The sequence below is a fragment of the Pantherophis guttatus genome, chromosome 1 (genome assembly GCF_059756535.1).
Source record: "Pantherophis guttatus breed Tessera chromosome 1, ASM5975653v1, whole genome shotgun sequence".
NCBI lineage: Eukaryota > Metazoa > Chordata > Lepidosauria > Squamata > Colubridae > Pantherophis > Pantherophis guttatus.
The window spans coordinates 168,598,357-169,175,072 of record NC_142063.1 but is presented as its reverse complement, the minus strand read 5'-3'; the positions used below and the strand labels follow the sequence as shown (position 1 = coordinate 169,175,072).

The window sequence follows — 576,716 nt, the reverse complement described above, 5'->3', positions numbered from 1 at the left end:
GGGTCAGCCCAGAACAAGGGTGGAGCTGGATGCTGCCTCTATTCAACGAGAAGGATTGTATCAGGTAAGACCAACATTCCTTCTCTCTTGTAGTGGAGGCAGCATCCAGGAATGGGACATACCAAAGCGGTTCTGTCCTTACAGGTGGGTTGCAGCCTGGCCCTAGGTCCCCTCATCACTATGCACCCGTTGGAGGACCCGCCTCCCAAATGCCGCCTCTGCTGAGGCATATATGTCCAATTTATAGTGCCTGATAAACGGGACGGGGAGGACAAGGTAGCCGCACGGCAAACCTCTTCAAGAGAGGCCTGCGTTGCCCACGCCACACTTGTGGCCGCACTCCTTGTGGAGAGTGCGATAATACTCTTGGGCTGTGGAAGGGCCTGCATCTCATAAGATTTGGCAATACATGCCTGAATCCAGCGGCCCAGGGTCAATGGAGTGACCTTGGCCCCCAAGGAGGCCAGCTGGAATGAGACAAAGACTCCGTCTTCTGGAAAAAAGAAGACTTTTATATATATCTGGAGTGCTCTCCGCATGTCTAACGTGTGCCATTTTCGTTCCAGCGTATGCACTGGATTGGGGCAGAAATTTGGCAGAACCAATTCCTGGGCTCTGTGAAACCACAAATTAACTTTTGGAATGAAAGAAGGGTCCAATCATAAGACCACCCTGTTTGTGTGGAAAACAAAGGTACAGTCGGACGGAAAGAGCCACCAACTCCGAAATCTTCCTGGCCGAAGTTATTGCCACCAGGAACGCCACCTTGCAGGAAAGGAAGCGCAAAGAGGTTTCAGTGGCCTGCAGGACCTTGGTGAGGTCCCAAGTCGGAAAACGGTGAACCACCGGAGGCCTAAGGTTCGTGGCACCCGTGATGAACCTGTGAATGATTGGATGGCGAGACAGGGAGTCCAGACTCCCACGGGAAAAAACTGATGACAGAGCTGCTACCTGACGACGGATCGTGTTGGGCGATAGCCCCTTGTCCAGACCTGCCTGCAGAAAGTCAAGGATCTGAGGCACCGACACCAAGGTTGGGTTCAAGCCTGACTGACAACACCAGGAGCAAAATGCTCTCCAGGGGGCATCATAAATCCTGTTAGTAGAAGCCCTCCTGGAGGCTTGGATGGTATCAATGATCTTGGAGGAATAGTTGCCTGGCTCAGAGACCTCTGCTCAAACGCCAGGCGGTCAATTGGAACCACTGAGGGTTTGGGTGGACCAAGGCCTCCTGGCTGAGGGACTCTGTCCGGTGGTATCCTCCAAGGCCTGGCCACTGAAAGTGCAACCAAGTTGGCAAACCAAGGCTGCCGTGGCCAGTGCGGAGCCAGCAGGATCACTTCCGCTCGCTTTGCAAGAATCTTCCTTACCACCCTCTGAATGAGGGGAAGAGGTGGAAAGGCGGTTCTGCCGGCCAAGGGCTGCGAAGCGCATTGACCCCCTTTGCTCCTGGAACCGCAAACCTTGTGAAGAATCTGGCCAGGTGAGCGTTGTCCAGGGTGGTGAAGAGGTCCATGGTTGGTTGTCCGAAGCGCTCCGTCAGCTTCCGAAACAAATCCGGATGCAGATGCCATTCTGCATGGTCAATTGTGGCCCTGCTGAACCAATCTGCCTGAACATCGGAGGTCCCTGCAATGTCCTCTGCCCTCAATGAAATCTGGAGGCTCTCCGCCCAAAGACAAAGATGTACAGCCTTTTCCATAAGGGCCCTGGATTGGGTACCCCCTTGCCTGTTAATATGTGCCTTAGCGGTCACATTATCAGTTAGAATTAATAGATACCTGCCTGACACCAGGTCCTGGAACTCCTTAAGGGCTAGATGGACAGCCCTGAGCTCCAGCCAATTAATGTTGTGGGCTAAGTCTACCTGAGACCACCTGCCTTGGGCTACCCTATCCTGGAGGTGAGCCCACCAACCATACAGACTGGCATCAGTCGTTACTGTCAGGCGCTCGGGCTCCTTAAATGTACAACCCTTAGCAATTGCTGGGGAAACCCACTACTCCAGGGAATGCAACGCCTTAGGAGGTAACCTAACCTTGTGCAGGGATATGCTTCTACCTGTCCTCTGATAAGAGAGAAGAAACCACTGGACAGACCTGGCATGTAAGCGTGCCTATGGTACGATTGAAATGCAGGACACCATCTTGCCCAGAAGTCGCGAGAGCATCGCCAGGGGCACCGAACGAGCCCCCCCGATTTGATTCACTTCAACTAGGCTCAACTGACGCTCCGGGGAAAGGTATACCCTGCATGCAATGGTGTCAATCTCCGCTCCCAAATGCAGCAACCTTTTAGTTGGTGCCAAATGACTCTTTTTTACATTGATAGAAAACCTGTGCTCCTGAAGCACCTGCATGGTGACATCAAGGTCCGCACACGCCTGTTTTTCAGAGGCGGACTGGATCAGGATGTCGTCCAGATAGCACTGGACACGCAGGACAAGCCCGAAGGTAAACCGCTAAAACCACCAACACCTTCGTGAATACCCTAGGCCAGGGTTGGGCAATTGTGGCTGTTTTACAACCTGTGGACTTCAATTCCCAGAATTCCTAAAACAGCCAAGCTATCTCAGGAATTCTGGGAGTTGAAGTCCACAGGTTGTAAAAGAGCCACAATTGCCCAACCCTGCCCTAGGCCGGTGATAGTGAACCTTTTTCTTGTGTGCCAAAAGTGTGTGTGTGCGCGTGCAACAGCATGTGTGCGTGCCAGCACCCATAATGCAATGCGAATCCCCCACTTGCGCATACGCACATGCCCACACTCCTGCGCATGCGCACTGCATTGCACATGTGCACACACCCCACATTGCACATGCGCCCCTGCATTGTGCATATGCGCGCCCTGCACATGCGGTTCACACACCCCGGCCCATTTTGGGCCTGGAAAGCCTCCTGCAGTAAACTTTGCTGGTGCGAACGGCTTGCCAGCCTTGCGCTCCGGGCAGCGTCCAGCCATGCCACCAAGAAAAGCACCTTCCTCAGTTGCTGGAAGTAAAAGGCTCTGCGCAGCTTGCTGAAAAACTTTTCTCTCAACAGCAGTTCTCTTTTGCACGCTCGGAGCCCCATGCCACCAAAATGCGAGGGGTTGCCTTGCTCTCTCGCCCACCCTCCCCCCGGCCAGACTGCCAGACTGGAATTCACCACGGCTTCCCCCAGTCTGGTAGCTAATCCTATCTGAGCCAGCTAAACAATCCCTCTCGCAGCCATTTCTCAAGCAGAGGAAAAGACAGGAGGCCTGGAGGGGGGGCAGGAAACCGATCCAAACTCTCTCCCTTCCCCCTTCTTTCTCCCAATCCTGCCAGCCACTCTTAGTTTACCCCTAGTGAGGCAGGATAAACACTCGGAGCTGGTTCGGTGTCCTCTTAAAATAAGCAAACTTTATCCCTTCTTCCAGATCCCCCTCCATACTCATTTAACAGAGTAATAGACTGCCAGAGCTCCGTCTTTCTTCCCTCGATCCCAGTGATTTACCCCTAGTGAGGCAGGATAAACACGCAGAGCTGGATTGGTTCACACAACCCAGTTTCAGCCAATGGATGAGAGCAGCAGCTTCTCTTGAGGAGTGGAAAGGATGGAGGCAAGAAAGCCAGAGATCTGGCAGTCTGTTAATCTGTTAAACGTTTTTCCAGAGGCTGCCAGAGCTCCAGCTTTCTTCTCTCGATCCTTTCTCCTCCTCAAGCGAAGTGTATCAAGGGAGGTCTGGAAGAAGGGATAAAGTTTGCTTATTTAAGGAGGACGCGCTTCTGGTGTGAACGTCACACCCACTGGAAGGCTTGGTCTCTCTCTTAGAGTGGGCTGCCTGCGAACACTTGAGATGATTTTGAAAAGATTTTTGAAGCCTGCCCTTCAGTTGCTTTCGAGTTTGGAAAAACGTTTAATCGAGTAACAGACTGCCAGAGCTCCAGCTTTCTTGTCTCAATCCTTTCTCTTCCTCCTCAAGCAAAGCTGCTGCTCTGAGCCATTGGCTGAAACTGGGTTGTGTGAACTGATCCAGCTCCGAGTGTATACCCTGCCTCACTAGGGGTAAACTAAGAGTGGCTGGCGGGGTTGGGAGAAAGAAAGGGGAAGGGAAAGAGTTTGGATCGGTTTCCTGCCCCCCCCTCCAGCCCTCCCATCTTTTCCCTTGGAAAAATGTTTAGCTCGTCAATTCCCCCCCCCCAGGAGTGGGGAAGTGCATAATCCAAACCCTCCCAGCATCCTTGTAAGAGGAGAGGAGCTCCCCGATCACTCACACACATGGCTTTGGCTGTTGCCTGTCTCTCATCTGGCACCCACAGCAAGACAACTGGGGAGATGCCCATATGTTTCGTGGCAGCGCTGGGTGCAGGTAGAGAAGCAGGAATAAGGCAGGACACGCACCCACCCAGGTTGCACCAAACGGTCTTCAAACCGTAGTCTCCCCGCTGAAAGGCTTTTCTGCTTCTCATCTACACTGGCTCTGCACACACACACACACACACACACACACACACACACACACACACACACACCAAGACCAACAAGACGCCACTGGATGCATGTAGAGGAGAAGCAGGAATAAGGCAAGACACGGCCCCGCCCAGATCGCACCAAACAGTCTTCGTACCATAACCTCCCCGCTGAAAGGCTTTTCTGCTTCCCATCTGCACCAGCTCTGCACGCACGCACACACACACACACACACACACCCCAAGACCAACAAGACGCCACTAGGTGCAGGTAGAGGAGAAGCAGGAATAAGGCAGGACACGCCCCACCCAGATTGCACCAAACGGTCTTCATACCGTAGTCTCTCCACTGAAAGGCTTTTCTGCTTCTCATCTGCACTGGCTCTGCACACACACACACATACCCCAATACCAACTAGACGCCGCTGAGTGCAGGTAGAGGAGAAGCAGGAATTAGGCAGGACACGCCCCACCCAGATTGCACCAAACGGTCTTCGTACCGTAGTCTCTCCACTGAAAGGCTTTTCTGCTTCTCATCTGCACCGGCTCTGCACACACACACACATACCCCAATACCAATTAGACACCGCTGAGTTCAGGTAGAGGAGAAGCAGGAATTAGGCAGGACACGCCCCACCCAGGTCGCACCAAACGGTCTTCGTACCGTAGTCTCCCCGCTGAAAGGCTTTTCTGCTTCTCATCTGCACTGGCTCTGCACACACACACACACACACACACCCCAAGACCAACAAGACACCACTGGGTGCTGGTAGAGGAGAAGCAGGAATAAGGCAGGACACGCCCCACCCAGATTGCACCAAATGTACGGTGTAGATGAGAAGCAGGAAAGCCTTTCAGCAAGGAGACTATCATACGGAGACTGTTTTGAGGGATCTGATTGAGGCGTGTCCTGCCTAATTCGGCAGCAGCTTTTCCTTTCCAGACCAGCTCCAAGAAAGAGGTGTAGGCGGCAGCACAAGAACAGCTGAAGTTTGTGCACCACTTGCTTTGAAGTGGTCTGGAAAGGAAAATAACTGCAGCCGAATAAGACAGGACACGCCCCCACCCAGATGACACCAAATGGTCTTCGTACCGTAGTCTCCCTGCTGAAAGGCTTTTCTGCTTCTCATCTGCACCGGCTCTGCACACACCCACCCCAAGACCAACAAGATGCCGCTCGATGCAGGTAGGCCTGCCCACCACGCCAAGCAGCCCACCTCGATCCTGGGCAGCACCCTGCCGCCCCCCCCAACCTCCGCCCCGCAGCAGCCCACCTGCAACTTACCAAAAATTAGGAAGATGATGGCAGTCAAGAGGGCGAGGAGCAGAGCAGCTGGGCTTGGGCTGGGTAGTCTGGGCAAGCAGCAGGAGACCAATAATACAGCAGCCAACAGTTCAGCCTCGCACACATTGTAAGAGGAGCTGCCCAGTGGGCATGCGGGTGCTGGGAAACATACTTTCAGTTTCTGGTGCACGCATGCGCACTGGCCAGCTAGTCTGATGAGCTAAGCTTCGGGTGCAAACCCAGAAGAGGAATGGACAATGCTGCGTGTGCCAGGCAACATGGCTCCGCGTGCCACCTGTGGCACGCGTGCCATAGGTTCGCCATCACAGCCCTAGGCGCTGATGACAGGCCAGATGACTGCCCTATCCTGTTGTTGGTCTTGCCTAGGCTGGAATGGGTGCTGGGGCCTAGCTAAACCAACTCCCCCATCAGGCCCCTGGAAAGACTGGCGCTTGAAGTATGGGGAAAGACGTGGGTCTGCCCATCGGGAAAGAGATGGAAGGATCTTACGTTTCTCCTTCATCTCCACAAACAGCCGCTCCAGCGATTCTCCAAACAGGTGTGTCCCCGAGAATGGGGTGGAGGCCAGCCACCACTTTTGCTTGGCGTCCGCCTGCCAGTGGCGGAGCAAGAGGAGACGCCTGGAAGCTGTAGAGGAGGCTATAGCTTTTGAGGCAAACCTCACTGCTCCAAGTGTTGCATCTGTTGAGAATTCAAGAGCGGCAGACAACTTGTTCAGGTCCTGATGGACTCGCACATCCGCCATGGGAATCTTGTCCTATAATTGTCTGAGCCACATTAATGAGGCCTGGTTGAAAAAGGACGCTGAAATAGAGGCCTTTGCTGCCCATGCCGCTGACTGATGAGCCTTTTTTAGAGACTGTTCAGCGAGTCTGTCCTCCGGCCTGAGGGCCTCCTCTGGGGCATCCATCATGACAGATGTAGTCACCAATGACACAATTGGATCATCCACAGCTGGCACCTGTGACAAGTCTGGGGCCATGTTGAAAAACCTCCTATCCAGGGTGCTAGGATTAGCCCGTCCCTGGGGTGGTCCACTGCCTATGCACCACAGGTGGAGCAGGAACCACCTCGGCCTCGGCCTTGGGTTCAGAAAACAAGGATCTGCTGGGATGCCCAGGATCCTGAGGTAGGTCTACTGGTGGCAGATGCCCTGCCAAGCGCGCTTTACTAGAAGTCTTATACAATAAGGATTTAAACAATCGAGGATGGAAAAGACCAACAAAGGCTGGCTGGTCAGGGGATAAGCCCTCGTCCCCTGAGAGCTCCAGCTCTCTATCCGTGTCCTCCTGAGACCCAGAGTGATCTGAGGAAACTGGAGAGTAAGACCTCTGATAGTGTGTTAACTGCCCTGAAGCCCGCTCTTTAATGGGCACATCAATAGACATCGAGTAGTCTGATACACGGGAAGCCTCCCTGTGGCTGTGGCTGTGCTGCAATCCAGCTGCTATGCCCCTCTCAATGGCTTCAGATATAATGGCCTCCATGCCAGGTGGAAGGTGGCCTTGTTGCTGATTACAGCTGCAATCGGGGTAAATGTCACCTCTGCAGGTGAAGACCTGTGTCTGACAGGCTGTTGCCATACTGTTAAGGCAGAAAATCGATCTGTGAGGGAGCTAAACAGAGAATCCCTATTGCTAGGCAGATTGCTTGCCAAAGCCTGCTCAGCAGCACCATCTGGTGACATGGACTGAATGGGCCGGCTGACAGAATCTCCAGTCAGAATTAATGGCCTCACCGGATTATGGCGGGAAGAGGGTGCTGCTTGGCTCCGAGGAAGACCTATGCCTGCACCCCCCAATACCTTGACCATCTCCTGCTCAATTGCCCTTTGGCGCCTTGCCTCATCCTTCTCTGTCACTTGAGGGCGTTGCGGCTTTCCTAGACCTCTTAGTGAGCTTAGCTGCTGCCCTCCTGCTTGCAGACCTCAATCCCGAGGTCTCTGCAGTGCCAGCTCCCTGCCTGGGTGCCTCTCCCATTTCCTTAGTCAGATTTTTGAAAAGCGGATTCTCCGTTGGTACTGGGAGCTGTGTCCGCCATGTTGGAGATAGCCGCAAACCAGCTGAGATCAAAGGCTCCATTGCTTGCGGCTGCGGCGGCTTCCAAGTGTGCCCACGAGCGAGCAGAGGCTTGGGAAACGAACCCCTTAATCCTCAAAGACTGCTGGCGGGGCGAAACAAATGTGCCCACAATCGGGCAGGGACTCTGCAGCAAGTTCAATGGCTTGTTTGACAGCTCTCGTGGTGCCCAGCCGCCCTTCGGCGCAAAGCGGAGCGCAAAGCTTCCCACATCTGAAAGAGCCTTGAAGCCAAAGGCTCAAGGGATAGCGTCTGCGAGCAAGCTCAACTGGCTGCCCAGTCAGGGACCACCCTCTGGTGGCCTGACTTGCCGCAGCGCGGCCTTCAGCGGGCTTATGCTAAAAGCACTTCACACTGGAATAGTTGGTGGCACAGCTGCACGGTGGTGATATAGCTGCCACAAGGAAATTCACAATCAAGGAAAATAACAAAGGTATCCAGAAATCGGTTGACCTACGCAAAAACACGTCTGTCCACAGCTAGGACTGAGACAAAAGCTGGAGACCATTGGTGTAGGCGTGTTCTTGCAGCTTTGACAGTCTTAGTTCTATTGGCTAGCAGACGAGGACAATCTATTCCTATTCCTGGATGCTGCCTCCAGTACAAGCGAGAATTCAAAGTTCCAAAGTATCTTTATAAGTACAAATCATCATGGTTTATTCCTCATAAGGATAGACATTTCTTGATAGAGCAAAAAACACTGGTAATTTTTTCACCAGATTCTTTATGTATTATTTGCTTTAAAACCTCCTGACAAATACAGTGCAATTTTCTCTAGATTAACTTGTTTGTACTATCTTGCTACACACAAAATTAGTTACTGGTCTCAAAATAGTTCTAGGGTATTATTCTAATCATGCTTATTTGACAATCTGTCTAAAACAATAGGGCTTCTAAATAGCAATGCTAGCATTATATATTCTCTTATTGTTGAGCATGAAATAAGGCGCCAGTCACTCAAATGATCTTTGTTCAATATTTTATTACAATTAAATTTGTCAGAATTAGGTTGATAATACATAATTTTCCTTCAGTAGTTTCCTAGTTAAAAGGTCACTTGTGATGCTAAATAATATTGTATACTTAAAACTAATTTCTATTTTTACATGAGTAAATAGAATGTACATTATTGAAAAATCATTAATAAAATATTAAACCATCTCCAAAAGTATGCTGTACAGGTAACAAGAATTTAGGTTTACTTTATTCAATTATTCACAGTACTATTCACAGAAAGCAGCCTTTTTTCCTGTTCCTTTATATTTTCTGTTTGTAATTAGGACTGAACTTTCTCTTCTCAAGAAAAGCAAAGCTACGAAGACAAAATGACTTGGAAGTCACCTTTTTTTTTCTCAAATGCCTGAGCCTAAGAGTAACATTAACCAGATCTCTGTTCTTTCACTGACCCTGGAGCTAAGAAGTGGAAAGGAAATGGGCTATGAATCACAATCCATTGATAGATGCTTGTATTTCAGTAGAATGACATCACTGAACACAGCTCAAAGCCTTCCACGATATAGTTTGCCGTAGTAGGCTAATAGTCATTTGCCCAAGTAATACAGGTCTCTTTTATATTAATCCTACAAATTTTGGTTCAAATTTTGGCTACTTATTTAAAGGATGAATATTTTTCCTGAACAGCAGATCACAATTAAAGCTATGAAAATTAAGCAATATTCTTAAGTATATAGTCAAGTAATTTCAAGCTTCTATTTGACAAATTATTTTTTCTTTGATTTCTCAAAGACACATGTTCCATTAAAAACAGCTTTCTTTTTTCAAGTTACAGTGTTGGCTACTTCAACAACCACTGAAAGTTATGTAGTAGATATCCAGCGCTCTGAGAGATTTCCACATTGACATTTATTGCAAGTAGGAAAATACACTATATTTTAAAGAAGTTATATATTTGATATAAACTTGATGATAGAGATGATTAACAATGTATTAAATAAAGAATGGAAACAATATTTCAAATTAATATTGGAAAGGTAGACATAGAACATAAGTACTGTAAAAGCATATGCCATTCCAAGCAAAGTTTTACTATATAAATGGATACTATTACAGTTCAGATGTAACAAAGATGTAAAGAACTGTACAGATATTTCTGCAATTTAATTAGTAAAGGTAAGTAAATTCTCATAATACCACTTTGAAAAAAATTCTCTGTATAGCATCATCTGTATAAGCCTTTAGCATTTTCAAGTATACCAAAACAAAAACTTTAATTGAACAAAAGCAGCAAGTAAATCATATTATTTTCCAAAGAAGTATAGGAGTCCTTGACTTACAACCACAATTAGGACCAGAATTTCCATTGCTAAGCAAGGCAGTTATTAAGTAAAAGGCCCAATTTAATGATCTTTTTTTGCTATGGTGGTTAAATGAACAACCATGGTTATCTGGCTTCCCCCACTGACTTTGCTTGTCAAAAGCTCATTAGAAAATGGCAATCACATGACCATGAGGATGCTGCAACGGTTACAAGTGTGAGGACCAGTATCAGTCACTTTTTTCAGTTCTGTTGTAACTTTGGTCATTGAATGAATGGTTGTAAATTGAAGACCACCTGTATGGTCTTAGTATTCCTAAAATTCCCAATATGTCTTTTTCTCATTTGGCAATCTACATTCAGATTTATTCCAGATGGCAGCTGAATGCACCGTTGGTATTTGTGAGTGATTACGTTGGATGGCAGGAGGCAAGAGTGAAAGTAATGACCCCTCTGTTTCTTCTTTCACCTGAAAATTAAGAAGGCAGTCATTAGAATAACGACTTTACATCACACATCTGTTAAAACAATTATGAATACCTTCTCAGAAGTTTATGGAAATACAATGCAAGTTCTTGTTGCCCAAATGTTAATTATTGCTACTAACTAAACTCATAGAAACAGTGATTGCTAATAAAGACTATGAAATCAAGGGCTTCTTACAGATAGGTCAATGGCAATTTCATTATAAATTCAGATAAAATGGCCATTCTTTAATCCAATGGTTCTTAAACTGGGGGATAATCTGGGAATATCCTCAGAATAATGAGGAAATTTGTAATTACTGGTTTTTGAATCAAGAATGAATCTGCCACTGCCAAGATTCTTGTGTAAAACCATGGAGTATGGCATTTTTTGTGGGGGTAATAACATTAATCAAGACAGGGAAAATCAGTAATTGGGTCAAATAATATAAGAATCACTGCTTTAGTCAACAGTTTATGCTCACCTCCCTTCCCCTGAATGCAAATAATTACATTTATTGAAAAATAGAGGTAAAAGTGTTACATAGGCTGCCTTAAGCCCTGGAGTGAAAGACAGAATATTAATTGTAATTCATTTATGCAGAAAGATACAAATGAATCCATACTGCAGAAGATATACCTCCTATATTGTTCTTAATTGCTAAAAAAGGTGGTTTTTTTCACGTTGAGAGGTGAAAAGGAAACTCTTACTTTGAACAAAATGTACAGAGTAACATCCTAACAGTAGATATCTGAACAACGCATATATAATGGAGAGGGGACTGGGCAAGGAAAGGAATTTTCCCAACTACTTTTTTCAAAAGGAAAAAAGCATTGCTGGCTCTATAAAATAGCTGTGTTTATGCCAACAGCTATCTCAGTTCTATGGGTGGGGCAAGGCAAGCAAATATAAGTATTGCCTACCATAGATATGATATTATGAGTTCTTTAAAATAAAACTAAGAACTGGAACAAATAAGTTGCAGTTCTATAACCAATCAAAATCACAAATCAAAAAGAAAGCCAACACCTTAATCTCAAACAGGACTTATAAATGGACAATGCCTATTACACAAATCACACTTGCAGAAATCACATAATACATTATTTCACCAGTGCATAAATTTATATATTAAACTGCTCCAAATAGTTATCTCCTGTTCAAATCAAAGATATTGCAGCTTCCAACATCTGATTTGTTTTCTAGACCCAAAGACTCAGTGATATTATGTAGCTAGAATATCTAACAAAATGTATAACAAACTCACCTGCTTGAAAAAAGCATGTGACAGAAGGCCTCTTGCTGATGGCCTATATCCCAGAAGGAAACAACAGATTAGATTTTTAATTTTTGCAAACAGCTGGTAATTACTTCCCCTCTCTTGCAATTTTTAGCAAAATCAGTTGATTGAAAAAAGAATCAGTATTTTTCCCACTTTAATTATTCCATCCACATATCCTTGCTACAATAGATTAATAGTTTAAAAATAGAATACTGCAAATATATTTTTCAAGGTCTTTAAATATGAAGTTTCAAATTTGTAACATTAATTAAAAATGATTTTATCAACCATCTTTTAACTGACAGAGCAGTACATACTAAAACATAAATATTACTGTCTTAATAAAGATACAGTTTAATATACTTAAGGAGCAACATATGTCATGAGTAGAAAAAATGTTCCTCTCTAAATGTTCATCTAAATATTTCTTTCCATCTCTCATTAATTCTTCTTAACATGGGGAACAAAAGGGGCAGGTTAAATCATTTACTCATATATTTTTTCATATATTACTCCTTAAGGGCTCAGGTATCTTAGCATGGAAAAAACAACAACTTGCGATTACATCTGTAAAAATGACTTTTAAAAATGTCTGAACACTTATATGAGAATAGTAAAATATTTCAAAATTTGATAATTTCATGAAATTTCAGACATTTTAAAAATTTGCTTTAATTTTTTTTATTATTATTTTTTGGTTGCCATCTGGGGATACTATGGGTCTTCTGATAATTATGAATAATCATGGATGTCCTGCTGACAATTATAATTTGGTAATACTGTATGATTTACATATATATAAACCAGGCTTTCAAAACAGTCTAATTTCAGTTTAAAAATAATTAAACTCAAATTTGCACATTATTTTAAAGCATTACCTTTGTTCTGGGTCCTGGTGCAAACACAATTCTATCAAATTATGGAAAGCAGGAGAGAAAGTTTTAGGTGGAGTCTGTAGTCTCTCACTTGTCATTGTGCGTGTCATGCTTTCCCCAATTCCAGAATCAATTCCTGACTGAGAATTTTTTATCCTAGATTCTCCACATGAAAAAGTGTTTATAGCCCAAGGACAGTAAGACGGACCTTTAAGTTTTTGCAGCAGCATCTGGTAGAAAGATACAGAAAATACTGGAGTCACTTTGCAACAGTGTCAGAGAAACACCATGACTAAATGAATGCAAAATGTCCAAGTACATTGTGGCTGCATTAAATAATAAAGTTTTGCAAAAGTATTTATCAGAAAGTTATAAAACATGCAGTTTTTCCTACAATTCAGTATTCATTGGGAATTAAACTCAAGTCAATCATAGAGCTGGAAGGGACGTTGGAGGTCTTTTAGTCCAACCCCCTGCTCAAGCAGGAGACCCTATACCATTTCAGACAAGTGGCTGTCCAGTGTCTTCTTAAAGACCTCCAGTCATGAAGCATCCACAACCTCTGAAGGCAAACTGTTCCACTGGTAGGCAAGCTGTTCCATTGGTAAGGGAAATACTGTTTTGCTGCCAAAGAAGGGCTATTTAACAAATGCTTAGAACAATGCTTCATGGAGTGATCTTTGCATGAACCAAGTATTTAGTGAACTTAAATAAGAAATCATTTCATCCAACCAAATCAGTCAGCATTATACTTCTTAAGAGAATTGAATCTAATTCTTAGATAATTGAAACACTAAGTACATAAAAATTCAAAATTAAGAGATGTCTTATGCTCTGGAAAATAATAGTCAATACCTGTGTGCGAGGCATATCCTGAAAAGGTACATGCCCATTAGCTAGTTCACAAGCTGTAATGCCCACACTGTAGATGTCAGATTTCACATTATATCCATGCATATCCTATAGAAGAAAACACTTATCAGGCAAATTCATTTGTTCAAAGGCTATCAATGTACATTAGGAAATGGATGAGAAATATTTAAACACGCCATGTACAGTTCTATTATTTGTACATATGGAATAAGTTACTCTACTAACTTAAATAAAAAGGTATACCTCTGAAGTATACAATTAGGTTGTACAGTAGTCAACTATTTTAAATATCAATGACATGCAACTTCATAAAAGATTGTAAAGATATTTTGGGTACTTTGATATAATTTAGATGTGCTTGGTAAGTAAGTACATAAATATCGTAACTTTTTAACATTTTGTTTGTTTCATTTTCGTCTTTTAAAATAATAGTCTATTCTCCCCAAATCTGGAACAAATGTTGACAATGTGTGTTGGGCTACAAGTAAGGAGAATGCTCCATTCAGATGAAGTATTTTCATAAATAGGAAAACATTTAAAAATATCTGTTAATAATACAATTATATGTAGATTAAGAAGTAAAAATATTTATCTATCAATCCACAACTGGACCAATATACTACATATATTGCAATGTAAAACTTTCAGTGAAGAGGACTTCATCCAGAAGTGGATTGATTCAGGCAGAGTATTTTACATTTATATATGTGTGTGTACTTATTTATTTATTTATTTATTTATTTATTATTTTATTGGATTTCTATACCGCCCTACTCCCGAAGGACTCAGGGCGGTGAACAGCCACAGAATAAAACACATAAATACAAAAATTTAAAATAGAATAAAAACGAATTAAATAATTTGGCTGAGACAAACTTAAAATACCCAATAATTTAAAAACAAATTAAAATTTACATTTAAAAGGGGAGATGATTTATATGTATGCCCATTTGTATGGCATCTTATATTAGATATTTAAAATGTATAAATGAATATACACAGATCCTATGGAAAGCACCTATTTTAAATGGGAACTTCTTCCATATATTATATGATGAAAAGGAAAAATAAATAATGGAAATATATTTGAAATCTTTGGATAGAACAGGGGTGTCAAACTCAATTTCATTGGGGGCCGCATCAGGGTTGTGTTTGACCTCAGGGGCTGGGTTGGGCGTAGCCTGGATGGGCATGACCAGCTTGACGTCACTCATGGTGGGGGTGCCTGTGGTGGCCTAAGTGCTCTGCCAGGGAAAACAGGCTCCCGATCTCCGTTTTCAGCCACGACAGTCTCTTGCAGCCCTCTGTCAGCAGAAACAGAGCTCGGGTGGGCCATGCGTGTCCCCCCAGGCCCCATTTTTGGCTGTGATGGCCTCCTACAGCCCTCTGCCAGTGCAAACAGAGCCATGCGGCCCTCCTGAGCACCATTTTTGCTGGCAGAGGCACCATGGGCTGGTCCCTTGCTGTTTCCAGGGCAGCCCCAGGGATCAAATGTAATCATCTCATGGGCTGGATCCGGCCTCCAGGCCTTGAGTTTGACACTCCTGGGATAGAAGAATCTTAATATGATGATGATAGTGTTTAACTATTTATACAATGTCCTTTCAAAGAAAGCTGGAGGGGGTTTATGACCATCTCAACTATTACAACAAATTTATTTGTTTTCCAGAATACTGGAAATTAAATTCTACTGGAAAGAAATGCTAAAAATATATTTGTCAACAGAAATAGAGGAATTAAAAACAATTACTTTACTATGTACATATAACAACAGGCTTCCTGATTTTCAGCAATAATTTGGCAAAGGTAATTGTATATGGGACTATATGGATTCAGAGATACCATTTTAAACGATATGGAATATACATCTTGGAATCACAGTATATCTGTAATGCATCAAAATTCATAGTGCATACGTAGTTTTAGATAAAACATTAAATGCCAATATTTAAAAAATTGTAAAGAATGTAAACATAACATAATTAAGATTAATTTCTAGGGTGCAGAATTTAAATATTTAATAAATTTCTGAGGCAGTATATATAGCAGGAAAGCACTTCCACAATGCAATCTAATATATACTGACCTGCCTTAGTAGTTCAGGACTCAGCCAAGGAAGCATAGATGTACTGAACTGGGGGAAATCATACACAGCTTTTAACTGTTGTCCACTGCTGACTAAACTATAGAGGTGATTTAAGCCCGACAAATAAACTAGGCCATCCCCTGAAATCAGTATGTGGCTAGCTTTAATACTTCTGAAATGCAAACAAACAAATTAATTAATAAAACCCCAATTATCTTGCCTATTAAATACATATTAAGATTCTGATACATCACTTATGTAGATTTGATTCTTTTTAATAGCTATAAGCTTTTCTATAGCTTAAAGGTTATGCTATTCTTTATTGCATCAGAAAGAGAATTGAGGCATACTGCTTACGTTAAACTTGATGCTGTTCTTGTTTGAGTCATTCTTGAATTTAGTTAAGAATTACTTGACTAATAAATAGCAGATCTGAGTCTGTGAAGATGTATCTAGCAAAGATGCTCACAATATAAAAGATGCCTTGATTTGAAGTGACAATTTCAAATGATCCATTATAGGCCTCAGCCCAAGAAGGTATAATTCTTTCTTATTCTACTTCTCTGCAAGCCTGGGATGATAAACTGGCTTGTGGGCTGGATTCATCCCACAAAGCCTCCCTAACTAAACACCCAACAGTTCACTTTATAGTTACATGCACTGAGAGAAAATGGAGAGAGACTGGATGGTTTCCTCTGTGGGCTAGGCTAGAGCAAAACAGAAAAGGTTCATGAGCTATTTATATGGTAGCCAGCCATTACCAGCTTATAGCCCTCAATGTTTCTAGGACGGAGGTAGATTTTTAAAAATCCCACAATGTGAAATGTGTGTGAGTAATCCCTTGGTCAGTGCAACATAAGAGAATTATTCTAGGTTAATGTGACCCATTTTTTCACATTTTTTCTAATTCTCTTCCCTCCTCCCCCAATCAGATTTTGAGTCTAAATATTTGATAGCAAAATTACCGTAGCTTGATTACTCACTCCCTTTTTTTAAAAAGCATATTTAAACAATATTGCATGTTCTAATTTTAATAAGGCTATAAGTATTGTATTATATGCTTTTTATTTGTACGTTTTCCACAAAACTATATAGAGATCTTGCTGTCTCAACATACTCACTTTATACCTGAGGGTATGTACTAGAAGAACTCTATAATGTAAGGTAACTTAGGACCTTATGCAGTAGAAGTCACAATGTATAGAACACGTCCAAATTACTTCACTGTAAACAATTGTGGTAATAATTCAAAGAGATCAATTTAGCTATACACAAGAGGTCCTATAGATAGATCAAGTTTTCCTTTCCTGTCTCTTGTTGTACCATTTCTTCACAATGTATTTAGAAACTTCAAATATTTCTTAAAATTTAGGAGTTAGCAATTAGAGGCCAAGGGAAGGAACCCTTAATGAGCTCATGCATTCATCAGAAAATGCCTTGTACCAGAAATTAAATATTCATATTGTAATGTACTCAAAACATGATATATTAAAATAATAGGAATATCTGTGGAGGTTTAATATATTTTAAAGCATTTTGGAATTCCCTCTGAGAATGAGAAATGAAAACATAAATTGTTATACTTGGTAAGGATAAACATCTTAATCAGAGAATGATACTAAAAGAAAATAGATAAAATAAAATAATCACATAACTTTTCAAGCTTCAGCTGAAATCTTTGGATGGATTGCAATGAAGTTCTTCCATATTACCTGTGAATATAACCATGTTGATGCATATAGTTCAATCCATTAACTGCACCAAAGAGGATATTTCCTATCAAAGCTTCACTCATGCCTTCAGGGAAGTAACTCCTCAAGAGACAACTGGCTGAATCTAGAAAGAAGAGCCCAAGGTTTAGTAGTAACTCCTCATAATATCCTTATAATATAGGAAGGTCAGAGCTGGCCCAGATATTTTCTACCATAATTAGGATGATCAAATTCATTGAACTTTTGCAATGTTAAAAAAAAAGCTCAGGAAGAACTCCTGGGCAGAATATAGAAGTACATGATCAAAGAAGCACATTAGCACTGGCCTCTAAAGCCCACAACTGAAGCAATTCTGTTTCAAAAAATAGTCCCAATTGTTTCCTCTTTAAGTAATTATCCCACTTGGAAGTACAAAAGATTCCACAAACTAGGTACCAATAAGCTGAATTGCTCTGCATGTGCAGAAAGAATTTAATAAATAAGGATATATTTTTGTAAACAGTTACTTACGGTAAGCCATGAAAGGAGAAATAACCCAAAGCATTCTTCCAGCAGTAAACACTGCCCAAAAAGTCAAGATATTCGGATGTCGGAAAAAGTGGGATAATATCACTTCATTCTAAAGGAGGAAAGAAATGTTTTAATAATCTAAAAGACAGGAAATATTCCATGCTGTTTTAGCTATAGGAGACTATGTGTGTGGCACGAATGATCTGAAAACAATCCCTGAATCAGAAAAAAAAAATAGGTGGCTCATTTCAATGTCAAAAATATAAAACTGAAATTACTTGAGAAAGCTATAACTAATTCTCTGTCAGCAGATTTCCAAATTTCTTTGCATATATAGAATTACTAAGAATATGGGGATATAGGTAAAAGTCTCAACTTATATAACCTTGCAAGCATTATATATCAAGTTTAAAATCATGTTTACTTGTAAAGCGTTTAAGAGTTCTTCAGAACATCTTTCCAGATCTGTGATTCTTACAGCCACCAGTGTTCCTGTCGGGATATGACGGGCGAGGTAGATTGAAGTTAAGTTGTTGTATCCTTTTCCTACAAAGTAACAGGAATATACCACTTAAATTCTAATTAATTAACTAATAATATTTTGGAATGGATGGTATACAAATAAAGTAAATAAATAAACAAAATGTTCTTATGACTCACAAACTCTTAACAATTGTGAAAAAGAACACCTTTCAAAGCAAGCATAAATATCTGATGTGAACCAGAACACAAGAATCTGATTCTGAAAGCTTTTATAGTTGAAACGATCTTGTTTTAAAAAGATTACAGGTAGTCATTTAATTATTACAATTGGGACTGGCAACTATTGGCAATAGTCATTAAGTGAAACATCACATGGTCACATCAGACTTATTATATCAATTCCACTGCAATTGTTAAGTGAATCATTCCCAGTAATTAAGCACAATGTCATGAGATTGCAACTTGCAACTTCCTGCTGGTTTCCCCATTGACTCTGCTTGCCAGAAACCAGCTTTGAAGGTCATGTAACCATGGGATGTTATAAATGCAAGCCAACTGTGAAGCACCCAAATTGTAATCATGTGATTGTGAGAATAATATGATGGGCATAAGATTGAGGGCCAGTCAAAAATCTACTTTTTCAGCACCATTATAAGTTTCAATGGTCACTGAACAAAACTGTCCTTAACCAAGGACTACTTGTATTATGTTCTGGTGACTATCGAATGATAGACAATGTGCAATTTATAAATTTACAACGTATTCAGAATAGATCAATGAATATTGGTGTAGCATGTTAAATGTTTAAGGCAATAGTGTACAAAAAATGAAATAAGAATTGAACCTGATATTTTAATAGGGTTTACCAATTGAAGTTCATTTAAAATAAATCTTAAGCAGTTCATTAGCATAATAGATATCTTCACACCAATTACCAACATCGTGTGCTAGTTACATACAAAGGTGCTTGTGTAATACCATTATGAATAGACAGTATTCCAATCTTATTCACTCATGTAGGATCTGAGACAATGGAGAAGAATGCAAACAAACATTTTCTTCTGGTTAAAAGAGAGGTGATAGATATTGCAGCTGAAAAATAATTATTCATGCACGATTTGACAATATCCTTATACTACTGAAGCTACCATGAATAAAAACAAAGACTAATATCAAGACTTACTGAATCAAAGGCAAGACAAGAAGTTAAATGGAAATAGGTTATAAAATACAAGCAAGCATTAATAAAGATAAAACTAATATATATCTCAGACCTATTGGCAGGGGATGGCAAAGGGTAAAATTTCTAATCCATATCTTCGGTTCAAGTATAAACTAAAGATCTCTCACTTAAGACAAAATAGGAACACCTTTCCATCACAAAACAATCACCTATCTCCACCTGGAGATCATAGTGTGATACATCAGAGGACAATGGTATCTGTTCATCTCCTCTTTGGGTTGATTGGCCCCAACATACAGCAAATTCATCTGTCTGAATAGGAAAAATATTAATCGTTATTGTTTAAAATGGAGTCATTTCACATAAATTTTGAAAATCTTCCAACATTCCTGTCTGTATATCATTTCAAAAGTGCCAAGTGGTTTTTAATTTTGCCTGGTTTTTGATGGAAAGAACTTCTTTAATTGGGGTATAATTTTTTTTATCAAGTTGAATGTATTTAATTTCTAAAAAAACCCTATGTGGCTGATCAGATAAGGTACACATTTCTCTATATCAATCAATCCATGAAAAAGCCAGACATTCATTTTCACTGAAAATATTATATAATGTAAGTACTTTAAAACCAAAATACTAAACAATATATCCTATCTAAAGTGCTACTATATACTCTAGAGCAGGGGTGTCAAAGTCAAGGCCTGCGGGGCGGATCCAGCCCGCAGGGTACTTAGATCTGGCCCACAGGACCAGCCTGGAAATTGCAAAGGACCGGCCCGCAATGTTTCTACTAGCTAAAATGGGGTATGGGGGGGGCATCACACAGCCTCCCCCTCTCCTCCCCCCCCCCCGTTTCGGCTGCCAAAGTGCTGCAGGAAAACAGTTGGGAAAGAAAATAGTTGGGAACACAAGCAGCAATCAGAAGAAAAAGAACTGGTCAGGAAAGCATTTTTTCAAACAAAAAAAAAATTGGGCACGACATAATTCTTTGTACTGGCAGGTTCAAGAGGTTTCTGAGTTGGGAAATTTTGACCCCTAATTTTGTTTCACTGACACTCATTGAGAGGACTGGAAGACTTCTATTTTGGTGGCAGAAAGGACAACAGAAGGGATCCTTGAGGCTACACAGACTCAACTTTAGGCAGCTTTAATCTATCTGAATTTTGCCTACAACTAGTCAAGGCAAGATGATCTTCTCCTTAGCAGCATTTCTTTCCTTTCCCTCATTCAGCCTTTTTCTAACCCCAACTTTTCAACTGCACTTTCTAGCTTGCATCCATTGTCATTTTCTCCTATAGCCAGAAGGGTTTTTTTCCTTGCTTGGGCAGTTCCCTTGGCTGCCTTTTCTGGGCTGAGTCTCCTTTTCTTTCTTCCTCTGGGGTTTCCTCTGCATCCTACTGCTGTGACTTTTACTTCTCAACTCACTTTTTCTCTTTTGAGTCTATTCAGAAAATCATATCCTGGGTTCATTCTTATTTCAAATTGTCTAACATCGATCTCCTGTGCCCCATTTTGGCTGCCAGAGTGCTGCAGGAGGCCATCGAGGCCAAAAATGTTTTGGCTGACAGAGGGCTATCAAAACTAAAAACAAAACAAAAGGAGAAATGTTTCCCCTTTTGCATTTGAGCATGCAAGAAGGGGCAGGAAAGAAGAAAGGGAAAGAAGAAAGAAAAAGAAAAAGAAGAAAAGATGGAAGAGAGCAAGGAAGAAAAAAGAAGGAAAGAAGGGAAGGAAGAAGTTAGAATGAAGAGGAAAGGAAAAAGAAGAAAAGGGAGGGAGGGAGGGATGAGTGTAATGAGGGAGAGTCTGAGGGAAGTCCTGCCTTAGCACTTGGCCACTACAGGTGCCTCCCCCAGACACGAGTTCCATGTCACGCCCACCCTGGCCACCCCCATGCCCCCCCAGCCCTTCGAGGTCAAACACAACTCTGATGAGGCCCTCAATGAAATAAGAGTTTGACATCCCTGCGCTAGAGGACAAAAAATGTATTTGGTACGTAATTCCAATTCTCTAATATATACAGATAGTTCTCACTTACTGACCACTCATTCAGTGATTGTTTCAAGTTGCAAGGGTGCTAAATGTGTGGTATTTACAACTGTCCTCAAAGTTACAACCATCACAACATCCACGCAGTCTTATGATTGAAATCTGGCAACCAGCTTGCACTTGCAGTGTTGTTGCAGTGCCCAGCAGTCATGTGATCACCATTTATGACTTTCCCTGCTGGCTTCCCTACACAAAATCAAAGGGGAAGCCAGGAGAAAAGGTCGCAAGTCACTCAAGTAAGTCTTCCCCATCCTGCAACAACCATTCCCAGGCCCCAAATTATTTCAGTGTGCTGCTGCTATCACTCACATATCCTCTCCCACCTGGCAACAGTGATTTACACACCTGCCAGTCTGCTTGCGAGTCGCTGGGACTTGCATCTTCCTGCTGGGTTCCCCACTAATTTGTTTTTTGGAAGCCAGCAGGAAGTATACATTTTAACACAAGTGTAAACACGATTATGATAGAAAACGTAATACTAGTTCTGCTAAGGTAAGATGAATTTTCTCTTACCAAGCCTTGATTACTGATGCTTTCCGATTGCTTTTCTACTCTAATGGATTCAACTCGTGTCCGTAGAATACAGGAACAGTCCTACAAAGATATTTGAAAGTAGAAAAATAAAGCCTTTAAAATGTAACTCACTAATCTATACTCATCTGTTATGATATGAAACTGCAACCTCAGTGCATAGTAATAACGAATTAATGTAGACACTGTACACAATAAGAAATGAATCCTTTCCAAATAATGTCATCTCAGTGGGTTTAGGGACATCTAAGAGTCCATTTTGAAAAATCATGATTAAATTCACTTCTTCAAAATTAAGTACAGTATAGTTCTCTGAATTCAAAGCTAGATAAATAAGAGAAGCTGAATTTAGTCATCCAAGTAACCCCCTTTTTATGACCCTGTAAAACGGCCATTCCAATTATTAATTTTATCCCTGTAATCTTTAGTTTGGGATACTGTTCATCAACAACTTGCTGTGGGGCCTGAACCTGAACACCATATTAAGATATAATATATATATTAATATATATTAAGGTGTAAGAGGAGGCATTAAACCACAATTTTGGGCTATGTTTTACAGTTCAAAGAAGGTTCTATTTAAAAGCTTTGACTCTGGAAAATGAACCAGAATTCTGACCCTCTCTCTGCAATGCTCCGCAATGGACAAAATAATTTTATTCTCTTTGTACCTCTTTATTATATTTCCAACATGCAGATTATTTATATATTAACACCTGCTAGATTTCAAACATTAAAACAAATATGTGCTTACCAAACAAGACATGGAACTGTTTTAGTTCATGGAAAATATCATGCTAATCCATTTACTCTGAAATAGAACATTAAGATATTAAAGATTACAATACGTTCAACATCCAAATATCAACCAAAGATGTCTCTTTTCCTCTTTGGCCATAAACTTCCACAGAAATCCTCCAACATATAGTGTTCTGGATAAAATTAATGATCACTAGCACAACTCATCAAAAATATTTGAAATCATAGTCAAGCATTATCAGAGTTATATCAGAAACCATTTCAGGACATTGACATAAACAAAGAATATTGGGCTTTAATTTCTTTACATGATCTGAATTAAGACTGATTTATTACATGTCTGAAATCAGTCCATGTAACCATGACAGTGACTTAATCACAATTGGTACCCATAATTTATAATGTTTACAAAACTTAACTATAGCACCACTTGTCTGAACTAAATTGAGAAAGGTTTCTTTCTTCTGCTGCTTTTGAATATGAGATAGAAACTGGAAATAAGTAGATTTGGGGAGTAGGGAAATTAACAACACCAAGAGAGCTGGTTACCACCCCTTCTAACCCTAGTGCTGATAATAATGTGGCATTACATTTCTTCTTACTACAATGTAACACTGTCAACCTTAACAAATGAAGTACAATTGGTTGTGATTTGACTTACTGACTGAATAATTACTGTATATTCATAATTGCACGTCAAATTAACGTCATGTAAACATATTTTTATTTGAGAACCATTTTTTAAAAAATGTATTATTTCTTTCTATAAACATATTTTATAAAATAACATGTTCAGAAATGAACTCTAGTAAAATCATTTCCAAAATTCTTTGCATCAATTGACCTGTTTTCATCACACAAACAACACAATAATATTCTCCTCAAAGAGGCCTGCAGTTCTTTTAATGGATTTCCTTTTAAACAAAGATAAAAGAATACGCTAAGACTTTAAAAATATGAAAGATTTTAAACTCAGAGTTTGCACACATATGCCTAAGTCATCGTTCCAAATGCCAAAGATTTTTTGTAAGTTATTGTTTTAATATTAGCTAAGATGGGAGTAAATGAATAGGTGGAAACCATCAATATGTATATAAAAAAACGGAGGGGTACCATATTAGAAAGCATGACTTTTAATCTCAACATGCATACTTTCTATTTTGACTACAACATATCCATATTGTCCATATTGTAAAATCACCAATTCTTCCATTAAAAAAGAATTGTATACATATGTCTTGAGAGCCAGCTTAATGGTTAAGCCACCAGGCTAGAAACCAAGAGATCTGCTTTAGGCAGAAAAGGTAGCTGGGTGACTTTGGGCTATCATTTTCACTCAAACCTAGGACTTGTCCAGGCAGTTTCTGAGAATCAGACATGATTGAACAGAAGAAAAAAAGTATGCCTTAAAGATGAACATGTTAATTTTATTATAAAAGCTGTTCTCAATCTGTACTATATCCATTTTAGGTAACTAACAAAAGAAATAGTCAGGAATTATAGCCATCAATAAATTTTAAATTTAACAAATTCTAATACCAGTAGTTATTCACCCCATCCCCCCCAAAAAAATAAAAAATTCATTACAAATACAAACTACCAGAAAATAGGGAGAAATGAGAGAAGCAGAAGTAAGTTAGATGTTTAAGATTAGTATTCAAATCAGTGAAACGCTCAATCCATAACAGAAAGATATACTGCCACTCCTGCTTAAACGTTTGGACTATAATTTGGGCTAAATGCAATGCAATCAGGTGGATTACTGTATAATAAAAAATACTTGCAATCAAACTGCATATAGGATCAAGGATATCTCATCATCCTAGGCATCTTAACATTAACCAATACTAGCGCTAACCTTCCAGTAAGGACTATGGACGTAGAACCTTCAAAGCCTTTTGAGTATTTGATTCTTGCAGAGGCAGCCCTTTTTCTCTTTCACCTGGAGAAGCAACATAAACATTGCGAGACTCCATCTCCAAAGTTTTGTCGCAACAACTTTAATCACCCAACTGAGTCAAAACTAATTCAGCCGGAAGAATAAGCAACTAGGAAAGTTTTCGTCTTTTCCCTCTTACAGGAACTGTGCGGGGAGGTGACTTTGGGCGTCCCGCCTTCCTATTCCACACGTACCCTCGTTTGTTCCCACTTTGCACCGACTCTTTTCCTTCACACCCGGCCCGACTTTAACTTGTGTGTGTTACCTTCTGCAAATTTTACCAGGAACTCTGTCCCATCGAGCCTCGTAGGGCTTCCTCCAGAGCAGAATCACCCACCCGAGGGGATTAGGCTGATCCGGGGGCGCGCGTGCCTTGTTTGGCCGGTTCTCGCAGAGCAGCGGCAGGAACCGTCGGAGGCGGGGGGGGGGGCAAACGCCCCCCAGTACCGCGAGGCAGACCGAGAGCCGCCCTCCCTCCGCCAGCTCTTTTTCAGAGACGCAGCGACCGACGACGGACCCCAGGCCCCTCAAACTTCAGGCCCCGCCCCCTAGAACAACTGCGAAGAAGTCCAAATCGGCGGAGGAGACCAACACGAGCGCCTCCCACCTAAGGGACTACGAGCCCCATAGTGCTCTGCGATTCATATTCGCATGAGGGGAGTTTCCAAGGGGGGAGGAGGAATGGAAGGAGCTGTTCCCGCCCCACCGTTGCACGATGGGAATCGTAGTTTCAAAGCCAACGGGTGGCAGAAGCAGTTTGGCGAGCTCCTTACGGGATAGCTGTCTCGCAAAGCGGGAGGAGGCGGGGCGGCGCGACCTCTTTTCGGGGGCCGCCATCTTGTAGTCCAGCGTGACCGCCTCCTCTATCCCTACCCCTCCCACGTTGCCTCACTCCGTTCCGGTGCTCCGAAAGAGGGAGCCGGGGAGGCTCTTGCGGTAACAGCGGCAGCTGCAGCGCGTAGCTTGAATGGAGTGAGGTGGAAGCGCCCAGGTCGAAAAAATTCAAACCCGGGAAGCGGTAAGGAGCAAGGGAGGGGAGCCGAGATCATGGCTCCGCGTTTTCCCTGGTTTTATGCATCCGCCCATTGCTGCCTTCTGTCCTTCCCTTTCTCTTCTTCCATTTCTACAGTCGGTTCCTTCGTCCCTTCCCCCCAATTCCATGTTAAGATGGATATTGTCTTAAGAAGAAGCACTGGCTGGACCAAGGATTTAGTACTGTCAGCAATTGATCTGGACTCCAAAAACGACCGCGAGATGCTTTGCTTTCCAAGAGAGATTAGAAAATCTGACCTGTATCCATTATTAGGGCTGGAGGGAGTCGAGCATGACAACGATTGCATTCTCACACTCTTCCCTCCTTCCCTTTCTCCAGTGTTGCCAGATCCTCGCCTCCCTTTTGCAAAAGGTCCCCTTGACCCCTGATTTCCCCCCCTGCCTTTCCTATTTCACCTGCGGGCTATTCCATCTCCTGAACAGGCTCTTCTCTTTCCTTTTGTAGCCGTAACGAAAAATGTTCAAAGGGGAAGGAGGAGTGTTTTTTTTAAAAAAAAGAATCAGAAGCGAAGTTGGAAGAAGAGGTGGCTGTTCCGTGCGCGACTGCGGTTTGCACATTTTGTATGAGTGCCTGGTATAAATCCATCCCAACCACGAAGCAGCTGCTGATGTTGATATTTTTTGTCATTGACGTCTTGGCTAGGACAGTCGAGATTAGCCGGTGCCTGTTTCTCCCTCCCACCATTTTTTAAGGAAATTATAACAATCGGCTCTTTCTCTTTTTCGGGATTAGCTCACTTGAATCAGTAGTCAAGAAATAAAGAGAAATCGTTATGAGCTCAGAAGCTGGTACCGTTGCCTATTGGGATGGGCAGTCTAACAGGGTAGCCATGTCTGTGGATTACTATAATCAGATTGATTTTAAGTATCAGCAATACACTTATTAAAACATATGTACTGAGTATTTAGTTTTATAAAACCACTCCTCACTGCAGTCTCTTGGCGTTTAATAGTAGACATATTTTGATCAACAATTCAATGAATTACAATACAAATACATATAATTACCATAATATAAACTTAAAGGTATAAAATAAAAGTAAAGATTAAGTGAGTGATATCAATTCATCTTTCAAAGGCTCTCCAAAAATGAAAGCTAAAACGGGCCAATCTGATTTCTAGTGGGAGTCAATCTACTAACAACAATAATACAAATAATTTTTAAAAAAGTAAATAAAAAAAAACACAAACAAAAATGTTGATGGACCATTGGGTCTTTTTCTGTTGTCAGTTTTCTATGTTTCTAATGACAATCTTCAGTGATAGTTTGCCTGGTTTTACATAAGGCTACTCTACAGTGTGGTTTATTTGTTTTTGAGATAGTATGACATGCAAATCCATCCCAAGAAATAATCCATAGGTTACAAATTATAGAAGTTAATTCACATACTATACAACACCAAACTACTTTATGACTTAATATTATATGTGAATCAAACATGTAATATAAAAATGTAAACTTTATTACTAACTTCATAACAAAGAGCTAAATTTTGCATTCGAAAATTAGCATTATTTTTCAAATGAACAGAAGTTTACACCAAAGATGGACTTTCTGAAATGTCAGTTAAAGCAAATGGCATATGTTACTCAAAGTCATTCAGGTGGAACAAACTTTTTCCATTGTAAAATTGGTATAAGAAAGCAAATATGGGTACTCATCTGTAAGAAGAGTAAGATTGGCAAGAATTTACAAGTAGTTCTTAATTTACAACCACAATTGAGCCTAAAATTTCTGTCGTTAAGTTGTTAAGTGAATTTTGCCTTATTTTACAACCTTTCTTGCCATAGTTGTTAAGTGAATCACTTAAGTGAATTTGGCTTCCCCATTGACTTGGCTTGTAAGGACCTCACAAAAGGGGATCACATGACCCCAGGACATTGCAATTGTCATAAATATGAGTTGCCAAGTATCTGAATTTTGATCACGTGACCATGGGAATGCTGCAACAGTTGTAAGGATGAAAATGGACATAAGTCACTTTTTAAAGACGTAACTTCAAACAGTTACTAAATGATGTGCTTTAAGTCAAGGACTACTTGTATTGTCCTTCTGAAATGCCAGCATGTGGATATCTATGGACAAGAAAGTCCAGTTGCTTCTTGAAAAAGCACTTTTAGGAAGTCCTGCCTGTGGAATTAGGGCTACAGAAATCTGGATGACCACTAAATAGTAGCAGAGAGGTATAAAAGTCCTTAACTCTTTACTGCTATTTAGTGGCACTCTCCTCAGTGACGTATGTCAGGCCCACCACTGCTGACAAAGTGCCACTGGTTTACTTGAAGAAACTGTTGGTAGAAAGCATTCATTTTATATTCTAACAAATATATTATACTGCTTATATCTTATTCTGCTGTTTAACCTTGGCTGTTCAAGTCCAGTCTTAAAAAAAATTTCTGAATACTGATAGCGTCAATTGTTCTGCCTTCCTCTCTCTACACACACTAAAATTCAAATCTCTGTTATGCTTTGCTATAGTACAGTATTATTCAGTATAGTATAGACAAAAAAAAACCCTTTGTGCTTAGTGTCTCATTTATCCTTGAAGATTGCTATATTGTTGAACAATATCCCTTGTGGTATATCTTGTTCTCAAACATATTAACCATATGGCTTGGGGAAAAGGGTTCTTCATTAAGGTCAAGATGCAAGCCTGAATAAGCTTCCTAATATATTGCCAAGCATATTATTTATAATGTAACATTTAAATAGTATCTGATGTAATAGGACCAGTTACTCCAGAGCCATTTTATATAAATCACTTGGAGTAACCTAAGTGCAAGCAGTAAACCATTGTTTCTTTTGGGGAAAATAATTACATCTATTGTGAATATATAGACAACACTTAAAGTGTAAGGTATAATAGTGCTATAATTATGCCACTATTAATGAAATAGTATTAGTGAACCAAGTTATTAACACCCATAAGACCAAGGAGCTTATAGTGGACTATAGAAGGAATAGATCAGACATCCAGCCCTTACTTATCAATAGACACCAAGTGACTTCTATAAATGCTATAAAAACCTCTGTAAAACATAGTTTTATACTTCAGTATTGACAAGTTTTTAAATTATAGTAAAAATGGTTTCTTTGTTTCCTTAAGCTGGCACATACTAAGGAACTTGGGAGTGACTAAATTTGGCCTTTAAAATAACAGTGGTGCACAATATTCATTCATCAAGTATTTGGTGTGGCACAATAAAGCATTTACAATCAATATTTGTCAATATGTTACATGCACTTGTTTTACCAAATGTTGAGAAACATTACTCTATATTTAGTAAAATGTAAGTCAAACTAGGTACATTCAAAGTGGAACTCGCTTCCTTGTGAGTTTGTTTAAGACTGTAAATATTGCAATTTAAATTGATTGGATTCACCCATTGAGGTACAAACTAATGTGTTTTGTTCATTTGACGTAGCACGTTGTATGATCCAATCAATTGTGTTTTATTCATTAAATAAAATGATCTGCTTGAGCAGATCATGGTTTAATGTGAATCAACCTAAATATTGATCTTAAAGCAGGATATATTTTGGCTGATATTTTGCCAAATTAGATTATTTTAAATAATGTCATACAACATGGCTGAGAAGCACCTTCTCTAAATGGTGCTACTATGCAGTCATTTCTCATGTGCTCCAGTGGAACGTTTGGAGAGCTCATCCAAAGTGCTGCATAGCCCTAGGATTCCATACATTGATTTTGTTTTAAAATGATATTGGAACAGTTTGTTATGCCTATTTCTTTTTAATATATTTCCAGACAGGCATTCTTTTAAAAGAAAGCCAGTTAGTATGGTGGTTAAGGCATCAGGCTAGAAACCAGAAGATCGTAAGTTCTAGTCAGGGGTAAAATTCAGCAGGTTCTGGAGAATTGGTAGCGGAAATTTTGAGTAGTTCAGAGAACCAGCAAACACCACCTCTGGCTGGCCCCAGAGTGGGGTGGGAATGGAGATTTTGCAATATCCTTCCCCCAGGAATGGGGAGGGAATGGGGATTTTGCAGTATCCTTCCTCTGGAGTGGGGTGGGAATGGGGATTTTGCAGTATCCTTCCCCTGCCATGCCCGCCACGCCACGCCCACCAAGCCACGCCCACAGAACCAATAGTAAAAAAAATTGAATTTCACCACTGGTTCTAGTCCTGAGACTGTTGAGTCTCATCTTAGACATGAAAGCTGGTTGAGTGACTTTTTTATCCCAGCTCACTTCAAAGGGTTGTTGTTATGGAGAAAATAGGAGAAAGAAGGAGTATTAGACATCTTTACCACTTTGAGTTATTCATAAAATTATAATGATAATAATGGAAGCGGCAGAATAGAAGAAAAAGAATTTTAAAAAATCACAAAATACAAAGAGCTTCAAATAGAAGTAATACAACTGTGTTAAAAGAAAGCAAAAATAATATCAATAGTAATGAGGGCCTTGGGTACAGTCCCAAAACATCTGAAGCACTACATGAACACCATTGGCATTGACAAAATCACCAGTCACTTGCAAAAGTTAACTTTACTTAGGACAGCTTACATCCTGCAATGATACTTTTAGCACCATCAAATAACAACATCTACCTATCTTAGGTCCTTGGCAGGGATTCAATAAGTGAATAAAAATGCTTAATTATTTCTTATTTTCTTACTTTCAAAAATCTGCATTAACATAGAGTCCAATGAAACCCCCCAAATTAAAATATTCAAAATTTTCTAATAGGATAGTGCTGAAATGATCATCTGTGATTTCACAAACTAGCTGAAAACAGAATTGCTAGAAAAATAGCATTATTGTACAGTTGATTTTATAGGTAGTAGATAAAACAAAATTAATTTAATTTTTTTGTTACCAATCTAGTAATACTGTATAATATTTTGATTTTCCATCATTTAGATTTTCAAAAAGGTGTTCACATGTTTTCAAAATGGTTAATGCCATTAGAAAAACCCAGGCAGAAGTTTCTTTTTAGGTTAATATGCAGGATATATTCGTATATGAAAAATCATATCGTTAATTAAATTATATTTGTGATTCTGGCAAAGCTTAATTGGGTTATAAGTTACATGGAAATTGTTCAGATTTGTTTCATTCTAGGAAACTGTCTTTAACTAAGTTACAGTACAGTTTTTCCAAGGTGGAGAACCTAATCAGTGTTCTGGTATGCTGATAAACAGAAGAAAAAAAATCAAATATTTGGAGAACGTTTATGGAGATTCTCAGTCATCCAGGTCATGGTTATGCCAAAGGTGCTTTTTTCAAAGGGCAACTGGAGTTTCTGGTTTTTCTTTGAAGACGTTTCTCTTCTCATCCAAGAAGCTTCTTTAGCTCTGACTGGATGGCCCACTATTAATTTTTATCTGTACTAGTTTATGTTTTGCTTATTTTATTTGTTTTTACCATATTTTTCGGAGCATAAGATGCACCTTTCCCCTCCCCTAAAAAGAGAGTGAAAATTTGGGTGCGTCTTATACACCGAATGTAGCCCCGCCCAGCCTCTGAAATGGAGGTTTCAGAGGCTGGAAAAAAAGCAAGGCGCAGAGCTCACAACCAACGAACCTGTTACTATAGTTCATCTCTGGGAACAGCTGTTTGGAGGTATTCCAGGAGACTGATCCATCCCCAATCAGCTTTTTTCTTATTTTCCTCCCCAAAAACTAAAGTGCGTTTTATACTCCGGTGCTTCTTATAGTCCAAAAAATACAGTAATTCATTTTTAAAGGGAAAAAAAAATATTTTTGGCATTTGTGACCTAGCAATTTATACATGTATGTAATGCAATGTACTTTTCCATAAAATCATGCAATGGTCCTGCCCAAAGGAAAATTTATTCTGTCATAGTGTTTGATGTTGGGATATTTCTGTTTCATATTTGAGTATACATTATAACTGGATATATACCAAAAGATAACTTTGCTATATATTAAGGTTTCTTTTTATTCTAGATTTTCATATGCAGGAGTGAAGCAAGAAAGAGTGGCAGAAAATTAATTAGAAAGCTCCTATTTTGTTTAAGATGGGAAAAAGATACAATTACTCATTTAGAGAGCAGTAGTTAGGAGAAGAATTGTTTAACATTAATGTCTGAAATTGAATTTTAACCCTTATTTTCCTCTTCTTTTTCCCAAGATGGTGAATGAACGGGGCAAGATTGTGATGTAAAGATAGTGAACCTGGCAGCTTCAAATGTATCTTCATTTGGCATAAATTATCCTCCTGTCTGTCTAGTTGATATGAAATGAATGCCAGCAATAGATTATTGCCAAACAATCATTCAGCTCAGATGAAAAGGAGCAAGATATAAAATGGAAAGAGGATGTGGTTTTCGAAGAATTGAAGCCTGAAGCAACTCTCATGAATTTCAACCACAGCAATTCAGAGAGCATCACTGGTAAGCTGATGAGTTAATTAAAAGGTGCTGGTAGATGTTTTGGAAATTATAGCTGCTTCAAAGCTGCAATCTTCAGTACTTTATATTGAACTTTAGAACTGTCTCAAATTTACAGTGAAGCAATGCCTTTATTAGCCCAAACTCAAGGTAGATTAAATGGCATGTAAATTTTTCCAAAATGCTTGAGCAGGCAGATCATATTAAAAATTAGGAAAAAAGTTTGGGGAGGGAAGAAAGAAAAGCATCTAAACCAGCTCCTTTAAAAAGGAATGCTGCTGTTTTGAATGAAGGATAAATTAAAATACTAATAAAAGCTGAAGTAAGAGAGAAATCCATCTTAAAATCAGTGCAATAGATTAAAAACTATTTCTTTTTTTAGTTAGGGATAATTGATTTCTAACAAAGGTGAACATTTAAGACTTGTGCTGTTTCTCACTGGCCTTAGTTCAAATCCAAATGGATAAAATTATCGTATTTTTTGGAGTATAAGACACACTTTTTCCCCCCTAAAAGAGGGTGAAAATTTGGGTGCATCTTATACACTGAATGTAGCCCCGCCTAGCCTTCGAAAAGGAGGTTTCAGAGGCTGAATAAAAAAGCAAGGCGCAGAGTTCACAACCAACGAATCTGTTGCTAAAGTTCACCTCTGGGAACAGCTGATTGGGGGTATTCCCAGAGGCCGATCCACCCCAGTAAGCTTTTTTCTTATTTTCCTCCCAAAAACTAAGGTATACTCCAGTGCGTTTTATAGTCCGAAAAATACGGTAGTCATTTTGTTTCAGAATCTTGAAAACCATTTATTCAGCAAAGAAAATAATGGATTTCTTCCAAAGTTGATCTCTAGTATGTTGTCTGCATATATCTTTAGATGTTTGCCCTAATGAAGACCTTCCTGAAGTAGAACTAGTGAGCATGCTAGAAGAACAGCTGCCTCAGTACAAATTACATGTGGATTCTTTATATCTTCCTGTAAATGATGACTGGATCCAGTCAAGAAGTTCTCACAGTCATGGTCCTGAAATTTCTTCTCCTGTTCTGGCTGAGGAGGCACTCCATTATATGAGTAAGTATCCCAATACAAATATAAGCATTCAGGATTCAGTCAATCTGCAAAAACGACTGAAGTACCTCCAGATTTGGAGAACAGTGTGTTTTCCAAAATTGGTACAAAGAACCAGGCTTGGATATATAACTATATACTACTAAGACTCTCAAATCTGTAACGTTTATCTGTGTTAAACAGTCCAACATAGGGCAATATGTTTTGAACCAATACCTCAAGTAGGCTAATTTACAGCATGTGTCCAAAATCTAGGACCCATCACTCCCATGGAATTGAAATTTGGCAAATTTTATAAAAGATTTTATGACATAAAAAATATTACAAAATATTTTATGACATAATACAAAATGTCATAAAACATTTCCTGTGGTCAACTCCTAATGTTTGATTGTGCTATATGGTTTGACATGGGTTACTTTATATCTCTGAATATCTCCCTAAATTTTTAAGAACTTTTCCAGCACGTTAGAAGCTCTGCCATTGTTGAAGGCATTAAAGAATATAGTAGGGACCCAAGGGATCACAGGTTGTCCTTTTTCTAACAAAATTTTAAAAAATAGTGAAATGCCCTATGAACATTGTTCTTGTTAAATGCACTGTTGGAGAATAAACAACAATGAACAGAGTTGTTAAAATGGCATTGATTGCAGATTATGTATAAGGCAATAACATCAGCCTATGTCAAGCCCTACAAAACAAGACTATTAAAATCTCTTCCTACTACTAAAAACAATGTACCTGTTGGTTAAATATTGGCTTATACAACTTTTTTATTACCTGTATTTTTGATCACCTTATTTGCAGTGTGGGTGTGTTTAGCTTTCTGATCTTTAGGATTGAGCTTTCAGTCCACCCAGTAAAGTAAACTGAAATTCAATATTGACTAAAGAAATTAGTGCAGTTTCTTTAAGGAGCTGCTGGCAAATATACGCTATGGCAATGATGCTTCTGCTAGATCCAAAGCACTTTTCCACTTCAGATTGAAATATTGGATTCCTCTAATCTTGTTTTACATTAGTGTGCTAATACCTATGGTAGAAAAATAGATTTGTCAGTGAAGTTAAACTCCTAATATGATTGTGATATTCTGCATTAAATGCCCTTTATAATTCCAAAACTATGATTGTGGTATTCCTCATTTAATGCCCTTTATAATTCCAAAACTAGAAAACTAGTTGACTTCTGTATTCAAAACTGCAATAGCCAATATTGCAGTATAGCTCCTCCTATTTTATGATACTTCTACTTGGAGAAATGTTTATTTGATAGCTGAGTAAATACGAGGGAGTGTTGCTTGCAGGTTCAGCAGCATATGTACTGCAGAACAAAAAATAAAGGCTAGCCATGACTTCAGCTTGGATGCAGTTCTTCTAAACTACTCCTAATATATAAGTTGTTAGATGGATATGGCCCTAGATAAAAGGGATGTGAACCAAAATGAAGAGCTACTCATGGGTTTCACTCTACAAGGTAAGTGTACATTACCTTAGTCAATATATAAACATTAGCCTATATATATATATCTTTACTAGATTTTCCAGAAAATCTGAGAGCTTTATAAAAACTATGCATTTTTATAAAGTTTATAATTGATGTTTGAATTTTTGATGTTTGCTACCTGATTATAAATGAGAAAGTCCTGAAATTCAACTTCTTCAAAAGCTAAGCAATTTTAATAAGGTCTTTCTGTCTTAGACTGTAAGAAAAAACTGAATACAATCCACAACTGAATACATAGTTGTGTAAAGTAAAATACCATAAACTTTGCATAGGCAAGAGATAGTAAGAAGGAGAGTATTTTCACTGATTATCTATTTTTCTGTTATTTCTTTCCACCTATTGTCACTAAAAATCTCTCCCAAAAGCTTGGGAGATCATTTGGAACCCAGATTGCTGCAATGAGGAAGAATATGTATTAAAATGGCTACGCCTTTATGGACAGAAGAACATCTAGTTTATAATGCAAAATCTTCAATAATTTGTATGTTACTTCTGAAAGTAGAAGGAACCCATGTGTTTATACTTGTGCAATTTTATTTTGGATATTTTCTTAGTAGATTTTTGACATTGTTGTATAATACTTAAGAAACATGATAACTTGGGTTCTCCTATCTGTGATTTACTGGTTAAGCTGAGCAGGCTTTTGACTTTTCCTTTTAATAAAAATGGACACTCTGGTAACCGGGTCTGTCTTCCTCTCTAATAAATTGTAAATTGTTAGGATATAAATAGATCCACATAACAGATTTGTCATATGTCTGTTTCCTGTTTGTGTGATACAGAGGGTATTGCTGCATAGAATAATAAATTGTGTCTTGGCTACATTTTTTTCTTTACAACCCAAAGAAGAAAAAAAATATATACAGTAAAGAAGATTGGGACTGTGTCTATCTGCCTGTCTTGACTATTTGCCCTTCAGCTAGATAAATACTTTTAAAGAGAATTGAACTAAATTTGGTCTTGTAGGGATGGAAATGATTCAGAATTTTGCTGACTTTTCTACTCTATCCTCTCCTCTCCTCCTTGGTCACCTGACCCAAAATAGAACTATTATTAAACTTTTGAAGAAGAAAAATCCAAAAGCCATTCTCTGCAAGTTTTTGTTACTTTATTTTTTGCCTAAAGTTAAAAAAATCAAAACTTCTGGTGACTACTGTACAACAACCTGGGATTTTTCTTTGAAATAACACAGAAATAGTCCTGCCACTGCTATCCATGATAAATATAGTACTTCATGACTTGAACATGCAGACCTTTATATACCAAAAATTATTTTTTCTGTGAAAACTTTTTTCTCTTATTTTCTTTCATTAGAATTTATTCCACAAAAATATAATGCAACGAAGTCTGAATGTCTTTTTTCCTATTCTTCTTCTTTAATTACTGATCTTCGCTTTTTTTTTTTTTACATTCTCAAGTATGTTATTCTTGGAGTATATTATTTTCATTTGTTTAAATCACATTAAGGAATTGTTTTGTTTTTCAGTTGCTGGCACAGATAGAGGAGAGCATGTACCCAAAAATTGCAATGATATTGAAGTAATCACTCATCTGTTGGCTGAGGTAAAATTGTTGTTGTTTTATAACTAAACATAGTTTTACAAATTGGAAATAAATATTTAAAATTTGAGAAAGAAACAGATAATGTTAAGAATAGACACTTTAGTAGTGTTGTTGTTAGGGTACTCAAGTTCCAACACCTTAATCTTTCACTGATGTGATTCAAACTTGGCCTAAATCTATGGTAGAATCTCATACAAAATGTTACAGTTAGAATAAATAGTAAAGACCTTGCTGGGCAACACTATTCTTTTACAGTCCAAATTTCAGCCTGATTTTAAAACTGAAACAATAGCCAGTGGAGTAGGATACAGGCTGGGAAAAACAGCTCAAAGTTTTATTTTCCCCAGAATAAATCCTGAGAGCAACAAAGACTGTAGAAACATTTTTGGGCCTTAGTCTCAGACTCTTTGCCCCTAGGAGAATAGGAACTAGTAAGATGAAATCAGCAAAAAAGTACAGCCTGAACGACCAGAATTATTGGAAATGACCTTGAGAGAGTCCAGACTGGCCAGCAATCAAATAAGTGACAGCTGAGCCCACAGAAGGAATGGGGACATGGCAAATGTCCTCAGAAAGGATTCTTTCTAGTTTCTTGGACTGTTAAGGCAAAGGGGGTGGTGGAAGATATACTTTCAGATTTGCAAGATTCTGTTAATGTAATCTTCAAATAAAGATAGATATTAATACTCCTGGGTGTAATTGTCTGGATTATCTTGTAAGGATGACAGTTAGCCTTTTCAGAGTTGCTTTCCTTAGTAGTTTGTGCTTCTATCCATTCCACCAATGTTTCTTTCCTTGCTGTGTTAATGATTGCTAGCATTGGTATGTATATCTGGGCCTTTTGTGACTTGGCATAATTATCTTATTTTTCCAAGACTTCATTTTTTTTATTACAATTATTTATTCTTTGATCAAGCGATGTGCTGGCCTAGTGATGAAAGAACTCGCCTCCCACTTGGAAGGTTGAGAGCTTAATCCTACATAGTGACAGATGTTTCTCTCCTAGGGTGAAAAGAAAAATACCTCTGCAAATTCCGCCTGGCATCAGGAAGGGCATCCAGCCAATAAATGCTCAGCTCCATCCAATCGCCCTGACTCTCTTCTGAATTAAGGGATTACAGGGTTGTAAAAAGGGAGCTTTAAATTATTAATTCTTTGATATTCCAGTGTCAGATTTATATTAGAACCATGGCCACATATTCAAAAATAACTTGGACATTGATAAAAAAAAACCCATTTACAAAGGAAAACTGAAGCTGTTTATTTCAAAGTTTAGTTCTCAGTTAATGCTTGATCCAGATTCTAAGTAAAGTGGGGAAGGATGTCTTCCCATTCAGTAACAGAGTGAAAAGTTAACTCCAGATTTGGGTGGAACTTTCTACTTTGGGGAACAGGTATCCAAGGCACCCACAGAACACAAGAGTTTGGAAGTTGAAGATTAGAGATCACAAGAAAGGAAATGACTTGTGTTTGTAGTACAGCTGATTCTAGATTCCCTCCCCCTCCCCCCAGGGCTAGTTCAGTGGTTTGATGGATAGTAATGGTTTTTATGTTACTTTTGATTTCTGTCTGTTTTTAAATACCAAATATTTGAAAAAGATCCTGGGTTTTCCTGAATGCCGTTATTTTATCAAACTTAAAACTCTGTCTCTTTTCTTCATTTTTATGCGCAAATGAAAAAAATGCTAGCATTTGAATAACTTATTTGGGGGAGAAATAATGCAGTTTTTAATGGTTTTCTGAGCAGAAAGATCGGGATCTAGAACTTGCAGCACGGATTGGACAAGCCCTTCTTAGACGAAACCACAGCCTAACTGAGCAAAATGATGTTCTGGAAGATCAACTGGGTCAAGCCTTTGACAAAGTAAGTGAACAAATTTAAGCTTTGGGGATTTTAAGAGGTTAATGTATTGTGTAAGCATCTGGTGAAGTTATATTAAGTATGAAATCAGATGAAAACTTTCAATCTATTGACGTTAGAAGCTTTCTTTCCTACAAAGTTTCAAGTTAGTCTTTGTTTACTGAAGAAAGATGAAAGAATTTTGAAGGCTACTTTATTTATTTCAAATGTGGAAGTATATATTATATTATTATGCAGAACTGAATATTTCAGCTGAACTCTTGCTTGAGTACTTTATTTTTTGCACTGTTTCAAACTATTCTTTATGCTGCTGCATCCTAAATAAAGAGTAAAAATAGGAATTACATTCCATGTAAAGTACATAAAATTTGAGTCTAATATTTGCTTGTATGTAGTTATATATACAATATTCCCAATTCTCATGATTCTTCTTTTTTAACCTTTTAAAATAGAAAAATGTTTTTAAAAAAACAAAGAATCCCAGAACATATTTGAAAGCATTTGATTCAGCAACTTTAGTGAAGCCTAGGTCTATATAATATTTAGACTGGTGCTCATTTAATTTAGGTTCCAGGGAAGAGCATTGAGATATAACTGAAATAAATAAAATTTACCCATTGTTGTAATGCATTTTAATCTCACTAGATACAGGAAGCAACTGCACCATATATAGATATATTACATTATAAATAAAGAATTCTGCTGTTTGATGAATATAGAAAAAGCTCTTTATTTTCCTAGAATTAAAAAAAACACTGAATGATGGACTGATCAATATTTCTTAAAGCCTTAGACTGTTGCTTTTAAAAAGGTACTTCTGCCAAGGAAAATTATGTAAATTTTACATTATTGAATTTTGGATAATGACAGTCGAGGAAAGAAAATATGATAATTGGAACATGGAATGAGCAAAGATATCTTCCATTAATATTTCTAAGCCTTCTTATAAAAATGTAAGTTGGAGGAAATCCATATTTAATACTATTTTTTTAAAGTGGGAGGAGATTAGCATATTCTGAAGAAGTAGTAATGGAAATAGCAGTACAATTGTATTTTAACTTGTCTGTTGATTCACTAGCGTAAATTGCATTGTTTTGATAAATGGTTATGTTTAATAAACAAAAATGCTTTAAAATCAGATTCATCAGCTACAACATGAACTAACAAAAAAAGATGAACTGCTTCGTGTGGTATCCACGGCTTCTGAAGAAAGTGAGACTGACTCTAGCTGTTCCACACCACTTCGCTTCAATGAGTCCTTCAACTTGTCACAGGGTTTCTTACAGTTGGATATCTTACAAGATAAACTCAGGGAACTGGAAGAGGAAAATCTATTACTTCGAACAAAGGTAAATTACATTCTTATTCCTTTTGAGTATTATTAATTGAATATAAATCCAAGCATTAAAAAAAGGATATATTAACATGGCTAAGGTTATGCTTATGGAAGAAGTGATAAGTAGGATTGTTCAACCAAAAAAGGACAGCAAAAAGCTTCCAAAGGGTATCTCCAAACTGAAGAAATGAACATCAGAATGCAATGTAGATGCAAATGACCCAAAAACAATTTTAACTTCACATGGATGCTGTGAGATCTGAGATGACAGTGACTGACCAGAACAGAAATGTAAGATGACATTGGATGCTTCAGTGAAAAAAAATTTGCAGTGTGACTGCTATAAAAAAAAGGCAAACTCTCTTATTTGGGTCATTACAAATTGAAAATAAAATTAGCAATATTATAATTTTGCTTTAAATGAAATAAGTGCCACAATGAGTTATTGTATTTGTAATTCTATCATAGAGCTACAACCAGTGGTGTAGATCCAAAGACATCCATTAGTGGAAATATTCCTCTCTCCTTCAGAATGTTCCTTCAGATTCTTCTGAAGAACCTTCTATTGGAGTTGGATTATAAATACTCCCCTAACATTGAATATATTCCAGAGTAAACATTTTGTTATACAGAGAATGGGAAAAAAGAATATTTTTACAGATAGTGTTCCTCTTAAAATTAATGAAATACTTAAATTTTTGAAGGCACGCCATTTGAAGACTGAAACTATGACATACGAAGATAAGGAGCATCAGCTAGTCACTGACTGTGTTAAAGAAATAAGTGAGTATTCGGATCATGTCTTCCACAGAGAATAGACCTTTAGATACAAATTTAGTTCACCTTCATTACTCCAGGTTTGAGCTCTGTACTATTCTTAACTTCATTTGGTCCTTTAAAAGGCAGTATTTCAGGGTCTGTGCAGATATAATTGAATTGCAATTTATATCAAGCCCCATAATTGGCTATACTTGCTTGAGTGCAATGGGTTGTAATTCAAATAATTAGCAGGTAAATCCCCCAAGTTAAAATTTTATACATGAATAGAAACATGTAAACATTTTAATTACATTTTTCCTATCAAGTTCAATTCCTCTAACCTTTTATCTGCCAGTCTTTAAATATGGTTATTAATTGTGAATCCACTAGCCTTCAAATTAAGTATTAACAAACCTTGCTATTAAGCAGGGTATTAAAACTAGAGTGTTGAACTGGGTTTAAAAACTTGATTAATGGAGAATCCTTGTTGTGGAGACCTACAATTCAATCAGGCACAGTTATTTAGTTTGCATTTTCTTGGATTTTGCTTAAAGTAACTATTGTACGAAAGGCTTTAAGGAGTTTGTTTTTCAGAAAGGATGATATACTTCTGGTTTCTTAACAAAGCATATATATCTTAGAGGAAACAAATGCTCAGATTGCAAGAATGAGTGAAGAACTGATGAGGAAGGATGAGGAGCTGATTAACTACCAGGAGGAAATCTCATCCCTTTTATCTCAGATTGTTGATCTTCAGCATAAGATCAAAGAGGTAGGTGTGCAGAAGGGAAATGATGAAAGTCAAACCGTTACCTGTATTAAGAAGGAAATATTTCTAACAGAGCTCATATGGGATTAAATAACCATATTTTGTATATCCTCAGCATGTAATTGAAAAAGAAGAATTGAAGCTGCATCTACAAGCTTCTAAAGATGCCCAGAAACAGCTGACAGCAGAGGTATTGATGCCATCTACTTCCCCATTTTTGATGTAGAGAACAAATATGGAAAAGAATAAAATGTAAACATTTTACATGAGAATATTCATATTTGTCCTGAATATTGATGGAGAATTTCTGGTGCACCGCTTTGATTTGGATGCCATTCACTTTGTTTTGGTTTAACAAATGAAGAAAAAACAGAATCTTTAAAATAGAAGCCACATTAATTTTTATTCATTGTTTAAATATTTTCCCACTGCCAGAATATTATGGCCAAAATGCTGGAAGGAGAAAGAAGCTATGAAACATATATCAAATGGTTCATGGTGCAATTCTGTATATGTTTGTGTTGAGGCATAATTCACTGTGTTGATTTACACCAGACTTTTGCAGAACTGATGTGTTGCTTCTCTGTTGCTAAAGGGATCAATATGCCCTTTAGCAACAGAGAAGGCTTTGAAAGGCTTTTGGTTGTCCCTGAAGTATGGCAAGAAGACCTTTAGAGGGTCTTAAGGCAGCATTAAACCTTCAGGAGACTCTGGCTAAACTGTACTTGACGCCATGAAATTGGTACATAGAACTAATATTTACTATAGTAGTTATAGGTTTCTGGCCTTATATATTACATGCAAATAAATTTAAAGTATTACTTAAAAAGCAAGATTGCTTCCAATGTTATCATTCCTGGTTTTACCAGAACAGATTCCTCTTCTCTTAGGCAGCTTCTTGGGCTCCCCTCAAATCTGTTCCAGCAGAAAAGAAATGCACTGGAGAAAAGAAGGCCCCTGTGCAATGCTGGTGTTGGTTTTTGGGGGGCGGTGGGGGGGGGGGCGGTTTCTATAATAATTTACATAACATTTATTAATTTTTAACAGCTGTTAACATATTTCAGCAAAATAAATATTTAATTAGAACTATCAATTGTAGCAATAGCAATATCACTTAGATGTATATATCGCTTCAGTGCTTTACAGGCCTCTTTAAGCAGATTTACAGCATATTTCCCCCAATGGTCTGGGTCCTCACTTTACCGACCTCGGAAGGATGGAAGGCTGAGTCAACCTTAAGCCAGTGAGAATCGAACTGCCGAACTGTTGGCAGTTGGCAGTCAGCAGAAATAGCTTGCACTACAGCATTCTAACCACTGCACCACACGACTCATTGTAGTTGATCTGTCTTCTGTTTATTATACGGGTAGTCTTCAACTTATGACCACAATTGACCCCAAAATTTCTGTTGTTAAGTGAGACAATTGTTAAGTGAATTTTGCTCCATTTTACAACCTTTCTTGCCACAGTTGTTAAGTGAATCTGGCTTCCCCATTGATTTTACTTGTCAGAAAGTCCCAAAGCTGATCGCATGTCCTTGGGACATAGCAACGGATATAAATATGAACCAATTGCCAAACATCTGAATTTTGAACACATGACCATGGGGATGTTGCGAAGGTTGTAACTGTGAAAAATGGTTTTAAGTCATATTTTTCAGTGCTATTTTAACTTTGAACTGTCACTAAATGAACTGTTGTAAATCGAGGACTACCTGTATCAGCAATTGATTAATGTATGACTTCAGAAAAGTTCCGGTGATAATTTCTTTGGATTACATGTAAATAGCTTCTTCAGTACCTTTTGTTCTCACGGCTGATCGACCTTTTATATTTTAAGCTACATGAGGTCCAAGAGCGGAATGTGGAATGTCTGGGGATGCTGCATGAATCCCAAGAAGAAGTGAAAGGATTGCGCAGTAAAACTAGCCAAGCTGCCCTTCTCTGTCGACCCCAGTTGTGTGGAGCATTTCCTGTGGTAACATAAGCTTTCTGACTGTAGCAGCTTTCATTAGTTAAGCTCTTTCATCCTGCCAATAAAATTTCAAGGGCAAACTCAAACTGATTTTTTTAAGAGAAAGTTGGCACCAGTGATCCTTTCTAAATTTAGCTTCTTTATCTACATCCTATCTTATTCCATATTGGCTGAGTAACTTTTTTCATTTGGAGAACAAAGAAGACAATATTGAACAAGGACTGACACTCTTCTTGTTTGATGCTACTTTCTATCTTAATTTTATTGTTGTGAATTCATCAGTAGTGGAAGAAACACTACGCTGCATGTGCTAGAGTTGCAACTAAGATTTGTATCCACCATCTCTTTCTGACTTCACTCTCATTATAACAGACTCTCCTATAAACTTCTCAAGCAGTTTCTTTTTCTGCTATGTATTACTGTATTTTCCAGCATATAAGACGACTTTTTAACACATGAAAATCTTCTCAAAAGTTGGGGTCTTATATGCCGGGTGTCGTTCTCCTGTAACCAGGCAGACCAGCCCGAAAGGCTCTGACGAGCCTTAAATGGCTCTGGCGATCCAAGCTCTGACGATCCCAGTTGAGTTGCCTGCTAATCAGGCAACTCAGCTGGGATCGCTAGAGCCATGTAAAAGGAAAAAAGTTTTCCCCTTCCAGCTTGCTTACCTTAGCTGCTAGTCGCAACGCTTGCCTTGCTTCGCTTGCCTGAATCCATTCCATCAGCAAGCAACTCCCTGCCTGCAATCAAGCAGGCAGGGAGTTGTGGACTTCAACTCTCAGAATTCCTCAGCCAGCAAAACAAAGCTGGCTGAGGAATTCTGGGAGTTGAAGTCTACAAGTCTTAAAGTTGCCAAGGTTGGAGACCCCTGTTCTATTGGGTAAGTTTTTTTCCCCTTTGGGAGCTTTAAAAAAAATAGTTAATTGGGGTTTTTTTTAGTTGTTCTTTTTTAGACCTAGCCATTTAAAGTTTAGGAAGTTTTAAATTTAGCTTTCATATAAAAATAAAAATAAAATAAAATAATATTTGTGCAGCTTTCTGAGATTTAGTGTGTTTTTGTAGTATTTCACTCTAACTACACAAACACACAAAATCTCACAAAGCTGTATGTGGAATTTTGTGTGTGAAAAGTGTGAAAGTTGGGTTTTTGGGCTTTTTGTGGCTGTGTGAGGTTCCTGCTTGTTGCAGGTGCCATTTTGGGTCTAGCACAGCTGCTTTTACATTGTGGGTGAGCCAGTTGTGTTGTGTTGTGTGTGTGTAAAGTGTGAAAGTTGTTTTTTTTGGGCTTTTTGTGGCTGTGTGAGGTTCCTGCTTGTTGCAGGGGCCATTTTGGGTCTAGCACAGGTGCTTTTACATTGTGGGTGAGCCAGTTGATGTTTTTTAATTTTTATTTGGTGTGCATTGGAAGAGGGGTAGTCTTATATGGCGAGTATAGCCCAAACCCTATATTTTAACAGGAAAATTTGGGGGTCGTCTTATATGCCCAGTCGTCTTATACGCCGGAAAATACGGTAGTTTCTGAATACTGAGGGAAAAGGAAGGAACAGATTCCTTGGACAGATCTTTAATTATCTGCTTGTTAAAGATGTCTATAATATTTGCTGATTTGTCCTCTTTTAAGAAAAAAAGAATATTGGGAACACACTAGTCTATGGAAGCTATGTTTTATTTGAATATATAATGCCATGACACTAGAACATATTTCATAAAAAACTATGCAAATTACATTTCCTCATCCTTATATAAGGCTGTATTAATATTACTTGCAATTTTTCTTTGTAGTTGTCCGCTTGTACCTGCTAATTTTTTTTGGCTTAGAACTAAATACTTCAAGCATTTATTGTAAAGAAATATTGCCTGAAATATTTTCTTCCTACATAAATAGATTAAGTTTACCCTTAAGCAGGACAGTCAGAGTAATATCAGTAGAATTGCAGTGGCAAAAGCCCTGACATTCCACACCTGCCTGGCAGGGATAGGCTTATATCAAGAATGCCATTCTAATGAACAATCAGTTCTTGTGAATACTCGGAATTACCTCATTCTTTTATTACTGTAGAAAAAAATCTCAATATGACTGTACTATAGAAATTAACCAATGAATTGCCAAAGTAGTGCTGCGGACAGGCTGTCAAAATCACTTCTGAATGGTTTTTAATAGAGCTATTGGTTCCTATTGTACTTTGTTTTTTAATGAGAATACAGTAAATATCCCTTTAGAAAAATGTCTTTGTTCTGAATTATAATTGTCAATTATTTTGGCACCCTTTACATTTTGTTAACATTTGTTAATTTTGCTTGAAACTGAACTTTACAAGGAGTCCTCTAGCAATTATAGACATACATCTAGCACATTAATAGGATAATGGAGGATGAGGAAACTTTTAGATATGAATGTACTGATTTCCTAGGTACTTATTTTGTCCTAATTGGAGATTCCTCAAAAGAAGTAATAATTGTTGTAGCACCTTAATTATTTTGTAAACCGAGTTTAAGAAACTTATTAATTCCCACTGTCTTAAATTTGAAGGAATCTTTGGCAGCAGAAATTGAGGGAACAATGCGGAAAGTGCTAAGTTTGGATGAGGAATCATTGTGTAAACAAAAGTAAGTGCACTTCTTGTTTTTCCCCCTGACCTGCTTCGCAGGTTCTTCTGTAGGGCTTCTTCCCTGCTATCAGTATAATATTAAGAGAAGTTGATATAGTTCCATATGGATAATTTTGTATTTTAAAGCTATTACACAATTTATTAATTACACTCTCTAATGTATAAATTGCTGAATGCAAGCTAAAATTAAATCCTTGACTAATGCTTCAGGACTTTTATGTTTAATTCATGCTAAACTCTGAAAGATTATTCCATAATATTCTAAGATAAGAACATATACATTTCCAGTAATTACAAGGCTAGTTTTCTCTCATTAGAAAACCTACCAGAAAATTGTGAAGTCATTTTTGGTATCTTTTACTGCATATTAGGAAAACATCTGCAATAATTTTCTTAAGCTTCCTTGGCACTTGGATATATTACACAATAACTTTTCAATTCACAAGTTAACTTTAAAAAGATCAAGTGGAAGGATCTTCAACATAAATCCCTTTCACATAGGACTCATAATATCTCAGTGCACAAAGTGAACTTGTTTCTGTAACTCTCATAGTGTAAACAGATGGGTGATATAAAGCCTGCCTATCAAAATGAGACGGTGAAAGGAAAATGCATGCATCACTTTATATGCATTGCTCCTGTTCTGCTTTCAAAAGCATGCAGGATCTTTGCCACCACCCAGTCAGTTACTGGTTCATCTCTTCTGGTATGGGTGTTGTTTCAGCAACTGGGGAGAGGTTTTTATCATCCAGAAGAGGTTTGCAAAACCTTTTTGTCTCTTTCCCTTTTTTCCTTCTAGGGTTCAACAGAAACGTATATTTGATACTGTCAAACTTGCTAATGATGTGCGTGACCGTTCTGCTTCGTGTCCTGTTTCACTGTCCATTCCAGGATCCAACCGTTCAAGTGTTGTCATGACAGCAAAGCCTTTTCATTCTGGCTTGCAATACGTGGAAGGAAAAGGAGCTCAAGCTCTAAAGGCCAGCACAGAGGATGTTTCCAAGTAAGGAAACAGCAGTGTTTGAGCTTCAATTGGCTATGTTATATTTTGTACAACTGCTTTTTATTGGGATGGGTGGGAATTGACAGCAGTTTTTAAGCCAAATTCTGTTTTTTTCCTATATGCTTTATTCAACATATATGTTGAGTACTATCAAGTACAAAATTGCATATAACCATCCTTCCTATCAGTAACTTAATATTACGCCTGCCATGGAAAACATTTTGACATCATTCAAGTAGTATAATAACATCAATTTAGATCATGAGCAAGCAACAAAGAAAAGATAGCTTTACTTCTGTTGCGTAGATTTCCTTCATGGAGTTTTCACCCAACTCTGTTCGCTGTGGGTGGAGACAGAACAGTTAGGAGACAACTGGGACAGAATGGAGCTTAGTACAAATCATTTACAGTAACTACCAGAGGAGTACATTATTATTGTTGTTGTTGTTGTTCTTATTGCCTCCAGCAACATGTAACATTATAAATAATTCTGAATCATCTACAAAAATGAAAATTATGCTAAAAATTAGACAATACCAGTTTATGTCCTAATAATTGATGCAATATTCAATTCTGTTTTGATAGGGAAACTCAGAAGCTGAGCCATCCAGGTATCCCTTCAGAAGATGATGTAGCCACTGCTTTACATAAACTTAATCTCCGTTGTCAGAATTACCTGAGTGAAAAATGGTTTTTCGAAGAAGAATGGAAGCGTAAGATACTTTTGCTGGCTGACCAAAAGGAAGAACTCACTGGCTGCAGCACACCTGTAGAGAACTGTCTTTCTTTGAATAGCAGTTCAGAACGTGTTGATTTCTATGGATCTTCTAGCAGCATGCGGTTTCTTCTCCCAGAAAAATTGCAAATCGTCAAACCCCTTGAAGGTAAGGTGATCACAGTCCTGTTTTCTTTTTTTTTCTTTAAATAATAATTTTTATTAAACAGTTTGTCTTTAAAAACAACACAAAAAACAATCACACATATATAAAAACAAAACATGTCAAAACATAACGTATTGAACATTAATGGTAATTTTACAGCATTTCGTATCAACTTACATACTTTGCTTTTGTAGTTCTCTATCATTTCTATTTACTACTCTATAGTAGAATAATCGCATTACTCCGACACACACACACACACACACACACACACACACACACACACACACACACAATATTAAGTGCTGTTAAAGTAGCACTTAGTTGCCAGCTGCCTGCAATTACTGCAAGTTCAAATCTCAGCAGGCTCAAGGTTGACTCAGCCTTCCATCCTTTCGAGGTAGGTAAAATGAGGACCCGGATTGTGAGGGCAATAAGCTGACTTTGTATAAAAAAGAACACCGCTTAGGGGGAGGGCCGAAAGCCCTATTAAGCAGGTATATACAAAATATGAAGGCTATTGCTTAATGCACTGTAAGCTACCCTGAGTCTCCGGAGAAGGGCGGCATATAAATAGAACTAATAAATAAATAAATAATAAAATATTCATTTGTTCTTATCTACACATTTATATTCATTTATATTTACGTCTCTTTGTTTAATGTTGTTCAGTTATTTTAAGTTTCATCAATATTAAGTTAAACATTTCTTGTTCAGATTTCTATTTTCGAGCCAACTGTACATTTTATTCCATATTTCATAATAGTCCGAATCCTCTGTCCCTTTTAACTCCATAGTCATTTTATCCATCTCTGCGCATTCTAGAATTTTCCTAATTACAGTTTCGTCTGACGGTATATTTTTTTGTTTCCAATTTTTTGCGAATGTGATTCTTGCTGCAGTAAGTATGTGCAATATAATGTATTGAAAGTTTTTATTCATTTTCAGGTCCAGTATTCCTAATAAAAACAATTCAGGTTTCAAATCTATTTTTTGCTTTGCAATTTCTTCCAACCATTTTTGAATTTGACACCAATACTTCCTTGTGATGGGGCACGTCCACCACATATGGTAGAATGTTCCGGATTTATAGTTACATCTCCAACAATTAGGTGATAAGTTGGGATACATCTTGCCCAATCTCCCTGGTGGCAAATGCCACCTATAAAACATTTTATAGAGGTTTTCTTTAACTGCTGTTGTGAGTTTATAGTTCCTTTCCCATAGTTTGTTCCACTGCTCTAACAGTCCTGTTTTCAATCACAGTTCACTGTGAGCTTATTATGGTTGTCTTCCATTGGCTACTTTATATCCAATCAATGATCTGGCCTCAGGATGAGTTACCTGATCATTATCCCTCAGATCACTTCCAGATATAAATTGGTGCTGTCCCACAAAGGGGTGTTTGGTTCTGTTTCTTATTATTTGGCATTCAGATTATATTGAGGGAAACCATTGAATGCAATTGTACATCTTTTGGTTTCTCTGTCTGATTTACCTCAGCTGTTAAGCCTTTTAACAGTTCTCTGTGTCGCACACCCCAACTCTTACGTTACTGAAAATAATCCAGATCCAACCAAGTTTTTACAATGGAACAAAAACTGTTAGGAAGCAAATAAATTGCTACTGTTTAGTCCATTTTTTTTTCTTTATATGACCCTGTAATCACTTAATTCGGGGTAGAATCAGGGTGACTGAATGGAGCTGAGTGTTTACTGGTTGGATGCTCTTCCTGACACCTACATGGAGTTTGCAGCAGATATTTTCTGTTTGTGTCTTGAGACAGAAACATCTGCTGCTATCTAGAATTGAACTTTCAACCTTCTGAGTTGGAGACAAGTGTCTTCACCACTAGGCTTCTTGTTTAGTCCATTAAAATGTTATCTAAATATTCACTGAAAATAAATGAGTGAAGGTAGTGCCTTTTTTTTTTAATTTAACCCAAATCATAATGTTCTGCTTTGAAGTAAAACTTTTTGGATTTAAAATCTGAAGGATCCACAAGTGGAAAGGTCCTTTCTAGATTTGTTACTATTTTACAAAATCCCATCAATTTGCATTATATGCAGCAGCCTCAAGCTTTCAATTAATAGTTCTTTAGTTGGCTGCCAAGTGTTCAGATGTATGCAGTGTTTGAAGACCTTTTGTGATTTGTACTTCTCCAGGCTCTCAGACCCTATTTCATTGGCAACAGCTGGCTCAGCCCAACCTAGGTACTATTCTTGACCCTCGCCCTGGTGTTGTCACAAAAGATTTTGCACCATTATCTCAGGAGGATGTTTATTACCTATCTGATTTGGAAGAAGATGAAGAAGAAAGGGATGAAGGGATAACCTTCCAAGTACAGCCCTCTTCACAGGAGGAAAGTAAACAGGCAGTGCCAAAGTCAGGGCCAGGAATTTTCCTCCCACCTGTTAAATTAGCGGCAGTTCCTCATACAGGTAAGGATTTCTGGCATGACCATTACAATTTCTGTTGAATGTTCTAAGCACCAACTGTTGTAGATCTGTTGAAGATCAATTGTTTACTTATTCTATTAAGGTGTGTGATCATGACCTGTTAAAGCAGTTCAGTTCTCACAGGAAGCTATATATTCTCGAGAAATGTGTGGATTTCTATCCCACTTGCAAAAGGGAGGCTCTAGAAACATACTTCCCATTCTCTTAAGATACAGAGAGGGAGAGAGGGAGAGAATTCAGAAACCTCTTCAATGGGGTTGTGTGAAGAGGAGCTAGAAGGATTCCTTCCAAATTAGGCAGATACTATCAATGAACAAACTTACTTGTAGTAACTCTCTTCCATTAATATTACAAAGCTTATGTTTAATTGACAATTTTAAAGTCTGAATCATGTTTTATTTACTATTTTATTGAATGTGATTTTATGTATTCTTTCGTAGAAAGAAACAGTAAAAGATTAACTTACATTCAGTCAAGGATAATGACTAATACAACAAAGTAGAAGTTGACAAACACAATTTTGAACTAGTGCTCAAATAATAGTAATTTTACAGTGTGACCATGAGATTGGCTACTTCCTCCCTTGATTTCTCTCTACAAGTATGGTAGTTATTCATCATCATCTTTTAACAACTCCATAACCCCTTGCGGGGTGGAGTCTGGGCAATTGAATGGAGCTGAGTGTTTACCGATCGGATACCCTTCCTATCGCCAATGTCGAGTTATATTCAGCAGATAAATTCTCATCATGCCCAGAGGGAGAAATATCTGCCTCTACCTAGGATCAAACTCACAGCCTCCTGATTGTGAGGCGAGAACTCCATCTCTAGGTCACCACCTGACTCAAGTACAGTAGTTACTGACTTATAAATATTTGTTTAGGTGACTTATAATTTTTCATACTTGCAAACATTACAGTACCCCTGTGGTTGTGTGATCAAAATTCAGATGCTTGGCAATTGCTTAACGCATTGTAAGCCGCCCTGAGTCTCCGGAGAAGGGCGGCATATAAAAATAAATTTTTTTAAAAAAATTGTCTCATATTTATAACTGTTGCAGTGTCCCAGGGTCATGTGATCTCCTTTTGTAATCCTTTGACAAAGTTAATGGGAAGCCAGATTCACTTAACAACCATGTTACTGCAGTGATTCACTTAACTGTGGCAACAAAGGTCATAAAATGGGGCAATACTCACTTAACAATTGTCTTGCTTAGCAACATAAATTTTTGGGCTCTATTGTCATAGGCTGAGAGCTATCTGTACTTGATTTAATTATAGTTAGAGCTTATCTTGGCATGGTACTTATCTGTCATTAACATTAACAAATAGAATTAATCCAGTTCTTGAAATTAATCTGAATAGAATCCTTAAACACTATTAATTGCAAAAGTGGATTTTGGACCAAAGAAGAGCTGTAGAATGCTTGAACATGTTCCATATTTTTAACTATGATTAACAAATGGAGAAGAATATTTCAACTGTTTCCTAGTTGCCATATTCACAATAGCCCATTCTAAAATAGCAAAATGTGTTTAAAAGTCATAATTTATCTGCCTTAGGCATTATGTTAGAAATATGACTTAAAGTAATGTAGATCATGTTTTCTTCCATCTATTTGCATTGAATTACTAAATTAATTATGCATTAATTCAGATTTTCATTAGCCTGCTAGCATGTTTCCTATCTCCTTTTCATCATATATGTTATGATTTGCATTGTAGCTTCCAATCCAGGAAAATGTCTTTCTTCTACAAACTCTACATTTACTTTTACTACTTGTAGAATACTTCACCCATCTGATATTACACAGGTTACGCCCAGGTAAGGAGGTTTACTATTACTCTTAAAATTTGGTTATATTCAGGCAATATGAAATTGAGCATCTACTTTATACACTTGATATATTAATTAACTTAGCAGCATTCACATTTCAATTTTTTAGAAAGCAATGAAAATATAGAAAAGGAGCTAAAACAATATGATGTAATGCAGACCTAAAATTGGCATGGCACAGAGGTTCTGACCTTGAATGCTGACTATCTCTTTCCCTCCTTCCTTTGCACTTTCTACAGAAGTTATTAATAACCGTATTTAATGTGTTTTATCTTCTTGTTTTGTTTTCCAGTACTTTGTATTCTCCCTTGTGCTCCGGAAGTTGTAGCAGTACAAGCAGTGTAATTACAAGCTCTCCACCCATGTTGTATAAGCTTAGTACTGGAGAATTCCTTACTAACAGAAGAGATTCAACTACCACTTTCAGTAGTACTAGAAGTTTAGCAAAGCTTTTGCAAGAACGAGGCATCTCAGCCACGGTTTACAACAGTCCAGTCCAACTTGAAGCACCGCTGTTTCCTCATTCCAAGATACCTGCTGTACCCTCAACACCTCCAAATTCTCCTTTGCATTCCCCTTGTTCTTCTCCTCACCCTTTTGAGTCTCGAGCATGTGTGTCTGAAAATTTTTTGGCCTCTCGACCAGCTGAAACATTATTACATGAGCTGTATGGACAAAAACTCTCAAATCCTTCTGATGCAGGACAGCTGAAGATGAATCTGGTAGAGAGGCTAAAGAAACTGGGGATTGCTAGAGCTGTCAAACAGCCTGAGGCAGGGGGTCATAGAAAGAGTCAGAGGGAAAATAGCTGTCTCCAAAGACAAGGCTCAGGAGTATATGTTAGTGCAGGCAGCAATTTGATGGGGGGCTTGAGAAGAAACCACAGTCTTCCGGTCTTGATTGGAGCATTTACAGGCCCAGTCAGTGCATCTTCCACAACAATGGGAGTCTTGAAAGAGGATTGAGCTATTTAGCATCAAACACTCTTAGTTGGGAAACAGGCTTTGAAATGGAAAGATAGTAAAAATGGATGCATTAAATATAAGGTTGTTGAATAATGAAGTCATGTGGCTAAATGGGATATGAGAGGCTCAGCATAAGAAATTGTAAAAATTAAAAAGAAGAAAATAGAGAAAACAAAATTCAATCGTTTTGAGACTATTGAAAAAACTTTGTCATGATTAAAAGGAAATAATGCAAACAAATATATTTTCTACCATTGATATTAAAAGAACAAGCAAATGTCTATGCAACTTTATTTTAGAATATGTTTTATTGGATGTCATCCAAGAGATCTGTATGCATAAATAGACCATCTAAAATTATATATGATTGTAAGGAAGTACATTCTTCAAATAACAGGTGCAATCTGTTTATAGAGATGAAATCAGATTTATTCTAATGTAGAAAGATCAGGTGAAATATTCTTTTATTAAGCAATCTCACACATTAGGAGAAATCTAGGAGTGCAAAATTACTATGTACTGTGTTGCACAAACAAAAAACCTCAGCATTTTAAAAAGTCAAGTTTATGTGCTTTGTGGAGGTTCTATATACATTTGGGAGGATATATTTGGCAAGCAAGCAAGTATTTGTTACTCTATATGTAGCAATATTTGGAAGATGTTTAGCATATTAATGTTGGAATAATCTTGGAGAAAATTCCATACATTTGAAACAATCAGTAGTTAATAAAAATTATCTCTTTAAAATACATTATAAAAATAACAATTTTCTGATTCTTGGAAAGCTAAGGGAGCTTTCAGGGAGCAACCTTGTGATATTTATAAAATGATAGGCACAACTAATTGTATTAATGTGAAACAGAATGACAGCTATTCAAGCTGCAGTAGACAAAGAATTGCCATTCATAATTAAGTCTAAGATAAATTCCAAGCTTAATGTTTCTGAAGCAATTTTGGGATGGCAGAATTTTGTGTTTCACAAAATCAGCACAGTGGGATAGCTGTGAATGTGAAGCAGAAACAGGAAGGAGAAAAGGCACAAGGCACATAGATTTTTCTTTTATACTTGGATAACTGAAGCAAGGGATTCTTAAAATACGCACATCTCACTTGTTCAGTTAATGGCTAATCAAAAATACTTGCAAAGTGTGTTATGACTACACTAAGCTGCTTGATTTATGGTTATGATGAGCAAATATAGCCCTCTTGCCATAAATCAAGCAGGAGATGAATAAGATAAAAGCTGAATGGTTTGAAAATTAAGCACAGAAAATGACTATATGATTTAGCTGTGGGTTTTATAAGGCTATTTTCTATATTAGTTAAAGGCCTCATAGGGTGCATTCAGAAATACTAAATGGATTGGATGTAAACAATCCAGGTAGCTTTATGTCAATGAATCAAAAGTAAGGGCTTTCCCCCCTTGAATAGGCATTCTAGGTGAAGATTTGGAAGGATTCCTTTAAACAAATGTTTTCAAGGTTGCAAACAGCCATGCAAGTAGCTTGTCAATTCAGTCTCAGTATCAATCAATGAGCTTGGCACCATTGGTTGTGGCTACTAAATTGTAAATGGTGCTTGTAAATAATAAAAATGTATTTATTTTAAGCTTCTATATACGGGTTAATTCTATTTAAATTATAAGTATATTTTAATTTTTGTTAAGCTTGTAAAATGCAATTCTTTTGTGATGTTTAAAAACTTGCTTTCCTTGGCAAGATAAATAAAAGGGAATATTTAAGTTGGGTTCCAAAGCTGCCTGCCATACTTTTATATAAACAGAGAAAAACCTGAGTAATGAAACAGAAGCGTTCAAGATAATCCGCAGTAACTACAGGGAACCAAGCACAATATTTCAACTACTGTGGATTTGATGCATGTCAGTTTTATATACTACGTAAATTCTTTTTACATCATAGTAATTTTGAATGAGCATTCCTAATTGGATTTCATATCTTTGTCTTTTTAAATTATTTCTATTGGAATGGTTTGAAAGAAAGATTTAATAAGGTTTACTTCTGCCACTAATAACAAGACCTGGTAAATCAGACTTCGTTCTTTTGAACCATATCCTATAAAATTTTGTAAAACTATTCAGTAAATACAGGTTTATTTGAAAAGGGTTTTTTTTCCATTTTCCCCAAATATGAATCAAAATCTACTTACCTCCAAAGTTAAAATGCTAATGATATAGCATGCCTAAAGACCCTCCTCTCAAAAAAAAAAAAAAAAATAGCTGGGAGCTAGAGGAGCAGTACTTTTGTGCCAAAGCTCTTTTAAAAAATGAGCCTTGGAAATAGAAAACAGGTGAAGAAATAACAATCACTACAGTTACAAGAAATACATTACAATGGAATATCCCAGAGAGTTGCTGTTATAATGAATGACCCATCTTGCTGGATCAATTAAGCTAATAATAACAACCCTATAGGATCCTTAGAAGAATTATCATGATCACTTTCATAGGTACTTTGATACCATATTTGAGTGCCAATTTTTCATGAAGAAATAAATGCTCGTGATTTAAAACCATATTGTTAAATATTTCATTATTATCTGAATTCTTTATATGTTTCATAAAAATGTGTATGCTTCAGTTTGCTTGAATGAAAAGAATGCTTTTTTAAAAAACCAAATATATTTTAATATGCAAATATAGATGTCATTTTTTTTGCAGGCAAAACTTGAAACACATTTCATTTGAGATATTTCAACTGTAATTCAACATATAATAAAGGATATTATTTCCTTTTGGCTTTCCCCTTAGAATGTGCATTTCTTAAAGTTATAATCTATGACAGGTTGTTTTTGCATATTATAGTCACATTGAAGCTTGATAATAAAAATAATAAAACCCATCTTTTTACACATTTTGGTGCTATGGTATTTTCTTGTATGCATAAGTATTTTTTATTTTTTTTTTAAATGTATGTCTCTGTTCCTAGAGGGGAACTAATGGCAAAAAAGAATTGCCAATATTTAAATAAATTTAAACTAATACAGTAAGTAAAAATATTTTGACAGTCTTTAATAGTCTAGACAATCTTGATCGTAACAGATTAACAATAATTAAAAGCAGGACTTCCGGCAGTGACGTCATCATGAAGCAGAGCGAAGGAAAGGGGCTCTGTTCCCGAAACCCAAATTTTCCTGGTGGGAAGCCTCTAAAAGGCACTGTCAATCCCGGAGAGATTGATAGGAGAAAGAGGAAACTTCAAGAACCTTGGGATAAAAGGCAATCCCCCCGAAGATTCAGGAGAAACCCCTTGATACTGGCAGGGAAGAAACCAGCCATTTTGGTCAGTTCCAAATGATGACAGCCACGGAGCAGGAAGCAAAAATTGGAAAAGCAACATAACAGCATTGGTGTAAGAGGAGACCCCAAAAAGATGGTACAGTTTGACTGTCGAACGGCAGAGCTGAATTATTGAGACTTCGAAATGCGAGGCAGGAATTCTGCCCAAAAGTAGCGGTGATCAGGAGAACAGAGGAGTAGGTAAAAACAACTGCTAAGCAGTGACAGCGCAAAGAGGTGAAACCAGGGGTGGGTTCTAAATTTTTTTACTACCGGTTCTGTGGATGTGGCTTATTTTGTGGGCGTGGCTTGGGTAATGTGATGATGGGCATGGCCAACTTTTTTTTTTAAACTTAAAAGCATTTTTTCTACAACCTTAAGAGGTTGCAGAAAACAATGCTTTGAAAAGCCTCTGCCGATCAGGCAACTCGGCTGAGATTGTCAGAGGCTTTTCAAAGCATTTTTTTTAACCACGTCTTCGGTTGAAAGAGGTTGTAGAAAAAATGCCTTGAAAAGTCTCTTGACGATCCCAGCTGAGCCGTGGGATCATCAGAGGCTTTTTTTTTTTTTTTTTACTTTTAAAAGCATTTTTTCGGCCGAAAAGGTTGTAGAAAAAATGCTTTTAAAAGTAAAAAAAAAAAAAGCCTCTGATGAGGTGGGCGGGGTAAGCAAGCAGCGACTGGGCCGGGGACCAGTTCAGGGGCGTGGCCAACCAATGTTATTACCGGTTCTCAGAACTACTACAAATTTTTACTACCGGTTCTTGCGAACCAGGAGCAACCCACCACTGGGTGAAACTAGATGAGAAGAGGAAGGTAACTCCAGACGGATACATCCTGAGATCGAGTGGATTGGTGACTATAAATTCATTTATTGATAATATTTTATAGATTTTGAGGACTACGAGGACTAAAGAATTGCAATAGATAACTGCATATTGAATAGTGACTTGGTGCATTTATAGGTTTTCAGGACGGACTAGAAACAGAATATAATGGGACTGGCGATTAAAACTGCTACAATTGGATAAAGATATAACTTTCACAACTCGATAGATTTGGAGGACTTTTACATTTTTCTAATTTAGAACCTCAATAGCAGGGAGCGTTGGTGCTGCGTAAGAAAAAGAGCGCCATCTGGAGGCTAAAGAAACGATAGAACTAAAGCAGTGCATATAAAGAATGATGCAAGACAGGTGAGTTTGCTGAAGCAATATAAAAAAAGGAATCTTGTTGAAGGATAGTGAAGGACAATAAAACAAAGAAAAAATATTTATATAAATATAATACTATAAGAAATATAAGAAATAGAATTGATTGTAAAAGGTGAAATAACTGTTTAAGTATCTAAGATAGAATTGCTGGATCTTTATATAGTCTATACATATATTCATATCTATCTTCATTTGTAATTTAATATAAATTGGTCTTAAAAGTGTCAAATCTTGGGTTATTACAACCAGAATAACTACATTAATTTAGATATCATATATATAATCTTTAATAATTGTATATAACCTTTATATATTTGCATACCTATAAATATATATTTATACTTATACAAACTGATTCTAAAATCAGGAACATCTGACAGCTGTAACCAGGGGGACCTTTTGTCAGGTTCGTCTGATTCGCCAGTTGCGGCCCTTTCTTGATCGGGATTCCCTGTGCACAGTCACTCATGCCCTCGTCAACTCTCGCCTTGACTACTGCAATGCTCTCTACATGGGGCTCCCCTTGAGGAGCACCCGGAGGCTCCAGCTGGTCCAGAACGCAGCAGCGCGGGTAGTGACGGGAGCAGCATGGCGCTCCCATGTAACACCGCTCCTGCGCGAGCTGCACTGGCTCCCGGTGGTCTTCCGGGTGTGCTTCAAGGTGCTGGTTATCACCTTCAAAGCGCTCCATGGCATAGGGCCTAGCTATCTTTGAGACCGCCTGCTGCTACCGACGACCTCCCATCGACCTGTGCGCTCCCACAGAGAGGGCCTCCTCAGGGTGCCATCAGCCAAACAGTGCAGGCTGGTGACCCCCAGGGGGAGGGCCTTCTCTGTGGGGGCACCTACCCTCTGGAATCAGCTGCCCCCAGAGATAAGGAGAATCCAAGACCTCATTGCCTTCCGTTGTGCCCTTAAAACCCATTTTTTCAAGCAAGCCGGGCTGGCTTAAGAAGAAATTTTTAAATGTTTTAAATGTTTTAATTGGTAGTGAGTTTTAATTGGGCCAAATTTATATATCTTTTAATTGTTTTTTAATATTTGTACTGCATGTTTTTAAATTCTGGCTGTACACCGCCCTGAGTCCTCAGGGAGAAGGGCGGTATAGAAATTCAATAATTCAATAATAAATAAAATATAAGGATTTTACATTTGTAGCAAAATATAAACACCCATATATCCATATATTTATATCTATACTTATATCTATATTTATATTTATATTTACATATTTAAAGGTATATTGAAGGATTTATCATTATCATTGTAGAAATCCTGCTAAAAAAAAAGAGGAATTGCAGGATATATTAAAGAAAGAATAAAACCGAAACAAGTATACACAGATGAGGAGGGAAGAATTCTAATGATTGAGATAGAAACAGAGCAAAAACCAATATTGTTGGCCACAATATACGCACCAAATAACAATCAAAGTGAATTCTACAGAAAGGTACACAATAAAATAAGGGAATTGAATATGAAAATATATGTTTAATTGGAGATTTTAACGCAATTACGGATATCAAAAAAGATTACAAAAGCAATAAGAAGAATAAGACAAAGGAAAAAACCCTACCAGACGCATTTCATGAAATGACATAAGAACTAAGTCTACAAGACACATGGAGAGAAATAAATATGAAAAAGAACCAATACACATTCTACTCAAATCCACATCGATCGTGGTCAAGGATTGATATGGCATGGATGACTCCAGGGTTTAGAAAAGAGATTGAAGAGATAGAAATAATGACTAACACCTGGGCAGACCACAATTCATTAAGGGTGATATAGAAAGGGCAGAAGAAAAAAAGGAGATGGACTATGAATCAAATATTGAAAGAGAAAGAATACACACAAATGATTGAAAAGGAACTGAAAGCATTTTTTAAGATAAATACAAAGGAAGATACGTCACTCCAAAATTTGTGGGATATCACAAAAGTGTATATACAAGGACTTACAATAGCATACATGGCAAAAAGAAATAAGAAAACAAAACAAAAACAAGACAATTTGCAGGAAGAACTGAAAAAAATTAGAATTAGATTTACAGAATGAACCCCAAAACAACAAGATAAAAGAAAAAAGAGATCTAATAAGACACAAGTTGAATTTGGTTACATAAGACGAAATGGCACAAAAAGTCAAAATGGCAAAGCAAAATTTCTTCGAGCATGCAAATAAGCTGGCGCGATGGTTAGCATACAAATTAAAAAAAGAAAAGGAGAAAAGAATAATACATCAATTACAGGATGAGGAGGGAGTGATACATCACAGAAGAGAAGAAAAAAAACCTAACACAATTTTTTCAAAGTTTATACTTCCAAGAAAATATTCCAGAAGATGATATTAAACAATATTTAGACAGGATGAACTTAACTAAATTAGTGGAGACAAAAAAGAGAGATATTAAACGGAACAATAACCATGATGGAACTAGTGGAAGGCGAGAAAGAAGCAAAAAAAAAAAAACACCAGGCCCAGATGGACTTCCGGTGGAGCTATACAAGACTATACAGGAACCACTAGACGTGATATTGCTGGAAATATTTAATGAAGCACTCATGGAAGCTAAAATACCCAATTCCTGGACAGAAGCACTTATCACTCTCATGCCAAAAGAAGATTCAGATCAGCAACATATTAAAAATTACAGGCCCATTTCACTACTGAATGCGGATTACAAAATATTTGCATCTATAATTTTGGAAAGATTCAAAAAAGTTTTAAATGAATACATCCACCCAGATCAAAATTGATTCTTACCAAGAAGACAAAAAAAAAAAAATTATAATAATCACATTAGAGTTCTATGAAGCCCATCCTGGAAAACAAGCTACATTAATCTTCTTGGATGCCCAAAAAGCCTTTGACAATCTAAATTAGAGGTTTATTATTTTACAATTGGAAAACATAAATTTTGGAGAGAAAATAATAACAAAAATAATAATAAACAAGGATATCGCTGAAAAATTTAACATTGCGAAGGGAGTGAAACAAGGTTGCCCGCTATCACCCTTATTATTCATCCTAACTTTAGAGGTATTGCTAATAAAAATTAGAGATGAACAAGAAATAAAGGGCCTGAAAATAAAAAAAGAAGAATATGTGGAGCATTTGTGGACAACTTAGTATTTATTCTAGAACAACCATTAAAGACAGGACCTAAACTAGTGCAACAAATAGAAGAATATGGTAGAATAGCAGGATTTAAAATCAATAAATCCAAAACAAAGACAATAATGAAAAACCTCACTAAAAACAGGAAAGAATTGGAAGAATTGGCATACAGTGACTAAAGAAGTAAAATATTTGGGAATTTGGTTATCAGCTAAATGTTCATCAGTCAAAGAGGACAACTATAACAAATTAATATTACAGATAAAAAAGGATTTGGAAAATCCTGGAAAAAATCCTGGAAAAAATTACAATTATCTCTCATAGGAAGGATAACCTCTATTAAAATGAACATTTTACCAAGAATATTGTTCCTTTTCCAAGTAGCACCAATAACAAACTAATAACGAAATTGTCACTGCGTTTTTTTATTTACCAGCTAAGCTCATTATTTCTGGACTATCAGACTTTTCGTAGCTTGCCAAGAATCCTTATCAGTAAGCTAAACTGCGCATGTCCACCCACATTCCTTCACACACTTTTCTTTCTTCTCTTGCCAAGAAACGTCCAGCTGAGAAATAGCCGGCACGAACTTTTACAAAAATGTAACAATTAATTTTCTTAGTTAGTGAGATGTTTTATTTTCTTTATAACAAATAAATGAGTTTAATTAGAAGAAATATCTTCAGGTTTTGTTTTCTTAAAGTATGCTTGCAAAGAAAAGCCTCGATCCACTCCTCTTAATCAAGGTGCGATTATCCCAAAAGCAGAATGGGATTAATCAGCGCCCTCACACCTGGTAGCAGAGGATGGTTGAATTATGGCTTTTTCCTTGCTTTGTTACTTTGATAAGACCTCTAGGCTAATTAGACAGATATTTTTTTTGTGACCGAGGAACGCTAATTAATTGTCTGCTAAGATGCCAAGAAAGAAGAAAAAGGGCAAAATGAAACTCAGAGCCATGGGAGGAGGAGAAACAGATGAAATGCTCTTACAAAGGGTTCAGAAGGAAGATAAAGGCGAAACACTACGACTGAGGTCAGTAACGCCCCCTTCCAATTATGCAGTTGCCCCAGAGCCTTCTGATTTTGTAACGCTTGGTGCAGAGCCAGATTCTTCACAAATGGCAAAGCCTTTTTACTCCTATGCAGAGAGAGAAACATTTTATTATCCCTCTCAAACCTTCAGGGTCACTCCTAAAGAGCAAGCTATAAGAAACTATCGTGACCAGATAGAAATTTTTGAACAGAAGCTATCCCAGGCAAAAATGGATTTATTTATGCTTGAGCAAGATAAGAGAGAGTCTCGTGACTTCAAAATCTCTAAAAGCGCCATTTTGGCTCCTTCTTCTTCAGAGCCAAAGACACTCCCCCTGGTGGATTTTGTGTCAGGCCAATCAGAACAGAGAGCTGTGCACACGTCACATGAAATTCTCACTGATGAGATTAAAAGTGCCACATCAGCAGAGAGATTATCTGAGCTGCCCGAAACTAAAGGTGCAGCACCATCTGCTGGCGAAAGTAATTTACTAGAGAAAGCTGAAAGGCCTCGCAGCCTACATGAACATTTTGAACTATTACAGCAGACTTTAGCAAACATGTCTCTAACTCACTCAGATATTCAGGCTGCAATGCAACAAGTGTCTCCACAGGCTCAATCTCCAGCACCCCCTGGTGGTACTGGTGTCCTTTTAGATGGAACACAACAACGCTTAATGCAGCAAAGGCAAATGACTGCATCTCCAGCAGGTCATGCTAATATTGCAGCTCAAGCACAAATGGCAGCTGGAACACAGCAGATTCCAGTGCAACAGCCTCAACCACAAATGCATGCACACGTGCCTCCAGCTGTACAACCAGGGCCAGCTCCTGGTCCACCTCCAGCGCAACAAGTGCCTTTACTTCCACAGCCAGCACGTCAAATGCACATTCCTCCTCAGGCATTTTCTGTTGCTCCACTAGCTAGTGAGTCCAAATTAAAGATGTCAGGACAGAATTATAAGGCCTGGGTCAGTGAGATTGGATTGCTACTTTGCAGAGAAGGCACTCACTGTATGATTTTTAACCCTCCTGTTCAGCCATGGTCCCCTGCAATAAGAGACTTAGAAACTAAAGCTTGCACAACATTATTGATGTCCATGGATACTGAACTGCAGGTTACATTTTCGCCTGATGCAACAGCCCAACAACTTTGGGCCCAATTGGAAAATTGCTACAGGCCTGTTTCAATTGAATCTTCATGTTTGCTCATGTCTGAATTCCATGGTTCGAGATTGAAATCTGGTGAACAAATTGGAGGACATTTGACCAAACTGAAAGGACTCAGAAAAGAATTAAGAGAAAGAGGCTATAACATTGAAGATATTCAAATTATCAGCATTATCATTAATTCTTTGAACTATGAATGGAAAGATGCCATTACAAAGATTAACCAAGTCCCTATTGCTCAACGCACAGTGGACAATGTATGCAGACTTTTAATTGAAGAAGAAGCACTCATGTTAGCTATGCCACACTTGAGAGGACCACCCACATCAAGAGCTCCAGCTAGGCGCCCCTTCCGAGGAAGGTCCTATGCTCCAAGGATGCCAAGATGCTACATCTGTAACCGTGTGGGACATGCCACCTGGGATTGTCCCCAACGAGTTCCAGCTCCCATCACGTACCAGCCCAGAGGAACAGACTCCAGAGGCAGAGGCAGAGGCGGAAGACAAGGTCGTCGTGGTCCCGGGTGTGATCCACAAACTCCACTCGCCACATTGGCTTTAACCAATGATCTACAACCTCAACCAGAGTACGAGAGACGACTCCTGTGGACTTTGGACAGTGGTGCAGCTTTGCATGTTACCTACAGAAAGGAACTTTTCACAGAGATGCATGAGCCTGAACCTGAACTACGTGAACTTTATTATTTTTCAAATCATCCTTGTCAGGTCAAAGGAAAAGGAACTGTTTATGTTGAAGAGCCTGATGAATTCATTCCTGATGTTTATTATATACCAACAGCAACCAGTAATTTGCTTAGTCAGTGTCACTTGTCTAGAGCATTAAAATTCCAGGTTCACCACCTTGAAAAAGCAAGTTACATAGTTAAAGATGGAGATATTGTTGCTGAAACCATATTAATTGGTGGTGTCTATTACTTAAAGCCAAAGCCTAAACCACAAACACAGGCAAGTATACAAACTCCAAAAAGGGAGAGCACAGACCCAGAGAGAGATGCTCCAGAGAGAGATCCTGTTGCTGCTCCAAAGGCTCCTAAAGCCAACAAAAAGAAAATTGGGAAACAGGTTGCTCAGAGCAAGCCTGAGGTTCCTCATAAAACTGTTAATGTTGAAAATTCACTAACTGGTAAACCTTTGCATTCCAGGTGTATCCATAAATGGCATAGAAGATTGGGGCATGCCAGTTTCCATGTTCTTAGGAAGATGCCGGAGTTTGCAAAAGGTTTGGATCTAAAGGGGTGTAAGGTGTTTTTGGATTGTGCTGTCTGCAAAAAGGCCAAATCCAAAGCAGCAGCCATTCCCAAATGCGCTACACCCCTGTCAACACGCATTTTTTATTTGGTTCACACTGACATAGTTGGTCCTTTTCCACCATCATTTTGTGGTAGAAAATATTTTCTAACAATTGTTGATAATTACTCTAGATATGGATATGTATATCCTATGAAAGAAAAATCTGAGACTTTTCAGATCTTTAAAGACCTTGTTTTTACCCAACACCAAGTTCGCATCGCCAGAATCCAGAGTGATTGTGGTGCTGAATTCATGTCTCAGCGTTTCCAGGACTGGATGTGTAAGAATGGAATTCTTCATCAGATGTCGGCTCCTTACACACTGGCTCACAATGGAGTTGTAGAACGAAAACAAGGGGTCCTGCAAACCATGATGCGTTGTCTCCTGGAAGACGCCAACCTTGATATGATATACTGGGGTGAAGCTATAAAATATGCAAATTACATTGTCAACCGTACTTGGAGCAGTGTAATGAATCAGACTCCTTTCTTCATGTTGTATGGGTACAAGCCCGATCTCAAAAACATCCATATTTTTGGTTCATATGCTATGGTGAACATTCCCTTAGCTCAAAGAAGAAAAGAAGGTCCAGCAGCAAAGAGACTGAGATTTATGGGTATTGATGATAATTCAAAATGGAGCAAATTTATTGACTCTAAACATGTAATTGTGATTTCCCAATCTGCTAATTTTGAGGGAGATGTTGACTGGTCCAGGATTCATTCCAATGATCCTGGAGTTTATTTTCCTAGAGATGATACTGCTGATGCCACGCAGATTGATGATCAAGATTCCACTGGTTCTTCTCAACCGATGTTCCGTCTTCGCAAGCCGCAGATGCTGACGCTAGCAACGAATGTGAGGATGAAGACGAAGCAGAAGAAGACTGGACTGTTGTTCCGAGACGTTCCAAGAGGGCCACAAAAGGAATCCCTCCACAACGATATTCTTGGCAACTGACAAAAGCACCCTTGCCTTTGATTTGCAATGTTACACTTCCACCTGATAATTTCACACAAATCAAGCAGCTTCCTGATTCAGAGCAAGACAAATGGTATGATGCAATGCAGGTTGAAATGGACAGTCTAAAGAAACTTAAAGTGTTTACACCTGCAAAACCTCCAGCAAACAAAAAGGTCATTGGCACTCGTTGGGTCTACAGAATCAAAAAGAAGCCAAATGGTGAGTCACTGCACAAGGCCAGACTTGTAGCTCAGGGTTTCGCTCAACGTTATCCTGAGGACTACACAAATACCTATTCACCGACAGTTCGAACTGAGAGTGTAAAAATTGCTTTAGCAACTGCAACTATCCTTGGTTTAGAAGTTTTCCAGTTCGATGTTGACACAGCTTATCTACATGCAGACCTAGATGAAGAGATCTACGTGAAAAGTCCTCCAGGATTCTGACAGCAAGAAGGGGATACCTGGTTCCTAAACAAAAGTCTTTATGGTCTGAAACAGTCTGGTTTAATGTGGTATTTATGTCTTACTGACAAACTAAATTCAATGGGCTTTATTAAGTCCGAAACTGATGAGTGCATGTTCACAAAAAGATCTAACAATGCATATGAGATAGTTCTTGTTTATGTTGATGATATTGTTTATATTGGTCCAAATAAGCAAATGAGTGAAATTTTTGCCAATGCTTTGCAGAGATACTTCACATTGAAGTCATTGGGTCATATTAGCATTTATTTAGGTGTTCAGATTGAAAAAACACAGAAGGGGTTCAGTCTTTCACAAGAGGATAAAATTGAACAAATTTTGCATCATTGCAACATGAAAGATGCTAACACAACAAAGACACCCATGCAAACAGATTTTCATAACTTGACACAAGAAGCAAGTCCTGAGTTCGAGGATCAAACACTTTATCGTTCAGTTATTGGGTCACTGTTGTATATTAGTAGTTGGACTAGACCTGACATTGCACTTAGTGTTAATCTCTTGTCTCAACACGTAGGTAAGGCAAAACAGTTTCATTGGACATGCGTTAAGAAATTATTGAGATACCTAAAATACACTAAACACATGAAGTTATTGTTAGAACCAACACATACTGATTATGCAGAATTATGTTCTTATGCAGATTCTGATTGGGCAAGTGATAAGAAATCACGTAAAAGTACTTCAGGTTATATGATGTTCTTAAATGGATGTCCTGTTTATTGGCAAGTGCGTAAACAGAATTTTGTTTCTTGTTCATCTACTGAAGCTGAATATGCTTGTGTTTCAGATGCATGTAATTCTCTAACTTGGTTTGATGCTTTAGTCACAGATATCTGGACACACCCGATCCGACCGATCACCGTGATGGAAGACAATGAATCGGTGGTTTATATTTCTGAATCACATTTCACAGGTTCTAGGTCCAGACACATTATCAAAACATAAAACATTTAGTGAAAAAAGGTTTTGTTAAAATGCAGTATGTATCTACACATGATCAAATTGCTGATATGCTCAACAAACCACTTCCAGCAGCTCAACACGAGTATCTGCGTAAGAAGATGTGCCTTATTTAATGATGTACCTGATATTCACTCAACTGGCAAAAGAAGGGGATTGTCACTGCGTTTTTTTATTTACCAGCTGAGCTCATTATTTCTGGACTATCAGACTTTCCGTAGCTTGCCAAGAATCCTTATCAGTAAGCTAAACTGCGCATGTCCACCCACATTCCTTCACACACTTTTCTTTCTTCTCTTGCCAAGAAACGTCCGACTGAGAAATAGCCGGCACGAACTTTTACAAAAATGTAACAATTAATTTTCTTAGTTAGTGAGATGTTTTATTTTCTTTATAACAAATAAATGAGTTTAATTAGAAGAAATATCTTCGGGTTTTTTCTTCTTAAAGTATGCTTGCAAGGAAAAGCCTCGATCCACTCCTCTTAATCAAGGTGCGATTATCCCAAAAGCAGAATGGGATTAATCAGTGCCCTCACAGAAATACATTTGGCAAGGTTAAAAACCAAGGATCAAAATAAAATTACTGCAGGATAGCAGAGAAAGAGGGAGGCTTCGGGCTCCCAGACTGGGAGATTTACTATCAGGCAACAACACACACTTGGATCAAACATTGGATAGAGTTAAAAAATAAAAGTTCTCTGACACTAGAAAGGCACAACTTACAGATAGGATGGCATGCCTTCTTATGGGACGGGAAAAACAAACTCCATAGCTACTTCCAGAGACATTTAATTAGGAACGCACTGCTACAAGTATGGCAAAAAATATTTTAAAAATCATTATAACAAAATTCCAGATTGGCTATCAACGATGGAAGCATTAATTTAGCCAATATTGATAAAATTAAAATATATAAAGATATACTAAATGGCCAGGGGGAACTGAAAACAAGACAAGAACTAAAAGAACAGGGCATAGACATCGATTGGTGGCTATATATGCAGATTCAAACTAGACATAGAAATGATTTAGAACAATATGGATTTCAAAAAGAACCACAAGAATTAGATAAGTTTTTACAAGGCACAGAGGACAAATTGATTAAGAAAATTTGCAACTATTTATTGAGATACAAAATGGAAGAGGAGGTAGTCAAAGAAACTATGGGCTAAAAATTTCGGCTGTAATATTGAATTGAAGAAATGGGAGAAACTCTGGGACAAAAACTATAAATTGACGATGTCAGTAACCTATAAGGAAAACATGTATAAAAGCTTTTACAGGTGGCATCTTCCACCAGTGAGACTGGCTAAAACGTTTCCAAATACTTCATCAGTCTGTTGGAAATGTAGACAAAACCAGGGAACATATTACCATATGTGGTGGACGTGCCCCAAAGCAAAACAATATTGGAATAGAATAAGAATATGTTTAGAAGAGATAACCAAACAGCAAATAGATGTGAAGCCAGAATTATTTTTGTTAGGAATACTCTCAGGGAATTATGACAAAAAAATACAATATTTAATTCTACATATCACAACAGCAGCGAGAATAATATATACACAAAATTGGAAGAATAACAATATAACATCAGAAGAAAATGTGATAAGGAAAGTTTTAGAGTGTGCAGAGATGGATAGGCTCACAAAAGAATTATAAGATAAGGGAGAAACAGAGTACTATATGGTATGGAATAAATGATATGAATGGTTAGAGGATAGGTGTTAAGGGTAAGGAAAGATTAAATGAAGAAGATATAGGAGTTAGAACATAGTAACAAACTCGTAGAAATGGAAATGACACATAATGTATGATTGTAATTTAGTATTTTGATATATTAATATGTATAAATAAATAATAGAACTACATGTATAGATAAAGGTAAATTGAAGTAAGTGGGGAAAGGGATATATAAGAGATGTATACTGATGTGGAAATGTTGTAAAGAAGAATATTGTCAATTTTTTTTAAAAAAACTGTTTAATAAAAATTATTTTTTAAAAAATAGTAATTAAAAGCAAGACTATTCAATTTGAACCAAGCACTTTCTTGAAGTGACAGATTTATGTACTGTATACTATTTAAGTACAATATTAATTCTTAGTTGACAGACTATTCCACATAGTGGTGATAATGATGAAGAATTAGACTTTATGGGTGACCATCAAACTTCATGGAATTGGGGAATGCAGAATAAGAATCATGTAGATGTTCAGAGATACAGTGGCAACGATTGCATTTAGCATTCAAATAAAATAGGTGCACTGCAACCTGATGAAAAACTGCTACATTTGGTTCCAGTTGCAATTTTTGGGTATTTGGGTGGCCATCTCTATATAGAACATAGTACAGTTTACAATCTGGAGATAATTAAAGTATGAATGAATTTAGAAAGGTCTATTTTTGGCAGAAAGTAGTGGGGGATGATCAATCCAAACTGGAAACATTCTTTTAATCCAATCCAATTTGCAAAACTAATAGGAAATATTTTGAATAAAATTATTTGCATTCTAAAATAACTTCTTTCTTGTTAAGATAAACATTCATGATGTTTTAGTAATCTATCACAATTGCCTTTCTATTAGACTACAACCTAATGTAATCACACAGAGAAGGAAGTATCCTTTGCAGACTTCACTTGTCTTCCTTTGGACATTAAATAGGATCGGGGGAAGGCAAGACTGCCATGTAGAATGCTGTTAGCTACCAGCAGTTGTCCTGCACCACCACCACATTCTACCTTCCAGCAGTGAATGGAATCCATTTTTCCGTACTTGGGTACCAACAATTTTCATTCCCTCAAGAAGCATAGCATAATGGTCTGCTCAGAAATTCTGGTGGAATCAACAATGTTCCATTTTCCTCATCTATCAAAAAATAGAAGTCATTGAGAGAAATTGAATAAGCAAACTGGTTAATTTTCAGGTGCTTTGGACCACTGTGCAAAAGCCAACCATATGACTGTATAATAGAAAGTAGAAACTCAAGATATTAGAAGGCGGCACTATGTTGTCTACATACAGTGAGTGTGTATGTGTGTATTCGCTATACTTTGCTCAGATACAAGTCATTCAGTATCTGTTCTGTCTCCTCCCACGAGTGGCCTTGCAGAGGTTCAAATAGCCCAGCAGTAACAAACGCAGACTAGATAGACTGAAACTGGCCCTTTAATAAATAGTTCTCTTCCAAAACATTTATCAATCCAATAGTTACTGGGCAATGTTCCAAAGGTCTTGGCAGATGGCCAGCAGGCTACTGCAGGAATGCAAACTTTTGTCAAAAAACTCCAGACTAACAGTTGTAAATCCACTACATCCAAAGCGCCAACAAATTGTTCACCACGCCTTTCCAGCCCAGTCACACCTCTTTTATACTTTGTAGGGTGTGGCCCTACATCTCCTGACCATACCTCTTGGGACGTGGCAATAGCTGTTCTCTATGACGTCTCCTACGTCTCTCTCTTGCATCCAATAAGGGCTCCCCCTCTTTGTTACCGGCCTCTGTTTCCTCCTCAATTTGGCTGGGGTCCAGAGGCACGTCATCAACTGTCAGTTCTTGCTGACTCACCAGTGAAGACGACCCCTCCGGCACATAGCTCGTGACAGCTTCCTCCTCCTCCATATCATCCTCCAACTCAGCATGCGAAGATAAATCAGCCTCTGGGGCCGGGGTCACAACAGTATCTTCTTTATGCCTTATAAATCACGCCACCTTATTTTTTTTTTACAAAGGAATATTAATGAACATAAAATATTTATTACAGATGAATGGACTTCACAGCATAATGTGCTGGATTTCACAAAATTATTTGTGGACCAAGCCTACATTACTGGATTAATCAGCAGCTGTACAATTGAATGATTCCTCTTCATTTATTTGTTCTGTTTCCTTACATGCCTTATTAAATATTCTTACACAGTGGGAAACGTTTTATGAAGAAAATAAAAACAAGGTTAAGAAAAACAGAAGAAAATAAGTTAGTAGTATTCACCGTAAGGGTGAATACTCCAGTGAGTTTTCATAGTTTATATTGTGCAGTACAAAACTGATACATGGCTTGTTTGCTGATGTGTCTCAAAGCTGAAGTGCCAGGGAATAGACTGAAAAGTGTTGAGGAATAACAAAATGGGCCAGAATGGGGAAAGCAACACTGGTTACCTTATTTATGTAGATGAGTAGAACTGGCAAGGGAGAAAAGAATTGGAACAATTAAATGATTGAGAGGTGTATTATACTCTTCAGTGCTATCATAGAAGAGACTAGATGCAAGTTACACAATATCAAACTGAATTGCCAAAAAATATTAGGCGGCCATTTTGTACTAACCTCATTCTTAGTGCAATTTTGCTTCCTAAATTTTGACACTAAATTTAATACTGTGCAACATGATACTCAGTACAAGTTATATAGTTTTTGAGGATATCACATGACAAATGTATCTCTTTCAGAGTTTCAAAACCCAGAAATGACGTGTGACTTACTAATAATGTTCCCCCTTATTTTTAATTCATTGCTTGCTCTGATTGACCTGCAGATGGTTCAGGAAATCCAGTATTAGAGCACCCCCTTTAGTTTGGAATAATTTAAGAACAAGCATGACTAAATCGCTTTGTGTACTGCACCTTTAAAAATAGAATGGAAGGCGGCAGACATAAAACCTGTTTCCATGGTGAGGAAGAGCTTAAAATCCTCCCCTAAGGAGATGCTGAAGTTCCAAGCCTTAATGGACGCCATCCCCACGCAGTAAAATCTGCTCAGTTGTAAGTTTCTCTGGACTGGTTTTAAATGTTCTGTATTAACAGCCAATAAAGGGGACATCCCAGATGATCTCAGTCTAAATGCTGGTAAACCTCCGCCTTGAACCTGAAATTGTGATAGGCAAAGATCCATCTGTATGACCAACTGCAGTTTTGACGCTTGTTTCTATTACTTAGTCATTTCATAATGCAACAAAAGTAACAGAGTGATTTCCAACACCTTTTTTTTTAGTTGGAATCTGACAGGTTCTCTGTTCTTTAAATTGTTTAATATTAAAATTCTTATATTTGTTGTTAAAGTGGCAGGCTGGAGATGAGAATATAGCCATTTTGTGCAACTGCACATAATATTTTTGTGCCCACAGCCCCACAAAGTTCCCAGACACTGAATGGTGAATTCAGGTCAGTGTGGGTGTGGATTTATATACCTATAATTAAAATAATTGGTTTCCACACACCCTCTTCTGTTTCCAAAGCTAAGGGGTGTCTACCTATTTATAAGTTTGCTTGGGTTTCTAAAGTCTCATGGTATTTTAAATTTTATTTTTGGAAGCTTTCTTATTTAAAACTATTGCACTCTGTTGTGTATATTAACTATTGTAAACCACCTCTGGTGTGGATGAATCTTTTCTAAAGGTTCAGTATAAAAAATTTTGTAAAAGGAATTCAATGAAAATTATGATTTTTTTTTAAATTCTCATATATAAAAGCTAGACATAATGTAGGAAGTTAGGACCCACCCCTCTCCTAGAAGAATGAAATATTTTGAGAAATATTAAAAAGGCAGAATATTATATTTCCCTGGATAAGAAATTGAGGATCATGTTTTTTTTAAAGGGAGAAAGCAGCCCCTACCTTTCTTAATAGCCCTCAGCAGATGTCAGCACTTAAGAGATAAAGAGCTTATTGAAAGAAGCCAAGTATCTAGGCAGCTCTATTCATAGGCAGAAATTCCCTGCAGCAAGGTTTGAACAAAGGTAGGATTAGCCCTCAACCTTAATAGGAATTGCCCAACACCCTTTCAGAACACAAGCACCTTCATTACATCATCTCAGGTGCACTACCCCAGCAAACTTCAGCCAAACTTAGCTCAGACAAACATGACCCCTACATGGCCCTATGGGAGTGTAACAACAGCCAATAAAATAATGTTCTTGCACAGGAACAGGAAGCTCAAGTTGGAAGCTCAAGTTCAAAGCCCTAGAGAAGGTATAAAAAACCCTCACTCCCAATTCCATGTGGTCAGCTGCGCCAGAACCATGTGCTTGGTGGTTCTGCTTTATCATTAAACCATTTTTCCAAACAGCCTCCATGTTTCCAGTGTCTTTCTCCCTGCTTAGAACTGAACCAGATGGATATTTTGCCCAATATAAAGATTAAAGAAAATAAAGTGAAGTGAAAAAAATAAGAAAAGTATGAGAGAAAAAGATATATAAAAAACAACTCCCAAGCTTCTTCACTGAAGTTACAAGCAGGCAGATCCTCACACCTCCCTGTTTAAAATTACATTATGTTTCCTTTTTCCTATATTCAACTCTTTTTAATCAGCAAATCATAAATCACCACAAATCACTTTTTCACATTTTCAGTAAATATCCATAAACGGTTTCCAAACTTTAATAAAAGTACAAGTGATCGAACAAGTCAGTTTTGTTATTTCTGAAAATTTCATCATCTTCATAGTCCATTCCTCCATTATGATAGTTGAGTATTTTCTATCTTTGTCCATATGGCTGGTTTAAGATGAAATTTTTAATTGTTTTTAAATGTTTTAAATGTTTTAATTGGTAATGAGTTTTAATTGGGCCAAATTTATATATCTTTTAATTGTTTTTTTTAATATTTGTCCTGCATGTTTTTTAATTTTGGCTGTACACCGCCCTGAGTCCTCAGGGAGAAGGGCGGTATAGAAATTCAATAATAAATAAATAAATAAATAAATATACAGTAATAACCTTGCTGCAGTCACTATATACAAAACCAACCTTTTCAGAGGTTTTTTCCTAATTGGCTACCCATAAGCCCCAATAGAAAAAGTTCTGATTTCAGCAATTAAAAGAATAGTTGCTGCTGGAAATCTTTTCATGATGTCTTTTCAAATGTAATTCCCATAGAGTTCAATCACTCTGTCCCTTAAAGGAAGATGAGTTGGAATTTGGTACAAATTTCAAATTCAATGGGGCAAAAGAAAAAAGAAAATACTACTTTTAACTATTTGTTTATTTAGTTGATTTCACATACTACAGTGTTTTAGTATATTTTTTCAACATGTTTGATGTTAGACCCCAAACCCATCATACCTGGCTCTCTAAAATCAGGGAAATAGATTGTCATCCTTAGATGTACATGTTGGCAGGATAAGTCTTCAAATTATGAAGATGTACTTTGTCTTCCATCTTGCAGGTTTCTTGACATACAATTTTCAAGATCAGAAGATTATGTCCCAAGCTCCCTTGTTATACTGCCCTTGTTGGGATCCTTGGAAAGCAAGGGGTAAAAAACTTATAAAAACTAAAGCAGGCTCACTGAATCAGAAGTCCAAGTAAGTAAAAGTACAGGGATGATAAAGGATGGTTTGACCTTTATCAGTATAAAGGTATACCGGTAAAGGTCAATAATTTTTCAGTTGCTGAACTATCAATGAACATGTGAACAACCACAGAATCTACATAAGTGTTTTTGTTAATGGTTGAGAGTATTATGGGTGGCCTCCATGCCATATTTGGGAAAATCCAAAACAACCCTACTTCTAAATAAGAAAAGTCATCGTGTGCTTAAGAGTGAAATAAGGGCATCTCTCATTCATTAAGGAGTAACTAAATACTGGATTATAAGGGGGATGAAATAATATACAATTGGTAGAAAAGTCTGTGAGAGGGAAAAAGCATTTCATCCACAGAGCATATGAAAATTTGAATCTTATGTAACCTGAAAGCAATACTGTTGCATAAGATCTTGACAGAAATACACACGTAACAGAACCACTAAAAAGCTGTTAAAGAGAGTTATCAATAGTACATTGCCATATAAAACATAAATTGTCCTCATGATTCATAAAAACATAAAGGAAGCCCCTCCCCTGCTAAATTTTAAGCAAGATAAATGGCAAGGACCTTACTGAGTTCCTTTTGATTTACATGGAGCCTGGAAAAATTATTGATTCCTGACATAAACTGTTTGTAGAATATATGTAACTGTCAAATTAATTGTTTCTGTAATTCTGTAATTCAGATATAATATTGGAATTCAGGTATATTATTCAGGTATAATAGGAATATTATATTATATTATTAATCCAAAACAATTTGAAAACATATGGAATACTACGTAAAAACCATCGGCATTCAGAAAATCACTATCAGTCAATTGCAAAAAGCAACTATATGTGGAACAGTTTACTTCCTGTGACAATAGCTTTAACACCATCAAACATCAACATCTGCCTATCCTAGGTCCTTGGAAAAGATTTGATCGGTAGAGAAAAATATCAAATCCAGTCTAAACATTTAGTTGGCTGTATGAATTTAATCTAAAGAAAAGCTTAAAATGCAGTCAGATGCACAACCTATTACTATACTCACTGTCATATGTTCCCAGGCCCTTGTAGGACTATCATAAGATTTGCAAAATTCTAATGAAAGATGTAACATTGCTATGTGCCAAAGAGAACAAATTATAATTTAGAAATGGATATTATCAATATTTAAATTGTAATGCTGAGAAACACTAATCCTATTCAGGTCAAGAACACTCAGAAATACTGGTGAGACTTAAAGACCAATTGCATTTTAGACTTGACATTTGAAGAAATTATTAATCCTTTCTAAACAGTGGTTTTTTCCACATTAGAAAAACATCACCAGGAGGAATCCTCAAAGACCAGTCCAAAGTCCAGTTAAATCCTTCAAATACTTCTAGGTAAGTTTCTTGTGCTTGGAAATCAAATGCAAAAGCAAGGGATGTGCAAGATATAAAATCTTATCTGTATGCTGAGAATTTTAAATTGTTTTTGATCAGTATTCTTCAGAGCACATGATCAAACAAGATATTCTTTCTGCAATTCTTGACACATCTGTGTCAGTCTGTATGTCCAAAATGGATGTGATGACACAGTCAATCTGAAGTCCATTACATATAAAGATGCATGCGCATGGGAGCAGATGACCAATTGCTAAAAATATATATAACCATTTATAAAATTGCCTATTACGTTGCTCATTCCAAGCACCAATTCCAGTATAGAAACTCAGGGTAATCTACTGCAAACTTGTTCCAGTTCACTGTCTTTACTATGTCAATTTAATGATATATACATGAATATCCTGGATTATAGTGCAGAGTATTTTAATTTTTGACACATCACGCTTGTACTATTGCTCTTAAACATTTGTAATACTTTATCAGACTTTTCCCAATTTTACTCAGATCTGATACTATACTAATTGAAGCCAGGCCAATTTGTTCCCCTATTCAGGATCCATTTTTAAATTTGCTGGTCTGTAATGTCCTGGTTTGGAGGCCAATTGGAGCAACAAATTTAGTAGTAAAAGTAACAAAGTAATAACAGTGTCTCTGCAGAAGTGGTTGTGGATGAATATTTCTTTTTGTGTTATTGCTGGCACATTCAAGGAATTTTAGAAAGGGTTTGGACACCATAATCTTTCTATAGTTTTTTCATGCTATTTCATTCTTTTCGCTTTTTCTTCATAAAAAATGTGTAAAGGAAAGAAGGGTAAAATATCAGCACAATATAGGTAGTACCTATTATACCAAGTGTGTTAAACTCAAGGCCTGTGGGCCGGATCCAGCCTGCAGGGTGCTTAAATCTGGCCTGTGGCCATAGGGTTGCCAGGTGTCCACTATTTGAGTGGACAGTCCACTTTTTCACATTATGTTCACTATTTTTTTTCACAAAATAGTGGACATTTTTTTTATTCAAAAGCTTTATGATGAAATGGTACGTAATCTAAGAGAATAAGGATAGGAGAATCTCATTTTGTCTTTTTTTTCATAAGTTAGAATGAGACAAAGATCGAATGCTCATTGCAATAATCACATTTTACACAACAGCGCAAAAATGCATTAAAGCAGTTATCTTTTGATATCGAAAATGTAGTGTGTGGGAATCACGTGGCCATAGTATATGTGTAGATCGGCCTAGCTGGTTGGACACGTGTACAGAGCTTGGCACTGAAATAATCTGAGTAGGAAAAGCAGGTTCAGCTAGATGACCACTGGAGAGGCTCTATTTAGAATGGAGGCTGTGTTTGCAAGGCATAGACATCTCCTTGTAGAACATTCCTAAGGACTGAGGTAACCTCTGATAATGGGGAGATGGGCCTCTCGGTTAGCAGAAGAAGATGCTGGGTACGAAGCCAAATATGATAACATAGCAAGAGTTAAGTTTTGTTTCTGCCTTAGGTATCGCTTTCCTAGAATTCATGTGATTTACTGTAATATGGTAGGATGTGAAAGTTATGTCCAGATATGGAGAAAATCCTTTGTATCACAGATGTAATATGAGAATGTATAGCTGTAATCATGCCTTCTGATACGCCCAATACCCTTGCTTAATAAAAGAGATGTCTGGAGTCAGCTCGAGGCTCTCTCATCCCGAGAAACACTTGTCCTGTGTCTTCTCTAATCTGGACCTCTCATGGGGAGCCCGCCAGGATGATTGCAACAGTAGTGCTGAAGGTTTTTGCCGAATTTTTGAATTCTGCGAAGAAACGAGAAGAGTTGAAATCATTTTTTGAATTTTGCGAGTCAGAATTCCATGAAGTTTTGCGCCATGTTCCAACACGTTGGTTAAGCTTGTTTAAAGCGGTCGAAAGACTTCTTTTAAACTGGATACCTCTAAAATCATATTTTATTTCTCTTGGATCTAATGAGTGCCATAAGGTTATCTGGAACCTTATTTCGGATCAGGAAAATTAACTCGCAAAGGACGATGAACCAACAATTTCAGAATTGTATTTATATTTCACACACTTCTTCATGTCAATAATGCAAGACACCCTACTGAAGCTGGAAAGCAAGAAAATTCTTGCATGTGATCTTCACATTATTTTTTATTTATTTATTTATTTTATTTCAAATTTATATACCACACCTTCTCCCAAGGGATTCAGGACGGTGTACAGCCAGATAAAAACATACAATACAAACATTAAGAACAATTAAAAGAATATATATTAATTTGGCCCCAGTTTAAAATGAGAAACCAATTAAAAATTTAAAATTTAAAAATATGTTAAGCCAGCCCGGTTTGATGAAAAAAGAAAGTTTTAAGGGCACGGCGGAAGGCACCAAGGTCTTGGATTCTCCTTAACTCAGGGGGCAGCTGGTTCCATAGGGTAGGTGCCCCCACAGAGAAGGCCCTCCCCCTGGGGGTCACCAGCCTACATTGTTTGGCTGATGGCACCCCGAGGAGGCCCTCTCTGTGGGAGCGCACAGGTTGATGGGAGGTTGTCGGTAGCAGCAGGCAGTCTCGAAGATAACTAGGTCCTATGCCATGGAGCGCTTTAAAGGTGGTAACCAACACCTTGAAGCGCACCCGGAAGACCACTGGGAGCCAGTGCAGCTCGTGCAGGAGCGGTGTTATGTGGGAGTGCCATGCAGCTCTCATAATTACCCGCACGGCCGCATTCTGGACTAGTTGGAGCCTCCAGGTGCTCTTCAAGGGGAGCCCCATGTAGAGAGCGTTGCAGTAGTCCAGGCGAGAGGTGACGAGGGCATGAGTGACTGTGCACATGGAATCCCGATCAAGAAAGGGTCGCAACTGGTGAATCAGGCGAATCTGACAAAAGGTCCCCCTGGCTACAGCCGTCAGATGTTCCTCCAAGGACAGCTGCGTATCCAGGAGGACTCCCAGATTGCGCGCCCTCTCCGAGGGGGCCAAAGACTCACGCCCAATAGTCAGCGATGGAGTCAGCTGACTATATCGGGATGCTGGGAACCACAGCCACTCAGTCTTGGAAGGGTTGAGCTTGAGCCTGTTCCTCCCAATCCAGATCCGCACAGCCTCCAGGCATTGAGACATCACTTCAAGGGCATTGTTGGGGTGGCCTGGGGTGGAGATGTACAGCTGGGTGTCATCAGCGTATTGGTGATACTTCACCCCAAAGCCACGGATGATCTCACCCAGCGGCTTCACAAAAATGTTGAACAAAAGGGGCGAGAGGACCGACCCCTGAGGCACTCCACAGATGAGAGGCCTTGAGGTTGACCTCTGCCCCCCTGCCAACACAAACTGCGACCGGTCAGAGAGAAAGGAGGAGAACCACCGTAACACGGTGCCCCCCATCCCCAACTCTTCCAACCGGTGCAGCATGATACCATGGTCGATGGTATCAAAAGCCGCTGAGAGGTCTAACAGGGCTAGAACAGAGGAGCAACCCCTGTTCCGAGCCCTCCAGAGATCATCTACCAACGCGACCAATGCCGTTTCCGTGCTGTGCCCAGGCCTGAAACCCAACTGGAACGGATCTAGATAAGACATTTTATCATTAGCATGTGTAAGCTGCATGATTCTTTGCAAAAAAAATACGATGAGCAGTTTTTTGGAATGAAAGTTTTATTTGCCTTACGTAAAAAACATTTGCCTGAGAATGCCGTGCAAAAGTTCAAGAAAGAAGCCATCAACGTGTATCAAAGAGCCATTGCGTACCTAGAAAAGTGGTATAATTTCACCGATTCAGTATATGAGACGCTAAATTGTTTCAATCTAATTGATCGCAATAATCCTCCAACTTTAGAAGAAATGATGAACATCTGGTTATTATCACCATGGCGAGAAGAACTTCCACCCAACACTCTCTTCGATGAAATTTCTGCCTTAGCAGAAGTTTATGTTCATCTGCAGGGCGATTCATCCCTTGATAAGTGGACGTACTTTTTCAAGAAAGAGCCAGCTCCGAGTTTACTGAAACTGTTCCAGTATTGTGCATCAATTCCGGTATCAAATGCAAACGTTGAATGAATTTTCAGCATCATGGGAAATTTGTGGACTGACGAATGTAACCGACTACTTGTATCAGTTCGAAGTGAACTTTGTATATTTTTAAATATTTCTCAACGTTGTACTGAAATTAAATAATTATTCCTTAAACACGAAGAATTGATCAAAGCTGCGCAGTCAAATAAAAAATACACATGACAGCAAAGTAAAATGTAATTTAATATTTTACACATTATTATAATATATTTGATGTTTTGAATTTTAAGTAAAGTTTTGAAGTGATTATTTTAATACGTGTTAAAATGTTTGTAAGAAAATATATAATTTAATTGTAAATTATTTAATTTATTTTTTACTACTTAACCCCCCCGCCTGCTTGTCCGCTATTTTTTGGAAGCAGACCTGGCAACCCTACCTGTGGGGCTGGTCTGGAAATAGCAAAGGACCAGCCCGTGGTGCCTCTGGCAACCAAAACGGGGCATGGGGGGCTGTGTGCCCCATTTTGGCTGGCTGCAAGAGGCCGTTCAGGCCAAAAACAGGATGTGGGGGGGCACACATGGCCCCCACGTGCCCTGTTTTGTCTGGCAGGTACTGCAGGAGGCATCTATCCTGTCTCTCCCCCCTCCGGCTGCCCCATGGAGGAGAACCACAATGCTGATCCATCCCCCGAAGAAATCCAGTTTGACACCCCTGTATTATACTTTAATTATTATGTATTTAATTATTTTAATTTCTTTGAAGGAAGTTTTCATGATTCCTTGATTTTTCTATGCAGAAATCCTTGTAAACACTCTCTCATTAATTTCTGAAATACATGTCCGTTCTATTTTTATGCAGAAGGTTCTGATTTTGACAGGAGTCCCTAAGCAAAACAATTTTGTTGCCATGGTATTTTAAATAACCTTACTTTTTTTTCCAGAATGAGATTTTCACATCAAAATAAAACTATTAGTACAGGTGCACAATCCTCAGAAGGTCTCCAGCTAAAACCTTTTGTACAATACTTAAGTTGAATGGATGTTCTAAGCAAGATTCTATCTCTCAAATTATTCCAGCAACCTTTGTATGCGCTTGCTTGTCCTTACAAAATGTAAAACTAAATTAGTTTCCTGCAATGTTGAAGAAAGCATTAGTTAGTAATCACTGGACCCTAGAATCAGAAAAAAACATCTTCAACAAAAAGATTAAGCAATTTCTTATGCAATCTTCTGACGGAATATGTTTAAATTCAAGAATAACACATTTATGGAAGGATGAGAGAAAATAGATTTCTTATCTTAATAGGAATGAATTAGGGACCTATCATTACAATATTTGTTTTTCATAATATATCCATTTTAAAAATTGATTGGCAGTATACATACCAAGTTTGTTCTCAGGAATGCCGTGCGAGACGCAATCAAAACACAGCTACAGCCTTATTCAGCTCTTTTGGCATGCTGGTTTATTCACATCCGCATCCGGCTACACACTATGATTCGTAAACACAATTGAAATCGGCACTACGTACACCAAGAATGGGGCGTTTATATAGCCCATCTTTCCATTAACTCATTAGGACCGCGCCCTTGTTTGTTACCACGCCCCTCATTTAGGGGTGTAGACTGCGCCCTTGTTTATTACCACACCCCTCTTTTAGGGGTGTAATTGGTCTTCAGCGTGTTCTGGAAGGTGCTGCCGCTGTGTCCTCCGGAACGGCCCTAGTCCCGTCGCACCCGATACCACCACCCCACACCCCGCATACGGCTGCCTTCACCCAGTGCCACCACCACCAAGTATGTATATGTCCCTCGATGCTTTCAGCACGCGTTAGCGATGTCGAGCAGGTTGCTAGGCTCGACATTTGCTTTTATATCAGATTTTTAAAAATGTATTCTGTTAAGCTTTCCTTTCCAAGTTGACATACAGATATAAGTGTTCTTTTTAGTTTTGTGCAGAGATCAAATTTTTGACACATGCCTTTATCTCCCTGGTAGTCTAAATAATCTTATTTTTTCCTTCCAGAGTGAAATTTTCCACCAAAACCTATGTGCAACCATTAAGAAGCAGGGAGCCTCAAGATGTAAGTAAAATATATTATTTATTTTTTGTACTTGGAAAATGAATACTTTAACTCAGCTTTTTCCAAACTAGTGCCCTTTAGATGTGTTTCACAATGATTAGTCAGAATGTGATTATGGCAGTCATACTTTTACATATCCGGAGGATGCCAAGTTAAGGAAGGCTATTTTAATCATTCTCTTTCTTCCATCCTGTAACATCTTGAAAAGTAAAAACCTTGTACCAATTTCAATGAAGTAGAAGCATAAGGGAAAAAATTCCTTATCCTACAGAATAAGAATTTAATGATTAAGATCAGATATCAGTACTTTGCTTCTGACTATATAGCTCCTCCTTTGATAATCAGAACAAAGTCTTTCATCCAACACTGTTCTGCTCTAGTTCTAAGATCCTGTGGCATGAGCTAACAGTGGTATTAATAATATTAATTAATAATTATAATGCCCTTATATTGTACAACTCAAAATGGCATAACTAATGTTCCCTGCTCCTATGTCCCTATCAACAACACATTTAGGTGGATAGGATTAAGAGAGAATGACTGGCCAAAAGTCACCAGCTGGCTTCTGTGTTTAAGGGAAGACTAGAACTCAGAGTCTCTTGGTTTCTAGTCCTGCACCAACTGGATCTCATATACTGGCAACAAGACCCAGAAAAAACAGTGGGGTGTGTGGAGGACAACTTTAGGAATTGCTGCAAAGATACAGTTATAAGGGAAATTGAATAGAGAAAAAGAACAGCTTAAGGTAAAGTACACAGAGAAAAAGAGAACTAAAAGTTTGGACTTGGCTAGATCTTCAGAGAAAAGGAATTTGAGGGTTGAGCAATAGTTACTGAGAAACTCTTTCCTGGTGCTGTTAAAATATGACATAAGGATGCTTCCGGCAAGAAAAGATGTAAATCTTACCAGGGACAATTCTTAAAGCAGAGAAGGCAATTGCAAGATACATAGGATGCAAGCCACATTTGCTCTTGAATAAATTCCCAAAGACACCAGACAAATATCACAAGGATTGAAACATTGCAACCAATAGACTTTTGAAGTGTAAGGCAGTGCTTCATCTTGAGATAGAATCCAAACCCAGCAAGGAAAAGAACAATTTAAGATGGCTCACTTGAAACAGAGCATACATTTCTAAATAGCTCGGTTTCAAGTTTAATATTCTACCCTCAGCTTCTCCTCCAGTGTATAATGTGTTGAGTGGAAACAGTGATACACTGTTCATCACAGAGTGAAAAAAAAACCCCAGCTTTGTGATGCCTTGGGAAAGATGGGATTCTGAGACTGATAAAAGCAGTTCTTGTAATCAATTATCCTAATTGATGGGGATAGGGATCATGGCCTGGAAAAAGAGAGGAATGCACATACTGTATATATTCATCCTCTCATCTTGTTTTGACATTGATCTGGACAGTATACGACTGCATTTTCTCTTAAAGAACATCTCCCTGATTCATTTCTTAATTTCTCATCCTTATTCCCATTCTTATGTAATCCTGCTGCAGATATTTGTTTCTCAAATTAATGTTCAAGTCCTTTTCCTTCTTCACTTTCCCAACATACTAAACCCAAGGACAGTTTCCCCCCCCCACAACACTGTAAAACTATCTAGAAAGGCAGTATTACCATCATTATTCTCATCTTCCCTATTATCTATCACCTTATCTTCTTATGACTACAGTATAACTTGCTGCTTGTATCTTATGATTTAAATTGTTTAATTAGTATCCTAGTATGTTGATTGCTTATTTAGTATCCATGATTATCACTAAGTGCTGTATCTAATGTTTTATGATGAATGTATTTTTACAATGACTATAATAATGATCTATCACTATTGTTGTATGTACACTGAGAGCTTATGCACTGGAGACAAATTCCTTGTGTGTCTAATCACAGTGGCCAATAAAGAATTCTATTCTATTCTATTCTATTCTATTCTAGTCTAGTCTAGTCTAGTCTAGTCTAGTCTAGTCTAGTCTAGTCTAGTCTAGTCTAGTCTAGTCTAGTCTAGTCTAGTCTAGTCTAGCCTAGCCTAGCCCAGCCCAGCCCAGTCCAGTCCAGTCCAGTCTAGTCTAGTCCAGTCTATTTCATGTTTCAATTTTATCACAATTTCATTATTATCTAATTCTTCATTAAGTGACCATTTGTCTTCATTTATTAATATTTAAATATTGTTAGGTGAGCAGTTTGAAATTTTAGTTTTTCTTTTGGTCCTTGCAAGTAATGTTCTGAATGATTCCATATTGGATGACTCTGTGTCTTAACAGGAGGGATGACACTCTCCAGGCAAATATTTATATGACTATGAAATTTCTCTGGAAAATATAGACTCTTACCTATATATCTTCTATCCTTCAGTCTGTTTTTAGCAAATGAGATTGTAAAAATATTAAGTTCTTAGAATAAATATTTTTAAATATTGATCAGTCAGCCTGAGATTTCCTGAGATTAGAAAATGAAAGGATAGCATATATCAGCTTTCCCGTTTGGAAGGAGAATCAAAAGCATATAATTCTGGCTTCTTTTATGAGAAGACAGCACCTAAGGCTAAGAGCCAGATCAAAATGCTTTAAATACATTCAATTGTAAGAAGCATATCACTGGTTTGGAGTTCAAAACTATTCTTCTAAGGTTACTTTTTTTTCCAGATATCCAAAGTTTTTGAAGAAGAGATCACGCCTGGTTTTACCTTGTCTCACAGTAAGGAACATATTGATGTCACATTGGGTGAAGAATTCTTTGAGAAACAAAAGCCTACAGAAGAAGCCATCAAAACTACTGTGCCTGGGTAATCATACATAGTGTCCAGATGATGTATTTACATAGCATAATATTAACTTATTGCTGTGTGATATGTTATCAGTGTTTTGTTATTTCATGTATGTGGGAACAATGCAAACAGCTAAGTTTCCACTTCTTTATACAGATTCCCAGTAAATTTTGACAGATAATTCAGAGGTGTTTTTTTTGGAAGATGGTTTCACTATCCAAACATTCCCAGAAAACTATTTTAATGGATGAAGAGGGCAAAGGTCAAATAGAGCAGCCATTCACAAACTGCCTTCCTAATGTGTTAAATTTCACAAACCCCCCCTAATCTCCAGAGACTATAACCAAAGACCATATTGGCTGGGAATCATGATGAAGTCTTGCACATCTGGAAAGCAATAGGTTGTTAGACTGAAGAAGGACATCTTAAGTTCAAGAGTATATGCAGAGGAGGCAAGGGAATAAATAAGTACCTGATTATGTATACTATCACACAATTTACAAATCTGCATCAGAGATCTTTGTAAAAGTGGGTCATAATGGCATGTGCATGTCTGCATCAGTGCCAATATCTCACCATTTTGGCATCATGGTGGTTTATAGCTTAGGTCTTGTTAAGATAAATACAAAAGAATGAAGTTCAAAATAGATGGCTTTTTTTGTCCTACAATGAAAATGAGAGCTGCCTATAGAAATCTCTGAAGAAATTTAGAATTTAATTGTGGATATGACTAGACACCAGTTACGTAATTTTCTCTTCCCTTCCTCTACCCCCCACTCCCCAGAAAAAGGAAACAAGCATTTCCTAGTTCACAAAACCCTTAAACTGTTTTTACATTTGCTTGGGATATTTCTTACATCTTATTGTTAGGAAAATGAATGTTCCTGAAGGAAACCTTCAGGGAAGCCTTTAATTAAATCCCCATGTCATTTTTGACTCTCAAGTTTAGCCTGAATACATTTACAGCTCATATTTTAAGATGAGATTTTGATTCAATGTATGATTCAACTGAATGTTTTTCTGTTATGATTTTCCACTATAATGGGATTGTCTAGAGATTTAAATAAAATAGACATTACATAATAGTGATAATTGAGACAATTTAATTATCTGTCTCAATCATTTGATCATCATATTCAGCTTGTTTTATGCTCCTGTGCAGATCTGAGTCTCAATCTAAAAGCTCTAATAACATCCCCAAATTCCTGTATTATATTAAGACACATGCTTATAATTGCTGAAATTACATTATGTCTGCAGACTTCAGAATTTGCAAAATATTGTAATCCACAAAATTCAGCCCATAGTTTCTATATACACACATAATAGATTAGATCTTGAGTACACTGATTTTATAAAATGAATGTATTTAATAGAATGCAATGGAGATTTATACTGCTTTCCTCTCTCTCTCTCTCTTTCTCTTCTCTTTTCCCTCTGTCATTCCTTGCAGCACTCCACCAAAGCTTGAAACGTAAGTACTGATAGTCTTTTGCTGCTTATGGTTTTCTTGGATTGCAATATAGTATAGTGCCTAAATGTGTCATCTGGTTTGTTTGCCCCTCTATAATCCTGTATTTTGTTAATCTGAGTTAATCTTATTTCTTTATGGTCTATTTTAATCCAAGTTTACAACATATTTTGAGGAACAGTGTACCAAATCTGTTGCCCTGGAAAAAACAAATTCTTGTTCTGCAAAAAAAAAAAAAAAGGAAATAAAAGAAAAGAAAAGAAAATCTGGGGTGTTGCTGAGTTAACTCATGTGTATTTGTCTGCTCTGGAGTAACGTTGGACAGTTTGATAAACTTCATCACTGCCTGCTGCCTTTTATAGAAAAAGGTAAGGAAGGCCATATAAATTATATTACAGCACTGTTTCCTGAGATGTGGCAACCCTATACAGGATTTATGAGCCCTAGGCCAAATAAACTGGAGAACGTCAGGTTGCTTGTCTGCTGAATTAGTTGAAATTCTTCCTACATGAAATTCTTTTGTAGTTACAAACCTTTATGTTTAAAAGTCTCATTTTCAGGGGTATTCAAAACAGCCTCCTATACTGAAGAGACACTCATAAATGATAGTAAAATTGGGAAACATTTCAGATTCCAAGGTTGAGTTGCTGTTGACTTAAAAAAAATTTCTTTAAAAGGAAAACATATTAACATAAAATGTCTGAACTGAACTACTAGGCACTTTCATTCTGTTTGTTTCAGATTTAGCATGGCACTTCGATAGGCAATCTGATATTCTCCAGGTGCCTGGACAGCAACCTAGCTGACATGGCCAGTAGCCATTATTATGGAACTTGGGGAGGACAACAGACTCCCTACCTTGATATACCTATTGTCAGAGGCATGCATTATCATTGTTGTTATGATCTTTGTTTTTGTTTTAAAAGTTTATATTGAAATGGGAAACTGTCCTATTCCATTTCATTTTGACTATATCAGATTGATAGAATTATCTCTTTAGAATGTATTATTACTTATTAGTAAATTCAGATAAGAATGCCAGAGGAGTTATGTCTTACTACACCTATCTATCTAAACTGCCATTGGGGGGTATTTCTTACTATTTCTTATATTTATTACCTCTTGGAAGTTATTTATTATTCATTCAGGATTTTTTAATGAATTTAGTAATCCAAGTTGTACATTGCATTTGCCTCCAATACAAGTCCAGGCTGAGTCATGCATTCATGTGACAATGGTGTAGTCTAGAGAGGTTTTTACAGATTGAATGACAGAAATCGGATTTCCAAATCTCCCAAGCACTTTTTAAAAAATTGAGTCCACTGGGAGAAATGATTAAAAAAACCCAATATGATGTTTACATGTAGGAACCAGTTCTCTATCATATTCTGTTGTTCAGTTTTTTCATGATATCATTTTGCCTGGATTGTCAGTAACTAGTTGGCTTCTTTTAAACTCCTGCTTGTGTCATCAGTGATAGTATCTAGTTAGTCTATCTTATGTAAACATAGTTTTTTCAATTGACTTTAATTTTTCCAAGCAGTAGAATTTTCTCCAAGAATGTTTACATTTTATAATACATCCAAAATATTATGTTTGGAAGCCTACCTTCTCTTAACAGCGTCCACCCTCTGGAAGGAAAATTCCCCAAGATTTCAGTTTCAAAGGGCCCTAAAGATCTGGTTCTTCACCCATGACTGATGCCTCTTTCCCCCTTTTTGTTCCCTTCTGGGTTCATTTTCTCTACTGTCATTGTTCTTTGGTCTTATACTGTTTTCATCCCTATGTAGAATTTTTCTATTGTTCTTTGCTTTTAAATGTTTTAATGGTTGTAAGCTCCCCAGAGTTGCTGGGACTTGGGTAATATATAAACTAAACAAATTATTATTTATTCACAACAATGTGTAGTCACAGCTGACAGTTCTTTAGTTTCATATTCAATGAAGAACCTAGGATGTCATAAGATCCAAGCAGTATGACCATTTGCAATTGACAGATGTTCACCTCCCATTGTTGAGATGAGTGGCCATACAAATTTAATTAATTAATTAATTAATTAATTAATTAATTAATAGAAGGTTCTTGGAGTGTACCCATTTCTAGAATGAACAGGATGGGCAGAAACAGTTGGAGATAGGTGCTCTCTGAGGGATCCAGATTCTATGCCAAGATCTTTATAGTTAATAACCAGCATCTTGAATTTCACTCGGACTGGCAACTGATGCAGCTCACATAATAGCAGTGGTAACATATGGGCATACCCAAAGGCACCCATTACTCTTGGCATTTTTGCATTTTCTACCAGCTGTACATTCCGAATGGTCTTCAAGGGCAGCTCCTAGTAGAGCACATTGCAACAATTCAGTTATATCCATTTAAATTCAAACAATTTTACATTTCAAAGTAATAATTATTATTTCTCTGGAACAATTTGTACATTATATTTTGTAGGGAAGATGTTGTTGCTGATTTAGTGGAACAGATTTCTGAGCTGACAGCTATTATAGAGCAATTGCGCCGAGATCATCAAGTGACACATAAACAGGTGAATCTTATTGGTCGTGGAGAGAGAGTAGTGGTTGGAGGAAATTATTTGGTCCTCTTCCAGAAACCAATTACTATCAAGTTAGGTGAACTGAAATTAAAAGACATTTCTAAAGCAAAGGTATTAATGGGAATAATTAATGTGGAGATGGGATGAAATGGAATGTATTTGGCCTCTTGTTTGCAGATAAAACTTTATGCACAGTTGAACTGTGCATCTTTGAGTTAGTCTTGATTCCAGCCATGTTCCTGCATTTTCCTTGGCAAAATAGTTTGCTATTGCCTTCTTTTGAGGGCTGAGGGAGACTGACCAGCTGGCTTTGTGACTAAAGCAGGACTAGAATTCAGTCTCCTGAAGTCTAGCCTTGTGTCTTTAAATACTGCCCTGTATCTATATATACAGTTACACTGCTAAAAGAAAAATACTTATTAAATGTAATTGTCTTTTTCTTTTTTTCTAGATGGAGAAAGATATGGAAGAAAAATGCAATGAGATGCAAGAGGAACATGATAATAAAATGAGGTCTGGCTGTCCTTGTTTGGAAGCTTAAAGTAACTTTTCTTTTTCCATAGTTATAGGAGCAAAGGAGGAATAACAACATATTAGGGAACCAGTTTCCATTCCTCCCCCAACTTTAGAAAGGAAGCGGACAGCATGTGACTTTTTAGCATTGTTCTGTGGAGGTCAACTCAGAAGTAATAATGAATAAAATATTATGACTATTGACTAATCTTATTTGAATCTGTGTCATTGGCCATTTTCAGTCACATAAAAATCTTTTTTTTAATTCAGAGCACAAATAGAGTATACAAAATAAATGATTAATTGTTAAAATATTGCATTTTTGCATACTGTGCTTTTTAGTCTTTAAAGTTATTTTTTGTGTGACTGAAAATGGCCAACAAAAAAAAACCTCAAAGTTATTCAGAAGTTAAATCCATACAAATTTGGTGAAATTTTCCTACAAGTATATCTGACTGTTTAGAGCCACAGTCAGCATAAGTTAAATAGAGCTGCTACTCTATCTGCAGTACTGAACAATTCCCTCCCAGGATGTAGTCCTGTTGAAAATCCTTCTTCTGTTACTTACTCTGTGGGGAAGCTCCCTATTGATGCCATGATAAGCTTTCTTCTTAAGCAAGTATAAGCACAAGGGAGTAGAGTTAATTTTCCCTACCTTACTATTGGAACCCAAATATTTATCAGCTTTCCCTTCCCAGCAGTGCCTACTACTTTACCTACACATCAGATGCAGCTTTGGGCCTTTAAAAAGTCATTCTCTTTCTCATTAGTTCCAGTTTCCCACTTACTTGTCTACATTGCAATTAGGATTATTCCTTAATAACTAGAGTAGCAATTGGTGTGGGCATGGCATGCTTTCAACTCAGAAAAAAAATCTGTGAATAAAAACATCATCATCATCATCATCATCATCATCATCATCATCATCATCATAATAATGTAGCATAATAGGAATAATAAAGCCAATCACAATAATTGTTCTCCATACAGTACAAACATGCAATAAAAATAATATATAAATATAATTGAACATTGGTTTTGAATGTACCTTGGTACTCAACTGCTTTGAAACTCATCAAATTTGGTACTCAACACTTTTGATGTAAACATTTTGTCCCGAAACTCATTTGTTTGGTACTCAATGCACAAGCAAGAACTTGCCTATGTCATCTGCCTTGTGATTCACTACATTATTCCTTATGGGAAAAAATTGTTTGGTACACATCACTTTTGGTAGTCATCGTGGCTCCTGGAACCAATTAATGTTGAGCACTGAGGTATCACTGTAGTAAGAAAACTTAAGTCTAAAAGCCTAGGTTTAGCTCCTATGCAAGTTACAAACAGTTCAGAGCTTTTCAGAACAGGATGGAGTTATCCATTTTCCCAAATTCAAGAGAGCCAGTAATTTCAAGGCTTTGCTTATGGAGATTTTTCATAAAACTATGTCCTTAGTTACTATTTGCAAAGCCTATTAAGGAAAGGAATTGCTGACTTTATTTTTGTTTCCTTCCTTCGCATTCCACCAAACATCAGATGGGGTTGGCTTTGAGAAAAGATGGAGTCTGAAGAGTAAATATTTGGTCCTGGTGCCTTGTGTGGTTGCATTCAAAAGAAGCCTGGTCAACAGTTGACAGATGCTATGGGCTTTTTTGTTTCCTTGTGGAGTTTTCTACCAGCTCTAGTTATCTGTTAGCTGGGCTGAAAGGTTGTAAATCAAGGACTATCTGCATTGAGTTGATCTCATGGTTTAGATCCTTTTGAGAATACCAATGAGAGAATGATACATGAAAGGCTGATCTTCCTTATTTTATCTCTTCAGCCTAAGACATGCTTGTGTGTGTTTCTTCTGTACTTTTAGTGCTGCTTTGCTGTCACCTCTCTAGATAATGCACAGATTTTTGTAGATTTCCCTTCCCCCCTAGAGTATTTGAGTCCTTCTGAGTTCCTCCTAAGGAGCTCTTCTTGAAATGTAAAGGATATTTTATAACCGGATTGCATATGATTTTAGATATGATTAAAGATTGTACAGTAAATTGGCAAAAATCAGGTGCTGTGATTTGTACAAGAGAAGAGCTTCTCACCAAGGCAACATTACCAGTCTTCAAGTTTATTACGAAGACATACTAACTAGAGGACTTAACAGACCACAAGTGCAGGGACGCCTCTTTTACCTTACTTTGCTGTTATGTTGTCTTGGCAGGGAGATTCAAGGATTTCACATAATACAAGTGAATAACCTGGAAGAGCAGTATAAGAAAGAGTTGCGGAATGAGAGGGCAACTGCGCAAGAAAAATTGGGTATGATGCAGGGCTATCTATTTGTCTCATGCCTACATGTGTACTGGAACTTCAGCACACAGAGTTGTTTCACAAAAGAAATTAGAAATAGATACGTAGCCAGGTACAATGGGATGATTAATATACCAGTTTCAGTGGTGGGTTTCACTTACCTTTGCTACCAGTTCGCTTACACACCAACCATCATTTCACTTGCACGTGTGCCACCTCTGTGGCATGCACAGAAACATGCGCAGAATATATTTGATGACGTCTGGGCGGGTGGGCGGAGCCTCCCAACGCCACTACTACCGGTTTGCCCAAACCAGGGCAAACTGGTAACAACCCACCACTGACCAGTTTGTTATAGTGGTTAAGACACAAGGCGAGAAACTGGGGACTGTGAATTCTAGTCCTGCCTTAGGCACAAGGCTAGCTGGGTGATCTTAGGTTAGTCACTCTCTCTCAGCCTTAGGAAGAATGCAATAGTAAACCACTTCTAAAATCATGCCAGGGACTTGCAGGCAGTTGTCAGGAATCAATGCTGACTTAAACACACACACACACACACACACACACGTATTTCCATCAGCTGTTGCTGTTGCTATTGCATTTAGAACTACATAAGGAACAAAACTGCTCCCTCTTTTTACAAATCCAGAGCAATTTGTAATTTGTAATTTACAAACCCAGAACAATTTGTAAACTATTTGATTGGTATTTGTATGTGCGTGTGGGGAATTGAAAAAAACCAACAAGCAACTTATTTTAATATCTTAAATACTTATAGGCTGAATTTTCTATGCTACCAGTCACAGACTTGTAGACGTCAATATTAGAATCCTGACAAGGCAATTTTAAGCTATGAGGCACAGCAACGTCTGGTCCTAACATCTACAGAAAGGGACAAAATTGTTAAACTAGAAATTGTGATCTTCTATGTTTCACTAAGTGCAATGTGTTAAAAAATCCTAGCTGAAAGTAAGTCAGTGACAGATTCAGTAGAAATATTGGACCAGTCTTTCACAACCTGCTGCTATTCAGATGCATCAAACTCTCCTTTGCAGCTAATGTTCACCCCTAGCATGGTGAATGGTAGCAAAATGCACATTGAAGAGAAGTTAAGAAATCACAGGAAAGTCAACAATCTTAAAATAGTAAAAATAAAACAGAAGCCTATCAACAATAAGAAACCTTGACTAGCCAGTTGATGAAAGCCTTAACTAGAAAAGAAGAAAAACAAGCTTAAAATATTTCACCTGATTTCATTGAGAGATTTCCAATATTCAAATGCTATTTAAAAAATAAAAAATAATCACCTAGCCATCTCATCTTTGTTTTGTAAGGATGCCCTGTGTCATTGCAGGAAGTTTCAGGCAGAAACTGTTAAGGTTTTGAGAAGCAAAATTATTTTCCCTCCACAGGATGTTCTATATCAGTATAACTTTTTTTCTTATTTTTTCTCTGTTAAGATCAAAGGTCCACTTACATAGGGCCATGTGGGCAAACTCCAAATAGTAAAAGAACTTGGTATTGTAACTTAACAGTTTACTTGGATAGCTTTGATTGCAGCATTGATTTCTTTGGTCAGATAGAACATCTAACTGTACTTTAGAAGAACTTCCCTCAGGGTGGGAAATGCCCTAATGACTGTAAAAGCCAGAAGCCAAATTCAGTTCAAGTTAGAAATATGAAGAATTGAACAAGTCTTTCTGAGAATTAGGAAAATTGTCTTCAAAAAGAAACCTTATTAATCTCACCAGCTTGAGAAAAACTGTTTACAGCTAGCAGGAGAGACTTATGAGGGCAGAAGGATATGAGAAGGCATCATCTTCAGATGCCATGGTCTCAAAAAAATAGATGTGTTTCAGGAAGTTTTTTAAGGGTAAGAACTTTCTCTCAAGTTCAAAAGAACCTGATTTTTACCATTGGGGGAGGGGGGTTAATGGGTGAGGGAAAGTAGGGCAGACAAAGGACCAGTTTCTGTCTTAACGCCCTCTTTCCCAAGCTCTAGACCCTGACTCAAAATTGCACTGCCAAACTTGAGTTATTTTGTTGCTGAAGTTAATTGGTGTAGTTTTGAGATGCTGGGAGATTGCAAATAGGATGCTTGGAGATGGGCTGAGCCAACCTTACTGGCTTCTCTATTTGGATCTCTAGGAAAATAATCACAACTTAAAACACTACAAATCTCTAACTCCGCTCTCCATATCTTTCTCAAACTGCATCCAACCTCCTTCTTCCTAACTAGAATGAGGGGGAAAATATTTCCCTGTCAGTTACTTCCTAATATTTTGGAATAGGCAGCTCCTAGCAACAATTAGGAGATACTCTCCTAGCAAAAACATCACCAGTGACTAGGAAAATTAAAATATTATTTTTAAGCACTCCTGGCTTCATTAATTCTCTTCTATCTATGTTGAGAAGTGGGCCATGGGAAAAAAATACTGATAATTCTGAGTTAATTCATTAGAAAAATATATAACTAAAATTAAGACAAATCAAACCCAAAACATGAAAAATGTTTGAGTCAGTAGTTTATAGCGCTATGATTTGGATACGTGGAATATATTACTTCTTTCCTTTCTTCCATCCTCAGCTACAATGCAGAAGGAATACAAATACCTGAAGAATGCATTTCGTATGTACCAGGTAAAGATTTAAATTGCCATCTAAGAATTAATGAAGTACATTTGTAAAACTCGTGGATTTAGGAGCCATATTTATAATTCGGAGATACAACAGAAACACCTTTTCATATGAGCCTTCAGTTGGCTGTAGCTTTCCCACAATGTGCAACTACTGCAAGGCAGTCCATATGGGGCTACCCTTACAAAGCGTCTAAAAATTGCATGGTGCAAAGTACAGGATGGAGTCTGATATACATTTAAGCATTTTTGGCATCCTCCAAAATTATCCTATCTAATTCCTTATTGGACATGCAGCTTCTTATCCATTTTATTTGGTCTTTCTCCTGATGGAATCTCAAGTAGAAGAAAATATGGAGGCTATCCATTCTGTAAAATATTATCCCTGATTCCTAATAAATATCCCATAAACATCAAGGACAGCAATTAGTGAATGGTTTGGGGTCTACCTTTTGCAATGTGGGAGAGCAAGGCTGTTCAACTGACTGCACTTGATGTGAATGAGTTGCTGCAATGGGGAGACAGTGCTCAGGAGCTAATCTCTCTCTACCCTCCCCCTCCTTTATTTAGCTATGTACTGCCTATTTGCCTACCTATCTCTACAGGGCTTTGGTGGTTGGCTCCAGTCAAAAACTTTTTATTATGCAGAGCAATTTTTATTCTCAAAACTTATTTGAACGCAGAAATTAAACTCTTTTCTTACTTAGAAATGGTTATTTTTATTTTAAAAATAGTTTCTTCCTTTTTTAAAATCTTTATCCACAAGTGTATTTTTAAATTTTGGCTTTTTAAAAATCTTACTATTTTAGTATGCAAATGTGCAAGCAACTGGCAAATTCTTCATATTTTGCAGAAGGCAGTATGGGTAGTCCTTGATTTACAACCACAATTAAGCTCAAAATTTCTGTTGCTAAGTGAGAGAGTCTTACCCCCTTTTATGACCTTTCTTGGCACTGTTGTTAAGCGAATCACTGCAGTTGGTAAAGTTAGTAACACAATTGTAAAGTGAATTTGGCTTTCCCCATTGACTTTGCTTGTCAGAAGGTCGCAAAAAGTGATCACATGACTTTGAGACACATAAATATGAACTAGCTGCCAAGCATCCAAATTCTAATCACATCACTATGGGGATGCTGCAATGGTCGTAATTGTGAAAAATGGTCATAAGTCACTTTTTCCAGCACCATTGTAACTTTGAACAGTCACTAAATGAATGCATGTACCTATGGTTTATAATTCTTCCCTCCCAAGCTGGAAAAAGACACATATGTGCTCTGGTGAAAAGCTCTTGTGACTTCTCAATATCCCATGCAGTTCATGGTTTAAAAAGTCATATATGCAATGTCTTGCATAGGAGAAAATAAGTCAACTTTAAATCCTCCTATGTGCTGAGGGGGTTATAGTTAATCCACACAACTGAATGAGCAAAACTCATGATGACTTTTGAAATATTTTTTTAATTGGACCACAATATCCTGTTTAATATAAATAACATATTTTAATGCATTGATAGGCAGAACTGGTGCCTATATATGTTTCAAGCTGGTTGGTGGTTTTATTTGCTTGTTTGTTGTGGTAGGATAGCATTTCTGATGAAATGGAAGAAAAATGGCTGAGAAGACAGGCCGAATGGAAAAAAAGTGAGCGGACTGAACGAGAAAAGGCATTATTACAACAAAGTAAGTAAAAGAAATGTACTAATCTTGTACTACTGTAATCAAAGCACTATTTTCTGTTTCCTCAGCATTTTATTATCCCATAGAAAGTTTTCAGGAAAAGAAGCAAGGACACCCAAATGCTGCAGAGGTTTTGCCTTATTCTACATGTATATATAGTAATATATAGTATAATCTCACCTAAATTAATCCAGGTTATAATAGCAATATCAATAAGACTTATATACTGCTTCACAGTGCTTTCCAGCCCACTTTAAGCAGTTTACAGAGTCAGCTTATTGCCCCCAACAATCTGGGTCCTCATTTTACTGACCTTGGAAGGATGGAAGGCTGAGTCAACTTTGAGCTGGTCAGGATCGAACTCCTGGCAGTCAGCAGAATTAGCCTGAAATTCTGATTCCAACCACTGCGCCACCATGACTCCTATAAAATTAGTAATGATCATATATAATTAATATAATTAATATTATAAAATACTAATACCGTATTTTCCGGTGTATAAGACGACTGGGCGTATAAGACGACCCCCTACTTTTCCTGTTAAAATATAGGGTTTGGGCTATACTCGCCGTATAAGACTACCCCTCTTCCAACGCACACCAAATAAAAATTAAAAAACATCAGATTTGATTTCAATATGGTAATTTTAATTCAAATGCTTATGCCTTTCCAAGAATCTAGTACACCAGGATACAGTGGCCTTAAATCTGTTGCTGTGATCTGGGTTAGATTTGGCCCACTGAAGTGCAAACAAACGTATTTTATTTCGTGTCACTACATAACCGTTTTGGCGATGCTCATTCACCATGTCTGCTACATGTTTTTCGAGTTCTGGCCAATGTGGGGTGCCTCTTCTTAATGCACACTTACTCCTTGGCATACTCTTTAACGCTTTTACATTTGCTTTCCAGTCCCGAACCATCTTTTCTGTTACTCCATATTGTCTTGCAGCAGCACAGTTATTATGTTCCATGGCAAAGTTTACAACTTTAAGTTTAAAACTGGCTTCATATTTCTTTCTTCTTGCTGGTGGAGCCATGATGGGGTCTTGACTGTTATATTTGTATACTATACTGTATGTACTGTTGCTGTACTGTATGTATTGTTGCTGTACTGTAGAGAAAGGTAATGGGCTACGCTAGGTGTAGTGGCAAGAGGGCTATTTTGTACCAGGTTTTTTTCCTTCACCCATGCAGCCTTGTCGAGATCCGCACAGCTTCATGAATCTGAGTTGCTGGCACTGACTGATGACATTGACAGAAAGCTGTGCCAATCTAGTCAAGGCTGTATGCTGCTGAATGCTGGAACCAGCTGGCTGCTGAGCGGAGCTTCTCCCAGGCATCTAGGGGGGTATTACCGACACTCTGACTTCCCCAGCTGACCCCCACTGATGGCGAGGTCCACCGGTCTGGGGAAGTCAGAGCGTCGGTAATATCTCCATGGATGCCTGGGGGAAACTCCGCGCAGCAACCAGCTGGTTCCAGCATTCCAAGGAGGTCCATGGTGAAAGCGGCGCCACGGTCGACCTGGGCCAGCACCTTGCACACCTGGCTCTGCGTCTCCATTATGAGAAGCTCCATGCGACTTCGCATGTCTCTGCCCCAGTCGCGCAGCTCTCGCAATCCGCTCACCAGAGGAGCCATGAAGTGCTCGCACCGCCTTGCCAGATCTTCCTCATCCTCCTTTCCCCATGGCTTTTCCGGTTGTAATTGTTGCTGCTGCTGCCGCCGAGGCTGCTCCTTCATCTCCGCCCGCCGCACCAGACCCAGCCCGGCCAGCACCGCCGTGGCTCCCGCAGTCCAAGCAGATCGGCACCCGGGCTCACAGGCGAAGAGTGGGAGTGCGCAGCGCACTTTCCTGGCTTGGCGCCAATCCGGACGGCTGCAGTAATGGTGAGAGCGGGCAACCTCGGGAGAGCCATTTCGGGACTCCGTTTTGCACGTGTAGCGGATCCCAGTTACCAAGAAACCCGGAGAAGAGGCACAAGGGGGGTTTATCAAAAAGGAGCTTTAAAAGAGGTCTCGATACATGGACACCGCGAGCATGGACACCGTCCACACAAACAGGCACCAAAGTCTCATTGCGGCAACGTTAAGCCGTGACTTTACACGCCTCCTAGTTTTAGGCTGCTTGTTCCAATGCCTTCGCGATAAGCCGGCAGAATCAAAACTCTTTTTTTCTTTCTTTCTCTCTCTCTCTCTCTCTCTCTCTCTCTCTCTCTCTCTCTCTCTCTCGGCGGCTTTGAACCCGTGGAATTGGGGGGGGAGAGAGGGGGAATGTTATCAGCAACAAACAACAACAAAAAGTGTGTGTTTGTGGAGAGGGGAGGTAGTGGTAAAGGCGGCAGACCGGTTTTTTTTTCCCCAAGCCGATCTCTTTCGCAGCGTATCCAGCCCGACCCCATTCAGAAGAAAGGCTGCAGCCGGAAAGAAACGGGGGGGAAAGACATCTGCACCTTTTGTTACATACACACACACGAAACCCACAGTTTTCTGGCCTCTCGCGCAGATCTGTTGTGGGGTGGGGTGGGTGGGAGCCACATAATTCCGGGAGGCGAAAAGGGGCGCAGGGATATTTCCAGAAATGAGCGAAATAATGCAATCCACGCAGCGACGCCCATATTCTCCCGTTCAGATTCTACCTCTGGCTAAGAGAAAACTGCCTTGAAAGTTTCTCTGCCCCCCCACCCTTTAAACCCAAGACCCTGCCTCGTTTGCAGACTAGAGCACTTCTTTCCCCCGCCCGATTAGCCCAGGTTAAAATCTTAAAAGCTCGGGCGCCCCTCAAGCCGCTTCTCCTGACATCGGGATGAACGAGAAAGCCGTTTTAGCTTCACCTATTCTTCCACACACACCCCTCCACCCCGGAAGGTAATTTAGCGCTGCTCCTCCTTTCCCCATGGCTTTTCTGGTTGTAATTGTTGCTGCTGCTGCCACCGAGGCTGCTCCTTCATCTCCGCCCGCCGCACCAGACCCAGCCCGGCCAGCACCACTGTGGCTCCCGCAGTCCAAGCGGATCGGCACCTGGGCTCGCAGGCGAAGGGTGGGAGTGCACAGCGCACTTTCCTGGCTTGGCGCCGATCCGGACGGCTGCAGAAGGAACTGGGCACCGGCTGTCATGTCTTTTCTGCTGTGCGGGATTCGGCACCTGGGCTCCCGGGGTTTAAGCCTCCGGGCCGGCCCGCGCTGCTCCAGGATGTTTGCTTCGGGCTTCTTGGAATCGCTGCCGGGCGGTTCTTCCCATTGGGGCGATGGTGGGTGGCTGCGAGCCTGGAAGAGGTGGTGAAATGCAGAGCAATACCTCGTGGGGAAGGAGTTCGCCGTGGCTCCTGCAGTCCAAGCGATGCCGATCGCTGCCACCCACCATCGCCCCAACGGGAAGAACCGCCCAGCAGCGATTCCAAGGAGCCCGAAGCGAACATCCTGGAGCAGCGCGGGCCGGCCTGGAGGCTTAAACCCCGGGAGCCCAGGTGCCGAATCCCGCACAGCAGAAAAGACATGACAGCCGGTGCCCAGTTCCTTCTGCAGCCGCCCGGATCGGCGCCAAGCCAGGAAAGTGCGCTGTGCACTCCCACCCTTCGCCTGCGAGCCCGGGTGCCGATCCGCTTGGACTGCGGGAGCCACGGCGGTGCTGGCTGGGCTGGGTCTGGTGCGGCGGGCGGAGATGAAGGAGCAGCCTCGGTGGCAGCAGCAGCAGCAATTACAACTGGAAAAGCCATGGGGAAAGGAGGACGAGGAAGATCTGGCAAGGCGGTGCGAGCACTTCATGGCTCCTCCGGTGAGCGGATTGCGAGAGCTGCGCGACTGGGGCGGAGACATGCGAAGTCGCATGGAGCTTCTCATAATGGAGACGCAGAGTCAGGTGTGCAAGGCGCTGGCCCAGGTCGACCGCGGCGCCGCTTTCACTGTGGACTGCTGGGAAAGAAAGGAAGGTGACCCGAATTCTGGGGTAGAGTGGGGACGCGTTCCTTTCTCGTGGGCCGCGCACTGCCTGGCACCTCTTGTAGGTTGGAACTAATTTGGAGTACAGCTTCCCCTCAATGTTGCCGGCGCTCCCAAAGTGTCATCGGTCAGCGCCAGCAACTCAGATTTGGGTACCCGGCGTATAAGACGACCCCCGACTTTTGAGATGATTTTCCTGGGTTAAAAAGTCGTCTTATACGCCGGAAAATACGGTACTAATTATTATTATACTAATTAATATTAATTATAAAACTAGTAAGAGTATTCTGAGACTAATAAAGCCTTACAGCAGGGGTCTGCAACCTTTAACACTCAAAGAGCCACTTGGACCCATTTCCCACAGAAAACAAAACAGTGGGAGCCGCAATGCCTGGGTGGGCATGGCCAACTTGACACATGACCCCCTAGCCATGCCTGGTGGGTGTGGCCAACTCACCACTCCCCCTGGTCACATGACCCCCCCAGCCATGCCTGGTGGGTGTGGCCAACTCAGCATCACTCCCACCCAGCCACAAAACATTTCGAACACGTGTATTGGAGGGTAGGGTGTAGTCAGCTGTCAAACTGAATAAAAAATAGAATAGAATAGAATTATTTATCAGCTGAAGAGGTTGTAGGAAAAAAATGCTTTTAAAAGCCTCTGACGATCAGGCAACTCAGCTGGGATCTCAGAGGCTTTTAAAAGCATTTTTTTCCTACAACCTCTTCAGCTGAGCGGTTTGGCTTGCATTTGGGAGGTTTCCCCCCTACCCCTTTCGGCCGTGCACGGAGCGAATCTCTTACTTACTTTCTCACTGAATAGCAGTGACTTCCTGGATAGCGAGGCGAGGAGTGACTGGGACTCTCTTCTTCCTTCTCTTATCCAGTGAAGGGAGGAGGGGTGGGGGACAGACGGGGCCAACCAGGTGAGGAGTCTCTTCTTTTCTCAAGCCATGTGAGGAGTGACTGGGGCAACGGGTTGGGCCAACCACATGAGGAGTGACTGGGAGGGGAGCGAGTCTCTTCTCTTCTCAAGCCACACGAGGAGTCACTGGGCCCGGGATGAATGGATGGATGAAATCAGCCGGTACTACCAGTGAAAAAGTTAACTACTGGTGGGTGTGACAGGGAGCCACAGGAGAAGGGCGAAAGAGCCACGGTTCGCCGACCCCCGACTTAAACCATTCTGATTTAAGAAAACATATTCACCAACTTTGGGGTTGGGAATAGTGTGAAGGGATGGTGGAAGACGAGTCACAACATGTAAAATGGTGAACAAAATTGAACAATGTTGGGGGAAACAAGCACATAGCACCATCCTAGACTATCCAGGCCTAAGTAAGAATAAACTTATAACCATATTTTTGGTTATATATTATATTTTTACAAAAATTGCCCTAAAAATAAATAAATACTACACAACTCAAGTAAATATAAATATATAAAACAAATAGGTAGAAAATCAGTTGTCAAAGGCAGAAGGAAGCAAACACATTAGCAATATGGAATAAACACAAAGCTACAAGAGAAAATATTTTGCTAACAAGTTGCAGGAATCTTCCTGTTATATACAAAATTCTGCACACATAAAATTTTGCCACATTGTATTTATGGTTGGAGTCTTATCATACAATAGAAGCAGCGTATGTTTGGGTGTCTTGGGAAATGTATTAATAAGGATATGATATGGGTGCTGTACACATGGCTATTTATATGAAATTACCATGCTAAATTCATATGCGAGTTTCCAGGACTCAGGCACAATGCAATTAAAAAATAGATTTTAAAAAACCCTTTATCCTTTCCTCAGAGCAATCTTTAACAAAGAGATTTGAGATGGAATTAGAGGAGCAGAAGAAGATTATTCAGAATAACAGTTTTTTGCTAGGTAGAGTTTATGAACAAGAGAGAGAAGTAAGTGCATTTCCTACTTATCAAAAGTTGCTTTGCTTTGTACAGAAGGCTATTGTAACTTGAATTAAAAGCTTTTTCTTACAAATCTCAGCCAATATGATTGTTGCAAATAGGCATTGCTTGGATGATGTGTGGTGTTGTTCTGTATAACTTGTATTCTTATAATAGCCTGAGTTGCTGCTCTCATTTTTGTTTAGCACTAAAAGACTAAAATAAAAAATAAAAAACAAAAGTCATAAACCATTAAAGCTTGTTCCTGAGTGGAACAAAATTTCTTCAGGAATAATTAATCAGAAATCCATCCATCCAGTCATTTCTTGGAGATTAGAATGGCTCCAACCCTCTTGGCCTTTTGTAAGGCTTTAAAAACATGGCTGTGTTTTCGAGCTTGGACATGAAGGTGTTAAAACCCCTATTTCCTGGCTTTATTTTTAACTGGTTAATTATCTTGGTTGCTGTGTATATTTATTTTGGATGTTTTTATTGCGTTTATAGTTTTGGAATCATAAGCCACCTAGAGTCATTGCTTCAGATGGACAGGTATAGAAATTACGGTAAACAAATTCATGAAGCAAACAACTCCAAACAGGAAGCAATAAAGTGTTGAATTTTGAACTGATATTGTAAAATGGCTTAGTTACTGCATGAGATTTTATGATTGGGCAGATATCTTGCAAGTAAGGAAGGTCAATACTGCAATACCACATTGGGTCATTTCAAACTTTTTTTTTCATTCTCCTTTCAGTAATGGATAAAGATTAACACTATGGCATTAATGAAGGGACTAGTGGCTCAGTGGCTAAGACGCTGAACTTGTCGATCGAAAGGTCAGAAGTTCAGCAGCTCGAATCCCTAGTGCCGCATAACGGGGTGAGCTCCCGTTACTTGTCCCAGCTTCTGCAACCTAGCAGTTCGAAAGCATGTAATAAATGCAAGTAGAAAAATAGGGACCACCCTTGGTGGGAAGGTAACAGCATTCCCTGCACCTTTGGCGTTTAGTCATGCCGGCCAAATGACCACGGAGATGTTTTCAGACAGCGCTGGCTCTTTGGCTTTGAAACAGAGATGAGCACCGCCCCCTAGAGTCGAGAACAACTAGCACATATGTGTGAAAGGAACCTTTACCTTTACCTTATGGCATTAATGAGCCCAATTGGGAAGCAATTTAAGGCTCTGAGTTTCAATCTGAATGGAAGTTTTCAGTAAGATGTAAACTTACTGAAACTTATTAGTAAATGTTTTTTTCCTATTATCAGTAGAATTATGCACCTACCGTCCTTGTCCTACTGTCCCCATTTATTCGTACTTGCCTACCGTCCTTGTCCTACTGTCCCCATTTATTCGTATCCTTATCCTGTATTCATAATCATGTTTATATTTATATCTGTTATCTTACGTGTTTGACAAATAATAAATAAAAATAATAAATTAAAAAAAAGTTATGTTAGCCTCATCCGGTGCATAGCTGGTCAGAGTGTGAATTGAAGTCCTTAAGGGGAGACGTACACCAAGACTTCATTGGGAGCCACAAAAAATTAAGAATTGAACATTTATTGTCAGGTATATTTTTCTGTTAATTTCCCTTTTTTTTTTCCCCAGGAATTTGAGAAGCAGAAACAAACTGCCTTGGAAAATATAGAAGCGTTAAATGCCAAAATCAAGGCATGTGTATTGATTTTTTTTTAAAAAGTACAATTGAGGCATCTATGTAATAAGTAGCAATGTGGTCTATTTTAGGCTTCCTATTTATATATATTAGATGCAACTCTCCCAAGATTCCACCTGCTAGTTGGGGAAAAGGAGAGTTATTAGTGGGAATAATGATAATTTATTAAACTAGTATTTGCTTTAGTATTTTGATTAGGTCCAGCAACCCTTGACTATAAAGCCTTTTGAACCATTAAACAAATCTGTGAAGAACAAGGAGAATTTCTAATATTGGAATATATTGGAATGTGCAACTGGAATATAAATATCAATAATGTACTACACATGTACAGCTATAACCACAAATGGAACTTGTCATAGAATGCTCTTGCTCAGTCTGCTGGCCAAGCTTTTTTTTAGGATACTTTAATCCATTTCATCCCCTCCTTCTCTCTCAAAAAAAACCCCAACTACTAAAAAGTTAGCTTCTTTAGCAAGCCAACACTGCTTTAGAAACCCTACACTGCTATTTTTTACCCCCTGGCATTTTCTTCCTCTGATATGGTGGTTGAGTATCATTTGTATTTTCTTTCTTGTTTTAAACTTTTGATTTCATCACCTAGAATTGCTTTGGCATTTGGGGTAGATGTTTAATTGAGATAATTTTCTGTCTTCGGCACTCTTTAAATATGGTCCATCCTCACTGGCTTTTTTTTTTTTTTTTTGGCAATGGAAGCTTTGCCTTCAAAGAATTCTATTTCCGTTAATGGAAAATATGGCAAGTTTGCCAATACATTCTTTTCTTTTTTCTTTTTTTTTTGATAACCTCCTGTAGACCATTAAATTTTAAGTTCAGTGTAAGTATATACAAATCAAGAATTGGTTTATTCCTTGCTACTGCAATTCTTCAAGTGATCGTTTGTGAATTCATGCACAAGGCTTCTGCATCGATGCAGTGTCTAGTTTTGAACCTTCTAGTTTACAGAGTTGTTTCACAGGAATCCTACTCTTCCTGCATACTAAGTCACAGGTGAAGCTCTCACAGAATGTCTTCAGTTCCTAAGACCATCATAGTGGATTTGAAGGGAATAGTGAGATCACATGAGACCAAGTGGGGCTAAGAGGATAACATGTTGTGAAGTAATGGATTATCACCTGAACTCCATGTACAGGGAGATAAGCAGCTTTTCACTGTATGATTCATATACACGGAGAAGATCTAGCTGCCCTAAAATGACCAAACAGAAGATAGTTCTTCCAGAAGTTGGATTACCCAAATATTGGTCCCACCTATAAGGCTTGATTGAGGGGTTGGGCTGAACTTATCCAGCTGCCAAGAGTTCTAGTAGGGAATCGGAGGAAAGCTATCAATATTGCCTTGGGCTGTATGTGGGAACAGAAATGGGGCACTGTTTTTTGGCTAAATTATACCAACACTTGAACATTGCCACTGAGATGCTGGAGAGGAACACAACAAACTTTAGATGAGTAAGAAAGGCATGCAGAAAATCCCAAGAACAAATGGATATTTGCATGAGGGAAATCCCAAGAACAAATGAGTATTTCCATTGATGTAGAAAAGATGAGAACATGAGGTGAAGATACATGGGAGAGGCCCCTTTCCACCATGCCTCTTGGCCCTCCCCACTGCCAGTCTTGGGGATAGAGCTAATGCAGCCTCTGGTTATGAATTACTCTACTGTAGTTATTTCTTGCTGCCCACACGCCAATCTTCCTGGAGGGAAAAAAGTCTTGTTCAGGCTCCTTTTTAACCCAAGGTTATGTGAGAGAAGGGCTGTCATAGTCTGACATGCATAATTTACCTGTAACCCTAATAATAATGGTTAACAACAAGGTGATATTAACTGTAAAAATGAAATGGAAAACCAATTCTGTATTACACTCTTCTTACATAGTAACTTTGAGGCTTTTGGTCAGAGAATAGCAATCCTGTCTCCTTTTGAGGAGACAATTAAAACATCAATCATTTAATTTAAAATCAGTTTTATTAGAAATAGAATTTTCTTTTAGCTTAGGTAGCCAAATGTCCAAACAATTTCAATGAGATAGAATAACGCATTTATTGCTGATGAAAATCCAGTGTCTCCCACGTGAGTCTCCCATGGTACCCAAGGTGCAGGTTGTTCACAGATCCAGGTGGACAGGATTCAAAGTGCAAAAAACGTTAAGATGGAATGGAGCCTACGAGAATGAAGTTTCAATAAAAATGATAAATCTCTGATACAAAAACCAGAGGCATGTTCAAAGAACAATTAGATACATTCAAAATACCAAAGACTATGCAGCAGATTTTTGTTTGCTTGTTTTGTGTTGATTCCTAATAACTGCCTGGTTAAGTCCTTGCAGGGGTTTTTTTGGAAATAAGTTTGCCACTGGCTCTTTTGTAAGGCTGCGAGTGAATGTCTGGCCCAAGGTTACAACTAGATGGCTTTGTCTTCAAGATGAGGCTAGAACTCACATAGTAGATTAGCATATTTTAAAGCAGAATTATCTGAATGTAGAAACAGTGCTGCTTTATAAAACACTAGTAAGACCACATCTGGAATACTGCAACCAATTTTGGTCATCATACTACAAAAAAGATGTTGAGTGTTTGGAAAAAGTTCAGAGGAGAGCAACTAAGATGACCAAAGGCCTGGAGACTAAACCATATGAAGTACGGCTGCAGGTTTTGGATCTGGCTAGTCTAAAGAAAAGAATTGGGGTGACATGATAGCAGTATTCCAGTATTTGAGGGGCTGCCACAAAAAAGAGGGGGTCAAATTATCTTCCAAAGTACCAGAGGGCAGGACAAGCAACAATGGGTGGAAAGTAATCAAAGAGAGAAGCAACCTGGAATTAAAGAGAAACTTCCGAACAGTGAGGACAATTAATCAGTGGAACAGCTTGCTTTCAGAAATCGTGGGTGCTCCATCACTGGAGGTTTTTAAGAAGTCACTTATCTGAAATGGTATAGGTTCTCCTGCTTGAGCAGGAGGCTGGACTAGACGACCTTCAAGGTCCCTTCTAGCTCTATTCTACTCTAGATGACGGCCAAGAGACTCCATTTTTTCTCCAAGAGGAGGGATTTTTCCACCCACTTTACTTCTTCAGATGCCTGGTCCAGATTAATTGACTTCTGCAACTGCAGCCTTCAAGTTCCTGTCTGGATCATATTCAGCACCTTCCATTAAATCTCTTATTTGTTCCAAGACAAAGCCTTTTTTTCCTAGCAAGAATGAGGCTGAGGTGAACAAATCTAGATTGTATTACTCCATGCTTGGGAATAAGCTTCGATCTTTCAAGAAGCTAAATGAATGTGGGACAGCAAAGGGCTTGCCATGCCTTGTGTAAGTGAATAGGTGTTTGCCAATTCACTGAAGACTTTAAGGGAAGTCTTTAAGGGAAAGAAAGGGAAAAGTTACAGGACAGAGGAGGCAGGGAACTTGTAATCTGTCTCGCATGTAATCTGCATCTGTACAACCAGGCTATCTTCCTCTCCCTTTTCTGTCTCACTCCAATTTAAATCTTACATCACCCTAGCCACTTTGTGCATATAATGAAGTGAAAGCGTATAGTTCAGTGATGGCTAACCTTTTTGGCATCGTGTGCCAAAAGCTGGGGGGGGGGTGTCGCACGTGTATACTCACACCCATAATTCAACGCACCTCGCTCCCCCGCGCGCAACCCCCTGCGCTCCCCCCGCTTGGTACGTGATGGCCCGGAAGGCCCGTTTTTCACCCTCCCCAGACTCCAGAGCCTTTCTAAGAGCCTGGGGAGGGCAAAAACAGCTTTCCCCAGCCCCCCGGAGGCCAGAAACAGCCTGTTTCCTGACTTAAAATCAGCTGGCCGATGTGTGCATATGCACTGGAGATGAGCTAAGGCAACGCTCGTGTGCCCATTGATATGGCTCAATGTGCCACCTGTGGCACGCGTGCCATAGGTTCGCCATCACGGGTATAGTTCATGCAAGCTTATTCCTTTCAGTAAAAGTTATCAGACAGAAAAAATGCCCAGCAAATTCCTTTGGTCGGTCTTTCATGAAATGAATTATTGGTGGGTTAGAAAAAAGTAAACATAATTTTATTGAAGAGAAAGCTACTCTTAGGTATTTTAAATATGAGCAAAAGAGCTAAAATGTGTATCTATGTATTTGGAAGGCAGAAATATTCATGACAGATAAAACAGAGGAATGGAATAAACCATAACTCTTAAGGTGTGGTGAAGGGTGTAGTTGATCTTCACCAAAGCACTGGTAAACATGCTTTTAAAAAAAGGTAAGAGTAACCTGTTGGGATAGGCAGCTATAGAATTCGATCAAATTTAAAAAAATCCATTAAAAAATTAGCATGGAACTTGAGGTCTACCCAACTCCTATTTCAAATGAATAAAACCCTATCCTATAAGTCTTATTTGGTTGGATAGGTAATTTGAGTCTTCAGTTGCATCAGTTCCAATGAGCTAGCAGCAAGAGCTCATGAGAACTGTAGTTCAAACATAAAAGAGTAAATTGCCTAAAATCTTGCTTGAGTTAAAGAAAGTACTGCTGGGTAATTTGGTGGAGACTATAATGCTCACTAAATCTAAATATGATTTAAAAATCATTGTAACTTTTTGGATCAGATCTTGTGAAATTTGGAGCATTTTCAATCGTTCACACACAAAAAAAAAGAGTATTCCTATCCCCGGTATGCACAATATTATCTGGAAAGAAATCTCTAATAAGTGTGCTTTATTTTACTAAAATCATACATTTTCATGGAATAACTGTGAAAATGTGATGCAAATGCTTGAAATTATTTTAAAAAATGTTTTTATCCAATAAAAGACATTGGAGAATGAAATGAATGAGAAGAATGAAACTCTTCATGCTATTGCTTCATCTCTTCACAAAGCAGAGTTGGAACTTCAGAAGGAGGTGAGATCTGTGATGTGACTACCCTTTTGAAACTTGTCTAACATTACTTTTTACTTGCTGGTGGTAGGTGATTATTTTTTTAAAAGGATAGCCCTGCCTTTCCTTTTAATAATCCCCCAAATAGCTCAGAATAGGATAATTCCACATATTCATGTAGCGAGTAACATTGGCTCCTTCCCAGTGACTGGGATCCAAATATTGTCACTCTGCAATTCCAGAGGAGTTTTATTCTTGAGGAGGATAATAAGCCCCTTGTTCCTCCTGCTGTCCTGGGGATGGGTGAATCGCCTCCCTTTTGCCTGTAATGCTCTTCCTCCAAGGCCAGAGGCACAACCATCCAATCAGCCTTGCTCACATGCTAGGAGCTTTTCTTTACCTCTGCAAGAGACAGCTTTCATCTGCATCAATATTCAATGTGTATCTTTTTAAAATTCCATTAAATCCTGTGGCCTTTGGTGAAGAGAACCACCATGTTTAGTTGTGCAGGAACAACAAATTCAGGTCCCATGTTCAGCTACTGCGCCACAGATGCTCCTGAAAAGGCCATTAATCATATTTTTTCTTTTCCTTATCAAACCAAACAGAAAAAAACTTAGCCTCTGCATCTCAGAGATTGATTTTCTGCTCTGATAATGGGCCATTTGCTGAATACTACATCGCTGAGAATTGTGAAATGTGCTCTGTTTAATGGTTGCTGTAACTGCTTTCAATTGCCTCTAGTTTTCTTTGTATCTCATTGCTATAGTCACCATTGGTAGCTCCCTTGTCGTGGAACCTTACTTCTGCAACTCTCTTTTACTTGCTTACTTTACTCTGTCCCCGAACAAGACAGAGGCAAGCAATTCTCATGCAAATCACTGAGCCAATGCATTAATTCTTTGTGCAAACAAAGGTTTGTTTAAGAAGGAGAGACAAAACATGGGGAGAGCAGGACATGAGAATAGCTAACTAACATTAATAAGATAATGTTAGTTAGCTAAATAACATATGGGTGAAAGCAAAAACGGTAAGATTGAACTTTATTGAATATAGCAAAATTTGTTGATTGTGCAATCATACCAGAATGTGCAATATAACAAACACCTGATAATTATTCTGAGTAACTGTTAAATGAACAGATACTGACACTGAATCAAAGCAGTGGTGAAATGTAAAACTTGTTACTACAGGTTCTGTGGGCATGGCTTGGTGGGGGGGGGTGTAATATGATTGAGTGGGTGTGGCCAATTTTTTTTTTTACTTTGAAAACCATTTTTTCGACAACTTCTTCGGATGAAGAGGTTGGTAAAAAAAAAAAAACCTTTTAAAGCCTCTGACAATCCCAGCTGACTTGCCTGATCGGCAGAAGCTTTTTTTTTTTTTTAAACATTTTTTCTATAACCTCTTCAGCCAAAGAGGTTGTAGAAAAAATGCTTTTAAAAATAAAAAAAAGCCTCTGATTGCACGGCTCAGCTGGGCAATGGGTGGGGGGGCAGGGATTTTTGCTACCGGTTCTCCGGACCACCCGCCTCCATCGCTACTGGATCGGGCAATCCGGTCCGAAGTGGGAGCATTTCACCCCTGATACAAAGCATGCAAGAATGGCAGGTTTAGTAGAGATGGCAGCTGGAATTAAAACTGGAGATAGAACATTAATGTGAGATTTGCAGATGCCATCACTTTGTAGCCAAAAAACAAGCTCATTGAAAAGGTTATCTGGAAATAAAAATAGTTAAAATCTGGGTAGTTAAATACCAACAAAGATAAGATCAACCAGCAATGATGCTGTAGTTTTAAGCTACAGTGATTTTGTGGAAGTCAGTTAAAATTCCATCTTTTCTTGCATAGTGATCAAGCAAATGACTACCTCTAAAAAGAAATGGCCATAAGGTGCCTAATATTAAGATAAAAATTCTCTAGTTCAGTACTAATTTAAACAGTACTCAGATATCAGTGCTCTTCCAACAATAGCAAAAAAAAGATTTCATTGATGATAGAAATATGTATGTTACTTTCCACTTTTCCAAAACCCAGTTTGTTTTCTCCACTACAGAAAGTCAAAATGGCAGACATGGAGAAAACTATCCAACAAAAAGCAGCAGCTGTTGAAGAGAAATATCGAATTAATATAGCTTCTTTGACAGAAGAAAACAACACTTTGAGGTGGGGGAAAAAATCTAGTAAAATCCAAAACAGTAAGTCTTTTGAAAACGTTTAAGAGATTATTTGCCAAATTCACCCTTCTGGAAGCATTTTTATCTTAGGAGTGACAAGGGCAAAGATGTAGGGGGGCATGGAGAGATATCAGGAAATCTTAATGACTGTGACGCTGAATGTCTAAACTTTTGTCCTTCGAAATATTTGCCATTAAAACAAACATTTAAAATGATCCTTAGAACTGTTTGAAAAAAAGATACGTATGCCAAAAGCATGCAGTAACATTCAGTAATAACGGAATTGATTTAGTAGTTAAAATTCCAGTTGCAATATTTTGTGTCATTAAGACAATTGAATTTGTCATTTTTGAGAAAATGAGAGAGTGGCTGGGAATCTCACTGATACCAGTAACAATATTCACGATGAGATCTGATTCCATTACTGTCCATGAGTTAAAGCATGCCCATATACACAGATTGTCAAATGTAAGTCCCATTGTTTCAAGATTACTCTCTAAGGTTAATGACTCCAAGGATCATAGCCATATTTGAGGGCAAAATCTTGGAAAGAGCTGCACTTAAATTATGCTTTTAGACTTTTCTTCCAAAATATAACTGTTCCTATAACTTCCCAGTACTTTTATCCCAGTACTGAATGCAACCACATGTTTGTTGGACCCGTGTCCCTCCTGGTTAGTACTGGCTTCCCGGGAGGTGACGCGAGGCTGGCTCCAGGGGATTATAAATGCTTCATTGGGTGAGGGTGCCTTCCCCGCCGCCTTGAAGGAGGCGGTGGTGAGGCCTCTCCTCAAGAAGGCTTCCCTGGACCCGGCAGTATTGCCTAATTATCGTCCAGTCTCCAACCTTCGCTTCGTTGCGAAGGTTGTCGAGAGTGTGGTTGCACGACAGTTTCCCCAGTACCTGGATGAAACGTCGTATCTAGATCCGTTCCAGTCGGGTTTCAGGCCTGGGTACAGCACGGAAACGGCACTGGTTGCGTTGGTTGATGATCTCTGGAGGGCTCGGGACAGGGGTTGCTCCTCTGTCTTGGTCCTGTTAGATCTCTCAGCGGCTTTTGATACCATCGACCATGGTATCATGCTGCACCGGTTGGAAGAGTTGGGGGTGGGAGGCACCGTATTACGGTGGTTCTCCTCCTTTCTCTCCGACCGGTCGCAGTTGGTGTTGACAGGGGGGCAGAGATCGACCCCGAGGCCCCTCATATGTGGGGTGCCGCAGGGATCGGTCCTCTCGCCCCTTTTGTTCAACATTTATGTAAAGCCGCTGGGCGAGATCATCCGTGGTTTCATGGTGAAGTACCACCAGTACGCTGACGACACCCAGCTGTACATCTCCACCCCGGACCACCCCAACGATGCCCTTGAAGTGATGTCCCGGTGCCTGGAGGCCGTACGGATCTGGATGGGGAGGAACAGGCTCAGGCTCAACCCATCCAAGACTGAGTGGCTGTGGTTTCCGACGTCCCGATATAGTCAGCTGGCGCCATCGCTGACTATTGGGGGCGAATCATTGACCCCCACGGAAAGGGCTCGCAACTTGGGCGTCCTCCTGGATTCACGACTGTCTCTAGAAGAGCACTTGACGGCCATGACCGGGAGGATTTTTCATCAGGTTCGCCTAATTCGCCAGTTGCGTCCCTTTCTAGATTGGGACTCCCTACACACGGTCACTCATGCCCTCGTCACCTCTCGTCTGGACTATTGTAACGCTCTCTACATGGGGCTCCCCTTGAGGTGCACTCGGAGGCTCCAACTGGCGCAGAGTGCAGTCGCGCGGATGGTTATGGGAGCAACGTGGAGCTCCCATGTAACACCTCTCTTGCGCGAGCTGCACTGGCTCCCGGTGGTCTTTCGAGTGTGCTTCAAGGTTCTGGTTACCACCTTTAAAGCGCTCCATGGCTTAGGACCTGGTTATCTACGGGACCGCCTGCTACCACCAATAGCCTCCCACCGGCCAGTACGCTCCCATAGAGAGGGGCTCCTCCGGGTGCCGTCGGCCAAACAATGTCGACTGGCGGCCCCTAGGGGGAGAGCCTTCTCTGTGGGGGCAACTACGATCTGGAACGAGCTCCCCCCGGAGATACGGAGGATCCCGGATCTGAGCACCTTCCGCCGCGCGCTTAAAACGTTTTTATTTCATCAAGCTGGCCTGGCCTAAATCTTCTCCCTTTTAAAATTTTAAAATTTAAATTTTAAACACTAATTTTAATTTGTTTAATTATGGGATATTTTTAAAATTGAGCCAAATTGTTTAATCTGTTTTAATCTATTTTAAATTTTGTATTCCTGTGTTTTATCTTTTGGCTGTTCACCGCCCTGAGTCCTTCGGGAGAAGGGCGGTATAGAAATCTAATAAAATAAAATAAATAAAAAATAAATAAAATCTAATCATAGAGTCCCCAAACCAGGGGTGAAATGTTCCCGGTTCGGACTGAATTGGGCGATCTGGTAGCGATTCTGGCAGGTGGTTCGGAGAACCGGTAGCAATGGGAGCGTAAGGCTCCACCCACCTGCCCGGGTGTTGTTACTACCTGCTTTTAAAAGATTAAAAAAAAGGCTCTGACAATTGCGCGCCACAGCTGTGACCGTCAGAGCCTTTTTTTTACTTTTAAAAGCATTTTTTACAACCTATTCAGCTGAATAGGTTGTAAAAAATGCTTTAAAAAAGTAAAAAAAAAAGCCCATTTCTCCCACAAGCCACGCCCACAGAACCAATAGTAACAAATTTTACATTTCACCACTGCCCCAAACCAACTTTAAAAAAAAATACTGACAGGCTCAAATGTGCCTTTGTGACATGCTGGATGATATACAAAAGAGCCTTTAACTTCACTGTAGAGAATGAAGCAAAACCCAATTTGAATTTATAAATTGATTCAAGGTGCACATCTTGTGCTTTGGCACATGGGTTATAACTTTGCTAAACAAAACATTTGATATGTCTAGTTGTTTTAGCACAGAATTTCAACTAGCTTCTTATAAACCACTTTCACTTGATTGTGCAATGAGTGACACAGCAAGTGAGGGGAGAATTGGGGTGAATGTCACTCCCCAATGCCATCTGCAATTGAGGGAAATAGTTTCCAACATTTGTTATACTATAGGCTCTGTAGTCTCCCTGTACAATGACAGAAAAAAAAGTTTGCTTTTTTTTCTCCTTCAGGCGCAAGCTTATTGAGAAGAATGAAGAGATATTTACTGAACGTGCCCAAAAAAGTAGTATTTTTGGAATGTTTGATTAGAACTATGCATGAAGAATTGGTTTATGGGAGATTGGGTGAAGCTATTTCTTCAGAACATTAGGCTGAAGCTGGAACACCAGAAGTGTCAAAAGATTACTTATATATATGTATCATTATGTTTTTCACTTTATTTATATCAGCTGTTGTCTAATAGTTTGGTGCTGTGTTTTCTTCCCTCACTAAGTTATAAATAGAATAAATGTTTCTTGGCCAGATGGTGGACATTACATACATTATATAAAAAGGGCACAACCTGGTCCTGTAGGTTTAAATCCATAGTTAAATGACTAGATATAAAGTGAAACATAAACTGCTAAATTCTAAATGTCTATGGAGATTCTCAGTCATCCAGGTCATGGTTATCCCAAATGTGCTTTTTCAAGAGGCAACTGGACTTTTTGATTTTTCTTTGAAGATGTTTCGCTTCTCAGCCAAGAAGCTTTTTCAGCTCTGACTGGATGGTGGGGAATTCCCTGAAGAAGCTTCTTGGATGAGAAGTGAAACGTCTTCAAAGAAAAACCAGAAATTCCAGTTGCCTCTTGAAAAAAAAAAGCACCTTTGTCAAATTATAATTAAAATACTATTTGTCAGTACCTTAAATATCAGGAACCCAAAACTTCTGCATTGATTTTTTTTAATGAACTGGCTTCAATATTTCTTTAGAGGCCCGCCTGGGGATGTAGAACCACCTACCTAGAACTGTTCTCATGATGTTTGGCAACTGTTGCACAGTGTACATAAAACACTGAATTGATCTTCAATAAAAAAGAGCTGAATTTTAGAGATGCATAGCACTTCAGATCTGAAGCCAAAAGGCACTGTTGGTGCTTCCGTAACCCATATGTTAATGGGATTGTACACCTACTGGTCACACTCAGGAAAGGACAGCTTCTTTAAGGTGTGCACATGGCCTTAGACTTGTTCTAATCACCTATTTGGTTCTAAGTACAAAATTCTGTACATCCCTACTTTATTCCTGGAATGTGACTCTACATATGAGATTCTGTCTATTTTCTAGAGGATATATGTAAGAACTTGCTTTCAAAATATATAGCAAACCAAGACTTCTGTTACTTCTTTCTTGATACAATTTTTTAATTGGCCTGAGATTGGCCTATGTGTATCCTCCTTTGCCAGTCTTTGCAATAATGTATCATTATTTATCCATTATTTCTTTGTTGAAGTCTTATCTCACTGCTCTAAAACACTGCATTGTAACTTATCATTTCACTTTATTTCTCTATCTTCACTGTAATGCAACTGTTCAGATGTTCAATTTATAACTGTACATTTACAATTTACAATGTACAGTCCATACCTGCTATAGATTAGAGGAAACATTTTCCCATTGAACAGGGGAAACAGAACTACCAGGTTCTGTCTTTTATATGGATTTTGTTCTGGATTTCATTAACTTCTTGCAAGAGAGTTGGAACTTAGGCAAGATCTACAATCAAGGCTTCTGCAAACGGCATCTTCTCTGCCTCAGTAAGCATTAAATAAATATAGCAGAGTATCAGCTGTATTTAATAGCTGAAGGACGTATTAATTTATTTATTGTAGTAGTATTTTAAAAAATCTCATTGTGTTTAACCCACAAAGGTTGCTCCTGGCTTGGAGATATATCCCTGAGCATCAATGATTCTGCAGTTTACTCTTTCCAATGAAGCAAACCTAGTTAGACAATATCTGATATCCTTCAGCTCTAGAAAAGGCTTGCTTAAGAAATGTGCTGATCATACAAATCATTTTTGAGATATGCAATGAGTAGCAGATGGGGAAAGTGCATGTCTCTTCATCTTCTTAAACATCAAATAGCTTTGAGAATAGGTATTCCTGTTCAACAGTATTCCTGTCCAAAACCCAACAAAGAATGAATGAAAACAAGAGAGTTCTTTTTGAACTCACCACTCTTTTCTCTCTATGTCCCCAGCAATCTAAATTATTGCATGTCTGAACTCTGCTCTGATGGTACAAAAGGTTTGTTAGGCACAGGGAAGATCAATTTTTTCCTGAGAGTATAAGCTGGTTGGGGCATTTGTTTCCTTTCGCGTTGAGGATCTGCACGTTTGCTCACTTCTTCATTGACTTCTGTAAGAATGGATAATAGATCTTCACCTCTAAAGAGAAGAAAATGAACATCAACTAAATATCAATTCTTACTTTACCCTTACTTCCCTTCGTATTATTACTGGACCATAAACTAACATAATTGCAAATCAGAAAGCACAAAATCAACTATGTTTAGGCCTGGAGACAAATTATTTAGCATGTTAGAAATTTCTTAGGGCCCCAGCTTCTCTGCAATCAAGAATTTATATTGTTTATCTCCCCTCTGCCTATTCAGCACAAAGATTACTAGAGCCAGGATGGCATCGTGGCTAAGATGTTGGAGAAGACTGGGAGACCCAGGCTGAGGGCTACTGTAGCTCCTTGGACTAGTCACATTCTCCCACCTCTCTCCCTCACAGGATTATGGTGGAGGGGAAATTCCTAACTCAGGCAAGCCTGTACTATCAGGATTTTGAGCATGAAGCTTATGAAAGACGATTGAAAATTGTGTGAAAAGTCCATTTGGAATGGGCTAAGTGGCCTACTAACAGCTTACAAAACTATACTTGGTAGTTCATTCAGAACAGTCACATTAAAGAGAAGACCTCCATGTAACATGAATCCTACCTTGGCACCAGGAGCTGCAATTTACTGCAAAGAGCCTGAATGTACCAAGTGCCTTCCAGTACATGCCGGAAAGAGAGATAGCCATCTACAGTGGCCATGCCAAGCAGGAAATCTGCTTCATCTGGAATACTTGAGGTCAGCTGCTGGGAAGACACGAATCCTGAACTTTGTGCATCTGGTTCAAATGAGGCAGCATGCCCGGTGTCTTCTTGGAGGAAGGCTGGCTGCTGTGTCTTTTCACCTTGACAGGCCTGGATGAAGAAGAGCTTAGGTTTCTGAGCCAACAATGGACAGCGGTTGGCTTTGAAGTATGATGTGATGGTACGGATTGGAATCAGACATTCATCTGTCCCAAAAATTTTTCCAGATTTTCCATGAGATAGAATACAGCATACCAGACAGTCACTGTCTTTCCAATCTTTAGAAGACTGCCAAAACTCCAAAAGTTTTTCAATTTCTGTGGAAGTCTTGTCGTCATACTTTTTCACTTTGAATCCAAGCCAGGTGAACACACGTTTCAGCTCCACTGTTACAAAGAAATACGGCAAAGAGTTTAATACAAAACAATGTCTGTGGATGTGCCATTTCATGGATCTAAGTTATACAGAAAAGATATGGAAACAATGTGTATTTCTGCATTTTTAGGATAAAACAGATTTGACAATTAGTAACAAAATGGACTTTTTTTGATAATTTACTAGGCTTATAACTGTGAGACTGCCCTTACCTGTTTATTTCTTCTAAATATCCTATAAATGCAGAAAATGCAGAATAATGATCTGTATTGAAACTTAACAAGAGAGCCTATTGCCCCATTTTAATAGGCTGATGGAATTTGCAGAGGAGTTTTGGAATTGCAAACACCAGCCTGGGCCCTTACATCTCTGACCTTTCTTCATTGAATAGGAAGGACTTAAAAAAGTAGACCGCCATGTGAAAAAATATACAAACTAAATGTCACTATTGTCCTCCCTTAATCGCTACAGCAGCCATCTTGTTTATGCTCAACATTAGGAGCAGAAGTAATAATACACAGGTAATTTTCATTTATCAATCATTCAAAGTTACAGCAGTGCTGAACAAGAAGACTTACAATTGGTCTTCGAAGTTGTGGCCATTGCAGCATCCCTGTGGTCATGTGATTAGGATTTGAGCACTTGACAATCAATGTACATTTATGATGGTCGCAATGTCCCTCAGTCATGAATATAAGTGACATTTGTATGCATCAAAGCCGGCAAGACATCACAAGTTGCAGTCACATGACATTGTGTTTAATGACCTGTGATGATTCGCTTAAAAACCGCAGCTGGAACCAACAAACTTTGTAAGACAGGAAGTCATTTGACTTTTCACTTAATAATCACATCACTTAGTGACAGAGTTGCTGGTCACAATTACGGTTGGTGAGTCAGGATTATCTGTACTATCTTATGAGAAAGTTGATAGAAAAAGAATTGCCACTCCCCTTTCCATAAGATTAATGGAAGCTGCAGTATGAATGCTCCAATCTATGAAAATTGCAACTTATTTCCATTTGCACATTTCAATTCTACTTATTTTCATTAAGTTAATTGTCTCTTAGTCATAAAATCCTAGCCTGGCACCTTCTGTGGAATAAAATGAGAGATTAAAAAAAATCTGCACACAGGCAGCAACAATAAAAAACTTTTACGGCTTGAAACCACATAAAAGGTACACATTAGTAATCATTTGCTGTTCTGTAATGTGAAAGTACTTTATAGAAAGATATGGAAGCATTTTTTTAAAAAGGGGGGATATCCCAATATAAGCACTTATTTAAGCCACTTACTGGCATCTTTCTCAGATCCATTCCTTTTTTTGAGATCACCTTCAAAATTGACATTGTTAATGATAAGACAATATCCTCTGCACTGCCCATCCATTTTATACTGAGATAACACCTGCAGAATGAAGGACAGAAGAAGAGTATCAGACTTTGGTTTGTAAGATCTTAATCATATTAGCATTATCAAAAGTGATTGTGGAGGGCATAGGGGATGCTTTTGAAGGACAGAAGGGACAGCCGCTTAGCAAGGGAACGACTGATCAGCATAGCCTGTGTCCATTCCAGAAAACTAATGTGAGAAAATCTCAAACAGGCCTCTCCCCAATTTGACCAAAGATAAGGGGAGGGAGGTTGGAGAAGCACATTCAGACTTGCAAGATTCTGTTACTATAGCTGTTCCAATGAAAAGAGTTTTAGATTTATATGGCATTGCTTTCCTGGTCTGAACTACCTTATAGAGTTGACAGCTATAGACTCATTTATCAATGGATTTCAGTTGTTTTGCAACAATGTCTGGAATCCTAACAAAATATTCTTTGATTGAGACAGTCTGGTTTATGCAAACGTCATTCCTCAATTGCTGGAAAATCAACTAGAATTTAACAGCAATCCTGCTAAGTCACACCAAAGGTCTTTCTTGTCCAGTATATCTTAATATTGGTGACTTTCAATTGTCTGCTCTTAATTGCAGGCTTTGCACTCCAATATTTGTCACAAACATTCATTGCCTTTAACAATGAATGCCTTCACTATTACAACCTGCAAACTGGACATTATTTTGTGTGTGTGAAGAACAAACCATCTCAGAGTCATCCAGATCAGTTCTCTTATGAATCTAGATTCCTTTGATTGCTTCTAGAAATGAGACCTGAGCTGAAAAACAGCTATAGCTACACTGGTATCAGATCCTCACAAATGAAGCAAACGAACAAAATTGCAACAAGGTGGGGACTGCAACAGATGGTCAACTTGACGAATACAGAAAAAGAAACTCCTGGGACATTATTTTTCCAAGAATATAAACTTTGCTGAATAAATCCACATTGGCACAGAAGAAGCGAAACCTGCTCTGGGCTTCCCCTGCAAATGCACACATAGTTCATTCCCCCTTTCCCGATGGGCCACCCACAGTCCATTATGTCCACCAATCACTTCTATTCACTTTGTTATGAGAACCACATGACCACGCTGTGCCATCTGCTCTGGGTGTCCTGGGGAGGGGGCAGCAATGTCTCATGGGAACCGATGATGCTTGGAGACCATTCCCCACACCCTTGCATTCCAATCCATCATCACCCTATTCACTGTCAAGGTATGATCAAAGAGGAATATAGGTGAACGTTTGAGTCAGTCTTGACACAGACAGTCGGTTGATGTTGCATTACAATTCTCATGGAGCCCGGGCTATTAGATTTGCTTGCTAGATCTAATGAGAATTGAAGTTCAATAGCATCTGAAGGGCTCCATGTCCACCATGTTGTAAAAGGACTTTTAAAAGTTAAGAATTGGCCAACATAAAATATACTAAACCGCTAGATTTGGGATAAATGTTACTCCAATACATATACTGATTGATTGGGATACTCGAGAAACAATTCAGAAGATACAAACCACTGCTTCAGGATTCGTATCATTCTCCCTGACAGTTCGTTGTAACCCCTGTCTCAAGGAATCAAACACAGGTTCTGCCTTGACATCTAAAAAAATTACAAAGAAATAAGTAGACTTAAAGATTTATCTTATCTCAATTTAATCATTTGAGAGTAAAATACTGCAGACAATAGAGGTAGTCCTTGAGTTGTGATCTGCCTTGCTGACTTTCTCATCGACTTTGCTTGTTGAAAGCTAGACCAGTCTTCCCTCCTTCCCCGTAAGGTCTGGGGCTCTGGAGATCCTCAATCGTCTGGCTTCTTTTGTACCAGTCCATGGAGCGATTCCATACTGGAATGCCCCTTTACTCCCCCCTCTCCTTTAGCTGGTAATTCTACCACATTAATAAGATATCAGAATTCTGCTACCTTTCATGACTTTCGGCAGTTCACAAAAATATGAAATAAAAATAAAATACTCAAAATACATTATATTTACATTTAAAAATAGATCACAAAACTATTAAAACAAATACTTTAAGTAAACAAAAAGGGTCAGAGTACTGAAGTATCTTTTGAGAAAGAGCACACAAGTAATTGGATGTCTTCTGGATAGCCTGGATCAAAGCCTCTCCCATCAGTTCCAATTAGCATCATCCAGAGTTATTATGTGATTTGTAGCCCAGAAGATTATCTCTTGTCGTAAAAGAATCAGATAGAGAAACCATAAAAATACTGCCCTAATGTTAGTCTGTAAGTGTAACATATAATAACTATGTTTTGATGAAGGTGCCAGGCAAGTGGACCAACCTCACATCTCACGCTAAGAAAAGGTTGTTTGAAACATTAAAAACCGGGCACCTCATCACTTCTTTCTACTCCCAGATTCCGTGACAAGAATCTTCAGGCTCTCTGTATTTCCACCCTTTCTCATTCCTTCTATGTCCAGATTGAGAAGGACACTGGATAGTTCTGTATTCTACTGTGGTGAAGTATGAAGTACTTCTAGTTTCATTCAATGCCAATCAGAAAACCTATTTATTTTAAAACTAGTGTTACGCAGAAAATAGGTCCTGGTCATATAAAACTTCTAAACAAACCTAGATTTGCAGCTAAAGAACAAACATTTCCAATATGCTCTTGTAAGCTCCCAAACTGTTCATCGTAAAGGTGTTCTAAGAAGAAAGGGAAAATTCATATATTACTTGACTTAGCAGCTGTACACACAGCTTTATATAAGATACTACTTGATTTTTTTAACCTAATGTTTTACATTGGCTGATTCAGCCAAAAGGCAGTATATTTGAATGGCAGAATCTGCAATTACCCTAATTAAATCAATTTCTAGCCAATGATTGCAAATATTTCTTTTTTATTCATTCATTCAATTTCTATCATCGCCACTCTCAATCAATGACTTTAATATAAATCTAACTTACAACTATTTGTTTAGTGAACAAGTTACAACAGCACTGAAAAAAGTGACTTATGACTATTTTTCACAGCTTTTGCAGCATCCCGATAATCAGGGGATCAAAATTTGAATGCTTGACAACTGGCATGTATTTAGGATGGTTACACTGTCCCAGGGTCATGTGATCAACATATAACATTCCCAGCTGGCTTCCAACAAGCAAAGTTGGGGGGGAGCCAGATTTGCTTAACAACGGCATGATTCACTTAAAAACTGCAGTGATTCTCTTAGCATCTTCTCGTCTGAACTATTGTAACGCTCTCTACATGAGGCTCCCCTTGGGGTGCACCCGCAGGCTCCAACAAGTGCAGAATGCGGCCGCGCGGGGGATTATGGGAGCGATGGGGCGCTCCCATGTGACTCCTCTCCTGCACGAGCTGCATTGGCTTCCGGTGGACTTCCGGGTGCGCTTCAAGGTGTTGGTGATCACCTTTAAAGTGCTCCATGGCTTAGGGCCGGGGTACTTACGGGACCGCCTTCTGCCACCAATTGCCTCCCACCGGCCAGTTCGCTCCCACAGAGAGAGCCTCCTCAGGGTGCCGTCGGCCAGACAATGTCGGCTGGCAACCCCCAGGGGGAGAGCCTTCTCTGTGGTGGCACCTACCCTCTGGAACAATCTACCCCCAGAGATACGAGTGATCCCAGACCTCCGGACTTTTCATCAGGCCCTTAAAACCTACTTTTTCCAGTTAGCCGGGCTGTCCTGATTTTATGGTTGGTTTTAAAATTTGATATTGATTTTAATTGAAATGTTTTAAATTATGGGCCAATTTTTATTTAATTATTTTAAATCTATTTTAACTTTTGTGTATGAATGTTTTATATTTGGCTGTTCACCGCCCTGAGTCCGGAAGGAGAAGGGCGGTATAGAAATCTGAAAAATAAATAAATAAATAAATAAATAAAGATTATAAAATGAGCCAAAACTCACTTAACAACCGCCTTGCTTAGCAACAGAAATTTTGGGCTCAACTGTGGTCGTAAGTCAACCTGTATTAACAACAGCTTATTGTTATTTCGCAAGTTAGATTCCTATTTTCTTTCAATGCCATATCCCAGCCTTTTAATTTCTCAGCTGGTATGAGAAAAGAAAGGAACCTTTGGATATATTTCCAGTCTGTCCAGGACTCCATGTAGAAAGCAGAACTGAAAGTATTTTGATTGCAACACCTCATTATTCAAACGACCATTAAGAACAAAAGACTTCTGGCAACTCTACCAGCATACTGGCAGAAGGAACTGCATTTCCTGTTCAATTGGCATAAGCCTTAGCGGAACTATGACTCTACATACAGGACATGTTACAATACTGAGGTGAACGGCAAGACAGTTTGCCTAAAACTTAAGTCTAACAGGCAAATTAGAAAATTCAGAACATTTCAGTACACTGCAAAACTACCTACCGTGATTCTTTGGCAGAACAGGATCCTGCATAGAAAAGAAAATAAGAAAAATTAAAATGAGGTATTTCTTGTCATATCTACTCTGAAGAATCCCATCTTTGAGTTTAGCTTATTCCCATGGAACTGCACAAGATGCCATCCTAAATCAACTTAACTGGGCTAAACATTTACTAGCAAATACTCTAGAAGTCTGATCAGGAAAAAGAATAGGATCGGGGATGTTAGGCCTTAAAACTTTCTGCAGAATTTTTTTTGTTCCATTTCAGTTCCATCTCTTTCATCATCTACTTCTATTTCCTCCTGGTGCGAATTTCAATCTATACGTATTAGTTGCAACATTTTAAAAGGAAAAAATGAGATAGAATATTAAAACTGTCTGAAATTGGTACCTTTTATTAAACAAAGTAATAGGCACCATCTACATTTTATGATATATAGATGTAACACAGATGTTAACAAAAGAGATCTGAGAGGACAGGTAGACAAGAGCAATAGAAGAAAGAAGGTATTTGTTCAGATCAGAATCACCAATCTGGATATAAAATTTATGTTCCAGCATGCAGCATGGCCCCTATCTAACAGATTTAAAAAACAAAAACCTCCTTTCCCCTTTGAATTGACTGTCAAGTAGCTTTTCACTTGCTCAAAATCAAGTCCAGACTAGTGCTAATTTTTATAAAGTTCTCTTCTCACCCCTATTTGTGGTACATGTCTTCCACAATCTTGGGTCCTCTACCAGAGGCCAGGCAGTTTGAGGATTCTGTACAGGCTCTTAGCTGTTGCTAGCACTGTACTCTTCTGGAAAAGAGAGTTCTGATGTCATTCCTGGCATCCGTTGAAGCCTCTCTCCCAGCTTAGGAGTCATATTTGCAAGTGCTTCTACAGCCCCTGGATGTTGACCTTGGCCTTTACTTTCCATAGCCTCCCTAGTTCCTCCTTCAGATCCTGATAATTCTTCAGCTTCTCATACTCCTTCTTCCTGATGTTGCCGTCACTTGGAACTGCTACATCTTTCACCACTGTTGTCTTTTGGTCTGTGTCTACTACCACGATGGAAAATGACCCTTCTTCTTGTTCATGTTTCCAACATAAATTTGAAGTACCTTTATACATTCTAGATAATATTTTTGATGTCATATGCCAGGTATTCATTATTTTTCAAGTAAATACAATCCTCTAGTACAGTTACTCTCATCATCTGGGGATTTTTAATGCTCCTTTTCCTCTTGGTGACACAAGACTGGAAGAAGCTGGCTGAACAGGTAGAGTTTTGGGAAATTTTATTTATTCAGCACTGTTAGCAAAGCAGATAAGCAAGGAGTTTAGAATGAAGAAATTAAATCAAAGATTGTCATTTAAAAAACCTAATAAAATAATCAGACAGGAAGTAATGGAGAAATTGAAACTATTAAGTCAAAAGCAGCATTAAAGAGCCCCTATAACTAATGATCCTGGACTGAACAGCTAAACCAGCCTGCCCATCTTTCAGAAATATTGTAAATTACTCTCTACTAGCCTTTCTCAACCGGGGTTCTGTGAGAGATTGCTAGGTGACCCATAAGAGATGTGGAAATTAAAAAAAAAAACATTTTTAAACTTTGTGCATCATGCAATGCTAGCATTTGAGAATTGGAATGTTTAGGGATCACAACATAGCTGCTGGCCTGCCCCTTTGCTGGGGTTTCTAAGAAAGACCATGGAGAAAAAAGATTGTTGAACTTTGTAGTCACACTGATGGAATCTTTATGTGCTACAACTCAGCTTACTGTTCACACTAACTACTGTGATATAATAATTCCCTGAGATCTGACCATTTTTTCAAGGGTCCCTCCATGGTGAAAATGTTGAGATAGGCTTCTTTACACAAATGGACAACAATATTTGCTAAGGCATACCTGGAATGAAATGTTTCCAAATGTTGGTTTGTTAAAGGCACAAACAGAAGAGGGATCAGTTTCTTTGATTCCTTGATGAGGCACTACAAAGCAACAGATAATAAAATGATCTGGAAAGAGCACAACTTTTTGTTTTCCAAATAAGTACTAAATATTTTTAAGAGTGCTGACTGATCAATTAAAAGATGAAGGAAGAGTCATATGACAATGAAAAAACAAAATAGAACCCATTAGTACACCTTGTTTTTAAAGTGATTGCACTCCATATTAACTTCTAGTCTCAACGCACCTTTTCTGTTATCTGGGGAAGTAACTGGTAGTCTTCAAACTGCTTCAGAAAATGGTATTTTTGCTAGAAAAAATCAGCTCAATAATGGAGATCATGACCTAGAATCTCCCCTTTTTGTGGGCAATTCTTTTAGCAATGCCATTTTCTTTCTTTTATTATTGTAATCATATAACTGAATCAGTAAGTAGAATATTCAGGTTGTTTAACATAACCTCAGGCAAGTGATTAAAAATAGGGTGTAGTTAGGTTATTATTATTCATGGCTCTTTTGTTTTTTCTAAATGCAACTCTGCATTAACAAAAGGCTCTGGAAAGATGACAGTAGTCTGAAGACTGCAATTAAAAAAAATACACAAAGTCTTTGACTTACAACCTGCTCCAAAATTTTGGGCATAAGTCACAATGGTCATAACTGCATGCAATTTTACTTTTAGCTTTGCTGCAGTGGTTGTTATGTGAATCCATTACAGGTATTCCTCGAATTACAACAGTTCATTTAGTGACCCTTCAAAGTTACAACGGCACTGAAAAAAATGACTTGACCATTTTTCACACTTATGACCATTGCAGCATCCCCATGATCATGTGATCAAAATATAAACACTTGGCAATTGACTCATATTTCTGACAGAGTCCTGGGGTCATGTGATCACCCTTTGTTATCCTCTGACAAGCAAAGTCAATGGGGAAACCAGATTCACTTAGCAACTGGGTTACTAACTTAACAATGGCAATGATTCACTTAACAACTACAGCAAAAAAAGGTCGTAAAATGGTGCAAAACTCACTTAGCAAATCTATCAATTTAGCAAATGACCACAAGTTACTGCAAGTGGCCATAAATGCAGGGTGGTTGCCAAGGGCCCAAACTACTATCTCTTACCCATGGGGGGGGGGGGGGGCTGTCAGAATTTCAAATCTTGATCACCCTTTTTACGAGTCCATTAAGGAGTACTTTTGGCATTTTCCTCTATTTTATCTAACATAATTTCACCCAACATCATTCACACCTGAAGTGAGATTGGCCCCATCTGTGTCTGCCAATCTTTCGGAAGTCCCTTAAGACATGGCTGTGTCAACGGGCTTGGGGATGATGGTGAGATGCCTCTATTGTACTTAATGTCAAGAGGGTCTCTCCTAGTCTTTTTATTAATATTTTGTTTAATGATTTTACTATTTTTTAATAATAGTTTCTATTATGGTATAATTTTAAAGTTTGTTTTTTACAGTCTGTGGGGTTTTTGTATGCCACCCAGAGTCTTGCATGTGAGATGGGTTGCTCTATCAATGTGATGAATGAATAAATGAACTTCTTCACAAAATAACACAAATGTTACATGTTTTATCCAAACAATCCTCAAGATGCTTTTAGGAAGACTAATTGGGCAAATTCAGCATTGATCAACTTAGGAGATGCTTAAATTCATCAGGCTACAAGGGGAAAGACAGCAAAAGCCAAATATGTCAGGCCACAAGAGCAGCCAGGTGGGGACAGGATGCTGCATGAAAGAAGAAAAAGAGAAGTGAGGTTCCTTTCTTGCCATCACCTTTCCCTCCATCTCTTCTCTTGGCAATGATTCTCCATGCAGGCAGATGCAGCTCTTAAGCATTTTGGCTAAAGAAACACCTCTACCACCCTCTCTCCCCTAAAGATTTTTTACCTCACATAAGGCTATTTTTGTTATCAGTTAGAAAATATTAATGAGAACTTTAATTATAGATCAACGTTTTTCTTCCATATGCTTGGAAGTAGTCCAAAGCCAGTTAGGAAACCCATAGTCAATAGGGGTTGCAGGTTAGCTGGTATATTTGAAATTGCGGGTAAACCACAAGATGGTCCCAAGTCACATACTAAATATATTTTTTGTGTTAAATATATTCTTGCCTATTTATTACAAGATACAGAACATAGGGAGGGAATGGAGTGAAGCTCAAGCACTTTTCCTGCCTCACCTCCCTTTACTTTTTCTGTTCCTGTCCTTTTTCTCCTGAAATATGAAAAGTGAGTCTACAGAAGAAAGACATCTCTAGCAGATACAGGGTTTAAGGAAGAAAAAAGAAGGCAGTGAAATAGGTTATGTTCCACATTTGCCACCTGCTCCCCTTCAAAGAATAACAAGGGCATACTTAATAAACCCGTTTGCTTGGCAATACTTGGCACAGAATTAATCTAGTACCATGTGACTTGCACAGAAGAATGACCACAAATATTTGATAAACAATATTTTTCAAAATTAGACACCTTTTGCTTGTTTGTACATCTCTATTTTCTTCAGGAGATGAGGTGCTGTTTTCCCACAGATATATTCAAGAATACTCAGGTTAGATTCCATTAGAAGGTCTTTCTTCTCCAGAGAAGTCAGCAACTCCAAAGCTGACTGGGAAAGAAAAATCAATGCAGTAGTTACAACTTAAATGTGTTTTCCATGCTGCACTGAGTAACCAAGTCTTTCCACATCTTCAATCAAGTTCTGTAGGCAACATAAGAACAACTTCCAAATATTTCTTCAACAAATAGAAAATCTCCTAAACTGCATAGGCCTAAATCAATCTCTAGGATTGGGCAAACATAGCTTTTCTGGACATGTAAAGTGCACTTCTGAAAATCTCTACCTTCCACATTTTTCTCAAAACATGTGTATCTTCAGGGGAAAGGCTATGTTAAGGCCCATTTCATGACCAGGACTAAGGATAGTCCTTGCTCTTGACAACACATCTATAGCACTCTTTCCTTAGGGAAGTGGACTTGATGTTAATCTCATTTAAATGTTTAGGACTTTTAAAAAATAATTCCTGCTTTATTTAGATTTTTGGCAGGCATTTTTAAATATGTTTGATGTTTCTTGCTTCTTTATTACTCTTTGGTTTTACTCACCATAATGGGTTGCTTCTTTGGGAGATAGTTCTTCAGAAGAAAAGCAGCATTCTTGACATTATCCATTGTCAGGTCTTGTGTTATTTCATACAGCAACTGCCTGGGTGACAAGTCTAAACATGTAAGCTAATTCTTTTTATATAAGATTATAAGATATTCATCCTTAGCACCTTGCCTACCATCTCAATTTAAGCTTCTGAAATTTTGGGTAATGAACTTTGATGGCAAATATTTAGATATAGAGAGTCAAAATAAACAAATGATTAAAGTGCTTGGTACCCATTCAGAAGAGAAAATAATGCCTCAATCAGTGTATTTTAAATGGAAGTTATATTCTTGTTTGGAAAACTCACCGATAACGAGATACCTTTCTTCTCTTAAGCAGTTCTTCTTGAACAATCTCTTTAGTATAACCAAGTTTCGGGAGCAGAAAGTTATTCCCAATAATGTAGAGAAGCTCTGCTATGAGAAAAGTATCATCCTTATTAATTAAGTCCTCATTGATGAGGAACAGGAAAATATCCTGGGCTGATTTCACTGTTTCCAGCTTCTTTAATGTGATGAAATCAGAACAGAGAAATTTCATATCTTCTACATCGTCCTTCCCTAAGTTTTCATCGATTGATAGTAGCTGCTGGTGAAATACCACATTGTCGTTGTCAGCCATGAGGAAAAATTTTCTTAGGAGGTAAAATCTCTAAAACAGAAAGAAAAAAAAATGCTAAGCATTTAGAAGTAAGGTAGTGGAAAAAGAAAAAAAAACTCCCTGGAAGATAAACACTCACAAATTCTCTCCCAACCAACCAAAAGCAAACACTTTTGTGCAAAACAATTACTGGTAAGAGCAGCAGTTATAGGAAATAATATATATATAAACTAAAGTTAAATAATTCAGCAAATGATCGCTCTGGGTCGGAGGGAACAGATAAGCCACGTTACTGCTTTTGTAATGTGGCACTATTACTAAAAGCTAGAACATTTTTTTCCGTTTTGCCATGCACTCATATACACACTAAAGAAGTCAAATATATCAACTGTTCCATGATCAGACCTTTCCTTCTATTTCACTGAAACATGGTTTGGCATCTATTTGGTTAAAATATTGTTTTCAAAGGTAATCAACACACAATACATAAAATCCTATGACATAATCCAACCATTTGTCAAAAGAGCTAAACGTTGAGCAGTTCTGTGGCTTCAAGTTCCAGCAGGATAGGAACACCAATCCATATGAAGGCAAGAAATCAGATAAAAGTGAAAAATCACAGCTGTGGGGGCTGGAAATCCACCACTAACCAATAGAATTGCTTCAATATAGTTGTTCAATCATCAGTCTAAATCTAGTAAGCAAGTAATTTCATTATTACTTTAGTAATTTCAGTAGGTTCAAGGTACAACTATAGGTACTCTCTCTAGTCCCGTGATGGCAAACCTGTGGCACGTGTAGCCATATCAGTGGGCACGCCAACTCAGCTCTGGCGCGCATGCACCGGCCAGCTCATTTTTGGGCCTTTTGGGCCCACCAGAAGTAGGCACGTGTAGCCATATCAGTGGGCACGCCAGCTCAGCTCTGGCGTGCAGTGCGCCGGCCAGCTCATTTTTGGGCCTTTTGGGCTCACCAGAAGTAGGGAAACAGGCTGTTTCCTGCCTCCAGAGGACCTGAGGGGTGGGGGTGAGGAAGGCTCATTTTTCTGTCTTACCTGGCTCCAGATCCTCTCTATGCATCTGGGAAAGGCAAAAACAGCCTTTCCCACTCCCTCGGAGGCAGTGGTGAGATTCTGCCGGTTCTAGGCGGTTCTGCCGAACCGTTTGTTAAATTGCTGGCATGCCCGCCCCTCGCCCTGCCCACCACTATTTATTGGCCTCGCTCAGAGTGTTGCACAGCTTGCCTGCAGTGATTCTTTGGCTCCTCGACCATGTGGCCCAGCCTGCTTTCCTAACTTTGCTCGTGGCGGCCTCCCACTCTGTTCCCGAACATCCATCTCGGACTGCCCCCAACTGCTCCAGCAGCAGAACAGGCAAGTACAGTCAAATGCTGCCCTCGGGGAAGTGGGGCTGGGAAAGGTGGTCGACCTGCGCCCGTATGGCTGCTGGCTGTGGCCTACCCACATCTGAGCACCTCGCTAGTGGCTGGTGGCCCCGGGGCTAGCGAGGTGCTTGGATGGGGTGCTCAGCAGCTGTGAGCCGCTGGCTACCCCATCCAAGAGCCTCGCTAGCCACGCGGCCGCCAGCCACTAGTGAGGTGCTCAGGTGGGGGTAAGCTGCGGTCAGTGGTCACGTGGCCAGCGAGGCCCTTGGATTGGGTGGCCAGTGAGGCGCTTGGATCGGGTGGCCGGCGAGGCGCTTGGATCGAGTAGCCAGCAGCTGGTGGTTGCTGGCTACCCCATCCAAGCGTCTCAGCCTGCTGCCAACCCAGCAGGACTGTCTTGCGGCCGCCTCCCACCCGCGCGGCGCAAGCCTACCTTACCCCAGTCGCTGGGGGAGACACACAACTTTTTTCCACCCCAGAACACTGGCTGCCCAGGCTGAAGCCAATGCTCCGCATCGTAATGGGCTCCAGGAGGAGGAGGGGTGCTGTCTGCCCCATTGCAAAGCTCAGTAAGAGCAACCAGAGCTGGCTGCAGGTGCAGCCAGGCGGGCACACGTGCAGTGGGGCACAGGCTTAAGGTGCTGCCTCCAGGCCGAGGGGTGACCCGATGGTGCAGTAGGTGCGTTGCCGCCGCCACCCAGGCGGGAAATAGAAAGAGATGAAGGAGAAAAAGAGGGGGTGGAGAGAAAGAGATGGAGAGAAAGAGAGATGAAGGAGAGAAAGAGGGGGGAGAAAGAGAGGTGGAGATAAAGAGAGATGAAGGAGAGAAAGGGGGGAGAAAGAGAGATGGAGAGAAAGAGGGGGAGAAAGAGATGAAGGAGAGAAAGAGAGATGAAGGAGAAAGAAAGGGGGGAGAAAGAAAGAGATGAGAGAGATAAAAGAGACACACAGAGATACCTATTTAAAAGAAAATACTGGGAGCCACAAAACCTGGGTGGGAGTAAGTGATATGGAATTGGCAATGCCCACCCAGGTTTAAGGTTGTATTTAAGTATTTACATGTGTTTTAAGTTTGAGTGTTTAAAGTTGCAGACCCCTGACCTACCCTATCTGATTGCTTCACCCTGCAGCCAGCCTTGTAGCCCTGCGCCCGCCTCCCACCTGGGCAGCCAGCCTACCTACCCCGGTTGCAGGGGTGAAATGCTCCCGGTTCGGACCGGACCGGCCGATCCAGTAGCAATGGAGGTGGGTAGTTCGGAGAACCGGTAGCAAAAATCCCTGCCCCCCCCATGCCCAGCTGAGCCGCACAATCATCAGAGGTTTTTTTTTAACTTTTAAAAGCATTTTTTCTACCTCTTTGGCCGAAAAAAAGCTTTTAAAAGTAAAAAAAAAAAGCCTTTGATGATCGTGCAGCTCAGCTGGGATCGTCAAAGGCTTTTAAAAGAAAAAAACCCTTTTTTTCTTTTAAATGCCTCTGACGATCCAAGCTGAGTTGCCTGATCGCCAGAGGCTTTTGAAAGCATTTTTTTACAACCTCTTCGCAGAAGACGTTGTAGAAAAAATGGTTTTAAAAGTAAAAAAAAATTGGCCACGCCCACCCAGTCACATTACACCCCAAGCCAGACCCACAGAACCGGTAGTAACAAATTTTAGATTTCACCACTGCCCGGTTGTATCACCTTGCCCTGCAGCCAGCCCGAACACCCGCCTCGGACTGCCTCTGACTGCTTCAGCAGGTCATTTTTATTTAATTAATTTAATTAAGTGCTGCAATGGGCATAAATGATGACTGGTCAAAAGTGCGAGGACCTGTCAGAAATCACTTTTTTCAGCCCTCTGGGTAGTCCCTATGTGCATATGGACTATCAGAGGGCTGAAAAGGTTATTTTTGACCGGTCCTCGCACTTTTGACCAGTCCTTGCACTTACAACTGTCCTCACATTTTACATTTTGCGCCCTATCTTGTCACTGTGGTGAAGAGTAGTAGTTGTGAAATGAGTGACACGGTTGTTAAGAATGCTGCAACAGGTATAAATGTGAGGATGGTCATAAGTGCAAGGACCTATCAGAAATAACTATTTTCAGCCCTCTGGGTATCCCTATGCATAGCCATGCCGACCCGATCACATGACCAGCTAGCCACACCCATCCAGTCACATGACCAGCTAGCCACACACCCCCAACTAAACCATGCCTACAGAACCGGTTGTTAAAAAAATTGAACCCCACCACTGCTCGGAGGCCGTTCGGAGGCCTGAGAGGGCCCGTTTCCCAACTCCCGGTGGGACAGGAAGTGAAGTTTTTTGCTGTCCCCAGCCTCCAGAGACTCTTAAGAGAGGCACATCATACTTTAATCAAAATTCTAAATGGCATTGATTCAAACGCGGGGATAACAGGCCATTTTCTGGAACACTGTAAATTACAAGCCAAGTATCATCTGAGATTAGGTAGTCGTTCAGGAGGAAGCAAAGGATTTTATACATTGTACTTCCAACACTCTGTCCTACCTTATCACAAAAACAGGGCCTGGAGAATTCTTAAGTGAGAGAAATTCATCATTTTCTATACAAAAATACGAAATTTGTAATTTACAGTTGAAGTTAGATCACATGGCAACCGTGGCCATCAACGTCCCTTATCCATTTCCTTTGGGGCTTTCCAGATTTCCTGACCATCTACTTTTTTAAAAACAGTATTCATTTTCCTAACGCACAAGTCCCTCTGAGCAATGAGATCAACGTAGCTGTCAGGATAATAAAAATACACCGAATCTCCTTGAATTTGTCCATTTGATGGGCCGGCCCCCTAAAACCACAGAAGGAAACTTCTCTCCGCCCGAGGCTGCACCTTCATTTGGGGGAAAAGCTTTTTTTCAGCTTGGATCAATGAAAACGGTGGCCTTGTTCATTAATTGTAATGGCAGCCCAGGAAGGATCCTTCCCGTAACAAGGCCAATAACTTTAGTCTCTCTCTCCTCCACAGACCCCCCCCCCACCGCTTTATCACAACAGCCACTCCCTTTCCCTCGTCCCGAAACGCCACTGCCGTTTTACGAACTTGAGCCTTTTCTGCAGGCCGAACAAAACTTTTCAAAAGTTCGTGCAGCAACTTTGCCACTTGTTCGGCTTTCACCTGGCCGGAGTTGGGAGGTGGGGGGGGGGCAGTCAAGACTGAAAAAGGAAGGACGCCAACAGCGAGATCCAAAAAAACGGAGCCCCCTCCCTCCTCTCTCGGTTTACTAAGAGCCCCCCAAACTCGCTTGCTACCTCGATTCCGGCTCCGGGAAAAAATCGCTGAAGTTGAGATGTAGGGAAGGCAGCTGTGGCGAAACGATAGTTTAAACTATCGTTTAAACTATCCAAGCACCAAAACTAACTTCCAAGTCCTTTTCCCGAATTCATTCATTAGAAGCAGCCGGGATTACTAAAGCGCGCAGGGAACGCTCTGGTACCGACGGATATTGTGAGATCCAGCAATCGGAGAATCCTGTCTGAGCAAGATAGAGCCAGTTTCGCTTACCAAAAAAAAAAAAAAAAAAAAAAAAAAATTGCTCACAAAATTCTGATACTCAGTTCGGTGTTTTGAATTTCCGGTTTACAGGATTTACGCATATCGCTCCTCCCCTCGCAGCGACCTGGCAGCAAATGAGCTGTTTGTGTTGGTGGCGCCATGCTTCGTCGGGTATAAACTGTCCGTCCCCCCCACCCCCACGCCAAATGCTTTACCCAGACCTGGTCCGCGGGTTTAAAATAGTTTAAGCGAGGCCAGACATCGTTCCCTGCCCCTTTCCTCTTCCACAGGAGATACCGTTTTAAAGGGTGCAACTATAAAGGGGGAAGCCGCCTCGACGGCATTTTTCTCGTCTTCCAGAGAGTTGCGTCACATACATTTCATGGGGAAAGGAGTCCACTGGCAGTCTTTATAAGGGGTGGGACGAATGGAAAAAGAGGTATTGGGCTGACTGAAGTGAGGGAGGGACCCTCACTGGCCGAGATCTGCGTGCTGCTGGTGGGGAAAAGTGGCGTGGATCCTCTCCTTGCCTGCAAACTGGGAAATATTTGTGTGTGTGGGGGGGGGAATAGGCGGAAATCGACGCCTATCATTGCGGGCGCCCTATACCAGTGGTGGGTTGCTACCTATTAGCAGGGTCGCAGAACCAGTATTAATTGCTGGCTGGCCACGTCCCCGAACCGGTCTCCCCCCCCCCGTCACTTTTCCTCCTTACCAAGCTGCCTTCCCACTGGTGCCTGCCCTGCGCCCCAATTGAGCTGCCGCCTCCTGCCTATAGGTAAGTCGCGCTACCCCCCTCCCAGCATGCTGTGTCACCCCCACCAGGCTCACGACCTTACCTTCCCGGCCCCTTACAGGAGTTTCCCCACATGACCATGAAGCTACTCCTGCCATCACATGACGCCCACAAAATAAGCCACGCCCACAGAACCGATAGTAACAAATTGTACATTTCACCATTGCTCCTCGTAGAGTCCAGCTAGGACTTAAAGGCTAGACTGTGGACTGCCCTCTACAAGCAGTCAGCCAGGCAGCTAAAGCTTGCCAACGGTGTCATCCATTTTGCTGCACAACTTTTAGATGTGCCTTTTTGGTTTTTTTAGAGATGACCCCCCCCTCCCGTTTTAGTTCAAGGGAGAACTTCAGCTTAGTGTCAGGGTAAGGTTTTTATCTTCATTTAAGTTATTTATGAAGATGCATACTTCCCACCATGTAGATGTAGTTCCATTGACTACATATTGTGGTTAGCCAGTTACGAATCCATCTGGTGGTGATGCTGTCATCTTCCTGATTTACCAAGTAGTATGTCCTGGTATCAGATGCCTTACTTAAGTCCAAGTAAATTATGTCCGCCGCATTTTATTGGTCCATTGATTTAGTCAGTTGAAAAATGCAAAAAGAAGCCAACTTCTGGTTATAATTTTGCTTGCTTCCAGGTGTTTGCAGATTTGTTGTAGGTATCTTTTGCAGAATTTTCCCAGATATTGATGTCAGGCTGATTGGTCTGTAGTTTCCTGAATCCATTTTTTCCCTTTTTTGATGATGGGAAGCATGTCACTCTTTTCCAGTCCAGTCCTCTGGTAGTTGTCTGGTGCTCTAGGATCTTTGGAAGATATAATAAAGTGGTTCTGAGATCACATCTGTTGGCTGCTTCAAAATCTTGGGATGTAATCCATCTAAACCTGGTGATTTTCACTCATCTAGGGTAGATAGGTGTTTTCTTATCATTTTCTTGCCCATTTTGATTTGTATTCCTAATCTGTCTTTTACAGTACTGTTTTTGATAGGCTGGACTGTTTTTTTCAATTCGAAACTCAAGTTCCTATTGTAATTATTTCTGATCACAGTTCAGAATAGACTGTCCTAACTTTGCAAATCCTAACTTTGTTAAGGACAAGAAACCATCATTTATGATTACAATAGTTATTTTCTCCTTTCACAATCTCATGGTCAGAACATTGTACTGGAGGCTGAATTGCTGTAGCCTCAAGGTCCATTTGAGGGGGTCAAGGCTCAAGGACCCCCAGATTTGTAACAATCGTTCAGCTTTTCTCTCAATAAAGAGGTATGAATGACTACTTAGGAGTATTCCCATTGCTGGTTTGGGACATTTCTGTGCTATGTTTGTGCTTATATTTCTACTATTGCTATTGAAGTCCTAGGGAAGTTGTTGCTTAAGTTCTCAAAAAGTTGATTCCGATTAAAGGGAAAATTGGGGTGGTGGTAGTGGTATTTTGTCAAGGTCTGAGCCTGTTAAACAGGCAATTTCATAAGGCTATTGCCTTATTTGTCTGCACAGCTCCCCTACCTTACTACATTTTCTATAGGCTGTGTGATTAATTTTATCAGATGTCTGCAGAAAGTCCTTTAAAATTTCAATTTTGTTGCCACTCCCTTTACAACACTATCCTTCAGTTGAACCAAAGTCTCTTTTAGTTCCACCATTTGGCTCTTTTGCAGGTGGTAATAAGCTTGCAAAACATGGTAGTCATTTTTGAGTTGTTCCAAGTCTGTTTTTAAAGAGCAATTCTCTTGACTGTAATTGCCTTGTAATTGCCTGAAGATCTTATCCATTTGGGTCAGCCCAACTCCCAATAGTACTGCTAACACTCCAGGTAAATCTTTCTGTTTCTTTCCTCCTCTTAATTTGTACGGTTTCCCAAATTCTATCTTAACATTTCTCCCTGAATATACTGATTTCATTTTCTCCTGCAAGTCATCAATAGGCAATCCCAACTTCTCAAGCAGTTTCTCTATCACTTCACAAAATACCAAACCCATTTCCCCTCCTCAGAATTCTCCAGTAGAGCTGTAGCCTGGGCAGTGATAAAGTATCTTTTTGTCAGGCATCCCAGATTTCCACAAAAGCATAATTGATCACTCAGATAGTAAATTTAAACTGTTTAATCTGTGTATCTCATCCTGACACCAGTAAAAATATTGCATGCATTCCCAGGTTTGGTTTATGGTCACTCACACACTCACAGCCATAGTCAACAGCTGGGAAATGATTAGAGGCACATTCAAACCACTTTCAACTGAACATTGAGGCACAACAGATTCTTTGGCATACATGGAAGACCAGTGAATTTAAAGTATAGCACAACTTTACTGGTTACAATCAGTGGTGGGATTCTGCCGGTTCTAGGGGGTTCGGCCGAACCATTTGTTAAATTGCTGCTCGCCCCGCCCCTTGCCCCGCCCCTCCGCACCACTATTTATTGCCAATAAATAGTGGTGGGCGAGGGGCGAGCCAGCAATTTAACAAACGGTTCGGTGTTTTTTTGTAATTTTATTGGCCCGGAGCTTCAGCATAGGCTAATTAGCCCTTGATTAGATCGGCTCCCGACTCTCAGCTGATTTGCTCTCAGCTGTTTTGCTCAGGGCTCTGCTTTTTGCTGGAGCAGATTTTTTCCCCCCAGCTATGCTGAAAAACGAAACTGAAAGTAAAGCAGGCTGTTGGCTTTGCTGTTGCTGCAACATTGGAAAATTAGGCAGGCAGATTTCTTTTCTTTTTCCTCACCAAAAAAGGTAGGTGCAAACAATGGGAAATTTAGGGAAAAAGAGGAGAGTTCAAGATTTTAAAACACAAAAGAAAAAAAGCTCTATTTAGGGAATTGTAATAATTGAGATACTATTAATTGTATATTGTGTTGAAAGCAGAAATGGTTAAGTTGTGGTTTGGAAGAATATATGGGGGAAATTATTTGGTTTATTATTATTGGTAAATATAATTAATTGATTTGTAAGAAATTGGATTGCATGGAAATAATTGGAATATTCATGTTCATATTGATTAATATACAAAAAAGGTAGTTATATAACTAATTGATTTATATTAAAATGTTGAATTTATATTAAACAACTAATATTACATAATTAACCAATGTGAGGATGGATATAAAAATAGATGACAATGGGAAGGGGTATAATATAGAATAGAAGGGAAAAATTGAATTTGATTAGGATTAGAGATGAGGATGAAGGGTAATATTGGTTTTTTACAAAAATAGATGAGGAATAAATATGGCAAAAAGGAAATATAGAAATTGTAAATTTAATTGAAATGACTAAACACTGTTTAAATTTGTGAACCGGCCAAATACTCTGTTCAAAGAAAATACATTGTATGTTTGTATGTGTGTTTCTAATTATTGTTATTTATTCATATTTGTTCTATTTTATTTTTTAAAGTTTAACAATTCATTCTTTATCTTAATATCTTTATATTTGTTTGGGGTTGGCTTTCTTCCCTTTCATCTTTTTTATTGTACAGCAATCTTTCTCCTCAAACCTACCACCTCTCTCTTTTCTTTCCTTCTTACTTTCTCTTCCTCCCCCTCTTCTTCTCCTCCCTACTTCCTCTTCCTTTCTTTCTCCTCTCTTCCTCCCTCTCTTACCTTCACTCCTACACTAATTTCCCTTCCCTTCCTTCATCCCTCTCTATTGCTGTATCCTTTTATGCATATGGACTACTCAGAGGGCTGAAAAAGTTATTTCTGACTGGTCCTCGCACTTTTGACCAGTCCTCGAACTTATGACTGTCCTCACATTTTACGTTTTTGCCCTATCTTGTCACCATAATGAAGAGAAGCAGTTGTGAAATGAGTGACACGGTTGTTAAGAATGCTACAATGGGCATAAATGATGACCAGTCATAAGTGCGAAGACCGGTCAAAAGTGCGAGGACCTGTCAGAAATCACTTTTTTCAGCCCTCTGGGTAGTCCTTTTGTGCATATGGACTACTCAGAGGGCTGAAAAAGTTATTTCTGACTGGTCCTCGTACTTTTGACCAGTCCTCGAACTTACGACTGTCCTCACATTTTACATTTTCGCCCTATCTTGTCACCATGATGAAGAGAAGCAGTTGTGAAATGAGTGACACGGTTGTTAAGAATGCCGCAACGGGCATAAATGTGAGGATGGTCATAAGTGCGAGGACCGGTCAGAAATGACTTTTTTCAGCCCTCTGTAGTCCCTATGCAGATAGCCACGCCCACCGGTCACATGACCAGCTAGACATGCCCACCCAGTCACATGACCAGCTAGACATGCCCACCCAGTCACATGACCACCAAGCCACACCCCCAACTAAGCCACGCCCACAGAACCAGTTGTTAAAAAAATTGAATCCCACCACTGGTTACAATGCACATTTGCTATTCCCCACCATCACCACCACAACATTCATACATACTTACCCACACCCTTCACCAGCTAGAGCAGTGATGGCTAACCTTTATGCCGTTGTGTGCCAAAAGCAGAGGGAGTGCGGGGGTTGTGTGCATGTGTGCCCATACCCATAATGTATCCCACCCCCATGCATGTGTGCGTGCCCCCCCAAACCCCCCATTTTTGGCATGCACGGTGGGCCCGGTAAGTCTGTTTTTTGCCCTCCCCAGGCTCCAGAGGCTTTCTTGGAGCCTGGGGAGGGAGAAAACAGCCTTCCCCACCCCCCTCCCCACCCCCCAGGAGGTCCTCCAGAGGCCAGAAACGGCCCACTTGCTGACTTTTGGGCCCGGAAGGCCCAAAAATCAGATGTGCGCGCCGGAGCTGAGCTAGGCAACACTCGCATGTCTACTGATATGGCTCCGTGTGCCACGCGTACCATAGGTTTGCCATCACGGAGCTAGAGTGCTTTAAGTCTGCATCTAAAGACTACAAAGAGCGGACAGGCTTTGGGACCCTTTTATCCTCCAAAGTTTTTGCTTCCCCCCCAAGTTTTTATATTATTTATACGTATTAATGCGTGAATAGTATGATACTTGGGTATCATACATTTTAATACAAATAGACAATATTACTACTCATAGTTATTGCATCTCATGTTGTTTAAACATACCTAATACTACCGCCCTTCAATTTCTAAACCTCCCTTATTATTACATATATCTTGTTATATTAATCCATATATACTATTATTCCCCTGCTTTGTTATTCATATTTCCCTTACTTAGCTCTTCAGATCTATTTATATTAGTTTCCTCCTTCATTCTTTCATTGTTCAGTGTTTCACCGGTAGCAGAAATTTTGAGTAGTTTGGAGAACTGGCAAATACTACCTCTGGCTGGATCGAGAGTGGGGAGGGAATGGGGATTTTGCAGTATCCTTCCCCTGGAGTGGGGTGGGAATGGAGATTTTGCAGTACCCTTCCCCTGGAGTGGGGTAGGAATGAAGATTTTGCAGTATCCTTCCCTTGCCATGCTCACCAAGCCACACCACAAAACTGGTAGTAAAAAAATTTGGATTTCACCACTGCTTTTTTCTATCCATCATCTCTTGCCTGCATCAGTATTTTAAGATCTTTTTTTTTTGACTTGCCTCCCATATTCTTTTCTTAAGTCTTTTACTCCATCTACTTCTAGATCTGCATTCTGACTGTGCAATCTAACTTTTTCTCCCCTCTCTACCCTTTCCCACTGTCTAGTTTTAAAGTTATCTGTTGTAACCATTATCTCCTTTCCCCAGATACCTTCCTGTTTCTCCCAGTCTCTTTTTAGAACTTTTAAAATATTTTCCTCCTGTTTGAATTCCTTAGTCATTATTCATTTTGATGATATCTTTTCCTTGTTGTCTTCTTTTCTCTGGTTTCTCGGTTCTGCTTTCCCCTCCATTCCTCCTGGTGGATCCTTTCTTTCCTGATTGTCCTGGTCTTTGCTCATTGTCCCTTGTATAATATTTTCCAGTTTTTGGTCTATGCCATCAAATAATTTTACCATCGCCTTATGTTGTTCCTGTATAAAGTCCTTAATGCTTTGAAACATCAGCTCCATTTTGTTTAAAATTCCACTCACTTCCACCTTGCATTGCATCTTATTTTGTTTAATAGGTCCCACTTTTAGCTGGTAGTCCAGGAATCCTTCATTCAAAACTGAGTTTACACAAATCACAATTTTTAATATCTCATAAATAATCAATCAAATCCATTTAAATAAACCAGGGGGTTGTCCAAGCCTCCTCAAATCACTTTAATACGTTCAATCATATAGCGTAACATTCAGGGGTCTTTTACTTAAAGTTCTTATTTAAATATTCATATCTCCAGTGGTCTTAGAGTAGATGAATGTAATCCAGTATTTTCAATCCTTCAAATGGTTATTCTCAGGCTTGCATATTCCCTCTCATCAGCAGATGGCGCTCTCTACTTCATGATGTGATATTGGCAAGTCTGATTTTAATTATTTTAAATTATAATTCCAATAAAAAAATATTAATTTTTAAAGTTCATAGTTCCAGCATTTTAAAATGCCTTCTCAATACCACGTCTTCTTTGAGAGTCCAATTTTCTATATATATATTTTAAAAATTTTCCCCTCTCTCTTAGATTCTCCTCCTTCCGATTTAATAATTTTTCAAAGTGCTTGTTCACTGCTTTAACAATAGTTCTAAATATATATTCCCCCTAGATTTCCTTGAGGTCAAATTTTAACAGAAAATATTCTCTCACCCAGTTCACACACTATTCCCCAAAGTCTGCACCTATACAGTGCTTAGATGTTTGTCGGCTGTCCCAGCTTCGTGACAGCCATCTTAGATTGCTTCTTCTCCTCGCCGTGGCATAGAGGGAAAAAAGCCCCGAGGCTCAGCAGGAGAGTTGCGATCTCTCTTGTGACGTCTCAGGGCGCCTCTCCTTAGCTTCGCCACTCCTACAAGGCAACTTTGGCTCCTTTCGGAGCCCACAAATAGGGAGAAGCCAGCACAGGAACTGAGAGTCCCGTTTCCCCCATTTCTTGTGACTGATGCTGCTATGATGTCAGCCAGAAGTCCTTCAAAAGTCTTTGCTTTTTGAGTCACAAGACTGGCAACTTCTATTGCCTTGTTAACAGTCATCTGGTGGCTGTTGATTGGACTTGGTGGAGGGAAGGGTTCCATATGCTCAGACCCAATCCCTTCTGTCTGGTTTGGGTGACAGCTTGGGTCTTTCTTATCTAGTGGTCCTCAAGTTTCAACAGTGAACTTTCATTAGTGACCCTTTAGAGTTACAGTGGCAGTGAAAAAAGTGACCTATGACCGTTTTTCACACTTACAACTATTGCAGCATCCCATGGTCAGATGATCAGAATTCAGACGTTTGGCAACTGGCTCATATTTATGACTGTTGCAATGTCCCAGGATCACTTGATCATCTCTTGCACCCTCATGACAAATTAAGTCAATGGGGAAGCCAGATTAATTTAACAACTGTGTTGCTAAATTAATAGCCACAGTGATTCATTTAACAACTGTGGCAAGAATTGTCATAAAATGAGGCAAAATTCACTTAACTCGCTTAGCAACAGAAATTTTGGGCTTAAATGCGGTCGTAAATTGAGGGCTACCTGTACCTCCCTGAAGGAGACAGACAAGATTCCTGGCTTTTGTCCACCCTGCTTATGTACCTGCTGCTTCTTTAGCTATAGCTGGTTCAGCTTAAACTCACAGTAAATTTTCCAGCAACAACTAAATCACTCTCTCTCGCTCTATCCTCTCTGCATCCACCAAATTATTGCCTAATTCTAGTACTTTAAAACAGAGGTACCTACAGTGATATTGAAGGTAGGGAAATCTTTCTGAAACAACACTGGAAATGAGTCTTAATAGAAAAGCATGGTACAAGGCTTAAAAGTAATCTACTGAAATAATAAAATCAGCAATCAAGCAATTAACAAAATAACTAGATTTAGATTTAAAAAGGGAAAAATTTCCCCAGGATACATATATACGTGTATAAGATTGTGGTACAATCCCAGTTTACAAAGGGGATGGAATAAACAGACTAGCGAGCTTGGAATCCTTCCAGTGGAGGAAGTAAGAGAGTCCAGACTCTCTTTAAGATCTTTGAAGGCTTTATCTGAAGAGTTCTCAAGAGAATGCAGTTAGTCTGTTGAGATGCTTGTAAGTAGGTAAGCAACAACAACCAGAAAAACCCACCCTAGTGATCATTTCAGTGTCATTCTAGTTCTTTGTGCCTGACAAAGATCGAAATATTTCTGACCAGCTTCCACAGAAAGGAAAAATATAAACCAACACCAAACCATCCAAAGTAATTGTAACAATTTTTAAAATACAAATGCACAATACATGTCTCAAGATATTCAGATGAAATACATATTAAGGGCATTAGTATTGCTAATACCTTTAAAAATTATCTCCAGCTTAATACCAGTATTTAGTTCAGTAACAATCCAAATTCAATTCCTTATCATGACTATGTTCTGTTCTCATATACCTTCTTTCCCATTCTTTTTCATCAAATCCCCAAGTGTTTGCTTAAATTCAATACTTGCTAAGAATAGCATCATCCCTAGTTCTACTGGTTGTCTCGACTAGGCTGGAAACTAGCTTCTGTTCCCCTATATTTCTGCATTCATGGGATTTTTTGGTGCAGTGGATCTATAGTTGTTGCTGAGCGAACCACAAAATAATCACATAGTACCACTAGCTACATTTAACCACAGTCTCCCTTATTTTCAGACACTCTTGGCCACTAAGTGTGCTTTTATAGAGATGATAGGACTAAGAATTGCACACTGGAGGGCCAAGATTAGGGAAGACCTTCAAAACCTGGCAGAACTCAGAAGCTTCCCCAATTTCTAACCTCCTTTTTCAATATCTATGGTGTGCAATAAGACTTTAAGTAATGCATTGTACGAATAGCTGCTTATTCCCACTATTTCTTGTCCAAGCAATTCTAGGAAGTCAGAATTATTTGTTTAAAAGTACAAAGTGTTTCAGCATTACATATGCTGACTCCAGGAGAAAGTGATAAATCTCAGAAAGGCTTCACAAAGACCTCTACTTGTCAATCAGGAAAAGTTTTTTCCTCAGGGTGTGCTTCAATACGAGTAAGTACTGTTCTGTAGAATTAATTCTATTCCATTCATAAACTCTGTTGTTCAGCTCTACAAAAATATCCAGCAGAGGCAGCTTTCTGTAAAGAAAAAGGGGAAAGGAGGGAGGAAAAAAAATCTTCAACATGAGATTACATACATTTTATAAATAAGTAAAAAGCTGCAGGTGAACAGCTCCAGATTTTGCAAACATATTCAGTTCTACCCTTCAGCTGAAGGTAATTCAGCTACTCTTAAGACAATGGCCTCCAACTTATTGGGCACCAGAGACCGGTTCCGTGGAGAGAACCAGAGGGCTTTTCTTTCTGAGTACCGGAGGGGGCGTGTTTTCGCATGATGCCTGCATCCTGTGGATGGGGCTTCACTTGTTTGTGCAGGCCATTTACTGGCATGCCGTGGCCCGGTGCCAGTCCACGGACCAGGGGTTGGGGACCCCTGCCTTAAGGCACACTTGGACTGCATGGTATTTGGGATGCTTGAGCATGCATGGATGCAAACATAGCACTTCCTTGCAAGCAATTTTACTTCCACATAAATATGTTTAGGAGAACTTGAAGCTTTGTGTTTTGGGCCACTCCTTATATTACCTGGAGGGCTTAACAGGGTAACATTTATTGAGGAATTATTCAAGACATTTTCCCTGCTCCCAGCCATGGGACAATAAAGTTGTGTTTGTATCAGTGTTTCTATCACTTGTCTGGAATAGAGGCCTTACGTGTTTATGGCAAGCATTGGTTCCAAGCCTAACCATCAGAAGCCCTTCAGTTCCCTTTTATAAAGAAATGTATATGGAGGACATTGCTCAGTTACAGGGAAACCACTACATTTCTATAGCATACTTTTGACCCATGTCAAAATTGTCTCACTTCTGTCACTCACTCTTTCTGCAGGAACCAATATCAATGTTACCTTATTGCTGTAAACCAAGCATTGTCAGAATGCTGTTTTCATATTCCTATCTATTTTCCATTCTCCCAAACAACAGCATTGCTCCTGCATGGCTAGTATCTGACATAAACACCTACCTCTTCTGAGGATCCATCAGAAGGCCAGCCAAAGTGGAAAGATAATAGGATGATGAGCATGGGGATCTCTCCAATACAGAGGCATCCAAGGTGCAGTGGCTCCAGAAAATGTCTGCTACTTGTGGGATTGTGCATAGATCTCCATCTGCCTCTGTCAGGCTGGCATTTCCTTGCCAATTTTGGGGCTCAACATAGTTTTGGATAAAAAAGAGTTTTGGTTTTCCTAAGAGATCAGGGCACTTCTCACCAGTAAAGAAATCCTTCAGCCTTTCCAGTTGAAATCCTGGAACAATATGGTCTGTGCAGAATATATGTTGATGGTTCCCTCGACTGATTAGCACACAAACAAAACAATCTGCATCTTTGTGAGCTCTTAGCCTTGCTGCTTCATACAAATCACGCATCATTGCATCCATATTCAGAAATAATCGACAGTGAACTTCAAAATGTAGTGATTTAAAGGTTTTCGTCAACAAACCTACAGAGAAAGAAGCAAGAGAGCAAGAATACCAGGCCAGTCAGTAGGTTAGAGTCCAGGCTGAGGAAGGCTGATTTTGTTTTAAGATCCAGTTAATATTTATTGGCCTCCCTGTAAATGGCAGACAAACTGGCAGACATTTTTAGCAGTAGTCACTTGCTAAATTTATTTCATCACCTTCCCCATATATATTCTCGATATTGTTCTATCCTGCGGGCTTACTATCTCTTGCACTGCCCTTGATTACACCTTAACTTGTTCATATTACATTTTCTTACTTTATATTCTGCTTTTTCCTTAGAGTACCTCTACACATTTTTTGAGAGGGAAGATTGCAATTTCCATGCATTATATGAGAGCCAGTTTGGTCTAATGGTTAAAGCCCCAGGCTTAAAAACCAGGAGACTGTGAGTTCTAGTTCTCTTAGGCATGAAAACCAGCTGGGTGACTTTGGGCCAGTCATTTTCTCTCAGCTCAACCCACCTCAAGGGTTGTGTTGTAAAGAAAATAGGAGGAGAAAAGAAAAGAATATTAGGTATGCTCGCTGTCTTTATAAAAATAATAAAGGCAGGATAAAAATAAATAAAATAAATTACATTTTGTTTTGTGATATTGTAATTTATATTGTGTGAAGTTCAGATTTTTTTTAAAGAAGTATCTTCCCATGTTTATAATAATTGGGGAGAACAAACTGTATCTTGGAATATCATATTAAGGACACTATGGAAATACATAGGCATGAATTTTTAGAACTACAAGGAAAAACTCTTTGAAGATAAGGAGACTCATGAAATCTACACATCAATAGTGCAGAAAGAAAATCATTACAACAGGCTCAGGAAAAGCCCTTATTACTCAGTGCAAGATTGTGTAAATACCCATAATTGAGGGCTACAACCATCTAACATTTGGCAATAAAATTCAGGAAAACTGATGAGATCATTCTTATAATCAATGTCCCTAATTTGTACCTTTATCATTAATTTGGCTTTCTCAAAGTTTCTCATATGGTCTACATATTATGCATACCGAAGTGACCAAATGAATGTAGTGTAGCAATTAATGTCTGGCAGGAAGGAGCAATTTGATTTCCATTGCACTTACCTGCATCATTGCCAATGCAGTCAATAATCAGGCAGACTCCTAAAGGTTTGCTTTGCATTCTGTACTTGTTACAGCCCTGCAAAAACAACACCACGAATGAAGCCTTTTACTCTAAATCATCATCACAGCACTTTCTGTCTACTTTGCATTGTCTAATTAGTTTTGCTTTTGTGTGGCAGAAAACAATAAGGACTAATGGCTTCTCAGAGTCCTTTCTAAAACATGGGCCTTGGGAGAAGCATTACATTCTGGAGAACTGTGCAATACTTCAGATTCAAAGGCGAAAAAGACACCAGGGGCATGGGTAGCTTTTTACAGAATTACACTGCAGCTGTAGTGAGCAGACTGAGAAAAGATGCAATGACAGCCAAGAAGTTGCAAGTAGGTACTTACACATTGTTCACACTCACCCAAAAAACAATTTTCTGCCTTTGAATTTGAAGCACTGCACAATTCTAACATTTTACCTTGAACCAAGGTGTTCTGCGCTGACTGCTTCCTTTATGTAACTCTACTGGGATCAATTCTATACTGATAAATACAGTACCTAGACATGTTATGTGTACAAACAGACACATACTTTTCTGTGTGGGTAAATATGTATCTATGAATACAGACACACATGATTATCAGTCTTTGACTCTTTAAGCAGTATTCTGCTCATGGGATCCTGACCCGGATAAAAACAGGAAGAAATGTTCACTGATTCTCCCAATTATTGTTTTGAAAATTTGTTCCGGAAATTTGGAAGGTTCTCCAGAACAACAAGAAAATTGTCAAGGAAGGAACTTTTCTGTTGATGGGACAGCTCAGAGTTGCAGAATTTTTCTCCAATGAACTTCTGTCCCAGGATAGTTTTCTTCAACCTTTGTCCTCTCAATGTGATGGACCTCAGCTCTTTATTCACTTTCTTCAACTGCTGACCACTTCTGGCCCACCACTATTTTTTCACTCTAAAGCTTAATTACTGCTTGTAGAAATAGCAAGATATGAGGAAGGGTTGACTTTTTCTTCCCCAGCTGTCAATTCAATTCAGAGTGATTTGAGTCAAATTTTCTCACTGAGTAATTTGAGAAGTCCACAGGCCACACCCAAGTATGGTATGAAGTGTATGCAAACTTGGAATGAAGGGTTATAGATTGGCCTCTAGCCACCAAATATTCACAGACTGATGCAAACAAGAAGCCAATTGCAGTAGCCAGTATAGAGGAACTTGAGGCTGGATTTCTTATAATTAGCTTTCTCATTCTTCTGTGTTTGCTGCTGCTAACTGTATTCTATTTTGCATTCCAGTTTGTTTTCATTTTCCCTCTTCATAGTGGGGAACATGCTTGCAATGCATTCCATTGTTTAAAAAGGCAAGGGAAATACAACTTCAGTGTAACAGACCAAAGAAGGCAGAAACTGAAAGTGCAATCAGTTATTTCCTAATGCTATATCACTCTTAATTCCTAAAATGCTTCCATACTAAACAAAAAGATATGTACTGTTTATCATAATTTTGTACAATACCTGTACTTGTGTTTCTGGAATAGATATGTGAATCTGTTCTGCTGTAGATATAATAAAAATGCCCGTTAGTTGCAGTCTGCTTACTTTCTTCAGAATATGAAAGCTAGTGAAAATTCATGCAAGTTTATATAAATTAACAATCCTCTCCAAACTGTCAGTCTGCATAAGTGCTAAATACAATGTTTTTCATACCAGTATCTATTGGCCATGCTAAATAGGAACAGAAATCAAAGTTCACATATTTAAAGGACAGTAGGTTAGCAGCAAAGCTTTAGGATCACAGCATTTTAACTAGCCAAACTATCTTGCCAACTGTAGCGTCAGATGAAAATAAAATACCCAGAAAGGCATGAGTGATTGAAAGGGAATTCATGACTTATGGCTCTTAAATGAGGTCTTTAAACCACATTGAGCACATACTAGAAAAAGGTACTCTGATGAATGTGTAATTGGAATAATAAGAATTTATCAAAAAAAGAGATGGGGAGAGAGTGCTGGTTTTGAGAAAAAAAAACATTTTACATAGTTATTTTTTTTTTTTTACAAATATTCAAAAAACACAAAATGCAAGATGTATTATTCCCAAGTAGTCAGGGACAAAATGGCTATAAAGATATAACAGGGCTTACCCTGGACAGCACAGGCTCCATTCATTACTCTTTCCCTTTTCACGGGCTGTAAACATTAAATATCAAATCACTTTTTGTTTCTGTTGGAAAACTTATATATTTGCCTGTTTGTGATAGCAGAAAAAGCATATTCTAGACAGGTCATTAGGAAAAAAAGATCTAAAATATAAACTGCTTAATAATTTTGGCTTTCAAATATGAGTACACAAATCTATTCAGAGTAAATCAATCAATGGCTAATAGCTCTAAAAACAAATCAGTCCTTTTCGCAGTTATCATGTAGTATTTCTTAATATCAGTTTTGTACAGCCTTCATAAGCTACTTGAAACATTTGACTAATCAGGTTAGAAATAGAAGGCTAGACTGAATAGACCTTCCTCTAATCTGGTGGATCATTTTTTATTCCTTATCCTGCAGCATATTTCACTATGGAGGATACAGTATATACATATCTGCTTGCTCTTTTGTAACGGTGATATTATCTGGCCTGCACTTGAAGCAGGGTTTCTGACTGAGGAAAAGTAATTCAGAAATAAGAATCTGCTTCTGCAAACATCTGGCACCCTCCCATTAGGACAGATATAAACAGAGTCTGACTGCTCTGAATTCATGATCCTTGTTCTTATGGTTCAATTCACTGATCTTTGCAACTCTCTTTATATCCGAGTTAAGCTTTCCTCCATGAAGCAGGTGCTTCTACTGCATGGTTTCTACCCATCCTCTTTTCCATAAAAACAAACAACACACAAAATTGCCATTAGCTGAAAAAGAAAACCAAGCAGCACAGAACTACGGTAGTTACTGACTCAGTGAATGGCTGGTGGAAAGGAGGTAAACCCACACACTCTCCATAGGGATAAGGTGCTAGGTTCATACAGCATTTCAGACACATTTGTTATGATTCTTTATAAAACATGGGAGAGTAGAAATAGGTTATATACATTTAACAAAAATTAGTACACTGGATTGTATTGATCAATCCAAAACTTTTGGGGATTTGGTCTGAGTCAAATTCACAAATTTAATCTCACCAAGTACCACCAGAGTTTTCAGATAATTGGTTGACTGATTTAGCAACCATACCGATTTATATAGCTGCCCATCTTGCAATGGCAATTTTTTTTTTTTTACTATGGTAACTAAAAGCATGCCACAAATACAGTCTGAAAAAGAAGAAAATGCTACTCTGGGGCATTCCAACACCTGTCCTGGTCACTCTTCTTAAAGAGTTTTTGTTTTCAGTATGGCATGAAGCAAGCTTTTGGAGAGGCAGCTGAGAATGGAAGGATGTCTTGCATCCCAAAGGACTGCCTGATTTTGCACAGCCCAAGAATCCTCCATCTTTCAAGTCCAGTGGGTGTATATGGAATTCTGAGAGTTCCAGATACAAAATTCCAGAAGTTTGGGAGATCACCCAAATGTGGTTACTATTGGTAAGGGGGAGGTGTCACTTATTAAAATAGCTGTCCTAGCAGGTAAAGGCATTCTCAAACTAGCCCAGGCCTGTCAAACTCCTGGCCTGTAGGCCGGATGTGTCACGCGCTGGCAACATCTATGCTTGGTTTAGTAAAGGGGAAAAAAGTCCTGATATGCCACATGACGCCACTGTGACGACCTGAACTAGCCATTTAACAAAAAACTTGAAATGCTCCTTAACTCGTCATTGAGCAGGTTTTCCACCCCCGTGGTTTCTCCTGGTCAGATGGACAAAGTTCAAAACTAAGCTTATTAAGACCAGCTGCCTGCAATTACTGCAGGGTTCGAATCTCGCCAAGGCTCAAGGTTGACTCAGCCTTCCATCCTTTCTAAGGTAGGTGAAATGAGGACCCAGTTTGTGGGGGCAATAAGCTGACTTTGTATAAATATACAAAAGGATGAAGGCTATTGCTGAGCACATTGTAAGCCGCCCTGAGTCTTCGGAGAAAGGCGGCATATAAATCAAATAAAAAAATAAAAACAACAACAACAACAAAAAAAACACTGTATCAAAAAACTAAGATAATGATGGGAATCTTAATTTGGTTTAAATACCTGCTCCCCCTTTTAAAATAGTTGTTTGCTTAAAACTTCTCTAATAGACTATACAAAAAAATACAAAGGGGGGAAAGAGTTCCCTGCTAATCTCATCTACATAGGTCTTTTGATGCTGAAAAGAAGAATGCACAGATGACTGCCGGGAGTTTTAGGCCAACCCACTGAGGCCACAGCTAATATTAGAAAATGATCAATCCCATGCAATAAACTTCTCCTTTTAGATCATTAATGGCTGCAATTTGCAAATAATCTTGACTCAGAGTCAGATTTTGACTAGAATACAGATAAGCTAGATCTTGCCAAGTCCACTTAGAAAGGACCACACACTGCCATCTCATCAGTTCCCAGTAGTTAAGACAAGCTTTTTACAGCTTCTTGGCTCTGCATACTTCAGAAAATTCTTTTCTCCCAAAATTGAGGAAACTACCACCATTTAATTGTACTGCATTATACTGCACTTACCTCTGGAGGGTCAGCTAGAGATAACTTTGGTAAGGACATCTGAAGAGTGTTTGCATTCATAGTTGGAAAGTGCGCTAGAACCCAAAATGGAAGAGAGATCTCAGAAATTACATCAACAATGGTTATTCTGTAAAACAACTGTCCTGCTCAATTCTATTCAACATGCTGAATATAGTTTTATTTAAAATTCCATCACTACATACTGTTTCCCTGAAAATAAGCCCTAGCATGTTTTTTATGCGTGCACCTAATATAAGCCCCACCCCCAAAATCAGCCCTACTTAAGAGCCTGCACAGCTGGCCAGCTGCCCACCTATTCCATCTGGTTGTTCGCAGTGCTGCGGCTACGAGGCAAGGGTGGTGGTGGTGGAGCTGTCCCATGCGCCCCGCATCAGCTTACCCCACGGCCCCCACAGCCAGGCCATCCATGCCTCGCGGTGGCAACACCAGGAGCCATATGCAGGAGTCCACATGGCCACAAGCCCACTTCTGCTTGCTTGCGGCCGGAACAGAGCAGGAGGCCAAGCAGTGTGTTGGTGTTGTGGCTGCAAGGCGAGGCAGGTGTAGGAGCATGGATGGCCTGACTGCAGGAGCCCTGAGGTAAGCCATTGCAGGGCGTGTGGGGCAGGTCCATCCCCCTGCCTCAGCTCATTGCCGCGGCATCGTTGCGTCACTCAGCCTCCTCTGTTGTGGCTGTGAGGAAGCAGATGAAGTGGGCTGGCAGCCACGCGGGGTCCTGCTGGACAGGGCTGCTGGAGCTGCCGCTGCAAGACAAGCCATGTGTCGGGGCGTGGGTGGCCTGGCTGCAGGGGCCTGAGGTAAGCCAGTGCAGGACACATGGAGCAGCTCCATTTCTCCTGCCTTGTGGCACTGGCACACCGTGTAGCCTCCTTTTCCGCCACAAGCAATCAGAAGAAGTGGGTCTCCCATATGTGGGGAAAAAATAACACCTTATTAATAAAATAACACCTTAATAACAAAAAGAAAATAAGACCCGGTCTTATTTTTGGGGAAATATGGGTAGTTGATTCCAGTGTTTTCCCTAAGAAGGAAATCCTACTGTTTGCATCAAGGAATGTTTATTTTTCTAGTATTTAGAAGAAAAAGTTCTTGATATCAGAATTCTGGGAGTTGTTAAATCAATCTATGTAGGTGCTAAGAGTCAACATTTCATAGGCATAAATCAATGCATTTAATAGTCTGTAAGAGGATAAAAGTAGAAGAAATACAGATAGACCTTGATTTACAACCACAATTGGGATCAGAATCTTGGTTGTTGAGCATTAAGTGAGTCACCACATTATGCTTCATTCAATAACTGCAATCCTGGTTCTCCTAGTTGCAGTATTTAAGCAACCATGTGAATTGTTAGGTGGACAGAGCAAAAATAATGCCTGGAAAAGAATGCCAGGCAGTTTTCCTCCACGTATGGAAAGATTATGCCAGTGATGGTGAACCTTTTTCTCATGGCGTGCCGGAAGTGTGTATGTGCACGCGCAACAGCTCGTGTGCGTGCCAGCACCCATAATGCAATGCGAACCCTCCCACATGCGCATGCGCTCATGATCCCCCCGCGCATGCATCCCACATTGCGCATGCGTGCCCTGCACATGCACTTCGGGCACCCCTCCGCCCCGTTTTGGGCCTGGAAAGTCGTTATTTTGAGAGCAGTCCGGGGCTTCCCTGTCTCCCTGCCCGATAAGACTTCTGGCGTAGCCCTAGGCCTCTGGAGGGAAGCCCCGGCCTGCTGCTCCTGTCACCGCCTCCCCCTTGCCCCCAGCAAGAGCGGTTCTTGTACTGCCCCAGGAGGACTAGAGGAGAGCGCAACTCCTCACTCATGGAGATCCACCGGTGGGGAAATGGTCGCGGAAAGCAGTAAGAAATGCGCGAGCCAGGAAGTGGTCATGCTCCCTGGTAGGAGAGGGTTGCACGTTCACTCCAGCAAAGGTTTGTGCAACCCTCTCTGGCCAGGGAGCATGACCGCTTCCTGGTCAGCACACCTCTTACCGTGCCCACTTCCCAACCAGTAGATCTCCATGAGTGAGAAGCTGCATTCTCCTCCGGTCCTCCTGGGGCAGCTCGCCTCCCCGCTGGAAGCTTCTCCTTCTCCTTGCTGCTCCAGGAGAAGCCTGAGACTCAGCTTTCCTTGGCAAAGCGCTTCATCATTGCAGCGCAGGGAACACGTGCGGCGCCAGGGGATCGTGCACCTACTATCCCACCCTCCTCAGCCTCGGCCACGCCGCGAGGCTCAAACTCAAGTAGGAGAAGACGGAGGAAGAAGGGGGCGGGGGAAGTCTAAACGGCGGGGGAAGTCTAAAGTCTAAATAGGAGGCTGTCAGTCTCCCATGTCTGCGATGCCAGATCTCGCCTCCCGCCCGACCGACTCGGTCCGTGAGGAACTTTGGAGAGAGAGGCCGAAGGCAGGCTGTAGCCTCACCAGCTAAGAGACAGGCTGCTCACACAGCCTGCCCCCGCCCTCTCCAAAGTTCCCCATGGCAGAGGCAGCATTGATTACCTGCTGAAAGCCCAGCTCTGGCTGCTATTTCTGCCTCTTCTCCAACCACTCGGAGCCCTGCATAATAGTGCTGCAGCTTGCCTGAGGTAGCCGCCGTTTAGACTTCCCCCGCCCCCCTCTTCCTCCGTCTTCTCCTTGAGTTGGAGCCTCGCGGCGTGACCGAGGCTGAAGAGGGGTGGGATAGTAGCTGCACGGATCCCCTGGTGCCACCCGTGTCCCCTGCCCTGCAATAATGAAGCGCTTTGCCAAGGAAAGCAGAGTCTCTCGGTCGGGCGGGAGGCGAGATCTGGCATCGCAGACATGGGAGACTGACAGCCTCCTATTTAGACTTTAGACTTCCCCCGCCGTTTAGACTTTCCCCGCCCCCTTCTTCCTCCGTCTTCTCCTACTTGAGTTTGAGCCTCGCGGCGTGGCCGAGGCTGAGGAGGGTGGGATAGTACGTGCACGGATCCCCCGGCTCCGCACGTGTTCCCTGCGCTGCAATGATGAAGCGCTTTGCCAAGGAAAGCTGAGTCTCAGGCTTCTCCTGGAGCAGCAAGGAGAAGGAGAAGCTTCCAGCTGGGAGGCGAGTTTCCCCAGGAGGACCGGAGGTGAGCGCAGCTTCTCACTCATGGAGATCTACTGGTTGGGAAGTGGGCACGGTAAGAGGTGTGCTGACCAGGAAGCGGTCATGCTCCCTGGCCAGAGAGGGTTGCACAAACCTTTGCTGGAGTGAACGTGCAACCCTCTCCTGCCAGGGAGCATGACCGCTTTCTGGCTCGCACATTTCTTACCGCTTTCTGCGACTATTTCCCCACTGGTGGATCTCCATGAGTGAGGAGCTGCGCTCTCCTCCAGTCTTCCTGGGGCAGCTTGCCTCCCCGCTGGTGGCTTCTCCTTCTCCTGCCTGCTCCAGGAGCAGCCTGTCTGTTACCCAGCGAGAACGGCCTGCCACCACAGCCTGCTCCCGCCCTCTCTGCCCCGGCAGTTGCTCCTGGTGCTACCGGAGAAGCGGCAGCATGACAACCGCTCTTGCTGGGGGCAAGGGGGTGGCGGTGGCAGGAGCAGCAGGCAGGGGCTTCCCTCCCTCCCTCCCTCCTTCTGGAGGCCTGGGTCTATGCTAGAAGTCTGCTTGGGTGGGGAAACAGGGAAGACCTGCACTGCCCATCCTTGCCACCACTGCCCCCTCGGCGGCAGCGGTTCTCACACAGCCGCTTCCCTAGCAGTGATAGGAGCAGCTGGCAGGGGAGAGGGGATGGTGGCAGGCTGCGGCAGCAGACAGTTCGAGCCGGCTAAGAGGCAACATTCTTCCTCCTGCCAGCCTCGAGCTCAGCTCCAGGCAGCATCCAGCCAGCCATACCTAGCCTCCCACTGTGGCAGACCACGTGGATTCCAGGCAGCGCAACCTCGGGGCCTTTCCTCATGGTGGCGGTGACGAGGCAGGCAGACAGCCGGGTGCACGGGAGCGACTGGAGGCAGCACTCCTGGCTGGCAACGGGCGGAGTCCCGGGGCTGCATGTGGGCAATGACAGCATGGCCGGTGCACACGCGCACTAAGACATTAAGGCCAGCTGATCGTTGCACACGCATGCGCACCAGTAACCAGCAGACTAGCTGGCTGGTCCGCATGCGTGCCCTGAAAACCCGGAAGAAGAATGGGCAATGCCACGCGTGCCGGGCGACATGGCTCTGTGTGCCACTTCCGGCACGCGTGCCATAGGTTCGCCAACACGGGATTATGCTTTTATTATTTTTACAAATAATTCAAGAAAGTGAACATATCCAACATATTTTCCTCTTCTTATTTTCCCCATAACAACCCTATGAGGTGAGTTGGGCTGAGAGGGAGTGACTGGCTCAAGTTGGCTTTCATGCTTAAGGCAGGACTTGCACTCACAATCCTTGCTTTCTAGCCTAGCACCTTAACCATTAAAACAAACTTGCTCTCTAGACCAAACTGGCTCTCAATTTTTTAATAACTGCATTAAGAAAAGTACAAAGCCATAAAGCTAGTTTCTTTTTTTCCTTCTTTTAATTTACTTGTCAATCGTAAACTTACTCTTTACAAAATCTTCAGCCTTTTAAAAAATAGGGAAGGAGGAAGACTAGATACATAACATCCTTTGTGTTTTGTGTTTACTCTCTACATCAAAGCTGTTCACTATTTCACTGCTGTGCATGTGGTAAGCTAGTAGCCCTGTACAGACACTGATTGCTGCTCATGTATGTGAGGAGAAGCAGAGAGAATAAATAAACTTGAAATCTTCTAACACCTTGATGGCGAACCTATGGCACATGTGCCACAGGTGGCATACAGAACTCTCTCTGTGGGTACGCCAGCCGTCGTCCCAGCCCAGCTTCACCCGCATGCGCGCACGCATGTGCCAGGGATGGGTTCCACTTACCTTTACTACCGGTTCGCAGCGGGAGCATGCATGTGCGCTCGCTTCGCTCGTGCATGTTTCTGCACATGCGCAGTTCACCCATATGACATCATGGCGGGTGGGCAGAGCCTCCCGCCAGTTTTACTACCGGTTCTATAGAACCGGACAGAACCGGGATCATCCCACCACTGGCACACGCATGCACTTTGGGCACTCGGCACCAAAAAGGTTAACCATCACTGTTCTAACATATCCTCATTACCTGCTGTACTATAAAGGCCCATGCTTGGAAGGATAGGTAGTACATGTTCTATATGTTTGTGGATGCTCAAGATTTAGAATGAGGGAAAAATCAAGGCACAGAATATTAGAACAGTAAACTCTACTTGTTGTCTGGAGGATTGTTCAGATAGGTAACCAAAATTCCAAGGATGGGGCATGACCAACAAGTTCTTTCCTGCATTCTCCCTCTCCAAATCCTCATTACGTGAGAAATAAATTTTTTAGATATTATTGTACTGCTAATATTACCGTTTTCAACTAAGACTTAAATAGGTTGATGACAAGATGAAATTATTGGTTTCGTATTATTTCAAAACCATGAAACTCAAATTTCTGGAAACAACAACTTGTTCAGATATACTTTCTATTAGCAGCATTCCTAGGTATGTTTACATATTAGTAAGCCTCACTGAGTTCAGTACAATTTTTGCCCAAGTATTTCTCCAACTACAGTAGGCAGGGAATGCAGAACTCTCTTTGTTAGTGAAGACAGCAAACTATGAGAATTAGCCACTAAACCTGAATGTTAAGACCTATCAAATCTTACCTTCTAGTTTGTACTTTTGAATCTTTTTTGCCAAGTCTCTCCTGTGAATGGTCAGGAAGCAATTTTCTATTAAATCCAGATGCATGGGAGATATCAGATCTAGCTTTTCCAGGTCAGTAATAATTGCCAGAAAACTCTAGAAAAATCAGTCAGAATAATTGTAAAGGACAAGCCAATGCACTCCGGAGAAATGAGAGTTTTATATTAAACTTTCATGGAATATAGAGAGATTGGTGATACAGTATCTGTCTCCCCTATTTAGGAAAATATATTACTTCACAATTAGTGTTTCCCCTACTAATCCTGCAAGGGAGAGTTTTTGGAATTTCCAGTTTTACTAATGAGGAAGGGATTACACAACATAGTGGCGTAAACTTGAAACTAGCACCAGAGTAAGTTCATTTCAATGAACAAGCTGGAAATAGAATCTTTCACTCCAACCCATCCCAGTGCCTCTCTATATATTTTAGAGCCCTATATTAGATTGGCTCATAATTAAGATGACAGTAATTTTTGTCCAAATCACCTGGAGGGCCCAGAATTGAATTCTACTCTTATTACAAATCATTCTAAGAAACACAATTGGGGAAAGGGACTTCTGAGCAGTTGTTAGTATCAGGTAAAATTAAATAAAAAACAGTCCTGGATTAAATTAATCTATCAGCTAAGAATTCTGCTTCATGTATGTCAACAAGGGACAATAAAGAGGTTCAACAACTGGAAGGTATTAGTAGGACTGGTAATTCCCAAATGCTTGCTTGCAGTTTCAGTATTTTATTATCACTGACCACCTAGATAGAAATCAATATTCTACTGTTAAGAGGACCTTATGGAAAGAGAAAGAGAAAAGGCTATTATGCTGTACCTAGCCTTGAGGAGCTATTTATTCATCCTTTCATTTATAATTTGAAATGGCCTGGTTTCAACAGAAGCTAGCTTTCTATCCCATTAGGTTTATTACTTTCTATCCCACCTGTTGATTTAGTACTATCTTTCCAAGTCTGAGTTATAAAGCATACATTATAGCTGCATCCTGCAGGTGCATGGTGGCTAGTTACACCTGCATACGGAAAGAAGGCAAAACCAACAGACATCCTTGTCCCTTCCTCTGTGTTCATTCACTGTAACACAGAGAAAACTGTGAGGAATTACTATCATGTTCATGTTAAGTTTACCTTTTCCTTGTATGATGTACCAAGATGACTTTTTAGAAGGAAAGAGAGAGATCTCAAGTCTTCTTTGTCCAGATCTTCATTGATTTCAGTCATCAACACCCTGCACATAAACACAATTTGCAATTAATTTAAAAGTAAATTAACTTTTAAAAGGCTTGCACTCCTACCTAGGGACTGTGCTACATATTCTTATACAATATTCCTTTCTTAAACTATATTTCAACTATATATGTATTTTTCAACCAACAAGTATTAATAGTTGCGAGCAAGACCAAATGAATACTCGTACAATTGCAAATAACAAAACCTCCACCCAATCATAGAGAATGTGGCTTAATAAAATCAGGAAAAGGAACAATCTTTGAAAGCTATTATAGTTACTTTGGATTATAACTCTCATCAGTCCTACACAGAATGACCAATGGTGAGGTATGCACTTCACTTTTCCCTTTGCCATCCACGGAGAATACTGGTGTAGGCAATATTGAATTAATTGGGCCAGTAATATAACAGTGTACAGCAGCTTCCCATAACAATAATCTATCAATTTTCCTTTTATGTACCATAAAAAATTTCCTTTGTACACCATAAATATATCCATTATTGAGGTTCAGTTCATGTATGGATATGAATGAAGATAGGCATATTTTGGATATCCTGCTAAATTCCTACTCTACAGATTGTGGTAGCTCTTCTGACATACTGATGGCTTATTACCTGAATTTCAGATTTTTATACTAGGACAGCTTCCCCATCCCAGAGCCTTCCAGATGCCTTGAGACCAAAGCTCTCATAAAATAATGCTAGTTCTGACTTATTTGGGGTGCTCCAACACTTGCAATGGGCCGTAACCCAACCTTCTGCATCTCATGTAGGATGGTTGAAAATTCTTAAGATGAAAACAGTCCTTGCATTAGTTATGGTGATAAAAAATAAAGGAGAAAGATACCACAGCAATTTTATATTTCATTATAAAATGTTCAAGTACAAGCTAACTTTGGTTTGGGTTTCAGTTGTTTACTCGCTCCCTTGAAAAAAATAATTTCTTTTTTAATTAATTAAACTGATTAATTAAACTTAATTAACTTAATTAATTAATTAAACTGTGATTTCTAATACCCATGGTGATCTGAATGATCAAGTTGCATGATTGGTATATTTATTTTTTATTTTAAAAAAATTGTATTAAATTTCTATATTCACCCATCATAGTTGATAACCTGTGGATCACCAACCTAATTTATAATAACCTAATACTGGATCACTATTCTCCCAAAATCGTTTTTCAGTTTATAGAAATGGAACTGAGATCTCACAGAATTTTATAATTCTATCATACAACAGAGCATTTTCAAAAGAAGCAATTCTTAAAAAGAGAAACCAATGGAAATAAACTGTCTAATATAGAGCTGTATGTTTTTCAAAAGCCCAGAATGCTCTTCAATTTAGCTCACCTGTATTTTGACAACATCTGAGGATGATTGGCTAAATTGGCTTCCACAGCTGCTCTTCCAGTCCCCAGCAACTTCTTTAACAAGTCAAATCTTTTCAGCCTGTATAATAGTTCAGATAAGTTGATGGTGGTCAGCATCTCCTTTTTATTCAAAGCTGTCAAGAGTTGTAGGACATCAGGCATAGATACGTCAGGCACGAGATCGCTGCACAAAAAGACCATGGTTTCCTTTTCATCTGTATCCAGTTCCTGTTCAAGCTGGTAAAGGAGAGATGCTGGCACACTGCAAAATGTCATCACAGGCCACTATCCCTTTACAGTTCTCTGGGTGTGTTTTAAACAAGAAAAGCCACGTCATGAGGCTTGCTTCTTAATGCAGAATCTGCCTTCCTTGTTGATCTTCAATATCTTGGCTTCGTTTTATGCCTTTTATGTATCAAAAGACCATTGACAAGAAGAGAAGACCTAGACAAACCCAAATCACTTTAATCACACACAATGATTAAAATTCACTGCTGGCACTCCTTCTGCCATCTCATCTGCTGCTACATTTGTTCATTTGCTCAGGCTGGGAACAGTATGAACTTTTTCAAATTAAATAATACTTAGGATGAATCAAAATGGAATATCCAGTTTTCAAAAAAGTTCTCACTATCACACCACTTAGAATGCCCAGAGGAACTGAAACTGAAATTAAGCAAAAGGTGCAGATTGAAAATGGGAAATCACAATATGCCACTGATGTCCATAAAATGTCTCTTTCGCTAAAATTATGCTTTCTGAAAGGAGAGATGTAGCTCTTCAGAAAAATACATGTTTTGCATACAAACAGGATATCTGAGCAATCTTTGGGCATTTCCACAGAGAACTGGAAAAACCTGTCATTTGAAGTCCTGGGGAACTAACATTGTGAACATTACTGAATAGGATGGGCTGACTTAGTTCTTATACAGCAGCTTTCTCTCTTTCTAACTTCAAATTCTAACAGTAAGTTTTGCACCACAATGCTCCATAGGATCATTTAGAATATTTACAGTGTTTATTTTACTATATTTACTCTAATGGAAAACGACTCTGAGTTTAGGATGATCTCCCCAAACCTCACAGGAAATCCGAAAAAAAAATGATTATATGCAAAAATCCTGTGAAATACTCAGTTTTCCAAGTAATCAACCAAGGATTGTTAATCAATCCAGATACCCTTATGCCTCATTTAAAAAAAAGGTGTGTGTGCGCGCGTGTGTGTGTGTAAAGGGAGAACCCTAAGAAATGCATATATATATGAACAGGTATGCATGCCTGCCTCATGGAAAAGGTTAAAATATTGTAAGTGCCCCTGCTTATAACTGATTCCCTCTCTACTGTTATGTAGAGGGGGGTTTATTGTATAAGCATTAACTTTTTTTCCTTGTATCAGCTTAGATACTTGTTCATACTGTATGTATGAACCTCTAGTAGCCACACAGATACTTTTTACACAGAAACTCTACAGAAGAACACAAATACACACATTCTCCTCATTCCTTCTAGAGAAGCGGACAGAGAATCCATCAAAATGGAGATAGTATTTTGAGCAGCTGCGCTGCAGAAGGCAAGAGAGGGAAATCAGGAAGACATAATTAAACAGGGAAGAAAGGAAGGAAGGATGGATAAGGAGTCAACATCAGTCCTTGTAAAATTTACTAAACAGATACTTCCCAAGAGCTTCTCAATAGAATGCCCCCTAGTAATTTCCACCTCCTGATCAGTTATTTATAATAAGTGATCAAACGTAAGGTCAGTTTCTGCAATCTACTTAGGGGTGAAGGAGATGAAGATGGTCTCCCACCTTGGTATTTTCAAAATAAAAATTTCTAGCGGTTTCAATTATTCAAACTACTCCACGTCCAGTACATCATTTTGCTTCAGCCCAATCTTGTAACTAACTAAAAGTTAAGTTAGTATACCAGGTACTCCTCGACTTAGATCCACCACTGAGCTCAAAATTTCCATTGCTAAGCAAGCCAGTTGTTAAATGAGTTTTGCTTCATTTTGCGACCTTTTTTTTGCCACAGTTGTTATATGAATCCCTGAGGTTGTTAAGTTAGTAACACGCTTATTAAGTGAACCTGGCTTCCACATTGTCTTTGCTTGTCAGAAAGTCACAAAAGGTCATCACACGCAATTGTCATAAATACATGCCAGTTGCCAAACATCTGAATTCTGATCACATGACTAGGGGAATGCTGCAATTGTCGTAAGTGTAAAAAACAATCATAAGTCACTTTTTCCAATGCCACTATAACTTCCAACAGTCATTAAACAAATGGTTATAAGCCAAGGACTACCTGTACTTCCTTTTCATTCTCATAGAGGCTGACAGACAATGGTTTGGGTCAGGCCACAGAAGGATTAGTTAGAACAGAAGTACATCAGATCAGAATTTTACCAGTTTACAATCACCAATTTAAATCACCTAACCCCTAAGACATACCTAGACAATTGTTTTAGACAAATTCTTAATGATCTCTGAATAAAAGGACATTAAGTAGTACCTCTGTAGATTCCACAGTGCTTCATCAATCAATCAATCATTTATTTTTATTCCACTATTATTTTTACAACTAACTCAAGGCAGTAATACTACTTCCTCTTTCTATTTTCTCCATAACCACCACCCTGTGAGGTGAGTTGGCTGAGAGAGTGTAACTGGCCTCAAGTCACCCAGCTAGCTTTCATACCTAAGGCAGGACTAAAAATCCCATGATTAAGATGTCTAATTGTCATAATCAATAATAAACTGACATATGTATATACATTCATGGGACTATTAGAGCTTGGAAGAGAGGAAGAAGTATCATTTTTATAGGAAAAGATTCATAATCAATATTTGAAAGAAATTAACAAAGATACCAAGGCTGCAATTCCATGCTTCCAAACATGGAAACAAACCTACTGAACTTTAGAGTAAAAATGCATAGGATTACACTGCCAGGATTTAAACATCACAATGTCTGCAATCTGATACTGAAAATACTACAAATATTCACCAATCACCAAAAGCATATTATTCCTATAAATTTAAGACTGTTTTAAACATACCCAGAAACTAAGGTTGCTTTTTCATAACTCACAATCACTGTGTTTGTTGTTTTCAAGACTGAAATGAATCCCAGTGAAATCAAGAATATACATAAAAGGGAGAGAACATAAAACTAGGCTTCCCTCCTCCTCCCCCACAGGAAATTCCAGTTTGCATTGAGGAGGGACTGAAGGAATGAAGGACAAATCACATCCTTGACATTCCAGGAATTGCAAGCATTATCAGATAGGGCAGTTATAGCCTTTCAGTTTTGCAAACCAAGGATTAGCTACAAAATCTGCATTATTCTAAATAACAAGATATTTCTAATAATGAATACCCTAGAAAGATTCAGAAAATATGCATGCTGTGTGGAAACATTTCCAGGCCCATTTGGACTAACTGGATACACAATTCTGACTGACTTCACTGAGTTTTATGCACACCTGACAAAAGCTGCCTTCTATCTGCCAGATTTGCACACTATCCAGTCATAATATGATTTGATTTTGACTCTGTGTTCTGTAAATTCAGCCAGTTGTACTTCACACAGTAAAACTCTTTAGATTAGGCCTGTTCCATATACTTAAACTGGATGAAACCAGGAATCATGTGTTAAGCAGCCAACCGGAAGGAAGATAATGCACATGGGCCTGAGAAAGAAACATATAAAGTGGTCTCCATATTGTGCAATCAGTTCTGTGTATATTTTACCCTTTAATAGCAGTTTAGTGTAAATAAAAAAATAAGCTTATTTCAGCAGCTACAAGTTGGACTAGCAAAAAGATATAAAAGTAGAATTGGTGACTAATTTAAAACCACATACATGCCATATACTATTTTTTCCCAAATTAGTCAATATTATGCTGTCACTAAGCATATTTATATTGTATCGCTTTCAGTATTTTCAGTTTCCTTTCTACAAAATGACTGAACTTTTATAAACGCGGCGGCGGGTGGGGGGGATTTCTCTGAGATTCTATTGACAGTATGATTCTATCTACTTCCCCTTTAAGGCCTCAGTTCTGTGTACTGCAACAGAAAAAGAATAAGACTGCTTTTTAGTTCAAGATCCAGAAAGCACTTGGGGCCTATGCTTTTACAAAAGTCAAGATTATTATTTTCCCCAATTCATCTTAATACAGTCCATTTATATTCATCTTAAAATATATACTTTTAGAATCTAGCTGTGGTTGTTTCTCTATTAAAATAAGGTGGTTGTGGAAGAAGAAAAGTTTGATTTTACATTTTCAGACTTTCCATGTTTATTTGTGATTTATTTCCTGTGTTAACTCTGTAAATTAGGTTTTCTCAAAGTGGTGGTGGGTGGGTCACAAGACAAAAGGTAGAAGAGTTGCCAGGAGGCTGCTTTCTGTGAGCAGGCTTACCACTTTAATGCAAACTAAGAAGACTTTTTGTTTTTGTAGACCACCTTTTCTTTCAAAGGGAACAATCAAGGTTGTAGAGCCCCAAAATTTAACAGAAAACTCTGATCTTCACTCTACAGAAATGGGAAGTGAGTATCAAAAGCAGCCAATTTTGCAAGGTATGGTATTTCAAGATGTTGGAAAAAAAATCCATCAGGTTCAGTTGCAAGCTGGGAGAAAGATGATGGAGGCTGATTGGAAAGAAAGGTCCATTTATTGATGAGGCAAAACCATCAACCACATGTGATTTTGGGACAGCTGACAAAATGGAGTTGAGAGTTGGGTGTTTCTTCATTTCTCCCATTGGGGAAATATATTTTGCCTTTTTAATATTCCTCAAAATCTTTCATTCTTCTAGTAGCAGGGGCTTCCCACAAAGAGAAATTGACTTAAAGCAAAGAAATACCCTTTTACTTATCATCTGACTACAGAAAGAAACTGGCTGCCCTCAAAATGAAATTCAGATTTCAAAATGATACAAAAACAAGCAGGTTCATTCTTCCATTAAAATGCGATTCTAAACTTTTTCTTCAATTCTTCAATTTCCAATGATAGGGTTTTATTTTCTAAAGCTATATGGTTCTATCACCTTTTTGTTTGACATACAGATTAAAGGTGTAAATTTATTTCTTGCACAACTAAGTCCTGATAATGAGAGGGTAAGGAGTTCAATAAGTTTCCTCCCAGACTTTTTATGAAGCTATGGACTCTAGTATGCTATGCTCCCTTCTCCTCAACTATCTCCCAGGGTTTGCCCAAATTCATGTTCATTGCTTTGATGGCACTATCTAATCAGAGGGGATGGGTATTGTAACACAAATTCATGTTATCATTTAAAAGGATTACGTATTTTCAGAGTTTGAGAAATCCTGCTTTCCTTGAATTTATCACTTGAACATTACAGCTTTTAGGAAGTTTTCTTGAAAAACTTCACAAATGCTAGTAAATAAACAGGACTACTTCCTTCTTAAGAGCCACAAAGACATGATGGAACATAACAATGGCTAAAATAGAAGGCTTTAGATATCATGTGTCAGTCTGATGGTCGGTTATGAAAAGTCCAGACTAGAGCTCCAAATAATTAGGATTTTCCCTAAAAATACCGGCAAAAACACCTTATTATAGTGAAAGCTATTATTTTAATCATAGTAGATAATTTAAGCGAGGACGCCATCAGAAGCAGAGGATACAATCCCACTCCAATTTACATTTAGAATAATCAGTGTCCAATGCAGTTCTATTTAAAATCTTTTTGTGTCAACAAAAAGAAAACTAAAATGAAAACGCCGCGAATCCATCTGCTAGATCTTTTGGTTTTGAAAAAAACTCAGCAGGATCTGACTTAATATTCTGAGCAGAGAGCACCCAAAATCCCAGAGCTATTGGGGGAAAACAAATCCCACAAACATCTCCTATATTACGGCCAAGAAAACTTCCTGGAGTTTGTCGGTGATGTCACCAGCAAAGCTCTGCCCAAATAATTTTTGTTTTCCTTTTATGTTGTTACATAGGCGCTTATAATCAATGAATTTAGTTTATTAAATTTATAAGCAATGTCTGAGCAAACATACGAATAGAAGGGGCCTGTTACGCAGATCCATAAAAAATGAAAAAACGCTCCCTTCGGCCGTCGGGAAGGAGAACCGGCAGCGAAACGGACTCTCGAAACAAGGGCGTCGGTCGGGCCCTGCATTCTTCCCTCTTCCGACTAAGTCAGAATACACGCCTAGCCTTCCCGCAACACAAACGGCCTCCGCGTCCGATTGAAGACGAGGACCGCGGAACTTCTCTTTGGCGACAGAAGCTTCCCTCTCCGTCACTACGGACTAACACCGCCATAAAAGCTTTTGTTTAAAGCGCGTGGATAATAAGGCCGTCTCTTTTCCGCCGCTTCTCGAAGGCAACGACCGTTAATGAACTTTGCTCAGGAGTAAACTCAGCCGAGCGCAAAGGGCTAGTCTAAACGCAACCCTTCCAAACGTTGCTCGCTTGGGACGACACCCTTACTGCATTCAGCGGCGCCTTACTCCGGGGAAACTGGCCTCGAAGGTCAAGCGCCCCTTTCCTTCTCAGGCAGAGACGCGTGCGCAGCTTGATTTCTAACAGGGATCTCCTGAAGCCGAGTCAGAGCTAGTTTGGCTTTTTGTTGCCCAGGCGCCTCGAGAAGATGGCCTCGTCTTTCGCTTCTCGCCTCCAAGCGCTCTATCGCAAACGCCTCAGTCCACGGACGCCCCATTCCCCACTCGGCTTCTCAGCCAGCTCTACTCACAGCCCGAGCGCCCTCGTCCCTCCGCTCTGCGTCTCCTCAATACAGCAGGCTCGCCATTTCGGGAAGCAAAATCCTTACTGCGCGCAGTTGGTGGAAGATGACGTTAAGCTTGGGAGCCGCCCAGCTCCAAATAACGCCGACTGCGCTCGACGGGCGAGTCAAAGGACCAACAAGATATTATTTTGGGGAGAGAAACTGGAAAATATATGTTGTAATTATATTTGTAATTACAATTTGCGCTGAAGTATGTTGCTAGGAGTTTGTCTCAGTTCTACAACCGGAATATATGAATATGCTGTTTTACACCTCGGATGGCGTTCAGTTTGGGAGGGGGTCGATAAGACTAAGCGGAGTTTATCATCGCAGCTCCCCTCCACTGTGATGTCCTAAAGAAAAGCTTTTTCTTCACAAGAAGTTCTCTCTCTTGCTTGCGCGGATGTCCTGCTTTTTCTATCATGCATCCACAGAAGTTAACGAGCTACAATACTACCAATGCATTTTATCACGAGCTTTTTAAAAAGACATATTTAAAAGAAACAAAAATGAAAGTCGTAACTTAAACGTTCTCCAGTCATATTAGTAGAGATAGGTAATATTTAATTATGTGATTTAGTTTTTATTATTCATTTTACTTTGTTATAAAATATTTGCATTACATTACACTACACAGTACTTTCTAGATTAAGCAGTCTTATTTCTAGTCTTCTGAATGTGTCATGATGAGTACTCATTTTCTCAATTATGAAACAAAATTCTGTCAATTCCATAAAATAACAGTTCCCCACTTCCTTGTTTAAACATTTTAATTTTTAGACTTTTATTATGCAGGATGGTGATCAGATTTTAACTTTATCAAACTATTTTTCAAGAAAGATTATATACTTCTATTGTTAATTTTTGTGGTAATTATTTCTGATGGCATAGCCTTTAATACATGGTAAACTGAAACAACAGAGAAAGAGTTTGGTTTTTGATTATAATATACAACATATTTCACGGAAAAAGCATAAGTACAGGTCCTTAACTTACAATAATTCATTTAGTGACCTTTCAAAGTTACAACGGCACTGAAAAAAATGACGTTGCCATTTTTCACACAACTGTTTAGCATCCCCTTGGTCACTTGATCAAAATCCAGATGCTTCATATTTATGACAGTTGCAGTGTCCAGGAGTCATGTGATCACCTTGTGACAGGCAAAGTAAATGGGGAAGCCAGATTCACTAACAACGCTGTTACTAATTTAACAACTGCAATGATTCACTGCACAACACTGGCAAGAAAGGTTGTAAAATGGGGCAAAATTCACTCAATGTTTCATTTAGCAACATACATTTTGGGTTCAATTGTGGTTGTAAGTGGAGAACTACCGGTATGAATAAAAAAAGGAAAACCAAAACTAACCACCTGTTTTATTTCGTTCCACTTTAGCAGTTTTAAATTTGAAACCCTTGTTATTACTTCACTGTTGCTCAAAATACAGGTTTGGGTTTATGTTCACCCAGTTCACCACTATGTTCACACAAATTGGAAATTCTCACAGAAGGTTATAAGAATTGGTAAGGGAATCCTACTTTGCAAGTACTATGGTAAATTTTAATACTTTATCTATACCTTTGCTTGTAACGAGAAAAAAATAATCGTTGAGAAGAAAATCAACTGCCATTCTTCCACTCTTTATGCATTTATAAATATTTACAGAAGTTTTGACTAGTATACTGCTCAAAAAAATAAAGGGAACACAAGCAGAAGACATCTGAGATCTATGAATGAAATAGCCTTATTAAATACTTCGTTTGTTACATATAGTAGTTTTGTGTTCCCTTTAGTTGTTTAGTTGAGCAGTGTATAAACTACTGTATGTAACGAACAAAGTATTTAATAAGGCTATTTCATTCATTCAGATTTCGGATGTCTTCTGCTTGTGTTCCCTTTATTTTTTTGAGCAGTGTATTTTTTAAAAAAATCACTACCATTGACTTCAAGATGGCGGTTCTTTAGTATGGCTAATATATTTTTCCGCAAGGCTTTAACAAAGGCCAAAATAATATACACTTTATTATTGATAATCAACATGTCACTACCTGAAATAGCCAGCAACTAGACAAAGCATTGAATACAGAATTACAGAATATATCTTTTTTCTATCATAGAAAACATTTTGTCATTTGCACTAAATAATTTCAGTTACTGATGTGCAGTTAGTTATTATTTTGTGTTTTTGTTTGGGCTAAGGAGAAGACTGGACCAACAACGGCAAACATTTATTCTTGAGAAAGGCAAGTATTAATTAGATTAATTAGATTAATTAGATTAAGTTGGCTAATGGCATCGTTTTCTCAGAAGATGGCAGATGACCAATGTGTATTGGGAAAGCAGACTTGATCTCAGATGACAGCACATACTTCTAATTAATACAATCCTGCAATACTGTCAGCCATTCTGGTAGTGATGATGCCAAATGCCAAGTCCTAAAACTTGGAAGGAATTTGAAAATAACTGAGCAAAGATGATCCCTGTGTTTTTCATTAGGTTTGGTAAATTTCATCAATTTTTCTCTAGTTTCAACATTTGGTAATGTAAGTCTAACAATCAATGGGAAAAAATTACTCAAAATAACAAAAGATAGAATTGCATATAATAAAATCTATAGAAATTGTTTTGATAAGATCATGTTAATCAATAGTTACTAACTGGCTTTAAAAAACCTATCAATTTGGTCAATTTAGATATTTAGGGCTTTAAGCATTGTATGCCTTAAATCAGAATGGATACTATACAGATAGTTCTTGACTTAAGGACCACAACTGACCACAGCCAAAATCTTCCATTGCTAAGCAAGGTAGTTGTTAAGTGAGTTTTGTCCCATTTACAATCTTTTGCACAATTGTTAAGCAAATCACTATAGTTGTTAAGTGAACCATGTGGTGGTTAAGCAAATCTGCCTTCCTCCATTGACTTTGCTTGTCAAAAGCCATCTGGAAAGGTTACAAATGATGATCACATGACCTTGGGACACTGCAACTGTTATAAATACATGCCAGTTGCCAAGTGCCCAAATATTTATTATGTGACCATGCGATGCTGCAATGGACACAAGTGTGAAAACCAGTCATAAGTCTTTTTTTTAAGACTACCTGTGTCATGTAGTGGCAACACCTGATATAAATCTTAAAATACCGTAATCTTGCTCCAGTTGTCTGATGGCTCTAGGTGTTTTGAATATGCCTGGGCATGATTTGTTTCCCCCACTTCCTGTTTGCCCTAATTGCTCCGTTTTGCCGATGCCCCAATACGGATAATCCCATCAGAACGAGTAATTTTATCACTAAATTGAAGTCATAAAATGAAGTCATATGACACTGCCTAATTTATGGTGTCATTTCTTCAGTTCCTGCCGCAGTTATTAAGCAAATCATTACAGGCTGTTAAGTGTGATATGTGGTCAAAACTTCCTATTGGTTTTCCTGATTTCTCAGATGCCAACTATGAAGGTTACAAATGATACTTATATGACTGTGGGATGCTACAACCATTATACATATGCACCAGTTCCAGGAACCAATCTAGGTCACTCACTGGGACCAGAGCCCGAAAGCTCAGAAAGCTGAGACTCTGGTCTCAGTGACCGACCCAGCTTGATTCCTGCAACATTATCCTGGCTCACGTATATTCGCCTTCATATGCACCAATTGCCAAGCACCCAAATTGTAATCACATGATTGTAGGATTACTACTACAGCTGCAATTTTGAGGACTGCCACAGACGTCTCCTTTTCAGTAAGGGAGGACTATCTGTATTTTGGCCAAGATTAGAAGCCAAAGATCTAAAAATGACTTTTTCAATAAAGCTGTTCCAACATTACTTCATGTTAGAGTATGAATTTTATAGCAGTTGTTCAGATGCTCCACCTAACGTATCTGAGAATATGCACATTGTATTTCTTAATTGCAATTTCACTGTAGTAACAAAGCTAAACTCTTGTCCTTTGCTATGGCGGATTTGAATTTGTATCTTTTAGTTTTATTTTGATGCTCTTTCCATAGCTATACCACTCAATCCATTGCTTCCCCTACACTTCTTTGAACTGTTCTATCTCTGCCACTAAGAACATTACATTCCCCCATAGTTAACCCTGTGTTAACTATTGAGTACCAAGGAAGTTTGATTGCCTTGAATGCCATGACTGTTAGCTATTATTTAAAATACTCATTACTGGTAGTGTATTATTTTGGACTTACCGAAACCCTATTTGATAACCTATAGCACTGATGGTCTGGACAGAATTGGTTCTGAAGGTGGCCACGGTTTTTAACAGGCAATATCTCACAACATCGATTGCCTATTTGTCAATGTCCAACTGAACTGTTGAATATGGAGACAGCCTGAGTTGTTGCTCCTAAACTTCCTCTTTACTCTCTCAATGCCAAATCAGGCTGTTGGTTTCCAAGGGAGAGAGAGTGATGATGGATGAGTTGTCAACTGGAATATAAGTAGGTTTGGAAGGTTGTTATGATATAGTGAGGCCCATTTGAACTTTGATGCAGAGCAGGGATTCATCCTATGCAACCAAGATACTGGAGGGAGGCAGCCTGAGGCTCACAGTGAGAATTTTTATTCTTTTCAAACCAATCAATTGAATCCATTCTGACTGTACTCCAGCTACCTGGCCTATATCTATAGAGGTTGCTTAGCTATAGGTAGATTTTATTGTGCTGGATTTGTGAATTGACATGTCGGTATTTAAACCATATTATTGGTCTAGATCAGGGGTGTCAAACTTGCACACGCCCATCCTGGTTAAGCGAAGGGAAAAAAAGTCACAATATGTCATATGACAATGCAAGTTTGATGCCTCTGGTCTAGATCAAATGGCTCTCTCGATCTAACTTACTTCATAGTGGTATTAGTGAGATAAAATTGAGGGAAGATGGATTTAGCAACATTCATATATTTCACTCTAAATGTGTGGAGAGAAAAATGGGTGCTCTCCTAGCTGTCCTAACAGAACAGAAAAATATTAGAACAAAAATAAATGGCAGCCTTTCCATTTTGTTTAAGTAATAATGGGCTGTTTTGATGTATATCCACATTTATTCCCAAACTTGTGGTAGAAAGAGAGACTACACATATATTCTTTGAGGAGCTTTAATGTGCTCCACTCCATGAAACGTCAGACTATACAATGGACTCAAGACCTAGAAGACACAAACAAATCTTCAGTGATGTCCCTTATTTTTTTCTGGGGGGAAAAATGTATATTCAACTGCAAGTGCCACAACAAAGGCGGCAAACCCCCATTTGAATCCTTTGGTGATTGCGTCCATGAAAGTGGCTGGTTTTGCAAAGCCACCTGAGAATCTCCATGCTTCATTGCTAGAGAAAGAACAGACATAAGATGAAAAATTACACAATTTTGCAACTTTACCTTTTAGCCCACAGTTTAATTTACATATCATATTTTCAATACAGAATTATAACCATTTGTTTAGTCACTGTTCCAAGTTACAATGGCACTGAAGAAAATGACTTACAACTGGTTCTCACACTTAATGACCATTGCAACTTCCCTATGGTCATGTGATCATAATTTGGGTGCTGGTACCTGGCATTTATTTATGATGGTTGCACCATTGGGGTCATGTGATCAACATATACATCCTTCCCAGCCAGCTTCTGAGAAGCAAAGACAATGGGGGAAGCCAGTTTCACTTTATAACCGCATAATTCACTTAACACTTGCAGTAATTTGCTTAACTACCATGGCAAATAAAGTCATAAATACTGGGCATGACTCACTTAACAACCCTCTTGCTTAGTAATGGAAATTCTGGTTCCAATTGTGGTTGTAAGTTGCAGACTACCTGTCCTGCCCTGTCCTGAAAGTTCATGTGTATAGATAAAAGCTATCTAAAATTATCTCTTCAAAATGCTTTTGAAGAGCACGTGGTGTCATCTGCAACCAAGTTGCATTTCATAAAGATAACAATTAAAAAAAAAACTATCTGAAAACTAAAGTTCCAGTTAAAAAATTCTAATGTTAATATTAAGGAATACAAAAGCTTGCAAAATAATGTGCAGTGTATAGGTCAGAAAACCATTTTAAGGATAATATATTTTCCAGCAGAGCCTTAGGAAAACAAAATGTATGTTGAATTCAAATTGGATATTATTCAAAGTATGCACTGTACCATTTTAAAGAATCTTTTAAAATTTAAAGATGCAAATTTTCTGAAGAACTGATTCAACATCATATAGGGGAATCTACTTCTCTTGTGCAAGAATGTCCTCACAAATCCTAATTATCAGCTTTTACATTTCTATTCTAAAATTTCAGAGTCAATCTACTTTGTATTTCCAAATATAGGACAAAAAATGCTTGGAAAACAAAATGCTTAATGACTTCTCTAGAATGGGAACTTTATTTTTGTTTTGTTTCATAAAATGTGTTTTGTGATTGACTTGAACAAATGAAGGATTACATATATGCCAACTCTTACCGAAGCCATGGATCCTTGAGACCAAGCTTAGCTAACCTTTCCTGGACATTTTGCAAGGGGGTACCTTCTATTTTCCATTGCCTGTAATCAGGAAGCTCACCGTTCCCATGACCATGGCCCATAATCCTGAGAAAATATTTGTAAAAGTAAAACTGACAAAATGTACAGTGCTTGTTCATTTGGAATATTGCAAAATCAATATTGTGGAGTCCTTGGTGCTCTTTCAGCTTTGGTTGTTTGCTTGCAAATTGTTCATTACCCAATTAGGTATATGCTTTTCACCTTGGTAGTCCCTTGATTAGGTGGTTCTTTACTGCTTGAATGTTTGTTTGGTGTTTTGTCCATTTATCTGGGTGCTGGCTATGGAGAAGGATATGTCTGGTCTTTTTGTTGTCTCTCTTGTATAGTGTGTTAACATGGTTTATTTCTATGCGTCTGTTGATGGCTGATTTGTCTGAATACCCAACTTCCAGACATTTTTCAATGTTCACTGTTTCCCAGTTGAAACTGTGGTTGAATCTATAAGATTAAGGAGTTTTCATCATGTCTTATGACTGCCAGTTGATGTTCATGAATGTGCTCTGTATGGTGGCTGCTACAGTTATTACACTCCATGTTGTGGATGATTCCTGTTTTTTTTTCTTGGGCTACTGTTCTTTTGGTTTAGTTAAGGTATTTCAGATGATTTTAGTTAGTGTGCTGTAGTGATGGCATGTAGTTGTAATGTATTGGTTGTTTTGATGTATGGTAGAGTTATCCTTTCCATAGCTTGCATTGGGTTGTGCTATAGTGGATTGGTCACACACTTTTTGATAAAGTTGTGTGGGTATCTATTTTCTTGGAAGATATTGTACAGGCAACCTGTTTCCTTTTTTGAATTTTCTAGGTGTCTTATCTTAACAGTGTTCTTATACAGTTTCTCTTGTGATAGGTGGGGTTGTTACTTTGATGCAATACTTGTTTAGTGTGGGTTGCTTCTAATTTGCTATTTTTTCCCTTTGTTGATGAGGATATCCAGGTAGGGTAGTATGTTGTTTCCTTCTTCCCTATGAATATAATTCCTTTGAAGATGTTGTTTTATGTTGACTTCTCTAGTTGTTTTTTTTCATTATGATAATGAAAATGTCATCTACGTTCTAGATTCATGTTTTGGTGTAGGAATGCTAGGATTTCTAGATACTATATTACAGCCTCTGCTATGATTACAATGATCCCATGGATGTTCTTCTGGTTTGTTGGTATATCTGTCCATCAAACTGAAAGTAGGTAGTATGGCAGAAGTTGATGAGGTCCATGATTTTGATCTTAAATTTACATGGCATATTTACACACATTCAAAAGACGTGTGTAAATATTTTAAGCCGCTCAGAGTCATTAGCTATGAGACAGGGGGCAAATAAATTCAATAGATAGATAGATAGATGACAGATAGCTAAATAAACAAAAATTGCAATAAAAAAGCAAGGAACAACAACAAGACCACAACATATCCTCTCCAGCAGCCAACAACCAAACAAACAGGGATGAACACCAGACAACTATCAAGCAGAAAATAATACTCTTATCAAGGAACTCCATCAAAACTGGCAGGGCAAGCTACTGTATATAAACAAGGAACAACCCCAGTGGTGGAACACCAGTTTGGACCTGTTTGCAAGAACTGGTAGTAAAACCGGCGGGAGGCCTCGCCCCCCCCCCCGGGATGTTGTCATCGGCGATCTGCACATCCCGTTGCGAACCGGTAGTAAAGGTAAGTAGAACCCACCCCTGAACAACCTCCACATTCTCAAGTACAGATAATGAAATGTATGCAAGCAGACAACCAAGCTTAGATAGCACTAAGGACTCCACAGTTCAAACCTGAGCTACATATATTCTCTTCTACTGAAAATCAAAATTTTCTATCATGTACATGGGAAATGTACTGCCTAATCTCCTATGGCCCAGGAAAACTGCCATGCCACATTAAAATAATCATAAATATCTGTTGTAGTTATAACAGTAAGGAACTATATCTAACGACGTTTCAGAAATATTGACAATTGACATACTTTTATTTTACCCTAAGGAGTAAAAGTAGTGTTCTATTTGCACTAGCAATATGCAATAATTTAATTCACTTAATAGTCTCCAGTAGGTGGCCAGGCAAAGTAATGTTGCTTCTGTCTCTATCTTTTTTGCAGGCATAGTTTTTTTATTCACATCATCTGATTAATTTGTCTAAGGTCCAACTGTTTTTTTTCACTGAAAAAAATTGCATCAATTATATAGTTTTTGGTTTTGGAAAATATTTTCCTCCAAGACAATCAATCAATCAAAATCTTATTAAAGTTATTGACCAGAATTTTATACAATTTTATAAGAATCACCATAAAGAAAAGTGAAATAAAAATTATTAAACAAATTCTACATTAAGATAAAACAAACAAAATTAAAAAAAAATCAATGCAACTACTGTAAGATTAAATATAAGAGGAATCTAAAATGGCTACTGAAACATCCAGATTATAAAGATGACTTTAAATAATTCATTAAGTTATATTATAAGCAATAAAATTCAGCTTTATAGCTGAACAAATCTTCTCCATGTACCACTATGTAAGGAATCTTATTGTGAGTGAGAAGTCTGTTTTAAAGAAGAAAAATCAGTAGGTGAAATTAGCACAGGTTTTAAAAGAGCAATTTAATATGCTTGCAATTTCTTATCCTCGAAATCTGGCATATGTCAAAACTGAGTAGTTCAAGCAACCAGGAATTTATCTCAGGAACTCTAGAAAGTTAAAAAAATTCCTTTTCATTATTTCCCCTCTTCTCTCTCTCTTTCAGAACTCCAACATTCTGAAGGAACTGGTAGATGTGATCTCAGAACTGCTGACTTTCAAAGATGGAGCACCAAGGAACTACTAGATGACTGGAAAAAAGCTGATGTAGTTCCCATCTTCAAGAAAGAAAGAAAAAATGGATCTAAAAAATGACATACCTATCAGTCTGACATCAATATATGGGAAGATTCTGGAAAGGATAATTAAGCAATGAATCTGTGAACAAACAAAATCATAACCAAAAGCCAACGTGGGTTTGTCAAAAACAGATCATGCCAGAGAAACTGCATTCTTTGACAATGTGACAAAATTAGAGGACCAGAGAAATGCAGTGAATATAATTTACATGGACTTCAGTGAGCTATTTGATAAGTAGACCACAATCTACTACTTTATTAAAATATGAGTTAGACAGCATCACTACCAAATGGATTTGTAACTGGCTGACCAACTGCAATCAACATGTAGTCTTTAATGCAACTACATCTACATGGAGAGAAGTATGCAGTAGGGTACCCTAAGGTGGTGTCTTCTTAGGCCCAGTACTTTTCAATATCTTCATCAATGATTTAGATGAGGGGACAGAAGGGGAACTCATCAAATTTGCAGATGACACCAAGCTGACAGGAACAGGCATCACTCCAGAAGATAGGCTCAAGATACAGAAGGATCTTGACAGACTTGAACACTGGGCCCTATCTAATAAAAATAAAATTCACTGTGAGAAAAGTAAAGTTCTACATTTAGGCAAGAAAAGCCAAATGATCAGGTATAGAATAGGTAGTACATAGCTGAAAAGTAGTAACTGAGAGAGGGATATTGGAGTCCTAGTGGACAATCACTTAAATATGAGCCAGCAGTGTGCTGTAGCTGACAAAAAAGGTAACACAGTCCTAGGCTGCATTAACAAGTATAGAATCAAGATCACGCAGTGTTAATACCATCTTATAATGCCTTGATAAGACCACAGTTGGAATATTGGATCCAGTTTTGGTTGCCATGATATAAAAAGATGTTGAGACTCTAGAAAAAGTGCAACAAAGAACAAAGTGCAGAGAAGAGCAACAAAGATGATTAGAGGACTGGAAGCTAAAACATAAGAACAGCTGCAGGAATTGGCTATGTCTAATGAAAAGTTTAATGAAAAGAAAGACTAGGGTGACATGACAGCAGTATTCTAATATCTAAGGGGCTGCCACAAAGAAGTAGCACCTGAAGGCAGGACAAGAAGCAATGGATGGAAACTAATCAAGGAGAGAATAAACCTAAAACTAAAGATAAATTTCTTAACAGAACAATTAATCAGTGGAATGACTTGCCTCAAGAAGTTGTGGGTGATTCAGAACTGAAAGATTTTAAGAAGAGATTGGATAACCATTTGTCTGAAATGTTATAGGGTTTCCTATTTGAACAAAGGGTTGGACTAGAGGACCTCCAGGTCCCTTCCAACTTTGTTATTCTGTCTGTCACTAGCAATCTTTGACACATGAGTTGTTTTTAAAGTGGCTACTACAGGAAGGAGATAAAAAATGGAACATTCTTCCCATGCCCTTTCACTTAATTACCTTTGGAACCATCTTTTCTCCATTTTTCCTCTTTTCTTATATGGTAACCAATGTCATGCTGTCCATTCCTCCACCATGGATGTTGAGAGCACTTGCATAGTGTTTTGTCTGATCTCAGGCTTTTTACTTGTCATCTTCAGCTATTATTGCATCACAATGGTTGGATCAATGTCATTGGTATGCAAAGCTTAAAGCTTATGATGTATCATAGCAGTGCAATGCCTTCTCATCACCCAATTTTGTGATTTAAAAAAGCATTCCTGTATCTTCGAATTCACTAATGGATGTTCCTGTACAGCATACTTGTTTCCAACGCCAACTGAAGTGTCTATTTTCATTACCATTTAAGAGATATTAAGCCAATAAATCCTGAATTAAAAACAGCATTTAAAACAATTCCACTGTAACCACTGCTACATCTGTCAATATAAATTTATCTTAGATGCATACCCGTATACAATTTGTAAATCTTTAAAAGGTGGGCTAAATGTCAATATGTATAACTTTATGCTCCAATACATGAATTACAGAGCAATAATATTACCTTGCCTTTCCTGCAAGGGTTATCCCGTGGAGTCTTATCTATCTGTCTGGTCAACCTGGAAAATCGGTTTATTAAAAGCGCAACGGGCCTATTAGTAATCTATTTGTTTTTAACGATATAGTCAGTGGCCATTCAAGAAGAAAGGGCAGTTACCCACTGCTTCAAAGACGTCATGCATTATATCCATGACTCTCGCCTCTTCGATGAAACCTTTTTTCCTAACAGAAGCAGATATTTATGGAAAGAAAAGACGGAAATTTGGGATTGGGAAGAGAAAGGGACCTGCATTCCAAAACAGCCCATACCTGATATTCAGAGAGCCTTCTTCACAATGTCAAGAAATCAAAGCGGAAACGGAAACTGGAACGGTTCGACGCCGCTATCTACCCGGAACAACGAAGCCGCTTGAGGAGGTTCCGTAGGAAAGTTCTTTCCGCCTTTTACTTGGCTCCGCCCCCCTCGCGCGGACTCCGACCGGCGATTCCCAGCCGGCCATAAGACCTCTTCCCGTCCTTCCCCCTCCCCCCACACGTGTTTTCCCACGGGCGCGCGCAATCGGAGGGGGAGAAAAGGAAGCCAATGAAGGCTGTCATTGTTAGGGGCGGGCTGCTGTCCAATGGGCGGGCTCCTTCTTTCGTTGCCGTGTTGCTTACGGGCCGGAGGCGGCTGGAGGGGGAGGGATTGGCGGTAGCGCCGGTACCAATGGTGGCGAGTGCTGCGGTGAAGAGACGCTCCTGAGTTGGCGCCCGGCTTTCTGCCGCCGCGAGCAGAGGAAGGACGTCGGTAGGTAGTCGCCTCCCGCTCTCCCCTCGCTCTCGGTAGAAAGGACGGGGCAGCGGCTGCCAGGTACCCGGGAACTCCGCCGCTCCTTCGCCGGACTCGCGAGCTGCAGTGACAGCTGCCCTTTGCACCCTGGAAGCCCCCCCCCTCCCCCGATGGGCACTTGTCGCTTTTCCCAGGCCGGTTGGGGTTCCCCTCCTCGCCCTTCCTGCTTCCCTGATCCTCCAGAGGGGTCATCGCTCTGCCTTCCTTCTTCCTTCCTGGCCAGAGCCAGCAGGTTGCCACTGTCCTCTCCATCTCCTCCACGCACTCCTTGGATGTGACGAAGCTTTTCGCCCTCTTTCTTCTTCTGCCAAGGCCGGTTGCCTTCCTCTTTTCCGTAGAACACCGGTAGCGAAGTCCCGGTCCAGCTCCCGCAGATCTTGCCGCTTTCCCTCGTTTCCGGATAAATTACGACCTTCTCATAATCGTTTTGTGTTTATAAAGTGACGTGGTATTTTCCTGAGAGGATGAGGCCTCTTTGCTTCTTTGCAATCCGAGCTTTTGCGAAGGAGTAGCAAGCAATACACTTTTTTTTCTTTTTTCTCAAGATAAAACGTAAGCTACCTTTCCAGCTAGAGTTTGTTTTGATCTGGTTTGAACTCGTCCCGGAGTTGTTTAGTAGTCTCCCTTTCTAACCTTAAATGAAGTCCCTTTAACTAACATTTCTTTCTACACTGATGGCTTCCTGGGAGTTGTTGTCTTATAATTGTTATAAGATGAAGAATATAGTAAATAGATGTATGAATATGTCTGACAAAGAGATGTTATGTAACATTTTAGCTACATTGCTTATACAAATATTCATTTAGTAAATTGACTCTTGGGTAAGCAAATGAACACATTACCTACATGTAAAAACACCGTCCCTGCAATATTTATTACTTCTGCTTCAGTTTCCCAATTTATACAGGTAAAGGAGAAAAACTATATAACCACATTACTGTATTTAGTTTCCATAAAATCATAGGTTTAATCGGTGGGCTATAAATATGTCAATTTCTTTGTCACGGGGAGCAGAAACTCCCATTCTGTAAATCCGCAAAGGAAGGTAAGTGAATATCAGTGTTTAAAAAAGGGAATTAATTTGTTAGTTATATTTTTATTCCCTCAAGTTATTACATACAGCATTCAGAGTGTCTGTTAAAGAACATAGGATTTACAAGTCAAATTTGTACAAATGCCACTAAGCTGTCATGGTTATTGATGTATCTACAATATTTTGTGGATATATTATCTATACTATTTTGGTGGAAGCTACAAACATTTGAGTATATATATTTGCTTCCTCGTTCAGTTAAAACTACTAAATATTTGCTTATTTATGCTATATTTGTTTGATTGATTTATATAGCAGCCTCTGTGTGTGTGTGTGTGTGTATAGGGAGGGAGATGAAAATAATAACAAAAAATAGTGTTAGTGCAGTCAGTCGCACTAACAGTCCTGAGGTTTTGCAGATTCTACATCGCCATTACCAGATCCTCAAGCAAAAAGGCAAATCATGTCTTCAGGCCCTTTCAGAAGACCAGTAAAGTTGGGATCAATCTGACTTAATCCATATTTTATGTATCTTGTTGAAAATTAGATTAATAATTCCTATTATACAAGAAAATGTTTTTCAATCATTTTTATGTTAAAACGTTCAGAAGAATCTCAATTATGGCCTTCTAATAAATTCTTAGAAATTTATTTCTCTGGGAAGTTTATGATAATTATAGATGAAAGAATAGAAAACAGCAAGATTAAATTATACTATTTAGTTTTATTTTATTTTTTTCATAGTTGATTGCTTCTTTAGAATAAGATTTGACAGATGGTTGACCTTTCTGTTTCCTGGGATGGTTACAAACTTGATGACAGTAAAATTGTTTTTACCCTACAGACTTCCTTTCACATAGGAAGAAAAGCCAATCAGTAGTATTTTCATGGATAAAAGGAGAGTTTCAGCTATAAAATATTTCATTGAGCTTATTTACCGGTATCTGTCATACAAATGGTGTTAAGACGTACAATTTCATGTTACTGTTAAATGTACATAACATATGCCACCGTTTCAGAAACACTTTAGTTCTGCTTGGTAATAACTGATGTTAAGAGTACGTTTATTTTGATTTTAGTTCTTCATAAATGGAAGATCTGACTATTATACAAGTTGATCTTGGGGAATTCAAATTATTTTTATTTCTTGAAATTGGACCTGTTATCATAATCAAGATATGTCTCTGGACTCTAGTAAGGTTGGGCAAAAGTATACAGTAGTTTTCTTTGCATGCTAGTGCTAAAGGGCACATTCATTTTTTTACAAAGAAGATTTTACTATAAATCCAACTTGTATATAAAGGTTTTAAGTGGAAAAGAAGCTACAATTCACTGTCATTTTGACTTATTGTTTACATCGAGAGTGACATCATAGGCTTTTTAGCTCCTTGCCTCTCTTTCTTGAAAATAATATTTCAGACAAGTGGACTTTGCACCCCCAAAATATATATATATAAATAATGGACAATATTAAATAAAGAGGTAATGATAGATATAGAAAGCTGGCTGTGTGGGTCACTCTCTCTCAGTCTAGTCCACTTCACAGGGTGGCGGTTATGGGAAAAATAGGAGGCAGGAGTATTAGGTATATTTCCTGTCAAAAATATATATTACAGGTGGGATTAAAATTTAATAACAACAATATCAACAACACTGGCATATTTTAAGTGCCTTGAAATGCTGTTTCCCTTCTACGCATTTTCCTTTGTTTTTATATTCCAAATTATTTTTTGCTAATAATGCTAAAATTATAAAATTATAAAAATTAAGTGTTATAAAGAAGTGGCTACAGTGATAGATGAGCAGCTTGATGGGTGCTATTAATTGATTGCACTTTAGTGCCCACCTAACATTTTACTCCACGACACAGCATAGCTTCTGTGCTGTATTTTTTGTATTTTGCCTGTCCATATTTCAATATGGGTGGGTGTTAGCATGTAAAAGTTAGCATGGCATATGCTTTGAGAAGCTTGGATATAGGGGCAAATACACAAAACCAGGGGTGAAATGCTCCCAGTTCAGACCGGATCGCCCGATCCAGTAGCAGTGGAGGCTGGTCGTTCGGAGAACCGGTAGCAAAAATCCCTGTTCCCCCCCTCCCATGCCCAGCTGAGCTGCACAATCATCAGAGGCTTTTTAAAAAAAATGTAAAGCATTTTTTCTACAACCTCTTTGGCTGAAAAAATGCTTTTAAAAGTAAAAAAAAGCCTCTGATGATCGCGCGGCTCAGCTGGGATTGTCAAAGAGGTTGTTGAAAAAATGCTTTTAAAAGCCTCTGAGATCCCAGCTGAGTTGCCTGATCGGCAGAGGCTTTTTTTCTTTTAAAAGCCTCTGACCATCCAAGCTGAGTTGCCTGATCAGCAGAGGCTTTTTTTCTTTTAAATGCCTCGGACAATCCAAGCTGAGTTGCCTGATCGGCAGAGGCTTTTAAAAGAAAAAAAGCCTCTGCCGATCAGGCAACTCAGCTGCGATCATCAGAGTCTTTTGAAAGCATTTTTTTACAACCTCTTTGCCGAAGAGGTTATAGAAAAAATGGTTTTAAAAGTAAAAGTAAAAAAAAAAATGGCCACGCCCACCCTGTCACATTACCCCCCCAACCAAGCCACGCCCACAGAACTGGTAGTAATGAATTTTAGATTTCACCACTGCACAAAACATAATTACATATGTATAGTTGCATGTGTCCTTTTGGATTATAAACTTTAGTCTAAAAACAATGAACTCCTGTGTACCCAAAGAGGCTTTAAATTTGCTCTCAGATGCTGCTCCTGCATATCACAAGACAAACAATTTGTGAAATTCCTTCCAAGCATGCAAATTAAATTGATTTTGCTTCTTATGAATAGTTGAAGCAAAATGTTTTGTAACATGCTTTCTGGTTTTATGCCATATGTTCATTTTAGTATTCCTATTTGTACCTAATGTCTTCTTGAAGAACAGTTAGAATTCATATTTAAACATTTTAATAATGAAAACTAAATATCTTTGAAGAGTAACTGTTATAGTTTCCAAATACCTGCTAATAAGGGTACATTTTAGAGGAGAACAGTTTTATTTGTCTTATTATAACAGAATAACAGAGTTGGAAGGGACTTTTGACTTCTAGTCTAGCCCTCTTCTCAAGCAGGAGAGTCTATATCAGTAATGGCTAACCTTTTTGGTGCCAAGTGCCCTAAGTGCATCCGCGCACCAGTGGTGGGTTGATCCCGGTTCTGTCCGGTTCTGTAGAACCGATAGTAAAACCGATGGGAGGCTCTGCCCACCCGCCATGACGTCATCATGGGTGATCTGCACATACGCAGAAGCTTCTGCGCATGTGCAGAAACGCGTCCGTGCTCCCGCTGCAAACTGGTTGTAAAGGTAAGTGGAGACCACCCCTGGCGCGTGTGCCCAAACCCCCAAAATGCAATGTGAGCACCCCCACACATGCGCCCCGTCCCCCCGCGGTCTGTTTTGGCTTCCATGTTGGTGCAGGAGGTTTTCCAGGCCCAAAATGGGCGCAGGGGAGTCTCAGGCAGCCCTTCCCCTATGCCCCGTTTTGGCTGGTAGGTGCAGGCAGCAGAAATGGAGTAGAAAGGTGGGGTGTGCAGGGGGAACCTGCGGAGATCGGGGAAGGCACGGGTGGCAGAAATGGAGGAGAAAGGTAGGGCGTACTGTGGGGAACCTGCAGAGATCGGGGAAGCCCCCCCCCCGCGTGGCAAAGATCCAAAGACCAGCTGGCTGGTGGGAGGTGTGCGCACATGCGTGGTGAAGATGGGCTGGAGTGATGGCTGGTGTGCCCACTGAGAGGGTTCTGCGTGCCACCTGTGGCACGCATGCCATAAGTTCGCCATTACGGCTCTATACTATTTCAGACAGGTGGCTCTTCTTAAAAGCATCCAATGATGGAGCACCCACAACTTCCGAAGGCAAGCTTTTCCACTGTTGATTGTTCTCACTGTCAAGAAAATTTCTCCTTACTTCTAGGTTGGATCTCTCTTTGATTAGTTTCCATTCATTGTTTCTTTTCTTGCCTTTGGGTACTTTGGAAAATAGGTTGACCTCCTCTTTCTTTGCGGCAGCCCTTCAAATATTGGAACACTGCCATTATGTCAGCCCTGGTCTTTCTTTTCACTACTAACCATACCCAATTCCTGCAGCTGTTTTAGTCTTCAGGCCCCTAACCATCTTTGTTCCTCTTCTCTGCACTTTTTCCAAAGTCTCAACATCTTTTTTATAATGTGATCAAAACTGGATGCATTTAGATTCTGCATAAATCTAACATAGGAAGGTTATAAATCTTCCTTTGTTAGATTTTAGTACCCAGTCAGATATCTAGTTCAACATATTGACATATGGCTAGTAAAGGTCCTCAAAATATTTGATAAAATTTCTTTTGTTAAATCACATGCCTTTTTGCAAAATGTAGTTTTTGTTGGTTCTGCAGATGTAAAACAGTTTTATTAGGAAGAAATGCTGCACTGTATGGATAAGAAAGTAACTATCTTATGTACATGGAGTAATTGAGAATACTCTCAAGCTGCCATCTAATTAAAAGTACAGTGAGAGCTTATGTCCTGAAAGAGCCCAGTGTTGTATAATACTTAAGAGTGATCCATTAAAATCTCTACCTAGCAATATAGTTTGCTGTATAACACAGTTAGTCCTTGATTTATAACCACAATTGAGCCCAGAATTTTTGTTGTTAAGTGAGAAATGTGTTAAGTGAGTTTTACTCCATTTAACAACCTTTCTTGCCTCAGTTGTTAAATGAATCACTGCAGTTGATAAGTTAGTAACCCAGTTGTTAATTGAATCTGGCTTCCCCATTGACTGTTTATCAAAAGATTTGAAAAGGTGATCACATAACTTTGGGACACAGCAACAGTCATAAATATGAACCAGTTGACCACCATCTGAATTTTGATCACATGACTGGTGATGCTGCAAAAGTTGTAACTGTGAAAAAGTCATAAGTCACTTTTTTCAGTGCCATTGTAATTTTGAACAGTCACTAAATGAACTGTTGTAAGTTGAGGACTACCTGTACTGAGCCAGTCACTCACTCTCAGCCCTGTGTACCATACAGAGTTTTTTGTAGGAATAGAATGAGGGAAACTCTCATGTAAAAACTAATGTAGAAACTGTCAACCCTTAAATTTTCAGAGAAAAAGTGAATTATAAATTCAGTAAAATGTGTATTGTTAAAGCTCCTGTTGTTTCGGTTTTTTATTTAATTGGATTTTAAAGTTTAAAGCAGGCTTTTCTTATGCAAATGTCAGTACAGTGAAACCTGGTTGCAATAAATAAAATCTCCATTGCATTTCATTTTATATCATTTTATGTCATTTGCGTAATGACATAAGCATGGGTAGCCTCAATTTAAAGGACAGTAGGGAATGACTGACACTTCCCCTGCCTCATTAATTCATTTAAATGAAATGTTATTGTACAAAGTATAATATTTTGTTCTCAGAGACTTAATTTAATTGATCTTCACAAGCAAAGTTTTGTTTTCTCCATACATCTGATATTTAATTTGCTATATACTTGAAGATTCATAGAGACCCAATAATTTTGTGGTCCATTTGTTCAGACTGAGAAAAAGAACATTTCAGATCCTGAGAAAAAGATCTAAAGGAAGTTCTTATCTATCTGAGAACTATCAAACTGGGACTCAATGAAGTAATTAATGTGCTTGCAGAAATTTGCTTTTGGGATCAGTCTACCAAATCAGTAAACTTCAGTTCAAGCTATATTTTGTAGTTAGATAGTTGAATTTTGTAATGTCCTTTGTGCTTTGGTGTGCATTGACTTCCAAAATAAATTCTTGACTCTTACTTTGTGCAAATAACAAAAATACATTTTGCCTAAGTTCAAAATAGTACTACAGTTATGAATAGCCAGTAACTATAATTGGTTAATTCTAAAGTTGTAATTTTATTCATACTCATTATAGAAAACATTAGTATGATTACCTGGGAAAGAAAAGTGGATATAATTGGACATGATTATCTGGAGAAAACAGACCTAGGAATACACAGCTTGGTACTCTTCAGATATTTTAGTCTATAGATTTCACAACCGTTTCCTATACCTTATATACATTTGCACATTGTCATAGCATAACAGCAAAAGAATGGAGATTGTGTTGTAATTTAATAGTGCATGTTTTTTTCATTTAGGCATCATTGTGGTTAGAAATAAAGTGAACTATATCAGACACTGATATATATATATATATATATACAGGTAGTCCTCAACGTAACGACCACAATTGAGCCCAAAAGTGATGCTGCTAAATGAGAAATTTATTAAGTGAGATTTGCCCTGTTTTACAACTTTTCTTGCCCCATTTGTTAAGTGAATCACAGTAGTTGTTAAATTAGTAACACTGTTGTTAAGTGAATCTGGCTACCCCATTGACTTTGCATATCAGAAGGTTGCAAAAGGTGATCATGTGATCCCGGAATACTGCAACCGTCATAAATATGCTTGTCAAGCATCCAAATTTAAATCACATGACAATGGGGATGCTGCAATAGTCATAAGTGTGAAAAATGGTCATAAGTCACTTTTTTCATTGTCATCATAACTTTGAATGGTCACTAAATGAACTGTTGTAAGTTGTGGAGTATCTGTACATACATATAATCATATACATATGGATGGGAGGAGAAATTAATAGGATGTATGAATCCATTATTTACTGTTTGGAGTTGGTGGGGTTTCTTAAAAGTAAAATAGATGTATTAAACCTCCTAGAGGCTTAACATACTGTACATTTTACTTCTTGTTTCCTTTTAAAAATAATTTCATTTGCATTTATAAATTTGGTCACTTCTACAAAATGTTGGTGATGCAATTAAAGACCTCAGCAAAAGTACTGGAGAGCCACTTACATCTGACTTGAGTGAGTTTGAACAAGAAACCTGAAAGATGGACGTCTAAATAAAATAACATTTTGCATTCGTTGGCTTTTAGTCTCATTATTTGTTACTACTACTGAAAGTTAGATAAGGACCACTCATACTGTAGATGTTACTTCAGCCATAGTTAATTCCACTCATCATTTGGATATTTTTTTGATTTGGGTTTAGTGTCAAAAACTGCATCAGCCTCAGTTAGCTTTCTTATTCTTTTACTCTGATACAGTACTGTCAACAGTATTATTGAAGTTGTTATGTTCTTAAAATTACCACAGCTGGTAAGTGTAATTATCAGACACTGAATCACCAAACGTGTATACCTTCCTGAAAAAAGATGTTTTCTTGTTTCTATTTTAATTGGACTCTGGTTCTTTGACAGAGTCAGAATTAAGATATAACAAGTCAAGAGACACTGATTTAAATGTACTGTTTAGGTTCTGTTTGAATAAATATTATGATAAAACTGAAACAGTTTAGAAATATTTGTGGCTTCAGTTTTCTCTGTCTGTTCAATCTAAGTGTAACTGCAGAATTAAGTTATATGACATACTTTGTTTATGCATCCTTTGCTATGCCTTCCTGTGTTTATCATTTTTCCCTTACAAGTAGTCCTTGCTTAATGATTGGTTGCTCAGTGATCAGTCAGAGTTATGATGGAACCACCAAGAGGTACTTATGACCAGTGGTGGGATTCAAGTAATTTAACAACTGGTTCTCTACCCTAATGATTTCTTCCAACAACCGGTTTGCCAAACTGTTCACAAAGTTAACAACCGGTTCTCCCGAAGTGGTGCGAACTGGCTGAATCCCACTACTGCTTATGACCCAATTCTGGAGCTCCAATGGCAGCAGTAACCCTTCCCCCCCCGGTCACATGATTGCATTTCGGGTGCTTAGCAACTGGCTCACTTTCCTAGCCTGTTGCAGCATTCTGTGGTCATGAGACTTCAATTTACAATGTTTTTACATCACCCATAGGAATAAATAGACTTGATTTAGTACCGCTGCATTTGCTTTTCAACTGAGGTGTTGGCCTGATGGCTGCTGCAAAAAAAGTCATAAAAATGGGTTGGTCACATGAGTGCCTTGACTTACCACTGTTATGACTTATGACAGAAATTCTAGCCTCCATTACTGTTATAAATCAGGAATTACCTGTACTCCTTTGCTGTCCTCTACCATCAAGTTTGTATTTTATAGGGAAAGTCTACCCTTGTATTTGGTTCTGTCTTACTGTAAATTAATATTTCAGTGTCTTTATTGCTAGTTGGGGGGGTGTATTCAATGTCGATTGAATTTAATGTGATGCAATCTTTACTTTGTATAGGATGGCAGTAGATAGCAAATTTGGCAAGGATGTATCATAGTCAATCAAATTAATTTTTCAGAAATGCTTTCAGCTAAACTAATGTTATGGTTGTACCTAGGCATCACTCTAACTTATAGTTTTTCCTAATTCTAAGTAAAGTGCTTTTTTAGAAGATTCTTGGAACTATAATTTATTACTTGCCAAATGTGACTCAATAGCATGATATGGCTTTAAGAAAGGGCTGCAAGTATTAGATTATATCAGTAAAAATATATTTTCTAGGGCATAGAAAGTATTTATTGCATTGTACCAGTTCTCGGCTCTGATTAATCCTACTTTGACTATTCTGCCCAAATCTGGAGATCATAGTTTTAGAAGGATTTGGACAAACTGGAACAGGTTCAGAGAACTTGTCTATACCAGTTAAAACTGACCTGGAAAGGGGAATGAGAGAACTGAATGGGCTTAGTGTTATGATGGGGATGTAGTAGCATTAATCAGAGACACGCACCAACTGCTCATACATTAAGACTTGGTCACCACAGTGGATACATTGAAACAGTGGCTGATTCTTAAATGAATGGGAGTTGAATTCAGTGACCTGAATCCCCACTTCCTACTTCATTCTATATATATTTTTAGACCCTATATTATTTTTGTGTTTCTTTTCTAAAACTGACAGGAACTTCATTGCTAGTTTATAACTCTTGTTGAAACTCAGCAAGAGCTCTGAAAATAACAAAAAGTGTGTTTGTATGTGTGTGGGGGGAGAGTTATAAAGTACCTATCTATCCTTTGTCATAGGAGAATCTAAGGTTCCTACTACTTTTGTTCAAGCATTTTAGCAGCCTTTTTGATTAGATTAAGTATCTGACTGCAAATGTTTGAACAATCCTAGTATTTAAATCTTAGGATGTTAGCTATCCCTGTAAACTGAATTTGTGTGAAGGTGATGTTCTTAGACTGAGATACTATTGTTAACATACGTTTGCCTGAATTTATGTAAAGGTTGTATCTAGATTCTAACAATGAAGTGAAATGTCAGAGAACTTCACATGATTTTTAACAACTTAAGTTGGCAGACAACACATTTGTGCTGTTATTTAATTAAGAATAAAAATAAGTGACAAGGTTTGGAAATCTGAAGTTATTTGTCATCTTGCTATAGTGATTGTGCAGCAATATTGAAAGTGATTGGTAAAGGGGGTTCACCATGTCCAGCTGCAAACATCTAGCTGATAAATATTAGAGGGCAGCAAAGAGGTTGAACTATAGTGTCTCTTTACTGCCATTTAGTGGGATTAGCTGGGTTTTTGCAGCTCATTTATGACAAACTTATCTTTAAGTAAGTGACATGACTGATGTTGTAAAGATGAAATATATGCAATACCTACTGCTAGACCATGATCTTTTTGAGTTCAGATCTTTTTCCATATAAACATTTTAAGTTCTTTTTCTCTAAAAAGAATAAAGCAGGATAGTATGCACAGAACTCAGTTAGTTGACACAGGGAGCAGGTGTATTTATTCCTGCCCTATTCCATTAGTGATTTCATTGTAGTGACGCAGCATTGCTCCTACCCATTTGCTGCTTCCCGTCTTCTTGCTTCCCATCCATTCCACTTAGTTGCAGTGGTTGTGTTTAAATAACAACAACAACAATGATTAGTTGCAGGATGCGATAGTATACCCTGTTCAGTTTCTGCATTTGTCCTTTTGAAGGAACTGTACCAGACCAATTGCTTTGGGATATTTTGAAGGTAGAGGTAAAGTCTACTGATGTGACTGGATTTTCAAAACGAACGTGTAATGGCTTTTATAAGTACATTTTTTAAAAATTCAAAGTTTGTGATTGAAAAGAAAAATCAAATTAAAATTCTTAGAAAATTTTTAAGATATGCTTCTTTTGTGGAGCAGTAACTAAAATATTTTGCAGCCTGGGGAGAATAGCATTAAAGAACAATGAGCTCTGTATAAACATATCAGATAATCTAATATTAAATCTATAGTTTTAATTACAACAGAAATGCCTGTTTACTGCTTGTGCTAGAGGGCTGATAAGTACTGGACACTATCAGCTCATTTATGTATGATACGTTTCCATAAGTGCAAAGGTGGTATTAATTTTTTTATTTTCATTTTCATATAGTCAGTCTTGATTCCTGAACAAGTCCCTGCAGTTTTCTTGGCAAGATTTCAGAAGTGATTTGCCAGTGCCTTCTTCCTAGGGCTGGGACAGAGTGTCTGATCCACGATTACTCAGCTGGCTTTGTGTCTATGGCAAAACTAGAACTCAGGGTCAGCTGGGTACCAACCAGGTGCCTTAACATGAATGTTAAAAAGAAAAAAAAATGTAGTTCTTTCAAATTAATTAATAGAAGAAAGATTATTGTGAAGCAGGTCAGACAAGTTCTACTCTATAAAGGATTTTTTTTAAAATAAGCAGCCTTCTTTAGTGTTGGTCATACTTCTTTTGTGAGGACTCTGGCTAATTTCTAATGGATTAAGATAGGAGCACCAACACCAAGAGTTAGTTTAGTTACAGTTACTGTGTTAATGTGAAATTCAGAAAGCTCTGGTTGTAGCAGAAATAATTATAGAGGCATAATTTGTGTGCAGCTCATATAAAGCTAAACAGATTTTTCTGACCACTCAGTTAACATGTCCTATTCTTTCTCTTTCCATCTTCCCAACTTCTAATTTTTTTCTAAAATTTTCCCGGGTACTACTGCTTTAGTTGGTTTAAAATAAACAAGCACTTTTTATAAACAGGCAGCTCCCTTGTGTGAAGGATGAGCTTAGCTGGGTAGTAGAATGCCAACTTTGCTTATACCTACTCTAGAAGATTCCAGATTCACTTCCTGGCATGGTCATTTAAAAGAAGTTGATAGTAGTAATGGAAAATGCCACTTCCTATGATCTGGGAGAAGTTGTGCCTGATCAAGTACTGAAATTAAACGGACTATGTGTATGTAACACAATTTCGTTCGGTTATGTTTGCCATGCATATTAATCATTAAAATAAGCAAATGTGTATAATAGCTGTTAGTACAAGAGTTAAAATGGCTTATAATTTAATAATACCCAATTGAACATTTTGTTTGAGCTTCATGACTTAGCAAATAGTATGGTCATGTGGTTGATGCCTCGTTAGCTAGGGAAGACCTTGCCTTTGAGAACAGGAAAATAGGGAGAATGAATGGTTGAATTGCAGTTTAATCTGTCTGGAAGAAATACTATGGGTGTCTTGGCCACACATTTGCTAAACAGTTTTCTTCTCACACTTTCAGCCGGGATGGGAAGGGATCACCAACTCTTGCCTCTTGAGAGAGAAAAACATCCTGGCATACCAGGTTTTGGGAGGCTCTGTATATAAGCCTAGACATTTGATCTTAGTATAGGGTATTTTTTCAGGGCTTCCAGGTCTGGACTGCAGAAATTAAAGAAGCATTGGATGGCAGCAAAAAAGGTATTTATTTATTTATTTATTAGTTCAATTTATATGCCGCCCTTCTCCGAAGACTCAGGGCGGCTTACAATGCACTTATAGCAATAGCCTTCATTCTTTTTGTATATACCTGCTTATTAGAGCTTTTGGCCCTCCATAAGCGGTGTTTCTACAAAGTCAGTTAATTGCTCCCACAATCCGGGTCCTCAATTTACCTACCTCGGAAGGATAGAAGGCTGAGTCATCCTTGAGCCTGGTGAGATTTGAACTCTCACTAATTGCAGGCAGCTGGCAGCTAAGTGCTACATAACAGCACTTAGTCCACTGCACCACCAAGGTACAGAAAATTTGAATAGCATAAATGACAAATGAGGCCTTTGGCAAATGTTACTAGTCAAATAATGTTTAATGTCAGGGTGGATTTGATTTAAATCACGATTTAAATCACTAGTCAGTAAGGCTTGATTTAAATCATAGTTTTCTACATAAAGACTAATTCTTGCTGGTATAACTTTAATATGCAAGTAGATGAAGATTTTTAGAATAACAACTTTTCATATTAGTTTTTTTATCCCCAGTTTAATAGGTTAATCATTCATATTTGGACAACTTTTCTGTTGTACTTAGGAAGGAGAAAAATAATCATTACCTTAATAATAACAATTTAAATAGATTTATTCAACTGAAACAATAACATTACAGCATATGTTATTTGCTTAAACAAACATCCATGTTTGTTAACTAATTTGGCTAAACAAAATATATATATTTTAAGAAACTTAGACTGTCAGCCCAGCTTACACATAAAAAACTTAAATATTGTCCTCTGTAGCTCACTCGTCATCTTCATCTTCTTTGTTCATAATCTGGAAAAGAAAAACAAGCTTTCCTGCTTTATAGGGTCCCAAACGATTTCTCAATTTAGAATGAATGAGTCCAAAGGAAGAGAATATTCTTTCAACGCCTGCAGAAGAAGCTACTGCTGTTAAAAGTGAAATCATTACTTGAACAGTCTCTAAATCCAAGTGCTTAAGTGACTTCCACCAGTTCACTGGTGTGACTTTCTTTAAAATATCTTCAGCAAACATATATTTCTTGAATGGTTCCCCCTTAGCTTTGAAGTTTATTATAGTTAGCATTACAGATGCATGATTGCTGGATACCCATGTCATAGCTAACTCCTCTTCCTCAGCACTTAAGTTTTGACCCTGATACTGGATATTGACAATATTTGCCAAAAAATGAGCTGGAGACAGTACTTGTCCCATTCGTTTTTTTAATGCTTGTAATTTAATTCTGTCCATGTGTAGTTCTGTTTTTAAGTGTTCACTCAGTTCCTTCCAAATTTCAACAGCATCATCAATAAAACAGCTATTTTTCTGTATTTGTTTAAAGCTTCAGAGATGGGTTTCAGGATGCTCAGCATATGTTCAACATTTTATTTATCGGTAGTTTTCTTGGACTTCACTATTTACAGTTCCCCTTCCTGTCTAAATTATATATTCAGATATACCTGAGAACTGGACAGTGATATTATGCTATACAATACTGTATAGTACTTATATGACAAATCTCTATGTTGTAGGCTACAACATTATTTAGCTTTAACTTTCTCATAGATATTTGCATTGTTGGTTTCAGTTATGAAGAGTGCTATAATATAGTATATAAATATTAGGTAGTATTGTATTTAGCTGTTCAGTAATTCAGTAGACTATTAATATTAAAGACAGAAGTTTATCCTTTAACAAGAAATGTTTTATTTCTGCTCTGGTAATCTTCTGTCAGGTCGTACAAATGATGATTTGTTTCTGGTGCTTTTTATATACATTGTTTAAAATGGCTATGCAATAAACAGGTCATTTACATGTTACATATACCGTATATACTTAATATGAACAATCCTGTTTAATGAGTGAGATCTATTCATATATTGTATATAGTTAATCATGCTGCTATTTCACATCTTGCTTTGCCTGCTTTGGTTCTCTAGTCTGAGAAAATCTTCTATCAGGGTCTCCGTTCCTGTAAGCAAAGATGTTCACTGAAATATTTTGTGTATTAAATCTTTCTATGTTAAAAAAATTGCTCCAAAAAATCAAACTTAGATTTCACCAATTCTTTAATTTCCTGCTTAAATTTTTCAAGATGCTGATTCACAATCTCATCCCTTCCTACAATCTCCTCTAAAAGAAATTCTATTATATTGAAATCAGGTTTCTGAGATTGAAGAGTTAGAACTTGTTCTTTTAAGTTATTAGTGGGGGAATCCCCCCCCCACTACTTGTTTGTTTGACTTTATAAATTTCAGTGCCATATTTCCGCCTAGGCAAGCTTTGTTAAAAAAAAAAAGAACAAGAAAAAAGACTTCTTTCCAATCAATAACAATGTCGAGTCTCCAGGGAAAAAAAAGAGAGAAAAAGACACAGGAGCGAAGTTTTATCTATAAATGTAGCCAGTGGTGTTTATTCCGCTACATTGTGTTAATAGAAAACGGAAGGACTTTTCCTTTCAGCCTCTTCTCCAGCCGCGGCAGACGCCATTTTAAAAGGCTTTTTTTCTCCCCCTTTCCTCTTTTCTCCTAAATAATTTTTTTTAAAAATAAGTAAAATACTTGCGATTCAATAGTACAGGTCCAGCTCACATTTTCTTTGAGTAATCTGTTAAATTCGCAGGCTTGCTCTTCACGCCTGGCTCTGCATTAGCAGAGGTCTCCCAAAGCCCGGAGCAGCGGCTGGGGATATGGGGCATCTCATCCGCTCCGTCCCAAAAGTAAAAAAAAAACTTTTGGGACTCTGCGGAGAGTTCTACCCACCCCTGCCGGCTCTATCTCCGTTTGAAGTTTTTGGCCAGTGCTTATGGTGCGTAGTGATGATGTAGTCCAGCAATAATTCAAAGCCAAATGTGGGAAGGATCTCTCTAAAAGATTCTCAGTTGGTGTAAAGACAGACATTATGACAAAGTTAAAGTGTTTGTCTAGCATTTGATAGTCTTTTATTATTGCTGTATGTTTTGTTCTGTTTTTGCTATTAGTTTAGGCCCCTTTAAAAATTCACCAGGTAATAAGAATTCCTTTATGTTGGAAAGGGTCCACAATTTGATTGCAGAATAACAATGGCAAACATGCATTCATAAAATTGACCTCTGAAGAAATTATGACTTTGAAGTTCTTTTAAAAAAAGGAAGTCATCTTTAAAGAGGTTGATGCTTTCAATTAATTTTATTTTATGCCAGTATTTTAAAATAAATGTACTAATTTTTAAACTCTTTTAAGTACTGTAGAGTTTCACTTGGAATAGATAAGTAGATACTAAGTTGATCATGGTTTAAACAGAAGTAAAGCTTGTACCACACTTATATAAAGCATGATAGTTTATGAATTATAAACCACAATAGGCACATTAATACAGTGTGGGAAAACAAATAAAAAACTCCTATAGTTTAGTGTCATAAGTAAATCTGCATCTTATATCTAAACATTTATCTAGGAGTTCTAAACATTTATCTTGGAATACTTGCAACTAACATCCAATGCACCAGCCTTGTTTTATGGATTAATCATGTTTACTGGCACCTACAGCACTCAAGCAAGACCCTGTTGTTCCGCCAGGCCGGGCTATCAACATAATAATTTTAAATTGGGGTATTTTAAATTTTTGGGGTTTTAAATCGGCCAAATCTATTTAATTATTTTAATTTTTAATCATTGTTGTGTCTTGTGTTTTTAAATTGGCTGTACACCGCCCTGAGTCCTTCGGGAGAAGGGCAGTATAGAAATAAAATAATAATAATAATAATAATAATAATAATAATAATAATAATAATAATAATAATAATTTGTTAATATCTTTTATTAAAACTGGAGAAGAAACTAGTAGTTTAAACTACTAATAGCTTCATTGTTTCACAACATGTAGTAAGACCAGCAGAAGTACTATTACTGTACTAATTTTTATTATACTGCATCTCTATCCCAAAGTTAATTTTTGGATGCTTAGATTGCTATTTTATAGAGTCTTTAAGCAAACCCTTTGTTTTATGGAAATATGTATAGCGCAAAGAGCTGTGAATTTCTTCCACACTTTTTAGAGAGAAGATGTAAGCATTGATCTAGCATGGGGAATAACATAGCATTAAGGAAAGTGATAACTTACAACACTTCTAGTTTTTGAATACAGGTAAGTCATCTACTTATGGCCACAATTAAGCCCAAAATTTATGTTGCTAAGTGAGAAATTTGTTAAGTGAGTTTTGCCCCATTTTATGACTTTTCTCATCACATTTGTTAAGTGAATCACTGCAGTTCTTAAATTAGTAACATGGTTGTTAAATGAATCTGGTTTCCCTGTTAACTTTGCTTGTCAAAGATCGCAAAAGCGGATCACATCCAGGGGTGGGTTCTACTTACCTTTACTATCGGTTCGCAATGGGAACGCATGCGCAGATAGCTGATGACAACATCCAAGACGGTGGGCGGGCCTTTCGCCAGTTTTACTACCGGTTCTTGTGAACTGGTCTGAACCGGGGGCAACCCACCACTGATCATATCACTCTGGGACATTGCAACCATCATAAGTGAGTCAGTTGTCAAGCATCCGAATGTAAATCATTTGACCATTTGGATGCTGCAATGATCATAAGTGTGAAAAATGGTCATAAATCACTTTTTTTAGTGCCGCTGTAACTTTGAACAGTCATTAAATGAACTGTTGTAAGTGAAGGACTACCTGTATATTTTTTCTTATTGATTTTGCTTTATAATTTATATTTTGCATATTTCCCTACTTCTTTGTATTGCATTTTCCACTTCAACTAATGCACTTAAGGATTTTTTTTTAAAAAAAGCTAGCTATTATGCTGGCAACACTTGTGGACCACTATTTTATTTTTACATGGCTTTTGGTGCCATGTTTTTCCTTTAAGAGGTTTCTGGGGATTGTGCCCAAATATAAGAATAAGAATCGTTATGAGAAGGTGCATGTTGTTCTTGCAATAATAGCAGAGTTTTGGATGTTTGCTTTACATGCTTTGTAAGTTTTCATTGTCTAGCCAAAGTGGATATCTGTCATATCTGTCTGAAATGAAAGGTAAATTTGTAACTTTGACAGATATTTGACAGATATTCTATGTTTTCTTTATAGATTACTGCTTATGCTGGAGTGTTTATTATTTGTGGACCACTATACTTCACTTGATTTATAACCCAGATCTGAGTATGTGGCTATATAAAAAACTCATTTTAAAGGTAATCTCAAAGAGATCAAACATACTGTATATTCCATTGTGTTTAAGATTAAAGTATTTTCTTTTAGTTTTAAAATTATTTTTTATCAACAATATATTCTTTTTTATACCGCAATGTTAGCTACCAACAGTCATAAAATATTTTGTTTACATTATTCATACATATATGCCCATTTTTCTTTGATAATGTACAGAAGTGCTGTTTTATTTAAGTGAATGTAAAATTATGCTGTTTAGATTACTGTAAAATAGCTACAGTTTTAATGTAACATATTTATATACATTTTTCATCACAGAATTGTAGTATATATGATATGATGTTCTCTGTCCAGATATTGATCAAATTTAAACATAAACTTAAGCAAAATAGCTGCATAATTTCATATAAAATATCATGAAGGTATAATGTCAAGGCTATTAAAGTTATGGTAGATAGTCAACAATGTAGCCTTTTGTCTTGAAAACAGATTTAGCTGGATAATGTTGTTTGAATATTGAAGAGCAAGTAAAATAAGTTAGTAGTCCTGCCATTTTATTCTATTTCTTCCCCATTTCTGTTAGGTGTTTCCCATAGAACCCTTGTCTTGGATCGACTCTGCTTTGGCAGGTCAGCAGTGTATCCATTTCAGAAGTATGTGGGTAACATGATACTTGACAAGTTTAACCTTTGGCTTTGTTCTGTTACTGTTGTCTGAAGAAGAGCCTTTCACTGTTCCTCTTGCTTGTGGCAGGAGTGTGTCATTTTTTATTTGTAAAGCGAATCCTAAATCATCATTTTCAGTTGTACAGTAGTTGTACGACCTACTGTACAACTGAGACCTAGGTGAATTTTGTATTATAAATTGGTTCAGAGAGTGTTCCAACATTTCCAAGAAGATAAATTGGAATGTAGATTGTGCTTCTCTTTTGAACATGCTTGCAGTCCATGCTGTCTTTTGGAAAATGTCTAAGGCCTGCTGTTGCTGAATTCAAATGCCCTGTGAAAAGTTAGATATATCCATAAATTCTTTAAAGAACTGTAGTTAGATATGTCCATAAGTTCTTTAAAGAAATGCATGGCTTCTGTATATAGAACTGAAGAATAAAAGGACGTATGTGTAGGATTTATGAAAAAATTTTTTGAGAACCAGAATTAGCCATGGCCAATGCAAACAGATTTTAGGGCGTTGTAACTAATGCAAATTGAAAAATCATAAATCTGTAGCCTGAAATACAGTGGAAGACTTTTATGGCTTTTGGTGAAAGCCCATTGCAGGGAGAGGGCTACAAAAGGAGACTGAGGATTCAATAGGAAGAATAGTAGGGTCTCTCTTTTCCCCATCTGCAGCTATATGAAGCTTTAGGAGACTAACAAAGTACAGTGTACGCTTTTAAGATATGAAAATGAGTGGCTGTAATCGGTTGTTTATATCAATATGCATGTCTGAAAAAGAAACTACTATGATGGGGAAATCAGAGAAAATTCATCCATTTTTCTAGGTTTTAGAAAGGATTTTCTCAACAGATTTGATGTAACTGAGTAAATGAACCTGGGTGGATAAAAATCCTTCTATCTGCAAATGAGAATAAATCTGGAAAAAAGTATAAGTGAGAGAATCATAAAGCCTGCTGAGGCAATATTCAGTGGAATTGTAAGTAGAGCTGACTCTGTTCTAGGAACTGACGAAAGATGGATTGGTAATTTGTCTTGTTTTGCGTTGGTTGAGTTATCGCTTAGTAGATGAGAGTGCTTCAGGTTTAGTGTAGGGTGACTACATAATGTTGTTTCTAGGGTAACTGGTGGTGGGAACATCTAAAAAAGGTAAAGAAATCTGTTCTGAGGATGAACATTTAAAATGATTCTTGGATTGCATTGGGTTGATCTGTGAGTTGTTTCTTTTCTTTTCTTTTATATTTTGCAATGCCATTGTACCTTATTTATTTTATTCTGCTTTCAGCATTACTATGTTGGCAACATTGCTTGTATTAAACCTGGATATTCAGTTGATATCTATTAATCTGTACCTTAAAGATGGAAGTAATGTAATGTAGCTACATCAGGTCACTTTGCATGCTGTTGGGGGTGAGTAAATGTATTCATAATATAAATTGTAAAACTATTTACATGTCACCAGTAAATTTCAGTTGTGAAAGAAGAGCACCTCAAAATAAATTAGTGGGTTGTTAGTTTGATATCATTATAATATTATTAATCATGGGTTCATCAGAAATACAGTCCCATTTTATATATTTAAAACATGAGATATTTAGATGTTGTTGTATTTAATGTGCAATGTGCTATTGTAAGTCAATAAATAGGATCCCTCCCCTCTTTTTTTTTTTTTTAAAATAAAACAGGTTTCTCCAACTTGGAGCCTTCCAAATGTTTTAGTTTGCAACTCCCATCATCCCTAGCAATAGGGTGGAGTTCAGTTTAGGGAAAGCTGAAATAGATAATAATCAAACTTAAGCTCCTGTAATATTTATTATCTTATATAAAAAAGGCATGATAGAATAGATATGCTAATTATGGATCTCTGTAGCTATTTTAATTTCAATTACATTGTGGCATTTCCCTTCTGCCCAGTTGCTGTTCAGATTTCTTAAAACAAACATTTCTTGTTTTAAAAAATGTTTCAAAACAAAAAAAAAATCTTACTTTAAAATAAAATGTTAGAGGCATGTTTTTCAATATAAAATTCTGTAGTTATACAGATGCTGCTTAAAATTACCATTATCTTTTGTCATGTATTTTTTATAAGATAGTATTCTATGTCTTGGCTGTATTTTGAATATACTTGCTAAAATAAAAGTGACTGGTGACACAACAGGCCCTATCATATTCAGACATCTTTTCCTGTACATATTTTGTGACAATATTTAAATGACAAGGTAAGAAGGTCAAGAATGACTATTCTAGCTGGACTTATTCACAGAGCTATATAGCATTACATTGTTCCGTATAGCTGCTTGCATAAATGAGAATGATGCTTTATCATATAGCTGTTCCTAAAATAGGATATGTTGGTTAAATCTTCTCCAATTTAGTACTTTCCAGATGTTTTATAACTTTCATAATCTCCTGATGAATAACGTTGCCTGCTGTATTGTATGAAGATGATAGAAGTTGCAGTCCAACACAGATGATTGGTTCTGATTGAGGAAATCAGCATTTTTTTTCAATCTTCAAATTTTCAAATTGTAGGATGCCAATAAAAATCAATAGCTAATGAGAAGAAAAAGTCAATAGACCAGTTTTATTTTTAAACCTTAATCTATACATTCATATCTTGTATTATTGGTAGGAACTTGGTTTAAGAGATAAAAATTGGTATTCATGTACAAAATGTATCCACATTGCTTTGGGCAGAACCCAGTAAATGAATGACTCTTATTATCTAGTTATAGTATATTATTAGCTAAATGTTTTGTGCACATTTTGTTAGAGGCCCTTTAGATACAACTATAGGTGGAAAATGAATACGAACAATTTCAAACAGGCTTGGGCTTTCAAATATATTGGAATTGTTTTCCATGCCACTGGCTCATAGAAGCCCCAAATTTAATCGGAGAAGGTCAAAAAAAGAGTAGCCGCCCTCCTAAGTCTTTTTAAAAATATAAGGTAATCATATGTCTGGTAGAGTAAAACTATTTAAGGCCAGAGTACTAGTACAGCTGCATTATGGCTTTTAAATATGTGCATATAAGAATTTAGAACCATGAGAAGATGTTCAGTCAAGCTTCTCAAGGAACTTATTTTGATTCCTTGTTCTGCCTCTAATTAAAGTTAGAATGGTTCCAATTAAAATTCATGCTTAGGTAGCCTATATTGTTTAATGGCTCAGACTAATCTTTAATCCAAACTGTCTTGTGTTTTTGACTCTTCAAAATACATTCCAGACTTTTTGATGAAAATTACCATAACCATTGTGGCTTTCAATGGAATTTGTTCAGACCTAAGTAACTTCAAGCAATGTACCTTACAAAACAATCTCAGCCAGTGAACTCGGGGAAAAAGTATTGTACCCTGCTCTTTACTTATATAATATTGCCCCTAAAAACACTATAAAAGCTTTTACATTTGCCCATTGCAATGCCCTCTGTTCTATGTTTTGGAAGGAAAATTCTGTAAGATAAGAACCATTATGTCTTTGTGATGAGGTGGAAATTGAAACTTATGTTTCTGCACTCCTTTTTTTATAGGGACCTGCAAGATACTTAGATTTCCCCATCGATAACATAATATTTAAGCAGGTTTATCATAGTGCCATCGTGATGGCATTTCTTTTTGTAATTGCTAATATATCAACAGTAGAAACAGCTTCGCTAATGTAATTTCAGTTTACATAACTATTATTTTGTAAGTGGGTAACCTGTGAATAGGGGCATATTAGATTAAAGAGATTTTCGTTTTCTGTTCTATAAAGAATACGTTGGAAATTTTAAAAATTAAACTATTTATCCTCATTAATAACTATTTACTAATGCAAACTAGTATCATAAATATAAAGGGAAAACCTACTTTTCTTTTATTATTAGTTTTTAATCTTCCTGATATGGTGGTTTTGTTTCCTATTATACTGCTCTTTTCCATTCACCTCAGTTATGCAAATTTTTGAGAGATTAATTTTCCATTATTTTTCAGTAGAAACTACATTTATATACCACTGATATAAACGTTGAAATAATTTAATACAGTCTATAATGAAATATAAATAATACAAATATAGTACTGTACATAGTATATATATTATCTTCCTTTAATAATAATAATAATAATAATAATAATAATAATAATAATAATAATAATAATAATTTTATTTCTATACCGCCCTTCTCCCGAAGGACTCAGGGCGGTGTACAGCCTATTTAAAAACACAACAAAACAACGATTTAAAATTTAAAATCATTAAATAGATTTAAATTTAAATCATTAAATCCAATTAAAATCCCAGAAATTTAAAATACCCCAATTTAAAATTATTATGTTGATAGCCCGGCCTGGCGGAACAACAGGGTCTTCAGTGCGCAGCGAAACACCCGGAGGTCGGAGATCTTACGTATTTCCGGGGGCAGTTCATTCCACAGGGCTGGGGCTCCCACAGAGAAGGCCCTCCCCCTGGGTGTCGCCAGCCGACATAACTTGGCCGATGGCACCCTGAGGAGACCCTCCCTGTGGGAGCGGACTGGTCGGTGGGAGGCTATTGGTGGCAGAAGTCAGTCTCGAAGGTACCCGGGTCCTATGCCATGGAGCGCTTTAAATAAGTGCACAAATTTATCTTCAGTGCTAAATTTTCAAATAAATAAAAGCTTTAAGACAGTGATTATCAATGCTTCACATCTCTATTAAGCTATGATATGTTCTGAGATGTTCCGAACACTGTAGAATTTATAATAAACATAGATTGAATTTACGTTTGCTTTAAATCAGTTTACTTAAATGTATCCTGGCACCATACTAAAAGATCACTTGTTTGTTTGCAGTTGTATTATATTCCATTGACAATCAGCATGTATTTATGATGGTTGCAGTGTCCTGGATTGTGTGATCACCATTTGCAATCTTGCCGGACGGCTGCTGACAGGCAAAGTCAAAAGGAGAGGCCCAATTCACTTAACAACTCTAGTAAATTTGCTTAAAAACCATGGCAAAAGAGGTCATAAAATTGGGCTTGACTCACTTAACCATTTTGTTAGTCACAGAGATTCTAGTCCCAATTGTGATCATAAATTGAGAACTATCTGTACATGCCAAGTGGTATCTGGTTGTACTTTTATACTAACATGGAAAAATTTAAATAACGACTCATTTTAGAGTAAGCATTCTAAGGTTCAAAGACCCTTTGCTCATTTCCTGAATAGATTGAAATATATTGTTGTGGAATATTATTTTAGTGACTAAGAGACCAGGTTAGAAACCAGGAGATTATTGAGTTCTAGTCCTATTTTAGGCATGAAAGCCAGCTGGGTGGCCTTGGGTCAGTCACTGTCTCTCAGGCAAACCACCTCACAGTGTTGTTGTGGGGAAAAATAGGAGGAGAAAAGAGTATTAGGTATGTTCCCCAATTAGGTATAATCACTCCAAATATTAAATTTGTTTGATTGTGGAATGTTGCATAATTTACATTGATTGTAAAATATCTTTTTTCCTCTGCAATAGGAAATTAAAATGTACTTCTTAGCTTTATGACAAATCAATATTCTCTGTTATTTTAGATGTTCAGTAATGGGATTTCAGTCTCTAATGCATGCTATACCTCAACACCATTGGAATATAGGTCTCCTCTCTAAAGGAAGTTGAGTACAAATGTTACCAAGTGCTGATACTTTAGTAGAATATGTGCTGTCTGAGAACAGAAAAGTATTACAAGTTCTAGTTTTACTAAATCTGTAAGGAATGCTGATAAGATATGAAGATAAGCAGAATTATATGAAATGAAACTCTTGAGATAGTCTGTTATGTATTCATGCTTCTGAGCACAGGGTTGTTATTTCACATACAATAAAATCTATCATTTTTTAAAATGATTTTTTTCCTGTAATATGGGGATTTTGCTTCTGAAAATTCCTATTTATGGATCCAGGATTCTACATTTAAAAAAAAGGATTGATATATGAGAAGGATATTTTAAAAACAAAACAAAAGAGGAAAGAAGATACTCTTCTTAGAAAAGTATTTTATTCTTGGAAAACAAATATTGTATTCTGTTTTTACACTAGAGTATATTTAGTGCATAAGACCATTTTGGATGTCATATAAATTTGGTTTATTGTTACAGGAGCAAGAAATAGCAAATCTTGGACTGACATATGCCTTATGGCATGGCTATAAAGAGAATATTAGAAGTTTTTGCTCCTTTATTATCGATTACAGTTTAGTAAATGATTGGATTTGATAAATTGGAATCGATTAGGTAGCTTAAAACATGAAGCTGATTCATTTCACCAAACTGTCCTTAAAATTAACTAAAATTTAGGGTTTGTAACTCTGAACTGAACTGTAGAAAAAAAAGAATTATTTTTTCCTTAATGTGTGAAATAATTCATTCTCAGAATTGAGTATGAGCTATGTATTTTATTATTACAATAAGTATGTTTTTAACTGGCACATTCAAAGGCTGAGGGTAGGGAAAACAACTGTCTTGGGCCTAATCATTCCCCTTGGATCAATGCCTCTTGCCTTTCACAAAACCTAAACTTGTAGATGAGGCCCTAATAGAGGCTATAGAAAAGGAATGGTGCAGAAAGAGGGAGCATGAGAGAAATAGGAATTGCTGTCCTACACATATCTTCTCCTCCACTCCAAAGTCAGATGTTATTGCAACTAGTGACAGTAGCACCATTGTTTCTGCCAGTTACCTCTTTCTCTTCAAATCCAGTGACTTGGAAGATGGGCAGAGAGTGGGTGAAACACACAAGTGCTTGCTATTGACCATTCTCTTTTTCCATGACTTCAAAAGATACCATATTTTTCGGAGTATAAGATGCACCTTTTTACCCCAAAAAGGGGGTGAAAATCTGGGTGCGTCTTACACACCGAATGTAGCTCCAACCGCCCACCGGCCCCCACCCTTTGGCCTGTGCCTCGAAGTAGTTACCTCCTTGCAAGCAAACAGCAAGAAAAAACAGCTCCTTTCAGCTTCAGCATAGGCTAATTAGCACAAGTTGATTAGATTGGCCTCTCAACTCTCAGCTGATTTGCTTTCAGCTGTTTTGCCAGGGCTCTTGCTGCTAGCTGCAAAGAGTGCTAGAGCAGATTTTTTTCCCCTTGTGCTAATCAAGCTATGCTGAAAGCGAAACTGAAAATAAAGCAGGCTGTTTGCTGCAACGAGGCAAAATTAAGCAGAAGCAGAGGGAGATTTCTTTTTCTTCTTTTTCCTCACCAAAAAAGGTAGGTGCAAACAATGGGAAATTTAGGGCAAAAGAGGAGAGTTCAAGATTTTAAAACACAACAGAAAAAAAGGAGAAAGAAAAAGGCAAAAATAAAAATGGGAAGAGAGAAAAAGAAAAAGAAATGAAAGAGAAAAATGTTATACATATTTAGAATTGAAATATGAATAGTAATAAATAAATGGGAAATCATGATTGTAAAAATGAAATGAATAATAATTGGAATATTTGTCTTTGTATTTTTGAAATCTAGACAATGATAAGTTTTTATTTTTTTATTTTTTTTAGAAATATGAATAAGTATAAACTATAACAATTGAAATACCTTTAATGGTATATGGTGGTGAAAGTAAAAAGGATTAAATTATAGCTTGGATAACAGCTAGAACATTTTAAAATTTAATTAGGGAATTTTTTTATTATTATTATTATTATTATTAATTTATATACCGCCCTACTCCCGGAGGACTCAGGGCAGTGAACAGCCACAAGATAAAAATACATCATACAAAAGTTAAAAACCATTTAAAAGTACATTAAATAATTTTGGCCCAAAAAACGAATTTAAAAACACCCAATTTGTAGAAAACTTAAAAGCAAATTAAAAGGGAGAGTCAAGCCAGACCAGCCTGCTGAAATAAAAATGTTTTGAGGGCGCGGCAGAAAGTGCGTAAATCTGGGATCCTCCATATCTCCGGGGAGAGCTCATTCCAGATGGCAGGTGCCCCCACAGAGAAGGCTCTCCCCCTGGTGGCCACCAGTCGACACTGTTTGGCCGATGGCACCCTGAGGAGCCCCTCTCTATGGGAGCGTACTGGTTGGTGAGAGGCTACTGGTGGCAGAAGGCGGTCTCATAAGTATCCTGGTCCTAAGCCATGGAGCGCTCTAAAGGTGGTGACCAAAACCTTGAAGCGCACCCGGAAGACCACTGGGAGCCAGTGCAGCTCGCGCAGGAGGGGAGCCACATGGGAGCGCTACATCGCTCCCATAACCACCCGTGCGGCTGCATTCTGGACCAGCTGGAGCCTCCGGGTGCTCCTCAAGGGGAGCCCCATGTAGAAAGCATTACAGTAGTCCAGGCATGAGGTGACGAGGGCATGAGTGACCGTACGTAACGAGTCCTGATCCAGAAAGGGATGCAACTGGCGAATCAGGCAGACCTGATAAAAAGTCCTCCCGGCCACAGCTGTCAAATGCTCTTCTAAAGACAGCCGTGAGTCCAGAAGGACACCCAAGTTGCGAGCCCTATCCGTGGGGGCCAACAACTCGCCCCCAATAGTCAGTGATGGCACCAACTGACTATATCGGGACGTCGGAAACCACAGCCACTCAGTCTTGGATGGGTTGAGTCTGAGTCTGTTTCTCCTCATCCAGATCCACACGGCCTCCAGGCACCAGGTCATCACTTCAAGGGCATCATTGGGGTGATCCGGGGTGGAGATGTACAGCTGAGTGTCATCAGCGTACTGGTGGTATTTCACCCCGAAACTACGGATGATCTCGCCCAGCGGCTTCACATAAATGTTGAACAGAAGGGGCGAGAGGACCGATCCTTGTGGCACCCCACATACAAGGGGCCTTGGGGTCGACCTCTGCCCCCCTGTCAACACAGACTGTGACTGGTCAGAGAGAAAGGAGGAGAACCACCGCAACACGGTGCCTCCCACCTCCAACCCTTCCAACTGGTGCAGCATGATACCATGGTCGATGGTATCAAAAGCCGCTGAGAGGTCTAACAGGACCAGGACCGAGGAGCAACCCCTGTCCCGAGCCCTCCAGAGATCATCAACCAATGCGACCAATGCTGTTTCCATGCTGTACCCAGGCCTGAAGCCCAACTGGAACAGATCTAGATAAGTCGATTCATCCAGGTACTGAGGCAGCTGTCGCGCAACCACACTCTCAACAACCTTCGCAACAAAGTGAAGGTTGGAGACTGGACGATAATTAGCCAACACTGCCAGATCCAGGGAAGGCTTCTTGAGGAGAGGCCTCACCACCGCCTCTTTCAAGGCAGTGGGGAAAACGTTCCCTGGATGTTCCTCTACCCGGGCAGGGGGCCATAGATGGTCAGACTGGCCCCCCCTAAAGCCTCCCTAGGCCAGGACATCACCTCAAAAGTCGCGGATCTAGCGACAAAGCGCCATCTTGGACATGCGCAGATCATCCAGTAATGTAATGATTGTAATGATTGAAATATTTTTAAATATATATTGTGATGAAAGTAGAAATGATTAAGTTGTGATTTGGAGGATTATATGGGCAAAACTTTGTGGGTTATTGGGAGAGTTTAAGATGTGAAAATGAGTAACATAAGAGGGGAAAATTATTTGGTTTATTATTATTGGTAAATATAATTAATTGATTTGTAAGAAATTGGATTGCATGGAAATAATTGGAATATTCATGTTCATATTGATTAATATACAAAAAAATAGTTATATAACTAATTGATTTATATTAAAATGTTGAATTTGTATTAAACAATTGTAATATTACATAATTAACCCACATTGATTATGATAATTATATAATCAATGTGAGGATGGATATAAAAATAGATGACAATGGGAAGGGGTATAATATAGAATAGAAGGGAAAAAATTGAATTTGATTAAGATTAGAGATGAGAATGAAGGGTAATATTGTTTTTTTAAAAAAAATAGATGAGGAATAAATATGGCAAAAAGGAAATATAGAAATTGTAAATTTAATTGAAATGACTAAACACTGTTTAAATTTGTGAACCAGCCAAATACTCTGTTCAAAGAAAATACATTGTATGTTTGTATGTGTGTTTGTCTAAAAAATAAAAAAAAACTTTAAAAAAAAAACACCAAAAAAGGTAGGTGGGTCTTATACTCTGGTGCATTTTATACTCCAAAAAATACGGTATTTAAAGGGGGTCCAAAAAAAAAGGTTGAAAACCACTGAGCTAAACAGTTATATTTATATCCCTGCATTTTTTAAAAAATGGTATGATATTATGTATGCTTGAACTTCAAGTCTGTATAGTTTGAAAGCCAAAGTATAGTAGCATAGTTTTCTTTATCTTTTGCTCATTTTTAAAAATGTATTTGTCTCATGTTTTTGTTTTTGATAGTTTCCATGATTTGATGAAGCGCTATCAAATGTATTCCAGACTGGGAAATGGCAGCATTCACCCACCAGTTCAATTAGAAAACTAATTTATCCAAATAAAGGTAAATTGTAACGTTTTTTCACTGTTAAAATGTATTTTAAAGGGGAGCTAAACAATGACAACTTAGTACCAATAGAAGAGAATATATATAGCTTGAGGTTGAATTGTGGACTCCTTGATCCTCTCTAAGGTTGGGTTTTCCCTGCAGACATTTCATTTCCCAACATCTTCAGGCAACATCTTCAGTACTAGAAGGGAATAGAGTTTGATGGGGATATTGTTTTCTCCTTGGTAGTTCCTTGATTACGCTGTTGTTCATTGATTGATTGTTTGTCTAATTTGGTAGGTCCTTGATTAAGGAATTGTTAATCTTGAGGATTAATACCAGACAAATAATCAGTCACTAAACAATATCCTAAATAATCAAGCTCAAGGAGGACAATGGCAATCTATTTGTGATAAGGCAAATACTCACCTGCCTGCTTTCTTTTCTTAAAAAGTATTCAAAACTAGGTGATCAAATATTATTTGATTCCTCTTTACTGGATTTGACTAGCTAATGACGACATTAGATCATTTAATTTAGTATTTAAGTTTTGTAAGTAATTTATTGAGATATTGTTGCCAAGTGATGAGGTGTGAGGTGACGAGGGCATGAGTGACTGTATGTAACGAGTCCCGATCCAAAAAGGGACGCAACTGGCGAATCAGGCGGACCTGATAAAAAGTCCTCCCGGCCACGGCCGTCACATGTTCTTCTAAGGACAGCCGTGCATCCAGGAGGACACCTAAGTTGCGAGCCCTCTCCGTGGGGGCCAACGACTCGCCCCCAATAGTCAGAGATGGCACCGACTGACTATATCGGGATGCCGGGAGCCACAGCCACTCAGTCTTGGACGGGTTGAGCTTGAGCCTGTTTCTCCCCATCCAGATCCAGATGGGCTCCAGACACCGGGACATCACATTAAGGGCATCATTGGGGTGGTCTGGGGTGGAGATTTACAGCTGAGTGTCATCAGTGTACTGGTGGAACTGCACCCCGAAACCACGGATGATCTCACCCAGCGGCTTCACTTAAATGTTGAACAGAAGGGGCGAGAGGACCAACCCTTGTGGCACCCCACACACAAGGCGCCTCGAGGTCGACCTCTGGCCCCCTGTCAACACAAACTGCGACCGGTCAGAGAGAAAGGAGGAGAACCACCATAACACGGTGCCTCCCACCCCTAACCCCTCTAACCGGCGCAGCATGATACCATGGTTGATAGTATCAAAAGCCGCTGAGAGATCTAATAGGACCAGGACAGAGGAAAAACCCCTGTCCCGAGCCCTCCAGAGATCATCAACCAATGCGACCAATGCCATTTCCATGCTGTACCCAGGTCTGAAACCTGACTGGAATGGATCAAGATAGACCACTTTATCCAGGTACTGGGGGAACTGTCGTGCCACCACATTCTCAACAACCTTTGCCACAAAGCGGAGGTTGGAGACTGGACGATACTTCGCTAAAACAGCCGGGTCCAGGGAGGGCTTCTTGAGGAGGGGCCTCACTACCGCCTCTTTCAAGGCGGTGGGAAAGCAACCCTCACTCAAAGAAGCGTTGGTAATCCTCTGGAGCCAGCCTCGTGTAACCTCCCGGGAAGCCAGCACCAGCCAGGAGGGACACGATTCAGCGGTTTGAATCCTTAGTGCTGCGTAATGCAGTGAGCTTCCGTTACTTGTCCCAGTTTCTGCCAACCTAGCAGTTCGGAAGCAGGTAAAAAATGCAAGTAGAAAAATAGGGACCATCTTTGGCGGGAAGGTAACAGCATTTTGTGCGCCTTTGGCGTTTAGTCATGCCGGCCACATGACCATGGAGACCTCTTCGGGACAGTGCTGGCTCTTCGGCTTTGAAACGGAGATGTGCACCGCCTCCTAGAGTCAGTAACGACTAGCACATATGTGCGAGGGGAACATTACCTTTACCTTTAAACAGAACTGCCAGCTAGGACAGCAGTCTTTGAGAATTGGTCCAGCTATCTGCAATTTGACTGGGTCGCAAACAGTATGTTCAGATTAACATGTTTTTCCTTCCACATATGAAGAAGAAGAAATGGAATGATTCAGTATTAAATTTTGAATAAACCATACTTTCCAGAAACTTGTAAAGTTGGAGAATTTAAAAAAATTATTTTCTCTTTTAAACATATGAATTATATGGTAATGTTACATGAATGTACATATATGTTAAAGGCTAAAGCTTTCTTTGTAGAGTTTATGGCTGCGGGCCAACATAATTTAATGGATTTTAATTCAAGGTAGTTTAAATCAGAATAATGTGCCATGAAAATCAGTTTCACATGTCCTGTTTTATCTTAGCTAATTCTATATTCTTGGTATATTGTTTCCTTTTGTTAAATTATTTTTGACTAAATTAGCAGAAGTATGAGAATAGTATAAACAAATATAAACACAATATGATATCTCTTTCAGCAATAGTTGAAAAATAAATCAGGCTTTTGTAAATGTCATAAATATAAAAACATTCATATCAAGAAAACAATAGCTTTAGCAATAATCTTGCTAAATTGAAGAAGGTTTATAAATTATTGAAGTTTTTTCTTAATTATTGATCTGTGGATTTCCAATTAATTAGCCTGTTTCTACTTCTTTTAGTGCATATATATTATAAAGTCATTTCCCCATTAACAACTTTAAGAGTCATCCAAACACCATTTTGCCAAAATAATAGTATCAAGAACAGACTTGATACCACTTAGTGATGGTTGGATAATTCTATGAAGATGCTATAAATCATTAGTAAAAAAAATGGCCAAAAATGTTCTCTGGTGTTAATACACTAATATTAGTCGTTAGCACTCATTCTATTTTAGCAGTCATTCTATTTTAACCTCTAGCAATTATTTCCCATTTACATTACCGTTGAATTAATTTAGAGCCTCAGTTTCCAACAATTGTTCCACTTGTTCTAATCTTTTAGACTCATTCTAAGTGTAAGCTTACCTAACATTTACTTCTGCAAAAACTCAGAAAAAACTAGATTACATAGCATAATCTAAAAACTTTATAATTTGGTTCAAATTAAATACTGGATTGACTGGTGGTTAAGTATAGAAATAAAATAAACAATGGATTTGAGAAGTCAATATTATGACTTGAAACAGAACATTCTTTTATTGTTTTATTTATTTCTTTTCTAGTTCTTCTACATGTATATTTTTCATACTCATTATTTACTTAGTAGATGTTTTATAACTGTTCATCAGCAAATAAAAGTTCGGGGTTTTTTTGTTTTGTTTTGTTTTGCAAAATTTTTATTTATTTATTTATTTTTTAAAACACACAAATAAACATACAATATATCTTTTTGGAACAGAGCATTGATCCGGTCTTAAATTTATATAACTTTTTGTTCATCTTTATCAGAATTTAACATATTCTATTTTTGCCATAACACTTATCACATATCTCAATTATTACCATCTTATAGAAAGCTAACTCATATTAACTTGATCAAATTAATCCACCTTAAATCTTGATTCAATTAATACCTCATAATACGTTTCACAATTCTTACCCCAAATACTCACTATTAAAAATACAGTTCGAACACATTTATATTTCTAACTCTTATTTCCATTTCTAGAACTTCCTTACAATTTATTATTACTTCATATAATATTCATTAAATCTTTATTTAATTATTACTTCATCAAATTTAAATCTTATCTTTAATTTTGAATATATACCAATTTAACATTTAAACAAAGTTCTTAATTCAAATAACACAACATAATACAATTCATCATTATTTTCCTAAATTCTATTTATCAATACCATTTATATAAAAGTCAATTTAAATGAGTCTTATTTAGTAAATCATAATCCTATATCATTTCAATTTTCCTTTTGCTTAAATAAATGTATTATTGAAGATATTCAAATTATTACAATTGTTATAGGTATTTAAACAATATCCCAATTATTATAGTCATCAATTTTCTCAGATATTACCATCCAACATCTCAATAAAAATTAATTCATTATATCCATTGCTATATTTCTTTTAATGTAATCTATTTTCCATATATTTTAGCTTCAATCCCTGTTTCATTTCTAAATATAACATAATTCTTCTCATATTTATTTATCTCAATATGATCATTTTATAAATCCAGGTCCTGGACTTTAAATTTCTTAATATTTTTCAATCTTTTATTGTTTTATCATTCAGTATTAATCTCCATATAATCATCATTATATCATTATTAATCTCAGTATAATCATCATTGTGTTATTGTTAATCTCAATATAATCTCTAGAGACCTCCTTTTTATTATTAGTATTCACATGTTCAAATATTTGTTCAAATTTAATCACAATATCTTTATCTTCTTTATTTTCCACTTCCTTGTCTTATTTCTCCATCTTCATTTTCTTGTCCACACATGTATACTCCATTTCGATTTTTATATCCTCAAATTTTGTCCTCTGTGCAACATTATAGTTATTTCTTTTATTTCCATTCTCCAAATCAAATAATTGCTCCAATTATAAAAGTTCCATTGTATTCCCTTCTATTTCTTTTTTCATTCCTCCAAAAGTCAAGCTTCTTGTAGACAAGAAAATCCTCCTCCACAAATTCTCACGGTTATTATCTGTGAATTTTCCAAAACAAAGAACCAAGTTGCAGTGTTCCTTTTTACTCCAGATGGTGTCTCTCTGCAATCCACAATTTCCAATTGCTTAATAAGTATCCATTTTGTTTCCATTACATCACAATCTTTCTTGACTTCTCTTTTTCCTTTTTCAATTTAAAAATATCAAATCATATTTAAAGTCCAGTCCAAATTTAAATTGCTCTTCTCACTTCTTTTTTCTTTCCCCCCCTTTTATTTATACATCCCTTTTTTTCTTCTTAAAGCTTATTATCCATTCTTTTTATTTTTCTTGCCATTTAAAAAAGAAAGGGGGAAAAAAAGAGGATCTCTTTATTTCTTTCCAATCCTTTGACCATGTCTAATTGTTTAAAGTTTCCAATTGGTTTTTTCAGAAATCATTTTTCATTTGGGTTTTTGTCTTTTCCAAATTATGTTTCAAAATCCTCTTTGCCCCCATGCTCCTTAGCCACTATTACACATTAGGGGTCTTATAGTTGTAAGATGTTTCTCTTGTTGTTATTCAAGCTTGAGTTGGCTGTCACTCACCCGGCTTCAAAAAAAACTCCGTTCTATTTCTTTCTTCTCTCCAGCTCTATACTTAGCCCAGTTGTCCCAGCTTCGTGGCAGCTGCCATGGCTACCGCCCCCCACCGCCGACTCACAGAGAGTTCCCTCTGACCTCCGAGGAACTTGCCTGTTCCTCTTGGTCGTCCGAGGCGCCTCTCTTTCTTTCCCATCCCTGCAGGATGGTTCCGGTCCGAAGACCCATCGGCGGCGGTTCGGCAGCCGGGGTTTTCACCGCGCTCATCAGAGCCCGCTATTTCCCTGACTGTCTCACTGCGGCACCAAACCAGAAGTCACTGCAGTGTAATCATCTTTTTCACTGTTAATCCCAGTGTAATCTCCTTTTTATTATTCCTATATTTTCCAACCTTTTTCTTTTATCATTCCACTGTTAATCCCAGCATAATCATCTTGATTTTTTTTCATTGTTAATCCCAATGTAATCTCTAAAAACCTCCTTTTTATTATTATTATCCACATGTTCAGTAACTTCTTCATATTTAATCATATTGTCTTTGTCTTCTCTATTTTCAATCTATGTCTTACTTCTCCATCTTTATTTTCTTGTCTGCTTGTGTATGCTCCATTTCAGCTTTTATGTCCTCAAATTTTAGTCTTCCGTGTAACATAATTATTTCTCTTATTTCCTTTTTTTTTTTTAATTTGATTTATATGCCGCCCTTCTCCGAAGATTCAGGGCGGCTTACAATGTGCTCAGCAATAGCCTTCATCCTTTTGTATATTTTATACAAAGTCAGCTTATTGCCCCCACAACTGGGTCCTCAATTTACCTACCTTAGAAAGGATGGAAGGCTGAGTCAACCTTGAGCCTTGGCGAGATTCGAACCCTGCAGTAATTGCAGGCAGCTGGTCTTAATAACCAGCTTAATAACAGGGTGCCTTAAACCCCTGTACTACCAAGGCTTTTTCCATGGCAAGTACATCAATTTAATCATTTCTCTAATTTCCTGGGCCATTTTATTCTTTTTGAGTTTATATTATTCCAATTATAAAAGTTCCGTTGTATTCCACTTTTTTTTCCCTCCAAAGTCGAGCTGCTTGCAGACGAAGAAATCCTCCCCCAAAAGTTCTCACGGCTTTTATCTGTAAAGTTCACAATTTTCCAAAACAAAGACCAAATTGCAATTATTCCTTTTTACTCCTGAAGGTGTCCTCTGCAATCCACAATTACCAATTGTCAAACAAGTATCCATTTTGTTTCAGTCTGCATCAACAATCTTATTTAGCTTCTCTTTTGACTTCCAGTTTGGTGTCGCGGCGAGACAGTCGGGGAATTAGCGGGCTCTGATGAGCTCCGTGAAAACCCGGACTGATGAACCGCTACCGATGGGTCTTCGGACCAGAACCGTCCTGCAGGGACAGGGAAGAAGGAGAGGCACCTTGGAAGACCAAGAGGAACAGGCAAGTTCCTCGAAGGTCAGAGGAAACTCTCTATGTCTTGGCGGTGGGGGATGGCAGCCATTGCGGCTGCCACGAAGCTGGGGCAACCGGATTAAGCATTGAGCAGGAGTGATGAACGGAATGGAGTTTTTGGAAGCTGGGTGAGTGACAGCCAACCCATGGTTTGAAACAACTAAGGAAAACATCTTTGTAACTTTAAGACCCCTGGCGATGAAACAGCAACTAATATGCAGGTTTTGAAGAAGATTTTGAAGTGTAATTATAAAGGAATAAAAACCCGATGGAAAATTGACTTTTGAATAAAACTAAAAAACTTTGTAAATTTTAAATAACTAGAGAATTTTACCCCAAGATTGGTAAAGAAATAGATTGGAAAGAAATAAATAGATCCTTTCTTTTTCCTTTCTTTTTCGAACTTCAAAAAATCCCCAAAGAGAATGGATAATAAGCTTTAAAATCAGAAGTGTCGTATAAATGAAAGAAAAAAAGAAGTGAGAAGAGCTGTGTAAATTTGGACTGGATTATAAAATTGATTTGATATTTTTAAAAAAGCCAAAAAGCAAATAAAGGTTCTTGAATTCAAATGGTACTATATTTATGAAACCTTTGTACCATCCTTTGTATGAATCCATTATACCATAGCCACATTTATTATTAGAAGATACTACATTTTTTCCCATGATACAGTTCAGTTTTGTCTAACTAACTTTTCTTGGTACTTGTCTTTGGAAAGAGACTAACTATGAAATTCATTGTCAATACAGGTCCTCTTTTGCTATCCCCTTTCTGCCCCAGGCCTATTTAAAAGTGTAATGCCAGCTAAAATGTTGGGCAATGGGATGATGAATATATGGACTTTCAGAGATAAAATTACATAATTGAGACACTAACGTTCCCTTTTAATATTTTTCCTCCTCAAAGGTAATAATAAAAAAAGAAGTCTTATGAAAATGCTTGGATCAGAACGTGGTGTGATAGAGGAATGGCTATCAGAATTCAAGGTGAGAATTTTAAAAGATGAATATGTTTTAATAACTTCTATGTTTGGCTGTTAGATCTGAAGAAATTTTGTGTGATATCACAGTCTCCCCCCACCCACTTCCTTTGCAATAGCTTGCTGAGGATTTATAGATATATTTTCTTTCCGAGTTTACAGTGGTGATCCAGAGTACATAATAACACTAAGCCAAAATGTGGATTGTTTGTTTTTCTTTTTGCTTAGTGTGATCTATGAATCTCATCAATGTGATTTAGGTCACTATAGCTTGTTCAGTGAACCATGATAAGAAAATTCAAGCCCGTTTTGATGTGGAACATGTTCTTGTTGCTTCTGTTTTTTTCTTTTAGGTATTACCTGAAATGCAGATTTCCAATTATGCAGCAACACTTCATCGGAAGAAAATATTAGTGCCAGCTCTTTATAAAGTTATTCAAGATCCAAATAATGAGGTATGAAACAATCAAATCACTGTTAAAAGGGCAACAATATGTATATTATATGTACAAGAGCCGCGGTGGCCCAGTGGTTAGAGTGCAGTACTGCAGACTACTTCTGCTGACTGCCGGCTGCCTGCAATTTGACAGATCGAATCTTACCAGGCTCAAAGTTGACTCAGCCTTCCATCCTTCCAAGGTGAGTAAAATGAGGACCCAAATTGTTGGGGGCAATATGCTGACTTTGTAAACGGCTTAGAGAGGGCTATAAAACACTGTGAAGCGGTATATAAGTCTAAGTGCTATTGCTATTGCTATTAATACAGTTCATTTAGGAACTCCTTATGTGTTGTTTCTTTGACAAATTAGTGTGAGTAACAGTTTGCTTCCATCTATTCTCTGTTGTTCTATTTCATTTGTCTTTCAGTTTTTCAGTCTTTCACTATTTCGGTTCTCCATTGAGAGTGGAGACAGCAGCCAGGATGGGGTGTACCAGCCCAATCAGCTTAAAGGACTGAATCTGTCAATCTTGCTAAGTCCCCCCCTTGTTGCCGGGCAGACCAGCTTTTGACTCAGTCCTTCAGCTGGACGGGCGTGTGGGTCTCTTGCTCTTCTTTGGACTTTGAATTTTGTTCTTTCTGCCTTGCAATTTCTGTTTTTTTGACTTGGACTGTTTGACTTTGTATATCTTCTTATCCCTTTCGTGTCTGGTTTCCTTGGAATTCCCTTTGTTAATCATGAGTAGCCTTTCTCCTGGTTGGCTTTCACTCCTGGAGCTGGCTTCGGCTGGTGGCTGGGGGTGTTTTTTCGTCTCAATCCTCCCGTGGAAGGGAGCGACTTCTCGTGGGGAGAGCTTGCTGGACAGTCACTGGACACTATTTGGGCAGTTCTCCATTCATACAGCCTAGTTTCAACCGTAATTTCTCGCTTGGAGTTTTGCGCCGTTTCAGCAGCGGCCATTTTGGCGCTTGCCTCAGCGCAACCGGGACTGTCAATTTGCCTCCATTTACTAACTGACGCTTCGGTCGCAGGGAGCAGCGACTCGGGGTTTGCCGGTTCCTTCGGATCGGCTTGCCTTCTTCAAATTGTGTTCCGTTTGGGTTGCGTTGCTCTCTCTCCGCCACCGCAGATCAGCTGGGATCGCGCTTACTTCATTCTTCGGTTGGGCGGCGTGCCTTTGAAGCGGTGTCAAAAAATTTTTTTTTTCTACTGCAGCCGCCTCCCTTTACTACTGGCCTTGGCTTTAGTGGAGTTTTGCGCTCCCGTTGTTGCCTTTCGGCTATGCCTTGCAAAGCCCGCCTATGGCCGCCATTGTGACTCTATACTCAGACGAGGCGGCCATTTTGTGAGCTACACCCGGGCGTGGTCGCCATTTTGTGAAGTTTCCGTGCTCCCACTGCTGGACACCAGTGTTGTTTGTGGAGTTTCTGCACTCCCACTGACTCCCGCTGACTGCCCTGACTCATTGACTGGAATTACTGCCTGCCTTGTTCAGCTGGTCAGCCACGATGCCAAAAGCGGTGTCAAAATCAAAGCACGGCCGTAGGGTCGGTTCTGTTCACCATGGCCAATCAGACAATTTGTCTGCTACCCATTGTTCATCTAGAGGGCCCACTCTCGAGCCTCCCCTTGTTTCTCAGCCAGCACAGCCCCACTGCAGGCACCACAGGTCTGGCATATCCTCCTCGAAAACTGAGAAATGCAGAGACAAGGTTTTGACGAAGCTTTGCGACAAGGCCAGCGCCAACCTTTCATCCTCTGCTCCCCAGGCCCTTGCAGCTCCCGGGGATCTTGATCGCCCTGCTACTTCGGATCAGGTATCACTTCGTGATTGCCCTGTGACTATTTCCGCCTCGGAGTTGGGGGCTCAGATACCTCAGCTCAACCGGTTGCAGTGGCTCCTGAAGCTTCGCCTGACCCTGCTGCTTTGATCTCTGCTTCCACTCTGCCTCAGGAGGCGATTTCTTACCAACCTATGCCGGATCAATTACAACGGCTCATTGAAGCAGCTGTGCAGAAGTCGCTCTCAGCAGGATTCCGGTCTAGGGCCGGTTCCGTACGCTTTATCTCTTCAGTGTCTCCCATGCGGAACAGTCTGGAGCGGACTTCTCTAGCCAGGGCTCCCGCCTCTCCGACTCGCTCTTCTGCTAGTCATCCTTCTGCTGTGCCTGATGACGATTACAGTGATTCCGGTTTGTCAGATGATGAGAACCTTCCTCCAGATCAACCGACCTTTACAATCTCTGTTTAAGTCCTTGCTCTTCAAGGCCGTAAACACAGCTAATCTGTCTTCTTCTCCCTCGGAACCTGTGGCAGCATCTGCATCAGGGGCATTGGATCCGATGTTTGCTGAACCACCCAGGCCCATCACAGCTGTTCCTGCCCCCCCCCCCCCCGCTGTTTTTGGATGTCGTCAAGCAACAGTGGGCATTGCTGGGATCTGCGTCTCTTCCTTCGTCTAACGACCGGAGTAAATTTAACGTAGCTTCGGACTTGGACTCTCTCCTCAAAGTTCCTTCTGTTGACGCTCCGATTGCTGCTTTGTTGCCAAACGCCAATGTTCCGGGCGAGCCCAATGAAGGCCTACGACCTGACGAGAGGCGCTCTGATTTAGTTCTTCAGAGAGCACACCTAGGTTCCGCATGGGCCATCCGGGCTTCTACTACAGCATCCTTCTTCAACCGGGCCACGCTACTTTGGTTGCGGCAACTACATGATAAGTTACCTCCCAAAGATACGCGCACGAGGCAGGAACTGAACAAGATTGTGGCAGCGATCCAATTCTCGGCGGACTCTACCCTTTCGGCCGCCCACTTTGCTGCCAAGTCCCTGGCCTCCTCTGTTGCTGCCCGTCGTTTAGTCTGGCTTCGCCACTGGCAGGTGGATGCCAGGCACAAATGGCGCCTGGCTTCGGTTCCTTTCGGGGAGGTCTCGCCTGTTTGGTGACGCTTTAGAACCGTTTCTTACCGAGACTAGGGACAAGAAGAAGGTGTTAGCGGCAGTCTTTTGCAGAGGGGAATCCCGCTTCTCTCCGTATGCCTCGCGGCCCCAGTTTCAAGGTGCTGATGGGGGGGGGTCCTCCTCATTTGCCTCGTCTCGGCCGAACAATAATTCTGGCAGGCAACGAGGCTCCCAGGATAGGCCCCTTCGGGGCAAGTCCTTTGGCTTCAAATGGCCCTTTCGGGAGGGAGGAGGTCGTTTCATCCGACGCCGGCGCTGATTGCATTCCTTTTCCTCCCATAGGCGGCAGATTGGCCCTCTTTGCCGCCATTTGGGAGCAGTCCACTCCTGACAAATGGGTCCAGGCCACCTTACGATCAGGGCTGGCCATTGAATTTGTTTTCACCCCTCCAAATACCTTTCTCTGCTGTCCGCTTTCCTGTAATATCGAAAAGAGGTCCCTTATGGACTCTGTGGTTCAGCATCTCCTGGCTATCAGGGCTATCCAACAGGTACCCCCTGGTCAAGAGGGTAGGGTTTTTATTCCCGGGTCTTCCTGGTCCCTAAGTCTTCGGGGGGGTGGAGACCCATTTTGGACCTAAAACGGTTGAACAGGTATGTGGTGTACCGTAAATTTAAAATGCAATCTTTGAAAACTATTCTAGACGGTGTCTGGAGGGGTGATCTCTCTTCTATAGACCTTACGGAGGCCTACTTACACATCCCTATCCTCCCTTCCCATAGACAGTTTTTGAGGTTTTGTTACGTGGGGTACATTACCAGTACAGGGCTTTATCCTTTGGCCTGTCCTCCGCATCCCATACTTTTACTAAGGTTTTGGCCGCCTTGGTGGCCTTTCTTCGGCTCCGTTCCGTTAGACTTTTGTGTTATCTTGATGATATCCTTGTGTTGTCTCCTTCTATTCAGCAAGCTGCCCTAGATGTCTGGCTTACCCTGGAAACCTTGGCGGTTCATGGCTTTTCCATTAATTTGGAAAAGAGCCATCTATCTCCCTCTACTAGTCTCGTCCATTTAGGGGCACTAATTGATTCAGTTCAGGGCAAAGTTTTTCTCTCTCCCGAGAGACAGGATAGTCTGCGGCAATTGATCTCCAAGATTGAAGGGTGTCCTGTTGCTTCGCCCCATGTTTTATCTCAACTTTGGGGAAGATGATTTCGGCCATATCTATAGTTCCCTGGGCGCAGCTGCACCCCCGGGAACTCCAATGGTTTCTCTTACCCTTGCAGAAGGCAGGCAGACGCACGTCAGCCAGGCTGATTCCTGTTCCTCCTTCGGTGCACAGGTCCCTCCGTTGGTGGCATTCTCCAGCTCTCTCAGCGGGTTGTTTCTTTCTCGAGCCCCAGAGGGTGGTGGTGACGTCGGATGTCAGCCTCCACGGCTGGAGGGCCCATTGCCAGGGTCAGCTGGCTCAAGGGACGTGGACCACCGCGGAGTCTCATCGCCCGATCAATTGGCTGGAGCTACAAGCGGTCTTCCTCGCACTCCGGGCGTTTCGTCATCTTGTCTCAGGTGCCCATGTGCTCGTCCTGACGGACAATGTTACCGCCAAAGCGCATCTGAACAGGTTAGGGGGCACCAGGTCGAGATCTCTGTTAACTGTAGCAATGAAGTTGGGACTATGGGCAGAGCGCCACCTTTGCTCTGTTCGGGTGGAACACATATCCGGCGTGGACAACTCTCAGGTGGATTGACTGAGCCAGCGGCAGGTGGACAATGTGGAGTGGCGTTTTCATCCGCGGATATTTCAAGATCTAGCTCTTCGGTTCGGCTCTCCAGTTGTCGACCTCGGTTCTTTGCCCGGAACCTCAGGCAGAGGGCATCGACGCTCTACGAATCCTGTGGCCAACGGGTCTCCTGTACGCTTTTCCCCCGACGTCCCTCTTTCCCAGAGTTATCCACAAGATTATGATAGAACGGGCGGAGGTGATCCTTGTGGCTCCTCATTGGCCCCGGAGGCCCTGGTTTGCAGACCTTGTGTCAGCGTCTCACTGCTGACATAGAAAGGGAGATAAGCCCTGGACTTTTGCCTGCTAAATCCCTTTGAAGCTCGGTCTCCGTGGAAATGAAGAGGGGGGGGAACATTCCTGTGAAATGACGAGACAAGAAGTCAGGAGAGTGCCTTGGAAGATAGCCAATGAGAAGCAGAGAATTGGGGATTGGAAAGGGAGGGATTGGGGGGCAAAAGGTCAGTCTTGTCCGCACGAGTCATGATCCGGTTGCTATACTCGAATAAAGAGAAGATTTCCTTAAAGATTGGCAGTTTGGAAATTCATTGATTTTGAGATAGCATCGAAATCTGACATCTTGTCTCCCTCTCGGTGGCTCCCTCTTGGCACATATCCCTCAGGGACGACGTTCTCACACAGGGCGCCCTGACTCACCCGGTCCCTCAATCTAACCATTTGGAGGTTGAGCGGAGCTCTTTGAGGGCTGCGGACATTCCAGTGGACGTCATTCGGAGATTACAGTCTTCCTGCCGTCCATCTACGGACCGCATTTATTCTGCCACCTGGCGGACCTTCTGTTCCTGGTGTTCCCTGCACGGTGTGCCCTCTCTTCAACCATCCATTGTGAACATCCTGGTCTTTCTACAGGACGGACTGGCCCAAGGACTCTCTCCTAACACCTTACTCAGACAGGTTGCCGTGCTGTCTTCTGTACTTACCTGTGGGTCTCTGTCATCCTTGTCGCAGCATCCTCTGATCCGTTGCTTTCTCTGTGGCGCCACAAACTTGTGTCCTCCAGTGCTGCATAGATACCCTACCTGGGATCTTCCACTGGTGTTGGAATCGCTTATGGGCCCCCCATATGAACCTTTGCGGACTACTAGTCTCAGGCTTCTCTCGTGCAAGGTCTCTTTCTTGGTAGCCATAACCTCGGCTTGCTGAATTTCGGAAATTGCGGCTCTGTCCACTCGTTTGGATCTTTGTGTGTTCCACGAGGATCGCGTGGTCCTCCGCTTGGACCCTACCTTCATGCCGAAGGTCAATTTTGTTTTCCACTGTTCGCAAGAACTTATACTTCCTAATTTTTGTCCTCAGTCTTCTCATCCTCGGGAACGACGTTGGCACTCCTTGGATTTTAGGCGAGCGCTACGGATCTACCTTAAGAGGACAGCTCCCTTCCGCCGATTAGAGTTGCTGTTTGTATCCTTCTTACCTATTTCCCAGGGATGCAAGGTTTCGTCGTCTACCATTGGTCGCTGGATTCGACAGACTATCGCTACGGCCTATGACCTTCGCTCACTCCCACGACCTTTCCGGTTGACTGCACATTCCACCCGCAGTGCAGCTACGTCAGCAGCATGGGTTACCCAGGCTCCGTTGTTTGAGATCTGCAGGGCAGCTACATGGACCTCTCCTGTCCCTTTCATACAACACTATAAACTGGACAAGTTTGCATCGGCAGAGGCCGTGTTTGGACGGCAGGTGCTGCAGAGGGTGATTGCCGGGGAGGGTGTTTCGGACCAGCCTGGTTTCTCCCCCTGGTTTAGCGACTGTGAACTTGGGTATGTCCCATCCTTGCTGCTGTCTCCACTCTCAATGGAGAAGGGGCATTGGTATTACCTGAGATGCTCCTTCTCGTTGAGTGGAGTCAGCAGCCAGACCCTCCCATTGCCAGTCTGGTCTTTGTATCTTTCTGCTACCTGTACCTTCCTGTTGCTCATCTCTATTTCCACACACCGAGTCTGTTACTTCAAGTCTTCGCCAAAAGCTGGTCTGCCTGGCAACAAGGGCGGGACTTAGCAAGATTGACAGACTCAGTCCTTTAAGCTGATTGGGTGGGTACATCCCATCCTGGCTGCTGTCTCCACTCAACGAGAAGGAGCGTCTCAGGTAGGACCAACACCCCTTTGTTTCCATCTATTCTCTGTTGTTCTATTTCGTTTGTCTTCACCAGGAGAATGTCTTCAAGTTAAATATATTTCAAATATATTTGAAATATTTAATTGTACTCAGATTTGTTGCTTGAATAAGATGGAGTAAAATATTAAAGTTTTTGCATTGTAGAAAGTTTGATGCAGATGGGACTATTGTGCTGGAGCTGATTATTAAATTTTCTGGATCGTTGAGAGCAGAGCTGAGAGAGAGCATGCTGATCAGCCTTTTGACAACTAGCTGCATGACAATGGTTGTTTTACCAGTTTACTGCTGGCAGGAACAAAGACTTTACTTGTATGTTCAGGTTAAATAAGCATGATTATTTTTGGTTTCTTAATCGGTTATTTGAAAGAGAGCCTATGTGGTAGAGAGTTTAGGGTGGTGAAGTAGGATCAGAAAGTCCCAAGCTAAGCCATGGAAACTCACTGCATGTTTGTTAGGTAGTTGCTCTCTTTCAACCCAAGCTATCTCAGAAATGCTGTGAATGCCATTTTGAGCTCCTGGGAGAAAGGTACGATAAAAGAAAGAAACTTGATAGGAAGATTATTAAAAGGATTATATTTTTGTGTTTGTAAGAGATTAAATAGAATATGAACCAAGCATTTAAATATTCTTTCCAAGGGGTGTTTGAAAATAAGAAAGATTAGAAAAATTATGTGAACGGATGGAAATTTGTCATTAGATTATGGAACCTGCAAGAATATTATTTCAGAATAGCTGTGGAAAATATGCACATGGCCTTTGGCACATTTTTAAAGGCAAAATGCAACTTCCCCTTCCTAAGCATGTGTTTAGGATGCTTGGAAAATTGAACTGTAATTCTCTTGGTCAAAGGTTCTCAAAGAGTCAAGCATGACCACTTGGGTGTGGTGTGCAACCTTTAGGTTACATGGCATGACAGTAAGCTAGCTCAAAAACATACAAAAGAGGTGGAGAGGATGCTTATTGGATTTGTTGATGACAAAATTGGGTGAGATAGCTGATATTGTGAAAACAGGATCCAAATTTTGGTTAGTTTTTTATTATATAATCTTTGGCAGTGTAGAACAGGGGTGTCAAACTCAATTTCATTGAGGGCCGCATCAGGGTTGTGTTTGACCTTGGAGGGTTGGGGGTGTGGCCAGGTGGGCATGGCCAGGGTGGGCGTGACAGCAGTCAGCCTCCTGCAGCACTCTGCTAGCCAAAACAGGGCGTGGGGGTTAATTACAAAATGTGGGACATCAAAATTTGTGACATCCAGATCCAGCAAGAAGGGGGTGTGACCTGCACAGAAAATACACTTTTGTTTTGTTATATATCCTCAAAGTCAGGTGTACACTAGATGTAGACTGACTTTTAGCTACACACCTTCCCAGCAAACAGCAAATTTTGAAGCTCCAAATAAAGAGGGTTCATTTTATGATGAATAGCCAGAGTTTGCATGTTGGAGGTTCCTAAAGGAATGCTGGGAAACTGTATTTTAAAGAACTTTTGAGGGAGGGGTGCAGAATAGCCCTTCTCTCCCTGAGGCTGTAGAGACTAGAGACTCAGCACCAATCAAAACTTTTTGTGAAGCAACTGATCAACACTGATGGGGTAAGCCACTAGTACATGAAAATAAGAGCAAACTCCACTCCCTTCTAGTACTGATGATGTTACCTAGTTTGGTAATGAAACATCTGCAAGAAAACCATCAAGCTCAGAGAGCATCAAGGACCCCAAATTCAACCCTGAGCTACAAATATTCTCTTCTATCGATAAACACTTTTTGGTTACTCAGAGCCTGCCTTATATGAGATTGCTCCCAGTGGATTTCATTCTAAATTTTGATATGATTTCTGTAAATAAGGAATGTAGAATTATAATGGCTGAGTATTTTATCCTTCATACATCAAAAAAATACAAAGCTAAGGGATAAACAAATAAAAAACAGATTTGAAAAAAGAAAAGGCTCAAGAAAGAAAAAGAGTGAAAGTGTAAGAAAAAAAGAGGAAAAGAAGGAAAACCCGAAAAAGAATGACTTCCAACTTTCTTTGATATAGATATGAGTAAAAAATATATCAAACTCTTACTCTAAGATTAACATTTGTCTACATTATTTCCATAATTCCATATCTAATCATCAAAGCCCCAGATCAACTTTTAATTTCAGTTTCTCACAAAAAGTCCAGTAATGGTTCATATTGCTTTAATCAATATTTGTTAAGGAAACCACAACTGATTTATTTAATTGCACCAAACACTAAATAAAACAGGAATGGAAAATCCTAAACTCTAATGTAGACCCATGCTTCTCAACTTTAGCAACTTTAAGGTGCATGGACTTCAATTCCCAGAATTCCCCAGGCAGCATGAAGTTCTCCATCTTAAACTTGCCAAGACTGAAAAACGCTGATCTACAGATAGGGATTTTTCCATTCCTCTTTTACTTACTTACTTATGAGCAATCATAATGCAAAATCCTCACTTCCACCCCATCCCAGAGCAACCACCATTTCCTCACTAATCTGCTTTCCAGCTCCATTCTCCTGCATGTAGGGCAACAAAAGAAGACCACATGACTACCAGTTAAAAAAAATGCAAACTTTTTTTTACTGGTAGTCACAGGCAATGGGGGAGCCACGTGCTTCCCATTTTCACTACCAGAGGCACCGTGGGCCGGTCCTTTGCTATTTCCAGGCCAGCTCCACGGGCTGGATCTAAGCACCCTTGGTGTAGAAGAAACAGAGAAGTACTCTGTTCAGAGAAGTAAGCTGAAGAGACTGAAATTTAATAGACAGATGCAGAATTCTTTAATTAATGGAGATACTTGGCTTAATAATAATATTCTGAAGTCTTAGCATTATAGCTTACTATAAACTATATAGGCAGAAGCAAACTATATAAATGGTATAATCAGTCTGTCAGGTCCAAAGCCAAAACTGATAGTGAAATCCAATCGAGTCAGCCCTTTATTGTGTACATCTAGTGGACAGAATCTTGCAAAACTAAAGCTATAACCTCCTAACCTACTAGATATATCCTGAGAGATTCTAAGGTATGGTTACCCTGAAATTCTTCCCTCCTTCAACATCCAATTGACAATGTGCAGTTTCTTAATCTGAGCCTCCCTTTGATTAAATTTACTCCCTTCTTCCTGGGAAATCTCTTTGTTGCTAAAACTCCTATCCATTAATTCTTCATGTGCACATTCCATCACAGAGACAACAGTGTGGCATGACTGTAAAAGAAAGGAAGCCACTATTTTAGAATTCTTCATCAGAAGTATAGTTTCAAAAGCACTGAAAACAGTGGTCCTATTCTAATTTACATTGGCCAGATCAGTCCTATCTACACTTTTAGCCATACTGGAAGAGATCAGAAAAAGGGATGATGATGATGATGATGGACCAGAAATTAAATCTTGTAAGTAGGGAAATGCTATGTTTAGCTTTGAGAAGACAAGACGTGAGGTTACAGGATGTGCTAGAATAGTTCAGATACCTGAAAGGATGTAATGCAGTAGTTGGTCAGGATCTGTCATTCCATGGTTGAAGACATCAAATAAAAGACTTCATAAAAGAAGACTATTTGACGTGAAAGGTTGGCAAAACATGCTCATTATAAGAGCAGTTCAACAGTAAAATCACTTACTAAGATTGATAGATCATCTTTCATTAGATATGTTCAGGAGAAACAGCATGGCTCTCTGTGTGGGATGCTTTAATTTAGATTTCTACACTTACTAATGGTTGAATTTGATGTCCTAAATGATCCTTTCCATCTCTATGATTCTTTTGGCAATGTGCCATTGTTAACATTGATATCAGTGAATAAACCACAACAATAATTTGTCTCCTCCAGTTTCTGGAACCTGTCTGCCACCAACTCTTTGAACTTTATCGTAGTTCTGAGGTTCGTCTCAAAAGATTCACGTTACAGTTCTTGCCAGAACTCATATGGGTTTATTTGCGTCTTACTGTCAGCAAAGATAGGCAGAGCAATGGTTGCATCGAAGCCCTACTTCTAGGAATTTACAACTTGGTAAGTAAGACTACAATGAAAACGTACTGACCTTCTGAATCAATGCAACTCAAAAGGTAGACAGGCCATAGGCCATAGGCCATAGTAAAGAATCCTCTAAAATCTCATAGTAACTATTTGACAGCAGCCTACAAAAGATAGAGTATAATTTCTTGTTGATTTTCAGGATTAAGCAAAGCAGGAAGATAATTAGGCTAGGCTTTAGACTTCTCAGGAATAAATAAAACAGAATGTTCCTTATGAGCACTGCTGCCTGAAAAATCCCAGGCCTTTGTATGATGTCTTCTTCAGCAAGGCCTATTTGTCTCTCTGTGATAATGTTTAATATCTCATGGACAGTTCTCTTTTCTGACAGTTGTTTGGATTGCCAGATTGGTTCTGATGAGTTTCCAAAGAATATTACTTTGCCTGTTAATTTACCACTGTTTTTATGTGATTTATATGTTGTTTCCTGTAAGTCACTTTATTTAGTTTTTAAAATATAAAGACAAAATAAAGTCTTGAATAAATACAGAGTTTGCAAGACTTTTGAGCAAAAGCAAAAAGGTTCTTGCCAATGAAATTGTGGAAAGCCCTCTGCTCTACAAATTGTAGCCTATTGCTAAAAACAAAGTCTTCGTCTTCCATTAAAAGAGTATTCTTTTACTTCATGGATGTTTATTTTGCTGGCATTAAAATGACATAATTATACATATTAACTTTCCAAATGTTTTTATATTATAGGAAATTGCTGACAAAGATGGGAATAATAAAATTTTATCTTTTACTATCCCTTCCTTATCAAAACCTTCAATTTACCATGAGGTAAGAATACAATCATATTCCTAGACTTCTTATAAGAAAGTAGGTTGAGCGTAACAGTTGTTTCTAAAAGAAAGCTGTCATCTGATGATATTAAATTGGAGTTTCTATACTTTGTATAATAATTAGACCTTCCTTCTTGTTAGACTTCATTTGTGGGATCTTGAAATTATCCCTAAATAATATTGTCACCATTTTATAATTCCTAAGCCATCTACAATTGGATCCATGGCTTTGACTGAGGGAGCCCTGTGTCAGCACGACCTCATCAGAGTAGTTTATAGTGACCTTCACCCTCAAAGAGAAACATTCACTGCACAAAACAGGTAAGCAAGTGATGTAGTAGATCTTACCATAACAGTCCAAATATCTTAAAAGAAAAATGCTCCTTGACTTTGAAATGTAAGATAATTGAATAGAGCAGAAAATATTAGATTTGTCTGTTAGGTAGATTCTAATGGGTGCCTTCCAATATATAAGTTTTGAAGACTTTTTAATAATCTGAAGCTATCGGCACTTTTGAAATAGTCATGTTCTTGTTAAACTAAGGTTTCTATTTTGTAAATCATTGTGAATTCATTAACTGAACTTAAATTGTATTATTTTTGTTTCTATTTGTATGAAGGAACTGGAGATTATTTGTGTTTTACTTTAATAATTTTTGCAATTTTGGCCAGAGACAGATAACAGAAAAATATAGATTGCAAATGGTAAGGCAGGACAAAGAAGTAAAGAGATAATGAAGTAAAATAAATCAACAAAAGATAAGCTGAAGAGTTAAAAATATAGGACATTTAATATGTAGTACCAGAGAACTCTAAACCATTAATCTCCTGATAGCACTATTAGTTGCAAGAACCTGAATACCATCCTAAATACTCCAGGAGGCACATCAGCTAAATGAAAGTAAGTTTTCTCTTCAGCACATCAGTCAGAACAATTTATATAGTGTGTGTGTGGGGGGTTATTAGTTTGTGTACCAAACAATGTAAAAAGGGCAGGGTAATTAAATGTTAGTAATGAACTCAATATCCCACATTTGACAGGGGCATAGTACACTTTGTACTAAGGATTTTTCCCTGTATTACCACAGAAAGTAGAGAATTAAATCAACCCAAAGAAAAGCTCTTTAATCAGAATAATTTGAATGTTCACTTCTGCACATCCCAGTTTAAAAAGGACTTTGATTAAATTGGAGCATGTCCAGAGAAGAACTGTCAAGAAGGTGAAAGAATTGAAAACCAAGTCCTCGGAAGAACAGTTAAAAGACCTACATTCATGTTTAGTTTGCAGAAGAGAAGTTGAGAAGAAATGTGATAACTGTCTTCAAATATCTGAAGGGTTGATTGTACAGGGTTTGGACTTATTCTCAGTTGTTCCAGAAGATAAGACTATAACTAATAGGATGAAATTTTCAGGATGTAGATACAGATTAGACATTAGGAAAACATCTTGAGAGTAAGAGCTGTAAGCTGAAACATGATCTACCACCTGGGCCAGCTCCATAATTGAAAGGAAAACTGCCTAATCACTTTGAAGATTGATATGAACGGCACACCATTTCAATTTTGTATTGGCCGTAATGAGTTTAAAAAGCCCTGTGAGGTTATGCTCCCTCTGGTCTTCCTCAGTATTTTACTTCCAAGCTGAGAGAAAGTAATCCAAGATTTTGTTTGTCTTAGAGTAAGTGATGGTAAGTCTTTCTTCTCCACCAAATACCATGAGGGCCTTGCATCTACCACTTGAGTTGTGGAGAAAATAACTATTTCATCAAAGTAAAAGAACTGAGATTAAATTATTCCCATTTTGGGTATAGGAAATTCAGTGGAGAAGTATACAGCTTTGCTTCCTTCCTTTTTGACGCAAAGAGACAACTGAAGTGCATCTGACTTGCATTAATGTTTTCATGTAATTTCATAATCTGAAGCAGTAATCTTTGATCAGTGGAGAAGGTTGTCGGGTTCACCCAAAGTCTATCCCCAGAGATTGAATTAAATGAAGAAAGACAGTATGTAAGGCCCCTCTTGGCTGACTCATTATCTTTCCATTAAGTGCTATAACCGTATACAATGACTGAATGTGGATTGTCGTATCCTAGACTAAAACCTGCTTGTTCATCAGCAAAAGCCTATTTCTGGATCAACCAGTCCAACAACTTCAACTTCAGGTGTCTTGTGTACAGTTTGCTAACTATACCTAAGAGACTAAATGACTGATTAAATACCCAGATCAGAATTACTAATTTTTTAAAATAGTTATTAGTTGTAATCCTGATATTTTGGGGTTTGACGAGCATGATTGATATGGGTGAATAAGGATTTATATTTAATAGGCACCTATTCTAGACCAAACAAACCAATAGAGATTAGGTTTCAGTAGTTTACTTCATGAAATTGGAAATTTACCAGCATGGCAGTCAGCATACTTGGGATCACACTTAGTAGCGAAGTCCACAGGCACACAGAAGCTTGCCTGCAATCATTCCAATGCCCAGATGGTTAGTTGGAAAGCAAATCACACACTGCTTTGTTTGTAGGGAAGGTCTGAAGCCAAAGTATTAGCATTTCTGAAAGCAAGGGTTTTGAGGCATAAGTACAAGGAGCCCAGGACGAATTTGTTGCTCCCAACAGAGGTTTGCTACCTAGTGATCACTCTAGTGTAACTTGGAATCCTCATTTTCTAATCATTACACAGCTATTCCATATGACTGCTGGCAGAGTCAGCCTCAAATGTTTGTTTGCCTGTTCCCAATGCTGACATTTATTTGACACACCTGGAGCAGACACCTTGACAGTCTTTCAAGTCTGCTATGACTCTCAGCAGAGATCAGATTCCATCCTGCTGCCTTACTTATTTGAAAATAATATTTGTGGTTGAATATTTAATTGTGCTATTGTATCTTCCAAGACTATTACATCAAATTTAAACAAAGTGAACTCAAAACACTTTGTAAACAAAACACTTTGTTTACATGGGAGCGACATGGCTCTCCCATGTAACACCCCTCCTGCGCGAGCTGCACTGGCTCCCGGTGGTCTACCGGGTGCGCTTCAAGGTTTTGGTTACCACTTTTAAAGCGCTCCATGGCTCAGGACCTGGGTACTTGCGGGACCGCCTACTACCACCAATAGCCTCCCACCGGCTGGTACGCTCTCATAGAGAGGGGCTCCTCCGGGTGCCGTCAGCCAAACAATGTCGACTGGCGGCCCTCAGGGGGAGAGCCTTCTCTGTGGGGGCATCTACTATCTGGAACGAGCTCCCCCCGGAGATACGGAGGATCCTGGATCTGTGCACCTTCCGCCGCGCTCTAAAGACCTTTTCATTTCACCAGGCGGGCCTGGCCTAACTTTCTCCCTCTTTTTAAACAATTTTTAATATTTCAATATTTTTAATATCTTTATACTCAAAGTTTAAATTAGTTTTAAATTGATTTGGATTTTAATCTGTCTGGGCCAAACTATTTAATTCGATTTTATTTCTGCTTTTTAAATTTTGTATGTATGTATTTTATTGTTGGCTGTTCACCGCCCTGAGTCCTTCGGGAGTAGGGCGGTATACAAATCAAATAAAAGTAAAAGTAAAGTAAAGTAAAATAGAATTATTTTGTTATTTTTTTAAACCTATCAATAGAATGGTTTTGCAATAGAATATTAACTATTTCAATCTGTTCCACTTTGTCTCGCTAGGTTTGAAGTGCTGAGCTTTCTTATGCTGTGTTATAATTCTGCTATTGTATATATGCCTGCCTCTTCCTATCAGTCGCTTTGCAAGATGGGTTCTAGGTAAGAATGATGTACTTGGTATGGTTGAGAGGAATGTTTTTCATAGGGTTTTTAAAATGATATAAAAAGAAAAAGGTATGGGTTTTACATACATGTGAGACAATATTTGAATACTGATTATTTGTCATAATTTGTCCCTGCTTTTTTTATTAGAGTATGTAAATGTAATGACTTGTTTTATTACAGATGTAGAAACTTAGATTCTTCACATTGTCTCCATTAAATTACGTAAAGAAAAAATAAATTCTCCTAATTTACTGGAAGAAGAAAAAAGGATCATGGTTTCTCATATGTGTGGAACAGAGCTGGGTATTATGGGTGTCATTCAAGAGATATATATGTATGTAACTCGGAGCTTCAGGCTGGTTGCAGACGTACAGTGAAATATGGTTAATGAGATGTAGTAGTGGAGGGTAACATATAAAACATACTTTTCAAAACATGATGATCCCAAATAACAAAACATAGATTATGATGATCATGATGCAAGTTGTGTCCTTTTGTACTAGTGCCACAACATTGAAGATACATATGTACAAGATAGAGTTTTAATGAAGAGTATCTAAAACAGATCTTATGGAGCATCCATTCTTTTCTTTTTAACCTGGTTAGCAATAGAAATAGCTAATATGTCATCTGCTTACTAAGCCTACCTCTAAAGCAGGGGTCTGCAACCCCCAGGTCGTAGATTACTACTGGTCCATAGCCTGTTGAGAACTGGGCCACTCAAGCAGTGGGCGAATGTGCAACACTTTATTTGCGCATGTGTGGGATTAGGTTGCACGCACAAAACCATTCCCGCCACCAGCAGTCTATGGAGCTAAAAAGGTTAGGGACCACTTCTTTTCTTCGAACAGTATTTCTGCTCATTAAGACTTAGTTGCCCTCTGGACCTACTTGTGATTTCCCCTCAATTAACTGAAATATCTCTCTACGTGGAAGAACTTCTTTGACTGTGGTAGTAATTAATTATATAATAAGAGTAATGAATTTTTAAAACATTATTGATAGAATTTGCTATTAATTATTAATACTAATTTATTTATTATTCTATAATCACTCCTTTATTTATATAGATATTAACTATTTTAGGCAACTTCTCCCACTCTTTTTGAAAAAGCCTAATAGATCTTAATCCATCGCTATTGTATAACCTTATTTCTTAAACTGCAAACAACTCTCTATCTCTATTAAATTGATACCTATATCTACATCTATCTTAGATTATATAAGAATAAATTATAGATTATATTTAATGAACTTAATAAGTGTGCAATAGCACGATTGGATGAACATTGAAAATTGATTATTGAAGGGATTGAGTATTTATTAACTTATATTGGTCTGGATTAGATAACTATATTTAACCTACAGTTATTATTGTATTATATCTAGCCTATATTTATATACAACTTTGATTAACAATAGCTGAATGAAATGTTGTGAGTTGATATGGAGATTGGGTAAATCCGCGATTGGATGAATTAGGTGAATCTTATTACTAGAGAGAGAATAGTGGATGATAATTTGGAAGAATATCAAGGTAATTTTGACAAATCAGAAGAGAATCTTAAAAGAAATGACAAGCATTTCTTCGGCAGTATTTAAGGCTGGAAAGAAAACGTCATCTAATCCTGCATTAACAATGTCCTCTCCAGCTCCGCAAAAACCCACTGAGGTGTTAACAAAAGCGGACAAACCAGCAATGTTACCAACCATTCAAGCAATGCAGGTGACTCTATCAACAATTCAAGAAACTATGCTCCTGCTACAAGAAAAGATGACTAATAATCATGTAGAATTAAAAACTGATATCCATTCTATTGACCAGAAAATGAGTGAGATTCAGGAGTCCATTCATAACAATGAGAAAAAGATAAAGAAGGTTGAGACGAGGGTGGAGCAGAATGAAAGGAACCTCGACTCGATCGACCAGAAATTGATGGCACAGAATAGGGAGTTGGAAGACTCTATTATCCAGCTTGAGATGGACCGGGCAGCTTTCTACCTTCATTTTCAAAACGTGATAGAGGACAAAGACGAAGATTTCGGAAATGTTATGGTGGGCTTAATAGCTGGAATACTACAAGAGGACAAAGATGATATTATAAAAGAGTTGGATGAAATTTACAGGGTGCAAACCAACTATGCCAGGAGGAATAAACTCCCTCGAGAAGTCCATGTCAGATTTGCCCGGAAGAAAGTGAAAGATATGCTATACAATATAGTAAGAGAAGAACCTATAAGTTTCAAAGGCAAAGAGGTAATAGTATTGAAGCAAGTTCCAAAGAGGGTTCGAGATCTGAGAAGGGACTATAGGTTCTTGGCGATACAGTTAAACAAGAGAAGTATCCCCTTCAGATGGATTTTACCAGAGGGGATGCTCATCACCTGGCAAGAGAAAAGAATTAAGATTGACAGTCTTGTCTCCGCACAAGAACTTTTGGATCAGCTGAGGGGTGTGGAGGAAGACCAAAGTAGTAAGGAGGAACTGGATATAGCCTCCCAGGAAGAAATTAACGTACAGTTAAGAAAATCCAAAGAAGGTACACCAGAGGAAAAGGAGTTAGAAGAGAAAGAAGTTAAAGAAACCAAAGGAAAGAGACAAAGACCACAAAGAGCCGTAAGGACAAATAAGAACTAGGTAGTTAGTCGGAAAAATGGAGGGTTGGAAATTGCTGTCTGTCAATGTCAATGGTCTAAATAATGGAGGGAAGAGGAAACAAACATTCTCAAAACTAATTAAATATATTTCGGAAATAATATGTTTCCAAGAAGTTCATATAAAGAGAGAGGAGAGGAAATATTTGGAATTTGTGAAATTTGGCAAAACCTTTATCTCTCTAGCAGAGAAAAAAAAGGGGGAGTAGCGTTATATGTAAAGAAAGGAATTGCTGCTGAACTCAAATATTCAGATGATAAAGGGAGACTACTGGCAATTGAAATTAAGAGGGGCAGTATCCCAATTTTAGTAGTAGCTATTTATGCTCCAAATAGGAATTTAGGAGAATTTTATAGGAAATTAAGCCACAAAATAGACGAATTGGAGCTTAGAAATATTTGCATTATTGGTGATTTTAATGGGGTAGTAAACCCGGAAATGGATTATAAGAGTGGAATAGTGAAAAAGAACAAAAGGAAAAGGCTCTCCAAAACCTTTTTTGACCTAGTCGATGAGCACAATTTAGTAGACCTCTGGCGAGTATTACATCCGAACGATAAGCAATTCACTTATTATTCAAACCCTCAGAAGTCCTGTTCAAGGATTGACATGGTTTGGGTCAGTAGAAGTTTGGGGTTAGAAATCCACTCAGTTGAAATCACCCCAAATGTATGGGCTGATCACAACCCATTAGAGATAAAGTGGAAGAGCCCAAACAGAATTAAACGAAGGAGATGGAGATTAAATACTCATATCCTTAGAGATGTAGGGTTTACCAAAAAGCTCCAGAGAGATTTACAATTGTTTTTTGAGGAGAATGAGAACCAGGAAACTCTCTCAACATGTGTTTGGGATACAATGAAGGCTTATTTGAGAGGATTAGTAATATTGCATAATATATATAACAACAAAGAAAAAAGAAAGGCTCAGAAGGATTTGCTAATCCAGTTGGAAGAAGCAGAAAAGAAACTACAACGAGACCCCAGTGATACTGCAAAAAAAGTACAATGGATGACAACAAGGCATAAATTAAATTTATTAGAACAGGAAGAATTGGCAAAAAAAATGAAACAATCTAAACAATACTATTTTGATAATGCAAACAAGCCAGGGAGATGGTTATCGTATAAATTAAAAAAAGAGAAGGAGAAGGGGGTTATAGATTGCTTGGAGAATTGGGAAGGCAAAATACTAGAGGAAGAGGAGGAGAAACTTGAGTTTGTCAGACAATATTACGAGACATTATATAGAGAGGAGGAAACTCAATTGATAGCATTAATCAATACCTCGCCAAAGAGAAACTTCCACAGATAAAGGAGGAGGAAAGGGAAATGCTTAATAGAGAAATTACAATAGAGGAATTGAAGGGGACAGTATCTAAATTAAAGAGCAATAAAACCCCTGGCCCTGATGGCCTCCCAGGAGAATTGTATAAAAACCAGGAACTGGAAGAAATACTCGTACTGAAACTTCTGGCAATATGCAATGGGGCCCTGAGAGGCTCCAGGATTCCAGAATTGTGGGAGGAGGCGTTAATCACATTAGTAGAAAAGGAAGGTACCGACCCCAAACAAATAAAGAACTATAGGCTGATCTCCTTACTTAATACGGACTATAAAATATTTATGGGAATACTAGCAGGTAGGATGAAGATAATACTAAATAATTGGATCCACCCTGACCAAAACGGGTTCCTCCCTGGAAGACAGATCAGAACTAACATGAGAGTGGTGATGGATGTGCTGGAGTATTATGAAATATACTCTGAGAAACAGCTGGCCTTGGTCTTTCTCGACGCCCAGAAGGCATTTGACAACCTAAATTGGGGATTTATGATCCAGCAGATTAAATGAATGAATTTTGGGGAATACTTCGAGAATGCGATAAAAACAATTTATGATAAGCAGAGTGCAAATATTATACTGAATGGAGATATGACCAAAACTTTCCGGATTGGCAAAGGGGTAAGGCAAGGCTGTCCACTCTCTCCACTCTTATTCATATTAGCCCTGGAGATATTGTTAAGGAATATTAGGCAAAATAACGAGATACGCAGATTGGAAATTAGGAACGAAACTTTCAAAATTCAAGCTTTTGCCGACGATGTAGCATTGATTATGGAGGACCCGTTAACGACTGGGCCAAAGGTATTGAAAGAGATAGACGAGTACGGGAAGCTATCTGGATTTAAATTAAATATGACAAAAACTAAAATGTTAACAAAAAATATCCCGAAAAGAGAACAGGAAATATTAATAGAAAATTTGGGCATCCAAACAGTTAAAAAGATAAAATATTTAGGGATTTGAATTACTGCTAGATGCTCAACCCTGAAGGAGGATAATTATGCACCATTACTGACAAAGATCAAGCAAGATTTGGACCGTTGGGGGAAGTTACAAATATCGTTTCTAGGTAGGATAGCCACCATTAAGATGAGTATTCTCCCCAAATTAATATACTTGTTTCAAACCACACCAGTTAGCATTGACAAAAAATATTTTTCGGATCTAAATATGATAGTAAGGAAATTTATTTGGGGAGGAAAAAAGCCGAGAATTGCGTTACGATCACTGCAGGAAAAAAGAAACAAAGGCGGAATTGGGCTCCCAGTTTGGGAGATATATCACAAAGCTGCCAATTTAGTATGGCTACGAAAGTGGGCCTCATTAAGAAACAAAAGAATTCTACAACTGGAAGGGCATGACTTGCTGAGAGGCTGGCATGCCTACCTCTGGGATAAAGGAAAGGGGGCAGGGATATGTTTTCACCGACACAAAATTAGAGATACATTAATGAAGACATGGAAAGAAATTAGGCATAAACATTACTTTAAAATCCCAAAATGGATCTCTACAATGGAGGCAATGATCTACCCAAACACAATAAGCAGAGAGAAAATGTTCACATATCAAGACATTCTAGATAACAGTGGCAACCTTAAATCAAATGAGATATTGAAAGAGCAAGGGATTCATATCGATTGGTGGCCCTATTTACAACTTAAATCCCGATATAGGAAAGATAAACAGGAAGAGGGAATAGAAACGGGGACAAATAGCTTTGATAAGGTATGGCTGGGCAATGAGAATAAACTATTAGCTAAATTATACTCCTACCTGCTCGAATATGACAGAGAAGGAGAAATACTTAAAGACCAAATGATCGCTTGGGGGAAAAATATCGACTCAAAGATAAACTTGGATGATTGGGAAGAAATATGGAACAGCAATCTTAAATTGACAAGAGCAACAAGCTATAAGGAGAATCAGTACAAAATGCTGTATAGATGGCATTTAGCACCATCTAGAATTGCAAAGATTTATTCGAATGCAAGCCCCAAGTGTTGGAAATGCGGCCACTATCAAGGTACCTTCTACCACATGTGGTGGACGTGCCCGGAAGCGAGGAAATTCTGGAAAAAAATACAAAAATGGATCCAAGAAATATTAAATGAGGATATTAACTTTTTGCCTGAAATTTATCTCCTGGGAGTGCTAAAACAAACATTTGTTAAGAAAAAGAAATATCTGATTATTCATATTGTCACAGCTGCTAGACTCTCCTATGCCAGTTATTGGAAAGAGAAAAAATGTCCAACTGAGGAACAGGTAGTCAATAAAGCATTGGACTGTGCAGAAATGTGCAGATTAACGTATGTGTTAAATGGAAAGGAGGACTCAGAATTCTACGCGATTTGGGATTTGTGGTATAGATGGTTGAAAAATAAATGCAAAAGTTAACTTCTATTAGGACAATGTTTAATTACTAATTAAATCTATATATTATTGTTGTAATCAATTTTATAAAAATTCACGTATAAATTGTATAATATTTAGATAATTGATTAGATACCATACCTGTAAATATACAATATGACTACACATTGCCGAACCGTAACGTTTGAAATGTAATATACTCTTTATTCAATAAAATTTCATTAAAAAAAAAAAGATTAGGGACCACTAATTTAAGGATCTAGATAAATTTATGACAAGAACAAAAGCAATATGAAAAGGGCCTATAAACTCATGTCTTTATTGTTATTGGTTTATTTGTTGTTTCATTTCACTTTTTATACATCTTTTCCCACTAAGATGAACCAATAATTATCTTCTAATTCTGCAATATCTGTGCCAACCATATATGGATCCATGCCTTTAATGCATCCATCCTAAAAATCCAATAAGGGTTGGGTTACAGGTGGAATATCCTTAGAAGAAAAAGACATTTTAGTGCCATGGTGCTGAAAACCTTTTTAAAGGAGAATTGATGTTTGAGTCCAAAGTTTGCGTTCTTATAGCTCTTCTCCCTTTAGAATCCTATTGGTGGCCAAATTCTAATTTCTTTATTTTTAAAAGGATATTCTTGACTTTGGCTTTGGCTGGATTTCTTTCTTTCTTTTTTTTGCTGCAGTTAAATGTTAGGTGGACATTGACGGTTGCTACTTGGATACTTTCCATACGTATGATTAGGTGTAATTTGATTGAGGCTGCTACTGAACTGCAGAAATAATTGCTGAGAGATTTCAGTGGGAATAGATTGGCAGCTTCTACAAAAATCAAGTTTGTGATGGTAGGATGTTTTCAGGCAAAATAGGAAATATTGTGAATGGTAATAGTCACTTTCTAATATATCATTAGTAATAGAATGCAATACTGCAGGCTACTTCTGCTGTCTGCCGGCTGCCTGCAATTTGACAGTTCAAATCTCACCAGGCTTAAGGTTGACTCAGCCTTCCATCCTTCTGAGGTTGGTAAAATGAGGACTCAGATTGTTGGGGGCAATATGCTGACTCTTAGAGGGGGCTGTAAAGCACTGTGAAGCGGTATATAAGTCTAAATGCTATTGCTATCATCCCATGATATTGTAACCATCTTTCATTGTAGCTTTATGTAGAGAAAGGATTGTTTTAGTGGCATGTATTCAACTGCGGAGCTCCTTGCACTGCGAGATTCCCCCCTCTCGCATGTCTGGCCCTCTCAGTTATCAAGGGCTGCCCTTGAGGACGGGTTTTGGAACCCTGAGAGGTGGTTTGCAAAAAACCGACGGCTTTGGGGTTTTTTAGATAAATCTTTAAGTTCTATTTTAAGGGGTTCTGGGAGGGATTGTGGGAATGGATCTGGGGGGATCCATAAATCCACTGAAAGGGGTAATGGGTCTGATAATCATGGTGGGGAGGATGGGGACAGAAATCTGACAAGGATGCAGGGGGATGAAGCGATGGTCATTAGTATAGTAAATGGGAGGGGCAGATATGACGGCTGCAGGGGGCCATATTATGTTTCGGGAGTACGCACTCGTTGTTTACGAGCGATTGCCCACTCCGACCCCCAAAGCACTGCTCATTTCCCGGGTTGTTCAGAGTCTCAGACCCTGGGTCTATGGCTGATGTTATGTAATGCCAGGTCAGTGGTAAATAAAGCCCCCCTCATTCATGATCTTATTTCAGAGGGGGGTGCTGACCTGGCAGGGATTACGGAGACCTGGTTAGGCCAGGAGGGAGGAGTTCCCCTTGTGGAAATGTGCCCGCCAGGTTTCCGTGCATTCCATCAGCCAAGGACTCAGGGAAGGGGTGGGGGAGTGGCAGCAATCATTAGAGAAAGTCTTTGCCCGAGGGAGGCCACTGTTCCTCAGATAGCCGGATGTGAGTCCCTCCTTGTGAAGTGGGGTCGGGGGATTCAGATGGGCCTACTGATTGCGTACCTGGCTCCCTGCCACGTAACAGCGGTCCTGCCTGAGCTGCTCAACATTATAGCCGGGGTGGTGGTGGAAACCCCCAGACTTATTGTTATGGGGGATTTTAACCTGCCATCCGCTGGTGAGATGTCGGAGATGGCTCGGGAGTTCATGGCTTCCATGACGGCCATGGACCTGACCCAGGTAGTTCAAGGCCCCACCCACTTGGGGAATCACACTCTGGACTTGATTTTTGTCTTTGATCAGTGGCTGAATGATCTAAGAATAGGGGATATAGACATCAAGCCCTTGTCATGGTCTGATCATTCTCTCCTTCACATGGACTTTCAAGTCACTTCCACCCACTGCAGGGAGACGGAACCAACCAAATTGTTCCGTCCCAGGCGCCTGATGGACCCTGAAAGTTTCCTGATGGAGCTTGGGCCATTTCCTGAGACTCTGGCTCACAACTCGGCTGAGGACCTGGTGGTCGCCTGGGACAGGGCGGCTACTGGGGCCTTGGACTGCGTTGTGCCTTTGCGGCCTCTGACCCGATGCCGATCTCGTCTAGCTCCTTGGTTTTCCGAGGAGCTGAGAGAGATGAAGCGTCGGAAAAGACGCCTGGAGAGCGATTGGAGGACAAGCCGATCTGAATCTGACCGAACACAGGTGAGATCTTATATTAAGACCTACCTAGTGGCGATAAGAGCGGCGAAGTCTAGCTACTTCTCCGCTCTTATTGCATCTGCAGAAAACCGCCCAGCTGCACTGTTTAGGGTGACCCGCTCCCTACTTCAGGTGGGGGTACGGGAAGATCCCTTAAAGGGTCGAGCTGAGGATTTTGTACAATTCCTGCATGATAAAGTCGCTCAGATTCGGGAAGGCCTGGACTCCGATTGGGTAGATCCAAGGGAGGAGACGGGGGCAGGTCTTGAGAGCGTTATCTGGGAAGAGTTTGACTCTGTGGCTCCTAAGGACGTGGACAGGATTCTGGGCAAGCTTAACGCTGCCACATGTTTATTGGACCCATGTCCCTCCTGGTTGGTACTGGCCTCCCGGGAGGTTACACGAGGCTGGCTCCAGGGGATTATAAATGCTTCTCTGAGTGAGGGTGTCTTTCCCGCCGCCTTGAAAGAGGCGGTTGTGAAGCCCCTCCTCAAGAAGCCTTCCCTGGACCCGGCTATATTATCAAATTATCGTCCAGTCTCCAATCTTCGCTTTGTTGCGAAGGTTGTTGAGAGTGTGGTGGCGCGACAACTACCCTGATACCCTGATGAAGTTCTCTATCTAGATCCGTTCCAGTCGGGCTTCGGGTCACGATACAGCATGGAAACGGCATTGGTCGCATTGGTGGATGATCTCTGGAGGGCTCGGGACAGAGGTTGCTCCTCTATCCTGGTCCTATTAGATCTCTCAGCGGCTTTTGATACCATCGACCATGGTATCTTACTGCACCGGCTGGAGGGGTTAGGAATAGGGGGCACCGTGCTTCGGTGGTTCTCCTCCTTCCTCTCTGACCGTTCGCAGTTTGTGTTGGCAGGGGGGCAGAGGTCAACCTCGAGGCACCTTATTTGTGGGGTGCCGCAAGGGTCAGTCCTCTCACCCCTTCTGTTCAACATTTATGTAAAACCGCTAGGCGAGATCATCCGTGGTTTTGGGGTGAGTGTTCATCAATATGCTGATGACACACAGCTATACATCTCCACCCCAGACCACCCCAATGATGCCCTTGCTGTGATGTCCCGTTGCCTGGAGGCCGTGCAGATCTGGATGGGGAGAAACAAGCTCAGACTCAACCCCTCCAAGACCGAGTGGCTGTGGCTTCCGGCGTCCTGGTATAGTCAGCTAGTACCATCACTGACAATAGGGGATGAGATCTTGCTCCCCACAGAGAGGGTCCGCAAGTTGGGTGTCCTCCTGGATTCACGGTTATCTTTAGAAGATCATTTGACAGCCGTGGCCAGGGGTGCCTTTTATCAGGTTTGCCTGATCCGCCAGTTGCGTCCCTTGCGCATGGTCACTCATGCCCTAGTTACCTCCCGTATGGACTACTGTAATGCTCTCTACATGGGGCTCCCCTTGAAAAGCACCCGGAGGCTCCAACTGGTCCAGAACGTAGCCGCGCGGGTGATTATGGGCGCAGCTCGTTACGCCCATGTAACACCTCTCCTACGCGAGCTGCACTGGCTCCCGGTGGTCTTCCGGGTGCGATTCAAGGTGTTAGTTATCACCTTTAAAGCGCTCCATGGCTTAGGACCTGGGTACCTAGGAGACCGTCTTTTGCCACCAATAGCCTCCCACCGACCAGTTCGTTCTCACAGGGAGGGACTACTCAGGGTACCGTCAGTCAAATTATGTCGACTGGCGACTCCCAGGGGGAGGGCCTTCTCTGTGGGGGCTCCAACCCTTTGGAATGAACTGCCCCCGGAGATACGGAATATCCCTGATCTCCGTGCTTTCCGTCGTGCCCTCAAGACTCTGATGTTCCAACAGGCGGGGCTAAACATACGAACATGTGAATGATTTTTTAAATGTTATCTAATTCTGGGTTTTATTTGATTGACCAAACTAAGTAATAATTTTAATTAGCAATTTTATGATGTTTGTGTGTCTATGTTTTTCTTGACTGTACACCGCCTTGAGTCCTACGGGACTACGGGAGAAAGGCGGTATAGAAACATAACATAACATAACATAACATAACATAACATAACATAACATAACATAACATAACATAACATAACATAACATAACATAACATAACATAACATAACATAACATAACATAACATAACATAACAATATAATATAATATAATATAATATAATATAATATAATATAATATAATTAATATATAAATAAATAAATAAATGTCTTAATTAAGTGTTTATTTATGTAGATATTACTGAATTAAATATATTAAAACATTTGTAGGTAGTTCTCGACTTAACAAACACAATTGGGGGACCAGAATTTCTGTTGTTAAACAAGGTTGTTGTTGTTGAATTGTGCTTAATTTTACAAATTATTTTGCCACAGTTGTTAAGCAAATTACTGCAGTTGTTAAGTGAGTCGTGCAGTCATTAAGTGAATTGGGCTCTTCCCATTGACTTTGCTTATGAGAAGCTGGCTGGAAAGATTGCAAAAAGCAATTATGTGACCCTGGGATGCTGCAGCCATCATAGATATATGCCACTTGCCAAGCACCCAAATTTTGATCACCTGACTGTGGGGATGCTGCATTGGTTGTCAGTATGAGAACCAGTTGTAAGTCACCATCTAACAGTGAATAGTTGCTAAACAAGGGTTACCTGTACTTTATTGCATCACAAATACTTTGGTTTCCAATTTAAGTGAGTAGTTTTCTCACAACAGTATATACTACCCGGGACTATAAAAACACATAAATAAACTATAAGTGAATATTATTATTGAAATACCTTGGTTTGTACTTTAGAGTTATGTATACAAAATTAAAAATAAGAAAATGTGTTTACTCAACAGATAAATATTTAATTTTTAGAAATGCTTTTATGTTTTGCAGGCTCTGTGTGAGTGGATTTCCACGGCAAAATGAAAAATGCTGGAAGGAAGATGGCTGCAGAGTAGTATTGGATCCTGACTTCATGGTTCAGTTACTCACTGGAATCTATTACGCTGTGTATGTATCTAAATTTTGGATAAGTAACTGTTCTTTGTTTTTGAGCAAATTATTCATATTTTTTCAGGAATAAAATGTAAGATACAGTAAGTGCTTATTAAAATATTAATAGTGGACAGTGGACTTCTTTCAGGCCATTTTTCTGCTTTTCTGTTTGACAATACCGTATTTCATTGGCCTAAATACAAATGAAAATACATATATTTTGTCTGGTTTGAAAAAACAGCAGTGAATGCAAGAGAACCACCTCAGTAACCCTCTAGCAGAGTACTTAACATGTTTTTCATTTTTTTCTTTTTGATTAAAATATTTGTGCTATCTTCTGCTGTGAAAAATGTAACTTACATTTGCCATGAAGTTGAGTTTTAACTCTGGAAAGTTTCGACTTGATTATTACCAGTTGCACTTTTCCTAGATTGAGGGGTCCTACTAATGGTCATTACTGTCCTGGCCATCTCACAGTTGAACTACTGTAATGTGCTCTACATAAGGCTCCCTTGAAGAGTATCCAGAAACTTCAGTTGGTTCAAAATGCAGTGAACACACATTATATCTCTGCTTCACAAGCTGCATTAGTTACCAGTTTATTTCCAGGTCCAATTCAAGGTGCTGATGTTGATCTTTAGAGCCTTTCACGGCATGGGTATTTGAGCCTCTCTCCAGTTTCATTTACCATCTCACCAGATCCGACAGAGAGGGCATAGCAATAGCAATAGCACTTAGATTTATATACCGCTTCACAGTGCTTTACAGTCCTCTCTGAGTGGTTTTACAGACTCAGCATATTGTCCCCCAAAATCTGGGTCCTCTTTTTACTGACTTTGGAAGGATGGAAGACTGAATCAACCTTGATCTGGTGGGACTCGAACTGCCAAATTACTGGCAGTCAGCAGAATTAGCCTGCAATACTGCATTCTAACCACTGTGCCGCCATGGCATGTTATGGGCTCTGTCATCTAGGGAGCTGCATTTGGTAGGCCCTAGGAATCAGGCCTTTTTTTGTTGTGTGTCCATGTTGTGGAATCTTCTCCCCCTGAAGTGATGTTGGCCATATCATTTCTGAACTTTTGAAGGTCCCTTAAGACAAGTTATGTTTGCAGAACTGGGGACTCCAGGGGATGGGTGAACCAGTGAGATGTCTCAGTTATTATTAACATCTCTTTGTCTGCTATGTCAAAAATGTTAGTAATGAAATTATCCTGACTGAAATACACAAGGAAGAGGAAGCAAGAAAGAATTGTACCCATGAGTCAGCTATTTACTTAGGATCTTACAGCTAGCACTAGCAAAACCAAAACAGCAGAAAAGGGCATATTTGGAAGTTAACTGATGGGGGAAAGCTCAAGATCACAAAAATAATGCACTGTGTTATTTCTTTTGCATCCATATATAGCTACAATGGACAATGGGAACTTGGTCAGGAAGCCCTGGATGATATAATATATCGAGCTCAGCTTGAACTCTATTCTCAGCCACTGCTGGTAAGGAGATAGGCTGTAATCTGTTCATGAGGTTTAAATTGTGCATATAATTGTAATATTAATAGTTACCTTTGAATGAATTATGTAATATTCTAAAATTTTCCAAAGGAACCTTCAGCAGAATAGCTTGTGCACATTGTAACAAAATCTCGTGATAAATTGTACACTTTGATTTCATCCACTTGGCTACAATCCAGAGTTCCTCAGTCTCTTATAAAGCAAAGATTAGCAGAATATTGGTTAACAGGGGAATAATTATATTACTTGCAACCATTGTTTGACTGCTACCTGCAGTCTTATTGAACTTATTGAACGCTTATTGAAAGCACTCTTTTGTGAATCATGCAGATGTACACTTGTGTGTTGTTCATGTATACAGTAGTCCTTAATTTAATAACCATTCGTTTAGAATCGTTTGAATCAATAACTGAAGTAAAAGTGACTTATGACCATTTTTCACACTTACAATCATTGCAGCATCCTCATGGTCACATGATCAAAATTTGAATGCTTGGCAACTGCTTCATAATTATGACCGTTGCTGTATCCCAAGGTCACGTGATCCCCTTTTGCAATCTTCTGACAAGAAAAGTCAATGGGAAAACCAATTCACTTAACAACCATATTACTAACTTAACAACTGCAGTGATTCATTTAACAACTGGGGCAAGAAAGTTTGTAAAACTGTCTCTCTTAGCAGCAGAAATTTTGGGCTGAATTGTGGTTGTAAATTGAGGATTATGTGTATGCTTGTTTATCTGCATTTTGCATATCTGTTGGGAAGACTTTTGGCATATGGCTAGATACTAACAGACTAGTAACTGTGGTACAACTTGAATTAGGCCTTTCTCTGAACTTGAACAGCATGATAATTATTTTAAGAAGGAAATCTTCCTTTTCCCCTCCAGCTTTTCTGAATGTAGGTCACTGGTCTTTTACTGGCTACATAAACAAGATGCTGAAAATAGAAAATGTCCACTTTCCTATGTCATTTGTTTTTCTTTACTGACAATCATGACCAGCAGATTGGTTTCTGCCTGTTTAAGGAGACACTGAAAGGGCTAAAGTCTTCTCCTGGCAAGCCACTTTGATCCAGTAATCATCCTCTTCATGAACCCTCAGTTTATCTTTCTCTTCTAGATTGGCGGTGGGTAGAGGAATAGATTTGTTTTGGGATTACCAAGAAGTGATCTTTGTAAAATAAAAAGCAGAGGTTAAGTTCCTGAACATACTTCATGAAAAGAAAACATAGGTGTGTGTGTACAATTTGGAAGAAAATGTGTGTGTGATTTGCCTAGATTTAATTAAATGTTAATGTTTTTTGCAAGGGAATCACCTTGTCAAATGAGATTGCATTTTTTAAATCTTCCCTTTAGATTAGGTTAAATGCTTGTTGATGAATTATTGCTGACTAGATAATAGTATCCTTCTGAAGACAACAATTTGAATTCCTTTTTTGTTAGTAAATGTTCCTTTAGTAAATAACTAAATGCTCTACTAAATCAATTTTTAATAAAAAATAAATTCTGCTGATAATAGGAGCCTGTAGTACAGTGGACTAAAGCACTGTTATTAACATCTGCTGCTTGCAATTACTGCAAGTTCAAATCTCACCAGGCTCAAGGTTGACTCAGCCTTCCATCCTTTCAAAGGTAGGTGAAATGAGGACCCAGATTGTGGGGGCAATAAGCTGACTTTGTATAAATATACAAAAGTATGAAGGCTATTGCTTAATGCATTGTAAGCCGCCCTGAGTCTCCGGGGAAGGGCGGCATATAAATTAAAGAAAAAAAAGAAAAAAAGCTCTCTGTAATATATTAAAAAGCCTAAAGATAGACTGAATTCATTTGAATTCAGCTTTTGTTTTTGACTAAACTGAAAAAGCTAAGGCAAACAGTAATCTGATGGAAAGTCCTTTCTGATATGCTCATATTGTAATAATATTGTACCCTATGACTATCATTAAGTGTTGTACCCTATGATTCTTGATGAATATATCTTTTCTTTTATGTACACTGAGAGCATATGCACCAAGACAAATTCCTTGTGTGTCCAATCACACTTGGCCAATAAAAAATTCTATTCTATTCTATTCTATTCTATTCTATTCTATTCTATTCTATTCTATTCTATTCTATTCTATTCTATTCTATTCTATTCCTATTCCTATTCCTATTCCTATTCCTATTCCTATTCCTATTCTATTCTATTTAATAATTGTATTATTAATAATATTAATATTAATAATATAATAATGAATTTTTTTCTTTCCAACCTTTTAAAAAGTTTATATTTGCTGTACTTCATTCTATTTGCATTTTTACTTTAAATCTTTCCTTTTCTGTTCTCCTTTTTATTAAAAAAGAAAAGTAAGGTGCTTGCCTCTTTATAATTTAATCTCTATTCTAATCTTAGTCATAAAACAGGGTGTCTGTCAGTGATCTTCAGCCTTCTGGATTTTTTTTTTTTAGTAAAGCAAATTTTATACATTTTAAACAGCATATATGAATGAAAATAATTCTACATGGTTTATGGTTGTATACATGATCTGGAGCTGAGAAGCTCCCACTTCCCTCATATGGCTCCCAGAAAATCAAAAGCATTTCCTTTCATTTTTAGTGAACCCTACATAGTTTATCATGATGGACAAAGGGTGGTTGGTTTGCATAGCCAGTTTCTATAAACAAGCCTTTCCCACCGTAATGCTCCTGGAAACAGCATTGCAGCTCATATGGTAGTATTACCACCCAGCATAGCCCCAAGAAGTGATTCAGTGACACTGAAAAGAAGAAACTTTTGTGAAACTTTTGTGTCATTTGTGCTAGAACTGGTATAAAATTCTTTTTTAAGTTAGCATCTCTAGATAAAGCATAGTTAAGATTTTTCTACTCATCTGATTCGACTAATGGAAATGGGAGAGTAAAGAAAATAATATCCTGTTACGAGGTTAACAAATCATGATTGGTAGCAAGAAGGGTACATGTAAAGGAAATCTTGGGAAGTAGAAGGCCAGCTTCTCCATGTCTAATCCTTGAGTTGTGGGACACTATGATTTTCCCAAATAGTGAGAAAACTATACTATTGATTTTTGGCAGTTGTAATACAGAAAGTACAATCAAAGAGACTTTGATAGTGGCTTTACATACATATCCTCATCTAGAGTTTTACAGTAGCAGAAGGGTTAGTTAAATATGTTATACCAAAATTAATACAGTACAATATTTGTCAACTCTATAAGTAAAATTTGACAAAAGCAACACACACTTGGCAGAAGATAGAAGGGAGTACATATCCTGACATGGAACTACAAAACTTAAAAATGCAAAGATTTATGTTAAATAACTACAAGGATTGTAGTTATTTAATATAAATCCTAAAATTTGGTTATCGCAGTTTTTTCTCTAGTCCTCCTTTAATTTCTTTTTTGATTGCCAACTTACTGTAGCAGAAGGAGTAGCAGAACCTGGGGGTGGGGTTCAAAGGGGGTTCAGCCTAGAATCTCTACGTAGCCACAAGTGAGCTAAGTCCAATTCCCTTTAAATTCTGTTGACCTTATCTAACTTCTAGCAAGTGCTAACCCTTAGCTGAAAATATTCCTGTGCATAGGCAGGAGCAGCAATAAATCAGTTTCATTGGACCTTCATGTGTGGACCTGATCTTTTGTCCCCGACACTTACACAGCATTTTACTGTTGTAATAGGTTGCAAATGCAATGAAGAATTCATTACCTTTTGATGCTCCTGATACATCACAAGGAGGACAGAAGGTTTTGAAAGTAGAGGTTACTCCAACAGTGCCAAGAATTTCTCGGACAGCTATTACAACAGCTTCAATCCGCCGACATCGCTGGAGAAGAGAAGGTAAGTCTTTATAATGCAAAGTGAAAATTGTAATATGGTATCATTCCCCTCCACTGGCAAATGCTAGTTTCTAAGCCTGAGTTTGAGCATTCATTTCAGGTATACAGACATACAGAAAATAATTATCTATGTATATGTACAAATGTGTAATCATGACTGCATACTATAATGAAATAAGAATTCTTCCTATTTTATATTTTGGGAAATCCAGAAAAACTTAAGTGATTTAAGTGGTATATCATGGTATGGAAATTGAATGGCACTTTAAAAATTTTGTAATTACTTTCTACTTTCAGTGGATTGGATCTTTCTGCTTTTTAAAAAATTGTTGGAAGGTAATTACTTTGATGGCATTTTGAGGGCAAATCCAGCTACATAGTATCTCGAAAAAATTAGACTTTTTTTTTCTTTTTCAAACTATTTCATAATTTATAATCTATATCTGACTTTTGGGGATGTGTGTTGCTCTTTTTTTAAAAAAAAATGGAATAGAGGGGTGTGTGTATGTATAAAATTCCAAAATACCAACAAAAGGCTACACAATATTGAAAATGTTCACTTTGTCTTTTCATTGATAAAATGGTAACTAGTACTTTAATATTAATTCAAACTAATATTTTCAGGACCTGTGCTCTGCAAACCTAACGATAAATCTCAAGTATTTTGTGTGGGGATAATTTAAGAATCTTTTAGTTTTCATAAGGAGCAACTTCAAATCTTTTAAATTCACCCCTGCCAGCAAAAAAAAAAAAAAAAAAAAAAAAAGAGCAAATGTTAAATTGGAAATATACCAATTTCTGTTATGGGTGGGTATGGTTTGATTATTTTTTTTACCAATTATATTGGTAAATATATAGTAGACTGCAAAAACATAAAATTTGAACTTTTATTAAACTTTAAATTCCTTGTTAAATATTTATGTACAATACTTGTTGATTCTCTGTTTTTTGTTTTCATTCTGAATTCTTCATAATAAAAACAAGTTAATCCTATTTTTACAAATCCTTCATCATGTACAGCCTCACTGCAGAAGTGTTGCATTTATGTCTTCTTGCACATGGCACATCATATCCACTTATTTTTATGATGCTGTTCAACTTCTTTGAAAAAAATGCAGGTTTTCTGTTTTCTGTTTTTTCTGGTTTTCTGTATTCCGTGTACACCTTCATTTCCCTGCCTGGGTTGTAATGATTAGGGAAAGAGTAGAAAGACACTAAAATATTATATGTTGAATCCCAGATGGCTTTGACTTCTCAAATGATGCTGACATGAGCATTCCCGGATCTCCGATCCTGCACGGCTCCACAGACCTAGGGATCAAACGCAAGCAAGAGGGGGACGTACTGATGCTCAGGATCCCTGAGCATGGCTCACCGGAGCCCAACTTGACACCAGCCACAAAAGAGGGTAGGACAGAGATAAGGTGGCATAAGTCAGTAAAGCCATTGCTTGGGGAGGATCCTGGCTCTTTCTTCCTGAGCAGAATTCCCTTTTGCTTTAGAGTATGTTCCATTGACCACAGGTATACTTTCTTCTCATTCCTTCTTTCTGCACATATCCCTTTAGGCCTAGCTTTAGGCCTGGAGCTGTTTATTCTAACAGTTTGAACTTTGACTATCTGTATAATATCTAGCTTAGCATGGTTAAAATAACCTGATAATTTTGATCACTTTGTAATGTAATGTGTTGATGATCTTGGGGGATCAGGGAAAGATTCTGCTTAGAGAATGATCAGACAAGAGAGAGGAGACCGCAGTCGCTTAATGGTCAGAGAAAAAAACTTAGGAGAGGCAGGAATTTTGTACCTTCAGATTTGCAAGATTGATGTCAGCCCTTCTGGGTAAACCAGACAGGAAACCTGACTAGATGAGCAAAATCTACTTTATTTTAAGACTAATTTAATATTTATTTATTTGTTCAACTTGTATGCCGCCTTTCTCTGAAGACTAAAGGCGGCTTACAATGCATTTAAAAACCATATATAAAAACATTAAACATTAAAACATTAAAAACAATTAGAACCCATTCACACCATTCATGGCCAGATCTCGCCAGATCGCAACAGCGAGATCAACGGTTCCAGGCCTGCCAGAAAATCCAGGTCTTCACCGCTTTTCGGAAGGCCAATAGGGTGGGGATGGTCCGGATCTCAGGAGGTAACTGGTTCCAGAGAGCTGGGGCAGCCACAGAGAAGGCTCTCCCCAGTGGGCCCGCCAGCCGGTACTGTTTAGCTGACGGGACCCAGAGGAGACCAACTCTGTGGGATCTTACCGGTCGCTGGGAGCTATGCGGTAGAAGGCGGTCTCGAAGATAACCTGGCCCTGAGCCATGTAGGGCTTTAAAGGTAATAACAAACACCTTGAATTGTGACCGGAGACCAATAGGGAGCCAGTGCAGCTCGCGGAGAATTGGTGTAATGTGGGTGTACCTAGGTGCACCCACGACAGCTTGCGCGGCTGCGTTCTGGACCAACTGAAGTCTCCAAACACTTTTCAAGGGTAGCCCCATGTAGAGCGCGTTGCAATAATCTAACCGTGAGGTGACAAGGGCATGAGTGACTGTGAGGAGAGCCTCCTGATCCAAGTAGGGTCGCAATTGGTACACCAGGTGAACCTGTGCAAAGGTCCCCGTAGCCACAGCTGACAGATGTTGCTCTAATCTTAGCTGTGAGTCTAGGAGGACACTTTTAACCCTCTGATCAATTAGGGCAGGTCTTCCTAAGTGTCTTCCTCTTAAGTTAAGTTAAATTAAGCGCTTTTTGTTTGATAGTTTCATCGGCAATCTCTTTCTCACATCCTCCAAGATCATCCATTCATTCTATTGCATCCTGGAACACCCTGCTAGTGAGCATGTTAAGTCTGCTAAATGTATACATATATACATTTGTAGATATATAAATGTATATATACAATAAATAAATATATTTGTATATATACAAATGGATATATATAATAAAAATGTGTCAAGTAAAAATATTGATGCTGTTTTCACCACCTGGAATGCTTTACAGAATATAAAATAATACTTTAACTGTAATTTAGTATTAGAAGGGGAGGGGAAACCATTTCTCTTACCATTTTATATACCAAACTTCCGGTTCAGTGAATGGTTTAATCACCTGTTCAGTGGATTGAAGTGGAATTAAATTGCCATTGTGCTATTTATAGGATTGTGTCTTGAAGTAGGTAATATAAACTTGAAGAGAGAAAAAATCTTATAGCCCTGTATAGTGGTATTCTTCATGTTAACTCTTTACTCTTTACTAAGAGATTCTCATTTTACTCTCTGCACGTCCTTAACCTACTGTCCTCTTGGTGATGGTGCAGAAGTATTCAGATAGCAATGCATTCTAAGTTATAGTTATAAATTTATACTTTGCTAATCTGCATATCCCCCTAATTTATTTCTATAGTGCTTCTTTTCTGTCTTTAGTGTAGTCTTTTTGGCATTGCTGATATTTTAAGACTTTAATAACATTTGCAAATTATGTGCTGTACATGCTTCACAGTTGCTCCAAGGAAAGCTATGTAGGAGATGACCAAGCTGAGCCCGAGGGAGGGGTCAAGCACGTCATCATCAATCTCGAGTCCCTTCACGCCCACAAGAGATCTAAGTCCAGCCCACCTTGAATTCCATTGACTCTTATCTACTGCCAATTTTCCTTTGACTGTTAGTAGTTCAGAGTCTTGTAGAAAGCATGTATTAAACCTGTATTCATTTGAACTGTCTTGGCTCCTGTTTTCTTGCGCCTGACAAACTAAACAACAAAGCAAACAAACCTTTTAGAGTTAGCATTAGAATTAGGATTCCTTATTTATTGCATCTGAATCCATCGTGCAATCAGAGTTCACGATGTCTGAAGAGGAGAGGCATTATTGGAAAACTATGGAAGCATGAAATTCAGAATTTACTCCTAGAACTGAGTGAATCTGAGCATGGCCAGTAAATGAGCCCTAACCACAACTTTTCTCCCACTGGTTTTATTTTGTTGTACTAACTACATGTTGCATGTGCATGACCAGAAGAAGGTACAGAAATTCTCGCACAAATTCTCAAATCTTCTTTTCAAAAAGAGTTGCTTTGATGCCACAGTACTTCTTTCTTTAATATGTTAGATATATTTAGATTAGGTGTTGTTGCCTAAATGTTTTCTAGATAAATAAAGTGAGCATAACTTACACAAAAAAGTATTTTAAAAATCATATTTTTTGTGAACGAATCTTTTTTGGGGGGGTCTGGGATAGGAAAAGATTGGTCTTCTCTTAATCATAAAAGGAAATCACATTGTTAAATTACTCTCTTTTGGTGATCTTGCTGATTTTGCATTAAATTGATAAATATTGCTTCTTTTCAAAACTCTGTAAATAAAATGACACAATCTTATCTTTCTTATACTGGTCTATGATCATAATAAAATTGTTTTCATTTGAACTTCCTTATTTATCCTTGATTTTAAATATTCCAAGTATATAATAAATAATCAGTCTTTTTTACAACATGCTTGGGTCACTTTACGTAAATATTCTCTGTAAGTTAATAAAAAGTAATCATAATACTGAGAGGATTAATGTGCATGTACTCCTCTTACATAGATTATGTAAGAGCAGCTTTGAATATGAATAATAATGTTGGGAGCATTGATGAACCATGTACCTGTTGAGGGCAGAGCTAGCATTGATTTAAAATTTTTTTTCCAAAAAATGGTTGAAATATCCTTTTGAGTTTATATTGACAAGCTTTATTACCTACAAGAACTTTGGTTCGGAATATACTTGAACTTTTTGTGAGAAAAATAAGCTTTTTCCCAAATGACTATGTTCCCATTGAAGTCAAAAGAATATATTTATAGTCATTAGTAAATCTGTATATTGCTCAAATTGAACTTCTGAATACTTGATGGCTTGAGAGGACCTACCTTGCATGTTGTTTTCCTCCTTTTTCACTTTCAAGCACTGTTGAGTTGCCTTGGCCTCTGCATGGTGGTGGCATTCGGAAAATTTACACCGAGCCTCTCTGACTCTTTTCTCCGAACGGAAGGGATAATTTTATTAATTATACTAAATAGTAATGTTGCAAACATCATTGACAAACAACAATATTTCTTCCACTTTATGTCATTTTATCCTTGCAAACTGATTGTAAGGCTTGAGATGTATCCATGGAAATTGACTCAGAAACACCTCTGGATATTGTGTTCCCTCCATTAAAGTAAGGAGGGGTTAAGAGAGGTGGTGGTAGGAAGGCAGCAGCTACTGCTGCTCAATCAAAAGCACTTTCACTTAGCTTTGCATGGTCTAAAAGGCAGATTTGCTTTCAGGACATTCTTTTATTTCAAATGGCTTTTTAACTTTTTGTGTGAAGAATACCATTTGCAAAGTGGCTTGTTTTTTAAACATAATATTGTACAAGGCTCAAGGTTTGTTTTTTTTTAATCTAAGGAGCCTTCTTATTTTACAGGACACGGTTGTGTTAATGTTTGAAATGTTAAAATGATGAAGTAAAAGAATCAACATTGCTGAGGAAATAGAAAAAAATCCTTTCAGCCTGTAAAATGGGCATTCTCTCAGCTGTCAGATTTAATTCTACATATTTACATTTATCAATATGATTACTTCGCAGAGGAGATTTTTGAAATAGGGGAGAAATGATGTATGTCAGAATAATTGTAAACTGAGTTTTACTGTACAAAACAGAACAGTATTAAGTTAAAATAATGGTGTCCAAAAAGTTGATTGGAAGAGAGAATGATCTGAGAGGCTGGTTAAGCACTTGGTTAGCTAAAAATAAATAATATTTTACAGACACAGCATCAGCTATGGAGACTTGCTTCTGCTTTGTAAATAAACTGTTCACTTGTTTATAATACTTCCACATTGTCCTAATTCCATGATAATGGGTCAGTATTTGAAACTGTCCAGAAATTTTTTAAAAATGTATATTTATTAAATTTATATGCCACCCATCTTGTACCCAGTGCTACTCTGATACGCAAAAACATTCTTACAAAACCTCACAGCGACACATGCACCACTGTTAAATACACACATTAATAAAATAGTACTCAGATGCTGACATTCAGGAATACTTGCATGCATCAAAATCTCCATTACACAGAACCCCTACAAATACTGAAATAGAACTGCCCCTTTGGCATTTAGAATAGGCAGAGGTTCAAAAATGAAATCAAACAAACTAAAAGTAGCCAAACAACCCACTATTTTCTATTTAAATGAATTCTGACCTAATTTTATGTACCAGCACATCCATTCTAGGTTGATCTTTAGCACTGGGAATGGCAGGAAGATTTCCATATGAATTTACTCCTGGAAGAATGTGTTTTTGGTCACATTCATTAAAAACAATCATAAACATTCCTCAGAAGTAAAAGTTCTCTATACAGTATTTAATATGCTTATTAATAAGTACAGCTAGGATTATAGCCATATACACATTTTTATAATTTACATATTAGTAGATATGTAATAAAACATGAATGGTTTATGACTTTTTGAGAAAGGTTATTCTTATGGACACAGTCCTAGGCATACCTTTTAGAAACTTAATCCATTTAAGCATTGTGTAATAAATTCATTCTGTTCCAGACTGCAGTATAAAAACAATTACAATAAAAACACTGTAACCTGAAGTTTTTAAGTTTCTCCAAAATGTTTTCAACATAATTTTGCTTTAAAAAACCTGAGTGGAATCCTATCCACTTTTAAAATTGAATCACAGTATTGCAATTTCTTATTCTGGGGTCTTTGGTATTTTCAGATGCTGAAGGAGTCAGTGGAAGAGAAGAGTCTGTGAACTTCAATGACGCTGATGAAGGGTTTTCCTCTGGGGCATCACTTAGCAGCCAGCCACCTGGGACCAAACCTTCATCCACATCTCAGAGGGGCAGCTTAAGGAAAGGAGTTGCTGGGCTTTTGGCCAAGGATAAGGAGATCATCTTGGCTACCAAATCCACAGACAGCCCTCGAGAATCTGCCCGTAAGCAGTACCTGCACCAATCAATTGACCTCAGTACAGATGCAATTGAAATTACTCCCACAAAGAAACATTTGAGTTTGCCTGCTGGGCAGGTGGTACCAAAAGCCAGCAGTGTAAGCCTGATCCGAACTGCAAGTGCTTCTTCCAGTAAATCATTTGACTATGTGAATGGTAGTCAGACGGGTTCCAATGTTGGCATTGGCAGTGATGGTGTTACTAACTTAGTAGCTGGCAACTCCAATCGTTTTTCAACCATTAGTCTACAAGAGGACCGGTTAAGTCAAGGTGGAAATGGTAAAGATGTCCACTCACCAGGAGCTCCTCTGACTAAGCAGTCCCGATCCCCAAGTTTCAATATGCAACTAATATCCCAAGTTTAACTTTTTTTTTTTACCTTCCTATATTTTTTCCATTTGTCCAATTCTTTTTTGAGCAACATCTACAATCTTCATCTTATCGTTTGAAAATCCTGGCTTTGGTGATCTTCGATTCATTTAGATACTATACTATATTTTGTACTGAAACAGCAATAAAACCTCATGTTTTTGCCCCCTCTCCCATAAATGTCATTGTGAAACAGTATAAAATATACTTTATGCCTTTTCCAAGCCTTTGATTCTCCTTGGGTGATGTGCAATCCATTATAGGCAGATCAGTTCCCATTTCAACACTGTGAGTCTTGAGAAGATTGGAGGAAATGGAGAATATGATCCCTATCAAAATGAAGCTTCGGCTTTCCTGAGAAATAATAAACGGGTTAGTTTTCTCAGTCTAAAGTTCTGCAAAGACTAATGAATTGTGATTTTTTTTTTTTTTGTCTCTTGGAACCAAGAGTGCCTCAGAGATTCTAGTAGGACTTTGGACCTCTGAGTTAGTGCAATCAATTCTGTGGGAGAGGAATATTGTCATTGCTTCTGATGGCAGTTGAAATGCACTTTGTCATGAACATTAGGGTAGTCTTCCTCTACCATCCATCCACTCTTGCCCTCTCAAGCTTAATGTTCAGCTACCGAGACATGTATATGTGACCAGGAAATTGCTCCTTCAGAATGAATTGGGCTATAAGTAGACAGCATAGGTTGCAATGCAGTTTTAAGGCCTATGGAGCGATGTTTACATGTCTTCCCCACCCAGGAAACAGGGTTGTTTCTCTACGTGGTAGAAATTTGAAAGATGAAATATATTTAAAACAAGATTGAGAAAATGGGGCATGGGCTTTCCCAAGTATGACTACTCATCAATGCTCCTTTAAAAGTTACTTTTGTAAGTTGATAATCTTTGGAACATACAAGAACAATTGAAGTTTAGGCCAGGGAGTTTTTCAGGGTGCTTGTGGTGGAATGACTAAATTTTGTCACTGAACAGACTCAGAAGCTTCAAAAAGGACAAGTGTTCTCCAGCGGGAAATGCCAGGAACAGAGGCAATGGCTGCTGGAAATACTGAGGCATCAGTTTTCCTTAAAATCATTTCTCAAGCAGTGGGGTTTTTTGGCAGCTTTCTCTTTCCAAAGGAAACAATTCACTGCCTATATTTTGATCAATCCATTGCAGTCATATTTCAAATAGTTAATGTAATGCGGGTGTGTGTGGGGGAGCTAAAGATATCTCCCCCACTTTAATCTGGGAATGCATACTGTTGAATTTAATTTTGAATGCATGTGGTGTGTCAGCAATACGTGATATCTGTGCTGTAGATCACTGCTTTAAATTGCATTTCTTATTCTAAAGAAAGTGTTCATCATGTTTTGAAGAGTAATGTATACATGAAAAGCAAAAGGGGGCTGTTTTGCCTTCTTATATTTTTGCTGTACTTTGACCTGGAATTCTGTTGACAGTTAATGAAAGGAACAGATATAAGTTATATTCCTCCCTCCCCGAAGTAACGTTTTGAATTAATTATAGGTTGAAGAGATTCAAACATAATACATTATTTTCAGAAGGGTCAAAGGTTAAAATGTATAGATTATCAAGTGCCATTATTCTGCTAAAGAAAAATTAAGTTTAGTTGATAGTTTCCAGTTCTTCTACTCTCTTTTGTCTTTCTTCCCTGACTTTTGATTTGAATCTGGAGTTTGTCAGAAGAATTGTAGCTAAAGTAATCCTCATTTTAAATTTTAAATTATTACTATTACACTAAGTAGTAGTTACTTTGTATAGGCACTCCTCATTAAAGCTAATGTCAAATTTAATTCCAATATTACTGAAACTCAGGAATGTTTCCCAGTGATTCACTGTAATTATTGAATATTCAGAATAATTTTGAATAATATGTATAATGTAGGTTAGACTTCTTGAGCTCTAAAGCCATCCATTACAGACAACTTCAAAAAGTTTCTTTGTTCTGTAGAAAAAGTGAGAAGGGACCTAGCTGTATGTCTTTATTTTTCTAGAGAACTAATATGATTCCCATATAATTCAGCAGTCTTTTTTAATAATAGAAACTATGACCATTATACAGAAAACTGCATGAATAGTTTTATAACTAGGGACTTTGGGTTTTTAAGTGTTAAGTAGTAGTTCATTGTGCAACATATTAAACTATGTTTGCATCCTTCTGATTTAATGGTGTGAAGATCACAGAAATGATTATGACCAAGGTGACAGGATTTTTAAAAAAAGTATTGGGATGACCAAGCCTGTGGTTATACCTAGAGTAGCTTTTTAAGATCCAGATCCATGTATTCTACATAGCAAAAACCAAGTCTTAGTTAAAAAGAAATATTGCTGTAATTCAGTTAATTTATTTGTTGTTGTTTTTTTAAAGTCACAGGTTAAGCTTGTTTTTTTTTAAAAAAAATCTGTATGTAGTTGTATGCACATAATATGCCGAAAGTCTAATTTACATACTGATGATTGGTAGCTTGCTATCAAACTGGAATGTGTTTAACTGTGCAAATCTTCATCTTAAAGAGGTTATAGTTTATTTTTTTAAATATTGAATAAAATATATATTATATCTTCTCAACATATAAAAATTACAATGTGTACCACATATGTTGGGGTGATGACATAGAATTAGTAAAGTGATTGTTTTCTTCTGTGCAGTACAATTTTCTGTATTTAGTTCTTTTGCTTTTAGTATCATTTGACACATTATAACATCATGTATGTGTTTTCAATTTTGGTTTATGTTTCTTCTCTTATTTCTCTTCTAAAGAGTCGGCACATTGTTCAGATTCTATTACTATTTTAATATGCAACTTTCCCATACTGTGGACTCAAGTACGAAGCTTACCTTGTTTCTGTGTCTTTATGATGGAGGAAACACTGCTGGATATCTTTTCTTAAATGTCTGTGTCTTACTTGAGAATATTAATTATTTCTCTTAATAGGTCATGCTAGTACTGCTTCAACATTTGTTGATGTATCTGCTGCTAAGCTGTCCCAAAGTTTTTGCTAAAAGCACTGTATTGATGTTTTATATTTGAAGGTTCAGACTCAGTGGGGATGTAATATTTCTGTTTCTTATTCATGGTTGAGATTGTTCCTTTTCTCTTAGCACCTTGGGTTTGCCTACTCTAGCCCCCTGCCCCCCACTTTAGTTATATCTGGATTGAATTGCACAGTAGCTTTTATAATGTTGACCATGAACTATCCAAAAGTGTGTAAACTTACCATGTATGCTTACCAAATATATAGAGAGACTCAGTCACTATCTTTCATGTGTTACTCAGAAAGTACACTGTGGTTCACAAGCTGATTGTAATCTAGAAAGAGAGAGTTACAATACTCAATTTTGAAAAGGAAGAATGGAAAGCTAATTCCACCAGAAATGGTGACGCCTGACTGAAGATGCAACTGATCAATGCTCGGTGTAGCTTGTAAAATTCATTGACATGGGAATGAAATAGAATTAGATTGGCACAGAAGTCAGAACTTTCCATTGAACCTTGTAATTTGCCATTACAAACTTTTTACTGGATTATAGGCAACAGTAATACTCCGAAGGATATGACAGATATTTGTATTTAAATATTGTTATACGTATCCTGTTATATAATACTTCTGTTAAGTAGAAATGGCAGTTCTTACAATATTTTGTTCCAGTTGCACAGTGGAAAAGAACAAAGCATCTTCATATCTTATGCATGTGTTGACCAAAATGCCTGTATAAAAAACAAATCTGAAAATATGATTACAAGAAAGATCTATGAACAAAACTGGGTAGGACAATAGTCTGAAAAAATATTTTTACTTGCCTTCCTCTCTGGAGGAATATGTAATAATTACCATGTTGTAAAGACTATTCTGCCATTACTTTTGCTCTAGTTTTACATGTAAGAAAAGGAAAGGTAAGCATATAGTTATATGGTTATTACCAAATGTTTGATTATTTTAGTTACATCATTTGACCTGGCTTGCGGTTTCTTCATAATACAGACAATAATATGAGAATAAGATTAATCATCTCATTGATTACAAAACTATTTCAAACATTGCTAATGTGCAATTTATGGGCAGCTCTTTCAATTATTTCTTAATAGGTTTTTCATGTAAAACTATGCATCATTCTATGCCAGAATGATGAATTTGTATCATAGTGAGATATTGTTAAAAATATAGTGTTTTTCAAACATATACAGTAATAGTATCTGATTCATAATCTGGGTGTCTTGTGTCTTGATGCTCTTTGTAGATTTAAAGTAGGCAAGTTCATATATTTTACAACTGAAATAAGGAAATCATAATAATTTCAGACTTTTGATTTGCACTATTTTGTGGGAAGTAGTTTTTTTTCTGCTGGGGAATGGATTTGTGCATGTATATGTGTGTGTGTATATGTGTGTGTGTATACCCACATACACACACAAATATATATATATATATATAAAATACATATACATATATACATACACAGATGTGTACTATTTGTCAGTTGTTGACAATCAATTGCTCTGTTATTTGCAAGATGTATGTAATTATAATCATAATGTAATATTCTGAAATATATATGTATATGTGTATATTTCCAAATGTTTGTTTAATATTTTTTCATTAGTATCAGTATTTATCTTCAGGGAATAGATTTTCATTTTCTTGTTACAAATACATTTTGAAGGAGTAATTTGAGTGCCGGTAGTACCATCCAAATACCATAGATTATTTTTTAAATTAGTACAAAAATTGCAACTTTTAACAAATAATTAAGGAGATGAAATTGACAATTTTATTTTAGAACATAAAATTTAAAGAACATATGAGGGGGGAAAGACAATCTAAATACTATTTGCATAAATTAATTTTTAAAAAATTTTTTATAAATTATTTCTGGATAATCACATATGCAGTATAATTTTACTGCTTAAAATTAAACAAAATGTCATTTTCAACCAATTAAAATTAATAACGGCCAAAGACTAGTAATTTGATTTATTGCTTAATACTAAATGCAATGCATAAATTCAATATTGGGACATTAGTAGGATAAAGTATACATGCAAAATCACTCGGATGAATCCAAAGTTGATTCATTCCAACTGTTGAACAACTAATTTGTTTAACACGACAAAGAAAAATGTCAGTGAGAAAGAAGTACTTGACAAAAGTTTTTACTCATGGTTTACTCATGGTTCATTAGGAATTAAACTCAGTTCCTGTTATTAGTGCTTCTGCATTATATCCCATTATAATAATTCACATTCATTTGTACTGTTAAATCTTTTTAATATTGCACTTGTTGGTTATGATCCAAAGATTCACCAAATCATTTGAATAAAAACCTTTAATTTTTCTTTATAATTAAAGGTTTGATTCTCTTTCATTTAATTCTCTTTAAATAAATTCTCTTTAAATAAAAATACATGATACCACTATTAGCCTGAATATCCATCTAACTTAGTTTTCTGCTGATTAATACATCAAATAATATTTTGAATAAAAAATTAATTCTCCCTTTTGATTTCCCACAAATATTTTTGTATTGTGCTTTTGTAAAGAACCCTCACTTTAGGTGCAATAAGATTTTCAAAATAGTTTGCACTTAAAACATATAAGTAAAATTTTGTGGACAATACTACATTCAAACTCAAATCCCTTCAAAAAGCAAGTAGGATTTTAAAAATTGGTTATTTGTATGTTTTCATATACCTATTTCCACCATATGTAAAAGTTAAATACAATGAAATATACAAGAGGTACAAGTTACAATATCCTTTCTTAAATTTCTATCACAATTGTCAAGGATGCAGTATGGAATTGCATAAACTACTATATATGATTAGAGCATAACTTTTTTTTAAAGCCCTTAAATTGTTTTTAAATATATTCAAGCCTACAGTAAGTATTGTAAACTTGAAAATATATATTCAAAATTGGTTTACTGCTCTTCCCAGAAATACAATTTCAAATGTATAGTCATTCCATGATTTGTAATAAGGAGCATCCGTTTTATGTTGAGACCTTTAATTTGCAAAGTAGATAAATATTAGTGAGTACAAAAGCATTTCTGTATAATTTTGAATTCTACTCATAATTTTAAAAGCTGATTACATTAAATATTAATTAAAATTGCAGCATCTATTGGTACTAGAAAACAGAAACAGAATATTTTTGGTGCTTCAAATGGGACCAAGATTACTCCTGGCATTAACAATATAATATCAATTCATGCAGTTTAATAGTTTATCATGTGTAACCCAACCCAGTGTCTTTATTCTACATATAAAATACTTGAAATTAGTAGATAGTGGGAAAAAAGCCTATTTAATTTACACTGGCTTATCAATTTTGATTTTGTTTTCACTTGAATTTTTACTTACGATCAACATATCGTTACTAATTTGTAATGTTTCTGTTTAAACAATTATCTGCAATAGGCATTCTGAGAGATATAAAAATGAAATATATTCATGAGTGTTTAAAATTTTACACACGTTAACTAGCCTTCATTTTGAAATTACTTTTTACAGTATTCTCATTAGTATTTAGTATTAGTATTTCTGAATGTGTTGTTTATGATTGGAAAGTAGAACGTAGAAACTTGAAATCAGTCTGTTTATTGCAAAGTCATCTCAAAGACAAGATGATTCACTTAATTTGATCACATTAAAACTTTACTCTTGGATTTGAATAATTTCTGATGAACTACTGATGGTGAATGAAGATGTTAATTTTTAATGTTTGTAAACAGATATCCTGACTTAACAATGTTTGATGCTAGCTTGTTTGACAATAGTTACATAAGCTCATCTTTCAAAAGCATTTTCTTTTCCCTTCACACCTTCCATCTGACCAATTATTTATCTATCATACAAAGGTTTATTATTAAACCAAGATTTCTGAAGGATTTTTACCGTTCTGGCATTATGTAACCTATTTTACCTCATTTACAAAAACCATAGCTAGCAAATAGCCCACTTATTTTATAGAACATCTGTTTGACGAAAGGAGTTAATTTATGATAATATTCCACCAGCATATTGTATGATATTTGAAACAAATCAAAATTTGGTGCTGGTGAAATGTTAAACAAAAGGAGTATATAATATAAATGCAGTCTTTGTGGCATTGGGGCCCTAATTTGGGACCTGTGAAAAACTATTAACAGAACTCAGATGACATGTTTTTGAAGATCATTATACTGGTGCATGTAAGCCATTATCGTAACTGTCTTACTGAATCTGGTTAATGTTGAACTGTGTTAAGTGTTGAATTTGTAAATAACTGCCAGAGATAGATAATATTTTGAATCATTGTAAATAGAGATGTATAAAATTAAACTAATCTGCAACGCAGAATATATATGTATATATAAAAGGTGTTTAAATAAATATTGTGCTGTTTCTGGAAAAATGGTCACATTGTCATATTTTCCCCAGTATACTTTTACATGAACAGCATATTATATTCTCATAAAACATGCTTCTTTTGGGTAGGTATTTTATATAACAATCCAGAATACTTGTTTTGCACTGAAGTCAATTTCTAAAAACTGATTGAATAGTGGGCCTGATTGTTAGTATTACTTGGCACAGAGCATCAATAGGTTTACATGTTACAGGCTGCAGTATTTTAATCTGTGAAACATTGGGAGGTTATGTATTGGTACTTTTCCAAATACTCTCATGTCTTGGGAATTTAATAGACAAGAAGATTGTCAGTGCAACTACTGATGTAATTGTTAAAGCTTTCACGTTGGCTTCTATTCCATTCCATTCCACTCCATTCCATTCCAAACTCTTCAAAGGTATTTAATATAAACCCTTACACTGTTAAATAGCGGTTGAAATACTTACAGATTTAGAACCATCTAAAATGTCACAAGACAGAAAACCATATTATTTCTAAAAGTGTAGGGTGAGCATTGAAGCTATGATAACTTCCAATCTGCCAGTGACAGTGGCCAGAAATTAACACCATCCTAAACCATTTAGGAGTAGTAAAAATAACCTTTCAGATGTTGATCTACATCTATTTTCTCCCAAACATTAGTCATACTGGATCTGAGATCCAACATTAGTTGAAGTAGCTTAGGTTCCTCATTCTATCGAGTCAATTGTACATTAAAAAGATTTACTTGTTCTTCAGATATATTTCTTAGCATATTAGAAGGGTTTATTAATAAGTAATTACTAGGTTTTCAACTTTAAAAAGTTGGTTTTATAGGTCACAGACTGAAATTTGTGTTCTTAAGGAGCCTGATGAAGACAGCCTAACCTTATGTATTTGGTTTTGCCAAAACTTATGGAGGTAAATGGACTCAGCGATAATTTAATGAAAGATAATGCCACTTTTGAAGAAATTATACTTAATTGTCCAACTCTATATTTTCTCTTCATCCTGCTCCACAAGATACTATTCTATCTGTTCTTCATCAATTTAAGATGTGGTTTCAGATTTGATGCATTGCCATTATTGTTGATCCAATATTGTATAATTTATCCAAATTAGTATTCTTCAATGACTATAGTAGCTACTTTGATTGGTATTCTTGGGCATTCCCTTGAAGTATGGTTTAATTTTGATTTATATACCTTAAAAATAAGCATAAAATAATTGAACATAATTTTATCACATTAGTTTCATAGTAATGCCACTTGTTCATATTCTGTAGGCAAATTTATTGTTAATCTATAGTTTGTTGCCCAAACTATAGATTAACAATAAATAAGTTTTGGATGACTTTCCTCAAATAAATGAACTATAACTTTTTTACTAATTTGCTTAATTTGTTTTAATCTAGTTTCAGAATTTGTGTGTGTTGGAAGAAATGTACATCTGGGTTCAGTTCCAAATAGGAAGAAAGACACTGGAAACATGGTGACTACTTGGAAAGATGGTTTAATGGTGCAGGACCACATGGGGTTTTTGGGTCCTGGGCAAAAAAGAGCACATGGAGTGGAGAGAGGGATATATTTATACACTCTCTTGGGCCCTAGAGTTTCTTTTTCCTGTACAAGAAATGTATCCCCTTGGCTGTCAAGACTCTCAGGGGATGGGGGTCTTAGCTAACTTTGTAGGCTGTCTGTCCCAGGCCTGATTGAATCTTGCTGGGTGATGATGTAATGAAGGGGCTTTGGGCAATTCCTATTATGGCTTAATGGCTTTGTCCTGGTTTGGATCTTGAGTGAGGGCTAATCCTATCATGTCCTGAGGGCCATGTCTTTTGTGTTATAGATAAGCTGGCCCAACCTTTTGTCTTGTAAATGACCAAAGCAGGGGTGAAATTCACTTCCCTACTGGTTTGCAAATGTGTGCGCGCCGTCATCCACACATGTGCAAAGCCTTCTGCACATGCACAAAGCCTTCTGCACATCTGCAAAGTCTTCTGTGCATGCAGAGGCTTAAAATCATCACAAAAAAGCAATGTCATGATGTCCACACGGGTGGGCGGAGCCTCCCACAGCCGCCGCTACCGGTTCGCCCAAGCTTGATAGAACCAGCTAAATTTCACCCCTGAACCAAAGTATCTGCCCCTGCTGGGGGCAGGGAGCTAGGGCTGAGTTTCTGTCTTAAGATTTCTATTTCTCTCTTAGGAGAAATATTCTCCCTTTTTAATATTTCCTAGAATATTTCATTTTTCTAGGAATGGAGTGGGTGCTAACTTCTGATATGTTGAAAACATGTTTTAAGTCATTTATGCAGAAATGTTATAAATTCAAAATGGTTCACAAAATTTTAAGCACCTCTGTAGCTATCTTTTTTTAAAAAAATGGCATAATTTGTCCTCAGGTTATTTGTAGAACTTGAAAGCTTTATCTTTTTAAATAATGCTGCCATCTTCTGCTAAATCACAAAATTGCAACTTTTCTCATGCCAGGCATCCTCGAAGTCAAATTAAGATTCCTAGTGACTACAGATATATCCCTAAAATTTCTTTGGTCACAATCAGTGGTGGGTTGCTACTGGTTCACACCGGATTGGGTGAACCGGTAACAGCGGCAGCAGGAGGCTCCACCCACCCACCCGGATGCTTCTGCGCATGCGCAGAAACACACACACAAGTGAACCGGTAGCGACGGGATTTGGAACCCAGTCACAATATGTGTAGTCATTGCCATCTTATTGTTAACTATGGCAAGTATTTGTTTTTTGCTTTTTCTGGTCATGGGTTTTCCTAGTGATTTCCCCTATAAGTATTTGAGATAGGTAAATGGCAAGTTAGGTTTGTTCATCACAACATATGGAGTGTGAAATAAGATGCATGATCCAAAGGACATTGAGATGCTGAAGATCTGGATTAATTCCATTCTTTCTTCTACATTATAGGCCTATCTGCTTCCTGTTGACTCTAGCCTCCAGCTGCACCAAAAAGCTGTTATTTGAATCCAGCCTAATTTATTGGGAGAGGAGGGAGACTTTCAATGCATTTTTCTAAAAGTTGTTTGGAATCTCAGAAAAACTGGGCCAAAATTCCAGGTAGAAGCCCAAACCCTGGCAGATCGGGGCTTAAACGGAAGGCGATTCAGTGCTTGTTTGTTTCAGGGTTTATTTACAGCCCTTGTATCCTACTTCTCTTTCAGGATGGATCTGGGATAAAGCTAAAGCAAAGCAAATTGTAATTCTTTGCAATGGAATGTGTTGATGGAAAGACGTTAAGTTTACTTTATTCTCATTGCACCTCGTACAACGAAATTAAATGCCATCTTCAGTGTACATTATAACTATAAAAATAAAACACGACACATCCTTCACATTCTATACAATTGAATTGAAAACCCAATAGTTACTGCCCTGGGATAGAAGCTGTTTTTCAGCCTATTTGTCCTTGTTTTTATTATCATGTACCGTCTGCCAGATGGTAAAAGTTCAAAAAAAAGCTGCCCAGGATGAGATGGATCTTTAAGAATGTGTAATATACATGCAATATACATTTAAGGTCTAGTGGAAACAATACAATCAGTGCCATTAGTTTCATCTCAAAACTGCAAAGAGACTTACAAATGGAAAAATGAATGCATGTCTGCACTAATGCCAATTTCGGTTAAGGAAGACTGCAAAGAATAATGATTGAAACAAAATCTGAACGAAGATTAAAAATACTGCCGAACTTCTTAAAATGGGTGGTGTCACAAAGTGAAATCTCTTCTCCGACTTAAGTTGTGGCCAACTAGGCTATGATTCAAGACACCAAAATGGAGTTTCCAAAACTACATCTGTATAAGTAGTTGGTAAGGAACCGATGCAAACACTTATAAGATTTGATGGCTATAGTAGACAATTTTGAATCTAGTTTATTCAATCTGTGTTCAACCCACAGTATCCCCTAAGGGGATGCTACAGAAACGGCTATCGGAAGACTAAATGGCCTAAATATAGTAATTGTAGAAGATGGATTAGATTTTATTGCTAATGTTGAAAATCCAGACTTGAGAAAGACGAATAAAGTAGCTGCATAACCCGACTCCCAGCTGCTTTCATTCATTGAATTTAGGTGGCTCAAATGCCAGGCAGCTTCTCTCGCCGGATCGAAGGGCTTCCACGTCCTCTCGCTCTCTTACCTTCCCGGTGGTTTGTTTATATATTGTTAAAAAGAGTAGAATTGGAAGACGTCACTGCCGCCCTATCGCGTCGAATTCCGGGGAGGAGTCCTTCCTCATTGGCCGTAGAAAGGGGCCAATCACGAATCCGCGGAAGGAAACCGAAGCGCTAGCTCCGCCCACTGGAGTGGTCCACGATACCCTGAGAAAGAGGGTGGGTTGCCTTTCTGGCAGCTGGCGGGAAACTCGCGTTTATTCTGGTGCTGTGACCTGGTGAGCGAGGGGGGAGGACCGGGTGGAGCGAGCCAGGGCCGGGGTGGGGGAGGGGGAGAGGGTGGAATTCGGAGCTCGCCCGTCGGCTGAGGTGAAACGATTCAGCGTTAAGGGCGCGTGGTTGGGAATTCCGCGCGCGAGGAGGAGGTGGGGGGGGGAGTGGAGGGAGAGCGAGCGAGCGAACCGGCGCAAATGTCGCCCCCAAATTAATGCCCCGGAGAACTGTTGCTCAGTAAAGAGGCGGCGCGAACAGTCGGAAAGCTGGACCGGTGAGATGCGGTCCTATTTTGGTTAAAATAGGAGGCGGCGGTTCCTGTCTGTCAACCGAGTCCTTGTTCTGTGTGGTTTGGTGGCAATGAACAAAATACTGACTTTAAAAAAGAGAGAGAGGGGGAGAGAAAGTAGCCCGTTCAAGTGGAATCCTTTCTTCCTCCGACCCTGCAACCGTCCGTGAAGGTGTTTACGGTTGGGTGTGTAGCGTCAAGATCTTCCAGAAGCAACTCGCAACGATGCGATCCGACACGACCGATAGCGGGGATGTTGGGAATTGTAGTTCGAATACGTGGGCAGTTGCAAGCGGCTCGTGTCAATTCCACGGGAGTGGAAGATTTGAGATTGCCTTTCTCTTTTTTTAGGCCATTCGTAATACCTTTATTCAGATTAAATTCTTTCTATTTCTACCGGGGTTCGTTTTTGTGATGTCCTGTGATTGTGGGCTTGCTTAATTGCGCACAACTTGCTGAAAAGTGGGATAACCACAGTCCTGCTTTCTCTTATCGGAAGCAAGTCCCATGTAACACAGCAGGGCTTAGTTTTGAATAGGTATATAGAGGATTGTATTACAGACAGTCTTCTCGATTTACAACCATTCGTTTAGTGACTGTTCAAAGTTGCAATGGCACTGAAAAAAGTGACTTAGGGCCAGTTTTCACACTTGCAGCATCCCTATTGTTACATGATCAAAATTCAGAAACTTGGCAACAAGTCAGAGGTGGATTTCAGCGGGTTCTGACCAGTTCTGGAGAACCGGTAGAGGAAATTTTGAGTAGTTCGGAGAACTGGTAAATACCACCTCTGACTGGCCCTGCCCCCATCTATTCTCTGCCTCCCATGGGGATTTTACAGTAACCTTCCCCTGGACTAGGGAGGGAATAGAGATTTTACAATATCCTTCCCCTGCCACGCCCACCAAGCCATGCCCACAGAACCGGTAATAAAATTTTTTGAATCCCACCACTGCAACAAGTATGTACTTATGATGGAGGTCATGTGATCACCTTTTGCATCGTTTTGACAAAGTCAATGGGGAAGCTGCATTCAGTTAACTATGTTAACTAACTTAATAACTGCACAATTCACTTAACAGCTGTGATAAGAAAGGTTGTAAAATAGGGCAAAATTCACTTAACAGCTGCCTTGTTTAGCAGCAGAAATTTTGGGCTCAGTTGTGATGGTAAACCAGGGATTACCTGTGCTATATTTTTATGATGGCTTTAGCACCATATTCTATTTCTTTAGTGAGAAATATAACTGCCTACCCTTGTTCCTTTCCAAGTAAATGTGCTTCAATTGATGACATTGGTTTGCATTCTTTTTACATTGATGTGAAAGCCAGTCAGAATTTTTGTATAACCTTTGAGCAAAATTTTGTAAGTTTGTGTACTGTATTGTAATAACTAAATCATTGCCGTTTCATCTATAAAGTAGCATGTAGTAATTATAGACTTTATATATACCTTTCTTTTTAGTGATAGGCTATAATGTCATATTGTTTTAAGAATAGAATATTTTTACATCTGCATTTATCCTTAGCTGTATTTATCCTTGCAAGTATTTTAAGTGGTTCAGTTGCCTAGCATGCCTCTTGTATACAGTCCAAGTCTCACTGGCATACATCACACATCATTTGTGCAAATACTTCAATTAGGTGGCAATGAAGAATCACTAGGAGTGTTCTGCAAAAAAAAGTGTATATATAATTAACCCATATTCCACTTATTGATATCAATTTTTTGGAAAATATAGATAAAATATAAAATAAGTTTATAAGCATTGCATATATTAGTCAGATAAGGAAACTCAATCTCTACTTTCAGGGCTATGGCAAATCAGCCTTTCTGATTATTTGATGGTATCTATTAATTGCATTTTCCCCTTGTTTCCTCCAGATTACACAGGATGCCAAATTGGGCCCTACCATCACCACAGGCTTACTCACTTAGTCTTCCTGTATGTAAGTGACTCAAGTCCTTATCTATTCTATTACACAAATTGTTTTATTGTGTTCTTGACTGATCAAAGTTAACTAGTTTTGAAACTGACTTTTGTATATTTTGAGGTGCCAAATTTAAGTTTTGCCTTACTCTATTGGTATGTTATGAGGATATTCTCTAGAATTCTACATGAGTGCCTTCTTGGAAAGCAACATCCATCAAGGAAATTATCCAATGTCTTGTTTAAACATATATTTGTTTTCTCTATTTGTGTTGAGGACCAGCAAGCTTTTATAAAATCCAAGTTATTACTATTTCTAGTAGTAATCATGTATAATTTTTCATGACTTAATATGCATTCTAGGTTTTTTCTATTATTCGTAATAATAAATTAAATTTATATGAGACTTGTGCCTTGATAGGAATATGTCAATTTACTTCCTTTTTGATTTAGATACCTCAATATGAGTAACCCAAAGACGATTAATCTCCTAGAGGTTAAATTTGTGGCTGATGAAGATGTTCTGAAGCATATCTCTGAGGATGCAGGTATCCTTACTTGCTTTATTTTATTATTATTAGAATAAGGTGACTAATTCCGAATTTCCCCAAAATATTAATAATTTTTGTTGTGCTTAAATATTTAATTACATCATTTTAAAAGCAGTTCCTTTTTCTGTATTTGGAGAAATTAATTACCACTTGATCTTCTGAAAATATGTGAGAGCAAGACAATGCTGCTGAAGTATTTAGCAATCTTTCAATAGTAAGTTAACTGCAATGAAATCTACTTTGGCATTAATGTCATCAGTATAGACAACTTTACAACAAAAATACAACTTCACCACAACACATTATCTTTTAGTATAGATATATAGAGACAAAGCTTTGCCTTCAGGAAGTTTTGACAACTGACTTTTCTTATAATATCAACATTGTAATGTTACTTCTTAAAGTAATTGTTTTGTTTTCTTTACATTCTTATCAAAAATTATCATACAGCTTTAGTGTTCTAGAATGTATAGCTTCCCAGAAAATTATTGGTTTTCACAGACCTACGAAAATTACTTATTGTAACTGTTCAAGTATTTTTTCTTAAGCGGTCTTATTGCATTTTCAGGTCTCAAAGTTCGTAAGTTAAGTGTTCCGCATACACTGGATATTAAAAAATGGATGAAAAATCTGGAGAATAGCTCCGATGATGAAGCCCAGGATATTTTTAAAGAACAGGATTACGTGACTGCCCTAGACGTCCAAGGTACTTCGGGAAACACAACATTTTCACAGCCATCATTTTGCGGATATTTACTTCATATTATGCATGGAAATATTCAATATTTTGTACATAATGCCACCAAGAAATAAGACACTCATATTCACTCTTAAAAATAAATGTTTGTATTGCTAATTAGATATAATCTGTTTTTGGGCATAAAACTGCTATAAATCTTTTACTCTAAAGCTTTCTTCTAAGGGTTAATTGATACATATTTTTTTAGAGTCAATGAAAAATGGTTCCAGTGCAAGTGGTGGTGATGTCTTTCCATTCCAAACACCAAAACGCTCTAATAGGATGGCAGAGAGAGGCATGTATTGTGTTCCATGTCTATTTCTTTTACATATATATAGGTACTTCTATACATTTGTATGAATGGTTTCACATTATAACAGCTGCAAAACTAAAAGACTTGATTCACTCCATGAGAAGACGTTGTAAGGCCGTAATTCATGCTAAAGGTTACCCAGCTCAGTATTAACTGTCGTGATAATTTTTGTATATCTTGTTTTTTCTATGGTGATAATTTTTGTATATTTTGTTTTTTCTACATGTTTCACTTTTCTTCTTTATACTGTAACTGCTATTCTAATAGCAAATCCTTCATAAAAGTTATTGCATTACATTCTTGATTAAATTACTTTCTATTGATATTGTTTCCTGATTGCTTATTTGTACCTATGACTATCATTAAGTGTTGTACCTTAGGATTCTTGATGAATGTATCTTTTATGTACACTGAGAGCATATGCACTAGACAAATTCCTTGTGTGTCCAATCACACTTGGCCAATACAATATTCTATTCTATTCTATTCTATTCTATTCTATTCTATTCTATTCTATTCTATTCTATTCTATTCTATTCTATATAATTTTATGGTACTCAAAAAAAAAAAGTGGTGTTATTAGCTAGTTTTAGAAAATACACTTTTCTCAAAAGGTTTCCACAATTTTGGCCACTACTGTATATAGTTTGTGAAAAGATCTCCATTTGATGTCAGAGATATGTTAATGTGGATACTAATTCAGCCTCTTTGGGGAGAAAAATCCATAAATGGGGTGACACCCCAGAAGAAGTGTTTGTAAAATAACTATTTTGTTATTACTCCTTAAAGGTTCCTACAAGATAAAGAATTGTTTAGGGAACCAAAGACTTTGAAAATCAAGATTGGTAAAATGTGTGCAAATAAATAAATAGGTAATAGGTATCAATATCCTTGTTGCCCTGGATATTTCTTGTGTAAGAATCATATTATTTACTGTTGCTAATAACTTTAGATATTGAATACATTTGTACATGGTATAGTATCTATGCTGTCCTTTTGAGTATTTAAGTACTATTTGCATGCTATCTTTAATTGGAGTTTTCTTTTTTACATTTAAAGTTTCTGAGCTAATTCAGAACTCAGCAAAGAATGCAAAACAAAACAGTTCGAAGAAGTTTGAGGAGAAAACAAACACTCCAAAAATCAGCAGTAGTAAGTTCTGTTAATAGTTTTTAAAATGTTAAATATTTGATTAAATTAGGAAATTACAGAATTTGCTTAAAAAAAGTCATTCTAATGAAATGAGATGGGCAAGAATATGTATTTTATATTGCATTATTTGTTGCTTAGCTGTGAATTTACATTTTGGAGAATACAGAATTTGTCTTACAATTGTTCTAAAATGGAAAATATTAATATTGAATGCTGAATATAGAAGTACCATCCCTTAATAAATGAATGCCAAAATAAGGGTGCAATTTCCATTTGATCATTTCTCATATAATCATCATTTATTAAATTTGTATGCTGCCTGATTGTCAACAATTTTGGGTGTTGAGTAAAATGCTCAGGCATTTCTAATTATTCATATGAATTCAGTTTTTGTTATCAAGCCAGTATGATTTTCTGTCTATGAACATGGTCAAATTTTGCTACACTGTCTAAAGCCAGACACCCTTTTATTGAATTAATGATTTAATCATCAATTGCTTTATTTTGCTCCATCTGCTATAGATTTTTTTTTTAAATTTGATTTATATGCCGCCCTACTCCGGAGACTCAGGGCGGCTTACAATGTGTTAAGCAATTGTTGGGTATTGTGGTCAGTGCCCATAATAAAGATATGTGTGTATGTATGTATGTACGTGAGGGCCCAACTTCATTGTGAATATTTAACAGAAATTGGGAAATGTTCCTAGTAATTGCTTGAAAGGGGCATTTGGGAATTCTGCACATATGATTATATACTTCTTACTATACTAATTACTATATATTACTACATATTATTGATATGCAGATTCTAAGGACTCAAGTTTTTAGCCTCATTTCCATTATATAGTTTCCAATTGCAGAGTGGTAATAGATTGTAGTATCCGTAACTATGGAAGAAATGCATAGATTAATAGCTGCATCTCAGAAGAAGTTCAGATTTGCTGATTCTTGTGCTCCCAAATTCCTTGTCTGAACTATCGGTAGAAGCATAGAAACCTACATTTATTGAAACATTATTTACAAGGCTGGGCTATCTCTATAATTCAGATAAACTGTAGTAGCATAGAATTTATATAGGGAAGACATTGTCAATAGACTTATCAAGGCAAAAGACTGCAATATAAAAATTGCTATTGACACCTTTAATTATAAAAAACATAGTTTGATTCTTGCTTATTTAAATGTACAGTGATGACAATTGTTACTTGGATAGCAAAATGTGTACATGCTGCATATTAAATTAGACTGAATCTGGTTTTAGCTGAAATGTACATTAAAATAATCTTGTAATACATTTGAAATTGTGCAAAACCCATGATATTTATAAGTAATCATAATCTGTGACTCAATTTTTATTTTTCAGAACGTTCTTCAAGCAAAGACCAGGAAGATGTGAGTGACATTTTTTCGCTGTTAAAAGTATCAATTGTAATTGACGTAAGCCTGGAAAATTGAAGCTAGTTATGCTGACAATATATTATTTTCTAGTGTGCAGATATAAATATATTTTCAAATAGTTTAAGTACAGTATTTTTTGGAGTATAAGACGCACTTCCCACCCCCACCCTCCAAAGAGACTGAAAATTTGGGTGCATCTTATACTCTGAATGTCGCCCTGCCCACCCACCGGTCCCCACCCTTCGGCCTCCGCATGTTTTCTTCCTGGCTGCAAAGATTGGCACAGGCAATGGCTTGTGTTTTTGGGCTCTGTGCCTCGTGTTTTCAGCCTCCAAATGCTCCGTTTGAGAGGCATTCTGTTCAAGGCTGCAGGGATCGCCAAAGCACATCGCTGCCGATCGCCGCCTCTACGCATCACGTTTTGGCCTCCGCGTGTCGCATTTTCAGGCGGTGATGTGCTTTGGCGATCCCCGCAGCCTTGAACGTCTCACTGGCGCTCCCTCTGACGGTCAGCTGTGCTTTTGAAGCTGCTTATCAGCCCCAACAAGCACGCTCACAACCAGCGAACTACCGTATTTTTCGGAGTATAAGACGCACCTTAATTTTGGGGAGGAAAACAAGAAAAAAAAAATTCTACCTCTGCCTATCAGCATTTAAGGTGGCGCTGCTTTACTCTGTCCTCCTCCTCCTACTACAAGCGAGAGGTGCCTCAGAGACTCGGCTGGGAAAGAGGGTGTTGATTACTGATAAGTTCTTTTCCAGAAAACTTATCAGGGTGCTCCTGCGATCCGCAGGGACTACTCGCTTTCCCCCATAGAGACCCCTTGCATGCTCTGGGGGGAGAGTCAGAGCACAGCCTGAGGATGGTCGGGGGGGGGGATCTGCCCGGCAGCTTTGGGCAACAAGGTGGGCCCCATGATTTGCAGCTGGTCACCCCTCTGGCCGCACAGCGGGCAGCTCAGGGCAGACAATGGTTGCGATGACTTCACTCCCCAGCAATGTGAGGAGCTGCTGCCGCTGCCACCTAAGCCCTCTCCATGCCCAGGAGCCGTGCCAAGCCGAGCCAAACAGGAGCCCCTAACGTGAAATGTCCCTCCTTTCCAGCCACCGCTGCCCGTTGGTCGGATTCCCCAATTCAATTCTCAGAACTGCGTTTCAGGCGGCAGTCAGTTCTCCTGCAATGTGCAGCGGGGAACTGGGAACCGTTTTGGATTCCATTGCACATTGCAGAGCTGCGCACCCTCGTCCTCCTTCTCAGTAGACTCACCTTCTCTTTCCTCCTGGCCAGAGCTGCCGCCTGAAATGTGATTCAATTTTTTTGCCTCTGCACACCCCATGTTTGGAATCGGGAAGGGGATTGCGGGTCTGCCGCCCGAAAACGCTTTCCTTTGGAATTGGGATGGAATCCTGATGCCAGGATCCCTGCTGCCTAGAACTGCCTAAAAATGTCCGAAGGGTGGGGGCCGGTGGATGAGCGGGGCTACATTCGGACTATAAGATGCGCCCAGATTTTTACCCTCTTTTTGGGGGTAAAAAGGTGCATCTTATACTCCAAAAAATACGGTAATGTGCTGAAGCTGACCAGGCTAAGGACGCTAGCCAGATGAATACCTGGTAGAAGGCAGAATTTTTTCCATTTTCCTCCCCAAAAACTAAGGTGCGTCTTATACTGCAGAACATCTTGTACTCCGAAAAATATGGTATGTATTCAGTCTTAAGATATCTTTCTGAAAATTATATACAATAGTTGAATTTGGATTTTCCACTTCCTCCCATTTAACTATATCTGCGAGGTTTGCATTGGAGAGCCCCTATCTCTCCAAAATACAGGTGGAGGTCTATTAAGGCAGGGGTCCCCAACTTCCTGTACCAGACCACGGCCTGTTGGGAACCGGGCCGCATAAGCAATGGGCGAGAGCATGAAGCTCCATTTACACAAGCGTTGGGCATGTGTGTGAAACCATCCCCTCTCCCATTTGCCACTGCTGCCATTGCCACTGCCGGTCTGCAGAGCTGGAAAGATTGGGGAACCACAGTACCAAAGAAATCAGATACATATGTGATTTCCATTCCAATGAACACAGTATTGTATATAAACAACATCCATATATTTGAAAAAATTTGGTCAATCATTTGACTGAGATAGGAGACTTTAAACTTTTGTAAATTTTTGCATTTAGATGGCTATTTTGTTAGGAAATAGAATATTTAGATATGAGATGTTGTTTGAGAATGGGATCTAATATACTTGCTATTTCTAACAGAGTAAAAGAAATGATTTATTATCAAAATTATCTTATCGGACTCGGAAAAGAATGACAGGTAAGAAAGTAGTTCTAGCTAACACAATTTGGTGACATTATGAGATATTTCTCCTATAATTTGCTTTCCAGTTTTATTCTTTTGAGATTTTTAGTGAAGCTTTCCACAGTCCTGGCTTAATGTTTTAATACTAAATCTAAAATATGAATACTGGTGGTCTCATGAGAAAATTACTGTTTTCTATTCTATAGTATCATACATCAAGACAATGCTGGCTGTAACATGCTGACTATTATGCTATGTTTAGCTACGACAATCATAGCTAAAATGTAGTTTACAACTGCATTGAGTTCCATGAAAACTAGGTCAAAAGTATATGAGATATAGCCACAAAACTCACTTGTGAGGAACAGAAGGGGAAACTCCTGAGAGCACAAGAGCTCTGTTGAATCAAATTAAAAATCTATCTTGTCCAGCATTCTGATCTCCTCCCCCCTCCACAAATTGATGAGGAATCAATAGCCTTATTGTACTTTTGTTTTCCTAGCAAGTGCTACAGGTAGCCCATGGTTACAACCACTTGTTAAGCGACTGTTCAAAGTTACAATAGTGCTGAGTGGGGAGAATTTATAACTAGTCCTCACAAAGTTTTGGCCATTGCAATGTCCCTACAGTAATGTCATGATTGGGGTACTTGGCAACTGCCTTGTCATTATGACAATTGCAATGTCCTCTGATCATATGCTCGACACTTGAATTCTTTGTTGGCTTCCCAAATGTAAAGTCAGTGGGAAACCCTCAGGAAGTTGCACGTTGCCCCAGTTTCCATTGCTTTTTTGCCTACCTGCACAGTGTAGTGTCCACCTGCAACACCAGGCCACCAATAACTCTTGCCTGTCAACCTGCTTGCCTGGGACTCCTGCCTCTTCCCATGTCATGGTCATGTGAAGTCCTCATTTAATGACCCAGTCTAAGCTAAGCAATGTGGGTACGTGATGTCACATTTTACGACTGCAACACTTAGCAATGGAAATTCTGGTCCCAGTTCCACCTTAATCCAAGAACTACCTGAATTCTAACCTATATATTTTCCTTTTTAGCCTTAAACTTGTGCTCTGATAGTGAAAGTGATTATTCTGCTTCAAACTCTGAAGAAGAAGGGGATGAGGCTTGCTCGGTATCTGCTGATGAAGCTGTTCTTCCAAAAACCCCAATCAGATTCCAAACCTCTTCTGTTCCACCTAGTAAGGAAACATCTGCTAAGAAGCTGAAGAGATGCATTTCTGTAAGCATGCTCTGAACTCTTGTACTTTCCAAGGTACAATGAGTATAATATAATGTCTTTTAGAAGCAGTTTTCTCTGCGCTCAAAAATAAATCAAATGCATTTTTCCTCTAAGTGGTTTCAGAAAAGTGTTCCGTTGCAGTTTAATTTATCTAGCTTTAATTCTCCTGATTAAATTCTGGAGACAAATTTGCTAAATGCTCTCCACAAAGTTTCATTTAATGTGTAAGTTCTTGTATCCCTAAGTGAAATAAGTTGTATCCTTATAGCAAAGTAATTTCTGCTATGTGCAGGAGTACCTTTTCTGTAGTGTATATAAAAATGTTTAACAAAAGCTAAAATTGAATATGTGGGAAAAGGGTAAAACAGTAAAGATGGAATGGAAAGAAGTTTGCTTTTTTATATTTCTGTAAGTGAAAATAAAACATGCAAAATATTTGTTTTTAATTACTATATATACTTGCAGATAAGCCAAGAATTTTAGGTTTCAAAATACATCTAAAAAATTGGGTTTAGGTTACCTGCAGATGGACTTATCCACAAGTATATATGCTAATACTTCAAAAAAATACCTGCATATACTTGTGGATAAGCCCATTTGTAGATAAGCGAACACTTAAATTTTTAGCCAAAATAGCATGAAAAATTCATCACTTGTGGATAAGCTAGTTGTAAAAATTAAAACACAAAAATTTTGAGGGTCAGCATATCTTCAGGTGGCACATTTTTATGATATTTTGGTTAGAAAAAAAGCATTGGTCAGTTTACCTAAGGATGAGCTTATCCATAAGTATATATGGTACATATTAATCATTAGAGGAATTTAGATTCATTTCAATATTCTGTTTTCTATGGTAAAGTTTTGCACTTTATTAATCAGTTCTCAGCTATCAATTTATTCCTCAATTAATGTTGCCAGAAGATAATACTTAATTATTCTTCTGTTTGTTATCAGAGCAATTTGGTAGAAGAGTATTTTGAAGCACACAGCAGTTCTAAAGTTTTAACCTCTGATCGAACACTGCAGAAGTTGGAGAAAAAAAAACTGGATCAGGTACAGTATGTACTGAGAAAAAGATTTATCAGGATTCATACAATATCCCAAACCACCAGTCATAGTTTACATGCTGCACAATGTTGTATCCTCTGTGTAATTAAGCTGTCACTTTCTTTGAACTTGAAAAGCTAAACAGTGAACTTGATTGGTATTTGGATGAAAAATTGTGAGGAAATCCCAGGGCTGTAAACTAGATTTGAAATAATAATAAAAAAACATTCTGAAAGAACTGGGTGGCAAATAACTTGTACTTGGTTTGCCAGAGAAAGTACATATACTGTACTTTCTATAGGAACTGAGAAAATTTCTTTTTAAAAATTTATTACCTACTGCAAATTTTGGCTCATGAAATTTCTGAAAATACCTGTGTTGTAATCAAGCAGCTTTTTCTTTTCTTGTTTTCTTTTCTTCCTCTGAGTTGATTTTGACTTGACAACTGCCTGGATGAGTCCCTGCAGTTTTTTTGGCAAGATTTTAAGAAGTGATTTACTAGTACCTCCTTCTTAGGCTAAAAGAAAGTGACTAGCCATGAAAAGCCAGCTAGATGACCTTGGGTCAGTCAGTCTGTCTATCTCAACCCAACTCACTTCACAAGGTTGTTGGTATGAGGAAAATAGGAGGAGAAAGTTGCTACCTTGAGTTATATGTAAAAATAATAAAGGCAGGATACAAATAAACAAATATCTCAAGGCAAGACTAGAATTCCCAGTTTCTTAACCTGATGCTTTAAGCACTATCCTAAACTGGTTCTCAATCAAGCAGCTTACAAACTTCTCAGTAAAACTTTAAAAAATTCATAGTATCATTATTTAAGTACAATGAGATATTTCTTCCATATTTTGTACCAACTTTTCCAATCTTACTGCTCTCTAGATACCTGAATAGGATGTGCAGCATTCATCAATTGAATCCAGTCCCTTCCTTCATCATACCATTCCAGAATTCTCTGAACCATGCAGTTCTGGAGCAATTCAACAGACCCCAGAAGAAAATAATTAGGTTATCAAGTATCCCAGACATTCTGTTTCCAAATCTATGAGTTTTGACCAATGCTATACATAAACTTCAACTACTGGGATTCCCTATTCGGCATTGCTGAGGATTCAGAAAATTGTGTGCATACATCATGGCAGTAGTGTGCAGTATTCTTTCCTAAGCTTACTAGGAAAGTACTCATTTGAATCAAAGAAGTGTAGTCAGCATACCCACTTCGAAACATATTCTTGTTCTCCATTAACATCTGCTTAACTCAAGGACCCATATTTTGCTGGAGCCACAAGAGTAATGTATGAGCCCAGCACACAGCTTCTCTAAGCATACATGCCTGCATTTCATGTGAAACACCTTTATGTCTTTAAAAGGCTCTATATTCCTTTTTGTTTTTTTATCACATATTTTGCTGCAATACCCAGTAACAAATATAAATTAAAAATACAAAAACAAGCAGTCAAAAATAAACAAACCCACATTCCAGAGAGCATTTGGCATCAGCTCCCAAATGCTCCATTTTCAGAAACTCCCAGAAGGCAACTTGAGAAGAGTCCATTCAAGAGGGATGGTTTGATAACAAAAATACTCCTTACCTCCCCAAAATATATTTTTTTTAATTTGATTTATATGCCGCCCTTCTCCGAAGACTCAGGGCGGCTTACAATGCATTAAGCAATAGCCTTCATACTTTTGTATATTTTATACAAAGTCAGTTTATTGCCCCTACAATCTGGGTCCTCATTTTACCTACCTTAGAAAGGATGGAAGGCTGAGTCAACCTTGAGCCTGGTGAGGTTTGAACTTGCAGTAATTGCAAGCAGCTGATGTTAATAACAGTGCTTTAGTCTGCTGCACTACCAGGGCTCAGATTATGGGACAATCATGCTTTTTTCAGCATGATCAAAGTGGTTGAGCCAATTCTGGTGGAGGAATACAGTCCTAAAGGTAACTCAGCACCAAGTCATAAAGCGCTTCATAGGTGAAAGCACTTTCAATTGCATTCTATTAGTCTTTAGCCCTTTTTGAACTGAGAGATGGAGAAGGAATTGGAAAATTCTCATAATGGAGATTATTCTGTTCAAAGTCTTTTCATCAATTAAGAACTTTCTCATCTCATTAATTAGAAATTTACTGATAAGTCCTTTTTTTCTCCAATGAAACTAAATGGTCTAGGAATCCCTACAAAATCTCTTGAACAACATACCTGTTGCTTTTGCTGCTGAACGGGAAAAGTTAATGACACAATATGAATCCCTCTTCTACAAATGGATGTTGCAGCTGCAGTAAGTATCCCTTATATTTTAGTAGGAGTTTACAGTCCAGTGAATAAATTGAAATAAATCCCCATAGCGATGCTTTGAAATCATTTTGTTGAATAAAACTGGATCATTAGATGTAGTTAATATTTCACTATTGTATATGGTTAATATTTCCTAGAATTGAGATCTGCATAAACAGTTTGAAAAAGTATAAATAGTTCTTTCAGCTGTGACCTATGATAATTGCATTTATTTTTCTATTTGTGCACACTACAATCAACTGGGCTCTCAGTGGCTTACAACAAACATCCATGGTAAAAATTAAAATTCAGAAAGTCACAAAAGCAGATAATAATCCTCCAAAATCATCAATAGTTATTCCAATAATTTAGTAGCATCATCTTGAGCTTTCATAGAACTTCCAGAGCAATTCTGTTTTTTAATAGCTTCTATGGAATCCATGGTGCTCAATGATGAGCTTGGTTGTTTGCTTTTCATCACTGTAATAAGTAACATCATGTTATCATCAGCTATCAGAATATGGGGTGTGCTCTCTATTTATAGACATTAGTGCAAAAAGAATAGTCGTTCCTTGGAGATTTATCAACATGCAGATTTCTCCCATTTGCATGCTTTCTGAAGAGTTTGATGTCTATTTTAACCATGAGCTACATATATTCTCTTCTTTTCGAACCACATAGGGCATCAAATGCTCCAGAAAGCATGCAAATGGGAGAAATTTGCAAGTAGGTAAACTTCTATCAAGGAATGACTATTCTTTCTGTATGAATGCCCATAAAGAGGGAGCAAAACCCACACTCACCACACTGATGATGTTACCTAGTTAGGTGATGAAACTCCTGATAGCAAACAACCAAGCTCAGCATCAAGAACTCCACAGTTCAACTCTGAGCTACATATACTCTATTAATAGCTTATAGAAAATAACTACAAGTAGTCTACAACTTAAAACTATTCATTTAGTGACTGTTCAAAATTACAACAGCACAGTGATTTATGACCAGTTTTCATACTTATGACATTTGCAGCATCCCCTTGGTCACATGACATAAATTCAGACGCTTGCCAACTGGCATATATTTATGACCATTTGTGATCTTCTGACAAGCAAAGTCAGTGGGGAAGCCAGATTCACTTAACAAGCATGTTATTAACTGTAGTAATTCACTTAACAACTGTGGCAAGAAAGGTAAAAATGGGGCGAAACTCACTTAAAGAACCGTCTTACTTAGCACTGGAAATTTTGGGCTCAATTGTGGTTGTAAGTAGACCTGTAATGCTGAGAATTTTAATATTCACTGAGAGACTTTTCCAAGTCAAAAAAGTAAACAGAATGAAATAGATTCAATGCTGAGCAAACTCACCTCAACTTACTCGATTAAATGTAGAAAACATTAGATATTCAGAATACTGATTTTTTTTCTCCTGTTTAAGACAAGTTTTTGCTATTAATAAAACACATAATTAAGATAGAAAACTAGGATAGACAATTAGCAGAAAACTTGCGTATCTTTGTTCAAAGATAAAGAATTGACAGTTTGTCTGATTAGAAAAAACTGGTATACTACTGATAGCCAAACTGAACTCCTGGATTTTTTAAAAAATAAATCTTCAGTTATTGACTAGTGCTCAGAAGTAAACACAACAAATTTTGCACACACATCCCATTTTTAGAACAATAAGTTCTTGTGGTCAGCCTAAATATTTTCAGTACATCATATTGCACTGCACTTTGTTTTGTTATATTTAAGGACTTTTTTTTCCTTTATTTCTTACAGCCTTGGGTTCAATATTGTGCTATACGGATTAGGTTCAAAAAGAGATCTGTTGGAGAATTTCCGTATTTCTCTTCTTCAAGATTCTGTACATCTTGTTGTAAATGGATTCTTTCCCAACATCACCATAAAATCAGTAAGCAGAAACAGATAACACGTCTGGCTTTGATCAGTTAACAAAAGCTTTATTACAAAACACATTAGTATAGAGAAAGATGTTACAGGTAGTCCATGTTAAGGACTGCTTCATTTAGTTTCTGTTTCACATTTATGATGATGATGAAAAGTAACTCTACAGCCAATTCTCACATTTATGACTTTTTCAGGTTTGTAAATAAAAGGAAAGCTGAAATAAAATCATAAGCATTGTTGCAGTTTCATCCAGCAACTGTTTCACTTAATGACTGAGTTGCTGTAGCTAATAGTGGTCAGTGAATGAAGACTAACTACATTTCTCAAATTGCTTATCTTTTCTGCACTTAATCCTAGAATATGATAGCTGCGTTTGGCCAGCCCAAATAATTTACATTTTACTGTTTGTAATTTAAAGTGTTTGTGATCCAGCCAGTTGTTTTGTAAACCATAGTTAAATCATGGCTTAGAATATTGTGAGAATATAGCTAGCCAAACTGCATTGTGGACTTATTTTGAGTGCAACTTTTTTATTTATAGATTCCACTTGCAAGGAAAAGAGATATTAGGAGCAAATTGGATTAATTTGAAACATAGGAACTACTTGGCTACAGAGGTTCTCAATCATTCAGGTCATGGTTGTCCCAGAGGTGCTTTTCCAAAAGGCAACTGGACTTTGTTGGTTTTTTTCTTTGAAAATGTTCCTTCAGAACTGAAGGATCTTCTTGGATGAGAAGCAAAATATTTTCAAGGAAAAAGCCAAGAAAATCCAATTGCCTTTTGGAAAAGTAACTTTGGGACAGGAACTACTTGTTCTTATTGTCCGTGGAGTAAGCCCTGACTCTTGACAAGTCCCTGCACTTTTCTTGACAACATTTTGGGTGTAGTTTTGCTCTCATAAAAGCTGCAGTCTATGTAACCTTCTTTTGCTTATTATACCTTTTTATATGAAAAGGATTTCTACATTTTGTGAGAGTTTCTACAATAATTTCACTTTCAGTAAAGGAATGTTATAATTTATTCAAGTAGATATAATGGTCAAAAGTTTGTTTTCAGTTCAGATTTAATTCTAAGAATCTTTAAAAACAAAGTGTTAAAAGAAGATGATGGCCTACCATTTTTCTGTGCCAGATTTTGAATTCTATAACAGAAGAGGTATTGAATCACATGGGTACCTTTCGTAGCCCCCAGGACCAGGTGGACTTCATCCTAAAAAGTTTTAAAGAAGGTAAACTATATGGACAGTCATTTTATAAGGTTATGTATAGCTCCCTTGAACATTCTTGATATATTGTTACTAATGAACTGAGGTGATTTAAATTGCATTTAATAGAGAAAATTTAGAATGTGTGAGATTTGATCCAGTAGGTTTGAAATAATGCTGAGGTTCCTGCTTTGAAGGACAGATTGTCTGGCTCCCCCCGCTCCCCCAAATGATAGGAATCATGCAGCAAAGATCTTTTACAGCATTTCTAGTATCCTTGGATTTCTGTCTTCAGTTCATCCCAGCTTTTCATCCCAATCAGTGGTCTTCCCCTTTTCAATTTGCCATCATGAAGCTCAATTCTATCATGATTGTTCAATCACATTAAATGCATATATTGTTTAACTAATGAAGGTTTAATATAGGTTATTCATGTAAAGAAGATTTAATATTTAATTTAACCAACTTTACGCTGATGATACTCAGCTGTACATCTCCACCCCAGACCACCCCAATGATGCTCTTGCAGTGATGTCCCGGTGCCTCGAAGCCGTGCGGATCTGGATGGGGAGAAACAGGCTCCGACTCAATCCTTCCAAGACCGAGTGGCTGTGGCTGCTGGCGCCCCGATATAGCCAGCTGATACCATCGTTGACTATTGGGGGCGAGTCATTGGCCCCCACAGAGAAGGCTTGCAACTTGGGTGTCCTCCTGGACACGCGGCTGTCTTTAGAAGAACATATGATGGCCGTGGCCAGGGGAGCTTTCTATCAGGTTCGCCTGATTCGCCAGTTGTGCCCCTTTCTAGATCGGGACTCCTTATGCACAGTCACTCATGCCCTCGTCACTTCCCGACTGGACTACTGTAATGCTCTCTACATGGGACTACCCTTGAGGTGCACTCGAAGGCTCCAACTGGTCCAGAACGCGGCCGCGCGGGTGATTATGGGAGCGACATGGCACTCACACGTAATACCTCTCCTACGCTAGCTGCAGTGGCTCCCGGTGGTCTTCTGAGTGCGCTTCAAGGTGTTGGTTCTTACCTTTAAAGTGCTCCATGGCTTAGGACCTGGGTACCTACGAGACCACCTTCTGCAACCGATAACCTCCCACCAACCAGTACGCTCCCACAGAGTGGGCCTTCTCAGAGTACCGTCAGTAAAGCAATGTCGGCTGGTGGTTCCCAGGGATACGAATGATCCCAGATCTCCGTACTTTCCGTCGTGCCCTGAAGACCTTTCTATTTCACCAAGCCAGACTGGCATAAATTTTTCAGATTATCTAAATTCTACGCTGAAGATCTTAATTGATGAGCCAAATTGGTTTAATTATTTTAAATTATTTTTATTTCACATTATATGTATGTTATTCTGACTGTTCACCGCCCTGAGTCCTTCGGGAGAAGGGCGGTATAAAAATTAATTAAATAATTAAATAAATAAATAAATAAGTAAATAAATAAATTATGTATTATAAGCTGCTGCTTTAAAAGTAAATTTCATTGTAATTTTAAAATGTTTGTAAACTGTTCTGGAAAACTTTTATTTCAAACATTACCAATTTTTTTTCACATAAGCATAAAATATTCCAGACACAAATCCTGTAACCATTATTTATATATTCTATTTTTGATCTTTGACTATTGGTATTTCTTTTTTTTTTCTTGTTGTTTGCCAGATGTTTCCTCGGAACTATATCTTCTCATCCACAACTTGGACAGTAAGATGTTAAGAGGAGATAAAAATCAGCAAATCCTAGGACAATTGTCTTCGCTTTCCAATGTCTACCTCATAGCATCTATTGATCATATTAATGCACCTCTCAGTAGGTTACTGGGTTTTTCAAACTGTGTATGTTGTGTGTAAATTCATCATAAATGCCAGACATTAGTAACAGGTCCCCTTGTGGTACAAGCATAATTTATTTTAGGACTGTTTTTTTATTCTGCATATTACCAATGGTGGAATTATTATTTTATATTTAAATTTCTTAAGAGACTATGATTTATTTTGTACAAGTTAAGCAGAATCTCAGAACAGTTCAATGGCAGTTTCAGATCACAGTTTATTTTAGCAGGGTGTTTTTATAAAGTCTTTTTATAAATAAGCGTTAAAGACATTGCTTCTCTACAAGATGACAGTACTAAATTTATGAGCCTGCTGTACTTTTACATTTGGACCTATTTAAGTAGTTTTAATCTATCCCTGCCTAGTTAGTGTTTGGAGGCATCCTAATTCAGCCTGCCATCTCAACATGGCAACAGGGAATGGACAGCCAGTTTAGTCTCATAAACTCTGTCAGCCAACCAGTTCATTGTAGACCTTAAATTATAGGATAATCTTCCTCTTACTTTGTCCTTTCTTTCTGTGCATAGCAGCCATACAACATATTCATCTCAAACAAAGGAAAAATTCCTAAAAATTTAAAAACTCTTTCTTATGAATCTCCTCCATCTTTGACATTCCAAATTAGCTAAAAGAAAGAAGTGTTTTCTCCATTTAAAATATAGCATAAAAATTGTAACACAACATAAACCATCTCTAAACAATCAAAATATAACTTCCACAGATTTCGTGCCCTTTGTAGATTTGAAAGATACTTATATACTATGCACAACCGTGTATGATGTTTACCTATCCAAATCCATAGGTGTATGTAATACTAATTTTTCTATAGGGAAAAGTTTTCCTGAAGGTAGTGGGGAACTTCAGCAAACGATGGCTGCTTGGAAGGATAGCAAACACAGTCAAGAGTTTGCAACTCAGGATTTCCTTTCAGAAATGGATATGACATCCATTTGCTAAAGCTTAGGGCAGTGCAAATGGCTTTATAAAGCATTTTTCCACCAAATGAAGCATGCTTATTTAACATCTTCAGACATGAATTATCAGACATCAAAATTTAAATCCTTTCATAAGCTGGTACATAAGAGAAATCTTATGTACAACATACACAAAGAGCATAGAAGTAGATCATGCTAACAGTGTTTTGCTATTTTCAGTCCTGATTCCAAGATACGATGTTAGGTTACTGTCAGAGAGAGCCAAGGCAGTGAATACAGGGAACTGTCCCATCACCAAGCTTGCAATAGACTTTATCCTGTATTTATTTCTTTGAGCCTGTTGAATGTTATGGAAAATCATGATGCAAAAGGCAATAGTAATTCCAGTGGCTTTCTATTTACTTTGAAGACATTGATTTTCAAGTTCTTCAGCTACTGAATAGATCCCCAATCATTTCAGTCATTCCAGATGTTCTCACACAGAAATTTTCATCATAACATAGAAGGCAGACTGTGGTTCCCATTAGTTGTCAAAGCCAGAAATGTTGTCATTTTGATCTCTGTAGATTTTGGAGAAGCACTGAACGTATAGACTTTCAAAACTGATAGATTATTTATTGTAGAAAATCTAATGGAGCCATTACAAGAGAATTTCAGCAACAGAAGTATATCAAATGGAAGCTTTATTTATAGTAAATATTGAAATGCTAGCTCCTTTCTAATTTGCATCATGTAATGGATCCAAAGCTACTCCCATATTTATTCAATTGGCATCTATGTTGTTTTCCAACCATGCTCCTTTAATTAAGATTCATAGGACAGTGGTTTGGACTTCCATTTTTCCATCAGTTAAACATTCTTCTGCATGTCTCTAAAGATTCTCAGTCATCCAGGTCATGGCTGTCATCCTGTCAAGGAGCTTTTTCAAAAGTCAAGTGGTTATGTTTTTTTTCCTTGAGGAAGATGTTTCACTTCAGTCAGAACTGAAGAAGCTTCTTGGATGAGAAGCGAAATATCTTCCTCAAGGAACAAAACATAGTCCAGTTGCCTTTTGAAAAAGCACCTTAGACATTTTTCCTCTAGTTGTTTTTTCTATGGCTGTGTCATAAAAGAAACTGAGTGGATTAATAGGTGTGGCCTATAAAACTTGGTCTAGTCAAAGTTCTTGTCCTAAGAGATAGGATAAGTTAATTCACTCTCTTGATGCCTGTGCCAGACATTTAGAAGGACTCTTCATGAAGAAAATCCAAGATCATTTTTTAAATAAAAATAAGGACTGGAAATGACTATTCAGCTGATACTATAATTGATGTTTTTCAGAGATGTATGACTTGAGACTCTAGGCTTTCATGAAATCTATGAAAACCTTGGTCACACTTTTATTTATTTATTTATTCATTTGTCGCATTTCTATGCTGCCCAACTCCCTGGGGACTCTGGGCGGCTTACATCAAAAAATAATGTGAACAATATACCATAAAAGTTGTTTTAAAAAAAGATTTAAAAACCCATACACTCCATTCATGGCCGGGTCTCGCAAGATTGCACCAGCGAGATCAACGGCCCTAGGCCTGCCGGAAAAACCAGGTTTCACCTCTTTCCGGAAGGCCAATAGGGTGGGGGTGGTCCGGACCTCAGGAGGTAATTGGTTCCAGAGAGCCAGGGCAGCCGCAGAGAAGGCCCTCGCCCGCAGGTCCGCCAGCCGACATTGTTTAGCTGACGGGACCCGGAGGAGACCAACTCTGTGGGATTTTACCGGTCGTTGGGAGCTATGCGGTAGAAGGTGGTCTCGAAGATAGCCTGGCCCTAAGCCATGTAGGGCTTTAAAGGTAATAACCAATACCTTAAATTGTGTCCGGAGACCGATAGGGAGCCAGTGCAGCTCGCGGAGAATTGGTGTAATGTGGGTGTATCTAGGTGCACCCACAATAGCTCGCGCGGCTGCATTCTGGACCAACTGTAGTCTCCGAACACTTTTCAAGGGTAGCCCCATGTAGAGCGTGTTGCAATAATCCAACCGTGAGGTGACAAGGGCATGAGTGACTGAGGAGAGCCTCCTGATCTAAGTAGGGTCGCAGTTGGTGCACCAGGCGAACCTGTGCAAAAGTCTCCGTAGCCACAGCTGTCAGATGTTGCTCTAATCTCAGCTGTGAGTCTAGAAGGACACCCAGATTGCGAACCCGTTCTGAGAGGGACAATTTCTCCCCCCCCCCCAGGACCAGAGATGGACAATCGACATAGTCTTTAGGAGGCAATACCCACAGCCATTCGGTCTTGTCTGGGTTAAGTCTGAGCCTGTTGACTCCCATCCAGACCCTCACAGCCTCCAGGCACCAGTACATCACATCCACTGCCTCAATGAACTGACGCGGGGTGGAGATATACAGTTGGGTATCATCAGCATATTGCTGATATCCCATCCCGTATCGTTGGATGATTTCACCCAGCGGTTTCATGTAGATGTTAAATAGGGGAGAGAGGACCAAGCCCTGAGGCACCCCGCAAACGAGGGGCCTAAGGGTCGACCTCTGTCCTCCTACCATCACCGACTGTGACCGACCAGAGAGATAGGAGGAGAACCATCGTAACACGGTGCCTTCCACTCCCAACTCTCTTAGTCATCCCAGAAGGATACCATGGTCAATGGTATCAAAAGCTGCTGAGAAGTCAAGTAGCACCAAAATAGAGGAATGACCTCCATCTCAGGCTCGCCAGAGATCATCCATCAGTGTGACCAAGGCAGCTTCCATGCTGTAGCCAGGCCTGAAGCCAGACTGAAAAGGGTCTAGATAACCCGTTTCATCCAATGACCGCAGGAGCTGAAGTGCCACCACTTTCTCTACAACCTTTCTGCTGGATCCAGGGAAGGCTTCTTGAGGAGGGGCCTTACAACTGCCTCCTTTAATGGTTGCGGGAAGGACCCCTCCTTCAAGGACATGTTAACTAAAGCCTGGAGCCAGCCTCGTGTCACCTCCCTGCTGGCCGAAACCAGCCAGGAGGGGCACAGGTCCAACAAACAGGTGGAGGAACTCATCGCACCTACAGCCTTGTCTACTTCCTCAGGAGTCATTGGCTCAAACTCGTCCTACACAATAGGACTAAGACCCGCCCCCGTCATCTCTGTCGGTATTGCCCAATCAGAGTCCAAGTCCATCCGAATCTGAGCAACTTTATCTGACAGAAACTGCACAAACTCCTCAGCTCTACCCTGCAAGGGCTCCTCCGCTCCCCCTACATTAAGGAGGGAGCGAGTCACGCTAAATAGGGCGGCTGGGCGAGAATCTGCAGATGCAATAAGTGCGGAAAAATGCGAGCATTTTGCCGCCCATATCGCCACTAAATAAGTCCTAATAAAGGCTCTCAAGAGTGTTCAGTCAGATTCAGATTTACTGGTCCTCCAGCGTTGCTCTAGACATCTCTTCTGGCGCTTCATCTTCCGGAGCTCCTCGGCAAACCAGGGAGCTTTCCTAGATCCACTGCCATTGAGAGGTCGCAAAGGCACAATCCTGTCCAATGCCCCAGACACTGCCCTATTCCAGGCAGCCACCAGGGTCTCGGCCGGACTGTGGACAAGAGAGTCAGGTATCTCCCCAAGCTCCTTCTGAAACCCTTCCGGGTCCATTAGGCGTCTGGGGCAGAACCACTTAATCGTCTCCGCCTCCCTGCGATGGAGGAGTGGCGTCTTAAAGTCCAACCTCAACAGGAAATGATCTGACCACAACAAGGGAGAAGCATCTATATCCCTTAATTCCAGATCCTGTCTCCAGTGCCCCGAGAGAAACACCAGGTCAAGTGTGTGTCCTCCCCTATGGGTTGGACCCTGAACTACTTGGGTCAGGTCCATGGCTGTCATGGAAGCCATGGAAGCCATGAACTCCTGAGCCACATCTGAGGATTCGCCAAGTGACGGCAGGTTGAAGTCCCCCAGTACCATAAGCCTGGGGAACTCCACCGCCAACCTGGCTATTGCCTCTAGCAGCACAGGCAGGGCTGTTGTAACACAGCTGGGAGGCAGGTACGTCAATAACAGGCCCAACTGAACCCTTGAGTCCAACCGCAAGAGGAGAGACTCACACCCAACAACCTCAGGGGCAGGGATCCTGCGAGGACAGAGACTCTTCCGGACAATAGCTGCCACTCCTCCACCCCTTCCCTGGAGTCACGGCTAATGCAATATCTGAAATCCGTCTGGGCACATTTCTGAGAGGGGAACATCCCCCTCCTGGCCCAGCCAGGTCTCAGTTATACATGCCAGGTCAGCCTCCTCCTCTAGGATTAGGTCCCGAACGAGGGGAGCCTTGTTAACAACAGACCTGGCATTAAACAGCACAGCCTGAGGCCAGGACCCTGACATCCCAAGTCACCAGGTATACGAGGTGAGCCCGATGAACCAAAACCAGAGGGGCTGGCAGAAGTAATCGCTTTGAGGCAGCGAGTCCTAGTTCCCCGAGAGCAGCCTACCCCTTGGCTCCCGCCATAACTACCTCTCCCAGTCGTAACCACAATATTCTGGCTCTCCATCCCCCCAGAAATCCCCTTCCCCACCTCAGCGGCCCCCCTCTTCACCGGCAGGCAAGGCACCCCACTCATACCGAACCGGGGGTCATATCTGAGCCCCCATCTGCTTCTGCTTGCACACTCAGCAGAGGGGACTCCATTTCCTGTCCCCGGCTCCCTCATTCTTCCTAATTCCAGCCACTCCAAACCCACCCCTTCCATTCTAAAATAATTTAAATTTCAATCCATCCCAAACACACTCACACATACATACCCTCCCAAGATAAAATTAATATATCGAGCAACAGTAAAAAGTGGTCTAAGCTTCAAAAGATGTCAAATAAAATTGAAGCAAGTCTGGGAGTGCTCTAGGGACTCTACTGATGGCTTGTGAGGAGCCACATATTGAGGTATCCCAGCAAACAACGAATGCCCTCCAGTCACTGAGCCTTAACCCTGTCCGATCATTTCCACTCCACCATCTTGCCTTGGGAGGCCCAGTGCATTTCACAGAGGCCTCCGGTTTTTTTCTTCAGATGGTCCTCCTAGTTGAAGTCCTGCTTTCTTCTCCACTAGGACAGTCTAAGGGGCCACAACTTGGCCCTGTTTAAAAACGTTTACACAGGAATAAATCCTAGTTCTTTCTAAAGACAACCTCATTTTCAAAAGGATTTGAAACTAAGAGAATAATGTGATGGAATAAGATTGTGTTTAATAATTTAATTATATTCATATTATATTATATTTTCTTCTTTTTCGGAATGCATTCCCCAGTTTGCCACCCAAAAGCCAGTTGAGTCCCTTAAACACACTTCTTCATTAAAGATATGTGCTCTTTTCTAATTAGTATCAGACCTTATTCAAACAACAATTTGTCATAAAAAGAACTTAATTCATGTAACAGCTTGGAATTACTGTGGCATTTTTATGCTGGCATATCATAAAAGATGTTATGGAAAGCCATTTCCACATTTACAGTGCTCAAAGTTTTATGGTATGTATTCTCTATTTTTAGGGCATTCATATTTTCTTTCTTTTTGATATTTGTCTTCTGCATTCATAGTGTGGGATCAAGCAAAACGAAGCATGTATAATTGGTTGTGGTATGAAACGACCACCTTCAGCCCTTATGCAGAAGAAACAGCCTATGAGAACTCGCTCTTGGTACAGCATTCGGGATCTTTGGCATTGAGCTCCCTCACACATGTTCTCTGCAGTCTTACTTCTAATGCAAGGTAAGAGATAAGTCTGTGAGAAACAGGAGAGATTCTTCCCTATGACCAGAAAAAAAGCTCCTAGTATGTAAGACTAATACTAAAAATATAATTCTTTTATACATTGCAGGTGGGGATGGAAAAAAAACTTAATGGTGTTTTCCCAGTGCAGGATAGGGAACTTGTAGCTCTCCAAATGTGCTGAACTGTGGCTACTAACTGCCCCACTCAACAAGTTGAAGGATGTGTGATGCTCTTGAGTTCCTGTGAAGCAATGTGTTGTAATATGTTTCATAAAATAGCTGAGATAGAATGCAAATCTTTGATTTTGCTTTATTGCATTTTTCTGCTTCTTTTAATAAATGAGGTATTTTAAAATAGACAGATAGGGTTTAGATAAATAGGGGGTTTTTTTCTTTGGGGAGAGTAAAACCAGCTGATAAAAAATGGCAGCTACATTGATGCATGGAATAGCAAGAGTTACTCCAATGTTTAGTGGAACCACTAAAGAAAATATAAAAGTAAGAATATATAAATGGTATGAGGAGTATGGATTTTTCCTAGGAGATTTTTCCTCAGTGATAAGTACTCATTCCTAGTTTTCTGACTGAATTCTATTCCACTGACTAGGTTGTTAAGTGAAATGGTCGCTACATGAACACACAACTTTGACACTGTGAAGATCACAATGGTTGCTGTGTCATTCAGAATTTTTTTTTCTTATATAGCTCTGCCATTGTTAATTTCACTCTGGTCTCTGTTTGTCAGGTGTATGAAATCTGGTTGTAAACGTGCATATTGGTTCAAAAATGAATTTTTAAATTACTGTCATATTTGCAAATGTTTTCTAATTGTGGTTAATCGCTAAACAAGGAGTGAATGTGGATGTATGGTTCTTGCTGTATTTAACTATATTAACATGGTTGTCTCTCTTTCCAGGGGTATCTTTAGGCTCTTAGTAGAGTACCAATTGGAGAATATGGATAATCCTTCCTATTTAGGTAAACATGCAACATTTGTAATTTGTTTCCTGGAGTTCAAACAAGAGCAGTGTTGTCAAGACAAGAGTTTGGTGGAGAATTTTGACACTGAACATTATCTGTTAACAAACGGGCTGAGACTTAATGTTTTTTTTTTCTAGTTGGAATATGGTATAGCTTTAAACTAAAAGAAATTAGTAGGCTAGGATATATAATGGAAAATATTTAAGAGCAGTCTGAGGCTTTGTAATCAGAACCAATTCTGGGCTTGGGCTAATGGATCTCATTTTTTTTTAGGTTGTAAGGTTTTTCTGAGCACATCCTCACAAGGAACACAATTTAAATGGTGAAGACGACTCACTATGCAGAGTTCCCTTTTGAATTTTGCTCACATTAGCTTACTCAAATAGTTGTTTGGGAAGTAGTTGGAATATAGTTTTCCTCCTTTCATTATGTTCCATTTCTTCAATTCACCAAACAGCCAAGTCATGCTCTCTTGGTTTCTATGGTCATCTAAGCCTTTGACCATATATTAATTAGTGTACAAATGTAGGAAAATTCCAGTGCTGTTTCTCATTGATAGATTCTGATGTATACTGTTTTTGTGTGAGAAAATAATAAATTACTTTATTATAACCTTTTGGTCAATTATCGATATATCTATGAAAATGAGTATCAAATAATGGCGGAACTCATGCAAAATCTAAATGCTGTTGAACATTCATAAGGTTCAAGTTATAGATAATTCTTAAACCATGAATATGTTCATATGTTGAGTTAAGCCAAGAACAAACTATATTATAGCTTAGAATAATGTGGGCACCAGCCACTGGATTAGTGCAGACATAGCCTCAAGTTATGATGTAGTTTACAATATTTTTCATACTTCTGACTGAGCAATAATTTCCATTATATCCAAATCACAATATAGAGTAGATTGGCTTTGCAATTCTTGTTTGTAAATTACTGACTTTACAAATCTTTCTTTGTTTGATTTGATGATAAAATCAGAATATAAAAAAGAATGAACATATGCAAATTGACATATATGCAGACAGATAAGAACAGAATGGGACAACTCTTCACGGCCAACTCGCCACAGACAATTCAACAAATATAACACTTAAATTAATTTCAATGGAACTATGGCCAATAACAATAAAACAAAGCCAATCCAGAAATACAGGAGTTAAAATAATTTCAATGAAAACGCAGTCACCAATAATAAAAGTGCATGAAACAATTAATACAATGTTGAATTGTCCCATGGCAAATTGTCCTATGGTGAGTTGGCTGTGGCAAGTTGTCCTAGATTTGATCAGAACTGTGTTGAGATATGCACTGAATATACTCTGAGCTTGAACATTGGTGGCTTACTTTGTCTTTGGTATTTTTCTACTGTAGTTTTAAACTAATGTTATGTACAATAATTAATAAGTGCATTTCTTATTGAAAGTTTTAGGGAAGAAAAATACCTTCAGCACTAGCAATCAAATTCTACAGATTACATGATGTTTCTTGGTGTTGAAATGAGAGTTATCCATTTGAACAAAAATTTATTTTTTATGCCTGATATTAAACTTCTTTTGCTTCTCTTTTACTAGGTCTTTCTTTCCAAGATTTGTATCAGCGCTGTCGGGAGGCCTTCTTGGTCAATAGTGACCTAACTCTTAGAGCTCAGCTCACAGAATTCAGGGATCACAAGCTCATTCGGACTAAGAGGGTAAGTGAGGAGAATCTTTGTGTCAATTGTGAACTTACATCTTATTTAACCATGTTTTGAGAAAGAATCCAGGTTGAATTATTATGGTTACATTGATAAATGCCAGGAGAACATCACATGTTAGGTGTTCGTAATGAAGATAAAATGCCATATTTTTTGCAATCAGGGTATTGATAGAAGCCAAATAATGTTCTTACTCAGTTATACAGACTAAGACACAAGGATACGTTTACTGTACTCCTCACAAAATATTGAATTTTGTACTAGAGCAGAGTTCCCCAACCTTTCTGGGCTGGCGGCCCAGTGGGAGGGGCAGGCGCCTTTATCTATGTATGTGCGCAATGAATGGGGTCACAAGCGCTGCCACAATGCTCATGACACTAGTGCCCACAAGCTGCTGCAACGCTAATGTGAGTGGGGGATTTGTGTTCATGGTGAAGCTAGCACCCGCACAACACTTGCAGCATTGCTAGCACCCGCACGATGTCAGTGCAAATGGGGGTGCACTCGCAGCATTGCTAGCACCCGCGCAACACCACAACGCTGGTGCGAGTGGAGGGTGCACATGCGAACACTGGCCAACCATTCAAGTGGCCTGGTGGCCAAGAGGCCATGGCCCAGTAGTGGGCCACAGTCCACAGGTTGGGGACCCCTGTAGTAGAGGGAATAAGTAAAAAAAAAATCATTTTTATATTTCGAAGCTAATTCTCAAATTTATTTTCAGGGTGCTGATGGAGTGGAATATTTATTAATTCCTGTGGATGCTGGAATATTGGCTGACTTTTTGCAAAAAGATAATGATGTTTGAAGGCTCACACATTCAAACTCGTTTTGAATTTTATCCTAAGGTGTGGCCATTTTGCAGATCTCGGGAGTCTAATCTGCCTGTAATAATGGAATGTGATGCTGTATAAGCAAGCCAATTTTTAGCTGCTCAGGTTTCTCCCTTTGCCAGTCTATATTATTGTAGACCAAGAAAATGTCATCCACTGATATTACTGTGCCTTCTGTTCATAAATCTTCCGGAAATAAGGATTGAACTGGAGAACTTGTGTTTGATAATACACGCGATTGGCTATTAATAGCTGAATTCAGCTATTGACTGGTATATTTTTAATACATCATAGGCAGACCATTATTGATCTTCAAATGTGTGTCATGTGAGATGGAAGGATTGGGTTAGGAAACTGGTTAGACTGGAGCAAAATAAACCATTGATACCAGAGATGTGGATATCATTGTTTTATTAAGAATTTAGCCTTAATTGGGAACAAAAGATTCCCCCATATAAGCCATTTTAAATATGACAACAGCTGTGTTTTTGTCAATAAAAATTACTGTAAATATGCTTATTTAACCTGTTTTTCTTACTTGATTGTTTAAAAACTGTCTGAATAAAAATAAACATGCAATTATGTCCTTTTTTATGGTTCTTTTATGCCATATAACTATAAGACAAAGAAAGTCTTAGAGACTATTTTTAAATACTGAAAATAAACTCTTTCTAGACTCTTCCAGAATATCTCTTTCTCCATAACACTCCTGAAGTAAAGTTGGCTTCAGAAGTTTATGTTATATTGATATAGATGATATGGGAAAATGTTTGATTGATGTTAATTGATGACAAATGGGTTCAAATCTGGTGATAAAAAAAGAGTATCATTACAGTACAATTAGAAATTAGGGTAACAAATTTGCCTGAGAAGTTTCCAGGATCAAGGGACCAGCAAAATTGACCAGAGAGCAGGAAAAGAGGACAAGGATAGTGTGTTGGAGTGAGTAAAATGACTCTGAGGCAGACCAAATATGGACAAAGAATATTCAGTGAGAGAATACTGCTAATTGGAAACTGTACATAAGCTTTCCTCCAACTTGATTCTTTCAAAATGTAAAATAAAAATCCAAGCATTCAAATGTACTTTTCTCAGTCATTTTGCTTTTTTCAACCACTCATTTATTTATTTTGTTAACATTTTATTATCGTTAACATTTTAGGAATCAAAGCATATTTTTGCCAATATAAGTCTGAAGGATATATACACTTACATTCTTTCTTAAAGTTTGCTTCTTTTACGCGACTTGAAGGGGGTCTCTATCTCTTTTAGAAACGATGATATTGATCTTATTCATAAAATGCACAGCCAATATTTGTTGCAGTTTTAACAGAAAGCCTCGTTCAGTGTTACTATGCTCACACAAAATCACAGAGATCCCTCTGGAAACAGCACCAAGTACTTCATGGTGGGACATCTCTCCTACAATGCAAAGAGAAAGATCTTTTGGGATGGAGCATTAGCAAGGTTTATTTGTTTACGATTCTTAAGTAAAACTATCCCCAGAACCTGCCTGTGTAATGAAGTAGGTAAAACACTTCAAATGAATGATTTACATTCTTAAATATGCAAAAATATCTGAAATACAGGGATATGCAGCTAAATACCTAAGAAGCTTTGAGGAAATTTTTCCAGATCCAGATCTCTTTGTGCAAGTTATTTGCATTACTGTACTTAAGTTTATAAATTTGGGTTATTTCCAGCAAACCATGTTCTTCATATTTCATTAGATAAAGGGTATTGCAGAAAGGGGGATATTAATATTTTATTTAGACATACTTAGCTAGTGAATAGTTCGACAATGTTAACAGAAAATGGTATTTCTGATCTACAAGAAAATAGGTTTTAGCAGACAGCTGTTTCAAAAAATTTCTCACCAGTAACATAGAGATCACTTTCTGTATCTTGTAAAATACTTGCTCCTGAACCAGCACAAAGAGCAACCACCTTCACTGAGGACTCTAAAAAAGAATAATTAGCATAGTTTAGTGCTGCAGGTTTTGTGCTTAGTTTTCGGTTTGTTGTTTTCCCTGAGATGATGATGAGTGGATGGGCAATGGATTAAAAATTGCAGGTTGGAATACATGACTGGATCAACAGTTGTTTCCCTAGGCCTTTATAATCCTGCACAAGCCTTTGGTTTTCCTTACCGACTCAAACAAGCAGGTTCCTTCATCTTCAATTAAAAAGAGAATTGCTGATCAAAGCAGTTAATTCTAATTTAGACAGAGCAGTGCTCTGTGAGTTAGTGTTAGATAAAAGTAGGCAATAAGCATTTTGAGTGCAGTTGCAACACAATGTGATCAAATAAGACTTTGAAGTACAATGATGAATGTGGATTGCTTTTTTTCACACTCTGAAAAGGAACTCTTACTGTTTTTATTTTATTTTATTTATTTTATTTTATTGCAATTTATATGCCGCCCTTCTCCCGAAGGACTCAGGGCAGCTTACAAGATAAAAATTCAACAATATGAATTAAATATAAATTAAAATCCAATTAAAATTAATTAAAATTATTACAATGTAAAAACCCCCCTCAACGGGTCAGTCCATTTGATGAAAAAGCCACGTCTTCAGTTCGCGACGGAAGGAGAGGAGGTCGGGGGCTGTCCTAAGCCCGGTGGGCAAACCGTTCCAGAGGGTCGGCGCTCCCACAGAGGACGCTCTCCCCCTGGGGGCCGCCAGCCGACACTGTCTGACTGATGGCACCCTGAGGATGCCTGCTCTGTGAGAGCGCACAGGACGATGGGAGGATGGCAGAAGATGGTCCTGCAAGTACCCTGGGCCTAAGCCATGTAGGGCTTTATAGGTGAGCACCAGCACCTTGAAACGAACCCGGAGGACCACCGGCAGCCAGTGCAGCTCGTGCAGGAGAGGTGTTACACGGGAGTAACGAGAGGCTCCCGTAACAACCCGCGCAGCCGCATTCTGGACTAGCTGAAGCCTCTGGGTGCATCCCAAGGGCAGCCCCATGTAGAGGGCGTTACAGTAATCCAGCCAAGAAGTAACAAGGGCATGAGTGACCGTGGCGAGGGCATCCCAGTCTAGGAAAGGGCGCAACTGGTGCACCAGGCATACCTGTGCGAAAGCCCCCCTGGTTACGGCTGTCAAGTGATCTAAAGACAGCCGTGAATCCAGGAGGACACACAGATTTTAATCTAACTAAAGATGACCTTTCCAATTCCAAACATTTTAAATATGCTAAATTTTCAAATAATGCTCCCCTCCCACAATCCAAATTATTTAAATGACTGGTCTGGCTAAACCAGATTAGTTTTATTTAATTCCATAGCAAAGCAATATTTTACCCTAAAACAGTGGGAAATGCTGTTGGGTGTTTTTATAAGTGGCTCCTCTGAATGTGTTAGTTAAACAAATCACTTCAAAATAGATGCATCTTGTTCTTGCCCTAATAAGCATCATCTCACAAAATAAAGAACATGAATGGTTTAGGTAGCAAGTAGCAAAAGTCCATTGCCAACATAAAATGAGAAAGTAAATATATACCCAGTGATTTCCCTGCTCCAAGAGCTAGACGAATATGAGACAATTTTAAGTGACTTTTCAATCGTTCAATCAAGAGAGAAACAGAGGCCGGTTCGTGCAATGTGCATAAACGTCCCATTCCAGTATTGGCAAGCAGAGGCTGAAAAGAAGCCAAAAAATGAAATGGTTAGAATGAAGGTGCTCTGGCAGTTATCTTGCTATAATAACGAAGACAAATTTAAACGAGTCTGTTTTCCTAAATGCAAAAAGATATACTAAAGCACCATAATATATTTCACAATTTGTCCTTGACATGCAGCTATTAGTTGCACTAACAACTATTGCATATAACTGTCAATCTTTTGCAAATTGAGTTGGAATCAAGCCCCTTTTGAAAAAGACTAAACATGTTTAGGATGGAGTGTAACATTTAAATAATATTAAATTTGAGAACATCAAGGTCAGCTTGTGATTCACAACTATCCCATGTGCACCACAAATTACTCAATGATTATGCTTGTCCTATTTCCAGATCTGAGATATGACATACAAATAGTCCTTGATTTATAACCATTCATTTGGTGACCATTCAGTTACAATAGCACTGAGCAAAGTGACTTATGATTGGTTTTCACACTTAGGACCGTTGCATCATCCCTATGGTCACGTGATAAAAATTTGGGAACTTGGCATCTGACAAAGTCAATGGGGGAAGCCAGATTTGCCTAATGACCGTTTGATTCACTTAACTGAGGCAAAAAGGTCATAAAATGAAGTAAAACTCATTTAACAACTGCCTTGCTTAGCAATGGAAATTTTCGGCTCAGTTGTGGTCATAAGTCGAAGACTATTTGTACCTTAATACCCAAAGTCTCAGAAAAGAATGGACAAGCATTTCAGCACACCAGATGCTGCTTAAGCAAATGGTAAAATAAGGAGGGGAGAATGGAATTTTTTTTGAGTCATGGAGCTTATTTAATTAGCCTGTTTCCCCCAAAATAAGACATCCCCTGACAATAAGCCCAATTGGGCTTTTGAGCGCATGGCAGTAAGGCCAAGCACTTATTTCAGGGTTCAGAAAAATATAAGACAGGGTCTTATTTTCGGGGAAACACGGTATATGCTTAAAGAAAAGATGGGAAGAGGATGCAAAAATGGAAGATGGGTCTATTAGATGTTGAGGTCATTTGTGGCTGTACCTTATATTCTCTCAGGAATGGCTGGGATGGAGAAATAAGCAATGGCCGTTCCCCATTTTTCAAAATACAGTATACAATTGATACAGTCACAGTTTCTTAGCAGTCTTTTCTCTTATTGGTACTTTGTTCAAACTTCCTGAATATGCTAGGAAACTGCAGCTGTAACTGCAAAGAATCCTTTTTATTTCTGCTGGAAACAGAACATCTCTTTGCTAAGTTTTTTCTTTCACTTCCTTGCTAAGACACAAGCAACTTTCCTCCATTACATCACTATATCTTCGTGTATTCCTTTTGCAGCTTTGCATACTCTCTCTGTGAAAATAAACTTTGATTTGTTTATCTGTGGTTTACCTTCTCTAGTGATATGATTTCAGTCGTTTGATATAGCAGGCTCTTCTGGGAAAGCAAGGCCACCACTTGCAACAAAGCTAGCCGAGAACAGTTCAGGCTGACACGTGTTTGTTCTTCTCCTTCAATCCTTGGAAATTTGGAACAGAAATATTAATTTTAAAAAAACATTACAATATGCTGCCAGTGAATAATATATAAATGTTACCTCCAGTTCTCTCATGTGAGCAGATCACAAAATGGCTTAACATATTTTTAAATTTTTAAATTTTTAATTGGTTTGTCATTTTAAACTGGGGCCAAATTAATATATATTCTTTTAATTGTTCTTAATTGTTAGGGTGTGTGTAAAAAGTATTTGTTGCTTGTGCAACGAGCAGAGCAGAAACACACAGGGAAGGAGATAAACGTCCAGCTCGTGTGAGAAAAATACTTTATATACAAGATAAGAAGCAGTCTCGGTGTAGGTAAAACAGTCCAAGGTCATAAACAGTAATATCAGTCCAGTAAGTATCTTCCCTTACCAAAGCAAACAGACTTTAGTAACTCTTGGTATACAGTACCATATAACAATTCAGTCTAACATCAATCAGCAGAAAGACGCAGGAAGCAACAGGAACAATCAGGAACAAAGAACGCTTCTCTGCGCTGCTTATTTATGCACTGTAGCCTAATTACAGGGTTCAGCAAACCCTGATTACATGGCTCAGTTGTTTCTTAAAGAAACAGATATATTGCCTGACCAACAAGTTAGGAGTAAGCTACAAGCTGAACCTAACATTAATGTTTGTATTGTATGTTTTTATCTGGCTGTACACCACCCTGAGTCCCTTGGGAGAAGGTGCGGTATATAAATTTGAAATGAAAAAAAAAATGTATTGCCTTTAGTAATCATGCACTTTTGACTAATTGTAGAGAGCCACTCCTATCAGATTAGACAATATTTGTTTATGGCATGGAAGGATAAACTCATGCTTATAATTTAATATGCACCATATTAGTTACAGTAGTCTTAAAAAAGCCCTTAGCTCTCAATGAATTTATTTGGCTTGAAATGTAATACAAAATAGCATGTCTCATCAGATGTACATCTAATATTTGGAAAAAACACTGGTTGCTTGAAGTATGGTCTTAAAGTAAAAATCTGTTATTACATGGAAAACAAAACTTATTAATTTCATATTTTTGAAATAGAATAAAATTACTGGATTAAGTTAGAATATTTTTGCAAGCTGTTTAATATATTAGCACATATTTTCTGTATAACCCAAAGTGGGAGGATTTAAAGTACAGAGCCTTTTAGCACAGTTAAATAATATGTACTACTTTCTTTTTATACAGTCTCAAAAATGTTGTCTGGCCACAGATAAAGAACCTGCTCTTTTACCACACTGAAACTTGTGAAGAAAATAACCTAGGGTGGTCTCCAGCAATACCTGGCAGGTTGAGTTGTGATGAGTGACACCTCTGGTACTGCATGGACTTGGGATAAAACCGTTTCCAGACTTTCAGCAGAGGATACCCTGAATTCAACCCGGAAAGGCCCACCTACAGGGTAAGTGGAAGCTGTAGCTGGTTTCAGAGGAACAGAAGTGCAAGCACCTGAGAAAAAGCAGAGCCAACTAAATGATTTTCACAGTACACTTGTCCAGATTTTACCTTACCAACCATCAAATTACTTGCCTTCCATAGCATTGTTTGCAGTATATTGTTGCTAACTTACTGAAAGTTGAGGTTTATTGAAATGTACCAATATTATCATAATACATGAATATTTTAATTCTTCATAATATTATAATGGCTGCTGTAAATATTACAGCAATTAGTTATAGCCCTGAAACTACTGCAGAGCGGAAAAATTATTAAACTACAATTGTTTTTAAATCATACTTGCAAGGAAATGGCAGAGGAGGGGGAGAGATCTTTAATTCCTGTAGCAGCTTGCTACATTTTAGCTTAGAATTCTTGATCATCCATGTTTATGATTTACATAGACTCAGCTGGCTAAGCTGACTTTGTATAAAATATACCAAAGTATGAAGGCTATTGCTTAACGCATTGTAAGCCGCCCTGAGTCTCCAGAGAAGGGTGGCATATAAATCAAATTAAAAAAAAAAACACATAGTAGGTTCTGGACTTTTAGCCATTTATATGTGCATATTTGTGCACAGAATATTGAAATCTTAGTACCCTCTTTGGATTGCAGTACTTCATGAATCTGAAGTAGTTAGAATTAAAAGAGCTGTATCACACCAGTACTTTGAAAAGGTGTCAATTAGATGGTTATCATATACATTTTCCATTTCTAAGCACCAGCCCTTTACAGAATTTGCTTTCTTAAGGCAAAACCATAATTTTTAAGCAATTATTTAAAGCTACAATCAAGCTCATTGTTCCTTAATGGAGAGAAATGTAAGGCAATTCAATGTCCTAATAACTATGTATATAGAGGGAATTCGACCGGAAGCGTCACAGCGAGACAAACGGGGAATAGTGGGCTCTGATGAGCCTTGTGAAATCCCGGGCTGACAAACCGCTGTTGAGGATTCTTCAGACCAGATCTGTCCTGTAGGGACGGAGAAGAAGGAGAGGCACCTCGGACGACCAAGAGGAACAGGCAAGTTCCTCAGAGGTCGGAGGAAACTCTTTGGCTCGGGGGTGGCAGCCACTGCGGCCGTCATAAAGCTGGGGCAACCGGACCAAGTTTTGAGCAGGAGCAGTGATCTGAACAGAGTACTGATGCTGGGTGAGTGACTGCCAGCTCATAAGCAAAAACATAATATTTTTAAATTGTTAAAAGGTGCCCCAGCAAAATAACAGCAGCTAATGGGTGTGGGGGAAATGAAGGAAGAAATATAAAGCGGAAGTTTAAAGTGGCAAAGCCCGAAACAAAACTTGATTTTTGGATTAAAATTTGTACAGATAATTAAAAAATTAGAAGAAGAAAAAACCCCATAATAGGTGTGAAGAGAATTGGAAAGAATTTGAAAAGTTTTTTTTTTTACAGTTGAAGAAATAACAAAGGGAAACTTAAAATTAAAGCTCTGTAATAGAAGATTTTTTAAAAAATTGGATTTGGAATTTGGATTTGGATCCTAAATTGACTTGGGGAAATATAAAATTAAGAAAAAAAAAGATAAAAATTGGTAAAGATTGGTAATGTAGATTTTAAACAAAATGGATATTTTCTTAGGCTGTTGATTGGAACTGTGGATTGGAGAGAGACATCTACAGGCGAAAAAAGAACATTACAACATTGAACTTTTATTTTTGAAAAAAAAATCTTTTAAAGTGATAAGAGCAGTGGGAACTTTTAAGGAGGATTTGTTTGTCTGCAAGCTCTTTGACCTTGGCAATTAAAGAAGGTGGATTAAAACAAAACTTAAAATCGGAATAACAACCTAGAAATAATAAAATGGCGCAGGAACTAATTGAAATGATTAAAAGGATGTGTATATCACTGAAAATGGAACTAAATGAAATGATTATAATGATGCATGGAAAAGCTAAACCTGATGAACCAGAAACTATGCTAGAATATACTCAAGTGGATAAAGAAACTACAAATGAGAAGCAAGAAAGTGATACTGAAGATAAAGACAAAGATAAAGATAAAGATAGTGATTATGAAAAATTAAATGATTATGTGGGAAGCAATAATGAAAAGGAGAGGAGAACTGGGAGAAAAGGGATAAATTTAGTAATAAAGGTGAACTTTAAAAATTACATTGGGATTAACAATGATAAAAATAGAGAGGGTGGAAAGAGACAAGGAGAGAAAAAAGAGGGGAATAGAAAAATATAAAAAACTTAAATGATTACACTGAGATTAACAGTGGGAAAATAAGAAAGAGGAAAAGGAGATGGAGAGTAATTGGAAATACAGGGCAAAATATAAGAGTTCAGGATTTTAAAATGGAGAAAAAAAGGGGGGGGAGAAAAGAAAATTAAAAAAAATTGGGAGAAAGAAGTAATTGATGGAAAGGGAAAAGAGAAATATGTTGTATATACTTAGAACTAAAAATGAATTGAAGTAAGACTTATAGATATAAATGAATTTTAAAAAACTCAATAGTTGAAATTGTAATACTTGGAATGTCTTTAATTGTAAGAATGAAACTAATTAAAACATTTGAAATTAAGCTGAAAACTAATTATGTTTATCTATGTACAAAGTAATGGATACTTTGAATTATAAATGAATTGAAATAAGATTTATAAATACAAATAATTTCATTACATGAGATTGTAATATTTGGAATATTTTTAATTGTAACTATGGAATTTAACCAAAACATTGTAAATTACATTGTATTATGAAAATTAATTAGGCTTATTGTTCAATAAGAGATTAAGATATTTTTGAAGAGGTATAGAAAATAAATATATTTGAAAAAATATGAAGTAAGATTTATAGATATAAATGAAAATTAATTCTGATTAAATTGAAATAAGATTTATAAATACAAATAAATTCAATATGAGATTGGAATATTTGGAATATTTTTAATTGTAACTATGGAATTTAATCAAAAAATTGGAAATTATATTGTATTATGAAAATTAATTAGGTTTATTGTTTAAGATATTGTTGAAGAGGTATAGAAAATATATTTGAAAAAACAATCGAAAATTGGATTTACATTAAAAAAATAATGGGAATTGAGAAATAGAACTATAAATGAATTGAAGTAAGATTTATATGAGATTGTAATATTTGGCATACTTTTAACTAGGGAATTCAGTCAAAGCATGAGAAATTATAATGTATTGTGCAAAGTAATTTGGTTTATTGCTTAATAAGAAGAGATTATATATATATTTGAAAAAGCAATGGAAAAGAAATGAATGATTGTAATGTTATATATTTAAGTGACTTTTAGTAAGATATTGGATTGTAATATTTGGATAAATTGACAAAGAAAAATATTTGTGATTGGAATAAGGGAATTTAGGGAAATACTGGAAATTATATTATGTTGTGAAAAGGATTTCAAATTTAAGAGTTTTAACTTGGAGAAATTAAGGGAAAAAATTAAATTTGACTAAGATTAGAGATTAGGGTGAATGATAATATTGGTTATTAGAAATAATAAGGAAAAGAAAATATAAATTAGAAAGATTATTATGGGAAAAAGTGAAATACATAAATTGTGCTGGAGACAGCTAAAAATTGTATAAATTTGTGACTCGGCCAATACTCTGTTCAGAAAAAAAGTATTGTTTGTTTGTTTGTGTAAAAAATTAAAAAAAAACTTTTACAAAAAACCCCTATGTATATAGATGGCTTTGACAGAGATATGTAGGAGCTGTTGGCTAGGGCTAGGCAAAAGGAACTTTTTAATTTCAGAATGTTCACGTAACATTTGAAGGTAGTTGAGACAGACATATCCTAATTCACTAGAGTATAAGAAAGAGGCAAGACACAGCACAATTCTGTAATTATAGCTCAAAACAATAAACATTCTTTTAGCCTTTTTGTAGAGTTGATTTCATGGCCTGGTCTACATAGTGGGGCTGATAGTAAGGTACTTCAAGATGGGGAGAGAGGAGCTCCCTACAAATAATAGTTGGATATGAATATATACTTCAGTCTAGTGTTTTGTCATTGTTTAAAATAATATCCATTCTGTATTTTACTTGCTTTTTTTTTCCTACACAGCCATAAATATTTTAGTTACCTAACATAGTCCTGCTAACTCATTTCAATAGAAACTTATAATATAAAATGCTAGCCAAGAATACAAACATATCATTTAAAAACATAAACACAACACAACCACAAAGTTGTTAATAATAATAAAACATAAAATGTTATTATCTACTTTGTGTTTGGCTTGTGCTCATAAGATTCTTATTTTACATACAGTGTCATTACTAACAATGCCTCACCCAGTCCTGTAGCAAGCCAGTCATTGACTCCATTAGGTATAGCATCATATGTTGTGTGAGGAGAATAAATGCCAACTCTATTTTCCAAGGCTCGGATTACCAGACGCTCCTTCCATGTTTTCCATGTTATACGTTTCAGTGGGTGGAAAAGGGGTGGATGATAAGAAAGAATGAGGTTTGCTTTCTTCTCTAGGGCTTCCTGCATCACATCCTCAGTTAAATCATTGGTGAGAAAAAGGGTATTGACAATATGAGGAGGACTTGGCTCAACCAAGAGCCCCACATTATCCCAACTTTCAGCCAGGGAAAGTGAAGCAAAATTGTTTAAGGAAGTAACAAGGTCTTTCAGATCCATGACGAAGCGCAAAGGCTGAACAATCAAGGATGGTGCTTGCAAAAAAGGTCGTGTAATCAGCTTCAAACAGGACAGCGGCATTCAGATTTCTAGAAAACCCAAAAGCAAAAGCATTGCCAAAAGGTACAGAAAGTGCAATCTAATAAAAGAGATTATCAGTGGCTAGGACTTCTATTGCTCTCTAAGCTTGGTTGTTTGCTTGCAGAGGTTCACCTGAGTCAGTAACATTATCAGTGCAAGTAAATCTGGGGTTAGCAAGAGCTGACATATTAATAAGAGCACAAATGTGGGATTTGCTGCATGTTTATATGTAGCAGCTTACCCGGCCATTTTATGTGTGTGTGTGTAGTTTCCTCCTTAGGGGTTCCTTAAAGTATTGTTCTGGGTTCATCTAGTTTGATTCCTGCTTATCTGAATGTAGGCTGCTGGAGGGGATATGTTCTTGTTTCCTTCTTAGTTTTTTTAATATCACTTTTGAATGTTATGTAAATGTGGTTCATCTCTATGTATCTATTAATCATTATTAATCTGAATGCCAAGAAATTCCCTAGCAGGTTTGGATTTGGATAGGTCTATCTGTGAAATTAAGGAGCTTTTGTCACACAACACATGGATGAACTCAACCCCCGTTTCAACTGTGAAACTATTAGCATCTTAAATCTGGGAAGGGAACAAGAAGAGTAGAACACATCCTCCGCAGCAGCCCTCATACAGGTAAGCAGGAATCAACACTAGACAAGAAGAAACTACACCCCCACCAAAACTGGCAGTACCAGCTACTGCATATAAATACATTTCTAGGCAATTTTCAAGCGCAGTATATTCTTGGAAAATCTTACTTCTACAATAGAGAGAATGGATAATGTCTTTGATTTCTGGTCTTAAAAAAAGAATGAAAAAAAATCCCACCCAAATTTCTATTTTCCTCACATTTCAAAGTGTGGCTTCAGTCTTGTGCATTGATTTCTGGCTTCAATGATGCTGTAAACTATTCACTATCAGGCAGCAAAGACAGGAGTGGGCCAAAAGTAGCTGCCAAGGAGGAAATAATCAATGACACCCATTTACAAGTATGCAAGCAAGAAGATAGTTCTCTTGAATCTCAGGACGTTTCTTATCATTCCCATCCGACCTTTTCCTTACTTTTTCCATGCAGGGAAAAAGCCGTGCAAAGCCCTTTGGAACGAACTGCCCCCGTAAATACGCACAATCTCTGACCTCGGAGTTTTTCGCTGTGCCCTCAAGACCCTGCTCTTCCGACAGGCAGGGCTATCCTTGTAATGGAGTTTTGTATGTAAGAATTAAAATGTAAGAATTTTAATAATTTTTAAATTTAATTATGATGTTTGTATTGTGTTTTTACTTGGCTGTGCACCGCCCCGAGTCCTTCGGGAGAGGGGCGGTATAGAAATAAAATTATCTTATCTTATCTTATCTTATCTTATCTTATCTATCTTATCTTATCTTTCCCCAAAAAGTACCAGGAGGCAACCAATTACTTACTTATTACTGGTACCTAGCAATTACCCTTAGAAGGCCTAGAAATAAAAATGTTGAGAATTTGATTTGTACAAAATGGTTGGTTTCCTAGTCAGTTTTCCTTAAAAATGTTTAAAATGGGAAAATAACAAGGAACCAGCAGTAGCTCCATGTAACTATGTTACAGCATATGCACTGCAACTTTCTAAAATTATAAATGAATTTGCATAACTTCCTCACAACTCATGATTTCATTGGTTAGACAAGAAATATTTTATTACCCTGTTTCCCCCAAAATAAGGCATCCTCTGATAATAAGCCCAATCGGGCTTTTGAGCATATGGCAATAAAGCCAAGCGCTTATTTCAGGGTTAAAAAAAATAAAAGACAGGGTCTTATTTTCGGGGAAACACGGTAGTAGTAATAGTATTAGGTTTATATTCCACCTTTACTTCATATAACTCAAGATGGGCATATATAATTCTACCTATTTTCCTACTTGTGATAATTAAATGTTCATATGCATATCACCAGACTTTTAAAGTTTGATGGGCTTGTGCAGTCAAACAGGGACTAACTCCTGGAGTGAGTTTTGACAATGCTACTGTCTGGGGAACCACTGGATAAAGCTGTAATGCAATTTGTTTGGCTTCAAGTTAACTCATGTGAACCATGGTGTTTGCAAATCCTAGCTGATGGCTTTGTGTTATGAATGAATCCAGATGTGTCATCTTCAACAAAATAAACACAAAATTTCATCTTAGCCTTGTCCAAGATAAAAACAGGGCTGTTAATCATATTATTGCAATATCATTCATACATTCAGAAAGAAAAATCCTAGTACCCCAATGGAGCAGTAAAGTTTGATTTCCGAAGAGCAAGCTTTAAAAAAAAATGATTAATGAAAGTTAGGAGTCAGGAAGGTTACATCTCCAGAAGTATTCAGATCTTTCAAAACAGCAATTATTGCTCATCTAAGATGTATCAGGAAAGTTGCAGTCAAATCCACGAGAACGATAGAAATGTGAACATGCGGTTATTAGAGACAAGATCTGCTTTAATTTTCTGCCCAACAGAGAATCAACTCAAATGCAAACGTTGCAAAATAAATGTGATCACCTTTATTCCTTCTGCCTTGGTGCCCCCTCCATTTCAATATTCATCTATTATCACCAATATACATTGGTTGTGAACGAATTCCTGAGATAAAACACGAGAAACGTCATAAAATACAAAGTAACAGTCCTCTTGCCCGGGCAACCACCGAGAGAAAAAAACCTTTCTCGACTCCTTACTATATTAAACCCTGTCGTATGTTTTAGTTGCTGGAAGGATTGCACGACTCCAATCAATGGGCATTTCCTCCCAGTTAAGCTTTCCTAGTTTTAAGGAGATCCCTCCCCCAAATAAAGAACAAGACATTTGCAGTGCGGGGGGGTGGGGGTGGGGGGCTCCACTTGCGGCTGCTCCTTACCCAAGCAGCCAAGCTTTCCTCAGATTTTTGAAATGAATCGCTTCATTCTCCCCGTCCTGGAAAAACACCACTACGTGTGAACCACGTCCTCAACTCCCGTCTTACACGCGTGCATTTGGGCAAGCAGGCGGTCGGTCGATGAAAGCGACCCAAGCACCTCCTTCCCTTCAGCCGCCCGGTGGAGGCGGAACCCAGCGCTTCGTGGGAGAAAGGCCGAGCGCGGCGGATCCATCCGTAGGCGGGGCCTGAATGCAAGAAGATACTATGGGAAGGCGCTGCGCGTGCACGTTTGGCCTTGTGCGCCTTCCTCGCGGGCCCGAAAACCTGGCATGCGGAATTGAGAGGCGGTCGGTTGAGAGGCTCGCTTTTGCCCCGTCGCGGGTGCCTTGCGAAAAGATCGCCCCTTCTGCTGCAACCGTCTTGCTGGAGCAGCGAGGAAATTCCCAAAGCCTTTTTAGCCTGAGAAACCGCTCTGCTCCACCTGGGTTTCTTTGCCATGTGCTGTTTCTCCGCTGGTTTCAACACTGCTGCTTTTCGGGACTCCTTCAGACACGGGCGCCTTGTTTTCCACCCGCTAACCGGCAAAGATGGTGAGGTTTGCGGCTTCTAGACCTTCCGTACCGCGTATAAAGGGGTACCCGGACATCTAGATCTCGCACAACAGCCTTCCATTTAGCAAATACAATTTCACCATAAGAGTCGACTTGGCATTCTTGGACATAGGGAGTTTTGAAAGACTTGGCCAGATCTTGGGTGAAAAGTTTCCCAGAGGCGTTTTTGACTAGACCTCCATATGGAATACAGTATCCATATTCTTTGGGCTGTTAACACCGAACTCAATGAATATGCCTTGTGATTTCTTGTGGAGAAAGATCAGACACCGGCCTGTTTGAAGATCAGTATAAAGCTTGATTTATATCTTCTGGTGTTGGATCTCGAATTAGCCTTGCTGGGACGAGGATGGTGAAAAATTATAATTGTAGTACTGACTTGCCTGGATGATTTTAGTGCTGCCACTCTAAACATGATTAAAACTGGGTCCAGCCTATTGTACACACCTATTCTGAGCCTGACATTTAAAATGCAGAAAATTGATGGCAGTATATTCTCTACAAAAAGACTAAGAACTGGTATTTAAGTTAGCTTTCTCCAACAAGGTACAACAAGAATTTGTTGGACTGGAACTCTGTTATCCCTTAGAAATTAATTAATGAGAGGTACATATACACTGTCTTTCCTTTTACAGTCAATTATTTTAATTGGATTGCTGTAGTACATTTGACTGCTCTTTTTGTCTGTTCTGCTGCAAAAAAATAATATAGTTCAATTCCTCCTCCAGGCTGTCACATTGCACACTGATGTTGGAGATATTAAAATTGAGTTATTCTGTGAACGAACACCAAAAGCTTGTGAAGTAAGTCATGAAAATAAAAGATATCATTGAATTGAGGAACAATATGCTTTGTTGATCTTCCTTACCCCCATCCCAACCTTATATTTCTTTAATCTGATGTGGCTAAAATCAGAATTCTTAGGCCCAATTTATTGGCTATTATGCTTTCTGTAATAAGATTTAGAAGGTACTAACCATTTTCATGTCTTAATAGGCATTCTGCTGCAATTTATAAAGTTAACTGCCTAATTCTTTTACATCTATACATTCAGTTTTGACAAAATAAATAAACACCAGATAAACTTATTTCTGACATTTTACTGTTCTGCATTGAGCATTTTCATCCATTTTAGTTCACACCTTTTACTTGCATTCTGTTATTAACTATGATTTATTTAAATGACATAGCTGTCAAAATATGTTTTAGAACTAATTTGTTTGACTTCTCACTAACACAATCAGTGATGGTTTAGCAGAAGAGAGAAGGAAACATGAAAGGCATATTCAGATTTCATTGAGCTCTATTTAAGCACAGCATTTGGTTATGGCTATTATGTCTACAGAAGTCTTTGGAATGAGTATAAAATATTTTGTATCATGGTTTGTTTCTTAACTGACTTTCTGGTTCTTTCCTTAGAATTTTCTGGCTCTCTGTGCTAGTAACTACTACAATGGCTGTACTTTTCATAGAAATATCAAAGGCTTTATGGTTCAGACTGGAGACCCAACTGGTAATTCCTTTTATGAAAGTTAGATATACTGTGTCATTCTCCTAAAACAAGACTACTATATTGTTAAGAAAAGCATTTTATTATAAAGATGAGAATGATAATTGTAATTTTATTTACAATTATTTTATTTGTAATTGTATTTACTACATAAATTTTGCAAACTGATTTGCCAGTCATTTTTTAAATACCCAGATGAGCAGAGAATAACATCTGTATTAACATCAGACCAACAATAAGTAGGTAATACCCCAATCAAGGAAGTGCTAAACAAGCTAACAGTAACAGCCCAACCAAAGAGCCAAACCCACCAACACCAACAGAGGGAGCCACTAGAATATAAACAAAACAAACCCCACTTCCTGCTTGACTGATGATGGGTAATGAAACATCTGCAAGAAAACACCCAGGTTCAGATAGCACCAAAGACCCATCTGTAATTTTTTTTAAACTCGAATTTAAAAAGGGGAGAAAAACCATCTATTGTATAGATAGGGATATTCAGATGATCTAAAAAATACATGCAGAGACACCTTAAAATCATAAATTTCTGGGATTTAAGAGGCCTTTTAAAGCTTGCTTGAGGTTTGAGCAGCTAGAGAAGAGTTAGCATCTGTTGTGTTTTTCAGAAACTCCAGCCAAAATGTGAGAAAACTTCATTTTATTACTTTGGGGGGAGGGGAATTGGGGGAGATACAACTTTTGGGCTAGAGAGGAGGGTACCTGGATTTATGGAGATATTTGTGCTGTTGACTTTGTGCCTTGATTTTGGAGCCCACTTGATCCATGTATCTGTTTCTTCCCCTTCTCCCTGGCCCCATCTCTTTCTGATTACATCAGGTTCTGGGAAAGGAGGAATCAGTATTTGGGGCAGGAAATTTGAAGATGAATACAGTGAATACTTAAAGGTGATTTTTAAAAAATCATTGCAGTTCCTTGTTCAAGTTGTACATTTTCTTTTTTAAAAAATTTCCTGAGCATAAGGTAACTATGAACTTAACTATCGAAGATCATCACATTAGTCACTTCATTCCCATTCTCTCTGGAAAAGGGAGGTATTGGGAGATGGAGTTAAGTTTGGGGCATGAGTACAGCTAGGAGATAGGATTGGTAATGCTTTAGTTTAGGTAGACTCAAGAGTCTCAAGTTTGGAAAAGGGTGAATTTAGCAAATCAGCCCAGAGATATGTCAAGCCTTTGCCTGTTTAGAGTTTTATTCTGCAAGCTACCTTAAGACAAAACAGAAAAGTTAGAAATAAAAAAATATTTACCAGAGTACGTGTGTTCTAATTTCCTGATTCATTTTTAGCACAGTGTCCGTGGAGTTGTTTCCATGGCAAACAATGGTCCGAATACAAATGGATCTCAGTTCTTTATCACTTATGGCAAACAGCCACATCTTGACATGAAATATACTGTCTTTGGGAAGTAAGTAATCCAATGCTACTGAATAAAATACAAGATTATATATCATAGAGATCTAATAAGGTAGAAACTGCATGATTTAGGAAACAAAAATTTTATCTAAGATATCTCCTCTGCTACTTGTTAAGCAATCTGACTTTAGCTTTTAAAAAAATGTATTTTTAAAAATGGAAAGCTGGCATGCCGCAATGCCCAAACCAAAGCACAACTTTTCCGTACTAGGGTGTTATCCAGATATATGTGCAACTCCCAGAAATCACTGCAATAGCCATGTTCATTGGAGGTTTAGAAACTGAAGCCCACTAAAGTACAATTATTTACAATAATGCCTGTGTGCCACATACACTTGCATGAAAAATTAAAATCATGGGTGACTATATTCCAGTGTTTTCCTTGGAAGACTGTCTATTAAAAAGGCAACAGCTGAGTTAGTAGAGAATTTCTTAGATGGTAGGAAAGAACGATAGAAAGTTATCTCACCATTCTGCCTTCTCTTCCAGACTTTTTATCATTGGCCACAGGCATCATGGCAGCCTATTTGTAAATGAGCATGTATCCCCATGACAGCTTTTAACAAAGATGAGAGAAGACATGTGCCTTTCTATGCAAGGTAGTTCTCATTATTTTTTATTTCTCTGTGCAGGGCAATCGATGGCTTGGATACCCTTGATGAGCTGGAGAAGCTGCCCATAAATGAAAAGACATTCCGCCCCTTGAATGATGTCCGTATTAAAGATGTGACAATTCACGCTAATCCTTTTGCTCAATAGCTGCAATGGACCAACTTTTTTTCAGTTTGAACATTTCACAGAAGAGAAATTCCAAACCTTGATATTGAAACTGTTTAAAATCAAACATTTTTCTGTTTCACCTATGATCCAGACAGTTTGACTAGTCTCCCATTTTTTAACATTCATCTTTGTCAAGAAAACCACAGATTAGCTGAGGGTTTCTTTTGGAAAAGCCATACAGAGGCATTTTTTAATAATCCATCAAGAATCTGCAATATCAACAAACTGCAGAGTTGATCAACAAAGAATGCTAAAGATAATTCTGTGTTAAGAAAGGTTCATTCAAGGAAAAGGAACTGCCAGTTGGATGAACAAAATAAAGATGTATGAATATTTATATAAATTCTGTGTTTTAATCTTAGTATTTCTAAAAATGTCATCTTTATTGGATTTATATATTGCTGAAGCATATTGATTCATAGCGGCATACATCAAAGCTCAAACAACAAATTTAGGCAGTATATATATAGCAAAAACACACACACACAATGCTGCATTTTAATTCCACTCTTCAAAAATGTTCAGGATCTTATTTATACAATTATCCTATGTAGTAAATCAGGTAAGGAGAATGTGTTACTGAAGGTAATTCAGTGAATTTTGTGGTTTTCATCAGGACTAGGCATGTACAAAACCATTTGTGTAAATGGTTTCTGGTGCTTTGTATGCACATAATTGTTTTGGTTTCAAATATTTCTGGGTCAAAAGATTTTGAGTGCTCCCTTTTGTTACTGGGAATTTTCCATTGTAACTTTTTAAAGTTATTTTTGAAATCTCTGGAGAGAGAGGTGATGCTGGTTACAGTAGTTAAAGAAACAGGAATTTCCCCACCCAATTTGTTTCTTAAATCAGCTCCTTTTGAGTTTAAAAATTTTCCTCCCTCCAAAGAAAACCTTTCCACCAAATAAGGCTTGCTTGCTTGTTTTGGGGCAGGGGATGAATTATTCCAATTGTATGTGTATTCTGTTGACAGCACTGCTGTTTGCTAAATACATGTGAATTTCCATTACCACTACTTTTTTTTTTTTTGCTTAAATTGGCTTGTTTCTCCTGCCTCTCTCAGACCTAAAGAGGTTTTGCTCCTTCACAAAAACCCCACTGAAAAAGCCAGCGAGGAAGAGCTAAGGCAGGTAAAGGGGGAATCAAGGGAAGTGCCAAGGTTAATGGGTTAAGGGAGGGTGGAGAAAGTGATGACTATTAAGAGATTTTAGCCCCATTGCCACTCCTAAAACAATAGTGGAGCTATCAACTAGGCCCAGAGGAGCTCGTTGTGTGGCACAAGGGAGGCAGTGGTATGGATGCTTCAAGCAGCCTTCTTGCTTTACCAATACAGGGCTCAAAAGAAGATCAGCAGGAGGCGGCGGAAGCACGGTTTCCTTCTGAATTGAGACAATGGCTTGTAGTGGCCCAGATTTATTAAATTCATATACCACCTGATTTCCAAAACTCTGGCTCACAAGTAAAAAACATTGTTTTAAAATACAAGAACAAAAATAAAAAATCCAATTTAGGAAATGACAAAAAACAAACAAGAATGAAAAAACCCTGCACAATCCAAAGGGATTTCATGCATCTAAAGGCCTGGGAGAAGTAGAGCAAGGAATATCCAGGTTTCATGGGAACCTCATTCCAGAGTTGATTTACTTTATGACTTCTTGCTACTAAAGCAGGTATGCTGTGGGCCTGAGAGCAACTACTGATGTTTGAAGATCTGCAATATACTCTACTGCAAAATCCAGATTAGGTATAGGAAACACACTGGGCAGTTATCAAATCTTGGGTATGTCTTCAATTTATGACCAGCTGCTTAGTGATCAAAATTATATGTCCTGCATAAAGCTACTACAGCCTGATTTTGAAATTAGGATGGCTGCAAACATGTCGTCCCCCCTCTTTATATGATTGCATTTTAGGTGCTTGGCAATCAGCTCACCTTTACAGCTGTTTGCAGTGTCCTGCAGTCATGTGGCCATGATTTGGCAAAAAAAAAAACCCACCAGTTGAGTAAAATGGATTTGCTTAACCACAAGATGCCAAAAATTGGGTCTGATTACATGATGCCTCAACTTACAACTACAAAGACACAACTATAATTCTGGGGTTCAATTGTAATTCAAAAGACTACCTGCACTTAGGTATCATCCAGATATCCTTCCATGCCTCAAGGTGCTGATTTTCTGTTCTCTAGCAGAGCAAGATAGGCAAACAAGTATCCAATGTGATACAAGCTGTTACACAAAATTATGGCCTGGATATTCAGCCAGCCTCAGATATTTAGTCCAACTGAGGTAGATGCATGTTTCTTTCTCTAGTGCAGATAGAGTGACAATGTAATTCTATGCTATAATCTCAGCACTTCCAATGAAGTAGGGAGAGGTACAAATGGATGCTGCTTCATGTTCATGTCCTGGAAGTAATGTATACTGCAGAAAAAAAGGGCCATTGCCACAAAAATGCGGTGTGCATCTCAACATGCTTTCAGTGATAATGGATAAAGAGCCCAACCTGCTGCATGGCTCCAAACTATGATTGGATGGGATGGTCTTAGCCTGGAAGGGATCACAACTACAATCATCTCAGGTTCCCACTGCTGCACTTACTCCCAGTGCTGGATGAATGCCATAAACTCAGTAGTTACTTCCATGAAAGGAGGGATTTATTTTTTTCTAAATCAGCACCAGATTGAATTCTATCTACCCCCAAAGCCCTTAACCCCTTCAGGATGTCTCCACCTGACAGAACTCCAGTCATCTGTTGTTCAAGAGGTTGCTTGAACAGTAGTGAGGGCGCTGCAATGCATTTGGCCACCTGTGTTCTTGACATACGATCAAAGCAGTTTTGCATTTGAGCGTTTCCTCACGACAAACTTAAGCGCAGAGCCATACTGGGAAGGTTCTGCCCTAATTCTTTGCTTAGAAGAGTCTTCGGATGAACTGCAAAGATACATTGGATAATGCAAACAGGAATAGCAGAACCACGAGGACGGAGATCTAGGATTCGTTCGGGCTCAAAATTTTCTGGAACTTGTCTATAAAATAATATACAAGGATGCAGTTTTCAGGATCATCTGATGCCTGGAAAAAAAATATGTTTTTAGACCGGGTCTTCATAATCTGTACTCTTTTGACAGCGAAGAAAAGACAGCCATCACCTTCCACTCCAACGCCACACCCACACGCCCTAAACTACTCACGCAGTACTGATTTGCGCAGGCGCGGAATGTTTTTTATTTTAATGAACCTCTGATTGTTGGCTCGTGACGCAGAGGGCGGGTTTATAATTTGCGCATACGTGTTCTTTACAACCCTTTTTTTTCTAGAACATTCTTGCCCGGCGCCATTTTGTTACGGAGAGGATCTTGTAATGGCGGCTAGGCAGTGAAGAACTGTAACGTATTTTAGAGACGCCTGTGACCGGAGAGCGGTTCCGAACGGAAAAGTAAGTTTGGGTGATACCAAAACCCTAAAGTCAGGGGTATTCGGCGTCAGATAATCTCTTCTCGTAACAGCGGGGTGAGTGGATCGTTTGTTGAAAGGGCAGGAGACGCGGGGACCTCGTTTGTTTTTCTTCGTGGAGATCTCGGTAGTCCCTTGTGTGTGCAAGCCGAGCCGATTCACTCTGTCGGTAGCTCTTAAGGCTAAGGAAAGGGCCGCCAGCTGTCGCGGTTCGGCTGCGGCCTTGAGGGCCTGAGAGAAAAACAGTCCCGGTTGTAGTTACGTTTCGCCTTAACGAAGAGGCAGAATTTTTATTTTTTTTTACACACACACACAGCGCGCTGTCATTGTAAAATAGATTTGCCTTTTTATTGCATGTTGACTGCGCCTGTAGCCTTCAAAAGGTTTTCTGAGCCGAACCTGGGAGGAAAAATACAGCATAACAATGATTCTCTGCGTGTGATGTACGGTTATTGTAAACTGAAATAGATCTTGAGGATGAGGTAATGAACGAGTAGGAATTACTAAAACGATTTTAATCAGAATATCTTCGATTTTGCTGTCGTTCTTGAAGATTCGGCGGCTGATAGTTTTATGAGGGAGGGGTGACAGTTAAAGGTAAGAGATCAGGAAATGTGGAAGAAGAAAGCTTTGAGTTTGGGTTTTTTATTTTTATATACAACGTAATAAGAGAAGAGATGATATGGAAATAGACACTAAAATTGTTACCAAAGCGCAAGGGGCTAAGAATAGCATCAAAACTAAAGTGCAGTTGAAATTACAGGGAAAAATGGCTGTTAGTAAAAGATTTTCCGCCTGAAAGAGGAAGAGATGGAGCCTGCTAAAGAGATGGGAGTGTAGAGTTTTTACTGCCAGGGCCAAATTTATTACCAATATTTCTTTCCGTTCTGACAGACTGATTTTAAGGGGTGGACTGGCTTATGAGGGTGAAATGTATATTCAGCCAAGCTGTTCTTTAACAATATAGCTGGGTGATTTTGGAGATATGGCCTTTTTGAGAATAGTAACTATTATTGAGTGTTGTTTCTTAAAGAGAATTTTTCTGTTGATATCAGTGAAATCTTATCTCTGTAGAATTAGATTCCACATATTAGACAATTTTTTTAAAGTGATTCTTCACATGACACGTTTGACCTATTCATTTTCTGGGTTTTACCAGATACTAAATCATTAATGAACTTAATAGACTGGAGTTCACAAGCCAGTGTCGAAAAACTTGGTGGTTTTATTGTTGTCCACATTGAAGATGGTGTTTTTACATTTATATTGTTATTTTTTGTATACAACAAGATATTGAGAGATACTTTTGACAAATGTATTCACAACTTTTGCTTTTTATGTTGAGCTTGATTAGGGAGTTCATGGAAATTTTCAATCCAGTCCATGTGTTTAGTATTTTAGAATCTGCAAAATTGCTTCTTTCAAGTTTGGTACTTACTTATTTATTTATTTATTTTATTTTATTTTATTCAATTTGTATACCGCCCTTCTCCTAGTGGACTCAGGGCGGTGCACAGCCAGAATTAAAACACATACCAATACAAAATTTAAAATTATTAAAAGAATTACATACTTTGGCCCAAATTTAAAACAATTCGAATTAAAACCCATTGACAGATTGAAAGCTAAAAAGCTATAAAACTAAAAAAGGCGAGGGGGTTCACGCCAGCCCTGCTTGATGGGAAAAAAAGCTTTCAGGGCACGGCCCGGAGATCCGATATCCTTCTTATCTCCGGGGGCAAATCATTCCAGAGGGCAGGAGCTGCCACAGAGAAGGCCCTCCCCCTGGGGGGTCGCCAGCCGACATTGCCTGGCTGACGGCACCCTGAGGAATCCCTCTCTGTGGGAGCGTACTGGTCATTTCTTTTATTAATTACATTATGGCCCTATCTTCTTCAGCCAGGTTTCTTAGAACTATTGGACTAGAATTCCTATTGGTACATCTGTGATTGTGATAATTGTAATCCCTTGTACCAAGAAGACACTGAAATTCTTAAGTCTGATTTTGGTAACACTGATCACACCCATATAATTTTCAAGTGTTATGTAAACAGGTAGTTCTTGACTTGCAACATTTCTCTTAGTGACTGTTCAAAGTTACAGTGGCACTGAGAAATGTCTTATGACCATTTTCCGCAGTTACAACCTTTGCAGGATCCCCATGGTCATGTGATCAAAATTCAGATGTTTGGCAATTGGTTCATAGTTATGATCATTGCTATGTCCCAAGGCCACGTGATCCCCTTTTGTGCCCTTCTGACAAGCAAAATCAATGGGGAAGCTAGATTCACTTAACCATGTGACAAACTTATCAACCGTGGTGATTCACTTAACAATTGTAGCAAGAAAGGTCATAAAATGGGGAAAGTCACTTAAGAAATGTCTCACTTAACAACAGAAATTTTGAGCTCAATGTCATAAGTCAAGGACTGACTACTTGTATTACAGTGATTATTAAATATATCAAAAGCAGATAACATGGGTAATATTAATTGGAACTGGTATTAACTAGTAGGCAACACAGTGTTTAAAAGTATATACATATATACTTTTATGTACGATATACACAAGTATATATTTTATTTTTCTCAAGCATGCATGTTATATTTCATTTGCTATTTGGACCTTTTGAAAGAGCTTTTCTATCTGGTTTTTTATGTATTCTGCTTTATGAGTGCTAAGAATCAGAGACTGATATGGAAATAAAGGTTTTTCTCATTATGTATTTTGCTGAGTTCAATATTTTGTTAACTGAGAAGGAAGATCATATGAGTTTTTTAATTTCTAAGAAAAATAGGGATGATTAATTGGAAATTATCCCCCAAAAATTGTCTAAATCATATTGATAAATATGATAATATATATTATATGTACTTAATCTATTTCAGATGAGATATTCTAGACAAAGTCAATATGGTGACTGTGATGAAAAACAATGTGGGGATTCCCAAAACCAGCATAAGAGAAAAAGACAATCAAACAGCACATATGAATACAAACGCTGCAAATATGATCACACTCCAATGTATGATAGGTAAGTTTTTTTCTCAGTTCTCAACGTCTGATTTTATCAAGTGATTTATGGTAACATTTTATGGGAGTTAGAATCTAAAATACAAGAACAATTCTTGATTTCCTATATCTGAAATGCTGGTTTTTAGTATTAAAATGACCTCATGTTTAATAATCCATTGTGTGTGTTCTTAAAATTGGAAGTATCTACAATGTGCAGTTTTTCATTACAAGATGTTTTATGAATTTTTCCCACTCTAGCATTTATAAAGATACCAGCTCCTTCCAGGAAAGAAGTGATGATCATGAACGCTGCTATGTTGAAGAATACAGAAGCAACTTTAGTCAGTTGTCTGAAACCAGGCACCATTGCAGGGTCCATGAGAATGACTATCACAACCATAGTAGCAAGTCATCTGGTCAGAGTGGCAGAAGCAGTTACAAAAGAAAATGCACGGCTGATAATAAATCATATCATACAGACACGGTATGTATAATTTAAAACACCTGGAACACGGATCTGGGTATTCTTTTAATTCAAATGAATGAGGATACATTCTAGCAAAGTTGGGTTTTTTTTTCTACTAGATGTGTTCCAAAATGGGAATACTTTGTAGCAACTGAAGACCTATTTTTCAATGATGATTTCTGTTATCTTGTATAACATTTTACTTTTAGAATATCTGATTACATTATATACTGAACTAGTGTTACATTATGTTTTCCTATAAGGAGGTGAAGAGAAAACACTACTCTTTGCTATTCTAAGACCTCTTAGGTTTCATTGGTGATATTGAAATAACTGCCTTTACGCAGATCTGCCTCATTAGGCAAATTGATATTCAAGGATAAGATTTGCCTCTTTATTAATGGAATAATTGATAGACTTGATCTACATTGTTTTTTTCCCATGGCTTATCATCTGACGTGCATCTGTCAAAGTAGACGCTGAACCTCTATTGAATTATAATTACTGGATGAATAGAAATTAGGACTGCTTAGAGCAATTAGAAATATTAGAGGTTTTGTGATGAATTTTTATTGCCCTAATTAGGTGTAATATGCAAAATTGCACCTCCACTTGTATATGCACTTGTAATATGCGCTTGTTGAGATTATTTACCCAAAGATTACTTTATAGGTCAGTACATGCCAACACTTGATGTATGACAGCATTAAACTGAAGAATATTTATTGCAATTTTAAAATACTAAATAAAATAATTCTTCTAGTGAACCATATTTTAAAAGCATATATATATTATTTGTTGTTACCTTGCCACTTGAAGTACCTTATCTGAAAATCTGTTCCTTGCCATGTTTTTTTCCTGTAACCTAAACTATGTGCCCTGTGAAATTCTGGGGAATTTGAAATTGTTCCTGCCAACCGTTTGTGGCCTGGCGCGTATCTGAATGCCTGAATATCTCCCTGCTGAATGAATTTCGTATTCTGCCCTGAATTCACTCGGGTATATTGATTGGCTGGATGATGTTGGTGCCGCACACTTGCCGTTACCAGAGGAGTCACCGAAGGAAAAGATCCAGGAGTGTAGAGGATGATGAGGAGGGTCACCTGATCTGTCAGAGTGGAGACGTACTAAATGCAAGATGTATAGAATATTTTTCACAACTTACTTTCAAGATAGAATAATTTCTTTTAGATAAGTCAGGAAATTTTTTGGAAGTCCTTTACTTTGTGTTTCTTTTGTTACGTGTTTTGTTTTGTTTTCTTTTGGGGGGTTCTATTATTATATAGAGTTAAACTTAATCGAAACTTCCTGTATAGTAAACAGAGCTGATATAGAACAAGATAGACATAAATGTCTTGGAGACTTGACGGATTAAATATTTAAAGTTGTCTAGTTATACTTTTTACATAACGGCATAGCATGGTGTATTGAATAATGAAAATATGTCATTACTTATATAACTGATTGCTTCCCCTCTGTTTTAGATGAAATTATCACTACTGTTGGTGAAGGTGCTTTTGGAAAAGTAGTAAAATGTATTGACCACAAAACGTAAGTGTTTTTATGCTACTCAGTTTTCTAAATCTCAGTTTATAATGTCATTTCCTCTTCCCTTTCCTTGTGATTGGAGGTTTCTCATGTCAGCTGAAAAAAAGTATTGATTTTGAAAGTCTAAAATATATACGGTCTAAATGTCTGAAGGACCATCTTTTCTATTAAGGTGGTCAAGAAATGCTCTTTTGAAGATGGCCCCTTTATCAGAGGCCTGTTTTCCCGATTCATTGCGGTAGTGGAAGAAAGAGTTCTTCCATGAAAATTCTTAGCATATCTGTACTCAATGGTTTTCCAGAAATCTGCAAACATAATGTAAACGGCAATGTAATAAAAAAGGGTAAACTGCAATTACTTTGAAATACATGGATTTTAAAAAAAGTTTGTTTTCAACAGCTCTGCCATAAATGCACAATTTATCATTTTACTTCATTTTAATAATCTCATTGACAGTCAGGAAATGTGCATATATTTTAATATATAATGTTCTAAAAAAATAAAGGTTAATTAATTAAATTAATTGTAAAACAGTTTTTCATTCATTCTGACAAGACTTCATTATTCCTGTGACTATTAATGACACTTCAAAACTTTTTCTTTTAGGGGAGGTAAACATGTAGCAGTGAAAATCGTAAAAAATGTTGACAGATACTCAGAAGCAGCTCGGTCAGAAATACAAGTGTTGAAGCACTTAAATATGTCGGATCCTAATAGTACATTGTAAGTATATGATGCAGTTAAAATTGAATGTGTCCATGTCTTTCTTCCTCCCTCCCAAAGTGATTATATTCTCTTGTATACTAGTTTCTCTGTAATCATTGACATTCTTATTCAATGATGCCTTCTGAGTAACCTTATTGCATTTACAGTCACTGTGTCAAGATGTTGGAGTGGTTTGATCATCATGGCCATATTTGCATTGTATTTGAACTGCTAGGACTCAGTACCTATGATTTCCTTAAAGAAAATCGTTTTCTGCCTTTCTGTCTGGACCATATCAGAAAAATAGCTTATCAGATTTGCAAATCTGTAAATTGTAAGTATGTATTAAGCTGTCTTTTTAGCAATCTCAAGGCAAATAAATGCAAAATATTCTTTAATTAAAATATTTTTAGGTTGTAAACGATATTTAAAAAGGTCTTAAGCTAAAATACAACTTTGGATTTTTTTACAGTCTTGCATTCAAACAAGCTGACCCATACAGATTTGAAGCCTGAAAACATATTATTTGTGAATTCTGATTATACAGAAGAATATAACCCTAAACTGGTAAATTTTATCTCTTAATATTTAATAATTGCTTTCATAGCTGATTCTTACTACTTATGCCTAATAATCTTATGCTACATTTCAGAGACATGGTGAACGCACATTGAAACATCCAGAGATCAAAGTTGTAGATTTTGGAAGTGCAACATATGATTATGAACATCATAGTACACTTGTATCTACAAGGCATTACAGAGCTCCTGAAGTCATATTGGGTGAGATAACGTGCATATACTAGTACAAAAATTTGCAGTGTTCGTATTTTTTTCTGTAACGTATGTTGCAAATTTTAAAATAAATAGTTTAGGATATACTCTAGACTTGCTAAAATCTCCCAGGTTGCTTCAAACGGAGGAATCTGTCCAAAAAAATACACAATAGTCAGTGCATGAAGTGAAACACCAGTCAAAACCCCTGTTTTAATCCAGCAGAAGTAGTTCAAAGTTGAACATGTGAAGGATATCATCAATTGGGAGAGGGAAGATGCTGGGAAGATATGACGGTAGAGTGCCAGCCAGTTGAATATACTATGTTGGGAGAGCAACAGGAGTGTTGAAGAGGGACGCTTGGAGAATGCAGGCCTATGAGATTTGTTGCTGTGGGATAGCAGTAGCTGAAAGGAGGGAAAGGCTATGGTAGTTCGTTGGGGGTAGGAGGGCAATGTTGCGTCTGTGTTGGGAGCTATTGAGGCGAGGGGAATGACAGAAAAAAACCACCTGTTTATATTTTGTTTTCATCCAAAACCAACAACAGCTAAAGCAGTTTTGACAGAATATCCTTAATTCATTAATATCAGTAGTATTTATAGTTTGAAAGTCTTGTAGTATTTATAGTTCGCACAATTCATTTTATATATATTTTTGCCACAGCTTTGGGATGGTCACAACCATGTGATGTCTGGAGTATTGGCTGTATTCTTATTGAATATTACCTTGGATTTACAATATTTCCGGTATGTGACTACAGAGGCATGTGTTACAGAGGTAGTGATAATTATTAAGAAGTTTTTTTAAAAAGATTTACACTTGTAATTTAAAGTATTATGTGATTAGTAATTCAAAGTAAAATAAGAATTGAAGTCAACAGGAAGTGTGTAATTTCAGTATAGATCAGGGGTGTCAAAACTCAAGGACCAGGGGCTGGATCCGGCCCATGGGGTGCTTAGATCTTGTCCCTTGGACCGCCCTGGAAACAGCAAAGGACCGGCCCGTAGTGCCTCTGCCAGCAAAAACTGAGCTCTCAAGGGCCGCGTGCGGAACTCCCAGGCTCTGTTTTTGCTGGTAGAAGGTTGCAGGAGGCTATCGCAGCTGAAAATGGAGCTCATAAAGGCCACTTGCGGCACTCCCAAGCTCTGTTTTCACTTGCAGAGGGTTGCAGGAGGCAGTCGCAGCCAAAAATGAAGCTCGGGAGCCCGTTTTCACTGGCAGAGTGCTTGGGCCACCACAGGTGCCCCCAACATGAGTGATGTCAAGCTGGTCATGCCCACCCTGGCCACGCCCACCGTAGCCCCCCAAGATCAACACACAACCATGATGCGGCCCTCAATAAAATTGAGTTTGATACCCCTGGTATAGATAAAAGCAATAGTGCTGAAATAGCACTATTTATGGGAGCCCAAGATGTCATATCTAAAACTGGAGAACTTGTCTAGAACAGAAAATGTCGATTCCATCCTGAGGCTTCAGATGCTACACTTCTTTGAAATGCTGCCATGTGAAATCCATTGCCTATAAAACACTTCAATAGTATTTAAAAAAATAATTTTTGTTTGTTCTTGCAAAAATCTTCCCCCTCTCCCTTCCAAACATACTTTGCAGCATTGTTTTGTATTCACTGTATGTTTTGTTTTTCTGAAATTTTCAATAATTGTTTTTTTTCCCTTTAGACGCATGACAGTAAAGAACATCTGGCTATGATGGAGAAGATACTAGGACCATTACCAACTCATATGGTTCAAAAAACCAGGTAAATAAATGTTTGAGGTTTTTTTCCCTTCAGTATTTTTTCTTCCTCTGCCAAATACCACGAGTATTTATATGCTTCTGCTTAATTATTAACTTACATTTTAAAAAATAATTTAGTAATCTGAAGCAATAAAGGTATTTTGAACTGGGCATTGGTTCTCTTTAGTAGATATCTTGAGGTAAATTTTATGACTCTGGGATTACATTGTAAGATTTAAAGTAGTAAGTACAATGGTCATGTTGTTATTCACATTTTATCATAGACACTACATGGCAGAATGTCTCATATTGTGGCCCTAATTATAATCATTGTATACATCAGAGCTATTTCTCGTTTGATGTTTTGGAGCTGGTACTGGTTCTCATCTGTAAAGTACTGTTCTGCCTTTAATTTTTTACGATGAAATAAAAATTCATTTTTATTGTGATAACTCAGGATGTCATACTCATGGTCCACGGGCTGGATGTGTCACGTACTGGCCACCCCCACTCCCGGTTTAGCAAAGGGGGAAAGTCAATATGTCACATGATGACAGAGAAATGATGCCAATTTGACACCCCGTGATAACTAATGTGAGAATATACTGGGATGGTGTACTATTCTGTTACTTAATTTAGGAGGAAAATTAAATTTTTCTCCTTTTTGTAAGTAGTATTGTGCAAAGCATTCAAGAAGTTTGTTTTTGTACATTGTTGTATTGGAGTTGCTGGGGGAAACACTGTCCATACAAAATAACAAGAGACAGACTTTGAAAAATCCATTGAAGCTTTTCAAAAGATGCTTCACTTGCACTAACATGCTTGTGAAGCAGTTTTTAAATGGTGCGCACCATCTGATATAAATGTGAATATAGGAAATGTGCAAATAACCTTTATAAAAATAAAAATTGGTTTGTGATCTGAGTTATGCCGAAGCAGTTATAAGGAAGGTGTTATGCTAGATTTGTCATTGCTAAAACTGCCTTTAAATAATTTCATTCTTAACACTTTATAACAGAAAACGCAAATACTTCCGGCAAGATAGTTTGGATTGGGATGAATTCAGTTCTGCTGGCAGATATGTTTCAAGGCGTTGCAAGCCACTGAAGGTAAAATAATATGCTGCTCGACTAAGTTTCTTCTACTCCGTTTTCTCAGAAGTGCTAATTATTTTTTTTCCTATCCACAGGAATTCATGCAGTGTCACAATTCTGACCATGAGAATCTATTTGATCTTATTCAGAAAATGTTGGAATATGACCCTGCCAGACGAATTACACTTAACGATGCTTTGGCACATCCTTTCTTTTCTCCATTAAGAAAGAAGATGAAACGAGATTTTTAAAGATTCTGCCATTGAAAAAAACATGTTTTACATATTTATTTTGTAATTCTGTAAATTTATTTTTTGATATTGTCTTGCTTAGTCTGTTAAGATAGCTCTTAAAATAAAACATTTAGCAACATTTAGTGTACAGTCGTTTTCTTAATATTGCATGTATGCTGTGGTTACATGGGTGGCTAAAGTTTCACTCTCAATTTTCTTTTGGAGCTAGGAAAGAAATTTGAAATATAGGGAGCTCCCCATCTCTTACAATTCCAAAATGTCTTCTGTATTTCCTGTCTCATAAAAGCAGAAAATCTGTTTATGGTTTTAGTCTAATTAGATTTCAGGAAACTTGTTCCTGAAGGTATTTTATATGCAGTGATTGCATGAATAGGCTTTTTTTTTGAAAGCCCTAGCTGCACTGACTCATGTACCATACTCTATAGTCTATATAGCTTACCTGTTCTAAACTTTTTTTAAAAAAATGACGAAGTTTTAAGAAAGCTAAAAATGGGGAACAGGTGTGGTACATGCTACAAAGTACTCTCTCATGTTTCCAGTAGGGATGTGTTACATATCAAGAATGATCTGAGTTTGAAATGCCCATTTTTTTGAATTTCTGAATGTTGTCCCAGATAGGTTGTTTAATTCCATTGTTTCCTGTAAGAATTTTAAATATTTCTTCAGTTTTTGTTGGAGCTCTTCAGCAATCTTTATGGACATGAAAGAACTCAGTATGCCTTTTACAGAGCAATGGTAACCTGCTCCAAACTAGACACTTTGCTATATATTGGCAAATACAATTCTCAACAATGATGGGGAGTTGAAAGAAATATTTTTATTATGAGTGCAGTTTTTTGCATAAAGAATTAAAAAATGCTTGTATCAACATAGCATTTTTTGGCTGTTCCAAATTTAATGCCAATGGAATGACATTTTCAGTTTTGTGCATGGCCCTATGTTCTATTTTGTATACAGCCATAACTATAGCTGCACTCTTATAAATGGTGACTACCATGTTTCCCCAAAAATAAGACCCTGTCTTATATTTTTTTGAATCCTGAAATAAGTGCTTGGCCTTATTGCCATGCGCTCAAAAACCCGATTGGGTTATCAGGATGTCTTATTTTGGTGGAAACAGGGTAGTTGCAATGAAGTCAAAAGATTATTTCCTATGTTAGTAAAATGGAATGAAGCTGCAGGATAGTAAAATTAAATATATATGAAATGAGAGAAATATATGTTCAAAAGTGGGAATCTGCTTTAGGAAATAAATAATTTCGTCTTCGGAACAAAGTATATTTTTATCTTGCAAAACATTGATATAATTTAGTGCATTTCTAATGAAAACTATGTCAACATTCCCTTAACAGGTTTCATTAACCATCTTCCACTCCAAATGTATACAAACTCCTTTTCAGATTTTATACTACATATTAAACATGGCTATGCAGCTATAAAAACCCAGGGAAAAACTGTTACCAAAATATGCACTCATATTTGTACACGCTAGAAGGGATATCACGAGGGCTAACAATGTCAAAATGGCAAATACAGTCACTGAAGCCCCTTGCCCCCTTTTGTATATGGGTTTTGATTGCCTGGCAAGGTAAAAGACAACTATAAAGAGAAATCAATTTTGATCACACCATTTCCCCATTGTTAACACACACATCACAGATATCCCATGATACGAGTCACCTAGAGTTTGGTAATTTAATGTCAAACAAAACTTTACTACCATTTAATTCTGTGAAGGTATCCTTGATTAATGAACACTCCTTCAGTAACCAGTTTCAACAGCACTGGACAAGTTTCAGTCATCCTGGCAACTTGGCATGATTAGGCGATTGTGATCTGGGCCCTTGGCACCCTGCTTGCACTCACAATTATTGCAGCAGTCACAAGATTGTAGTTTGTAGCATCCCCTGAAAGCTTCCCACAGGCAAAGTCAAAGTTGAAGTTGTTTAGGCAACTGCTCCCCACCTGTGTACCCCACTTCCCTCTGAGCTTGTGCCATGTCTCCCTGGTTACTCATCCACTTGTAACAAGGATATCTGCTCCACAACAAAAAAGTTATTGGGAGGGCAATGTATCAAGTTTGTTAATTGGGAGATATAAACAAAAAAAAAAAAATTCTAAAGGCTAGAGTCTGAGCCTAAAATACAAACTAGCTACCTGTAGTTAAATTTAGCAGCAAGCAAAATGCTCTGAATCAAACAGTTTCAACCTCAAAATAACCCATTTAGAATTTTTAAAAGATTCAATTTAAACCATTGTACAATTTGCCTATTGTACAATGCAACTGTGTTATGAATTAAATCAATTTTTAGCTAGAAAAGTCAGAAAAAAATTTTCTCCTTGCCATAGCATTCTTAGCTGGTCACTGCAGATTATTTCTGCATAGTACTCAATTGCAAGATTTAATCTCACATTATTTGTGTTTTTATTAAGAGCAAAGAATATTGTTACTCCACTGAGAAAAACCTCTTAATCCGTGAAGAGACACTTTAAGGGCCGTCTAAAAAGTGCAAGAGTATCAAAACCAAGAAGCTGAGAGGAAAGGCAGTGGTGTAGGAGAATTCATTCTTAGTCTAGTTCTTTCAAACAAAATCAAACAAATATGGTTTGTAGATTTTGGATACTTGTAGTTTAATCTGCAAACAGAATTTTATAACAAATTTCATTTTCCATGTCTACTGTAAACCTTTATAGAAAACCCAGGGATAAAATGAATTTAAGTTGTGGAAGGCCTTAAATTATGTTACAGTAGAAAATACAGGAGGTAGAATGTAACTGAAAGGATTAATGCAATGTTAGAATCAAATCTAGAGCTCCTGTAAGCTACTAACACATGGTTTTAAAAACCTAATTTCAGTGTTTTCTAAGGACCCTAGAAAACGGAAACAAATTTGCTATGAGAGCCCTTATATCATGCTTGATAAAGGGAGGTAGGATGTAAGAATCAGAAGGACACAAAACATGACACTTTATCTACAGCTCCTGTTTGCTTTACTGTTGACATTTTGACAATTTAGTCACCTTCTTCAGTTTCAGACTCCGATTCTGAAAGACAAACAAAATATTTCAGCTTGAGTACGATATTCAGGATATCTAGTAATTAATAGTTTAATAAGAGTAGGACTACTTGCCTTCCTCTGCATTTTTGAGCCATTCTACGAACTTTTTCATTTGTTCCAGAAAGACACTCTTTCCTTTGGCAAGGTGTGCATCTTTATACCATTTGAGGATGGGTTCTTCACTGAGTACCTCAGCTGTGGAAAGCAAAACAACAGGGTTGTCAGGCAACACATCCCACAATGAATGGGGAGGACTAATGTCTTTGCCTTCTAGGTCAGGCAAGACTTTTTCTACAGCAATCCAGTATGTGACTCCTTGAAAGGAAAAAAAACCCTGTCATTTTCTTCAAGACTCACTTCCCCCAAAGATAACCAACTATCACAAGTTCTACCCTGTTTTCCCCAAAATAAGACATCCCCTGATAATAAGCCCAATTGGGCTTTTGAGTGCATGGCAGTAAGACCAAGCGCTTATTTCAGGGTTCAAAAAAAATGTAAGACAGGGTCTTATTTTCAGGGAAACACAATACATTAAAATGAACTTCAGGAGATCTCTTCATAAGAGTTGCTAAAACAAACCTCATGCAGTTGAAACAAAGGAAGTTAAGTGCCATACTCTTAAAAATATAATGGTTTTATGAATCATCTGAAAAATATTCTTATAATTTCAACAGTAACTTATGGTACCTGATGGAAAAGAATCTTAACAATGGCTAAATCAGGAGGGGCTTTTATTTTCCGCTGGGTCTTCAAGAAGCTCTACTGGAATGAATTATAACGAATGTAGGCATTTCTCCTCCACACTTAAACAGTGTACTCCAATTCCCATTATTTTCTGCAATCCTCAAAAAGTGGCTTTAATTGCTTCACAACTTTCTCCTTCAGAATACCTCTGAATGTTATTTTGCACATTGCAAATCATTCCAAACATTCAGAAAGATGCTGTTAGTCCAAAGTCATTCAATCACTGCACAACAGTGTGCAAAACTTGCCATCCTGGGCATGGAATGAATAGTTAAGTGATCTCCATGTTTTAGTTTGTTCATCAAAAGTTGCAATTTGGATATTCTGAAGCTGTTTCATTTCTGGAAATAAAATGGCTTGCCTTGTTCCATATACAGTCCAAGAAGCCCATTTCTAGAGCCATTAATTTGAATTATGATCTACCACCACGATATTCCACCTACTTTTTATGTAACTATCCCCAAATAACTTCTCTGAGGGCTGTAATTATAGATAATATGGGAAGCAGCTTGAATACTTAACATGATTCTGATTTTATACCCTATTATAGTGATTCTAAGACCAATTTAAATTTCTCCAAATTTTTATCACCAGCAAATTGTTTTTATTGGATATTTATAATTATAGCAGAATTTCTTTCAGAGGCATTTGCTGCATCAAAAGGGAAGCCTAGTGTCATTCTCTTTTTCTGAAGCCCCCCATCTTCCCCAAAGGATTTGTGACCTCATGGTATAGTTTTTAGGAAAAGGAGAAATAAAAGAACTGTGCTTTTTTTTTTTCACAACACAATATTCCTAGGAATGAAGATCTGCTCCCAAGAATTCTGGATTCATTCAGAATATATATGGGGGGAAATTTTCATTTTGCTGGGAAATGCACAGTAATCAGCATGTAGGCTGGCATCCTTTGAGTAAAACACAGGCATTCTTTGAGCATTGGACAATTGTGGGGAAGTGCTCTAAGGAAAAGTCACTTTCATAAAACTTTATTATTTATTTTACAGAATCCCTGACTGAGTTTTTGGTTCATGCAACAATACTTAGTACAAATAAGCGAGCCATTAATCCCTAGAGCAAAACATAAATATCTGATAATTATCTTGCAATAAAAGAGGATGTACTGCTTATGAATTATTTAATCTCTACAGCTTTCCACAAACTTAAAAGATTTTATTGGAATAAGAAGCTCTCAATATATTCTGGCATATAGGCCTGGCTTATTAACACAAGAAACCAAGAATTATATGTTAACTTCCTCTGCTTTCAAAAGAGACAGGTTTGTTATATATTACCTTTGTAGAAGAGCACCACTATTTTCGGGAAGGCTTTCATGAAATGGATGTTGTCGTAACAGTACTCTTGAATCTTTAGCAACAGAGTCAGTTCAGACTGACCTTGGGTTGTAAAGGCAGCAAGAAGAGGGCTGTATTGCTGAGAAGATAGGAGAGGCTTTGTCATAAATAATTTCCTAACTTGCATTTAAACATTTGCTTCATCTTAGCCATGGAGAATATAGTTATTAAAAAAACTAACGTTTGCTTTAGATGCCTTTTCTTATTCTTATAAAGAAAAAATGATATTGTCAAGAAACATACAATATCTTAGAATCTTTGGAGTAGTTTGTTAATAGCACTAAGTCTACTTTTTAAAACAAGGTTACCCTGAAAAAAATTTACTTCAGGAAAACCACAGACAAAACATCCTGAAAAAGATAGATGGATGATAGGTATCTGCAACAGACTGAAAAAATATTTAAACGATAATCCTATCAATGAATTTATACCTTCAAGTGCTTGATGGCTTGTTCTGCGACGAGCTCCTCTTTTTTGTTCCATTCCACAGTGCTCATTACACTAGACCAGATGATGCCAATTACAGTCTGCTCTGATATGTTGTTTTTCTTCATTTCTTCCTTGACATATGGTATGATCTAGGCAACCAGGGTTTGCACATTAGCCTTGTCCAGACATTTATTTGGATATAATGAACTCAAACTGGACTTTAACCAAATCTATGCAAGAATCCAAGTCAAGCAAGGTCTTGAACACTAACCACTGTACTCAAGTCCAAGTAAATCTGCATATAGCTTCCTCTTTGACCTGCCACCTGAAAGTATGGAAATGGGACAGAGGAATCTGATAGTGTTTTGACCTTACTTTGGGTTCACCATACAAATATTGAAATGGCGAGCTTGTCATTATTCTTTATTCAAATTTAACTGTGTGACAGAATAACAATTTTATTTAACAAACATAAGCAAATTTAGCAGTATGCTTAATGTAAAAAACACGTAACATATTTTAAATTGCTATTGAACATCACACTGAAATATCAAACTCAAGGCTGAAAGAGTGTTTTTTCCTGAAACAAAATTTCTCTGCACTGCTCAAGGCATGTTAACAGTAGGGAATAATTGCTAGATGTTAGGTAGAAAGTTCAGAACATTAATTTTAAATGTTAAGCATAGTCAAATGTCTTTCCTCCATTGTCATAAAAGAATTATTAAAACTGAACACATTGAGTGGACAGCAATCTTAGATCTGAGGCATTGACCTGGTTGGGCCAGGAGGGGGGGTCCCCCTCGTAGAAATGTGCCCACCGTGTTTCCGCGCATTTCATCAGCCGAGGGCCCAGGGTAGGGGTGGAGGGGTGGTGGTTATTGTAAAGGAAGGTCTTGATCCTAGGGAGGCCACTGTACCTCAGATAGCTGGCTGTGAATCTCTCCTTGTGAAGTGGGGCCATGGGAGGCAGATGGGCCTGCTGGTTGCGCACCTGGCTCCTTGCTGCGTGGCAGCGGCCCTGCCCGAGCTCCTCAACGTTATAGCCGGGGTGGCGGTTGATACCCCCAGGCTTTTAGTCATGGGGGATTTCAACCTGCCGTCCATCGGTGAAGCGTCTGAGGTGGCTCGGGAGTTCATGGCTTCCATGATGGCCATGGACCTGACCCAGTTAATTCAGGGCCCCACTCACACAGGGGGAAACACGCTGGACTTGGTTTTCGTCTCTGGTCAGTGGTTGAATGGCCTAGATACAGGGGATATAGTCATCGAACCCTTGTCATGGTCAGACCATTCCTGCCTTAGACTTGACTTTCTGACTGCTGCACCCCACCGCAGGGAGGTGGAACCGACCAGGTGGTTCCGCCCCAGGCGCCTGATGGATCCTGACAGGTTCCGAATGGAGCTTGGGCCATTTCCTGAGACTCTGGCTCACGACTTGACTGAAGACCTGGTGGCCGCCTGGGATAGGGCGGCCGCTGGTGCTTTAGATCGGGTCGTGCATTTGCGGCCTCTGACCCGGCGCCGAATCTGCCCAGCTCCTTGGTTCTCCGAGGAGCTGAGGGGGATGAAGCGCCGGAAAAGACGCCTAGAGAGTAGTTGGAGGGCTAGTCATTCTGAATCTGACCGTACACTCTTATATCAAGACCTACTTAGTGGCGATAAAAGCGGCGAAGTGTAACTACTTTTCCACTCTTATCGCGTCAGCAGATAATCGCCCAGCTGCCTTGTTTAGGGTGACCCGCTCCCTTCTCCATCTGGGAGCGCGGGAAGACCTCTTGCAAGGACGTGCTGAGGATTTTGCGCATTATCTGCACGATAAAGTCGCTCAAATTTGGGAAGGCTTGGACTCTGACTGGGTGGGTACAGGCGGGTTGTCCGAGGTGTGTCTTGAGAATGTTATCTGGGATGAGTTTGACCCTGTGACCCCCGAGGACGTGGACAGGATGCTGGGGAGGTTGAACGCAATCACATATTTATTGGACCCGTGTCCCTCCTGGTTGGTGCTGGCTACCCGGGAGGTTACACGAGGCTGGCTCCGGAGGATTATAAATGCTTCCTTCAGTGAGGGTTTCTTGCCTCCCGCCTTGAAAGAGGCAGTGGTGAGGCCCCTCCTCAAGAAGCCTTCTCTGGACCCAGCTGTTTTGGCAAACTATCGTCCAGTTTCCAACCTTCGCTTTCTGGCGAAGGTTGTTGAGAGTGTGGTGGCTCGACAGTTCCCGCAGTACCTGGATGAAACCGTCTATCTAGATCCGTTCCAGTCCGGCTTCAGGCCCGGGTACACCACGGAAACGGCATTGGTCGCATTGGTCGATGATCTCTGGAGGGCTCGGGACAGGGGTTGTTCCTCTGTTCTGGTCCTATTAGACTTCTCAGCGGCTTTTGATACCATCGACCAAGGTATCATGCTGTGCCAGTTGGAGGGGTTGGGAGTGGGAGGCACTGTTTTATGGTGGTTCTCCTCCTATCTATCCGACCGGTCGCAGTTCGTGTTGGCTGGGGGGCAGAGGTCGACCTCAAGCACCTGATTTGTGGGGTGCCACAAGGGTCGGTTCTCTCGCCTCTCCTGTTCAACATTTATGTGAAGCCGCTGGGCGAGATCATCCGTGGTTTTGGGGTGCAGTGCCATCTGTACGTTGATGACAACCAGCTGTACATCTCCACCCCAGACCACCCCAACGATGCCCTTGAAGTGATGTCCCAGTGCCTGGAGGCTGTGCGGGTCTGGATGGGGAGGAACAGGCTCTGACTCAACCCCTCCAAGACTGAGTGGCTGTGGTTACTGGCATCCCGATATAGCCAGCTGGTGCCATTGCTGACTATTGGGGGCGAGACATTGGCCCCCACGGAGAGGGCGCGTAACTTGGGTGTCCTCCTGGATGCACGGCTGTCTTTAGAAGAGCATATGACGGCCGTGGCCAGGGGGGCTTTCTATCAGGTTCGCCTGATACGCCAGTTGAGCCCCTTTCTGGATCGGGACTCCTTATGCACGGTCACTCATGCCCTTGTCACTTCCCGCCTGGACTACTGCAACGCTCTCTACATGGGGCTCCCCTTGAGGAGCACTCGGAGGCTCCAACTGGTGCAGAATGCTTCAAGGTATTGGTTCTCATCTTCAAAGCGCTCCATGGCTTAAGGCCCGGTTATTTACGAGACCACCTTCTGCCACCGATAACCTCCCACCGGCCAATATGCTCCCACAGAGAGGGCCTCCTCAGGGTGCCGTCGGTCAGGCAATGTCAGCTGGCGACCCCCTGGGGAAGAGCCTTCTCTGTGGGGGCACCCGCCCTCTGGAATGAGCTATCCCCACGGTCCCGGACCTCCGGACCTTCCGCCGGGCTCTGAAGTCTTTTTTATTTCAGCAAGCCGGGCTGGGTTAAAAATCTTTTAATTGCTGAATTTTATGGGTAAGGGGTTTTAAATTGGGGGAAGCCAATATAAATGTAATTTGGTTTTTACAGTATTTTAATGTTTATATTGTATGTTTTTTAATTTTGGCTGTTCACCGCCCCGAGTCCTTCGGGAGAGGGGGCGGTATAAAAATTAATTAATTAATTAATTAATTAATTAAATTCTGTTAACAATAGCCAAAAGAGCAATGGAATGCTTTCGATTTGATTTCAAAAAATTGCTTTTAATTGCTAAGGAAGTCGGTTGCTAAGTGAGTTACATACCATTTTACAATCTTTTTTGCCACTGTTGTTAAATGAATCACTGCAGCTTTTAAATGAATCACGTAGTCATTAAGCAATTTATGGACTTTGCTTGCTGGAAAATGGCTAGGACCATTACAAATGATCACATGACCCAGGCACTGCAACTATCATGAATACGTGCCAGTTGCTAAGTGCCTAAATTTTGATCATGTGATCATGGGGATGCTGCAAGAGTCATAAATGTGAAAACCAGTCATAAATCACTTTTTTCACCACTGTTTTAACTTCAAACGGTCACTAAACAAATAGTTATTACGTCAAGGACACCTGTACAATTATATGCATATTTGTATGCATATTTGTATATGCATATAAATACTTATAATGAACTATTCTTTCTTTAAGTTTCAGAAGTAAATGTCTTCAAGATAATTATACCTACAGTGATCTTAAAAGGTAAAAAGATCCCCTGGAGCTGTCCACAAATCCCTGTGACTATATCCATCCAGTTTTCTGAAAGTAGTTTGCCATTACCTTCTTTCAGGATATGTGTTCAATTCTTTCAGAATATATCTTCAATTTTTCAGTCTAACTAACAGCCCCAGGATTTCTAGATCTTTGTCCAACGATTAACCAAGTCATTAACTTAACTTCTGAGATCGGTCAATGCTAGCTAGCTTTTTCTTAGCATTTTTCAATAAAGCACAATGTTTTACACTGAAGAAGTTAAATAAGATATTTCATGAATCTTAATTTAACTTACCAAATTTAATTTAACAAAACTATTATTGTCCTATTATACCTAATATGTACCATTAGGGACTCAGTTAAAAACGCTATTTCCATAATTCTGGTATTCCATTAAGTTCTTACAGAATTCATCTATGCTTGCCAGCTAACATACTTACATCCTTAAAGGTATCTCCTCGTGACATCTGCTCTTGAAGTTCTTTCTGTAATTCTTTACGAGCCCCTATGCACTGTTGGTTCCGAACATATTCAGAAAGTTCCTTCAATCCTGCATCAGTGAAGTATTTTGTAAAGTGTTCAAGACTTTGCTTGTTGGCTGGAAAGAGCTCCTGAAACATATGATTTTTTTGCAAATATTAAGGAACTATACATGAAAGTGCTTACAAAAAGATTCATCCTTGTTTGATGCATAGAAATACTCAAAATAATATTAACTTTCTTATCTGCTGAGAAGGTAGAGATGAGGAGTCATATATCTTAGTTTTTATTACCATACATTTTCCTATCAGGTTCCCCTGAGGATCATACTATGTCAACATTTGTTTTAAAACACTGAATTCAAATCAAGATTTACCAAATATACCCAAATGCCAAACTAGAGTGAATTATAATAAAGATACCGAATTCAGATGATTTTTTTTAAAAAAAAAATATGCAATAGTGAATTAAACTATTAGATATGCTTCAGGCATGAATCTATGTATCCAGAACAGTTACCGAGTAGTGGAAAGGGAACCCCTGTAAGCTAAAAACAATGTTCTTGGTGTATACCAATACTCTACTCTCTGCTTGAGTAACAGATGTTTCACTTTGACTATAAAACTCTACCACTTACCATCAGCCTATTATCCATATTGACTTTACGAAGGCTAGCAGCAACTGCATTGATATCTTTTTCATTTATCCATGATTTGAACAATTTTACTGCAAAGGCTGCTGAAACACCTGCACAGAAAATCGCACAATTACTTTTTAAGACTTCACAGTGGGAATGGGCATGATCCTTTCCTTCTATAGGCTTTCCAAGTTTTATCTAGCCAATAATACATTTAGATTATAGAACCTCCTTTTCATACACTATAACTTACAATAGACTTTCCAACAGGAAAGTGTCAAAAGTGAGTCTCAATAATGTTAACATCAGGATTATACTCAGCAATATTTTCAACAGTTTTTGCTGCCCTATTACTGAAAGACGTGCTGCCTGCAGGAGCTGAAGATCTTAAAATCATTAGAAAAGTATGATTTATTTATTCTTCACTTTTTTGAACTGCCCACCTCCCTTAGAGAGGGGTTCAACAGTTACATAATACTATGTAACACAATGGGACTCAACAAATTTCTATGGTGACAAATACAATCTTCCTTGGCCTCAAATGCTATTTAATATTATTTTTGCTCGTCATATATCAGTAGTTTATGTTTAAATTTTAGAAGCAATTTTAGTTTTAAACTGAATCCACAATATTTATGAACACAGAATTAATCCTCGACGTGTTTCTGTAATAAAGGCTGCCCATTATGATCATAAGTCATGATGGTCGTAAATCAGGTCATCACGTGATCGACTCAATTTTACCTTTTTTCTGATACTCACTAAGCAAATCACCATGATTAAGTGAATCCGCAGTTGAGAAAGTAAGTCCATTGCTATGGAGATTTTTTTTTTGCAAAAACTGGAAATAAATGCTGATTGTCCACAAAAATGCCATAAATTTGGTCACATGACCACAAGACACTGCAAAATGACCATAAATGTGGGCCAGTTGCTGAATGCCTGAAATGTGGTCATTTCAGTGGGGAATAATCCATCAGAGCCAGTCATAAATACCTTTGAGGGCTCCATTGGAACCTAAGCTAAGTAACTGGTCATAAGACAAAGGACTACCTGTACTATGAAAATAGCATGTGAACAATAAGTGAGGGTGTTGCTTCTTCTATGGAAGAAGCTGCATCATAGGCAAGATTTCTGTAATTACCTTCTTTAACAAGATTCTCATTATACAGGCTGTTGAGAATTGATGCATTAAGTGTCCCATTGGCCAGAAGAATACCCGTCAGCATGGCCAGTTTGTTCCGCTCAGACTCTGAAAAACCTTTCAAGAAGAGCAGCAACTGCAAGAGGAAATACAGTAACAAACATTTTGAAACAAATGATATACCGAAGCCATACTACAGTATTAAAAGGATTTTTTGTGGCAGTCATCAAAGGACCATCACTTTTCCACATTACACTGCTCAAAAGACATTTGTAATTACTTTCTCTCAATATGTACACATGCACTAAAATTGTTATACAGTGGATGAAACTTTTTCCCAGCTAGAAAATGACCAGCAGAAGCAGACAGTCTAGTACTACTTATATATAATAAAATCCATTTTTTGGCAAGATAAGATAAAAATCTAGTTTTCATTGACTACCTTTTTAACTTCATCCTCAAAGCCTTTTTCCAGGTATTTGTATCGCCTGATCAGCTTGTTAAAGACCTATAAAACAGATAGAGAGCAAGTTTGGTGAGATGGTTAAAGCAACAGGCTGGAAATCAGGAGAGTGTGAGTTCTAGTTCTGCCTTGAAAGCTGGCAGGGTGACTTTGAACTAGTCATTCTCTCAGCTAAACTCACCTCACAGGGTTATTCTGGTGGGGAAAATAGGAGATGAAAAAAGTGTGTTCATTGCCTTGACTTAATTATAATTATAATAGTTATTTATAAAAATAATAAAAGTGGGATAAAAATAAATTAAAATGATCAGGATTAAGAAATAAAATGCTCAATTAACAGTCATTTATATAGTTTTATATATCAATGTATCATACTATAGAAAGGTAGGATCAATAAAATAATAAAAGAAAACACACAAACCTGAGCAAATGCTTGCATTGTTTCTAGGTCTTCTTGTGCAGCAAATACACAGACATCTGTGTGCATCATGTCATCTGCCAGGGTACCACCTGGGGCTGTTATAAATAAAAATTATTTCAATTATAAAAAAACAACTGTAACTAAAGTTGTTTTGGTCTACAAGATCATCTTTGCTGAAAAAGTCAAAGTTTAAACAATCCATATTACATCTGATTTATTGCAAATGAAATTCAATTTTCTAGGAATTGAATAGGTAGACAAATGAACCTAATTCATATCTTACAGTATTTTTGGAGAATACTGAAAGCCAACTATGTTCAGATCCAATTTGAGCCATGATTTTTCTTCCAAAAGATATGTTAAAATGATCACACTGCAGTATACATTGCCTCTATTCTATATTTTGCTTTGAATGCTACAATCACTTTCAAATTATATAGGTGTCCAAGCAATTCTAAAAAAAATTAGACTGTTTTCATAATGCATCCATGTGATCATAAACTGAACAGTCAATAAAGATACTTGCTTTTTTTTCTTTTTCCCATCTACCCTACACTTTTCTTTTCCCCCTTTCTTCCCCTATTTTATCTTCATCTTTCTTTATATTTTTGTATTTTATGTTTTGTTAAATTAATAAAATTTTTGAACAAAATAAAGATACTTGCCCAGCATTCCACCAGCCACCAGAATGTCAAAGAGTGTCTCTGCATAGCGGCGATAATCAAGTTTTGCTCCAGAAGCATCAAGGAATTTTGCTACTCCTTCCAAATCACTGCCAGTTTCATTTAAACCTTGAATAATACAGTCCTGAAACTGAGTGGGGTCAAACCTCTCTTTTTCATCTGCAATAAAAAGTAATACTGTGAATGTATCTGAAAAGAATATCAGGATAATTGGAGTTATTCATTTCATGCTGAGAATCAGATTAGCCAAAAGGAAAGTTAAGGATCCCATTAAATTCAAACAGGTTGGCTAAAGAATTTAAAGTTCTATGCAAACTTTTCAGTTGCTAAATAGTTGATTCAAAGTAATACATAAAGTAATAAAGTAATACATAAGTACTCTCTGTTGAATTCAGTGGGGTTATTCTGAGACAATGTACCCAAAAACTATACAGGTGAAACTCAAAAAATTAGAATATCGTACAAAAGTTCATTTATTTCAGTAATGCAACTTAAAAGGTGAAACTAATATATGAGATAAGACTCATTACATGCAAAGCGAGATAGTTCAAGCCTTGATTTGTCATAATTTTGATGATTATGGCTTACAGCTCATGAAAACCCCAAATTCACAATCTCAGAAAATTAGAATATTACATGAAATCAAAAAAAACAAGGATTGTACATAGAACAATATCGGACCTCTGAAATGTATAAGCATGCATATGTACTCAATACTTGGTTTGGGCCCCTTTTGCATCAATTACTGCCTCAATGCGGCGTGGCATGGGTGCTATCAGCCTGTGGCACTGCTGAGGTGTTATGGAAGACCAGGATGCTTCAATAGCGGCCTTCAGCTCTTCTGCATTGTTCGGTCTCATGTCTCTCATCTTTCTCTTGGCAATGCCCCATAGATTCTCTATGGGGTTCAGGTCAGGCGAGTTTGCTGGCCAATCAAGCACAGTAATCCCATGGTCACTGAACCAGGTTTTGGTACTTTTGGCAGTGTGGGCAGGTGCCAAGTCCTGCTGGAAAATGAAGTCAGCATCCCCATAAAGCTTGTCTGCGGAAGGAAGCATGAAGTGCTCCAAAATCTCCAGGTAGACGGCTGCGTTGACCCTGGACTTAATGAAGCACAGTGGAACAACACCAGCAGATGACATGGCTCCCCAAATCAACACAGACTGTGGAAACTTCACACTGGACTTCAAGCATCTTGCAGTGTGTGCCTCTCCATTCTTCCTCCAGACTCTGGGTCCTTGGTTTCCAAATGAGATGCAAAAGTTGCTCTCATCAGAAAAGAGGACTTTGGACCATTGAGCAACAGACCAGTTCTTTTTTTCTTTAGCCCAGGTAAGACACTTCTGATGTTGTTTGTTGTACAGGAGCGGCTTGACAAGAGGAATACGACATATGAAGCCCATGTCCAGGATCCGTCTGTGTGTGGTGGCTCTTGATGCACTGACTCCAGCCTCAATCCACTCCTTGTGAAAGTCCCCAACACTTTTGAATGGCCTTTTCCTGACAATCCTCTCCAGGTTGCGGTCATCCGCACCTTTGTGCACCTTTTTCTTCCACACTTTTCCCTTCCACATAACTTTCTATTAATGTGTTTTGATACAGCACTTTGGGAACATCCAACTTCTTTTGCAATTACCGTTTGAGAGCTTTCCCTCCTTATGGAGGGTGTCAATGATGGTTTTCTGCACAACTGTCAGGTCAACAGTCTTTCTCATGATTGTGATTCCTACTGAACCAGACTGAGAGACCATTTAAAGGTTCAGGAACCCTTTGCAGGTGTTATGGCTTACTTAGCTGATTAGAGTGGGACGCTTTGAGCCTAGAATATTGAATCTTTTCACAATATTCTAATTTTCTGAGATTGTGAATTTCATGAGCTGTAAGCCATAATCATCAAAATTATGACAAATCAAGGCTTGAACTATCTCACTTTGCATATAATGAGTCTATCTCATATATTAGTTTCACCTTTTAAGTTGCATTACTGAAATAAATGAACTTTTGCATGATATTCTAATTTTTTGAGTTTCACCTGTATTATTGAAGAGAAATACCTTTTAACACATCAGTGTTACATTTGTAAATTCAAAGCTAAGTAATCTAGAGAAAAATTAAGACAAAATCAGAAATGGTTTTCCTTCATAAACATGATGCCATGTAAAGAGAGGGTCTGTATTTCTTTCAAGTATGATAAAAATCAGGGTTGTTCTCTTATTCCAGAGCCCAATCTCTCTCTCACAGCAGTTTCCTATATGATAAAATTAAATAGTATGCTTTATTACTACAGATGGTCCTCAGCTTTCAACCATTTGTTTGGTAACCATTCAGTCTGAAAAGTGCTGAAAAATGTGGTTTATGATAAGTTTTCACACTTAAAACTGTTGCAGCATCCCCATGGTCATGTGATCAAAACTCGGGCAACTAGCATCTATTTATGATAGCTGCACTGTTGGCCCAATGACTGATTTTTTTCAACATAGACCACTCTGTCCTTGAGTGACTAGGTGGACTGGACATTAACATTTGAACCCCAAAAGTCCTTGCATTTGCCATATGCTAAATAAAATGAAAAGTTGCACTGTGGCTCATATGATCATTATTTGTGACCTTCCCAGCCAGCTTCCAACAAGCAAAGTCCATGGAGGAAGCCAGATTTACTTAACTGCAAGATTCACTTAACAACTGCAATGATTCACTGTGTGAAAAAGGTCATAAATGGGGTGCAACGGTTAATTGCCTTGCATAGCAACAGAAATCTGGAGCTCCATTGTGGTCATAAATCAAGGACTATATGTACTTGCAGCATAAAATGAAATACAGTATGACCCTAGCTCAGGGGTGTCAAACTTGCGTTGTTACGGTGTATTCTCATTGACGTATTGGGACTTTTTCCCGCTTCTAAACCGGGTGTGGGTATGGCCAGCCCGTGATGCATCCAGCCCGCAGACTGCAAATTTGACAGCTCTGCTCTAGCTAAACCTTTCCTCAGATTGCCCAATCAATCTGTTTATTAGCAATCAACTTTTTTGAAGAAGTAAAACTGCACATTTCCTCAAATACAGATTCTATTAACTCAACAGTCTTGTGTGAACTTAATACATAAAATACAATTGTCAGACTGATTAAAAATCAGTGACTAGGAATAGGAATCAGGACCCGATTCATGAATGTTAAGATTTTAGATGGAATATATTAATAATTATTTCAATAATCAGTAATAAGGAAAAAAAATCAGAGATGTTGATTCTATGGTTATCGCTATGTAAACATGTTTTCAATAGGTCTTGAATAAGATTTTTAAAAATTCACTAATAAAACCATCAAAAGTACATATCACAAATCAATTATTAGTGATGTGGTAATTTGTAATTGATAAAAACAAATTGATTAAATAGGCATATGATTACACTTACCTCTTTTCCTAGTTTTAAAACGCTGGCCTGATAGCGTTGGCTTTTGCTGCTTTTGATTATTCATAAAAGACACCCTGTGATAAGCAACAAATTGAAGATATATTGGTTAAGAAAGTAATCCTTAAGGATTTAGGAAGATTTTGGTCAAGACATTTACTTCCTAAACTCATCAGAGTACACAGGTTTTTCCCATTCTCATGTCTGTAATGCCATTAAAAATGAGTCCTAAACCACATATTTATATTTAAAACTGGAACATTAATCAGAAACAAGTTTGTTAACTGCAAAATAGTGATTTATATAATACATAGTTACCACTGTGGCTTATTATTGCATAACAAAAACAATCACATGTAATCTTATCTCAAGTTAATTCCTATTGCATTTATAAAGAACATTAGGAAGATCTCATTCCTACTACAACTGAGGGGGAAAGGCAACTGTTTTTCTTTATGTTACTTTTCGGAGAACTGCAATGTTCACAGCAGGAATTAAACGGCATTCTTTGCATTGGTAGGTTTCTGATTAAGAAGAGTCTGTAAAGATATCTTGATAGTCAGTTTGTCTCTTGTCTTGGAAGGCTTACTTGTACAAAGCAGCGGTATCTTTTCTATTGTGAGATTGAATAGTCTAAGACCAAGTATGCTTCTTAACTGCCCTGTCTTAAGACAGTTTCCTCAAGTCTCCTTCACTGAGCCATCACCTAGGATAGTGATGGCTAACCTTTTTGCTATCGCGTGCCAGGAGCGGGGGTGGTGGTATACCCACACCCATAATTCTATGCGCCCTGTCCCGTGCAAGGGCGTGTGCCCTCCTGCTCCTAGCATGCAATGGAACGGTGGGCCTGCTTTTGCTGTCCCCAGCCTCCAGAGCCTTTCTAGGAGTCTGGGGAGGGTGAAAATGGCCTTCCCCACCTGCCTGGAGGCCGAAAACAGCCCGTTTGCCAACTTCCGGTGGGACCAGAAGTCCCATTTTTTGCTGTCTCCAGCCTCCAGAGCCTTTCTAAGAGTCTGGGGAGAGAGAAAAATGGACCTTCCCCACCACCCCTGAGGTCCTCTGGAGGCAGGAAACAACCAGTTTCCCTACTTCTGGTGGACCCAGAAGGGCAGAAAATCAGCTGGCGCCGGAGCTGAACTCACATGCCCACTGATATGGCTACGTGTGCCACCTGTGGCACGCGTGCCATAGGTTCGCCATCACGGACCTAGGAAGATGTTTTAAAATTCACTTCTCTATTATAAACTGTTCTAGTTCAGCCTGTTCTAATTAATTCTATTATTACAAGTGTTATCAGTAGGAATAGGAACAAACAGAAACAAGGCACTGCCGCCTTCTGTCACTGTTGCTGTAACTAATGAAGAGGACTCTATCACTATGAGGACAGAATGGTGAAAACATACCTGGTGATACCATTACACAAATGCTATGAGTTGGGTAATTGCAACAGGCAAAAGTTGCTATTTTTCTCGTGAAGACTAGTAGGAGCATTTGGTCACTAGATTATGGGATTATCTGTATTCCACCTGATTAAATATTAGAGAAATTTTGAAACGTTCCCTTGCTGTCATTTTGCCTGTAAATCCTATTTTCCTTCTGTATACAATATTTTTAGATTATAAAAATATCCTTTCGAGGTAGGTAAAATGAGGACCTGGATTGTGGGGGCAATAAACTGACTTTGTATAAAAAAGAACACCACTTAGGGGGGGCCAAAAGCCCTACTAAGCAGGTATATACAAAAGTATGAAGGCTATTGCTTAACGCATTGTAAGCCGCCCTGAGTCTCTGGAGAAGAGCGGCATATAAATCGAACCAATCAATTAATCAATAGGAAAGTAGGGAATAATTATTTTCTATCAATATGTAAATTGCTGTTTAAGACTGACAGGCAGTGAATAAATGCTGTTAAACTAATTAATACTACAACGCAAGCTTTTCTTAACAGGTAACACTGTTCACACCCACTACAATCCAAAAAAATCTTTGATGACTCAACCTGATGGATGAATCAAACTTTATCCATCTAGGAATATATTTTGTATGAAATTCCCTTCTCTCTTTTCAGACTATTTCTACCTACAGCTGTCCCAATTTCAAAGCTGTGACATAATTGCAGGAACCCAAAATCACAATTGAAATCATACTGGAAATTCAAATTCAATAACATGTGAACCAGTAATTTAACAAATTTCACAAATCGAACCCTCAAATTAATTAAGGGATAAGTTTTGCTTTGATACTAAGGCTCTCAGTCTTTGTGATTTTATCAATGCTCTCTATCCACATAAAACAAGGATAAGCTGGATGTCATTATTTACACTAAAATCAGTAATAGTAAGGCAAAGTTATTAATAACCTACAACAGTCTTTGAGAAATTGAAATTCTAATTCCATTCATATGTATTAGGACTATAATCCTCAATACAAATTCTGGAAAGCTAAATCTATATAAAAAGTATCTAATTAGGAAGGACTGCAACACAGAATATCCTGTAAAAAGTACATCTCCTTTCTACAAGTAAAAAGGAGAGCCTCAACTCAATTTACATTAATGTAAATACATAACTATAATACACTAAATATTGAACATTAATAAGTAGCACAAAATCAGGAAGCGGAGATAATCACATGCAGGCAAAAATACAAAAAGAAACAAAATGTTTCTTCAGAGTTCCACAAGTTAGGGTGGAGTTAAAATTACAAATTAAAATTCCTTAGACATGGATGGGAAAAGGACAGCAAAAAGGGTAGTGAAATTATCTGTCCCATTTCCATTGCTGGTGGCAATGTTGGTTCCACCGGATAAATTTAAACATTTCTCCTGTGTGGCCTGCCTATACTAATAGGGAGTGTATTTCTCTTTAAAAATGAAATAATGTTATATCAGGAAGCAGGGCTACTTCTTGGTAATCTTGAGAAAGCAAAATGATAGTAGAACAGAGCAAAACCAGAATGATTTCCCATTCTATTCTAAAAATGGGTAAAACATTTTTCCCTTATAAAAGGGGATAAAATGTGTGTGTGCGCACGTGCGTGCTGTGTGTCCGTTTTAATACTTTATCCTAGTTTACTAAGCATCTAGTAAAGAGTTTGGGAAACAAAGCCCTTTCTTATAAGGCCCATTCTCAACTCTTTGGGGGGCGGGGGTAGTACCAAATGCAGTATTCATTTTCCCCTTTCTTTTTTTTTTTTTTGTCTATTAAAGAAAAAAATGTAATCCTAAAAAGCTCGATCACTAAAAAAAAAAAAGAGTAATCTATTTAGAGGGCCATCTCTCATACATACACCAGGGGAAAAAAGGTTAATAATAATCGGGTTAAAGGAGAGACAAATATTTATATTTCTCGCCTTCGCTGATCAAGTTACTACCAGGCTCCTCCTCCAGGTCCGCCCAGGGAGCCTCGGGAGACCTGGCAACCTTCCTTCTCACTACGTTACAGCCCGCACCACAAAAGAGCAGCCCGGGAACATGATGTGGCGCTTCTTCTTTTCCTTTTTTTTACCTAACGTAGCTGTCTAGGATAGAAAAGGGGGGGAGCACTCTTTCCCCCCCCTCCTTTCGTCTCTCACAGCGCCCCCTCGTTCTTTCCTTTCCCTTCGTTCTACCCACCGAGCCCTCCGGGCGGAGGCGGCCGCTGCTGCAGGAGGTGGAAGCGATGGCCGAGGGAAGGGGGGATGTCTCTCACAAGCACCGCCACGGCTAGGCTAGAGTCCCGCTTGTTCCTCCCGGCCACCACCGCCGCCGCCGCTGCCGCCGCCGCCTCGGGTCTCTCTCTCTCTCTCTCTCCCTATCTGTCCCGCGACGGCGGCAGCGGCGGCGTCACCAACCAACAGAGGCCGCCGCTTTGTTACCCGACAGGTCAGGCCAGGCCGCGCCAGAGGACGTGGGGGAGGGGGAGGGAAAGAGGGCCGACCAGCCCGGCCGTTACTATCCAGGCGCGCGTTCCGAACGTTCCCCACGCCCGCCTCCCCACCCCGTCTCGAGCCTCACCGACTTTTAAGGCAGGAAAGGAACGTCCAAGGAGCACGAGCTTTACCAACGACGCGAGGAGGACGGAGAGGTGGCTGGAGGCAGTAGTATCTTCAGTCTCCTCCCCCTCAACCTCTCGCGAGAAGCAGAGATGACGCGAGAACTTACGGAGAAAGCCCCACCTCCCGGAGGGAAAGGAAAAAAACAACAACAACCCTTCGTGCCTGCGTCACTTATGGCGGGGAGATGCTATCCAAGCGCTATCAAAAGCCGCGCCTGATTTGTTACTTTCCCGCCATGGGAAAGGACAAGGAGAGGCCTACAGCAGATCTGCCGTTGTTATTTGTTTTCCCCTGACAAGTCCCTGCAGTTTTCTTGGCAAGGTTTCGGGAGTGGCTTGTTCGTTCTTTCTTCCTAGGACTGTGGGGGGAAGGGGGGGGGAGGACTGGCCCAAGGTCACCCAGCTCGCTTTGTGCCTCAGGCGGAAGCAGAACTCACTGTCTCCCGGTATCTCGTCCGATACTACTGTGTGAATCTGACTGTAAGAAATCCAATTTTCTACAAAAGCGTCGGCGGACACAGTTCCCAGCCGACGTGGCCGGTCTATATTGGAAAGCGCCTGGTTGGGTAAGGCGATCTAAGAACAACCTGGACGTAACTGAGAGTCCAGTCTGTCCTTCGGGGCCTCCCTGCATCCTCCCTGGAGGTTATCTGAACCAGCCGCCCTGTGAGAAAAGGATCGAGCTGCTCTTTTCATCGGCTGAGATCTGCCTTGCCTTCTCAGGAAAAACGACCCGTTCATAAATTTCCTGCGAAGAAGAGAGCTATATAGGGAATAAATAGCATCTTAGTTGCAAGGCTGTCCTGGCAAGAAATGGGTAGGGTCCCTCAAGTCTATAAAAGTTGAGATCCACTCTGCAAACCCACAATGACCATATTCTAATAAATGCTGTAAGGATGCTGCAATGTGGATTTTTTTTTGTATACCTTGCTCCCTTCCAAACCTCATACTCGGAAGTAAATTTAGCAGTATATGTGGCTACATAGCTGTAGACGTCTTCATGCAGGGGCACAAATCATTACTAATAAAACATTAACAAAGTTCTTATTAACAAGGGGGGGAAGTGTCAAGTTATGATCGGGATTCAAATTCTGTGATTCTATATGTGGTGTTAGGCCGTTCATCTACTTTTGACTTAAACTGCACTATAGAAAAAATTAAAGAGTCAAAAATGGCACATCAGTCTTTCAACATCAAAAAAACAGCAGATAGCTACTGTGTCAATTTGACAGCTTAACTCTTTATGGCAGAGGGAGCAAATGTTAGAAACAACAAAAGCAGCAAATATTTATCCCTGCTTTAAATGTTTCAAGTTTTGCAATAAAGTACCCCCCTTACAAGCTAGGGCTATCATGTCGATAAAAAACCCAAATCCATGGGGTCCTTAGTGGGGCCATCTAGATTTTTCTAACAAAAATAAGGCAATCCTATTTTAAGTAACCTTACAACACAGAAGATAATGATGTAACTTTTAATATATGTAGTTTTTACAGATAAATAGCCAAAAATTCTTTTTTGAGATGCCAACTCTGTTCACATTAACACTGAAGAACTGAATTTCACTGTCATCTTTCTTTTGCTGATATAACTTGTATTCCTGACCTACCATCTTTGCCTGCACTCAATATCTCAATTAGGTCTCCCAAAAAAACATGGTTTCAAGTGAGTTGGTATGGCTGGTTTACAATAAAACTGTACAATCGTTGATCTAATTTCACATGTGTGCTGGCGGGGACTTTTATTTATTTATTTTTAAAAGGGACATTTAAAAAACAAATTACAGCACAAAGAAAAAAAAGATAAATGATGGTCATATGGTGAAAGGAAAAAAATTGAGTTTAGAATGTGACTAAAGAGTCTACCTAATTAACAGGAAAAAGGAAACATCCATATGGTTACTATTGATAATATAAATGCAATCCTTAAATTTAACATTAAATGTAGACCATGTAGAAACATATGCTTCCTCTTCCTATTGTTAGAGCAGACTTTTCAAAGATAAGCATCTTTTTCTTAACACCAGGAGATACATTTCCATCTGCATAAAATTATCCTCTGCTTTGTCCTCAGCTTGAAAAAGCCAAAACTCTTTATGAGATGACAAATTCTAGAACTTACCGGTAATTTTTTTTACTGGTGGTTTTTTGCTCCTGCACCCCAAAATTACTGGTGTGTGCAGACCATATTTCTTGGTTAGCAGATGTTTCAATTATATATATTGCCAAGTAAATGTAGAGAAGTCATAGTCAACTTACAATGTCTTAAAGCCTTTAAAGCAGTGGTTCCCAACCTTTTTTTGGCCATGCCCCACCTAAGCATCTCTAAAATCCTGATGCCCCCCCCCCCCGTGACATATAATTCTTACTTTACTCAAAAAGTGAACTCTGCTCACGCAGAGGAAGCCTAAAAGGCCGCTAACTTGGTTTAAACAAAGTTCAAATTGCCCCCATTAAAAATCAAATTGCCCCCCTTTAGGGCGTGGTCCCCACGTTGGGAACGACTGTTTAAAACAATCATGTTTTATGAAAGTATTGATCCCTTGTGTAGAAATATTTTAGTTAAACATCTCCCCTGAATTTTCAAATTGGGATTATTCCATAATGTTAACCTTTCATGTGATTTGGAATTAAAACCTCATTGCTTAACTATTAATAGTAAGCTTTCACGGCTGGAAGTGAAGATCATTGTTCAATATATCAGAATGGATTTGTCCTTTTCATAGTAATGTCATCTCTCTAGTGCAGTGGGAATGGTGCTGAGACTGAACATAAAGGTTTTATAACAATCCCAGTATTGCAATGTGGGAATTGGTTCTTAAAAGACCCTAAATTATGAGAATTACCATTAGATTACGGCAGTATTTCTAATAAAAGGATGTCAAACGTGGCATGTTATTCAATCTTTATTCATTAAAGAATGCACACATGTGATACTTCACTAAAATCCCACATAGTATATGTGTTCATGCAGACAGATAAGAGGAACATGTTTAATATATAACATTTTAAAGCATATGCAGCTATTTTTCAAGTGCTTTTTTACCAGTGTCACATTTATGTTGAAATTAACCAGGTTTCTTGCAGACCAATATACCACTGGAAATCACCAGTGCCTTGCTTGCATCAATAATTATGTTGATGGCCGCTTTTCATTTCTAGCATGTGATGTCCTTGATAAGTTTACCGTAGTTGCCCACAAGATAAAATTGTACACAGTAATATGTTTCTTACATTCATTTCTGTGTTTCCTTTTCCCACAGAAGCTGTACTGTTTTAATCTATTGTTGACTACCTTATCCTGAACAGTTAGAGCCCTTCACAATTATAGCAACTCATTCAATTGATGAGATGAGGTATACATCTCATAAGCAACAGTTAATAGCATTAAAATATTTATAGCATTGTTACCACACAGATAATATTTATTATAATACGGTATTATACATCTGTAGGTAAATTAATTTTATTTGTTAAATTGAAATTAAATTTATTTGCCATCTATCGAGGCAAATACTCTAGAGCTACTCTAGGTGCCTTACAATAATAAAAAGGAAGAAAAATGAAAAGATGTGTAAAATATCTTTCTTTACATCTCATTTAGCGGTTACAATCTGTTCCTTAAATCAGAAGCAATACCAAATGACTATATCAGAGAGAGAGGGAGATGCTGCTAAGATTATTTGTTTCTGCTGGTTTCATTCAGATGAAGTTCTCTCTTACAGCTTTACTCTCATGCTGGAATGTGTCAGGTGCACCAAATTTGATCATAAATGGTTGGAAAATGATTCTAAAGATCAAACAGAACAAGTTTGGCCAACAGTATCCTAAACATGGTTCCAATATTATTGTCTTGACAGACAATGAAGGATGCAGTCCTATAAACATTTATTTGGAATGTATGTCCAATTGAAAACCTTATGATATATTTCTGAAGAGCTATGTATAACGTTATGTGGTAAGGAAATCACAACTTCATTGAAAAACAACTGAGTAGAAGATTAATCAACTTGGATAGCCCAAGGTATGTAGGTCCCAGGCTTGTCTCTTGGAATCTAAATAAGAAAGGAACATGAAAAATTATTTAATCATGTGATCGTTTAGTATGAAATAAAACATCATTATTACAGTCGACATTCTAGACTGCATATTTAACTTGCTCGATAAGATACAACACAACATACTGGACCTCTATTGTGGGCTGCTACAAATACTTGCAATGTAATAGCCAATATAATACTGTACACAAAGCATTTTCTTCTAGTCTTGAGAGCCGTTAAGGAAAAGTGGGGTAAGGAGATAGAACACTCTGTACTACTGCAATTTGAACCACGTGGGAGTTTTCTACAACAGTGCATTCTATTAGTAGGTTGGGAATTTTTTTTTAGAGGCATTAAAAAAACCATAAAATGCTATTGTAATAAAATACATTTGTTTTGCTTTATTTTAGCTGCTGCTTTGCAAGGTTAATCTTAAATATTTCCAAAATATTTGGAAATCTGAAATCTGCTTTTGGTTAGTTTATTGACTTACTCTATATATCTCCATATATTTCCTGAATCTTTTGTAAAACCTTGGATTGGTAGCTTTGCTCCATCATTTCATGAACACTGAACCTGACTGTCTTAAGCAGATAACAAATGGAAGTTTGTTTTGCTCCAAACTGAAGGTCAGTGTTTTAAGAAGGCAACTATAAAGTTACAATTGCATACATACTAATCCATGGTGCATAACATTTATGTAACATCTTTCAAATGTTCAGATTACTTTGCTATGAACTTTTCACATTTAATGGGCAAGAAAATAGCATGAAAGTTTTTTAGTGCGTTGCATAACAACACACCAAAATTAAACTTCACAGAAACTCTCATAACATTTAAATTGGTCCTGGACAAACTCATAATACTAAATTTCAAAGTGCCTAATTCATCTAAATGGTAGAAAGCAAGGATAGCAAAAAAAACATTTTAGATTAGTGATATCAGTGAATTGGTGGTTCATTCAATCAATCTTTATTATGGTCACGGATCAGCACTACAAACAAAAGCATTAAAAAAATAGTAAAAAACAAAAATAAAAGGCAGACAGAATAATATATTGCAGTTGGTGGTGGGTTATCAGTGGGCAGTTAAAAGTTCATCTAATTTTACATACACCATAGCAAAATTAGGCCACATTCAAAGAAACTATTTTGTACTGATCTGCTAATGATTGCATATAAAAAGATCATTATTTTACAGATATTTTATTAGGCAAGGTGTTAGAAATTGAGTCTGTGAGTCCTTATAGAAGATGCAGTATAGCAAGATGTGAGCTATAGTTTAAATGGCCCTTTTCCACAGGGGCACAGTCTCAGCTCATATAATATTTTTTTGCATCAGCCCTTCAAAACTGCTGAGAAGTGTATTGCAGCTTGCTAAGGTTACTACCCTTCAGATTTTTGGGGTAGTTATTTGATATAAATACCTTGCTGCTTTAAGAGGGGGAGTTTGACTATTCAAATAAACATTCTTGAGAAGAGCAGCCTTAATATGTGATTTGTGCAATAAGTGCACAGTCATACCCCATCATTTAAAAAATTGGTAGTTCAGAAGTGGGGGACGTTTTGCAGCTTACACAGTAAATCACAATAAAATAATATAGCAAAGTTTTAATCACATCAAGCAGTGGTATGATTAAATGTCTAAGTGATTCTGGAAACACAGAAGAAGGAGAACCAGTCAGAAAAGATTGTTTTCTTCAGTCTCTCTCTCCCTCTCCCTCTTGCGCTCTCTCTCTCTCCCTCTCCCTCTCTCTCTCTCTCTCTCTCTCTCTCTCTCTCTCTCTCTTCTCAGCTTAACTTTTCCTCATTTAACAGTACTGAGCATTTCAGACTATAGTTTGATATTCTTTCATTTACAAACTTTGCCTTGCTTGTTGGAAGTAGAAATGAAGGTTAGAGGCAAAGGATAGAGGAAATGACAGGGCAGAGTCTTACCATCTCTGTAAAGTAATCAGCACAGGCCATGCGAATCCGCTCTACATTCAGTGGACTGTCCAGTGTGAAAACAGAGTTTAATCCTCTTTCCTTCCGTGCAGCACTTATTGCGTCTCTTATAGCAAAAAATACAGAGGATGCAAGGAATACTCCAGATTCCCCCAATCCCTGGAGAAAAATAAAAATAACCCAAGGGAAGGAAAAAAGTAATTGGTGCAACATTCTCGTACAATAGTGTTTAAGGCTATATCATACAATAATTTCACACAGCTAAAGTCTGATCCAGTCATCCTATTCTGATAGCACCATCCTAAAACTTTGGAATATTTTCAGTGCATAAAAGACGAAGCTCCTCTTGAACCGGAAATACAGAAAATGCATTACAGTTTGTAGAAATTGCATCCTTTTCTTCACACTGAAAATACTGAAGCTCAAACACTTTGGCCACCAAATGAGAAGATGACTCATTGGAAAACACCCTCATGTTGGGAAAGATTGAAGACAAATGGAGAAGGAGATGGCAGAGGATAAGATGGTTTTAGATAATGTCATCAATGCAGTGGGCATGAGTTTAGGCACACTCCAGGAGACAGTGGAGGATAAGAGAGCCTGGCATGCTACAATCCATGGGGTCATGAAAAATCGGACAAAACTTAGCCACTGAACAACATCAAATGTACTTAAAAGGTTCTTACAAATTCAACTTTCACAGAAAACAACACGGAAGTATTTATGGAGATCTTGCATTTTTAATTTGCATATTAAGTACGGTAGTAAGTATTAAGCAAGATCCTTTTTCTTGGTCATCAATAAAGGTTTTACCTGTAATTGCTTTATAAAACAGAGCTTTTCAGGAAAAATGTTTATTTTTACATGTGATGCATAGTTTACACGTTTTTGATTCCTTAAGCCTATTTTACTACTTATATAAAAGTATAAGATTTACTGCATATTATCAGACTACTGAACCATCTAAATTTAATGTGTTTTCAGTTGAAGCCAAGCTACCTTCAAAGATCTATCAAAAATTGCCTCAGCTATTAGACTATACATACTATATACTATACTACATACTATATTAGACTACACATTTCACTTTCATAGACATTAGTCACTAGTGGTTAACAATTTCCTGTTTGATATTGCTATTCTTGGTTTCTAAATTAATATATAGATCTTACTGTCCATATGTAGGGGTAGTCTAAAAATGTTCTGCCCAGATCATTTTGACGTGGAAAAAGTCCCTGATTTTTTTATTTTTTGAATATCTTATTTTGATGTTTTGTTTTTAACATTAATTTATGATACAGACATTAATTGAAGGGTTGTTGCTTGTGCTCCTATTTTTATTGTATCTTATTGACATAAACTTCTTGGAGTGCTGTGTTTGGGAAAATCTAAGTTGTTACAATAAAATAAAATAATCATCATGCCACTTGGAAAAGTAACTCATAAATCTGGAGCACTCTGCAAGTTGTTCTTTATCCTTTAGTAGAGAAAACAAAGCTTAACAAAATGGAAACTGCATCCTTCCTCCTACCCACCTCCATCTTTTGGACATGAACAAGGTCAGACCAAGTTCATATCTTTGCCTAATCCTATCAGACTTAAATCGATCCTTTCTGGCCCAAGACAACGCCCCCTCGTAATCCCATTTTAACCAAAGAATAGAAGTCTTCTCACCAGCTCATAGTACAACCCAAGGGCAATCCTAGGCATAGTAACAACATAGTAATAATTCTCAAAATTCCATCCTCAATCAGCCTGAAGACTCAACATTCTATTTCTTTTAACAGTGGACATCCTTGGCTCTGTTGCCTTCCTGAAGGGCTCATTTTGCCTAACAATAGGTGCACTAACAAACTCCTGCCTAGCTTCCACAAACTGGCTTCCAAATCTGATCTATAGGATTTCCTGTTTTATAGCCCTTAACTTCAATAGAAATATTTACTTTCCCATACTTTGGGATTCCCTCTTTCTTGTAAAGCAGGCACCCAGCAATCATTAAATAAATAGCATTTTCTTCTTGGGATTGTGTTCCTTACTTCAACAATCCCAGGACAATCCATATTATTTGCTTACCCTGGAGGAATAGATAGCAATTGGATTGCTTGAGTTTGGCAGCAAGTAGGTTCTAAGCTCTTCTGGAATATCACAAAGACCCGGTATCTTATATGTGTCAGGACCCAATGTATACTGCTGTCCTTCTGGAGAGAATTTTATTTCTTCTGATGTATAAAGTCCAAGTCCCTGAATAAAGCCACCTTCAACCTGAGAAAAATAAAATACACATTTTTTGTTTTTTTATATATTTCTTCTAAGAAAATAATAGCTTCTTAAGTTTGCCGTACTAAGTATATTTCCTTGGAAATTTGTTTCCCTGAATGTGCATAGGCTAGTACTGTAGAAATAATCTTTTTTGTACTTCTGCAGAGCAGCAACTCTGATAAGTTTCTTAAATTTGGAGATATCTATTGGACACTTCTGTTGACTTATGAGAATCCACTAAAATGAAGAGTAGGGTAGATGGTATCCTGACATGATAATCACACCTTACAGCATATGCTGGCTTTCAGTTCTTATTTAATAGTTCCATCCTATCCCAGGATTTTTTTGGATTTAAAGTACTTTCCACAAAATGTAGAAAATGCATATTGGCTTTCTATTTCTTAACTGCCATCCACTCTTAATTTACATTAACATAGGGGGTTTCTTGTTATTTATAATTTTCTTTTAAATATTTATTTGTCAGTTAGGATTCTTCTGTTGACCCATCATATTTCAACTTCATCTAGAATTAAAGGAACATCAGCAAGAATGGGCTCTTTGGTCCTCTGCCCTTCTTCATAGTAACTTCTCCATTCCAACAGGTCCATTCCCACTATTAATGAAGGAAGATATATTAATTTATTTATTAAATTTATTTGCAGTCCATCCCATGTTGAAATGACTTACAGGATATGTCCTAAAAGATAAAGAGAACCTCTTTCTCAAACATCTATTTGGAGAAGTCCATGGGTGCTGAGATTTTGAACACAATCTTTTTCGGCTGGAGCTCTCAATGAATCAGCTACTACTCTTTGTTCTTCCAAGCACTGCTTCTGTTGCAAGTTTATCAGACATCCATGAATCCTTCTTGCAAATATTTCATTGCTATAATCTTAGGCCCTTTACCCTAATTACATGCCTCCCTCCTTCCTTCCATTTAGGTTTTTTCCCCCTCAGGCAGATCACATATATTGTAGTTTGATTGGAAAGAGAAAGAAAAAAAAAGGATGCAAAAATAAAAAATGTCTTACAGTAACACAAGTTTGTATACTAATTGTGACACCAGCAGCAATCTGGAAATAAAATGCCAAGATGAACTAAAAATTAATGCAGATTTGCACTGTTTCTCTCTACAACCATGGTGCTTGGAAGCTTCTTAATATTCAAATGTGAAACAATATAAAAATAAAATTAAAAAAATCAACAGTGTAGATTACCAAATCTATAAGAATGCAATGTGATCAATAAGAGAAAACTGAATTCTGCAGCATGGATATTCGAAAACATCACACTCTTGTTTGATCATTCCAGCCTATCCCAGGATTGATAAGAAAATTATATGGTAACATTTAATTTATCTTTTCACTTACCACATTTTCTATCTATTTACTACTAAAATTCTCGTTGTCATGACATTTAACTGGCCAAAATAGTATAACATAGGGCAAAAAGCTACTTCAAATGGACTAAATAGCAGAATGTGTCCAAAATCCAGAATCCATGACTCCTAAGGAAATGAAATTTGGGAAAGTGCTACTGGCAGCTGCTGCACTGCAGGGCTGTTGCTGCTGCAGTCACATGATCTTTATTTTCAATATTGTGTGACAGTTTCCCAGCCAGTCTCACAATCCCTTGCTACTTCTCCCATGTAACAGCAGCCACTTAGCTGCCTGCTAGAAGGGGGAAAGAAGGGAGGGAAGGAGGGAAGGAGGGTCGGAAGGAAGGAAGGAAGGAAGGAAGGAAGGAAGGAAGGAAGGAAGGAAGGAAGGATCTGAACAATAACATGCAACTGGGGTTTATTTCTTTGATATTTCAGGAAAGATTGTTTGCTTGTAGTTACAATAAATCGCTTCTCAGTCTTTTGGCTAAGATCAAATGTAGAGAGTGTGTGCGTCTGTGTGTGTGTGTGTGTGTGTGTGTGTGTGTAGTTACAATAAGGTTGGAATTTGAAGTACATACCTGCCCTATGTCAATGCCTGGGTTGATGCTGAAACTACCGTCTATGACAATGTCAGTTCGGAGATTCTGTTGCACAGAGAAATTATCATCAAAACATTTTATAGCAGTGCAGGAAAAAAAATGAAAAACTGAAACATTCAAGCCTATGATATTATAAGAACAAATATATTATTACCATAATATTTTGGGAAGTTTTTCCAGCAGGCATGATAACATTTGGGGGCTTTTGGGTTGGAACGCACTGCACCTTTGAACTTGTCCTCCTGGAGCCTCTAAGTATGGCTATATGTCTGGTAATTTATGAAGAGAAACAGGCTAGGGGATGAAGGATCCTAAGCACAATATTTTTCTGCATTTGATAGCTCTAATAGGATCTGTTCTGGCCCAAAAAACCATCACCAAGCTGAGACCACTTGGGAATTCATGACACCCCTATTTAACATCTGCATGAAGCTGCTATCATCTGCTGGCACAGAGTGCCATATCATCGGTATGCTAATAATACCCTATTCCCATGATGGTGAACATATGGCACGCATGCCAAAGGTGGCACGCAGCACCCTCTCTGTGGGCACGTGAGCCCTCGCCCCAGTTCAGCTCCGCTGCACATATGCGCATGCCTCCTGCCGGCCAGCTGGTCTTTGGGTCTCTGCCATGCATGCGGGGGAGGGGTGTGCACTCACATGCACAGGTGGTGCGGGGCACGCATGCACGGGGCAGGGTGCATGTGCAGGGGTTGCACATGCATTGCATTTTGGGGGTTCGGGCACGCACATGTGTATTCAGGGACTCAGTCCGGAAAAGGTTAGCCATCACTGCCCTATTCCTTTCCTGATGCCTAGAGACTGTAAAGGTCTGGGTGGGGGTTCAGTTTTAAGCTGTCCTCGCATTGTCAGTTCCTGAGATTTTCCATCTTTAACTCTATTAAAGGTACACATCCCCAGTCAGTGTGTAATTTTGGATTCCTACCGGACTTACAGTAAGAGCAGGTAGTAGCTGTAACTGTGGGGGCCTTTGCACAATTTTGTTCCTCAAATGCATCCAGATCTCAACTGGAAGGTCTTACTCACAGTGACTCATACCTTAATTGCTTTCTGTTTGGATTATTATCACTTGCTGTGCATGGGGCTGCACTTGAACAGGACTTGGAAGCTGAGCTGCTGCAGGAAGCAGCAGTGTGGGCAGTCTTTGGCATTTCTTTTTAATTCTTGTATAACACTTATGCTCCACAAGCTGCACTGGATTCCAATAGACTTTATGGTGTGATGAAAGGTGCTAATTATCACTTATAAAGCCCTACGTGACATGAGGGCAGGCTACTTGTGGGGCTGCCTCTCTCTCACTGCTATGCCCAGATTTAGTACAAGGTATATGATCTATCCCCTTCATGGATCAACTGCCTTGTCGTGGCGAAGGGGCTTGTGTAGCTCACTGAAGCTATGAGCTATGCTGTGCAAGGCCATCCAAGACAGACAGGTCATAACAGAGAGCTCTGACAAAATGTGATCCACTGGAGAAGGAAATGGCAACTCACTCCAGTATCTTTGTCATGAAAACCCCATGGACTGTACCAAAAGGTAAAAAGTTATGACGCTGGAAGATGAACCCCTCAGGTTGGAAGGTGTCCAATATGCTACTGAGGAAGAACAGAGGGCTAGTATTAGTAGCACCAGAAAGAATTAAGCGGCTGAGTCAAAGCCGAAAGAATACTCAATTGTGGATGTATCTGGTGGTGAAAGGGAAGTCTGATGCTGTGAAGATCTATACTCCATAGGAACCTGGAATATAAGATCCATGAATCAAGGCAAGCTGGACATGGTTAAACAAGAGATGACATCTTAGGAATCAGTGAACAGGAACAGGTGAATTTAATTCAGAGGACCATCAGGTATACTACTGCGGGCAAGAATCCCTCAGAAGAAATGGAGTAGCCTTCATAGTCAATAAAAGAGTAGGAAAAGCAGTACTGGGATACAATCCCCAAAATGACAGAATGATCTCAGTTCGAATCCAAGGCAAACCATTCAACATCACAGTAGTTCAAGTCTATGTCCCAACCACTGGTGCTGAAGAGGATGAAGTTGACCTGTTCTATGAAGCCCTACAACACCTTCTAGAATTAACACCAAAAAATTATGTCTTTATCATCATGGGGGATTGGAATGCTAAAGTAGGAAGCCAAAAGATAACCAGAATAACAAGAAAGTTTGGCCTTGGAGTATGAAATGAAGCAGGGCACAGGCTGGTAGAATTGGGTCAAGAGAACACAATGGTCATAGCAAACACTCTTTTCCAACAACCCAAGAGATGACTCTACACATGGACATCACCAGACGGTCAATACAGAAATCAGATTGAGTACGTGCTCTGCAGCCAAAGATGAAGAAGCTCTATATAGTCAGTAAAAACAAGACCAGGAGCTGACTGTGGCTCAGATCATGAACTTCTCGTTGCAAAATTTAAGCTTAAATTGAAGAAAGTAGGGAAAAACACTAGGCCACTAAGGTATGAACTAAATCATATCCCTGATGAATATACAGTAGACGTGACAAATAGATTTAAGGAATTAGATCTGAGAGACAGAGTGCCTGAAGAACTATGGACAGAGGTTCGCAACATTGTACAAGAGGTAGCAACTAAAACCATCCCAAAGAAAAAGAAATGAAAGAAAGCAAAATGGCTGTCTGAGGAAGATTTACAAATAGCTGAGGAAAGAAGGGAAGCAAAAGGCAAGGGAGAAAGAGAAAGATACAGCCAATTGAATGCAGAATTCCAAATAATAGCTAGAAGAGATGAGAATGCTTTCTTAAATGAACAGTGCAAAGAAATAGAAGAAAACAATAGAATAGGAAGGACCAGAGATCTCTTCAAGAAAATTGGAGATATGAAGGGAACGTTTCATGCAAAGATGGGCATGATAAAGGACCAAAATGGCAGGGACCTAACAGAGGCAGAAGAGATTAAGAAGAGGCAAAATTACACAGAAGAATTATACAAGAACAAGCTTAACGTCCCTGATAACCACGATGGGGTGGTCACTGACCTAGAGCCAGACATTCTGGAATGTGAAGTCAAATGGGCCTTAGGAAGTCTGAGCAACAACAAAGCTAGTGGAGGTGACAGTATTCCAGCTGAGCTATTCAAAATCTTGAAAGATGATGCAGTAAAAGTGCTACACTCAATTTGCCAGCAAATTTGGAAAAGTCAACAGTGGCCACAGGATTGGAAAAGGTCAGTTTATATTCCAATTCCAAAGAAGGGCTGAAGATTCTGAAAATACTGTTGGAATAAGGATGCGATGTTACCCTAACATGGGTGATGGAATTTATCATCCAGTTGAAGGATATTACAGAAGATGTTATATGGATTACAAGCAAAAAGTTTTTTTTTTCTTTTAGGATTTTATTTACATAAGGGAATATTCTTCTAGGGGAGTGGGCAGAAGAATAAAGATATTAAGAATAATTATGGTAATTTTGTAGGAAAGTGGGTGGAGATAGGATAGGCTACGGATTGTTTAGTTTAAAGAAAAGGGATATTATGTTTAGATCTGAATGTATGTAATGAAGGGGGGGAAGGAAATTAGTTGAATTGAATAAGTGTTAAATTAGGATTTATTGAATAGTTTTAGAGCGGAAGTATGCTTTGAAATGTTATATCGTATGGGGGGTAGTAAAAGGGTAGATCACGAGCGGAAATTGTTAAATTGGGAGATATAATAATATCATTATGTTAAATCAGGAGTTACTAGATATTGTTATAATAGAATGTCACTTTGAAATGCATATTACAGCATAGTATAAGGGGGGTATGATAATTTTATTAGAAAGAAAGGGTCAGTATATGGAGATGGAGTAAGTGGATAGCAAAGTATGATATAATCTGTTATGAATTTGGGTTTTATTATGAAGAAGTCAAAGGGGAAGGGGGGGTGAGGGGGGTTAGGGAGGAGGGGGGAAAAGGGGAGGGAAATTTGTATTTGAAAAACTTTTTCAATAAAAAAAAAAACAAAAAAACAAAGAAGGGCAATGCCAAAGAATGTTCAAACTACCGCAGCATTGCACTCATTTCATATGCTAGCAAAGTTATGCTCAAAATCCTACAAGCTAGGCCCCAGCAGTATGTGCACCGAGAACTACCAGAAATACAGGCAGATTTTGAAGAGGCAGAGGAAGTAGAGATCAAATTGCCAACATACGCTGGATCATGGAGAAAGCTAGGGAGTTCCAGAAAAACATCTACTTCTGCTTCATTGACTATGCTAAAGCGTTTGATTGTGTGGATCACAACAAATTGTAGCAGGTTCTTAAAGAGATGAGATTTCCAGACCATCTTATTTGTCTCTTGAGAAACCTATATGTGGGTCAAGAAGCAACAGTGTGAACTGGACACAGAATCACTGATCGGTTCAAAATTGGGAAAGGAGTTCGGCAAGGCTTTATATTGTCGCCCTGCCTATTTAACTTATATACAGAGCACATCATGAGAAAGGCGGGGCTAGATGAATCACAAGTTGGAATTAAGATTGCCGGGAGAAATATTCACAACCGCAGATATGCAGATGATACCATGCTAATGGCAGAAAGTTAAGAGGAACTAAAGAGCCTCTTGATGTGGGTAAAGGAAGAGAGTGCAAAAGCTGACTTGACACTCAACATTAAGAAAACTAAGATCATGGCATCCAGCTCTCTCAATTCCTGGCAAATAGATGGGGAAGAAATGGAGATAGTGACAGATTTTATTTTCCTGGGCTCCAGGATCACCACAGATGGGGACTGCAGCCAAGAAAGCTATGGCAAAGTTAGATTGCATACTAAAAAGCGAGACATCACCCTGCCAACAAAAGTGTGTATAGTCAAGGCTATGGTTGTCCCAGTTGCAATGTATGGCTGTGAAAGTTGGATCATAAGGAAGGCTGAGTGCCAAAGAATTGAGGCCTTTGAACTATGGTGCTGGATAAGACTCCTGCAAGTCCCTTGGACTGCAAGGCAATCAAACCAGTCAGTCCTAGAGATCAACCCTTACTGCTCTTTAGAAGGCCAGATCCTGAAGATGAAATTCAAATATTTTGGCCACCTAATGAGAAAGAAGGACTCACTGGAGAAGAGCCTAATGTTGGGAAAGATTGAGGGCAAAAGAAGAAGGGGACGAGAGAATGAGGTGGCTGGATGGAGTCACTGAAGCAGTTGGTGTGAGCTTAAATGGACTCCAGGGGATGGTAGAAGACAGGAAGACCTGTGTTGTGACTCCGACCCCCAAGCCCGTCTTATCAGAGAGAGAAGACTCCGAAAGTGAAGGAGAGGAGTTGGCAAGGCCTCCCTCTCCAGGACCCTCTTCTCTGGCAATGCCTCAGGTGTCCTCCGAAAGCCAAGAGATAGGCCAGGAGCCAGGCACTTCCGAGCAGCAACGGAGATGAGTCTTGGCTGGATCCCCGACAACGTCGGAAAGACAAGCGTGCGCAGCAGAGAAGGAGGCGTGCCAGAGATTAAGCTGAGTCATTGGACCACACTCCACAGGGGATAAAAGGGGGTGTGGTGGCCATTCAGGCCTTGTGACGGACAAAACTGAAAAGCTAGCAAGTCATACTGCGTTTCTGGAACTTCGTTATATGCCCTCCTTGGATTTATTATGGACTGGACTTGACAATTCTTTGGCTTTGTGGACTCATTTTGGTTTATCGGACGGAGGAGAAAAACCTCCCTTTGTGAGTAAAGTTTTTGGCAGGCAGCTACTGGGTTGCTGCCAATTCTGTTATCTCAAAGGAATTCCTGACTGCTAGTTTTATTAACTCCTGGCTGACTGTTTGTGTGCGTGTGTGAGACGGGGACAGAACAACCTGGAGGAATGTTGTCCATGAGGTCGCGATGGATCAGACATGACTTCATGACTAACAACATATGATCTATGATGTGATTGGGATCATTATTTTATTCTTGAATACTGGGGATTTTGTGGTTAGTGTTTTAATCCTTGTATACCAACTGGAGACACTGTTGTAAGATGAATGACCATATAAATACTTTATATGTTTATATCTTTGAAATACTTGCTGATCTATGTTACAATCTCTCTATGTTTATCCTTCAAAATGTTTGGTGGTTGAGCATTGCTTTAGCACAAAATTTGCTGATCACCCAAACCTAAAAGGCAGGAGGGTCACCCCATAAGTGATGGCTAACCTTTTTGCCATCACGTGCCAGGAGAGGGGGGGAGCGGGGAAGGTTCGCGCGGCATGTGCCCACACCCATAATTCTATGTGCCCTGCCCTGCACATGCATGCACAACCCCCCATCCCCCCCGCTCCTGGCATGCAATGGCCCGTTAGGCCCGTTTTTCTTTCTCACCTGGCTCCAGATCCTCTCTGTGCATCTGGGAAGGGTGAAAACAGCCTTTTCCACTCCCTCGGAAGCACTCTGGAGGCCTGAAACGGCCCATTTCCCAACTCCCGGTGGGACAGGAAGTGATGTTTTTTGCTATCCCCAGCCTCCAGAGACTTTTAGAGAGGGGACAGCAAAAAAGTCACTTCCTGTCCCACCGGGAGTTGGGAAATGGGCCCTTTCAGGCCTCCGGAGGGCCTCCAAGGGAGTAGGAAAGGCTGTTTTCGCCCTCCCCAGATGCACAGAGAGGATCTGGAGCCAGGTGAGAAAGAAAAATGAGCCTTCCCCACCTGCCCCAGGCCCTCTGGAGGCAGGAAACAGCCTGTTTCCCTACTTCGGAGAAGGCCCGAAGGCCCGAAAATCAGCTGGCCGGCACACGCATGCACGCCAGAGCTGAGCTGTCGTGCTCACTGATATGGCTACACGTGCCACCTGTGGCACACGTGCCATAGGTTTGCCATCACGGCCATAGGCTATCCCATGGTTGAGCAGAAAAGTGGAGATTATGATCCACTTTTGGACTGGACTTACCTTATGGTCACCAGTGAGGCAGTCAATCTCAACTTCAGAACATGATGCAGCAAAAATAAAATATGGAAATGGGTGACCTTCTCCTTTCTCCCAATCTATATTGACAACATATCCTCTGATGGGAAAGGGGGAAAAAATGAGAGTGTTTCTTTTAGGAATCTTTTCAAACAGACATACACAAGTCATGTGAAAGGATCAAAGTATTAAGATACTCTAAAAGAAATAAAAAAAGGATCTGGGGTAAGATGAAGAAGCTCCCTCTGTTCCAGTGGAAAATAACAAAATGGAAATTGATTGCTAGATAGAAAAACCAATGACAGTTGTCATTTTCTGCTATATCTAATTAAGGGTTCAAAAGAGACCTGGAATTTGCTGGGGTAACTTCTGAACTGCCCGAGTTTGTGACTCAAATAAATAGGACACACAGTTTTTGGCAAACATTAACACTGTTGCACTGAGCTGCTCCAAAATGATAGCCTCTGCCTTTCCCTTTGAGTCTGTCAATGACTTTTAAAAATATTTTTGGACCTCGCCTGTTGGCTTATTTAAAACACTCACATTGAGCAAGACAATACCAGAAGGAAATCCTTCCCTTCTGTTCCTTTGTGCCTTTCCAGAGAATTAAGGTACTATCAACCTTCCCTTATGTCAGGATAAAACATATACAGGCATTACATTTTCTGATCTCATTATCACCCCCAATCAGGCTCTCTTGTGCATCAGTGCCCAATAGTTCTGTTTCTAATTGAGATGATTATGCATGTGCAGGATGTGATAAGTAAGTCAATAGCTTGATTCATCTCTTCATCTTCAGCATGGATCTGTTCTGTCCGTATTCATGTCAGAAGCACCAGCAAAGCTAACTGAAGAGTGCTTCACAGTTGAAAGGATTTGCCAGTAACAACATTGTTGCCCAGGGGACACCCCACTGCCAAAAGTAGTGCAATTTGGGGGGGGGGCTCCTTTAATTTCCCTATGGATCTGTTAAGGATTACTTAAGAGTTCTATTGGCTGATTATTCTAATACTGTTGTGCAATTGAGCTTTGTTTGAATATACTTGGCCATCAACTCTTTTCACCATTCAGTGGAGAAGGTCAGATAGTAACAGCTGCAGGTCACATTGTATTGCACAGGTAGACAGGAAGCAGGGTCATTTGAATGCAAAAGAAGTTTGGTTGCTAGACAATGTAAAAGAACAATGGATTTGTAACTGGCTGACCAACTGCACTCAACATGTAGTCCTTAATAGAACTGCATCTACATGGAGGGAAGTATACAGTGGGGTACCCCAAGGCTCTGTTTTAGATAGATCCGGTACTCTTCAATATCTTTCTAGTATAGGGCCTTTGAGAACAATCTTGTTTGCTCTTGCCCTCCCAAGTCTGCAGTGATATTCAGCATGTGAAATTCCCGATTTATCACCTTTGATATTGAAAATAAAGCCATTTAGGAATTTGGAACAAATTGCTTACTTGAAGAAGCCAGTAGCAGAGAGGCTGATGCTTTCCTCGTGGGCAGTTTTAATCTGAAAGAGGTAAATAGTTAAGTAGCAATATTTATAATACCGACAAAATGTATTTGTGCATAAAACAAAACCAAAATGGGGATATCAAAGGTCAGCCTTCCTCCTTTGCATAAGAGAGGTGAGAAAAAAGTCTTGTTGAATTTGTTCTCCGCTTATGCATCTAGGATTAACTCCCCAGAAATGTATATTTGCTGATATTAAGCAACTTCCCTGGATCCATATCATAGAATTTTAAGACTATGTGTAGAAGATGCTTCTGGACAAAGTTGCATGAAGTAGTTACCTTGCCTCAAACATTAATTTTATGAGTGCTCACACACTTTCTACTTCCAATGTTCTTGAATTTACTTAAAGCTTCTTACTCTTTTTTAAAAAAATCTTATCCAAAATGTTCATTAAAAAGGGAAAGGACTATCTCCAAAGGATACTGAGTTGGTTATTCTATTCTTAGGATCCTAAGAGAGCCCATTGTGCACAGAGCATCAGTTAAAGATCACATGTCACCAGAATGAGTTCATTGCTGAAATTAGATAACTTAAATATCCAAAGCTCAGTGGTACCAAGAAGTGCCATATATCACCAATGCTCCCTGTTAGATAAATTTAGAATTGCTGACTATTTTGACATGGTGTTCACTTTAACGTCTGTGTTGTTCCTGTATTTATAAGTTAATGTATTCTCCTGAAGATGTGCTACTAATAGGGTTAAAATTATTCTGTTTTAAAAATGTAAATGATACGTACCCAATCTTCCCACTTTCCTTTAGGATTTTTTTTAATGATTGGCTCAAGGCGCTTCCTTAGAATTTGACAAGCATTCTGTACAAGATGATACCAAAAAAAACAGGAAAAATTAGTCCCAAAGAATACAAGTTATTGTTAAGATAGTATCCAAATTTTATTTTTAAAAGGCACATTTAAGTGTTGCATAGTGGGTTTGCCATCTTTTTCTGCAAGAATTGGTTAACATTTTTAATGTTAACCTTCATGACATGAATAATTGAAGGATTTTTTTCTTAACAGAAACTATAATTTTGTTTAAAATTCTTCTAGCATCACAGATGCTCACATGCTAAAGTGCAGTACAAAAGAATGCAACACTACTTTGCTAACTGCACATTGCAACAGAAAATGTGAGTACTTGTTATGGGGAAAGGAATAATAAAACTGTTTAATTATTTTTGAAAGCAAACATAACTGAACTTCAATTGCTTTTCTGCAACTAGATAATAACGCAGAGCAGCGGAATGAAGATGCTCTTTTATACTAAGTCAAAATGAATTTCTCTGGCCCAATATTGTCTACTAAAGCTTTCCCAAGCAGATCCCCAAGCATATTCTTTAATTCCCAAAATTTTCTGTCAGCTTTCTGCAATCTTTAGCCCAGAGTTGTTTGGATATTGCAGGCATTAGAGCTCAATGTCTTTGGAAAAGAAAAAAGGTGCTCTATTTAGCAAAAACTGCTCTATTTTGTTTGTTAATAATACTCTAGCAACTTAAATATTCGATCAGATAATACCTGTTCCTTTTATTGAGATATTAAAGAATGAATTTGTGATCTGTACATCAATTGCCTAAAAACAGCAAATGAAGCATGAACTTAGTCAAGATATTGACTAAGTTCATATATTGCATTAAGTCATATTTGGTATGATCTATAAAATCACAATTATTTTTTGTATTTGCAACTCTATGTTGGTGAAGTTTTGGATTAGCACTAAAGAGACACAGGTTCTAGCTTATTCTCAGACATAGAAACTGAATGGGTAATTTTAGACCAAACACTTTCAGCCCAACCTACTTCATAGAGCATTGTTACTGAGGAAAAAAAAAGGATGAACCATTATACATCCACCTAGAACTCTTGAAGTAAAAACAGAATGTAAATCTAATAAATAAACCACTCCTCGTCCTCGCCCTGTTCCCCCATAGATGCTGCATGAGTTCACACCTGTCAAAACCAAATAAATCACTTATGCTTCAGGTATGTGTGAACTCAATTTCTGTATAAAGGCAAAAGAAATGTCCACTATGATTTTAATATAGCTGTGAAAACAGAAGGATCTTTGTTAGAAAAAGATGGCAACTTCTGGCAGCACCTACCTTTTAAAGCCAAAGATGTAAACAATTTAATCGGACATCAAACTATTTCTTTTAAGATAAATGTCCTATATTAGATTGGAACATTTTCTCATCTAGTTCAGCACTGCCTACTCTCACAGGAGGAAGCCTCTAGCATAGGTTTTTCCCTTCACTAATAGTTTGATCCTTTAAACTGCAGAGGCTCTATCGTTGAGCTACTCCCTATCTTTCAATTCTAGCAACAGCTGGAAAAAAAAGGAAGGCTCCCATTCACAAAAAGGTAGATTTTAATGTCAGAAGGATTAAGTCCCATCAAATTTCAAATGAATTGAAAAGAACATCACCAATTATGTATCTAACCTGAACTGCTTTCCCATTGACATCTGCACCAATTGATCCCGCTGTAGCAATTGCATTCGGTATTGTGACTGTAGTTCTTTCATAATGGTGTATGTAAGATAGTGGTATCTTTAATTCATGGCTAGCCACCTTGTGGTTTTAAAAAAGAAAAAATATTAGCATTTGTAATCTCTCTGGAGTTACAATCTAAAATGCAATTACAATTACTACTACAGAGAAAGTTTTATTTAAATAATTTACTATTATAAGACAGAAGTACAGGTAGTCCTCGGGTCACGACAGCAGTTGGGACTCGAATTTCAATTGTTAAACATTTGATCATAAAGTGTGTGACCTCACGTGAACTCATTGCTTAGCAATGAAAACTTGGCAGTCCCCACTGCCATCAATTAGTGGTGTAGCCTGCGAGTTATTAAGTGAGGACCTCATGTGACTGCAACTTGGGAAAAGGTCCTCAAAACCAAATACCAGGCAAGCAAGCTGGCAGGGAAGAGATACAGGTGGGTTCTAAGGAGTAAGAGTGGGTGGATGCCATGGAGTTTGGGCAGGCCATTCCCATGGACAGAAGTTACATAATGCAGGTGATTTGGAGGATACCACAGAGTGCAAACAGGTGCCGTAGGGAGATGCTATGGAATGTAGGCAGGCGAGCACTATGGAGTATGAGACCCCCATGCGGGATCCTCTGGAAAAAAGGATCAGGAGCAAAAGCAACTTGCAGGGACAACTTGTGCCCTCCTGCCACAGAGTGCAAAGAGATGCTGTGGACAGGCATTAAGGACTCTGGTCTGGTGGATGCCATGGATATGTACAATAGCCCCATGATACCTGCATGGGGGATTCTCTGGAAAAAAGGAGGCAGAAGCAAAAGTGCCTTATGAGAGCAGCTTGTGGTCTCCTGTCAGTTTTCCCATTGATTTTGGTTGTGGGAAGCTGGCAGGGAAGGCCACAAATGCTGATCATGTGATCGTGGGACACTGCAACCATTGTAATTTTGAGCCAGTTACCAAGCCCCCAACTTGTAATCATGTGACCATAAAGACACTGCAATAGTTGCAACTTAGAGTGCTGGTCATAAATTCCCCTCATTCAGCACCTTTGTAACTTTGAATGGTCACTAAACAAACAGTCGTAACTTAGGGACTACATGTAATTCATCATATTATTTCAGCACAACATCTATACAGTAATGACTAGAGATCATTGACACTCTAATGTTTAGAGAACCTAAATGTTTAAAGATAGAGAAAAAGAAAAATCATAGTGTTAACTATGATTTGAAATATGGATGTTAATAAGCGTAAGATTCTTTACATTTTACATCCATAGTAAATATAGCATTAAAAGCAATTGCAAATTACATCAAATTTTTATTGTACAATAAAAGTTTCTGTCTTAAACTGGATATTTAACGCTGTTACTGTCAGTATTGTTACTTATGGATTGTGCGTGTTAAAGGAAAAAAGAGGCAAAACAAAATAAACAGGAACAATGTTTTAAAAAAGGAAAAGGAAATAAGGCTATTTGATTTCTAATTTCCTTTTTGTGCCTCTACTAATTTCCAGTGTTTATAAACTTTTAGGTTTCCTTAGAAGTCAAACTATAACCATTTACATTGGCCAAGCTGCATAATATATTCCGTGTATGGGAACCGTTCTTGCTTAAATTTACTCAACCTTCTATTGTGAATATGTACTGTTAATTTTGCCATTGTTGCATATTCTCCAAGGTTAAGTTCCCAATCAGATATTGTCAGAATTGAATCTTTCTTCCAGTGTTGAGAAAAATTTATTCTCACTGCTATAAGCATGTATACCTCACTAAGTTATGATATTTCTTGTTAATGTTTTCTGAGGTTATTGTACATTCAGCAAGAAAAAAATGATTTCATTTCAAACATACACATTTTCTGCGTTGTACTATGTATATCTTTCAAGTACAGGTAATCCTTAACTTATGACCACAATGGAGCCTCTCCATTGTGGCTTTAAATTGTGACAGTCATAAAACGGTCACCAATCTGATTTTAAGGCATTATTTTGCAACGGTCATTAAGTATACTCTGTGGTTGTTAAGTGAATGAATGGTTTGTTATGGGCTGGTTTTGCTAAAAACCAGATGTCAGTGTTTGGCAAAATCTTTGTAAAATGTGGTCATGTGATTGCAAGATGCTGCAAACAGTGATAAGTATTGGTATAATACCAATGTGACTGAGTATTGGGCTGGTAGTATAATATGACCGAGTATTGGGCTGGTAGCTAAGCACCCAATACTCGGTCACATTACCATTGGGGTGTGTGGGTGACCACCCGAACTTCAGAATTGGTTCATAAATATCCACAGGGAGGTCCATCATAACTTTGAATGGTCACTAAGCATCAGTTGTCAGTCGAGAACTACCCATAGTTTTGATGGTTTTTTTTTTAGTATATACTGTATATGTCCAGTATAGGTGGTAAAGTGTTCCTTCTGTTTCATGGCATTTCCAACATTTATTATTATATGATTTACCTATCTTGGAAATTATTGATAGATGTGTGTACCATCTAGAAAACATTTTGTATCCAATTTTCTTTAGAGTTGTAGCTCAGGATAGGTTTTATGGATTTGATCCACAATTCTTTCCATTGTTGTCACTGTTTCTTTGAAAATTTGCATCCATTTTATCATACAATGTTTTATTTGGTCTGTATCTGTGTCATACCAAAGTAAGAGTTTATATCTGTGCCCTAACAAACAATATTGGTATGCGAGGGGATGGGGCAGAAATGTTAGGTAATTTGATAAACGAACAAACAATGGAACATTCATGCAAATTTACAGTATTTGTCGGCAATAAATATATTGTAATCCATATACATTCCATAGTAGCCATCTCCAGCTGCTGCCTATCACATGAGCTGGACATGCTAGAGAGAAATGATGGGAGTTGTAATTCAACACATGGAAAGGGCACTCAATTTGGAAAGACTGCTTTGCACAAGTTAGGAATATTAGATTTTTAAAAAATCTTAATTACCTGTAACATCTTGGTATAAAGTCCTTGTCCCAATTCACATCCACCATGGGACAGTAGTACTGACCCATCTACATAAATATGAACCAGAGCAGCAGCCTACAAAAAAATAGAAATGTATTTACTTACTTGACAAATGTTAGTTTTAATCTTTTAAATTCATGGAGAATTGCCCTAGGAACAAAGTATCCTTTATCTAGTATATCAGTTTTTTTTCAAAAAAAGGATAAAATGAGTGATAAAATCAAAGCATAATATTATAGTATTAGAATACATGTTACGAGTCTGTTTGGACTAAAAGTTGGAAACTCTGAGTTCTAGTCCTCCCTTGAGCAAGAAAACCACCTGGGTCGCTCTCTCTCAACCTTAGGTAGAAGGTGTTAGCAAACCATTTCCAAAATGTTGCCAAGAAAGCTGGATAGATCTGCCCTTGTAGTCAACAGGAATCATGATTGACTCTTAAGATGGTTAACAATAACAAAGTTTAAGGAAGAATTCTGTAAAATGATGAGATACAGATTGGACTAGGTTATAAGTGATGGGCTGGAAAGCCTCTGAGGGCTTTGCTTTATTTGAATAGTGAAAGTAACAAAGTTCTGATGATATGTTGATTTGCATCTCCAGTAGATCAGTTTACTACTATTAGTCTATTCATGTTATGACATTGTTCAAAATTACAATATTAGGTAGTCTGCAACTTACGATTGTTTGTTTAATGACAATTCAAAGTTATTCCAGCCTCAGAAAAAGTGCACACCGAGAGGAAGAGGGCTGAAGCTGGAACCTAAGGGAAAATGCCCTTCAAGTCACCAAAATGATTTCTATAAAATTTACCTTTCAGTATGACATGGGACTGACTGATTATTCAAGACTTCTCAAATAATTAAAATTTCTAAATATTGAAAAGTAATCCTTATTACAACTCTATAATGAAGGTAATATTGTTCCTAAACAACATATCATAAGAAGTTTGTTACATATAAATATGCAGAATATATAAATATGTATAGCAGAAGAAAGAGCTGTGCCCTGGAAGTTTGGAGAAAAGAGAATGGTTTCTCATGATGGCATTTTCCCAAATGAAATTTACCCACCCCTTCAAAACAGCTGTTCCTTTGCACTAATTATTTTACTTTTGGGAGGATCACATTCTGAAAAGTGAACAACTTGCCTGATTGTAAAATGTGATATTATATCCAATGGAAAATAACATGGGGATGATTGCAATTCCTTTCTTCTTCCAGTAATTTTGTTTATTGAATTCCTCAGCAGCTTCTTTTCTGATATAGTAATCAGACTTCTTCAAGCATTCTTTCCAACATGCCAGCAGATTTCTGGCATCCACCTTTTCTTTGTAGGGAGTTTCAGATATCGTTTTGTATAAATTCATCTCCCTGACCTTCAGCAGAGACACAGAAAATACTTTTAGTTGCTTTATATGTTTAACAAATCATGTAAAACTTGGTATGTGCGTTTATATATTCTGCATTAATAACAATTACCATTTTTAGTATGCTAAAAAAAGAATCACTGGAGTCCAAAGATCCAGTCCACAACAGCCATCTGTTCTTTGAGCAGGAAATGAGAGCCAAGGAAGACCATCAGATTATGCCCCAGTTCCAAATGGGTTAGTACAACCCCATTCGGGACCAGAGGAGACGTTTCCTGGAACTGAGCAGTCAAAGAGCCACAGCCAGTCTTGCTAATGCTCAGCTTAACCTGTCCTTCCCATCCAAACCTCCATTGTCTCCAGGGATAGGACAAGGCCTTGATAGCATTGCTTGGTTGGCCAGGGTCCAGATGTACAACTGACTATAATCACCATACTGATTATTCCTACCCTAAACATCTCCCACTGTAGATATTAAACAAGAGCAATGACAATATCAAACTTGTGGCACCCCACAAATCAAGAGCTTTGGACTTGACTTCTCTCCCCTCAACCTCCAACCTCATTATTATTCTCAGTACTATGTCCTGGCCTAAAAAGAGTCCAGATAATTTCTTCCTGGATTCTCAGTAATTGTAACCTGACCATCTTCTCAACAACCGTCTCCCAAAAGATTGAAGACTGGACAAAATGTTGTGCTGTGAATAGAAGTGGCAAGCATGCTAGCCATTGTGCACAATACACACACCTCTATCTAGTCAATGCTTTGGTCTCACTTCCTACCCTGTCTTCCCATAGATGCCCTAGGCGCACTCTTTTCTGTCTGTGTTCAAGCTACATTATGCTGAGTTTAAAAACATTTCTATTCAGAGTGTTCTGTACAACAATAAGAATGTGATTTAATATGTTTCCTAAACATAATATAAATCCCCTCTCTTGACATTTGTGGCAAAGATGGGAAGAAAAGTATTGGTGGTAAACAGCAACTTTATATAAGTTGATCAGTATATTCTAATACAACATGCACATAGTTTTCCTATTTATTCTTGTCGTGGATTTTCCCCCGCCCCCAAGATACTAGCTATAGGAAAGCAATAACTTTCATAACAGATTAATGGCCAACTTTGGAATGGTCATTTTGATAAATACAATATGAAGAGAGTTATTAATATATAACCTATTTCTTTCTCCCTTCATGCTTATGATCAAACAAACAAAATGTGTCCCATTGCCTCAGTGCTTGGCCTATGGGGTGGGACAGAATAATGCACATGCAGAGGTTCCTTTTCAGCTGATCATCTTCCCTTCCATTTTATTGGATTGGCATCAGTTCCAAATAACAGCTAGTGTCCAAGTGCTCTGACAGGGCTGATGTTGTGCTGAATCTCTATCTATGAGTTTCCCACAATGCTTATGTCCCCAACTGAATATTTATCTGGGACACTCTGAGAAATGGAAATCATTTCTATGGCAACATTTAGAGTACTGTCACATCAGTTGTTTTATATCCATCCAAGTCCAATGGCCAAAGAGGGAGACAGCAGGGACCAGTTGCCCTAAGTCGCCTTAATCAGAGAGTGTCCCACACCGAGTGACTTAGAATGATTAGTCTGTTCAAAAAGTCCCCAAAATTAGTACTCATGAGAGTGTTCTAGAAGCACTCTCTTCTAGAGTGCTTCTCTAGTTCAATCTTGAGGACTTGCTTGAGGACAATCATTCTTAAGTTAAGATACTGTAGACTGTTTCTTTGTAGAAAGGTCACAGTTTGTTTCCACAGTAAGTAACTTTCATATCCTTTTGCTCTCAAAAAGGTGAATTATTCTAGAATGAATGGCTATAAACTAGAAAAAGCTAATTGTGCTTTAGATGCACTGAAGTATCTTTCTCAAGATCCATGCCAGAGATATCTGGAATGCTTTCTTTGGAAAATCCAAACTCTAATTTACGGAATTTAGAATTGTGGCAACTTAGTTTTCACCATCAGCATGAGCATTTGTATAAATGTTTAAACTGGGACCGAAAGTCATCTCCCAAAGATGAATTGTGATATAGAAATATTGCAATAATTAAAACAATACATAAATAATACAATTATTCAGCTCGAGGGGATGAGTTTATTTTCAGTCATCTGATATTTGTCATGAGCTTGTGGTACTGTTTGAGATGGCATAGTGATGACAAAATGATTCACTGATATAAACAATCAATTCCCTCATTGGCGCAAGGAAATGATCTCTGTGACTTACAACAGAAAAAAATGTAGCTATCTAAATTTGGTTCAAAAACTTCCCTGGCAATATCAAAGACCAATCTGCAATGGAAGTTGGGAAATCTCTGGAGAACGCTAGAAAGCCATCTCTTGGGAATGGTATAGGCGGTTAGATCAGAAGAATTTTGTGTCTCCTTCCAATGCTATGAATCTTTGATTCAATGAAGTATTGTTTATCCAGGGCCTTGGAAGTTTTGCCCCTTCCAGCCAAGCTCCCCAACTGGAAATAAATCTGGCTGGGAGAACAGGCTTATATTCTGGTTTCTCTTCAGACCTTATACATCTTTTATCTTTTATTAGAAGGTATTCACATCCCTCTCCTTTCTGTCAATTCTACTATGCAAATGAAGACTGACATATCCGTGTTACATTTGCAAAAGCAACATTGTGGCCTTACTGTAAATTACTCTAAACACACCTTTTTTCCATTCCTTTATTTACCTTATCAGGTGGAAGATCAAGGCAGTCAGCCACAGCTGCTATCCACGTTTCCGCACTTAAGGCTGATTGTGCAAATCCAAACCCTCGAAATGCAGTATTTGATGGTAAATTTGTCTTGCAGGCCCATCCATGGCTTCGGAAGTTGGGGATATCATATGCATTAAAAGATTTTAGCACCACATACTCTAATACCTAATGGATAGGAATAGATAAGAAGCCTGTTAATTATCATATCTTATGGAGTTACCCTCATATTTTAATTCTCAGCATCCTTAGGTTCCTGCTCTCACTATCTAGCTTCTATCTTTTCTTTCTATCTTTCTGTCTTCTATCTATCTTCCAAGAAGCTATCGCCTGACATTCACCAGCTAACACCAGTGGGGAAAGACAGTGGGAATTTATACCAGTGCTATCATTTATCATATGGCACAGAGACAGGGTGACTACAGAATTCTGCCCACCCTCTCTTTTTTAAAAACTTCAAGAATTAAAACATGGACATAAAAAATGGCAATACAGCAGCTTGCAACTATGATAAAAAAGAAAAATCTCCAAAATAATACAATACGTTGGCAGAATACAAAATGGAGTTGATCTGCTACAAATGAAGAGCCCTTTCTATAAAACATAGATCACAGGAGTATTATGTATACAAAAAAATTCATAAGCAGAGCACAAAATATTGATGAAGGTGAACAATAAACATCCAGTTTATAATCAAATTCAAATTAGTTTGTTATTGTGTTCATTAAGCAGCAGAAGGCAAATATAATGGGCATAACGTTGAAATGAAAAGGAGTAAACCATATCTAGCAGACCATAACCATGCAGATTCAACTACTTTTAGTTATTACGTGCCTTATTTTATATAGGTAGTCCTTGACTTACGACCACAATTGGGACCAGACTTTCCATTGTGAAACAAGGAGGTTGTTAAATGAATTACAACTAATTTTATAACTTTTGTTTGGCACAATTGGTAAGTGAACCATTGCAGTTAAGCGAATCATACAGTCATTGTGTGAATCTGTCTTCCTCCATTAGCTTTGCTGGTCAGAAGCCAGCAGGGTAGGTTGCAACTGTTGTAAATACATGCTGGTTGCCAAGTGCCCAAATTTTGATCATGTGACCATGGGGATGCTGCGACACTTGTAACTGCAAAGACTGGTTGTAAATCACTTTTTTTCAATGTCACTGTAACGTTAAATGATCACTACACAAATACTTGTAAGATGAGGGCTACTTATACGCAGCCATGCAGAACCTGGCTAGATTACCTATTGTCATGAGGCTGATGTTAAGTAGGAGGAACTGTGCAAACAGGTAGTCCTCGACTTCTAACCTTAATGGAGCCCAGAATGTCTGTCTTAAGTCATGACGGTTGTAAGTCAAGGCATCCACTTGACCAATGTGATTTTATGAGCTTATTTTATGATAGTTGTAAAGTGAACACTACACTCATAAAATAAGTCAATTTATTCCTATGTGCTGGAATCCAGCAAAAAGTACCAAATTGCTGTCACATGTCCATGGAACATAGCAACCAGCCATAAAAGTGAGCCAATTCCCAAGAGCTCAAAATGCGGTCATGTAACTGCAGGTGGGTGTAGCATTGGAACTCTGAACTGGGTTAGAAGAACCTTTTGTTCTAAGTCTCTTTGTGACCTTGAATGGTGGCTAAGCAACTGGTTGTTAAGGGAGGACTATTTGTATTGCTGGGTGATAAATCCTCTAATATTATTGAGAAACAGAGTAATTAGAGCTCTGTTAAGTTCCTTGTAAAATTGGCAAAATCGCTGAATAAACCCTACCTACTTTGATTCACAGGAACATACTTGCCATGACCAGGATATATATTTTTGTTTCTATCTTCTGGTACTGCTCCCTGGAGGGCACTGCATTGGAGTAGACTGTGTGAAAGCCCTTCTCTGGTTCAGGATATCTAACTGCAATGGGATAGGAGGTTGATGCTATGATATTCTCACTCTGTAAGTCAGGAAAAGACAAAGGCTTTGCCTGCATGAATTTGGCGTTCTGCATCCAACACCTACTGCTTGAGCATCAGATTTGCTTGCTTGAAATCCACTGATAGTAAATAAGAAGGTGAAGGTCCTACAGATGTGACAGCTTGCTATAAATTGCTCGCCTCCTCATAGTTTGAAATCTGTGCTCTAATATCAAGGGGACAAAACTGTGTTAGTTTTAGCAGCAATTTAATACGGTCTGCCATATTCTAGTTCCCTTGCTCACCATTCCGGTCTCCATGTGTTTGGTTCCATCAGAGACACAACAGTGGACTTTGAAGATTGCTCTCAGGAATTTGGATTGAGTAAGTTTCAGTGGCACAAAGTTGGGAGATGGCCCTAGCTATGCACTGTATGGTAGCTTTGCTATGAATTTGGCTTCAGGTCACAGAAAACAAGAGAGAAAAGAACCTAGTACAAATACTCCATGTATTTTCCTTTTTCAATAAAAGCAAAAATCAACTCTACTCTGATTTCTTGGACCTTTCCAGTTTTTTGGAGATTCTAAATTTTCGTCAGAGGCTGTAGCGAACAATGGAAACTCAATTGTTTTCCAGTTTCTCACCATTCACTTTTTCTACTCCACTTTAAACAGTCATTTTTTTTCTTTAAACCAGCAGAGGAAAGGACTGGGGTAATCTGATCTTAACAAGGAAACTTCTCTGTCCCAAGGAGATGTGGCTTGTGAATCTGAGTTTGTAGTCTGGAATTTATAGCAGGTATCTTCCCTTGTTCTTAAGAGCTTTTAATTGAAAGGATTCATTTCAGCATTTAAATTTGTTTAATTCTTTTGTCAGATTGAGAACTGCTTGGTATACTGTATATCCTAAATAGCATTCAACTCATATTCAATTTCTGTTGCTTTGCATATATACTGAGAGCTTCTGCACCAGAGACAAATTCTTGTGTATCTAATCACACTTGGCCAAATAAATAAAGTATTCAAATATTCTATCATCAGCAAGTATAAGATTATTTTTCTCGCAACCAGCACTAAATATATTGTTTCTATCTATGAGTCTTCTGTTATAAAGAAACCTACCAATTCAGATTCATCTGGTGTACATCCACCATTTATGAAAAGTAGAAGGTCAACAGCTTTAATTTTGCCATCTTTCATGAATCCCACCTAAAATCAGAATAGTGTATTGTTAGAAACACATTATCTCCTTCGTCTGAATCCCCTGAAGTTTATTGGAATTTTCTCTGGGCAACAAAAGCACCAGCATTTTTTACATCTTTAATTTTTTTCTTCAACAATTTTGATGGTGCTGAAAGGACAATAAGCTGTGTGTCAGATAAGCTTTTTTGTTGGGGAGACCATTTGACTACTAATGTGTCTCCACTTAGGAAGTCTTCTTGACAGCTACTCATCTCTTTTGTTTAGGATTTTGCTTATTTGGAAAGAAATAAGCAAAATCTCTGGAAAGAAATAAATTGAAGAAAGGAATATTTCAGTGCTCTCAAACTGTTAATAGATTGGCAGTTATTGCAGGTGATGAAGCACTAACAATGATACACTTAAAACTGCCCAATTTTTGAATCTTTCTCAAAAACAGTCACACATAAAACATAAGGAAGGAAGGAAGGAAGGAAGGAAGGAAGGAAGGAAGGAAGGAAGGAAGGAAGGAGGGAGGGAGGGAGGGAGGGAGGGAGGGAGAGAGGGAGATTACCAGAGCATGCATGAGAGATACTGACCGAAATAACTCATAAAGATACTTTTTTGCCTTGGGTTAAACCTTCCCTATGTCTAGAAGATGCCTGATTTCTGCATGCTTTCTGCACAGTCCAAGACATTGTGTACAGCAGCAGTATAAGGAGACAGAATAGACCAGAAAGAGAAATTGTGTTTTTGCTGATAGGCAACGACAAAGTAAGTCTGTGTGAGGTAATAATTTGTAGGTATATAAAAGTGTTGCCATTTAGAATCATAATAGCTTACTTTATATTTTCCATAAAGCGGATGTCGGCCTCCAACTATTAGCATGTCATATTCTCGCTCCAGGATAAAACGAACTGGACAACCCGTTCTACAAAAATGTATGCAACATTATGATGAGTTGCTAGGACACCAAAGAGCATATTCCATAGTGCAGGGATTTCCAAGCCTTTGGGCTACTTTTGTACCAACTTCTTATGGGCATAAAATATCTCTTATGGGAGATATGTTAATGATAAAATTGGCACTTAACAGCAGGCAAACAGATTCTTCTCATTTCAGTTCACATTGCTTTTTACTCCCTCAACATACATACATACATCTCTCTCTCTCTCTCTCTTTCTCTTTCCCTCTCCCCCTCCCTCTCTCCTTCCCCCTCCCCCTTCTCTCAGCAAACACAATACATGGTTGATCCCAATTAATTTTATACCCTGCCTTTCATGCAAGAATGCAAGAGCCTGTTTGATCTAGTGGTTAAAGCACCAGACTAGAAAGCAGAAGACCATGAGTTCAGTCCCACCATAGCCATGAAAGCCAGATGGATGACCTTGGGCCAGTCATTCTCTCTCAGTCCAATTCACCTCACAGGCTTGTTATTGTGGGAAAAACAGGAGAAGGAAGGTGTGATGGATATGTTTGCTGCCTTGAGTTGCTTGTAAAAATAATAAAAGCAGGATACAAGAGAGAGGGGGGAGGGAGGGAGGGAGAGAGAGAGAGATTGATTAGTGGCATACATCATGCTCCTTCCTTCTGTGTTTCCCCCTGCACATTTTCCTATGAGGAAGATGTGGCTGAGAGAGGGTGACTGTCCCAATATTACGGTATCAGTGACCTTCTCTGACTAGAGATGGGTTAGAGCCTGGGTGTCCTCAGTGCCAGTCTAACATTTTAGCTAGTGTACCTCACAGGCTTTTATCTTTTAAAAATGCATACAGGCAAGTGCAGCCCTAGGAATATTCTTTAAAAAGTTATACTTGAAGTTGGTGCTTTGGTTTATAGCATTCTGGTTTTCCATTAAATGACTTTAAGTAAAATGATAAACATAAAAACAGGTGAGGTACTGAAGATGACAAAAGAGCCCCAAAGTTGTGTATGGACACACTGGTGTTTATGGGAGACACAGTTGGAAATCAAGCCATTAGGTATCTTATATATGTTTTTATATGCAAGCAGTATCAATATTATCACAATTTCCATATACAACAGCTTAATAGATATCAAGTTTCTACCTAAAATCCAAAGAATATGATGTGTGTGAACTGGAGCACATCAACAATTACTGTATCAGATTATTAGGATCTTTAGCAGTGGTGGATTTCAATTTTTTTTACTACCAGTTCTGTGGGTGTGGCTTGGCGGGCATGGCATGGCTTGGCGGGCATGACTTGGTGGGTGTGGCAGGGGAAGGATACTGTAAAATCTCCATTCCCAACCCACTCCAAGGAAAGAATACTGAAAAATCCCCATTTCCTCCCAATCAGCTGGGACTCGGGAGGCAGAGAATAGATGGGGGAAGGGCCAGTCAGAGGTGGTATTACCGGTTCTCTGAACTACTCAGAATTTCCTCTACTGGTTCCCCGAACTACTCAGAATTTCCACTACCGGTTCTCCAGAACTGTTCAGAACCTGCTGAAACCCACCTCTGATCTTTAGCTACATTTCATTGATAACTTAATTGCAATATTCAAAAAAGCTGGTGAAAGAAGGAGAAGTGCAACAATCTAATTTATATGGAAGGTACATTATAGTCAATACTCTACTGCTATTAAGTATGATGCAACTTTAAAAACACTTAACTTTTAAAGCAGCCACCTATCTTATATAACATAACAAGGATGAGGCTTAGTGAGTATTCAGTAGAGCAGGGGTGTCCAACTGGATTTCTTTGAGGGCTGGATCAGCATTGTAGTTCTCTTCCACGGGCTGGCCGGGGGAAGGAAGCCAGGACAGACGCCTCCTGCAACACCCTGCCAACCAAAATGGAGCCTGGGGGGGCCCCCATGCCCTGTTTTATACCTAGATGGACTCCTGTAGCACTTTCTGGCCAAAATGGGGCATGGGGTATCCAGGCTGATAACGGGGCACGGGAGCGCTGCGCACGCCCCCCACCCCATTTTGGATGCCAGGGGCACCGTAGGCCAGTCTGTTGCTATTTTCAGGCTGGCCCCGTGGGCCAGCGTTAAGCACCCTAGGGGCTGGATGCAGCTCACAACCCTTGAGTTTGATACCCCTGGTGTACAGTCTTTGGGCCTCTATAGTCTACACTGTAAATAAATAAATAATTTTCTTCATAGCAAATTGATGTCCATAATTTTAGCAAACCCAGAGAAAATAAACAAGAAACCATTAAATATATGAACTGGGTTTCAGTTATTTGAGATGGTTGCGCTTTAGTTTAGCACTTACTTCTTTGCAGCCACTGCTGCTGCTGCGGCAAAAAATGGAGGTTTAGTTACTTTTCCGCCAAAAGCTCCTCCAACTCGTTTTGTATGGCACATGATCTTATTGCTCTGAACATCTAACACAGAAGCCACCAAATTCTATAAAAAAGAAAAGCATTCCCAGGTTTGTCTACACCTGTCAAGCAGCATATTCCCACTTAATAATTTACAGCATGTATACCTAGGAACGCATATAATTCCAACTCTATGTATATATGTATTTGGGAATTCTATCCTCAGGATTGTACATATAAACACATTTCTTTAAATCCACTGTTACTGTCAGTTAAAGGTTCTTGAAATAGTCCAGAACTCTAAAACCTATCTTGTGGAAGTGATTTTAGAATTATGCTCACCGGAATCTCCCAACCCTATCTCGATCATTTTGCAAAAAGCCTTCTAGTTTCTGTTCACTGTGATGCATATAAACAGAGGAAGCATGCAGGAGGTGGGGTGTGGGGTTCCTAATCTATCCTACCACAAAGGATAGGATCCTGTTCCAACAGAGGTTCACCTCAAACTGAAAAGTAATTTTAATGGCCTTTATTGCCTTCCTTGCTGTTTTAAATTTGCATTTAATTTTTGTAAATTACCTGGTTATAGCCCTAAATGTGCTTTTCAAACAGCAACTATACTTTCTTTGTTTGAAGACACTTTGCTTCTCATTCAAAAATCTCTTCAGTTCCAAACTGAAGAAGCTTCTTGGATGAGAAGTAAAATGTCTTCAAGGGAAAAAAAAAAAAGAAAGTCCAGTTGCCTTTTGAAAAGCACCTTTGGGACAATCATGACAGGGATGACTGAGAATCTCCACAGATACCTGGTTACAAACACAAAATAAACAGAGGCAATAAAATCAACTAATATTAATATTATTATTAATGAACACAAAAACCAATTCAGTTTTAGAGCATCTTTGGATGAGTGGGTATGTGACTTGTCTTTCCTCATAGTTACTGCTGAATCAATGGCAAAACCTCAGGTTATCTCACCTGTACATGTGCAGCATCCTGAGTGGACACATATATATCCATAGTATCATCTTCTTTTCTTGGAATGACACACACACTATTTGTTTCCAGGTAAAAATGTTCTTGACCCCCAATGTGGACTTCATCTATTAAAAACAATAGTACAAAGGAGATGATTAGTATCTAATTTCATTTCTTAGTTCAAGCTAGATCCTAACTTTGCCTTCTTCAGTCTGTATCTCTCTGGATGTATTCAATCAATTCTCAGACTTCCCTTGGCAATACAGTTTGGGAATTCTTGAAAGTTCATCAAATAACAGACCAAAAACAATAAAAGCAGAATGATAAATAGCAAAGAAATATCAAAGCAGGGAATATTTCATGCCATTATCCTATGATAAGTATTTCATTTTAGGCAAACCTTCTGATTCATAGGCGAAAAGTTCACTTGTATTGAGTTTAAGCAAAATGTCAATGAATTAACTGAATCTACACTATAGAAATATACTGCTTATCACTGGGACTTCATGGTTATTCAGGATTGATACGTCTTACCTTCAATAATTTTGTCCACAGTCTGAAATGCTTTTTCCACATCTCCTCTTTCAATTTTTTTATCTTTTGTTAAAAAGGAGTCATGATTAATTGCTTCCTGGAACGGAGAAGGAAATTTTGAGATCAAGTTCTAGAACCCAGAAGATACTACAGAATGAAGGTATCATATTTTGTCTCGGTACAATTGCATTGACTTTAGTTAAGAAATTGTCTCATTGCAAATATGAACACAATTGGCTTCATGAAATAGCTGATCATCAAAATAAAATAAAATAAAATACCTGTCATGAAAAATAAAGAAACATTTCCCAAACTGTATTATTTCATACTGGCCAAAGGTAGGGACATTGCCTGTGTGCTGTGAGTAGCACTCAGCTCCTAATTCTTATTCTGTAAAAGAGCTCATTCAGCTTCATGTGTATAAATGGGAAACATATTTCAGACAAGTGTATTGAAATACTGGCTTTGTAGAGTTATGCTATCTTTATGTGAGCCAAAGGAATCACTATCTTTCTTGATATCAGCAAGAAAGTGATGCATGCCCCTTCTTGGGGATGCTTGGTGAATTTCGGATCCACTCTGCCTGAATTAATGTTATTTGAAATTAAATGTCAAGGTTGTGAATGACGAACCCTGATCGTCTCAGAGTGCTGACTAAGTTGGGTTTGTCAGTCGGAACCTTAACTTTTAAATTATCTTCCAATTTATACTTGTGTAGTTTTTAAAATGAGATCTTACTCAATTACATTTACATTTACAATTACATTACATACAAAATACATTTAAAACACATTTCTTACAAACACATATCCAGACAGGCATACAGGACTGTTTGATCAACAATGTGTATGTTGTGTGAAAAAGTTGTGTTTATAAACATACTTTTTTATATTTTTAAATTATAGAAACACAATAGAAGGAACCATAATTACATATATCAAAGTAGGCAGGTTGGATATAAATGATTTGACTGTTTAATGTTTTTGGGGTTGAAAGGAGTAATGTCTTTGAGCAACTGCTGAATACAGATAAGAGATTTTTCATTTGGAAAAACCTTAAAATTGAGGAGATAAAATTGGAATGTGAGAGAAGGGATGAAGCTTCCTTAAAACTCATGGTGCAGATGGGAAAACTATGGAGGATTCCTGTATCTGCTCATGTTAGCACATGAAAAACATAATCTATTTTAGGTTCATCTTGGCTTTACTGGGCAAACTATAGATAAAGAATAAAGATGTCATAGAGCTCTTCTCTTCTTCCTTACTTCTCTGTTCTTTTTAATCTGATTATTTGTTGCATCAGACATTTCTCAAAAATGCATAGAGAGACTTGCCAAAAGAAAAGAGTACTCCAAATAATGAAAGAATAGGAATAGCTTCCAAGAATTGAGGCCTTTGAACTATGGTGCTGGAGAAGACCCCCGTGAGTCCCTTGGACTGCAAGATGATCAAACCGGTCAGTCCTAGAGGAGATAACCCTGACTGCTCTTTAGAAGGCCAGATCCTGAAGGTGAAAGTCATTTACTTTGGCCACCTAATGAGAAGGAAGGACTCACTGGAGAAGAGCCTAATGCTGGGAAAGATTGAGGGCAAAAGAAGAAGGGGACGACAGAGAATGAGGTGGCTGGATGGAGTCCCTGAACCATCAGTAGGCGTGAGCTTAAATGGACTCCAGAGGATGGTAGAGGACAGGAAGGCCTGGAGAAACGTTGCCCACAGGGTCACGATGGGTCAGACATGACTTCGCAACTAACAACAACAAAGAAAAGGGAAAAGCAATTTGGAGTTTTTAGTTTTAAAAAACAAATTAATGGAGGAAGGGAAGTCAGAATTAAATAAATGTCATTTTCTGCTCTCATAATACTCTATTCTCATGGAGTTGATTAGCAGTAGCTTAAGGACTAATATACAAGCCAGGATTAATGTTGAAGCCATAAAGCCATAAGAGAATCCTGGATGACAATCAGCATACCTCCACCCATGCCTGGAGTCTTGACTGATGCCACATCTGAAACCCAGCTGGATATATCTTTGAAAGCAACTGAGGGAGACCATATTAAAGACAGCTTGAAAAGCAGCAGTCAAAAACCAGGGTCACTGAGGGTATGCTGACAGGGTATGGGGGCTGTGATCTTAGTTAAACAATTAAGGCAAATAGTCACCAAAATGCAAAAAGTTTCCCAAATGTTTACCTCAATTGTCAGAATCACTTCCAAATCTTGATAGTCAATCTTCACTTTTTTTGCAGCTTGTTTTGCACACTCAAAGGATGTTGCAACGACACCACATATAATATGCCCAATGAATATTACCTGCATGAAACCCAAACCATAGAAACTGCATGACTTTTGAATACAGTACAGTAAAAACATGATTTGATTTATCTCTATAAACTTGTTGTAAGGTTATTTATCTTTTTTAAAACAAAGTTCCCGGGTGGGTAGAACAGATTTTTCTCTTCCCTTTCCATAGATCTTGTGCACCCCTAATCTTCTCCTGAAGAGTTGTGTGGAAACCTGACTGTTCCTATGGTGGGGTGTGCTCAAATCTATAGTTATTTCTCCTTGCTTGATTTGTTAGTTTGGTGGTGATGATGATGTTATCTATTTAGTTATGTCCGAGTCTTGACAATTCTGTACGCCAGGTCTGTCCACATCTTCCAATCTTCCACAGCTTCTTTGAGTTTTTGTATGCTCTGGCTGACGTTATCTTTGATGGTGTCCAGCCATCATATTCTTTGGCAGCCTAGCTTCCTTTTACTGCTAACTCTTCCCAACGTAATTGCTTTCTCCAGTAAATTCCCCCACATGACACAGTCAAAATAAGTGAGACATGGTTTTGTGTTTTTTTCCTTCCAGTGACATGGCGTTATGTGCTTCAGAACTTGCTTGTTGGTCACCTTTGCTGTCTAAGGAATATGCAGATGCCTTCTCCAGCACCACAACTCAAACAAGTCAATTTTCTTCCTGCCTTGCTTACAGGTACCTCTGGGAAACACAATAGAGTCGACTAACCTACATTTGGTTTCCAGGCTGATGTCCTTGCTTTTCCATATTTGGCTCATGTTCATCATTGCTATGTGACCCGTTGCAATCCAACATTTTATTTCTGGGCTGCGTTCACCACTTTGAGTGAACTGCGACCCTAGGAAATTGAATTTTTCCATGCATTCTATCTCTTCACCATCAATTTTCATTTTGACATTTCCAGTCTTTGCTGTGGTCTTTTTGATGTTCAGGAAGAGATCAAAATTCTCACTTTCTTCTTTGATCTTCTTGATCAGATGTTCCAGACTTTCTTTGTTTTTTTATAGGAGACTTGTATTGTCAGCATATTGCAGATTGTTGATGTTTCTTCCTCCATTATTTACCCCGATTTTTGATTCTTTGAGATCTAGCTTCCTCATGGTCATTTCAACATACAGATTCAATAAGAAAGGGGAAAGAATGCAACCTTGTCATTCCTTTCTCTATCTTAAACCAATTGGAGTCTCCATGGGGTATTTGCGAAGTGGCTTCCTGATTTGTGATTTCACCAAGTTGATCAGATGTGCTGGTAGCCTCAGGTCCTGTAGGGCTCTCCATAGCAGGGGTGAAATGCTCCCAGTTCAGACCGGCTCGGGCGAGTAGGTAGCGGAGATTGAGGCTAGTTTGCCAAACCGGGAGCAATGACTGGCTAGCCACGCCCCCAAACTGGTCCACAGCCCGCAATCTTGCCATGCTTGCCTGCCTTCCAGGCTGCCTTCCTGGCGTCCCGGTGGCCAGCTTGTGAAGGCAGGCAAGCAGAAGTCCATATGGAAGGCAGGCAAGCATGGCAGGGCTGTGTGGAAGGAGCTAGCAGCTTACTGCCCGCCCCCCCCCACTCAAGCAGCAGCTTCCCTGCTCAGCCCCGACAAGCTATGAATTCATAGCAATGGAGTTGTTTTGTTCGCTGTGGTGGTGCTTCGGGAGGGCAAGTGGACATATTCATTATAGTTGTCAGCTGCAGACGTCCACCTGCCCTCCTGAAGTACCACTGCGGTGAACAAAACAACCCCATTGCACTGCGCCTCCTTCTGCAGCCAAATGTGCCCAGCCGTGCGTGTCCTTTCCTCAAATGGGCTGTGCATGGGGCACTTGGAGAGAGAGCAAGCAAGAGAGCTCTCCAACCTCTGTTTGTGTGTGTGTGTGTGTGTGTGTGAGGGAGGGAGGGAGGAAGGGAGGGAGGGAGCGATCTGAAGCCGAGGCACCCAAACTTCTGGCAGTGGTGGGGGCGGCTTCTGAGCAGCCCTGAGTCAGCCAGCTCCACCTGACTTACTCCCTGAGTCTTGCTGTTCTCCTCGCCCCAACCCACCCCACTCAAGCAGCGGCAGGCTCTGCGGGACAACAGGACCTCTCATTTTTCCCATAGCATGGCATACGCTTGCTACCTCTGCTTGTCTGCTTGCAAGCGATGATGTTCTCTGCTTCTCTCGGGATGCTGGTGCAGGCACCATGGATGGATAGCTTGTTGGGGCTGAGCAGGGAAGCCGCTGCTTGAGTGGGGTGGGGGTGGGGGCGAAGAGAATGGTGAGACTCAGGGAGGTCAGGTGGAGCTGGGTGCTCAGAAGCTGCCCCCGCCGCTGCCAGAAGTTTGGGTGCCTTGGCTTCAGATCGCTCCCTCCTTCTCTCTCTCTCTCTCTCTCTCTCTCTTTCTCTCTCTCTCTCTCTCACACACACACACGCTGGAAAGCTGTCTTATTTGCTCTCTCTCCAAGCACCCCATGCACAGCCCATTTGAGGAAAGGGCAAGTAAGGCTGGGCATGTTTGGCTGCAGGAGGAGGACCAGTGGAAGGCAGCTTTTTCAGCATCCTCCTCCTCCCCTCTTTGGATTGCCCTGCAAGGGGGAGGCTCTGCCTTTGCCGAAACGGGGTAGGCGGTTTATATGGAGGACTGGTGGGGGAGGGGATGCACGGCCCTTTGGGATGAAGAGCAGGGCAAGAGAAGGCTCCGGGGTTCGCTTGGGTCAAACCATGGGGAAACTCAAAGCGTTGGGGGCTTCAGAAAGGCAGAATGTGCTTTTGTGCAGTTCCTGGCTTCTGTGACATTCTGTGAAAGACAGAATGTGCTGCTGTTCTGTGTCAGAATGTGGAGCTCCTGGCTCTAATGATGAGTTATGTGAATGACTTCAAACTGGCCACGCCCACCCAGTCACATGATCACCAAGCCACACCATACCAAGCCATACCCACAGAACCGGTAGCAAAAAAATTTAGATATCACCCCTGCTCCATAGCTTCCCATGATCAACACAGTAGAAGACTTTCTTGTAGTCGATGAAGCACTTGTAGATTATATTTTGATAGTCACTAAATTTTTCCGTGTTACGTTTATTTCACCAAAATCAATAATTTCCATTATTCTAAAAGATTGAGCAAGCAGGATACAGGTAGTCCTCTACTTACAATCATTTATTTAGTGACCATTCAAAGTAATAACACCACTTTAAAAAGTGACATATTTTTTCACACTTGCAACTGTTGCAGCATTCCCAAGGTCATGTGATCAAAATTCGGACCCTTGGCAACTGGCATGTATCCATGACAGTTGCACTGTGCTGGGATCATGTGATTATCATTTCTAATCTTCTCAGCTGGCTCCTGACAAGCAAAGTCAATCAAGGAAGCCAGATTTGCTGCATTATTCACTTAGCAACTGCAGTGATTCGCTTAAAAACGATGGCAAAGAGATCGTAAAATGGGACAATACTCACTTAAGAATTGCCTTGCTTTATAATAGAAATTTTGAGCTCAATTGTGGTTGTAATCCGAGGACTACCTGTAATTGCAAATATGTATCTTGGGTAAAGAAACCCTAGAACAAGCAGAAACTCCTATACTAACTCATATTGGCATAAGTTGTGCATAAAGCTTGACTATTATATGGAAATAAAATATCAAAACAAGAATTACTTCATTGTCTGCAAACACATCCTCTTTGCCATCACCATTTTTCCCTGGAATGTCTTGAGCTGTTACTACATCAACCACACCTGGTTCTTTCAAGGCTTCTGATATATCAACAGCTCTGGAAAAAAGAAGAAACACGTCCCATTTAGCTCAGTCCAAGGAATTGGTTAGACAAACTCTCTAATGTACAGGACATACAGTACTTGTTTTCTGACCTAAAGTAAACATCAATGACAAAAATGCATACTCATTCCAGGCAATTTAAAACTACACCAGACAGTCTACAAATTGTCTTCCGGGCTCCAGTTTCTGATTTTACCCAGTTAACTATAAAGAAACAGTGGCCTAATTCAGACTGAGCCTGTTGTTCAAAGGGAAGAAGTCATAAAAATGCCTTCTTCCTGGAGCTAAGAGATAGCAACTAGCCCAAAGTCACCCAGCTGGCTTTGTGCCCGAGGTGGTAATAGAATTCAGAAACTCCAAACTCACCCTCACATTTTGATATACTAATAAAAAAATGAATCAATGTGTGTGGCATAGATTGTATCAGAGATTTTATTTTACATGATTTATTTTTTTTAAATGAGACACTCATGTACTGTTTAAAACTTCAAATACGCAATGTTTAGAAATTTTGTAACATTTCTTTTTTTTCTGTTTTGTTTTTTATTGTTTCTTGTATTTTTTTTATTCACTCTTTTTCTTTTTGTGTACCATTTTGTAAAACTAATTATGAAATAAAATAAATAAACATTGGAAGTAGAGGAAAAAACAAGGAAACCTGTAAAAATTAAGAATGTGAGAGGGATATGGTGAACAAGAAAATCCAGTGCCTGCAAATTGTATTCCACTCTTATTTTAAAGAATTGGATCCTGAACATCCTTCTTTTCATTTACTTTTTATTTATAACCTTCACTCTTGACCCTGGCCAAAGATGAACTTAAAATTTTTAAACAGATTTAAAGTGTGTTCTGAACCTGTGGAAATATGGCCCCCAGTACACATTTCTCATGCCTCTTCTTTCATGTTACTTACAGAATTTTGGCATGGGCCCGTGTGCTGGTTACCACTGCCATGTACAGTTGCCCCTCTGCCGGTGCCATATCATCAACATAGACAGCTTCACCAGTGGCATGCTTAATACCAGACTCATGGTTGATGGGACGTCCCACAGGGTCTTGAGGAAGTTGCTGAGGATCTACATCCTGTCACATAATAGGAAGTCACTGAAACTATTGAAAAATGGCATTTATAAACCTCTTTCTATTTTTTTCCTGAGTAAAAGGTTACATTTCTACTTCTTTTAGAGTTCCTTATCTTTGTGAACCAATAATCACACATAAACTAGTGAGAACGTAGGTGGATTGTCACAAAATGGTTTGAACATGGTCAGTCACAATACCCACATATATCAGAACCTACAACCACTGGGCTGTAGGTTCATCCCATTTTCTTTTCTAAGAATGCCTCTGGGATCTATGTGGGCCTGAGAAGTATTGTTGCAAATGTAGATTACAACTGCGACTGCACTTTGTTTTGCAATATTTTCACATCCCACTCATTTTTTGAAAACAGAAATATTTTTAAAAATAAAACTAAGTAAAACAGATAATTTGATAGGCATCAATGTGCGTGTTGGAAGGACCATTGTCACTTTCAAGGACCTCATTGGGCACCTACATCATACAGTATATTGTCTATTATGTACATAACTTGGAAAATATTTCCAGTAATAGCAGAAAGTCCAGATTTCTAGAGCAAGAGCAAAATGCCCACCTTCAAGAACTAGGTGGGTAATTAGCCAAGCAACAAATGCCCCTTCCCATTTTTGTAGAATCATTTCTATTAGCTGATTGAGATATTTTTGACTATTTAGAAAAACATATTTTTTTTATCTACACATAACTCTCTTTAAAACTGACTTCACTGACCTGGTATACTTGTATGCCCTTCGATGGTGTATCACAGAATTCGCCTAAAGCACTCATGTGTTCCTTCGGTAAATTAGGATAGTTGTTTGGAAACTGTAGGAAGTTAGGAATTCATTTAATATATTATACCAATATTTCAAAACTGATTTTGCTAGACGGAAATCCAAAGTCAAAAGAGTACTGTTATATTCATTGTAACATTAACAATCATTTAGCATTATAAGTATCAACTTACTTTATCTCTTCTAGCTTCACAAAGTAGTCTTTTATTTGTGGTAGAGGAGTGGGAAGAACATTGGAAATGTCTATTTATATTTTAGATTCAACAAATTTACCATTAATAAAGTTTAAATTCTAAACTGGAAGGAGTTGACACAACCCCGCATACCATAAAGTATGATGTGAAATTAGCTTGTATCCCAAGTTCAAATTAACCACAATCAGCATAGCATCAGACAGTAGTACAAAATCAGAAGAGCTTCCTGATGTATTATAGCAGAATATTATGATTTTAAATTACAGTAGTGGCAGTTAAGACTCTAAAAACTACATTGGCTAAAAAAGTTAACACAACTAAAAGAATCCATCAATCAATTTTTTGTTTATTCTAATCTAGTTCTATTCAATTAACCCTGTTAGCAAAAGATTTCCTAACACATTAATTTTTTATATATGGATATGTTTTAGAGTAGAAAACTGGAGTCGAAGGCCTTATTCTCATAACTACAATATGGTGTTTACATGTGTAGTAACCTGATTCAGCATATGCACAAGCATGATAAATAATTACTATCAGAAAACATAGCATCTGTTGAGACATAAGTCTAAATTACACAGCTGTTTTTGATGTAAGCTTCCTAGGATTACTATATCTGAAGTGTTCAAATTCAGAGAACGACTAGATGGCAGTAGAGTTACAATTTTCTGTGTCCCCATTGTAGTCCTAAAGTTTTCTGTGTAAATTTAACTGATGAAGTTAAATTTTTATTGGTTGCATTTCTATTCTTAGCCACTATGGGTGTATATATAATCAAATTGCTGATACTGCTTTCCTACCCTACAGAAAATGCTGTTTTATCCAATTATTGATGCATTTTGCTATTTGATAAACATTGATTATTTTGTGAAGAAGAAGCTAAACCTTTTAACAGTTACTGTAGACAGGCCTATCTGATTTTAACATTACAACAAGAAAGTCTGGTGGAGGAGATGGCAGTCCTAGCACATACCTTTTACTGAGTTTGCTCATAAAGGAAAATGTGAGCAGCCAGTTCCAGGCCACCAGCAATCTACAATTTTATCAACCAAATAGCTCTGGAAAAACTGTTTGGGTGTACAGAAAGTCTATTATTTACCATGTTTTTTAAATCGTGTAGTACTTTCAGATAGAATCGGAAGAAGAAACTGATAAGCATAGTACGTCTGTATTCTACTTTTCCACCAGATGCTGAGGGAGAGAGTGTGATTTCTTCAAGAATTAACTTGCAAGCTTCATTCAGCATCTCTTCATTCCAATTTCTGGGAGGGAAATGTCATAAATCAAGCATGCTTAGATGAGAAAAGTACAGAAGGAAAAATTTGGATGAGCAGTGATAAGCCCCTCCAAATACAGGTAGTCCTCGACTTACAGCAGTTCGTTTAATGACTGTTCAAAGTTACAACTGCACTGAAAAAAGTGACTTATGACCATTTTTCACACTTATGACCATTGCAGCATCCTCATGGTCATGTGATAAAAATTCAGATGCTTGGCAATTTATGACTGTTGCAGTGTCCCAGGGTCGTGTGATCACCTTTTGTGAACTTCTCACAAGCAAAATCAAGGGGAAAGCCAGATTTACTTAACAACTGTGTTACTAACTTAACAACTGCAGGCAACTTAACTTAAGTCAAGAAAGGTCGTAAAATGGGGCAAGACCCACTTAACAAATGTCTCACTTAACCACAAAAATTTTGGGCTCAATTGTGCTCATAAATTGAGGACTACCTGTATAATCACACACTATAACATCACTGCTTACAGCATTGTTGACAGTTGTAGTGGTACTATTGAATATTGCAATGACAAATTCAAGATTTACACAATAAACTTTTCAAGAATGCAGAGCTAATTCTGTGCTTTTATTTTGGGATAATTATTAGCATACATAAAGTTAGTAATATGACATTGTTCTCCTATGGAAATGTCTAGTTACTATGTCAGTGAGTATTCTGGAACAGATCAGGGAAATGTACAGGAAACATCAGCCAAATGTTTAGATTGGATTTGGAATTTTTATTCACCTAGCACGTCCTTCCCAAGGACTTGGGATAGGCAGATTAAATTATTTGAATTATTATTACACACAACAATGTGAAATTATAGCTACTAGTTCTGCTATTGGTCTTCATATACATCAAAATTCTTCCAAAGTACTTAGAACCTGTTTTAATGTACCAGTATAGTATATATGTGACTCAGGGGTGAAATGCTCCCGGTTCAGACAGGATCGCTGGATCCAGTAGCAATGGAGGCAGATGGTTTGGAGAACTGGTAGCAAAAATCCCTGCCCCCCCCATGCCCATCTGAGCCGCGCGATCATCAATCAGAGGCTTTTTTTAAAAAACCCTCTGCCAAACAAGCAACTCAGCTTGGATCATCAGAGCCATTTAAAAGAAAAAAAGTTTTTTTCTTTTAAATGCCTCTGATGATCCAAGCTCTGACGATCCAAGCTGAGTTGCCTGATCATCAGAGGGTTCTGCTGATCAGGCAACTCAGCTGGGATCGTCAGAGCCTTTTGAAAGCATTTTTTTTACAACCTCTTCACCGAAAAGGTTGTAGAAAAAATGGTTTTAAAAGTAAAAAAAAAAATGGCCATGCCCACCCAGTCACATTACCCTCCCCCCATCAAACCACGCCCACAGAACCGGTAGTAACAAATTATAGATTTCACCACTGATGTGAATCCAAGGAATGTGGCTTTTTATAATTGACAGATGGAAATTTTGTTAATGTACAGATTTTCTAAGTGCTGTCCAATAATTTTTGGTATGGTACCCAGTATGCCATTAATCAGTAGGGCCACCATGGCTGCTTTATGCCATAATCTTTCCATTTTGATTTTCAGATTCATCTTCTCCAATTATTTGTTTTCTATTCTACTAATCTATTACTATTATTATATTTATTGCCCCCCCCCAACCTTAAATAAATGAAAAACCAAAGCCCCAGGCTTGGGGCCAAAACCAGGTTTTCAAAACTTTCCTGGACCTTAGGAGAGAGGGGAACATCCATATATCTTTATGGGGTATTACAATATTTCACACATCTAACATTTATTTTTTGAGTGCAGAAGATGTTGATGCAGCCCAGAGAACTAAATTATATGACATACTGTATAATCCTATGATTCTTAGGTCAATATTCATTTTGAAAAAAACTTTCCCAGAAACTTGGCTATTTAAAGAACAAGAAAACAGATGCACTTTGCAGTGCAGATTCATAGAAAAGTTGAATTTCTCATTTCTTTTAATTCAGTTCAGCAAGAACATTTTAAAGAAGTACTTTTCTAAATATTCAAAATACATTTTGAAACAGAAATAATTCCTTTTTTTAAAAAAAGAAGTTTTTATACTACAACTTGTGGACCAACGCATTATACAGGTAGTCCTCAACTTACAACCACGATTGAGCCCAAAATTTCCATTGCTAAGCAAGACAGTTATGTGAGTTGTGCCCCATTTTACAACTATTTGCCACAGTTGTTAAGCAAATCACTGCAGTTGTTAAGTGAATCTGGCTTCTCCCATTGACTTTGATTGTCAGAAGCCAGTTGGGAAGGTTACAAATGGCAACCACGTGACTCCAGAAAAGTACAATTGTCATAAATACATGCCAGTTATCAAGTACCTGAATTTTTATGATATGATCATGGGGATGCTGCAAATTTTAAGTATTAAAACTAATCATAAGTCTCTTTTTTCAGTGCTGCTGTAATTTTGAATAGTCACTAAACGAATGTTGTAAGTTGAGGACTACCTGTAATCAGTATTGTCTAACATTGCAGAAATTATTGGATGTTCAAATTTACTCCCTTCCTGCAACTTCTTAAATCAGTCCAAAAAGTTGAAGAACCCTCAGGAGGACCTTAGGGCAGGGATGGCTAACCTTTTTGCCGTCATGTGCCAAAAGCGTGGGGAAGCGTGGGGGGGTCACACCCATGCGTGCCCACACCCATAACTCAGTGTGCCCCACTCCTCTCGCACAGGCACGCGTGACACCCCTGCGCTCCCCCCGCTTTTGGCACGTGATGGCACGGTGGGCCCAGTAGGCCAGTTTTTCGCTCTCCCCAGGCTCCAGAGGTTTACTTGGAGCCTGGGGAGGGCGAAAACAGCCTTCCCCATCCCCCCAGAGGCCCTCTGGAGGCTGGAAATGGCCCGTTTGCCGACTTCCAGTGGACTGGAAGGTCCATTCTTCACTCTCCTCAGCCTGCAGAGCCTTTCTAGGAGCCTAGGGAGGGCAAAAGTAGCCTTCTGGTGGGCCCAGAAGGTCTGAAAATCAGCTGACCGGCACGCACATGCCGGAGCTGAGCTAGGGCAATGCTCGCGTGCCCACCGATATGGCTCTGTGTGCCACCTGTGGCACGCATGCCATAGGTTTGCCATCACGGCCTCAGGGCAACATGTAGAGAGTTTAGAAGGAAGAAAACAAGGGCCCATCCCACTAGAGAAGGAACATTTTGTTTTTCATGATATTAGATGGTGCTTAATCATAATTTCATTAACCTATGTTCTCTGAGTCATCTGTATAAATAGTAAATAGTATCATTGACTTATACCTTCCAATGAGCTTCTGGCAGGAATTCCTTGCACTCACAGTTGTACAATCAATGCCTCCATATAAAATAGTTAGGTCCTGAATGACATCTGTGCCTGATTGGAAAAGGACTTTCATTGCAGAATTTGTCACCGAGAGTGCATTTCTTTTACGATCTGCCTGTCGGAAGGCTGATACAAATTCATTCTGGCAGAAGGAAGAAAGAGAAATCTGACTGTTTCCTCTACATATGAAAATGCTCTCCATTCTTTAGTTCACATGTGAAAAAAAATGCTTATCCTGAAAACATCTGCCTATGAAAGAAACAGAGCCAACCGATATATAGCATTATTCATGCTTTTAAACAAGAAAATGTCACCAAGACATTGAACCAAACTACTAATATTATAGTCCTATGAATAGCATTAGTTTAACTCACCCCATCCCTCCAGAATTTCCCCTCTGTCCAAACCTTGTATAGTTTCAACTTGTACTCTGGGAGGAACAGTTTTCTAAAATATTTAGGTTATGTATGCTAGTATAGTGGAAAGAAAAAGAGATAAAAATCTCAATATGGGCTGGACAAAGTATACCACAATGCTTGGTTAGTTCTCAACACTGAGCATGCTAGTCTTTCCGCAGGCTATATGATCAGAGATGGAGAAAAATGCATGGACTTACTTCCTTTGAGAATGGAATAAAAACAGAAACAATGACTTCATTTTCCAAAAGGTCTGCTTGAGGCATTCGTTCAAGGAATTTATCATTTAGGGGAATCTCCCGTGTGCCATCTGATAGAGGAAGTAACAATTTTTAAAGAAAGTGCTCTGTCAGACCATATGAAAGAGAAAAATACTGTCATCCCAAGAGAAGCATTTACATAGGCAATGGATTATTCTATTATTTTGAATAATTCTTCACATTTGTATGACTGCTGGCAATGAATAATTCTATTTTTTCCAGATTTGTTGGCTGTGATCTCTGATTCCCACTGACTCTGTACCCAGAGTTCTCTATGATTCAATCTACTGTATATGCCTGCAGGAATGGAGATTCTTGGGGCAAATTTTGTTTGTTTATTATTTAACCATGAGTTCTGCAGTTTGGCCATTGTCCTACATTTTATCCTACTAGTGAAGAGAATATCACATCAATTGATGACATAAAGAGAAGATTTCAAGGTTTTAAAAGTAAAGTACATTTATTAAATGCAAAGTCTCCCCTCCCCTTTCCTTCCTTCCTCTTCACTTTTAGGAATTGCTGCTATTTGCAGCATCCGGGAAGGATTGAGACCAATTAAGCATGCTTTACTTTATTTCTAGCATTTAAAATATAAGAGGTCACTAGTAACACTTATAATATTTATAATTGTAATATTTCCCCATAATCTTATGGGAATATACCAGCCAGGGGTGGGCTTCAAAATTTTTAGCAAGGAGTTCTCTTCCCAATTGCTGGGTGGGTGTGGCCATGGTGGGTATGGCCTAGTCGGCCTCTTGCACCACGACCAGGGGGAGGCATTTTTGCCTTCCCTGGGCTCTGGAGGCTTTCCTTGACGGCCTCCCCAGCTCCGGAGGCCCTCTGGAGGCTGGAAACGGGCCCATTTTTCACCCTCCCCAAGTTTCTGTGCACGCCCTGCACTTATCTGCATCCTGGGAGGGGCGGGGCGGGGTGGGCCAGCCAGGAGGGGGTTCTCCGAACTGCACAGAATCTTAGCTAGAGGTTCTCCCAAACCCCTGTGAACCCCCAGCAGCCCACCCCTGATACCAGCCTTCCCATATATCAGGTGCCTTCTAATTGTGCTGGGACTAGAACTTCAGAATTCACAGCTAGTATGGCTATTGGTTCAACACAGATGGGTGTACAAGATTGGGCAGTCTAGTTCACACACCACATAAATATAAACTATCAGGATGTTTTTATATACCTTCTGATGCCAGATAGAGAATAGCTTTCCCAACTGCCAGGACAGGGTTCAAATCCCAGGTGGATCCTCTGCTTACAATGTGTCCTCCTAAAGACTAAGGAATAAGGCTTATTTGTTTCTTGTCCACATCTCTATACAGATTTAAAACACAATGATGAAAAAGTAGAGGTCTTTTTTATTCATAGAGTATCAAGTTAGTGAAATAACCTTGTTCAATAATAACAGCAATTTTAGCCTTGTGCAATTTTCAAATGTTGGCAATAAAATCTTGTACATCTGTATTCAGAAGTCAACCCACTGAATTCAGAGGGCTCTGTTATGTAAATGCCTCCTAAAGTATAGCTGAAAATTACTGCACGTTCAATAAAAAATACCTCATCTCTACTGTCTAGATTATTTTTATTCATATTGTAACTTTTCCCACTGTTTTTATTTAAGTAAATGCTTTGTAACATTCTATTGTATATTGATAATTTTATAGGAGAGGCTGGTGTGGGCACGTTATGAAAACTGTGATAATGGAGTTTTCACCCTTTACATATTTCCATATAATGTTGCAATGCAAGTGTAAAAGGGCAGAAATTATATTGTGATGTCACAATGCACATTTTATCATTTGAGGTTAGGAATAATGACAGTCTTCTGCCTCATGAATACTGAATTGGCTTGCATAGCTTACCAATCAATGAATCACTCAAGAATTACTCTTTAACAAAATAAAAGACCTGTAAAAAAAATTACCATTAGAATCTCAACTGCTTGATTGGGGTTTTTTGGTTGGGGCAAATAAGTGGACTTGTAAATCTCTAAGCTAGATATCAGAACAACATGTGTATTGAATATGGGGGTGGGTACTTTCCTGCTAATGGATTTTTCTCCATAGGTTGTGGAAGAAAAATATTACATAGATATTCCTCTTCTCACATTTGGCCTGCCACCTTTTGACTGGTAGGCAGGACTCCATGCTAGGTTACTATAAATAGGTGAATCCTGCTCTTATATTCTCTGGAGATGATAGGCAGGGGAATAGTTTGTGGAGACATGTGGAGCTAATGAGATGAAGTGATATGCATATTGGGAATGAAAATCACGTAGAAAACACACAGCAAGACATCTGATCTGTTCTCCAGCCAGAGTCCTCAGTTGCTTCAAGAGGGTACAGTAAATCTTGGTCTTCTCCGTTGGGAGCTCTGAGACAATGCTTAATAGGAAGTCTCTCAACTGGGCCAAGCGGATGGCTGCTCCTATTAGTATGCCTGAAATCAAATAATTTTCAAAAAACATAATTATTAGGAAGATTAGAAACAATAACAGTAACAATAACAATGCATAGTGTCAACTGAACTAGCTAGCTAGCTAGATGATAGATAGATAAATAGGTAGACAGGAGACAAATTTGCAGATTTGCAATCTCAGCTAATAGTCATATTTGTGTGTCGTCATTACATTGGATGTGATGTGATATGCAGCCTTTACAACAGAATAACAAGTAAAGCCTACTCTGCTAAAGAACGAATATGAGAGAACATGATGTTTATGTAGGCATGCAACTACTCATATTGGGCCAGGCTGGGGATGCCTTGTCCACAGCAGAGGAAAAAGAAGGCAGAGGTCAGCTGGGGGCAGCAGGCCAGTGGAGCGCATAGAATATCAGGGGCTTATGGGGCTTTGTGCTGCAGTGCTGTGGTAGCTGACCATGGGATGAGACGTCAGGTAGCACTCCCCGGCAGTGCCAGGAACACTACAGCAGAAGTCATGGCCAGGGGATGATGGCAGCCAGCTGAAACTGCAGAAGGCTCCAGCCTGGTCTTTACTTCAGATCCAGCACTGCAGGTGCTACCCCACCACTAAGGAGTGCCACTTTGCAGGGATGGAAAATGGGGGAATACAGGCAGGTGGGGGAATTGAAACCCCCCTGTGGTCATAAGTGCAAGTGGGCAACTAAGCACCAGAATTTTGATCAAGTGACTACAGGAGAATTATAACAGCTGTAACTCTGGAGACCAGGCCATTCATTCAGCACCACCATAACTTTGAAAGGCCACTGAATGAACAGTCATTAAGCAAAAACCACCTGTACATTCTAAACCTTTCTTTATTCAAAGATCTTCTGCAGTTCTTTGGCATGGAGCTCACTGATTATTGCCGTTTTGCATGCTAGACACTGTTTACAGACTGCCACATTTAACAATCGTTCCTAATTACAAGGGTGATGAAAAGGTAACATAACTAAGCCTCACATTTTCAACATTTGCAGATCTGTAAAGCTAAAAAAAGCTGAAGTAATATCATAAGCATAGTCATGGTTTCACTCAGTGACCACCTTACTTAATGATCAAGTTACCAGTTCCAATAATGGTCACTAAATGAGGACTACTTGTGAAAATTATATTTTGTTGCATCTATCTCCAATCACTTTTGCCCCTTATTTAAAATGGACATGTCCCACAACAGAGACGTACCATTCTCTTCAATGCTGGTGACATGCAGTTCTGGAACCCTTACAGGATGGAGGAAAAGGGGATAATAAACATCCAGAAGTTTCCTGTCAAGTCCTAATGGGGAAAAAATTAGAATCAGAGACCAGAAAGAGAAGGCAAAACCAAGTCTTGGGCAGCAGAAGCAGTCTATGCAAATTTACTGTGCAGAATAGCTGCCAGATGAACCTGGAATGAGTTCTGGGGACAACCAGAAGTAACATATATGATGGGCATATAAACTTTTGAGAGAAAAGTATGTTGTAAGAGCATAATAAGCGTGAAGCCATTCAGGCTGTTCTTTTGTACTGCTGAGCTTGAAAACACAACCACCATCATGCCTACTTCTATCCCCACAGAGCGATTTTAGACAGCTAGAGGAGGGCCATGCAATCTATGTGGAACCCTGAGATAGATTGCTTTCATTTTGATTTATTTTCTGGCAAAGTAAGGGAACCACATTTTTAATGATCTCCTTCAATTAAAAAGAATAGAAAAACTGATGTTTCTGTTGTAAAAACAGTAAAAAACATAACTTTCTCAGCATTCCCATTTTTTGCATCAGGGAGTTTGGGGTTGGTTTTATAAACAAAGCATATTCAAATTATATTCCCTCCTTGTTCCGTGTTGTGGTACAGCTCTTTCTGTTACTTCATGAGGCCAGTGACAGCTCCCCATTGCCCAGTGCGTTCCCACAGGGAGGGCCTCCTTGGGGTGCCGTCGGCCAGACAATCTCGGTTGGCGACCCCTAGGGAGCGGGCCTTCTCTGTCGGCGCACCTACCCTGTGGAATCAGCTCGCCCTGGGGCTCCGGGTGGCCCCTGACCTTCGCTCTTTCTGCCGTGGCCTTAAAACATGGCTATTCCGCCTGGCCAGCTTGGACTGAAGGGGTTTTAGAGGGGATTTTAATGGTTTTTATAGTTTTATAGGGTATTTTTTAAAAAATTGAACTTTGTGTGTTTTATTGTTGTGAGCCGCCCTGAGCCCTTTCGGAGATAGGGCGGCATATAGGTCCAAATCTATATAAATAAAAATATAAATGTCCGTTTGTACATAACCGCACATCTCCGAAAGTTCTTCACCGATCGCTTTCAAATTTTAACACAACGTTGCATTCGACTATGGGCGTGTTTTTATATACCTATATTATATACATATCACACCTGTGACAGGTAAAAACATGAAAAACATTGGAAAACATTGAAAGACATTGACAAACATTGAAAAACAGCACCATCTGCTGGTCGCAAAACCAACATGGCAGCCTCCCAGCCCTGATTACGCTCAACAGATTTCTGCTCCTTATATTTAGACTCTCCATATTGCTTCCAAGAAACTGTGCATTTGGAAGGCAGAGAGGGCCATATCCTGCCACCAGGCTCGGCAGGTAGGCAGCCGGCTCCCCACCAGGAAGCCCTCACAGCCGGCGCTTCTAGGGCTGGGCGGGGCCCACCCGAGCCTGGCTCTGACCTCCCCCTCCCCTGGCCGCCCCACGAACTAGCCTCGCCCGCCGCTGCTGCCCATCCCCCTCGCCAGCCGCTCTCGGAGCTCCCTCCAAAGAACACCTGGCAACGAGGCTGCCTGGGTCCGCCGAGTGGGAACCCTCTGTCCTTCGCCTGGCCCAAATTGTGCCTGGCCCAGGGCTACCATGGGCCCCGAGGTCAGAAAGACCAGCCGCTAACTGGCGCTATGCGAATCAGGTTGGTGAGCGGGAGATGGAGGCAACTGGAGCCTCGGGGTCGCCTTTGACCAGCGCCGCCTTTGATTCCCAGGTGGGCGCTCTGGCAATTCACGGAGCCTACACAAAAATTTTGGCCTCTGGCAGAAAAAGGACTCCAGGGAGGCTTTTGGGGGGTGGAAACGGCCAGGAGGGAGCATGGCCGGCCCTCCTTCATTTTGCCTGGAAGAGCGGGGTATTTAATCATTCCTCTGCCCTTGGCAGGTGGGGGAGGAGAACTGCGCAGCAGGGGTCCAGTGGGGTGTGCGTAGCTCCTGGCTTTGCCGCTTTCTTCCTTAGGGCGGGAAGCCCCAAACCAGCCTCAAACCCCTGCCGCACCCCCTCCCTCCCTCCCTTCCCTTCCCTGCTATGCATCTCCCCATCGAGCCCCCAGAGAACATCTGTGCAGGGAGGACGGAGGGGGCCCCCGAGTTTCTCCTGTGGTGCGGAGAGCTGCGAAGGCCTGGCCTGAAAAGGTAAGGGCAATGGCGGGGGATGCAGAAGCCGCTGGGCCAGAGACAGAGTTAAACAGAGAGAGTGGGAGAGAGAGAGACATACAGAAATACAGAGAGAAGGACGGGGGGAGAGACACACACACACACACACATACAGAGATACAGAGAGAGAGGGTGGAAGAGAGAGAGACAGATACAGAGAGAGGGGGAGAGAGAGACACATAGATACAGATGGGGAGAGAGAGAGACATAGAGAGATACAGAGGGGGAAGAGAGAGACACACATAGATACAGAGGGGGAGAGAGAGAGACATAGAGAGATACAGACGGGGGAGAGAGAGAGACATAGAGAGACACAAAGAGAGAGGGGTAGACAGAGAGAGAGAGGATTTTGTGGTTCCCATTGTTTTTTAGCAACTGGTTCTCTGCTCTAATCACCAGCTGGGTAGGCGTGGCTCAGGGGCTGTCATGTGACTGATGAAAGTGAGTGACGTCGAGTTGGCCATGCCCACCAAATGTTTGTGAAGAGTTTGGAACTTCAGCCTCGCTCTTTTAGCCCAGTGGAAGCACCAGACTGGGCCACAGTAACATGTGGCTGGGTACAGCTAATAATAAATAAATAAATAATAAATTTTCCTGCCCATTTAAGTCTATACCTGGTAAATTATCTTTTAAAAGGTAGCTTGTAATGTTTTGTATCACCACTGACCAGCTCAATGTACCAACAACTTCTGTTTTCTGTTACTGCAATAGTATATCCATACTATCCACATATACATGTACAGGAAGGAAGGGTATTCAGCAACTTCTTCTCAGTGAATGCATTCAATAGTTTGCTTTATGCTTCTTCCATCATGTCACATTTCCTCATGTCTGACCATGTGACATATGAGGCTCGATCTACTTACCTACACATGTATTTCCTATAACAAGAGGTGCTTGTGGATAGGTAGCCTTCAGGTGGAGAAGTTCTTTTAGAGATGAGGGAGAAATCCATGTTGTCCTTTTCCCATTGAAAACCAGAGTTTTCCCCCTGTTCTCTTCAGCCATTCTCTGTGAGGAAAGCCAAGACTGATGGAGACTATACATACACTTAGTGTTACTCAATTAGCGGCCTTTTATACATAGCAGAATCTCCTCCAGAGCATATATTACTTCTGTGTCTCTTTGGTGGCTGTGACATATCCAAATAAGTTGCTGATTGATGGGCATGGATTAATAGACACAGAAGGACCAACTATATGTATAATTCAACTTAGTAGTATTCATCCACGTTCATGGTTCTTACTGCAGGAGAGCCATATTCTTTTTCATGAACATGGGAATCATGTGCCATAAGCTACCCATGCAACTATTTTAAAACAAGTGGCACTTTGTGTGGGAATTTCAGGTTTGCTTTTCAAAAGGGATTTAAATAATATCTGTGCAATCTTGGACATTTGTTACTTTGCATTGACAGCTTGGTCACCATGTTAGCCCAATGACTTTTTAGTGTCTAATAAAGGAGAATATTTGTAACTCAGGCTTGAAATTGAAATGAGTAGTCCTTGGTGCCCTCTGAACTTGTTTGCTTCCAGATGTTTCATTACCTGAACTAGGTAACATCATCGGTGCTAGTCAGATTAGCACCGATGATGTTACCTACGGTAGTTAGGATAATGAAACATCTGCAAGAAAACAAGAAAGCTAAGAGAATACCAAGGACCTCTCATTTTTAATTTCTGTTTGCATTCCATTAAAACTGCAGCTTTAGACTATGTTTTATTTTAAAAGGTTGATAAAAGCCACTTACTCTTCTGCAGATGGGACAGAGATTTAAAAATAAAAATTGATCATTTTCAATGTGCATTTGTGTGGCTGCTCAGTTACAAATATTCCCCATATTTTTTTAAACAAAGAAGTCAGCTCTGAATGTCTTATCTGCTAACTCCTTCTGGTCTGCTCATAGTTAAAGGAAAAAAGATTGGGATAAATACTGCATTGAAAGTCCTACAGATTTAAAATTGCTTTTAGCGACTAGCCATAAAATGTTAATAGTTATTAATGATTAAAACAACAAAATTTGGGAACATAGGGAATGTAGTTGCCAAAAAAGATTCCATAAAAAAGGAAAAGAAAAGCACTGAATTGAGAGGAGGTAATTATAATCAGCAGAATGGGCCAGAATCTGAAAAAAATGCTGTACCATACCAGGGAGTTCCACCTATAGCATCTCAAGTCCATAGGCTACAATACAGGAAATCTTGTAAAAAGATTGTAAAACTTTACAAGCTGGATCAAAGATTGATCTCCTACCATTAGTTCAGGAGGAAAGATGAAATCCTGGGTTGGATCCTTGGGATAGAATTTTTCTGGCTTACATAGGCCTGAACAGATCTAAAAGAAAATTATTATCATATATCATATCATATCGTATCGTACCGTATACCATACCATACACCATACCGAGATTAAAAATGGATGTGTAATTTACAAGAATGGTTATATAATGGGATTTCCCAAAATATGCTAAACTGCTTTAGTTGAGTCACTTATATACCACTGTCCATTTCAGATCCTTCTTTGAATTCAGATGAATGCACAAGTCACTTGCATACATTGTTTACCTTACTGATCATCTTACCACAAGAATGGCATTTTGTTATTTACCCATTAGACCCAGTCATTTCTTTAACAATGACATTTCCAAACTGGTCTGAAAGGAAAACGACCATAAGCACAGTCACAGTTTCATTTAGCTACACTCTGCTTAACAACCAAGTTGCCAATCCCAACTGTGGTTGCTAAACAATGACTACCTGTAATTATGAATATTAGGCAGCATTTTTTATAAATAAGTGTGCACATATTATGATATTTTTTTAAAAAAAATTGGGAGGGACTCTAAATCACCTTCCCCAAATGGATGTTGTATTTGCTTTCAACCCCTTTATTTACTTAGCCAGCATGATCCTAAGTGAGGGACAACATTCAGATGGAGGATTGTTCTCTATGTAATCATGTACAGTTGATCACTTTAAATATTGTTTGTAGAAAAGCAGCTATAACATTAATAATGAATGTAACTATTTATCCCATGCAGCCATGGTTAATTAATCAGTACTATAAGGATGACTCAGGATACTCAATCCTAACCTGCATTTTTCATTATGCTGATGAGGGCAGGCTATAAACAGGTATGAGTATGCCATTGCTACATAATAAATTTAGCTGGGATTGTCTTTAAGCACTCTACCATTCAGCTTTTATAGTAATGGTCCATAAGATGATCTCAACTTATTCAGTGTCCAATGGCTAAACACACCTGCTGCACCTTGTCACTGATACAGTGCAGGTTACTTCAGTAGAAAAATGTGCAATACTGGCTTGAATTTCTAGCTCCTATAAGCATATGATTCTTTTCTATTAATGGAATTTATTGCACATGGAATGGAATTTCTATTAATGGAATTTATTTGGTATGGAAGGAACTAGCCTGCTTTTTGCTATATGTGTGTTTTTCACATGTGTTTAGGTTATGCAGGTTGCCCTGCTGAATGGAAGCTAGCAATGAATGCAATGAAATCAGACTGTAATAGTTGCTACTGAACACGGGAGCAAAAGAACTATGGAAGAGGGGACTTCCGGTTTGCTAGCCTTCGGCGGCGGCGGTGCCTTTTGAAGCTCCGCCAGCCCCGCCGCCTGTAGAGCCGCTTCCCGATCGAGAAGCGGCTCGAAAACTTCAAAATCCTGAGGATTGTTGGAGGAGAGATAGCAGGGCACAGGTCGAGCCCCTGTAACCCCCCAGGGAATTGTTTCTGGGGTGGAAACAGGCGCGGCTCCCTCCCAACCTGCTGAGACTCCGGGCGGCGTGGGATGTTTCTGCTTCTGCAGAACAAGCCGGCTGCAGTAAACATTTAAAGCGAAAGGAACCAACTTTAACAAGCAGCTGATATACACTTGAACCCTGAAACTTGGAATCGCAAGTATTAGCGCTTTGTTGACTTTTCAATTTAAGAAAAAATGCGAATGAGTGAAAGTGACTTGAAAAAATATGGCGCTCAGCATTAGAGTTAACGAGCCAGCAAGTGTGGATTGGTGAAGTTATCTTGCTTTGTTACAAAGTTATCAAGTTGCTACAAAGTTGCTTCGCTTGTAACAAGAGAATAACAGAGAAATTTCTCCTTTTTCAATACTGGACTTTGCTTTACTTTGGTTTTTATTTGATTAAATCTGGGGGACTTTTTCAGAAGTCTTTGTGGAGGTGGGAGAGGAAGAAGAACTTCCCTTTTTAGTAAAACCAGCCTACGTGGCAGGATGGCCTCAAAGAAGCAGGAAGCGAAGGCAACAGGAGGTGGATCTCCCACACATAAAGCACAGCCTCCCCCAGTACAACAGATACAGACTCAGAAAAAAGATTTTGATGTGGGAGATTTAAAAGAATTTATTTCTAAAACTTTGGATGATAAATTTCAAAAATCTCAACAGGAGATAGATGATAAACTTCAAAAATCACATCAGGAATTTATGCATTAATTAATGAAAATTAATGAATTTAAATTCATTAAATTAATGAATTAATTAATTAAAATTAATGAAGTTAAAGATATGGGGAAACAGAATCAAAACAAGGTGACCAAAAAAATATCAGAAGTGGCGTCTGGCCTGGCAGAATTTATTGTGAAAGTTGATTCTAAAGTTGAAGAACTTAAATCAGAAGTTAATGTTAAGATGAAAGACAATGATTATAAAATTGCTGATGTTGACAATAAAATGCAAAGAGTTGAAAATGAGATTGTGATGGTACAATTCAGGGCAATGGAGTTTGCCATATGGTTTCGAGGAATTCGAGAAGAGGAAAGACAGGATTTGAGACAAGTTTGTTCTGAGGCCCTGGCTAAGATTCTACAAGTTAATCCTGATGTGGTTTTTCACAAAATAGATAAAATTTACAGAGTGAATTCTTGGGTGGCCAGACAAAGACAATTGCCCAGAGATGTGGTCATATATTTTACAGATAGAGAAATAAGAAATGACATCCTGCAAAAATCCTTTTACACTTCTGTGCAAGTGGGGGGCTCACGAATTGGAATTTATAAAGAATTACCTCCTAAAATGCTGAAAACTAGAAAAGAATTTGGCTTTCTTGTTAAGGAATTGCAAAATTTACAGATACCATTTCGGTGGGACGCCCCTGTTGGTATAATTTTCAGATACAAGGGAGAAAGATATCGCTTGAATACCGTGGAGAAGGCAGAGCACTTTTACACTACTATTCTTAAGGAAAGAACACCATCTCCACGTACATCTACAGTTTTGGAGATTAAGGAGAGTGAAGAGAAGCAACCTCAACGAGAACTGCAAGAACAGTCTAAGCAGGAATTAGAGGAAATGCAAGGCGCAGAAGGAGGTTTTCTGGATGAGCCTTTGCTGGAATCTTCTCCAATCTTGGACCCGGTTCGGATGATTGAAGTTAAGGATCAACGTATAACTCGAGCTCAATCTAAGTTACTTAAACAAAAGCAACAACAACAACAGGAAAGACAAGACAAGAAGGCAGTTAAGAGTACTGCACAAGAGACTGGAGCCATGGGGGGAGCGAGATCAAAGCTTTCGGATGACCTTCGATTATTCTGCTCTTTGCTCCAGAAAGATGAAGATGATGTTTAAGTGTTTATCTTGGAATGTTAACGGGTTGAATTCAGCACAGAAAAGGAAGAAATTATTTACATATTTGAAACAATTTAATAATGATATAATTTGTTTACAAGAAACGCATATCACAACTCAAGATCAAAAATATTTGACAAACCCCAAACTAGGAACACATTTTATATCTTCAACTTCGCAAAAAAAGAATGGTGTGGTTATTTATGTAAATAAAAAGTTAACAGCTAAAGTTATAGAAGCAGATGAAGATGGTAGGTTTGTAGCAATTGAATTGCTAACAGCAAATGGCCAAATTCTTCTGATTGGAATTTATGCTCCCAATCAACAACAGGACCATTTCTATAAGATGTTACATACTAAAATACTGCAATGGGACTACAGATCTATTTTAATTATGGGAGACTGGAATGGAGTAATTGATTCTAAATTAGATAAAAAGAGTTTGGCAAAGTCTAGGATCAGATTACCACAGACCTTTTTTGACATGAAAGAAGATATGGAACTAAAAGATGTTTGGAGAATACATAATCCAAAAGAATTGGACTACACTTTTTTTTCTGACAGACACAGATCCTTCTCTAGGATTGACTTCATTTTGTTGTCGGATGACTTACTTGTCAAGACAAAAAGAACAAAGATTTTTCCAAGAACTTTGACTGACCATAGCCCAGTATGGATAGAAATTGAGATGGATAAGGTTGAGAGACGTTCTTGGAGATTAAATGAGAACTTGTTTAGATACGAAAAAAATACAACAGAACTTAAAAAGCATTTGAAAGAATTTTTTGAAATAAATTTGAATAAAGGTACCCCAATTGAAATTGTGTGGGACGCAAGTAAAGCTTATATGAGAGGGGTACTTATCTACATGAACTCTAAACATAGACTGTTTCGACAAAAGAAAAGATCTGAATTGGAAATAGAAATAAAGAATAAAGAACAGTTACTTATTAAAAATCCAACAGATGAAAGAATATCCAGTGCTATAAAACTTTTGAAAGACCAATTTCAAATGCTTATGGCGGAACAAGTTGCAACAAACTTACAATATGCGAAGCATAATACATTTTGTAACGCTAATAAACCGGGCAGATGGTTGGCTTACACATTGAGGAAAAAACAAAGTATATGGACTATTGATAGTATTGATATTGGAGGGAAAGAAATTTTTCAACAAAAATTAATTAAAGAAGCTTTTGTGGACTATTATACCAAACTATATGCCAAAGAGGAGGTGCAGAATGGACTTATAGAAAAATATTTAAATGATAAAAGAGTTACAAAAATTACTGATCAACAAAAGGAAAGAATGAATTATCCTATAACAGAGGAGGAGATAATAGTAGCAATTAAACAGTTAAAAACAGCTAAAGCTCCTGGCACGGATGGCTTGACCGCAGTGTATTACAAAACTTTGCAAGCTGAAATGGTGGAACAACTCAGAGATTTATTTTGCAATATTCAACAAGGGGGTAAAATACCCCCATCATGGACAACAGCTTACATATCTTTGATACCAAAAGAACAAGTCGGTCCTAAAAAACCAGAGAACTATAGACCAATATCTCTTTTGAATACAGATTATAAAATCTATGCGAAAGTACTAGCCAACAGGTTGATGCCAGTAATCCAAAAGGTGATTCATGATGATCAAGCGGGATTTATCGAGGGCAGATACATGAAGGATAATGTAAGGCAAGTAATAGATTTACTGGAATATCTTGAGAAGAATAAACAGATTCCTGCAGTGCTGGTCTTTTTGGATGCAGAGAAGGCCTTTGATAGAGTGGATTGGAATTTTCTACTAAAGACTTTAAAAAAGATGGATTTTGGGGATCAATTTATACAGGCGATTTCAGCAATTTACCAAGAGCAAAAGGCACAGATCATTATTAATGGAAGTTTGACAACAGAGTTTAAAATTGAAAAAGGAACAAAACAGGGATGTCCGTTGTCCCCACTTTTATTTATTCTAACACTAGAAGTCTTGCTAAATACAATACGGGACTCTAATATCTTGAAAGGTATAAGGATTAGGCAAGAGGATTACAGAATAAAGGCATTTGCAGATGATCTGGTTGTTACCCTATCACAACCAATGGAATCAATAATCCTGATGAAGGACATTATACAAGACTATGGTAAAGTTTCAGGTTTTAGACTGAATCCAAAAAGACTAAGATGATAGCTAAAAACATGACACAAGATCGTAAACATGAGCTTGAAAGGAGGGCAGGTTTTGAGACTGTACCTAAGGTAAAATATCTAGGAGTTCAGGTTGCAGAATCAAACATGAAATTGTTTCAAAATAACTATGAGGTGTTGTGGCGAGAGGTGCAGAAAGACATGGAGACTTGGAAAAAACTGCAGCTGTCTCTACTTGGAAGAATAGCAGCAGTTAAGATGAACATTTTGCCAAGATTTCTTTTTTTGTTTCAAATGATTCCGGTGCTTAAAAGTGACAAACAATTGAAAGTCTGGCAAACTGGACTCAATAAGTTTGTCTGGAACGAGAAAAAGCCGAGAGTGAAATTGAAAATTATGCAAGATGTTCCAGAAAGAGGAGGTCTTAAACTCCCAAACCTACAGTTATATTATGATGCAGCAGCTTTAACTTTAACAAGTGATTGGTTTGGAAGTAAAAAGGCTGGAATACTGAATGCAGAAAGTTTTGATCTTGAATTTGGATGGCATGCTTACTTATTTTATGATGACAAAGTTGATAAAGTATTTAAAAGTCATATACTTAGAGACTCTTTGATGAGAGTTTGGAAGAAGCACTGACTCAAATGGGATTATAAAATACCGCTATGGCTGGATCTTGGTCATACTTTGTGGAATACAAATATAATGTCACTCGGGGGGTTTTTATACAAAGAGGTTCTTTTTACAGATGCGGGCAGATGGCAGCTGAAGACATTGCAGACACTGTTGGATGAAGGGATTAATTTAACTTGGTTACAATATAATCAATTACAATTGAGATGGAAAGAGGACCAAAAAACTGGTATTATGTTACACGAGGAAGAATTGGTTAGACATATAAAAGAGAAAGGTCCAATGCATATCAAAAGGCTTTATAATGTTTTGCTAGAAAGGGACTCAGAAACTGAATTAGTTAAAGATTGTATGATTAAGTGGGCACAAAATTTTGAAGAACCAGTGATGTTGGAAACATGGGAAAAAATTTGGGTTCAGAATGTTAAATTTACACAGTCACAGAACCTGAGGGAAAATTTCTATAAAATGTTTTACAGATGGCATTTAGATCCCCAAAAGTTGTCATGTATGTACCCTAATGTTCAGCCAAAATGTTGGAGATGTGCATGTTAGGATGCTACGTATTATCATGTTTGGTGGACGTGTAGGAAAGTTAAGGCTTTTTGGATAAAAATTTGGTGGGTCATGCAGAATGTTTTGAAGAAAAAAATTCAATTCTCTCCACAATTGTTTTTATTGGGTATAGTTAAGGGTTTTACATCGAGTGAAACAAAATTGATATTGTATATGATAACAGCAGCAAGATTGTTGATAGGTAAATATTGGAAAAATGAAGCTTTGCCCACTATTGAAGAATGGACTTTGAAGATGGCCAGTTTTGCAGAGATGGCGAAGATTTCAGCATACTTAAAAGATTGTTCACAAGAGACTTATGAATGGGAATGGAGAAGGTGGATAGAATATGTTCAGAACAAATATCAAACTAGAAAGTATCAAATAGCTTTTATTTGAAAATAATGTATTAGAAATATTTTAATGTAATGAGGTAAAAAGAAAAATTATACAGGGGAGGGAGGGGTTCAAGTTTACACATAAGTGTCATATTAAGGGTTTTTTTTATTTTTTTGTGTTTTTTTTTTTACCAAGTTATGAGTATATTATAGTGAAGTCTGGGGGGAGGGGAGGGTTAGGGAGGGTTAGGGAGGTTGGGAAGTTTGGGGGGGTGGGGGGGGGAAAAGGGGTGAAAATGTAATTGTAAAACTTTTGCAATAAAAAAAAAAGAACTATGGAAGAGGCAGAAATGAGATAGTATCAATCTATAAAAGGGTACTAAGAATGATGAATGCAATTATGAGCCTATAAGCCTTTTGAATGTTGTTAGCAAATTACATGCTAAACATCTATCACAGGTTCCAAGACTGGATAGAGATTTAGAGGGAATAATCCAAAATGAGCAGGCAAGATTCAGAGAAGGAAAGTCAACAATAGACCATATTTTGGTACTCTACCATCTGGTACAAAAATACACTCATAAAAAGAACTCTTCTCTCTTCATGGCCTTTCTAGATTTTAAACATACCTTTGATTCACTTTCCAGGAATGGCAAAAATAAAAAATACAACTATTGACAAGTGCCTCCTCTCTCTATACAGAAATAAAACCCCACCTTAAGAGTGAATGCAATACCCAAGGGTCCCTCTCTGGCACAGTAAATATTCAGAAAGGGGTTAACTTGGATGTCAGTTCAATAGTAGACGTTGTTCCTTATCCAGATTTCTATGTGGATAAACTAGCAGGGTGCAAAATCCCTATACTCCTCTATGCTGTTGCTGCCGCCATAATTTTTATAAACCCTCATGGGGCTGAAAAGAGCAATGGTAGGAGTATTTTGGTACTGCAGAGAAAAATCACCTGATTCTTAATTTTGATAAATGTAAAATTCTGATCATTCTAGTAGAGTCATCCAACAAGTAGAAGTGCACAAATTAGGGTGTGTTACTGCATTTAGGGTGGTTCCATTCTAAAATCACCTGGAAATCACATCACATCACATAATCGCATAATACAGCCAGTTCTTAGGTCTACAATTGCTATTATGTGCTTCTTTTATACAAGTGGTGGAGAACTAATCCTTGGCATTAAAACTGGCCAAGATCCTTTATGGGGCACAAGTAGAAATTTATATGAAGAAGGATGCACTGGGAACAGTGCAAACAAAATTTTTGAGATCAATCCTTGCTATACCCAATGGAACAGCAAATCCCAATTAATGCTTGAATGCCTGCAATCTAAATAAGGGCTTGGAGGAGGATGATAAACTACTGGCTGAAAATCTTTTCAGTTGGATTGACCCTTGAGTTTTAATAGATAATTTTTCTTTTCCCTGGAAACAGGCCATAGAGGAGAAATTGGTATCACACAGACGTTATGTTTCATTCCTCATTTATTTAGGATATGGGCAAACTAAATATCTGTTCACTCAGAAAGTAAGGGATATGGAGTTTCAGGTTAAAGTTAATAGGTTGCCCCAGATGGTAGAAATTGGATACAGCAAATAAGAGCACTTGGGAACCAGAAAGATATCTATACAATCTAACTTCCCCCAGGGTGAGATAGTATTTTTCACACCCAGGCATAAAATCTTACCATCTGCATTGCTGCAAGGCAGATACTCCAAAATCCCATTAACTAAGCATACCTGCCCATGTGGCGACAAAAGATCAAAACCATTTCACATACATTACTATAAAGATACTTATCTGTGTAGTAGGCTGTATTGATATTATCCTTCCCATCTTCTCATCTTTCCTACTACCTTGTATTGGTATTTATAATGTATTACTTGTTATATCTTATGATTTATTATCGTGACTATGATCTATGATATATGTCCTATCACTTTGTTGTTTGCATGTACACTGAGAGCTTATGCACCAGAGACAAATTCCTTGTGTATCCCATCACACTTGGCCAATAAAGAATTCTATTCTACATTGCTTAAATTCTCCACCTACTATGTACATTTTCAGGAAGACCCAACTGTTTCTAAGTGAATCTTCTTCTAGAAATGCCTGTGCAGTAGTCAAATTCTGTTTTGCCACAAGGCGGGTGGTTTGGAGAACCGGTAGCAAAAATCCCTGCCCACTCCCTATGTCCAGCTGAGCTGCGCGATCATCAGAGGCTTTTTAAAATACTTTTAAAAGTAAAAAGAAGAGCCTCTGATGATCGCATGGCTCAGCTGGGATCATCAGAGCCTTTTAAAAGCATTTCTTCTACAACCTCTTCAGCCGAATGCCTCAGATCAGCATTGTTAGAATTCAAAAACAATCCTGCACTGATAATGTTAGAGTTCTTTAATTATGAGTAGACAATGTTCTCTGCCAATTTTTCTAAAGGAACTGAGAAAACAACAGGTTTTCACTTTAATCTTTTCAGAGTACATTAATCCTTTTTTAAAAAGGGGCGGGGAGGCAAACACTGTTCACAGAATGTAATCCTGTTGGCCATGCTCGATTTTCCTGTTCCAGATCAAGTATCAGAATCAATTAACACCTGGATATTTATGCAGGTTTTAGGCAAAGATCTTCCTCTGCTGTATTACTGAAAGGTGTGGTGAACATTTTTTAATTTCTTTGAAACCCTCCCCAGGACATTTTAATTTAAACATTGTTACATTTGAATCCTGTCAAAGTGTTAATCAACAAGTTATACAAATCACAATACCATCCTTGTTAGAACTTGTCTCAGCACAAAACAGCTTTGGAAGGCAAAATGTTTTGACAATCCTTGGAAATCATTTCATTAAACTAGTGAATTACAAAACCTGTATATCGTGCATCTTTTTTACATCTGGTGAGATTTCACTTGACTAGTGAAACAAACTAGTCTCCTCTTCCCCTAAGAATTATATTATTAATATTATTAGATTTCATTGAAAATTAAATCATATTACTTCTAAATATAGGTATGAAATTGCTATTCCAACTTCTGAAATAGCAATGCATGGATATGGAAGTATATCAACTCTTGATTCTAAGACTGCAATATTATGTCTAATTATGTGAAAATAAACTTCACTGAACACGCCTGATTCAACAAGGAAAAGATTCAGATACCATTGGATTAAAGATTTGGCAATTTCCAATGAATTTTCATAGCAAACATAGGTAAGGCTATGAGATGTGGGCTGCAAATGAGATGACCAATAAATGCCAGAAAGAAAAAAACTAACTTGCGGACATTTGGATGTTATGACACAATCTCTGTGGCTTATTTATGTCAGATATTAGGATGCAAGTATAAAGAGCTGTGAACTAGCACAGATGCCAGTTGTCAGCAGGGTAAAATCTAATAAGGTTAGTAAATGTCAAAACCTGAAAAGGGAAGAATATATTTTCCACCCCAAATAATGTAAATACTTTCAGACACTGTGCACTTTGCACATGTTTAGAGGCTAATTCAAAATCTAGTGTAATCATTAACATCTTTTTATGTCCCCTATTCAGTGGTGGGATTCAGATGGTTCTGTCCAGATCGGGCGAACTGGTAGCGGCGACTGCAGGAAGCTCCGCCCACCCACCTGGACGTAGTGCATGAGCACTGCGCATGCGCAGAAGGCCATGTGCATGCATAGAGGAGGCGTGTGCTCTCACATTTGCGAACCGGTAAGGAAGGTAAGTGAATCCCTCCTCTACTCCTATTAATTAAGTAGGCTGTAATTAATGTAGTGGTTCTTGTCACATATATATTACAAGCCATTTCCAAGGTAGAGGGTATCATATGAAAGAGACCTCATCATAAGATTGGGAATCTAGACATTTCTGTAAGACTGATATATACCACCCAAAATAAACCCTTTGGGACTTGCATCATGAGCTCATTCATGAAAGCACAAAAATCATAAATGTTGTAGCATACCTTTCCTCTTCTTAATGATGGATCTTCTGCATAATTCCATCTCTCTTTACTCTCCTCTTTTTCCATGCAACATTTTCCACTCCCTGCCAATGGGCAGCATTCCTAAGAAAATAATTCATTCCATGATATTCAGGAATATTATGATAACACTGGAAAGAAAGCTAGAGGGGGTTATTTATTATTGTTTTTAATTATATTATTGCTGTATATTTCTTTGTGGTCTTTACAAAATAATCACTTCTTCTATCCACTTTTGCAATAGAACAGCATTTTCTTCCATTAATGGTCACTTTCAGCAAAATCAATGCAATGATCATCCATTGTTTTCTTACCGAAGAAAAAGCACTAAAGCTGTCCAGTATAGGTCTGTATCCAGTGCAACGGCACAAATTACCTGGAAGAAATGATCACACACAATAAATTTATTTCAGTGATCAATATGTTTTTGTATCCTCCTTTTAATGCATGTGCATCACTTGGGCAAGTTAACAATAATTATAATCAACATAAACTGTACATAATTTACAAAAGAAATGAACTACTTCATACTTTATAAACTATTTTTATAAAAAACTACTTCAAAAGAGCAAACCAAAGCAGGAAGATAAACTTTTATTCAGAGCATAGAAAGAATGCAGTTTTTCTTCCTAATAGTTCTCTGCAGGCATAGGATTGATTTCCATGGTGGAAGTGCTTCCTCTCTGGTCAAATCTTTGCTCCCTTCAACAAAATAAATCTGTAGATTAAGATTGTTCCCATAAACAAATAGAATGTTAAAGGATACACAAAGAAGGTAGCCTTAACCATAACTTAATCAAAATGTGATTACTTTATATACTTTAATTTATTAAATTATACATTAATTTGTGTATATGTTTTATGCCATTTGTACTTCAAAAATATTTCAAAATACCTAAGGCCAACTGGAGCTAAGACCCGAGTGAAGGTTCAGTCATTGGTTATTCCCACGTTATATTTTATATATTTTAATACAAGTGGAGAGTAGAGAAGACAAATATTGGAGGTATCTGGTAGCAGAACCAAAAAAGAACTGTTTGGGAGGCAAATACTTAGATACATACAGGTAGTCCTCGACTTATGACCACAATTGAGCCCAAAATTTTTCCTCCTAAACAAGACAGTTGTTAAATGAATTTTGCCTCATTTGATGACCTTCCTTGCCACAGTTGTTAAATTAGTAACATGGTTGTTAAGTGAATCTGGCTTCTCCATTGATTTTGCTTGTCAGAAGGCTGCAAAGCTATGTGACCCTGGGACACTGCAATCGTCATAAATATGAGTCAGTTGCCAAGTCTATGAATTTTGATCACATAGGGATACTGCAACAGTCATAAATGTGAAAAATGGGAATAAGTCACTGTCATAAGTTTGAACGGACATTAAACAAACTGTCATAAGTTGAGGAGTACCTGTAAAAATAGCCGCTTCTTTTGGTGCATGTCTAAATTACTAACAAGCATGGAAAGAAAAATATTTTTTGGGAGAAAGGCAGCCTACCATCCAAAGATGCAACAATCTGTTCCATGCTGGGTTCAGGATGATTTCTCAGGAGAGAATACATAGACATCACCATCCCAGGAGTACAGAAACCACACTGAGAGCCAAAACACTCTGCCAGCCTTTCCTGGAATCAAAATATCTGAATTTATGATCCACAGGAAAACATTATCTTGTAGATATATTTATTGCTATCTATACATAGCCTGGATATGAATTAACTGTTGCTGCCATGATTTATTTATGAAATGTTATTCTTATGATTTTATTATTCAAACTCTATATTGTATGTACAGGATTTTTAAACATATTTTCCCACTGATTATTACAAAAAGCAATTAAGGATCAACTTTTACTTTTTTAAAAGAGAAAATGTTGTTGTATATACAACATAGGTCTAAACTAAGGCTACAGAAATGGTCACAACTGCTCTTTCTCCTCTGCTGCATACACTGCATGAATCCTGAGCAAAAGCTGCATTGCAAGGGCTGATGCCTGTACAAATTTTCACCACATGCAGTGCAACCTCTATGCTACACTTGTTTTTCACTGCCTTAAACTATAGCCTGCAGCACAAGACTTAAGAAGAAAGCTCCCTAATTGTTTTATCTCTGTATTACAAAGCTCCTACATGCCCACATTTTTTATGCAGGGCCAGTGCCCAGCTTGACAATTTGTCATATTTTTACTGTCAAAATAAATGAAAATGTTTCTGAACATGGAGATCTCACCCTAAAGGACCCCATGGGAACAGAGATCAGACAAGTGCATTATCATTTGAAAATGCCACATAAAAATTCAGTTACAAGTTACAACCCTTTAAAGAATCTGTCGTAAACCTGATCCTATATTGCAAGGAGTACTAGGGGGCCCCTTCCCTTCTCTGGTAAATGTGGGTCACAGCTAGAGCAGCAGATACCTTATCAACGGAAAGGAAGGAATCGGTGATGCAACCACAACAATCAGATAAGGAGAACAAAGCAAAAGAAATACTTAGTGAGATGGGAGCTAAAGAAGTTAGGAACAGAAAACTGTTAGGAGTTATTCTTCAACTCAGATGGTATGAACTAGGCTTGAGAAAAACTATAGGTTCAAATTCTCAATTCACTGTAAGTCATCATATCTTAACTGGTTTAACTGTTTATTCTTACCTGTATTGGATTAAGTTTGGTCTTTGTGGTTCCCACTCCTTCTACAGTGGTTATTGCCGCACCATGGATGGAGCACAATGGAAATAGACAAGAATTGGCTGGATAATGACTTTGGGATGTAAAGGAGAGTATCCACATGCATAACCATTAAAATAGTTGCAGATGATCTCAACACCATGTAATCTGACATTATGTCTATGACCTCAGCATTTCATAGCCCTCCAGAAAAACCCAACCATTGGGCCACTACCTTGGAATAATATTTGCTATGCCTTGAGACAAAGTTGATGCAAATTTATAATAAACATCCATGTATTGATTTTCATTAGAGATATAATAGAATTCAGAAATAATTCCTGTGATTCAAATTGAAATAAAAAGCTGTGAGAAGGGAACATGTGTGCTTGGTGGTCCCCTGCAAGACCCTTGCTTTCTTTTTTTTACAGCTTCTTACTCTGAATCCAGACTTGGACTGGACAACCATCAGGAGACATTAGAATAGTGAACAGAGTACCAAATAGGATTGAGTTAAAGGATGTATTCCATCAATCACGATTCTCCAATTATAACCTGTTCTTTCTTTGGTAATGATTCAAAAGAATTGCAGCCAAGAGAAGTGCTACAGAGATCCACAAGCATCCCACCACCTTATAGAATAAGGAAAGTGGGGAGGGGTAGTGAATATCTTCTTTTGAAGCACTGTAGCTTGAACAGGTGTTTATTGTTTTAACTGAAACTTGGCATCATTAAACCCATGTGGGCCCACTGAGATTCCAACTGCTTTACTACTCTGTTTTGGTAATTCTTGTCTGACAGAATTATTATTTTTCTATCTGTATTTCCACAATTCTTTGGGGTGAAAGCAACATCAGAGAGTTTCCTTAACTTTGCATAATCTTTAGACAGAATCCAGCTTCCCCCTTGCTGAAGGATACTGTATCTTTTTGGTTTCAGGATTATAGGTTGATATCATCACAGTACAGGCCCCACAGCCTCCAATTCCACAGCCATATTTAGTTCCAGTCAAGTGGACTGATACAGACATATTGTTAAGGAAAGAAACTGATTCCCATCTAAGACAGTATATTTTGCCAGAACAATTTCCCCATTGCTTTCAATTTCCATAGGGAGAAAGTGGGAAGAAAATAAACACAGGTAGTCTTCAACTTACAGCCACAATTGGGACCAGAATGACAATTGTTAAGTAAGGCAGTTCTTAAGTAAGTCACGTCTGATTTTACAGCCTTTTTTTGCCACAGTTAGGAAGCAAATCCTTGCAATTGTTAAAGGAATTGTGTGATTGTTAAGTGAATCTGGTTTGACTTTGCTTGTCAGAATAAATATGAACCAAAAGGCTCTGTTTTCCTAGGAAACTGAGGTTTACTTTGGTTACAGGAAAATTATCATGCATTTTGCATAATCAACAGAATTTATTATGTAATGCTGTAAAGAAAAAGGATACGTTCTTTTCTCAGATAATTAAGCAAGTATTCTTCAGGATCGGGATAATTGTCTGTCACCTGCATTGAAAGAAGATTTAAGCCTTATAAGGATATAATGCACTTTCGCCCAATAGGCTTAATGTTGCTTTTAATAATGGAAATTAATACTGCATACTTTTTCTTTCCTCTTACTTAGGCTTAGCATTACAGGCTTACAAATCTCATACCATGTTTGAATTAATTCAACTGAGACTTGAGACATTTGTTAATAGAGAAGGACAATGCAAAGTTGTTTGGGCTGTGGACATTCAGATACAATAAGACCTCTAGGATAAGAAGGGGACAAGTGGGACATGGCATAAGCCATAAGAAAAATCACAGCAAATCAAAAGATAAGAAATAGATCTTCTTTCCTTTTGTCTTCCCTCCCTCCTTTCCTTCCTTTCTCCCTCCCTCCCTCAGCAATATAACTCCATTTACATTTTACTCTCTGTGCAAGGCATGAAAAATTCCTTTCAGTGTTGATATTTTGATGGGAACAAACCAGAATAAAGTTCTATTAAAAGATTTCTACTCTGTCATAAGAAAACATCACTGTACATATAGGTTTATAATCATTTATGATATGAAAACGGTTTTATTTTTTGCCTCTCCTTACTATTGCCTTTTGTAATATAGAGACCATTTGGAATACAGTACAATTTTAGATTAAAGGGACCTCTGAAGGCAGGTCCTTCTAATGGTTCTTCTTGTTCCTAATTAAAATATTCAGGAAGCAATGATGTTATTCACTCCTCCTTCTGTTACTTCTGGATTATTTTATTATTCAAATGGCAAGTTAAGACTGGCTGAGCTGTGATTTCTATAAATTTTTACTCTGATAAACTCTGGTAAAGCCCCAAGGCACCATATTTACCTGAGTAGGAATGAACTTGAGGCAACACCTTAAATTCCTTCAGGTGTTCACTTATGTTTCTAGACTAAATCAGATGTTTCTCCCAAATATATATTGTCTCATCCTATCTCCAAATTAAAACTGCGTAAGGTGAAGAAAAACCTGTGAGTTGTGTGAGAGTAGTGATACAATTAAAAAAAAATTATCAGCATCCAATTCTAGTGATCTTTTCTTTCTCTTCCTTGGATTTAGAAACAGTCTTCCAAATTGTGGTAAACATTTCTTAACATGATTATAGATGATTTTTTAAGTGGAATTTGACTCTGTATTTGTGTGCATTTTGGATTGCTGAGCACTAGTTGATGACACATATGATTCCAAATACCTGGCAAATACCACCCCTGGCTGGCCCCAGAGTGGGGTAGGAATGGAGTTTTTGCAATATCCTTCCCCTGCCACACTCACTAAGCCACACTCACAGAACTGGTAGGGAAAATTTTTGGATTTCACCGCTGCCCTGACTGGAACTTGTTTTAGTTATGGCATCTTTGCAGAAAAGAGTAGGAGTAAGAAAAGACTGCAAAATGTTAACACACTGGGAATATGAATGAAGGTAAATTGTTTCCTGAGCATTTCTTTATATTTTAATAGCCTATTTTGTGCTTTTATCACATGGTATTAGAATTCTAAAAATATAAAAAAGCAAAAATGTAGTTCACTTCAGACCTAAGGGATGGGGACATTGAAAGTTCCACATTTTAAACCTCTCCCTCAAAATTTTCTCGTTGAAAATTCATAAAATATATTTCTGGATGCCTTCTTGTTTTCTTGCATGTGTCATGCAAACTAAAGTTCCTCTTCAGAATTATCAATTTGTAGTAAATCTGGCAAAAAGCTACTTAACATATTTGTAAATTGATGCTGTAAATATAAAACTGCATAATTATCTTTTAAATAGAAAAAGAAATATTATCTGATTTATTTCTTAATAACTTTTCAGAAGATTGTTTAGCAATGTCTTAATTAGCTTAGTCTTGGCAAACCTTTACATTAATTACAATGGTAAAATAATAGTTACACAATATAACAAAATCATTTCTATAACAGTTCAGTTCATTTAATTGGTTTAAGATCACTGTATTCCTGTCCTATCGGGCTGCATACAAATACTTGGGAGAGTAATTTTACAAGTCAATAAATATGTCGCAATTATGCAATTTTATTTCTGTGTAAGCAATTACTATTGCACAAATTACACAAATCTGTCTCTTGTACTGTAAAGATATAATATATTGCAAGTCAGAATGAATCATTGTGCAGTGTCAGGAATAATATAGTATCATAAGGCATTCCTCATCTTCCTGATTTTTTTTTAAAAAAAGAGTAAGTATATGTTCTGTCAGAGAAAAGAAATGCTTACCTTCCTTCCATTCACAAAAAATACAAGCTCATCTGATGGTTGAGGACAAGCCATTTTGCAATTGAAAAGCACACTTTAAAAACTACCAGGAATGAATGAAAGATTTTGCAGTGGCAACCAATTTCTAAAAACTAAGCAACAAATGAAATAAGGAGGGAGGAGGAGCCTGAATAGAATTATTCAAAATCTCCTTGGAAGGTTGTTTTTCTTCAACTCTAAGCATAGATGGATTTATTTAGTTGGAAGAATTTAACACTATTTAGATGTAAATCAAGTTACTTTAAGAATCATTGCACTAGGTTAAGTCTAGAGTTCAAGAATTGGGAAGAAAACACCATCTGGACTTTTCCCTTAGAGGAAGTCATATTCATTTGTTCCTATTTCACTTGGAGGTGTTCTAGAAGGTAGGGAATTTTAGGAAGGAAAACATCCAGGGAAATGATGGGAGAAGCTCTGTGACTGCTGAAGTCGTTGAGAAATCTGTTAAAGAAATCTTTCTGAAAAGATGATCCATGAGTCACAGGTTTTTTAATACTTTGCTAAAAACTCTATTTCACACAGTACAAAGTACAATATTTATTTCATTTAGGTATAGGGTTAGGGTATATGCTATATGCTAACGTAACCATTAAAAACCAAGGAACAATTTTACACTTTTTTCTTTATTTATAACATTTTTAGACTACCGGAGTTTCAAAGGAGTCTAAATAGTGTGCAATGCGAGAATATAAATTATTAATTACAAATTACAATACAGTATAATACAAAATAGGCATTGGCTCTGAAAATCCCATGATCAATTCAAAAGCCAGTCTGCAAAAACTGCTATTATTACTGGATTGAAAGCTATGCGAATGCAAGTCACCATTGCCTGGAGGCAAGTTATTCCAAAGGAGAGATATGTCAGTGAGAATGCTTGCTTTCATGTCCTCTTCCTGTTATACCTTGAGATAAAAGGGAACCTTCAGCAGATACTCCTTTGTCACACATTCTGCATGGGAAGAAGTTACTTGCAAAAGGCTGTCTATTAGATAGCCAGGTCTCTAGATATACATGAATATACCCTGTTTCCCTGAAAATAAGATATTGCCTGATAAAAACCCAATCGGGTTTTTGAGCACATGCACTAAAATAAGTCTCCCCCTGAAAATAAGCCCTCCCCGAAAATATTTAAGCACAGAGCTGGAAATCAAGTAAGACGGCAAGAGGAGCCCATCTTCCTCCATGTGCCCCAAAATAATAAGACCTCCCTGAAAATAAGGCCACACGCTTATTTCAGGGTCAAAAATATATAAGACAGGGTCTTAATTTCGGGGAAACATGGTATAAATATTGAGAAGTACATGAATTGCACTTTGCAATAATTGATAACCAATGCTGTTCCTGCGGTAATATTTGCAGCCTATTAAACATGCAGACCATGGTTTTTGGGCCAGCCAAAGTTTCCAATGATCTTCAAATGCATATAGCAAAAATACAGGAATCCAGTTATGAGATAACAATGCATCCTGTTCCAAGTAAAGGTCTCATACACGGGTCCACAACCTCCGGTCTTGGGACTGGCAACAGTCCATGCCGTGACAGAAACCACACCATGCAAACAGCGAAGCCTCATCTGTAGGATGCAGGCAGCACATGAAGCCACACCTCCTCTGATCTGTGGAAAAACCTCTCTCCATGGAACTGGTCCCTGGTGCCCAAAAGGTTGGGGGGCGCTGCTCTAATAGGCAGTCCAAGGTTGGGCCATAGCTGCCTGGCCACAGATTCTACCTGTCCATCAGGAGCTGTGAGTCCAGAAGAGCCGCAAGTTGTGGTTCTTCTTTTTCTGGTGAAGAATAATCTAGCTGAGAATCAAAGTTGGTATTATCTTGGTGTCAGTAGCCATAAGAGTTTTCAGCCACTCTGTTTTGCTTGGGTTCCTTCCAATTCAAGCATGGGCCATTTCCACACATTGCAACAACTTTTACTGGATCTCCCATTCAGCTCAGGGTGACATTATAAAGGTGGATATCACATGCATATTGGTAAAAGCTCCTCCTGAACAGATGGGTGAGTTCTTCTAGCACTTTCATGTAGATGTTCAATGGGACTGAAGATATGATCAAGAACTAGAATTAATTGATTTCTATGGGGAAATATTATATCATATGATCTTCATAAACAGGTTGCAGCTGATGGAGGTTTCTGAATCACTAAAAACAAAGGTATATCTGGCACGTCATACCTGTGGTGGTTTTAGCTCTTTTTGCATGGGAGAATAGCAGTTATTCCCATGTATGTTTGTATAGCCCATGAGGAAGGATGTTTGACATTATGATGCAAGTCCCAACTTCCATGCTTCTTGTATCCTGGTATGGAACTCACTTGAATCTCCCCAGTGGACTCTTATAACTACAATAGGTCATAATGTATTGTGAGCCGCCCTGAGTCTTCGGAGAAGGGTGGCATATAAATTTAATTAATTAAATTAAATTAATTAATAATTTTAAATTTAAAAATGCTTTCTGAAGAGGAAAGTATTAAGTTCTCACTTCACCTCTCTTGATTTACTGTAGGTTTAGTAATCTCATTTTGTAAAAGAGGGGAAGAACATAGTGAAACTCACTGGGGAAAATACCTGACTCTACGCTATATATATTTGATCCCAAGGAATTTCAGGCAATAGAAAAACCAGTTTCAACTGGCCCGAGTTCTGATGCCGTGGGTGCCACATTGCTTATTTTTGGAATTATATGTACACTTGCAAGACCTGTAAGATTTGTTATATAATCTGAAAGAACAGCACATTTCCGTAACATATCTCAAAGCAAACAATCTTCATTAATATCACTATGTGGCATTGGAGAAAGAAGAGTAATTGAAAACTTCTAACATTTTTGGCTAGAAAGATTTACTGAGTTTCACCTCTTAGGTTCTTGGAATTTTGTTGGGTCTCAGTGAGGTGTTGACACTGTCTCCTTTAAGCACCCAATTTGAAAGTTGACTCTAAGGTCGATGCTTAGAAAACTGACTTTTATTTATTATTTTTTCTGTAAACTTGAAACAGTTCTTTGCAGAAAAGAGGCGCTTGCTACTGAGAGATTTTTTCTGTCCCAATGTTAAACCATCCTTATCTCATGTTCTATGCACAATAAAAGCATTTTCTCCCTTATTTCTACAGCTGGGTTACTGATGCACATAGCTATCTTGCCAGGCAAAGATAGTGCATGATGGCACTATCTAGTACCATGCTTCATAATTATGTTGCACATAGTAGATTCAATCAGATTAAAAACATATGCTAGGGATGAGGAGCTTTCACAAGCTTCAGTGTGACATAGTATAATCAATTTCATTTCTAGTGTTAGAAATGTCCTTTTCTTTTGGGGCAAAGGGGTTGAACAAGATGTTGATGGCCAGTTTGTCCCCACAGTAAGAGAAGTAACTGTTGTGATAAATTCGAGCTTGTGCAATTAACTCTGCTCCATGGCTATGAAAAGGAATAGGAATTCATGCTTTTAAAAGAAGGTACACTATAGTACTACAACTTGGTTCAGATTGCTTCAGCAACTGGTTAAATATGGGAGTCACAATATTTATCAGGATCACTTCTGATTTGAAGATTCACATCAAACTGGAAAGTTGAATTGGGTCAATTTGATATTAACAACAGCTTTCATTCATTTTTCCAATTTGATTTGGAAAAAGAAAATGATTTGGAGTTTTAGTGATCTTTTGAATTGAATTGAATTTCTAAATCCAAGTTTCATGCTGCCTGATACCCATTACATTCAGAAAAACAGATCAAAAGGAAATTCAAACTGAGTGCACTTTAAAAATTTAAATTTACTAAGTAAGCAGAACTTCTTTGGTATAATTAGAGTGAACAGTGAAGGACTTTTTAACTTCCTGATTCCATCTGATTTATAAAATAAATCAGACTTACTCACCAGAAGTTAACTGATATCAGTCACTTGGACCAGACTTTATATTTATGAAGCACTCATTGTGTTTTATTACATGGCTTAGCCCTAGCCTATGCTAACTTTGTTTGTTTTGAATTATATTTGGCTTAACAATAGCTTTTAGTTGTTATAAAAATACACAGAAAGTTTTAAAGGTGTACAACTGTAACATGGGAAGGAGTATGTTTCAAAATTTATAATAATAATAATTATAATAATAATTGTGACAAAATAGGAAATGTGCCATTTTAATTCCCCTTCTCTATGTGTTTATATAAGATGTAAAATAAGTACTCAACTCATCAACTCCAGGATTGTGTAGAAAGCAATTAATCCTTTTCATGCAATGCAATCAGAATTCATGTTTCATAATATAATACAATCATTACAAATTATTTTTAAAAATGAAAACAAAAGTGCTGTGTAACTCTAGAACCATTCAGCACATTCTTCAATGTTTCTTGAACATTTCTTATGCTGAGAGTAATAGGACAGGTTAAAACCACTGGTTATGTCTTGGCTCTAAAATAATATGAAAACATTTTTTCCCATAGTAACTGGCATTGTTAACACATTGAGATTAAAAACGTTATTTCTAGGTAGATGCTTAGTGGGTGATATATGATCCTCTTCCTCAATCAACAGCATTCCCTGGCCTGACCCTGGGCAGGCTTGCTCTTGCTAAGAATCAGTGATATTAATAAATAGAAAATCTGGAAGAAATCCAAAAATTTTATCCACCTCACAAATACAATTTATCTGTTTTTCTGCATGAGATAGGATAAAATAAGTGTTCTCAACTGCCATCCTCAAATTTCTCAAGATAAGAGGTGGCCACTAAATACCTACGGCATTCAAAATTATTAAAAGTCAAGCCAATAGCCTTTTTTATGGTGCCCAGCTGGGCCACTTCTCCAATTTTGCACTATTAGAACTTGCTCTACCCAAATTTCTAAGATTTCCCCTTCAAGTCTCAAAATATGTCTCTAATGCCTCCCTGAGATTGGAGACAAGCCTCATGAAAGTAGAGGTTAGAGTGTGGGAGGCCATAAAGAAATGGCTACATCACATAGCAAAATTCATGCATACATATATAAAAGAAAACATGTATTTTATGCATGGAAAAAACACATATCCAGAGATGGGCTTCAGCTGATTCAGACTGGTTTGGGTGAACGGGTTGTTAAAATTCTGCTCAGTTCGGCGAACTGGCCAATTCCACCATTTGGCCATTTTTTGGGCCATTTTTGGGCTGAAAACATCCCAAAAATGGCCTGGAAAATGGCTGAAAACAGCCCAAAAACAGCCCAAAAATGGCCCGAAAAATGGCCTGAAAAATGGCCCCAAAATGGCTGAAAACAGCCCAAAAAAGGACTGAAAACAGCCCAGAAATGACCCAGAAAATGGCCTGGAAGATTTCAAATCTTTAATTACCTCTCTTGAAGCTGTACAACAATCTGGATTTGAAAGGAGAAGAGGAATTCGTAGCTTGTGTGGGCACACACTTCAGACCTCTCAATACCTCACATCCATTGTGCTTTTTCCTGCCCTGCTGCACAAATCTTTTAAACATTTGCTGGCAAACACAAAGTAAGCCTTCACCCCAAAGCATATTCCCCCTTCTGAATTTGGATTATTACACACCTATATTAAATAGTATAAAATTGCATTACTAAGCACAATAACACCTGGACCATAGCAAAACTTTGTGAAAAAAAATGATATTAGTTGCCATTCCCCATATATAGATTATGTTGAACAAATGTAATGTCTTTGGGTTGATTTAAAGCCAAGATATGAAAATAAGGAAAACAAGAAAACTTCATCAAAAACTTGAATTGCCATAATGTTGTTTTCTTAAAGCCCCCTGCTTCCTTCTTTGCTCCAATTACAATTTCTGTATTAATAAACTTTATGTCCAGGTTTAGAACCAATTCTGAGAAAATAAGCTTGAAAGAGGGTCAAAAATCCTTCCACCCACTTGGACCTTTCCTCATATCAGTTCATCTCTTTGCAAAACAGGTTGTGCTTTAAAACACATATCTGTCTGTAGCACATTTAGTTGGACAACAAGAAGACTCTTTAGACTGAAATCAAGGAAAGAAAGGAGGAAAGCCAAGAAACCCTCCCCCCAAAAAAGTAATGGCATGGGGTAGGGAAGGAATCTTAAGTATCAGTGTAAAAGTCCCTTTTTTCCAGGGATAACAATTCTAGGATAAATCAGATCAATAATGTCTGTGTATGTATCTCTGTTGCTCAGCTTTTCCTCATTATCTGACTATTCCAGAATATAAATAAAAACAGAGGAGGACAGTTTTATGATTGGGAGAACTTTGTGTCTAATTTTAGGGCCAGAATGATCACAGCTCAATGACAGAACATAGATATTGCATATTCAGGCAAAGCAGGGCTGAGGAAAACTTCTCTTGAGATCATTGCGAACTTCTCATAAATTATGGCCCATGAAGATGGGGAGATTAGTGATTCTTAGATGCCTTTCTATATTTTTATGCATAAAGCATGTTTCTATTAGAGTCTTCTTTCATAGATATGCTGCTCAGGATAATCTGTAATACGTTGGGGTTTTTTTTTTTAGAAAAAGGAGACCAAAGCACAGATCCCTAAAAAGGATCTTAATTTGTCCATTTTTGACAGGATTTTTCAAACTTGCAATCCTAAAATGTGTGGACTTCCAGAATTGCCCGGACAGCATTCTGGAAGTTGAAGTCTACATATCTTAAAAGTTGTCCAATTTGAAAAACAGTGATCTATCAGAACATCTAGCTCAGTAGTATCCAACCTTGGCAATTTTAAGACTTGTGGACTTCAAAACGGGCTTCAAAAAAATGGATAGGGTGGGGCGAGCCAGTGGTGGGATTAGCCCGAACCGGTCCGAACCGGCTGAATCCCACCTCTGCCTTTGAGGTGATTGGCCGGGACGTGGGGCTGGGTGTGATGAGTGATGTCAAGTTGACCACCCCCACCCAGTCACATGACTATGCCTACCCAGCCAGTCATTAGGGCAGAGAACCAGTTGTTAAATTATTTGAATCCCACCACTGCACATATCTAGATAAAATATCCGCATCTGAGCTTTAACTCTATATAAGGAGATACTCAGGGGTGAAATGCTCCCGGTTCAGACCGGATCGCTTGATCTGGTAGCGATGGAGGTGGGTGGTTCGGAGAACCGGTAGCAAAAATCCTTGTCCCCCCCATACCCAGTTGAGCCGCACAATCATCAGAGGCTTTTTTTTAACTTTTAAAAGCATTTTTTCTACAACCTCTTCGGCCGAAAAAAATGCTTTTAAAAGTAAAAAAAAAACCTCTGGTGATCGCGCGGGTCAGCTGGGATCGTCAAAGGCTTTTAAAAGCAAAAAAGCCTTTTTTTCTTTTAAATGCCTTTGACGATCCAAGCTGAGTTTTTTAAAAAGCATCTGCCAATCAGGCAACTCAGCTGGGATCGTCAGACCCTTTTGAAAACATTTTTTTACAATCTCTTTCCCGAAGAGGTTGTAGAAAAAATGGTTTTAAAAATAAAAAAAAAATTGGCCAGGCCCACCCAGTCACATTACCCCCACCCCCACCAAGCCACGCCCATAGAACCGGTAGTAACAAATTTTAGATTTCACCACTGGAGATACTGTATTGTATATGTTAAACTATAGTGTTGTGGAAAATGAAAGGCTGAAACACATATCTACCACTAAGTTGGTAGATAACCCTTTTTACTTATACTTGCCTGCTGGCTTTTCTTCTGTCCTGGTGGCCACCTGTGGAGATGTATGGATCTGGTCTGACCTGAGGATCTTTTACTGGTCTGCGTCTGGCAGCAGGGCTCACGGCATCTTCTCACCGAAAGATTCCATAGACTTCAATGGAGTCTTTGTGGCCGGCCTGTGGACTTTCCTTGGGAAGGCGTTGGTCCCCGCTGGAGCAGCTGTCAAGGCAGAACAATTGTCTTTGTCCTTCAGTCCTTCAGTCCCTTCGTGGTAACGCCAGAAAATGTTGTGGAAAATGAAAGGCTGAAACACATTCCTGGGTCAGACAGATGCATTTATTTGCGCAAAGGTTCAGTGCAGTGTTTGGTTCTAGCAAATCTGAACAAAGACGAATTATGATATCAAAATTTAAATATGTTTTCAAGACAAAGAGTTCTATGAGCCCTTCCGGCTTCCATATATGGTTACATTAAAAATACATTATACTTACATTACACTTTACTAATTACAAAACCATTACCTACTAGTTAATAAAATTATTTTGGCTATACATTTTTATTCTCCATCATTTACTAATTATTAAACTATTACAACTTTACTTAACCCATCACTTTATAGTTTACAACTTTCCTTTAAGTGCTGTAATGTTTAAATGCAGAAATTATGGCTATACTTTAAACAATAAGTAACTTTCTGTATCCTTTCAGATGTTCCCATATATCTGAATTCCGAAGTTTTGATTCTATTAGGAAGATGTATAGAATCAGTGTGTTTGACACAGTGCCATAGGTCAAGTAATTATGGGGAAATCCATGAACTAATTGCTCATTTCTACCTCAATAGGAGGCATTTACTTTCACTCTAAGAGAAGGAAAAATGTGTAATGATTTTTAAACTAAAATTACCAATAAAAGAATTGGAAAAAGCAGTATTTTGCACCACTATCCAAAGTTATATTTATTGATTGATTGATTGATTTGTTTTAATTTGTATACCGCCCTTCTCCAGCAGGACTCAGGGCGGTGAACAGCCAGAATAAAACAGAACAGACAAAATTTAAAAACATATACCAACTGGGTTGAATAAATATAATATTTTTGACCCCCACTGATTTTCTGGTGTGTTTTATTTCCAGCTTGGAATGAACCTAGGGAAGGTGTTTTAATCCCTCTGCCAGAAGAGAAGAAAGAAAAGGAATATTTGTACAGAAATATTTTCAAGATTCTTCTGTTTTGTGACGAAATGTTATACTGCTGTTAGTTATTGCAGAGGTCCCTGTGCAGAATTACCAATGAGACTGGCAAGTAACATTTCTGCAGAAAATCCAGAGGCCTCAACACTTCTATCATAACACTACAATTCTTCTTTTTCTGGGAAGTCAAAGATTTGTGTCATAAAAACTTTCACTTTTTCAAAGTTGCAGTCTCAATACTCCTATTTAACATGATCAATAGGAATTTCTCCCACTCTCAGTAGAGAAATTTAAGATTTTCTACACTTTATAGTAAATGTTATACAAAGAGACATATCAATATTCTTTGTTTGCACACAAGTGTTCAGTTGGAATTCTAACAGCAGGTATATTGCTCATATAAGAACTTCAGAATGGAAAGGGTTGCTGGGGAACACACATATTCCTATTCAAATAGAAACAGGAAAAATGCTAGTTTCAGGATTTGCCTTAAAACCACTTAAAAATGGCTGTCTTGGTAGCCAGACACACAACATTTATTAGAAGGCAAACTGATGACTTTGCTATTCATCATATCCTCTGACTACTGTATAATCTTCCATTACTTTAATTTTGTAAAAATCTCTGTGGGCCCTTAGTAGGCATTTGTGAGTATTTAGCTTCTCTTGGATTCTTTTAATCTAAAGGATCAAAAGAATAATTAAACCAAATGCAACATTTGCCTGTGAGGCATCAAGAGCAAATTAGTGTTGACATGTATCATGTTCCTCATCCCTGAATTAGAAGATATATTGCTTACTTTACATTTACTACTAGTCTATTTACATCCATTCCAATAGAACCAAATGAACCACAGGGGCATTAGAAAAGGTTGTGGTACTTCTTCCATAGAAGTGAACATTACATATTGGAAGCTTTAACTCTCAGTTAGCAATCTAAGATGAAAAATTACAATTCACATTCTATTTAAACGTAATGATGTAGAACTTTATCCATAAAACAAGCTAAATGTGCTACACCTCAAAGTTTGCCTACAGAAAATCTTTTGAGTTTCAAAAAAAATCAAAATTTTTAATTCTAATAGAAGAGGAATACTGAAAAATAGACCCAAAATAAGGATGTGGAAAAACACTGGAGCGGGAAAACTGAATAAATTTCCAACACCTCAACATCAGTCATCGCTGGTGCTCACAATGAAGTCAGGATACATTGGCACATCTCAGAAGTAGTATCAGCCAGCTTCCTTCAAACACAATTGAACCATCTTCTCCAATGATTATTGTCATTTATAATTTTAAATGACATAATTGTCATTTACAATTAAGATTCTCTGCTGTAGCTCCTGTCCAGTGGAATGTTTATATTTTAAAGCCTTATAAAAAACCTAACTGGATTGGGATCATTCAAAGATTAGAATGGTCCCAATCCAGTTAGTTTTTTTGTAAGGCTTTAAAATATAAATCTAATAAATAAATAAATGAATGGATGAATAAATAAATAAGTAAATAAACGTGGCTGTGTTCCTGTACCTGGAGGTTCCAAATATGTTAAGAGCCTGCTTTTTGGCCCTACTATTAATTCGTTAATTATCTTGACTGCTGTATATATTTATTTTGCAATTATTTTTTATTGGTTTTAAATGTTTTGTTTGACAGCTGTAAACAGCCCAGAGTCACTTGATTGAGATGGGTAGCCATAGAAATTAAATGAATGAATAAAATCAATAAAACATAAAAATGTTAAAATAAAAGATGGCAAAATGAAGAACTAAAGGAGCCTCACTCTCCCTCATCAATGTCTGGGTAAGGGCTAGGTCTTCATGGCTCTTCTAAATAACAGTGGAATGGGGGTCAATTGGATCTTGGGGGGAACCTTGTTCCAGAGCACACTCTGCTACAAAGAAGGCACACTTCCAGTAACTTGAGAGATGACATTGTTTAATTGAAGGAATTCAAAATTCATCCCTGCAGAATCCATCCCTACAGGATTGGAATTGGCTAGGCAGATGTTATGGGAGACAGGCAGTCCCTCAAATAACCATGCTTATGCCGTTTAGGCTGGAATTCTGAAGAGGAAACAAACACCATCAGATTAACAGATTAACAGAGTTGGAAGAGACCTTATAGGTCATCTAGTCCAACCCCCCACTCAAGCAGGAGACCCTATACCATTTCTGACAAATGGTGGTCCAATCTTTTCTTGAAAGTCTCAAGTGATGAAGCTCCCACAACTTCTGAAGGCAAGCTGTTCCATTGGTTGATTGTTCTTGTGCTGTTGTAGATAGTGAGTCATAGTGAATTAGTTATTTTAAGGATTAAGAGCTGTCTTCTTAAGAGATTGCATTGTGGGAGATGTAGAGAGAGATTGCATTATGAGAAATGTAGTCCATGACATGTGACCATATCTGTGTGTCTGATTGGCCACTGAGGCTCTCTGCCTGGGTACAGAACAAAGACCCAGTTATTTTGAATTACCACAGAAGAGAGAAGCATGCTTTCTGAACAGGGGGACAGAACTACCATCATTTTACACTAGGAAATGGGACAGAGTATGAAATAAGGATGAATCTCAACATGACTCACCATGACTCATCACGATTGTAAGTCTATGTTTGAGGATACCCTAATAAACGATCTGTATGAAAACCTGTTTGCTAGAATTTATCTGCCTGTTCCCAGTGGAGCCAGATGCCTGGGGAACAGAACAGTAAAATGACATAGACTGCCTGGCCCCCTCCCTTTCTTTCTCTTGGAGCATTGATGGACATTCTGTTTGAGTGAACAAAACAAAACAAAACAAAACAAACAAAACAAAACAAACAACAAACAAAAAAATGCATCTCTTCTCTGCACACAACTTATAAAAAGACTGTTTGCATCTAATTGAGACCTTTGCTTAGCCACAAAAGTGACAAAACCTGCTTTCCTCCTCTTTGCATCCCAAACTCCATTTGGATTTAACAGTAAAGTATTCTGCTTAGCAGTAAAAGGACAGAAAGAGGAAAGACAGTTCTTGTGTTAGCTAAGAAGATTGCCCTACTATAAAGGGGCCCAGGGCTGCATGTTTGAATCACCTTTGCAAAGTTTGTGTGTATGTTGCTTTAGAAGTTCATCTCGGCAGTAAAATGAAAAAGGCCTTATTTTAACACAAAGCAAGCTGAGCCACATGGCCTCCATGGAGATTGAATTTCATGATACAAGTTGCTTTTCCCAGCCTAGCCAGCTCAATCTGCATTTGAAGAGAAGTTGCAAAGGCATTCTGTAAAAGAAAGATCTGGTACAGAGAAATATCCAGCTAGTGCATGCTGTTACTTTGAATCTTGCTTGAATAAAATACTGGAAAGCTAAATCCCCTTTATAGGGCAAGCAAATAAAGTCCAAAGGGACCCAAGTTTGAGGAAAGCCTTTTAGGGTCCCCAAATCGGACAGTTGCTTTGCAGCTCTATACAAAGGAACACACTGAAACCAGTTTAACCTAAGCATTAATTAGGTAAGAGCACCTTGGTGGTCAGAAGACGAACTACAACGACATCTCCTAAAATTTGCAATGCACCCCAGTGGTCAGAAGCAGGCAGTTCCAAATTTGCCAGATGAACTATTGCCTGAGGAGCTTCACTGCCCAGTGTCCTGTCCCAGGCCTACCAATACACAAAGATATAGTTGCTCAATATTGCTCAGGGAGACAGCAGAAGAGTTCAGGAGAAAGAATGCATGGCAGTTTAACAGAAGTCCAAGAGATGTAATATAAGTTAGACAATCTGTAATCAGAAACTCATAATGTCTTGAAAAGTACTGAGGGAAGAGCCAGAGATCTGGTCAGGAAAATGCTATGTCTGTGCAGCATTTGGATTTGAAATGGTAAAGCTGGTTTGGGGGCATCATGTGATCCTGGCAAAACAAACATTTGGTTGAAAAAATTGGAAACAGAGGCTATATGTTCATTCATTCATACACTTTCATTCATATATTCTCTTCTGTTTTAGTTCAAAGATGAGTAAATCATATCACAACTGGAAGTCTCTTTGAGGCAACCATAGCAGAATTGCATTTTTGGGAAGAAACCTATTTGTCTCAATTGATTATGTGCCAACAAGTTATTTTCAGCTCTTAGTGCCCAGGTAGATAAACCTTCTCCATGACAATCTATACCCAGCCAGTTCCTTCAACTCTTCCAGCAGTGTACTCATCACCATCATAACTGAGTCCCCACTCCAGCAGCTGGTCTTCTTTTTTCTCCCACCTTTCCCAGCACTGGAGTCTTTTCTACACAGCTAGGTCTTTATAATGTGTCTGAAGTAGAATAATTTTAGCCTGGTTATTTGTACCTTGAGTGATAATTCTGAGTTGATTTATTCAATGATACATTTGTTTGTTTTCTTGGTTGTCTATGTTATTTTAGGAGTCTTCTCCAACACTAAAGGTCAAAGAAGTCAATACTTTAATTACCTTTAATACCGCTCACTTAGCAATAGCAAGTGATTGTGTACTATTGCAACAGCATCTATTTTTCTCTTTTTTGCCCAATTTGAAACAAATTTTACTTTCCCCCTTTTTCTTTTGACTTTCTCTTTCCCTCTTTCCTCCTCTTTCTCCTTCCACTCCCTTTTTCTTTCTTTTTTTTTTAATTTGATTTTTATTATAACATATAGTGATACATTCAATACATTTTCAGTTCATTGGTGCAAATATATACATATATACATCTACATGCATTATTACTTGTCTTTTATTTGATATTGTTTCTTAAAGCTAAATTTAATTTCAAAACATTTAAAGATAATAGTGCTCAAATCTCTAAAACTAAATGTAATACTGTTCATTTCTCCATGGATTTTGTTGATTAATTAATACTTAATCTCTATACTCTATTTCCTTCTTTATTTCTTTTCCCCATCCATTCGTACCACATGTCCCACACGCTATAAAATTCCGAATCTTCTCTGTCATTAATTTCTGAAGTCAATTTGTTCATTTCGGCGCACTCCAGTATTTTCCCAATAACATGTTCTTGAGGTGGTATTTGTTTTTCTTTCCAATACTGGGCAAAGGAAATTCTAGCGGCTGTCAGAATATGTATAATTAAGTACTTTTTCTTTTTTGCATATTCAATTTTCAAAATTCCCAGGAGAAAGGCTTTTGGTTCGAAATCAAAATTTTCTTTTATTATTTCTCTAATCTACATCCATATCATCCTCCAGAATTTTTGGGCCTGATTACAAGTCCACCAGCAGTGATAGAAAGTACCCTGCTGATGGTCACATTTCCAACATTTAGGGCTCGAATTGGGGTAGATTTTCGCTATCCTAGCTGGGGCCATATGCCACCTATAAAACAGCTTGTATTGGTTTTCCTTGTAAGCCGTCGCCTTTGTCATTTTAAGATTATTATTCCATATTGAATCCCATTCGTTCAGATTTATATTCTGTCCGATATTTTTGGCCCATGCTAACATCGGTTCTTTAACTACTTCCTCTGCCATATCGTACTCCAATAAGTAATTATATAATTTAGCTAGAATTTTGTCATCCGTACCCATTCATATCTTGTCAAATCCATTTATGCTCGTCTCAATGCCAAATTCCTCCTTATCTTTTTTATATCTGGATTTAATTTGGTTATATGGCCACCAGTCTATAGAAGTACCTTGTTCCATCAATTCTTCCCTTGTTTTAAGATTCCCTCCCCCATCTAATAATTCATTGTATCTGACCGTTTTACCCATTTCTAATACATTTGGATATATTATAGCCTCCATGGTGGAAAGCCATCTCGGAATTTTCCGATAGTGCTTCTGTCTCATCTCTCCCCATATTTGTATCAAGATCTCCCTTATTTTATGCCTATGGAAATAAGTTTTCATCTTCTTCCCAGTATCCCAGAGATATGCATGCCAGCCCTTCTGGAGATCATGCCCTTCTAAAGTTAACAGTCTTTTATTTCTCAGGGTTGCCCAATCTTTCAGCCATACTAGGTTTGCAGCTTTTTGATATAACTCCCATTTAGGTAATCCGAAACCCCCTCTTTCCTTCTTGTCCTAATTGCTAATTCCTAATTACTATTCTTGGTTTCTTTCCCTCCCAAATAAATTTTCTGATGATGATATTGAGCTCCAAAAATTTTTTTTTATCTAATTTAACAGGGACCATTTGGAATAGATACAATAACTTGGGTAATATGCTCATTTTTATTGCCACAATTCTACCTAATAATGATATCTGTAGTCTTCCCCACTTTTCTAGATCCTGTTTAATATTTCTAATCAATGGTAAATAATTATCCTCTCTGAGGGCTGAGCACCTTGATGAAATCCACACCCCCAGATATTTTACCTTCTTGGCGGTTTGGATCTCCATTGATTCTTCCAGTGCTTTTTTTCTTACCTCCGTCATATTTTTTGTTAATAATTTAGTTTTGGATTTATTTAATTTAAGGCCTGCTACCTCTCCGTAATTGCCCAATTCTTCCAAAATTTTAGTGCCTGATTCTAATGGTTCTTCCATAATTAATACCACATCATCTGCGAATGCCTGTGTCTTATATATCTCTTTTCTGATTGTTAAACCCTTTATTTCATTGTTATTCCTAATCTTTCTCAAAAGTACTTCTAGTGCTAAAATAAATAAAAGTGGGGATAGAGGGCACCCTTGTCGGACCCCTTTTCTAATTTGAAAAGCCTTAGTTAATTCTCCATTCAGCAATATGTTAGCCTTTTGTTTTTGATAGATTGTGGATATCGTATTGACAAAATTTGATCCGAATTCCATTTGGATAATTTGTTGTTTCATAAATTGCCAATTAAGATTGTCGAATGCCTTTTGGGCGTCAACAAAGACCAATGCCATTTCTTTGTTCGGGTGTTCCTCATAGTATTCCAATATGTCTATTATCATCCTTGTATTATTCCTGATTTGCCTCCCAGGGAGGAATCCATTTTGATCACTGTTATTAATTTATTCAGAATTATTTTTAACCTTCCTGCTAAGATGCCTATATAAATTTTGTAGTCCGTATTCAGGAGGGAGATCGGTCTATAATTTTTAATTAATTTTGGATCCTCTCCTTCTTTTTGGAGGAGAGTGATATATGCCTCTCTCCATGGAATCTCCATGATTCTGGAATTTTGGATTCTGTTAGGGCCTCATTATAAATTTCTAACAGCTTTGGTAATAAAATTTCCTCCAAATCCGAATTTTTATAGAATTTCCCTGGGAGTCCATCTGGGCCTGGGGATTTGTTCTTTTTAAGTTTAGATATTACCGTCCTTAATTCTGTCATCGTTATTTCTTTATTAAGTATTTCTTTATCCTCTTCCCCGATCTTTGGGAGACTTTCTTTTGACAAGTATTGGACCACCTTTTCGTTGGGAATTTGTTCTTCCGCATATAGAGCCGCATAATACTCTCGGGCAATCTCCAATTTATCTTCCTGTTTATTGTTAAGATGGCCTTCCGGGTCTTCCAATTGATGAATTATGCCTTTCTCTTTTTCTTTTTTTAACCTGTAGGACAGCCACCTGCCCGGTTTGTTTGCATTTTCAAAATAATATTGTTTGGTTGGTTTCATTTTGTACGCCAGTTCCTCTTGATCGATAATATTTAATTTGTGCCGTATAACCATCCAATTTTCTTTAACAACCTTATTATCTGGTTTTTGTTGTAGTTCCCTCTCAGCTTTCCCTAATTCTTCTATCAGTGCCTTCTGCCTCTCTCTTCTTTCCTTATTCCTATGTGCACTATACGATATTGCTAGTCCTCTTATATACGCTTTCATTGTATCCCATATGATACCTCGAGATGTTACTTCCTTTTCATTTACTTCAAAAAATAGATTTAATTCTTTTTTTACTTTCTCAACATTTTGCTTGTCCTTTAGAAATTGATTATTTAATCTCCATCTTGTATTTCTTCTCTTGTGCGTACATTCCCATTTAACCTCTAATGGATTATGGTCTGCCCAAATGTTGGGCATAATTTCCATTGACTTAATATCTAACCCTATATCTCTGCTTACCCACATCATATCAATCCTGGACCAAGATTTTATAGGGTTTGAATAATATGTATACTGCCTCTTATGTGGGTGCACAACCCGCCAAATATCAACTAGATTAAGTTCTTCTACCATATCAAAGAATGGTTTTGGTAAATTTTTCCTCTTTTTCTTTTTACCTTTGGTCCCCTTATAGTCTCTATTCGAATCTATTACCCCATTAAAATGCCCAATTATGCAAATCTTGCTCTTATCCATCATGCTTAATCTCTCTCCTAATTTTTTATAAAAGTCTCCTAAGTTTTCATTCGGAGCATAAATTGCTGTTAATAAAATTGGATAATTGCCTCTTTTAACTTCCACCATTAATATCCTTCCCTTCGGGTCTGCATATTTTAGTTCGGCTTTTATTTCCTTCTTGATGTACAATGCTACTCCCCTCTTCTTTTTGTCAGCTAGAGAGGCATAAAGATTCCCCAATTTCTTATATTCCAAATATTTTTGATTTTCCTTTTTAATATGAACCTCTTGAAGACACACTATATCCATATTTTGTTTAGCTAATTTTGTAAAAAAAAAATTATCTTTTTATTATCATTCAGGCCATTTACGTTGATCGATATCAATTTCCAATCATCCATCTCTTAATTCTTGTATACTATCCTAATATTTGTTGGCGCATGTAACTCTTTGTGGTCTTCGGTCTTTCTTTGTCTCTTTACTATCCTTATCTTCCTCCTCCTTCTCCTTCGATGTTCCTTCTTTCTCTCTTTTCTGCTGGGTTGCTTCTTCTTCAGATGTTATCGCCTCTAACTCCTCTTTACTGCTTTGATCCTCTTCAGATGCTTGTAATTGATCCAAGAACTCTTGAGCTGCTACTAAGCTATCTATCTTAACTTTACTCCCTTGCCACGTGATCCACATGCCTTTCGGTAAAATCCACCTGAAGAGGATATTCCTTTTGTTTAGTTGAGTAGCCAAAAATCTATAATCTCTCCTTATCTCCCTTACCCTCCTTGGAATTTGTTTCAATATAATCACCTCCTTTCCCTTGTACATGACTGGTTCATCTCTTGCCATACTATAGAAGATATCCTTTACCTTCTTCCTTGCGAATCTTATATGCACCTCCCTTGGCAATTTATTTCTTCGTGCATAATTTGTCTGGACCCTATATGCCTCATCAATTTCCTTTATAATATCCTATTTATCTTGTTGCAACACCTCAGCAATTAATTCCGCCATCACCTGGCCCAGATCTTCTTCCTTATCTTCCGCAATGTTTTGAAACAGAGATAGAAGGAAGCTCGATCCATTTCCAATTGGGTAATTGAGTCTGCCAATTCCCTATTCTGTGCCATCAGTTTTTGGTCAACCGTATCTAAATTTTTTTCCTGTTGTTCCATTTTAACTTCCATCTTTTTAATTTTCTGTGTATTGGTTTGTATCGATTCCTGTATACCAATCATTTTTTGATCTAATACCCTAATATCTGTCTTCAGTTCAATATGATTACTAGACATTTTTTCTTGCATCATAATCATCGTGTCCTGTATTGCTGTCAGTGTTGATTGCATTGCTTGCATTGTGGGTATCATTCCTGATTTCTCCATTTTAGAGAGACCTTCAGTCGATATCTGCATAGCAGGTGATGTCGTTGTGATTGTGGGATTTGAGGGTGTTTTCTTTCCTGTTTTTGTCACTGTGGATGAGAGGCTCGTCATCTCCTTTAACACCGTTTTCTGTTTTCTTATTATCTTTTCAATGTTTTTCCAGATTGTCATCCACCAATATTTAACTGCCTCTATCAAGTGTATTTATATTAAATCATCCCCCCCGTTCCACTATTCAATATTGTTTAGTAATACAATAATTCAGATTTTTATCCGTTGCACAAATCTATCCTGTAATAAGTCACTTATTAATCAATTAATATTTAAACTAATTTGAACTAAGATAACCTTCTCACCTGCTATCACTACTTAAGCAAATGAGCTCTACCTATCCTTATTTAACACTTAAGCACTGATGACATTCTAATATATCTTAAGTAATCTAAGTACACATATAAATAATTAATTAATTATGCAATCTCAATATTCAATATTCCAAGCTATAAAAAGCTAATCAAAATTAAGAATCAATAATTGAAAGAAGAAGAAAGGAGGAGAAGAAAAAAAAATCGAATTATAGAATATATAAGATTATAGAGTGTATAAATTCCTTAATAAAAAAAATCTAAAAAGTACTTAATAAATTTTATTTTATTTTTTTATTGAAAAAGTTTTTCAAATACAGATTTTCCCCCCTTTCCCCCCCTCCTCCCTAACCCCCCTCCCCCTCCCCCCCCATGGCTTCTCCAAAATAAAATCCAAATTGATATCACATTATATAATACTTTACCATCCTTTTACACCACCACCCATATGCTAACCATTTCTTTCTAACATTATTATTATATCCCCCCTATACTATACATTTCAAAGCAACTTTCAGCTATACAATTATATAATAAATCCTAATTTGGCATTTATTCAACTCATAATCTCATAATTTCCTCCACCCCCATACATATATCTCTTAATTCAAATCTTTTACGTATGTTAATATTTGAACTTAACATCCCTTTTCCTAAACTAAACAATCAGTAACCTAACCTATCTCCACCCACTTTCCTACAGGTCTATCATACATAATATTTTTAATATCTTTGTTCTTCTGCCCACACCACTAAAAGATATGTCCATATATATATAAAATCCTCAAATGACTTTAAGTTTGTAATCCATATAGTATCTTCTGTAATGTCTTTCAACTGGATTATTAATTCCATCGCCCGTGTTAGGGTAACATCAAGTTCTGCTTCCAACAGTATATTCAGTATCTTCAATTACCATCTGCCCCCATCAATAATAAATGTTTTCGTATATAAAAAACCACCCGAGTGACTTTATATTTATATTCCATGTAGTATCTTCTGTAGTGTCTTTTGTCTAGATTGTTAATTCCAACCACCACATTAGGGTAACAACCAGATCTTCTGCATGCCCCAATTCCATAGTTCTCTTGCCTTATAACTCAACATATATGTAATCCATTTTTCAAAAAGTCCAAAATAGAAAGTTCCAATCCGCTCAATCAAAGGCCATCTTCCACATCCCAAAAAACACCAGCACTGAAGAGACCTGTTATTCTTCTCAAAATAGTATAAGTCTATGATTTGCCTCAGTTATATTTTCATGTATCAGCCTTCTATAAATCCCACTTATTATATTTAATCGTCTCTTAAGTAACTGGTATTAGTCTGTTGGCTAAAAAAAAAAAAATTGTTTAGTTTAAAATTTGTTAGTTTTGTAGAACCTGCTTCTTCTTTTCTTAACTTGTTGTGGTTTAGATCTCCATTCTGGTTGCTTTTCTAAGACTTGTATATCAGCTGATTGAATTACATGCTGGTCTGTAACTTGATAAGACATCAAATCGAAATCCAAAGCCGCCTCTCTTATATTTATAGGTGATCCAGCTATAGCCTCTGAAGAATAATCCAAAAGCAGCTCATCCAAAAAGGCCTCTGTAATGTTGTTTTTCCATTACCTCCATCTGCTTAGCCTGAGTTTCAATCTCTTGTTCATTTTGCTTTTCTTTATTCCCCTTCTGTGTTCCTAACACTGATGACATACGTGGAGATGTTGGATCCATTTTAAAAACCTTGTAGTAAAATTCTTCCGCTTTTTCAACAGTATTTAGTTGATATCTTTTTCCTTGATATCTCAATATTATACCAACTGGAGCATCCCACCTAAATGGGATGTTTTGTTTCTTTAATTCAGTCACCAAAAATCCAAAGTCCTTTCTATCTTTTAACATCTTGGACGGCAGCTCTTTATATATCCAAATCTTCCTTCCATTCATTTCTAGAGTGGAGTTAAAAGACTTTTGCACAATATCATTTCTTATTCCTTTATCAGTAAAATAAATCACCACATCTCTAGGCAACTGCCTTTGCTTTGCCACCCAAGAATTTATTCTGTAGGCCTTATCAATCTTACAGGATACCTCTTCAGGACTAACCTTTAAAATCCCAGCCAGAACTTCAGCAGACATCTTTCTCAAATCATCTCTGTTATTTTCCTGTATTCCCCTCATTCTGACCGCAAATTCCATGGATCTGAATTGCATCATTGTGACTTCATTTTCAATCCTTTGTTTTATATTATCTGCATTGTAAGTCTCGTGATCAGCTTCTTTTATTTTAGACTCTACTTCTGGGCTATTTTCTTGAATATTTATCAAATCATTTTCAATTCTTTGTATTTTATTATCCAGATTATGAATCTTATAATCAGCTTCCTTCATTTTAGACTCTATTTCTAAGTTGATATCTTTATCCATCTTTATAATTATTTCTGAAAAGCTTTTCAAAGCTGTTACAATATATCGTTTCAGGTTATCATACTTTTGTTGTACCAACTCTTTAATTTCCTGTCTAAATTTTTCAAGATTCTGGTTCACAATCTCATCATGTCTTGCCATCTCCTCCAAAACAAATTCCTTTAGGTCTTTAAAGCCATTCTTCTACATCTGCAAGCTCAAAACTTGTTCATGTGATTTGTAAATGGAGCACCCCCCCCCACAGCTTGGTTGTCTGGCTTTGTCAGTTTTAACGCCATCCTGCCACACAAACAGACTCTTTTTAAATAAAAAGACTTCTCTCCAAACAATATCAATATTTATTTATTTATTTATTTATTTATTATTTCTATTTCTATACCGCCCTTCTCCCGAAGGACTCAGGGCGGTGTACAGCCTATTTAAAAACACAAAAACAAAACAACAGTTAAAATTTAAAATCATTAAATAATTAGGCTCCAATTAAAATCCCAGGAATTTAAAAATACCCCAATTTAAAACGTTATGTTAATAGCCCGGCCTGGCGGAACAACAGGGTCTTCAGAGCGCAGCGAAACACCCGGAGATCGGAGATCTTACGTATTTCCGGGGGCAGTTCATTCCACAGGGCTGGGGCTCCCACAGAGAAGGCCCTCCCCCTGGGTGTCGCCAGCCGACATAACTTGGCCGATGGCACCCTGAGGAGACCCTCTCTGTGGGAGCGGACTGGTCGGTGGGAGGCTATTGGTGGCAGAAGTCGGTCTCGAAGGTACCCGGGTCCTATGCCATATCAAATATCAAATCACTAAGAAGGAAGAAGCATGAAATAGGAATTTTTCTCTTCACTTCCAGCCAGCACTATTGTTTCAGATACTTTGTAACGTATTAAACTATTCAAATGGAAGGGCTTTCGCTTTCAGCTTTCTTCTCAAGCCTCAGCCAGTCGCCATTTTAAGCTTTCTTTTTTTTCCCCGTTTCACTCTTTCTTCACTTTTAAAATCACTCATAGGGTTGTTAGAAATACTTGCAATTTAGAGTCCCAGATCCAGATTTCATCCTGCTTGTTCAGACAATCTGTTAGTTTTCGTTGATTGGGTTGGTCCCATCGCCTGGCTCTGCAAAGCGCAGAGTTCCCCCGAAGCCCGGAGCAGCGGCGAGCTGGATAGGGAGCCACATTCTGCTTTCTCCCCAAGAGTAAAAAAAAACTCTGGGGAGTTCACAGAGGGCTCTACCTGTTCTCGCCGGCTCTCTCTCACGTCTCCTCAATGAGACGGAGTTTTTCGAGCCGTCTCTCAGCTGTAGAGACGGCTCTTACGGGTGACAAGGCTGGCGGTCCCGAAAGACCGTCTGGCGACGACGGAAACCAAACCGGAAGCCCCCTTAATAAATTTTAAATAAGTTCACAATTAATTTAGATTATCTGAAATGGAATATATAATATATGTAATATTGATATAGATATATAATTATAGATATATAGATTTTCTAATGGTTTTTTTTGTTATTTGCCCAACTCCTTAATTAATTGATTGCTCAATAACTTCTCTCAATCATAAAAGAGCAAAAGGGGGAAGCAACCAAAAATATAAAAAAGTTCTTTTACAACGGTGCAGCAGGCACGCTTTGCTGTATAATCCGCTTCGTGTTGCTCTTAAGTTCAATCACTCTCCATTGGCATTGGCATTCAGATTTCATCAGCCACGTTGTCTTCCCCAAGGGCTCCTTCTCACTCTCTCAGCTCCAGACAGTCTTATTATTAATCCTGACAATTGCCGCACTTCCGAAATCCAGTTTCCTTTATTCAAATAGTCTATTCCACACTCTCAGCTTTCAAAGTTTATTTGCTCAAAACAAAATATCAATCCAATCCCCTGGAAGCGCCGTCTCCCGTTCTAAAAGTATCCTCAGTCTCACCGGCTCGTCTGCGATCTCGCCTCCCACCGATCTCCTCCAGCCTCACAATCGCCGCCAATTCCTTCCAGGATCCTTCTTATCTGACGCAGCCAGCACAATCCAATTAAACTCACTCCGAGCGTGTTCAGGGGAGAGTAGGTATGAATGATAATAGACACCAACTTCGCCGAAATCTTCTTGCTTCCTGTCTTTTGTTGGCTATCACAGCTTCAAGTCTGCCATTTAAGGCAGACGCGCCGCGTTAGTTTGACAGTGGCTGTCGGTCCAGCAGAGAGTGCTTGCTCCTCACCGCTCTGCCTGCTGACACTATCATCCGCAGAGCTCTCCGAGCTCCCACGCCTCGAAGGGACCCCAAAACACGACGAAAAAGTGGCGCTGCAAGCAGCGATCGCTGTCACAGCACCATATCGCTGGGATTCACCAACCGGAAGTCCTCCTTCCACTTCTTTTTCATTCCTATCCTTTCTCTTTCCTTTTGCTTCAGTTATTCCAGTTATTTGACGAAAACCTAGAGACATTAATTATCAACTGCAAAACATACTATTCGCACTGCACACCAGAATAACTAGACACAAGAAGTTTTTTCCCGAACGCCATCACTCTGCTAAACAAATAATTTCCTCAACACTGTCAAACTATTTACTAAGTCTGCACTACTATTAATCTTCTTATCTTCTCATTGTTCCTATCACCCATCTCCTCCCACTTATGACTGTATGATTGTAATCTTGTTGCTGGTATCCTTACAATTTATATTGATATTATTTCCTGATTGCTTATTTGTAACCTATGACTATCATTAAGTGTCGTACCTTATGATTCTTGATGAACGTATCTTTTATTTTATGTACACTAAGAGCATATGCACCAAGACAAATTCCTTGGGTGTCCAAACACACTTGGCCAATAAAAATTCTATTCTTCTATTATTTCCAGAATATTGGAGAAATAATTTGAGAAATGGTTTGTCAATATCTTTCATGAATTTCATTTACTTATTTTAGAAGAACGAAGCATGCAGTGATATGCACAATTACTTGGGACTTAGTCCTTATCAAAATCAGCAGAATTCTGAGCATTGTTGTGTTCCATATCACAACTGGAATTCTTGTCAGGAAAGCAAGTTTGAGATTTAATAGAAAGTGTTTAGTGCAAAGACAATATAGGTGTTCTCACTGAAGAAAACCATGTGAGGCTCAGTGCACTTGAGATGCAGAAGATTTTTTTCTCTTGCTGCGCTACAAGCTACCTATAGCAAAACTGAAATTAGTCCCCTGAAATTTCCTTTTCTGCTAATTTTCTGCCATCAATGTAGCCGCATACCTATTTTCTTTGTGCAGAGAATTATATCAAGCCCTTCCTACCTGTGACCTCCTTGGCATATGACCGAGACCTTGCAACTGGAGGATTCTGGAAGAATTTCACCAAAGGGCCAATCATAGTGAACAATTAATCAGAAGAACATAAGCAATAGAAATCTGAAGTACAGCTTTTAGACTTCATTCATTCCAAGTTCCCCCTATCTCCCCCCCCCCCCCGCTCCGCATTTTAGAGGAAGGGAGGTGGAGGGGAAAGGCTAGTACTCTTCAATATCAAGATAATTGAAGGAACCAGCACTGCGTTTTTATAGTTTCCAAAGATGCCCTTGGTCTCTCTACTTCTTAACTTGAATTATTTTTGACTGTCCTATTTTATTTGACAGCAGTGTTACTTGAAGGGCTAATAATCATAATTCCCCATTTGCCAGTACATGGCCACCAGAATCCACCTTTCACTACAGTTACCAGATATCTGAATGGGCATGGTGAAAGGATGATATGGACGATTGGAAAGTAGGGCAATTGGGGACAAAAGGAGAAAGACTGGTTTTTCAACTGCAATATTTTTCCAGCATACCTTTACTTATTTATCTACAGAGTGCATTGATTGGGCCAGTTTGGTGTAGTGGTTAAGGCATCAGGCTAGAAACAATGAGTGTCTGAAAACTAGTTCCAAGACACAAAGAAACCAACTGAGGGACTTGGACCAGTCTTTCTTTCCCAGCCACTTCTGAAAAACTTTGCCAAGAAAACTGTGGGATTTATCCAGACTCCAGATAGTTGCCAGGAATCAACACTGACTTGAAGACATGTGTGGGCTTGTGAGCGCACACACAAAGAAACACAGAGTTATCATATATTTAAAGGGTCTGAATTGAAGACAATTGCTGGAATTAGGAAATAACTAAAATCTAGACATAAGTCTGTCAATAAACTAGGGAAAGAAAGAAGCAGACAATTTACAGGGTCACATAAATGTTATGACTACTATGGTGATAATCCAAAAAATACACTAAAAAAGCTGGACAATATTTAATTTTAATGCTCTGCCTACCAAATACAGGAGTGCAAAAAGAGGACAACCCTCACTCCCTATTTCCAGCCCTTATTTATCCTAGATTAGAGAACTTCCAACCTCTTTAATAACTGAATAGTCTTATTCTAATCTTTATTTCCCTGCAAATAACACGTTTTTCCTGTTTAAGCTACTAGACACATGATGTTTATTTTAACTTTGGTTAAAACTTCAGTGTTTATAAAAACTTATTATTCATTCTTTGTCCCCTTACAGAGAAGTTATTCATCTGATCAGATATCCTTGATCAATCATGGGCAGATTCCCAAACAGGTGTTTGTAATGTAATCTTAGCAGGAAAGGTGGACAAAACTTCCACCCTCTACAAATGATCACAATATATTTGATTATATTGCCAAGATAACCCAAATTGAGACAGCAAATCACTATCCCAATGTGCTATTTTGATATGGCAAGACTGACTAACAAAGGATTCCTTAATGACAAAATATTCTGAAGTACAATAGTTTTAAGTTCCAAAGATATTTTAAAAGATAACCTTCAGGTTTGTTGTTGTTGCCGGTTCTTTTCTAGAGCTGTGGTCTTTAATTGTAAGGTATAATATACCAAGACCAACAAATGAAAAAATGGGTGATTATGCACAACACATTGACCACTATCTAGCTGATCTCTATTCATCCTTACCCTCTTCGATCTCTCAGTGGCTTTTTATATCATCCAATCATTATAATTTTCTGCATCAATTTTCAAAGTCTGGAATGAGGAGGGCATAGACTTGCACTGGTTCTCCTCCTTTCTCAGGTGATGATTCCAATCAACATTAGTAGGAGAGAAGAGTTTTCGCTCTAGGCTTCTATTCTGGGGATTCCTCAGGTCTATAGTTTTTCATTGTTCCTATTTAATTTCTAAATGAAGTCACTGGGTAAGTTCATCCATTGACACAAGGTAAAGCATTATTCCTTGCTGGTGATATTTCAGCTATAATTCCAATCCCTGGCTGAATAAGTGATGTCATTAAGGTCTTCCCAAGCATTTGGAGTCTATGGGGATCTAAATGGAGTAGAACAGGCTTCAGCTCTACTCTAAGAAAAGTATTGTTAAGTAACCCACCCACCCCCTTTCTTGCAACTTCTCAAAAATAAAGCTAAGAAAGCATGCTGCACAAAGGTTTCCTGCTCTACTTGATCCATAGCTGCTATTTCTAAGAATAGATATAGGGTGTGATTTTTCTAATATCTGTAGGGATAGAAAAATCTCAACCTATGTAACCTTGTTCTGAAACCATATTTATTCATCTATAACAGCTAACATGTTATTAAAAAAAATCATTTTACTTACAATTTATAACTTTTGAAATCATTTTAATTCAGAAAATGCTATGCAATCTTTAAAAAAGGTTAAATTTGTATTGATAACAAAATGTTTTCCAATACATACTTACTTTGCTTATTTCATTTTGAAACTTGGTAAGAGATTAAAGAGAACAATTAAAGGAAAATAAATGAAATCACTAAGAAAGAAATTATGAAATCTATTTAAAGGATAGTGTATTCATAGAAATCATTGTTTCCTATATATTTCCTTTAGATTAATCTGGGTTTAGTCTTGAAATTTTGCTTATCTTTCACTTTGAAGACTGGAAAATTAAGAATTGTGTCCTTTGTAGCATCCTCTCTTCTCCTCAGTTTGCTATAAAACAAAATGATTAAATCACTATTGGGTATAAAACTGAATATTCATACAGTATAACTGAGATTGATAAAGGTTTTAATTTATAATATATCTATCATTAGATGATTTGTATTAATTCTTGATACTGCAGGCCTAGGGTTACCAGCCATCTGGTGAAAAGAGACTTGTCCTCTTTTTTTGTCCTCATGTCCTCTGGCAAGCATAGCCTTAAAATCATATATTGTCTATCTTTTTCAGTATTTAACAAACTTTCTCTTCCCATGCAGCTTTTTTTTCATAGCACAGCACTTTTCTAATATAGGTAGTCCTCAACTTACAACCATTGTGGAGCCGGCTATTATGGTCATAAATCATGATAGTGGGTCATCACGTGACCAGTCCATACGTTTTTATGTTGCTTATTAAATGAACATGGTGATTGTAAAGTGAATACAGTGGTCATTAAGCAAACCCATTGTTCGCTATGGAGCATTTAAAAAAAAAAACAACCTGAAGTAAACTGATTTTTGGCAAAAGCATTTTTAATCATAATCACTTGACTGAAGGATACTGCAAACAGCAGGAATGCAGGCTGGTTCCAAATGCCCAAAATATAGTCCAGCGATTATGGGGGAAGGGCTGGCATCAGAACTTCAGAAGTGAGATCTACGCACCTTTTGAGGAGGCTGTCATAACTTCGGTTGCTAAGCAACTGGTTGTTAAATGAAGGTGTACCTCTAAGTGCTAACTGCAAGTTTGTTATTTTGTGATCTTAATTAATTGATTAGTATTCTTTAGACTGCTTGGTATGCTATCTGTAATTGATAAGACCTTATTCAGTTATACGCTAGTGGCTTTTTCTCCTAACAACTCAAGCACATTCCTGCTATTGAAAAACCAGGCCTTCTGGTACTAGAAGTGTAAATTTATATGCATGCAGGCCTAACTACATTTTTTGGGCCAATTTTTGACTCTAATTTTTGTCACGGATGCCAAGAAAAATCCTTTTTCTTCCTGTCAGATGTAAATGCCTTATTCCCTAATGTGTAAATAATGTATATATAGGATATCAGGGGTTAACTTATTCTTTGACTCTTAATGTATTCATAATTCACCCCTCCCATTCTTGGCTCCACCCTTTGTATATATAAGGAGCCACCTTCACCATTTTCTTTGCTTCTATCTGTGAATATTCAGTGAATATAGAATGCCTATTATAATTAAAGAGAAATATATTTAAACCTCTAACTCTTATTATTATTATTGAGTCTGATCCTGAAAATATTGCAACAAGCTGGTAGCAGAGGATGGTTAATTGACTCAATAAATACCTAAAAATGTCTAAGAAAGATAGGCCCAACACCAGGGCCTACAGCAAAGAAATAGAAACTGAACAAGAAATAATCAACGAATCCACAAACGCGATTTTGAGAGAATCCGAAGAATACACCACTGAAGAAGAAGAATTAATAAATGAAAATGATGACCAGGAGGAAATCGAAATAGAAAATAACGAACTCAGGTCAGAGATATTGAAGTTATTAAAAAGCCAGAAGAATGATGAAAGCCTCATCGCGAACCTCCAAGAAATGCTGAAGAACAGCGGAGCAGCGAGAGAGAAAAACATCGCTAAAGAGAAACCCAAAGACCAAAAAACTGTGAGTGATATGACTACAGAGAAAGTCGTTATGAAAAAGAAAAAATATGATCCCGCGCGAAATTTTGAATGGCAGCCATCTTGGTTTCAACAAGCCTCCAAAGTGAGCGAAGCAGAGCCAATCAAAATGCTCAGTTCAAAATTTCTGGCGCGAAAAACGTTATCAGACAACGAAAGTGAAAAGGAGGATTCAAACTCTTCGGAAGAGCCAGAATCAGAAAGTGAAGACGACTTAACGAAATCCCAAGTAAAGTCAGCAATGAAGACGCTTTTTGCTGCATTTGGGCCAAAATTAAAAATTTCCAAAGCGCCAACGAAGAAGCAAGCGAACAAGCCGATACCTCAAGACCTGCACGCTCCCATCCTGACTTCGAGAGCGACGACGCCCGAGCCCAGAGAGCCATGTCGATTCCGCCCTACACCGCAGACCGAAGCAAGTGCCAACGCACCCAAAAGAAAGAGAAGAGCAGTCGCCGCCATCAGAACTCCTAAGACCGAGCCAGAGACCGACTCGTCTGAAGAGGAGCGGAGCGAGCGAGCTACAATGGAGAGAACCTTCCACGACGACGCCAAAGAAGAAATGAACAACGCGCATGTGCGAAACTACGTAGACGGTCCGGAAAGACTTGAACTGGCCAGAGAACCGCGCAGACTCGTTGCGAGCATCCCCATGCCGTTTTGCAATTTCCTACACTTGCGAGACCACGGACTACCTCAGGTTGTAAGTAATGGACAAAATAATGTGGGAAACTTACCCAGTGACTTCCCAAAACTTAGGGTTGATGGCATTAATTTGCAAGAGTGGTATCAACAGCTCCAGGTTGTCTTTATGAAAGAAAATTTACTATTTTTTATCACTAGTCCCCCAAGAAGACCTTGGACTTTAAAAATAGATTGTTTACACCATAGAGCATTTTTCTTAATAATATCTAGCGTGTCTCCTGCAATGTATCATAGCATCAAACCAAATCTAACTGTTTCAGAAATAATTCAATGCATGTTTAATTTGTTTCACAGCGATAGTGTAGCTACCACCACAAGAATGTCTAAGGACTTCTTTTCTTCCAGAGTAAAACCAGGGGTTTCCATAAGTGAGCATTTAATATCTTTAAACAAAATAAGAGCTGAGCTGCATTTGAGGGGGGAAGTGATTTCAGATCAAACAATGAAAAGTGTTATTATCAATTCACTTGATTCATCATGGGATAGTTTTATGTCACACTTAGACACCATCAATCTAGGATATTTATCCATAGAAAGTCTATCTAACAAATTGATAGCAGAAGACAATTCAAGAAAAAATCGTTCTAGCAATCACACAGAACACAAATCTTTTAGGAAGGTAGCTTTCCAAGAAAAATATAATGAAACTTTTAAATGCCACAGTTGTGGGTCCAGGGAACACAATAGAAGAGATTGTCCCAAAATTTCAAAGGAAAGACATAGGTCAGAATATAGGAATAAATACAATTATAGACAGTCTTCCACAGATAGACATAAATATAGAAGCCCACCAAATTACAGAGAAAGTAGAGGGGGCAGAGAAAATTCAAAAGAGAGAAAATCTGGTTCACTGAATGGACTAAATAAACAAGACAGCACTAAAACGCAACAAAATGAGAACAATAATTGGCTTATTGATTCTGGGGCAACTAATCACACCACTAATAACAAAAATATATTGTCTTCATTTACAGAAGATAAGTTTGTAATAAAGGTAGCTAATCAAGAAAAGGTTCAAGTATTAGGCAGAGGGAATGTGACCTTGCCTGGTCTAGGAAAAATAGAGGGGGTATTGTTAATACCAGAAATACCTCATAACATACTAAGTGCCATAAAACTAAGCAGAGATTCTGACATCAATATAGTTTTCTCAAAGGGAAAAGCAACTTTAGAGAAGAATAAAACAAATGTAGGCACTGTGATGATTAAAGGAGGCCTACCCTATCTGATAACAAAAGAAAGATGGTTACATAACATTGATTCAAATATGGAAGATTGTATTGAGGCAGATGATGAAAATATTAATAACAGTGACAATGATGAATGTAAAATATCTCATGATCACGCAGATACACACAATGAGAAGAAACCAAAAATAGGTAAACCAATTCATGATGAGTGTGCTCACATCTTACATAGGAAGTTAGGACATGCAAGTTTTCCTGTAGTACAAAAAATGACTGAACACGCAGAAGGTGTCAAAATAAAAAATTGTGAAAATTATTTGGAATGCTCAGTATGTAAATCTACTAAACTAAAAACTAGTCCCAGGCCAAAAAAATCCACCAGATCAACTAACAAAATTTTTGACTTAGTACACATGGACTTAGTTGGCCCATTAACTCCATCAATCACTTATAGAAAACGTTACTTCCTAACAATAGTAGACGATTACAGTCGCTATGGTTTTGTTTACACATTAAAACACAAGGATGAAACCTTTCAAAAATTTAAGGAATTTTACAAACGCATAGAAACACAACATAATATCAGAATAAAACAAATTATGACAGATAGGGGATGTGAATTCATGTCTAAAGAATTCTCCCAATGGTTAAAGGATAGAGGGATGCTACATTACACGTCTAGTCCATTTTCTGCGTTCCAGAACGGGATTGCAGAGAGAAAGAATTCCACATTACAAACCATGATTAGGTGCACATTAGAGGATGCTGGTTTAGGCAAACAATTTTGGTCAGAAGCCTTACATTATTCAAATTACACTCAAAATAGAACCTGGTCCAGTATTGTGAATAAGACACCATATGAGGTGATGTATAATAGGAAACCAAAATTAGCACACATGCACATATTTGGGGTCACTGCAGACGTACACATACCTAAACAGTTGAGAAGAAAGGGAGAAAACGTATCCAGAAGACTAAGATTTATGGGATATGAAACTGGCACCAAAGGGTACAGATTCATTGATAATAATAACAAATTTATAGTTTCCAGAACAGCTGTGTTCCATGAACAGGCCAACTGGTCTAAATTACATCTTAATGAAATATTTCCAAATAAATGCAAAGATACAAAATCTCGTGAGGAAGGGACAATAGAAAATCAAAATATCAACAAAAATAAAAACAAAACCAAAACATGGACAAATAGTCAACACAAAATAAAGACAGACACATTAACAAAAAAGGAAGCAAGATATTTGCATGACAACCATAGCAAACCTGAAAGAGCTATTAGGAACAACAGAAATCAAATACCAAATAAATACAGAGATTACATAATGCATATGGATGGTGAACAAATAACACCTAATACATATGAGGAAGTATTAAAACTCCCTCGTGAAGAAAAGGAAAAATGGGAACTAGCTATGAAAAAAGAGATGGAAAGTTTGCAAGGATTAAATGTATTCACACCTGCGATTGCACCTAAAGATAAAACAATTATTGGTACCAGGTGGATTTATAAAATTAAGAACCTAGAAGGAGGCAATACTCTATACAAAGCTAGATTGGTTGCACAAGGTTATGCTCAAAAATATCCGGAGGACTATACTGACACGTACTCCCCCACAGTAAGAACAGAGAGTGTTAAAACAGCTCTAGTAGTAGCATCTGCACTCAATCTTGATGTATTTCAATATGACATACAGACTGCGTATCTACACGCAAAACTAGATAAGGAAATATATGTAAGAGCACCTCACAGTCAATACACTAATAAAAATGAAATTTGGCTATTGAACAAGAGTTTATACGGATTAAAGCAATCTGGCAAAAGATGGTACGATTGCTTGGTAAAAGTACTTAAGACCATGGATTTCAACGCTACCACTGCTGATAACTGTTTCTTTGTCAAAAAGAGTGATGATTACATTGAATTTGTATTGATTTATGTAGATGATATTTTATATATAGGAAAACACAAAGAGAGAAGAGAAATCTTTGTAAACAAGCTAAATGAACATTTCTCGTTGAAATCTCTAGGTAAAGTAAACAAATACCTTGGTGTACAAATTAACAAAACTAGAAGGGGATTCAAACTTACTCAGAAAGATAAGATTATTGAACTTCTAAACAAATGCAATTTAAACAATGCCAAACCCTGTGACACTCCTATGCAAACTGATTTCCTTAGAAATACTGATGAATCTTCCCCTGAATTCAAGGATAATACATTTTATAGATCAGTCATAGGTTCACTTCTTTATATATCTAATTGGACTAGGCCAGATATTGCATTACCACTCAATTTATTATCAAGGCACGTTAGCAAACCAACAATGTATCACTGGGAAGCTGTCAAAAGAATTTTAAGATATCTGAAAAGTACATTAGACTTTTGCCTAGTATTAGAACCTAGTGATAATAAAGAACCAAAGCTTACATGTTACGCAGATGCGGATTGGGCTGGAGATATATCATGCAGAAAAAGTACTTCTGGTTATATTTTTCTATTAAATGACTGTCCAGTTTACTGGTACACTGGTAAACAAGAACTGGTAGCCACTTCAACCACAGAAGCGGAATATGTTTGTTTATCCAAAGCTGCAAATAACCTTGTATGGTTTAATGATTTAATTTCAGATGTTTGGAAAAAACCTGCTTTGCCTTTTGTTATGCATGAAGACAATAAAGCAGCCATTGAAATATCTAGATCCGATGCCATTGGACAAAGATCCAGGCATATAGATATAAAATTTAAGCATGTGAGACAATTGTCTCAAGATGGATTTATCAAAGCAGTACATTGTGATACCTCTGAACAATTAGCTGACATATTGACGAAGCCTTTACCTTCTAAACAGCACAAATATTTAACTACTAAATTGTATGTCTTATATTGTCCTGAATCTGAATGTAATTGGTGTTGTATAGCGAACCGGCATTTAGAGGGGGATTTGTCAGATGTAAATGCCTTATTCCCTAATGTGTAAATAATGTATATATAGGATATCAGGGGTTAACTTATTCTTTGACTCTTAATGTATTCATAATTCACCACTCCCATTCTTGGCTCCACCCTTTGTATATATAAGGAGCCACCTTCACCATTTTCTTTGCTTCTATCTGTGAATATTCAGTGAATATAGAATGCCTATTATAATTAAAGAGAAATATATTTAAACCTCTAACTCTTATTATTATTATTGAGTCTGATCCTGAAAATATTGCAACACTTCCATTTGCCTTCCTTTCCAATTATCCATCTTCCTTTGCCTGGTGACATATCTGATAAGGGTATGCAGGTCTCACTCTGTGATTAAAGACTGGCAGTACTCTTAATGTTATCAGATGAATCCTTCTGAAACTATTCTTATTTTTCCTTCTGAAATTTTCTATGATAACAAGAAAGGTCAGATGTTTTCTTCCAGTTTGGTGCCACGGTGATCCAGTCGGGGAAATAGCGGGGCTCTCATGAGCCCCACGAAACCCCCGACTGTTGAGGCCCCACCGAGAGGTCTGCGGACCGATCCTGTCCTGTAGGGACAGGGGACAGAGAGGGACACCTTGGATGGCTGAGAGGAACGGGCAAGTTCCTCGGGGCTGGAGGAAACCCTCTGAGTCGGCGGTGGGGATGCGGCAGCCATGGTGGCTGCCTCGAAGCCGGGGCAAACTAGAGAAGCATTGTGTAGGAGGAAGATTGGAGAAAAAAAGAGCGAAGCGTTTGGAAGCCGGGTGAGTGATATTAACCCAGGCGGGAACAGCACTCAAAAAATGGACTGTTACAAGTGAGCCCTTTGCCTTAATTAGCAGCTACAGATTATTGGGGCAAAAAGACAAGATAATTTGCAGGAGAAAGAGACCCATTAAGGAGTTACTTTTATCATGGACCTATTTGGAATGATTGTCTGTTGGAAAGTTACAAAACTTTGAAATTTCTTTAAATTGGAATGGACTACACTTGGAGGGAGAAAGAGGGCAGAGGCGATAAGCAGGAATCTTTAAAAACTAAGGGGAAAGGACAAGCGGACAATTATATAATGGACAAAATGGAGGATTGCACGACGAAGTGAAAGTGTAAATTGTGGATTGCTTTTGGCTTGACAGAGAAACAATGTGTCTTGCTATCTAAATTGGATTATTTTGAACAACCAAGGAGATTTGATTCTGGGGATTCCCAATCTGTCTATTGGTGGTTTTATTGATGGGAAGAAAGAAGAAATAAAATGGAACAATTAAAATCGATCTAGCAGGCATGGCAACAAAAGAAAATGGCACAGCAACAAAAGAAGGGACAATGATACTATATATGGAATAGATGTTACAAAAAAGCTAAACCTTGCAGAGTTCTTAATTTTGACAATATCGAACTTAAAAAGGAACAGTTTGGACAGATGGGGAAAGGAAAAACTAAAATATAGTTGGTTGTGAGATAAAATAAAATAGCCTGATTAAAAATGGAAATATAATGTTTAAATTTTTGCATGAAGCTTGAATATTAATAGGAGGTGTGTTTTTTTCTCTCTCCCTTTTCCTTTTTTTCTTTTCTTTTCCTTTTTTTCTTTTCCTCTTTGTTACCTTTTTCTTTCCTCTCTTTCTTGTTGTCTCTTGCTTTTTTACTTTTTATTTCCATTCCTTTTAAATTTGACTATTTAGATATACATATATCAATCTGGTCATGAAACAAGAATATAAATGATTAAAAGAGAATAGGATGTTTTAAATATTTAAATGAATTTTGAATATGAACAGGAGTTATTTATAGATTTAATATTTATAGAAAATTGATTTCAAGGCGGATAAAAATGTTGCTTTCATAGAAAAATAAGGATAAATATGAAATGGGATGAATTTAAGGAAAATTTATAATCCAGGAGAATATGTTGTAACATGTTTTTATTTCAAATTGGCGGGAGATATGGAGGAGAATATGTTGAAAAACCAACTTATGTAATATGCTGTGAACCAGCTAAAATAAGACATTTATAATAATAGATGTAGGAGTGGAGGAACGCATGCTGGTAATCAGCGACAATAGATTTAGGAGTGGAGGAGATTATGCTGGTAATCAGCGGAAGGAGTGGAGGATACTATGCTGGAGAACAGCTAAAATAAAATGCTGTGAACCAGCCAAATAAATAGAGTTAGGAGTGGAGGAAAGCATGCTGGTAATCAGTGACAATAGATTTAGGAGTGGAGGAGATTATGCTGGTAATCAGCGGAAGGAGTGGAGGATACTATGCTGGAGAACAGCTAAATTAAAATGCTGTGAACCAGCCAAATAACAGATTTAGGAGTGGAGGAGATTATGCTGGTAATCAGCAGGAGAAATGGAGGAGATTATGCTGGAAAACAGCTTGCTGTGAACCAGCTAAATAATAGATTTAGGAGTGGAGAAGAATATGCTGGGAATCAGCAAGAGGAGTCGAAGAGAATATGCTGGAAAATAACTAATTTAGTTGTGAACCAGCTAAATAATAGATTTAGGAGTAATGGAGAATTCACTGGAAATCAGCCAAAATAAAATAGATTGGGAATTAGATAAAATTATGGATGGAAACGTGGAATGATTGATAATGTGAAATGATTCTGAAGTGATTTTATGTAAAATGAGAAATGTATCTCATGACAAGATTAAGGAAATTAGACGTAAATCAATAGAGGTTAAAATACAGATTTGATGAAATGGGTTTTAAGATTAAGGAATATATAAGGAATTCTGATTGACAAGATGGAAAAAAATTAGAATGGTGTTTATTTGGAAATGAAAGATTGTATATAAAAAGGAGCTGTGTTTATTTCTGATTTAAGATTTATGGTGATACAATAGAATGCCAAGTGTTTAGAATAAGATGTTAGATTGTATGATAAAAAATTGGTGATTTGATGTTTGTTTTTTTTTAAAGATGTAAATGGATGAAATTTGGAATCAAATTGGTCAAAGAAGTGTGGGCAATTGTACTTACTTAATACCCGCCCAAACCTTAGCTCTTAAAATATGTATTTTATGTTTAAGATGTTTAAAAACAAATAAAATATTTAAAAAAAAGAAAAGAAAAAGAAAGGTCAGCTGTTTAAGAAGATATACGTTTTACAAGTTAGGATGCTGGATGCTGGATCTGGATAAGAGATGATCTTGATTCAACTCCTCAGAGGACAAAGAGCACATTGAGAAAATTTGGGCAATTCATTATCTTAGCCCAAATAACTCACTTGGCAATTACAGAGATTGATTTTTCCCTGCCTCTTCGGCTGCACCCTCACAAAACATGTGCATTGTTATATGCACCATTACTGAAACAGTAAGATAATGTGTACTCTGAAGGACTAGAAAGGGACAGGTAAGGAGAAATAACACAAATTTTATCTTCTGATAAATAGGTGATTCAAAATTTCCCCAAAGTCTAAAAAACTGAGAAGTCTGAAATGTTCAGCCAATCTTTCTAGCTATGAGTTCAGATATCAAATCAGTACCCAAGAGGAAGTACAGTCTCTAGGCTGGAAAAAAAAAGCATATTTCTAGCATAAAAAGTAGTATAGCATATGAAATAATTTTAACAGCTGCACTGAGATAAGCTAACCAGTGATAAAAGCACCTTGAAAATTTTCAGAAAATGTTGACTAACATTTTAAACTATATGTTTTTTGTAGCTTCATTCTCTCAAACCTGACTCCAGTTACTGCTTTGCTTTGTTGTTTTGGTTCCTTTGAGTCAGTGTTGACTCCTGCCTGGACAAGTCCCTGCAGTTTTCTTGGCAAGCCATTTTGGAAATGGCTTGTCATTGCCTCATGCAATATCTATTGCTCATGCCTGAAATGTACTGGGAATTTTAACCTATTCCAGTGAACCCCCTTTATTTATTTTGTTAGAATTATACAGATCTATAATGAGAACTCTGCCCAAAGTGAGGATAAAAACAAAAGGATGGGAAGAAGTACAAGAGAAGAGATCTGCATAGAAAAATTATCCATTTTCAAGAAAGATAAGCCCAACATCCATCAAGTTTGCGTGAAGAGGAAAATTAAAAGCTGAAATTCATTTAATGATGACAACAACAACTTTGCTAATAGAGGTTGTTGAAATAAATACAACTTTCATTTTATGGATTTTAAAAGGGTTGGTGTACTAAATACGTGATTCATTATAAATATCTACTCTATAGTAATTGTAGGAACCAAATTACGAGTTTAAAAAACCCTCTATGATATGTCTGCAGTTATCAGACATCAAACTTAACAAATGAAGAATTTATTTTTCCAAAAACAAAAGAGATTAGGGAAGAAAATGTATTCTAACCTTTGGATGCTGGGTTCTTTGTAGCAAACTGTTGTTCGTCTGAGTCTAACAGGTGGTTCAGAATGTTCTTCTATATCTTTCTTGGATTTGGGATTTGAATTTATATCAATATTTGTCAATTCCTGAAGAGGCTTGCTCCCTAGGAATTCAATTAATACTTAAATCACTAATTAGAAATATTTTTGGATTTTTAAAAGGTCACCTATGTTCTATTAGAAAATAGCATAAACTGCCCAGAGTCATTTGACAGTGAAATGGACCACATATTAATTTAATAAATAAAAATAAATAAATCAGCTCCGCATGCATATGTTTGGATTACACAGACATCTTTGAAGCATCTTTGAGATGGTTTAGAATCTTACTATTCATAAATTTGGCCAAACTCATTGGAGAAAGCATGTTGCCCACTGTGTTGTAGAGCACAGAAAGACCTAAATTTATCTTTCTTAGGTTTTCATTAGAACAAATTCAAAAACACAAAGTCCTTTCAATCAACTAATTTATATTACTTCTTGTCCATGACTAGATCAAAAAGAGTTTTGTGATTATTTTGAAACATTGTGCATATGCTTTCATGACGACCAGTGCCTCTGTATTATTTTCACTTCTCAGATACACTAATTATAGAAAAATAAATTGACACCTAAGATAATGGCCATGGAATACAAGCAAGAGTTACAATATCTGACATGTGGGGAGGGGGCATCTTGTAGGATTGGTAGTGAATGCACCTCACATATGTGGAAAGATCCCTTTTACCATCAAGAAACCAAAAATGACTTAATGTTAGAGACAAGGGGACCACTACACTTAACTCCATGCTTCGAGGTATTATACGGCACATGTAACTACCATCTGGACCAAAAATCTGCAACAACTGTATTTGTCCTATTTCCTTTGATGGGCATTTTTGCCTGAGTTTTTTGTATCAGGCATTCTTAGATTTGTAATGCCATTAAGAAAATGAAAGTCTAAATAAGTAAATAAGATGCTAACTTTCCTTTTTTGTATATGGTAGCAATAATTTAGTTTTGTGAGGGTTTTTTAGTTTTCAACCAGAGCAAGTATTTAGCTGCATCACAATTAGGATAACACATACCAGAATCTTGCATTGGCTTTCTGTTGCACAATTCTTCATAAATTATGTCTGCCTTCTTTGTAAAGTCACAATCATTTTCTTCTTGATTATGCCTTTCAGATTTATTTATAACAGGGATATTCTCCTTTTTATTTTGATCATGCATAGAAACAAAATAAGTTTTTCTGCTTGGCTTTGATGTGGAACCTTCTTTTTCATTTATTGCTTCATTAGAAATTTCAGCATCTTTTAGGGCACATGAAATTACTCTCTGAACACTAAAAATTCTTCCTTCCTCTTCAGATGCCTCATGTGGAATATTTTTATCATATAATTTTTGATTGTGTAATTTCTGTTTCACATACATTTTTTTCTCATTATGAGAGCCTGGATATATAATATACGTCTTCCGGCTAGCTTTTGCAAAAATTCTTCTTTTGTCACTTTGCAAAATCTTTGAAACATCTAAAGCATCTGTAGATCCTTCTGCTGTTATATTGTGTTTGCAAGTAACTTCTTTGCTGCTGCATACACATTTTACAGTGGTTCTTTGACCATGTTTTGTTTGGAAGTCATATCTGCAGTCCTCTGAGCCAAGTCTTTTCAAATTTCTTAAATGCTGCATGCTTTCCATTTCATAATAGTTTGATCTGTTGATTTTGGAAGTATCAGAATAACTCTCATTTATGTTTAAATTTTCTTGTTTATCCATTATGGGGCTCGCCAATGGTAGCAAACTTTCCATTTTACTATCTTGTAATAAAGTAGGATGTATAGTAGATACCTCCAAATTTTCTGCTGGATTCTTCCTAATTACTCCCTCTACTGTTTCAGACATTATTTTTTCCTCTTTTTCTGACTCTAAAATATTAGTAGTTTGCAGTTGACAGTTGAGATCTATTAAATGCAGGTGCTTGTAATTTTTGTTAATGTCTTTATTATCTTCTTCACCATCTTCTTCATTGGCATTTTTCAGTTCCATTTCCCAGGATGTTGTCTTTTCAAACAATTCTACTTTCAGTGGTAATTTTTTCTTTGATTTAATGGTTTGGATGGTTTTTGAAACATTTTGATCACTTTTTTTTTGGTTCATTGCTATTTTTTTTTTAATGTGCTTTTCTGTACTTGCAAATGTTACTTTTCTTAGATTTCCTGAAATTTTGTCAGCTTTAACCTTATTAAGTTTCTTATCTCTAGATTTAATTATAACTATTTCACCCAATTCACTCGCAGTTAATTCCATATCAGTATCATATATAGTTTCCTCTGATTTTTGACTTTTTATTAAATCTTCTTTGTTCATATAAACAAGCTTACTGCTAGGTTGGGAAGTCAATTCAATATGTGAAACACCATTTGGGTCTCTCTGATTACCAGTATCATTACTGCAAACTCTGGCCATGCAAAGATGTAATATACAGTTACTATCTCTTTTGGTACCAAAATTGTTTAAAATAGGGTGAATACTTGAAATGCACGTTTGTTTCTTTCTTTCACTTATACATCCATGGATTGGAAAGGGATTATTATGTCCTTTTGACTGACATTCATATTCATCTGCAGATGATGCATAATCTAGAGAGGTATTATTAGAGATTTGTTTCATATGAGACTGCTTTTCTGAAAAGCAAAATTAAGAAAACTATTTAAAATGTACAAGTTTTATTTTAATATTTATAACATTAGTTTTATATTGCTATTAAACAAATGAAATCTTCTTTCAGTACTAATCACAATGCAATATTTGACTGACTTGCAGACCTTTGCAGAAGTATTCATTAGGACTTTAAAAATGATTATGAAGAAGTGCTCGGGATATTCTGCTGGCACATTATCTCTCGGGTATTCATTACTTTATTGTTCAGTTATTTTTAATGAAAAAAATCATTTTTTCATTAAAAATCTCAAGCAGTTTGAAACAAGAATTTGCAGTTATTTTAAAAGTTGCATTAACTTAAATGAGTCAATTCCTAAAAGTGCCACATTTTTTCCAATGATTTTTCTATCTAAAAAAAAAGTCTTTTAATACATTTGTTAAAAATGCTAATTGAATGATTATCAGGGCTTCTCTGAAGATTACATTTGAATCAGTATTCTCCTCTATAACTTCCTTTTCACCAACTATCAATTGTTTTCCTTATATAAAGATTTTTATTTCCTTTCCCTTTAACATTTCTCTGTTTTTTGGCTTCTGTATTAGCTAGCTGACAGAATAAATTCCAAATGTTGAATTATTCTATAGCATGTATTATCTTTCATTATTGTTTTTGTTCTGAGTTCTTGAGGTGTGGTCTGCTTTCTTCCCAAACATCATCTCATAGTGGACTTTTGGAGCATTGAGAATTTTAATCAATTGTCCAGTCTCAATGTCAATTGTCCAGTCAATTGTCCAGTCTCTCTCAGAAAATCACATCTGAATTGTGGGATGATAATTTGGGATGAATTAGGATATCTCGGTCTCTCTTTCAGCACAATATATTAGATTATATCCTGCTCCACTGCATAAAAAATAATACAGTATACCTTCTGGAAATATATTTGTGGCAAATTCTGTTTCCATTTTATTTATTTCGCTTCGTTTTGGCATTTGCTCAGGGTGTAATATCTGCATGTTCATATGATCTGCTGTAACTTGTTTTGAGAGTACAGCTATCGGCTTAAAAGGGCCATGTGTGTCACATACAAACAAGTTCCCTTTTCCCCCTCCATCACTTTCTACAATATGAGGAGTGATCAAATATTGCTCAGTAGGTCTGAAAGAAAAAGGAAAAGGAGAGAATTATTAAGAATGAATAATATTCATTAATATAAGCATTTTAAAAACAAAATGAATTTTGATTGTATGATAAACTGTGTTTACACCTTAAAAAAGGAACAAAATAAAGCCTCATAATTTACATAGTAGTGTAAGATTATTTGAGCCAGATTACAAAAGTATTCGATAAACAGCAAAATTGTGCTAGCAAAATAAAAACACATGGTAATTTCATAAATTTTCTGATGTGAACATAACTCATATATTGGTTATGCAATTCGAAAGTGCGCATATTTTTTCTGAGTAAAAATAACCTCTGAAACTGTTTCTGAAGTAGCCTTTCACAGTTGGTTGAATTGGCAGATTTTCCTGTTTTCATTTTTTTCTAGTTTAATATTTAAACTCAAATATTACCTTATTTGTTTTTTTGAAAGCTTGGATTCATGACCAGAATTGCTGCACCGAGCATCATCCATTGTTACAGGTTTTGGAATACACTATTAAAAGAAAAATATGTTAGCATACTCCTCATATTCCAAGTTTTTCATGACTTGGAATTCTGAAACTTGTGGCTGCTCTTGCAAAATGGAACATCTGCACCTCATATCTATTACTCCAACTTATTATTTGCTATTTTTATGGTTAGGTGGGGAGACAAAATTGCAGTTACCCCTTCATTCTCTTAAGAAAATACCATTTCGATCAAAGAAGCATGAACAGATTATGCTAAAGGCTGCTTTTTTTCTTCATTTGAAGCTGGCTTTTAATTTTTCTAACTAAAATATTTAATGTTTTAATTTTTAACATGAAAAGTCAAAAGGTGCAAGAAGCCCTGGAGCCTGTTTATATTTATAGTGTTTAGATTGTGAGGATTTTCTCCAAGGAAAGATTAATCAGTAGGCACATTCTTTATATTGCAAGTAGTCCACTGTAGTAGTGGACTACTTCTAAAGTAGTGAAGCATTCATAACTTTGAAGCATCTTTCTCAGTTGTATGGTTTGCTTAGTGGCCATGTCATTTAGTGACCATTTCATCAGAATCAATTGCAGTTGCTAAATATAAACCCTGGTGGTGCAGTTGTTAGAATGCAGTATTGCAGGCTTTTTCTGCCCCCAGTCTGGAATTTGATCCTGATGGGCTTGTTGATTCAGGCTTCCATCCTTCTGAGGTTGGTAAAATGAGGACCCAGATTGTTGGGAGCAATATGCTGACATTGTAAACAGCTTAGAAAAGGCTGTAAAGCATTAGGGAGTGATATATAAGTCGATGTGTTATTGTTATTGCCATAAGGTTCAAATATTTGCAGCTGTTGGCTGGGACAGCGGCCCCCAACCTTTTGGGCACCAGGGACTGGTTCCGTGGAGAGAGGTTTTTCCACAGACCAAAGGGTGTATGTTCCATCCCGCAGATGGAACCTTGCTTGTTTGCCCAGCCCAGTTTCTGGCATGCCACGAACAGGAGCATGCCACGAACAGGTGCCAGAACAGGAGTTGGGGACCCCTGCTTTCATCTGTTTCATAAGGCTGTTCTACTGTATGGGGCAGCGGTCCTCAACCTTTGCGGCTTGGGGGCCTGGCTGAGGGGGAAGAAGGGAACCGGGCCATGCAAGAAATGGGCCAGCGCGCATGTGTAGCTTGACTCATATGAATGGAGGCAGGGCGCACATACACAAGCATCTCGACTGCAAGTTCAGCTGTGCGTGAATGTGCATGCATGCTGGCCCACCACTCACATTGAAGTGCATGCACGCACATGCACCAGCCTATCATTTGTGTGAGTTGAGCTGCAGACCAGAGGTGAAATGCTCCTGGTTCAGACCGGCTCGGGTGAGTAGGTAGCAATGGCGGTGGGCAGTTCAGAGAACCGGTAGCAAAAATCCCTGCCCCCGCCCCCCCATGCCCAGCTGAACCCCATGATCACCAGAGCCTTTTTTTCCTTTTAAATGGCTCTGACCTGCCAAGCTCTGACATCCCAGCTGAGTTGCCTGCTAATCAGGCAACTCAGCTTGGATCGCCAGAGCCATGTAAAAGAAAAAGTTTATTTTTTTCTCCCCCCCATCTCCCAGCCTCCAGCTTGCTTACCTTAGCTGCTAATCGCATGACGATCGCAATCCATGCATCAGCAAGCAACTGAATCTCCCTGCCTGCAATCAAGCTCATCGGTGAGCAGTTCTTTTTGCCTGCCTGCCTTCCTGCCTAGACTTGTGGACTTCAACTCCCAGCAAAGCTGGCTGAGGAATTATGGGAGTTGAAGTCCATAAGTCTTAAAGTTGCCAAGGTTGGGGACCTCTGTTCTATTGGATAAGTTTTTCCCCCCTTTGGGAGCTTTAAAAAAAATAATTAATTGGGGTTTTTTTTAGTTGTTCTTTTTTTAGACTTAGCCATTTAAAGTTTAGGAAGTTTTAAATTTAGCTGCTTTTATATAAAAATAAATTAAAATAAAATAATATTTGTGCAGCTTTCTGAGATTTAGTGTGTTTCTGTAGTGTTTCACTCTAACTACACAAACACACAAAATCTCACAAAGCTGTATGTGGAATTTTGTGTGTGTAAAGTGTGCAAGTTGGTTTTTTGGTGGCTGTGTGAGGTTCCTGCTTGTTGCAGGGGCCATTTTGGGTCTAGCACAGCTGCTTTTACATTGTGGGTGAGCCAGTTGTGTTGTGTTGTGTTGTGTTGTGTGTGTGTAAAGTATGAAAGTTGGTTTTTTGGGTTTTTTGTGGCTGTGTGAGGTTCCTCCTTGTTGCAGGGGCCATTTTGGGTCTAGCACAGCTGCTTTTACATTGTGGGTGAGCCAGTTGTGTTGTGTTGTGTTTTATAGGTTAAAAAAGGGCAAAGAAGTGACATTGACTTGGCCACGCCCACCCAGTCACCTTACCACCAAGCCATGCCCGCTAATTAAGCCACGCCCACAGAACCGGTAGCAAAAAATTTTAGATTTCACCCCTGCTGCAGACGTATGCCACCTGCAGCCCAGTTGCATATAGGTCACAGCCTGGTAGTGGACCATGGCCCAGGGGTTGGTGACCCCTGGATTAGGAAATATAAAGCACACAACATACTCATATGCACAGTGCTTATCTATAAAAATGCTTATTTTACCAAAACATAGATCAAAATAGAGGTCATGTGTACACATCGTACACTTATAACAGAAACTTCATTTTGAAGTATTAAAATATTTAATTCATATATATTATTTTATAAATAATTTTATATTAAAACATACTATTTTGCACTACTGCACCCTCCAGAAAAAAGGATAGCACCATCTCTCCTACAGTTCTGGAAAGCTTTGAAAACCTGGCTTCGATCCCAGGCCTGGGGTTGATGTTTCTTATTTGTTTAATGGCCCTTCTTTTGTTATATGGATTTTACTACTAAAATAGAGCGTGTTAATCTGGGCTGTTTCTGTTGATTTAATGTTTTTAATTGTTTTTAGGTCTCTTTTATTTTTGTGCACTTTCCAAGTCGAGATGGAGAATCAATGAATTTAAATAAATAATAAATAATATATATAGATCTGAACTGACGTCTATATACATATTTCAGGTGGATAGAATCCTGGTAATTTTTTATTACACTTTTTTCTTGTATTTTCACCATATCTCAGAGTAATGTCTAAAAATATCTGGAAAAAAATTAAAACTAAGATTTGTAATGATGAGTTACACGCATAGATGTAATAGCGATCCTGCTTAAGTCTGTGATATATGATAATAGTCATACAGCTGGCACATACCTCAGAAAAGGTGCTTAATTCAAGTGCAGTTAAAATTTTATTATTCATGAATGCTTGAATTTCTTTCAGAGTTTTGCTCTGTGTATTAAAATAATTAAATAAATAAATAAATAAATAAATAAATAAACATACACATATTATATATAATATGTTGTTATTTATACAGCCAAAGTAAGAAAGAAAAAAGGTGGATTAATATTTTTTTCTTAATGTTAAGACAAAGAAAGAGGCAGTATTGAAACATATTTGATCTAGGAAAGCATAATAAATCTATATTCATAGAGCCATAGAGGTTCACTGGTGATTTTGAGGCAGGGAAAAAAAGAGATAACACAGTTCAGGGAAAAGAGAAAGAAACTCAAAATAACCTTCCTCTGATTCTATTTGATATAAGAGGAGATAGAGGAAAACTCTGGAAGACTTTGAAAATTCTGTAATTACAACCTAAAATAATTAAATAGCTTTCCTATAATTCTTGTGTTGTGTATCCCTGACTTAACCTATCTTGAAGGGCTGACAAAGAATGAATATAATGTATGCCACCTTCAGCTTCTATACAAAAGACAATACAAATCTAATAATTAAATAAATCCAACAGATCAGATTCTGAGGACATTCAAGGAATTGCAAAGAAAAATTAATTGCCCCTTGAACATTTTACTGATATAAGCTGTTCCATTAATAGGAAGAAATAATTGGGTATTTTCTGTTATTTTTATTTTCCTAAGCAGTGAATCAAAAATCACACCATTTATTTTTTAGAATGTACCAGATAACTTAGCTTTCGGCGAAGTAAGATATTCTGCAATTTCAACCCATCCAATTCTTTTTGTAATAACAACTTTTCACTTTTCAGCCACCGAGAATTTTCTTTTTCTGTACTAAGGGCCATGGCCAATGCCTTATTATTACATTTCAAAGAATTTTTAAAAAGTGAGGAGTTGCCTGAATAAAATGAAAAGAAAAAATAAGGGCATGTTCATACTGCTACTGATCCATAAATCTTCAGAAGTAGTTTGAATGATAATAACATAACCATATTTTTTTCTAAACTTACTATACTGTCATATTGCTGGAGAGTAGAATACCAAAGTGGGAAATATTAAATAGTCTGACTTTACAGCCTAGGAAACCAAAATGAAGCCAGAGAATGACTTATCAGTCAATGACTTTCTGCAATCAAATTATTTTTTCACAGCTAAAGCAGCCTTCTAACAACCAAAACAATGCATGGATATCACCAGATGGTGTGCACACTAATCAAACTGACTACAATATATTATTGGTAGAAGCAAATGGAAGAACCCAGTTATAATAGCAAAGATATAGCCAGGGGCTGACTGTGGAACAGATCACAAATAACTCATATGAGTTCTAAGTTAAGCTAAAGTAGAAGAACAAAACTAATCAACGTTCATAGTACGATCTTGAGTATATCCCATCATTTTCAAAGAGTACATGAGGAATTGCATTGAAATCCTGAACCTCACTGATAGGGAATCAGGGGAACTGTAGAATGAAATTGAAGTTGTTGTTAAGAATGAATGTTGAACTTACAAAAAATGATGAAACAGAAGAAAGAATTGGATGTTAGAATAGATTACAGAAATTGCCAAAATAAAAGAAACTAAAGCCAAGAAAGAAATATCTCATGGAAGAATAAAGAATTTTAGGAAGCTGTTATATAAAAAAAGAAATATTACAATAACATGTGTAAAGACAGTGAAGATAGAAAAAGACCAAAAGATGTCCTAATTCAGGAGATCCAATCCTAAATTGGTACACTAAAGGATACAAGTTCATAGATATCATCTATTGTGAAACAGACTGGTTGCAAATCAACAAAGGAATGGGATAAGGCTGTATATTTATTTATTCAACATATATGATGAATATATATTGAGGGAAGTTAGATTGGAAGAAGATGATTGTGGTTTTAAAACTGGGGTAAGAAAAATCTGTGCTATGTTGATTTCACTATTATGATAGTTGAAAATGCAAATTATTTGGGATTTCTAATATTGAAAGACACAGAGTACAATAAAATATAGGACTACATTTAGTACAATGAAGATATTGAAGTGATATGCTGGTCTATGACTATAATAAAGATTTGATTTGATATTGAAGTGAGTCTTTTAAAAGATTATGAGTATTAAGATCAACTATCAACAGTAAGGGAACCACAATCAATAAATATACTGCATATTAGTATTTGATAGAGTAATTATAAAAGACTTAGAAAAGAATTGGATCCATAAAAATTAGAATTGTGCAGGCAATGATTTTCCTTATGACTCTTTATAGAAGTTAAAGTAGGGTGAATACCATGGATAAAAAACAAAACAAATGGATCACTGAACAAATTAATTCAGAGTTCTCATAAAAGGCATATATCCTGGAGCACCTGGGAACTACCAGAGGACTGGAAAAGAGCTGATATGGTTCACATTTTCAAAAAAGGAAAAAAAACCAGACCCAGGAAACTACAGACCAATCAGCATGGGAAGATACTGGAAAAGATAATAAAAAACAGATCTATGAACATTTAGAAACAAATGAAGTTATAACTAGAATCCAGCATGAGTTTGTTAAAAACAGATCATGCCAAACCAATCTTATTTCATTCTTTGGCAAAGTAACTAAATTAGTAGACCAGTGAAATGCTGTGGACATGGTATACTTAAGTAAGGCATTCAAAAAAGTAGTCCACAACCTACTTCTTGGTAAGCTAGAAAAATGTGGGATAGACAGCATCACCACCAGATGGATTTGTAACTGGCTGACAAACTGGCTACTCAAGAAGTAGTCCTTAAGGGTACTACATCTACATGGAGGGAAGTAAGCAGTGAGATACCGTCTTAGACCCAGTTCTTTCCAATATCTTCATAATTATTTAGATGAGGGAATAAAAGAAGAACTCATCAAATCTGCCGATGACCCTAAATTGGCAGGAATAGCCAACACCCTAGAAGACAAGCTCAGGATCCAAAAAGATCTTGACAGACTTGAACAATGGACCCTATCCAACAACATGAAATGTAATGTGGAGATAAGCAAGATTTTACACCTAGGCAGGAAAAGTCAAAGATACAAGTACAGATTAGGTGAAACCTGGCTCAAAAACAATACCTATGAGAGGGACCTTGGAGTCCTAGTACATGATCACTTAAACATGAGTCAGCAGTGTGTGGTAGCAGCTAAAAAAGCTAATACAATCCTTGGTTGTATAAACAGAGGCATGGAATCAAAATCATGTGCGCAAATTCAAGTAGTGCTTCGCTCCCACACTTCTTCCGGCCCTTGTTGGTGCTCCGCGCACCTCGGTCTCTCAGGGAATGCTTGACTTCTTCTCAGCCCCAAGACATTGGCTGGCCCATGAGGTGAAAGAGAGAGAGAATCAGAGAGAATCAGAATGAGACACAGAGAGAAAGAGACAAAGAATGAGAGAGAGAATGAGAGAGAGACAGAAAGAGAGAGAATCAGAATGAGACAGAGAGAGAAAGAGACAAAGAATGAAAGAGAGAGAAAGAAAGACAGAATGAAAGAGAATGAGATGGAGAAAGCGACAGAGAGAATGAGAGAGAGACAAAGAGAGAATGAAAGAGAGAATCAGAGAATCAGAGAGAGAATGAGAGAGAGAGAGACAAAATGAAAGAATCAGAGAGAGAGAATCAGAATGAGAGACAGAGGGGGGAGAGAGAGGGGGGGAGAGAGAGGAAAGAGAATGAGAGAGTGGGGGAGAGAGAAAGGGGGAGAGAGAGGAAAGAGAGAATGAGAGAGTGGGGGAGAGAGAAAGGGGGGAGAGAAAGAGAGAGAGAGTGGGGGGAGAGAGAAAGGGGGGAGAAAGAATGAGAGAGAAAGAGTGGGAGAGAGAAAGAGAGAGGGAATGAGAGAGAAAGAGAGAATGAGAAAGAGTGGGGGAGAGAGAAAGAGAGAGGGGAAGAGAAAGAGAAAAGAGAATGAGATGGGGGAGAGAGAGAGGGAGGGGGAGAGAGAGAGAAAGAGTGGGAGAGAGAGAGAGAGGGGGGGGAGGGAGGGAGGGAGAATGAGAGAGAGAGAGGAGGGAGAGTGCCTGAAGGACCCCATCCCGTTACTGGGAGTCCAGGTGCTTCAGCAAACGGCATGCTGGATTCATATTAGTGGTCCACGAAATTTAAAATTATGAACTTGGTGGTCCCTGAGGTCCAAAAGGTTGTGGACCCCTGGACTAGAAGACCTCCAAGGTCCCTTCCAGCTCCATTCTGATTGAATTGATTGAAATGACTAGGCACACATTACCATGTTTTGGACGCATTGTGTAAATAACTCATTCTCTGGAGGTCTGTAATGTTGGAAAAAAATGAAAAGGGAAAAAAGGGAAATCAGAAGTAAGATGGGTAGACTCCATTACGGTGGCAAAGGGAGCACTGATGGAAGACTTGAAGAGCAAAAGTTTGTGGACAGATCATCTTGGAGAAAACTATATGGTTGCTAACAGCCAACATTGACTTGATGGCACATAATCAAGACAATGTGATAGGTCCAACATTCCATTAGCTCTTAGTCTTGTTTTTAGCTTATTTTGCCTAAATATGTTTTGGTAACTATATACAGATATACTGCAGAAATTCAAACATTTATTTTTGCCAAGTATGAGCCTGATTACTTATAATTTAATTAGCACTTACTAATTATCTTGGTTTTGACTTTAAATGCAAGAGAAGCATTCAGCTTTGTAACTTTTAGAGCTCCATTCTTCTTCTCCATCAGACGTTTTTTAATACCTCCAATGGTAAAAAGGGAAGATGTTTCAGGCATTACAGCAATTTCTCTCTTTAGTTTATTACACTGAAGACCTAGCAATAGATAGCATAAATATATATATATATATATTAAAATTTGCATTTAAAAATATTTTGAAGTGTGTAGTGTGAGTTACAGAACAAATTCCTTGTATGCCTAATCACACCTGGCCATACAAAGTATTTTATTCTATTTATCTCTATTATTCTGTCCAAATATATTCATGTTTCTAAATATAATGATAATCACACCCCTAAGATCACCTTAAAAATTCAATCCAGTCATCCAATTTAAATGCATACTGTACTGAAAAAGTAAGTTCTTTAACAAAATTGTAAGATTTTCTATTTTAAAAAAAGATCAACATTGTCAAATCTCTCTATAGCTCAGAGCACAGAAATTATCTATGACGTTAGATAACATTTCTGTCTTTTCAGTTAAAATTTACATTGGCTTCAGTACATTTTGACAAACCAGTATTCTCTCTTGATCACGTTATTGGCATTACCAGAACAATTGTTTCTAGTCTAAAATTCAAATTATTTTATACCAGTTCCTGGAAAAAGTAGTTTTTCTTATTTAAGCCAAGATTCCAAGACATTACTCAAATGTATTGTACATGGTGGAAAATGTAGTACTCTATCCTCTAGATCATTAGCCAGTACTTAATACCAGCCATGTTAGTGAGCAGACTTTGACTATTTGTTTACTTGAAAATACCCACACAAGACCTCTTTTGCCTGACTTCCAGTTTGATGTCGTGATGAGATCGGATGTAAGGAGTGGGGCTCCGCAAACTCACATCAAATCCTCCTCATGGGGGGGGGGGGCAAGGGGCTAAAGTCACCCTGTAGGGGTGACGAAGAAAGGAGGGGCACCCTGCAGGTCATGGAGAGCAACGGCTCTCCAGAGGGACCCAGGGATTCCCTCCCATCCAACGACGAAAAGGAGAGGCAGCCATTATGGCTGCCGGGAAGCTGGGGCAGCCGAAGAAACAAAGAATGTGCTGGAGTGGTGTAGATGAACAGTGATCAGAACTAGGTGAGGTGATTCTCTTTTTACCTAGCACCTAACTCCAAAGAAAATAAACCCTGGAAAAGAGACTCTTTGAAATGCTTGTTTAAGTGGTGAATAATTAGAGAGAAAAATTACAGACCTGAAAGAAAAGGAATTAAAAGGAGAGTGCAAAATCTTTAAAATATAGAAAGATTGAAGTTTCAAAGTTTATTGGCAATATTTTGGTAAGGCATTTTAAAATGCTGGAATTATTCATCTGAATATTGACTATTTGCAAAAACTGAAATAAATATTTGCTAGATTTTGTGCAATGTTGAACTTTAAGCTGAAGGCATCATATTTTAAATGGAATATATTCTAAACTCCTACAACCTTGGAAAGTACTGATAAGACAAAAGAAAAAAAAGTGGAAATAAATAACATCTGGAGGACTGCTGTGCTATCTACTGTTCTATATTTGTCTACTCCATGGTTATGGAGGTTTTAACTGTGAGACTATGAAAGGCATTTAAAGAAAGCGACTTTTAAATGCCAGGATCTATGACTGAACTTACAGAGAGGACTTAAGGAGACATTTGGAAATCTTTCTGGATTACCTAAATGGAACTAATTGACTAACTGTGGGACACAAAGAGCTATAACTATTGCATTCCCCTGAAGAGCAACGCTAGGATTGAGCAAATGGTTTCTAAACTGGCTTTCTGAGCTAATAGACAATTGAGACTTTGGGGCGGTGACAGATAACTGACAGTCTATTGAGCAATATTTGGACCTATCAAAATAAGACAAGATGTTGCATCAGGGAGAGATGACTGGATTTCAAAAAGAAATGATGCTGATGCTTCAAAGTACTTATATGTTGATAAATAACCAGAGGGAGATAAAAGACTTAATGCATGACATTGTGGGAAAATCAGAAAATGTTCAACAAGGGACAATGAATAAAGATCATAAAACACAGGAAATAAGAGGAGATAATAGAAAGACCAGAGGAAAAGGCAGAATAGATAAATCAACGAATAAAACAAGAAGAGGACAATAAAGACATGAATCAAATAAGGGACAATATATACACTGCTCAAAAAATTAAAGGGAACACAAGCAGAAGACATCCGAGATCTGAATGAATGAAATAGCCTTATTAAATTCTTTGTTTGTTACATAGAGTAGTTTTGTGTTCCCTTTAGTTGTTTGAGCAGTGTATAAACTACTGTATGTAAAGAACAATGTATTTAATAAGACTATTTCATTCATTCAGATCTCGGATGTCTTCTGCTTGTGTTCCCTTTATTTTTTTGAGCAGTATATTAAGAGATCAAAAAATGGGATTGGATAAAAAGGTTGTCAGATGCTTGACAACTGACTCATGTTTATGACATTTGCAGTATCCTAGGGTCATGTAATCCCCTTTTGCAACTTTTGACAAGCAAAGTCAGTAGGGAAGTCACATTCACTTAACAACCATGTTACTAATTTAACAACTAGTGACTCACTGCAAGCAAGGTCGTAAAATGAGGCAAAATTAATCTAAAAATTGTATCACAAAGCAACATTAATTTTGAGCTCAATTGTGGTTGTAAGTTGAGGACTACCTGTACTCGTTATACTCTGCAAAGATATCTACAGCATGTCAGGGTTGCTGTAGCCCTTGTCATTCTCAGTGTTCCTGTTTGGCAGGTAATGGATTGCCTGTGGTAGGAGAGGAATGTCTGCTGCATTCTGATTGGCACAAGGAACATACTGTCTCTGCAGGGCATCCCAGAAGGTTTGTCTGCATTAACAAGGGCTCAGATAATTCCCCAAATTAAATTACATAGACTCTCTCCCATCTTCTCAGGCGCCATAAAAGGCTCCTATGGGTGCAGCTAAATATTACAATGTATTTTCCTTCCATCTTCAGGACAGGAAAAAAGCACACGGAACCTATGTAGCTAACTCTTATTCTGGTTTTCTAAGAAGGAACTAGCCTCTTCACTTATCTATCTTGGGTAGTACCATAATGCAAGTTTATTTCAATGGTTATTATTGAAATAAATAAGATTTGTCTTTCATTCAAGAGCTCAAGGCAAAGCACCCAATGGTCCCTCCACCTGTTTTTCCCCACAACACTGTGAGATAGGTTAGGATAAAAGAAAGTGACTGGAGCTTGAAAGGGAAATCTCTGCATTAGAGAGGATTTTTGAGCTGCTCTGAATTGTCTATGCTTTCAGAAGGCTCTTGGTTTCCTAACTTAATGGCTTTTTTCTGAGAAAAAAAAATCTTGAAAAATTACAAATGGAGGCACAAATGTTTGGACCCATGAATGATAAAAGCCTCAGCTGGAAACATTGTTATCATTTGCATTCTTTTTCCACATGAGAATTAATTTCTACTTCTGAACTTTAGCATTCAGATCACATTCTGGGAGTCACGACTCAAATTAAATGCCTTTACGGATTTTCCCCTTATTTATTAAAAACCACAAATAGATAATGGGAATAATCAAAACCTTCAAGCCCTATCCTTACTTAAGCAAACTGCAATATGTGCATTGGATAAAGTACATTTAATCTTCTGAATTCTAGAAAAAAATATGCCGTGGTGTTTGCCTATGTGCACAAATCTTGTTAGGGAGCAGAAAACAAGTGGGAAAAATGCTTTTATATTAAGAAGAGAGGAAGAAAATGATTCTGACCACTGACAGGAAAAAAAAAAAGGAGAGCCATAACACGTTATAATTTCTCACTCGGGACACTTCAATAAATTTATGCTTGCTTGCTTTATGTGTGCTTTTTTTTAAAAAAAAAGCTCGTAACTTCGACGCTCTCCAATTTAAGGCGGCGCTCAACGCCAGAACCGTTTAACTGCAGCCACGCAAGAGCGCGAGCGTTGCGAGGCCTCAGGCGCGCGCTGGCATTCAGCACCTAAACGCTACGAGCAACGCTGGCGCGCGTGGACCCGAGCTTGGACCCGCTCGATCATAAAGTGCGGTGGAAGAGCGATCGATGGGCAGCTGGGGCTCTAGGGGAACTCGCTCGGCTAGTGTCTTCCATGACGGGGGAGCCTTTTTCCAAGTGGTTTCTTGTTTTGTCGTCCGGTTGCATCCATGGGGCTTGTTAATCCGGGGGCTGCTTTAAGAACGGGTGCTTCCCCTTGCCCCCCCCCCCAAATCCAGCCCGCGCGTGACTCCTCTTCCGCCTCCGTCCTTTCCGCCGGATTTGGAAATGGAAGCGGCAGAGACGGTAGCGCGAGAGGAAGGCGGGGTTTCGAGTGCCAGTCCCGAAAATTTCTGGGCGGAACCTCGGACTAGGAAGGTAACGGACCTCACGAGCGGAGCGTTTCCTGGGGCTTCTTCCTTGGCCTCGCCTCCCTCGGATCCCCTTATCCCGTTACAGCGAAGCCCTTGTGCTCAATGCTTCCTCCTCCTCCTCCTCCTCCAGTCGCTGCTGTTTTCAGGCTGCAGAAGAAGGAAGAGGTCTGGCTTGGGTTTCTTCCCTCCCTTCTTCCTGCCCGGATGCTGCGTGTTCCTCCCTGCCCTTGGCAATTTACATAATTTCTTATTAAAGAGGAGGCAGATTGACTGATTTAGCAGGGGAGCAGGATTCCTTCAAATAAGATTGCAAAAATCTAGCCAACCGCCGGATGGCAGCTAAGAAGCAGTAAAATTGTAACCCCTTGCTGGCTTCTCGGAGCTGTCCACATTTTTACACATCAGTTCTGATAGTTTTGTTCCCAGGAATAGCTGCACTTACTTTATGTGATGGTGATACCTAGCAGGCTTTTAAGGAATTTTGGCAGCCGATCTGTAAACTGACTGGATTCTTCCCAACAGTAGAAAAGCTGTTGTCTTCCAACTGTTCCATACATCAGCTCTGTACTCTTTGGACTCTCTGGACTATTGGACATGGTTAATGTAAAGAATCCAGCTTGCCTGGCCAATATCCATACTTCAAATTGTACATCATGGTCATTTGTCATTGCTTGTTCCAAATTCCCTCTTGCATCTTAGAAAGGAGAGAAACACTAATCGCTGGGTCTAGGAAAGAATCTGCTGCTCAGTTTGGACCTAATTTGTATCAGAAACATTAATGACATGGCAAAGCTCTCTAGGAGAGAAAGCTTATTTGGACAATTTCATTGGACCTAGATATTCTATTCCATTTCTAGTCCTCTTGTGTTTTCTCATGGCACAGTGGGAAAAGGAATAGGAAGTACTGTACTCATCAAGATGTTTTATTATTATTTGCTAAAACAATATTTTATAAACCAGACTGTTTTTATGGATTCAGTATATTTGTCTAGAAAAGTCATAGCGCATGTGCATTTATTTGATTTATAACCCACAGTTGCACAGCAGCTCAAGGTGATATACAAAGTGACTGGCTCCTATTTTCCCCCACAATGGCAATCCTACAAGGTCTCCATAGCTTGGATAATCTCTTCTGAAAGGAGGTTCTAATAACATATGTTACTCTTGGCATTTAGCATTTTGATGAAAAGTATATACTTTATGCTATGGTTCACCATTTTACTATGCCTATTTTATTCAGGTAAGCAAATATTCACGGCATTTCAGTCTAAAATTGTAGCTGTTCAGTATTTAGAATTGCATATTGGGGCATTACTTCACACGTTTCTCCCAGAGTATATTGGACAAAGGAAGAAATGCCTGAGGAACATGGTCTGCTCTGGCTCCAAATAGGCCTTTCCTAGTTTGGAACATTACTTTCCCAACATACAGTAGTTCTACTAAAGTAATCAAGTTTCTTGGGATTAATGTTAAATAAGAATAGTTGGATTTTCAGTTATTGATATAATTTGCTTTCACTGTAGCGGTTGAGAAAAAGCCACCTAGAAACAAGGTATTTGTAAATTACCTAATGTTGGTAAGAACTGCAATTCAAACATTCCAGCCACCATGACTGAGGAATGAGAATTATAGCAATTGAATCTTAAGAATGCTTGGTTAGAAGTGTGACCTACATATGCGTTCTCATGATGGTATGGATCTTCAGCATTTAAAAGATTTCTACTAATTGTCCAAAGGATTGAGCTGAAAAATCAGCACAAAAGTTAAGTCATTTAGCTATTATTTTTGAGTGATAATGCTACCAAAATGCTAATTTTCTTAATCTCCTAAATTAAATTATATATAAAATTTATTTCAGGTGTCAAAATACATAATCTAATCAACAATATTAACTGACAGCAAGTGATGGATGACAGCAAGTCTGAAACAATGGTAGATATTATTCAACTTAATGTTGGAGGCTTTATGTATACAGCTAGACGTGAATCTTTATGCCGTTTTAAGGATTCAATGTTAGCAGCTATGTTCAGTGGAAGATTTCCTTTAAAAATGGATAATTCAGGTAAAAAGCTTCTTAAATTATAACTGTTTATGTTAACACCTGAAAAGGTGAACAAATGCATTTCAGTGTTAAGATAACTTGGTTGTAGGCTTCTTTGCATTATTTTTTCCTTTGAGCTTGACTACCACCTCTTGATTTCTTCCTTCTGCATCAGTTCACTCTTATGTACAGCCCTCATTCTGCAGATGTATCATTTCATTCTATATAGAAACAAGTGTCCTGAGTTAAAGCCCAATGCACAGTTGGGGATGTGATTAGAGTTGAAGGAAATGTTTCATCAGTTTTTTGTTAGTATTTAATGGGTCAGATTTTGGAACATTTTGTGGCTTCAAGGCCAAATACAAGCTCCTGAAAGCTTCATATATGGCCCAAAGCCTCCCAAAGTACCATCAAGCTAATTTGTAATGGAACAGAAGAGTAAATTTACTGCATATTAGGGAATAAAACTAAGCTTCATGTTTAATTAAATGGGAATGAATCATTATCCAATTTCCTCTTTGTTTGCTTTTTGATGTGGAGCCTCTAGCATGCCATTAAATAGCCAAATATGGTCCTCAGACTAAAAAATTTTTTATACTTTTAGTCTAGAGGAAAGAAATATTTTTTTTTAAAGTAAACCCTCTTAAGCAAATATGATATAAAGAGTCCTTGGTCAAGGACAGTTCAACCCTGAGCTACATATATTCTCTTCTATAAATATGATATGATGTTGGAAAATATAATTTCTAAATAGGTGTTCAAATTTGACAGAGTTATACAATGCTCTCTATATAAACAGTAGTAAACTAGAATGGCTTATGCTACAAAGTAACCCTACCTGATTTGGCTTCTATTAATCTAGTACAATGTGTTGAACTATGTCCAACTTGGTTAATACAAATTAAAAGTTTAATTGTATTTTCTTCTTCGTTAACACAGATTTACTGTGCAATATAATATGCTACAGTAATGGAGGTATACAATGTATGTGTATATTTTTTGTATCTGTTTTCAGGAGCATGCCTTATTGATCGTGATGGCAATCTTTTTAAATACCTCTTAAATTATCTTCATGGAGAAGTTTGGATTCCTGAAAATGAGGAAACACGAATTGCATTACAAGAAGAAGCTGATTATTTTGGCATTCCTTACCCTTACAGTCTTGTTGACCACCTAGCTAATGAAATGGAGACATATTGTTTTAGAACAAATGTAGAACTTAAGAAGGTCAGAATTTTCCTATGTTCTTAAATTATTCTGCAGTATATACTCAACATTTGATAAAGGACAAGTAATGCATATTTCTCAGCTGGAAAATAACTTTTACCCTTTTATTTGGGCTTATTCCACAAACTACTTTGTCTAGGAAGGGCTGGCAGTGAAAAACTTTTTTTAAAAAGTTAGCCACATTTAGCAAATGTTGGCTACATATAATAAATACTTAAAATATTGTTAAGCTGTTTTTCAGAGTAGAAGTTGTAAGACTACAGATATATGGGTATTTACCATTGGCAAAATACTATGAATATTTTGGATATTTTTTAATAACTCTAATTATGTAAACTATATTAAATAACCAGATTGTTTGATTGAATATATGTGTTGGTATCCTTCTTTTCTAGGCACTTGTAGGTTTTTGTGACTCTTATGGCTTAATATGCACTAAACCAACAGTTTGGGTCTTGCATTACCTCAACACTTCTGGTGCCAGCTGTGAGAGTAGAATAATTGGTATATATGGTACAAAAGCAGATGGAATAACTGCAGTTGAAAAGGAACTAGGAGGACGAATAAATAGTAAAAATATTTACAAAAGGTGAGATGTTTCTCAGCCAGGTGATTATATATTAAGATTATAAATGAATTTATATACCTCTATGCAATTTCTGTTTAAAGAAAAAAAATGGCAGATATTCTCCAGATGCTTTAGACTTCAGTATTACTCATTCGTTGTCCTTGTGAACAGTGACATATCATCATGGGACTCGTTCCTCAACAGCTACCAGGAAGTTATGTTCCTACTATTGTGCTCAACAATAGTGACAGTTTTCTAAAAATAAGCAAATCTTTCCCTGTGTCATTCCTTTTGATATTTACTTATTTACCCAAATTGGTTAAGATTGCAGTCTTATATCTAGTCATAATAATGTAGTCCCATTAAATGCAATACAATAGAAATTACTTTTGGGTAGAAGAATATACTGTCTAATTATTACTTAAAGTAACATTAAAGATTTAATATAAAACTCTCCAATTATGTTTCTATATTGGTGTGTTAACATCTGCTAGAAAATGCCTGTGGATACTCAGTTTCTCTGCTGTGGAATGTTTGAATACATCTGATACAGTTCTGAAGGATATATAGGAAAAGGAGAGCAAAAGAAAGTCTAGTTATGGAACTAGATTTCTACTGTTATGTCTGTATAGTACTATACACTGGATCTTAATTGTTATTAATAAAACTAAGCCTGGAATATTTAAACATATATTGCCCAGAAAATACAATAGATTAAACAGTAATTCACTCAAATGTAATTAATTCATTGATTTTGGGGTAGAACTAAATGTTACTCTTGTTATCCATTCAGTTTGATTGCATAAGATCTATCTATTTATCTGGATACCTAGATGGAATTATTATGCAAAAATAATTAGGCAAGTAAGAATGCTACATTGAGTCTTACAAATGTGTTACCAACGTTCAGCAATGAAGACAGTGTAATCTTGTGTTGGTGCTTGGCTGAATAAAATAGTTCACCTAAACACATAATTGTGCCTTATTGTGCTAAGTTGCTTTTTTTCAATTATTTATGATTCTTGGGTAAGAAAAAGTAACTTTAGCAAAGTTTTGTTTTTCATTTAGTAAAACAATATCTTTTCCTCCATTTTTTTACTAGAGAGGCTGGAAACAACATCCAGTACATTTGGAGTTACTATTCAGTAACAGAATTGAAGAAGATAATGGATGCGTTTGAGGCTTGGGAAGGAAGAGGTATGTGTGTGTGTGTATTTCTATATTTGAAGATGGAATTTTAAAAAAATATAATTATTTATGGTTGGGAATGGGCTGTTGAAGGTTAACAAGGGTATTTTTTCATTTATTTTTCATTCATTTTATTCATTCAGCAACATAAGAAAAAGGGAATAACTGGCTCTTAATGTAACAAAACCAGTATCTTGGGTACTATTGGGTACTATTACTCAGGCTCAAACAACCAGCTATTATTTCCCTATAGTAAAAAGGTAATCAGCAATTGTAAAATACAAGAAATACCATTTCAAATATCATATATTTGGTTCATGCTATCATGTGCTGGCATGATAGTTTAATCAGAGGTGGGTTTCAGCAGGTTCTGACCAGTTCTGGAGAACTGGTAGCAGAAATTTTGAGTAGTTTGGAGAACCGGTAGTAAAAATTCTGACTGGCCTTGCCGCCATCTATTCTCTGCCTCCCATGTCCCAGCTGATCGGGAGGAAATGGGGATTTTGCAGTAACCTTCCCCTGGATTGGGGAGGGAATGGAGATTTTACAGTATCCTTCCCCTGCCACGCCCACCAAGCCACAACCACAGAACCAGTAGTAAAAAATTTTGAAACCCACCACTGAGTTTAATATTCATTTCTGTCAGAACAAGTATTGTGAATTTTGAAAACATGCACGTTACCTCCCTAAAGAAGTCAGTTAAGTATAATAGCCATTATTTTGTTCTTTTTTTAGAAACATATTACAACTTCAGGCAATAGCCTGAAATTGAGAAAAGTAAAAAATAGTATAATATAAATTATAAAAAGGTAAAAAATATTATAAATTAGAAAATAGGAGTTGTATCCTGCAATATCTCTCTCCCTCCACATATAAACAGAACAACTACAGCAGGTTGAAAATCTTCCAAACGTTGGGAGGTATGCAGTAAAAGCAGGGGTCCCCAATTCTTGGTCCACAAGAATTGGGTCTGTGGCCCATTGGGAACTAGACCGTGGAAGTGATGAGCGAGCATGCAAAACTCCATTTGTACATGCACGGGATTAGGTTATGCACATGAAACCATCCCTTTCCCTGTCATTGCTGCCTGCTGCCGGTCCAGAGCTGGAAAGGTTAGGAGGGACCACTGAGTAAAAGGATGAGGAGAGGGAACAAGATTTCATATTTCTTTGTCAGCGACTTCACTTACATAATGCTGGATGTAGTTCAATTTTGTATGTAGAAAAAGATATTCAGAATATTGCTCTTTAATTATGGTAACACAAAGAGAAACTCTTGTAATGAAGGTATGTTTCCAGTTGCATTAACACATTCCTTATTGCATAACAGTGAATTTCATGTAGAAGTTACCAAATTTATGCCTCTTGAATATTGTGAAATGATATGTTTGAAATTACAAGGTGCCAGCTACTGGCGAGTACCACAGGAGCTGATAGAGTGTTGGACTCTTGAGGAGCATTCTTTGAAAGGAAGCCTTCAGAATATGTCTCCAGTATGTAAACGGTAGGTTTTGTGGTTCATTTGTCTGTTGTAGCCTTTAAATGGATTAAAAATTATATTTGCGCTCGAGTTTTTTTATTCAGTATAGAAGAATCATGTGTGTTACCATGCGATATGCAGTTAGTGTGTTATAAAAGGATGAGTAAACCCTCCTGCTTTCAATATGTTAAACAATATATTACAAAATACTAAGCTTGTATATCTGTTTTGAAAGTTATTAGGAAGAAATGTTTTAAACCTTGTGCAAAGGCAGCACCTGTGCATTCATTAAAATAGTGAACTTTTTTCTCATCTCCATTCAAACCGGAAATAAAGTGCTTTTCCTTTAGAGCAGGAGTGAAATGCTCCCGGTTTGGACCGGATCGCCCGATCTGGTAGCGATGGAGGCGGGTGGTTCGGAGAACCAGTAGCAAAAATCCCTGCCCCACCCACCCCCCATTGCCCAGCAGAGCTGCGCAATCATCAGAGGCTTTTTTTTTTTAATTTTTAAAAACATTTTTTCTACAACTTCTTTGGCCGAAAAAATGCTTTTAAAAGTAAAAAAAAAAGCCTCTGATGATCGTGCGGCTCAGCTGGGATCGTCAGAGGCTTTAAAAGCATTTTTTTTACAACCTGTTCAGCTGAAGAGGTTGTAAAAAAAATGGTTTAAAAAAAAAGAAAAAAAAGTTGGCCACACCCAGTCATTTTAACCCCCCCCCAACCAAGCCATGCCCACAGAACCGGTAGTAACAAATTTTACATTTCACCACTGCTTTAGAGTCACGTTTAATTAGTTCATTCACTTTGAGTAACCCATCTCAACAAGTGATTCTTGGCAGTGAACAATCTTAAATCAATCTTCAATGAAGGCAGTTCTTAAAGCAGCAGTAACTTTTTTTTTCACTCATATGGAAACTTCTTTAATGAGTAGTGGAGAGATGCTACACTCATGCTTCTTCTCCTGCTCCTTCTCCTGTCACAAAAATCCATGTTTTTCTCTTTACTATAAAATAAAGTGCAAGTCCATTTTGTAATAATAATGAATGTAAGAAAAATATACTTGGAAATATGATGAAATTATATTTGGTATTAAATAAGAATATATTTTTCTATTGTTTATGCCAAATACAAATGATTATTAGTATCAATATGTTGTCTTAGTTCCTCATCCTTGATGTTTGAAATGTCTAATATATGTGTATATATCATTTTAGGCAGATATTAGAGTAAAAATATTTTTTGCTTACGTTGAATATTTACTTCTGTCTTTACTGGACTTAATGATTTTTTTACAGACGAATAATTGGTTCTCCTGATGAGGAAGAAACTCAGCTGAATAGCAGAATAGTTCGGAAGCCAGTTCAATTCTCTGGCCCCTCAACAAGTACCCACATCAAAGTTAAGAACTCAGCTTCTTTAAAGATAGCAGCATCTTCACATGCCCAAATGGCTCTTAAGTGTCCTAGCAGAGATACTTCCTTAACAAGCAAAAAGATTTCCAGAACTCTTTATGCAAGGACCGTATCATTGACTAAAAATTCTCAGGCCTCTCTTAGAAATGCTGACCATAGGGAACTTGGCCAAATGATCCCAGAGTCTCCCTCATCCAGAAAGTTTGCAACCAGCCGGGTGATAAAACTGAAGCGGACTCCACTCTGTAATGAATTACAGACTCAGCATTCTTCATCAGTTGTGAAGAAAGTTAAACAGCAATTTCCATCTGCTGCGATTACTGCTACTTCTACATGTCACTCATTAAACTGTGAGCATTCGGGCCTTTCTCTGAGGTGCACTAGTATCAGAGATGGTCTGCAGAATAGCCAGCTGAGTGGTGATGTGTGACACTAGTCTCCAAGATCATTATTTTTTAACCACAAAAACTTTTTACCACCTGAGAGGACAAAACAATCCCAGGTGGCACAAAAATATTGGAAATAGTCAAAATGCTCTAGTAAGATGATGGATGGTAGTCAGTTGGTGTTCACTTTTGTAAGGTACATTATAAATCATGAAATAGAGATTAAATGTGGAACATTGGTCATTTTAGAATATTATTTATGCTAGATTGGGTGTGTTCCAAGGTTTTTTAATTTTTTGAAAACTTGGGCAGTTTGTTCTGGGCCTACTCAGCCTTCCATCCTTCAGAGATTGGTAAAATGAGGACCCAGATTGTTAGGGGGAATAAGTTGACTAAACCGCTTAGAGAGGACTGTAAAGCACTATGAAGTGGTATATAAATCTAAGTGCTATTGCTATAGAGAACAATAAAGTCTCTTCCTCCTGAAACTAAGGTTTTTACTCTGCCATTGTTCTGCTTTCAATAGGTATGGCCACATATTTCAAAGATGTTAACTATGTTATATTTTAGTATAGTTTATTGAATAGCCTGAAGGCCTTTTCAAAGAAAACAGAAAAGAAAAAGGGAAAAAGATAAAACAGTTATAAAAATAGCAATCTAAAAATATATGATAGATGACATTAAAATTTTACAATATCAAATTTCAATAGCTAAGTTGCCAAGACTAGATAACCCAAATAGGATAGCTCCTCTCTAACTGAGCTCATCTTCCTTACAATCGATAATTTTTTTTTTGATATAACTGGCTCGTATTGCCGTCATTCTTTTAAGGTATCGAGTGATCGCTCTTACCAGGGGAGGAGAGTCAGCCCTCAACAGAAATGCTAATTTTTGGCTTATATTCCAGTGGGGAAATTTATTTATAATTGGGGACAGATATTGTTTTCTTACTTCTTGATAGAGACTACATTCGAATATTATATGCGCCGTGTCCTCCACGACGTTTACCCCACATATGCATATTCTTTTGTCATACGGGATTTTCCGATAACGGCTGAATCTAACGTTGGTATCTAGAAGTTCAAATCTAAACTTAACAAATAACTGTCTCTCCACTGATGGCATTTCTAAATATAAATACTTTTCCAGAGTAAAAGTTGTTTTAACTGCTGTCAGCAGTTTAAGGGAATGATTAGTTGAAAGGGTTGCCATGTCCATTTGCCCATGTATATCTTTAATCCGTTGTTTTAACTTGGTTCAGTGTGTCACACAACGGGAACCCTACACCATATCGGTTCAATATTTCTGACAGCCGGGTTAGCCAAGAATACCTTTGAGGGTTTGAAATCTGCTGTTCCTCTAGACATATTTTAGGGAGTCTGCTGGCATCCATCTGGGTCATTTTTAGCCAGTAGGCTACCGCCCTAGTGATTGTATAGGTGTACAGTGAGAAATGTCCCAATTCAGCTCTGACGGCTGCAGCTGAAGTGGAATTGTTTACCCCAAGCATCCTCCTTAACAAATTATTTTGAGTTCTCTCTAATATGGGGGCCCTATGTTATATTAAACATATATTAATATGGTTTGAGGTATACTCTTACTACAGACAAAGCTGAGATTCTTACAAAGATAGGTTCTCTGAGCATGCAGGCAGCTGTGAAAATATTTTTATCTATTGACAAAATTATCTTTCGAGTCTCTTCTTCCACATTCTCTAGGAACGTTGCTCTTGCTAAATGGTGGGATTTCCCTATAACTTGCTCTGTTCTTCCTAAGCAATCTGTTTCCCTACCTAGCCTTCTGATCTGAACATAGAAAATAATATTGGATCATCAGAAAGATATTTTCCCCCAAAACCTTAACGTTTGAAAATACCTTCTTTTGAGGCTATTAGGACACTTTCATACCACCACTATTTCCAATTATGTCAAAATTCTTTCATCCCCATTTAGCCCAACAGAACTAATTACTGCTCCCTTCCTCAGTCAATATCCTAACTTCATTTTGGGGGGAATTTGTTTGGCATATAACTCCTTTCCCTTCAGAGAAGAATTGAAGTATCAAGGCCTCATTACCCTTGAAAGGTAGAGCCCAGAACCTGAAAAGCATGCTGAGCACTTCTTTGCAAATGGAAAATGGATTACTGTACCCATACATTCCATGTAGCTGTAAGCATTATAGAAGGCTAGTTTCCGACAGGCATGTCATTTTTTTCTGAGTATTTAATCTTGCAGCAGCCATAGGATCATTCTGGATTGCTATTCCCCCTCCTTGTATTAAAGAAACAGAGTGAGCATTGGAGGTCAAGTCATTTATCTCTGGAAATAGGCACCTGTTTCTCCTAGCAATGTAAATAGACAAATATGCAACAGTGCTCAAGACATTCATTCAGAGGCACTTTTTAGAGATTTAGGCTTTCCTTAACCTTAATGGATGACTTTGGTCTTCTGGACCAAGAGAAACCTGTGTAAAACAGAGGCACTTGACTATCAATAAATGAGACTTCTTAAAAGGAAATATTTTAATTTTTTTAAGCCCAGAGATGTATGACTTATTTTTCCTTTTGAAGACACTGACTGGAAGCAGTGTCTTCCTTTTGAAGAACTAAACAGAAGCTAGCTATAAAAATCCTAAAGGAAAACTAAATTCCCCTCCCTTGTCATTTTTGACAGAGTGAGAAGTGCTTTATCAAAGAAAGAAAAGGTAGTATGCTTATATTGGTTAACATATTTGACAAGGATTTGTGAGACTCCTTATGTTTAAGGAGATAGTATAACTAATGGGAAGGAAGATGAATTTGCCCCCTTTCCCCCTCCCAGCAAAGATGGTTACAGTAATTCAGTGGTGTCAAACTTGACTTCATTGAGGGTTGCATCAGGGTTGTGTTTGACATTGGGGGGCCAGGGTGGGGGTGGCCAGTTCAACGTCACTTGTGTCAGGGGCACCTGTGGCGGTACGAATGCTCTGCCCGGTAAATGGCTATTTTTTGCTGCGACGGCCTCCCGCAACCCTCTGCCAGCGAAAACAGTAATTTTGCAGTAATTGGATCAGAGGCCCAAGAGCGCTGGTGGAAGATGAAGTAGCCTATTGCAATAGTATTAGTGGGAATGTTAAGTATGCCCTTTTGAACTTCTCAAATAAGTGTAGGAATAGCTCCCCTCCCCCCCCAAAAAAAGAAGAAAGAATCTGAGACTGAAATACATTCAATTTTTAGTCCACAAAAATAATCAGTCATTAAAAAGAACTGAAAGGTTTGGAAAAACTGTACTGTGTAAGTTATATAAATTTCAAATGGAAAAAAAAAGACATTTTACAAATATTACAGCATGGAACAATTAATATATAGTTTTTCTACTATTATGATTAATCTTAAGTATTTTTCTGGATATGACATTAGGTCACACAGAACTATGAGATTTGTCACGTATAATTGTTGAATTCTACCTTAATATGGGAAGCGTGAAAAATGTTATGTATTTACATAACAGTCCACTATTAGAGATGCCAATATTTTACTTCTTTAATACTGAATGACTGAAAACAAACTTAAGTATTTCTGGATATGACATTAGGTCACACAGAACTATGAGATTTGTCATGTATAATTGTTGAATTCTATCTTAATATGGGAAGCGTGAAAAATGTTATGTATTTACATAACAGTCCACTATTAGAGATGCCAATATTTTACTTCTTTAATACTGAATGACTGAAAACAAACTTAAGTATTTCTGGATATGACATTAGGTCACACAGAACTATGAGATTTGTCATGTATAATTGTTGAATTCTATCTTAATATGGGAAGCGTGAAAAATGTTATGTATTTACATAACAGTCCACTATTAGAGATGCCAATATTTTACTTCTTTAATACTGAATGACTGAAAACAAACTGGGCAGTAATTAACATCTGTAATGACATCCTCTTACAGTTTATTTTTCAACATCAGTCTAGTAGATCTAGTAAATACTGCTGGCTAAAGCTGCGTTATTATGAAAAAATAATCTTGAGTATATTGAGCAAAGCTTTCCATGTAGAAAACAAGATAAAGTTAAGATCATTTTAGCAAGTTTGGTTTACCACAATTGTAATATTTTTCTCAAGCTGTTTCTCCAGTATTCATGGAGTACACAACGGGGGGCGGGGGGGGGGAGAAGCACCTTTAGTGAAAAAACTAAGATTACTGTTATCATGCCACCAAAGTCACAGCTGGCACGGTGACTGAAAGGACAGATGTCTCTCCAGAAGACTCTATTATGGAAGGACATAAATTACAGGGAGAACCCCTTGCTATATTGCTGCACAAAGGACTCGGCTCTGTAGGGCCTGGAATAAGATGCTTTTGCTGTGCTTTCTCTGGGTATGCTCCCTTGTCTAGATTTTTTATGGGCGTTGGTTGCTCTTGAGTTTTTACCATGCCTCTGTTTTTGGGCCTAAAGCTATGATGGTGCTGCCGTCGGTATTCATGTCGGGAGTGACTCTTTGGGTTGCTCTGATCAGACTCATCACCAGGATTTGGGGGCTTGAGAGAACCATTGATTCGAATGCTGTGGTAGTGTGCATGAAATCTTCGTCTCGGACCTGAAGGCACATTCTGTCCAGGAAGAAAAAAGAATATCAGGACTCATTTCAGTGCAATTTCAGTTCAGTTTGGTAAAAGTTGGGTGGGATTATTATGTCTACCAAAACATATCTATTATATTATGCATGTCAGCACCGCAGTCGTTGACACTGTTCTAATGACCTCATCAACTTTGCTGCCTCTACTGGCTGGAAGTATAAAATCATATCCTTCCCTAGTTTCTTCTTGGGGGAACTGGGGGCAGGTTGGGAGATAAAACAATAAACTAATTATTGGCAATTTGGTTGAATTATTAGTAATTGCATTCCTCTGACAGACAAAATGACACCAGGCCTGGCATAGCTCAACTTTACCATGTTTCGGAAAATGAAACATTTTCAGTGTTCAGTATTTGGTCCAGGAATGGATGCAGCACTAGTCCAGGAATGGGTGCAATTGGCACACAAGATAAATTTGTGCAAAGGACCCGTGTCCATGGTAGCCCACCTGCTCTTTTAACAGGAGTCATTATTTCTAAGAGAACCCCAAATTGATTAGTCATAGATGAAGACAGATTTATAGCCATCACTGAATAAACCTGGACATAACAACACTTAAGCCTATTCCAAAACGGTTTTGGAACAATAGATTGTTTTCCAAAAGAATTAAGTAACACATCATTCATTCATTCATTCATTCATTCACTCACTCATTCATTCATTGTTCTGGAGACATTTAATCAGCTAGATAGAGTTGGTATAAGTGAAAGACAGAAAAGGATTTATATATGGATGTGAGATTAAGCCATAATTGTGATCTCTTCAATTCATTAATCAATGCAGCTCATCAATGTGGCTCATTTTGGACCGAAAAAGAATGTATATTTTACTCATGTTAAATTTTAAGAAGAATTAGCTGAAAGGTGTCACTTACAGTACATAAATCAAATCCAAAGATGTTACAGAATCTAGAATCTTTTAATAATACAGCATTTAAAAGAATTTCAGAATTTGGGAAGAAATTGACCTGATGAAAATAATCTCAACTATGTGTCTATAAGGTGTTTCTCATACAGTTGTAAATTTTTATTTTTATAATTTTTATGCTGATTCACAGACAAAACTTTTTCCTTGGCCTTTTACCTGTTTATTTGTTGAAATTACATGAGAAGAGGATTCTGTAACTGGGAGAACTTGGCTTGAACCTTTAGTTATTGCTGTTTTGTGATCAGAAGTCTTGGTGGGAGTCTGATTAGAATATTTTTTGTTATATGTATTTCGCATGCTGGTCACTGATTTTGAAATTTCTGATTGAAGCAACATACTGGATGGTGTTCTAGAGGAGTAATTGTTTTTTGGATGGAAAACTACAAAGGAAAATGCAAATTTTATCATATAATATATTGACATGAATTCCAGAAAAATTAAACCAAAGGCAGTGCGTACATTATATTTACTAGCTATGAAAATGGTTCTAACAAGTGTTTTAAAGAGCAATTAACGAAGAAGCTGAGACTTTACTACAACTTACTTTCTCCACACTGTAATATCTGCATTTTTAACTGTTCAGTGTCACAGGAAAAGCGGGCAGCTCTACCCAATTCTTCATCATATTTACGTTCACTTACAAAGTGCTACAATGAAGGGAAAAGTAACATAAATAGCCTCACAGGATTAAATAACTAAAAAATCACATTGAAGTCTAATGTGTTGAACAAAAGCTTTTGAAGGAGATAAGTGTTCCAATCTTAGAAAGTTTGGATATTTTTTATATTTTGTAAAATGCTATTGTAAAATCTGATTCAGAATCAGTAGTACAATACCTTAACCTCACATTTGATAGAGGGAGTGCTTGTCGCCGGAAAAAAATAACTACAGTTATACAAGGGAATTAAGCATGAGGCCCAAAAGAAAAAAAAAATCTCTGCAACTTTAATAGAACTGGAAAGAAAAGCAGGAATGTTACTATGCTTCCATGAATCTGAATACTGTTATTACTCTTACTACAAAATACAAGAGAGAGAGCACAGTTTTAAGTAAGATGACATTCTTAAAAAGCTAGTTTTATACTTTGCTTGAGCCTTGTGGTGAGCACCTGTGGCTCAAAGTGCTGAAATAGAGATGCATTACTTGTATACAGCTATGCTTATTTTAAAGAGAAATACCCTTTTAAAGCTGACCTTAATTTCAGCTCGCAATTCAGCCAGCTGAATCTCGGCCATCTGACTTGCCAAATCTGTTAATCTCTTTAATTCTTCAGCTTTTTTCTGACGTGCAGTCAAAATATCCACTATCAAAGAAAAAAGGACAATGCAAAATGTTAAATGCTCATGTGGAAGAGATAACCACTATGAAAAATTAAGTGACCTCTCAATGCATGAAATTACTTCTTTCTTTCTTATTTTACATTATCTGTATCTTGCCTTTCTCTAAAAAGCTCAGAGTGGGATTATTCCCCCCACCCCACCCCCAAGTCTATGTTAACAGTTTTCCATTCACCCTGGGAAAATTCTAGACTTTCTCTTTTCTACTGCAACTTCCAGGAATGCCTTTTCCCAAGAAAAGTGAATGATTTAAAAGAGAGGCAGGAATCATCCCAAATCTGTTGGTACAGTACTGGAAACCAACTTAACCCAAGTAACTATTTTATCAGTCCTCTGCAAAAACGTAATAGCCCTAAGCCTTTTAATCTCAATTTTTTTCTTTTCCTTCTGCCACTGTTAGCTTGACCTTATTTAGCAAGCATTATTTGATTTTTTTAAAATTTCTAGTATGAAAAATATGGAGGAATATCATGCATTGGATTTATATTTTTATCTTATTAATTTAGACCACACTGCCTTAGTAAGATAATAGTGGACCTGTACACACGGTCATGCATCCAAATTCATTGGAGAAGTCAATGATGTTAGGAATGGTTAGTGGAACAAGAAGGGGCAAACAAAGAACTTGCTGGCTTCATAACATCAAAACGGATACAAAGATGAACATCCAACAACTGAAAGAAAGTGCTCTACAGGGTAGCATTGAGAGCACTTGCCTATAAAGTCGCCAAAAGTTGAACATGATTAAATAGTTAAAACAACAACATTTTTGCAATTAAAGAAAGGACCCATCTTCACTGTTAGAAATATTTCATTGTTTACTCTCCAATCAATGTTCCAAACACCTAAATGTTGAATGCATAGCAACCAAATTATTCTTCAGTCTCTGCGATATTACGGTAGCTGGGGAAATTTATGGCCAAATTGAAATGTATATGATATTCAAAGTTATTTTTGAAATAACCTTTGCCATTTTAATTTTAATTTCTACTTACTGGCTTCTTGTTTAACCTTGTCGACTTCTGCCATTAAAGCCACTTCCTTGTCGATGATACTGAAATGGAAACAATTTAATTTAGGACAATATTGATAAGAGACTTGATTAAATATGTCCTTCAAAAAGGTTTTAAAACAGAATTTATGGTAAGAGTTGTGAAAAATATTGCTTTCTGGAGAAAAATAATTTAAATAAAAATTTAAGAAATCAACTTTCTTTTTGCTTCAGATTCATCAAACACATTACTTCATTACAACAGATCTAGTTCTTTCTGTATTAGTATAATAGAGATCCACCATTAAACCATTACAAACAAAACAAAAGTAAATGCAATCTGGCTAATAATACAATGCTTTTGCCCATATGTTCAGTTATTTGTATTAGTGTTACATTCTTATGATCCTTAAACTCACTAGACATGGACTTAAACCAAATCATTTGAGTATGTCAACCAACTGAACATGGTTTCATCTTCTCTGCTGATGTTCTCTTGGTTCATTTAACCTGATAAATGGGATTTTAGAAACTTCAAATTTAGTCCCTCCAACTATGTTATTCTTTATTCTAAAAGTGTATCCTAATATAAAGAAATATGGAAAGTAGTAACACATTGGACATTTACTGATCTACATGACATATTTTGCTGCTGTACAATTCCCCATCCAATCTATAAGTTAAAAGGAAACACTATATACGAGCTCATTGTGGCTTGCCAGTTTATACACACTGTCTAATTTTCCTATTACTATATTGCTTTATATTGTTAAATACTTAGCAAACTGCCACATTGATTAATGCATCTTTTTCTGCACTATAACTCAAGAGGATAAGAAAAGACACAAAAGAGATGTTTTGAGAGGTGTAAAAAACAGTTTGATCAAACACATCCCAGAATCCTCTGGGCTTTGACAAAATGTTTCTTCCATTGATGCAGTTTCAGTTTGTAAAATGCTTTGTGCTTTGGGACATTGATTGAGTTTCATTAAATTACCCACTTTGCTTTTGAGAACCTCTTGTTTTATGGATGGAATTGACTTAAATACGTTGCTTAAGAAACAATTTACACAATTGCCAACGTCTTCCTGCAGATGGCACTCTATACATATTAAGTAGCATTATATTGTACCAAGATCATTCACACAATTATTGCATTAGCTGGTACCCTTCTCCTTCAGTACACACTCCTTTTAAGAAACATTTAAATGTTTAAAAGTCTCTCTCTTTGTAACTTAGAATTCACCAGGAAGGAATGGAAATTTCTAATAGGCAGATAGATTTTTTAAGAGGGCAAAATTATAATTTAACATAGGGTATTTACATAAGCTCTTTCTGCAGATAAAAAATGCTGTATCCAGGCTCCCATATTTGCTTTGGAATTAATCCCTTTAAACAATTGTTTTATTTCAAGATGTAACTTCTAAATACTTTGTCAAGGCCAATATTTGTCTTGGTTGCTCTTTCCTTTCAGGTAGAGATATCTGAAAATGCTTATTTTGCTCCATTTTGCTAACTGGGATTGGATGATCCAAACTGGCTTTTAGCTGATGGGAAATGCTTCCTGTGCATGAGACAGGCCCCACTTAGTGGCTCACCTCACTTCTCCTGGTTGGAGATTTTCTGAGACTACTGTAACTTATGGCAAGGAGAGCTGGGTAGCTGCAGAGATGTGTGAAAATTAGATACACAAATTCAGAATTTTTTTGAAAATCTTGTAAACTTGACTACATGATTCTATTCAATACAAGGTGCTTAAAGCAGTTGTAATTGGATAATGCATTAAATACCTATAATCAGACATAATAAATAATCAGACTCTGTTAAAATAAATAGATAGCAATAATCCAGCTATACTACTTGAGATGAAAGCTGGGAAGAATAATAGATTTTGAAAAACTAAAGAAAGTTTTTATAAATATGAAAACAAATGAAGACTCTGGACCACATAGCAATAGACTAAAGTTTTATAAATGCTATAAAGAATTTTTGTTATCATCATGGATTAAAATGTACCAGACTTTATAGTCTTAAGGATGGATGATATTGGAATAAAGCAGAAAATGTTTCTTAAATATTTAATAGAGCCAAGGATAACTTACTCAACTCAAGGGCTGTGGATAAGAGGAGGGAAAAAGAATGGAGTTACAACTGCAAAAAGAGCCATGGTCAGGGCATTTTGGGGCTGTGGGAAAGGCCATTAGAGAGCCCTTAGAGAAGTTTGGAAGTATGATGTTAATTTAATGCATAATGGTTGGCAATGAAAACTCTTATCTTTTTTTTTATCAGCCCAGGGGGGAAAATGTGGCCCAAGTAATTTGATCTATCACCAAAACAGACACCTTCATAAAACATAAATTTTGCATCTTTTCAGCAGAATATACCTAATAAAGGACAAGAATTATTTGGGTGCTTAATGCAAATATATATATGATTGCAGATCTAGAAAAGTGATTAGAAGCTCGGTCGAATAAGTAATGAATAGAAATGTTGCCTCGCTAGGAAAAAAAATGAGCACACCTTTTATTCAGCTAAGATTCTGGAGGATAGTTGTTACATTATGTATTTTTGTGATGGTTTGGAATATAGCACTGTTCCATTATTATATCAACTGAATTCTATTGGCACAATGCTCAAGATTTGCATAGTGAACCTCATTCTTATTCTGGCTGCAAAAAGTAATTTTAATAGAAGATTCAAACATGGAAGAATTATTCTAGCAAATGGAGTTCAATGTTCTTAAAATTAGGTAAGTGCAAAATTTACTTATTTCCAACCTTTCTTATTTTAATGAAACTGGGCCCCTGCTAAAAAACAAACAAACAAACACACATACACACACACACAATAGTTTTTCTGTCCATGGAGCTCTTGTCTCTAAGCTCAGTTATACTATGATGCTCTTTCATTTACTACTTCATCTGATCTTTACAGTATAGATATTGTAGAAGGCGGCTCATTTTAATCTAAGATAGCCAAAAGTCAGAATCAGGTAGCACTTGTCACATGGAACACATTTTGTTGTACAGGCAGTCCTTGTTTAACAACCACTTCTTCAGTGTTTGAAGTTATGACAGCACTGAACAAGTGGTACTTATGACCGGTCCTTGAGGTGCCAGCCGTCCCAGGTCATGTGATCATGACCTAGGGCTTGGTAATTGGCTTTTATTTATGGTAGGCATAGTGTCCCGCAGTCACATTATTGCCCTGACAATTTCTCATAACAAAGTCAATGGGAAGCTAGCAAGAAGATTCCAAGTTGCTGTGATAAGTTATTCACACCTTCCTCCTTCCAGCAGCAGCCATCCCTGGACCTGCTCTGCTTGCGTTGAGCTTTCTGAGATACCTGCACACTCTCTCCTGCCTGGCAGCAACCATTTTACCTGCCTGCTGGCCTACTTGCAAGCGACCTGGAACTTGCTTAACAACCTATGATTCTCACTTAACAATGGCAAAAAACAATGCTGGGACTGCTGTTACTAAGTGATGCAGTCACATGGCATATCCTTTACATGGCATTACTTAATGATGGAAATTCTGGTCCCAATTACTGTCGTTAACTGAGAACTACTACTGAGCACAGAAAGTAAGAAATAGACAAAAAAAGGTAAATTATCGAAGAAGAAAGGATAAAATGTGTCTAAATCTAGTCTACAGCAATGCCATTCACTGCACCTCTCCACCCCTTTTTATGTGAAAAACATTCTTGCTTCAATATCACATGTCTGGTTCCTGATTTTTGTGATAGTCCACAAAATCTTAAACTGGTGATGAAGTGGTCCACATAAAGAAAAAACTGGGAAACACCATAGCAGCTGTTCCATGGTCTTAAATATAGGCCATTCCTACTTACTTAGAATGAAAGTGTGGGAATATGAAATTGAGGAGTCAATTGAAGCAGCAAAAAAAGTCTTCCTTATAGAGTGAGAGGAGAACAGTATCTTTTGTAAAACAATTAAACCATTCTACTTACCTGTTATGTAATTCAGAAAAAGCAGCTTTAATTTTCTTTACTGAATTATCCACTTCCTCTTTGACCATCATGCGGTATCGAGTCAGTGAAACAGTGCAGCGCTGAAGATCTTTAACAGATTTCTCAATATTTAGACCTATAAGAAGAAACTGCCGTCATCCTTAGTATGCTACATTTATATTCCAGTTTTTCTCCAGGAGCTTGAGGCAGGGCACCTTGCATTCCCTCCTTCAATTTTACCTCTACATTTTTGGTTGAACCAAAATCATACAAAGAACTTTCATGTTGATAATGACCTCCCTGTTCTTCATTCAACACTTCAATCACTAAAACACATTGCCTCATCAATTGCTATTTCACTAACAACCTTGATTAAAAAAAGATCAGATATCTATGAAGCAAACATGCAAACAGTTATACAATACTCATTATAGATATATTAAAAAGTTATTTTGTAATTATACAGGGTATGTTTTATAAAATTTAACAATTTTAGAAAATAATTGAAAAAAATAGAAAAAAGAATCTATAAAAAGTAGATTTAAAAAAAATCTTTAAACACTACACACATTGTATCTCTAAATTATCTTGACAATTTATATTAGTTATAAAGAAAAATCCACAAAGAATGTTCTGTGTGAACAAATGGACTTTTTATAGTATAGTACAGAAGAAAGTAGTTACTGTCCATCAGTACATTGATTTTTCTCTTTCTTACAGTTTTAAAAAAATGATTATTTGATGCAGCACCATTATTGCAAACCATAACATTTCAATTTTGTCACAAAAAGAAGTATTATAGCATGTTTCCCTTTTGCAACTGGATGTTGATCCTTCACTAGTAAAATTACTTGCTTCTAGTTCAAAAAGATTAAATTACTTCCTATTTTGCAATATCTTATTTGTGACTTAAAAATCATGCTGAATATTCCAATATTTATTTTACATAAAACAAATTCACTACCCTTACATCAACCCAGGGTTTCATCTAATTAACTCCAGCAATGAATGGCTCTTCCTCTCATGCATGTTTGCCTGCACTTAGTCTCTGGGGGTTTTCCATCTGTCTTTCCTCTTTGCCCTTATCGGTCATTAATTTCATTTAGCATTAACCTCATTCAGGTTATTCTTCTAATCTTCTGTGTAATTGAGGGAGACCAGGAAATTCTGGAGGTTAAGGACAAAGAGGCTACAAATACATCACCCTGATCTAACTTCAGCTGGTAGAAAGTGGTACAAGAGACAGAAGCTGCAGAAGGAGTCTCATTGTAATAATTATACAGGATCCAATCTGGGTCAGTCAGCGGGATCAGAGGTTAGTCTTCTGAGCTTTCGGATTCGTGCTGGAACCCATCCTCAGGGAACTTCTCTCTGGCAGAGTCTGTGCTTTGGGCTATTCAATGTGTACAACAAGTACTTGTACAAGTACTTAGGAGGTGAGGGCTTGGCAGCCCAAGGAAACAACAGCCAACAACTTAATAGCCAATCATCAACACCTCAATCAACATCTAAAAAGCTACACACAACAGGCACCATATAAACACTACACAGAGAATAACCAAAGCACAGACTCTGTTAGAGAGAAGTTCCTTGAGGATGGGTTCCAGCACAAGTCCGAAAACTCAGAAGACTAAACCTCTGGTTCTGGTCACTGACCCAGATTGAATCCTGCAACATATCCTGGGACACATCTATTCATCTTCATTCATAATAATTATATTATAATATATAATAAACTAATAAGGTGATTTTGTGACTTGAGGCAGATGCTCCCGAAGATGTTTGTCTATAAGATAAGAAATACATTTACTTTTACAGGATAGGCAAAATATAATTACATTCGCTTCTGAAATGAATGGTGATGTTGCATTTACAGTAATATTAGCTGGGAACAGTAATGAATCTTTATCCAGCCAAATTGAATCATAATCTGTGTTACCTCTTTTTTGGGCTGAATCTTCTGCTTTCATTTCAACATGAGATGCCGGGACTTGCAGTGATTTAACAGTGGTAGCTAGAACTTTTGATTTTGTTCTACCAACATTGCACTGAAGTGGTGGTGAATATTGGAAAGGATCAGGAAGCTCTCTGCTGTTTTGTTCTGGCTCTATAGATACTTTTGTAGATTCTTCTTTTTTGTCTAGAAAAACAAATAAATAAAACAATACAAATGATATGCAAGCAAGATCAGAAATAGTCTTGTGACAAGATGGGCGACAAATAGTTAATAAATAATAATATTAATCTTGGACAATAAACAGAAAGAAATACTGAACTAAAGCAGAAATTATTTCAATAGGATTTATTTGCAGAACTGTCTTTTTCAGATTGCCTGAAGAGAGGTTGCTAAGCTTCAGGTACAATCAATCAAGTTATGTTATGAGACAAAAAAAGCATACCTTCTCAATAAAAATTTAATTAAAACTTTTTAATTCCAGCAAGCAATATTATATTCCAACTACTTTGCTGATTAGAACAAGTGACAAAAATGCCCAAAGTAAAGAGGGAAGCAAGAAAAATGGTACCAGAGGACAGAAAAGCAGCAGCAGCCAATAATGTGGAGAAAAGGACATATTATACATGCCGAGATCAGGCAGGTGCTCTGCGTTATGAAATACTGTACAGAAAATACTTAAGAAAACCACTTCTAAGGAGACTAAAAAGAAGAAGGAAGCAAAAGCTGTGAGACTAATTATATAAGATAGGATATGGGAGAAATTGGTTTAGCCCACATCTGAATGTCAATTCACATTTTCAAATCAATATCCAAGCTAAAACTAAAAACATATATTAAAGTACTTAAATCCTGGCTGAATGACAATGGTGGAAATCAAGCTGATCTTAACATACAGACACTGACCTGTTATTTCTGGTCTTGCCTCTCTCCTGTTCTTGTATTCCCAGCTCTTTTCTTCATGAGGATTTTTTGATTTTTCACTGGCATATTTGCCAGGGAAAGTATCTTTAGCACAGCCATTCACCTGGCAGTCATTTACGTCTTGGGATTCCAGAGACACCTTTTCTGTTCCATCCTCTCTACCCTTTGTATCTTTGTTACGGTGATGTTGCTTTGATTTGCTTCTTTTTCTTTTGCTGTTCTGCATTAAATAAGGTTAGCAATATTACTCCACACGGGTCATGCTGTGTGGAGTAAAAAACAAATCCACCCACACTTCTTTCTTTCCACTGCAAATTCTATTCAATGTACTAAATGTAATTTTTATTATCAGGGCTTCATTCATGTTTCTTGAAATACATACGACATAAAGGAAACAAGGTGATAAAATAATTGCAAACGGTTACAACTGAGCATTGGATGTTTAAATAAAATTATTTTTAAAAGCATATAGCCTATTTAGCTCTCCTAAAATGTTTTTTAAAATTTTGTCTATTTTATTCAGTCACTGGTACATAAAAGGAGAAAAAGGGATTTTTTTCTTGAAGAATGTTATCTCTAGAATTATCGATTAAGTTTTGCAAGTGTTAGATTAATTGTAATAAGTCTCCATGCCCCATAGAGTCTACTTAATAATCAAAGTTAAAATTGTATAAATAAAAGTGAGAAGCACTAGCTAAAATCTTTGATCTAAACAGGGCCACCAGAGTTTTCTTGTCTGTTGAAAATAATTGTTATATATGTGTGCGCAAGGATTTCTAAAGAATATGGTAAAAGAAACTAAGATGGTGGCCACAATGAAGCAAACAAAGTTGCCCCTGTTTCTTATGTACAAGTTTAAAAAGTGGGTGGAATTGTCATCCTATCATAGTGCTTTAATTTTGATTATATCTGTATCATAGACTCTCTCTATGTCTATATGTATATCTCCATATAACTGCACTTCCTCCTCCCCCCACAAGAGTGAGGAGCTCCACACTGGGTCCAGTTTAGTTTGGACGCAGTGTTGGACCCAGTTGTGGGGGCAATAAGCTGACTTTGTATAAATATACAAAAGAATGAAGGCTATTGCTTAGCGCATTGTAAGCCGCCCTGAGTCTCCGGATAAGGGCAGCATATAAATCTAAATTAAAAAAAAAAAACAAAAAACTAATGTTTGAACTAGTGTTTAATGTTAGTATTAGTTTGGATAGAGCAAGATCATAGCAACAAAAAAAGAGATGGTTTCTTAGTATCAGGTGGGATACATATGCCATAAAGAACATCGATATAGCTTTATTGGGCTGTTGTCAACTTATCTTCATTAGTTTGTGTGGCTTTATCTTGGTAGCCATCCCTATATAATTGCAATAGGAGCTTATAACGCTTATTATGCTTATTATTTACTGTAATTTTTTTTTAATTATTATTCAAGGATAAGTTAACAGAGAAGAACTGTTTATTTTTTAAAAAATAAATCTTCAAAGATTCAACAGGGTGGGCTACTTCAATTGTTTGATTTTCTATCAAATTATCCAGGACACTCTGCAAGTACACAAATGGCAACTTCAAGGAATAATTAAAACTAAAAGTGCCTATTGATTATGAAACCTCTTGTGTGCAGATGTAAAACTGTGCTCACTAAAAACAAAACAAGTGGCAAAAAACTATGGCAACAAATCAGTTGCTCAGATCTATCATCTATCTATCTATCTATCTATCTATCTATCTATCTATCTATCTATCTATCTATCTATCTATCCTTTGTGGGTACAATAGCTCGGTGGTTAAAGAGTCTGAGTTTTCAGTTGGCAGCCTTGGTTCAAGTCCCTGCTCCTGTTACTTTCCCCAGCTCCTGCCCACCTAGCAGTTTGAAAACATGAAAATGCAGGCAGATAAATAGGTACCACTTCAGTGGGAAGGTAACAGCATTCTGTGTGCCTCAGCATATAGTCATGCTGGCCATATGACCACGGAAGCATCTTCAGACAACGCTAGCTCCCTCAGCTAAGAAACGGAGATGAGCACTGACTCACTGGACAGGGGAAATCATTAGCATTACCATTATCCTGCCTTTATTATTTTTACAAATAACTTAAGGTAGAGAACAGTTCCAACACACCTTTCTCTTCCTGTTTTCCTTACGCCAGCAACCCAGTGCAGCGAGTTGGGCTGACAGAGAGCAAGTGGCTCAAAGTCACCCAGATTGCTTTCATGGCTAAGGCGGGACTAGAACTCACTGATTCCCTACTTTCTACTGTAGTGCTTTAATCACTAAACCAAACTGGAAATTTATGCAGATATCAGTTTAAGTAGTTAACTCAGCTTTGGAATCTATTACCTTCTTTTTCCCAGTCATATTCCATTCTTTTAGAAATTGAAGTGCGCTACCTGAAGAGGAGAAGAAAAGGAATGATGAATATACAATAAGCAATAATAGTGGCTCAGAAGAGTTCCCCATCTTTATTTATTTTATTTTTTATTTTATTATTCATATTTCTATGCCGCTCACTGTCCGAGGACTCTGGATGGCTTACAACAAAGACAGTATACTAAATAGCATATTGCCCCCAACAATCTGGGTCCTCATTTTACCCACCTCGGAAGGATGGAAGGCTGAGTCAACCTTGAGCCGGTGAGATTTGATCTGCTGATCTGTTGAACTAGCAGTCAGCTGAAGTAACTGCAGCCCAGCACTCTAACCACTGCGCCACCTCGGCTCTGTAATCTGCATCTCTGCATCTTACAGAGCTACTGATGGTTTAATACTCTGGAAGGTGTCCAAATTTTTAAGAGCTGCCCTTGCAATTCTGAGATGCATCAAGAATACTTCTCTACAGTTAAGAGACAGGTTTGGTTTCTTTAGCCACCAGAGTTTGGTACTATCTCATTCATTTCTTATTAAAATTATTTTTTCCTCAGTGGGTCTGTCTTTGTAACCTTTCTAAATTATCAGCAAAGCAGCCATAAAGTAAAGTCAACTTTATGGCATCCCCCCCCCACCATCTCCCCCCGAAATATTTTTTATTGGATTTTCTTGGATTCTGCAGGTTACTATTAAGAAGATGAACATTTTCTGATAATTTCTATCTGAGGCTTATTGGTGATGCTTATAAATCCCTTCTCAAGTGACAACACAAGAATTGTCTCCTTTCAAGAAATGTTGAATATTGCCTTTTAATAGGACACACAGCCTTTATTTCACCTATACAAAGAATGAAATATTTAGCAATTAATGCTTGTTTCTGAAGACACAGTGAAATGCGAAAAGCATACAGACCATCCATAAAAGCTTGTACTGTCTTGTTTACATTGTTATCAAACTGCTGTAACACCAGCACTATCTCATTGTTGCTTTTGTTGGGAACAACTGAACGCACTGCATTAATCTGCAAGTAAGAGAGAAAAATATAGTTTGAAACAAGGAGAGGGCTACTAATGCAAAACAAATGCAAATCAAAAGACAAATTTGTGTTGTATTTTTGTATTACGAATTTACAATTATCTTTCAGGCTTGCAATAGCCCTATTTGTATAAAATAATTAGAATCTTGTAATGCTAGTGGTACAATTGAAAGAACATGTGAAAATTGGTTCCCCCTTTTTTGCTACATGTCTGATAAATCCCACATTGCAGTTAAGCTACAGCTGCTTCCCCCTTTCTTGGCAGCAACTTTTTCCTCTTTCCACCTGAAAATTAGTCCTGACATTTCCGTTTATTTGCATCCTGCAGTTGCTTGTTAAATTTTGACCAGCTTTTCAGACAATGGTACCCAAGGGCAGCTGTTTATACACGCTGTGCCAGCCTAGATAGGCTTTTGACATTTCAAATTTGATAAATAGCATTTTCACGCTGTAAATTTTCAACAAAACTAAAATGTCCCACAAGCCCTGTTGTCTGCTTTCATCTGGCTATCCAACCGGTCTAACCATTATGCCTCTTCTAGGATAATACATGATATGCAAGATGGAAATTTTCAGAGATGTGCTTCAGAGGTGGGTTTCAGCAGGTTCTGACCAGTTTTGGAGAACTGGTAGTGGAAATTTTGAGTAATTTGGAGAACCAGTAGTAAAAATTCTGACTGGCCCTGCCCCCACCTATTCTCTCCCTCCCATGTCCTAGCTGATTGGGAGGAAATGGGGATTTTGCAGTAACCTTCCCCTGGAGTGGGGCGGGAATAGAGATTTTACAGTATCCTTCCCCTGCCACACCCATCAAGCCATGCCCACCAAGCCACACCACGCCTACCAAGCCACATCCACAGAACCAGTAGTATAAAAATTTGAATTTGAAACCCACCACTGATGTGCTTTCTATTTAGCTCAGGTTATTGCAGAACTGTGACTATACCAGTTAAAATGGGCAAAGAACAGACAATGATAAAAATATCTCTGTCCCATACTTCAGACACATTATGTAAGAGCTAGGTCTCTAGAAAGGATTCTGATGTTAGGGAAAGTGGAATGAAGTATGACCAGTGGCAAGATGGAAGGACACAGTTACAGTGGCAATAGGTGCAATATTGGAAAACTTGAACGGCAGATTATAGAGAAAATCTATGTCAGGGATGTCAAACTCGCCGCCAGATGCATCACACGCTGGCCACCCCCACCCCTGTTTTAGCGAAGGGGGGAAGTTACGATACGTAACATGATGACAACCTAAAGACGTGAGTTTGACACTCCTGATCTATGTGGTCACTAAGAGTCAACACTGACTTTTGATGGCAGATCATCCATCCATCCATCCATCCATCCATCCATCCATCCATCCATCCATCCATCCATCCACTTGTTAATAAAAAAAATCCCACCAGCTACATGTATGTTGTTGTTTTTTTAAAATTTGATTTATATGCCGCCCTTCTCCGGAGACTCAGGGCGGCTTACAATGCGTTAAGCAATAGCCTTCATACTTTTGTACATTTATACAAAGTCAGCTTATTGCCCCCACAAACTGGGTCCTCATTTCACCTACCTTAGAAAGGATGGAAGGCTGAGTCAACCTTGAGCCTTGGAGAGATTCGAACCAGCAGTAAATTGCAGGCAGCTGTGTTAATAACAGGGTGCTTAGACCACTGTACTATCAAGGCTCTTGTTGCTTAACTCACTTTCCAACCATCAATATCCCTCCAAATGTTTTTTAAAGTGTCACTGATTTGTGTTAAAGGTGTGATAGTTTAATAAAAGTTGGCTTTTGCCAATGAATAAATAAATAAAATAAAATGTAAAAAAAAGGTTAGCTTTTACTTTGCCTTGATTTTGGAATTTTTAATTATCTTAATTCTTATTTTTGTTTAATAGCTGCAAAATTTGTGTTCCTCATAAGTCTTAAATATGCAGAACCTTATGCGTTAATTGATAACAAATAAAATTGAGGATTTCAGTGGGTCTAATTTGCGTGTTAAATTATACCTGCTGACCAGTGGTAAAATGTAAAATTTGTTACTACCGGTTCTGTGGGCGTGGCTTGGTGGGGGGGTAATATGACTGAGTGGCCAACTTTTGTTTTTTACTTTTAAAACCATTTTTTCTATAACCTCTTCCGCTGAAGAGGTTGTAAAAAAAATGCTTTTAAAAATAAAAAAAAAGCCTTTGAAGATTGCACTGCTCAGCTGGGCAATGGGGGGGGGGGGGGTAGTGATTTTTGCTACCAGTTCTCCAAACCACCCGCCTCCATCGCTACCGGATCGAGCAATCCGGTCCGAACCGGGAACATTTCACCTCTGCTGCTGACATTCTCTATTATGTCAACATTTTATAAGGATGCATGTATCCTGTCATCTCCTGCATCTAACCACAAAGGAGAAGCAAACGCAATAGAGCATGATGAAGACAGGACAGGCAATTAATTAATAGGGAAAACTATCCTGGGGAAAATGAAGACATGCCCTAAAAGAAAATGGGCTTGACTTCTATGAAGATACATGATAAATATAAATTTAATTAACTAGGAGGAAGATGCTGAATGTAGGAATAATACTGATTATATAAAACCATACAAGGTATTAAAATTGCATGTCCAAAAAAGTCCTAGCTACTGACAAAAAAAAATACTTCAGTAATGAGAGGACATATATCAATTGATATAAGGTAGTGTTTGGAATGCTGGACTGTGACAAGAAAACCCAATTCAAATTCCCAATCAAACATGGAGTTCATTAGATACTCAACTCCTGATGGTGTTGCTGCAAGTACTAAATAATGAATGATACAATGTACATCACTTTGAGCTCATTAAAAGTTAGATTCTCTGTGTGTGTGTGCAATAGATAATATGATATTAAGATCAAGCACATATGCAAGTTAGGATTTCCTTTTCATATTATCCAGATAACCAAAGCTTGGAGATGAGCTCCAAACAGGAAAGGGGATTGTTATATAGAAACAACTGAGATTCATTCTTGTTATCAAGAAGTAGAATTTAAATGTCCTTGGCTGAAGTCGGAATGGAGGGCAGGTAGCTCAAGGACATCCACCAAGCATGGGACTATCGACTAATTATTTCATCTTCTATGGAAAGCTGGAGTGTTTAAGGTTTGAATGGACTGATCTATATGTACTGTATGCTGCATGATGTGATCATTAAAAATTGTACCTTTTCTTTGATGTTTGCTGGTGAGCTGATTTCTGCCATCTCCTACTTGAAAATGCTGCAATAAACAGCTGCAAAACAATAATAATACAGCAAGTTATGCATATAGTATGAACACTTTAATTTTCAATGTCCTGCCCATTCAAGAATAAGACTGCTAATGTTTTAAATAGACCCTAAATTTTCCTGCTGTTTTAGTCTAATAACCTGAATGTCATGCAGAAGGCTTGGAAATGGCTCATTTGTCGATTTCTATAAATCAAATTTCTATTAATAACACAGAAACAGAAAATGCCGTTTTTCCTCCTGGTGGGCTGATACTAAAAGGAAAATTACACATTCTGGGGAATCAAACTGTTGTGTCAATTATCTGTTCATGAACAAATGTTTTTATTAAAGGAAAAATTACTTTTTGAAGCTCAAACCTAAAAAATTGCTACAATTCTTGCTTTGGGTTTACTATGGCAAGACCATACAGCCGTGGGCCTTAGACTGGCCAAACAAAAGCTGTAGGTGAAGGGAGAGAAATTCAACACTACTAGGAGTAAAAACAAATATCTGAAGTTGCTGAAGGCAGATTCCATTTTAAAACTTCAGACCACACAAGTTCAGCATTGAAAGAACTATTTAAAGAAGAGGTAGCTATAAAATTCAAGGATGAATATATTTGAGGAACAAGTGATGTTATTTTTTATTAATTATTTCAACATACCGTATATTACAGATGGTGCTCGACAACTGAGCCCAAAATTCCTATTACTAAGCAAGACAGTTGTTAAGTAAGTTTTGTCCATTTTGTAACCTTTCTTGCAACAATTGTTAAGTGAATCACTGCAGTTGTTAAATTAGTAACACGGTTATTAAGTGAATCTGGTTTCTCGTTGATTGCTAGTCAGGTCATAAAAGGTGATCATATGACCCCAGGACACTGCAACCATCATAAATACATGCCAGTTGCCAAGTATCCAAGTTTTGATCATTTGACCATGGGGAAGCTGCAATCGTCATAAGCCTGAAAAATAGTCACAAGTCACTTTTTTCTATGCCGTTGTAATTTTAAATGGTTTCTAAATGTATTGTTGTAAGTTGAGGACTACTTGTACATAGCAGGACTTCTTACAATTTAAGTCTGCAGGATTTATTTTGTTTTGTACTAGAACACTGGATGCAAAAAAACTGCCATTTTTGGCAGTTACCAAAAATATTCCCATCAACGGGAATACTTCAGAATAATTAGATAGAGATAACAGTCGTATCTGTTAGTCTCAGCAGCTTTAACCACCATGGTCATTAGTGAGAGATGTCAGAAGTCACGGATCACCTGCTTCTGAAATTTATTTATGTCTGATCTACTTGGTCATTAAGAAAAGTGATTGTGCAAGGACTCTCAAAAACTCTCTACAGGCATTCCCTGGGCAAGCAGTCTATTTGGAGCAGACCATCTGAAATATAGCCAACGTCCAATCCATATTGAACTTTTAAGAGTGATCACTGGCATCATGAATAGTATCTGGAAACTGATGACCAATGCAGCTCCCACAACATTGATGTTATACCACAAAACAGTTAATAAGCTATTGCATTTTGCATTTGTTATTTCAAGGACAGTCCCATTGAAAACAGCCTAACTGTTAGGTGACAAGGATGTGAGTGACTATAAAACTGTGCCTTATATTACAGGAATAATTGGAACTACTAACCAGCTGAAGATGAGCACAGAACCTCCAGGACCCAATTTTTACTGTTCCAGGAGTTGAGAGTTCAGGAATATCCCCAGAATGCATACCAGCCCCATCCAGATATGAAGTTGGTAATGTACTAAACTAATGCAAACCTATAGTCGCTCAGTTTGCTAGGATTGAGTCTCAACCCAATTCTCTCCATCCAGACCCTTACTGCTTCCAGGTCAAGAATTCCATTGCATCTCCCAGACGTTCCCATGTAGAGATGTATAACTGATGTTAGCCTTATGAGGTAGACCAGACAGGAAATATGAACAGATGAGCTAATTCTACATTATTGTAAGATTATTACATGAACATATTCTTGCAAGACTGAAAGTATATCCCTCCCTCTATCCCCTTTATAGCCCATGAATCTAGGGAAGATCACTTCTGAGCTTCTTGCCCCACCCACATTCTCACTGTGGGCTAAGCTGCGTTTTATCTGACCCCTTGGCTGTATCGCTACATCCTGTCTCTCAAGGTTATTCCCACATTCCATTACTATTATATTTAGTCTCATTTCCTTCAGAGGTTGTAGCATTAGTCAAGCCCAGAGCCACCAGAAAGTGATCTGTCCATTTAAGTTTCTGCTTTAGTGAAGATAATGGAGTGGAATAAATTAGCTCAGTCCCATTTTTATCTCAAAGATTATTCATTACATTTTTATAATAAGGAAAAGAACAAAATCAAATAATCCTGAACTGAAGAATTTCTTCTGAGTACCAAAACATAACAGAACTTGAGTTTCTTCATTATAAAATTCCCAGCTATCCAAATTTTATTTACCTTAGCACTACTATATCATTTAAGATGATTGTTCATTTATATTTAAAACTGAACACAAAACAGGTATTACAATGAAAAACCTTAGCTCAAGATTTGCTTCTTCCTTTCAGATTCTGAATATTAAATATTAAGAATATAGTATATATATATGGAAAGTCTTTTAAGAAAAGGTTGAAAGTCTCTGTCACTGTATAAACTGTCTTGGGTGTAGGAAGTGGAAAGAGAATAAAGGAAATAAAATACCGCTAACCTTCTGGGATTGGTTTCCAAGCACACTCAACCTGATTAAGAAAAATGCTTTCTTATCTCTTACATGGCAGGGATAAGAGGCTGTAAACTGATAAATATTATGTCTTTATTCCAAGACTTGGCTCTCATCTTGCAAGATAAAGATGTTTCTTTCACTATAATAGCCATATATTGGAAAAGGCTAAACAAAAGCTTCCCATTTCACATAATTTCTCACTCATGTATAAAGGGGCTTTTCATTTTCTTACAGAACACATAAAAACTTTTTATAGAAATTGCCAATGCAACACCAATAGAGTATGGAAATAAAGATGACAAAATATAGAAAGATTTATATTTTAATTGAAAAACTGAACAAAGAAAGGGAAGAGCGAGCAAAGCACATTTTAAAGAAAACCAATTTAAACATAAGAATGCCTATGCTTCTGTTCTCAGGTTTAAGCTATCTGGGCACTTATGAGAAATGGATATGCAATAATAATAATAATAATAATAACAACAACAACAACAACAACAACAACAACAACAACAACAACAACATCAGGTTGAGAAAGTTTTAGAAAATGAAAAACTCAATATCTTGTGGGACTTTAGGATTCAGACTGACAAGCACTTGGTCCACAACACACCTGACATAACAATAGTTGAAAAGAAAAAAGTATGGTTCATTGACATTGCAATACCTGGTGATGCACGGATTGAAGATAAGCAGCAAGAAAAAATCACAAAGTACCAGGACTTGCAAATTGAAGTTGAGCGACTGTGGAAAAAGAAATCGTGTGTTGTCCCGATTGTAATTGGAGCCCTTGGAGCAATACCCAAAGGGCTACCCCGCTATTTAGAAATTCTAAATTTGCCAGACTTGAACATTTTGACTCTACAAAAAACCACCTTACTCAGAACAGTTTACATCCTCCGATGATACCTTAACAGTTCCTAGGTCCTTGGTTAGGACTCGAGCTGCTGAGCTATTAACCAGCCTCAAAGGCTGTGAATCTCACTAAAGATTAAATAATAATAATAATAATAATAATAATAATAATAATAATAATAATAATAATAATAATAATATGCCACTAGTGATAGGCCCCTTGGTGCAATCCCGTCTGGACCACCACTATCAGCATTGACCAAATCACCACCGCTCAATTGCAAAAGGCAGCTTTAGTTGAAACAGCTTACATCCTTAACACATCAAACAACATAAATAATAAAATATGAAATTTTACCCAGTGATCTAAGCAAATAGATGATAAATCCATCGATAGGAGTTCAATGAGACTTAAATCATCATTTTAGTTCAGCAAGACACATCCACATTGTTCCATTTTTCCAAAAGTGACAGTCAAGGCTAAGCCACAGATTTGCCCTAAAGATCAAGAGATTAAAATGGGGTGTGCCATTTTTGCACTCTTTGGCTCAGCCATTCTGGCAGAAGCAAAGAGATAAAAAGTACGGAGACAAAAGTTCCTCAAGTGTTGGGCTGGTTTTTTTAAAAAAAAAAAAAAATTACTGCCAATGCATATTGTTATCTTTTAAACCTGTAAATGTGTAAACAATCTAATGCTTGCAGCAATAACGGGAACACTAGATTCTTTCCTCTGATGCTGCTGACACTGCAGGAAGTAGTTTACTTTTCCAATTGCTGGAACACAAAAGAGGAAAGGTAAAAAGAAACAAAACAAACAGATGCAGCTACTATAGCTGGCTCAGGAATTTTGGGAGTTAAAAGTCCAAAGAACTTCAAGCTGCCAAGGTTGAGAAGCACTGTCCCAAACTAACCTAGGGCCTAGATACAGAGCCAGGTCTTAAGGACTCATTTAAAACAAAAAAAAAGAAAAAAAGAAAAAAGAAAAAGAAAGGGGGGAGGAAGGTAACCATCGAACTTTCAGGTTTAGCTAGCAGTACAAAGAAGAGTAGCAGGATGAACAGTGATATGCAAATTGGTTCTCTGAAGAGAAGCACTTGCTGTGGCACTATTGCTGCCACCAGCTTATGTTCCCTAGAAATTTTATGATCCAGGGCCAAAAACATTTTGAAGAATTTCAATTGTTAGGGCTAAAGTCCCAGCACCCGTTGCTTCTCATTAAAGAGTCAAGCCAACATTTGTTTAATCAAAAGGAAGCCAGACTACCATGCTGCGTTCTGCTTTCTGTTAACCATAAGGCACCATCACTGAGGGTATGTATCTATCTCTTTGTTGCCAGTATTTTTTTCTCTCTTTCAAACAGAAATGAAAAACCAAACATGGGAAGTTCTACAAGCTGCCACTTTATGCATTTTCAGCTTGCCAGGTGGCTGAGTCACTCCAAAAGAATCCTCGCTGGGGCTGACAAGTGTTTGCCAAATTCCAACTTTGCCTTAGCTGAATTTAACCTTTTTTTTAAAACTGAAAGTTGATTCCAGTTTATAATGTACTAGTGCCAGACTATCAAGTGTTCTTTCTTTCCCCATTGGCTTCTTATTGCAATCAATACAGTGCTATAATCTAGGCCTTTTAATAAAACTTGGATGATTCTGTCAGGACTCAACTTTTAGTCCTTTGTAAATTTCATTTCTGCTTCCATCTTGTTTGCCATGCAAGGTTCTTCTTGTAGATTGTTGAATGACTGACTGACTGATGGTGCTGTCCCAGAAGTGGGTGCCATTTTGAGAGCAGACACAATTTTTGCAATCCGAAAATTGTGGCTGCTTCCAAAATGGCACCCGCTTCCAGGATGGCACCATGCAACTTCTTTATAGGAAGACTGCACAGCAGATCAGCTGATTCCACTTGGGAGAAGCAATCTTTGAAAAAGTAAGTAAATGAGGCAAGTTGGAGGAGAAGTGACCCAAGGGAGTGGTACCCAGCAGGGCAGGCAGCAGGCCAAGGCCAGGATGAGAAGTAGGCCTAAAGAGTAAGACACAGCAAGATGGGATGGGGCGGGGCAAACAGGCAGGTTGGGACAGTTGTCCCTGTGGTCAGTCATAAGGGCAGGTGCATTGCCAAGCACCCAAAATTTAACTGAAATGACCGCAGATATTACTATACTATAATTTTAAAATATACTTTTTAAATACAGAAACATTTAGTGTTTAATCTCATAGCTCTTGACTTTAATATTTCTTTTTTCTTTTGTATATACTTAGCAACATACTTATTACTTACTGGGGTCTTGCTAAACACTAGACCCTAGCGTTTAATTTGTACTGTCATTTCTAATTTGAAAATAATTGTATCAGAAACTGGAATAGATTATATATGCATTCACACACACACAAATGTACATAAACAAATAATGAAAAGCATACAAATAAAATAATATTTTCCATTTTGGCACAGTATTTTGCTCTAGCAAAAGAAATAACTTCACCTTGCACTGGTTCATTTTTTTCACCTTGTATTGTTAGCGATTGCCATTTATAATTTTCATGTTTCCAGTGTTTCAATTCTTAATAATGAAAAGTTTTGTCTACAAATACAATCTTTTTTTAATAACTCACATGTAAATGGATTTGGAACACTACCATGCCAGTATATTTGTTAAGCCTGCCAAAGAGCATTTGCAATGAAAAACATCACTGCAAAGAATCACAGGTGATCTTTCTTTATGGCATTATTACAGCATAATTAAAATTTATCTGGCTTATTTAATGACTGAAAGAAATGATATGTTAGCAAATATGCAGGGAAGAAAAAGTTGGATGTGGTTTATCAAAATACGATTAAGACAATGAGACTGGAGATATTATGTGATTCTAATCCACAAAAACATTTTGAAGGCATGAATAATTTTAAAAGAGTAAGGATTATAAATTTAATTGCAAATTTATTATTACAAGACAAAGTACATAATAGAAGCAAACCGTATATAGAATTTCTGAAATAAACACAGTAAACTTCTTGCTTATGAATATTTCTAACAAATATCCCTCTGGGTTTTTATTCATTGTATTCATTTTTAAAAATACTTAAAGTGCTATTCAATACTTTTACTGATTTCATTCAAAACTGATGAGGATAGAAGGCAAAGAAAGAAGCTTGAATATTATTTGCATATATAATTTATTCAAGCCAAATTTTCCATCAGGTGGCTTATTCATTCTCTAGTAAGATTCACACATCATATTAAGTTATGTTTAAACTACATCTTATTGAAGGAACCATCGAGTTTGCTTCTTTGTGTATTTGCCAACATATTTATTTATTTCAATGATTAAATGACACTATGCCTTAATATGATGTGTGAATCAGGTTTTTTCAAGAATTTTCTGTCCAGAAACCTTGTTTCATTACATAATCAGATGTAACATCTGAAAAACAGGTACTTTAAAAATGCTTATATGAAAAAAAATGTGTTTGCAATTGAAGCACAAGAAATGACAGAAACCTATCAAAAGAAAGCTTCTATATAAAGGGATATGTATACTTGGAAGATAGGTTGTAATACTTTTCTTTAAGTGATTTATGAGATTACATGTCATGAGTTTTTAAACAGATTGATGAAATGATTATCCTAGGGATAATACTGAAGGTTTTCATTTGTGATGAATAGAAACTGCCTGATGATTTCAGCCACCATTGTCCAAAGGACTGATATCCTGTACTGTATTTAATTTTGCATATATGTTCTGCTTTCACTCTTTTTTATTTTATTTTATATATCAGAGATTATGTGGCATCTAATCAGAGATGGAGATAAATAATGAAAAAATAGTTTTGTTTTCATCATATATATGGGTGTGATATTCTATCTATCTATCTTATCTATCTATCTATCTATCTATCTATCTATCTATCTATCTATTTATCTATCTATCATCCATCCATCCAGTATATAGCTATCTCACACACGTGTTTTTATACATGCATGTACATAAATAGATAAATAATGTTTTACACACACACACACAAATTCTATTAGCAGCAATAGACATGTTTTCCTCAAAGTTATATAAATACTGCTCTAAAATAATTTTTGGCTTTAGGAATTACTAAACCCTTCCCAAATCTTTTGCTTGATCTAATTTATTTTCTATTGATCTGAACAGCTGGTATATTTCTGTCTTCCTTAAAATAGGAATATGTAGGTACCAAATACAACAATTTTCTTTATCATAAGCATATATGAAAAGTGAAAGCACTGTAACAAACAGCATTCACTTTCCACCTCATTAAAAGGCAACCAGTGCCATGGTGGAACTAATAGATAAACTAAGTCAACAAAGAAAATGCAGAGACAGGCAGAGGGAGCGGTAGATGTAAAAAATTACCCAAACTGGTTGCTTGGCAGCAGTTAATAGGTAAATGAAATCTAATGTGTGTTCATGACTGCATTTGGCCGAGTCCAAAAGAATGCTTGCAAAACAAATTATCATGACAGACAATTTTGTGTTGCTGTGAAGCAAGCAAAACTAATCCTGGGACACAAGGCATCCCATCTAGAAGTCTGTAAGGGAATTCAAAGCATTCTTCACTTAGCTCTAAATTTTTTGGAAGTGGACAAAGAAAAGCAGGACTTGTTGGTTGTAGTCCTGAAAATCATCTAGCTGGGGTCCAAAAACAAGTTAACTTAGTTAAAAACATTTTTGTTTACAAGACTTTAAAAATCTTTGTTGTCTTAACTCTGATAATTTTTAACCCCAGTTGTCTTATTTCTGCTTCCAATTTTTACTGGTAGGTTTTATTAGATCTTTATCAAACTGATGTTTTATTTGCTTCATATTTTACTTTGCAATTTAATTTTATAGCTGCATTTAAGCATGTGTTAGAAATCAATAAGCATTATGCTGGTTTTTTAAAAAAATAACAGGATTATGCCTTCAGTGAAATTTTTCTTTTTCTAGGAAACCATTAGATTTGAAAATCACTAAATCAATAAACACTAGTTATTAATATTCTACAAAACGGACGTTGACTTACCTGAACGTCCCTTCCAGGCGCGCTGATGGAGAATAAAATATATCACCAGAATTATAAGACAGATCTAATTACACAAATATTTATTATTCACTCACTCACTCACTCTACCTATCTACCTATCATCATCTCATAAAATCTTAACAGCTGTATAATAGCTGAGTAATCTTTAATTGTGAATTGACCTCTAATTGTGAATTGACCTTACAGAACTTGCAACTAACTATCCTACTGAAGCAGGGACCACATTTCACAATATGACATAATAGACAAAAAGATGACATGAAGCCCACCATTGCTCATTTTCTGACACTGCATTTATTACAGGATGTCATTGTCCAGTTTTTTAATGTCAGCATTAATGTCAGGCCATATTAACTGCTACATCACCATCCTTCCTTTGTTTGGCACACATAAAGTGTGAAACCCTGCAAACGCCCAAACCTGTTTGACTCTCCAAAATTTGTGGCAAAAAGAACAGTGTAGATTTTTTTTTTTAGAATGCCAATCAGAATATTTTAGCTATTTTTTTGAGTAATTACAGAGTTATGAAAAAACATGTAATATATTCAAAAGCATTTCACTTCTGTAAGTAGAAGAAAGTGGACCTCTAAAGGACGATAATTTATTTTCTATGAGATCTGGCCACCTTTTTAGATAAGCCTACAAATTGAAAATGTGGTGGAAATTATGACCCATTTTGGAGATTGTCAGGGTTCAGATGGAGAAAAACAGGTTCAGGTGGAATGCTGTTGATGAATCTGAATGATTCCAAGACTCCTCCAGGAACAGAAGGCTCACCATCTGAGAGTCCTCCTAGAATCATGGCTGTGGCCATGAGAGCTTTTGCACAGCTTCAGTTACTGCACCAGCTCTGCAGCCTTACCTGGAACAGTAAGAAGTCATATTGTTTGTCACCTATCAATTGCATGACTATAATTCACTTTATATATGGCTACTCTTGAATACCACCAAGAAGCTGCAGCTAGTTCAGAATGCAGAACACTGATGTCAAACTTGCAGTGTCATGTTGCCAACACGTGACGTTTTACAATATATTTTCCCTTCGCGGAGCTGGGGTGGGCGTTGCCTGGGCGTGACACATCCGGCACTCAGGCCACCAATTGGACACCCCTGATGTAGAAGCATGCATATTTCATTGTGAATGGTAGAACTGCCATATTACACCGCTGCTGCATGAGCTGCACTGGTTATCAGTAGGTTTCAGAATACAATTCTAGTTGATGATTACTATAACTTCCTACATAGCTTGAAGTGTAGGTATCTTGGACATTGGCTTTTACCAGACCATTTATGCCTGTCCTACACAGATGATCAGAGAATATCTGCTAAGAATACCCACCTGTGACACTATATACATATATACACACATTTCTAGTTACTATTTTAATTATTTTATCCTGATTTTTACCCTTCTTAATATGTAAATTATGTAAGCTGCTTAGTGTCCAGTTGTTTTCAGGTTAGATATACTGGATAAACAAATAAATGAAATCAATTTCTGATTCAAAATAAAAATATTTCTCAACAGGAACTCAAATATTGATGATACAAATTCTGTCCTGTTTGGACACAATTAAACTATTTTTTTAATATAAGAGTAAGAAAGAATGGATTATATTATTGGCTTTTTGCACTATTTGTACATATCACAACATTAAATCTCTCTGTCATGCCTCCAGAGTCTGAATCTGTAGGGGAAGATGATCTGGAACAAGAATTGACAAGAGATGGAGAGGCCAGTTCCATTGGCCTTGGAGGAAACTGGGGAAGGGCAGAGTCAGTCCAGGCAAGGGAGAGCTCAGGAGAAGAGCAAGGACTACCCCCTCCTGATCTGAGAGCAAGAAGGGAAGAGAGACAACGAGATCAATGCAGATTGAGCCGGCTATGAGGGAAGAGAGTGCCCCACCCCCTTTCACAAGACACACCTGGGAACTAAGAGGTAAAGAGGTGCCGATGGGAGGGGCATTTGTCGGGAACAAGCGTTGAATCTGTGGAGCCTTGTGTGCACTTGCCAAAGCCATCTTCCTTTTCAGGAAATATATGTACTAACTAAATAAATAGAAATATAGAATTAACCACACAGTGGTTAAAAGAAATGAGTTCTGGAAAGTAAAATTCCAATATCTGATCCTCTATTAAATGACAAGACGACTATATTTTATTTATGTTGTAATTCATTGATAAGTGGAAATACAGCATGATTGATATTGATATTTATTTTATTTAATGTGCTGAGTGTCTAGTATAATATTATTTGAGGAATATACAAGTATTCCTGAGGTTACAGCAGTTCACTTAATGACCATTCAAAGTTACAAAGGCACTTTAAAAAGTGACTTATGATCATTTTTCACACTTAAGACTGTTGCAGTATCCCCACGGCCATGTGATCGAAATTCAGACACATATCAACTGACTCATATTTATGACGTTTGCAGTATCCTTTTGACAAGCAAAGTCAATGGGGAAGCCAGATTCATTTAACAACCGTGTTACTAACAAACTGCAACAATTCACTTAATAACTGCGGCAAGAAAGGTCATAAAATGGGGCAAAACTCACTTAACAGTTACAGTGTAAATATTGCAATTGACAAGGTGATTCCTGTAGAGGAACGTGGCAGAACTCAATCACAATCTGGGTCTAAATGCAGTAGCAGAAAGCATCTATTAGAAATTGAAAACTAGCATGTACTTTCAAATATGTCATTTTACTAAATGGCATGTATCAAAAGGGCTATTTTAAGGTTGTTTATATCGCATAAAAAACAACCCACAAAATTATAGACATTGTAGTGCAAAGTATTATGTGGACACAGCAGTGGTTTTCCACTAAAATGTTTTGCATTAAAACCTCAGATTGGATACCTATGGTCTATCTCTAACATTTGCGGGATTTTTTAAAAAATAGCTTACATTTTCTCAGCTTTACATTGATTTTTTTTTTAATGGTATGTTGGACAGCAGATTTCATGTCACCAAAAATATTTACAGTATGCTGTAAAATATTGCTTTATTTTAAAAAATGTGTGACAAATGACTTGATTTTTTTCTCCTGCTTTATATTTTTATATATTGTTTCTGAATCTTTATGGCAACTTGTTCTATGGGGTTGCAGATATTTTGAACTAAACAAAGTATTTATTATTCCATGCTTACTATCAAAAAACTGTTTTGTGAGATTAGCAGGGGTAATAAAAATCAAGATGGTGATCACAACCATCTGATCAAGGCTACACTTTTTAAAGTGTATTTTGAGTTATTTGATACCACTAGAAATTACTGACATGAAATTTATGTGTTTGTGTGTATGTTGGTGTATCTTTTTTATTGGAGTTAAATAAATTTTAACTCCAATAAATTAGAGGAAACAACGTGATGCCAATATAAAAAAGAATGGACAATGTTTTTCCATGTTTGTCCATAGATGTTTTCTACTATATAATTTTATGATATGACTTACCTTTTTAAAAGATTTCCCACCATCCTCTCCACTTTCTAGCAAGATCTCTTCTGATTTGTTCTACCTGCTTTCATGGAAGTCTATCATAAATTGGCTGCCAAAATCCATCCATCATTAGATAACAGCAATTCTGTGAGCCCTACTTCATCTGCTATTTTGTGGGGTGGAACTTGGAGGCAGTATGATAGCATGCAGGTGGGACGCCGATGTAGCTAGCCTTCAAGCACTCTGTGAATTGGTGAGGTAGAATGGTTTGGGTGGAAAGAAAATGCACAAGGCAAAATGAGTGGCTGAGCCCTGAAGAAAGCTTCCAAAGAGTCTTTGTTCTTTTTTTTGGTGGGTCCTTCCCCGTTGCAACACTCCACCTCTTCAAAAATGAAGGTGCTTACTACTTTTGTAGGTAAATGGGGAAAAAGGATGAAGATCCAGTATAACCAGGGTATTCCTTAGTAGAGTTAATTAAATATTTGCTTCTAGAAAGCAATTTTATTATTTTTTCAGTAAAACTCTTTCTATCCTGCCAGGGACAAACAAAATAACTTCTGTGTGACCTGCATAAATTGCTTCACCACTATGGACATCTATGGCAGACATAAAACTGATTTATCTCATTTCTCTAATGAGGTAGAACAATTATCCAAGTTTATACTTAGTGTGATCAATGATAGTTAGAGTATCTAATACTTTCTTTTTAAATACTATCAGGAGTCTTTAGGATTGTTGCCTCTGTCTTTAAATATTTAATTTAAAGTTTCGGAACTGAAGCAGCCAAAGTAGTTCTGTTACATTTTCATTCAATTAAGTTTGCCTATGTTTTAATGGAACGACTATCAGCTTTTTTATCAACAATTCCTTCATGTTTATTAAATAAACACCTATATATCTATACACACATTGAGGTCAGATTATTCATTTTATACTCTCCTTGGAAAACCTGAAGACTGAGGAATCAATTGCTAATCTAACAATTCCGAAAATGTAAAAAGCAGGAAGAAGAGATAACTCAACATGGAGGCAATTTACAGATTATGTTATGAGTGCAGAGTCTAAGACAAGCACATATAAATCTCTGCATAAGTGCATCTGAAAGCATGAATCAAACTGGGCTAGAATGCATTAATACTTCTGTGGATTATGTTGAAAGAGGCTCTGGCTGAAGTAAAAACCTATCAGACTTCTATTGTCAGCAATGGGTTTCATTGCTTCATTGTGCTTTTCAGGAAAGATAAAAAATAGAACAATGCTGTGAATGAGAAATTCAAGGAAACCATTTCAAAGAAGCAAACAAAAGTAAAAGTACAGGCAGTCCTTGACATACAACCACAATAGAGCCCAAAATTTCCATTACTAAACAAGACAGGTACATCAGTTTTGCCCCATTTTACAACTTTTCTTGCCACACTTGTTAAGTGACTCACTGCAATTGTTAAGACAGTAACATGGTTGTTAAATGAATCTGGCTTCCCCTTTGACTTTGCTTGTCAGAAGGCCACAAAAGTTGATCACATGAGCTGGGATACTGCAACCATAAATACAATTGCCAAGGGTCTGAATTTTGATCACATGACCACAGGGATGCTGCAATGGTCATAAGTGTGAAAACGATCATAAGTCCCTTTTTTTAGTAGTGTTGTAACTTTAAACAGTCACTAAATAAATGGTTGTAAGTCGAGGAATATACTGTAAAGCAGTGTCCAGGTTTGCTTACTGAATTGATAGCATTTTGAAAAGTGTATTGTTTGTACCTAAAAGTATATAGAGAATGAGACCTTTCATGTTCAAATTCTGGAGAAGGAAAACAAGGAGAACAAAAAGAAAAACAGTGAGATTTGTTGAAGTTAGCCATGACTATAGTAAGGGGGTAAATAATTTTTACACAAGCATCAGTTGACACAAAATCCTCCAAACTCATGATCCATCCTGTGAAATAATAATTTATGTATCAAAACAATAATTTCACAAAGATTATTTACAAAGTTAAACCATAACATTTTTTTGATGTTTCTTAATTGGCTTGCCTGATATATGTTGTTAATGTCACTAAAAACTTGGTAATATCATATGAAATTGATATTATTATGCTAGAGAAGAATACTCTATTCTGAGATATATCAATACTTTTCTTCTTACAGAAATCCTCCAAAGGGCCTTTCTCTTTTTGATTTTTTTAAAAGTAGTCTGGTTGAAGAAAAGGAAGATGAATATCTAGAAATATATATAGTTTGTAATATGAAAAATTTAATGTTCTATTCCAATCTATAACTTCAGGTAGTTCTCTTCTTATGATGAGTTGTTTAATGACCATTTCAAAGTGTGATGGCCTTAGAAAGGCCTGAAAAGCACTTGTGGTCATTGTAAAACATTGCATCCCTCTCCCATAGTCATGTGATTATGATCTGGGTGCTCAGGAAAAAAATAAAATGTTTCATCCTCTTCATGTTTTCTTGGAAATCATGGGACTAAGTTTTCATTGAAGACAACTGAGATCATGGGATTAACTTTCACAGAAATCTCCAAAGAATATATTTTAAGAGCCCAACCTATGCCCTTCTAAGGTTAAAGTTGTGCATATAACTGGCCCTCTTTTTTCTGTTACTTTGAATGTACACACAATGCCCCTTTCATACAGTATTACTCTAACATTGTCAAGTTTTTTAAAAATTGCTGATTGCATAAGGGGAAAGCTCAAACATAGATAATGTATTTTCTCTCTGTTTGTCAGCAAAATTTGCTGAGCCAGCACCATTATTTCAGGTATTTTCATTTTTCAGTATTCACTGCACAATCCAGAGAGAAATAAGAACAATCTTAACACCCCCAACCTAAGCATTTGAACTTGATAGGCTATGACTGCAATATCTTCGCAGCCAAATTCTGAATTCCAAGTCCTAGAAAATATGGAATCTAAGAAGACAAGAGCTCTAAATTATAAGTAACAATGATTTAATTTGCGATTATTCTCTTTAAGCCCTATGCCCTTTTATATCCTCAATCATAATCCCTTGGACACTTCTTAATTCTGTGAGATACGATACAAAAGACACAAGAAAGCCTAAAAGGGTTGTGCAGCACTTTGAGTTCAGTTTGGAAAAAACACTTTAAGTAGCTGTAGATAGATGCTACATTTCATCACTAAGTACTCTAAAGCAAGTGCCATCAAGCCCTAATTCCTAATAAAGTAGTTTTACCCCTTGGCAACAAGAGATATTATTCCAGGGTATTTATAGTGATTACAATGAGAACTATGTATATGACGTAACTAGCACTCAAAAATCATCAAAGAATTTGTGCCTAATTTTGAGCACATCCCTATTTTGGGATTAGTTTTACTTCAACTGGACTTTGAAGAATCAGGAAGAATATTGGTGCTTTGGGGGATTGGAGACACCTCATGACAATACAAACAAATGGATCATCAAACCGGACTTCTCACTTGAACCACAAATGACGAGGCTCAGATTATCCTACTTTGGACACCTTATGCAAAGACCTAGCTCTCTTGGAAAAGTGTTGGGATAGGTGAAAGGAAAGAGAAGAATAGGATGAACAGCAGCAAGGTGAATAGACTCAGTTACAATGGCAATGGATGGATGGTTAGAGACCTAAAAGATTAGGAATCATGCAGATTGTGGTCATTAAGGATCGACACTGACTTGATGGCACATAATCACCAATCAATCAAATGAATCAATTTCTTTCAACAAGTGCTAATAATGATCATCCTTACAACAAAAGCGCACAGTGAATGCAATAATCTTTTTAATAATGTTATTGCTAATATATTACAGAATTGATCTTATAACACTCAATTGATGCATTATCTTGCTAAAGTTTTATATTTAATCTTGTAGCCTTTAAAAAAACCAACCTTTTCTCAGACAAATACTTGTACTAAACAGTAATATCCAATGAAGAAGAATTTTGGCATTTTTCTGTAATGATATTTTTTTCCACTCAGTACCAGCTCAAAAACATGAGGAATACCACAATGTTGTAAAGGGCTGTTATTTAACTTATTTCAAGCAAAATACCAAGTGGTTAAGAAATCAAAACATTCCATTGAGAACGCTTCCTTATAGCTGGCGCTTCCTTTTCATATTGTATTTCTCGCTATATAAAGTATATATTTTCATAACTTTGATGTATGTCATCCAAGTATCTAACAATATCTCGATTTAAAGGGTTTCCTTTTCAAGATCAATGTAAAGATAAATCTCATTCTGATGAATATGATGTATTTTAAATAAAATTTGTTACTTGTTTCCTACAACTGCATCTAAAGTGTAAATTTACATCCAAATTTACAGCAAATCTACATCCATTTTTTTATGTTTTCCTTTTTCTTAACAAATGAGAAGCCAACCTGTCTTACGGGGTGGCGGTTGATACCCCCAGACTTTTGGTCATGGGGGATTTCAACCTGCCATCTACCGGTGGGGCGTCTGGGATGGCTCGGGAGTTTATGGCTTCCATGACAGCCATGGACCTGACACAATTAATTCATGGCCCCACTCACGCGGGAGGACACACTCTGGACTTGGTTTTTATCTCTGGTCAGTGGCGGAGTGGTCTGGATATAGGGGATATAGTTATTGAACCCCTGTCATGGTCGGACCATTCTCTCCTGAGACTGGACCTTTCGACCGCTGCACCCCACTGCAGGGAGGCGGAACCGACCAGGTGGTTCCGCCCCAGGCGCCTGATGGATCCTGATAGGTTCCAGAGGGAGCTTGGGCCAGTTCCTGAAACTCTGGCACACGACTCGGCTGAAGATCTGGTGGCTGCCTGGGATAGGACAGCCGCCGGTGCTCTGGACCGAGTCGTGCCTTTGCGGCCTCTGACCCGACGCCGAACCTGCCCGGCCCCTTGGTTTTCCGAGGAGCTGAGGGGGATGAAGCGCCGGAAAAGACGCCTAGAGAGTGGTTGGAGGGCGAGTCGCTCCGAATCCGACCGAACACTAGTTAGGTCTCATATTAAGACCTATCTAGTGGCGATAAAAGCGGCAAAGCGTAACCACTTTTCCGCTCTTATTGCATCAGCAGATAACCGCCCAGCCGCCTTGTTTAGGGTGACCCGCTCCCTCCTACATCAGGGAGTACGGGAGGACCCCTTGCAAGGGCAGGCTGAGGATTTTGCACAGTATCTGCACGATAAAATCGCTCAGATTCGGGAAGGCTTGGACTCTGACTGGGTAGATCCCGGCGGGGTGACTGAGGCTGGTCTTGAGAATGTTACCTGGGATGAGTTCGACCCTGTGACTCCTGAGGACGTGGACAGGATCCTGGGGAGATTAAACGCAACCACATGTTTATTGGACCCGTGCCCCTCCTGGCTGGTACTGGCCACCCGGGAGGTAACACGAGGCTGGCTCCAGAGGATCATAAATGCTTCTCTGAGAGAGGGTTTCTTGCCTCCCGCCTTGAAAGAGGCGGTGGTGAGGCCCCTCCTCAAGAAGCCTTCTCTGGACCCGGCCGTTTTGGCAAACTATCGTCCGGTCTCCAACCTTCGCTTTGTTGCGAAGGTTGTGGAGAGTGTGGTTGTGCGACAGCTCCCACAGTTCCTGGATGAAACCGTCTATCTAGATCCGTGCCAGTCCGGCTTCAGGCCTGGGTACAGCACGGAGACGGCATTGGTCGCATTGGTGGATGATCTCTGGAGGGCTCGGGACAGGGGTTGTTCCTCTGTTCTGGTCCTGTTAGACCTCTCAGCGGCTTTTGATACCATCGACCATGGTATCATGCTGCGCCGGCTGGAGGGACTGGGGGTGGGAGGCACCGTGTTGCGGTGGTTCTCCTCCTATCTCTCTGACCGGTCGCAGTCTGTGTTGGCAGGGGGGCAGAGGTCGACCTCGAGGCGCCTTGCTTGCGGGGTGCCGCAAGGGTCGGTCCTCTCGCCGCTCCTGTTCAACATTTATGTGAAGCCGCTGGGTGAGATCATCCGCGGTTTTGGGGTGCGATGCCATCTGTACGCTGATGACACTCAGCTGTACATTTCCACCCCAGACCACCCCAATGATGCCCTCGAAGTGATGTCCCAGTGTCTGGAGGCCGTGCGGGTCTGGATGGGGAGGAACAGGCTTCGGCTCAACCCTTCCAAGACCGAGTGGCTGTGGATGCCGGCGTCCCGGTATAGCCAGCTGGTGCCATCGCTGGCTATTGGGGGCGAGTCACTGACCCCCACAGAGGGGGCTCGCAACTTGGGCGTCCTCCTGGACACACGGCTGTCTTTAGAAGAGCATATGACGGCCGTGGCCAGGGGGGCTTTTTATCAGGTTCGCCTGATACGCCAGTTGCGCCCCTTTCTGGATCGGGACTCCTTGTGCACAGTCACTCATGCCTTGGTTACGTCACGCCTGGACTACTGTAACGCTCTCTACATGGGGCTCCCCCTGAGGAACACCCGGAGGCTCCAGCTGGTGCAGAATGCGGCCGCGCGGGTGATTATGGGAGCGACGTGGCGCTCCCACGTAACACCTCTCCTGCGCGAGCTGCATTGGCTCCCGGTGGTCTTCCGGGTGCGCTTTAAGGTGTTGGTTCTCATCTTTAAAGCGCTCCATGGCTTAGGGCCAGGGTATTTGCGAGACCGCCTGCTGCTACCGATAACCTCCCACCGGCCAATACGCTCTCACAGAGAGGGCCTCCTCGGGGTGCCGTCGGTCAGGCAATGTCGGCTGGCGGCCCCCAGGGGGCGAGCCTTCTCTGTGGGGGCACCCGCCCTGTGGAATGAGCTGCCTCCTGGAATACGATTGATCCCGGACCTCCGGACCTTCCGTAAAGCCCTGAAGACGTTTTTATTTCATCAAGCCGGCCTAGCCTAAATGGTTTTTAATTGGGATTTTAAATTTTATGGATTTGGGGTTTTAAATTTGGGTAGCCAATGATTTAATTCTTTTAATTATCTTAACTTTTGCATTTGTATGTTTTTTAATTTTGGCTGTTCACCGCCCTGAGTCCCTTCTGGGAGAAGGGCGGTATACAAATTAAATTAATAAATAAATAAATAAATACATAACTGCCCATGATATCTCACTTCCCAGCTGTATTAAAATAAAAATTCCCCAAAGATTGGAGGTTTGAGCTGATTTGCCTTTTCTTTAGTTGCAGGGTAATTGGAAGCAATAAAGAGCTAGTTTGGGGTTTCTGTTTCAAAGTTTTTAAGATGCTGTGCCTCATAACTTCTTTCAGCTCCTGAACCTCAGTTCTTTTGGGGGGGGGGAGTTCAGCCAAAAGCTTCACAGCTCCCTCTCAGTAGCTCAAACAAAACCACAATGGATGGAAATGAACAATTATTTTGTCATTTTCTCTCTGCAGCTGGGGGGGGGGAGAGATTTCCCTTACTTTTGTGAAATGTAGTGGCTGGAGCAATGACGTTCATTTTTTAGCTTTTCAAGTCTGCTGATCTGAAGAAAATAACAGGACACCTTCCACTTTCTTCTGAGATTCTGAGTGGCTGAGTAACACAGTGGTTGGAAAAATCTTGGAAAAGATGCTCAATTCCCTCCCCCACCCCGAGGGTTGAAAAGAAATAATAAATGGTTGGAAAATATGGTGACAATATTTATGGCCAACCAATTTTTGACTGTTAATATTGCTAAAAGTATTGCACCAGTGTTGGGATCTGGGTATTGAAATAAATTTCCCTTTTACAATGGAAAAAAAAAACTAATGGAAGAAAAACTTTTTGGAAAATTAACACACAAACATCAGTCTAAGCCTGCCAATTTGATGTTGGCTGGACTTGTTGTGTTCTGAAACTGTATAGTAATTCAAAATGAAAATTGGATGAATGCTATTCTCCTGGTCGTGTTGTATTCTCTTCCCTCTTTCTCTTATCAAACATACATACAATACCTTAATGAGCAACATTTTATAAGAAAGGTAAGCAAATGTGTTTAATTATACCGTGTGCTAAACACCTATTTTGCATTTCTAATATTGTATATAAAAGATGGTTCCAATTAACTTAATGAGGAGAAATTTTGTTCCATAAAGGAAAATTGTTATGCCAGCATGTCTGTGTTTATTTCCTTGGTGGAACCTCTAGTGGTTATTGGTTTTAAATATTGGGGCTTTGACTTTGCCTTAAAATGTAATTATTCCTTTTCATCAAGATATATTAGCCTCATCAACTCATCAAGCTTAATTAAGACTGTAAATCAATAAAAAATCTTGCCTGTTTCACTTTCTGTAATAATTTGGCAATATTTTGCTGTCTTCACTCCTATTTGATATCTGTGCGAGGCCAAAATGCAGCCACATAGGCAGTTATGTATGGTTCTAAAACAGCATGTTATGCCTCTATTTTGCAATCTGCACTGATTGCCACTTTGCTTCCAGGGAAAAGTCAAGGTGACCTTTAAAAGCCCATGGGGCTTCAAATAAACAAACAAATAAATAACTGATTTAATTTATTATTAAATTAAATAATATTAAAATATATTTTAATTGCAAATAATATTAAAATTTAATTATACCAAAGGTGGTTTTTCAAGAGGCAATTGGACTTTCTTATTTTTCTTTGAAGACATTTCTCTTCTCATTCAAAAAGCTTCTTTAGCTCTGACTGAATGATGGGGAATGGAAGGATTTATACTCCTTGCAGACAGCTGGTCATATGCATTATTTTAGAGCAGGGGTGTCAAATTTGATTTCATTGAGGGCCACATCAGGGTTGTGTTTGACCTTGGGGGTTTGGGGTGGGTGGGTGTGGCTGGGGTGTGGCCAGCTCGATGTCGCTCGTCGAGGCTCTGTTTTCAGCTGTGACAGGCTCCTGCAGCCCTCTGTCAGCAAAAATGGAGCCCGGGTAGGCTATACACAGCCTCCCCAAGCTCCATTTTCACTGGCAGAAGTATTGTAGGCCGGTCCTTCGCTGTTTCCAGGGTGACCCCATGGGCCAGATCTAAGCACCCCACAGGCCGGATCCAGCCAACAGGCTTTGAGTTTGACCATCCTGTTTTAGAGAGTCATTGACACCACTGGGAGGTTTATCTGTGTCATCAGAGTCACCTGAATAGTGCAAATGGGTGTGGAACCTTCTTGGAACTGTTGAAAGAACTGTGTTGTAGACTGGAGATAGATGATGTGTATCCCTTCCCCTCTGTTGAGAGAGGGTTGTTCAATTTTGACATAGATGGCCTCTTTAGATGGTTTGAAAGAGGGGTCAAAGAGGCCATCTATGTCAAAATTGAATAGTCCCTCTCAACAGAGGGGTAGGGATACTGCATTATCTATCTCCAGTCTACAACACCATCCTTTTAATAGTTCCAAGAAGGCTCCAAACCCATTTGCACTACTCGGGTGACCCTGATGACGCAGATAAACTTCCAGGTGGCCTCAATGGCTCTCTAAAAGAATGCAAATGACCAGCTTCCTGCACAGAGTATAAATCCTTCCATTCCTCACCATCCAGTCAGAACTAAAGAAGCTTTTTGAATTAGAAGTGAAATGTCTTCAAAGAAAAACAAGAAAGTCTAGTTGCCTCTTGAAAAAGCACCTTTGGGACAACTATGACCTGGATGACTGAGAATCTACATAGACATTAAAGTTTAATATTAATGTTAAAATTCAATATTAAAATAATATTTTAATTGCAGATATTAAAAGAGATTTATTATTTTTATGTTTAGGGGGAGTCCTAAAAACACTGGTTCAAAAATTAGCATGGAACATACAAGAAGCACTGTGCTGGGATAGATACATTAACTATTCAGTAACTAGTACAAGTCCCACCTAAGCCATGAAAGCTAGCTGGATAACTTTGGCCCAGTCACTCTCTCAGCCCAACCCACCTCACAGCTTTGGGGAAAATAGGAGGAAGGAGTATTGGACATGTTGGCTGCCTTGAGTTATTTGTAAAAATAATAAAAGAGAGATATAAACAAACAAATTAACATTTGTGGTTCAGTCTTAAGGTGGAATACTCAAAAAAGTAACAGAAAACACCAGACCATAAAGAACTGGTGAATTCTGTTTTACAGTTATATATGCTTTTGATGCAGATTCCCTAAAGCTGAAATGGAAAAGGTGTATCTCCCGTTTTGCTTCATTTCTTTTTAAATATAGCAGCCAGCAGTTAGTGTCTGAGGACCGAGCTTCCTACAAGTAGTTTAGTATATATGGATATGTGGTTTTTGGTTTGGTTCTTTTCTGATTTAGCAGTGCTGCTCTTTTGTTACCACAAAGTAAAACAGCGTAGTTACTTAAACAAATGCTGTGCTTGGAGCCCCATTCTTTTCAGTGGTAATTTTACCTAAGAACCAAAAAATCAGCTCTAATTGTGATTAAATATTAATTACAGGATATTTTAAAGCCATGATACCCTTAAATATTTTCAAATTATTCAAGTACCTTTAAATATCTTGGGGAAAAGACATGTTTTCCCAAACATATAATGGGCACTTTCCTATTACGACCTTTTTCACCCTCCAAGTCCTCAAAAGAATCTTGAAAGTGATCTGTGGTATTCATAATTTCTGTAGATTTGTAAACAGAATGGAAATCACTGCAGCAACCAAACTACTACTACAGATACTCCATCAACAAAACTCTTGTCTCCTTTTTGCACAACACGGGGCAAAAAGAAAAAACAGCAATAGTTGGTTTTGCACAGTGGTTGTTTCCATACCAAAATGGGGGAACAAAAACAAAGCATTTCTAACTTTCACCACCTATTGTGATTTTTTTGATAGAGTTATTGAGGGAGAACTACTAAGCCCTGAAAGAAGCATTTTCTTTACAGGAAGTTCAGGAATTATAAGATGTGAAATAAGAGGTCTCTAATGGATAAAAGCAGAAGCATTATCTTTAAAAAACCCAAGCAACTAAACCTGAAGTAGCTCCTAATGGAGCTGATCAACTTGAAAAAAATAAGCTCAGCTCTACAATATTGATATCATGGGAACACAGAAGTCTAGAGCTGCTTTCAAGTGTTATTTCAAGAACAGAATTCTTGTGTGGAAGAATGCAATGCTTAATATACATCTAAAATGCCAGAAAACCAACAAACCTGGGATTCCTCAAGGCTCAAATTCAAAGTAACTTAAACCCCTGACTGAAGAAAGCACTTCCTAATGGTTTATATTAATTATAAATATTCTTTTAGATTATGAATAGAATAATCAACAGAAAATTACAGCAAACACTGTACCATTGTCTACCATTCTGGGGAAAAATGCATACTTTTGGAGTCTTTCAAACACAAATTCTGTTCTAAGATTGTATCTGATTTTTGGCTCTTAGCATATTTTCATATGGTTGTTTCTGTTTTGTTTTCACTTTACAATTCCTTACAATGTATTTGTTGTGGTCTGCTGGCAGCCGGCTGAGCTGGCAGCAGAGTCAGACAGTGAGGAGGCTGGGGAGGAACAGGCCAGTCCTGGAGTCCGGGGAAGGCTCGGATGAGGGTTCTGCATCAGAGGCAGAGATGGGGCCAGGGCCGTCTGGGAGTTATGTGCTGACTCCGGAGCCTCTAGAGTCTGACATCAGCGAGGGAGAGGTACAGGGGGAGCCTGTTCCCAGTGCACTCACGTGCAGAGCTGTCAGAAGATAAGAACAGTTAAGACAAAAGGGACGATTCGGGAGTAGGGCTTGGAGATGATTGGCCTCTCCCATAAGACATAAAGGTGGAGCAAAGGGACATGAGCCTTTGCAGGAAGCAACTTTGTTCGTTCTGGTCGGTTTAAACTCTGAAGATCCGTTATGACTTTGTGCTCTGTTTGGCCTTGCAAAGCTAATGGACAATTAGGTCTTCGGGAGTGTTTCAAGGGAGATAAAGGGGGTGCTTATCAGCCTTACCCCAAAAGACTGTGGCAGACTTTTGTCAGACTATTCACAAACTGCTTGGGACTCATTACGGGCTGTGAATGAACATAATTCACAGCTGTTGAAATAAAAAGAGGGTTTTAAGGACTAAACGTGTGATTGTTACTGTCTCAGGAAGCCTTGGTCAGAACAATATTTGAAGGAAACTTTTTGTGCCAGTTTCAAAATACTAATTGCTTTTCCCACCCCTGGAGCTGCCACAGCTCTAGGTGTAACAAAAATGCCCTTGTCTCATTCCACAAAAAACAAGATAAATTATTTGCCAGCAAATTCCCCCCCCTCCAAGTTTTTAATACATGGGTACATTTTTCTGACTATTTGAAAATACACACAAACAGACATATTATAAAAAGTAGTCAGACTGCTGTGATGACACAAACTTTTCGGTTAAGATGTCTCAGCTAGCTACAGTGATGGAATGGTAACATGGCAATATTTTTACAATTGCATTATTTGCACAATTGTGCTAACTTGATTTCTAGAGCCTCTAGGGATATGACAGAGAAAAAGTGAATTAACGGCTCACTTAAACCAGAGGGGCTGGGAAATAAGGCCGAGGCAAGAGAACCCTTTATTCTACTTCCACAAGCAGGGAAAAATAAACCTTTAATCAATCGTGTTTATCAATCAGGAAACTGTTGAGAAGGGTTAAGAACATGAATCACTTAGAATAATGGTTCTCAATCTGTGGTTCACAGACCCCTGAAGGGCTGTGATGTCATCACAGAGCATCCGTAAAGGCTTGGAGAAATGTAATGGTTTAAATCTTGAGTTATATCTTGGGGGTCCACAAAAGATATTAAAGGGGGTCTGTTGTGAAGAAAAGGTTGAAAAGGTTGCTTCTATCCCTTTCTTAGTGAAAGCTGCAGTGAAGATTGATGATGGACAAAGGAACTAGGATGACAAAACAAGAGCAGAGCCACAAGTCCCAACATTGTCAAACAAGGAAACAAGCAAGAAAGCTTTACTCAGTTTTAGTTATACTGGAAGGAAACCAGAACATATTCTGATTTAATCCTTCCAATTCAAAGAGATTGGAATAGGCAGGTCTGAACAAGGAGTGGCAGGAGAGCCCATAGTTTATTATGGACATATTTAAGGACATTTACAATGAAACATCCTAAGGAAAAGCTCATTTCAGTCTGTAAATATAAATTATATACCATGGACCCGTGATGGCGAACCTATGGCACGCGTGCCACAGGTGGCACGCAGAGCCATATTAGTGGGCACGCCAGCTCAGCTCTGGGGCGCATGCGCGTGCTGGCCAGCTGATTTTTGGGCCTTCTGGGCCCACCAGAAGTAGGGAAACAGGCTGTTTCCTGCCTCTGGAGGGCCTGGGAGGGGTGGGGAAGGCCCGTTTTTCTTTCTTACCTGGCTCCAGATCCTCTCTATGCATCTGGGAAGGGCGAAAACAGCCTTTCCCACTCCCTTGGAGGCCCTACGGAGGCTGAAAGGGCCCATTTCCCGACTCCCGGTGGGACAGGAAGTGACTTTTTTTGTTGTCCCCAGCCTCCAGAGACTCCTAGAGAGGCTTCTAGAGACTCCTAGAGATGTTCTGGAGGCTGGGGACAGCAAAAAATGTCACTTCCTGTCCCACCGAGAGTTGGGAAATGGGCCCTTTCAGCCTCCGTAGGGCCTCCAAGGGAGCGGGAAAGGCTGTTTTCGCCCTTCCCAGATGCATAGAGAGGATCTGGAACCAGGTAAGAAAGAAAAACGGGCCTACCAGGCCATCATGTGCCAGGAACGGGGGGGGTAAGGGGTGGGGGGTTGCACGCATATGTGCGTGGGCATGTGCACACGCGACCCTCCCCTGCCCCCGCTCTCCTGGCACGCGATGGCAAAAAGGATAGCCATCACTGCCATAGACACAGAGTACATTTATATATGCATATTCATTCAAAATAATTCTGGACTCTTACAATGTACTCCCATAGTTAAGGTTACCTATATGGAGGTATAGGTATAGAACCCTGTTATTTCTCATCCCCAAATAAATAATTAAAAGATTACAAAGTTGCCACCCAGATGTGGCCCTCTCCTAAAGCATAATGAAAAGCCCCAAACACTGCAAGGAAACTCAAAAGTTTAAATTAGATGCTATCTGTCTTTCTGTCAAAGATTAAATTAAAGACTCATAGCATTACTTATCTCTTTATCAACATTTTTGGATGTGCAGTTGTGGATTAAATAAAATTCTATGAGAATAAATGTAACAGTCTCATTTTTGAATCCTGTAGTGAGTGGATACTATTGCAACACACACATTTTTAAGACACATATTCTGAAATGTTGGCCATGACATATCAATTTGGCATCTCAAAATGCAACAGTATTTACATTTGTAATAGCATGTGGACAAACAAGTTATCCTCCTACTCTTCCCACCTATCAACAGAGGAGCCAGCAATTGTACTTGAGTTACAAACCCAAGCAAAAAAATTCTAAATAAGATGTCTATGCATTTTGAAAGCATGGAATAAAAGCAATCCTCCTGTTGCTCTCAGTAACTAGTTAATGAATCTCAAGGCTAGGCAGTAAAAAATGTAATATACAGAAGGAGGAATGTGAACTGCTCCTAAAACCACAGTTTAAAAAAGGCAGAATCTTGATGGAAATCAGGGAACCATTCATTCACCATTCTATTTCCCTTTTAACTTTAGCACAATTCAACAGTTATAATTTTGAATACTCAAAAAATATAACGCAACCTTTCCTGAAAAATATTGCAGCTTTGTTACCGTGATACCTGATGGCAATTTTTAAAAGCTTAATATAAATACTTTTTCAAGCCATGTCAAATCAGATATTCCACAATACCATTCACTAGTAATATGCATACTTTAGAAAGTACCTTATTCGAGGGGAAAGGGAGTTGAAAATGCAATATAGATGCCTCGTCAGTTTCCTGCTTGCAGAGCATTAATACTGTACAGCGCTGTAGTGTAAAACGAGCCACGGAAACAAAACAGGGTTAACAGTTCCTGCCTAGTTAGTTAATAAGCAAACACTATCTCTGGGCTTCCCACGCACAGTCCGATAGGATCCAAGAATGTCTCTAGCCATCACGCCCCTTTATTGCTTTTCAATCAGTCCAGAGACTCTGTGTGTGTGTGTGTGTGAGAGAGAGAGAGAGAGAGAGAGACAGAGAGAGACAGAGAGATGACAGTATGTTGTGTGAATAAACATTTGTGTAATTAGATCTGTCTTATAATTCTGGTAATATATTTTATTTTGTAGAATATTAATTAACTGAACTAAACAACCAGATTTTGTTCTCTTCCTTCACCCCGTTCCTCCCAGCGCCACCCACTTAATTGCAATTCGCTTTGGCCAACATAATCAGAGCTGGTCAAAGAAATCTGGAGGGCTCGGAAGGGCTAACCCGCGATTATTTTCCTCCACGATCTCCGATCCATTTCGCCGAAAAGCAGCTTTCCATTGGCACATTTACCTCCAGGTAAATGGGGAGGTGGGGGAGAGCAAAGCAGAAAGGCGCACAGGTCGGGGCGCTCGCCACGGTGCCTCACCTGGCGCTCAGCCAATGGTCTGGTCCCGCCTTGAGCGAAGCGGCCCGGGCAAGGAGAGACGGGTCTCCTACGAGCAGCAACAGGACAGCGAAAAGCGAGTTGCGAAGTAGCGGGGAGATACCAAAGAGGCGGCGTCTTCCTTGATTTTTCGTTTTGCCGTAGCAGCTCAACGCTGGCGGGAGAGCGCCGTCCTTTCAGTTCAGCTGGGCTTCTACAGCGATTCAATTCCCTCGGCTCGTCACTCGAGCCCAGATGAGCCCTCCTCAGTCACTCCCATCTCACAGGGTTTCCCCCTCCCTTCCTCCGTCTATCTACATACACACACGTCCCCTCTCCTCGCTATAGAACAGATTGGGGGGTGGGGTGGAGAGGGGGGAGCCTCACTTCCTCTTCAAATGCATTCTCTTAATTGCCCCACCCCGTTATGAAATGACCTCTCAGGCGCCGCAGACCCTTTTCCCATTGCATGCCAAAATGCAAAGCGCGGCTTCCTGCAGCATCGCATTTTTGTACGTTGCTGCCTGCTGTTTGGATCTCGGCGCAAACGAGTGAGTCTGTTCGTGCATGCGCGCGAGGGCGCGCGTGTAATAACGACAGCTCAGTGGGGACATAGCCAACATATTTTCTAGCTGAGGCATTTTGGACGGGTTTAAAAAAAAAAAAAGCAACGAAGAGTTTCTCACAGCCTGGCGTGTCTAATCCGTCTCTTCTTTTTTTTAACAGCACAGGAGATTAAACCGTTTTGGAGCTGCTTTTCCTAGGTCAGATGTGATGCATCTTGGAGTTGTGCTGTTTACTTTTTCCTCAAATGTTTGGGAATTGTGAGACTTGCTTTTCAGACGCTTGGGACACGTTACTGCTGATATTTCTGGGCCAACCAAGCTCTTTTTTTTTTTTACTTGTAAGAAGATGTGGTGGTAGTCCTCAGGGTAAAATTCCTTAGAAGATAAATAGTAAACTTGTAGCAAAAACAAGTAGTGAAAGGGAATTCTGCAGTGTTTCACGGGAAAGATCAATTTGCTCTCAAAAGGGCCAGATTATCTCCTTAAACAACAGTCTCTCCATAAGTATTACCAATGTACCCTAAAATTCGGACATAAAAGTATATCTGACTGCATCCTTATTCATTAAAGAAATGTATGGCCCCAGCTACACTGTAGTGGTCTGTAGTGATAGTTCATTTATGTAAATAAATCAGAATTATTGTTTTTTACCTTGTAGGGGAGATGGGCAGCATAAAAATTTAATAAATAAATAAACCCATTTTCTGAGTAGTGCCTGTTCTTAAGGCAAAAATTATTTATTCGAAGATTAGTTTAAAAATGACCTTAAACAAGCAATCCTACTCAACTTTACTCACAGGAAAGGTACTGTAACACCCAGATTTTAGAGAGTGAGTTTTGGTTGCACCCAACGTTTCATGTTATAGGCCTGCATACCGATTCAGTGGGATTTTCTCCCATGTAAATGTGTAGTGAACTGCACTCTTGGAACAGTGCTCTAGTAATGTTATGATACTTTAAAACTACATTACTGATTTTTCATTGTTTGGCCTCCAAACTTGCATTTCTGGTTTATTAAAATCAGCGATAGTTTTGCTATTACTTCGAAGATAATAGATTCTAATCTGATTACTGGTTTTTTTATACAGTCAAATATTTTTTGCTTTTGCAGTCTCCTGAATATTATTTCTAACAATTCTGTACATAGGGGCTGTCAGAATTAATATTTTGGAACATTTGAATGTTTTACAGTTACATATTTTAAAACACACTATTTTGATTCTAAATTCTTTTCTAATTACAGAGCTCCAGCATGCGTTTTGTATTAGGCGGCTTAGTGAACATTTGGGGAATCAGTGGAGACTATTCTGGAACACAACTGCCATTCCAAAACCAGATGGGAAAAATAAAATTTACAAAAGACTTGGACAGTAGTGTTCAAAGATTTGAAGTATAAGATAAAAGCCTTAAAAAGCATTAAAATTATTTTGCATGTCAGAAGTGTAGAGAAAAATATGGAAAGAGAGCAAAGAATAAAATTAATCCATCTGTTTAGTTCATGTTTAAACTATATGCATTCAGCCAAAAGTCAGTCATTTTATTTTTCCATTTCATAGAGTGCATAAGAATTTAAATATGCTCATATAAAATGTGTTGCTCCATTAGGAAAAGTACTTGTTGAATTATAGCAATATATTGCCCAGGAGTTTACATACCACTAATATAATTTAAAATGTTTAAGTTATATGTTCAAATTTTTCATCTTCAGACTTACTTCCATAATTGGATATTTTAGTAATTTGAGCTCAGTAAGTCTGAGATAGTCTTTTCTTTGCTGCCAGGAAAGTCCAAATATAGAAAGATGCCAAAGCCTCATAAAATAGTAACATTTGCTCCTTCTTTTTGAATCACACTTAAACTTAAACTTAATTGCAGATAATAGTACCTCAGTCAAAACAATTGTGGTAGAAAAGGAATCTGAACTGAAGGAATAGAAAGCACAAATCCCTTTTGTACTGGTAATTTCGCCATTCAAAAACTCGTATTCTATTTTCTTGATATATAGTTACGACAATAAACCCGCATTTGCAACCTTGCTTGCAAGAAGGAAGTAGAATGATTGGTGCAGAATCAATTTTGATAAAAGTGTGTGTGTGGACCTCATAAGGAATAACAATCTTTCCTTCCCATTCACATCAATGGTTTGTCCTATCTTTCAAAATTTGTTCTGCTGATTACAGTAGAATCTCTGGTTATGAACGCTTCTGACCATGACAAAATCGGGTTCCTACCAAAAAATTCAGTTTTTTTTTTTGCAGCCGATTTTCCCTTCCATGCCATTTTTTTTGTAAGCGCCAAATTTCCAAAATTAGGTTTGCGTCATGACCAAATCGGTTTGCAACCAAAGTTATGGAACGAATTATGGTCATGACCAGGGGTTCTACTGTATATTAAAACTTTCCCACCTGGTAATGTTGCATTTGAAATTAGCCCCTCAGGCCTTTTTTTTCTTAACAGATTTTAGATCTGCCTAATAGCATAAGAAAGAAAGAATTTGAGGAGAGAAAGAAAGAAAGGGAGAAAATTTTCAGTGTATGAGCAGCTGTGGGGAGTACGTGGGGCTCAGGACCCATCATTTTGATCAACAACATTGTGTTGCATCCTCTGGCCCCCCCCCTTTTTTTATTTGATTTATATGCCACCCTTCTCCGGAGACTCAGGGCGGCTTACAATGCGTTAAGCAATAGCCTTCATACTTTTGTATATTTATACAAAGTCAGTTTATTGCCCCCACAATCCGGGTCCTCATTTTACCTACCTTAGAAAGGATGGAAGGCTGAGTCAACCTTGAGCCTGGTGAGATTCGAACCTGCAGTAATTGCAGGTAGCTGTGTTAATAACAGGGTGCATTAAACCACTGTACTACCAAGGCTCCTTTTGATCATCATGTGTATGAAAGGAGCAGAGTACAATATCACAACACTGCTTCAATCATTTGCCCTTCTTCCCGTCTCTGTGATGCCTCTAGTATCATCCTCAGCCCCTGGACTCTCCAAACATTCCAAGGGAAATGCGCCATCTCTGTTGGATGGTCCTGGTTCCCTCTTCTTCCTTCGAACTGGGCTCCGATGGGGCCATGACATTGCCAGAGGACTGGAAAGGAGCTGATGTGGTTCTAATCTTCAAACAGGGAAAAAATAGGTCCAGGAAACAGACCAATCAGCCTGACATCGATACCTGGGAAAATCCTGGAAAACATAAGCAACAGATTTGCAAGCACCTAGAAATGACCAAAATGATTACTAAAAACCAACATGGGTTTGTTAGAAACAGACCATACCAGACAAATCTTATTGCCTTCTTTGATTTACAAAGGATTAGAGAAATGCTGTGGACATAGTTTACTTAGACTTCAGTAAGGCATTTGACAAAGTAGACTACAGCCTACTTTTTGGAAAGATCAAAAAATGTGTGTAGGAGAAGACCAGGCTAAGCCTGAGGGAGGAGTCAAATACATCATCAGTTTAGAGTTCTATCATACCCACAAGAGATCTATGTCTTGCCCTCCTTGAATTCCATTGACTCTTATCTACCAACAATTTGCCTTGACTGTTAGTATTCTTGTTTAGAGGTAGCACGAAATAAACTTGTATTCATTTTGGACCCAACCATGGCACCCAATTTCTTTTGCCTGATGATGTGGGACAGCATCACCACCAGATGGATTCACAACTAGCTAACCAACTGCACTCAACATAGTCCTCAATGAAACTATATCTACAAGGAGGGAAGCATGCAGTGAGGTACCTCAAGCATTGTCTTAGGCCCAGTACTCTTCAATATCTTTATAAATAATTTAGATCAGAGGATAGAAAGGGAACTCATCAAATTTGCAGATAACAACAAGCTGGGGGGAATTTCCAAATATTAGAAGATATACTCAAAATTCAAAAGGACCTTGACAGACTTGAGCATTGGACTCAATTCAACAAGATGTGGTTCAGTGGTTAAAAAACATCAGTTGCTGATATTTAATCCTCTTGGCCTATGGAAGTTACACAGAGAAAATATAGCATCCATGAATTCATTGTGTGTGGCTGGAAGAACCTAGCTTTAAATCAACATGAAACTAATCTGAAACATAGTACAATCATTTTAGAAGAAAGGTGACATGTTTCAACCCAAATGGGTATATCTGACAATTGGTATTGTAGCATTGGCTTACAATGGAGATTCTAGGTTTCAGATCCTGTTTGAAAAGGGAAATCAGGGGAATCTGAAATAGCTTTAAAAATGTTTTACACTGATTGCTGCTTTATTAATTCATATGATGTTGTTTCAAACCGAATCATTGGACAGTACACTTCTCTTCATTCAAATGCCCTTGCTTCAAGACATTGTTCAAAACAGCAATCTTCAATCATTTATAAATCTATAATTTATGTATTAATTATGCATGAGGTCCCCCAGGTAATCTGTAAAAACCTGTTAAAAACATATAAAAAAAACTGATATAAAATAATAAAAACTGCCTCATCATTGTCATACATTAGGAAGCTGAACACCTCTCTAAATAAATAAAGTGGCAAACCACTTTAGTATCATTGCCAAGAAGACTGCATGGACATCCCAACACAGATACTAGGAGCTGAATTTTACTCGAAACATTCCTTTGATACTACTAATTATAACAATAATAAATACTGCAAAATATATCATAGCAACTATATAGTTCAGTAACTCTAAAGTAGCTTCTAAAATGCTTGAGGAAACATCTTCCACAACATCATATTAAAAAATGTAATTGGTAAGTGAGTTTGTTGGTAGAGGGCATTCCACTTTTGGAATAGTTCTCAAGAACTGTTCTCCTGTTTTGCTTTCTTTCAATGGAAAAGGATCTTGGATAATAACTGTAATTAGATAAAGCTTAAGGCTCAGCATTTTAAACTCATTTTTGTTACTTTTAGATAAAGCATTACCAGACCTTAGCTGCAAACATCCAGGCAATTTTTAGATAGCATCAAAGAGTTTCCTGAATCTCATTGCTACCTTCCAGTAGTTGTAGCTCTTTGTGACCTTCTAACGTTGCAGCCTAGGTATGGTCTGGTGGCACAGCAATTAAAGTGCAGTATTGCAGTCAAACTTTGCCCACAGCTTGGAGTTCAATCCTGATGGGGCTCAAGGTTGACTCAGACTTCCATCCTTCTGAGATCAGTAAAATGAGGTCCCAGACTATGGGGCAACATGCAAATAATGCTTATAATGTAAAACGCCCAGAGAGTTCTGTAAAGTGTTATGGGGCATTGGGACGGTATTTAAGCCTAAATGCTATTGTTATGGTAGCCTAGATTGGCAATCAATGTAGATAGCAAAGCCCTGGATAATGTATTATTCATCAGTCTATTTTATACTAAATCAAGTCTCAAGACCTTTTCAAACACAGCCAGATGCATAACTTGTAATAATCCAAATCTATCATTATCAGAATGTAACTGTAGCACAACTAATTAAATCTAGTTGAATATGATAAAAGGCACATGATATTTGGCAAATGATAAAAGGGACTCCAAAACACTTCCTTGAATCTCTGGTCCAGAAGTATCTCCAGACTGAGAAGCTGATTCTATAGGGTGGCAACCTTCTCTCAAACACCATATAATCAAAGAGATCAACTACCTACAGATAATATCTCAGCCTTTTCTGGCATTTCACTTTCTGGACTGAGATTTCAGCTCTGTTACATTGTTGAAATATTCATACCAAACATCAACTACATCATCTGTGTTGGGTGAAAAACAGAAGATGTCGTTCTTAGCAGTTACAATTCAGCCTTCATCTCCTAATTGGTAGGAGATCTACATCTACATCTACATCCCATGTAGATGTAACAAAAGAAAAAGAAAAGAGAAAAAGAGTGCTAAATTTTTTAGCACTCCTAGAACCATAGCTGAAATCTTGAATATATTTTAGAGGGGGAGGGGTGGGAATCAAAAGACCTTTCCTAGCTGTAAACACAGTCTTTGTGATTTCTGAGTAATAGGTTAACACAGGAATTCAATAAATAATTATATTCCATAAAGTGTAATTTTAAAATAATTTTACTCAATGTCAACATAGAGTATGTAAAGAAAAAATATATACAGTACTATTTTCAGAAAGCAACAGTATTGGAAATCAATACAAATTTTCTTAGTGTCAAAATTAAGTGTTATGATTTATGGTGAATCACCATGGAATATAAACTTCCTTATGTGGGGAAAAGATTGGTGAATCTGGAAAAAAAGTATAGTGGCATCACATCACTTAAAGTGACATATTATGAAGGCCAAGGATTCCCCAAATGTAGCATATGATTGTGAAAGCTGGATCTTGAGAAAGGTTGAAAAACTGATGTCTTTGAATTGTGGTGCTGGAGAAAATTGTTGGAAATACCTTAGAATGAAGAACAATAGGTTGAATACCAGATGAAGTAAAACTGGACAACTCAATGAAAGGATAAATAATGAAGTTAAAACTTTAATAATTTAGATACATAATGAGAAAGCAAGAATCATTGGAGAAAACCCAATGTTGGGAGATGTTTGAAAAATTCGAATGTAATTGAAAAAGAAGATTAGAGTTAGAAGACAAAGACACAAACATAAGCTTACAAGAACTCAAAGAAGCAGTTACTGATAGACAAGCCTGGTAAAATTATGTCAGGCTCAGAGTCAGAGGTCACTGGACAAAAAAAAATTAATGACGTGACATGGCTCGTAGCCCTAGCAATCCCACTGTTGCTTTTATGGTGATTTTCAAGTCCAACTTTTCATTATGAAAGGACTCATTTCCAAGGTAGATATGAGATATCTGTGAGATATAGTTATATCTCCTTTATGAAATATGATTTTACTTCTTTACTTCTAAGGCATTACAATTCCAAACTTTTACTTCCTGTTATACTATATTTATGCAGCAGAGAACATATCATGTCAGATGAAAACATCCTGAAATCTTAATTTAGACTGTGTATTGTTTTACTATTTAAAAATTACATGAGAGTAACCTAATATTTTAAAAAGTGAATAGAGGAAGGAAAAAAGCACTAATACTAATCTCTTTATTTCTGGATCAAGACCAGTTGTGAAGTTCCGGATTATAAACAGATTTCAGGAAGACTTCAATCTACTGTAGAGGGCAGATGGACAATTGGCTTCCTTGGTAAGAATTTATTGCCTTGTTTATGCATAATGCCAACAAAATATTTTACTTTGTTTAATAATAGGCAGGTTAGCAGATCAAGCTAATACAAAAACACACTGTAATTTAGCACAATGTGTGAACCAGTCCAATATTTCTCTGCATCAGTTTTTCCAAAATATAATTCTAATAATAAGACAGCCAGTTTTCTGATTTAGTTACAATCCAGGAATGGCTGAGTGATTTCAACAGTGTTTATTTACTAACATCAGTAACTGATCCTCATGAAAACTATATGCAACTCCTAGTGTATCATAGTATATAATTAGCAGATTTGTCACTTATGTTTACAGACCACGTATCAACTAACACTGTGTCTTATTTCATGTTAACAGAATAAATAACAGAATTAAAGAGTTGAGAGGGACCTTGGAGATCTTCTAGTCTAACCCCCTGCTCAGGCAGGAAACTCTATACATTTCAGAGAAATGGTTGTCCATTCCAGTCTCTTTTCATAAGCCTCCAGTGATGGAGCACTCACAACTTCTGAGGGCAACCCATTCCATTGATTAATTGTCAGGAAATTTCTCCTTAGTTCTAGGTTAGTTCTCCCCTTGAATATGTGAGTAACATTAGTACTGTTAATATCAGTGGTGAGTTTCAAAAATTTTTACTACCGGTTCTGTGGGTGTGGCTTGGTGGGCGTGGCATGGCTTGGTGGGCGTGGCTTGGTGGGCATGGCAGGTAAAATCTCCAATCCCACCCCATTCTAGGGGAAGGTTACTGCAAAATCCCCATTTCCTCCTGATCAGCTGGGACTCAGGAGGCAGAGAATAGATGGGGGCAGGGCCAGTCAGAATTTTTACTACCAGTTCTCCAAACTACTCAAAATTTTCACTATCGGATCTCCAGAACTGGTCAGAACCTGCTGAAACCCACCTCTGGTTAATATATTGTATTTATAAGTTTAAAAAAATATTTATACCATATTTGACCTCAAAACTCTGAGAGGTTTACATATTTGACAATTAGGAAATATGGAATTTCTGGTTGCTTTCATGTCTTCATATTTAAAATCCTATGGAAAAGTGGACAACTTGGATTGATTTAATGTCATTTATTTACTGTGTCATAGATTATGTCCAAAAACAAGCCCCCCACTTTTGCTTTAAACATGGTTTTTCTATGTATATTATTTATGAAGCTATATTCAATCTACACATCTCCTGTTCCATTCTATTTCAAAGAAAATTTCATAGAGAATGATAATCAAAATAAATCCTGTCATATTTTAAACGCTGAAATTTAGAATTTTGGTTTTTAAAAACTGTATTTAAAATGTGCATGCACATGTGTGAGACAGATGCACACGTTATTGGAACATCTCAGGTGTTTAGAAGTGGGATCTGGGAAAGGAGAATGAATGACAGCTGTGATGGAAAAAATTTCAATGCTGTGGAGGCTGCACAAGAATGAAGTATGCTGTCAAAAGGCTTCCAGACCCTCTGGAAGTTGTGTGGTTCTGGACCCTCCAAAAATGGCATAAGAATTGGGCTTTTCAGAGGCTACAGCAACCATGGAAGAGTATTCTCCAAAGTAGCTTCAAGAATAAAGGTCTCATGTGGACTGGGTCTGCCTTGGGAAGGCTGCAGGGGCCTGTCCGCAGAAAGTGAAAACCACCTGAAGGTAAGAGCATGCAGCAGATCCTTGGGACCACACACATGATTGGACTATATTCTTTAAAAATATATATTTATGTATTGGATGTATGTGCCAGCCACCTCATTTAAATGTGTAAACAGTTGTTTCTTTTTTGTTCAGTATGTGCATGTGTGACATGTGAGCAGAGTCAGATTATGCAATTTTTGACACACCAAGCCCAAAAGGTTCATCATCATAGGTCTGGTCTGTCCTGCAGTTCATTCAAAATGGGGGTGGGAGGGAGTTCAAGAGGCTATAAGGGTGGACCATGCCTGCAGCAACCTTAAGTAGTGGGAAGGACTGGACAGATCCCCCTCCAAGCCTCTCAACAACTCCATTGTTGTTCATGAAATATGCTAGTTCCGTGATGGCAAACCTTTGGCACATGTGCTAGAGGTGGCACGCAGTGCCCTTTCTGATGGCACCTGAGCCTTCACCCCAGTTCAGCTCTTCTGCGCATGCGCACGTGCCTCCCGCCGGCCAGCTAGTCTTCAGGTCTTTTCTGTGCATGCATGGGGGGGTGGGCTGTGTGCAGGGGCCTCGCATGCGCATGCATGGGGTGCATGTGGGAGCCATGCGTGCATGTGCAGGGGCGGAGCACGTGCAGTGGGGCACGTGCGCATGTGGGGGGGCAGGGCGCATGCACGGGGGTCACACATGCATTACATTTTAGGGGTTCAGGCACACCCGCATGCATTCGCACATGCACATGTGTGCTTTGGGCACTCAGTCTGGAAAAGGTTAGCCATCACTGTGCTAGATTGTAGCCACAACCCAAATTGAAGAAAACGGAAGGAAAAGCTCATGGAAAATACTATTTTAAAACTAAGTTGTTAGCTGTGGATTGAGGATGAGATAAAGGCAATGCCATGGGTAAAAACATTAGTGGGGTGTGCGGCATTTTGCTGCCATGTTAGGAGAAAATAAGGATGAGCCAAAGTGGCACTCTTGCATCAATGAGTCAGCAAAAAATAACACTAGTGTGAAATTTGCCTTCCTGAGTTTTGTTAATATCTATCCTGCCTTTATTGTATTTATTTCCTATCCTGCCTTAATTGCATTTATTCCCAATTGCTGTCATTACCTGACTTTCCTTCAGAGATTGGTAATGAAGCATAACAGATTATATCCAGGCTGCCTTGGAATAATGGGAAGATGATTCTTTTAACACTGATGTAGTTAAGGCTGATTTAAGCCTGTCTAGGTAATGCAATGAGGTTATTGCAAAAAATAAAACCTTGCAAAAAGCATATTTGTGCTGTGATTAAGTGGAAGTAGGGTAAGACTCTTGGTTTATTAGCTCATATTAAAATTGTTCCTGCAATATTTCTTTGCTTTCTCTTTCAGTTATAGCATTTTCTTTTAATGTTTTATCTGGGCAGGACTCCCCCCCCTTTCCAAATAGTGTTGCTATGAGAAACTTGCAAAGTACATAATATATTATTGCATTTTAATCCTCTGCAGCTGGTACAGTAGACATATGTTTATAAATTCTTTTCCTATTAAAAATGGTCTTTGTGGTGCGTTGCTTGATCAAGATGAGGAATGCAACTTGTCTTGAAAATTGAATGAAACTTTTATGACATTCTGCACAAATATCTTGAAATGTCAGATGTTAAATGAAAAGACTGTGACTCCTGACCAGCACACATATATAGATTAAACTATTGCCTTTGCTGTGATGGTAAATTGTAAATTGTCCTTTTATAGTACATGTTGATGCCCCAACATTTGTCTTTATTGGCTAAGCTCACAATGACAAACTTTGGAAATTGTCTATAGTGACAGGAGTTGGAGGTCTCAAACTTCATCTCTCAGAAGCCCCCTACTCAAGATACATTAGCTGTCTCTCCTGTCTTGGTGGATGGCTTGAAAGTCCTTGCTGCCACTTCCTACTTCCTAATGTTCTGTTATAAATGATTGTACATTGTAGCCCTGTGAACAAAGGGAAGGCTTTGACACAGGTATAGAGTCCAAAAGAAAAGCATTATTTCTTTTCTCTCTTTTTCTTTTTGTTATCTCCCTCTCCCTCATCTGTATCTTTTGTCTCTATCAAGCAGACTGCAGAAGAAATATCATTTTTGCCTAAGCAACATGAAACTGAAGCCATTAATATATTTCATAAATGTACTCTGCTACAAGGGACGACCACCTAAGAGTGTAAAAGCAACCATGTATTCGTTCTACCCTCCACCTGAACATTTCCCTCAAGGCTTTAATGACTTACCAAGAAATGTCCAAGTGTATATTTGTAGTTCTGTAACTGTGGTGTTGAGGCTGAAAACCATTAAAAATGGTTTTTACCAGTCTGGCAAGACAAAATAATTCTTTGGGAAAAGCTGACTGATAATGAAAAGGTTTCAAGCAAAAGATTAGGTTCCTTTCTTTAATATCAATCTTTTGCAAGATGGTGCCATCCAGATAAACTCCCCCAAATTTCAACCAGCTTGGCCATCAGGATTATGAATTTTTTAGTCCCAACATAACTAAAGGGCACCAGCTTGAAAAAAAGCTTCTCTGTAATGATACAGAGAAAATAATCTAACAATTATCAGAAAATGTCTCTGCCTTGCCCTGACATATCCCAATGCTACATGTGCTCTTGAAAAAAAAAAGATTTGATTAATTATCATGTTAAGAGAGAAGAACAGGAGGGAGAGAAGAAGATGAACAGTATGAAAGCCTTATAACCTGATTCCCTGAGCAAAAGCTGATGTCATCCAAGCACAAATGAACAATTCCAGTTATATAGTTATAATTAGATAATGAGGTGGCTGATTGGGAATATTTTATTTTTGCTAGCAAGAGGATTATGATATACTAAATGTGCAAATATGTTTGTGTGTGCACAATACACACACTCAACACATTCACATTATTAATGTGCCAGGAAAGAAAATGAATTCCACTGAAAGGTTATTGTATTCAAAAAGTTGAGAGAAACAGTTTAAGAAAGCTTTTAAATTGCCACGAAGCAAAGAGGTAGCACATCTGTTTCATCCTTATCCTGGATGTGACACTCTCAAAGGAACACAGGCCATAAGATTTGATATCTAAGATTTTATCTCAATAAAATGCCTTCCAGCTATTAATGTAGGTCATTCATTTTGGCTTCCAATGATTTCCAGCTGTTTGCTGTTGAATATGAAAAAGAAGAAATGTATTTCAGTTACCAAGGACAAAGAATGCATTTTGAATTAATTTCATAAGGCTAGTTTCTATAACCAACAATAACAAATATGAATTAAAAGCCTTCCTCAAATTCAGACTCTCCAAATGTATTTGTAACGATTCCCAACCTGCCCAGTTAGGATGGAAATTCACTGTTGTGTGTGAGTTCATACGAGTTGCAATCAAATGTATCAGAAATGCACAAGATTTGGAAAGGTTGAATTAAATTCTTATCATTTTAAATATACTCACTATACTTTTAAATATATGGAACATTCTCCAGAATTTTAAAACAGAGAATTAAGAATTTTACCTTAATTAAGCAATATGTTTTTAGTTCTCATAGTTGTGCTTATTCACACACAATTATAATTCAACCTCCTGCTCAAGCAGGAGAACCTATACCAATTCAGAGAAATGGCTGTTCAGTCTCTTCTTAAAAATCTCCAGTGATGAAGCACCCACAACTTTTGAAGGCAAGCCATTCCACTGATTCATTGTTCTCACTTTCAGGAAATTCCTTCTTAGTTCTAGGGTTGGTTCTCTCCTTGATTAGTTTCCATCCATTGCTTCTTGTCCTGCCTCCAGGTGGTTTGGAAAATAGATTGACCCCCTCTTCTTTGTGGCAGCCAGGTTTATTGAACTTAACAATTTTAGAGGATATAAATAATTTTGTTGTGTACATTCAATATTGAATGAAAAGTTAAATTTGAGTTAGAAGTTAGTGAAAATAAACTTATAATTTTTTGCAAAGTCCAGAGACCCCCTGAAAGCTATCTATGAACTATGGACATCTGTGGTATATATATTTATATTATCTGTATATTATTAAACTATTGTTTTCAAATATCCAGTGAATAATACATAAATTAATTATTCTGTTTCTGCACAAGGGTTTAACATTAATTATAGTTATCAGGTCATGATTTCAGAGACCCGTTCTGCTCATTTTTTTGTTTTGAAATTTAAAAACTGAATAAAGTGATAATGCTAAAAATATTTATAACGCTTCTGATAGTATGAAACCTGATTAGTTTATACTGGGAGACTGAAATACCAAGTCTGAAAATTGCAAAGTATAACAGGAAATGCAGATGAGCTATCAGCTGAGATAATGAAGCCAAATGAACAATTTAGACAGAGAGGAAGCATAAAAATAAATATGTGATTATTGATTTGCATTTCTAGCTACTGGTGTAATTTTAACAGTCATCAACTATCTAAGTAGGAATTTGTATGAATGAGATCCACAAGATGCAGGAAGGCCCCTGTTTGGTCTAGATTTGGCAGACATGTTGAATCTTCAAGGGTGGCTGTGGCTGAAGGAACTGCATTTTATAGAAGAAAACTAAGAAGCAAGCTCTGTTAAGTGTAATGGATTCTACAAAAACAGGAGAACCTTATCTTGTCCAGCATTCTATTCCCATAGGACTAAGCAGATGGCTGTAGTATTAGCCAATGTTTTGGCAACTTTTAGATGTGTGGACTTCAACTCCCAGAATTCCTCAGTCAAATAGAGAAGGATGAACAAGTAGTTTTATGTGCTAATCAAACCATGAATTCTATGGAAAAATAAACAAGTTCCCTTTCACTAAAAGAGTGTGAAACAAAAATGAATTAGAGCCAAACAACATATATACACCCACAAAGAGGCCTAGCATATGTAAAAAGTTCATATAGTAGTGACTTACACTGTAAACTTTTGGTTTACAAAAATAAAAGTTTCATTTCTATAAGATCCATATATTAACATATTGGAGAATGGGAACTAGTTGCATTTTACAGAATCTTGGAATCCGCTAGCAAGAGGAGCTTGACTCTGTTTGGGGGGAAAGAATAATAGAAAGTTGTTTATAAATCAGATCACTAAAGGAGTGATGCATATTTCTCTTCCCAGGTATATTTCAATTTCTTGTCATCCTTATTCCAAGATTTAAAATTATTTTTGTTCAATTTACTCACTAAATGACATCTAGGCTTCTTTGAGATATTTGCAGAATAAGATATTATGATCGACACCAACTTTTTTGGCCTACAGGGGCACAGATTGCAGTCATTTGTGCAGCAAAGGAGATATGCTGAGTGAAAGGCCTCATTGTGGAAGCGTAAGACTTCCATGGGAAATTTTAAAAGGAAGCTATGTTGGTCTACAACTTCCATTACCTAGATCTAGACCGCCCATTGGACGTCCACACGACAGATAATGGGAAATATAGCCCAACAATTTTGGAAGGGACCAAGTTGAGGAATGCTGATTTAGACAATAAGCTACAACATCAACATTCCTGTTTATAGCAATTATGGAAATATACACATTTTCTCTACTATTTAAACATTTGGAACATCAGAGTACAAACACTGCAAGGTCATTCTCTGTATACACTATTCATTCACCCATCCACCGCGCCCCCATGCAATTATGTTTTCATGGAACACAGACACTTCTCAATGTGGCAGTTCTTTGTGCAGAAATGGGTTCTGTGACCCTGAATTGAATGTGGTGTTTACATACCAGGTTTATAGAATTGGCTTGAGTGACTCTTCCTGACATGGAGCTGACCCCTAAAACTGACAGTAGTCCGTTTAGCGTGTTTGCAATAAATTTGGAATAGCCATTGATTTTTACTCTAGCATTTAATATCTGACAGTATGTTATCTTAGGTAAACCTGCTAAAAGCAATCCGAAGTGCAGATGACAGGAAGGAGATAAGGTTAAGCCATTTTACACTCTATGAAACTGTTTGGGTGATTTGCTCTAAATAACATACCCAGTTTCTTTGTGTATTTGAAATGGAGAAAAATCTGTTTTTAGATTGATTTCCTTCCTTCCTTCCTTCCTTCCTTCCTTCCTTCCTTCCTTCCTTCCTTCCTTCCTTCCTTCCTCCCTCCCTCCCTCCCTCCCTGTTCCTTTCCTTCAAGGAGCTTTGGATAGTACATTTGTCTTAAATGATACTATGATATGTGCCAAACTTAAGGATAGATAATGTGTTATCCCACTCTATAGAAATCACCAGAAAATTTGCTTCAAATGCAGACTAGAAACTATACTTTATTGAGATAGGCTATAATAACAGAATCCTGCAAGCTTGGTTGTGTTTTATTTTTCATCCTACTTATACTTTCATGAATCCTGCCTGAGCAGTTTCTGAATACCATCATACTTCCTGGGACTTAAAGAATGTTATTGCAACCTTGTCAAGGTTATCTCCCTTTGTCTCTACAGAACAAAAGCTTTCAGGAACTTAATGAGTTTTATGGATGAGTAAGGATTCAAATCCAGTTCTTCTTTTCTAATCCAGGGTAAGGAAACCATATCTAGACTGCATAATTTTAGATATATAAATAAATAAACATAGTAAAACAATTTAATCATAAATAATTTTAGATGCTATTAGATGGCAGCAAAGAGAAAAGAAATAGCTAAATCAGCTCTGCCATCTGATGATTGTCTGGAATACTGCAGCCTTCATATAAAGGCGCCAATCCAAGGTAATTTTGTTCTTTGTATGCTGGTAATTTTCTGTAAGCCATCACAATGATCAACATTTTTTTATTTAGGATCATATGAAATGAGTTTATTTTTAAGCCTGATTCTGGATTGTTGCTCTAAAGCTGTATATTGAAGAATATTAAATCATAGCTAGGCTGAAACCAAGAAATCAAAATTGCAGAACATTCTTTATAGAATTGTGAAAAATTGATCTTGAGCAGATTATTGTTCATATATTGAGAGATGCAGAAATTTACCTCTTGAGGTTTTTGCTGTCCGTTCTTGTTCTGAATTTACAGAAAGTGATCCTATGAGAGAGCAGAACTTTCTTCCCTTGGTGAATGTAGGGATAAAGTGGAATTGAAACTTTTGATTCTCCAGTTTTTGTAATACTTTAATTATATATTGTAGCAAGAAAATACTTGGTTTTATTCTTAAAGTCATGAAATCATTGCTGTTTTTCAGGTATGCATAGTGCACGGATGAAACAGAGTTTTCTTCCTGTATTGTATCTAGGGCCAATGTAGCCTACGTAGCATTCAGTTGTCAAAATATTTGGTTGATGTCCCTGCAGAATTCACTAGAATAATACAATAAAGACTCCATTTTGCAAATGGTCTACAGATGTATACCAACCACCCTTGAATATGATGTCTATTTGTTGTAGCTGACAGTCAGAGACCAGCATCTTTGTCTTTAGGGAATGTTAGACACATATAGAATGTTAAGACCATGTCATGAAAAGGTCACAAAATATCTCTACTAGAAAATTTGAGGATTCACAAAATATCTTATCTTGCTAAGTATAGCCTGTCACAAAACATTTATTTATTAGATGGCAATTTGATGTAGATGTCTCCTGCCATCTTCTCTGGCACCCAAATTAGTTGAGGCCAGACCTCAACTCACCTTTATTTATAGATGTGTACTTTTTCAACATTAACTTCTAGGTTGCTGCCATCTACCATATTGATTACGCTTAAGTATTCCCTGCAAAAACAAAGAAAAAACAAAGAGTCTTTTGCTTTGCAGCATGTCTGTCTTTTAAATAAATGTTTTAAAAGTCCACTGGGGCAAGGTATCCGGTGGGCACTTTTAAGATTAGGTAAGGTTTCCCCTGTCCAGTTGCATCCAACTCTAGTGGGTGATGCTCATCTCCATTTCCTAACCAAGGGAGCCAGCGTTGTCTGAGGTTGCTTCTGTGGTCATGTGGCTGTCATGGCTATATGTTGAGACGCACAGTATACTGTTACCTTTCCACCAAAGTGGTACCTATTTATGTACTTGCATTTGCATGCTTTTGAACTGCTAGGTTGCCAGGATGCCAGGTTGCCTTGTATAGCTCTTCAAGGGCAGAAATTAGGGAATCCCAACCAGAGATAGATTCAGTTTCCTATATCTAATCCCAGAACAGGACAAGAAATAACAATATAAGATGGGTAATATGCCTCCATGAAACACATTGCTTATTTTGCTGCTATTGTTCTAACTATATAAGTCTTCTGATTAATTTTTACAAAAGCATAGAATCCATCAGTGCTAGATACACAGCCACATGAGAGGAAGGGAGGAATATTAGCCATCACTAGAAATCTTTGTGGAATTTATTTCCTTATGAATTGATCAGAAAAACCACTCAGAAGATTGTAGTGCTTTAAAATACTCTAATGTGCACGCGCATGTGCACACATACACAAACACATTTTGTGAAGTGTTGCTTTTAGATCTATCAGAATTTTTGTGCATTTTATAAAATTAAAAATAAGCCAGAAATGAGAAGACATATGTATGGGAATAAATAAATATTTCAAAAATAAATTGATACCTAATATAGAATGATTTATTAATCTCCATGTCAGGGCATTTATTAATCCCATGTTTGGCTCTGGGACTAATTACCCTGGTTTAGAGTAGATGAATCGAGGCTTATCCTTGTTGCACTATTCTGATAAAGAAAACGCGAAGGAAGGCTTCTAATAAAACTCATTTATTTGTTATAAAGAAAATAAAACACCTCACTAACTAAGAAAAGTTAATTGTTACATTTTTGAAGGTAATTCGGGCCGGCTATGTGAGCCGGACCTCTGGCAAGAGAACAAAGGAAAGAGAGTGAGAAGGAATGTGGGTGGATACGGAAACACGTAGCTTACTGATAAGAAGTTGGCAAAGCTACGGAGAGTCTGACAGTCCAGAAATAATGAGCTCAGCTGGTAAATAAAATAACGCAGTGACATTCCCCTTCTTTGCCAGTTGAGCGAATATCAGTACATCATCAAATAAGGCACATCTTCTCACGCAGATACTCGTGTTGAGCTGCTGGAAGTGGTTTGTTGAGCATATCAGCAATTTGATCATGTGTAGATACATATTGCATTTTGACAAAACCTTTTTTCACTAAATGTTTTATGTTTTGATAACGAATGTCATTGTGTCTGGACCTAGAACCTGTAAAATGAGATTCAGAAATATAAACCACCGATTCATTGTCTTCCATCACGGTGATCGGTCGGATCGGGTGTGTCCAGATATCTGTGACTAAAGCATCAAACCAAGTTAGGGAATTACATGCATCTGAAACACAAGCATATTCAGCTTCAGTAGATGAACAAGAAACAAAATTCTGTTTACGTACTTGCCAATAAACAGGACATCCATTTAAGAACATCATATAACCTGAAGTACTTTTACGTGATTTCTTATCACTTGCCCAATCAGAATCTGCATAACAACATAATTCTGCATAATCAGTGTGTGTTGGTTCTAACAATAACTTCATGTGTTTAGTGTATTTTAGGTATCTTAGTAATTTCTTAATACATGTCCAGTGAAACTGTTTTGCTTTACCTACGTGTCGAGATAAAAGATTAACACTAAGTGCAATGTCGGGTCTGGTCCAACTACTAATGTATAATAGTGACCCAATGACTGAACGATAAAGTGTTTGATCCTCGAACTCAGGACTTTCTTCTTGTGTCAAGTTGTGAAAATCTGTTTGCATGGGTGTCTTTGTTGTGTTAGCATCTTTCATGTTGCAATGATGCAAAATTTGTTCAATTTTATCTTCTTGTGAAAGACTAAACCCCTTCTGTGTTTTTTCAATGTGAACACCTAAATAAGTGCTAATGTGACCTAATGATTTCAATGTGAAGTATCTCTGCAAAGCTTTGGCAAAAATTTCACTCATTTGCTTATTTGGACCAATATAAACAATATCATCAACATAAACAAGAACTATCTCATATGCATTGTTAGATCTTTTTGTGAACACGCACTCATCAGTTTCGGACTTAATAAAGCCCATTGAATTTAGTTTGTCAGTAAGACATAAATACCACATTAAACCAGATTGTTTCAGACCATAAAGACTTTTGTTTAGGAACCAGGTATCCCCTTCTTGCTGTCGGAATCCTGGAGGACTTCTCACGTAGATCTCTTCGTCTAGGTCTGCATGTAGATAAGCCGTGTCAACATCAAACTGGAAAACTTCTAAACCAAGGATAGTTGCAGTTGCTAAAGCAATTTTTACACTCTCAGTTCTGACTGTCGGTGAGTAAGTATTTGTGTAGTCCTCAGGATAACGTTGAGCGAAACCCTGAGCTACAAGTCTGGCCTTGTACAGTGACTCACCATTTGGTTTCTTTTTGATTCTGTAGACCCATCGAGTGCCAATGACCTTTTTGTTTGCTGGAGGTTTTGCAGGTGTAAATACTTTAAGTTTCTTTAGACTGTCCATTTCAACCTGCATTGCTTCGTACCATTTGTCTTGCTCTGAATCAGGGAGCTGCCTGATTTGTGTGAAATTATCAGGTGGAAGTGTGACATTGCAAATCAAAGGCAAGGGTGCTTTTGTCAGTTGCCAAGAATATCGTTGTGGAGGGATCCCTTTTGTGGCCCTCTTGGAACGTCTCGGGACAACTGTCCAGTCTTCTTCTGCTTCGTCCTCGTCCTCACTTTCGTCGCTAGCATCAGCATCCGCGGCTTGCGAAGACGGTTGAGAAGAATCAGTGGAATCTTGATCATCAATCTGCGTGGCATCAGCAGTATCATCTCTAGGAAAATAAACTCCAGGATCATTGGAATGAATCCTGGACCAGTCAATATCTTCTTCAAAATTAGCAGATTGGGAAATCACAATTACATGTTTAGAGTCAATAAATTTGCTCCATTTTGAGTTATCATCAATACCCATAAATCTCAGTCTCTTTGCTGCTGGACCTCCTTTTCTTCTTTGAGCTAAGGGAATGTTCACCATAGCATATGAACCAAAAATATGAATGTTTTTAAGGTCGGGCTTGTAGCCATACAACATGAAGAAAGGAGTCTGATTTGTTACACTGCTCCAAGTACGGTTGACAATGTAATTTGCATATTTTATAGCTTCACCCCAGTATATCATATCAAGGTTGGCGTCTTCTAGGAGACAACGCATCATGGTTTGCAGTACCTCTCCGTTGTGAGCCGGTGTGTCAGGGGGTGAAGTCTGATGAATAATCCTATTCTTACGCATCCAGTCCTGGAAACGCTGAGACATGAATTCGGCACCACGATCACTCTGGATTCTGGCGATGTGAACTTGGTGTTGGGTAGAAACAAAGGTTGCAAAGTCTTTAAAGATCTGAAAAGTCTCTGATTTTTCTTTCATAGGATATACATATCCATATCTAGAGTAATTATCAACAATTGTTAGAAAATATTTTCTACCACCAAATGATGGCGGGAATGGACCAACTATGTCAATGTGAACCATATCAAAAATGCGTGTTGACAGGCGTGTAGCGCGTTTGGGAATGGCTGCTGCTTTGGATTTGGCCTTCTTGCATACAGCACAATCCAAAAACACCCTACACCCCTTTAGATCCAAACCTTTTGTGAATTCCGGCATCTTCCTAAGAACACGGAAACTGGCATGCCCCAATCTTCTATGCCATTTGTGGATACACCTGGAATGCAAAGGTTTACCTGTTAGTGAATTCTCAACATTAACATTTTTATGAGGAACCTCAGGCTTGCTCTGAGCAACCTGTTTACCAATTCTCCTTTTGTTGGCTTTAGGAGCCTTTGGAATAGCAACAGGATCTCTCACTGGAGCATCTCTCTCTGGGCCTGTGCTCTGCCCTTTTGGAGTTTGCATACTTGCCTGTGTTTGTGTTTTAGGCTTTGACTTTAAGTAATAAACACCACCAATTAATATGGTTTCAGCAACAATATCTCCATCTTTAACTATGTAACTTGCTTTTTCAAGATGGTGAACTTGGAATTTTAACATTCTAGACAAGTGATACTGACTAAGCAAATTACTGGTTGCTGTTGGTATGTAATAAACATCAGGAATGAATGCATCGAGCTCTTCAACATAAACAGTTCCTTTTCCTTTGACCTGACAAGGATGATTGGAGAAAGAATAAAGTTCACGTAGTTCTGGTTCAGGCTCGTGCATTTCTGTGAAAAGTTCCTTTCTGTAGGTAACATGCAATGCTGCACCACTGTCCAAAGTCCACAGGAGTCGTCTGTCGTACTCTGGTTGAGGTTGTGGATCATTGGTTAAAGCCAATGTGGCGAGTGGAGTTTGTGGATCACGCCGGGGACCACGACGACCTTGTCTTCCGCCTCTGCCTCTGCCTCTGGAGTCTGTTCCTCTGGGCTGGTATGTGACGGGAGCTGGAACTCGTTGGGGACAATCCCGGGTGGCATGTCCCACACGATTGCAGGTGTTGCATCTTGGCATCCTTGGAGCGTAGGTCCTTCCTCGGAAGGGGCGCCTAGCTGGAGCTCTTGATGCGGGTGGTCCTCTCAAGTGTGGAGTAGCTAGCATGAATGCCTCTTCTTCAATTAAAAGTCTACAGACATTGTCCACTGTGCGTTGAGCAATAGGGACTTGGTTAATTTTTGTAACAGCATCTTTCCATTCATAATTCAAAGAGTTAATAATGATGCTGATCATTTGAATATCTTCAATGTTATGGCCTCTTTCTCTCAATTCTGTTCTCAGACCTTTCAGTTTGGTCAAATGTCCTCCAATTTGTTCACCGGGTTTCAATCTCGAACCGTGGAGTTCAGACATGAGTAAACATGAAGATTCAATTGAGATAGGCCTGTAGCAATTTTCCAATTCAGCCCAAATTTGTCGGGCTGTTGTGTTTGGTGGAAAAGTGACCTGCAGTTCAGTATCCATGGACATCAATAATGTTGTGCGAGCCCTTATCTCTAAATCTCTTATTGCAAAGTCCCATGGTTGAGCAGGTGGGTTAAATACCATAAAATGAGTGCCTTCTCTAAGAAGCAATAGTGTAATCTCACTGACCCAGGCTTTGTAATTGTGTCCTGACATTTTTAGTTTTGACTCACCAGTTAGTGGAGAGACAGAAAATGCCTGGTGAGGAGCCTGCACTTGGTACGCTGGCTGTGCTGGCAGAAATGCCTGTGGTATTTGCTGTGCCTGTTGTGGACCTAAAAATGGTCTTGGTTGTGCCATTGGAGGTGGGCCAGGAGGTGGCCCTCTTTGCACTTGTGGCTGTGGCACATATGCAGGCATTTGTAGCTGCTGGGGCTGATGCACTGGAATCTGCTGTATTCCAGTTGCCATTTGTGCTTGATCTGCAATATTGGCATGACCTGCTGGAGATGCAGTCATTTGCCTTTGCTGCATAAAGTTTAATTGTGTTCCATCTAAAAGGACACCAACACCACCAGGGGGTGTTTGAGTTTGGGCCTGTGGAAACACTTGTGGCATTTCAGCTTCCTGTAGTAAATTACTTTCGCCAGCAGATGGTGCTGCACCTTTGGGCAGCTTTGCATACGGGGCATTGTATGCTTTAGAGTAGGAGTGGTTATGTAAGACATGTGTAACTTGATCAGGGAGACTTTCATGTGACGTATGCAGTGCTCTTTGCCTTAATTGGCCTGACACAGAATCCACCAGGGGGAGTGTCTTTGGCTCTGAGCAAGAAGACAATATGGCCTCTTTTGAAAATCTTAAGTTATCTCCCATATCTTGCTCAAGCATAGATATAGCCATTTTTGCCTGGGATAGCTGCTGTTCATAGAGTTTTATACGGTCACGATAGGCTTTCATGGCCAGCTGATCCAGGGTGAGCTTAGAGCTTCGAGGAGATTAATGAATTGTTTCTCTCTCTGCGTGGGAGGAATTTTGCTCAGCAGTGCTTGCACCGAGCTTTACAAATTCAGAAGGTTCTGGGGAGACTTTTTCAGAGCTTGGAAGATCAGAAGAAAATGTTACTGACCTCAGTCGTAAATCATCATCTTCAAAAACAGCTTCTGTCTTATCTCCGTCCATTTCTGTTCCCACGGCTTTTTCTTGTTCCAGGCGTGTGGCTGTAGTAAGGGGCTGGAAATCTGGAAACCTCCTGTCTGCCACCTCTTCGTTGGAAAGATCAATCAAATCATTTACGAAGAGTGGTCTTGGTTTCACTTTGCCTTTTTTTTTCTGTTTCGGCATCTCAGCAATATAATTAGCGTACCTCAGTAGCTAAAAACTAATTGCCTATGCGCTCTTATCAGAAGTAACAAAAACAAGGAAAAAGCCATAAATCAGACCATCCTCGTGCTACCAGAATGTCAGGGCATTTATTAATCCCATGTTTGGCTCTGGGACTAATTACCCTGGTTTAGAGTAGATGAATCGAGGCTTATCCTTGTTGCACTATTCTGATAAAGAAAACGCGAAGGAAGGCTTCTAATAAAACTCATTTATTTGTTATAAAGAAAATAAAACACCTCACTAACTAAGAAAAGTTAATTGTTACATTTTTGAAGGTAATTCGGGCCGGCTATGTGAGCCGGACCTCTGGCAAGAGAACAAAGGAAAGAGAGTGAGAAGGAATGTGGGTGGATACGGAAACACGTAGCTTACTGATAAGAAGTTGGCAAAGCTACGGAGAGTCTGACAGTCCAGAAATAATGAGCTCAGCTGGTAAATAAAATAACGCAGTGACACTCCAGTTATTATATGATAGTACAAGAAAAATATACAAAAACAGTTGCAGTTAATAAAACAATGAATAGGCACGTAACACTTGTGAAGTAAAGTTGATTTTCTTTAAATAACGTGCCACATTATTTTTATTTTGCTGCAATAGTTTAGCATGACTATTATTCTGAAAATTAAATTTTCATACTGGCTTAATATGCTGAAAATTGACATTAAATTTTCTTGGGATCCTAACTGGAAACAAATGGCTTTCAGGCTTAAGGTGATTCCCATACATAGGAGACACATATTTGCACTGGAATTCATTTTGATGTTTTTCTTTTGTTTAACCATGATGTAAGTAATTAGGCTCTTTTTAGGTTGGGATCTTTCTAGAAAAAAACTCCTATGTTTTCCATTGCAGTGAAGTGGTTTCCAGATTTTTTTTCTTTTATAGAATCATGCCAGAAAGGCCTGGGAAAGAAAATGATAAGCTGGCAAGTGGAAGCAGAGTAGACAAAAAGAGGACCTCTTCCAGCACAGTGAATAAACAGGACAACCTACAGAAAAACATTTTCAAGCTCATAATATTACATATAAACATTCATATATGTGCTTGTTTATATCTGTTTACAGTTAATGAATTATGAACAGCTTTACATATAATGGGAATCTGGTGCTTGATAATATAAATGGATGAACATTAATGAATATGAACATGAATATAGAAATTGATCATGTGATCATAAATCATGTGATGATTTATGAATATGAATAGAAAAATATGTAGAGTTTATTGGAGATATCCAATACAGCTACTATGATCAAGAAAAGAAGATGGAACTTATACATTAACACAAGCCTACAAATACTTCCTTAGGCAATACATTTCTTTCCTCAGATTGTTTCTTCCTGATGAACATGAAAGCAAGTGCTTTCTAGTGCATTATCTTCAGGACAAGGAGAATGAAATATTTTATGGTTGGAGATTCCCAAATGACATCCATATAAAAAATAAGAATGGCTGGGTGCATATTCCTAATTAAGATCAATAGCAAACCAACAGCAAAACCAAGGTGGGAAATATCTCATATATTACATCACTATGAGAATTTACCTATAGGTAAAGTGGAATGATTTAAAAAAAGATTTTAAAAAATAGAAGAATTTGGGCTGGTAAGAATTCATTTCTGAGCTACAATCTGCTTTTACAATCAGAAATAATCTTAAATTCCAAAAATGTATTCTATTCAAAGTAAATGTTGAAAGCAGTCTGGCTTGGGCAAAGGGATCTAGCCTTAGTTTGTTTTCCTAGTAAATATTTCTAGTACGGGCTTCCTAGATTTAAACTGAATTTAATATGTCATAAAGGATAACTGCCAGTTTAGATGGCCTATATTGCAGCAATTAAAACATTTTAAAGCCCAAAGTGCTAAATGTTTTTTGGGTATGATGAACAAACACTTCTCAACTCTATAATGAGCTTACATATCCTCCTTTTATAATTTCCCAGTATGCATATGCTTGTCGATTGAAAGGTCGGCAGTTCAGCGGTTCAAATCCCTAGTGCCACGTAATGGAGTGAGCTCCTGTTACTTGTCCCAGCTACTGCCAACCTAGCAGTTCGAAAGCACGTAAAAAATGCAAGTAGAAAAATAGGGACTACTTTTGGTGGGAAGGTAACAGCGTTCTGTGCTCCTTTGCCGTTTAGTTATGCTGGGCACATGACCACAGAGATGTCTTTGGACACCATTGGCACTTTGGCTTTGAAACAGAGATGAGCACTGCCCCCTGGAGTCAGAAACAACTAGCATATATGTGCGAGGGGAACCTTTACCATTACCTTTTATCCATTTCTAGGTGCATTTTGTGAAGGCATGAATATATTTTTTTGTTTTTTAATTCACATTGAATATATTCTTTAATTTATGCATATTTGGTCTATGACCATATTATTTTAGTAAACTAAAACTGAACTGGGTGGTTGAGAGTATATAAAATAGGCCCCCCAAGTTCCTCCAAAATTTATTTAATATTATAAAGCTTAAAATGGCTCAAAAATGAAAAATTCATGAAAAGAAATTAATAAATATGAATTTATATTCAATGAGTCTTTGGATTTGATTCTTCTGAATATCATCTTATTTCTGAGTATCAAAAGAGGAAAAAGTGGAACCTGTTGCCAAAGGACCCAGATTATGGAGGCAATAAGCTGACTTTGTATAAAAATGTACAAAAGTATGAAGGCTATTGCTTAACACATTGTAAGTCGCCCTGAGTCTCTGGAGAAGGGTGGCATATAAATCAAATTTGAAAAAAAGAAAAAAAAGAATGTCACTGACACTCTTACTGATTATCTTGTTGCCTTTGTCTTTTCTGAACATTCAGTGCTAGTGGGAAAGACAGAGATAAAACAGACACTTGGGATAGGGGACTCACTGGATAGAGAATGTATTTATAATTTGGAATATATTCAGATTTTAGGCTAGCAAAATTAGAGAAAACAGATCAGTGTTTAGAGTACTGTCATTATTATTTTCTTTGAAGTGATTTAATCAAAATTAAAAGCATTATACTAGAACTGTGTGTGAACTCTTAATAGCAAAGAAACCATGTCCTTGAACTTTCTACATAACAGAAATAATAGAAGTCCTCTACCAAATAAATGGTTTAAACAGGAAACTGGAGTTCACCACATGAAGAACCGGAGCATGACCTTATGACTTCTGTGGTTTTTGTAAATGATTGATTGGAATTTATATTTGCCTACTGTTAAGACAAACTATGGGTTTCAATCCATTAGGTAGTAAAATAGGGTTTGTTCTGGCTTTGCTCAGCCCTCAAATTCTATGCTGGAGCGATAGCTCTATTCAATCAAAGCCTTCCTGAGCTGGAAAAATAAAAGCTGTATTTACTCTCTCTCTCTCCTCACCCCTACTAACTGTGTCCTTCCTTCAATACAATTGCAGCAATGTAACTTTTATCACATTTCTGCACCCAGCTTGTGTGAGCATTTATATATTTCCACAGAAATGTGGCATTTGGAATTCACCCACGAGATTGCAACAGATTGGTTCTCTATCGTCTGTATGTTTTGCAGGCTTGCCATAAGGCAATGGACTCATATATTGGAATGGGATGGATACAATGATTTTCTATGCCAAATTAAATACTGCAGCTTCTTCCGGCCAAGTTGACATCATTTCTACATGACAACAGGCAGGGATCTGCTCTGCATCTGGCAGGCATCCTCACTGAACTTCTTCCCTTGCATTTCACTTCAAATTTCAATGGCATGCAAATGAGCTCCATATGGACAAATCAAATGCAAATGAACTACACAGTGAATGGGGGATGCAAAGCTTTAATTCCATTCTTAGAGCTCTGAAAGGACAAGGAAGTCTGGGTAAAGGTTTATAGCCAAGGATTTAAAAAATAAAGCCACGCACGGATCGTTAAAGGATCGATGTTGAAATTCTCCAAATGAGCCACGACAAAGAGAAAATGGATTGTCGAATACTTTGGTTGCGTTATGGCTACTAATAGGATTATGACTGTTGCTAAGCTGCTCTTTATCAGTGGAACAGAATAGCATGCTGGTAGAGTGAATCTTTATTAGCATGACTATATTCTGAACAAGACACTTTTAGGAGCTAAAGACTAAAAAATAGGCAGAGCTGAGAATAGCATCCTCTTGTTTTAGCTACAAATAGGTGGCCTAACTGAAAGTACTCTTATTGAAGGCAGAAGCCACTTCTTGCCCACAGCCAGGTCAGATTAGCTTTGAGACCATTTCAATACAGAATTGGAAACAGTAAAAAAATAAGGTGTCCCCTACCTGTAAAACAGACCCAGGTTTGACTCTTTCTCTGATGGTCATGGAGATTAAACCTCTGACAGGCTACATATCAAAGAAGTGATAAGGACAGCAGTAGTACCATTCTAGTCTCTTGCTCCTGTATGGCTACTAAAAAAAATCAGTTCCTGTATTTATGTCAGCTCTACTATCTACACCAGTAAGGAGAGATGCATAATTCAAGTGAAAACCCTTCATAGGCATTATTATCTCTTGAAGTATTTTGAAAGAGAAGTATTAATCCAATTGGTTGTGCAGCAAATGCTGCAATAAATGCTGCCTGCTTTTAGATCATAGTGGAGTTCAATTAACATATCTTCATGTACCTGGTGTTTACTTTCTGGTGTCAGACCAAAGCTCTAGCTCAGAGGTCTTCAAACTTGGCAGCTTTAAGACTTGTGGACTTCAACTCTCAGAATTCTCCAGCCAGCTATGCTGGGAGTTGAAGTCCACAAGTCTTAAAGCTGCCACGTTTGAAGACCTCTGCTCTAGCTTGTGAGGACTCTCCTTCCTTGTTCATATCCCAATAGAGCAACTCAGAGCATATCCTGTGTTAGAAGAATTGGCAGCTATTTCTACCACAGTAACAGTTCAGGCCACATCCCTGTGGTAGGTTTAGGCCCAGACCCTTCCTCTATTTCTAATTAGGGATGGGCAGGCTAATTTTCCAAATGCAAGGCAAGGTTGACTACCACTTTGATAATGTGAGGCTGACACAACAGAGTAGAGGTAGTAAAGAGAGACAGACAATCAAATCCCTCCTTCCCTTACCAGATATTTTTTATTTTTAGGAGTCACTGTTTCCCTACTTGTAGGAGTGTGATAACACCTATTGACTTGGTAACCCAGCTAAGGAATGGGCTCAGATTGAGGGAGGATGTGCTCTGTTGCTCAATGAAAAGTTTACATGCATGGCTATTCCACTGTATCAAATGAACTATAATGTTTGAATTCATTCATGAGCCATAGTGGCCAGTGGTGGGATTCAAATAATTTAACAACTGGTTCTCTGCCTTAATGACCGGCTGGGTGGGCGTGGCCATAGTGGGCGTGGCCAGGGGTGTGTGACAGGCAGCATTCAGCCTCCTGTACCCCCCTGGGAGCAAAAATGGGCCGCAGGGGGGGATGCACTGCCCTCCCGTGCCCTGTTTTGGGCCTAGTAGGCCTCCCTGAAGCCTCCTGGGAGTGAAAACGGGCCATGGGGGGTAGGCGTGCCGCACCCCCCCATGCCCCGGTTTGGGCCTAGGAGGCCTCCCTGCACTTACCTGGGAGCCAAAATGGGGCACGTGGGGACTTCTGGAAGGGGCGGGGTGGGAAGGGACGGACCCAGCCAGCAATTTAACTACTGGTTCTCCCAAACCGGCCCAAACCGGCTGAATCCACCACTGGTGGAGGTGCAGTGGTTAGAGTGCAGTACTGCAGGCTACCTCTGCTGACTGCCGGCTACCTGCAATTTGGCAGTTTAAATCTCACCAGGCTCAAGGTTGACTCAGCCTTCCATCTTTCTGAGGTGGGTAAAATGAGGACCCTAATTGTTGGGGGCAATATGCTGACTCTGTAAACTGCTTAGAGAGGGCTTTAAAGCACTGTGAAGCGGTATATAAGTTTAAGTGCTATTGCTATTTGCATATATGGAGAAAAATCTATTCTGTTTATTAAGAGGGCGTGTATTTAAAAAAATGTCTCCCAATTGCATGGGAGGAAATAACTGAATACTTGTAATCAATCAAGAAGCATTTGGAATCTCTTTTACTTTAAGCATTTCAATAACCCTTAAAACTAGCCTTATATAACTTGGTTTCTTTAAAACAGAGGGAGAAGGAAGAGAAAGAGCAGACTAGGGTGGGGTGGGGGAAGGAGGTTGTCTTTGATTCAGCTCCATTCCAAAAATAACTAATTGCTGCAAATAATATTTGCGGGTGTGTCTGCTTCAGCTGTGCTCTCAGCTAGGCAGAAGATCAAGAATCATTTATTTAGAGAATTTTCAAGGTTGGATTCTAAGGAGTTGGGGGCTTTTGTTCAGGAGATGATGAAAAATATGCCAATAAAAATATCCCTTTCAGGCTTTTGTGATACCACCCATTCATAACTGCTGTCTCCTTTTTATTCTATTTGAATTGTCTTGGTAAATTACCTCTGAGGATGATTCCACCCACATGCAGCTTTTAAATTTATTTCTCAGAAAATGTTGAACACCTTTCCTCCAGCGGAAGGAAGGAAGGAAGGAAGGAAGGAAGGAAGGAAGGAAGGAAGGAAGGAAGGAAGGAAGGAGAGAGGCAGGAAAGACTATACTTTTTAATAGAAATACCTGTTTTTCCCACAGATTTTAGGATCGAAAAGCATGTTTGAGCAACTCAGATATTCTTGCCACAATTAAGACAGCTTCATTAGATAAAATGTCCTATTTTGGAGATAATTCTAATGTTCCATTCTCCTAGAAGGATAGAAGCTCCCTTAAAACGTTGAGAATGATTTCAAATGTAAGAGTTTACAGTATTGTACTGAAAATCACATTTATTTATCAGAAAGCTCATAATAATACTGAACACCATCAAAATATATATCCTTCCTATTGCTCTTTAAGGAAGATTGGATCTCCAGTTCTAGACTGGACAGGTTCTAATTTAAAGCTATCCAGAGAGGCTGGATTACTATCCCCATCACCCAATCAGCATGAAGTTATTGTGAATTCTTACAGCTGAGGTGATAATAGCTATAAACCATTATGTCTAGGCGTCCCCAAGTTAAAATTCAGTTTAATAAAAGGCAAAGGAAGTTAGACACCAACCTAAAGCTTGCTGGAGGGAGGGCAACTCTTATACTGTCCATCCCATAAATATATCCTGGAAGAATATCTTCATCACATTCCAGACAAACATGACTCCAATCAGAAGGAAACTCTCTTCTAAGGAACTTAAAATTAAGTATGGGGGAGCATATAAGGTGTCTGGGGACAAGGGGAATAAGGTTTTACAAATCATAATCACCAATTGAATTATAGAATGCAGGTAGTCCTCGACTTACAACCATTCATTCAGTGGCCATTCACCACAGTGCTGAAAAAAAAGAAACATGACCTGTGCCTGAAGTTACAGCCATGGCAGTGCCCCAGCAGTCATGCGATCAAAATTCGGCATACTACCTGCACTTACAGCTGCAGGGGCACTGTTGCTCCTCCCCACCCATCTCCTCCCCGCAATCTGTGCCCCTTTGGCTGCCCTGCACAGTGGCACTAGTCAGTGGCAGGGCTGGGGTTGAGGTAGAGGCCTGAGGCCTTCAATGGTTTCAACGGCTGCTACCACTTGCAGACATCTACTCTGTCCAAAATTTGCACACAAGTTTGAGAGGGGCCTGTGCTGGGCTTCCCAGGGCCTCCTCCAATCTCCTGAGATACCTTCCTGCACCTTACCTGGTGATGTGTAATGTCCTGCAATTTTGCTTAATGATGACAGCCTGGAGTATTGTGATTGCTAAGGGATGTAAATACATGGCATCTTGCTTTATGACCACTTTGGTTAGCAACCAAAATTCTAGTCCCAATTGTGGTTGTAAATCGAAGACTACTTGTAATAATTTGTAAAGCAGATGATAGGAGATATTCACACATTCCATGTAACCGAATAAGTGGAAAAAAACTACACCAGTGGAAAATTAGGTTGCAATACTTTTAAACTACTGTTTTAATTGCTACTGAATTTTCTGCATTTCTGCAAACAGTATGGTTCTTTAACCTGTGATCTGTTGTCTTTTTCAGCAAAGAATCACCATTTGGCCCAGGATTTTATACATTCAGATGGATGGATGGGTGGATGAGATAGATGTAAGATTTACATGAAATTTAATAAACATTAATATTTAAACAATCTTCAAAAGAAAAAAATCATGTAAACAGTATGTGATAGTAAATAAAGACTGAAATATTAATTCTGCTATTTCATCTTACCTTACCTTTTTAAGGTAAGATAAGTGGTAGAATATGTGGTCAGTGAAGTGATTCCCCCTCTGGTTTCTCAATACCTAGTGTTTCTGATACCAAATTACTGTTTTGTATATGGAAATTGACCTGTTTGTCACCTTAAGAATGCAAGATAGCCCTGCTGATGAAAATGATGGCATATAATGCAATGGAACCTAAACAGGTATATGAACTTTGGATATTGCAGATACAGGTGGCCCTTACCTATTTACCACAAGCCGACAAGCGCCACTCCCCTCAACCTCCTTTCCGAGTTGGTGACAAGGTGTACCTGTCAACGAAGTTCTTGAGGTTGAGATTGCCAAGTAGAAAGCGAGGACCTAAATTTTGGGGGCAATTTCCAATCGTGAAAGTAATAAACCCTGTAACTGTTCAGCTTAGCCTTCCATGCTTGCTAGGGAGTGCTAGAAACTGGTTTTTCATAGCAGCTGGTTAAAGTCGGTGGTAGGCTCCCAGCTAAGGCCAGTTGACTGGGCAGCCCCAAAGCCTATGGTAGTGCAGGGAGAGACCCAGTATGAGGTGAACATTTTTTTGAATTCATGCCTGCATTGGGATCGACTACAGTACTTAGTCCATTGGTAAGGCTACCCTGTCTTGAGGCCAGCTGGGTTAAGAGTTGGGATGTCAAAGCAGACAGATTAGTCAAGCAGTTTCATGATAAGTACCCAGGGAAACCTAAAGAGCTACCTGGAGGAGGTCGGGGAGACTGAGTGGGATCAGTTTAATTCTCTATAGTCTTTCTTTCCTTTTTCAGGACGTCCTTTTCACGTGAGGAGGGGCAGCCTGTCAACCCTGGAGCCATCTTTGAGCATCTTCAGGGTTGCCACAGCAAGGTTGACTGGAGCTGTGGAAAAGGGAGTGGGGAGTAGAGATAGCTGACGGGAATATGTAGCCAAAATAACATTCTTTCTCCTGGGAACCAAGGACACTCTCACCAGTACCTGGAGGGGCGTGGATGGGAGGCGTCCAGGATGGGGAGAGAGACCCGATTGGGGCATATGATGGTTGGGTGTAATGTGGGGAAGAACTTTGGATTTTGAACTGGGTGGGGAAAACCCGGGGGACTTCAGATTCAGGTTTTCACCAGCTGTACCAAGATGACATGCCTAATAAATCTATACTTTGAGGAATCCTGCCTTGTAGTTTTGATTTCCTATGGACTGTTACTTGGAACCCTGACACAGGGGACATTTGTATTCACAATGATTCATCCTCTATGTGCGACTGTCTGAGAGGAAGGCATCAGAAGTTCCAGGAATTTATTTTAACTGTGGCAATTAATTGTGCTGACAAGATGTAATATAAGGACAGAACATCTGCCTGCCAGGTTTTCCTTTGTCCACCACCATCTTGTCAACCCACTTACTTTTATGATTCTGAACAACTGCTCTATGGTGGGTTGCTCCAGAAGTTCCTTCAGCCTGTGCTTAATATTTTTGAATCTCACATTTAACTACCTGAACATTTTAAAGAGGAATAAAGCAATATGGAGTTCTACCTATTGAGATAAGATCCTTCCCGTTGAAGTAGACTTGTGTATATGAGAGAAGATGAAGCTATACTTACTGTATCTCCCTCCTAGCATTCTCCTGTATGGAGATCATGGCTGAAGATGAAATGCAAATTACCATTCAAGGGAACAGAAACAAAATCTACAGGTATTCCTCCCAAGGGATACCTGCCAGACAGTATATGAGCTTAGTAACACCAGATATATGAATAAGTGAACTTTTGGGCTTTGTAAACTAACAATATGTTAAGATGTTGACAGTTTCCCTAGAGAACTGATATGAAAACAATATACTTTTGAAATTTTTATTTTTTATTTTATTTAGTTTTTATTTTAACATGTGAGCCTCTACTTATATATTTAGAAATGCCTTTGTTTGGCAAAATACCAATAAACTTTCCATGAACAAAGTAAATCTTAATCTGAATAGTCACTGCATCCTTGTAACTTCTCAACATTAAGCAGAATGGATTTTTTACCAACAGTTTTTGGTAAATTGTAGCACATATTTCATAATTTGGGATATGTCTCTTATAGATAAATGGTAATATTGGAATATATTATTCAATATTCTTGCAGTGCAATTATTAACATGGTGTTGTTTTATGGCTTTTCAGTTATAAGAATTATAGGAAAGGACGTTCCAAATAAAACAGAAGACCCTTTATTGGCACATTTCAATGAGGGAATTTAATGGTAGTTACCAGAGATGGCCCTAAAGCAACTGCAGGAAAGATTATGAGGTGTTTTTTTTATATCTAACTGCAAGGAAGAAGATGAAGCAGAATTCCAGAAAAATCAGGAAAGGAGTCCATTTTTCTTCAGACATGGAAACACTTGGAGTTTTATGATTTCTTGTAAGAATACATGCTCAGACTTTTGAAGTTTGTTCAAAACCCATTTCCTAAGCTTAATAAAATATGTTTATCTGTTACTGTTCATCTAGAAGATATTATTATGGTGGACTAGGCTGAAGTTTTTCTTGTAGAAAGCCTGTGGGAAATAAAAGAACACCAGGAAATGATTTTTAAAAATGCTTGCTAAATTAAAATATAAGAAAGTTTAATATATGCATGTTTGTGTTTGAATACATAGAGGAAGGAGCTTGTTTTTTTTAAAAATGCATTTTATCTATCCATGCCAGATGCTATAATTAAATGTTATAATGCTAATACATAACACCTCTGGGAGTAGCCCTATACTACATGAATCAAATATATAATATATAATACCAAAGAAATTAATGGCTGCAGCTTTAGATAGAGATGTCTAATGTGGCTATAAGTAAAAACTTATTTAGTCAGAATTACACAGTATACTGAGAAAAAATCTACCCAATTTTTATAGTTATAGTCTTTCTGTAAACGTCTGCTGTATAGATTATATCAATCATAGTGCAGTCCTACAAAACACTTACTATCTCAGTGATAAATATAATAATACCAATTTTAATAATTTCTATAGCTGTATATATAATGAACTGAAAAACAACTTTGTTGTATTCATGCATATAGCAAATAGATTCCAAGAAATTTAGATTCAAAACTTACATGGCTTTTATAAGCTAAGCAAATGTGGTTAATTCATCACCAAAAGTTCAATCTCAGGGTTTCAAAGGTTTACTAAAAAAAACAAAACAAAAACCAGAAAGAAAACAAAAAGGCCAACTAATAATAAAAATCCAGTGACCAAATAATATAAATGGGACTTTATGGATTTTTAATATGATGGTCATGTAAGTTTACATTCCAAAAACTGATGTAGAAGAGAATGAATTTTATGGCCATGTTCAATAGGAATTTCTCAGAGTTTACAAGAAAGATGTGCTATTTGAGGTTGAAGACTGGAATGCCAAAACTGGAAACAATGAAGAAAACATAGCCTGGATAATATGGCCTAGGAGATGTAGCAGGAAGATGATTTAGTTTCTGATGATCCAATGATATCTTTATTCCTAGCACCTAACAAACAACCAAGATTATGCTGAAAAACAAATATATGAGCAAATGTAGTACATAGAAATTAAACTACGTCAGTCAGATCTGTACTATTTTGTAGGCCTGCATAAGGTACAAACAAGAAGAATTACACTTGTTTTTAATAGTAACACTAGAATTATGAGAGGTAAAGGATAACAAAACTTGGGTTGCTAACACAGTACTAAAATTTTAAAATAAATAAAACAAAATGAATAAAAAACAACAACTTGTGCTACATTAACTATTCTGATGCTGAATATGCAAATGATCTGCAAGCTCTAGTAATGTAAGTCAAGAATTAAACAACTAGAAAGCCAAACTTATGACAATTGGTTGCAGAAACTAGACAATGAAGATATTAAAGTGGGAAATAGCTTCTGCTTTTAGGGACTATCAACAATAAAAGATTCAGTAATCAAGAAATATGCCACAAGCTAGCATTTGGTAGATGGGAGGGGGTTCTTTTGCAAAATGGTATAGATAACCAAGAAAAAAACTGTTATCTTCCCTCCATTTCCAGAGAGGTTTTTATTGTATACAGTTTAACAAACTTGTTTATTTTCCTAAATTCTACCTTTAGCCCTTATAACTAAACATATGTTATACTATACTTATGTCTATGACTGTGTGTAGACCCAGATTGCTGTAGTGGGTAAGGTATCAGGGTACAAACTAGAAATGATTTCTAATCCCACTCTGGCCAGTCACTTTCTTTCAGCCCTAGGAATAAGTCAAGGACAAACCACTTCCAAAAAACCTTTTAAGAAAACTGCAGGGACTTATCCAGGCAATCAGACATTATTGATAAGAAGAAAAGATATATCTTATTCCTAAAGAGTCCTATAACAATTCTAAAACATAATTGTTTTAAGACTGTTTAGGAATAAGATAACAGAACTGTAAAAGACAGACTAAGAATACAAAGTAAAATAGGCATGAAAATGATAAGAGAATATTTGTCCACTTGAACTTTTCTAAAGTTCAAATTACCAAATCCTGATGGATTATATCCCAGAGTTCTGAAGTAGCTGGCAGACATGTTCTCGGAACCTTTGAACCATATCTTTCAAAGAGCCTGGAGCACTGGGGAACTGCCAGAGGACTGGAAAAGAGCTGATATGCTCCCCATCTTCAAAAAAAGGGGGGAAAACAGATACAGAAAACCACAGACCAATCAGCCTGACATCATTATCTGAGAAGTTCCTGGAAACGATAATCAAGCCATAGATCTGCGGACATCTAGAAAGAAGTAGAAACCAACATGGGTTTGTCAAAAACAGATGCCAAACAAATCTTATTTCATTCTTTGACAAAGTGACTAAATTAGTGGATCAGCAAAATGCTGTGAACATAATATATTTGGATTTCAATAAGGCATTTGACAAAGTAGACCACAACCTACTTCTTGATAAGATAGAAAAATGTGGGTTAGACAGCATCACCACCAGATGGATTTGTAACTGGTTGACAAGCCACACTCAATGTGTACTCCTCAATGGAACTGCATCTAAATGGAGGGAAGTGGGATACCCCCAAGGCTCTATTTTATGCCCAGTACTCTTCAGCATCTTCATCCAACGTTTTGGATGAGGAGATAAATGGGGAACTCATCAAATTTGCAGACAAGAAAAGCTGGCAGGAATAGCCAACATCCCAGAAGATAAGCTCAAGATCCAGATGGATCCCGACTGGCTTGAACACTGGACTCTATCTAACAAAATGAAATTTAATGGAGAAAAAAGTAAGGTTTTGCACTTAGGCAAGAAAAACTAAATGTACTGATACAAATTACCATATTTTTCAGAGTATAAGATGCACCTTTTTACCCCCCAAAAGGGGGTGAAAATTTAGGTGCGTCTTTTACACCGAATATAGCCCTGCCCACCCACTGGCCCCTACCCTTGCAGCAGTTACCTCCTTGCAAGCAAACAGCAAGAAAAAACATCTCCTTTCAGCTTCAGCATAGACTAATTAGCACAAGTTGATTAGATCGGCCTCCTGACTCTCAGCTGATTTGCTCTCAGCTGTTTTGTGCAGGGTTCTGCTGCTTGCTGCAAGGAGGTAAATTGCTGGAGCAGAATTTTTTCCCCTTTCAAGCTACGCTGAAAACAAAACTGAAAGTAAAGCAGGCTGTTTGATGTTTGCTGCAGCGAGGCAAAATTAGGCAGAGACTTTAAAAAAAAAACAAACCCAAAAAGGTAGGTGTGTCTTATACTCCGGTGCATCTTATACTCTGAAAAATACGGTAGATGAAACTTGGCTCAATAGCAGTAACTGCAAGAGGGATCTTGGAGTGCTAGTGGACAATCACTTAAATATGAGCCAGCAGTGTGCTGCAGCTGCCAAAAAAGCCAATGCAGTCCTAGACTGCATTAACAGAGGGACAGAATGAAGACCACACAAAGTGTTAGAACCACTTTATAATGCCTTCATAAGACCACACTTGGAAAACGGCACCCAGTTTTCATCATCACAATATAAAAAGAGATGTTGAAACTCTGGAAAGAGCGCAGAGAAGAGCAACAAAGATGATTGGGTGGCTGGAGGCTAAAACATATGAAGAATAGTTGCAGGAATTGAGTATGTTTAGTCTAGTGAAAAAAAGGACTAGGGGTGGGATGACAGCAGTGTTCCAATATTTGAGGGGCATCCACAAAGAAGAAGGGGTAAACCTATTTTCCAAAGCACCAGAAGGCAAGACAAGAAGCAATGGATGGAAACTAAGCAAAGAGAGATCCTACCTAGAACTAAGGAGAAATTTCCTGACAGTGAGAACAATTAACCAGTGGAACTGCTTGCCTTCAGAAGATGTGGGCGCTCCATCAATAGAGGCTTTTAAGAAGAGACTGAACAGCCATTAGTCTGAAATGTAATAGTCTCTTGCTTGAGCAGAGGGTGGGACTAGAAGGCTTTCAAGATCCCTTCCAACTCTGTTAATTCTGTCAATTCTGTTCTCCTTTGTTGCCTAAATTTATAACAAAGTCATTAATTACAAGATACTTAACTTCTACTGCTTTCAGCTGCTGTTCTGAACTACTGCTAAAGCATTGATTTGGTAATTTCTCAGCCTAAATAGTGGTGCAACCTGGAAGTCTCACTTATAACCCAGAATGCCACAACTATAAAGCTCTATTTCAGGTAGCCATTCATTTTATAGCAGAAGACGAATTGGAAGCCAAAACTGCATTGTTTTAACAGTTAAGGTCAGAACTCTAGGAAAAAATAGACAATCAGTTTATGTAGTAGAAAATCATTGTTAAGGAGAATCAATTGACTAGTGTCAGAACCAATTGTAACTACCATATCAAAAATAGTCTCAGTGTACATTAAGCAATCTAATCTGGAGGATATCTACTGATATCAGCAAGAAAATATGGGAAACCAACATTTTCAGACTCCTGAATTTGCCTAGAAAGAAAATATATCCATCAATCTATTGAAATATAAATATAACAGTTACTATTTTTTTTCCTTTGTAGACTCTACAGAATCACTTCAGCAATGAGATGGATGGCATATAAAATTTAATAAGTAAATATGCTATTTCTCCCTCCAGCTGGCTTTCAAAATACAGCAAAAAAAATAATCTACAGTTAATAACACTAAACAATAAATATGCATGCTTTTTTTTTTTAAATGATTGTTCTTGGGATCAATAAATTTTAGAGCACAAAATTAAAAGTATTAAATAAAATATTAAAAATCTAAATACTTCGTACTCAGAGCCAAAATTAGCACAGCATGTACTGAATCTGATGATATCATAATGTTTGTTTTAATCTGGTGGATGAGCATCTGCTACTTATTTACAATCCTTTCAAATGGCACAATGATGCAGGAATGAGACAGCCTGGGGATGATGGATATAAAAATGTATTATAGAACTGTAAGATGCAGAATAAATAAGAAATGCCCCCCCTCCAAATGAATGTACAGTCAGTTTATAAATGTGAAGATAGAAGCATGACATAGAATGGATCTCTAGTCATATGGCACATGACTTCTAGCACCATCTTATCAGACATTACTTACTGGTATATCTTTCTATACGGGAGGCTCTGCCTCAGTGAAAGCTATTTGGAAGTTGTATGAATACTGAGATTAAATCATGGATTAGTTAATTTATAGAAGAAAAATTATTGTTATCTCTCTTGCATTCTTGAAAGTTCCCCAACAGCTGCCAGGAAAGGAGGATCTGTGAAATCTGGCAGACTTACATCCTGTATTAAACAATCTTCCCCTCCTATCACATGTCCTTGAATTGCATCCTATAATGTCCAGAAAGGAGAAATGACTTTAAGAATCAAATTAATTTTGTAATCTTGCTTTCTATTAATCCTCTTAACTTATTAGTTCTGTGTTCATACAAAAATGTTAAGTTAGGACATTCAAACCATAGCTTGCTGGATACATTATAGTAGATTGATTCACAAATTACACTAAGTAAAAATAAAAACTGTATGGCTTACTGTGATGTGTCAGTGAGTTCACATTTAGCTACTGTACATACTATATTCCTAGGGCATGCTCTAGACATTTTGCCCTGTAGACAAAGTCATAGTCTGGTGCTCCCTATGGTTTGGTTTCTTTCCTGATTTTGTTAGAAATTTAAAAAAAAGTCCCTCTTGTTGTTGGGTTGTTTTTTTTTAAGCTTTACATTTATGATTTTCACTCCTGGACCATTCTTCTTTTCTTGGATATTTTCACTCTATTTCTACTGAAAAATTATATTTAACCTTCAAGGTGGTATACTGGATCACAGAGAGTGACATTTTTAATTGTGTTTTCTAAAGTATTTTAAATTTGGCACTTCTTAAAATTTGACACCCCTAAGCTGGTGCCTTCTAACTTTTAGCCTAATGTCAGCTCAGTGTATTCCCAATTTCTGATTTGGACAGTTCAGAAATAAGCACATAGCTTGAACTTCTCTCCTCCAGTTGCTCCCTTATTTTTGTCATACTGTATTTAGAAGATTTCCTAAGAACACAAATTGCAAATATCCAAACTGGCAAAGTTTTTTTTTTTAACTTGCAAAATTAAGTGTCTGGCATGTTGGAGTGAAAGGGGCCAACTTTTTTGAGCACTTTTGGCATTTAAGCAATAAATTGGGTGCCTTTAGGTTTCCCTGAGTATCATAAGTTTAATTCTGCAAAATGGATGTCTGTGGACCCAAAAGTATGATTAAGCTGGGTATAGTCTGGTATTTTCATTTTATAAGAGCTTCTTATTTGAATAACCTTACTAAATTTTCCTCCCAAATTAAATGGCATTGCTGCAACTGCTGAAAAATCAAGTACAGTACTCAATCAATTTGTAACCAAGTTGCAAATATAAATAATAGACTCAGGATACCACTTATTCATTTCTAGGATAATAATCTTATTTCATTAAGTAGGATTTGATAGTGTTTTATGCCTCTTTCTAAAAATGCCCAAGCAGTTCTGTTTTCTTACGTACACATTGCCTGCATAATACGGGTAATCCCCAGGTTACAAACGTTCTCTTAGCGAATGTTCAAAGTTATGCATGTCCCCTAGTGTTTCCGAACAACGCCTGAAACTAAGAATCTTGCAGCACCACGGCAATTGTTTGCCCTTATGAACAACTTCAGAGGCTCTGCAACATTCATCCTGCATGTTGCCAGCTGAAATGGAGCTTCTGAGGGGTAGATTTCCCCTGGAGGCTCCATTTCAGCCTGCAATGGGCCTGGGGAGACCCGCAGAGGGCTGAATGGTGCCTCGGAGGGTTGGATCCAGCCCCTAGAGACTCGGATCCGGTACCCAGGGGCTCTGTTTTGGCCTGCAATGGGCCAGGGGAGGCCTGCGGAGGCTCAAACAGGATGCATGAGGCTGGAGAGGAGATTGCTTTCTAGATCTTCACAAGGTAAGTGACCTGGCGTGGCAGATTGGGGGGACAAGCAATTTGGGCTGGCATGTGGTATTTCAGTGGGTCGGGAAGGCCTTGGATAGTCTTAAGAAGGTGGTCTGTTCCATTGGTAGGCCCACCATGGCCTTCCCAACCCTGAAATACCTTGCATTCGATTAGCAAATGCATGGGTGAAAGGAGGGAGTGATCTCGTTCAAGGTACGAGATTCAATCCCACAAATCCTCGGATTACGAATGGAATGGACAGGCTCCATTAAATTCATAACTCTAGAACTACCTGTATACATTACAGTAGTTATGAAATTCATTTAACATCAGTGGTGGGTTGCTACCGGTTCGCCCTGGATTGGGTGAACCAGTAGCGGCAGTGGCGGGAGGCTCCGCCCACCCGCCCAGACGTCTCTGCACATGTGCAGAAGCATCATGCGCGCGCGAGAGTGCACGCCCATGAGTGAATCGGTAACGACGGGATTTGAATCCCACTACTGTTTAACATACAATGACATTTGAAGAGAAGATGGTGGACCCTATTGCAGAAAGAATAATGTCTAATGATTGTTTGTTGTCCAGCAGCTCCCAATTAGCCAGTCAGGATTAGGAAACCTCCTGAAAATTATTCTATGATTGGAAACCTGTGGTTGCATTGGAGCACACATAGGTGGAGTGAAGGGTCCCTCATGCAGAGTGACTTATTTTTTTATACTGAACATCACCAACTGCAGTATAGTTATCCTGGTTTACATTGCCAAATCAGGCAAGTGCAAAAAGCAGAAGTTTCTACCACTGATTTTTAGGTTTCAAGGTTTCCTCCAAATGCTATGAATTGTTCATTTTCAGCTTCTCACAAGGTCAAAATGAGTGAGGATTTACCATTCTCTTGGGTTTTCCTGCTCACAATGAATGTAACTTCCATCATCTTTGAATTTTCCAAGAGCCAAGAGCCATGGCTTAGCCAAGGCAAGATTGCTCTGGCTTTCTATCTCTAGGAAACTCCTCTTAGAACTACCTGGCCTCCAAAGGAAACAATTCTGGGCCATGTTATAGAGAAGGAAGAGAAGTACCCAGATCAAGTGTGTGTCTCTGGGGGTGTATCTACCCTGAATTTAATTATAAAGACCATACCTGGAGCCAAATCCAAATCCAAATTATAAAGACCATACCTGGAGCCTAGAGCCAAATCATATCTCAGTTGGCAGGCTGGATCAAATTGCTTTTGACTGCCCAAATTCCCAGATTTTGTTTTAAATACAAAAGCTGAGAATGTAGTGTCTTACTGTCTTTGTACCAGAATTTGTGAAAGAACAGAGCCAAGTACTTAACAACATTGTGTACAGTATCAGAAAGCAATCTGGCTCCTGCTTTTTACATTAGATACAACTCTAATTCTCTTCAAGATGATTCCCTTGTTCAGGGAGTATCCACCACGGCTTCACTTTATTAATTTTATCCTCTTTCTACTTAATTCACACCTTCAGGCAGAGATCCCTGTCAAAGTGCAGCAACTCATGCAAATAAGTGTGAAATCCTGGATATTGTTCTGAATGAATATTCTCTAATAATTTGCCCAGGTTGAATAAGTAGCAAATTCCTTCTGACAACAGAAAAATTCATTAACTAAAGCTCTTCACAATAATAATTTAATCTGTTTAACACTGGAATCAATGTGAAATTTAATCCTTTTTGGACACCAATGCACAGGTACATCTACGAAATCTGAGATATATTAAAGTTATATTCCCAGGGTTCCTATTCAGAGTCATATAGAAGTATGCCAATATATTTGAACAAAACCCTGCTTCTCAGAATAA

The 576,716-nt window shown here is 38.3% G+C and overlaps 16 protein-coding genes and 3 long non-coding RNA genes across 51 annotated transcripts; 10 read left to right on the top strand and 9 right to left on the bottom strand.

Moving 5' to 3' along the window:
• Positions 1–8,778: 8,778 nt before the first annotated feature.
• STRADB (STE20 related adaptor beta) lies at positions 8,779–25,556 on the bottom strand. 8 transcript variants are annotated; one of them, XM_034430785.3, is made up of 13 exons: positions 25,098–25,556; positions 24,752–24,835; positions 22,889–22,945; positions 22,117–22,197; positions 19,725–19,869; positions 18,316–18,437; positions 17,892–18,000; positions 17,382–17,505; positions 15,670–15,841; positions 13,566–13,670; positions 12,714–12,940; positions 11,821–11,863; positions 8,779–10,557 (listed from the first exon to the last, which is right to left on the bottom strand). In XM_034430785.3, the coding sequence occupies exons 3-13, from the start codon at positions 22,898–22,900 to the stop codon at positions 10,405–10,407; spliced, it is 1,293 nt and encodes a 430-aa protein (XP_034286676.2). In that variant the 5' UTR covers positions 22,901–22,945; positions 24,752–24,835; positions 25,098–25,556; the 3' UTR covers positions 8,779–10,404. The 8 variants fall into 8 exon arrangements, with proteins under 8 accessions (XP_034286676.2, XP_087741158.1, XP_034286692.2 ...); XM_087885032.1 differs by having other exon boundaries at positions 19,767–19,869; XM_034430801.3 differs by lacking the exon at positions 24,752–24,835 and having other exon boundaries at positions 19,767–19,869; positions 25,098–25,522.
• Positions 25,442–55,715, top strand: TRAK2 (trafficking kinesin protein 2). Of its 2 annotated transcripts, none has more exons than XM_034430770.3 (16): positions 25,442–25,850; positions 32,008–32,269; positions 33,138–33,332; positions 36,319–36,395; positions 38,143–38,259; positions 39,396–39,605; positions 40,297–40,375; positions 40,993–41,123; positions 41,236–41,310; positions 42,960–43,097; positions 45,625–45,701; positions 46,503–46,706; positions 47,292–47,590; positions 49,753–50,028; positions 51,769–51,868; positions 52,173–55,715. In XM_034430770.3, the coding sequence occupies exons 2-16, from the start codon at positions 32,233–32,235 to the stop codon at positions 52,843–52,845; spliced, it is 2,688 nt and encodes an 895-aa protein (XP_034286661.2). In that variant the 5' UTR covers positions 25,442–25,850; positions 32,008–32,232; the 3' UTR covers positions 52,846–55,715. The 2 variants fall into 2 exon arrangements, with proteins under 2 accessions (XP_034286661.2, XP_034286667.2); XM_034430776.3 differs by having other exon boundaries at positions 25,658–25,850; positions 33,138–34,802.
• Positions 55,716–71,050: 15,335 nt separating this feature from the next.
• Positions 71,051–113,127, top strand: FLACC1 (flagellum associated containing coiled-coil domains 1). 3 transcript variants are annotated; one of them, XM_034430662.3, is made up of 16 exons: positions 71,051–71,166; positions 73,567–73,705; positions 75,013–75,081; positions 81,128–81,185; positions 83,837–83,976; positions 85,412–85,432; positions 87,881–87,974; positions 88,435–88,496; positions 90,697–90,794; positions 93,373–93,425; positions 95,001–95,100; positions 100,849–100,952; positions 102,552–102,614; positions 107,428–107,517; positions 109,550–109,659; positions 112,836–113,127. In XM_034430662.3, the coding sequence occupies exons 2-16, from the start codon at positions 73,602–73,604 to the stop codon at positions 112,912–112,914; spliced, it is 1,245 nt and encodes a 414-aa protein (XP_034286553.1). In that variant the 5' UTR covers positions 71,051–71,166; positions 73,567–73,601; the 3' UTR covers positions 112,915–113,127. The 3 variants fall into 3 exon arrangements, with proteins under 3 accessions (XP_034286553.1, XP_034286543.1, XP_060544084.1); XM_034430652.3 differs by having other exon boundaries at positions 109,550–109,691; XM_060688101.2 differs by having other exon boundaries at positions 109,550–109,691; positions 112,814–113,067.
• LOC117673283 (uncharacterized) lies at positions 104,592–164,749 on the bottom strand. The gene is made up of 22 exons (XM_087886597.1): positions 164,636–164,749; positions 157,880–158,343; positions 156,426–156,525; positions 155,251–155,386; positions 149,544–149,617; positions 147,047–147,092; positions 146,418–146,458; positions 144,906–144,981; positions 143,324–143,801; positions 142,244–142,378; positions 132,015–132,276; positions 127,282–127,625; positions 126,929–127,028; positions 126,296–126,431; positions 123,765–123,847; positions 121,870–121,894; positions 120,093–120,167; positions 119,015–119,100; positions 117,407–117,518; positions 115,594–116,119; positions 114,823–115,034; positions 104,592–104,801 (listed from the first exon to the last, which is right to left on the bottom strand). The coding sequence occupies exons 2-21, from the start codon at positions 158,173–158,175 to the stop codon at positions 114,857–114,859; spliced, it is 3,309 nt and encodes a 1,102-aa protein (XP_087742723.1). The 5' UTR covers positions 158,176–158,343; positions 164,636–164,749; the 3' UTR covers positions 104,592–104,801; positions 114,823–114,856.
• A 5,021-nt stretch (positions 164,750–169,770) lies between these two features.
• On the bottom strand, positions 169,771–176,596 carry NDUFB3 (NADH:ubiquinone oxidoreductase subunit B3). 2 transcript variants are annotated; one of them, XM_087885027.1, is made up of 4 exons: positions 176,373–176,424; positions 175,524–175,663; positions 171,137–171,262; positions 169,771–170,012 (listed from the first exon to the last, which is right to left on the bottom strand). In XM_087885027.1, the coding sequence occupies exons 2-4, from the start codon at positions 175,544–175,546 to the stop codon at positions 169,856–169,858; spliced, it is 306 nt and encodes a 101-aa protein (XP_087741153.1). In that variant the 5' UTR covers positions 175,547–175,663; positions 176,373–176,424; the 3' UTR covers positions 169,771–169,855. The 2 variants fall into 2 exon arrangements, with proteins under 2 accessions (XP_087741153.1, XP_034286648.1); XM_034430757.3 differs by lacking the exon at positions 175,524–175,663 and having other exon boundaries at positions 176,373–176,596.
• Positions 176,488–254,485, top strand: HYCC2 (hyccin PI4KA lipid kinase complex subunit 2). Of its 4 annotated transcripts, none has more exons than XM_034430478.3 (13): positions 176,488–176,850; positions 205,806–205,905; positions 213,415–213,494; positions 213,841–213,942; positions 224,592–224,771; positions 225,495–225,575; positions 225,783–225,898; positions 229,259–229,354; positions 241,239–241,355; positions 242,749–242,836; positions 246,537–246,696; positions 247,936–248,103; positions 253,471–254,485. In XM_034430478.3, the coding sequence occupies exons 3-13, from the start codon at positions 213,438–213,440 to the stop codon at positions 254,067–254,069; spliced, it is 1,764 nt and encodes a 587-aa protein (XP_034286369.2). In that variant the 5' UTR covers positions 176,488–176,850; positions 205,806–205,905; positions 213,415–213,437; the 3' UTR covers positions 254,070–254,485. The 4 variants fall into 4 exon arrangements, with proteins under 4 accessions (XP_034286369.2, XP_034286413.1, XP_060544079.2 ...); XM_060688096.2 differs by lacking the exon at positions 176,488–176,850 and adding an exon at positions 196,771–196,895; XM_034430522.3 differs by lacking the exon at positions 247,936–248,103.
• Positions 254,486–265,745: 11,260 nt separating this feature from the next.
• ORC2 (origin recognition complex subunit 2) lies at positions 265,746–294,839 on the top strand. 5 transcript variants are annotated; one of them, XM_034430555.3, is made up of 18 exons: positions 265,746–265,821; positions 268,049–268,113; positions 268,548–268,642; positions 269,214–269,351; positions 269,593–269,679; positions 270,757–270,849; positions 272,213–272,241; positions 274,512–274,569; positions 275,610–275,794; positions 276,749–276,847; positions 279,014–279,123; positions 280,899–281,031; positions 282,159–282,255; positions 283,909–284,055; positions 290,574–290,745; positions 291,664–291,725; positions 293,309–293,427; positions 294,152–294,839. In XM_034430555.3, the coding sequence occupies exons 3-18, from the start codon at positions 268,558–268,560 to the stop codon at positions 294,233–294,235; spliced, it is 1,698 nt and encodes a 565-aa protein (XP_034286446.1). In that variant the 5' UTR covers positions 265,746–265,821; positions 268,049–268,113; positions 268,548–268,557; the 3' UTR covers positions 294,236–294,839. The 5 variants fall into 5 exon arrangements, with proteins under 5 accessions (XP_034286446.1, XP_034286432.1, XP_034286438.1 ...); XM_034430541.2 differs by having other exon boundaries at positions 265,750–265,880; XM_034430547.3 differs by lacking the exon at positions 265,746–265,821 and adding an exon at positions 265,870–266,149.
• On the bottom strand, positions 287,504–289,367 carry LOC148116619 (uncharacterized). Its single transcript, XM_087893284.1, is given in 1 exon segment — positions 287,504–289,367. A coding segment is annotated over 1 exon segment (984 nt). The 3' UTR covers positions 287,504–288,383.
• NIF3L1 (NGG1 interacting factor 3 like 1) lies at positions 294,655–308,747 on the bottom strand. 2 transcript variants are annotated; one of them, XM_034430724.3, is made up of 8 exons: positions 308,497–308,747; positions 308,142–308,222; positions 305,189–305,632; positions 300,733–300,898; positions 299,300–299,426; positions 297,771–297,909; positions 296,138–296,221; positions 294,655–295,682 (listed from the first exon to the last, which is right to left on the bottom strand). In XM_034430724.3, the coding sequence occupies exons 3-8, from the start codon at positions 305,622–305,624 to the stop codon at positions 295,498–295,500; spliced, it is 1,137 nt and encodes a 378-aa protein (XP_034286615.2). In that variant the 5' UTR covers positions 305,625–305,632; positions 308,142–308,222; positions 308,497–308,747; the 3' UTR covers positions 294,655–295,497. The 2 variants fall into 2 exon arrangements, with proteins under 2 accessions (XP_034286615.2, XP_034286607.2); XM_034430716.3 differs by lacking the exon at positions 308,142–308,222 and having other exon boundaries at positions 295,359–295,682.
• PPIL3 (peptidylprolyl isomerase like 3) lies at positions 308,602–313,175 on the top strand. Of its 2 annotated transcripts, XM_034430736.3 has the most exons (6): positions 308,713–309,086; positions 309,836–309,910; positions 310,527–310,620; positions 311,458–311,525; positions 311,926–312,044; positions 312,685–313,175. In XM_034430736.3, the coding sequence occupies exons 1-6, from the start codon at positions 309,084–309,086 to the stop codon at positions 312,809–312,811; spliced, it is 486 nt and encodes a 161-aa protein (XP_034286627.1). In that variant the 5' UTR covers positions 308,713–309,083; the 3' UTR covers positions 312,812–313,175. The 2 variants fall into 2 exon arrangements, with proteins under 2 accessions (XP_087741139.1, XP_034286627.1); XM_087885013.1 differs by lacking the exon at positions 311,458–311,525 and having other exon boundaries at positions 308,602–309,713.
• A 2,921-nt stretch (positions 313,176–316,096) lies between these two features.
• On the top strand, positions 316,097–325,997 carry CLK1 (CDC like kinase 1). The gene is made up of 13 exons (XM_034430630.3): positions 316,097–316,270; positions 319,176–319,321; positions 319,561–319,786; positions 320,818–320,908; positions 321,253–321,319; positions 321,923–322,039; positions 322,189–322,355; positions 322,494–322,588; positions 322,674–322,803; positions 323,458–323,540; positions 324,474–324,553; positions 325,550–325,640; positions 325,721–325,997. Exons 2-13 carry the CDS (start codon positions 319,176–319,178, stop codon positions 325,874–325,876), a joined length of 1,449 nt encoding a protein of 482 aa, XP_034286521.1. The 5' UTR covers positions 316,097–316,270; the 3' UTR covers positions 325,877–325,997.
• A 2,488-nt stretch (positions 325,998–328,485) lies between these two features.
• Positions 328,486–346,936, bottom strand: BZW1 (basic leucine zipper and W2 domains 1). 3 transcript variants are annotated; one of them, XM_034430692.3, is made up of 12 exons: positions 346,435–346,936; positions 342,825–342,898; positions 339,394–339,570; positions 338,729–338,823; positions 338,287–338,352; positions 337,845–337,980; positions 336,701–336,810; positions 336,024–336,194; positions 331,465–331,611; positions 330,974–331,112; positions 329,011–329,133; positions 328,486–328,924 (listed from the first exon to the last, which is right to left on the bottom strand). In XM_034430692.3, exons 2-12 carry the CDS (start codon positions 342,886–342,888, stop codon positions 328,893–328,895), a joined length of 1,260 nt encoding a protein of 419 aa, XP_034286583.1. In that variant the 5' UTR covers positions 342,889–342,898; positions 346,435–346,936; the 3' UTR covers positions 328,486–328,892. The 3 variants fall into 3 exon arrangements, with proteins under 3 accessions (XP_034286583.1, XP_034286567.1, XP_034286574.1); XM_034430676.3 differs by having other exon boundaries at positions 346,816–346,936; XM_034430683.3 differs by having other exon boundaries at positions 346,820–346,936.
• A 2,808-nt stretch (positions 346,937–349,744) lies between these two features.
• AOX1 (aldehyde oxidase 1) lies at positions 349,745–422,025 on the bottom strand. Its single transcript, XM_034430468.3, has 35 exons — positions 421,914–422,025; positions 419,619–419,676; positions 419,092–419,188; positions 418,157–418,265; positions 417,006–417,132; positions 415,820–415,881; positions 415,488–415,589; positions 404,496–404,576; positions 403,109–403,253; positions 400,015–400,107; positions 398,657–398,808; positions 397,553–397,646; positions 396,307–396,416; positions 395,648–395,832; positions 392,186–392,348; positions 390,831–390,923; positions 389,935–390,104; positions 388,902–389,016; positions 385,164–385,283; positions 382,973–383,069; positions 382,439–382,563; positions 381,415–381,548; positions 379,012–379,099; positions 378,112–378,198; positions 375,046–375,237; positions 372,117–372,344; positions 370,949–371,044; positions 367,930–368,058; positions 366,233–366,307; positions 365,437–365,489; positions 363,964–364,078; positions 357,056–357,121; positions 354,911–355,099; positions 352,829–352,996; positions 349,745–350,906 (listed from the first exon to the last, which is right to left on the bottom strand). Exons 1-35 carry the CDS (start codon positions 421,965–421,967, stop codon positions 350,853–350,855), a joined length of 4,026 nt encoding a protein of 1,341 aa, XP_034286359.2. The 5' UTR covers positions 421,968–422,025; the 3' UTR covers positions 349,745–350,852.
• A 26,736-nt stretch (positions 422,026–448,761) lies between these two features.
• On the bottom strand, positions 448,762–476,751 carry SGO2 (shugoshin 2). Of its 4 annotated transcripts, XM_087882133.1 has the most exons (9): positions 476,629–476,701; positions 472,195–472,362; positions 468,294–468,469; positions 467,525–467,602; positions 464,200–464,282; positions 463,554–463,783; positions 461,052–462,650; positions 459,950–460,088; positions 448,762–449,103 (listed from the first exon to the last, which is right to left on the bottom strand). In XM_087882133.1, the coding sequence occupies exons 2-9, from the start codon at positions 472,322–472,324 to the stop codon at positions 448,998–449,000; spliced, it is 2,541 nt and encodes an 846-aa protein (XP_087738259.1). In that variant the 5' UTR covers positions 472,325–472,362; positions 476,629–476,701; the 3' UTR covers positions 448,762–448,997. The 4 variants fall into 4 exon arrangements, with proteins under 4 accessions (XP_087738259.1, XP_034286298.2, XP_034286288.2 ...); XM_034430407.2 differs by lacking the exons at positions 468,294–468,469; positions 472,195–472,362 and having other exon boundaries at positions 476,629–476,708; XM_034430397.2 differs by lacking the exons at positions 468,294–468,469; positions 476,629–476,701.
• KCTD18 (potassium channel tetramerization domain containing 18) lies at positions 476,120–485,408 on the top strand. 3 transcript variants are annotated; one of them, XM_034430436.3, is made up of 8 exons: positions 476,508–476,619; positions 477,652–477,855; positions 478,474–478,677; positions 479,672–479,883; positions 480,279–480,472; positions 481,554–481,648; positions 483,040–483,142; positions 484,414–485,408. In XM_034430436.3, exons 3-8 carry the CDS (start codon positions 478,521–478,523, stop codon positions 484,958–484,960), a joined length of 1,308 nt encoding a protein of 435 aa, XP_034286327.1. In that variant the 5' UTR covers positions 476,508–476,619; positions 477,652–477,855; positions 478,474–478,520; the 3' UTR covers positions 484,961–485,408. The 3 variants fall into 3 exon arrangements, with proteins under 3 accessions (XP_034286338.1, XP_034286327.1, XP_034286346.1); XM_034430447.3 differs by lacking the exon at positions 477,652–477,855 and having other exon boundaries at positions 476,120–476,619; XM_034430455.3 differs by lacking the exon at positions 477,652–477,855 and having other exon boundaries at positions 476,609–476,780.
• A 3,427-nt stretch (positions 485,409–488,835) lies between these two features.
• On the bottom strand, positions 488,836–534,322 carry SPATS2L (spermatogenesis associated serine rich 2 like). Of its 6 annotated transcripts, none has more exons than XM_034430277.3 (12): positions 533,731–534,322; positions 506,241–506,308; positions 502,924–503,032; positions 501,985–502,034; positions 499,629–499,866; positions 498,708–498,908; positions 496,769–496,904; positions 492,800–492,858; positions 491,661–491,770; positions 491,012–491,114; positions 490,624–490,847; positions 488,836–489,514 (listed from the first exon to the last, which is right to left on the bottom strand). In XM_034430277.3, the coding sequence occupies exons 2-12, from the start codon at positions 506,277–506,279 to the stop codon at positions 489,110–489,112; spliced, it is 1,674 nt and encodes a 557-aa protein (XP_034286168.2). In that variant the 5' UTR covers positions 506,280–506,308; positions 533,731–534,322; the 3' UTR covers positions 488,836–489,109. The 6 variants fall into 6 exon arrangements, with proteins under 6 accessions (XP_034286168.2, XP_087738261.1, XP_034286193.2 ...); XM_087882135.1 differs by having other exon boundaries at positions 533,586–534,260; XM_034430302.3 differs by lacking the exon at positions 533,731–534,322 and adding an exon at positions 533,055–533,345.
• LOC117673157 (uncharacterized) lies at positions 510,699–519,273 on the top strand. Its single transcript, XR_004593453.3, has 2 exons — positions 510,699–511,177; positions 516,599–519,273. It is a non-coding gene; the product is annotated as an uncharacterized LOC117673157 (long non-coding RNA).
• Positions 534,323–534,409: 87 nt separating the features above from the next.
• On the top strand, positions 534,410–535,661 carry LOC117673151 (uncharacterized). Its single transcript, XR_004593452.3, has 2 exons — positions 534,410–534,491; positions 535,537–535,661. It is a non-coding gene; the product is annotated as an uncharacterized LOC117673151 (long non-coding RNA).
• A 29,649-nt stretch (positions 535,662–565,310) lies between these two features.
• LOC117675000 (uncharacterized) lies at positions 565,311–567,977 on the top strand. Its single transcript, XR_004594084.3, has 2 exons — positions 565,311–565,377; positions 567,661–567,977. It is a non-coding gene; the product is annotated as an uncharacterized LOC117675000 (long non-coding RNA).
• The last annotated feature ends 8,739 nt before the right edge of the window (positions 567,978–576,716 follow it).

Bases quoted from the DNA above. Each gene is read 5' to 3' on its own strand.
- STRADB (XM_034430785.3), bottom strand. The intron at 18,438-19,724 runs GTGAGAGATCTT...GTTACTTTGTAG, and splicing joins GTGTTCCTATTTTGTCTTAA to GAAAAGGATACAACAACTTA. The intron at 12,941-13,565 runs GTATTGACTATT...TCTTTCTACCAG, and splicing joins AGGATATGCCTCGCACACAG to ATGCTGCTGCAAAAACTTAA.
- TRAK2 (XM_034430770.3), top strand. From the start codon at position 32,233: ATGAATTTCAACCACAGCAATTCAGAGAGCATCACTG. The intron at 38,260-39,395 runs GTAAGTGAACAA...CTTTAAAATCAG, and splicing joins TGGGTCAAGCCTTTGACAAA to ATTCATCAGCTACAACATGA. The intron at 40,376-40,992 runs GTGAGTATTCGG...TATATATCTTAG, and splicing joins TGACTGTGTTAAAGAAATAA to AGGAAACAAATGCTCAGATT.
- FLACC1 (XM_034430652.3), top strand. From the start codon at position 73,602: ATGTCCCAAGCTCCCTTGTTATACTGCCCTTGTTGGGATCCTTGGAAA. The intron at 87,975-88,434 runs GTGAATCTTATT...CTTTTTTTCTAG, and splicing joins ATCAAGTGACACATAAACAG to ATGGAGAAAGATATGGAAGA. The intron at 102,615-107,427 runs GCATGTGTATTG...ATCCAATAAAAG, and splicing joins CGTTAAATGCCAAAATCAAG to ACATTGGAGAATGAAATGAA.
- LOC117673283 (XM_087886597.1), bottom strand. From the start codon at position 158,175: ATGACATTTTGCAGTGTGCCAGCATCTCTCCTTTACCAGCTTGAACAG. The intron at 127,029-127,281 runs GTGAGTTTTCCA...CTTGTCACCCAG, and splicing joins AGAAAGGTATCTCGTTATCG to GCAGTTGCTGTATGAAATAA. The intron at 115,035-115,593 runs GTAGGATTCATG...TCTTCTCTTTAG, and splicing joins TTGCAGCTCCTGGTGCCAAG to AGGTGAAGATCTATTATCCA.
- NDUFB3 (XM_087885027.1), bottom strand. From the start codon at position 175,546: ATGGAGAAAAGATGGTTCCAAAG. The intron at 171,263-175,523 runs GTAATTAAGTGA...ATATTTTCTCAG, and splicing joins GAGAAAAGATGGTTCCAAAG to GATTATGGGCCATGGTCATG. The intron at 170,013-171,136 runs GTAAGAGTTGGC...TTCTTTCTCTAG, and splicing joins CTCAAGGATCCATGGCTTCG to CAATGAAGCATGGAGATTCT.
- HYCC2 (XM_034430478.3), top strand. From the start codon at position 213,438: ATGAAAATGCTTGGATCAGAACGTGGTGTGATAGAGGAATGGCTATCA. The intron at 225,899-229,258 runs GTAAGCAAGTGA...TTGTCTCGCTAG, and splicing joins ACATTCACTGCACAAAACAG to GTTTGAAGTGCTGAGCTTTC. The intron at 229,355-241,238 runs GTAAGAATGATG...TATGTTTTGCAG, and splicing joins CTTTGCAAGATGGGTTCTAG to GCTCTGTGTGAGTGGATTTC.
- ORC2 (XM_034430555.3), top strand. From the start codon at position 268,558: ATGAGTAACCCAAAGACGATTAATCTCCTAGAGGTTAAATTTGTGGCT. The intron at 268,643-269,213 runs GTATCCTTACTT...TTGCATTTTCAG, and splicing joins GCATATCTCTGAGGATGCAG to GTCTCAAAGTTCGTAAGTTA. The intron at 272,242-274,511 runs GTGAGTGACATT...TATTTCTAACAG, and splicing joins CAAGCAAAGACCAGGAAGAT to AGTAAAAGAAATGATTTATT.
- NIF3L1 (XM_034430724.3), bottom strand. From the start codon at position 305,624: ATGCCGCTGTCCTGTTTGAAGCTGATTACACGACCTTTTTTGCAAGCA. The intron at 297,910-299,299 runs GTAAACCACAGA...GCTTCTTTTCAG, and splicing joins AAATCATATCACTAGAGAAG to CCTCTGCTTGCCAATACTGG. The intron at 295,683-296,137 runs GTGAGAAATTTT...TTTGCATTGTAG, and splicing joins AAGTGATCTCTATGTTACTG to GAGAGATGTCCCACCATGAA.
- PPIL3 (XM_034430736.3), top strand. The intron at 309,911-310,526 runs GTAAGTCATGAA...TTCTTTCCTTAG, and splicing joins GAACACCAAAAGCTTGTGAA to AATTTTCTGGCTCTCTGTGC. The intron at 311,526-311,925 runs GTGATTTTTAAA...ATTCATTTTTAG, and splicing joins AATACAGTGAATACTTAAAG to CACAGTGTCCGTGGAGTTGT.
- CLK1 (XM_034430630.3), top strand. From the start codon at position 319,176: ATGAGATATTCTAGACAAAGTCAATATGGTGACTGTGATGAAAAACAA. The intron at 319,787-320,817 runs GTATGTATAATT...TGCCGTTACCAG, and splicing joins AATCATATCATACAGACACG to AGGAGTCACCGAAGGAAAAG. The intron at 322,589-322,673 runs GTAAATTTTATC...GCTACATTTCAG, and splicing joins AAGAATATAACCCTAAACTG to AGACATGGTGAACGCACATT.
- BZW1 (XM_034430692.3), bottom strand. From the start codon at position 342,888: ATGAATAATCAAAAGCAGCAAAAGCCAACGCTATCAGGCCAGCGTTTT. The intron at 338,353-338,728 runs GTTTGTGTGTTT...TCTGTTTTATAG, and splicing joins CAATGCAAGCATTTGCTCAG to GTCTTTAACAAGCTGATCAG. The intron at 329,134-330,973 runs GTAATATATAAC...TGCTTTCCACAG, and splicing joins AGTGGTGCTCTTCTACAAAG to CTGAGGTACTCAGTGAAGAA.
- AOX1 (XM_034430468.3), bottom strand. From the start codon at position 421,967: ATGGCTTGTCCTCAACCATCAGATGAGCTTGTATTTTTTGTGAATGGA. The intron at 403,254-404,495 runs GTAGGAGATCAA...CTTTCCTCACAG, and splicing joins TCTTTCCTCCTGAACTAATG to AGAATGGCTGAAGAGAACAG. The intron at 389,017-389,934 runs GTAAGTAACATG...TCTTTTTTCCAG, and splicing joins CGGGCCCATGCCAAAATTCT to AGCTGTTGATATATCAGAAG.
- SGO2 (XM_087882133.1), bottom strand. From the start codon at position 472,324: ATGCCTGAAACATCTTCCCTTTTTACCATTGGAGGTATTAAAAAACGT. The intron at 468,470-472,194 runs GTAAGTGCTAAT...CATTTTATTCAG, and splicing joins AGTCAAAACCAAGATAATTA to GCAACTCCTCACTTTTTAAA. The intron at 464,283-467,524 runs GTATGTGCCAGC...TTCTTTTAATAG, and splicing joins AATTAAGCACCTTTTCTGAG to TGTATTCCAAAACCTGTAAC.
- KCTD18 (XM_034430447.3), top strand. From the start codon at position 478,521: ATGGATGACAGCAAGTCTGAAACAATGGTAGATATTATTCAACTTAAT. The intron at 478,678-479,671 runs GTAAAAAGCTTC...ATCTGTTTTCAG, and splicing joins TTTAAAAATGGATAATTCAG to GAGCATGCCTTATTGATCGT. The intron at 481,649-483,039 runs GTATGTGTGTGT...TGAAATTACAAG, and splicing joins TGAGGCTTGGGAAGGAAGAG to GTGCCAGCTACTGGCGAGTA.
- SPATS2L (XM_034430277.3), bottom strand. From the start codon at position 506,279: ATGGCAGAAATCAGCTCACCAGCAAACATCAAAGAAAAG. The intron at 503,033-506,240 runs GTACAATTTTTA...TCTTACTTGCAG, and splicing joins CAGCAAACATCAAAGAAAAG to ATTAATGCAGTGCGTTCAGT. The intron at 491,115-491,660 runs GTCAGCTTTAAA...CCTTCATTGTAG, and splicing joins AATTGCGAGCTGAAATTAAG to CACTTTGTAAGTGAACGTAA.